The sequence below is a fragment of the Diuraphis noxia genome, unplaced genomic scaffold (assembly GCF_037042655.1).
Source record: "Diuraphis noxia isolate RWA-SAM2 unplaced genomic scaffold, SU_Dnox_SAM2 contig0003, whole genome shotgun sequence".
Taxonomy (NCBI): Eukaryota; Metazoa; Arthropoda; class Insecta; order Hemiptera; family Aphididae; genus Diuraphis; species Diuraphis noxia.
In genome coordinates this window covers 18,035,882-18,596,905 of record NW_028301713.1, presented here as the reverse complement: position 1 = coordinate 18,596,905, position 561,024 = coordinate 18,035,882, and the positions used below count along the sequence as shown (strand labels likewise).

The following is a 561,024-nucleotide window of genomic DNA, read 5'->3' as shown; positions in this document are numbered from 1 at the left end:
AAATTGGTATACTTATATACATAGATTTAAAATATTCGACATTTGTACAGAAGTTACCATTGTTTACAAGATTACTAGGTAATAGTTTAACAAAGAGCAATAATAAGTGACAGGTGTTTCACTATTTCAGACTAAGGCATTGTCAGACCATTAGAGATACCTAGAGAGCCTTGATATTAATATAAAGTCTCTCTAGGTATAGCTGTACACCAAGAGGGTGCCCTAAGGTTAGGTTCACCGTATGGAACTGTAATTTTTCCATTTGCGACATTTGCGTGCAAAATTTGTCCTATCAGTATTCAGTACAGCCGATGACTCCGTCAAAACGTAATTCTGAAGAATTTTTACGAATATACAATATACCTATTATAGAATTTAAAAATTGAAAGCAAAAAGTGGTGGGTTGAAATATTTATTTACCTACTTTAAAAATAACCCTGACAAATTTAAACGACAGTCATTTTTGAGAAACGATGGACCGTTTCAATTTAATTTAAATCCGTTCATAGAAGACTAACAACGAAGAAAAATACATTTTAATTGAAATCAAATGGGTTCAACAAAGTGTCATCAAAACCATATAGGACATAGGCGTTCGCAGATTTCTATCCAGGATGTACATACCGGTGTTTTTAAAAATGTATTCAACTCAGAACAAGCAATAACGCCCCAATACCTATTATTGATGTAAAATAACTTGTTTCATTATGCAAATAAGAATCTAAATTAAGATAAAACAATGAAATCTATAATTAATACATTTTGATTTATTTTTTACGCCCAAAAATTTCAAATGGGAAAAATAAAATAAAAATATTCAAATTATGTATAGTCATGAACTAAGTACTATTATTATAGCTATACCTATTAGAAGAGCCTATATATATATATATATATGGATTATCTTAGTAATTTATGATTCTAATAGCGGCGTATATCTATGTACGACTAAAAACTAAATGATCATGCTGCAGACTCTGCAGGAGGTGCCATGGCACAGCCGACATCCCCCTGTACACGCCTATATGATTAAAACTTAAGAAAACATGAATGTATTAGAAAGTGATGAAACAATATATTTAAATAGATTTGTAACTATATCATTCCACGACATTGACGCCATCATTTGAAAATGATATAATATCATTGGATTCAAATTTAATTCCATCCATTACAGTAACCCACTTGTAACCTACTGTACAGCAGAGCGACATACACGACTTACCCGCTTTTTTTTTAAAACTTCTCTCTTCTTTTACCTTATTTTATTTAATTAAATAGACTTAACTGACATGAAAAACCATAAGGTCATATTGATATTTAATAAAATATAAAAAATACACATAATACAAAAATTACATATTCACTAATCACAACAGTAGCGTGTCAACTGTAAGACAATAAATATATTTAGGTTAGGTGCACTCAGATATTTACAGCCATGTCTAACTGTAAATGAACAAACTACACTACAGGTTAGAACAGATTTATAAAAAGTGTTACTTATTATTGGATATAACATAATTTTGAGTTCAGTCTTTTTTAATTACATATTAATTGTCCTTGTTCGTAAATTCTTCAAAGTCTATGGAAGAACTATTTCCAGATTTTTCATTAATAGAGTCTTCAGGTGTGATTTGTAATGAAGGTAATAATTTAGCAATTCTACTCTCCATTGAATTTAGAAAAGGTGAATCATTATACTCGGGTAAACTAATAAATGTTAAGAATAAGCGTAAAATTTGAAGAGGTGTAAGATCACCAAACTGAGTAAATATGGTGTATCCTTGGGCAATAAAATGAGGCCCACAACCAGGAATCCACTGCCTTAAAGTATATATATAAAAAAAAACAATCAATAAGTTATGATAACTTGGAAATAAATAAAATATGAATCTATCAAATATACTTACTCTAACATAGGTATAACAAAATTCTTACGGCTTAGTGTATGATGCTTGACAAAGTACCAATATGGTTTTAATAAATCTTCAGTTAAGCCTTCTGAATTAAAAATCTCTCGACGACCTTCAACTTTTGCTAAGATCATATAATTATCATCTGCTTCCTTCAACTAAAATAAAAATGAAATGAAAATTAATAAAACACTCAAACAATATTTTTAGATAATGAATATCATTTTTTAGCTAACCTCTTTAAAACGCACATTTTTGCTAGCGGATTTTGAAATATGTGGTGGATAAAATGATTTCCTTGGATAAGTTTTTAATAACTCTATATCAAAAATAGTTTGAAATAGAATTGTTTGTGTTTTATAATATTTTTTATCAATAATTGGTTTACAAGAATATCTCTAAAATTAAAAAGACATAAACAATAAAAACAGAATTTTATAGAGATTAATTTTTGTTTTCAATCTTTTACCTTAAATACTGATGGTGAAAGTAAAAAGTAAAATTCTGGTCGACCATAAATCATCAATCCAGTTTGAAATATAAAACTATATATCAAATAATTTATGAACTTCTTATTTGGTAATGAAGCAATTATTTTAAGAGATGGATCTATAAATATTAATAATTTTTAATTCAATGCTTTAAAAGTTTATGGGAATTAATAAATACTTTCTTGGTTCCATGGTTGTTGTGGTGTACTAATACTTGATAGAAATTTTGAAACTCTGTCTCCTCGGTCCATCCGATCTTGAAATCCAAACTTCCACAGCAAGAGAAAATTTCCATGGTTGATTTTAATTCTGTCACCGTAATCTGAATGAACAGCCTATAATTATTAAAATAATATACTAAATATTGTAAATAAATAACAGTAGGTATCATATAATAATCTATTATTGTAAATGAAAAAAATGTTAAACTAACCATTAAAAATTCTTTAAATACATCATAATTATTTTCATATACACATATATTGTAATTTGTTTCTTTCAATAAATGCTGTGTAATCAAACATGGACCAGGATTGACTTCAATTATTTCAATTGGTTTGTTTCCATATTTTTTAGCCAAGTGTACAGATATTGTGTCTGATATATCTTCTAAAAATGTTTACAAATTAAATAATAAAAATTAAAAACATAAAAATATGAGAATTTTTATAAATAATTTCTTTATCATTAATTCGGACTACAATTAATTTATTGAAATTGAAATAAAAATATAAAACAATTTTATTTTATCCATTAAGCTAGTATCATTATAAGGTCTACTTCTCTACTTGATGGATCAATAGATGCCCCAGATCTTTTTTCCTTTATTACAGCATTTCTTAAACTTTTTTGTCCGTGGAACCCTTTTTGGTGTCCACTTTTATTGTGGAACCCCTACTTTTTTTATAGCTTTTTTTTTAGGATGATTTGCAAATTAATTATAATATTAAGTAGAAATATGGATTATTGAATATAGAGTTATCTGATAGATTATTCCATATGGCTTATACATTATTATTTAATACACAAGTATTTTTTTCCATAATGGACATTTTAAAGTAATTTTTTTTGAACATTTAAAAAAATTACTTAAGCTTCGCGGAACCCTGAAGTGATCTATGCGGAACACGGTTTAAGAAACGCTGCTCTATTAGTTTTTGTGTTCCAATCTACCCTTCAAGGCATCTAGATATCTAGATAATATCACACATTCATATCACAATTCACTCCACCTCCAATGGCCATAACCATCCTTTACACCACATGCTTTGTTGTGTCAATAATGCCATATATTTCATTCTAATCTATTTTTTTATTTTGCTTTATCTGTCTGTATATTTTTAATACTGCATTTTGTTTGTAATCATTCTAGTTTTAAGCTGTTACAATATTGTTACCTAATTGTACCTATTCACCTAATTCTCGATTGTGCGCGAAAAAGGGGTAAGTCAACATTTTGTGTAAAATGAGTTAATTACATAAAAAAATGCAGAAAAAAACGATGTATATTATGTCAGAATATATGTAATTTTGCATCATTGAATGTGTTATTTCAATGTGCGTTTAGTGTTAACTCAATTAATATGTGCTAGTGTGCTACAATAGTTCAGTGGCGTTAAAAGAACGGTTAATTGCACCGGGGCCTCATGGTTTAATTTCTAATATGGGGCCCATACTTAAGTTAAATAATATAAGAATTAAGAATCTATACTAATAACAATTTTTTTTTTAATTAGATCATAATATAATATCAGAAATATAATGATCATTCTGTTAGTACTGCTATTTTAGCACGATAGCACCCCCAGTTACCAGTTCCTATATAATAACATATAATTATATAATTATTTTTAAATATTTTGAATACATAATACATTATGTACAGTATAGTTGCTTAATAGCTTAAATAAATAAAGAGTAGCGATTATATTATTAACATTTATACAATTTCAACTTTATTATTATGATTATTATTATTTATTTGTCTATACGTGTAATGAAGTATAATTCATTATATTTATATTATAATTAAAAACTAAGAATATTAATAAGTAAAAATTTAAAATGATTGCAGTACAGTTTATTATATTATTAGATGGTGTGGACTGTAGAGGGTGGGGGGGGGGCTAAGCCCCCTACAGATCAGTGTAACATCGATCATTTCAGCAACCACTACATTCAAACCAAATATGCGCCTATATTAAATTTGCAATGGGGCCCATTAATTAGTTCTAGCTACCGCACTGCAAAAGTAATGTCACCAATAGGTAAATATATCTTTTGACACCGAATTTTAATTTAATTAATTTAATGATACTTTGTTTTTGCTCTCCTGAAAAATTTGGTTTAAATGACTTCACATCTTATTCACGCGCAACAGCGAATTTTTGTACTTAACATAATATAGGTACCAATTTAGTGAATTTCCGTTAGGCGTAATGAGTAAATAAAATAGAATAAAAATAAAAATGTTTTTATTTACTTGCTACATAATTACAGTACACAAACATGCTCTCTGGATACTTGAGTTTTTTGAATGAACTTAAATTGTGATTTATACTTGGAACTTTTAATGTGGCTGCTGTTGAAGAATAATACCGTTTGTGCCAGGTCCATTTAAAATAGGACTTAGACAAAATACAAGCATTATTTTTTAAATTCATACTTTTATTTACAGTAAATGTGCATAACTGTAGTAAAAAAAATAACTTTATAATTAATTAATGATCAAATAATTATTTCTGTGCTACTGTTAACTTTAAATTTCGAAATTAATAAGTTTGAATTGGAAATACGAATAGCCAATAGGTAGCTTTAATAATTTAATAATCAAATGATGTGCTTACTTTTATCAATTTATCATTGAAGAAATAATTATCTCGTTCACCGCGTGATAGTATTATCTTTAATCATGGCTATAAAATAATATCACAGATTAAGTAAAAAGTTTACGCAACATGTTATATTATTCTGTCTGTGATGTTACCAAAAAAAAAAAATGTGGATGATCTTTTCCCGAGAATCCGAGATTATTGATTCAACTAGGTATATAGGTACTTAAGAGTGGCTTTCAATATATTATTTGACCCACAGGGCACAGGGCCACAGACGCCTATTATATAAATTGTTATGTGTTATTATTTATAGAATATATTATGATAAATTTGTGTTATGGCCACATTCACCATAGTACGGTGCTACGGGCATCAGTCATAACAAAATATATAAATTATTTTGTTGTCATGGCGCCATGCAACCATCTTGTACTTTTTAGGTAATTTAAAACTGTGTTCAACTTCCAGATTTAGAATTGAAATAATACTGTATTTTTAATTTTTTTTTTTTTCATTAAATTCTACGCAAGATAATGTAGTTAGAATATACTAGCCAAAATGTAATCCGATATTCCGATAACCACCATAATAAAATTAAAGTACAATCATAATTATTAGACCTAGAGGTTACAAAAATAATTAATTGGACATTTTGACTTATTATACAAAAATAAATGTTCGCAAGTTTTTGACTTGTGGATCTTCGACTGCTAAACCGATCTTGATGATATGAGATACTTGATAATCGTTATATAAAAACGAGTGACATGGGCTAAATTCAGTGGCATAATTAGGAATTTGTCTTAGGGGGGATAAACATTTTTTTCCACACAAAATACTTGAATTTTCAAGTACAATATCTGGGAAAACTTTTTCATCAAAAATTCTTAAACTAATATAAATGTATTAATAAATGTGCTTTAAAATTCTACACAATTTAGTACCTATACAATATTATAATAATTTCTTCAAAATGTAAATTTTTAATATATTAGAATTAAAATTTACTTTTAAATTAAATAATAATTTATAGATTTCTTGATATTAATTATATTTAATAGGTATATTTCGTCGTGATGTCAGCACGATAAAACATATAATTCCATAAGCTTCAAATTAATATATTATAAATATACACATTATATAGGCTCTGGGGGGGGATATATCTCCCTCATCCCCCCCCCTTAATTACGCCCCTGGGGCTAATTTTTGAACCGAAATTCAACCCCTAAATATTGATTCATAATCTGTGAGCATTTAGTTAGGGCTAATAAAAATCGAATTTTTTATTTATTTATATATACCTACCCATCATGCGAGTAGGAATTTTCCATTTAGAAATCATCAAAAAAGATAAAAAATTATTTTTTCTTATTAACATTTTTTTTCTTATCTTGTAATTCTCCGAATGCATAAAGTATGCGAAAGTATTGCGTAAATATTAAATACTATCATTACCTTTGTGATTAAATTAATTATGTTTAAAAACGAAATTCTAAAACTTATTGTGTGTACAGTATTCTACTTAATATTATGAAGTATACTTCAAAATGCAATGAATATTTTGTCAACATTTTAACTTCAGACGTTCATAAAAAATATTTATGGTATTATACGCATTGCTTTTTTTTTTCTAGTAGGAACCCGCGGCAACATAGGCTATTGGTTATAAGGTGGTATAGTAGGGGTTATTTTTGTGCACTTGTTCGTAGGTTGTAACATGTATTTGTGTATGTGTGGCAAGGATATGTTGCTAAAAATCCCGGGTGGTCACCCATCCGGGAGCTAGCAACTGCAGCCGGTATGTATGCGTGTATTTCTGCAGATTGAGCGACGACTGCTCCTCATTAAGTCACATCATAACTTTTGTTTTAATTCAGTTTCAAGTTTCTAACACGATTTATGATTTACAAGGAAGTGAGACACATGCATGCATTCAGTTTTTAAATTTGAGGTACCGACCTATGAATACAAACAAATTAAGGAATTTTTAACCACAAAAGACTTTGTACATTTTCTCCTGATTTTGTTTGATTGAATCAGGCGATTGTGGCTTTACTAACTAGCAGTACACTGCTCAGTTACACAAATGTATAACCTTTGGTTGGTGCGAGGGCTAGTTTCTATGTATTTAGGAAGTTCAGTCTTTAGATCGCAGGCAAACAAGAACTCGAGTCAGATGATTGGGCATCACTTCTATGATTTTGTGTTTTGTGGTAACATTTTATTATAATTTTTATACGAAAATTCTGAAATTATCCTTTCACATTTTAATATCATGTTCAATATATCACATTATTATATTTACTTCATAAGTTTTGAATTACTAAAAAATTTCAATCTAAAAGAAGATGGTGTATAATATACCATATACATTGATCTATAACCATCTAGAATTACAGTATGGTACTATACATTATAGTATTGTGAATAAAACATTAATTTAAATATTATAATTGTTTTTATTTTTAATAAATATAATATTTTTTTGTTATAACTGTAATTGTTTAAGTTCAGCTAATAAACCATTTTCAAGTTTTAATCTTGCCAATTGATTGACATCCAATACTTTACCAGAAGATTGTAAAGTTTTGAAACGATTGATGCTTTTTAAATCCTGAAAGAACAGATTTGTGTTACTTAACGACAAATAATAAAATAACAGTTATGAGACATACAGATTGAATTTTTTTAATCCTTAATTGTTTTTCGTTATCTTTGGGTTCATCGATTGTTTTTATAGTATTTTGCTTATCATCATTTGATTCTTCTACATCTTGCAGTTGTTTTGCTTGTCGTTTAGCTTCACGTTTCTTTTTCATCTTTAAATAAGCTTTTGATTGATTTTCTAAAATTGTTTAAGATATTTTATAATTTATTTGGAATACACAATTTTTCAATTTCTATATTTGGTAAAAAAAAAATTTATAGTATTTCATAAATTATGTGTGTTATTACATGAAAAACAAAAAAATAATCATATCTTTTAACAAGATAGTACCGTAAATAAAATCATACTTGATTCTAATGATGAATCTTCGTGTAAACTAGTGGGTTTAAAATCAGAGTTTCGGGCATGTGGTGGTCGATAAACTTGTTTAGAAGCTGCAAGTTAGAATAGCAATTAATAGAGGATTTAATAACAAAATTAATGAATAAATAAGTATTTAGAAATGTAACAAAAATAATTAAAATTAATTACCAATTGGTTGACTAGAAGCAATTCCTTCAACAGCTTTGTAAACTATGTTGGGTGTTTTAAAAGTACCTTGAGGATAATTTTGCCAAACGACTTGATATAGTTCATCTTTTCCCCAAGGCTTTTCATGTAGTAATGCACCACTATAGTGCCAAATTTTATAACCATTACTTACTTTTAGTCGTGGCGAAGTTGTAGCTGTTACAAAATGTTGACCATCCGGAGACCACTGAAGAAAGGTAGTATCTGGTATTTCTATTTTTTTAATCTTTTTCTTGCCATTTATATCCCATAACTCAGCATTGCCTTGCACATTACCAAACCCAGCTAAGAGAAGAAGTATTTATAGTGTTAAAGAAATTTATATGTATTTAAAAAAATGTTATTTTAAATTTAAATTTAATAATCATATTTAAATATATAAAGGATATTATTCCCAAATGGATTGTAGTAGACTGCATTAAATGTTCCAGTTCCAAATTCTATAACTGGGTCACATTTTAAATTATATAAAGTTACTTTTGAAGGCATAAAACCATAAATAACACAAAATTCGTTTGAAGATGGACTCCAGGCAGCATTATATAAAGGTCCTTCTTTATCTAAATATTAGAAATTAATCAAAATTAATAAATTTTTAAAAATATTGATAATTAATATATATATATATATTAAATCACAATACAAATTAAATTACTTACTCACTATAACCTGAGAAGTGTCTCCTTTTGAAGTAATCAGATGTAGACCTTGTTTACCATAATAGGACGCTCCTGTTTTGTCTACATCGGTACTTGTTAACATTAAGGATGCTGTTCCTTTCTGGTTCCAAAATATTTCTATTCTATCAGCCTAAATGTTTACAAATTAAGAATTACGGATAGAACTATCATTAAGTACAATTTTAATCATTTTCATCTTGAAGAATAATTAAAAAAAAATTGTTATTGTACCTGAAAAAAACTTTTATTGGCAACAATAGTACTGAAATCTGGATATTGAAATAGACGACCATTTGAAGGGCCAGTCTTAGCTGAAATAACAAATCCAAATAACCAACCATTCAGTAATACTAAATAATTAACTGCTCACTCAGTAGGCACATCTGATTTCACTTTATATAAGACAATGAATATAATTGTAATAGGTTAATTTTATGTTAAGAAGACGTGATACTCGTATGTGTTTTCTTTGTCTTACAAGTGCGTAACATAGCAATTTTTATGCTCAGCAGAACATGTGTTATGTCTTATGTGTAACTCTATTAGTTTAAAATTTAGAGTAAATTGACCTCTAATAAAGCTACACATGTTCTGCTGAGCATAAAATTTGCTATATTACACACTTGTAAGATGGAGACAATACATGTGGGTATCACATCCTCTTAAATTTAAGGTTGAACATATAATTTTAATTAATTACATTAACAAAATGCCAAGAATATAATAAGTAATAAGTTAATAAAACGTACCTGGAATAAAACAAAGAATATTAAGTGGTTGATTTCCTGGAGATATTGAATAATTATTGAGTTTAAGTCCTTTAATTCTATGTACAATATTATCAAAATTAGAATTCTCATAAAATAATACATCGCCATTCAAAAACCGAGCACAAATTTTCTCATCTGAAGACCACTGCGGAGTCCTATAAAAGAAAGCAATATTATACCAATAAAATAATGAGCTTATTTATTTAGCATAAAAACACAAATAATTAATTTTGTTTCAAAATGTTTTTAAATTATTGTGATTTAATATTTTACCAAAGTTTATAATCTCTGTATTCTAAACTTTTCACTAGTTGTCCATCAGCCGTTTTTATAATATGCACATTAGGACTGCCTTTTGGATTACTTGGTGTAGCTATAAATATTAAACAAATCCAATTATATTTTATTCATATGTACAAATAAATTAAGACATAATACCAATGTTTAAATATCTGACTGGTATGTAGAACAGAGAAAAAATACTAGGCAACCTATCTTTTTCTTGACTGAAATTGTATTTTAGAAGTAACTTAAAATATTTAATTATTTTTTTATATCTGATGTTTAAGATATCTCAAAAATGTATAATACATTTTGGTACTTGTGTGTTATTGCGACTACCTCATATTATGGGTTATTGCGAGGCCGTTTTATATGCGATTCTATTTTTTCCAGTGTCGTTACAATCGCACTTATCGCAATTTTTATAGACTAGCTGGGTAAGGTAACTTTTTAGAGTTTTTAAGATTCACCATTTAGAATCTTACTTGGCAGAGTTTATGTGGAGGAATACTTATCATAATGAAGATAAGTTCAAAGTTTTACTTAATAGTGTTGCAAATCATTGGCTTCCACAAATTGATTTTTAAATTTTATATTTTATATTTTATAAATTTTACTCGTAATTGTTGACGTATAAATTTGACATATTTTACTATCACATATTTTATTTTATTATATATGACATATTATTATTATATTTTATAATTATTATCATATTATCAATAAATACATTGACATTAGCTTTGGGTAGTTTTGTATTATTATAAACATATTAAAAATATGTTGCGTTCGAAATCAAGGTAGTTGCGATAACGCACAAGTGAAATCAAGGTAGTCACGACAAGTCGGTGGTAATCGCGATAACGCACAAGCACCTACATTTACATTTACAATTATTTGATTTGTTAAATGTGTGTGGTGGACAGAGATAATAACTTAGGGTTTGACATCTTATATAAGCATTATTTTGTGGCAGATGGTGGAGACGCAGAGTAATAGAAACTCACATCTCATCATCACAAAATAGTGAGTATTCTGTTAATAATTTAATATAAATATAAAACTTTCTATTTACTCATAAATGGCTCATAAACAATCAAATAGGTTCCTTTACTGCTATATGCTAATTGTGCGGCTTTTGGATAGTCAATTTCGGCAATAGTTTTCCAATCAGAAGTTTTAACAGTTACGACCCTTGCAAAAAATATATGGTTAATAAATTTAAAAAAAATGTAAGTCTAAAACTTACTTAGAATTGTTAATCCAAGAAAAATGTTTTCCATTTGGACTAAACAACATAAACTTGTATGTCGTTGAGACATCTGATGGGAATGTAGAGACTGAATCATATGGAGATTGGCCCTGATACAGCGTGAAACCTGTAGAGCCTCGGACTAAGATAGATGAAAATAAAATAATTTTACAATTATACATACATAATAAATGTATAGTTAATAATTACCTGCTATATTAGGAATAGCCATATTTATTTTAATTTTTTTAAAATTAAAATATGAATTTGATAAATATCAATAAATTGCAGAAATAGTTCAAAACTTTTAACAACAGAATAGATGAATGCTCTCAGATAATCATTATCAAAAACCGCATCAAAATATCATAAAAATGAATAAAATAATATTAAACTTTACATTAATAAATTAATTAACAAAAAGTCAAAAAACAACAATAATAACTAATATAAAGTTATTATCAAAATTCAAAATTTAATTTTCAAAAATATTTATTATTTCAAAATATTGTATACATTGTTTGTTATTGAGGGTTATTTTCAAGGAGTAAAGAAAAATTAGAACCAGTGTGACCTATTGAGATTTCATATATTATATTTATTATTGGGTCTATAAGTTAAGTTTTTATAAATGTAAGTACTTACTATTCCATTATATAATATAATCATAAATATTAATATACCCAAGGGCCAAGAGTGAAGCTTGAGTACTGAGTAGTGAGTTGTAGTGTAGCCATAGGCGCCGACTCCGCGGGGGCAAAGGGGGCGATCGCCCCCGTACATTGATTTAACGGGGGCAAAAGTATTATTTCACCCCCGTGCCCCGTTGTGTACAATAATAATTATTTGGTTAAAATACCAGATTATAACATGAAAATATTCATTAGAACATCGACGATTGTATATTTGTATATTACCTAAATATGATCTATAAATACTATAGATCGCTCGACGCTCATTACTATTTGGTTTTATATTTTGTCTAAAAATACATGTCATTTCAATTTTTCCCGAAATATAGAGACGGAACTGATTTTATTACCATTATAGTATATAAACTAAAAATTTTCAATTCAAATAATATTATTTATAAATTATAAACAAATATATTTATAGCACCCTAGAGGAGTATTAAAATAGAGTTAAGGGGCAATTTGGTAATTACTCCTCCCGGTAAGTAAACTACAGCATACTATAGAATTTTTTTTCACTTAATAGAAGAGTTTGCCCCCGCGCTAATATCTAAAAGTCGGCACCTCTGAGTGTAGCTACAAGCTACTTAAAAGAAGCTACATCTTACTATTACATAGTTCATAGTGTCGAATTCAACAATTTCATAACAAAATTATGATAACAATAAATTATCAACAATTTAAAATTAAATAATTAATCGATTACCTATGTATAACCATTGGTTATAACTTATAAAAATCATTAATATAGTTAATGTCATTGGAGGTGTTTTAGCTTGTGAGAGCCCTAAGCCCTTATATAGTTGTAAGTTCTATGGTATTATAAGAGTAAGCCCGTTTGGCCATCATATCCCCATTACAATAGGATCGTCTTGGAAAATATTTATATGATTCAAATATATAACTTACTCTTAAAACCATACACTTATAAATATTCGTACGACTGTACGGGCGGTTCTAATTTTATGCACTATTTTAAATGATTTAAGATGTTTGATGAATAATTGTATAAAAACTATAAAATAGATGTAATATAATATAGTCTTGGACTTACAACTTGAAAAGTTAGACAGTTGGACTGGATGGTTTGGATGTTGACAATGTTTACAATTCATTCAATTTTATAATACATGTATATTAATAATTAATAATATTACTATAATTTTCAAATTTTCATATACATATATGCTTCATATAATTATTATCTTTTAAACTTATTATAATAATTATTCATAGACTGTCGCGTATATTTGTAAATATAGACATTATTCTTTCACTAAGCTTAATTTTTCAAAAATTTAAATTTAAAAAAAAGACAAAAAATTGAGGTGAGCAATAATGCATTGGCATTAATCATTGATCTATAGGTATGAGCATTGATTGCAGGACCGCTAGGATGTTTGGTAAATACTAAATCACCCTAACGGCTAACTGGCTAACATATAATATATGTCTGTAATCTGTACATTTATATTATTATAATATTTTATTAATGTAATACTCTGTAATAACATCGGTAACATTTTTTATTTTATGATTTTTATAACTTACATATATAGGTACTGTAAGTCTGTAACTATATAGTTTCAGATTTCTAAACGACAAAATGTCAACATTTTGAATAAAAATAATTCTAGGTAAATTGCAAAAGAATATCTATGAATTCGCATAAAAATCCCCTCCTTAGTTATAACCTTAAAATTTAAATACTTTTAATACTAGGTATATATATATATACACATTACAGTAAACTACTTGTCCGAAATTTAATTTCTATAGATCATATTTTTCGATCTGAATGATTTTCTGCTTCGGAATATGAAATTAAAAATTGTATGCTGTCTTTCAAAATAGTAAAAACTTAAATTATGATGATAAAAATGAAAAATTTTTTATATACATATAAATTATAACTATTATATTTATTTATGTATTTAGCCTATATTTAGGGTAATAGGGACAATAGGGTGTCATCATATTCACTCTTATTTTTAATGTAACTGCATAAAAGGTGAACTGGTGAAAATAAATTTGCTATGTTCCGCGATTGTAAGAATGAGACAACAAATACGGGTACTTAATTGTGTACCTATCTATAGTCTATAGAGTATCGTCACAATCTACAATTTACTGTAATTAACGTTTAGAATTTAAATGCATTTCCGATGATAAAATATATTTATATTACATTTTTTGTCAATAAACGCGTCTTATATTATACCGAAATATTCTGCAGTCTCCAGGCTCAGACGACTTCCGCAAGACTCGTCTTTCACAATATTCTGTTCACGGTCGCAATATAATAATTATAAGTTGTAGATGAATTTAGTCGATTTAGCGAAAAATAAAATTTCGAAATAAATTTATTTATAGCGATCTCTTACATACATTATAGCGGTAGTGGTGTACGTGTACCGGTGTACCTATATACATCTCAATTCACGAGGAGGGTGTTAGGTGCTTAAATTACCCTCCCTTTTATTTATTATATCTTATATTTTTTACGACAAGTATATTATAGATTTAAAAAAATATTCTAATGTACTTCTGAATATATATTATTGTATGTAAACATTTTTAACACAACATTTTTCATTAAAATATTTGTATACGCCGTAACTGCATCGCAGTCATTTGATTTTAGAGGGACCCACTTTTTGGACTTACTTTATAAATAATATATTACAATTTATATTGTGCACAAACGGTTACTCCGTTACTCGGTAATCACTCAAAAATATTATTTGTTGGCGTATATGGAAATTTAAGAAATTAATTTCGGGGGGAGGGGGAATTGAATCCCCCCTAAATACACCATTGCTGAGCCACATTGCATTGCAACAATCAGAAATAAATATTAACATATTTATTCAAAAAAAAGTGTGTCGCGATTTGGAAAATAAATAAACTAATATTATTATAATGTCATGTACACACAATGAAATAACAAATTTATTGAGCCTGAGTGTTACTGCCGACCGCTACGTTCCTCAAGATTTCAACTTTCAAGTAATGTATATTATTTTTATTTTTGACCTGCATTTATATTGTGCATTTGTGCTTAATGTAATTTGTTATTACAGATTAAATATTTTATCCCAATAAATGATAAATAAAAGGTAAAAAAAATATTATAACAAACAACAATATTATACTTTAGCGCTAGACCGTACGGCGCGGCATGCCATGCGTGTTTTGAGTTTTCCCTCCAAAAGGTGGGCAACGTTACAATAATTATTAATTTTATTGTACGTACTTCCAACTCTGTTGTCTGTAGTTTTCTGATCACTTATTCACTTATTAGTTATTATTCACTTATTAGTTATAAGTTATTGTCTTATTGCACAAAAGTATAGACAATAGAATTTTGCTTAAAGTCTAAGTCCAAAGAATCTAAAACAACAAGTTTGAAGTTACTGTTATGACATAAAGAACTGATTAAGATCCGATCAATAGTATTTATAATAGTTCACTTAAATCTATGGGCACTAAATATTGTTGAAGGGACCATTACAGCTCAATAATTGATTCATTAAATGATTGTGGCAATCCGGCATTAGTCGAGTTAATTATTTCTAACCCAAACGCAATAAATGTATGTGACAACGTTACCAACGGCGGAATCGTTACAATATTTGTAATTTTTACAAAATTTGTCATCGTCACACTATAGTAATATCCTTAGTAATATTATGTTTCGTGAACAGTGGAAAATGCCCAAGTCCAGAGGCCAGACAGACATTGGTCCTCGTCTCATGTATCGACTATAATATATTGGTAGGATGATCAATTTTATCGTCCGAATATTTGGATAAAATACATTTTTAAGTTAAACATATTTTCGATTTTAAACGGAACCAGTGGTGTGTGGACCTTGGCGGCTTGACCATCAGTCAATCACTCTTCAATCCTCGGCAGAGGGGGGTCGAAGATCAACGTTTCGCAAGTGGCCGCGTCGCCGCTGCCACCACGGGCAATTCCAGAATTCTGAAAGGGGGGGACGCGCGCGCGATACGCTGCCGTCGTCGGGTTGGCAAGCCTGTCGGTTGGCCCGCGGTGGTACCAGGCTGTTGTCGATTTGTTTTGATTATCCGATAATGTGAAAAAATGTTTTTCTCGTTCCCGTAGGGCTACAGACCTACAACTTACTGTATAGTTTTCATAGGTTTTCGCTTTCGCGTCGTTGTTCGCGCTCACCCGCGCGTTATCCGACGACAGCCGCCACTGCCGCCGCCGCCGCCGCCGCCGAATACAACGACGACGATCATCGCCGCGACGACGACGGCGACGCCTCGCTGACGAGTGTGCCGACAGTTTCCGTATCCCGTGCTCCATTCGTTTCGTTTTCGCGCCCATTTGCCATGTAAGGACCTCCGGCCAAAAGCTCCCCGGCGTAACGGATAGCGTCTCGCCTGCGAAGGACTTCCACCCAATTCTCCGGAGCAGCCCAAGGTTAGGTCCGCTGGTTCACTGCCGAATATTATGCGTTTTGGCTCGACCGCACTCGCCGTCGATCAAACACAGAGTAAGTGTATACTGTCACCGCCGTTGGATTTATCCTATCTATGCCGACATGCGGTTCAGTCGTAACGGCCGTAAGTCAGGACCGCAGAACAGTTTGTGACCGGTATCGCTGGTTACCCCAACCAAGTGATAGGGGAGACCCGAGTACCCGACGAACTCGACACCCGCGCAGTTCACCTCACGGTAACTCGATTGCGTTTTTGGGAAATATTTTGCCCCTCCCCACCACCTCAAGTCTTGTGACAGCCCGTCTACAACCCAACTCTTGTCTTCTGTCTTTAGACGATAGATTCTATGCTTGTATTGTTTGTAACCGTCTATATTAATCATTTAATATTCTGTATGTACCCTAAAATATTAGACTATATATTTTTTGTAAACTTACAGCTTCATTTTAATTACCATGAACTTTTATGATCAAATCATACGTTAGTCTCTTATTACTTATGTTTGTTTTTCTAAATTTGTATTCAAATCAAGTATTTTTTTATTATAAAAATAAACAATTTTAAATATCAATGCATTTTGATAGTCTCCTATAAAGTATAGACATAAAATAATAATTTATAATTTTGATGGGCCAAAACTATTGGTATTTGAGGTATGACAATAGAATGTATTATCCTCATTCAATGTATTTTTAAATTAATTCTTGTGAAGTAGGAAGTAGAATTTTAGTAGTTTAGTATGCTAGGATTAAAGTATAGCTAATACTCATTAGTCATATCTTATGAAATATGTCAATAGTGATACTTATTAGCTTTTACTATTGTTTTGAGTGACTGAAATGTAGTAAACAAGTAAAATTAAAATTGGTATAAATGCAGTTTAGTCCCCCCTCTGCCAATTTGATATATTTTTTTTTTATCAAAACTTCTGTAACTCGTTGAGTTAAGAATCATGGTTCAATTAGAATTTGTCGATTTTACTTACTTTTGAAGAAGTTATAGCCTTTCAAATTTTACGATTTTATGTTTATATGAATGTGCTGAACACTGCTTTATAATTCCGTCCAGATGACCTCGAGTTTGGTGACCAATGATCAATAGTTGACTCAGAATTCAGTTTCTAAGTTGTCGTGGTATAACGCCATAACAACTTATTTATTTACTTTACTTATTTTTATGCCTAGGTTGTTGTTACTTACACGCGTTGGTCACGCACAGGGACAGCATAATCTAGTTAATTTGGGCACTTGGCGTAATTACAATTTTAGTGGTGTGTATTACAATCTAATTTCCATAATAATATAATATTACCTAAAATCATATCTAAAATTAAATGATTATTAGGTATTTTGCCTCCGGTATTGCCCCTCTTCAAAGGTTGGCTATTTTAGGGGGTTTGGGTGACCGTAGCCACTTTATACTTAAGTTACTTTAACTGGCCATCAAGTCTAGAGATCAAAGCCAGAAGAGGAGCAACTAGTGAACAAGTAGGGTGCAACTACTTATCATACTTTGACTTGCTCTCTTTGCAAATTTCAAAAACCATTATTCGAAAAAAGTTAGAACACCAAAATAGAAAAAAACAGTGTATTAAAAGCATGGTATATTATAAGCGTATTTGCTATGCGTTAAAAACGAGATATTGCTAAATTTCAAAGACCATAACTTTAAAACTAAGTTTGAACAACAAATTCTGATCGCACCATTATTATAAGCTCAACGAGTTACATAAGACTTGATCAAAAAAGTTCAAAATGGTAAGGTGAAACTAAACTGCATTTGTTTCTTAAAATTTCTGAAGTTCATATATTTTAAATTAAACGTGTCATTTTTTTCATTAAATTGTTTACCGTTGTTAAGTTTATAAAATTAAATATTTACTAGATGAGCTATAAATAATTACCTAATTAGGTATTTAATTAGATACTTTAATTTTTTTATAATCCATTTATATATTATTTTTGTCAAATTAAATCAAAATGTATTATTATACCTACCTATTATAATTTTTAATTGTTATGATAAATTCTCATAATGTTAAAAGTAGCTTTTATTTAATTGTAGATACATGTATAGGTACAAATTGAATTTTAAATTTGATCTGAGAATTCTGTACATTTGCTCTTTATGGAAAAAAATTATACTTCACTTATAAATTCAGTTGAATAACTATACACATTTATTTATAAATTAATTAGTAACTACACTAGTTCTTTGGTTAGTATTTTTGAGTTTCTTGCTACTTTGTTGATGATCTCATCTGTATCAATATTGAAAAACAATTTTTTTCTTTTGACATTACAATATATGAATGCCTCAAGTTACAAGGTAATTACTAAAGCTTGGATAGTGTTATCAACTTAGAAAGCCCATGTATTTTAACGAGTCAAAAATGATGGTGCAATTCGAGTTTAGAATTTGCCTCTCAGATTTGTCAAACTGCTGGTTGTGTTACTATTTAGATTCATTAGACTCATCCAACTTTCCATCCCAAACCCAAATTTGTTTCTCTTCCATAAAGTTGACTATTTCCACCCATTAAGGTTAAAATCTGCTCCTCAAACAGAGTTGAGAGGTTTGTAAGACGGTACTAAGACCTCAGGTTGTACAACTGGAGTCATTAAGCGTAAAAAGTTATTGTCCTAAATCAATTGGCAAGATTACCTACCTATTAATCCTTAACACTTTGCATGCAGAAAATAAACAGAAAATCGTGGGAACTTTAGAATATATAACTTTAATAACCAAATATTTTCTCAAGTTATTTTTCACACCATTATTTTTAATTTGTTAGTTGTTAATATACTTAGTCGTAAGGTAAAAAAAAAGGTTCTCTGATAAAGTAGTTTTATACTAAAAAATGTAATAAATAAAAACCCTCCTAGCTGTTGCGATTGTCTTGTTTAAATTTTGGATTTTGTTAGGTTGCTTCTTAATATCTGTTCTTTATGTATTTCAAAGTTGAAAAAAAAAGGTTGACTACAAGAGGCTGGCTCACAAGGAAAATTCCCGGAGTCCGGCTGCCGAAACCCTTGGGTGCATGTTTTAAAAATAAAAACTTATCACTGTGTTAAATATAGGTATTAATGTATTATGTTATTTAATAATATTACCATCTTAAAACAAAATAATTTGCTTGCAGAAGTATTAATTAAATCATTCCTTTAAAATAATGAGAATTTCTGATAAGAATTGTATTTAATGTTTTTGGTAGTTAACAAGTGAGGAAAAATTAGTTAATTACTCTATTATCATTTGAATAGTCTAATTACAGTTATGGACATTTTAATTTTATAATAAATAGTACTATTTCTTATTATAGTAAGTAGTATAATACATTAACACAATTAGTATTAACCTTTTTAAACAGTTTTAAATCTTTAATATGTTATCTTTTGTTTAGAAAATGGACAATGACAAATCAAAGATGTCTAAGACATTATTAGATAAATCTGATGAAATGGACATAGATGAAGATCCATGTTCTGATGATGATGTTGACAATGGTGCTCCTATGTTAGATGATGATGATGATGATGAGGATGATGATGATGACGAAGATGATGATAATGAAGATATGGATGATGATCCAGATTATCAAGAAGATTGTTCACGTATTTCTACAGAAGCAGCTTCTATATCAGTTGATGAAACTTCTTCTAATCAAACTCCAAATGATATTGCTGTTAAGACAGATGGTACATTACTTTCATACATATTACATACATTTCTAAGAAATATATTACTAAATTGTACTAAAAATGTATTTTCAGAAGGTAATTTCGAAGAAACAACATCTTGTTCACCTATTCGGAGTGCTGTTACACCTATAACATCTTATGATAGCCCTTTACAAATGAAAAAATTAAATTTAAAAATTAAAAGATGGAGAAGGTATTAATAAATTTCTATATTTTAGAGGAATAGTGATAAATAAGTATAACTTAATTTTTGGAAATTTTATTATTAATAGGGAAGATGCAGAAGGTAAATCTCCAAATGTTTCTCGAACTGATGAAAATACTCCTCCTACTTCATCATCGGTCGATCCTACTATTGATGATAGAAATGTATTATATCAAGAGACTTGGTAAATAGTTTTTGATGTTTATGTTTTGATTGTGTAACTAATATTTTTATTTTCAGGCCCGGAAAAGTATGTGCATTTTGTAATTTGGGAGAACGAAGTCAACTTGGACAAGGATCTCTTCTAAGGTTAGACTGGGAAAAAGATTTTAAATCAACATTAGATGATTTTACCAAGCAATTAGTTACTAAACAATTAACTCCAATGCCATTACAATCACCAACTGCCGAAACGGCACCAATTATACAGTATAGAAGGCAAAAATCTGCTGCTAAATTTAAGTAAGTTTTAATTTCCATATTACTTATTGCTTAATATATCTTAGTTATTATCAATCACCTACCTGTGCTAAAATATCTTCAAACAAATCATTAAAAAAATGTTTTGTATAATATTTTTTATTTATTGTTTTTAGACAACAACAATTTTCAACCTGTAGTTTTGAACCTGTGGATGAGCTTAGCGTTATTGGTTATTTGGATGTTCCTGATTTAAATATGGTTTATGAACAATATGAATCAAATGGATATGTTTATGTACATCAGTTTTGTGCTACATGGACTCAAGGTGTAAAATGTGATACATCTGATTCATTGGAAAATGTACCTGAACTTATCTTAGAGAGCTTAATGCGACGGTGTTCTTACTGTGGTCACTTAGGTGCCAGTGCTCCATGTACATACACTAATTGTTTGAAATTTTTTCATTATCCTTGTATTTTTGCTTCTGCATCGTTTCAAGAGATGAGTGTACCAGCTTTAATTTGCAATTCTCATCTTGATCATGTTCCATTAATGGGTAATTATAATATTTAAATTATGGATGAAATTTGTGCTAATTAATTATTTTATTAAAGAACTTTCTGCTAATGTTGCTTGTGGTATTTGTTCGACTCTTGGAGATGTTTCTAATTTAATGATGTGTACAGCATGTGGTAATCACTACCATGGTGTTTGTGTTGGATTAGCTCTACTCCCAGGTTTGAAGAAATAAGTTATTATTTATTTTAATTGTTTTTTTATTGTTAATATTTTATATTCTAAGGAGTGAGAGCTGGTTGGCAATGTGGTAACTGTAGAATTTGTCAAGTTTGTCGGCAACCAGCCGAACAGGCTAAAGTCATGTTATGTGAAGGTTGTGATAAAGCCTATCATCCTGGTTGTTTAAGACCTCAAGTGACAACTATTCCTAAAATTGGATGGAAATGCAAAGTAATTGCAATATCAATTCATTTTAATAAATTATTAACTTGATAATATTATAGTTTTGTTAAATGCATATGAAGTTAATTGATTATTTTTAGAATATCATACAATACTGACTATTTTACTATAATTTTGTTTCAGTGCTGTCGTGTATGCACTGATTGTGGTTCTCGTACCCCTGGTGCTGGGTTATCTTCTCGGTGGCATGCCCATTACACAGTATGTGATTCTTGTTATCAGCAACGTAATAAAGGTTCTTCATGTCCACTTTGTCATCGAGCTTATCGAGCTGCTGCTCATCGAGAAATGGTTCAATGTATATCATGTCGAAAATACATACATGGTGCTTGTGATCCAGAAGCTGAATATATAACTAGTCATAGCAAAAGTTCAGCATCTGAGTATATGTGTCCTTTATGTAAAAATGCTGTACAACAACGTCGTGATGGATATGAAGAATTTGGAGACTCGAATAGTTCAATAGATGTTTATCAACCTGAACATGATTCAGAGTTTAAGGTATTTATCTTAGAAAATTGTAATTGATTAAAAAATGCAAAATATTATATTATTTTTAGAGCAATAAAGATTTTGATGATGGTCGAATGTGTGGGTATGGTTTGGGTAAAGGAAAACCATATGCTGCATGTAAAGTAGCTAAGAAGCGATTGCTTTCTGGATATGCTGGGCGTGCTAAGGGCTTAGGTAAACTTACTGCTGCATTAAAACCCATGTACCAGAAGAAAGGTCAACGGCTTGTTGAGTTTCCTAGAAAGAGACCACGAGGAAGAATGCGAGGCATTTTTGGTGTACCTGGTCTTGGATTACAAGTTAGTAGTTAATAATCTTATTTAAGTTTTAGTATTTTAAGCTCAAAATTATTTTGCAGAGGCCTTTGTCTGATGTAAGCTCCAAAAATTCTTCAAATGACATTGATCCTAACAATGAAAATCGAATTGTTTTATGCTCAGCTAAAGATAAATTTGTACTTGGTCAAGATATATGTGTTATGTGTGGATCATTAGGCACAGACCAAGAAGCATGTCTTATTTCATGTTCTCAGTGTGGTCAGTGCTATCATCCTTTTTGTGTTAATGTTAAAGTGAGTTGTTGCATATAATTATAATTGTGAAGACCACAATTTTTTTAATAATATTATTTTATAGGTAACCAAAGTTATTCTTCAAAAAGGATGGAGATGTTTAGACTGTACAGTTTGCGAAGGGTGTGGACAACGTAATGATGAGTCTAGACTTATACTTTGTGATGAATGTGATATTTCTTATCATATTTATTGCACTGATCCAAAACTTGATTATGTCCCCAGAGGAACTTGGAAATGCAAGTGGTAAGTATTATTTATTAAATTCATTTTTTAAATTAAATTAAATTAAAATCATTTCTTTTGAAGGTGTGCTCAATGTTTGACATGTGGTTCAAATGATCCTGGTTTCAATTGTTCTTGGTTGAATAATTATACTGAATGTGGACCTTGTGCTTCTCGTAATATTTGTCCATCATGTCAAGAATCATATACTGATAGTCAATTGATTATTAAATGTTCTCAGTGTGATAGGTAAATATTGTATTTTTAACGTAATTATATTTATCATTTTATGTTATAATTTTTATATTTCATTTTCTAGATGGCTTCATGGAAAATGTGATAAAATTGAAAACGAAGATGATGCAGAAAAATGTGCAGAAGAGGGATATAGTTGTTTACTGTGCCGTCCTCGTGGGACAGCTCCAGCACATTTAGCACATGTCTCAAGTCCTAAAATCAAACAGAAAACTTCATCTCGTGATAATAGTCCAGATGCTAATAAAGGAATAGTTAATGAATTCTGTATGGATGGTATTTATTTATCTGAATCAGGTGTTCAACATATGAAGGTTCTAACCAGTGGTATAGAAATATCTCATCAACGTAAAAAACGAAAAGATTTGAAAAAAGCACAAATGGAAAAAGAAGCAGCTATTATGGCAGCGATTGAATCTGTTGTGTGCAATAGTAGAGGTAAGATTTTATTTATATGTATATTGATTTTTTTTTTTTGTGTTTTTTAAAATATTTATTACTTTATTGTTGTTTTAGATACTATTAATGATTCTTTAGATCATGATGATGCGTATAAGATGGATTTTGATGATATTAAGGAAGAACCAAGTGAACCCGAACCTATTTATAAAGAAGGAATGATAGTTCAGCCACGTGATGATGGTCGTCCTCCTGAACCACCAGAAGGTTTTAGTATTTTGACATTAGAAACAGGTGTAATGGTTCTACGCCGAAAACGAGTTAGAAATCTTCAAAAATTAGGTATTGGAGGATTTGTTGTTAGAGGACGTATGCCCCGAGCTAAAGATAAAGATGAAGAAAATACTCAGGATGGTGATGGCGAAGACAATAAACCAAGGCGTAAACAAAATCGATGGAAAAAACCAAAGAGTAAAATTGCTGAAAATTACCCTAATTACATCCAAGATGCATTTTTTGGTCGTGATTTGTTGGATGCCTGCAATGTGGCAGCACAGATTTTGGACAGTAGTGAGTCTGAAGAAGTGGAAGAAAAATATGAAGATATTAAAACAATTGAACTTTCTCAGGTTAGATTTTATTAAATTAAAAATGCTGTTCTTTTATGACCTAAAGTTTATTTATTTTCATTACATTTATTAGGCTGAATTAAAAATTATGGAAGACATTAAAGCCAGACAACAAACAAAAGAAGAAGTGATTCAAAAATGCATGAATATTAAGGAAGAGATAATTGAACTCAATGAACAACCAAAAGTTGTTGAAAAGGTAAGATGAATATTTTCTAAACAGCTAAGATGAGAAGGACACTGAGATGAAAAAGTGATATATTTAAGGAGATAATTAATTTAATTTAACTTTTCCAAGTTCTAAAAAATAAAGGTAAATACATTTCCCTGAAATTTTAAACTATATAAATATAATTTATTTTTTATAAAAATTTAAAGTTAAAAATAATAAATAACAACTTGCATACCATGTGCTAAAATGAAAGATTTATTCGAGTTTTTTATCTGTTATGAATGGGTGAAAAAATATAGTTTATGGTTGCTGCCTGTACTTTTTAAATTCAGTAAATAGGTAATTAGTTAAAAATCACTACTTACAGGGAAAAAACTTAATTTTTGTGCTGTTATAAAATACTCTTTCTTAATAGATAATCAATGTTAAAAATATTTTTTTTAAAGTATCACTTATTCTTATTCTCCTTTACACACATACTGTCAAATTATAAAAAATAAACTACTTGACTTTGATTAAACTTTTTACGATCAAAATTGTTCTTATAATTAGATTCACAAAAAGGCTATTTTGAATTTATTCAAAAATGTTTATATTAAATTTAAATTTTCTTATTTTCAATACTAAAAAAAAATTATTATGCATGTAGCACTAGGTTCACTTAATGAACAAAAAAAAAAAAATAAATAAATAAATAATAAATATCAATTTGAACAAAAGTTTTGGCTATCTAGTTGTTTTATACGTCTATGGTTTTATCTCTTAAACCTTGTGTATTGAAATCAATGGCATAACATCGTGCCACAATAATTTAAAAATAAATATATTATTTTATGATAAACAAGTTTGATCTAACAAGGTTGCCTCATTTTAACAAAACATTACTTAGAATGGGTATTAATAAAAATTTTTTTTTTTTACTATTTTTATAGAAAAAAGAAATACTTTCTACAAATGAGAATGATACGTTGAAAGATATTTTGCTGTCAGATAATTTATTAGATTCTATTATGAATGAACAAAGTAGGAATATTAAGACAGAAATGGAAGGTATTTGATTTTGAAATAATCATAAAAACACAAATTGGTATTTAATTTATATTTTTTATATTGATTTAGTTGTAGAAGAACCCGATATAAATGAAACTGGTACTTCAGTTCAAAAAGATGAATTTAGTGAAATTCTTGGTTCACATTTTAATCTTGATTCTATGGTCAGAGAGACAGGTAAATACATTTTTTATTTCCTTAAATTTCCCTATTTTCTAATTCAATTTTTATCTTTCATTTTCATAATTAATAATTGTATATTTTGTTAAATAAATAATTTTTATAATTTATCTCGAGTAAAATGCTGAGTATGCATTTATAAAACTTGTTTAGTTTTGAAATTCATTGTTAGTTAATGATAATCATTAAATTAAAATTTTATTCCAATTCAGGGTTACCAAATATGGATAGTAAAGATGTAGAAGAGATTTTTAAAGTAGTCTTAACTGACGATGCTTCACAAGAATCTCAAGATCCGAATAGCTCTAATATGTTATTAATAAGTAATAATAATATGGGTACCGTACCTCAAGCTCAAAATGGAGTTGTTTTGGTTCAAAATCAAAACCATGTTCCAATAATGTCTCCATCTCGTACAGGTAAATCATGTTAAATACGTTTAAACATTAAAATATACTAATTTTAAAATTTATAGGTGTTCCAACTAATATGTCTCGTGGAAAAGTACCAGCTCCAGCATTACCACCTGTTGTAACCAATATGCCTTCTCCTATCTATCCAGCAATGTCTCCATATCATTCTGAATATAGCAAGTAAGTAATAGTAATTAATTATTAAAAAATATGTTACAAACTACAATATTTAAGGTCAAACCAAACTTTTCTTTGAATTAATGAACTCAAAGAGATATGAACCTACAAGCTCTTAATCATATTTAAATCGAACCGAATTCATTAAATATTTTTATTAAAACCAACGCTTTTATTAAAAAATTATATTTCTAAATATTTTTTATCCTTTTCATTTTTTAAGTTTTTTACTTTTTTGAATGGCAACATAGTTTTTTAATTTCATATTCCAGAGCAGAATATTTTTCTAAACATTTTGATACATAAAAATCGAATTTAGGACGAGTAGTTTATGAGTTATAAGTATTTAAAGTTAAGACAAGCGGAGTAGTGGACAAATTAATAAAAAAAATAGCTTTATGAATTTATGAAATTTGAAGTATAGGTTACCATTTGAAAATCAAAAGTTGATAGTGGTTTATCTAATAAATATAAGGGTGAAAAAATATAAAAATAATAAACAGTTCAAGAAGAGTGTAAATCTACAATTTTGAAAAAAAAAAAAATTGAAAAAAGTCAATACTTTTTTAAATAATGAGTGTTGTTTGATAAAATAATCACCCTGTATATATATATATATATATTTAGACAAATATTTAATGTAAACATTTCTTTTTTTTAATTTTTAGTAGTCCATCTCAGTTTAGTCCAGCATTTTCTGAACCTCACAGTCCTTGGGTTCAAAATAGTGGTGGTGAAGATAGCTTAGAAGGCGTAGGTTCTCAGTCATCAGCAATAAATACCAGTCAAAGAAATTCTCAAAAAATGGAAGCAGATGAAGCTTTAGGACCTAAAGCTTCAATATCTGCTGTACTTTACGCTAATGTTACTCATCCTGAATGGAAAACCGAATTTCCTTGTATGATAAACATTTATTTTAAATATTTATACTATGTTAAAATTGTTTTTTTTTTTTTAATGTTTAGCTTGGCCTGAAAGATCAAGACAAATATTAAAAAAGTGGAGAACACTGTCTCCAGAACAAAAAAGTCCATTTTTATTAAAAGCAAGAGAAAACAGAACTAATTTGAGACAGAAAAAAGCGCAACAGGTAAGCATTACAGTTTATGCAAAATGTTTATTGAGGAAAATTAATTATGTCAAGCACCATATCATAATGGTATATGAAATCATGGACTAATTTTAGCGTTCATCCTGAGAGCTTAACTATCATTATATCGGTAAAAAATATATTATGTGTTAAGATTATACATGGTATTTTTAAAAGTTCCTCTACATAAAACAAAGCTTTTTATTGGGGCTTAAGTTAAAAATTTATTTGTGTGTGCTTATGTGACTTGGCCAAAGCGCTTTTGGTAATTAAAATGTATGATAAAAATCATCATATTACTTATGTGTTTTAGGCCAATCACAATTTACAGCGTTTGCACATTTTTGGGATTCATTAAAAACAGATAAATTAAAACAATATTGGTTTTATTTTATTGGTTATGTCTAGTTGTTGATAATGTTAAAGCACTAGTAATTTTTACACTGCAATTTTTAGATTTATACAGTTTACACAAATCAAAATATATTTAATACATAGAATTATAGTATTAGGATCCTTGAGTGAAATTATTTAAATGACAAAATATCCTATTTAAGTTACCACATTTTTCTAGGTTTTAGCACTTAGATTATTTCTTACTTAACACTTGTTGAAAATATTTTATAAATACCATTTTGAATAATGAAATAAATACATTTAAATAGAACTCCTTGGTAAAAAATCATATGTTTATTTATTTTAGTAAAAATTAGAATAATTCTATAATTTAGTCATTTATTATGGCTATTAAATTATTTTTACCGTGAATAAATTGTTTCAGTTTAATGTAAATGTTTTTATCTGATAACTGTAATTGAATGATTTGAAATTTGTAGACCTAATCATCTGATAGCATTGTTTTCCTCAGCTATAGCTGATAAACACAATTATATTAACAATGATGAATATTGTTATCTGATTTCCTCTATCTTAAGTTTTTTCTTATCTAATTGCTAATAATAAGTACACGGTTTTCTTCAAATATTTTAAACAATATTATTTATTTATTTTATTAAACATTTGATTGAAAATTCAACATGTTATTTTTTAATACCGATACAAAAACAAAATTTAATATCCAGCATCTTTAGTTGATATGTTCTCATTTTATTGCTTTTGGGATTTGTTTCTTTAATGGCACCCGTTCTATAACAACACAAACAGGCAGTGAAGGAAGACAGTACCAGTGGCGACAACCGGACCAGTTCAACGTCTAGTGCTACCCAGAGTCCGACGATTAACAATGGAGAGGTGTGTCCCACCAAAGAACTGATGCAACCCGCAATACTAATTGCCGCTGGTGATGGTCATAATAACTCACAATCTCCCCAGCCTTCTGATCTTGAGCCTGAATCTAACCCACCTCAGCAAACATTTCCTACTACTATTCCTACTCACCCATCTACTATACAATATATACCAGTTTTACCCAACCCTCCATCTCCCAATCCTGTTAATTTGCGAACTATTCACATCATTCCTGCAGAGAAGAATTCATCTGAACCAATTCAATATCAATATGTAGCATCGGGTTCTTCTGAAAGGGGAACTCTGCATTATCCACCAAATAGTATTCACATAATACAAACAGTTCCATCATTAATAATGTCTAATTCAATATTAGCCACATTAGACACTAAAAATCAAACTGATTCACGTAATAACCTATTACATATAATCACATCACAGCCAACTGGCACAATACGTAATGTACAGTTGGTGAGAAATGAATCATCATCAGCTGGCATTGAGGGCGCTAAAACTAACATAACCGCTAGCAGTACTAACAATTCAGTCAGCACTTCACCACCGCTGTCTGACCAACAAATACGTGTACTAACACCGTCTGAGATAATGCGCACACTCCCGTCCCTTGGTCAAGAGACTTATGACCCTGTGGTGAGCGTTCACTTGCACGTTCTGGGAAATGATTTTCTTTGGATATTTGACTGTTCAGCCTCTTCTTTTTTTTTGTGTTTTTAGTATATTCCCAGCTACTCTTATATTGCTTCTAAATCCATTGATGATCTTTGTATTTACTGTTTAATTATATGAGTTAATTTCTATTTTTATGTGTTAAGACTATAAAATGCTGTTTTTTGTTCAGTTACATTATGGTATATTAACAAAAGTGTTGAATGCTGATTGTTATATTTGTAAATTATTGTTGGTGATTGATTTAAATTTTAGTAATATTAGGTTGACCTTATGCTCAGAAAGTATTAGCCAAAATTCAATTAGCATTGAGTTATGTGTGGTAATTTTTTAAAACCCAGAATTTTTTCAGTTTTAATTTTATTTCACTTCTTTTGAAATATATATTTTATATTAGCAAAGGGGTTTATCAATATATTATTGATAACAATTTAAATTTAACAGTGTATGTAAAGTTATTTTAAATAATAACTTATTTCATGTTTGCATGAGGGTTAAGCCATTCAATTCTATTGGTTTTTTTAATAGTGAATTACATTTTTTTTTAACATAACAATTTTTTAAAAAACATTATTATTGTCAAAATGCTACATTTTTAAAATTTTGTTTATGTCTGAACAATTATTAGTTTATTAGTTTTTAAAAATGTTATGTTATTTCTTTATGTTTATTGATTTGGATTTTTTAAAACATTATGTATAATTTCAAAGTTATTTCATATATTTGGCATATGGTTTCTGATACATTTATTTGTTACTTGATGTAATAACTGCTGCTGATTAGTTATAAATATTAGCATGGTGTTTAGTAGATTAAATTATGTAGAATACAGCTTATTTTTAATTTTATAAGTAGTTATTTGAATTGATTGGTGTATGGATAATATTTAATATACCATATAATTATAAATATTATACATTAATATATTACTTAACAAAAAAACATAGTTAGTGCATTTAATTATATAGGGGTACACAGAAATACATACATTTAAATAATAAATGTGTATGTGTGTAGTATGTACAAAACAAATGGGATTCTGGTGAATTTTCTTCTAAATTTATAAATAATATATATTTCTCACTATCTTATTTGATTGTTTTGTCAGATGCATTAATATATAAAAAAAAAAATAATAATAAATAATGAGCTTTAATTTAATTTATACTTATATTTGTATACTTCATATTTTCAAACTTATTGAGTATTCATTTATTTTTTTAACAACATTTAGAAGTATAATTAACATATGCTAACTTTGTTTTGCTAATAGGATCAAGACAAAATGATATCTCAACAAAGATCCCGTGAAGCTGAAAATGAACGTCAATGGAAACAGTTACAAGCAATGCGACAACAACAGGCTCAAGCTGCACAACAGCAGCAAGTAATGCAAGACCAACGTACTCAAGGAGGTATATTATTTATTGAATTTTCCCTATTGTTATATAAATATTAATTTTTTTATTAAATAGTTTATCAAAGAGTACCAGTTCATCAAAGAAATCTTTCTATTGATACCAATCAATTTACTAATTCTGATCAACAAGTGTTGGTTCATACACCAAATTTGACTACTCAGTTACAAGTTTCTACTAATCAGGTATTTTTAATTCATTATTTTTATATGAAGTATTAGTTAAAATAAATAAGGTAATAAATTCAATTTTGTAGGATGGTTCTTTGACTCCCTTACAAAGTCCCAGTAGTGTAAGTTCTCAACAACAATCTAGATCACCATATCCTTCACCCGTCTTAAAAGTGACGAGGGTTGTAAGTCCTGCTTCAGCATCACCATCACCTCAATACACACGTTCACAGTCAACACCAGGACCAACAGATTTGTTTAGTCCACCAATATCTTCAACTTCTGCAGCTCAACAACAAAGAAATGTTCATTTTAATCCGACATCTCCGCGAGGCCGAGATGATGTATTTTCATCACCTCAAGCTAATCAAGAAATGACAAGACATTTGAGGGAGTTACTTCAAAGGCAGCAGTTTAAAAAAGAAACACCAGCTGATCAACGTATGTGGAATACAGAAGATACACCTAATCAAGAAATAAGCTCTCAAAATGTGTCAAATCAAGATTTTGAAACCCCATCTTCTGGACCAACATTTCGCCAGCCTTTACCTCCAAGTGCTGTTAAGACTCAGCGTATGCCTTTCCAACCAATGGTTACTCCAAATACTCAAATGGTCATTCGGCAACGAGTTCAAGATCATAAATTCCAAGTAAAATATTTTATATCTTAATTAGTTGTTTTATAAATTATTATTATAAATTAAATTTTTAGTTATCAGATCCTCGGTTTCGATTGTTAATACAACAACAACGATCTACTACTACTGGTGCTGTTATCAATAGTAACATGAATGCTCAACAATTTGTATCTGGTATTAAAAATCCCATTACACAACAAGTGTTGACACAACAAAATTCTAGACCTTACGAAATAATGCAACAACAACAGCAGCAGCAGCAGCAACAACAGCAGCAGCAGCAACAACAACAACAGCTGCAACAACAACAACAACAACTGCAACAACAACAGCTGCAACAACAACAACATCAACAGTTGCAACAACAGCAACAGCAACCACCATTTTCAGGTATTTATTATATTACATGTATGTTTTATTTAAAACCCAAAATCTGTCAACACCACTAGCTTTTACAGCCTCCTTTCGTCAAAACTAATTTTAACTTGTTAAAACTAGAATTAGCTTTGAGTCAAATATTTGATTAAAAAAACTAGTTTTCTCTGAAATGTATAGTTATTACTTAGGTAAAACCTAAAATGTGGTGACCATAAGCATTCGCAATGAGTAATGACCGACTGACTATCAAATTTACCAAGAAAATATAAAGGAAGTTAAAGGAATATCTGTAGTGCTGTGTGTAGATATATCAAGCTATTTATGAATTAATCTTTGAGTGTCTATTATTTAGTTCATGGCTGTGTACATTATGTTATTACCAGGGCTCGGGACTTAGAGAATTTGATTATTTTTATGGATTGACTTAAAATGTAGCATAATACTATGGAAGTGTATGTCATGTTATAATACGTTTAATTATGAAGTTAGAAAGTGCTTTTTTTCGCTTGTTTCAGCAATTTTTCAAAAAAATGCTTATTTCCAGTTTTTCTGATTATTTTTGCTTATTTGACCAGTATTTCTACGTTTTTTTAATGTTTTCAACTATTATAAATATCGTTCACATTTCATTTTTGAGAAACTTCCTCGGAAAATCCATAAAATCCTTAAGTCTCAAAAATGAAGTTTAATTTATTTTATAATATAAAGATAAAGATTTATTTTTATTTTGTTTAATTTTTTAATTAGAATTTTTTAGTTTTCTGTTTTTTGATAAATATTTTTGCAAAAATTTAAGTTTTTAAATTCTTATTTGAGTGCTTATAATGATGTTTTAAAGAGCTTTTTTAAGCACTTATTTTAATGATTTTAAGTGCTTTAAATCCCAAGCTCTGGTTATTATTTATAAACAATTTATTTTTTGTTTTTTTCTTGATCTGAAACTTTTTAACACAATTGAGACAATCCATCTTAATTTAAAAGTTACGTTTGCAGGGCTGCAAGTAGATCACTTTTTTTACTTTTAGTCACTTAATATTTTATTTGTCACTTTTTGTCACTAATTATAGAAATTTCTCACTTTTTTAAATTCAAACGGTTTGAAACAAGTCACGCGTTATGTTTACTTTCAAATTTTAAAAATTGATATAAAATCATATACTCACACTATTGTTTTCATTTAACGATCTATCGATAGGAAATATATTATGAATTATTTAAATAAAATTAATAAATTATTTGCTCCATGTGGAGAGTCATTAAAATTTGATTTGTTGTGCCTATAATTGATGGATTTAAAAACTGTTCCTTCTTGATTGTACATAGTTGAATAACGTGCCACACCTTAAGTTCTATCCAAAAAAAATAAGTAAAAACTAATTCCAACATCAAAAGTTGTGGTTAATTCTAGATTTAATCTCTTAAAATCACTTTTGAATAAAAGAGGTTGTTAAAAGTGAAAACCAATGTTGTCTAGTTAAAACTAGTTTTGACGGATTTCGAGTTTTAAGTAACTAATATATACATACATATTTTATATATATATATATCATTTCAATTTACTTTCCAGCAGTAGAAAGATCTGAAAGCTTGGACCAAAAATATCAATCCCCAATTAATGAAGTTTCTTCAATAATAAATGATCCTAGTTCAATGTCTCAATCTATTGTTGGTCAAAATGTATCTGTTGGTAGACATAGTGATATATTACAGCATCAGACTCAGCAAAATTCTATCAATGGTAATATAATCTATATATTATATAAAAATGGAGACAAAAATGTATAACAATTCATCAATTGAGAACGGCTGAACCGATTTCGCTAACTCTTTTTTTGTTTGGGTTATAATTGCCAGGAGAAGGTTCTTACGGATGAAAAAATTGAGAAAGTTATCGGGTTAGAGAAATATGAGGGTGTGATGAAATTAAAGTGGCGCCATCTGCCCAGTAAAATAAAATAATATTAATATTTTTTGGTAGTCAAAGGCAACAATTTAAACAAACAAGTGCTCTCGAGAGCAGCTGGACTTATTTTTAGGATGGACATTTTTGTTTATTTATAAATGGTTGCTTTAGTGACAGTTATTATTAGCGGTTATTATTGTTCTGTTTTATTAGTGATGGTCACGATTATAAAGAACAGGTTATGCATCGTAAGGAATATTTTCGGTCAGATTTTGTTACAGTGGTGTAGTTCTTAAAACCGCCGAGCGCTGCAAGTCATCTGTTACATATTAACATTTTCCTATAAAAACCATGTTAAAACTAATTTTTTAATTAATAAATTAATAAACCTTTTGTTTTAATATTAGCGTTTTATTCATAGGCAATTCATAGACCTGGATTTTAGGTGTAGCCTACTGTATTTTTAGACCTCTCTTTTTTTATTTGGGCCCTACTACCAATGTATACAAACTTTGATAATATTAAATTATTTTCCATCCATCTAATTAAATTATTATTATTAACTATAATAAAATTTTTAATGGTGTTTTAAAAAAATTTTGATAAATTTTAAATTATTTAACTTATTTGTTTATTTTTTTTTTTTAGTGGTTTTACAATGTTTGAAAAATGCCGATTGCCTAGTAATTTAATAAAATGTTCTTCATAATTTTGAAATGGAAAAATATACCTAAATTCACAACAATAGAGGCCAGTTCTAAAGACTTAACTGTGGGGAGGGGGGGGGGCTAGATCCTAATTTTCTCAAATGAATAATGATTATTCGTTGACGACAAAAACTATATCTCAATAATCAGTCATGTGGTCACTTACATTAGGAACCAGGAGTTAGAAAGTGTATGTATATCATTGTTTTTTAGTATTTAAAAATATAACGTTATTCTGTGTAGTACAAAGTAAATAGGTACAGTTTTAAAAAGTACATTTATATATATTATATTTGCATATACCAATTCAAGCCCTAATGTAGTGCCAAAACTAGAGTTTATTGGATTAAATTACGAACAATTCGTTTAGAGCCCGGTTAACTAGCAGCGCCTACCTAGTGGTAAATAGCCAAACTATATCACCGTAACAATTTCTGACCGCGGTCGTACCATACAAACCTATTACCGACGCATAACCTGTTCTTTATAATCGTGGTGATGGTTATATATATTTATCTGTTAGTCCTATATACATTCTTAAACAGCTGGACCGATTGCGATAAAATTTGGTACAGAATTTTATTAGACATATGGGCAGAAGATATGCTAAGTTAGAAAGTGTTATGCCTAAATATCATTGAATTGAATATTTAAATTGTCAACATTATATTGAAAAAACGAAGAAAATTACATAATGATATACGAAATCGAATATCGTTTTAAGATTATAATATATTTTAACCACTATCTTTCATTATATATAAAAATATACTGCTAGCTATCATCACATGAAATGAATTTAACACACAATATGAACTATGGACCATAAAAGAGATAGGATTTTTAACGGGCTACAAAGTGCACGGGTTCAGCTAGTTTTATATAAAATGTGTATAAGCAAATTTTATAATCAAATATATGTTTTAGGTGCTGATAATGTAGACAGTAGAAGTGAAGAAATTACAGATAGTGTTAGAGATGAATTGGAAAAACTGCAACAAGAAGGAGATCCAAATAATATTGGTGAAGTTGATGGAGTCAATGCCCTTTTGGGTGATTTAGATGATGATGATGAACTCTTAGGTAAATTATCTATGCATATAGCTCATCTTTACTGTATGACTGATAATTATTAAAAATATGTTTGTTTGTAGCTGAAATGGGAGCTGACTTTAATATATTGGAATATGCTGATCCAGAACTTGACAACCTAGATTGCGGTAACAAAACTAATATTTTATATGATCTTGTTGATGATGAAGAATCCAACAAGAGTGCTCACAACAAAACAGTACCAAACGATAAGTCTTCAGTAGAAATTGAAACAAAACAACCAAAAGAAGAAGTGGATGATCTACAGAGATTAAATAGTCTGAACCATAGAAAAGAGCAAAATAGCGTAGCAGTTTTAGGAATTGAAAAGTTCGAACAAGATATTATTCATCCTCCAAAACTTGAACCTTCACAAAATGTTAACACACAAGTAATTAATATTTATGAAAAATATTTTATATAATATATTAACTTGATTTTGGATAAATAGATTGTTCAAGATAACCAAATGGGCAATGTGATGCAGAACAGAGAAAATAGTTTGAGTTTCATGTCAAATTTTTCTGGAGAAAACCAAACACCCAAAATGTCACCAATTGGACAAGGTAAAGTATTAATTTTTCTAATTTTCAATTAATTTAGAATTATTTATTGTTATTATTTCTATTTTTATTTGCAGTCACTATTCAGCAACAACAGCGACTAATTCAAATGCAGCGCACAGTTGTTCCTAATCGCATGATAGGTTCTCAGCAGATCATACAACAAGGGACAGTTCAACAAACTCGACAGTTGGCTCCACCTCCACCTTACCCAGGACCACCACCACCATACCCAGGACAACATCAGGTAAAATGTTATTTATATTATATTTTAAATTATCATTGTTATAGTGTATTGGTAGTTCAACTATCCGTTGTTATCCCTTCAGTGGTTTATCCTACTTTGCATCTAGAAATATTTTTTCGTAGACTTCCAGAAAGATAGCATGCCTTTTTTCAATCCAATATGTTTTGGCTTATTTTTGCCAATATGTGTTTACTTATTTAATTTAATAACATCATCTGTGTATGATTTGTTAACATGTATAAGTGATGTGTAATTCTATAAAGGCGGGTAAGTTGTGGATGTCGCTCTTCTGAACAGTAGGTTACAAGTGGGTTACTGTAATGGATGGAATTAAATTTGAATCCAATGATATTATATCATTGTTTACGAAAAACGATTCTGAGCGAAGACGGTTTTTCTGTCTTATATTATAGATTATTAAAAACTTTCAAATCTTAGATTTAAAAAGAAAATTTTTTATGAATTTCTAGTTTAAAATAATTTGCAAATTTTCGTGATTTTCGTGATTTTTACATAATATGTTGCCAAAATTTAAACTTTGAATGCATGTAAAAAAAAATTGTGACAATATTTTTCTTTTATTTTTCAACTGCTATTGTAAAAATATGTTAAGATCCTTGTATTAAATTTTCAAGCTTTTCTGCCTAACAAATAAATTTTTATCGATATTAATTTAAAAAAAACTAATAATGATCAAAAATTGCAAATACCTATGAATAGTTCAACTTAATTCAAAAAATTTTGAAAATCGCATGGTGGATAGAATATACTTAAATTAACATTTGGTGAAAATTTCATGTATCTATGGTAATTTGTTTTAAAGTTACATCAAAAACCAAAATCGATTTTGTCGAAAAATGAGTGTGCGTAAAATTTCCCGTAATTTTTAGTTTGTTTTTCTCAATTATTTAGAAAAGTGTTCACTTTTGACCTTCAAAGTACCAACTAGATTCACTTTCTGATCGAACGAGCTACTGAAGTTAAAAATCGAAGCACTTTTACTGCCCCAAAACGTGATGACAGACACAAAAAAAAAAAAAAAACACAAATCATGATAAAATCAATTCATTCATCGCTCCGCTCAGAATCTAAAATTAAGGGAAGAAAAAATATATTATTTGATTTTGGGTGAAATATTTCTTATTTTTGTGTTTGATAATATATATAATACATGACAATTTGGGAATTCACTAACAAATGTGGCCCCCCTTCAGGTCCGTATGAGGGCTTCTTTGCCACACAGTGACATGGTACTACCACACAGTCTTATGGGCGTCCAAATGCAGAGAAGACCATTGTTGCTTCAGGTAAATAGAAGAATTGAGATGGATGATATGTCGTGAAATTAAATATTGTGAAATAAAAATGAACTTACTTACATTGAATAAATAAAGCTAATAATAATCACGTGCACTACACAGTGTTTTAGATGTGTTGTAATTTATAATACACAATTTCTACCAAATGTAAATTTAACTTTGTGTTGACTCAAAATACAAAAAAAATTAATTTTTTTTTTTTTGTTACAAAGTTCAAATGTTTTTAATAATAATTATTCCAACTAAAAATTATGTTTAATTTTAATTAGAAGTTAAGAAGTTAAAAAATTGTTTAAAGATTAATTAATCAAATAACACATATATTATATTGGACTAACCAATTACTATTTACTCCTATATTTTTTTTTAGCTTAGATAAAAAGAGTTTAGTAGTAATCTTAAGCGAATCCCATATTGTAGGGACTAATTATCAACATTTACTTTTAATGTTGATAATGTCATGAATAATTTAATATACCGTATAAATCAAAATTATAAATTTATGTTAACAAAATAAGAACTTATAACAAAATCTAATAATAAAAAAAAATTTTAACTGATATTTTGTGTTGAGAAGACGAGGTTAGTTGATTTATGTTTATAAAAAGTATGACAGTATAATCCAGACATTTTTATCTGCTATCTAACTTTTTAGAAAAAGTTATATTGAAACCAACTAAAATTTATAGTAATATACTGTTCTATTGGAATTATACAAAATATTAAATAATCAAAACAAAATGGTAATTTTAACTAATTGATATGATTGATTATTATTATTATTATTATTATTTTTTTTTTTTGAGTCAAAACATTGTTAGTACATTTTATTTATTTAGTTATATATTTTGATTTATTTAACTCACTAAATTTGGCACTAATTAGTATTATAATATTATTATTTCTTAGTTATTATAAAAATAATTTTAGCTGTACAAGATAGAATTGAAAAGATTTTAAATTCACATTGAAGAATTAAATCTATGAATTAAATAAAAAGTTTATTATGATCTAATTGATTTCATAATATAATAACATAATTTCCATAATCTGTTCAACAGTTGGTTTTCTGTGTATTTAATTTAAAGGAAAACTTTAGAGTATAAGTTTAATAATAATCAGCCCCATATAGGAAGTAATTTAATTGGTTTACCCAAGTATGAATAAAAAAACCTTTTGCTGTTGAGAGGATGTCAGCGCACTATTGATTTGTGGTTTTTCTCTGACCCACTATCAACATAGCAACATTTATGTTGATCAGAACTAGAACTGTGTTTTTACTTTTAATATTAGGGTGAAATAATCTATTTTCAAGTTTTAAGCTAAGATTAACCTTTATCCCTATGTTTGCTTTTTTACAATATTTTAATTTGTATAAAATGTATAAGCAGTTTAAATTATAATAATTAACATGCTCATAACTTAAATAGTAATAAAATATATCATAAAATAATCAATATAAGAAATATGCCTAAGTAATTTTCTTAATTTAAAATTTGAACTTAGTTGAATTCACTTGAATATTAAAAGTAATAACACTGTATTGGTTCTGATAGACGCCTAGGTAGACATAAATTTGATATGTCGCAAATATTGAAACACATAGGTCAAAGAAAAAACAAATAGTGCGCTTGCATTCCAATATAGATATTTGAATTCTTTAACTTTGCAATATATTTGTTGATATTTTTTAAGGTAATATTGTACAGTTATTAATAATTATCAAGCAATATTATAAATATAATTTAGATTAGGTTTTAAAATGTTAGTTAGTGTTTCTAGATTTTAAACGATTAATCACTTTTTAATTAGTTCTTATAATTATTTAAATATTCATTGCTGTCTGAAAACTAGTTTAAATATTTTTAAGTAAAGAATGAGGTGAAAAATAAGACGGCTTATATCATTATATTTGTTGAAATTTCCAATTTTTATAACTTGGTTTATCTTAAAGTAGTTGTCTATTTATTTAAAGGTACTTGATTACATTGCTTCACATTTTCTTTGGTTATTTTTTATCACAATTTGCACACAACATGTGTTAAAAATCTAATCTAATAATTGTATAATTATTCCATATCCGTAACTATAATATTTTTGATTACTTTAAAAAGTGTTATTACTTATTAGAAATAAAATACTGTATAACTATTAACTTTCTGCTTTTCTTAAAATTTAATAACTAAATAAAAATGTTTTTAGACAATTATATTATTTTTTGTTAAATTATGGTATATTATTCAATAAAATATCAAAAATTTTATTTTTAACCAAACTTAAGTTCTTGCTATTAATTTTCATGTTAAATTCTTAATCATATTTTAAATATACATCTTTCTATTTTGTTTTGGTATGTTAATTACTAACTAGTAATTACATTTTATTTATTGAGGTAGTATTTACCTTTGCAGTAAGATGTAAATATATATATGTACTATAAAGTGTTTATACATACAATTTGTTTTACTCTTTACATATTTTCATGCAAAATCAAAATTTTTTTTATTACTAGTTAATAATTAAGTGTTTTTTTGTTTTGTTAATTTTGATAAATTACCATTTCTTTTTTTAAATATCTTCATAATTTTAGCATGCTTTGCAACTAGATATTATTTCTTGTTAATATATAGCATGTATAGTTCAACAGTGTGTTTCAGTTAGCACTGCTTATAAACGTTAGAAATAATTAGTCTCCATTGTAGAATAATGTAAATTGCAAGCTTACGATGTCATTGATGAATATTAATAAAAATAATATTTTTCAGGAACAGCCCTTATTATTAGAAGATCTTTTAGAACAAGAAAAACGAGAACAAGAAAAACGACAAAATGTTGATACATCAAGTGTTAATAGTAATGTTTCATCTACGGGTTCTTCACTCCCTGCTCTATTGAGCGATGCTGATTTTGAACTTCTGCGAGCAGATGTTATGAATTCCTCTGCTAGTGGTACTGCTATTGCTTCACCGCCTATAATTCAACAAAGTAATTTTATTTTTCATATATTTATATATGTTTGAATTATTGCTATTTTATTAATCTTTAAAAATTTGTTTAGGTGGTACAGGAGTTGTACAACAACAAGTCAGTGATCAAATACATATGCAAAGACCTACGTTTTTGCAAAGATCCACATCTCAGCCAGTACAAAATTGGTCACAACCTCAGCAACTACCTAGTCAATCTCCAGCAAGACAACAATTTACTGATTCATGTTAGTTAATTTTTGTTTTTTAAAGTTTGTTTAATATTAAAGTATATTTATATTTTATAGCTATAAAAGTTCCAATTTTTAATGCTCCGGTATTAACACCACCAGCACAACCACCTGAAGTTATAGCTACTGAACAAGATCGTCAAACTCAACATGCGTATGAAGTATGGCTTAATGAACAAAGTAACAATATAACTAAGCAGTTGAAATATTATGAAAGCGAAGTTCAGAAATTAAGAAAAATGAGAAAGAGCATGAATAGTAAACAACGTGTTGCTAGAAAACAAGGTAATGAACTATCAGAACACGACTCAATAGAATTTCAACGCGTTACTACAGAACAGCAAGCTGTTCAAAAATTATTGGATTCAAGTCGTAAGCAAAATAAACAGCATATGGCTATTATACAGGTATTATTATAAATACAATGGTAAACTTTAATTTGAATTAATAATAATGATAGTAATAATAATATGTATGACTATTGACTAGGAGTACAAAAATAAACATCGTCCAGCAACTGCAGAAAGTCCTCAGTCTCCAAGTGTAATGATGTCTCCAAATTCGACTGTTGGATCTATTCAACATCAACAAAACTCAATGTCTCCACACAATAGTATTTCCACTCCTTTATCTCAAGTATGTTATGAAATAATATTTATTTTTTTATGTCTTAAATTATTTTTTTTTTGTTCTTATAGACTGAAGAAAACCCGTTTAGTCCAAACCAACAGTCCCCATTACCATCACCTAGATCTAATCTGACCTCACCTCAGCTGCGTAATCCTGGTCAATCGAGTCCACGGCAAGTGATTATAAATCCAAACACTCAAGACCAACTAACAAGGTTTGTAGTATGATATAATGATATTTGCCTTAAATTAATAAAAAAAAATTGATTACTATACATACTTTTCATATTTAATTTATACAGACATGTGATAAAAATTCTTATCTAGTCATTGGGGAAATAGGTTTATTTCATTATTTATTTTGATTTTGAGTTTAATTTAAATTTTTTTAATTTTGATTTTGCACAAATACTATTAGAATTTCATTACTTTCTTGATTTTATGAATAATACAAAAAAAAAAAAAAATTATATCAACACTATACTATGAGCTCGACTATGAGTAATTTTATTCATGGAACTATATGTTTTAAAAAAAAATATTTATCTCATATTTTTTGAAAATTTTGGTGATAATACTATATTCTACAAATAGATCTTATATTTAGATAAATTATATTTATGTTTTGCCTCCATCATATAATGATTTTAATGAAAATTTTCATGTTTTTTTTGGAATCTCTTAAAGTCTAGAACAATGCTTTTCAAGTTCTAAATACCGTTAATAAATCATAGAATTAAAAAAATGCAACTTGTTCAAAAATGGCTGTAATACCTTAATAAAGTCGTGTCTTGATAACTTGAATGTCAAAGGGAATAAAAATTAATTAGAGTTATTTATCTCAGACACAACTTAAAAACAATTCAAGGGTCAGAAAAAAATTTAAGTCATCGAGACTTAACTGTATAAAGAATTTCTCTTTTTTATTATTTAAATATGACAAAAAACTAATTTTTAAAAATCATTATACCTTTTTAAAGGCATACAGGAATGACTCCTATAAGATTTGTACGTTCACCAGATGGCTTAACATTAAGAGCACGTCCAACACTTGTGTCTCTTCAGAGTCATATGCCATCTGTTAACACTTCCAACACATATCAAGGTGCAAAGATAACAAATGTCACAATTAGCCAAGGATCCCAAATTCAACAACCTCAGCAGATTCAACGATTAACATTCCAACAATTAACTCCTCAACAGCAACAGTTGCTTTTACAGAGGAAGCTCACCCAAAAAGCCATACTTATATCTCAGCAACAACAAGAATTAAATAATTCTGCCAATCAAGACCCTCTAGCAGTCCAACAACGACAAATGCAATTAGCTCAACATAGACAAATGTTATTACAGCAAATTGATCAAATTCAAAAACAAATGAATGATGGGCAGAATCAGCAACAAAGACAAATACTTGTTCAGCAAGCTGTTCCTGGAAATCAAGATAGTAAAGCAGAACTGTCTTCTCAACAAAGACAGCAAATAGTTATTCAAAGACAAAACATAATATTACAACAGCAACAACAGTTTCAACAGTTACAACAACAAAATGTTCCTCAACAACAACAACAAATTTTGCAACCACAGAATAATCAGAATCAACTTCAATTACAATCTCAAAACAATCAAAATACAATACAAGTACAACAGCAACAACAGCAACAGCAGCAGCAGCAGCAGCAACAACAGCAACAACAGCAGCAGCAACAACAACAGCAGCAACAGCAACAACAACAACAGCAGCAGCAACAACAACAGCAGCAGCAGCAACAACAACAACAGCAGCAGCAGCAACAGCAACAAAATACTGGACAAACTAATATGACCCAACAGCAAAAATTATTTCAACATCAACAATTACAGTTACAGATAGCTAAGCAGCAGCATATCATGGCACAGCATAATGCTCAAATTCAACAAAAACTAGTTCAACGTTCACCCCAGCAACAAAATGTAATCCAGTCTCAACTTTCTCCTCAGCAACAACAATCAGTATTGTTACAGCAAACTATTAAACAAGAACCCGGAGAAATTGTTAATCCAAATATTATTCGCCAACAACAGCAACAGCAACAGCAAATTTTATTACAGCGCCAGCAACAAACAAGATTTCTACAACAACAACTTATATCACAAGGCAAAGTCACTAGACAAATGGTTCAATCCCAACAACAGTCTCCAATTCCTCCTCAAAGTCCAAATCAACCACCCTTATCTCCAATGCCTCCACAAAGTCCTATCTCCAACAATCAACAATACTGTCAACCAAGTAGTCCAATGATATCAACTCAGTCTCCAATACTATCACAGAGTCCTCAGCAATTTTCACAACCAGGGCAATCACCTAACCCAGTTCAATTTACTCCTAATTCACCAATGCCTTCTCAAAGCCCTAGGCAAACTCAATTTGTACAACCAACATCACCATTAATGCCTCAAAGTCCTATGGTACAAGGATATACTCATCCCCCAGCAACCTCACCGTTTGGACAACCTCCCAGCTCACCAAGTCCCAGACCGTCTCAGAGTCCGAGAAATAGCTTAGGCCCTCCAAGTTCTCCAATGAGTCCTATGCAGCAAAACCCATATATCAGACCAACAACGAGTCCTATGCCTGCTAGACGACCAAATGTCGGCAGTAGTCCATTAATGCCAGATCAACAAGAAAACAGGGAAGAAAATAATGTACCACCAGAAGGATATCAGTATGCAAAATTAGGACTTCGCGGAGGCAGGCATTATTGCTTACCTCCTAAAGGATTTAAGTACACAAAATTAGGTCTTAAGGGTGGAGCACCTATGTGGAGTACTGGGAGGCAATTTGTTAGTAAAGATGCTCAAGATGAGGTAAAAAGAAGTGTATTCAAAAGTAATGACATGCCACTAAGTGCAATACCAGTATCTAAAGTTTCATCATTAGTATCATTGGAGTATGGAGATTCAGATGATGAGGGTTCAAGAACACCTCCTGTACCTTCGCCACAACCACCTCCGATCCAAATATCCAAACAAAAAGAAGCTCCAGAAGGAATTAATACAGATCCAATGATTATTTCCACTTCTCCTAAAAATGAAGATAGTCGAAATTTACCGGTTTACAAAGACGTAAATTTATCAGAAAATTGTAAAAAAGATGGCATTGAAGAATTAGATGATTTACAAATGATTTCAACTATACACAATATAAACATAGATCCTGGCCAGATATCATTAAATTCTAGTAGAGTTGGGGAAGAATTATTAGATATGGATAGAGAAATTAATTCACCTAGTCTGATGTTGAATGAAAATGATGATAGTATTCTTGGTGGTCTTCCAAAAGACGAAGCCTCCGAAATGGATAGACTAATGTTTTTTGATGAACTTGGTGATAGCATAAAATGTGATCAGGAGGAAAAAAGTGGATCACCGGAGAAATCTGTTTTCAATCTGGACAAACTATTAAATGATCCAGAACCACATATAGAACAAAAAGAAGAGTTTAAACCTGAGGTTATTCAACAAGAAAACAATTTAGTAGAATTAAGCCAAGATAACGAAGAAGAAAATATTGATAATGTTATTCAAAGCTATTCATTTCATTCTTATGCAAAAGTTCCGAAACCAGCGCCATCACCCAAAAAAGAAAATCGTTTGGTATCTATTTTGAAAACCGATCAATCAGATGACCTAAAAAAAGTGACTAGTCTACTTCGATCTCATCCATCTACCCAAAGTAAAAATATCATTATTTTAAACCCTTCATCAGATACATTAAAAGATCAACAAGTTAAACAAAATTTACTATTAGCAAAGGCAGACAACCTTATGCATTCAGATTTAGCTCAAATCTTAAGTAATATAATGTCTCCCAAACAAAAAGATAGTTTCATTAAAATTGAAACATCAAAATCAGATGAGCACACAAAACTTTCAACTATAGTCTTACCAGCCCGTACAACATCAGTTGTGCAGAATCCTCCAAAATATACTTGGGATCCATCAGCAGCATTTACTACTGCATCTTCGACTTCATATGCTAAATCAATTCAAATAATATCAAGAGCTGAAGATAAAGAACTAAAAAACACCTCTCAATTATCATGTATGATAAATATACCCAAGCAAGAACCACGCACACCTAAGGTTATTGAGGAATCTCAGAATGTATTACTTAAACAACTTCTTCAAAACACTGCATGTGCTAATCAAACTCCAACTACTACAACTGCTCTAAGTTTGCCAATTATACCTTCTCTCGAAGCTCAACTTGCAAGGCCTGTTTCACCTACACCACCTTTATTATTTCCTTCGTTACTTTCACCAAAAAAAGATGATAAATTTGAATCTCAACATCAATTACTAAAACCTTTAAAATTAGATATTGAACCTATGGTACAAAGACCAGAGTCTCAACTTCAGGTGCTTCAAAAGCCCGAACCTCTAGTTCAGGTACAAAAATCTGAACCAAAATCTCAAGTTCTAAAACTTGAGCCACAGTCTTCTCCTAAACCTGTAGTTATTCTACAGCGGTCTGATATCCAAACACCAGTTACCCAAAATTCACCTACACCAACACCAACACCAACACCACCACCACCACCACCACCACCACCACCACCACCACAACCTTCACAACCTCAACCATCTTTGCTGCAAGTACAACCAGAATCACAGCTACAACCACAACTTCAACAACAGCTACAACCACAGTCTCAAACACAATCAACTCGACAAATAGCTTCAACTGATTCAATAATGGAGTCTATTAACTCAGCAATTAAACAAGAGCGTTTGAAAGAAGAAAGTAAAAATGAAGTTCAGTTGCCTGTAACTACATCGGCTGGATTTAGCCCTGAAAGAGAAGTAAAAAGAGAAATCATGTCATCTGATGAATTAATATCACCTCAAAATTCTACTAGAATAGTAGATCCAGCAGATATGAATAATTCAATACACATGTCAATAGACATGAATGCTGATACTCAAGGTATAGTTTTTCATAGTGTACACAATTAAATTTGGTCCTGATTCTAAATTTATTTTATTTTAGACCAAAAGAAAAATAAACGCAGGCAGTATTATGCTAAACGGAGGCAAAGTCAAGGTAAAGATGTAAGTTCTACAGTCATACCAAAAAAACGGCATCGAAAGGTAAAATACATATTTCAAACTTAGTTTTCATGTTTTTATATCTTTATTATATTATTGAATTATTATTATTATTATAGGGTTCTAAACCGGAAGAAGATTATGATTCTTTCATTGATGCACTTATGTCACAGTTACGACAGCTTCAGCCAATGAGTGTTATTGAACCATCTTTAAACCAAAATTTAACAGCTTGTCCATTGTTTGGCCTAGGAGATGTATTATCTCAACAAAAGTATGTAAAAAATATAAAAAACAAAATTGATGTGTTGTATGTATTCTATTTTAATCAGTTCAGTCTTAAAAGAATATTGTAATTTTTTTAGTTTTAAAAGCGGTGACTTAAAAGGTAAAGTCGGTTCATGTAATCTACCAGGTGAGAGTGATTATTACAACACAAAACCTTTTGGTGATTTGGAACCTGTCTCGCCATTACCTCAACCATCCACTCAAAGAGGTTTTTACAATGAAGAGTTTGACCCTCTAAAATTTGAATCTGATAGTATGTGTGATAATAAACATAATATTTGTTATGTATATTATTATTATATTTCTTATTCATGTTATAAATAAATATTTTAGATGATGAAAAGAAGTTTGATATCGGACGTGACCGTGATGATACTCCAGACACTGTAATGAGCTCTTCTTCACCAGAATTGGCAGTATGTCGAACTCCAACCCATTTCCCTGGTATTTTTTCATTTTTTTTTTTTTTTATATTTCAATTTCTTGAATTCAAGTAACTAATTCTAATGTTCACAGGGCTTAAAAATTATGATGATGACAGCGATTCTACAGATACATTGTTAAATTTCACCCGATACATGTCTCCAGTTCATCAACTTGTTGCCCCACTAGCTTTGAAACCTCGCCCCAGCTATAAAATCAATACAGAAGAAGACAAAGAAAATCAAGGCACGAGACAAGGAATGTTATCTCAAGTTGGTAAAACACCTCCACGAAGTTCGCCTGCATTACCATTACGGGATTCCAATACAATGACTGTTACATTAACTATAACTTCAGATGCAGCTGAAGATATTATGGGGGTCCTTCAAGGCTTAGCTAATTTACTCGATTTACCTGATATTCCTAATTATAAAGTTACTGAAAAAACTGTTACACCAATGTCGCATAAATTAGGACTGTACAGATCTAAAACCAAAGATGGAAAAGAAGGAGCTCCAATAGATATTCAAACTATATTAAATGGCTTTGCTAAATTTTGTCGTCATTGTGATTTAGTTATTTTAAATAACTTAGTAAAAAAGAAAGCAAGTGAAATTCCCTTCTTAACTGTTGAAGATTGTGCAGATGAAATATTTTTCTGTAGTACGATGTGCTTTCAAACTTTTGCTTCACTTTTACGTCCACCAGCTGAATCTAAAGATAAAGCAACAACCAATGTTAATCATTTATCTGAAAGTTCACCGCCAAAGCGTTTGAAAGTAGACCCAGAAACTAGTCCAGTATCTAAAGAAACTGATGTTATTGAAAAAATGGTAAGTGTATTTATATTTTTTTTTAATCTCTTGTTAACAATGAATTATACCCTTGCTATTTTATTTTATTATTAGGACATTGATGACACTTCACAAAACATAGAGGAAACAAAACCTGAACCGACTGTTGAAGAAGCAAAAACTTTGAATAAGAGTAATATTTACCGATATTGGAATACAAACAGTGTTCCAGCTCCGCTCACTAAGCATAAAAAATCTACTGATAAAGATCTAATGGAGGTATTTTTAATTTTTTTTATTGTGTATTGATAATCTTTTGATAATTTTTTCGTTTTTAAAGATGTTGTTTCGTATGGGAATCACTGTTACATCACCAAAATTACCAGAAGACAAACGTTTGTGTTTGTTTTGTCATCAGTTTGGTGATGGTGTTTCAGATGGTCCCTCTAGGTATGTATAATTAATATTTTATTTTGTAGTTCAACTTGTAGATTAATTTTTGAATTAATATCAATTAGCAAATATTTCTTTTATGTATTTATTAGATTATTAAACTTTGATGTTGATAAATGGGTACATTTAAACTGTGCGTTATGGTCAGAAGATGTTTATGAAACTGTTAATGGAGCTCTGATGAAAGTTGACATTGCATTACGGCAATCTCTCAGTGTGGAATGTATAGTATGCCAGAGGCCTGGTGCAACACTCAAATGTTACAAGCTAAGATGTTCCACTAATTATCATTTACCATGTGCTGTCAAAGACGACGCTGTGTTCTATAAAAATAAGACTTTGTACTGCAGCGGCCATGCTCCAAAGAGTGACAAGGAAAATGAGCTAACCACATTGTCTGTACATCGACGTGTTTACATTAATAGAGATGAGAATCGACAAGTTGCTGCTGTTATGCATCATTCAAGTTCTCATCAGTTTCTGTTGCGTGTTGGTAGCCTTACACTTCTCAATATAGGTCAATTATTGCCTCATCAATTGGCTGCATTTCATACTCCAACTTCTATTTATCCAATTGGATTTAAAGTGGTAAATTTTATTTATGAATTTTTAGTCATTACAGAAGTTACTAAACTAAATATATTTTTTAAGGTCCGTTTGTTTTGGAGTATGCGAGTACCTAACAAGCGTTGTAAATATATTTGTTCTATTCATGAAGTAAATGCACGGCCTGAGTTTAGAATTATTGTACAAGAAGTGGATAATGAAGATCTAGAGCTTAAAGATTCTAGTCCAAGAGCAGTTTGGTCAAAAGTTTTATCGGCTATTGCTAGTTTGAGAACTACAAACAACTTGTTAAAATTACATCCACAGCATGTGAGTGGTGACAGTTTATTTGGACTAACTGAACCAGCCATTGTCCGTGTCTTGGAGAGTTTACCTGGTAAGTATTGTTTGTGATAAATATGTGAGGAGAAAAAAATGACAAAATCAAAATAGTCAAATTATTATTAATGCTGATGAAGTATTCTTTCAATTTGGGGATATTTATTTTAAACCGTTTTGAAATTTATACAGGTATCGAGACTCAATCTGATTACCGTTTCCGTTATGGTCGTAATCCTCTTCTAGAACTTCCTTTAGCTATCAACCCTAGTGGATGTGCTCGTTGTGAGGGACGTAGACGATTAGTTCTTCCTGGGAAGTTACGATCACACATACCTAGATCATTTACATCATCTCATGGTTCATCATTATTGAGTCAGCTAGATTTATCAGCTCCCCCTACTTGTCCTTATTCTAAACATTTTGTTCATTCTAAATCCTCGCAATATAAAAAAATGAAACAGGAATGGAGGAACAATGTGTACTTAGCCAGGTAAATTAAAATAATGCTAATGAATTATTATAATATTTCTTAATATTTCTTATTAGTGCACTAATTATAATTAACTTCCTATTAGGTCTAAAATTCAAGGTTTGGGACTGTATGCTGCTAGAGATTTAGAAAAGCATACTATGGTTATTGAATACATTGGAGAAATTATCAGATCACAGTTGTGTGATTACAGAGAGAAACTTTATGAGGCTAAGGTAATGCTCTCTAAATTATTTCTATTTAAATTATACAGACTAATTTGTATGTTCCTATTATAGAATCGCGGTATATACATGTTCCGTCTGGATGATGATCGGGTGGTCGATGCTACTATAAGTGGAGGTCTAGCTCGTTATATTAATCACTCGTGTAATCCTAACTGTGTTACCGAAAAAGTGGAAGTAGACAGAGAGCTTCGAATTATAATATTTGCTAAGCGAAGGATTGCCAGAGGGGAAGAGGTAAATTTAAAAGAACAATTTTTTAATATTTTAGATTTTGGATTTTTACTGTTTATTAAAAATTATGAAATTAACCAACGATTATTTAAATGTATGGCATGCTAGCTTGCGTATGACTACCAGTTTGATATTGAAGATGATCAACACAAGATTCCATGCAACTGTGGTGCTCCCAACTGTCGCAAATGGATGAACTGATACAGTTGTAGCCATATAAGTATTTTTACCATTTTTATAAATTTTTAATTTACTTTTAACAATTGTCGTGTCAGACAAGATAATTTATAATAATAATATTAATAATTGTTATGTTGCCCATATTAAACTGTACACAATTTCTGTGATAGGATCAAATTTTACACATAATATATATTATTTATATATTAAATATATTTATAAATATATATTAGCACGTAACTAAATAAAAACTAATGTAAATAATTGTGCACAGTAGATAACAGCACACTATTTTTGTAATTATTTTTAAAGTAATATTTGAGTATGATGTGTAAATTTATTTACCATATAAAATTATTGTATGATAATATATATTAATTGTAAATTATCGTTAGGACAAAAACAACAACAAACAATATGATCTCTTTGCATGAGATAAGACTTGATATCGTAAGTTTCTGTTGGTGTTTGTAAAAAAAAAAAAATGTAACAAAAAAAAAATAATAATAATTATAAAGAAACGAAACAATAATTTGGGTGATGGTGTAGCTGAAATAATATAAAAAAAATTAAAAGAAATTGAGTGGGCATTTTGTTTACTTTTTGTTTTTGGTTGACTTACATGGTTTTTGTCAATTCTTATACATTTATTTTTATTATTATTATTTTTTTTTTTTTTTTTGTTATAAATTGATGATAGCCTACTACTGTTGTTATATTTTTTTTTATTTATTCTTCAAATATTTATTTTCTTTAATATTTTAATTTTATTTGTTTGTTTTTTGTGTCCAAAAAATTTGATTTAATTTAATGCAATATTGATCTACAATATATATATATATATATACATATAATAATAATATTTATACCATTATTTTTCTACTTAATGACAAAATTGGACCAATATTTTCGAAAACTTGTTAAAACTTTTGTGCATTGATTGTATAAAAATATATATATTGATTGTGTGTGACAGATATATATTTAGATACAAAATTGATACTTATAAAATATTTTCTGTTTTTAAACCCTATGATTTAATTGTATACATTTTGGCGTATTTTAGATAATTTTCATTTTGTTACGAGTTGAACCAAAATATTATTTCAATAAGTTTATCTCGACTAATTACCCATTAGATATTATATAATTATATTCAATTTATTAGATACGGTTATTAACTTTAAGTATGAATTATTAATTGAATTGTCACCAACAACTCAATGTTTTGAATTTGAGTTGTATAAAATAAATGATAAAAATTGGCGAATTAATTATATAAATTGTATGCATTATGTTGTTCCTACACAGTACATCCCATGAGAAAAATTGTTTTACTGGACAATAGGTACACATTATATACTGCGAAGCAAATTCTGTTAGCATGATAAATCTAAAAATATAAAAAGCGGACAAGTGGATGTCGCTCTGCTGTACATTAAGTGGTGGGGTGGAACTCTGACTAGGGTAGGTTAGATTTGAATGCAATGGTAGGTATCATTGTATACGAAAAACGATTCTGAACGGAGATGATTTGTCAGTCTAGGATATATTATAGATAATTAAAAATTTTCAAATCTTTGATTTAAAAAGAAAATTTTGTATAAATTTCTAGCTTAAAATAATTTGCGAATTTTCGTAATTTTTACGTATTTAGTCAATATTTGAACTTCAAATGTTAATAAAAAAAATTGTGCGTACGTATATTTTTATAATTTTTTAATTACTATAAGAATAACTTATAAGGAACATTGTATTCAATTTTCAAGTATTTTGATAGGGCCGAAAAAATTTTATCAACCCTTCAAAACAATTTTTCAGAAAAATTGAAAATTTCAGTTGTCTAATAATATCTCAAAAAAAGTCAAAATATTTTTAAAATTAAATCATGTAAAGAAAATGCCAATCTAAATAACTGATAAAATTTTCACGAATCTACGACTTATACTTTTTGAATAATAACAAATATTTAAAATCGTTTCAAGATAAATTGTTATCGTAACGCTATTTTGTAAAAATTTAAAATTCAAACGCACCTCAAATTTTTCCTATAATGACGCTTCGATATTTCTCTATAGCTACTTGAAGGAAAACTTAGTGTTGTATTCTTAATCCTTAGTTATAAACACAAAAAAAGCGGGTAAGTCGTGTATGTCGCTCTGCTGTACAGTACGTTACAAGTGGGTTACTGTAATGGATGGAATTAAATTTGAATCCAATGATATTATATCATTGTATACAAAAAACGATTCTGAGCGAAGACGGTTTATCTGTCTAGGATATATTATAGATTATTAAAAATTTTCAAATCTTAGATTTAAAAAGAAAATTTTTTATGAATTTCTAGTTTGAAATAATTTCTGTATTTTCGTTATTTTTACATAATATGTTGTAAAAATTCAAACTTTGAATGCTTATAAAAAAAAATTGTGACTATGTATTTCTTTTTTTTTCAACTGCTATTGTAAAAATATGATAGGATCCTTGTATTAAATTTTCAAATCTTAGAATTAAAAAGAAAAACTTTTATGAATTTCCAGCTAAGATAATTTGAACATTGCCGTAATTTTTACGTATTTAGTCAAAATTTGAACTTTAAATGCTTATAAAAAAGAATTGTGACTATGAATTTCTTTTATTTTTCAACTGCTATTGTAACAATATGTTAAGAGCATTGTATTAAATTTTCAAGCTTTTCTGCATAACAAATAAATTTTTATCAATATTAATTTTAAAAAAGCGGGTAAGTCGTGGATGTCGCTCTGCTGTACTGTAGGTTACTGTTATGGATGGGATTAAATTTGAATGCAATGATTGGTATCATTGTATACGAAAAACGATTCTGAACGGAGATGATTTGTCAGTCTAGGATATATTATATTTAAATATTGTCATATATTCTATTTTGAAACAAATATTTTATTTTTCAATTAAGACGCATTTTGCATATGGCATGGTTAATCAATTAGTGTAGTTATCATATAGTTATCATAATATTCATAATACCTTATATTATCATAGATATAGGAATACCTGGTTTGAGGATAAATCGTTATCATTACGCGATTTCATAAAAATTTAAAACTCAAACGCTCAAAACATTTTTCCTATAATGACGCTTCAAATTTTCTCTATAGCTATTTGAAGCAAAACTTATGGAAAACTTGGTGTTCAATTTTATAACCTTAGATATAAATACAAACAATATTATGAATTTTGAACTACAAAATAATTTGCAAATATTCATGGTTTTGACAAATTTTTGTCAATATTTGAAATTCAAATGCTTATAAAAATTTAATTTGAATTTCCGGTGGACATTTTTTTTGTGATAAAGATTGACAAATTTGTAAGGAATCTTGTATTATATTTTCAAATCTTAGGTATAAAACGAAAATTTTATATGAATTTCTAGAATAAAATAATTTACGAATTTTCGTGATTTTTACGTATATTGTCAAAATTAAAATTTGAATGCATGTAAAAAAAAAATGTGGCTATATATTTCTTTTATTTTTCAACTGCTATTGCAAAACTATATTATGAGCCTTGTATTAAATTCTCAAATCTTAGAATTAAAAAGAAAAAGTTTTATGAATTTCTATCTAAGATAATTTGAACATTGCCGTATTTTTTATGTATTTAATCAAATTTTGAAGTGTAAATTCTTATAAAAAAAAATTGTGACTATATATTTATTTTATTTTTCAACTGCTATTGTAAAAATATAATGGGAGCCTTGTATTAAATTTTCAAATCTTAGATCTAAAAAGAAAAATTTTTATGAATTTCTATCTAAGATAATTTGAACATTGCCGTAATTTTTATGTATTAAGTCAATATTTTAACTTCAAATGCTAATAAAATAAAATTGTGCCTATGTATTTTTATAAATTTTTAATTACTATAAGAATAACTAATGAGGAACTTTGTATTCAATTTTCATGTATTTTGATAGGGCCAAAAAAATTTAATCAACCCTTCAAAAAAATTGAAAATTTCAGTTGTCTATAAATATCTCAAAAAAAGTCAAAATATTTTTAAAATTAAATCATGTAAAGAAAATGCCAATCTAAATAACTGATAAAATTTTCACGTATCTACGACTTATACTTTTTGAATACTAACAAATATTTAAAATCGTTATCGTTACGCTATTTCGTGAAAATTTAAAATTCAAACGCACCTCAAATTTTTCCTATAATGACGCTTCGATATTTCTCTATAGCCACTTGAAGGAAAACTTATGGAAAACTTAGTGTTGTATTCTTAATCCTTAGTTATAAACAAAAAAAATTTTATGATTTTTCAGCTTCTTAATTACTTGCAAATTGACAGATTTCGTAAAATTTTGAACTATAAACGCTTATTAAAAAAAATTGTGACTTACGATTTTTAATTTTTTTTGTCTACAATAAGAACAACTCATAAGGAACCTTCTATTAAATTTTCAAGTTTTTTTGGTCATCCAACATTTTTTTACCGACACTTCAAAAAAAAATTCTCAAAAAAATTGAAAATTTCAGTGGTCTATAAATAACTCAAAAAAACTCAAAAATTTTTGAAAATTAAACTGTATATAGATAACACTAACGTAAACATTTGGTGAAAATTTCAAGTATTTACAGTGATTAGTTTTTGAATTACAACCATATAAAAAAATCGATTTGTTCGAAAACTGATTTTGCGTAAAAATTCCCGTTTTTCTGTCATTTTTTTTTTTGTTTTTCTCGATTTTTTCGAAAACTGTATAATGCACCTGCAAGGATCTTCACTTTTACATCGGAAACCACCCCCAAAGTTTGAAATCGAAGCATTATTTCGACTAGTTATGCTGTACACAGACACAAAAAAACACATCATTGTAAAATCAATACATTCATCACTTCGTTCAGAATCTAAAAACTAATAATGATCGAAAATTTCAAATGCCTATGAATAGTTCAACTTAAGTCAAACATTTTTGAAAATTCCATGGTGGATAGAATATAGGTACTTTTATAAACAGTCGGTGAAAATTTCATGTATATGGTCATTTGTTTTAAAATTACATCAAAAACCAAAATCGATTTTGTCGAAAAATGAGTGTGCCTAAAATTCCCCGTTTTCCCCTTAATTTTTAGTTACCAACTAGATTCACTTTCTGATCGAACGAGGTACTGAAGTCAAAAATCGAAGCACTTTTACTGCCTCAAAACGTGATGACAGACACAAAAAAAAAACACACACACATCATGGTAAAATCAATACATTCATCGCTCCGCTCAGAATCTAAAATGATACGTCCGGACACGGTTAAGTATAATAACATACTTACGTATTTAGTTTTACTGTCGTTGTAATATCAGTTTAATATGATGAGCACTTCCTATACATATAATAATCATTGTTTTATTTTAGATACCTCTCGAAGAAAATCACAATATAGACATTTTAAGGCGTACATACATTATATACATATACTCAAAATCAACCAATAAGAAACGTATAGGTAATAATAAATAATCACCTTCACGTTACTCAGGAATTGCATTTTTGTGCGTAGGTACGTCTTTTGTTTATTATGGATTAATTAATGTACATAGGTACAGTATTTTTAATGGTATCTCTAGGCATAGTAAAAAATAGTTAGATTTTTTTTCTTTAATGGGGAGGGGGGGGTCAAGTGTCCTATAATATTGATTTGAGAAAACGTGTGCCCCCCCCCAACTTCCCAAAATATGGTTAACGATTGTCGATTTATAAAATATAAGATATTATTATTGTTTTCATCATTGAGGTAGGTACTTTAAAATACTATCTAGACAGGCCAGGGTGCAACAGCTAGGAAGACCTGACAAATGAAATAATTTTTGTTCTAATCTGTATTTATGATTTTGACTCGTTCTGACGGGGCTAGGTAAATTGAGTCCCGGGGAAAAATAGGCAGTAGGTAATTTGAGTCCCAGGAAAAACAATTTACATGCATTTAAAATTCAAAAATGTGCACTATAAAATTTTTATTTGTGATTTGTGGACAATTCATTGACTGCGTTGTATATGATTTTGAAAATAGCAACATGCATTTTTATTGCATAAAAAATAATTATATAATTAATAAAAATGTATGTTGCTATTTTCAAAATCATATACATGCAGTCAATGAATGTCCATAAATCACAAATAAAAATTTTATAGTGTATATTTTTAAATTTCAAAATATGCATATAATTCGCTTTTCCCTGGGACTCAAATTACCTACTACCTTATCTTTACTGGGACTCAACTTATCTATTACCTATTTTTCCCCGGGACTCAATTTACCGAGTTAGGGTCATTTGGGACTCAATTTACCAACCCCGGTTCTGACCACTATAGTATGATATAACATTTTTATTTTTATTTGTTCATACTAAAACACATGTTAACACTTTTATCTATTAAAAAAACGGAGTAAAATACAAAGCTGACAAACACGCAATTATTATTGTTATTATTGTCAAATTGTATATTTTAAATTATGCTGTATCACAGAAATAAAATTAGTTTTTTTTTTGTTTAATTATATTTTATTAACATTCAATAAGGATTTCATTTGAGAGGGACTTAACACGTAACGGTTTTTTTTTGCTTTTTGTCTTTTTGAGTGTAGCTGTATAATCTCCCTATTTGAGCCAGTATAGGTATAACCTATATAATTGGGGTGGGAAAATATGTTATAAACTCATAAATAATATCCAGTAATCAAAAATCACAATAAATTATATTATATTAATATAATAATGTCCAAACCACATTATATTATTGTTATTGAATCAGGAAAACTATTTTAGCATAATATATGATTTAAGGTCGTATACTATTTTGTATTTATATGTATAATATATATAATATATAGATAGGTGTACATACTTTGTTTTTGGAGTGTTTGATAAATTAAATATAATATTATAATAATAGTATAGGTGGTAACACACGATTTATTATTTGATCTTATCAAAATATATCATCGTATAATAATAATAATTATAAATAATATTATGTTATATTGTTATTATTTTATTATACGTATATAATATTATAACATAGTACAGCGAAATTACAAAATATAACGAGATGAGGGAAAATTTGTTTTTGTTTGTCTGTGGAGGGATTTTTAAGTCTAATCGATATGTCTGCCGACAATGAGAATATTATGTAGTGTGTCCGAATCAAGAGAACAAAAACCGCCTTTCAATCTGTCGGTCGGTTCCGTCTTCACAAGTTGCTGTCGTTGTTAGGATTGTTATTTTTGCGCTCGTTGTACATCTGCACCTGAAACAGATCGATACCCGTAGTTCGTTTGTCATTTTTTTTTCGGCCAAAATATTATGTCAAAGAGGATGCAATCATGCCGCCTGCTGTTGACCAGTGTCGGTCTCATAACCGTAGTGGTGAACAATTTTAATTAAAGGAACCAAATATATTTGATCTACCCACCCACCCGCCTACCAACTCACAACAGAGGATGTATACCAAAATTATATTATTTTGAGTAGACTTGCTGACATCTCAACTGTCAATTTCATAATAATTCGAAACAATATAATATTTAATAAATCTATCCGTAGTTACTTTTATTGATGAAAATTACAATACCCATTATCGGTACGAAAACTCACCATTTTTTGCCAAAACGGATTAAAGTGCGGTGACGATGGCTTTATTTTAAAATACTTTTCGATGGCGTCGTCCATCTGTGCAGTCTCTTCTTCACTTGTGGCTGGCCAATCTCTAGCCGGTTGTCGCATGTGCATTTGGAACGACCGTTTGCCATGGGCTCCATAACAGGAATGGCCAAACATGGCACAACCACCTGTCGAAAAACAACAACAACAATACTTACGTTGTAGATTTGAAACATATAGTAGCTATTACGCAGATATTATTCACGATAGTTTTTAGATCAAGTCAACTTATATAGACAGGGGGGGCATATCACATTTTTGGCCTCGGTAGTAACCTAACCTAACCGAGTAGGTACAGAACTACATAAATCCGGGCACCTCTTAAATAACAATTTTGAAACGTTTTTCTAATATAATATATTGAAGAAACGCCGGGCCCCAGTACACCACGGGTCCTTCTGACACCCCCCCCCCCCAACCATCGCGAGGGCCCTGAATGTTAGAAGTAACAGAGAATAGATGAATTTATTTTGTGTGCTATAGTAATATATAATATATATATACCTACATAAAGTGCTCGGTCTGGGGGAAACTAACAAGGAAAATGAAAAAGTTTTTTAAAAAAAAGCGAGTAAATGGATATAAAATATCTTATTGATATTAGGACATAATTAGAATAAGGCGTGTAGATACATATTCGTGCAAATTTTTTTTTTAAACAATAAGAGAGACTTTGTCTCCTCAAGTATTCCTTCTTAATTCAAGCTCTGTTAAATGTAGGTACTATACCTATATAAGCGGGTGTTCGGTTATTGTGTTCTATTATCATTTATGTATTTCAACGATGCGACGTATTTGGCCTTTAGGGTACGGATACCTACGTATGAAATATGAAGTTAAATGTTGCGGGAGATGTTCTTATTTTTTGAAAATTAATGTTTATTACTTTGGTTTTCAATAAGTATTATGTATAATACAGATGATATACCTTAACAAAATTCTTGCAATATCTAATACTTTTTTTTATATTCATTCAAATGTATACAATAAAGACATAGCCCATATAATAGGTATGATCAAAAATAAAAATCACAGAATTTAATCTGCAGACTATTACAACTCTACAGAAATTTCTATACTGACTATTTACCTACCTATCAGCTATATAGTGTTTGTATGCAATATCATTGATTGTAGAGTTTATATACATTTTTTAATCCTCTGTACTGCTTGAAAGTTATGATATCTAGGCCGTAGATATTTATACAACAAATTTTTTGAACGCAGATTTCTTAGTAAATATGTTTAAAAACCACCACTTTCATAATACCCGCCGCATAAAACAAATTGCATTCATTATTACGTCACATTTTTGCATAATTTAAAGTAAACGAACTTTCTCGAATATTTTACGAATAAGTACATCATTTCGTTAAATATTTCTTGTATTTTATGCTTATGCTCTTATTCACAGACATATCGGAAATTAGGTATGCTCATTGTTCTATGGGAAAAAATATAGTCTGTCTTAAATCGTAATAATATAGAGAAGGTCTATCGTAATAAATACAGTAAAATTATTTTTAATACCGCCATAATATCACATGTTCTGTAGTCTTACAATCTATTACTTAAGTGACCAGTTAAGCTCTAGTTCGAGAATTTGGTTTTTTATTAAAAAATTTTCTCTTTTGTGGGATTCGAATTTAAAAAAAAATTATCGCTGAAAAATTTTTTTTTTTAAATAATTTTCGTTATTTAATAATTATTCAGGCAAAAATAGCAGCATATATATTTATATGTTTTGACTTCTTTATTGCATACACATTTACACTTTAATAACAACGTTCGCTAACTGCAGATGTTTACTCCAAAAATTGATTTTGGCTAACATCGTATAAATAGTATAAATAGCATAATGCTCGACGACATTGCACAGATTGTATATGATTATTCAGTACAATTATTATTAAATTACCAGATCATATACGATAAATCAACGTCAATAATTTATTAACATTTATGACGGTTTTGCATAAGTCTGTATCGCGTATTATACGTCTTTATAATCCGACGGAAATCCTATAATTACTATTATGTTATTACAATTTAACCTACATAATTGCACTATATGTATTATATAGTAAACGTTGTACATTTATAATAATATTATGCCGATACGCGAACGTAAATAAGTTTCATGAATTAATATTAAGACGTTTGAACTTTAGAACCGCGAGAAGATGATACGTCATTGCAGAGACGTATTCAGCAATTTTGTGCCCCAGGTAAGAAAGAAAACGACCCCTTTCAAACCTAAATTTCTTTAGCAATAGGTGTATTATTTGTAAAAAAAAAAAAACATGATAGTTTATTAGTGTCTGATAGTGTCAACACTTTTTTTTTGTCACCCAAATTAACTAGGCACCGTATTATATCAAAATGCTCTCCAAAAATTAACCACTCAGGGCTCAAGCACCCCTCCACCCCTTAACACGTCACTGCATCATTGACATTTTAAACGATATTATTATACGTAGTTTAAACCTATAATTAATTACAAATTTAAATTGTGTACGTTTAGACAGCAGGAATTTGGTAGGGGGGGATGTCATAAATAAAAATGTATTATTTTCAATATTTGTTATTTAATATTATATATATAAAAAAAAATCAATCAAGGCGAAAATTCATCCTTCTGGCTTTTATACTAAATTCGTCAATAGTTTGTTCTGTAGTTAATGGAATGTCTCGATGTATGTTCATTAAAGCCAATCCATTTAACCGTGACTGTCCCGTCGTATTTCTCAAATACGGTTTTAAACGTTTAAGGGTAGAAAAAGAGCGATCACTAGTGGCTGAGGTTACTGGAAGTGTGATGAGAATTTTTAAAAGCTTGTAGATACATGGAAAAATTGTATTCTCACATTCACAGAACAATTGCAGAATATTTGTCAAAACTACACGTCTGACGTCAATCGTCATTATGTTTATGTTGATGAACTAGAGATCCAAAATCCACTCGTTAGAAGACTAAAAAAAAGCCCATGGGGGGATATATCCCCCATCATCCCCCCCCTGCGCACGCCACTGCGTTTAGATATAAGACAATCTTATACGTCGTGTATATCTATTGTAATCATTTTGTATTAAGAGGACGCCAAACCCGCATGTGTTGTGTACGTCGTACAAGTGCGTATAGCATAGCAAATTTTACGCTCAGAAGATCACGTTTATCTCCATTATTTTAAAATTTAGAGTGAATTGACCTATTATAAAAATTAAAGGCAAGATTATTACCGAGTGCATCTCATAGGCTTTTTATTATATTTTAATTTTAAGCCGAGTTATGAGTATTTTTAGATATAAAAATTATTTACAATTTTAAAATACTCATTACTCGCTTTAAAATTAAAATATAATAAAAAGCCTATGAGATGCACTCAGTAATAATCTTGCCTTTAATTTTTATAATAGGTCAATTCACTCTAAATTTTAAAATAACGGAGATAAACGTGATCTGCTGAGCGTAAAATTTGCTATGCTACGCACTTGTACGACGAAGACAACACATGCGGGTGCCGATAACGATAATATATATGTTGCACGCATACCTGTATAATATACTGCACTGACGCAACTAGGATTCATTTTCGGGATGGAGGGGTGTACATAAAAAAAATTAATTAACAAAAAACAAAACGGTCTCCCTTTTAAATTTGACTTTAAAAAAACCTTTCCGGGGGGGGGGGGCACAGGCCCACTGGTTGCGCCACTGATATACTGTCTATTATATATATAATCCTCGGTGGTGGTGGCAGACATTTTTCATAGTAGGTAGGACCATAATTATTTTCCTATATGTACCACTTAAAAAATTAGTCCTCTTATATCTATTTTGGCACTAACACTTTTCAATAACGGCAAGACACGAGAGAATCTATACAAGCAGTGTAGGCATCTATATTGATTAATTTTAATAATCTAATAACCTAATACAATATTACAACACTTAAATGATTGGCTGTCGAATATTTTTCGTATTTATCAATATACCTATCACGGCAGGGGCGGATCTATGATATTTTGATAGGGGGGGGGGGGGGCACATATAAATTGTATAATTTTAATTTTAATTAATAGCTAATGATTATAATTCTAAATAGGTATCGATGAGACACTAAAGCCATCATAAATCATGTTTTATCAGTTGTGATATAACGTAGGTATATCCGTTAGTGATTTAAATTTAGACCTTTATATTATAAGGAAACATTGTTTCAGAATGAATATATTTTTTTTAAATAAATTATCTGTGAACTTTTCCAATTGCTCGTAATTTTATTGAATTTACCTATATACTGTCTTAGTAGGTGCAGTTTGTTAAGTTAGTAAAACAATTCAAAACTTCGTTTTGTGCAGGTACAACATTGGAATAACTACAAAAAACAAAACATTTTACTTAATTGCTCGACTAGGAATTTTTTTATTATTTCGTCACTTATATACTCGCAGGCAATCCTAAATGCAAATATAGTCGAGGAACCCATTCGTAAATCATCATATCAAATTATACGAAAATATGACGTATGTTCTTATACGGATCCAGTTCATAGTTTTCCATGTACCGAAAAAATATTTTATTCGCCCACACACAATTCAGAACAATAATATTATTTTTTATAAACTGCAGCTCGGGGGCTCCACGTGGTGATCGTCGCACACCCGCGAACGAATCAGGCCGACACTGCTGCTGCTGCTGCTGCATCCTAACGTTTATTATTATTATTTGGAAAAAAAATTATATTTGAGATAAAATATATTTTATACCATGTAAAAAGATTTGGCTCCAAATGTCGCGGAGCAGAGAGTTGTTCATATTATTAGGTAGGTATATTTCACATGCCATATGGATCTTTATAGATTATTGACGGTAATGTTCTAAAAGTAGCTAGAGAAATAATAATAGTTAATGGCATTTACAAAAAATACAGACAAAAACATTGGATTTAAAGATATTATTAGTTTGTGTTTCGAGTACACTTCGGTTGTTTTGTTAATCGGGATAATTATGTTACCTATTTTAACTACTTAAAAAACAATATAATATATTTGAAATGTTGCGTAAACTGTTTATATCAATAAAAAATGAATTAATCGTATGCGTAGATTTACACGACCGATAATGTTTAAAAAGGGATTTCTTTCATCGAATTTACCGTTACGTTTAAAAACCAAAATATAGAAATTATATTGATATAGATGCGACGAATAATATATACGAATCATAGCAGTGCCAATTGGTTTATCTATAAGTCAAGTAGTTTATTCTAAAATTCAATATTTTTTTCGGTCGAATTGATTTGGAACGTATGATTTTTTTTTAAATAATGATTTTTGAGAATTTGCTGACATGAGTACCAACATCTCTTAAATTGTTTACTCATCATATTATAACATCAACAGTTTTTGTCATATTACGTTTAATCAGGATAATTTTTTTTCTGTCACGTCTTTCCGCTGTTACACCCTGTATACGTAATTACGCGTATTCGCTGCATTCGCGGTGTAATGTGCTCTCGCGTCGTTTTTTCAAAAGGATCGTGCGGGCAACGTCAGCGGGTTGTTTTGCGCGCGGAGTTCAATCCCTTATTCCATTGTTAGTGACTGGGTGCTGTACGCACATGTATTTATTATAAGCGTTTGTCACATATGAAATACAAAAACACGCTTGGCCCTCCGAGCATTTTAATCGGATCAACTGGTCTAGATATTGTTATACATATGTAAACATATATATAATATGTATATGTGTCGTAAACATAACGAGCCAAAAGCTATGTAGTGCGCAACGACAGAGGGTGTGTGAGTGTGTATATATTCATAATATCTCATTATACAAGCTTATGTGTCGGGTAAGGGCACGTGTTTTCTCAGAGCACCGAGTAACATATATATATATACCAACATCTATCGTTGTTGCTCCGACGATGGTCGTGTACATTATTATTATTATTATCACAATTCACAAAAAAATACACACACACTCATATCTGATACCTGTGAAGTCGAACCCGTTGGGTCATATTTTTCTGAGAATTTTAATTAAAATTCGAATTATTAATTATAATTACTTATAATTCAGTTAATAAGTTATTCTCAATTAATTTTTGATGCAGAAAAAATTTTAACAAGTCGAAGTTAAAAAAAAAAAAATACGAAAAAAAAAAGTTAAGCATTTGAACTTTCCAAATAACAAATGCGATATTAAGTCGTTTTAACAGTGTACACACGAATTTAATTCTTAAATCTTAAATGTACTTATTTATATTATAACCTAAGTAAAAGTTTTTCGGTTTGTTTTATTAAACAATTGAATACCAGATACCATTGTTATAATTTACCTACTTATTCCTATTATACCTTGGTGTGTATAATTGGTTTAATAGATAGTTTATTATTCTGCAGATTTCAAAACTCATGAACGGAACTAAAATTACTATTAAATAAGTGAGGAACATCGTACCTACCTATTTTTTCAAGCTTAAATTAATAATATTATACTGATGATGATGATGATTGTTATAAATGTCTAAACACACTCTTGGTTAGGTACGCAATATAAGACAGGATATAACTCAGGTCGACACAATTTGCGGATTATTGATGATGATAATAATAATAATATATATCGTATAATATTTTTTTTTTATAATACTGCTATAATATTACATGGCATTGCCCGGGGATAAGCCCGAGCTGGACAACTCACCTTTTTTTTTTATTATCATTAAATACAATTTACCTGACGTATTATACCATCTAAACGTATTGTTCTGGGGTTCTGGCAGAAGTAAAATGTACTGTTTTAATTTTATACGTTATTCTGGGGTTCTAAATTTGCCTACGGTCAACAGTAGGTAGGTACATTTATATTTAGATCTCAACTGTGAATATATAATATTCCCCACATATTTTCTAAGTAAAATATTCATGTTTATTGCCTACACCAACACTTGATATGATTAACAATAATTGCAGTAGGTCAGTAGGTATAGATGCATAGGTGCTATATATATATATATATATATATATATATATATATATATATGGATACATTATTAAATTTTTTAATAAGGAGCGCCAGAAATGTGCAGGGTACTGGCCGCCTTTCCAGGTATTGCATATAATAATATTATAATTACTAGAGCTCGGATTTAGATGTAAATACAAATATTTTTACTGTGACTTGATAAATTAGTTTAGGTAAGTGTAAAAGTCATAAATTCGTTTCAAGGGATTTCCAATGAACTATATTTTGTTTTACATATTTTCACATATTTCTCAATAATTACATTTTTTTCTACATATATTTGGACAATTTGTTCATTTACGATATTTTATTATTTAATAATAATCATTAATTGTATACGATTGTTTTTTTCAAATTTCCCATGTTTTTTAAAAAGTACAAAATAATACCAATTATTAAACCTAATCTACGATCGATATTTATGACTTCAATAAATGATAGATAACGATTTATTAATATGTGTTTGCGTTTGAACTACTGACAGTGAGTCAGTAGACCTACATTAACGAACGGGCCGTTTCGTGGGCTTAATCTGTGTTCGTTATTCAAAATAATTCGATAGTTGGATAAATATTTTTTACATTATATTTTATTATATTGTTATTGATTGCTATTATCATTTTTATTTTTTGGATAATACATATGGATTTTTTAACACATGCTGTATAAATAATATATACTTTGGTTATGTAAATACATCTCGTAAATCTGAGCCCCGAGTTGTGTATATGATGGCTATTGGCTTGGTTTGAGTTTCGTTCAATTTACGATAAAATTGTGATAGTTGGTACATATAATATAGGTACTAAATATTGAACGTAGGTAGGTACCTATATCGAGGTTAAACAATAACGGAAAACGATTATTATTCATAATCAAGTTCAGTCATTGGAAATATTATAAGCTTGTTGAAATTAAAATCGATTTTGTCACGCAGCAATTAATAACGTTTCGGATAACATATTATTATAAAACTGTAAAATGGCCCTCACGCATATTATTGCACGTATCCGGATCATTTGTTATTCGATTTAAATCGCAACCTTCCCCTAACAAACAACGCGAATTTTACTGCGTTCCTTGTTTTCCCCCATTTACTTCTGATATTAATTACTGTATCACGCAGCTTCTGTGTTGTCTGATTATTCTGGATCCTTAAAATATTATTTAGTCACCGGAAAACACTGCAGCAAATCGAAAAGAAAACAAATCGAATAAAGGCGCCGACGACATTTCTTAATTTTTTTGTTCTTATCATTTATCCGTACAATAATCGTGATGGTGAACGACAATTATAGTATTTTGATTTAATTATTTTTAAAGAAACAAAATATACAAGTAGGTAGATTTGAAAATCAGATTCGTCTCGTGTCGCACATCAATTTCACGGTATTATTATATTATTGTTGCACCATAACGCCATTATATAGGTCACACCGGAAACTATATACTATATATTATTTACTGCAGCCGTCAGCTCTTGGACATACATAAGAATAATATTGAAATAACAATTAACTCATAATATCTTTAACGATTAAACGTCAAGCGATTCATACTGTTAAGGATAAATCCACTGTTAACAATCGTGGTTATATCTGCAGTATATACTCTTTGTCCTTTGAATTTTTCATGAATATCTCGACGATTAAACAGTCCATTAGAAAGACGACCATAACGTCATAGTATTATACAATAGCAAGCACGCCCGCACAGGATATAATCCCACCCGGGGCATGATCAAAATGTTATTCCAAAACCAAATCAAAAAGATTATTTTAAATTTTAATACATTTCTAGTGTCTTCATTCTAAAATAGCATCATACTCTAAATAGAAAAAAAAACAACATTATGTCATCACATAATAAGTCCCTTATATTATGTGGTAGATTTACAATACAATATTAATATTTTTTGAATACATGTTAATTATTTAGATGTTACAAATTAATTATATTATAATTATTAAATAAAAGTTTTATGCGTCTTGGTTGAACAACAAAATGATTGTATAACGTCTTCAATAATTTTTTGTTTTTGATTTTTAAAAATGTCTTTAATATGCGTGGCATTAAATTAACAAAAGTTTTAAAATATTCTCAGTAAGGGCAATGATCCTTTTGCCACCTCCCCCTGCGGGCGCCCTTGTACAATAGGTATAATACACGTAAAGACAATAATATGCAGTAACGCCCTTACGACGATTTGATGAAAATAGATTTTTTCGATGTTTTTTTTTTTTGTGAACCAATTTCAATATTTATTCGTTTTATTTTCAGAGGCCTATATAGAGATATACGTATTATTATTATCGTTGTTATTATACCCTTTCGTAGTGTATTGTCGACGATCAGTTTTAATTTTTAAAGTTTTACGTGTTCTTTATTACTGACGATTGATATGTTTTATGTGCGATGCAATATTGACTCAACGGTTTATAACTTGGACGCACTTATTGATTTATTTTATAGATATAATTTAAACCATTTAATAGATGAATAACTTCGCCTCGTACTTTATTATAAAGCAACCGATTACATTCGTTATCTGTTTATTTTATAATACGCAGAGAATATTAAAAACCAAAGCCTGCAGATTTTATTTAATAAGCAATTTATTGTCTTTGAATAAATGTAGCATGTATAAAATAAAATATAGTTTAAACATATAGCCATCATATAATAGATTTGATACCAAACCTTTAGTCCCGTTAAACTTTACGTTATTATATTTATATATTTATAACACAATACTTAATACATTTTAGATTTTTCGTTATTATTTAATAGAGAATGGCTTGGCTGTTGCTTAACTATATAGTTAAAAGTCCATATGCCTAATAACAGATGAAAATAAATTAAAGACTATTTTATTGAAACGTCTTACTACGTGCATTAATAAAAATATAAAACAAAAAACTATATTAGTAATAGATGGTAATATATATATATATATATAATCTATTAATCTCAAATATTATTAAAAAATACATTATATATATATATTAATTTTATTTCTATAAACATTCAATTCAGTTTAAAAATATTTTGTAAAAAACATAGGTACTCTGAAATAAATCTAAGATCAAAGAATTTATTCAGAAACTTTTGATTTATTGGCTACTATATAGTTAGTATATATAGGTAAAAAGTATGATTATTATGTAGGTATTTATAGAAAAATTACTTAATACCAATATTATTGAAGTTTAGACAATATTTAATGTTATTGTATTATTGTTATTGCTTTTTTTTTCTATCCTTTTTAGTCTAAAAGTTAAAATTAGACGTTTCTAGCTTATTTGCTACCGGCAACATTTATTATATAGAAACATTATAATATACAATGCCTATGATTTTTTTTCATAAATGTTCTCATACAGAATTTGGATTATATAAATGAATAAATTTTTTTCTGAATGGACGTAGGCACTATGTATAAAATAACATTTTTTTTTATAATAATTGCTAATCTCTATTCTGTCTACAATTTACAAACGTCGAGTCATTTTTATGCGTATTTGATTTTATATTAAAATTTTTATATACAAATGATATTTTCTCGTTTATATTTATTACATAAGAAGATATTTGATAATTTATTTGAATTCAAAATATAAATATATTATAATTCATATTTTAGTAACAAACCATCGATGTTATTGATTCTTGAAATAAATACCCTAAAACAAATAAATATATATAGGTAGTATATACCTATTCCTTACCCTTAAATAACTTGTTGCAATGTTTATGACATTAATTTAACGAAAATCAAATTTTTAGAAATAAAAAGAAAACTAAAGACTATTGTGGCCTATATAATGAAGTGGCATGGTGTTTGGCCTCAGTCACTAATGTGTTTTATGATGAAGCATCGGTGTTACTAGCTAGTTCCGGATGCGTGACTATTACTCGGATTTTTTCTGACAAATCTTATCCGTATGGATACACTCGTGTTCTAACTCTAACCGTGCCCTTTCTCGCAGTAACAAACCACCAAAATAACACAAGATAAAAACATCAGATGTCTTAACTTAAAAAAATAATAATAATAATAATATAGATTATAACATATTATTACCAGCAGTATTATATAATATAGTGAATCGCCGTTTATAACGAAAAAATTTAAGTTTTGAAATTTTATTGGACATTTTAATTTAACTTAACCTCGTGACAGTGTAATACAACTTAATATATTTAAAACATAATTTAATTAGAAAAAAACTTTATTATGAAAAATAGAATTGTCTTAAAATTGTTTTTTTATATGATTAGTGGATATTAGTAAACCGGCGTTTATTAATTTAAACCGGGATGATTAAAAAACTTAAGCTAGGATGTCACGCGCGGCTTCAATAATATGTATAATAAAAAATGACAACGATGTTATTATTAGACGTCCAAAGTCAAAACGCGACGCAGCAGGAGGAACAAACGATTTGTTTATTTAAAAAAAAACAAAATGTAATAATTAAACTTGGTTTTAAAATAACGAGGTAGGTACAAAAAGAATGAGACAACACATTTTTTATTTATACAAATCAAGGACAAAATTTAGATTATAATGATTTTAATTTCTTATCCATTAAATTTATTATATACTATTTTCATCGATCGTCATATAAAATTAAAAAAAGAGTTCTCAAATTTATTTATTATTGTGTTTTAATTTAATGTAGGTCCGAGATATAACGGCAATTGTAAATATAAACTTATATTATTCTTTGATTTCTAAAACTACCTAAATGCATTTTTCTATTTTTACGGATGTTATGCATTATAAATTAAACAATAGTCGTTAGGTATCATGTGCACTATGAAAGACATTATTTTCTATTAAGTTGCATCGGATACAAGTCCAGAGAATATTATCCACAATAAGACAATCGTGAACGCAACTTCCGGGAAACAGTTTAGAGTATAAAACTGATACAAAAGTGTAAAAGATTAAAAAAAAGAAAAACAATAACGAATTAATTTTTTACACGCCGATTTGAATGAAACGCAGAAGAACTCCGTTAGGCACACGCAGGGGGACAGTATATAGGTATTATAAATTTATAACGAGTGGTCAAGAAGGATCAAAGCTCAAAACTGGCAGTGAGCGCACTATAATATTATAAAAGTGGTAATTGTATTTCAGAAGGATTCGAAAGACGAATAAAAACTATTTTGAACTTTACGACTTTAAATATATATATAATTAAATTTAGTAGGCGGGTGAAGCTTGTTAATAAAAGAAAAAAAAATACATATGAGACCAAATACTCAAATAGACGTCCAAAACATCCCCAACACCTTAGACGCAGCTCTCGGACCAAACGCAGACACCACCTACCAAATATTGACATTTTTAAGAAAATCTGAATTGTATAATTTGATTTAAAATATTATATTTAAGATATACATTAAAAAAATAAAAATAAATTGTAATCAACGTAAAGCCTACGACTAATGGCCGTTGTCGCCGATGTCTTGTTTAGATCAATAATAAAAATTTTAAAAAAAATAACGTCAAAAACAAGGTACATTTGTCGCAACTCTGCGAGTGACTTAAATAAACACAATCAGTAATATTACTGACGGTTATATAAAATAATTATACAATATTTTCAAATACCTGCCTAATGAGATTAAAATTGAAAAAATAGGTATTTGACTAGCGTGCGTTATGTTTTATTTTGCCACGACGTGATTGAAAAGGTTTCACTAATTTATAGAAAATGTAATCAAATGTAAGTAAATATTATTCCAGGAATCTTTCGTGAAAATGTATGGGTATAATAATACGCATAATATAGTTGCGGACCTTTTGTTTCTAGGTATAAATTGGTGTACCTAACAAGAAATATTTAACGATTTGTTTTGCGTATGTGATACGTTTTATATGGAGAGAGAGAGAAAAAAAACTGAATTTGTTGTTGTGTTTTTTCCACTAAACCACGGCGAACGGAAATCAGACCACCGAGAGGCGGCCAATACGTCAGAGAGTTCAACTAAAATCCTTAAAAATCCGAATAGATTTTTTCAGTCAGTCGACGTACTACTATATTGGTAGGTATAGGTATAGGTATACGCTATTCGTATATAATATGCAAGCCCGGAAATGTTTACGCTGATGGGTAGCTTTATACTATATATAGGTGCGTCTATATCATTCGAGTCTACTCTGTTCGCATTTTATACATTAAAAATAAACCAATAAAATTGCGGCAGTTTTTCGCAAAAAAAAAAAAAAAAGCCTCCGAACGAATTATTAGCCACACGGCCGCGGTGGCGATAAAAAATCATCATCACGTGCAATATTTTCATCTCGCCAAACGAATTCCAATATTCAGCACAGGTGGCATAATTCATTTAAACGTTTATTTATGACGTTCGCCGAACTATATTCACAACGCGCGCGGTTCGAACTGAATCAAATAGCCTTTTCATTATGCATCACAATAAAACGTAAATCAAACGGCCGGTCTTGCGATGTTCGATTAAACACAGGGTGATTCACCACCACCAGCGAGCGCACATCCGTTTTTCCTTTGATTAGTTCAAATTTTCTTTGTTTGCGTTATTTTCGAATTCCTGAGATTTTTGTTATTGTACCTACAAACGAGAACTCCCCTTCTGTAGGTACTGTAAATCATTTAGTGAATAATTGTTTTTTAAAAATGTTGATATACCTAATAATGAAATAATTCAAAATTCAAACGAGTATAATAGCTGGTGTAATATATAGTAACTCGGGTTTTAAAATATTTATACTAACGACAATCGTCCTTGAAAATGGTTTTACAAGAGTATATAAAGTAGATTTTATTTTTAATCTAATATATTTTTTAGATATAACTTGAATCATATTTACTAGTAATGAATATGCCGTTCATAAACTTTTTTTAATTAGTAATAATTACTACGATTTTCAAATCACCATAGCTCCCATATCTTCTGAGCCCATTATCATGTTCCTATATTATTCTTTATACGCATAAAGTTAAATAACTAAAAAAAGTACTGGAATTTCAATTTTGATAGTCTACATCTCCGGAAAAATTATCCTCTAAAATCTAAATAACTATAGCAATAGAAAAGTGTGGTGTTTATTTGAAAAATAGAAGTTTGTATCTCCACAATATACTCATTAAGTAGTGCAAAGAATCTCAAGAATCTTAATATACGGTGGCCATTATGTAAATTTCAAAATCTCAAAAATCTGATTTTCAATAATTGCATTTTTTTTTTTTAGAAAAAAGAGGGTAAGCACGACTGGGGAATCATCCTGTATATATGTAGGCCATATTATAGGGTATATATACATGTGATACAATTATGTATATTATATAAACTGAAGCTATAGTCTTTTGCATTTTTCAATTTATGGATAAATTATACTGTTTAATATTTTACATTATACGTTTACAGACAACGATTTATGATGCGGTGTTTTTCGAGTGAAATCCATTTCTTTTTATCTTATTGTGATGTTTACTTTTTAATAATTTTTGACAATGGATTTAAACCGAATAACTATCACACTGTCATACAAGGTAGATAAATTATTTGACATTGACTAGGATTATTTTAGACAAAGATAGGTACTGCTATTCTTGAGCAACCTAATTCAAAACAAATATTATACTTCCTGAAATGACGATGAATTTTTGATACAAAGTAAACGAATATTAAAAATATAGAGACTGTAGAACGACTAAAAGTAATGTTCTGTTTATGGTTAGATGCAATTCGACCAAGGAAATAATATTACATTTAATGTGAAAACGATTATTTAAAATTTAAAATTCAAAATGCCAGAATCTCATAAACAAATAAACAAATAATAGTAATTAGACTCATTAAAATATATAGACGAGGCAATTGATATGGTAAAAATACACTTTCTTAAACAATATTTATTGTAGTAATTGTTTTTAACGTTACATAAAATATTTGTCAATTGTTTGTTTCTTGTTTTATTTTAGAATCGAAAGAGAGCGATTTTTTCCTTTTATTTACATAACGAACCCATAATAAATATTAATAAATAATAACTGTTCGAATACTTTATTTTGTACACATAATCAAGTTATTATAGTTAGCAATTCAATACAAGGCGAACATTTTAATCATTTAAAGAGGTTGATGTATAATTTTAATTGAAACAAAAAATTTTTAAAAATTATCTTTTTCTTTTTATCGTGACCATTAAGATATTGTTAATATAGTTACAAAAAAAGTGTAGGTATACTTTTGTCTGTTAGTTTTTTTATTTTATTAGAAAAGCGAACATTCACAATCTGTATACAAAAAAAAAATACAATAATTAATAAGTATAAAACGATTAAAAGGCTTGACGGCGTGGTTGAAGGGAGCGTCCAGTAACATTACTTCAGAATGAATAATTTTGTTGTTCTTTAATTAATTATTATTTATTTTTTTCTCTTGTCAATGGTTTAAGAGGTCGCGTGGCCAATTATGTTTCAAGTGACGGGGAGGATTATCCGGGATAGTAAGAGAGGATAAATTAGATATTGGAGGGTTTGGGTGGGCTAAGGTGTTGAAGTGGAATTTTTTATAGTGCGTGGATGCAAGTACAGCTAGAAAGGGTAGGGATTTTTAGGTCGTTGTGTTGCTGTAGAGTTTTGTTGCTAACATATCATGGCGCTTTAGTTAATAACTGTATTAATAAGTTTATGGACTGAAAAGATTGAAGTAAATTAAGATTTGATACTTTGGTGGATCCCAAGATTTGAATGCCGTAGGTCATTGTCCATTGAAGGACGAATTAATTGTTTATATAAAAGAATTTTGTTATTGGGTGAGAAAAAGGTGTCTTAAAGTATGAAGTTTAACTTTAGTGATATTTTTTAAATTTTTATGTCATGTGGGTAGCCCAAGTTAGGCGTTTTCCAGATGAATTCCTAAGTATTTAACTGAATTGGCCATAGGAATTATTTTATTATTCAGTGAGAGCGGAGGACAGACTTTAGGGCGCAAAGGTGAATGTGATATATTTTCATTTATTTTTATTCTCCATAGATTGAACCAAATTTGTGGTTCATTTAAATTTCTTTCTGTTAAATGTATGCATAATATCCGATTAATCATATTAATCTAATTTTAATTAAACAAGATTAAATGTCTTTAGTTTATTACTTATAGTACAGAAGTACAATTTGACGTATGAGTAAAGTATAATACCTTACACTTTACCGATATAAAGATCTATAAGTATTATATATAAAGCTTTTGTAGCAAATTTATCAGATCCTCTGATTAAGTAAATACATTCTAGGCAAAAACTTAATTAATCTGTCAAAGGAATAAAAACAAATTTTTCACAACAGTAATCCTTAACTTTCAGATTGTTTAATGTTCATACATTATACTTAACTAAAACAACATTTGAAGGGTTAAATACTTAAATGTTTTGTAACCTCGTTAAACATTTTTTTGCTCTACCACAGCTGATAAAAAAAATAATCTGAAATCAGATAATTATTTGAATGATTGATAAAACATTTTTAAATGCGATCTTTCATCAGATTTTGTTAATGGTGAGGTTTTTATCAATTAAATATTTATTATTGAGAAAATTGGATTTCATATTTTTTCAAACGCGTAAATAAAAAACTGTTATTGAAATAATTTTTTTTAGTGATCGGTAAACGCATATAAGATTTATCTCATTAGAGCATTTAGGCAATTATTAGATACATTTGTGAGATATTTACTAAAATTATTCAAAATATTTATTTATTTTTTCGTACATATAGTATTCAAAGTTAGTGCGGTAGTGTAAGTTAGTATGTATAAGATGCGTAATGTGAATGCAGTGAAAATTTTATTTAAATGAATAAAAAAAAAAAATATAATAATTTAAGTATATTTGATGATGCAATCCATTATGACCGTTATAATATTATTTTAATTTGGCTGAAAAATTCTAACAATTGCAACTCTAAGTGTAGGTAATAGGTATCATAAATTATAATTTATTAAATATAAAACAAAATATAATTTAATAAAATTATTATTTTTAAATAAGATTTAAATATGGTTAGTTGATTTTTTTGTGTTATTTTTCTAAATAATTGTTCCTTATTGTTGGTGCGCAAAAATGCAACAATTTCCAAATTATTCAAATATTATTATAGATTTGCTAGTTAATGTTAATTATGTTGTAAATTACTTTTGGTTTTTTGTTTTATTTCATATAAATACACAATTGACATTTTTATATACCTTTTAAATTTGGTGATAACAATTCTATGTTTATAACAGTACTCACTTATAACACACTATATGTATAATAGTTATATATAAATAGCAAAAAAAAAAAAAAATAAAAATATTTAATGTATTTTAATAAAAAGTTATAACTAAGTATGAATCGTTGTTGATACTATTAAAATTATATAAATACTAAAATACGCTCAAATATTATGTGATAGGTACCTAATTAAATTTATTCGCACTGTGCATATAAAAAATGTTAAAATAGAAAAGTAACAAGTCAGTTTAAAGCTCTCAAATAAAAAGAAACGACAGTGATATATTTTGACGTCAAAGATAATAATAAATCTAGTTATTATTGATACTAATTTTATTTTATTTTTTTTTATTTTTTTCAACGTTATCAATTTTCAAACATAGATATTTTTAGATTCTGAACAAAGTGATGAATGTATTGATTTTACAATGATGTGTGTTTTTTTTTTTGTGTCTGTGTACAGCATAACTAGTCGAAATAATGCTTCGATTTCAAACTTTGGGGGTGGTTTCCGATGTAAAAGTGAATATCCTTGGTGCATTATACAGGTCAAAAGTAAACATTTTCCAACAAATTTCATAAAAATCGAGAAAAACAAAAAAAAAAAATGACAGAAAATCGGGAATTTTTACGCAAAACAAGTTTTCGACCAAATCAATTTTTTTATGTAGTTTTAATTCAAAAACTAATCACTGTAAATACTTAAAATTTTCACCAAATGTTTACAAAATTTTTTTTTAGTTATTTATAGACCACTGAAATTTTAGATTTTTTGAGAATTTTTTTTGAAGTGTCGGTAAAAAAATGTTGGATGACCAAAAAACTTGAAAATTTAATACAAGGTTCCTTATGAGTTGTTATTATTGTAGCTAAAAAAAATTAAAAATTGTTTGCCACAATTTTTTTTTTATAAGCGTTTATAGTTCAAATTTTTACGAAATCTGTCGAAAACGCGAAAATTTACAAGTAATTTTGAAGTTGAAAAATCATAAAAATTTTTGTGTTCATAACTAAAGTTTAAAAATGCAACACTAAGTTTTCCATAAGTTTTCCTTCAAGTAGCTATAGAGAAAACTCGAAGCATCATTAAAGGAAATATTTTAAGTGCGTTTGAATTTTAAATTTTTACGAAATAGCGTACCGATAACGATTTATCCTGAAACGATTTTAAATATTTGTTATTATTCAAAATGTATAAGTCGTAGATACTTGAAAATTTATCCAGTTATTGAGATTGACATTTTCCTTACATGATTTAATTTTCAAAATATTTTGACTTTTTTTGAGATATTTATAGACAATTGAAATTTTCAATTTTTCTGAAATTTTTTTTTGAAGTGACGATAATATGTTGACCCTATCAAAATACTTGAGAATTTAATACAAAGTTTCTCATAAGTTACTCTTATAGTGATTAAAAAATTATAAGAATACATAGGCACAATTTTTTTTTATTAGCATTTGAAGTTCAAATATTGACAAAAATTCGTCAAAACCATGAATATTTTTTTTTGTGTTTTCATCACGTTTTGGGGCAGTAAATTCCTTCGATTTTTGACTTCAGTACCTCGTTCGATCAGAAAATGAATCTAGTTGGTACTTTGGGGGTTATATTTTTCTAAATAATCTGGATAAACAAACTAAAAATTAAGGGAAAAACAGGAAATTTTACGATTTACGTAGAGTCAGTTTTCGACAAAATCGATTTTGATTTTTGATGTAACTTTAAAACAAATAACGATTGATACATGAAATTTTCAAAAATTTTTGACTTAAGTTAAACTATTCATAGGTATGTATATGCAATTTTCGATCATTATTAGTTTTTTTAAAATTAATATCGCTAAAAATTTATTTTTTGGGTAGAAAATCTTGAAAACTTAATACAAGACTTTTAATATGTTATTACAATAGCAGATGAAAAATAAAATAAATTTATAGTTACAATTTTTTTTTTATAAGCATTCAAAGTTTGAATTTTGACAAAATACGTAAAAATCACAAATTATTTTAATCTAGAAATTCATAAAAAATTTTCTTTTCTAAACTAAGATTTTAAAATTTAATATAAGATTTCTTACAAGTTTTTCAATCTTTATCACAAAAAAAATGTCCACCGGAAATGCAAATTAAATTTTTATTAGCATTTGAATTTCAAATATTGACAAAAATTCGTCTATGAATATTTACCTAACCTAACCTAACCATGAATATTTGCGAATTATTTTGTAATTCAAAATTCATAATATTGTTTATATTTATATCTAATGTTATAAAATTCAACACTAAGTTTTCCATAAGTTTTGCTTCAAATAGTTATAGAGAAAATTTGAAGCGTCATTATAGGAAAAATGTTTTGATCGTTTGAGTTTTAAATTTTTATGAAATCGCGTCACGATAACGATTTATTCTCAAACCAGGTATATGTATATCTATGATAATATAAGGTATTATGAATTATTATAACTTCATGCAATATTTTTGGAAAAATTGATTAACCATGCCTTATGCAAAATGCGTCTTAATTGAAAAATAAAATATTTGTTTCAAAATAGAATATATGACAATATTTAAATATAATATATCTTAGACTGACAAATCATCTCCGTTCAGAATCTTTTTTCGTATACAATGATACCTATCATTGCATTCAAATCTAACCTACCCTAGTCAGAGGTCCACCCCACCACCCAATGTACAGCAGAGCGTCATCCATTTACCCGCTTTTTTTTTTATTAGAACTTGATAGTATGTATTCATATTTTTTTATAAGGTTAACAAGGCTTCGAAATCTAAAGTTGGGGTCATTATTCTGTAACAGTCACAAATTTGTCTTAACACTTAGAGGATACATTATGTTGAAGATAGTTTTTGAAATACATTATTAATATTTGTTTTACATTAATTTTGCTAAGCCTATGTTTGTGAAAATTATTGCAGACATTTTTGGTTTCCCTCGCTTGTTTTGCAATAATATTGTTTTTTATAATACCATTCAAATTATTTATAATTTAATACTTTGGAGTTTTATTTTCAATTAATGATAATAAGTAGTAGGTATTGTTTTAAATTTTCTAAAATTATCTGACAAATTAACTGTAGAATGTCATGAACATTTATTGTTTTTATAATATGCATAGTTAGTATAAAATATTAAAGAAAAATATAAAAGCGAATCAACATTATAATGATATGCCAAAAAAAAAAAAAAAAATACTATATTGTTAAACAACCAATTAAATTAATATTGTTGTCATTATTACTGTGGCACCTGTCGTATTATTTTTGAATTATAAAAATAAATGAATACACATTTGAAAATATCCAAATATAACACTGTTATCACTTAAATATTAATTTTATCGAGCTCAATGATAAATATCACCAGAACTTTCTATTCTGTGATATCTGCACACAGTTATTTTCTTATTTTTAAACATTAACATTTGAAATGTGTTAATTATAATTATATTGCACGGCGACATATACAGGCAATATTAGTACATTAGTGTTATATAATAACTATTATAAGGTATGCTATTCAAAACTCACAAGTTATATGATTAGTTATATTTTATGAGTTTTTTAAATTACATATTTTTACTTAAAAATTGAAATTATATATTTTATAGTTCTGAAATAGATGAACGCATAATTATTAATCTATATATACTTTGATTACATTTTACTAATTTTATAATTATCAACCCATTTGTAAAATTGAAAATAATTGATAGACTATAATTTTTTTTTTAAATTGTTTTAGTCATGTATTAGGTATACCGTACACGTGATTTATTATTTTGCTTTAAATTACTTTTATTATATTTTATCTTAAACAATTCTTAATAGATTTTTATTTTAATTCCCATAAATTACGAACGTATTTAATTAATTCTATGGAACATTTTTGAAAAATTGTAATAAATGATTTCTGTCTGTTATACGAGTATTATATGAATTCGAAAAACATTTTTATTAATATAGGTATATATATTTTTTGTCAGAAAAAAAGATGGATGTTGTAAGGGATTGACAATATACTATTTTATTTTCAAATGAATTGATTGATGGTAAAAATAAATAATTTATCCATAAAAAATACTATATAATTTTGTTGTACTTATATTTTACAGTATAAAAATTATAAAATATTTAAAATTTTAAGATTTAAAATTGTGTAAATTAACTATCATTAAAATTTTATATCATCGATTATTTTCAACTGTAATCCTATTAAATTTAATGATTTATTTTTTATTTTTCATTCAATGTTTTGCATTAGTTTAGTGTATTCTTAATTAGCGTTTTTATATTTTAATAAAAAACAAAAAAACAAGGTTTAGTCAGTATTTAAATGACCTATTTAAAAACAATAATAATACTTTTGGGAACTTTAATAGGTAATAGAAATTAAAAAAAAAGTTATATTATTAACGATAAATAATCACTCACGTTTAGCTGCTCCATTATCCACTGTGAATATGACTACGATTGCTAGTAAAACCATACAAAAATAACACGTTGTTGCGATTTGTGGTCTCAACGGCATGGTTATATTATACATAAGCACAAACACTGATAGTCAATCGTCAAAACGAGCTTTTGCCCCGAAAGTGACCCGCAACATCGTAAACGCAGGTCTTTTATACCTTCCACCCTTGTTGCGCACACCTTGTTTGTGTCTGCGTGTAGGCGATACCCGTTCGCGTAGTTTGAAACATTTTCTCCATGAACAGCGGTAAGTCTTTTTTAACAGAATTTAATTAAAAGTTATAATTTTTAAGGTGTATGAACATAAGTAATAACTAATTGAGTTATAGATGAACACATATTTATTAGTTAAATTTAAAAAAAAGTAATATAGTTACCGTTACCTATATGTCAATATCGATGTACAATTTTGTCTAAACAATCAACGATATATAATCGATTCAATCATTTTCATATCAAAAAAATGAATGATATTGATTTAGAAATTAAAAATTATTTAATAATAATCTTCGAGTTGGATAATTGGTTTTCAAAATGGTTACTATATTGTGATGAAATAAGTATTAATTTAATATTATTAAAAACGTGTTATTTTTTAAACAGGTTAGATTTTTTAACATACATTTATTGAAAATTTTTGATTATTTTAATATTATGTGACTAATAGATTATATATTTATATTTAGTAGATATTACCATATTAGTTTACAAGAAATTATATTATTATTTGTAGATATATGTACAATGTGCTTAATATTGTACTTATATGTATCAAAATATAATTAGAAACCCTGTAATAATATTGCCCCTCAATATATTTATGATGTATTAAATTGAAACTAAGATATTATTATAATATATAATTATTATCAAACTATTTATCTACACATAGTATATTTTAGTATTTTACCTTAAATAAAATTAATTGTGTACTGTCATAAATCTTAAAATACTCTGTAGTAGTGCAATTATTAATTTAATGGACATATTTATACATAGAAATTGCATTTTGTTGTTCTTTATTATACAGTATACAGTATACCCAGTGTATAAATGCGAATTCATCAGGGATAACAGAACCACAATAACAAGAGTATAATATTGTTTGTATTTTTGTGACTCGAAACACATTAAATTATAATTATTCGTCACTTGGAAGTTGTGATGTATATTAATTATAATTATTACTTGTTTTAAAGTTTCGAGTTATTTACACGCACTTAAGTGTTGTGACTAGACTCATGTTTATAAGTTTAGAATTTCGAATATTTCCAGTGCCAAAATAAATACACTTAGGTACCAGTTACCCGATAGTACAAGTAGTATTGATATTAATAAAATATTTAAAAAATGTTATGATCATTTTCATAGAACCTAATATTTCTTTTCAACTTTTATGTTTCTAAATATTATGTTAATAATTTATACGAATACGAATTGTTTAATTTTGTTATTTTTAATTGTTGATATAAATGTGTATGTTTTATCCTGATAAATGTATAATTGATACTAACAAACTAATGCTACCTACTTAAATAAGAATATTTACATCAAAAGCTGATTTATTTTATATTTTTGAAAAGTGAATAACAGGTATGTCAGGTGTATGACAATTACAGAAATTTAAAAAAAGATTAAAACATGAATTGATTATTCGAATCAATAGAATATAATATGACTATAGGTTCACTCCTTATTCGGAGAAACTTACGAGTATTATACCAAATTATTCAAAAGATTACGATTTTAATTTTATTCAGAATCAAAACATATTGTACTAAATATTAATCTTTATTCTTTATCATAGTAATGAATTAAAACATAATGAATGAGAAATATAAAAAGTGGACATAAGTATACTAAAATAAATTGAATTCAATAACTCAAATAACTGTTACAATTATACTGCAGAACACAGACAGATTATTGGGTTTCACGATACAATTTAACATTAATTAATTACATATTATTCATTATTTATTTCATCAATAAAAATATTTCTCCAGAAATTTTAAAATAGTGTATTACAACTGTATATCTCAATCATCCCTGTTCTCCCATAAATCATTGTACAGTTTAGTTTACTATTATTCAATTAGAATTTAATACTTAGGTAGTTTAAATTTCAAATCTTCATTGTTACAGTTACAGGTAATTGTCATTTTTCACTTTGTCTAGCAAAATAAAGATTATACTAACTACTACAAATACAGTATAAACTAAGTTGAAACTAGAATAACTATTACACATTACTATTTATTTATATATTTTATATATAAGTTATCAGACAAGTCATACAACTTATGTGAGAAAAATTAATTTATTCAATCTTTATAATTATTTTTGATGGTATAAAACTATAATTACTAAAGTTTTTCATTTACCACCAGACGTATTATTGATACGTCATTTGCACCCTGTCATTGTATAGATATGGAAGGTTACAAAAACAGAACAATAACCTTTTCACATATAGGCAGTTATGTTATTTTATATTTTAATGAATTAATACAATATGTTTGAATATTATGAAAGTAATTATACACCTATAATCTTTAAATAAGGGATATTACTGGGATATAATTACGTATTCACAAACACACGCATTATAAATATAAATATACAACAATGTTTGATCGTTACGACTAGGAGTCTTAAAAATAAATATTTAAGTATAAACATACGGGTGATCAGGTTGTTTCATATTAAAATTTACTAGGAGAGAATGGAGAACCTAAATTGAATTTTTCGAATGCAGGATATTTTTTGGAATCACTATTTATTTGATATTTATCTCATTCAATTTCAAATTTATCGCAATAATTAAATAAACCATGATAATTTTCAGCTCCATTTTCGGTCTGTTTGACAGGTTGCTTGAATTTCGAGAATTTTTCATCCTGGTTGTGATCCCAGTGTCAATAATTTTTAATAATACACGCAACAACTCATCAAACGAAATGATTCTATAACGATATATTACGATCAACGGATTAATAATGCAGATACTTCATATTCATTTATTGTTTGAAAAATACATAACAGATTGTGTTAATAAAATAATAATACTTTAATTACTGCAACAGACTCCAGGTAATAATATATTATATATTATGTATATTTAAACATTTAAATATTTGTTTCAAATTATAGTTTAGAAAGTTTAATTGAATACCGAAGTCATTATTCAAATAAATTAGGTAAATGGAAAAATGTAGTATTAATTATTGATTTAACAACTTGTAATTATAATTTCTATATGAATATCCATTAACTCTAATTGTTGACAAAATAATTAGGTAAGTGTTTTTTTTTATATTGCAGTTTATATTTTCATTGAGGACAATCGATGTTTCAATATTTATGATTTAGTAGAATTAAATACATTGGACAATATATTTATTTATTTTTTTGGATAATGCAATAGATTGTTGAAAATAATATTAATTGTTAACTAATAGGTACAACTGCATTATTTGAAGATCTTTTGTTTTTTATTGTATTTTAATTTCATTATGAAATCATATATATAATATATATATATATAACCAATATATTAAATTTATATGAATATTTCGTTATTTTTTAATATAAATATTTTAATGAAAAATATACTATATTGGCTATAAAGGAAAAAAGGGTGTATTATATACGGTTACGGTTTAAATAGAAAGGACTTGCATTTTTATGTTTGTTAACTATACTCTATATAGTAGGTACTAATAGGTACTATAGTAGTAAAGATAGTACCTATTACCAGTGGCGTAGGTATATAGGAATTAATTTCGGGGGGGGGGGGGGGGGCGTTATAAAAAGAGTGTATTTAATTATTATTATAAATTAACTTTGTTGGGTACTTGGATAATAAATTGGTATGAGTGCCGTACCATAACAAACCATTTGGGGAGGGGGGTTAACCCCCTCCCATATATATGCCACTGCCTTCTACCTACCTCAACAATTAAGATAAATACATAACAATATTACATTGTGAGTGGCTTGGTGAGGCACGGACGTACGCTCAATCTGCGAAAACGCACTGAGCGTACGTACCGACTGCAGTTGCTAGTTCCCGGATGGGTGACCACCCGGGATTAGTAGCAACATATACACAAATACGTGTTACAACCCTACCCACTTAAAAACTTACAAACATATACACAAAAATAACTCCTACCATACCACCCCACACCCAATGGCCTATGCTGCCACGGGTTTTCTTTACAAAACAAAAAAATTAGGTTGTGAACAATAATAATTATAATATATAATAGCTATTAATATGAAAATATTAAAATTGAAAATATTGTTAATGAAAGAATATCATGAGAGCTGTTGATGTAAATAATAATTGTGTGGAAATATTAAATAATAATAAACTAAGGAGAGATAACGTCATTATGTCCTTAGGAGATGATTGAATTTAGAGCGGAAGAAAGAAAGGAAATTAGTGCGAACAGATTACCTATTGTGTTTAAATTTATAATGAATAAAATATTAGATAGGTATATTAGAAAAAGAGTTGAATTTTTATTTTTTATTGATTCTGCAGAGGATTTAATTTAGATGGCGGAAAATAAGTATCTGAAATCTTATATATTCAATAGATTATATTGAAACATTTAGTGACTTTTTTTTGTTAAGTTAACTTTGTTGGAAACAAGTGTTTTAGAATAACCAGTAAGTACTTATAGAACGCTAGTAAGTAATTTCCATGAACATTTTCTAGCTTATTATAATGTGACGGATAGCCTTTAGAATATGTTTATATATTATTATTACAATATTATATATTATATTTTAAATAATAGTATAGAGATTTCATTTTTGTTGATACATATTTTATACGAACGTATAATATAATAATATGGATAGCCGGAACGTAACATACTGATACGCATACGTATTTAATATATTAATATGTGTCTTATAGTCAGTCCTTCGGAGTTCTGTGTCTAGACACATTAAAAACGTACACAACTATGCACAAGTCTTCGTGGTTTATAATGTTAGCATATACGTATTAGTAGGCAGGTATATACAATATTATTTATATGAAATCGATTGGGTCGCGTGACAACATTCTACTCATGCATTTTGTCTTTTTTATTTCAATTTGGTCCGGATTACACCTCCTGGGTCCGTAGATAATCTAATTAAAACACACAAGCACCTATAACGTACCTACCATAGTGCTCGGACGAAAAAAAATAACCAAACATATATTGCACAAAAAATAAATAAATAAATCTGTACATATATATTATATTCATAGGCATTACTACAACGGGGACGTTCCGGATCAAAGCGCGTAACAATAAGTGCTGTCCATTTTTTTTCTTTAAATTATCATAATCACACCCGAACCCGAGACGGGTAAGAGACACGAAAGTACGGTCGTTGTTGATTTCTTCGATACCGTTCAGATGTAATTAGACTCAAAGAAATCGTAATGCCGACTGATTGTGAACACGCAACAGCTATACGAGGGCGAATTATCTAAATATCTCGTTACAGTCACAACTCACAACGACAACGGTACAATAATTATATTATTATAATATTTTATTGTCGACGCATATTTAGCACAATAATTTATTAGGAGAGAGGACAATGGAAATAACCTTAATGATTCAATGATTAAAAACACATAATGTTTTATAATCTGTGTGTGATAGATATAATATCTGAGACACTTATTAATTAAATTAATAATCGATATTGTATCGTTATTTCCTATATAATGATACGTATAATGCAATAATATACATACTGGTATAAATTTATAAATTATTTAACTCACATGCAAGTAGTTTTTGACATTTTTATACAGTGCAAACGAGTAAGAATTAAAATCATAGTCAAAATTAAATGAATAAACAATTATAATTAACATGTAAGTTTTAAGTAATAGTATAATGTAAATTATGTATTAAGCTAATGGCCCATGTCGCCGAAGCTACAAAGATCAATAAAAAATAAAAATAAAAAGCGGGTAAGTCGTGTATGTCGCTCTGCTGTACAGTAGGTTACAAGTGGGTTACTGTAATGGATGGAATTAAATTTGAATCCAATGATATTATATCATTGTATACAAAAAACGATTCTGAGCGAAGACGGTTTATCTGTCTAGGATATATTATAGATTATTAAAAATTTTCAAATCTTAGATTTAAAAAGAAAATTTTTTATGAATTTCTAGTTTGAAATAATTTGCGAATTTTCGTGATTTTTACATATGTTGTCAAAATTCAAACTTTGAATGCTTGTAAAAAAAAAATTGTGACTACGCATTTCTTTTATTTTTCAATTTTTATTGTAAAAATATATTATGAGCCTTGTATTAAATTTTCAAATCTTAGATATAAAAAGAAAATTTTTTATGAATTTCTAGCTTAAAATAATTTCTGTATTTTCGTGATTTTTACATAATATGTTGCCAATACTCAAACTTTGAATGCTTAAAAAAAAAATTGTGACTATGTATTCCTTTTATTTTGCAACTGCTATTGTAAAAATATGTTAGGCGCCTTGTATTAAATTTTCAAATCTTAGAATTAAAAAGAAAAACTTTTATGAATTTCTATCTAAGATAATTTGAACATTGCCGTAATTTTTACGTATTTAGTCAAAATTTGAACTTTAAATGCTTATAAAAAAAAATCGTGCCTACGAATTTTTGATATTTTTTAAATTCTATTGTTACAATGTGTTAGAAGCTTTGTATTAAATTTTCAAGCTTTTCTACCGAACAAATAAATTTTTATCGATATTTATAGAAAAAAAAACTAAAAAAGTTGAAAAATTAAAATGGCAGTAAACAGCTCAAAACAAATCTAAATATTTTGAAAATTTTATCAAATATATAAAACGCCTATATATACATTCAGTCAAAATTTCAAGTATCTGCGGTAATTTGTTTTAGAGTTACACCAAAATAAGGAAATCGCTAAAAGTAAAAATCCAATGTTGTAAAAATTTAAATTTCAAATGCTCATAAAAATGTAATTTGAATTTCCAGTTGAATTTTTATTTGTGATAAAGATTGAAAAACTTGTAAGGAATCTTGTATTAAATTTTTAAATCTTAGATTTAAAAAGAAAATTTTTTATGAATTTCTAGCTTAAAATAATTTGTGAATTTTCGTGATTTTTACATATGTTGTCAAAATTCAAACTTTGAATGCTTGTAAAAAAAAAATTGTGACTACGCATTTCTTTTATTTTTCAATTTTTATTGTAAAAATATATTATGAGCCTGAAATGCCTATGAATAGTTCAACTTAAGTCAAAATTTTTTGAAAATTGCATGGTGGATAGAATATACTTATATAAACATTAGGTAAAAATTTCATGTATCTATGGTCATTTGTTTTAAAGTTACATCAAAAACCAAAATCGATTTTGTCGAAAAATGAGTGTGCGTAAAATTTCCCGTTTTTCCCTTAATTTTTAGTTTGTTTTTCTCAATTATTTAGAAAAGTATTAAGAATTTTTTACTTTTGACCCCCCAAAGTACCAACTAGATTCACTTTCTGATCGAACGAGGTACTGAAGTCAAAAATCGAAGCATTTTTACTGCCCCAAAACGTGATGACAGACACAAAAAAAAAAAAAACACGCATCATGGTAAAATCAATACATTCATCGCTCCGCTCAGAATCTAAAAAATTATAATTATCTTATTTTTTTAGATTCTGAGCAGAGCGAGGAATGTATTGGTTTTACAATTATGTTTATTTATTTTTATTTTTTATTCTGTAAACATTTTTTCTCCCTCTAAACTTGCTCAAAAGTATCAAGTGTAGCGTTTTTTCTGAAAGGTAATGTTCTTGAGCTGGTACTTTAAAATGGTCATTTTTCGATTTTCGAAACGGTACTCGAAATAAAACCTATTAAAAGAGAAAAACGTACGATTTCACGATTTCACGATTTTATAATATTAAATAATTACGGACGACGTTTTATACCAGAAATATTGCATCAAATGAAAAATAACAAGAGATCTTTTATGTTTTACTTTGGATTTTGTTCCTTACGGTTTAAAATTCGGAAAATTTTAGCAATTTTTCAGCTATTTATAGACATTTTAATTTTGGTAGTTTTTTGGTGTAATTCGGCTAAAAACATTCGTAAAAACTTTAAATTTGGGTTATCTACATCTTATATTAGCCTTACCTCTAGACATGGTAAAATTTTCAAAACATTTGAACGACTTTTTTGTTTTTAGATCTAAGATTTGAAAATTTTTAATACCTAATCTATAATATATCTTAGACAGATAAACCGTCTCCGCTCAGAATCGTTTTTCGCATACAATGATATAATATAATCATTGGATTCAAATTTAATCCCATCCATTACAGTAGCCCACTTGTAACCTACTGTACAGCAGAGTGACATTCACGACTTACCCGCTTTTTTTTTTAAGTGTGTCATTTTTACAAAACTTGACATAGCGAATATAGTTAGGTTTGAAATAAAGTTAGTTTGGTTTTTATATTCTTCCTATTGTTAAAATATATAACAAGCACGATTTATGGCTAAATATGTAAATAGTTCTAACAAATATTTGTTAAATCTTAGAAATAATCAATAATTAAATTGCAGCATCTATTCATAAAGTAATGTTTCAAAATAATACTTAGGTAAAATGTTATAAAAAATGTATAGTAATCGTGAGCTTAATTTTTTTTCACAAGAAAGTTTCGTTATATTAAAATATAATATACCTGCAGATAATCACACTTAACAAAGAGTTTTTTTGTAATTAAACAAAAATGGATATTTATAAACAAAGACGATTTTTACTTTAGTCTTGAAAACTTTTATGAATATTTAATTATTCCGAGTATTTCAAAGCATTATGTCGGAAACGCAGCCAACGCATTTTTATAGTACAACAACCTTGATTTTATATTTTATTTCGATTTTCAAATCAAGCATATTTGTTGGTATTTTAAATTCCAAAGCTACAATTTGTTTAATAACCCGTTAAAGATAAACAATGATAAGTATCGAGATTCAGATATATTTCTATAGGTAGTATTGAGGTTTTTGAAATTGCTAAGTGTTAAAATATCAATGAACTTATAACTATATAAATACCTACCTAACAATGTCTCTAATTAATATAATTCATACAATACAATTATGCATACTAAATAGTAAATACTAATATGTCATTTGAATATGTTAATTGTAAATTTGCTTTAATATTATAAGTATGTTCTATTGATTGAATTTCTTATTATTTAAGGTTTAAGCTCAACCTGATAATAACACTAATATTTTACGAAATTGTGAAAACAAGTAGCGCTAATGAGTAATAGCCTAGTTTTCAAAGCTATAGTAATTTTAGAAATATCTCAAATAAATATGCACGTTAGCTATATTTTATTATAGTTGAGACTCAGTTATTTGGTGCTTTCATATAATTAAATTGTTAACGACTACCTATGCTTTACGATGTTTTTATTCCTTTATTGAGATTTTAATTCAAAATTATTATATCTAAACAATTACAGTCAATATTGAATTTTATTATATTACACGTGATGTGGTCGATGTGGATATACGGAAAAGATAAGATAATATATATGTGTCATGGCCTTATGAGGTGGGATCATATGTCTATAGGTGAGATTGATTCCCGTGGAAATGGAATTTTGTTTGATAGGGATATTAGAGAAATTATAAGGGGCTGATATTAATTCGTCAAGGAATTTAGTGACGATGTGTTGTAGTTGTCAAGAGGTGGTGTGTAAGATGTAATTTCGACATATGACAGTATTTATTTTTGATTTGAACAGGACGCTTTTTTCGCTTCTTCAAGAGGCGGGTCTTAGATGTTCAAATATAAAATATAATAAGTTATTAGACGGTAAAAGTATAGCGCTCCGATTACTCCGACACTGGGAATTTTTTTAGACTCTACGTATATGATATCATTAAAATATCATGTTGATTATTGGTTAGTGACGTTAGTGTACAATAAGTATTATGAATCTTACCAGATTTTCAATTCCAATGAAAGCGAGAAAATATTGCTTTTACAATTATATGTGTTATTTTTAAAATGTCACGTCTGTCATTAAGTTTGGAACAAAAAATATGTTTCAATTTTACACTTTCTCGGTTCCTGGTATAAAGTTTGTGCTATAGGTTGGTAGGTATTTAATATTTTGGAGGATCAAACATATAGGCAAATACTCTAAAATATTCAATTGATAAAATCTAACCTAAAACAATGGTATAAAGTAAGAATATGTATTGAGAAAAAATCATCTTATAACTTCTCATACATAGTTATATATAAATGTACTAGTGACTGAATATCTAAATAATAAATACTAAAGTATGCACAGACAATTTCAAATTATCCCACATGGCCACATATTTTATTCGTATTAATGTACTATTCTCACTATACAGTCAATATTTATAACACGATAATATATTATGTTTAATCCGATTAGGTTTACGCAACTATGGAATAAAACGTTTTCTCGCACTCATTAGATTCAGCAGATATATATTATAAATGTATAATACAAGACCGTGAAAGCGTCCTTAGGAAAAAATCCCATAGTGTTCATATAAACATGTTTGTATTCAATCTAGCACTAGTGAAAAATAAGTAGGTATCATATTAATTATTATTTAATTTTTATATCGCAAAGAAAATGTATAGGTAGGTATAATACAGATATTTTTATGAGGAGGATTCTCGTACACAATTATCACCGCAAGTGTAGGTACCTATTACAACTATAGCTGTTATGTCGATTGTCTAACATAAATAATACTTAAACTTATATGGGTTCTGAGTTCTGACTATCTATAAAAAATTCCTAGATGATATTATAAACCTACTATTAATGTATACAAAAAAAAATTGTGTATGGTTGAATGAAAGTCATCTTTAGCATCGTTACCATATATCATTAAATGAGAAATATTTATACACTTAAATATGTTGACATGGTATATAATATGTACGTCGTCATTCTCATTGATATGTACAACATTATAAATGTTATAACTAAATATACATATAAATATATTATATATCATAGTATATAATAGTAAAATAATATAGCAATATAATATAATAAGCAGTACCTTACATAAAATGTAATATATTATATAACTCTCATAATTCATCTACTTATGTGTATAATATAGTCAACAGTATGGATTTTTTTTTGCAAAGAACATTATAATGTGTTATAGGACTCTTTATTATTAGTATATTATATAGGTAAGTCAGTAGTGTATAATTATCGCTAGTCGTATTATAGTAGCTATTATCGTGTTTTTTGTCATAACATCTATGAGCCATCCATCAGTCCATATAATTTTGGCTTTAGACTTGTACATTAAACAAATACGTTTATAAATTGATAGTGATAAAATAACGACTGCAGGTTATATATTTTCTGAATAATCAACCATATGGATTAATCATGAAAGAAACGACTATTAACAGTTTTATGGTCTATTTAAATGTCTTTAGGTTTCAATTTTAATTAATAAAATAGATCAGCTCATGCGTGAAGATATTTCCTGATAACATTTTAAGAAATTCATCCTATAAAGCATAATAAATTCTAAGTTAATCTAGTCGTAGGTATATGTATGTAATATTATGTTACCCTACTTTAATGTAAAAAATGAATTTTTTTTTCGTTACAGTCATACAGGAATGAGAAAAAACAAATATTATGTCAAGGTACACTCTATAAAACTATACTATATTATATAAAGCGTAAAATCCGTAAAAATGTAGGTATATTATTATTTAAATTTATCAAATAATTTCAAATGAATCTGTAAAATGATTATTAATATATTTATATATAATATAGTTGGACATAGATTTATATTGAAAACAATTAATAAGGTAAATAACCATTAATAAAATACCTAAAGTATTCTAAAATATTTCTTTATATTATGGTCTTGATAAAATTCCATAAAAGTATTAGCAGAATATACTTTTACTAAGCCCGACAAATAATAAATATATTTTAATACATCTTAAACTATTATAGCTTCCAAGTTCCAATGTTATTGTTTTACGATAAAAATATTTAAGGTCTGACATGAATAAATATATACTATATAAGGAAATAGTTTATTGATTTATAAAATTGAATTTTATGCATGTTAAAGGATGTACCTAAAAATTTTCAATTCATAGTTAGTAATAAATTATGCATGGCAAAACCATTAATTTCCGTTATCACATCATCAACAAAATTTAGAAAATTGGATTGCAGTAAAAATTTAGAATCATTTTATATCCAGAGAAATAGAGAATATGCTCAATATATGTATAATAATGTTTACATTTTGTAATAAAATATTAAAAATTAAAATAATAATAATGTAAGTAGTTTTGTAAAAGTATATAATCAAAATAACAGTTATTTGTATTTTTTAATCTAATAGAACACATTATTTCGTAATTTCTATTATGTGGGTGTAATATTATTATGTAATCACTCATTGTTACGTAATTTTATTTTGAAAATAAAAATATTAAATTTAAATACAATACTCAAGATATCAAATTTTTTTGGGAAACTAATAATCAGTAGTTTGATCAAAATCGATTTTTTAGTAATATTGTAATATTATGCGTTAACGCTCACTTAAACTGCAGGGTATGAATTATCAGAAAATATATTTTTGATTCCTAAAAATAAACATCTTTTTATAAACTTCCAAAAATAAAAATAATGTAATATATATATTATATGTAATTAAATTTGATTTAATCTTGTTATAATATCATAATAATATTAATTTTATGCTTAAACAAATGGTTTGAATAGTTAAATAATTTATATTATAATTTATAATCAGTAAACATTTTATAATCTGTAACAAGTTTTGTCCAAGTATATTAGATATTAAAGTACATGTATTTTTTATAATATTTTAAAATCATTTTTAAGGGCTATCATTTATGCTAAATTTTAATAACTCAGAAATTACACATAGGTGCGAATTTTTATTTAAAAAAAAGAATCATCTGCTAATAATTTATTGTAGTAAAAAAGATTGGTTTAATTTATTGTGCCACCCCAAAAGTACACTCTTAAGAATATAGATATAATAAATCTAAATAAATAGTATAAAAATATTTGACAATATCGTCCTGGAATAAGTATAGATATACTTAAAAATTTAAAAAACTAAAATTTTATTAAAAATTGTTAACGAAAAAAATGGGTTTTATCATGTTTGCTGAATGCAGATTCGTCCAACACATGTAAGTACCTTTATCGATTTCAGCTTGTAACTGTTTTTTATTAAAGAATCTACATTAAAAAATTAATTTTAAAGGTCAGCAATCCAGAAAAATAATTATTAATTTGATAAAATTGTTGTATACATGTGGTGCAGGATATTAGTGATACGCAGAGTAGGGCGTTATTCGAATAAAATATTATTTAGATGATTATTTAAATAACATTTTATTCGAATAAATTATTATTCGGATGATTTTTTCACAATTATTCGAATAACTTTCAAACATAATTATTCGAATAAAAATGTATTCGAATAATTTGAAAACAATATTATTCGAATGAAAATTTATTTGAGTCTTAATTATCCGAATAATTTTCTAACATAAATATTTGAGTAAAAATTATTCGAATAATTTTCGTTCATTTTGTTTGGGTAAACATAGATTGTTTGAGCTAATTTAAAATAGGCACATATTATTATAAACAATAGTTGGCATTCTATTTTAAGTTACATAATTGTAAATTTTATTTTATTCGGAAAAACAAATTAAGTTATTCTACCTAACACCAAAAAATCTGAGACTATAGTACTGAAACTGGACTATACTGTCTATAATAGATAAAATAATAACGTTTTCAATATTGATAAATAATTACTATTAGGGTACTTATTAAATACATGTGTAGTACTAGTATAAGAGTATAATTCTATGTTTGAAAATTATTCGAATAAATTTTAATTCGAATAATTGTAAAAAAATCATTCGAATAATTTTTTATTCGAATACATATTTATTCGAATAATTATCTAGATAAAATTTAGCCCAACTCTGGACTGATACGTAACGAATGAAATCAATATACAGATTACAGATAATTGTATTGTTTCAAATTTTCTTGAATCCTTTTTGAATAATTATGATACCAAATTATATGTAACTGTTATTATTATTTTTTAATTATATTTTGACACGCATGTAAGTATATTAATTTTGTAAATGGTTAAATTATAGGTACCTACATATAATACGGATTACCGCTTACTGACATTCCCGCAATGAAATAGGTTGGTATTATTTGTATCCTAGCGTCCGCTGAGGTATAGAACATATTTTAAGCTACATTTTAAATAAAGGTGCACTTTTTAGATAACCGAACTAGCTAACTAGCAGCTCTTTAATTGTATTGCGTCAATTTATTGTGTACCTATATAGTGTACTAATTTTATCTATACAATATGTATGTGTATTGTGTAGATAAAGTAGATGCATTCAACATTATATCTAATATATAATTTATAATATAACTTTTGCTTTTACCAAATTAAACGATTAACTATATTTTGTAATAATTATTTTAAGTTTTAATCCTATTTTCTAAACGTTTTCTGAGAATGATATATACTTTTAAGAAAAACGAACTATTATGTTGCGCAACTGTATAACAATGACCGTGGCGGTTTTAATTTGAGAGAATTAATATAATCACCTATAATCATGCTAACGATAAATTATCCACTATAACACGAGTCACAAACGATTGACGGATTAATATAAAACATCAATACTAGCTGTGTAAATCAATTTTTAATACGTGAACAATTTTTTTTTTAAATTTTTCTATAAGTATTTGAATGGTTACATTTCTGCTGACTTCTCAAATAAGACTTCGAAATGCCTTTACTTTTTACAAATAATGGATGCCCAACTATATATTTTTATGATTCTGAACAATTTAATACAAGATATTTGCAAATAAATATTTCTAATATTCTATTTCAGTATTACACGGAGTTAATAATCATTTTAATATATAACGACCTTACCTACTTTACAAATTAGATGATGACCATTGATTATCCTATAGGTATAGTTTTTTAGTCTTAACTACAAGGCGCGGTTATGAACCGTATTGAAGACTTTTTAGAAATCTATAAAATGTTGGGTCTTATCTGCATCCCAACTTTATGACTATTAAATATGAGTGATTAAATTTAGGTAAAAATAGCTAGCTGTATATTGACTTAATACCCGCAAAATATATAAACCACCTATTGACTTATTAATTATTATTTATTGCATGTACCTATGTATCATCACCATGTACATAACTCTTGATGTTTTATATGCATACTCAGCACACATTTAAATTTAACTAGGATGCGAATGCATACCACTGAAAAATGTCCACCACAATGGAGTAGTATATAGTGACATACTCATTACGAAGCGTTACTAAAACCGTAAACACGGTCACTGTTAATTTATGTTGTAGTTTCTCAGTCCAACCGGTGTTCATCCTCTGGTAGTCCCGTTCAGAGCACTCGTCTTCGCGAGCCGATCCTATTCCGCCGCTCTTGTTTACACGTCCTGAGCCCGCTTCCTCACTGCGAGTCACCTTGTGGTGTTTGGATCACGGCGATTGCTAGTCATCAAACGTCAAGAGTGGGAGGGGGGTCCCTCGCCTGCCTAAGTCTCTCCTCCTCCTCCTTTCGAGATAGGATGTCCTCCACCATCCTGTAGAACACCCGAAAAGTCTCCTCGGTGTCTCGGAGCACAGAAGCTTTCTCCTCGGGGTCGGCGGGCAGACTTTCAAAGACAGGGCCGCAGATGGTCTCGAAGACGTGTGGCCAAGACGGATACCGAAATTAACTCTTAAACCACTCCAGTGTGGACACTCAAACAGGGTGTGCCGTACGTCGTCTAGGATGCAATCGCAATGATAGCACCGAGCGGAAGTGGCCCGGCCCATTCGGTACAAGTAGCTTTGGAAGCAACCGCGTGCCGTTAGTGCCTGCGTCATGTGGAACGAGAGAGGCACCAAGAGCACGGTTCTTTCAAGCCACCTCCGTATATCGGGGATAACCTCCCTGGGTCCATGCCGCTTTGGATGTTGAGGCCCATTTCGACTGCCAGAGTTCGATGGTCCTGCTTCTCTCCTCCCTTTTCGTCCCATCTTTGGAGAGAGCGGGAGCTCCTGCGATGACTGGACCGTTGAGTCGGTCCCGGATTCTTTGAAGGATTTCAGATGTTGGAGGAACAGTCTCTCCAGAATTTTACCTGGAGTGTCCAGCATACATATCGGTCTGTAGCTTGAGGGAGCATCTGGAGGTTTATCCGGTCCTTTGCGGATGAGCACTAGGCGTGACCTCTTCCAGCGGGGTGGGAAGGTGAGGGCCGTTAGGCAGTCATTATATATCCTAAGTGCAGCCTGCGGTCGAGATGTCATGAAAATTCTCAAGACTTCGTTCGGAATTCCCGAAGGTCCCGGTGATTTCCTAGCTGACAGCCTCTTGGCAGCCTTGAGCAGCTCTTCGGTCGTGAAGCGAGGGATCACCATTATGAAATCGAATGTGTTCAGGTCAGGGCCAAATACCTCAAAAATGTTGTTGACCGCGGGAGAGGGTGCCTCGGCACAGTTCGTCGCTGGAGCAGCAACAAAAAGGAAGTCCGCTATCTCGGCCTCTCTGCCTTTCGATTCCGCGCCCCGGTTGCGAGGGCCAAGCTTCCTCATGACCAACTTATACGGCTTGTCCCAGGGATCGTTGTCTACTTGGAAGCACAGCTCCGACCAGCACTTCTTCCTCGATTCGCCGATCGCGACCCTGAGCTTCTTCCTGGCGGTGGTAAAGTTGAATATAGCATTCTGCGCTCCCGGTTGACCCGCGCGTCTGAGTTGGTTTTGGTAGGTTCTTCGGAGAGACAGACATTGACGGCGTAGCTCAGCGATCTCCTCGGTCCACCAGTTGACCGGTTGTCTGCCCGGGGGTCCAGCTCTCCGCCTCAGCATAGACGCTTCGCACGCACCGGCGAGGTAGTCGTCGAGCGCTTCCGCTGAGGTCAAGGCCTTGTTCGTCCCCGCTTAGCCCTCGGTGGTTTCGGGTTGCCTGGACTGGAGGTACTGTACGAGAACTTAAACATCCCTCTTTTCTACAGACCATCCGCGGGCCACTGCGGGTGGCTCAGGGCGTGGTAGTGTGTGATGCTCTGCGGGGATTGTGAAGCTCACGTAAGCGTGGTCACTCGAGGATTCGGCGTCGAGAACCCGCCAATCTGTTAATGCTACCCAACGATAGAAGGTGACATCAATCACGGACGTGGCCGTACCCTTCACGAACGTGGGAACTGATCCGGTGTTCGCCAGTTTCAGACCGAGGCTGATTGTAAGGTAGGATAGGAGGCAACCCCTGGGGTTGTAAACCCTGGAGCCCCATTCGGTGTTCCACGTGTTAAAATCGCCCGCTAGAACCACCTTTGTCGCCTAACCTTTGTCGCGTGTGGCATCCTCTAGATCACCTAGGAAGGAGGCGAATTCCTGGATCGTCGTACCGGGTCTCCAGTAACAGTTGAAAACTGTCAAGTCACCAAACGTCATCCGTACTGAAGCACCACTTGTCATGTGTGTACGTACCTGAGTACCTATAATCAATTATCAAAGAAAGTTATTATGCCTACGATTGTATTTCAATTTATGAATGAAAATATTGCATTTATATCCAAAAAACTAATAATATATTGTAAATATCAACAACTGCAATGTCTACAAGGCAATTTTATTGAAATGTAAATCATTCATTATAACTATTAGGTACCTATACATTGTTTGCAGTGATCACCAAACAATTTTATACCTATACGTCCTACATACTTAAAACATAGTAAAATTTATTTTTGAAATAAATATATGTATATAATTTTCGATAGGACTTTTAAAATTTATATTTATTAAAGTATACCTATACATCATTCTATTTAAAGTTTTAACGTCCGAGGTTGAACTTGTACTAAATATTTTGATTTATAAATATTTGATGGACAATTTTTATTTAATTATAACATTATAAGGATTTAAAGTATACAGAACAAGTAGTGTGATAGTTACCAATGGAATGTGTAGTACAGTTCTATACTAATCGTCAAAACATAAACATATCTACTATTGGTTTATTATTTAATATTCATTGTGCAGATAAATAGTTTGTTTTTATAGTTATATACTTATAGATAATTAATATTATTAATTGAAAAAATATAATATTTATTTAAAAATATTGAAGACTGATGAAAAATTAATTAACTTGCGAAAAAGATGGTCGTGTCTTAAAACACGTGAAACGGCGTAAACATGTCTTTTAAAAAAATTCACAAACGTTTAATCGAGAATATGAATTAAAGTTTAAACGAATCACCTTGTGTACCTATATATTATAATATGTATAATTGTCTAAAAACATACATATTATATATCATATATGATATACCTATTATATTATGTCAGTACCAAGACAGCTTCAAACAAGTATATAGTGTCCGAAATCAATTTGTTTTTGTCACTCTATCCGTAGGTCCACGCCTAAAATATCTATTCTTTACGGATTAATTCGTTCCGAGTGCAGTGCTACCTTGACATAAACATTTTAGCTGTCTGGTTAAAGCAACCATAATACAGTCTTCAAATGTAAATAAGCACCATATATTGTAGCACGTTGTTCTAATTTGACAATCATAGTTGTATTAAGTATAAATATAGTTCTAGTATATATATACAAATTTCGAAGGTACCTATATATATATATTATATTACCATATAGCTACTTAAAACAATATATCAAAAACAACAATAAGTTCATTAAACATATATGTATTGGTCACTAACTAAGAGCTAAGGTTTGGTTAAAAATGTCGACAAGGAAAATTACCGTGTGACACGCTCATACAAAATATTATGATATAATAAATAATAATTTTCAATAAAAATGTTATATCTGTTTTTAAGAATTTTTTTATTTATAATTTACCATACCCATATAAAATACTCTAACAAGTAAATTAACACGTAACTTAATTTTATGACCATCTAAATTAGCAACAAAATTTACTTACTTTACTAAAAAAGATATTAAAAAAAACAATAAGCATTTTTAATGTATCAAAAAATTATAATAGTCAAAACAATTCAATGATACATGTAGTTATAAAAGTTTAAAAAATTGCACCCGCAGACAAAAGCTTTTTAAGGATCAAAAAAATGAAGACTGCAGTATATAATCTCAAGAGAAATAAATGAATTAATTAACTATACAGGATGATTCTTTTATCAAACAACACCCATTATTTAAAAAAGTATTTAGTTTTTTCAAAATATTTTTTTACATGGTTTCAAGTTGTTAAAAAACCAATGTTTTTATTAAAAAATTATATTTTTAAATATTTTTTATCCTTATCATTTTTTAAGTTTTTTACTTTTTTGAATGACAACATAGTTTTAATTTCATATTCCAAAGCAGAATATTTTTTAAAAATATTTTGATTCATAAAAATCGAATTTAGGGCTAGTAGTTTATGAGTTGTAAGTATTTAAAGATTAGATTGACAGAGTGGAGTGGTACGGGGTTAAACCGCAAAATGTTTGTCCATTACTCCGCTTGTCTAAACTTACTTTTCATGGATAAAAAAAAATTGTAGTGTTAGATTACTCACTGATGAATTACTTATGTAATCTTAAAAAAAATAAATGAAATTAACTATTTAGAATAATAAAATCATGATAGAATTATGTAATTTAGTTGAATTTAACTATCAATATTTTAATATCATATACTCAAAAATCAACTATAGCTGAATTATGAAGAAAAAATGGGAAGGGGGGATTAGTGCCCGCAGGCAAATGCTTTTCAAGAATAAAAAAAAGAAAATTTATAGTGTTAGATTACACACACTGAAGACTGCAGTATGTCATCTCACGTAAAATAAATAAATCAAACTATTTATGATACTCAAGTCATGATTCTATTACTATTTATAGGGCTTATATAGTTCTTAATGTTTATAAATCGTGTACACTGTACACAAAAAATAACAAGAGTTAAATCATGAAAATAATTTTCAAAAAATTTTGTATCCCAACCAATGACTGCAATCCACAATCTCTAAACCTATAATTCGAATAAACTATGTTCAATTATTTGTTCATTATGAAATAAAGATTGTCTAAATCTATAACGTATATTATGGATAGAGTAGGGTGTAGTGGCCGGGCGAAGGCGTCAGTTTTGAAGCGCACCGTCGCCGGTTCGAATCCCGGTCACGGGCGGCATCGCTTTCCGGGCAGTTCACGCTGTCTGGAAAGAGAGACTACCGCCCTCCGCACGGGCATGACAGAAACCTACAGGTGCCTACTAGAAATTCTGCCAAATAGGCGTCCGAACTAGGCCTTCGTGCCTACTCCCGGACATAGCGCCATACGAAAAAAAATGGATAGTGTCATGACCAGCTTTTTTGTGTATATAATATTAAGCACATATTAATAAGACGAGTGTTTAGTCGTGATGAGTGTATAAGTATGGGAATACGTGAGGGGAACTGTAATGAATATAGACATCGCGTCTACATCGTGTATATCGCATACATACTATCAAGTTCTAATAAAAAAAAAGCGGGTAAGTATATGTCGCTCTGCTGTACATTAGGTGGTGGGGTGGACCTCTGACTAGAGTAGGTTAGATTTAAATGCAATGATAGGTATCATTGTATACGAAAAACAATTCTGAACGGAGATGATTTGTCAGTCTAGTATATATTATATTTAAATATTGTCATATATTCTATTTTGAAACAAATATTTTATTTTCAATTAGGACGCATTTTGCATAAGGCATAGTTAATCAATTTTTCCAAAAACATTGCACGAATTTTTGTCAATATTTGAACTTCAAATGTCTTATAATTTTTTAATCACTATAATTATATAATTTTCAAGTATTTGGACAAAAAAAATTTTATCGACAATTCAAAAAAAAATTTCAGAAAAATTGAAAATTTCAGTTGTCTATAAATATCTCAAAAAACCTAACCTAACCTAACTTAACTTTACCTTACACTATCTATCTCATCACTATCCCTCCCTATCTCCTCACCCTTTCTGTCTCGCTTTTTCTTCTGCTTCTCTCCTACTTTTCTACGCTACTTCTCACTATTTCTCTATCTACCTGTATCTCTCTCCCCTCACCCTATCATTCTCTACCACCTCTCACTCACTAATCTCACACTCCCAGTCACTATAGTACCTACAGGTCATCGTACCTGATAATTGGTGAAAATATTTAAATATCATTGTGGAAAATATTTTTAAAAAAATTTTAAAATATTATACCTGACAAACTTCCTAATTTTTATCCTGGTTTTATTGTTAACCAAAATAGTGTTATACCAGTGGTTACAAAACATAAATTCAAAAATTGCAGTCAATTTATCCTCTGATCAATTAACAAAATAACTATACAAAATGAAACCTACTGAAAAATAGAAAACTACTTACCCCATATATGAATCAATATCTACTATAAAACTTCATATTCGAATCATTTTTAACATATTTCACACAAGCCACACAGCTGAATATGATATTCAATTGGCAAATTTTCACTGACGAATATCATCGCTGAAATTTCAATAAAATGTTCAACAATATTTTATGACCAATTCATTTTTAACCATTACAGATAATATATAGCTAAACAACTCGTTTAATATTTAATTTTTATCATATCTACCTAGTAATTATGTGTTAATTTATATTTTAAATATTTTATTCAAGAACATATTAATTTTATATGAATATTAATATATAACATTTCTTCACTAGCGACGGCAAGTTACCTATTGGCTACTATAACTCTGATACCAGTTCATTTTTATTTTAATAATTTTTTATACAAGGCTTAATTATTATTGCTCATTATAGTTTGTTAAATTATTTTACTTCAATAATTTAAAAATATTATTCCAATTTATTATTTATTTATTTTTGATACCTATATTATGTTTTAGAAAATAAATGATAAATGCAATTCAAATAAATTATAGAATTTGGTACATAATGTATGTAAATGTAATATATAAAATAATTATAAAATTGTTTACCCATAAAGTTGTAAAAATGTAATTTAATTTAAAATTGTTTTTAAACTTTTAAGCAATGTGAATTATAAATATAAAGTATAAGTAGATAATAAATTAACCTATGTGAGTTTTTGTATAATATATTTTGTATGCAAAATGTATAATATTATATACTATAATACCATCAACCATGAGTTATAATTAATTGTGTTATTGTGCTATGACAATATTAATAGCTATTAAATATGTAGAAGTTGATATTACAAATAAAGTAATTGGATAGTTAAATGTTACACCTTCAGTGATACCCGAATATAAGAACAGTAGTACCAGGGCTTGAAACCGAAAAAAAATTTTCCGATTTCGATTTCGGTTTCGGATAACGGTATATATTTTTTCCGATTTCGATTTCGGTTTAGGATAACGGTATATATTTTTTCCGATTTTGATTTCGGTTTTGGATAACGGTATTTATTTTTTCCGATTTCGTTTTTGTTTTCGAATACCGGTATTTATTTTTTCCGATTTCGTTTTCGGTTTTGGATAACGGTATTTATTTTTTCCGATTTCGTTTTTGTTTTCGAATACCGGTATTTATTTTTTTCCGATTTCGTTTTTGTTTTCGAATACCGGTATTTTTTTTTTCGATTTTGGGTTCATTTTCGTTTCCCGTGGTCCCCACTGGTTGAAAATATTAAACTATTTCACCTTGCGGTAATGCGGTTAGCGGGGGAGCAACACACACCCAAAGAGACTTCTTCATTTAATGAGGTGGCCACTAAAACTTCAACACTAAATTATATTAATAGTTAATACTATAATTCTATAGTGGACAGTCAGAAAAATCTTACTCTAATGGGCGTCCATTGGACTTTACTATGTGTCCATTTGGACACAAATAACATCCTTAAATAATGGCGACACAAAGCGTGCAGTCCTAAATTTGAAGTGTGCACATGAATCTGAGATGTGTACTAACTACTAGTAAAATATAAGTTACATCTTACATAACAACACAGCAATTTGAAAAGTAAAATAAAATATTTTACTAGTAACTACTGAAAAATTGGGCGAGACCGTTTTCGACCAAAAACGTACCCTTCCCTTTTCGGCCGATTCACTTTTCGACCAAATTTAAAAAACATCGATTCCCTTTTCGACCAAAACAAAAAGTTTTGTAATATGATATGTAAAATAAAGAAAATAATATACAATATAATAATATACTTTAGAGTTTAGTTTATACACTACAATACGTACAACGATCAGTCTATCAGGTACATACTACATAATATACTGATATAACTATATATTATGGTAGTAACCATCATCACAGTCGACGATCACCGATCAAATGATTAATGACAACAATTATATATATATAGGTTTTAATAATTTTCAATATGTACCTATAACATAAAATATAATACCTATATTAAACTTTTTGTATTGTATAATTTTGTTGTTGTATTTTTTTTAAAATATTATACGCATTATGACATATTAACATAACATAGAAATAATGCTAATATACAGGTATTCTATTTTACAAAAATTATATTATTATTATATTTTACATATCATATTACAAAACTTTTTGTTTTGGTCGAAAAGGGAATCGATTTTTTTTAAATTTGGTCGAAAAGTGAATCGGCCGAAAAGGGAAGGGTACGATTTTAGTCGAAAAGGGAATTGGCGTTTTTTTTAAATTTGGTCGAAAAGTGAATCGGCCGAAAAGGGAAGGGTACAATTTTGGTCGAAAGGGGAATAGACTTTTTTTAAATTTGGTCGAAAAGTGAATCGGCCGAAAAGGGAAGGGTACGTTTTTGGTCGAAAACGGCTATGCCCGAAAAATTATACAGGGAATATAATGTATATATTCTCATTACAATGGTCGAATAACAATAATACGTTTTTGTAAAATTATTATTATGTCATGGCGTATTGGCGTCATTATATTCCACCGGGCACCGGCGGTAAAGAAAACAATAAACCCGCCACCGCTGCAGTGTGTGGTGTCATGGGGACCTTAACAACTTGGAGTTTGGACCAGACCAAATATAGTAATATACTAATAATATTACCATTGATTTTATAATAGATTTATTATTGTAAGAAGTACAAGTTGTAAGAATAACAACTGTGCTCAGTAATATTGGGCAGTATGTTATACAAATGTGTACAAGTTATATTGATATAGAATTTATGATAAAACTTACAGACTAAAATATTCGTGAAAAATTACAAATCAATTTATTTTTAATTCCGAGATAATATTATTAAAAATTTATAAATTATACACCTGTCACCATAAAATATGATCTAACCTATTTTACATCCTGTTTATTTATAAAATAAATTACCAAAGTACTTACATCAAAGTTATACCTAAACAGTTATAGTTATATATACAATTTAATTAGGCATACGTTACAACATTTTACATTTACATACTATTATGTCATATAAGTTATTAGTTATTACCACGAATTAAGATATATATCTTAATTCGTGGTTATTACTTATTCCTTATAATGAATAGAATATAATACTGTTTATAGAGTATTATATATAAATATTATTATAGTCTAGACTTTAGAGTGAATTTGCAATCTAATTACCCGCATTTCACGACTCCTATATTTATACTTTATTTCCTTCGGACGACCCAACACTCCTCAGTTGACCGTAATTATAACAGCATAGCTATTTAAGTTTAAATGTGATATGTTCATTTTAAATTGTTTTCCGTTTTGGATAACGGTATTTATTTTTTCCGTTTTCGTTTTTGGATTCAAATATCGGTATTTATTTTTTCCGATTTCGTTTTTTGCTTTCAAATATCGGTATTTATTTTTTCCGATTTCGTTTTTGCTCTCGAATATCGGTATTTTTTTTTTTCAATTTCGTTTTCGGTTTTGAATATCGGTATTTAGTTATTAGGATTTCGATTTCGGTTTTGAATACCGTTATTGATTTTTTTTGTTTTTGATTTCGGTTTTGATATCGATTTCGTTTTTTAACGGTTTTAAACGGTATTCAAAAACGGTATCAAATACCGGTTTCAAGCCCTGAGTAGTACTTAGTAGCTAAGTAGTTGCCATTTTTTACAAACTATTATTATTTTATTTTTTTAGGAGATTTATCATTGGAAACCACACATTCAAACAAATCAAATGAAAGTTCACAACATTTCATAGAGATAGTAGGTACCAATGGAAACTTATTGTGATAATAATTGAAAATAATTGACTCTAGTAGTAAATAATAATTTTATCTCGATCTGATGTTTATATGAACTTTATGTTCAACAACAGTTTGTATTATGTCTACAGATTCAGAAAATGAAGATTTTGATGATAGTATTAAACTATTAAAGACAAGGACTAGAAAGAAGACGAAAGCTCAGAAACATCATCAGTAAGGTCTAAATCAGAATGTGATGACATTTTAACTAGTGATTATATTAATGAACAAGATTTCTTAGTAAAGATTTTGATAACAAATTTAATAAAAACACTATGGGTCAAATGGTTTTATGGAGGGATATTCGAATTTTTAAAGTTACAAAAGAATTCCCTGACAGATTGTATTATACAACAACATAAACAAATTATGGGCAAGCAGATTTTAAAGAAATTATATTTTTAAAGAATACTAGAAATTCAAAAATAAAATAATCAAACATAAATTTGAAATTTGCATTTACTGAAGAGTCTGGAATCACGTAGATTAATAAAAAAGATTTAATTTCATTGTGCAAAGCAAAACTTATTTCAGATCATTACCATCATTTCTATAAAAACTTTAAAAAAAAAATATGGAGATAGTGATTAGTATTACCTATAATATTATTAAAATAATAATTAATTATTCAAATCTGTACATAATGTTAGTCTTGTTGTTCAAAAACATTTGTTAATTTTATAGTTGTTATCAGTTAAGATTTTTTTTTAATTTTTCACAATATTATTAACAAAATTACAAAAATTAATTTTTTTTTAATTAGTGTTTTATATTAAATTTATTTAAAATATATTGATTACATTCAACTATTAAATAATTAATTGTCCTATCTATTACCTGTCTGATTATAATACAACAATTTTAATCAAATTTTATATAGCTAACAGTTAATAATATTTTATTAATTATTAGTAATTTAAAGTTCAATAATGCCATATTTTGGTAGTTATGTCTGAAAATCAATTTCTGTATGCAATACAGCCACATATCAAAATATGGCAGTCTATAACATTTATTTAAAAAATTATAAAAGGACATAAGTCTGACTTTTTGGGTTCAAGAGAGTATTTTATTATAATTGAAAAAGTGATAGTATATTTGCAAGTATTAATGTGATTAGTTTCAAATGCATAAGTAAAGAACTATTTGCGAAAATCCCCATTGTAAAAGTGTACGAACATGTACCTCAATTTTTTTTATAATTTTAAGCCGCAAAAGAATTGGTATCAAAACAAACTTACCTTAAATATGGATTCTTTCTGGTTTTGTCAGAGTCCGTGACGTGTATGCACTCCGACACTGACGTGGAAATGCATCGGATACTGCTGAACTAAAGTCAAAAAATAATGTGATTTATGAAAAAAAAAAAATATGCGGAAAGCAGTATGTTTTTCGTTCATGTCTGCTTTGCTATCTAGGTAATTGAAATGTTAGAATCTTTAATCGATTGCGTCTTCCGCAACGACTTTGGTCTTTGGCAATCGCCATAGATTATATTATATTAAATCAATTAGATAAATCCACAGAATATATGTATTATTATACAACTTTTATATCAACGATGTCCGTGTATACAAATAAATACAATTAGTTCATTAAAATAATGAAATGTGATAACTATACCGAAATAATGTATAACTTTAAATTAAAATTACGTATAACAATATAATTATATAAAGTACATAGCTATTATTTTAATTATTTTTTTTAAATTTATATACTTGACTATCGATCAATAAGATGGTGTAATTTTAGAAGCACAAACATATTTTTTCTAAAATATATTTTTTCTAAACTATTGAATAAAAATGTTGACTAAAATATACGTGATTACTGATTTTTATACTTTTAGATGTACCTATATATGCATTAAATTTCCGTACCAACCATGCCAGACGCCAGCTAGTTTGTAAAATTCCAAGTCAAACATTTTCTCTGAATTCGAAATTAATAACTAATATTTATTATAATAAATTAACTATGGTGGAAGGTGACCCACCAATATGCCAAGCAAGATCAAACAAGTCCAAATCCAGACAACGAAGTAAGCACCATACATTTTTACAAAGCAACACAAATTGCTAATAGCCACAGATCTCGAATAAGAAATTATTAATAAATTTAAGATTAATATTGAAACTTCTATTAAACGCTAAATCCATCATCTTCGACGCTCTGAAATGGATGTTGGTAAATTAAATTATTCATTTATCCGAACAGAATATATTAAATTGGATGCTGTCAAAGATTTATACTTTTATAGACATATTATTATATAAGTAATTATAAATATTTATAAAGTCTTAGAGTTTTTATAAGTCTACCGCGTTCACCGATGACATAGCTATACGCCTATATACCTATACCATATGGTATCTACTATTTTGTCGTACTAATCTCAGAAATGAAAAATTTTTAACCATAATATGTTCTATTTGACATACTCGTAGGGTCTCACAACTGCAGTTATATGTTTGTCAGTGTACAGACATGTACTGCGACAGAGTAAAAAAAAAAAGATTATCTACATTTTGTTGTAATACAAATTACAAAAAAAAAACACACATCATTGTAAAATCAATACATTCATCACTTCGTTCAGAATCTAATAATATTAACCGTAAAGACTTGAAACCTTTTCCCTCTACATCTGCGTATTATTATATTTTACTAAATATATATGTTTATATATATATATTATATACATATGGTTTTTGTATAAGTAAAATAATTAATTTTTATTTTCAAATAATTTAATATCATAATATATTTATGTATTATGAACCGGAATTTTCTGAACTTGTTTTTACTGCGATTCCATGATGAAATACTATTATGATATAATGATATTATTGTGATTAGGTAATAAGTAAAACAAATAATTAAATTACGATCGGAGTTGGTTAACTCAAAGTTGAAGCACATTATACAACTCAGAACTCTGTAACTATTATGATATCATAAACCTATTTAGGAAGGTATGCAAAATCAAAGAACTGCTAGAACAAATCTAAAATGCACACAATTGTCATGTTTATAGATATTATTAAAAAAGGATTAAAATACCCTACAAAACGAAAATACATACGTTTTTAAATGAATTAAACCATTCATATAGACATAATACTATAGTCTCCTATGTTATGGATATGATATACTTTGATTTATAAATGGTGTATATTTTATATTTTAATTAAATGTCAATGGCTAATAATTTAGAACATATTATAATTACCTACCTAAGTATAATGCCCAAATGTTTTATTATTACCTACACATAATATATTAATGACTATTATATCGGTGCCCATAAAATTGTCTGTACTTCATTGGCGGAAATCGAGGGGGGATTAAGAGGGTTTAACTCCCCAAACATTCTTGCAAACAACAATTTTGTAGTTTCATTTTCATATACATATTATATTCTTAAAAAACAAGAAATATAAAACATAATAATTTTTATATTATAACTTTGACACTATAATATTTTACATATTTTATACGAAAATTAAAATTATTAATTGGAACACTGTCCTGTAGTGATTTGTTTCATCGTCCGTCAATAAGACAAAACATATTAATTCGGAAATACCAATACTGCCGTCTGCCGATTGTCGATAAAATGATTATGTTGATTGCCTCACGCGGCAATAGTCTGCAATGCCGCAGCCGCAGTGAAAAATAATACACGATATTATGATAATGTTTTATTTACTGTTCTCCCTGAATATTTATAATAGAATTTTCAAAATTTCACAACGCATAGGTAAGAACTTTATCTGTGTCATAGCGTCGTTATTTTTTTGATAGCACAAACCAATAATTTTAAGTAATTTAATGAAAAAATAAATGTATTTTCTTAAGCTTATAACTTTAATTATATTTATGTTATCAAAAAAATAACGACGCTATGATACAGATAAAGTTCTTACCTATGCGTTGTGAAATTTTGAAAATTCTACTTATATTATAAATATTGAGGGAGAATAGTTGTCCCGCGCTAAACAGATTTTTGAATTTTTCTATGTTATACGTTTGTAAGACGGAGATAACACATGCGGGTGTTGTAACCAGTTATCACTCATCAATCATCATTCATCATTATTTTGTTTAGTTCATATATTTTGCGGTACGTCGTTCTTGTATGTAATATTACATAATATTATTTTTAAATTTACTATTGAGTTCAAAATATTGATACTGAATGTATTTTGAATGAATTTTTTAAATCCTAATAAGATATATTTAACTATTTAACAAGACTCTTATTTTATACTATTCTTTTTCTAATACAGTACTTATACTATATATTATTATAAAACATTATATTATTAAATTTCCAATGACAAAATAAATATGAAAAAATATAATTGGACGGTACGTATTTTATATTTCCGTTCAGTTGTTCAGTAAAATGTTTTCCCAATGTTAAATTCCAAATTTATTAGAACTGTTTATGAGGAGGTGTCGGTTGCCTCCTCAACTTTTTCAATGGATTTCCGCCTATGCTGTACTTACTTAAGCGAATGTTTACACATTCCCATCAATATACAAATATACTATTTTTATTCATAATTAAAAATACAAAAACACCTTGCTAACGTGAAACGTAATTTTTTTCAATGACATTTTAAACACGTTAATTTTTACTTACAAGTTAGGTACGACATTAACACCTACTTGTCTGCAAAAATTCAACCGTAGGAGATCATTTTGTTCAAGTTAGGAAACGTAGTCGGCGGCTGAATTGTGTGCAGGTGCGTGGCAATACCTATACACGACAGTTTATACCTACATACGAATAGTTTGCATTTTTAAAAAGTTATCGTTATTTCTTTTAAATCACTCATGTTACTAGTTTTACAATATATTTTTTTTTTTAATGAACAACATACATGCTATTAAATATTCAAAACTAATGCAAAAAAATAAATAACATTTTTGTCACGCCTGCACCGAAAGTTTGGTTTTCGACAACGGTTGAAGCGTTCGAAAGCGTCCTTTTTCCGTCCAGCGGGCGGTAAAGTGGAAATCCCCAAAGTGCCGGGCGGAAAAGAGGAAATCCCCAAAAGTGCCGGGCGGAAAAGAGGAAATCCCCAAAAGTGCCGGGCGGAAAAGAGGAAATCCCCAAAAGTGCCGGGCGGAAAAGAAGAAATCCCCAAAAGTGCCGACCGCCGGGCGCGTATCCCCTGCACAACCAGAAATTAAAATGTATACCTACCACGGTTCTTACAAAACATAAACTTTTGGTTACATCTTAAATGTATAGTATAACCTCCTTGCATGACGCATAAACATTTAAACATATTTAATTTGCACTGTTCCTAGATAAGTGCGTCGAACGATGCGTTAGTAAATGTCTTCCATGAAATTGTTTTTGTAGAATAGTCTATAATTGTTGCATAGATCCCTGCATAACCTTTTCCATGAACGCTGCAGGGGCGTGACAAAAAATAGTATGTGTGGCTCGCGCGGGAAGGCCATTTCAGTCTTGGGCGAAATGCGGCACACGACGCCCGCGACTGAAATGGCTCACTTCCCGCCCTTGCCACACAATATACTATTGTGTACAAGGGCCCGGATTAGGGAAAAAATGTAAAATGGTGTACAAAGTTCCATTCTTTTGGTAGCGCCTTTTTAAGTCCGTGAGCGTGTCTTAAATTACAACAGCTGGTTTGAATTTTAAATCACGGACTTGGTTTCATGGACACGATTTAAGATAGTACTATCTTAAATCGTGTTCATGGACGAAATTAAAGAACATTATTCCGGTAATCAGTGTTGTTAGATATTGATTACTAAAAATCTCTTGCACCTCATCAAAATTTCCCGGTTTTGTTGATGATTTTTCTGCACCAAACATTTATTCGAAATTCCGAACGCCTTGACGACCAAAAAAAAAAAAAATGTCTCAGTCACAGATATAGATAATAAACTAGATTGCTAGGTTCCTTATACTAACCATATAAACGTTTGAAGCCACACATCCGCCATTACTAGTACCTAGGTCATTTGTATCTTATCATGTTATAATTTTGATAACACAATTTATCATTGATTTGACTGATTTCTTTTAAACAATAGTCAATAAATGTTTTAAAATTTAAAGTTTGAAAATGTGTTTTATTATTTGACATTTGTTAAATAATTTTTAAATTATTATTGTCTAATTAATTTAAAATGTTGTTAATGAGCTATTGAATAATTTCATGTTATTTTTATAATTTATAATAATAATATATGTAAACATATAAATTGGGTAAGTGTATTATAATGCTATTCTGTAGATACTATTTTATTACCAATAAATTATATTATTATATTATAATTTGTTAATAATACTTAGGTATATTTAAAGGAACAGTTTCTTAACTAGGTAGTAGGTGTATAGGTATTTTGACAAATTAAAACAATATTGCATACCTAATATAAAAACATAAATACATTTACATGTTGTAAAATAAAATAGTTTTGTTGTATATCGTACATCGATACAGCACAGTCATTATAATAATTATCTTATTTAGTGACATAGGTAATACTCATTACTTATAATAATACACGCGGTGGGGACTGTCCACCGCGTACGACGCCGATCGGTACCGTACACGCCAGTCGACGTTACGGTTTCTCAATAAATCATAATACGTTTAGTTATCACACAAATTAGTGTTATTTATTTCTTGGTGTTGTATAAGTAGAATACAACAAGTGGCGACGAAGATTTGGCGACATCGTTTATATTCACTTTTCGTCACTCGCACATATATAGCAAATTCTATATATTCCTTTTTGGTATTTGTCGTTAATCATGCCACAATCGGCTCAGACTAACGAGCCGCCGGCCGTAAGAACTATCTATTCGCAAGTAATCGGCAGCCCTGGAATTTTCGACCAGGACACGAATGTAAAAATATATTTCGCCCGGATAAAAAATTTTTATGCCGCCAACGGAATCACGCAAGAAAGTAAGAAGAGGGCCATTTTGCTATCCTCGATTTCGGAGGAAGCGCATAAACCTCTGTTCAGTTTGTGTTTACCAGAGAATCCCGACAATAAGACTTTCGAGTCGTTATCGGACATACTACAAAAACACTATGAGCCGAAAAAGTCATATTTCGCCGCCCGTCACCAGTTCTACCTAGCTCGTAAGAATCACGAAGAAAGTGTGTCCCAGTGGGGTGCACGCGTACGCGAACTCGCTTCGAAATGTGGTTTCGGGCCAGAGCTGGAGATAGTAGTAAGGGACATATTTGTCGTCGGGATGGGTTCCGGAAAAATCCAAGATCGGTTACTGGAAAAGAAGACGCGTCAGCAACATCAACCACTTTAGGAAAATTGATGGATGTGGCAACCACCAGAGAGGCCAACATCAACGCAAGCAAGGAGTGGTCGAAGGAAACGTCCGGGGCGTTCCATTTTACCAAACAGGAAGGATTTCCAACACAGACGACACCAAAGCGGACAAATGGACGGGGCCAAACCAACGGGAACGAGAAGTGCCAGGTATGCGGTCGTTCCAACCACGACACCGGACTATGCAGGTTCAAAAATTATTCATGTAATACATGCGGGGCAGTGGGTCATTTGGCACCCATGTGCAAAAATATAGGTACTAAGCACAAGTCGCAAAATAAGTTTTTGACAGAAAATGAGCGGTCAGGCGATCACGAATCTTGCGTAGAATTAATTGATTCTTTTTTTGCAATTAACGATATTTCTCGAGATAAGCTCAAAGTACCTCCGTACCGCGTAAAGTTAATCATTAGAGGTAAACCTATAGCATTCGAAATCGATACCGGTTCGGTACATAGTATTATTTCCAAGTCGACATTTAAAACGCTAATAGGTCCAAAGGTAATCGTAACTAACGACGTGGAGTTATCAGATTGCGTTGGTAATAGAATTACACCGATAGGCAAGGTAGCACTCACCGCCACGTACAACGATAAAACAATCGGAATATGGGTATATATAGTGCCAAACGGAGGACCACCAATACTAGGTAGGAACGATATAGCAACGCTCGGTATTAAAAAGTGTTTGAATGTAAATTTACCGGCGCAGAGGATAGCGTTAATACAATTTTAAAAAAGTATTCCAACGTATTCAGCGAGGAGCTAGGGACATTTAAGTGGTACAAAATATCCCTTACAACAAGGCCGGGGACCACGCAAAATTTTTTTAAACACCGACCAGTTCCCCTAGTGCTAAGAATAAAAGTCGAGGCTGAAATAGATCGGTCGTTGGCCATCAACGCACTAATACCGGTCGACCACAGCGAATGGGCAACTCCCGTAGTTCCAATTTTGAAAGAGGACGGTAGCGTCAGGCTAAGCGGAGATTTTAAAATAACCGTAAACCCCGTATTGGTCAGTACAGAATACCCCCTACCAAAAATCGAACACCTCTACGCCAGAATAGCGGGAGCGAAGTATTTCTCAAAAATAGACTTGAAAGATGCCTATCAGCAGTTGGTACTCGACGATAGTTCACGCGCATTAACGACAATAAACACGATAAAAGGTTTATTCAGGTACACGCGCGTTCCATTTGGACTGAAATCATCGGCGAGCGAATTTCAGAAAGCGATCGAAAGTATCACCAAAAAGGTTGAGGGGGTCGAGGTATTCATTGACGATATAATAGTATCAGGTAGTACGATGCCCGAACATAACATACGTTTGGAACAACTTCTAAAAGCACTCGGATCAGCAGGGCTGAGAATAAGAGAGCGTAAGTGTACTTTTATGCAGACAGAAGTAGAATATTTAGGGCATAAAATAGATGGACAGGGTTTGCATACACTAGACAAACACACAATCGCGATTAAAGAGGCAGCGGCGCCCCAAGACAGGTCGGAATTAAAAAGTTTTCTAGGGTTGGTAACATATTACACTAAGTTTTTGAAAAATGCGGCACGTATACTAAAACCGTTGTACGACCTTTTAAAAACGGGGGCGAAATGGTCATGGTCCAAAGAAGCGGATGAGGCGTTCGATAGCATTAAATCAATATTATCGTACAAACCCGTACTCGACCACTATGATCCGTCGGTGCCGATTAAATTAATGGTAGACGCGTCGTCATTTGCTATCGGCGCTGTTATATCACAGGTATACGGCAACGCCGAAAAACCAGTAGCCTATGCATCGCGTGTCTTATCAGAAACGGAACGCAAATACCCGCAAATTGAAAAGGAGGGGTTAGCGATAATATACGGTGTTCAAAAATTCTACGACTACTTGTACGCACGAAAATTTACTTTAATCACCGACCATAAACCACTCTACCACATTTTCGGAGAAAAGAAAGGTATACCAGTTTATGCAGCTAATAGACTACAGAGGTGGGCGTACGTACTCACAGCATTCGACTTTGACATTTCGTTCGTTAAATCAGGTAAAAACGCAGCAGATTTCTTATTGCGCGAAAGAATAGGCACAGCAGACAGAGTGTCTACGGCGCCGCAGTGTCTAAACTTTATATACGACAATTGTCCGTTTAACGTTAATTGGGTCAAAATAAAAACACGAACCGATAAAATCTTATCGCAGGTAATTAAAGCTATCAACACAGGTGAATGGCCAACAGGCGCGGATAAAAATGAATCGCTTAAATCATATTACACACGACGCGACGCCACGAAATTTCAAGCGATCAGGACTGTTTGATGTGGGGGTACAGGGTGATTATGCCTAGTAAATTCAGGAAGGCCCTGTTGACAGAATTGCACTCTACGCACGCGGGAATGAGCTGTATGAAAGCGATCGCGCGTTCGTATTTTTGGTGGCCGGGAATCGACAATGACATTGAAAACACGGCGCGCAATTGCGAAAACTGTATACAGGTTAGACCCGCACCACCAAAAGCAGTGCTAACGCCATGGAAGTGGCCGGAACAAGTGTGGACGCGCATACACGTAGACTTTTTAGGGCCTTACAAAAATAAATTTTTTTTAATAATAGTCGATGCGACTTCAAAATGGCTCGAAGTGTTCGAGGTAAGCACGGCGTCAGTGGTAATCGTAAAAAATGCAGGAACTTTTTGCTCGTTTTGGGGTCCCCAAGTCCATAACCACTGATGGAGCCAAATGTTTCACAGGTACGGAATTTAGTACGTTCTGCGTTAACGGAAACATAAAACACTTGGTGGGAGCTCCGTTTCACCCGGAAACAAACGGGGGATAGGACTCTTTTGAGTTGAGACGTTTAGGACATGGAGTGGTGTTTCAGTTTAGGAGGTCGCGACCTCTTATAACTAAAATCGAAAGTGACATAAAATTATTCCGGAAATCCCAGTACCCGTCAGTACCAATACCAATATTATTATCCAAGGATAGGTCATAATCAACAACGCGGAACCAACGGTACATCATCCAAAAGAGCTGATTAGATTATTATACCGAAAAAGGTCTCAAATCACTTGAATTTCTGAATTTATTTACGATAAGCTTATATTGTGCTATTAATCGATATTAATCTATTTTAGGTATATAATTTACGTCCTTAAGTGTTTTCCAACTGATATTATATTCTCGTTATTCTCAACGTAGTGTATTATAATATTATATTATGTAACAATAGCATTAAAATTTTTGCTGTCAGTATTCGATTTTCAAGTGGATATAATATATAATATTATTTTACAGTGATAAATCATAAAAATATACGTCGATATAATGCATAAAAACAAAGACAATCAATAAGCAACTACTGCAGAATAAATTATATCAATCATAATATTTCGTTGAAATCGAATCGCAGTTTGACGACTTCCTATTTGGTAGGTACACAATACAATATACATATATATTATTAAAAAATATTTTATTCTTCTACTTTTATTATTATTCAGTTAAGGTAGGTAACCTACCACCTACGCGCCGCGTTTTATGGTTGATGTATATTATTCCTTTAACCGGTATGGCAGTATTCCGTGCTCAATGTAAAAGTATTGTTTTTCCATAGCAATTTTCAATATTTTAACGCGTTTTTTTTCGCAATTCATTTTATAATAATTTATATTTGCCATCATACGTCTCATGGCTGTGAGTTACGTTTATTATTATTTTAACACGCGTACTCTGTCTATACATAAACGTTTTTCGTGTGTACATAATCTCAACAAAAACACTACGTCAACTCCGTGTAAAAAAACGCTAAGTAAAAAAAAAAAATATATAAATGCAATAAAATGTGTGATATAAGGTGGAATCTAAGTAAATAGTTTAATGAATAAAATGTATGTATAAATAATTAATTCAAATTTAATAAAAATTGATTATTTATATTAATTTATAATATGAATTATTTTAACTCAAATTGATCCAATTTTGGTTTACTTAGCCGGAAACAATTTATTTATTGTAATGGTGCTTTCATTATTTATTACATAAACTATTAGTACTTGGCTATACATTTTTTAGACTGAATCTTCCGGCCAAGTAAACCAAAATTGGATCAATTTGAGTTAAAATAATTCATATTATAAATTAATATAAATAACCAATTTTTATTAAATTTGAATTAATTATTTATACATACATTTTATTCATTAAACTATTTACTTAGATTCCACCTTATATCACACATTTTATTGCATTTATATATTTTTTTTTTTTACTTAGTGTTTTTTTACACGGAGTTGACGTAGTGTTTTTGTTGAGATATCATTAGTTTTTATTAGGGTCAAGATATTTTTTATTTTTTTTCCATTATTATGATGTAATGTCTTATTTATAATTTTTTTAAGATGTTTAAACATATCGTTCTGTACAAAAGTACATTTTGTTTCCTATACTTCAGTACCCATTTTAATACTCTATCTGCAGTACACCTACCTTGAACCAGAGGCATTTTTAATTTACCAATTGATCTATTGGTACATTTTTCAATATTTAATAAAATGGAAATAACTGTTTGGATTTTGGATTCTTTCTTTTTAGTGGTACTTCATGTACCGTGTTAATACTGCACTGTTTAATAGTAGTACTATTATAACTTTCAACTACGATTTTAGATTGAGTAGACTCCTGATATTTTTTTTCCTCATATCTCGCGCCTTTTGGAGTTAAGTTACCATTTTTAATGTAGACACAATTCGACACAAATATGAAGACAGTCACAATAAAGTATTATAAATTATAATAAAGACTGTTATAATAATAATTATTATTATAACGACTATATATTATTTAACAATAAAATGCTCAATGGAAAATGATAGATAGTCGATACGGTTAGGTTTGGTGATACCACGTGCATTGAATAATAATATTATGGACACGAGACAATAACGCCGACAACAAGCTCGTACGCAGGACGCGAGACGAAAGAACGAAATTTCAAATTACGAAAACAGAATGCACCGATACCGATAACTGATAAGCGATTGTGGACCATGTTCGCGTGTTAGTATGTTGTATGTGTCTAGCGGTGGGGGGAAGCAATAGTAGTGGGAGACACACGCCGCCGTCGCAAAAATCCTCTCACTCGTCCCGTCAACATGACGCGTTTAATACGGCAGCCGGCGGCGAAAGTAATATAAAATGATCACTTAAATATCCACAGTTTTTTGATCATAACTAAAATACTATTCAACCGATTCTATTTAAAATTATAAAAGCACGTAGCCTATGATTTTCTCGATCGATTGATATCTCATTCTAACTATTTGGTTCATTTATTAGACCTACAGCCTTTAATAAAGAATACCAAAATATTAACACGTATTAAATGGGAATGTTTAGGTTTCTGTATATATACACGGTCGAGTGCTTCGCCTTCCTTTTTTTTTTACTTAGCTCGCGACACTACCGTGTCGCTGGATATTAATTTATATATTTTACGGGTTGGTACCTATATCGTTCATAAATCACTGCTGTTGTAGCTACGAACACACACTTCGGTTGACGTTAATATTATGTCAATATATATATATATATATATATAAGTATAGGTACTGTGGCATTCTTGATTTTAAAATTGTACGCATACACTTTCGCTGCCAAGATTTGAAATTTAAATAAACAACAGAGTTATATTTTTAAAATTGGCCGTGACCAACCAGCTGCACATATATACTCTTATATATATATAATATAATATTATATAAGTATAGGTACCCGCACGGCGCCTATGACAATGGCTAAATTACGTGTGCCAAAGTTGTTGTGCAAGTAAATAAATACAAATTCGCCCACTACCTACCCATTTATATATCATAGGTATACACACATATTGTATCCGTGTGCGAGATAAATACTTTGTGTACCGTAATGGTACTCTCTTATACACAAATAGTATACTATAATATCCACTAATTTCTATGAATAAAAATAATAATTGTGATAGTAATGAATGTGGGGTTATTAGGTATCATTAACTTCGAAACACAAATGTATATCTACATTTTATAACAAACACAACAATTATTATGTGTAGTTGGTTATAAAATTGGATTTCGTCAGAAATTTGTTTTTTTTTTATAATCCGTATAGGTAGGTGAGTATACGTATATATATGATGTATTAATTAATTTCACCAAATAAATGTTGAACATTTTTGAACGAATAAATACACGCTTATTGTATGCGAGTAATAATGTATAATAACTGTAATGACAAAAAAGGTTATAAAATACACTGAACAATCGTTGTTATTTATTTTAATTTGTAATTAATTTTTACGGACAATATATAATAATGTGCTTGTGCGAATCGTAACACTACTATGTACATATTACGTAACATAATATGACATTGAGACAAAAATAAAATTCAAAAACTAGTAATCATAATAACACACAAACGTTGGTAACAAAAAAAAAAAAAAAATAATAATAATAATAACATTAAAAGGATATAGGTACCATGTATAATATCGTTTGCTCTTTGATGGTTGATAGAAAAAATAAATAAATGCGTTTTTCGAAAAACCTCCTTGTAAAAAGTAAAAAAAAAAAAAAAGGAGGGTATACAAAAATAAATAACGCAGACATGCAGCGGGAACAGGAAAACGAGCAGTGAATGTCGAAAAACAAAAAATCGTCATGCGGTCGCAGGCAGCAGGTTACCTATATCGCGAACAGCATAGTTCCTTATCTTAAATGTTAATCCACGGGGCAGATGCCGTTGAAAATCGCGTCAAACGACACGTCGTCCGGTGGTTGGTAGTCGATCGAATCCAGATTGGACAACGATCGAGGCGTAGAAATGATGGACAGGAGCTCGTCGAGCACGGACAATTCCAGTGATCTGTTGTTGTCGTCGGCGTTTGGCGCGATCCACGACTCGGCCGATATCTTCGGTGATGATCTATCGTCGGTGACGCCCTCACTGTTGCCGAATATCTCCGAACAGTCGACGATCAGCGGACGGGCGTCGAACTCCCGGGAGGCGGGAAGGCCGACAAACTTCACGTCGGGTGGAGCGGCGGATGAGTCGACGAACTGCACGTTAGGGGGCGCGGTGGGCGGGCCGTCAAACTTCATCTTGGGCGCGATACCGGTATCGACCAGCATCGTCAAAGACGAACATTCCGTGGCCACGTGCGCGGCATGCGCGGCCAACGACAGGAACGGTGAGTAGCAGGCATGGCAAAGGAGAGCTTGGTTCGCTTTCACGTGATCGTCCAGATGGTACTTTAGTTGGACAGTGTCTATGAAACTCGTGTCGCACAGTTTACAAATGGTGCCCGCCGGCAACACAGGCCTGCAGTACCGGATATGACCTTTTACGTGCTCGATGAATGCCGCCCCGTCGTCGATCGTCTGTGAACAGTACGGACACAATTTCTTGACCCGCGTTGTCAAACGGACAGCGGCCGTAGAGGTGGATGTCGGTTTCCGGTTTGTGCGGCGCTGGTGCTTCAACCGCGCTTGCACGGTCTGCTGCGACGGTGCCGTCACGGCCGGTTCGGAGCAGTCACCTAGGTTGTCGACGTCGACACTGCAGCCACCTGGTATCGGCATCTGTACTGGTGCGAGTACACCGCCAGCGCCAAAGTCGTGCGTCTTAACGTGCGCTTTGAGCGAAAACTCGGAGCTGAAAAACTTGCCACACAAATGGCACAGGTACTTGCACACGTTGCCGATAACGTCGATGTGCGTGCGGGTCTTGTGCAAGTTGAGCGCGCCGATCTTGACGAACTGTCGGGAGCACACGGTGCAGTTGTACTTCTCGGCCGGTTTCTCGCCCGCCGGTTGCCCGTGTACGGTTTTTCTGTGGTACGACAGTCTCCAGGACGTCTTAAAGTCCACCGAGCACCTATCGCAAGTGTGCGTCTGCACGCCAGGTGGGTGTTTGAGCCGCCGGTGGAGGCAAAAGTACGTGTAGTGCAAGCACTTCTTGGAGCAGTACTCGCAGGAGAAAAACTGCGGTATTTCAAACCGATCCGACTTCGAATCGTCCTGCGAGTCGGGCTGCACCCAATCGTCCTGGTGGTCGGGTTGCTGCTGCTGCTGGACGGGCGCGCCGCAGGTGGACTCCATGTTGATTCCGTGCGTCAGCTTGTGCGTGGTCAGCCTGGAGTACGTGCTGAACGCGGAAGAACACACCACGCAGATGAATGGCTCGGCGTTGCCGCCGGCCCCTCCGCCCGCGTGCGCCGCTTCACGGTGGTTGTTCAGGTGCACCGACGTCAGATACGTCGAGTCGCAGTACTCGCACTTGACCACTGACGACAGTTGCAGTGCGTAGCATTCGTTCGCCATCGAGTCTGCAGTTTCTTCACAGTGCTGTTTGCCGGAGTGTTCGGCGATCGCTGTCGGGTTTGGCGCCACGTAACCGCACTGACCGCAGCTGTAGCACAACTGATCGGTTGACTCGGCGGCCCGGTGAGTCTTGACGTGCGACCGGAGCCTGGACGCGCGACTCAGGTACTGGCCGCATATGTGACACTGAAACGGCTTAACGTCCATGTGCGAGATCTCGTGTTCCCGGAGCGTTGACTTGTTTAAAAACGACTTGTCGCACGACTCGCACGCAAAGTCCCGTGACCCGTTGTGATACCGACGGTGGATGTTCAGGCCCATGGACGACTTGAACGTCCGGCCGCACACCTCGCACACCGCCTTGTCGTGCAGCTCGTGTCGGAACCGGATGTGATCGTACAGCTGGTACTCGTCGTCGAACTCGGCCAGGCATATGTCGCAGTGCAAGTGCATGGTCGCCCACTTCGGGTGCTCGTGGAACTGCAGGTGGAACGCGTACCGCATCTTGGACGGGAACGTCTTGCCGCACTGCGCGCAATGCGGCGACTTGATCTTGTTGCACGCGTGCCGCAACACGTTGATCTGGCTCTTGAACCCTGCCAGACACACCCGGCACCGGTACACGGTAGGGTGGCTGAACTTCTTACGCGGGCAGTGCGTGTTCACCAGGTGGTCGGCGGCTGCTTCGACGGTCTCGAACGCTGCGGCGGAGTCGGTGCACAGCGAACACGCAGAGGCGGCGGCGACATAATCTTGGTGTTCGGTCCGCAAGTGTTCGGCCATGGTCGGCGCGTTGCCGAACTTCTCCTTGCACACGCAACACTCGTAACACGAAACGGTCAGCAACACGTGCCGGGTCCCGTGCGACTTGATGTGAGTGGTCAACGGTGGCCGGTACGTGCGGCCGCATATGGGACACACGGACCTGTGGTACTCCTGACAGTGGACCACAGGGTCGCCGTCGAACGTCCGATCGCACGACTTGCACTTTACTGGGCCAGCGAACTTGTACGTCAGCGACCTCTTCTCGCAGCGGTAGTTGAACGAGCCGGAAAGCGATGACGACGAAGAAATCGACGGACACTTGTTCTTCGACCCCTTTGGCCTGCCCTTGCGGTTAGCGTCCACGGCGCGTTCGACGCGTCCCGTTGCAGACTCTTCGTCGCCATCAGTTGTGCCACTGCCACCAATCACTTCGCATCTTCCGCTTCCGCCCGGTTCGAAGAAAACGATCACTTGATTGGTCAGGTCGAACGAAGTTCGGTGACGACGCAACGCCGTGAGGTGGCGACGTCTCCGGGGTTTCCGGAAGTCCTGCGCCTGTCCGGAACAGGATTTCGAAGGTCCCACGTTTTCCGGCATCAAAATCACCGGATGGCCGTTCGTGGTCTGTGTATACGTCGCACCGTCTCTCTGAAAAAATAATTTCAATTCCAATTTTACACGCAGGGACAAAATCAAATAATGCCAGAAGTGAACCTCCTTAACCTCCGTCGAAAATAATAAGCATCATGGAACAACAAACAATAAAAGATAATTTTTTCTTTTATTCTTTAATAATGTATTTATTGATTATTCAAATTTTGAAATATGCCGAAGGACCATATATTTTTGATTATTTAAATTTATAAACACAAAATAAGCTTAATGATTTTTAATAAAAAAATATCGGTACACTCATAATATGCAGAAAAAATAAGTTGGTGCGAAACACTCCTCAAACGGTAAAACAAATCGCTAAACATTTAACATTCACTAAATTTAGGAACCAATCAGAGAAAACATTTTTCGTGAATTATTACCCTTCGATACATTTGGAGAGCTAAGCTCCCCAACCTCCACCTAGTGGCACCTATTATGGTCTATGGACACGGCATACCATATTACAAATTATTGAAAAAAAAATACATTTAGTATAAGTGGCGTACGCAGGAGTGGAGCTATAACGGGTTGAAGCCCCCCCCCCCCCATTGACCATATTATTTATTATTATATATTTGTTTTTATATTTATCCCTATGATTTAGAAAAGTATAATCTTAAATCGTGTGCTTACCTAATTATTGCAACAATAGTCTATAATATGTATAAATATTAACTACTATTGAACTGATAATGTTATCAACAATCCGAGGACCGTTGGACGATTTTTTATTTTCAAGCACCTCCATCCACGCCGTTGGAAAATACTACGTACGCCACTGCGGCTTAGTATACTTGTGCACAAACCCGATTACACCGTAATTTCTATATTATGCACTCTTCTATTATTTTCCCCCGCGATTACGCATTTTCGTTATGGTCGGCGACAACAATACGTGCCATTAAGGACGGGTGACGGACGACGGTATATATATAATGTATACTGTTACTATAATATTATAATATATAATTATTAAATGACTGCAGCAGCACTCCATCGACCTGATTATTACTATTATCATTATTGGTCGCCACACAATTTGCTGCCCGACCTTGTGGCTATTATACGGCGTCCGCCCAATAGTCGCACAATGCACTCTGTATACATAGGTATAGCGTATTATATAGTATTATTATGTACCCATACACACAAACGAACTATTCTGATACGTACATCAAACGAAGAAAAGAACCGAAATTGTGCTCGTTATATATATCTGCAATGGATACGCACATTAATATAATCTATATACATAATATATCCCATCGGGTCAAATAATTATATAATATATATATCACGTGTAATTATATGATATTGACACGTCTAATAATAATAATAATATATCAATCGATATTATTATAATGATTCGAAATCTACAATAACCGACGGTTTGGTATAACTATACTGTACCTATACCTATATATATATATATATATAAGCGTCACAGGCGCACGATAATATTACATAGTTCCTAAATAATAATAATACTGCAGCAATTACATTATAATGGTAATTTGCCGGGCCTGGTTATTATTGTGACTGATATTTGGGAATAAAGTTTTGAAATTCATTCTATAAAATATTATAGGTACCTATCCATATGACGTATTATGAAACGACTCGTTTACTACGTCACTGAGAATATATCATAATTATATCATTTTCGAATTTTTGATTTTTATCAATCAAATCAAAAATTAAAATGTAAAACTTATAAAATATTTACTTTTCTGATACAAGCACATATACCTAATGGTTTAAGATTTTGAGCGGAGCGATGAATGTATTGATTTTACCATGATGTGTATGTGTTTTTTTTTGTATCTGTCATCACGTTTTGGGGCTATAAAAGTGCTTCGATTTTTGACTTCAGTACCTCGTTTGATCAGAAACTGAATCTAGTTGGTACTTGGTACTTTGGGAGGTCAAAAGTGAAAAATTCTTAATACTTTTCTAAATAATCGAGAAAAACAAACTAAAAATTAAGAGAAAAACGGGAAATTTTACGCACACTAATTTTTTGACAAAATCGATTTTGGTTTTTGATGTAACATTAAAACAAATGACCATTGATACATGAAATTTTCACCGAATGTTTTTATAAGTATATTCTATCCGCTATGAAATTTTCAAAAATTTTTGACTTATGTTGAACTATTCATAGGTATATGCAATTTTCAATCATTATTAGTTTTTTTTTTTAATTATTAAAATCAATAAAAATTTATTTTTTAGGTAGAAAATCTTGAGAATTTGAATACAAAGCTTCTAACACATTTCAACAATAGCAGTTAAAAAATATTAAAAATACTTAGGCACGATTTTTTTTTATAAACATTTAAAGTAAAAATTACGGCAATGTTCAAATTATCTTAGATAGAAATTCATAAAAGTTTTTCTTTTTAGATCTAAGGTTTGAAAATTGAATACAAGGCTCCTAACATATTTTTACAATAGCAGGTGAAAAATAAAAGAAATATATTGGCACAATTTTTTTTTACATGCATTCAAAGTTTGAATTTTGACAAAATATGTAAAAATCACGAAAATCACAATAATTCGCAAATTATTTTAAACTAGAAATTTATAAAAATTTGTCTTTTTAAATCTAAGATTTAAAAATTTTTAATAATCTATAATATTATATCCTAGACAGATAAACCGTCTTCGCTCAGAATCGTTTTTCGTATACAATGATATCATATCATTGGATTCGAATTTAATTCCATCCATTACAGTAACCCACTTGTAACCTACTGTACAGCAGAGCGACATCTACGACTTACCCGCTTTTTTTTATTTAACTTGATTCTTTATCCTCATTTACGCATTTAATTATCTGTAGATAGCATTTCAAAACAGTTTTTTTTTATGAAGATACCTTTTTATTTTATAAGCATTCCAACGTTATAATTTGAATTTTCTATTTGAATTGCTAAGTATGGGTTTCGATACACAAAGAGAATTATATGTATTAAATATCACATAAATGTTCTTAAACATTTATCTATGTTTGATGTTTGTAGATAAATAACCAAACTAGCTGTTTTAAAGTTGAAATATAAACATCTTGTTTGGTATTAAGGCTAATGATATAATTTACATTAGAGCTCGTTGTACTATGTATTTTTAAAAAATAATATATTTTAGAATTTAGATACAAACTTATATTTTATTTATACCAAGTGCTTAGAAATAATATGAAACAGTTTTTAAGATTGTAAAAAAAATATTATTTTTAAATGTGACGGGTTATTGGATTTAAAAAATATATTATTGAGTAACGTGATAATAATTATCTTTACTCGACTAAATTGAACTAAATGTATTTTTTTTTTCAATAATATGTAAGTATAATTTATTTATTTTAACCAATAAGTATTCTTAAAGTTCTAGGACCCTTGAGTGTCATCAACCAAAGACCTAAAGTGTAGGTATACTATACAGTTTAATGAGTTTTTTTTCAATGTATCTTTATATTTTAATTGTAGGTACAGTTTTACAAAATTATCAATCAATTCTAAAAGATGAAAAAGTGTATGTGGTGGACAGCTGGATTTTGGTACCTGATGCATTAAATATATCTTGCATATGTATAACAGGTATATAGAATAGATACGTAAAAAATAAAATAGTGATTAGTTCGTGTTATGTATACGTTAAGTGGTTTGAGCCTATTATACCTACAATCTACATACCAGCCACCATCCTATACAATGTAGCTGCATGACATACAAATTATGTCGTGAACTAATTTAATTTGTGAATGCACTAATGACTAATGACTGTTGTTGAGTTTAACACGTTCTTAAATAGTAACGTACAGTTGTTCTTAACAAAGCTAACCTAATACTCATCTCACCGATTTTAATAACTGTATCCGAGCCCATATAAATATAAATCAAGATAATTGCATTTCATGTGACCAGTTAAAATATATATTATGTATTTTTAAATCTATAGAAGCATATTGTATAGGTGTAATGTATACAGTGCCTGATTTAGGGGGGTACCAGGGTGACTAGTTACCCGGCCACAATTTGGAGTGGCCCCAAAAGTTTTGCTAGTTTTATATATTATTATAATATTAATAAATGTATATGAGGCCTCTTTTTATTTAAATCCCCGGCCCCAAAATTTGTAAATCAGGCTCTGAATGTATACTATTTAAATATATGTAGGTACCTAGTTTATATTATAATAATACGGGCTATACTATTAATGCTAAATAAATTACACGATATAATATATATTATATTATGTAGAGTGAATTCGCAAATATTGCAAATATAGAGAAAAAAATCGATTTCAAATGTTTTAGTTATTTTGGATTCATCTACTATCACGGTTTTTAACTACCGATTGGCAATAATATCATTATGATAATGCGTTTTGTCGGTCAAGAGCGAAACGTGTACCTATTTGTTTGATTCAAGGTTAATATTTTTCGCGTGTTATCGACTTATCGTGTTAGTTTCAGCCATCAAGTCACGTAACAGTGTTATGATTTTTCATTATTATTATTATTATTATATACAGTATAATATATCGACGAGCATTGGGACGAGTTGACAGATAATGATCGTACGTTGATTTATATGATTCACCCGGTACGCGACAATTTTGTAAAACCAAAAAATCCTTCAGAGGTTGATCACAGTTATCAATATTAAAGACTAGAATTGGAATTTCGATCTATATAGACCTACGTCTACGCGTGTGACGAAAATAAATGTATTTAAGAGCAAAAATAAAATTACTTTTCAAGGGTGATCCACCAAGCATGATAGTTGATCATACATTTTTTCTTCAAAAATGCATTTATTCGAAATCTGATTTTTTAAATAAACTTATAAGGGCCATATTGCCCATATTTTAAAATTCTTGAAATTGTTTGTACTATTGAAGGAGTGTTCTGTGGAAATAACAACTTCTGTTTTTCAAATGAGAACCCCTATTTTTTTAATTGTAAATTACTAAATGCATAATTTTTCTGAAAATGATCAAAATCGAAATTTGAACATATATAGTTTTTGAGTTATTTTTAATTTTTTAAGAATAAAAAGGTTCGCGGAATATGATCATGGATTTATATTTTATAATTTAATAAATATACGGACGCAATAACAATTAAAAATCTTAGCAATTAATATTTATTTATTAACATTTATAATTATAATTAGTAAAATAATCTAAGTACAATAAATCCTTGGATTTATTTTATATTTTTTGTAAACTCCATTTTTTAGGACTGTTTTTTTTTTTAGTACAAATATTTAAATAACTAATAAATTATATCCATTCGAATTTCGAGTTTTATTTTAGATTTGTCAACGTTTACAAAAAAAAAAATCTTCTTAATAATTTACGATAAAAAATGGTTTTTCATTTGAAAAACAGAAGTTATAAGTATCTATCACTACTTAGTCTTCTGCCATGAAAACTCTTGAAATAGTAAAATATTTTCAAGTATATGAAAATAAGGTATTTAAATGTACATAGTAGGTATATATTCCAAAACTCCAAAATTCATTGTTAAAGAGTAAAAATGGAGCGAATGAGGTGAATCACTCTGCATACGGAGGGGTTAATGTCGTAATTCAAGCATTAAAAATTGTGAACAATAAAACCACGATTATAACCATTATGCATATATTTTATACGCAACACAATGTGAATTCGAACGAATGATTATGTTTTGTTTTATTAGCCCGTGGGAAAACGTATGTGCATTTTTAATGAATTTTGATCATTTAATTAAATGCACTACATAGCAAGTTCGGTAGACATAATAACATAATAAATAGTTTGAATTTAAAATTATTTAGACGGTAAAATTATTTTACCAACAATAATTTTATACCTATGAAGTAAATAGTTCGTAGATTGTTTTATAACAATTTTCTATTGCACGGTTCGAGTGTTGGCATCAATAAAATTGCAGTGGGTAATGATTTAAAATATATACTGAATTCTGCGTCATTTATCAAAACGAATTATTACCTATTTACTGTTTATACCACGGTACACGCCAATAGGAAGAAATTACAGATTGTTTTAACGTTAAATTTTGAATAGAATAATTGATTTCATTATAGACCAATAACTTAAAATTAACACTAGTATACAGACGACTAAAGATTAAGAGAAAGTTAAAAATAAGAAAATTACTATTATGCCGAACTCGACAATTATTTATATTACTTATCTGTGTATATAATATAACTTAACTATTATTGCGTGGATCTTTGTGTAAAACGAGTGTAAAAAGTGTCACTACTGGGTGTTTCTTTTAACTACAAGTTGTTTCACTGTCTTATTCCATTTGCATTTCGATAAAGAAACCAGGGCAATAAAAATAGGAACAATTTTCCTTTTCGTAGTCCAATAGATAAACTACAGTGTGTCCCGTCTTAATATTGTACTACTCAGCGCCGTCGCGTGAACCCGGCAAATGTCCGATTTGCCGGGGCCTCGCTCTTTTAACCATATTTTTCGTAAGCTGTAATAGTTTAATATTTTTAAATTTTAATATAATAATTTATTAAACAATATTTGTTATAATAATAATATTAATAATATTATGATATTTAATTGTAATAAAATCAATAATATTAGTAATATTAGTTACTAAACAGTGCAAGCTAAAAATATTTAATAGTTTTTAGAAAATAATTCTTAAATATTTAATTCGCATGTAAAAATAAAAGTATAAAATTTAATTTGAATTGATTAGTACACAACAATTTATTAAACGTGATTGTGGTCAGTTTTAAAGATTTTGCCAGGGTCTCGCAAAACCTAACGACGGCACTGGTACTACTAGATATATCAGCCCGATAATCTCAGATTGAAATACAACTGTTTGCTGCTACAGCTAGGAGATACTGAAGACTGAAGTAATACATATTATAATAAAATTTCAAATTTTTAACTCTTGTAGTATGCGCATACGCAACATAAATATTTTTTTTTAATAATAAAACTTATTTTTGTCACCGGATATGGATAGGTCATTTTGTTACCCCTGAAATAAATTTATCGGAAACTTGTCGAACAGTTTACAATTTATAATTATGATTATTATTTTAGACATTTTACGAAATGTTATAAAATTTACTACAGGTGGACAGTCTGCATAGTGTTCATGATATTCAACAACTCTTACGACATGATATACAATATGCAACTTAATAAATGTTTTAGTGTGCTATCGATTGTGTGTGTGAAGGTAGCAGGTTATAAACTTAAAGTATTATTTATTATAATTAGGATTTATAAAACGTGGTACAAAATTCGAATAAATACTTTGCAGATTTATGCACATTGCATATATTATTTCGAACATTACTACGAATTTTACTGTTTATATAACAATAAATATGTATGTATATTTTTTTGTATTTGAATAGATCGATGGAATTATTGTGATATTATAGCGTAATACTGTCTCAAAAACTGCAATTAATCGCTGCAATTAGATCTGCAGACAGAACGCATACCTATATAACGTAACGCATAATTTAGGTACTTATACCATCCGGATAGCGATTTACGGATTAATATATCTATCAAAATGACTACTTCCAAAATGTAAAACTATACGGTTAAGCCCGTGTTAATTTATGGGGGAGATTGGGGGGGAGGGGGCAATCATTATGACAACGACATTGAACCTTACGTCTTGGTTTTTCGCTTTCTGCCGCACGTCGCGAGCGTGAAGGTGAAAGTGGTGGTGGTGGCGGCTGTCGCCGATCTGCCACCGAGGAACTTAACGGTTTTTTAGCGGTTTAGTCGTAAACAAATAGTGGTGGCCGTTTGCCAAAAAAAACAAATAAATATAAGTTAACAACAATTATACAAATCAATCGTACCGATTACCGAGCGGACCGACGGCGTTGTTTGCGTTTGATTCGCTCGTATTAATTATCTGTCGGTTTAATTACAGTTCTGTATCTATATGTGCGTTTTTAAAATGCGGTTACCACATACCGCCAGGTAAACACATCGTTTCGACCGATCGGGGAGAAATTCGGGCGTACCGAATCTTTCGTCTACGTCTTAATACCTCGCGAGTTTTTCCCCGAATCATGCTAAGACCGGTCGACATAATATACACTCTGCAGCTTGCCATCTTACAGCAAATGGTGCATTCACAAGGTGAGTTTTGTTTTGGAACAAATAAAAATCAAATGCTGAATTCGCTTGTATAATAAGTCCCTCCGAAACGTCGCCTTCGTCGTTGAAGCAACAAAATACACTATTTTATAAGTTTTCCGCCGGTGATCCTCTAAAACTGGCTTGTATATACACATTCCATACCTATACATAATATGTACGTGTTTTTCGCGGACGACATATACATAATATATACATACATTTCTCGCAGGACGCGTTGTTATCCGTTTACATAAGTCTTGAGAAACTTTCGCTAATTATTTCATATAATTCACACGCTCAAAAGAAATTACTGTTTTCCGTTTAACGTACGTGTAATTATTTGCAAACGTCTGTTGACCGCGTATAAGTTATTAGGGTTCAACGACAGAAGTTACAAAAATAAAACATCGCGCAAAACCTTTGTGGACGAAAATAAATATCGGCTAGTATATATGACTATGACCCTTTTTGAATCTTTTTTTGCGGAACGCAACTCACCTACTGATACCTAATAATTTCGGACGCAAGTAGTATGCTTCTTATTATATAGAGCAGGCAAGTACAATATGGTTTATAAGACCTATACATCCGCCATGACTTGGCGCTGTGTCGAAATTGGTTTAAAAAAAACATTTCAGTTGAAACATCTTGGTATCGCCTTAATTTGTTGTTTGATATTGTGAGCATTAGGCATACGATAAACGTCATTATATTATATATATGTATAATGACACGCGAGGTGTATGACTAATTATTTGACTGTCTAAGTGAGAATTGAGCAAACGATAGTAACGGATGAAAATTGCAGTGTTATTGATAATTATTCTCGAGTTTAGATTTTTTACTATCTATGCGATTACAATATATATATTATTATCAAGGTTTATTTAATTTACGATTGTGAAAACGTTAGTTTACAAATTTGAAATGTATAAATAAAGTGCAAAAGGATATTGCAGAATTTGTGCAAATGCAAACTGAGATAATCGTGATATCGACGTTTTCGATACAACACAAGTATAATAGATATTATTAATATTGGTGTACAATTTAACTCTGAGAGAAAATTATAATATCTGAAGTCGTTATATTATCGGCGATTCTTCATCTGTAATTGTGTTCACAGGTCGTTGAGTCGGATTAGGATTTCTTTTCAGTTTTATGTCTATCATTTAAAAATCGTCGACCAAAACGACAAAATGTACACACTTTCGTTCAAATAATAATTATTGTGTACGAGTAGATTCTGAGTAAAATATTGTTACGGAAAGGCGTTAAATTTTTCCATCCAAACTGCGTCCACGCACCTCACTATTACAATTCGTTTTTTGTTCATAATATCATGCTGAATTTATTTTGTACAAGTTAAATTGTTTGGCGATGTTTGTCAATTTTGTGTTATGTTCGACATTTACGATATTTTCGTGTCGTGAAGTTTATTCGAAAAAAATTAACAATGCTATGCATACCACCACTACCAGTATTGTACATAAACAAATATCAATTATTCTAAAACTATTTGAATAAATCTAGAAAATTGAACGTATGGATGGAAAGGAATTGCTAAAAAAACAATTTTTGATTTATATTCTGTATAAAGAAAATCACGTTGAACCGGTAGCGGTTGTTCCGGTAAAGAAAAATTACTTTGATTTTATAGCGTTCACCTTAAGTCAGACGACTTATATCTATATACATTATTATTACTGTGTGCAGGTCCTTTTTATTTATTTAATTTAGTATTACAGTCGATGAAAGCAATGGGGCACTATGTGGGTTTTATTTTATTGTATTATATATCTTTCAATTTATTGTTATTCTTAAAATATTTTATTTATATTTTCTCACACGTAACCGACTTAATATAAAACATTTTATGTGCATTGTGAGTTCGACAACACAACAAAACTAATTCAAAAGTTGTAGGTGAATAATATATCTTTACAACTCATAACAATATATTGAGTTAACTAGGTAACGGCTTGGATTTTCAATTTTCAAATCGAAAATCACGTTTTGTTCTATCTGCAGTAGAAAAATTAAGTTAAAAATACGTTGCACTTCGAATATTATTAAAATAATTAGACAGATATTATGTAGGGATCAGTTCCATAAAATAGCTAAGTTTATTTTGATTTTAGATAAGTACTTAAAATCTTATGAATTCAATCAAGAGTTATATAATGTGCGTTATTTCATTTAAATCAACTTAAACCAAATTTAAAACTTATTATTTTTAAATAACATTTTGCAGAAAAAACGTTTTAATTTTAAAAATTCCTTTAAAAGTCACCTTTATATCAAAACTCTTTCACCATAGTATTTAATTATTTAATCTGTGGTTATTAATATACTATTTTCTATAGCACTGCCAAAACATATATTATCCTATATTAATAATACATTTCAATTTATGACATTTTAAGAAATTATAGTTCAGACTTTATGGCTTATGTAATATCTCTAAAACGGAAACTAATTTACAGTCCTTTACATTATTTTTAATCGATATCTAGTTATGTAATTTTTTTTTTAAACGTTTCATCGGTATTTCAGTCACTCAAAGTGTATTTCCTGCTCAAAATTGATGGTCTTAATTCTACATAGATTAGTTTCCGTTTTGGAACATACACAATACCTACATATTATTATTCATCATTTGGTTCAGTGCAATTTAATTTACACTAAATAGTTTTAAATAATTTAAAGCTAATAATGATTGCCTATAAATGTAGTATACATAGAATTTGTGTTTATAATGTTTATTTATACTGCGACATTAAGGAAGTAATGTAAATTAACATATAGGTACCTCAGAGCTGTTAACTATTTGAAAACTTTATAATTGTGTCACAAAACAAACATGAATGTAGGTAATTTGTGTAACCAAAACCGCAATATATTGTAAAAATCTCCGATGTACCTAATACACTTTTATACTTAAAATTATTGTGTAAAAAATACCAAACAGTTATTTGTTTAGTCAAATTGAAAAATAATTTATAACCATTAACATGACTACAATTTTACGCAATCACTTATAATGTATAACATCTTATAACATTTAATGGGTATTTACGGCAGATAAAATCTTTTTAGACTTACAATATCAATGCATTTTTATTTTGCACATCAAAAACAGATTAATTAATTTTTCTTTTTGCTTTCGTAGTTTAAAACTATTCAAATGATTAATTAAATGTTGATTAATTTTCAAATGAATGAGGATAATAATATTAGAAATGTTGTTAATATGTTATGAACAATTAATTGTTAAAATGAAATTTATAAATATTTGAGATAAATACTCTGAAAAAAATGGCTAGAACTGTATATTTTATTGAATTTAATATAAGTTCTACTTATTAAGTAGGTATGCTAAAAGTTCATAAAGCACTGATCTATACAAATTATGTCCACTGTTAGTTTTATCCTAAAGAACGTTTCTCAAAATATTTACCTGTATAATAATTATATTAAGAAATAAGCTTGATAGTATTGTCAGCTGTCGTCAGTTACTGATAATTGACATTTGACTATACCTATATGGGTAGCTTAAAACGATTACTAACAAAAATTTTCAATTTTTCTGAAATACGCATCGCAGAGACCAAAAACAAAAATGTTAAGTTACTAAATAAAAATAAGAGATGATATTGATAAGTGAAATATTAGTATCGGAGTCCATCATTTACAAAAAGGAAAATATTTTTGTTCTTTAATGTGTTCAGTGACACATTTACTCTGGTTTATGCTACAATCTGGTAAAATGAATATATTATATATTGCATAAAGCTACTCGAAATGAAAAAAAAAATTGAAATTATTTATAATAATAATTTTATATTAATGGCCATGCAATGTGAGTTGTTTTAAAAAGCTTTGTGCCCAAGTCAGGCGACAACAAAATATATGTAACGGTTTGAAGTGATTAAGCAAATTGATAAGTACCATATTATAGAGGATTCAGAGACATTATATAATACATTAATACGTATTGTATTTTGATTCATTAGATTCTCTTTAACATTTGGATTGTTTCCATAAGTGGAGTATATAGACATAAGTATGTTATTAAATTGTGCACAAGCATTGCGGTATAAAAATCAAATAATATTTAAATGATATATGCGCATGGGAATTGCTCACGAAAGTTATAATTTCATAAAATAATCATTATTGTTTAAGCTATTACGTACCTACTGTATAATAAACGCAATTATAAAATCTGAAATTTAGTTCAAATTATATTTGACGTGCCTGTTATTATTATATCTACACATAAAAATGTGCACTCATCAAATAAGTCAAAACGCAATGAGCACATTTGAATCTTTTATAAATAAATATTTATCATAATGAATAATAATTATGATATATGACGAGTGACGACGCTAAACGCCAACATAATAACAAATAATAATATAATATATTGTCAATCAAATGAAGACATTTTTCAAAATTAAATTATTATTGTGTGTGTGAAAATTTTGTAATAAAGGAAAAAGGTATACGCGCCATTCCAGAGAATAATCGTCGTAAGCCTGGCTGGACCAAACGCGATTAATTCAAATAATACCGTGTTCACAGGTTCAGTCATCGGAACGATAATAATAATATGATGTACCTGCGATGTTATATATACGTTGTTAAAAGATGATTTTGCTAATTATTGTTAGTAAAATTGTGACAATATAGTGGTCCGTTAGAAATGAGAAAGTAAAATAATATTATGCGATGGTTTGCGATGAGATCGTTGAAATTAAAAATATGCCTACCGCAATGGATTTGATTTTCGTCTCAAACGCACAGGGTAATGTTGTGCACTTTTATTGGGAAACGATACATTTCCGATTTTTTAATCACTAGACATTATGCGGACGTCACGCAAAACAATATTATCAGAGTGTATCCGATAAATAATTATTCACTTTTCCTATCGCCGCATTATGATTTGATTATAAAAATTGTAGCCAATATGGATTTTGATATTTTAATGAAAATCATTCCAATTGTTTCCGTCTTGTTGGAATTAATCCTTTATGGACATAGTGTAAAGAATTTAAACTAATTTTATATACATATTCTATAATCTACGTATAGTAATAAACACATAATATCATATTATCATTACATTATATTTAATAATTAAATTATACATTTACACAGTTTGATTATTTGTGTCTGTGTGTACATGATATTATGTAGTCGAAGTAATGCTCCGATTTTCGATTTTGGTATATCATTTACGAGGAGAATGTGAATCTAGCTGACCCATTTAGGAGGTCAACATTTAAAATTTCCAGTAGGAAGCTTGAAATTTTAATACAAGGCTCCTGGCTCCTAGTAAGTTATTGTTAGTGGAAATTTAAAATGAAGTTGAGCTTAAGTCAATGCGTAATTTTTTTTATTAATTTTTTTTTTTATTAAGATAACATAAAATGTTCCTAGCTTTGGCTATCTACATCTGTTGATATTTACAATGGTACATTTTTAACAATTTGAACATGATTATTAATTTATAAGGACATTTAAATAGTAAGATGAATTTGCTAACTAGTATGTACATTAGTCCATTAGTGATCATTAATATTATAGTGATAAATACGCCAAAATGTAACTGATAATAATTTAAGTAACAGTGAACTGATATAATAATAATTTTTTTTTTTTAATGAAAGTATCAACTGAATTTCAAATTTTGACAAAATACATAAAAACCACGAAAATAAAAGATTTTCGTTTAAAATTTACGATTTGAAAATTAGATACAATTTGGTACACAATTTACAAGTTATTTATTAGTTAAGCGTTTATAAAACGGCCAATTTTATAGCTAAGAATTGAAAATTTAAAATGAGGTTCAACGCAAATAGTTCACTTTGTAACCGAAAAATCTAAAAATATATAAACACAGTTTTTTGTATAGGTAGTTTTTTCAAGTTCAATTTTGAACGAAAACACATATTAAAATAACCTATATAGTACGATTTTAGTTATATTTTTGTCATTTAAAAATATTATTCGTGTGCACTTTTAAAGTATACCTAATGTATTAATATACACAAATATGGTAATTTTCGAATAATATTAATTCAACCCACCAACTCCATTGACCATTAGTAATAATAACAATAATATAAAATGTCCTAGTCCGACGAACCGTCAGGATCGTTTTTCGTAAACGCCAGCGACTCACTTGTAAATATACTATACATCATATAATATACTGTACATTATACTGTAGGTACTCACCCGCTTTTTTTGGTTGACTGTTCTTTCCCACTCAAATCATAAAACCAATTTACACCCACTGGTTTTTAATTTTCAAAGTTGATAAATCTACAATAAAACTAATGGTCGTATAGTAATAACGATTTGTTTTAAGAATAGTCTTGTCTGAACTTAGTGAAGAAGGTTTTTTAAATCTACTTTTATTTTAATTTAATTTTTCATTGTATAATATTTAAGTTTACTTTAGTATGAAATAATATACGTATACAATTTAAATCGTTAAATATAAAAGAAAACCAACATTATTGGCGCATGATAAAACGCGTTTACCGACACAAAGGTAGAAAAGAAGAATAGGTTGGTGGTTTTTTTTTTTTTTGTAGTTGTAAAGAGGAATTACGAATAACCTACGTAAACGCATTTATCGTATAATTATTATTATTATTACAACAACAGTATTATTTCTTGTTATTTACAGCATATATATATATATATATATATATATATATATATACTTTCAAGTTGAGAGTTCGTCTTGTTAGTATCTACCTCACAAAACACAAATGCGTTTAATTTTACAGCATCATGTCAATTCGATTTACTGAAGAATTATCATTTATTGTAAAATTTGTTGTATTATTCGTGACTACGTTTCCATTGTAGGTTTGTGTATAGTGAAATGTTAACTTAAAACCTAAATATATACATATAGTTGACTGTTGACATATTTTCACAGACGTATATCAACGATCGTTGTTACGGGGCGTATATGGTATATATATACATATATGAAAAAAAAGAATCGATGTTTATAATTATTATTGCAATAAAATTCATAGTGTTTGTATCAGAAATAAATTCGCCCGGACGAAATGCTTATCATCGCGTGAAGATGAGTATTACTAGTGTTTTTCAATTGATTTAGAAATAAAAATAATAATTCGTCATATTATTATTGTTATTATGTCGTCTTCAAAGGTATCTGTCGCTAACATTTATTATATTATAACATATCACATAACACCTCGTATACACTTTATTTGTTACAATCTCAACTTCAACCCCAACTTTATGTACCTACGTCATAAGGAGCATTACGTCGGACACGAATGCCATTTTCGTAAAAATATATTATGATTTATTTCGGTACACCTACGCATGTAGGTATATGATATTTTATGGTTAGCTGAATGTACGCTGCAGGTGAACAAAGTGCAATAAAAAAATAAAAAAAACACATTATAATCTCAGTACAATATAAATACGTGAGTAGGTATTGTATAATATTATTCGTTTGGGAGGAGGTCTCTGGCAAGTATAGCGATTGCCAATATCCATGCTCTTGAATCGTGACACGAAAAAATTAATTGTCCTTACTTAGCTGTGTGTAGGTATACGCGTTATACGAAAAACATCATCAGTGGTGTATTTGTGTGGTGGTGGGTGTGGCGGTAGGGGGGAGGGGTAACAGGGGCATTTGCTCTTAATTGTTCACTGTTTAACGGAAACTGTAATTATATTCAAGTTAAATTCCATTATTATTACTATATTATTAATTGCAAAATTACAAGTTTGAACCAGTTTTAAACACCATCATAACCAAAATAAACTCAAATAGACCACTGAAAATCATAGCCAATAAGACGTATCCTAATGAGAATAAGCATATTTTTTAATATTATTTATCATATTATATGCCTATACCTATCATGGACAATTATATTGCAACAATTCAATATATCAATTATATATCGATGTGTAGACAATTTTTTATTGAAATAATTTGAATGACAATATGATAATAAACTATATAATAATATATATTACACGCGTTTTCGAGATCTTCTACCAGACTTATTGTAATATCCGTTGAACCGTGAAAAACCACGATGAGCAGACAAATTTTATAGTCGAACATTTTTAACTTTGCGGTTGTGGAAAATATTATCCTTGTCTGGAGAAAAGGCACGATGAAAAGGAAATGTTCGGATGTCCGAATACCAAAATGGTGGCGCTTTCGATATCGCTAATGTCATAATGGTTAACGGTTACGTTTGGTTTTTACACCAATAAATGTACGATTAAAATAAGGGATGAATTCAAGGTCAATTAAATTAGATATAATATGGGCACATTTTACTAGGTAAATATTTACACCTGAAAAATGATACTTGCTACGAATATTATGCAGGTAATCACATTTTACGCCTTTGACAAACTTTTTAAAATCAATGTACGTATACTTCATATTTTCTTAATGTAAACACATTTGTAATATTGACATTTAAGTACTATAATGGTACTATATGGTTATTACAGACAGATAATAATAACCACAAATACCTAAACAGTATATCGATATTGGTCACCATAATAGTATTTGCTCATTTTACTTAAGTGCGTTAGGCTACACAATGACAACATAATGTTATAAACTAAAGAGTACATTTTTTACTCAACAACTTATAGATTTTCAATCGAACGCGTGAGATTATTAATTAATTGAAAATAAAATAAATGTTCAATAGTTGTAAAATTATTAACTAACTTAAAGTGGACTTACCGCGGGTTCAATCTTTTCCTTCTTTTTCTTCTGTTTTGAAATTCCCATTGTGGATAAAATTAGCTGAAAATGATTACGAATAAATCAATACTTATACAATTCAAAATAATTGCATTTGATGTTTACAATATATTGTAAGTAGTTATTAAATTGTGTGTCAATTGAATATTAGCATGACGTGTAATTTCGATTTTGTATCAATAAAAGCAGTTATTAATTGGTGACTCAAAAAAAAATATAAATAACAAATCCAAAAACATGATTTCGGGGAATTCTAATTAAAATAATTGAATACATAATATCTGTACAGAGGTTACCCGAAAATATGGATTTCGACATAGAAGAACGCTCCAAAAGCAATAATCATATTATATTATATAATATAATCTATGGCTACCGCATTAAATCGTTTTATTCATCAGCTGATTGGTGATTGCAAAAAATGATTGATGATTAATAAATATTATAATATAAGAAACTAGTATTATAACTAACTAAAATTAAAAATTATATTAAACCGTAGAAATAGGATAATCATAGACGAAAAAATGGTAACCAAAAAATCTTACAAATATATAAAAACAGTTTTTTTTTAGATTCTGAGCGGAGCGATTTTACCATGATGTGTGTTTTTTTTTTGTCTTTGTCATCACGTTTTGGGGCAGTAAAAATGCTTCGATTTTTGACTTCAGTACCTCGTTCGATCAGAAAATGAATCTTGTTGGTACTTTGGGAGGTCAAAATTAATAATTTTCAAAATAATTGAGAAAAACAAACTAAAAATTAAGGAATAAACGGGAAATTTTACGCACACTCATTTTTCGACAAAATCGATTTTGGTTTTTGATGCAACTTTAAAACAAATGACCATAGATACATGAAATTTTCACCAAATGTTAATTTAAGTATATTCTATCCACCATGCATTTTCAAAAATTTTCGACTTAAGTTGAATTATTCATAGGCATTTGAAATTGTCGATCATTATTAGTTTTTTTAAAATTAATATAATATTGATAAAAATTTATTTGGGTTAGTTGGGCAGAAAAGCTTGAAAATTTAATACAAGGCTCTTAACATATTGTTACAATAGCAGTTGAAAAAATAAAAAGTCCACCGGAAATTCAAATAAAATTTTTATGAGCATTTGAAATTTAAATTTTTACAACATTGGATTTTCACTTTTAGCGATTTTCTTATTTTGGTGAAACTCTAAAACAAATGACCGCAGATAATTGAAATTTTGACTGAATGTTTATATAGGCATTTTCTATATTTGATAAAATTTTCAAAATATTTAAATTTGTTTTGAGCTGTTTACGGACATTTTAATTTTTCAACTTTTTTGGTTTCTTTTTCTATAAATATCGATAAAAATGTATTTGTTTGGCAGAAAAGCTTGAATATTTAATAAAAGGTTCTTAACATAATGTTACAATAGCAGTTGAAAAATATTAAAAACACATAAGCACGATTTTTTTTTATAAGCATTTAAAGTTCAAATTTTGACTAAATACGTAAAAATTACGGCAATGTTCAAATTATTTTACGCTAGAAATTCATAAAATCTTTTCCTTTTATATCCAAGATTTGAAAATTTAATACAGGGCTCCTACATATATTTACTATAGCAGTTGAAAAATAAAATAAATATAATATAGTCACAATTTTTTTTACAATCATTCAAATTTTAATTTTGACAACATACGTAAAAATCACGAAAATTCGCAAATTATTTTAAGCTAGAAATTCATAAAAAAATTTTATTGACAAAATCAGATATTTAAACAAAGAATAGCAATTTTAATTATATCGTTGTATATTTAAAAAATATTATTAGTGGGTACTTGTTGACAATTTTAATGTAATATTATTACATGTTATAGCAGGTAATATACACATGCTGTGTCATTTTCAATTTCAATGTATTCGGCAAAAATTAATTCAATCTACTGTATCACTAATGACATAGGAAAAATAAATTAGTTTAATAGCAATAAATCATATTATTATGAAATATATTTAGTAGTGCAAGTTGACCATCTCCGCTCAGATATCATTCGTGTACAATGATTATATATCATTAAATTAAAATTAAAATATTCATCACACCACTATAGTGACCCATTCGACACCTACCCACAGCATACCTACTGGCCCAAATATATTTTTATTTGAATTTTACTTTGAGTTTTTTTTTTTAATTTTCAATTCACGCGCACTTGGTTTGGATTCGAAAAAATAATACAAATTATTTTCAAATATTAATAACGAGCAATAATTATGTTTTAATTACACACGAAGACTGGTGAGTGGTGGTGTGTTTTAATTAAGTAATATATATATTTTTTTTAAATTTGTGTTCCTATAGAACAATATTTTTAATGTTTGTCTTCTAATACAAAGTCACGAAGAGCGCAGTTATTTAATTGGTGAAATAATTAAAATTATAATCAACGATATTTTTGTTTTATTGAATTTTGTGCTGTTGCTATATAACTGATATTCAGTTTTTTTATATAGTTAAAGTCTTGTGGCTTTTGATTTGTTAATATAAAAATTAATTTACAAATTAAAAGTGCATTTACATCACTATTCAATTTTCAGAGCATAAAAGGTGATTTATTTTTTGAAGAACATTCAATATTTCAAAAACTACAAATTGTTTTGAAAATATTTTATGGATTCAAAACGGCATTATTTAAAAAAAAAAAATCTATCTAACTATTATAATTATTTAAGCTTTCAATTATTTTTAATAACGACATTTTACAATTTTAATTTCTATTATTTCGAAGTAGAATAATTTTCGGGTTCATTTCGATGCATGCAATTTTAATTTTAATATATTTTACCTGTGTTTATAGAAAAATAATAATAAATGTTGATAAGTGCTCAAGTAATGAGCGAATATTTTGCGGGGTTGGTACGTATAAAAATCTCTACCTGCACGGTGTGCATGCCACTCCAATCCTGCAGTCATCATAACTTAAAATATAATTATAATTACTCGTTCAAAATTCAATTATTATTATCTATCGAAATATCAACGCAATATTATATGCTCGTTCCTATACATATACATATGTATATAAACAGTATGAATAGTTTATAAGTAGCCTGAACTAGCCAATATACTTGCGAATACTATAGTTATATGTTGTGTAATCGATTTATGCGTGTATATGTAAGGTCACCGATTATCGCCTTTTTTTGTCATTTATTTATTTGTAGTTTTTTTTTTAAACTGATTACCCGACACTCGCGGACTATTGTGTGAATTGGTTAATTATCGTCTTGGCCACGCGGATTTTCGGCGTACACTTTGCATACAATTATTCATTATTGTAATGGAGAACTACTGCAGCAGCATATTATGCTAATAATAATAATATTATATTTATCGATTGAAGAGACCTTGTTCTATAAAAAAAAAAAAAAAAACGAAAACTACATATAATATATATTATATTATAGTAATTTATAATATATATGCATAAAAGAAAATCTTGTTACACCGAACACGCTGCACTACCGTCCGAGTGACGCAATATGAAAATGTGCTGCAGCAGGTGTAGGTCAGAAAATTCCGTTAGTTGCACCGAAACGGACTCGACACTATCATAATAATAATATAGGTGAGTGTGACGCGTATCTGCGTATCTATTTGCATACGGTTTTTCTGTGGACCTATAGCCGGTATATAAGCAGTGCAACATCATTGTGGAGGGGGGTGGGGTAGACGGTCAATCGTTTTGTGGGCCAAATCGTAGGTATGGATACTTCCCAATATTTAACAATCAAGCGAGGTTAATTAAGCGAGGCCTCCGACGTTTGATTAAGTTTTCTGTTCGATAAAGTCATTTTGCAGTGTTCAATTTCTTGGGGAGGAGAAGAAATTTAGAAAAATGAAAATATTAAATCATAAATCTGATACAATATTATTATGTCTGTTATTTACTGTATTACACTTACACTACAATATAGGCTGTATACAGAGACAATATAAACGCCGTGCAGAAAAGAAATTGAAATGCCATTGTCATCGTTTACGGGTCGAGAGAACAGACTATTATTATTATACCAAAGACTGAATTATATGATATAGGTACTCGTAAACAGTATCCAATCGGCCAATAAGTTGATTTATTTCAATCTCTTTATTTCGATTATTCCGAAAGTGGAAATAGAAATCTGAAGTGGGTGGTGATAATTGTAGGATAAGCATAATTTTCAATTATAACTCTATACAAATGCTAGAGTATAGGTGCCATTATTAAGATAATTAGTATCGTTGTTCAAAAAAAATACGTAATTATTAACTACCAACGCGTTTATATCAATATTAATGAAAAATAAAAAATAGCTATTGGGTAAAAAAAAAAATATACCGTGAAACTTATGAAAAATATAAAGCTATACAGGGTGATTTTTTATCACGAACCACTCATTATTTCAAAAAGTATCAATGTTTTTGAAAATATTTTTTTACAAATTTTCATGTTGTTAAAAAAACGTTTTTCTTAAAAAATTATGTTTTTTAATATTTTTTATCCTTATAATTTTTTAAGTTTTTTACTTTTTTGAATGACAACCTAGAGTTTTAATTTCATATTCCAAAGCAGAATATTTTTCTAAGTATTTTGATACGTAAACATCGAATTTTGGACGAATAGTTTATGAGTTATAAGTATTTAAAGTTTAGATTGGCGGAGTGGAGTGGTACGGGGTTACCCCGCAAAATGTTTATCCACTACTCCGCTTGTCTAAATTTAAAATACTTATAACTCATAAGCTACTCGTCCAAAATTCGATTTTTACGTATCAAAATACTTAGAAAAATATTCTGCTTTGGAATATGAAATTAAAACTCTAGGTTGTTATTCAAAAAAGTAAAAAACTTAAAAAATTATAAGGATAAAAAATATTAAAAACGTTGTTTTTTAACAACATGAAACTTTGTAAAAAAATATTTTCAAAAACATTGATACTTTTTGAAATAATGAGTGGTTCATGACAAAAAAAATCACCCTGTATAAATGATTACTCTGTTTATATACGCGCGAGACCAATAAGTATATAGATAAGTCTACTTCAGTAGATTTTTCAATACACTTACAATTATGACAATTATAATTATTACATACCTAATGTACTACGCAAAGATGGGAATTAACTAGTTAAAAAATTTAAGTTCAGTTATAAAAGTTGATTTTTTTAAAACTTTTTAACTCAACTATAGTCAGTTTATTTCTCGTCGACTTACGAACTTAACTGGTTTAATTAAAAGTTGAAATAATTTAGCTTTTATCAATTGATTTAAAAATAATCCATTGAGTTGGAAACATTTTGATATTTTTCGTTTATAAGTAAATAATAGTAAATAAAAATAAAAATAATCTAATACCATAATAACATAAACATTTCTGTTCTTTTTATGGATAAAATAATTTTGTATGTTTTTTTAATTTTTTTAGACACAGTCACTTTTTATGTGATTTACGTGTTAATCAAAAAAATAGATTTATTAAAATAGGCTTTTTTTAAGCCAAGTTAAGTTGATACTATTTTCTGTACTAAACTTTTAACATATCGAGTTAAATTTATTATTTGTTAACTATTAACCTTTAACCTATCGATCGTGTGTCCTCTTAACTTGACTTGACTTAATTATTTTCATTAACTTGCCCACCTAATATACTACGCATGTGCTATTGTGACTTTCCCTTGTACGTAGAAATTAGTAGGTCCGCACAAAATATGATTTAACCGCCCTACGCACTAAACACATCGTCTTCCCAATTAACTTTGTAAATGCAGTTTGTCAATGCGATGTTATTAATATAGCATAATCACGACAATATTGCAAAATTAAACGAGGTTGTTTTAAAATCGAATTATAGACATGATTCACTGACCATCATCAATAAAAGCCGATATCACTTTGTCTGCCAAGTATAACAATAATGTAATAATAATTAATAAATAACAAAGGATAATGCCCATATATTATTAAAGATTAAGTATTATGTAGGGTCAGGGGCGTCATTTGGGGGGGGGGGGGTGGCAGGGTGTGCGGTTGCACCCCTTACTTTTAGAATGTTACTATTGGCTTGCGCCTTGCTGAAGCCTAAAATAATGCACGAGCCACGAATGCACAATTATTTATATGATTAAAATCAAATTGTAATAACCGGTCTATAATGTATGGAAATAATTGAATGCAGGATAATATACATATACTTATGTATATCTATTTTTATATAGCCTGGTGAAATTTCAAAATGACCTGCTTGAAACTCCGCACACCCGAAAAAAACCTGAAATTACGCCCCTGTGTAGGGTGGATACTTATAAATGTCAAAGGATCGTCGGTCGCCTACATATGCACCGTCTGCCATAATTTAATGTGAGACACACATCATTTCAAAAAGCATAAAAGTTCTTCTTGAAAATATTTATCTTAAATAATTTTAAGTAATTAGTACTCATTACAAAACAATATTTATGAGAAAAATATAATTTTTTTTTATCGATTTTTTAAGTGTTATACTTTTTTAAGTAAGAACATTTTTAATTTCATATTCCAAATATTTCGATCTATAAAAATCAAGTTTCAGACAATAGTACCTAGTGTATTAGCTATAAAATTATGTGTATAGGTATTTAAAGTTTAGCCGAGCATCGAGTATATTAAAATATTTTGCGGGTACCTTCCCCTACAGACAACTCAGCTCGCAACTCATCATCATCAACTACACTTTGTGAATAGTTATAAATAATAATATCTAACCACTTGTTTTGTATATTGAAACATTTTAAAAATATAAATTTCTTCGGAATAGAGAACTACAAATGCACTAGTGTCATACAAAATATTTAAAAAGATTATGGTTTTGCTGGAAAAAGTTTGTTTTCTAACGATTCACAATAATGTCAATGGTTTTTGAAATATACTAAGCGCGTCTCACGTTAAATGAATCACTCGGTATACGACGCACCTTATTATATATTATCTATTATTATACACAAATAATGTAATATGTAATACTACCCACGTCCTAAACGAACCCCTTTCAATTTTGTAAAACATACTTAAATAAAACTATTCAAAAGTTATTCCCTTATAGAGTATTGATAGCCATTAGATGCTTCTTTTTATCAAGCCATTACGTTTTTACGTTTTTTTTTTTTAGAAAACATCTAAATATATTGTATGCAAATCACACTAGTACAGATTGTATAATATGTTTTCTATTTTCTATAAAAAATAAAGATATTTGAAAATTCAAAACACTTCTAAAAACCAATTATTTCACAATAGCGAGAATCGTATTGGTTGTTTTATATGAACGTCATTCGTAAATATTATATTATGTTATAACTTGTAGTGAGTAGCATGACTATAGATATTTTTTTTCTGCAAGAAAAATTGAAGAATTAAAAGTATGTTTTTGGGTATAGTGCATAATGATAAAATCACATGGTTAATTTTATTTAAATTAAATTAATTTTTTTTAAATTATCTTAACTGCTGATTTGCGATTTTATGGCAATAAACAAAGCGTTATGAGATCGCCGCTTCGCAAAAATTTTTAGTTTTATTTATCCTGAAAAAATATTTATGTTAAAACATTATTTTGAAATTATTAGTATATCTATGCATAATGTAAATTAAAATCTGCATTACATTGTCTAACTATGTGCAGCTACAGTTAAAAACATTGATTAGACAATATGATTAATGATTAAAAGTATTTTTATTATATAGGATTATTATATTTTTTTATAAAAAGTGCACACCTATAATAGAGCTTTTTTAACAGTTAAACGTTGTCGTATTATAATATACAACAACATAATATGATTTATAAATAATTATATGGAAAAGCTCAAATCGGGTTTCCTCTTTGATCCGGACTTACATAAAAATCTCGTCGTTTGCTCTTAAGCGGATTTCCGATTTTTCGAATTTATCGCGTGTAACTTGACCGTTGCCCGCATATGAGGGGATTCAGTGGAAAATGATAATCACACGCATCATCATCAATCAATCAGATTTGCCGACGTGCCCTCCTCCTATTGTTTTCATCATATCAGAAACGTTAAATAAATCGTAAAATGCTGCTCACAGAATTTTACGGTGTGCCCGCACATACAAGAACACGAGTCATATGTTATCTATATATCAAAGATTTTTTTTTTTTACAGACATTAGCACTTTGGCCCGAAAAATATACCACAAAAACGGTACATCCGTGCCCATAGAAATCTACGTCAGCTACACGAACAATCCGTGGGGACCGTCGGCCTTGTTGGAGACCGGCCAATCCGGCGGTAAAAACCAATACAGGTAATAGGTATTGAGTATGAGTAAGAGAAGGATTAAATGGTGTTTGTAATAATATTTATATAAGACGATTCACAATCTACGCTCACTGCCTCATTCCTTTTTTTTTTCTTGAAGTGCAGTTTTTCAAAATCTCAGTTTTAGAATTTTTAAATAAACGTAAAAATCATATTTTCATCCTTTAATAATTCTTGAGATTTTTTCGTACAATTTAAAGAGTCTCCTGCGCTGCTACAAATTTCTGTTTTCAAAATGAAAATTCCTTTCTTCTTACTGTAATTAATTTGTAATTAATTTGGTGGATACATTTTCTTAAAACATTGAAGTATCAAAATGTATCAGAATTTTTGAGTTATTTAACTTTGTGTACTAATAGGACAATGGATCATTGATAATGAGTTTTGAAGATACGCGAGCTTTAATGATTTGAAAATAATTATTTATTATAATAATTTAATTAATATTAATTAATCAACATATTTTATAACATGTAAAATTAGTCATTATATATTATATAAATATTAAAAAAAAAAAGTTTTTAAAGTCTATTATAAAATTTTAGCAACTAAGTAAGTAGATACTCATTTAAAAATTAGAGATTTATACTGCTCATCCCTGTTAACATAAAAAAAATCTGCTAAATAATTTTCAGTAGTAAAGAGTGGTAGTTCTGAGTTCATTTGAAAATAGAAGTTCGTATCGCCACAGAACACTCCTTTAGTACAATAATATCTCAAGGATTTAAAAATATAAAGTTATTTGAAAATTTCAAAAATCAGATTTTGAATAGCTGCATCTATGAAGAATAGAGAGGGTGTGCATGCTCTGTGAATCATTATATATATATTTCTCACCTCCATTATAAGCTAGCTTAGAGGAGATGAGCAAATTTATTTTGTTAATTATATATATTTTTCTTTTCAGTGATAAATTTGCAAATAAATAATAATAATAATAATAATAATAATAATAATAATAACACATTTAGAATGATAATTTTGATTTATGGCAACCCAGTCAATGTCTTCCAGATATCTACACTCATATTCAGGTTGATATGATTCTGCTTTTAATCATAATTAACATAATAATAAATATCTCAAACTCGTCTTACTTTTCCATAACTCAAATAATTTTATCGTCGTTTTATCATAAAATATAGCAGGCTGTTTCACCAATCTGCACCATTATAAATATATAATTATATATAAGCGTGGTGAAACACAATATTTTGTGTGTATACACCCATCATAATATATATATATATATATAGTATATACCTATCTAATATATTATACTCTTGTACAAGACAATATCGACCAGAGCAAACATAATAATATGCAAATGTTGTAGGAGAGTCCTTGCTCTAATTACCTATGCGGCTATACAGTTACAAACATAGGTTACACAAATATATTATGTTATTATTTAGAAGGTCAGCTCGGTATTCTCTAATATTTTTGTTCATAATGTGTCATAACGTCCGTGTTTGTTGTTTTGTAATTTTTTTGTTTTTTTTTTTTAGACCCAAGAGGAGTGTTTATCAGCTGTACAATATGGTCGTGTGCGCCACCGGTTGCAATCCGATTTCTTACCTAGGATACGGCTGTTACTGCGGATTCCTGGGTTCTGGGTCACCGGTCGATCCCATAGACAAGTTAATATAACCACAATAATACCTGTCTGTCGCTCGTCAAACGACGAATGATGAACTCATATACTGTTTTGCTTTGTTCTTTCCGGACGATTTGTTTTTAGCTGCTGCAAAATGCACGATTGGTGCTACGACAGTGCCGATTGCCCAATGTTCCTCGAATACTTTACGCCGTACGTCTGGACGTGCTACAACAAAAAACCATTGTGTTGTAAGTACATCGCATTAACGAATTAAAATAAAAAATACCATCGTGCACGGGTGCTGTGCCGTAACGGTAATAAATATTACACGTGTTCGGGGTGGGTGGTGGGGGGGGAGGACCAAAATGTGCAGTATAAATACGTTCGTACGACCAGTGTGAATTTAAAACAATACTATATTGTACGAATAAAGCTGCAGAGAATTTTATTATAAGTGTATCTGTACATAATACAAGTGGTGTTTGCAGCGCCGTGAAAATGGCATATTTTTCAAGCCACGTACCAACCATATTATTAGATGAGGGTTCGTATACAACGGAAAAGAATTATTAATAATAACGACAAGTCATTTTTTTTTTTTAATAAACTGTTTATAATATTGTAGTACACAGTTGGCCATATCGATAATAATAAAGAATATAAAATCAGTGTTGCGCGGTAGGCTGATAACAAATCATGATAAAACGAAACAAAATCTCATTTAAACAGCACGAAACTGCCTATACATAGGTACTAGGTACTATAAATATATAGGTCTATGCGTATAATCTGCACACAACCCGAGTCTATTAAACGCGTTTGCAGAAAAAAAAACAATTTCCTTGGCTATAGAATTAATTCACAGTATTTACTCCTCGAGTAAATAATTGTGATTTGTATTAAATGCTTTATCATATTTTATTAGTACACCTATAATAAAGGTTATAGCAGGGCACAGTGGGATAAAAATAAAAAATAAATCTCTGTAGGTATTCTATGTTGAGGAAAATCGACGCAATGAGAATTTTTCGCAGTGTGTATCCAAAAATAATTTCGAAATATCATAAAACACCTATTATGTGTTATTTATGATAAATTGATAACCATTAATATGTTGTCGTCGCGAAATCAGACAATCGCAAGTCTGCAAAAAAATGTAAATTGCATAAAATCATAAAACATTTTATGTTGTAAATATACAATAATATAGCTCAGACCTAATAATAATAAACCTAATCAATTGACGAATTGATTGATTTAATTGAACAATTATTAAATCGTACGTAAGGTTTAGTATTAGAAAAAATGAAAGTGCGTTATTTTCTATCATATTATATAATAATTAAGCCAATAATAACCTTACAGTAATATAATGAAAATAAATAACATATATTATTGAATAATATTAAAAATATTTATTGTACAACATAACCGTAGGAAAAACAGCGGAAGTGTAATCCGAGTAGATGCCTGCAGCCGGCCGGTAATAAAAATTTATCTTGTAAAATTGTTTATTGAAATGGAAGAAACGGTGAAAAATAAAATACGTTCCCGAAACAATACAATAATTTATTATAATATATAGTTTACCAGCTATAATAATAATAATAAATTAAATATTACCACTTTTCGGAAATTGTATATGCACATATTATTGTAGTCATAGTCCCGTGTCTACGGGGAAGGCAGGGTAGGAACCGGCCTCCCCAGTGACTTGATTCTTGGCCTCTTGGCGCATAATCTACCGTGATCGAAACACAGACTTCTACATATATAGTTAGTAGTGCTATATAATTGGCGAATTACCATACAAAAAAAAAAAGTCACAAATATAAATTATAAAATACTGATCGTTGAGTAAGTAAAAAATTAAAATCTTATAAATGGACTCCTCACCCATAATTGTTGCAGAAAGTACTTACGTTTTTGAAAATATTTCTTTTTACATAATTAGTATCTTACGTAAGTATCTATAATCACAAAACGATATTTTTAGAAATAAATTATATTATTGTTATCGTTTTTTTTTCTTTTGAGCGACAACGCACATTTTTAATTCCATAATTTTCATAATACTATCCGACTATTATTTCGATATGTAAAAAACAAGTTTCGAACAAACAAGTTCATTGTCTATGAATATTCAGTTGGTCGAGTTGAGTGGACGACCAATTATTATTATTGTCAGGGTATACTTATACTCCACTCATCGATACTTTAAAATAAAAATAATTATAATCGTATCGCATAAACTACTGTTTTATTCGTATGTCGAAGTACTGAAAAAAAAAAAATAAATATTTTTCTCCGGAATAAGCACAATAAGCACACACTTTCGGAACCAACAACCGTCCCGACCTATATGTATCGTATTATAATATCAAACTCGTCTCGTTTGTTCCGAAATAAAAACCGAATGCGTGGAACATATAATAATAATAATACCGTCTATATTATCGTTGTACACATAGTATACCTACGTATAGGTTCTCGAGTAAAATAATGGCAATAATGAGCTTAATATTTTTACCTATTCGAACCGGAAAAAAATCGATTCATGATACGGTTTTACAGTTTAAACGCAAAAACAACGCTAAAAATCATTTCCGCGATGTACTATTACTATTATATACTACTGCCGAAGTCGACGTCAAGCTCGGAAATCAGCTTACGTATCTTATATTACGCAGATATCCGTTCCGCTCTTCGTTCGATCCTTTTAGTTCTGTGATTTTCTTTCGACTGCAGGTAGACTATTATAATATTCTTCAGCCATCACATCGCGCATAGGTTATGATATTTTCGTCAAAGACATAATTATTTATAGGTTGTTCCGCCGTACTGCGGTGTTAGGTACAGCGTCGGCCTGCAGGCCCACTGGCCACTACCAGAGCCACATGGATCATCAGTTCTTGTTCGAGGGCCCTCCGAAGAAAAACTGCGGTTAAATGCATTCGATAAGAGCGATTGTAAACTCTCCCAGGTCTATTAAAAATCATAAAATAAATTTAATATAAATTTAAGTTGCGTTTAAAAATAGTCAATCATAATATCATATATAATAACAATATAAATTAATGTCTTTAGCTGCTATGAGCTATAATATTATAGTCAAAATACACTAAAAAATAAAATTTCAAAAAATCTAATATACTACATTTAAGTTTCTTTAAAAAAAAAAATCAATAATAATAATTAGAACATGCAGGTTTTAAAAAAGTTATTGAATCTATTTTTTTTTCTAAAAAAACGTTTTAACATTTAAAACAACTCGGGTACATATACTTCCTACAGGTAACCAAAAAGTTAACCCGGGAGAGTTTACACATTTACTTTAGGCAAACATAATTTTGACCCTGGAGAGTTTACACATTTATTTCAGGTAAACATAATATTAACCCGCGGGAGAATTTACTGTTTTCAAAAATCGGGAGAGTTTATACCACCGCCCTCCGATAAATGCGCTTTTCATCGGAGTTCCTGCTCGCTGCAGTATATATGTAGACCGCGCGGGGTAGTCGAGTTGCACATTTTACCTATATAAATGGTCGAACGATTTACAATTAAGTTTACCCGTTAATGTATCGACCCTGACATAATACCTAACTTAATATCCGTATTGTAATTGTTGCCGTTGGCGTACAGCATTAGGAGGTGGATGCAGTCAGCGGTTGTGCGAGTGCGATCAAAAACTGGCAATGTGCTTGAGACGTTTCGGGTGTCCGACGCAGAAGGCGCTTTGCAAGACAAGCCCGTGGAGATGGTTCCAGAACATGTTGTTCTGAAATTCCACGGTATGTATTGACTTGTGTGCATACAGAGTGATTTTTTAAGCATGCTCGCCCTTAATTTTATGGTTAAATTATGCTTTTTTTTGAGTTTTTTTTAAATACACTTGAAGACCATTTTTCAATTCATTGAAATTTTTTTTTGATGTATTTAAACAAATATTCAAGCCAGCAGTTTTTGAGTTATGTATAACTTTGTGTTTTGAAGATAAATATATGTCTTTGTTAATGGGTCGAGTAGATTGGGAGCTTAGACGATTTGAAAAAGTTAGCGATTACTATTCATTTATCAATATAAATAATTTGTAAAAATGATCCAACGATCCTAGTATAATAAATACTATATTTAACATTACCAATGGATTTTATTTTTATAAAACCATTTTAAGGATTATTTTATTATCCTTATATTATAGTGTAAACATTCGATCAACTCAGAAACTACTCATTAGAATTTTGATTTAGATACATCAAAATTTACAGAATAAATCATCCGCTCAATAATTTTCATTGAAAAAGGGTGTTCGATTATGGGTTTCCTAGGTTCCCTTGTATAATGACTGCATTGTTGTACGGATCATGCGCACAAGTCAAATATCGAACACCTATTTTACTGTGTTTAAATCTTAAATGCATCACTTTTTTCTTTTTCTTTTGTGTTTAATCGATTCAATACAGAAACGACAGTATAGCCAAGTTTAAAAATTCACATCATATTTATTTAATATTACTGTTAAAATCATACCGTAATAGCAATATAATACGAATACCTCCTAAACCGCACAAACCAATAACCATATAGTTATAGATATATGTTATTTAATATTGATTTCAGACTGTTGCGGCGAATATATATTATACAGTTTTATATTTTTAACATAAAAAATATATATATATATATAGACGACGGTAGCTTTCGAATTTCGTTTCTAGTCACTAACTATAATATATATATATATATATATATATATATATGATACATCGTATCAGCCGCAGTATGGAGGCGAGCGCCTCCGCCATGGACGCCGACGTGGATGTCATACCTATCACATATTTACCTATATATGTATAACACAATGCATGTGCACCGCCGAGGACTCGACATATACGTACACAATATTATATATTATGTGCATAGATCGTTTATTATAACCTACACGCACTCACACTCACACACAGACTATACGTGTCCAACGGATCGCTCGCGTAGAAATATAATTTTGTCATTAAAACATTATACACATCATGACTTATAATACACAAACGACCGCGCGATCGACCTGCGGAGACTTAAGTCGTTTCGAGGTGATCGTCGCACAACGAGGTGATGGTGTCGTGCCTACCCGCGTATTTACACGCACATGTGTGGGTGTGTGAGAATGTGCACTGACCGTCGCGGCGGATCACCGTCCGAGATCGCGAGAAGGACTGCTGCAAAACACTATGGTTTGATGTTGTCCACATAACATTGTCATCATCGCGGAAGAAGGCAAATGTGGAAAACCACAAAATCCTGCCGAGGGCGAAGATGTTGCTCTTCCAAAGTGTACACGAAATAATTTATAAATCATCATTTGTCATAACATCGTAACACGGCACGGTCGTGAATAATTAATCGTAATGTACCTATCGACTATACATTTGCATTAGATTTCGCCACTTTAACAATAGTATTTTCTCTCTCCTCTTTCTCCTCTTTCTCACTCCCACTCACTTCCTCTGATTTGAAGATACGCGCGTTCCGTATTACCCGTATAAAAATTTCATCGTGTTTATTGTATATTATTATTATTATTATTATTATTATCATAAGATGTGCAGCTGTAAAACGTTTGTATTACGATATGTTTTGTACAAAAACATACTTCCTAAATTATTATATATTACGTTGTGTGTATATATATAGAGAAATTATAATTAAATAAATAAAAATTTTCGATTACATACACTAAACGCATCGTATATATATATTATATTAAACTTTCCATCATTTGTCACTATATAATATTATAATGTAATATATATATATATGTCTTAAAATCGCAAATCGTAAGTATACTGTGTCATAATATTTTTGGAGGGGAAGGGAGGGTTGGTGACTTGACATGGCGCGGTTGCTGCAATCAGCCACGCGACGTGATCGACAGTGATGTGCGCACAGTCCACCGTCACTCTAAGTTCTGGGATGGGTGACCATCACCCGGGTTGTAGGTGACAAAAACCTCGCCACACATATGACGTACCTACACGATGATGATGGCAACCTACCGTATATATCCAACCATTATATAATGACCATAGCTGCCGCGGTTTCCGGACCAATAACAAAATAAAAATACATATAGGGACGATCAAGTTATTATATATAAGACGTCTGGATATATGCGCAGCAAGCTGCACTGCACCACGTTCTTCTTGTTTTAGATTTTTCTTCTTCAGCTTTGTGACAGCCTGCGGCTTAATGATAACGATAAGATATCAATGAGTTCTCTCCGCAGAAGTCGCTCCTCTCACACATCCTCATGTCCGTCATGATGCGATGTCATCAGTCAGACGCATCATTCGTTTCGCATAATGTCACCGCAATTCCGCTCTTCTGTTTCTATCTCATTTTCCGCCGCCCAAAGTTTTTCCCTGTCATCTGAAAAAAAATTCATGACGATTTCTAAAGTCTTGTTCCTGCAAAGTAGTCCTGCAAATGTTAAATTATTTACATAGGGCTGGTTCTCATCTTATTGTCCACGGCCGCGAGGGTATAGTGTTTACAAATTTGGGTATTGGATTCCCAATTGTTTGCAATAATTTTGAAATTTTTTATCGCCCAACGAATATCAAGGCCATCGCATCATATAATATCAGGACTATGGAATTATGGCATTTGCTTATTTTTATGGTTTGAGATAAAATGTAACGAAGTGTTATATATATATTATGGAATAACGTATGTATCATGTTACAACACGCGTTCAATTATGAAATTTGAAAGTGCATTTTTTTTTTTTTTGCTTTTTTCAACGATTTAAAATTCATGATAATGGATACATATTGTACATTTTAATAGACTATACTAATTTTTATTCGTATAATTATTTTCAAATTGACATGTCACGTCAAACTTTAGTTTTCTTATAATAAAATAATTCATTCTAAAAATTACGCCCCCACCCCTCCCGTTGGTACCTATACTCCACTGTATTATAGAATGTATAGTATAATGTACTTACGTCCGCTGCAAATTTATCGTTTATTTTTGACAATAATACGTATTTTGTATTAGGCACATCACTATTATAATATAATTGTGTACAACCGCTCTCACTTGCAGATTTCGTTCAAGCGATTTATCATAATATGCACCACCCATCACTCGATTATATTATATATGATATCATTCATGGGTCAATAATATTGTCCGCCGCAACAAGTGTCTCGTAAGACAAAGGCGCGCTGAACCGTTAAAATTCGATTGATTTTTGTTGCAGTATCAAAGATGCACGATGCAACTTTTATCTGCACCAGTTTATTATTATATAGTCTGGCAACCGCGGCGAGAGTCACATAATGTACATGCGCAACTCGAGACTTCTTGTCTGCGAAGAAGATTTCGGTATAAAATGTTTATTGATTTTTAATTTTCCAGACAACATATACATTTTACTGCCGCCACTGGTCCGGAGCAATGAATCGCATGCACTTATTAAATACTTAATATATATATATATATATATATATATATATATTATGTAGATTGTAGACACGGTAGGTACGCGTATACTCGGCGACCTACACTCTTTTATCCGGCTCACACTTTCGGCACAATATACGACGCATATACTTCGAACCGTGACCGTATAGAGTGAGATGTGGCTCACGATGAGTTCCCAATACTGGACTTCATGCTCTGTATATTATTATAATTTATATGATGTATACCTGTATGGTATAATATATTCAATCGATATCCTGCAGTTCCATGAATTCGTCAGCTAAGCGAGTGGGCAACGGTTTTATCCGTTTATACATATATATAATGTATATTATAAGATATATACAAATCCAGTAGTCGCTATATATACAATACCGTATACAATAACCTAACCAAACCTAACCTAACCGCAGATCAATCACGTACGTTACCCCAGCTCCCCCCCCCCCCATTTTATTTTTGCAATTTTTTTGCCCCAGCCCCACCCGGGGAAAACCGTTCGAGCAGGAATTCCGGGGTTTGCAGCAGGAATTGGCAGGAATTGAGCACTAATTACTGGTGCAAAAATTGCAAAAATCAAATTTGGGGGGGGGGGGCTGGGGTAACGTACGTGGTTCAATCAATCAATCATTATATGACATAATATATCCGGCATGTGAAGTTTATTTTTATTGATGATCATAATATATAAGACTGGCGACTATGATGGAGCCATCATATTATAGTTGCAATTTACAAGGGGGGGGGGGGTGCGGTTAGTTTGGAACACGTTGTATGTATATATTATGTGGCAAGGATTTTTGTTGCTAAACATTTTTTTTCACCAGGCCGGCAACGGGTTTCATTCAGCTCATCGTCTGCTGGTGAACTGCCCGTCGATGCAAAATCCAACGGTCCTCCGGTGTTATATTCCGAACTTTTTTACAGCAAACAGTGGTCGACGGTATTTATATGGTTATACGAAACGGATACCCGATACGGAAATGCACCAATGCAACTCGTTGCTCATCGTCGACGGTGACTTATCTCAACCACGTGTTCCCGCGTTCTTTGGACGGCAGTTTGACGATGCAAGGCCCCAAGAGCATCTTCTTTGAAGGCCAACATATTACTATTATACAGCGTGTTCCTGTTCTATATATAAATGATTTAGTTCGTGAGATTGACACGCATAGCGCCACAACTATATTATATGCAGGGTGTAACAGAAAGACCTGACCAAAAAAAAATTATGCCAATTCATCGTATGACAATTTTTTTAAATATTATATGATGAATAAATAATTTAAGAAATATACTCATGTCAGCAAATTTTCAAAAATCATATTTTTTTTAAAGTTATTGCGTTCCAAATTCATTTAACCAAAAAAAATATTGAATTTTAAAAAAATTCTAAAAAATAAACTACTCGATTTAGATAAATATTTTTACCATCAAAATTCTTCTTATAATCAGATCCATAAATAGGCTATTTTGAATTTATCCAAAAATTTTTTTTATTAAATTAATTTTTTTTTTTTTCAGTACCAAAAAATAAAGCATAAAAAATATATTATACATGTAGTGCTAGGTTCACTTAATGAAAAATAAAAAAATATTAATGTGAAAAAGTTAGTCCAAATGTCAGTTCTATCAGTTACACCTTGTATAGTCGCATACTCGCATAGACCGTCTTTAAACTGCAGTATAGCTATAAAGGATAGGATTGTAAGAATATATAAAATGGCGATCATCTACAATTGAAATTGTATCTGTAAGAAATTTCAACAATTTTGATACCTGCAGTAGTTTATAATATTTATAACAAAATTTAATGTACGGATTATTTTTGTGTTTCTATTTCATAAATACCGCACTAATATTTTTATCTAAAAAATGCTGTTTTTCACATCCACTGCACTTTTTTACATATATAATAGGTACATTTTTTTTTTAAACCGCATAGCTAAATAAATATTATGTATTTTTTTTTTAAACAACATTTATTAATATTTTTTCCGTCTTAAAAATTGATTGATTGAAAAAGCTTGTTAAAAATTCAAAAAAATCACAATATATAATCGAATCACTCGTTCAGGAATAAATAAAATAAAATTTTACTGCGGTTATAAAAAGAGATCTAATTACGTATAGCTGCAGTATAATACTTATGTGCAAATCACTATCAAGTTTCAATATCACTGTTTAATAAAATCTATTTTTAAGATAGAAACACTTTACAAGTTGGTGATTTGAAAAAAAAATGTATTTAAAGTTTAAAATAAATATTGTGGGAAAAGGAGATGCAATTCGAAAATATAATTCGTCTTGCTATATCCTATTAATACTACATTGAACAAGCATTGTACACCTAAATGGCTAAATATAAACGCAATATTATTAATATGTAGTTTTTTATTTTGTATTTACTAATATAGTCTATGTTTAAGCGCACGTTATTAGACGGAGTATTTTAAAATTGTAAATTTTTTGCACATCTTAAAACACTTATAATTCGCTTCAAAATTAAAATATAGTAAAAAGCCGTCGAAATAATATTCTTACCTTTAAATTTTATAAGAGGTCAATCCACTCTAATTTTTAAACTAACGGAGCTAAACGTGATCTGCTAAGCGTAAAGTTTGATATAATTATGTTACGCACTTGCAAGACGGAGATATAACACAAACGGGTATCACGTCCTCTTAACACATATATTATACTATAAAATGCACACATCATAATAATTGTTTTTTTAAGTGTACCTAAAAATTATTTATAGTCGATTTCATAAACTTAATTTTGTATTACATTATACACTTAAAATATTTACTGTATTTTGTTAATTATTAGATAAACAATATATTATAATTTATAAACTTTGAAAAATTTATGGATATTCTTATTATTTTTTTTTTTTTTAAATTATATTTTTCACATTGCTGCAGCATATTATACGCAAAGGAGACGTACAGGATTGGTTTCGTACCTATCTTGTGAGCTATATAACTACTGCACTGCAACATGGTTAATCGAATCCCGTTCAGCGACGATTCGGGATTACTGACAAATATTTGACTATAACTATAGTGGATAAGTTACCATAACTATATATCAGTATATTATACTATACTTAGTGGCTCGACTTTAATATAATACTTTATATTATGGTGATTACAAAATGAGTACCTTAATACGAGTGATCATAATAATGTCACATACTCACATGTGTGCAAATTATATTATACACATACAGTCGTATATATCTATCGATCGGGTGGCTCTTATTCTTGGACAGCAGGCTGTAATTTATTGTTGATGTCACTAATTTTGTTCCCGGTAGATTCTCCGAGTTCTTTCTCGGATGAGTAACGAATAAGTACTAATCGAATTGGAGATCCACACCTTAATGTATTTAGGCACACGATGGTCTTGTCCATCGTGGCGACTCCTGTGCCAATCGCGACACTCAAATAAGCAGAGCCACGCCCAATGCCGTCTGTGATTGGTCCCCACGCATGACACCACTTCTCATTTGTCTGGTAATCACCACACGGTTCGTACCAATAACTCCATATATCCGTGTCGTTTTATAGATCGACAAAACAATATTGGTTTTATTACGCGTGGATACAACAATAAGCATTATTCCATCATCATTTACAGCCAGAGGCGTATTTAGGCACAGGCCCTATAGGGCCGGGCCTAGAGCGGCAAATTTCAACAATTATTTTTTACAAAATTATAAAAAGTATTTTTCATTTGATGAAATCAAACTCAACTAATTTTTGTTCGCTCAAAATGAATCAACTATATATCTACATGTATCTCAATGTATCTTTTTTAGTATAATATTATAATAATATAATAAATTGTATATTTAAATATGTTTTATAAATAATTATAGGAAGGATGAAGGGGGGAGGAAGGCGGCGAATTGGAAAGTGCCTAGAGGCAGAAAAACCTTAAATACGCCACTGTTTACAGCCATTACTGATATGAGCTTAATATCCGATCGAACAAGTCTGTACACTATTTGCACCCGGAAACTAGGTGGGTGGGATGAGATTTGTAGTGGGCTGTCCGCAGCTCTTATAACTACGTAAAACGTTTAAATGTGTCAAATTTTTACAGCGCTTTAACGTACGATCGGCTTCCATAGTCCGACCGAATATTGTCGTTAACTCGTGTACCTACCTGTCTATCGATGATGACCAATTAACTACCCCGCAACAAGTTATGGGTTATAAGGAATAAGAGGTTATTGATGTTAGTTTAAATAGAGAACATAAAAAGAAGCACGTCGACTGTTGACGTCATAAAACTAAAAACATTAAAGCGACGGTATGGCTCTTGATTGTGCCCTAACGACGCGCCTGGTTGCATACACAATATAATTGACGGAGTAGGCGATACAGGAGACGGGTAAGAACAAGATTATATTTTTCAACGTTACATTTACTTTATTTTTCACGTCAAAATCAAAATAAATCACTTGCGCAACAGTAACAATTATAATATAATGTTTTTTTTTAATTTTAATTTTAAATTATATAATATATATAAATAATACCATCTAAAATACTTAAAATTATAATAATAAAAGAAGTTAAAAGAAAAGAACAAACACAAAGCGCATTCTAAGGCTTTTTTTCAAAACTGGTACGCGCAACAATAATTAGGTACAAACGTCTGGTTTGCCCGCAATCGTTTATAAAATAATAAATACACAATAATAATGCTATCAGTAAAGGAAAAGAAATAAAACAATTAACATATATTTTATCTACAATGAAAAACAACGACAAATAAATTAGTTACGAGTTACCGGTATTTATCAAATATAAATTACGATGCATTTCACTAATATAATAATATACTTTTCTTAGGTATTTTGTTTTAATTCACTTCCTCACTCAAAATTCATTATAATTGCTTTCCACTTAATCACTACGGAATTGACTTTGCTAGAGGTACAGTAATTTTCTTATAATATTATTATTTATATATATATAAATATATATTATATATAGTATAGTAAAATATCTAAATTTTCTTAAACTAAAATAGTTTTTTATACGACGCTCTAGCATAATTTTTTTCTCGATAATACTACATTAGGCCAATGCAAGACTTATCACAATTATTAATATTGTATGGATATATTTATTTAGTGTATATCTTTTACAAGTTTTTTTTTATTATTTTTACTTTACTTCAGTAGTACACGTATAGTAATATAATAATATGGTTTACATAATTTAATAATCTAAGGACTACAGCGCCCAACTACCGAATCAGTGTTGCCACAACACAATAATAATACAACGAATAAAAATAAAAAAATTAATCGAGAGATTCAGAGACATTATAAAGGCGGGGCGGGAAAAATTGAGTTTTTGTGATTGTCTAACGGTTGCAGAAATGGGGTGGATTGATTTTCAAAAATATTGTTACAGGCGCATGAAGTGCTCACACGTGCAATGACTAGTGGTCCCTGGAAACAAGAGATACAATTTTCTTTTTGCTTTGATATTAAAACAAGTGGTTTAGAAAAAAAAATATATAATCAGCTAGTGCTGCCGCATATGATTGTTTCAAGGGTTTCAGGTTTGGACAGGCAACACAAAGTCGACTCTTATAACTCTCGGCTGAGACTAGACACGATCACTAAATGTTATTACAATGTTATACATTTTTCTTTACACATAGGTATATCAACAAGAAAAAAAACCATAGTAATAACACTACTTTCTCGTATGTATAATATTGAGCTAAATAATATTGTATTATGTTATTTTTCACCTATTGATCTTTTAGTATTTAAGTTTTATATATACAAACAGGTACAACAGAGGTGGGGAACAGAGATGATAGAGTTTCGGTGTGGTTGAAAATTATAAGTAATTTTTTCGCCATCTCAAATGATTGACGAGAAGTTATTATAATTTAGTACAGAAAAAAAATTAATTGTGAATTGTGTGTTTTTGTGTATATCTGTATGTGTGTGTATGTGTGTTCGTGTAAAATTGGTTTTTTATTAGTTTATAGGAACGCCCAGCACTCGAGGATCTTGACAACAAAATCTTGTTCGTTGACTAAGGGTTCGTTGCCGTATGTGTTGCACGCTTCGGTCCGGCCTTGGTTCAGATCACCGTCGAGCCATAACCCAAATTTGCCACTGTGAAAAAAAATCGACCGATTATTAATAAATAATATCATAAAGTAGATAACTATAGAAACAGTGGCGGCCAAACTATACATTTTCGTGGGACAGAAAAAGTTGCAGAAATTTGCATCTACCACCCGAACATATCCCTCACGGAGTATGTACATTATTTTTTAATATACAGGCACTATGCATGACGTCACTGGGTCTACAGGGATACCATTAGTTTCAAATAAATATATACTCACTCTCCAGCCCCGATCGACAGACTCTCGTTGTTGCCTTTGATGAAGTACATGTTGTCACCTGTCCAGTTGTACACCTGAAAGTCCGGACAGAATGTGAATAGCAACGATTCGCCCGTACCGTAAAAATGGTCACTCATCTTCAATGCACACGACGTCAGCGCTCCGAACACCTGCAACAATGATTAAATGGTAAACAAAAAAATGATATGGGCTATGAACGAAAGCGTGTGATATCGCGTGGACGGATTCGTATCAGCCACTCACGTTGTTTTGCGTGTCTTGGATGACTAGGAGTATTGGACTTTCAATTTTGCTCATTTTCCGGTACATGGAGTTTAAAGAGAAACCGTGTTGTAGTGTACTGAAGACCAGCGTCCACATATATCCTGAAACGAAAAAAAACAAAACACTTATTACACTACACAACATAGTAAAATATTTATATACATTAAGACACAGAGAGAGTATAATATAGAAAGGCGAACAAGGCCAAAGTACGATTTTCGATTAGTGTTAAAATATTTTTAATCAGCTGGCGAATCTATACCATAAAAACGACATCGATTTGATTGAACTATTTTATAATATTTAATCGCAACAAAGGGAAATCGATATCACGCATCATATATATGTGCTATAATAATGACAACTAATACCAAACAGGAAAAACAGCCACTGCAGCGTATACCTACTATAGGTACTTGCAATTTAATAAGATATATGCACGATGAAGGAAATAAAATTAAGTAGCAAACCCCTTTTAATATAATATTCGTTGTTGCTTTGACGAAGAAAGTTTTTTTTCCAAAATGAGACACGGGACGTTAGGCCAATGATAAAAAACAACACTGAATCAAATAATAGTTACGATATCACAAGGATAACACAAACTGTATAACATAATTTTACTCATAAAACGTGAATTTTTTGGTGTTCTTGAGAGGATTATTTGAGGAAGAAAATCTCTCGTAAAGCCTAATATCAACGTCGTATTCGCCAATGGCGAGATATATAATAATACAGCGACGATGATAGTAATAATTAAAGCCTTGGAAGTCACACATAAACACAAATACAATAGGAACCATCAAATAACACTTAGCTGACGCAAAGTTATGTATCTACTATAGCTCCGGCAAACTTTTCATGTCGATAAAAAAAAAATCAGCAATTGGACCGATGACGTCGGGGACACACGGGACAAAAGACAGGAAACTGTCTATTATTGGTGACACAAGTCTGCCACGATCGCAGCCGATGAAGTACAACAATAATAACTATAATTATTATAATACACACAAATGGAAAAGTTAACCTAACTATTTTCAAATTTTTAATTTGTATCCCCTAACTTATAATATAATATTATACCCTTTGTGTATTTGTAAACGATAAAACTATTAAAACTCTATTATGGCAAACGTCTATTTTGTATAAACTGGTCAAAAGAAAAATGTTTAACATTAAAAAAAAAAAACCGGGTATCTAAACTCACGTTTGTAAAACCAGTATGCACATTGACTTGATTTTTAAAAATTACTAATAAATCTAAGCGTTTATGTAGGTTTTTAATTTTAACTTGAAAGAAACAACAGAAATTAACTAATATTTTATCTTAAATAGTTTACCTAACCACTTTTAAGCTAGTTATAATTTTCAACTGTTTTACATCTTATATAAAATAATCTAAATTAAAATATTTACTATACCTATAGTAGTAAATACTTACACTGATAGTACAGTGTGTTGATTAAGCTGGGAAGTTTTTTTTTATTCCAATAATTTCATTCGCAATTTTACATTAAATAGTTTTGGACATGTTTTTTATGGTATTCTATTTGATTTCAACTCGGCGGTGACTCCAATCATTTAGAAACAGTAATATTCTTCAGAGAATTTATAAAAATAATATATAATAATACAATTATAAACGAAAAAAAAACTGTAGGTAGGTATAAACTTATAAAGAGGATTAAATGCAAAAAATATTACATTTATCAATCTTTTAAATTAAAATAGAAGTTAATTTATTTAACGCCAAATTTAATAAAGTTTACTTTAAGCCTATAAATGTGTATAAAAAAATTAAATTAAAAGTTCTTATTTTTAAAGTGATAATGAAAACAAAAACTAATCTGTTATAATATGGACGATATCCAAAAATAACCACATATATGCGCTAATATTAAATAGATCTCAGCAGGATTTAAATAGAATGATCGTTCAAAATAAACAAATCATCATGGTTGACTTGTATTTTGTTTGCGACTTTAGAGATGCGACAAATTAAAAAGTTTGATACACACACCGACATCGAAACGAAGTAAATTTACCAGCACGTTTTATTTAAATTGCATGTACAAACGGAGGACAAAAATAAGATTAACTACTATATGCTTTAATAGGATTATTAATAATACGATTAATATTGTGTTTAAATTAAATTTCAAAGTTGTATATCATTTTTAAACTGCAGCATTATATTATTTATCATCCATGAAAAAGTGTGCGTTCCCACGAACTATTGCAATATACAGCGTTTAATTTTAAAAAAAAGAAAAAATTAAATACTACACAGTTCATAATTAAAATGTCATATACAGCAACTAACACAATATGGTTAAAATATAAAAATATTATGTTCATTCTCGACAATACAATATGGTTAAAAGGAGTTACCTACATGTTATGTGGTAGATAAGTAGTCTTGATTGATGAAAATGTAGAAATAATAACTTGCCGACGTTAAGAAGACTAGGAACGGTTATAAGATAACTAGACCAAGGATGAAATGTTTAAAAATAATATGACACCATATATAAGTATTATAATTTATAATACGTTTTACATGTAATTTTATTATACAGAGCTGGTTTCTTCTTCGAGAGTATATACATTGTGCGAAACTATATTTTGAGACAAATTTAATGGTGCAAGGAGGGAAGATGTAGTTTCCAGATGAACTGTTTCAAATTTAAGCACATAACACTTATTCATAATATTCGCTTTGTTAATTAAAAAACCAAAAAAACCCATAGGTATACCTACCAACAATATCACTCTACTGTTAAACGTAAAAATATTTATTATGTTTAACGTCAGCACATATTTTGTCAAATTTAATAATAATTATATTTACCTTCCGCTCTGGCCGGCAAATGCCTGCTCAGTTGTTTTCTGTGGTCTTCGGTCAAGATTTCGGTGATGCCATGTAGGTCGGGGATATAGGATTCAAAGTCTAATGAATTGACGCTGGTCGCGTAGAAGGCCCGACGGAGTTCATCACTCATAGACAGCACCTATATACGTGTAAGTGAAAAAATCGGTGATTAGAATCGTCTGCGCTGTACTCGTATTGCGGCTAAAGCGGGACATGCCCGACTACTGACTATGTATATTATAAACATAGGCGGACTTAGGGGCGAGCACAGGAAACAACTATGACGTTCAAAGAAATTATTTAGGACTATATTATATAAGTCCATCCAAAAATCAAACTCTAAATTCGCCTATACCTATAAATTTGTACATAACATTATACGCGGTCGAACAATGCATTACGTCGGACGTGTAAAAAAAATATATATATATAAATGATAATATTATTTTAATAATCTGTGGTGCAATAATAATTACTACATATTAATAAATTATTGAAAAAGTACATAATTATAACCATATAATATTATGTGTTATCGGTGCACTCATACACAAATATAATATATATACATTCTAATATTCTATTATGTATAAACGCATGCTCTATAAACACAACATAAAACATAATATGTATATAATATATATAGGTAAAGAAAACATACGTGACAGTACATCGCACTGCCCATAAGTGCAACAGCGATAAAACATCACGATATATATAATATTGGGTAATAGTCTATACATGTACAGCTTATGTATCGCGAGGACCCGACGTGAGATGTAATTTTAATTCGAAATGTATGCTGCAGATATTTGTGATACACTTCGTATACACCTAATATTTTTTAGAGTTAGGTCGGTGGAAATAGACAACGAACAGAAAATAAAAAGTAAAAGTATACATTCACATGCTTTTTATACATTATATAATATATTATTTTGAAAATCATTATCAACACTACGCTATAGGTTAACTACAGCAAGTGATGCGCTTATAATAATATAGTCACGCGAGTCACACAGATCCATGGTAAACAATATTTTGGTATAATATAATAATATGTCTAGTGATGTATACCGTAAAATTAAATTATTCTTTTTAAGTTTTTTATTCACGAAGTTCTTCTTTTTGTTTATATTGCGAAGATTTTATGTTGAAGTTACTATAATTGCAAAATTTATACAAACGGAAAAAAATCTAAACTAAGAAATAATAAATGCGCGTATAAGAGAGAAACAATTATTATGATAGGTAATGGTTATTGGTTATACGTGTTATAAATATAAATAAAAATTGCGCTTTTTGGTTTTTATTTTATTTTATTTTTTCAAATAAGTAAATGCTGGTAAGTATACTGGTAGGTATATAGGTATTTGTTTTACAAGCCGTGGTAAAATGATAACAAACAATAAAAAAAAAAAATTCATGCAAATATATAAACATAATACCTATAATATATAGACGAAGGTTTTAAGTCGCGTGAAGTAACAATAAATATTACGGAAATTTTCATGATTGAAATAGGTAGTTAATTGTCTAATTCGGGAACTACCTATAGATATAATATATACACCTATATATATATATATATTGAAAGTTAAACATTTTCATATGACATGTGTATATCAAGTGTAAATAAGCAATTAAAAATTGCATAATTATATATTTATATATTTGAATAAAATCCATAAAACATTCACTTGCATAGTTATACCTAAGCAAATACTAGCTGTATGTTCTTTTCCTATAACCATTAACCATATAATATAGCCAAATGCATTCTGATTATCTGAACTCCGCGATGTAAAACACAGATAATTTCAACATAATAACGAAAATTCACTTGATTAATGCACAGCTTTATTTTATGAATTTATGGGTTTTTATTGTAATATAAATTATTATATCATTATTAACAAGAACTCAATTTAATAGTTTTAAATTGATTATCTTTTATTTTTTAACCATAAAATAAATTATTATTTTGTAATTTCACGTCTAAATAATTTTATCACCATAAATAATTGTTTTTAATTTTATAATAATGCACGTCAAGCATTATTCAAACAAACAACTTTTATTGTTTAAAACAAAATTATGCACAAAGTTGATTACCTAATTAAATTTTTTTTTTTATCGAGTACATAGGTAAAGGTACCTAAGTAAACCTATAATATACTTTTATATAGACATTTTTTTAAAATTCGACTCTTCTTTATTCAATATTAAATACGTGAACTATATACAAAGTGATTCGTTTAAATTTCTGTACACTCATTATTTTAAAATTTTAACTTTTTTGAAAATATTATTTTTACATAATTTTACGCTATTCAAAAAAGTCGAATAATTAATCTTTATTCAAGATATGCCATTAGAGTATTATATACGAAAAAGAGTTAATCCATGTTAAAAATACGAATGTAAACACAAAAATGAATCTGCACTTTACAATGTACATATATATTCGTTATAGCGCAGGTACATACCAACAAGAGTTTTAATTGTAAAACTTAAATTGAATTTTTGAAATGTTCGGACTTAAAGCAATAGTTATAATATAAGATTTATATTTTTCGTCTAAACCAGTAGTTCCCGAACTTTTATTGTTAACTAACCACTAAAAAAAATAAAATTATTCGCTCTCTTAATTAAAAAATTACATAAAAATATGCAGTGATACAAATTATACTTGTTGTACACGTGTCATATATATACTTATAAATATTTTTATAAATTTAAAAAGATATTATCCTAATCAGTTGGATATTTCAGGTGTTTTGCTATAATAGTTTGTTAATATTTGGTTCGATTTTTGTTGTTAGATACATTTTAACCGAATTGTCTTATTATGCTATTAGATTGGTTACTGCACTAATTTCCTGTTCAAGCAAGAAGAGAATAGAATAAGGTCAAAATATTTTCGATTTTTCGAATTATTTAGTTTGATGGATAATTAGCTCTTTATTGATTCAATACAATAGTTTATATAGTGATTGTTCGTGCAATTTGATATTAATATCCTTCCTTGATTTTTAATTTTAGTTCTTTATTTGTGGTTACTTCAGTACTTATAATTCGTAGTGTGACTGTTGAAGAAAATGAACGTTTATATGTTTTACACAATGTCATAATTAGGGTTGCCACCTTTGAAAGATGGTAGACCCGGAGACAAAATAGGCTGATAAGCAAAAAAAGGTAAATAAAATTATACTATATAATATATCTATGAGTATAACAGATAAAAATAAAAATATAATTAATACAAATTAAAAGGTATAAAAATTTGAAAAAAAAAGTTAATTTAAGTTTAAAATCGTACTTTACATATTTTTAAATTTTTAATATTAGAACATATTAGATAAAATTAGAACTAATTTTACGATATTATCCCGGAAAATAATTCACTGAACCCGTAGCTCGTAGATTTATTTGTAAAACCGGAGAGGTGGCAACCCTAGTTATAATATACATTAAAAAAACCACCGTCCACTTTATAACCCAATTACCCCAATTGAGCTTGTAATTTCCATTACCCCGGTCGATATCGCTTAAATAGGGAAACAATAATCTAAACATTATCGACACATCAAAGACTGGTGCAAATAATAACACAATATTATGAGTTATCAATGATAACTTATCATCAACGTAATATCGTAAAGAACAAGAAAAAGCAACAAATCAATGCATATTTAACCACTAGATGGCTCGGCGCACAACTTTAACATGTAAAAAAAAGCCAAAAGTATGTATGGAAGGATATTCAAAGGATGTTCAATAAATTAGTTCATCCTGTTGTGTGAAACGCACGGTTGACCACCCAAACAAAATCATAAACACTATAGAAACACGACTTGCTGTGTACCTACCGATGAAAAACGTCAAAAATCTAGACGAACGAGTGGACAACTATATAACCCCGAACGGTCATACATCTCATAATAATAATAATTAATAAACTAAAACACCACACAGGTTACACAAAACAAAAGAGTTAAAAGATCACTTTACTTCATTCACACACACAATGAAAACGGTAGCGTACAAATTGTAGTTAAAATTTTTTAATATATAAATTAATATTTTAAGATAACATCGGTTACCAATATCAAACGTCATTGAGTAATGTATTCAACAAATTTCAATAATCATATATATATATTTTTAACACAAACTTTTTTTTTTTTTAGAGAGAAGCTATTTCCGTTTATAATATTTGTTAACAATATACAAAACCTTTGAATTTTCGTGTGTCATTATAACACACTAGGCTTCTAAATCAAACATTAGAAATGTCATAAATAATTCTCAATAACAATCTCATACTGAAGAATTTTATAACTACATGTCTACATCAATATTATAGTAGTGAAAAGGCACATGGAAAATCGATATTCAATAAACATCATCAATACTAACTATAATTCAGCGATTGATGGTTTATAATATCGTAAGACAGGATATGGCATATTAACATAATTGATGTGTTATCATTTAAATAAAAACAACTTTAATATTCAAATATCTATACATACCATTAAATGTACGCATATATGGTATTGTTGGGAAAATAATTCAATAACAAAAGTTTGAAGGTCAAATGGGCTGGAACAGACAGCGTGTAGATAAAATAATTGTCATCAAACAAACGGTAGAACATAAAAATAATGTGAAACAGACTAAACTTAAGCGTTCTAAATTAATTAAAAAACGAACATACTTATCTAACACGTTATATAAATACACATTAAAAATAAGTCGTCGAGATGACGATTTAACAAGAAAAACAATATAGGTAACTATCATATTATATTAAAAATCAAACATGAATATCGATATATTTTGTAAAAATAGTATTCTGCATAAAATGAATAAATAATTTTAATAAAACCCATTCAAAACTACGGAACACGGTAGGTAAATGCTAACTATTGAGGTTATGGAAAATAACATCACAATATTGTGGTATTCCAAATAAATTTAATTATTGACTAGGTATAGCCTATATAATATCTACGGGCTAACCAATAATGATAGAATCGTCCAAGGTTATAACAAATATACGAAGCAAACAATCGTTTAGAGTTATAGGCGTTAATAGAAACGTAGTAAGACAAAATCAAAAACTAGGAAATTATTATACAAAGCTCTGCAAATTTCGATAATATAGGTACTACTGACTTAAAAAATCTCTTTATTTTCCCTATGTACACCGGAAGGAACATAATATTTTCGTAACATATTTAGTATAAATACAAGCGTATTTGAACCCTAAAAAGAATATTTGAACATAAATATAGTAAAAACTTAAACACATACTACAATATGAAGCACTATTCATCAATGCCTTTTAAAACTCGTCTGCAGCGCGTATTATAAAGACACGCATTATTGGCGTCATTTCTGAAATTAGGAGGATACAACAAGTAAGGTCAACATGTAGCACCAGTAGTATTTCACCCGTATTTGTAATATTTGTCTTCTTTACGAATAAAATACGCGGCAGGCACTAAAGTTGTACGCGCTGCAGAGGCATATTATACACGTCATAACAACACACAGGTAAAAAAAAATATATACAAAAATAACAAATGTTAGAGTTGAAATAAATATGCTTAACCAACATGTGAGTAGGTATACAAAAGGAAAATATTATTTTATAAGTTTACAAAGTATTTGCAGTAAATACAGGATATTCTGTACATATAATATTATACAAGTAGCCGTGGTAAAAAAATATCGAATAATTACAATGCTTATAATTTAATTATCTACAAACTTTTATAACTCTCTAATAACCGAATAACCGTAAAATAATAACACCATTCGAAATCTTTAATACAAGGTTTGAGACATAAAATAAATATAATAAAATTATTATATACAATACACATAGTGTTATTGAAACGTATATAAAAACGAAAACCTACTAGTATTGAAAGTTCAAACTCAGAAGAAGGAAAAACTAAACATAAACTATAATGTTAGACACGTGTTTAAATACGTCTAATAATTACATATACCAAAATTAAAAATATTAAAATAATACCTACGACTTGGGATGTATCCGAGCAGTAGAAATAACCATTTATTTTTTATGTTTAGTGAAAAATAAAATACTCGTTCAGTTAAATTACATAGCTGAAATATTTGATAAATATAAGTTATTTATTGAAATACAAAGCACAGAGATTGGTCATAATAGTGAATGTGTGTTCTGTTGTTTTCATAAAGTAATTTATAAGTCATAACTCTTAAAAACGTAATAACTGCGATTGGTATTAGATTATGTACTTAGAATTATCAATTAAAAGAAAAAAACATGATGGTATCATGTAATACCGTTTAAGTCTTGGCGAGATTTAAAACTATAAAAATCAAATTAAATAATTACTAATAACATTTTATTATAGACAGTGTCACAACAAAAACAAATAAATACGATTATATGTCAATATTGGAATATCTGTAAATATTAACAATATGATCATTCACTGGACGAAATCACGTAAAAATAAATTTAAACGTCATACTAAAATAATCAATGATCAATACACGGTTACCTATTTATTTTTTATTTTTTGTCATTAAACAACGCAATTTAATTTAAAAATTTAAATAAAAAAACTGACACATCACATTATGTTTTTGGTATTGTCTACTTAAACAGTTATAAGTTAATAACTAATTATCAAAGGTATTATTGATTTACTTTGCGTTTGTTTAATAGTTGTTGTGCTTTTTTCACAAATGCTTTAGTGGACGCCAATTTTGTTTTTGACGACTTCCCAAAACTATTCATGTTGTAGTAAAAATCTGAACGTCTTAGAAATCATACTGTATCACATCGGAGACACGTTCATACTCAAATTACAATCATTAATGTCGGACGTAAGTTATTTAATATAATACAATAAACAAATGTGGTAAACTTATACGTTGAGGATTAAATAAGAATAATAAAAAAAATTATTATTTTATAGTTATTTAATTAGTGTAGAACACGTTGAATATTTAAAAAGAACGATCACGAAATGCTTTATGAAGCTATTGCGTTCAACTACTGATTGGTCACCGTGACAGCTGATAGTGAGCGAGTCAATTTTAGAAAGTTCCCTTCTACCGACCTCTATTGTTAATGTCTCTTACTCATCATATACATTTAAATATTATTAAAAAGATTAATCTATAAATAGTTGTTTATAGTTTTATTTATTCCTGTAATTATGTTTTCTATAAGTAATAGGTGCAGCACGTACAATACATGTTATATATGCACAATTTAAGTTGTGATTTAATATTTTTCGTCATGATTTAATAATTTTATTTTTAAATAACAATACATTGTAAAAACAACACATATATTTTGTGTATTTTGTAAATTAATTTTGATTAAAAAAAATGTCGTTCTCTTTAATAAAATACTTTTTCTTATATTACTGTAATTTAGTTTAAAAATAATTATAAAAATTAGTATTTTGATGGTTAGGTAGTAACTGCTTACGAACAATAATAATTTATTAATAATATATTAAATAATAATATTAATAGTAATAATTTTATCGTTGTCCAGTTTGTTAAAATTAGGAATTCAATAAAGTGCTGTTGCATAATTTTATACCTACTTTTAGGTTACGGTTTAACATCATTCGCAATATGACTTAAGTATAGATTTTATTTACAGTATCCTAACTCTGAGGAACTTAATTTAAAGGATATGAATGTGCATTATATGTTAATATGTTATTATATATATTATAACAAATAATAAACATTATTTGCAACAATTAAAATAAAAAACGACGCAATGCTTAAATGCATTATGAAAAATTGTATGTTTTCAGAGTAAAGGACAATAATCGACACTATAACACATAATAAACTAACATAACCTTTCTCCTAACCTAACTTATTTATAAAACATTATAATGAATATTTAAAAAATACAAGACTTAAGCCAATTATTATTCAGTATAAAGTCTAACAATAATAGGATATCCCTATAATAACTCAAAGCAGCTAAATTGGGTAGGATAATAATATTACAGTCACTAATCACTATAAAATGGGTATTTATATTTTATATAGTTAAAAAAAATATGTAATAATCATAATCACATTATACGTTCGGGAAACGATCTCCGTTTACTTTAGTATTTATAAGACTATTTAGAACAATTTGGAACACTCTTTCTAATTGAAAAAATGACAATAATTATAGTATATAAACAATCGAGCAAATCACACAGTTAGAAAATCAGTAGTTTCACTTAAAAGCAATGATAAATCATTAAATTAAAATAATAAAGACTGAATGGTTCTCGAATTTCCCCGTAAGAATGCAGTTTTTTTTTTTTTGAAAAAATAACGAGTACTCACGTGTTTCGTCGTAATTTTTGTTACTTATGGAAATTTTGAAAATAATGTATTATCTGTGTACAAATTTCAATTCGTGAAACCTTTGGAACACGTTACAATAAACGTGTTTGGAATTAGTAACGGCAATATGACGTTTACTATATTGTAGTTTTGGGGATCAAGTAATTCGATTAGGATTAAACAAATAACAAAGGACAGATTGTTTGGGCAAATAAACGTAGCGGGTATGTGAGATGACCAACACCACGAAGGATTATTGCGGATAATGCTACAACGATAGGTATACAATTGAAACAGATTCGGACGGCTTAACACCGAACGGGAGACCTGCACGATAACTGTCTCAGTGACAATTGTTATTAAGATTATCGCGTGAGTGGGAGACTGTAAGACGTTATGTGATCGCCAGTATTCGTTAAAAATTATATCTTATTGTAATCTGGTGTCTCGCACACGTCCTACTATGAACGATGTCGTGGGCCGGTCACGTACTTGCGTAGGCTAAAAGTGCTCCCCTTCCGAGGTCTAGCTAAAGCGATATTATAATATTATCAAATAGCAGTGAATGTGGGACGAGGATTTGTGACGTTAAAGTCTGTAAACACGGTTTGTGTAAAAATCATATCTGAGCTGTTGAAGTTTCATTCCGGAAATTATTCTAAACTCGGAATATTTTGAGGAACAATAAAAACCACAATAAAATAGATAATTAATCTAACCTTTAAATATACTTAATTTACTCTAGTAATCATTCTTATCATTTCCGTACCTACATTAAAATTCATAAATTATTTCTATAATAGATAAATACCGATCCAATAAATTTTAACAATTAAAGCAACTAAATGACCTAAATTAAGCACTAAACTATGTTAAAAGCCTCTATCAAATAACCTTAGTGTTATAAAAACTAAGGGATAATAAATTACAGCTAAAATATAAAAGCACTAAACGTATTTAAGATAATGATATATAATCTAAAAATATAATAATTTCGAAATGATATAATTATGTAATATGTGCTAAATATTAATTGTGCAAAATTGCCATAAATGGCTTGACAAACAGTTTAGTATTGTGAAATAATATGCTTACTAATAATCATAGCTATAATGCAATGATGTAAAATGGTCAGTTTTCTAAGATTACATTTAGAGAAAAAAAAATTGGCCATTTACATTATCACTACCACTATGTCCGACTAAATAGTAAATTAGGTCTCTGTTAATAACTAACAGTGTACCTCGTTATTTGCCTGCGAATCTGACGATCCGAATTGATCGGCCTGAGTCTTCAGCATCGAGTACAATTTTGAATATGGCGCTTTTAACACCTTTTATAGAAAAATATTTATTTAAAAACAGGGGACACCTTGTAAATACTTAGTTACACATACAATTGGCATATGAAGCTAAATATCATGAATCATGGATTATATATACCATTAATGTAGATTACATTATATATTTTTAAGATTTAAAAAACTATATAAGTACAGAACTTACCTCCCAAGACTCTCGTGTAAGGTCACCAGCTTCGCTTTCATTTCTGTCTAGCTTTTTATCACTAGCATCACCAGGTGGTGTTTCTGCTTCTTCCCACAGTTCTGTGTCAGATTCGACCAACTCAAAACCACGGCATGCAACTATTTCTTCGTCTAAGTCACCGTACAAGAGAGGGACCCATAACATTAGAAAACGATACAAGTCATCCACCCTAAAATTATAAATACTTCAAAATTATTTTTTATTAAATTGACTAAAATGTATATTAATTTTATGTCATAAATATTTAAGATTTTTCATAAGCATAGATTAAAAGTTAATATCATATTAATGTTAGCATGTAACACAAAATAATTTCAACAAATATCCAACAACTTAGAGAAACATAAATTGTGAATGATACAAAAAGCTGTGGTTCATGTGAAATATTATCCTTTATTTATACACACTAACAATATTATTATCAATTGGATCATTTTACATTATTGTCTATGTATAGTGAATGAAGCATAAAAATGAAACTAATTTTAAATTATATATTATAGATCTTTAGTAAGTGATTAAATATTATTAATAGATTAATTAATTTAAATTTAAATGTTTTTATATAAAAGATTTATCACCTTAAATACAATTTTATTAAAAGTAACTATAAGACTAGTTCAGAGTAAATAATAAATCGGTATAATTGATAAAATAACATTACCTGTTTCTAGGAACACTAAACCAATATTCTGGCTTCATCTTTTTCTTGCCATATGACATGATTGGCGTTGACTTTGGTATCTTCTTGTCTTTTGGTTTACCCATTCGAAGCCTTAAATAAAGAGGTGGTGGTTCTTCAAATGTATGGACGGGTCTTGGAATTAATTCTGTTGAGCAAAATGTATTAGTTAGTATTGTAAAAGATGGAAATGTGATGACTTTGTATGAACATTTATAAATACTCTATACTCACTTTCAAAAGATACAAACAATTCAGGCATATCATCTACAGATACCATACTTCGATAATCTAATTTAGGTTGTATAGCTTTTGAAGTGCTCTGACTATCTGAACGGCTGTTTGAGCTATTGTGTTGCTGGCGTATGAAGGTAGTGACTGATGAACGCCTTTAATAATCATAAAAACTTGTATTAACAAACGAAATAAAAATAAAGTAAACAATTTGATTATGTACAAATGTATATTAATGTTGTAAACATACTAATTAATAAATTGGCAAAGCTTAACAATTATAATAAATATAAAAATAATATTTAAACATAATATAAAATTATATTATTGGAAAAAGAACAAAGCAGTTTAATAATAATCCAAAGTAAAATATATAATTTATAATTAATTGCATCATAATTATAATATATTATGATAGGTAAATATAATTAATAATTTAAATAATTTAAAAGTGTATATAAAGTATAATTTTAAGAATAAAAATAAAATAGTAATAATTGTAAAGCATTCTATTGATTTAAATTGATGCACTAAGACTAAAACTTGCATTGAAAATAATACTATATTAAGTGGTTTTGGTGGCAGGATAAGGGACACACATAACATCACCATGAACAATGACAGATAGACATTTAGGGGTACAGTGTGTGACCACTTACCCTACGCTGTTAATAATTGATGACGGCGAGAAGCTAGCGAGGCCTTCACGTTTAGATGGGGTGGCCGAAGGTGGGGCGGGCGAACAGTCCTGAGGTGGCGGGAACTGGAATCGCCCACTCTCCTCGCTCGGTGTTTTCATTAGGAACAGACCCGAACCAAAGTCAGTCACCATGTTTATTGGTGAGCTTGGCAATAATACAAAATTATCATCATATCCTCATACTACACTTTTTAATTAACTCTGGTTCTATTTGCTCTCCTCAAAGATTTTTTTTTGTAAATACAAATATTAACTAATATAAAGTTCATTATTTAATAAATTCAATCCCCAAGGTCTTGATATTTAGCTAATTAATGAGCTTTAATCGTTTTCTTGGATTCAATCAATCAACTTATCATTAAGAAGTGAACTCTCTCTTGGTTTTCTTTATCATTAATTATCAGAAGTAATAATTTAAAGGAATTAATTGGAAAGAGAAAGAAAATTTTGCACAAAGTTATGTAAGGAAAAATAAATAGATATTTAATTATTAACAATAACAAAAAATAAATAAAATATTGTTAATAATACAAACTACTAATGTAAGCCCAACTAATATTATATTTGTTGGGTAATCTACATTTCACTTTAGTGTAATTATGGCGACAAAAATTAAAGTTCAATAGCTTCAAGTCAATAATGCTTTCAAATTAGCATTAAATAAATGCTTAAATACAATTATTGAGACAAAAAAATTGCTTTCCCAAAAACTTCAAATAATAAAATATAAATATAATTATAAAGCTTATGTTGATTATTATCATTAACAGTGATTTATTAAATAATATTAATTTGATATCTATTCTCATATTGAATTCAAAATAAAAAATTTATAATTCTTAATAAAACCATCAATATGTATAAAAAATATATCCAATACATTTATATATTGAATATATTTTTGGAAATCTAAATTTTATTTTAACTTAATAATATTTTCCCTATAAAGTTCAATAATAAAAACAATAAAATATGAAAATTCTAGAAGCTTCTCCTACGGAGATGCTAGTTAATAGTGTGTAATAAAAAGTGTGTGTATACCCTAGCACGCATTTTATTTACATAAGTGCCATGTTAAAATAAGTTATTATATTCTACATTTTATATTAAATGTATAAAAGATGCTTAAAAATATTAATGGAATAAGTGATGTGTGTTAAAATTTTTTTTAAATTAAATATAGAAATTTACCTTGAAAAAACTTTGGAAAACACACTGGATGAATGAGATAGATGAGATGATTCAGCTGAAGATGGTACTGAAGGTTCTTTTTCACTATCCTTATCTCCTGTAAATCCTTCCATCCAAGATAATGGATAAGAAAGCCTTTTTAACATCTAAAAATATGTTATATTATAATTGTTTATCTTATAGAAAATTTAACAAAACGGTACAACGGTATATTCAACCTTATTCTTTTTAGTTTCCTGAGCCTGTTTTTCAGATTGTTCATCTACTTTTTGAACCTCTATTGCGCCTGTAGAATCTTGTTCCTTAGAATCTTCCAAACTAAATGACACTGACGTGGTTTTCTTTTTACGTAGTTGAACTGTATCATTAAGATGGTCAGAAGACAATGGCATGACAGGCACTGGTGGAAGAAACTCAGATTCTGATAAAAGTATATCAGCATCTGAATATACAGTTTTACGAGGTATTGGCAATACAGGTGGATCTCGAATATCGATGCCAGAATCATGACATGATTGCTTTACTAGATAACCACTTGATGGTTCAGAGTCTTCAACAGTTTCTAGGACACAAAATTAATACAATTATTACTATAGTTACTAATTTATGACTCTATACAGGGTGTCTCGCAAGGATTTACCCATTGGGCATTGCGATATCTTACGAAATAATGAAGATATCAAAATTCTGGTTTTATTATAAGATTCGCGGGGATAAGAACTACAATTATTTCATTTTAAAATTTATTTTAATGTTTTTGTAAAATATTAAAAAATATATTTTTTTTATTTAATTATTTCCAAAAAAATTAAAGATAGCCATTTTGTAATGTTTATTTTTTGAAAATATTAACGTTTCAAAATTTTATTTCCATTAATTTCCTGATTTTTGATATTTTTTCTAGTTTTGATAAAATAAAATATGATTATAAATTTACAACTATTAGGAACACGGAGAATATTCGGCCGGCCGAATGGGAATGTGCGCGGCACGGCGGGTCACATGTTTGATAACATTATGGTTTTAAGTAATTCACAATTTTTCTCAAAACTAAAAAAATATTAAAAATCAGGAAATTAATGAAAATAAAATTTTGAAACGTAAATGTTTTCAGAAAAATAAACTCTACAAAATGGCTATCTTTGATTTTTTTGAAAATAATTAAATATTAAAATATTAAAATAAATTAAAATATGAAACAATTGTAGTTCTTATCCCTGTGAGTTTTATTACTAAACCAGAATTTCGATATCACTATTATTTCGAGAGATATAGCAATGGGTAAATCTTCACGGGACACCATCATTATTAAATGTAAAACAATTTTTTTTCAAGTTATAATTAATAACTTATACCATAGACAAAAGTAATAGGTGCATTTGCAAGCTTTAATACCTTGTACTGCGTGATGAGCTGGAGGCTCGTCATCAAGAGATCTGACTTTGTTTGGCATTGCCCAGTGTTGGTCAATCGAAGATTGCCTGCGCTGTTCCATATTACGTATACTACAAACGGCATCTTGTTCTGCTGACATTGAAGAGAGTGGCCTATCATCTTCATTACTAATGTGTTCAATGGGTAATTCTTTGTCTGATCTCTTCTAAAATAAAAATATTATATTTAGTGATACATTAATAAGTAGACAAAAGTTATTTAAATAACTAACCAATGCATCATTAGATCTATTCATTGGACTTGGTGTGACTAGATCACGATCAAATGCTTTTGGAAATGCAGCCCCATCATTCCTCTGCGCATTGCATGAACAAATGCTACCATCTTCTTCTTCATCTTCAGTAGAAGATCTAAAAATATTTTTGAATTAAAATGTAAAACAAAACAAAATAAATAGGTATTATTTAAATTACCTGAGTTCTGGAAAAGTTTCATCCTTAGCCAAGAGGGAATCAGTTCGACCTCCAGGAGATATCTGTAAATCTAATGTTGCGCTGTCCAATGAATCGGTTTGCATTGTAGTTAACATAGTTGGAGATTTATGTTCACTGTCTTCCAATGTTTCAGATTTAATAACGGGAGATAGATGATAAATTGCTGGCTTTGTAACATTCTCATTTTCACTTCTAAAATAATTAAACAGTAAATAAAAATCATAACTATCATCCAGAATTTATGTTAAATAACAAACCCAGTTGATTGGTAAGGGCCAGCAACTCTCATGTGCGCTATATCATAATATATTGCAGCATTCACCACAAATTCCATAGGAGCTATGACACCATAAGACTCGGGACCATGCTCAATAACCAACGGGTCAGAGACATTTGGATCAAACATGACAGCATTTGGAGTAACCAACAATACACCACCCACCACACCCTAACAAATTTACATTATTATTTTTACTAATTTTATGTATGTAAATATAATTTGTCGTACTTGTCCATCTGTGATGTGTCTGACATTTATTTTGAGGAACCTTTCTACACCGCGCGAATGTGATCTACCTGATGAAGGAGATACTGAAGAACCAATGCGTTCTGGATGACCTGGTTTTGGAGATGAAGGCCGTAATGTATCCAACATGTCTGCAACAACAAATTTGTAAAGTAATTATTATCTAAAAATATAAAATGTAAGACAAGAGAAAAATTAATGAATAATTGAAGGATTTTTAATACCAAAATATACATAACCCTTATGTTGTAAGAGATACTTTGGAGACATAACTATGCCTCTCATTTTATTTAACGTGTATTACATGAATATTTACGTAACAATATTTAAAAAAAAAACAATTTAATGATTTTTAAATTACTATTTTGATATGTTTTGCATTAATAAGAAATATTAAAATAATACTGCGGATGACTTAATTCATTATTACGAGAGAAATGATACTCGAATTATTTACTGATATTAGTATCAAATTAAAACATGTATGGCTGTTAAAGCAGATAAGAATTTTAAAATCAGTCACATTATGGCAACTGCGTATAAACTCATTGCACTTGAGAACAATACCATCAGCAACAAGATAACACAAAGTAAATGCTTCTTATTTTAAATTGAATAATTACAGTTTGTTTTAACAATAGTATGACACTGTACACATTTAAAACAGTTTTTATGTTAATTGTAATTACACGCTGGGAGATTAGTATGCTAAAATAAAATGAGAAGTATATAGAGTTACAGCCTAAGAATAATATTAATTTAATTTTTCAATCATAAATAATAAATATGTTTATTTACTCATTAATTTTTATGTATCGAATTCATGATTTCAATAATAAAAATTGCACAAATTATATTTGCAATATATATTATTTATAGAAATGTAAGGGGGAGTGTATATTAGTATTATCTCGTATTGAACAAGATTTTATTAATAACAGGCAATTAAATACCATTAATACAATGCTAAAATTTATACTTTTATAAATCAATTTATAATATGTAAGGTGACATCCTACTTAAAATATTCCTAGAAAAGGTGGTGATTTAATATCACGATATAACTCTTCAAATATTGTATTAATGAAAAGGTCATTTGATAACCAATAAATTTTTCTTATGAAAATTTGCATATGAATATTATAATAATAGTTACCTAATAAAAATGAGAAAATATATAGTATGTTATAACTTCTGTAAAATGTATTGATATCTAATACATAAGTTTGATTTCACTAACAAAAATTAATTTCAGAAATAGTTTTTCAATAATCAGTATATTATGATCAAAACTCTGAACTCAATGAAATTGCATATTTGTAAGAAACTAATATAATATTAAAAATATAGTTTGGTAATACAATGTAAGAATAAAAAATTGTTATTGCATAGTTTTTTTTTATTATTATTAGATATTGCATATTTTTGATATAAGCAAATTTATTTTTTCATAAATTTAATATATTCACTTTAATCATATTGAAACAATTACATTTTTAAAACTATTTTATCGTTCTGATTTGCAACAGACAATATGAATATACACATACCAACAAAAAAGGTAAGTAGGTAATAATAAATGTGTCATTATTAGATAACCAATTGAAAATTACAAGATACATCTAATTATTAAGGTTTTTTATTATTTCTAATAAGCAAAATTATATGTATATATATATATCTTATCTTTTAAATTATCAATTAGTAGATGACTATAACAATTTGATTTAAGTGTAAAACACAATATCCTACTGACAGCATTTTCATATTTATATTCAACAATTTAAAATGCTGCAAATTTTTAAGTTGAAATAAAATGCGTATAAAAAATAAAAATAAAATAATTTCCTAGATATTAAATATTATTTTATAAAATATATTATATTATTGGTGGACCATAGGAATGCAACACTATTGTGATCTGACCGAAGAATAAGTGTTGAATATTACAGGTATAGTAACATCAAGCATAATAATGCTTCATTATTTATTAGCTATAACAGGAGGACAAATTTTTAATTGATTTAAAAGTAAAACTATTTGAATATTTATAAATCATTCATAACTGACAAACTGACCAACATTTAGCTAAAATAAATATAAAAATCCTATAAAAACCTCACTAACATATTTAAATTTTGAATTTTAAATTTTATTTTTAAGTTATTACTACCTACCATTTTTATAATAAAAACTGTTAAGAATCAACAAATTTTTTTTTTTTTAATTTTTATCATGTTGAAAGAAATTGGATAGGTACAATATATATTTTAAAATTAACTATAATTGACTGAATTACTCCTATTATTACAAAAAGACAATAAAAAAGAAAGATTAATGTACATCAATGCAGAAAAAATGATTGGGAATATCAAAAAAATAATTTAAAATATTAATTTATTCTAAAATGTTTTAGCATATTTAAAATGAAATTATGTAATTTTATTCAACATTTCATGAAATTTACTCAACTCTATTCAAACTTTAGATATTTCAACTGACAACTACTTTAAAAAATGTATTTCAATAAAAATCTGTCCTTTAGATATTACTTTTGAGTTTTGACTGACATGGCAGTTTGGTACCTTACATGACAAAAAGTAAAACATCACTCACTGAGTAGTAGTTAAATATTTGAGTGCTTATGTTTCACTTTTATATTGTATAAAGTTCTGAATCTCAATTTTTATTAAAAAGTTGCCACAAATAGGAAATTAGACCCTTACATTATACTATAATAATATAATGGTAGTACAATAAACTCATTTTTAAAACTTAGAAGGATTTTAAAAAGATAATATGATTTTTAGTTTAATTATTTATATGCCATACCATCTTCCCTTTTATCAATGATATCTTTATTATCATTGCCGGTAGAAGGCCCAGATCCAGGTCTACTTTCTCCATCGGCTGATGTGTAACTGTTGGTTTCGGATAAATCTAAATTGCTAAGACCTCCCTAAAATTAAAATTAAATATTTTAAACCTATAATCAATCATTCGTAATTTATGAGCTGAAAATTACTTGAGACGCATCTGACTCTGACACAGATATTCGCTTTTTGTCTGGGACACGAAGGATCTGACCGGGAAATAGTGTGCGTGACGATAGCCGGTTCAGTATGGCTAACTCAGATGGTGTTGTGTCGAACCTAGCGGCAACTGAAGTCAATGTATCTGATGCTTCAACCTAATAAATTGTAACAAACCATGTATTAAATAAAAACAAAATCAAATATTTAAATTTAAAACATTACCTTATACGTGATGGTAGAAATAGGAGGAGGCTTAGGCATTTTTCTTTCGCTAAGCTGCTCTTTGCTGCCGCTCTGGCTTTCCCCATCCGTACCTGAATCTATAAAATAAATATATATTATGAATAAAGGCATACAATTTATTTAGAGAAGTACACAAAGAAATAAAACCAATATCATTTGAGTACTGTATGGTTTAAATAATTGAATAGTTTTATGAGTTTGATGATGTATTAATAATATAGTAAGCATTGTAATAGATTCTTAATTATTCACAAATCAATATAGAATAAATTGTAAATGTTATTATACAGGGTAATCTATCATTTAATATTTCAAAAATATTTTTTTATTTGATATTATTTTCAAAAACAACATTTTTAATTAATTTAATCAATTTTTTATATTTTTTATTTCATATTCTGAAACTGACTATTGGGGAAAAAATACTTCAAAAATTGAATTCCAAATAAGTAGATAATTTATTAAGATTAGTCATAAATGGAATAGTGTAGCACAAGAGTATCTTACTAAAATAATAGTCCATTTCTCTGTTCACCTACTTGTAACTTGAAAATGTTTATTGTCATTCAAAAATGTTGTTTTGTAACAACATCATATAACAATAATATTTTCAAAAAAGTTAATTTTGAAATAATGAGTGTAGATATTTAAATGGATCACATTATACAAACAATTTAAGTAAATTTGTGAACAATATTAAATTATTGCAACATATTATTTGTTTGATAAAAAATATTTAACAACAGTTATTTAACTACCTCCAGCTAAATAACATGGTTTTTTATTAGGTTTATAATCAAATACTGTGAATATGTTCTGCCTGCACAGTTAATAGACAGAATTGATGTCAGAGTTCATTAAGATCTAACAATTAATATAAATTGTTGTTTTCATCTATTTATAACAATAATTATAATTCTATGAAATCATTCCTGGTTATTACTATATTTTGATAAATATTTTAGTAAATAGAATTGTAGTTGAAAAAAATATTTTAAATTGTATTAATAATATTGTAACATGCACACAAAATCAAAACCCAAACACCTATCGATACTAGAGTGCAGTGCCGTATCTAAGCATTGGCGAGGTGGGCGGTGGCCAAGGGCGCAGTTAAAAATGATCGCACTAGGGGCGCAATTTTTATACCATTTAAATACTAAAAATTCATTATACATTTATAACATTGGTTGCCAAGGGCGCACATAAAGCTAGTTACGGCACTGCTAGAGTGAACTGACTATTTTTTTTTTAGTTATTGAATATTTGATCACTCAATCACCTTTCAGTAAATTGAACGTCATGAACAAATGCTATAAAATTAAGAAAACTAGGTAGGCAGTAGGAACCTACCTAAATCAAATAAATAAATTTTGTTTCCAATAATAAATTTAATGGTCATAATGTATTACCACAGTTTGATAATTATTAACAATAAGTAATTACAAACACATGACAACAATTCAAAATCAAGATAACCTATCAAATTTTCATTTTTCATGTGCTTGGACCAAATTTATCAAAGTGCCATAAATTACTTTTTGTGGGAACTGAGCAGCTTAAAAAATATTAATTATATATCGCAATTATTTGTTTTCTTGAGATAAAAACTAATTTATGTATGATTTTCTTACAAATTTTAAAAACACTTATCACAACTACATATTTAGTTGTTCAATTTCTAGTAATTAAAATTTAACAAAATCCAGTAACTGAACACTAATTGCCCAATTAATGGTATTGCTTAATTTAATCCAGTGATTGTACAGGTTTATTGTATTGTGATAATTACCGATATACCTAGGTACCTAACAATAATATATATATATATTCATATATTCTATAAATACTGACACTATTTAAGTATGGACTTACAAAAAATATACAGAACTAAATACTGATTACTATCTTTAACACAAACTATTTATATTATTTTTTTTTCATAAAGTCTGCTTTTAATAGTACCAGTTGGATTCATAATTTGTTTGATGTGATATACCTACTAGTATCAGTGTTATTGTAATTATAACTATTATCATTGTTGTTGGTATTTGACGTTACGAGTTTTATAACTTATAGTTGATTTGCCAAGCTTACGAAAATGAATTTAACTGAACTGAAGTCAAAGGACAATTAATGCAAGTAGACAGTTGTATGTATTATACTAGTAATATATAATAGTTACTTCATGACTCCTTGGATGGCATCACAAAGCAAAATATGTAAGTTTAGAATAATTATTGCTCTCATTATTGCTTAAATCAATTTCTAAGTATTTCATGATACCAACCAAATTTATATCACATATTAAATATTTTAAGTTTATTTATTTACATTTCAAACCTCGAAGCCATTTGAACAATAAACAATAAATCTTATCAGGAGAATAATAGACTAAGAAATAGTGACCTACTGACCTACCCCTAGTACTAGTGAAAAAATTAATATATTTTAAATCCATAATATTATATCATAGCATAATTTGATAATGTATTCAATATGACATAATATTAATTTATCAATTAAAAAAAACTTTTTACCCAGAAAATTGTTTACGTAAAAATAAAATAACATTCATGGCATTAGTTAAAATAACAAAATAACATACCTTACACCCCAATAAGAATGTAGTTTTTTTTTTTTAATGTATACCATTAAATTTCAATGGTCAAATATTAAATAGATTTTAAGATAAAGGAAAAAAGCGTAAATTAATATATATTATTTTTATGAACTTAATAACAATCTTAATACATTATAACATTATGTAAAAATAAAGGTACTTAAATTTGAATACATTGAAAAAATTGTAAATTTCCAAATTATAATTATATTTCCTAATATTTCCAATAGTAAGTTGTAATATAAGTTTATATCCAATTTATTGATAACAAATTACTAACAATTGGAATAGTTGAAAAATATAGCCACAAATATATTAAAATCTGAGCAACGAACTATATACCATCCATGCGCAATTTGCATTTTGCATGCAATAAGCATTTTTTTAAATTGAAACTCACCTTTCTCAGTTTGTAGCTCAAATGCTTTTATAACCTGAAGGCTGTAGCAGACCTAATTTCACTAAAATAAATACAAGCTGTTTTCAATTCATTGCATTTATTCAATTCATTAAATATTATTTTATTTCAAATTTAATTAAAATCATATTTATTATAAAAGATATATAATCCAAAGTAAAAAGCCATGCAGTGATACTATAATTAAAAAAATTAATGTAAACACCAATATTACATACAAATAATCAACTCAGATGACTAATACTAATGAGATATTATTAAAACCAATATACACATACATATAAGCTAATTTAATTGAAAAAAGGATAATAACTTTGTTTTTATATGAATGTATGTATATATAATATATGAAATTATTAATGTTCAGTCGAGTGTTACTGCTGGGTAACTACTCCCCTCAAGCAATTCACTGCCAATATATATTTTTCTAATAAATGTTAAAAAAATATTAATTTGTTTAAATTTGACACATCTAATACACATTTATAATTAAACATGATTTTATAAAAAAAATTGTTTAGTTAAATTTAAAAATGAAAACTTTTGGTGATAGACTAATTCTATAAGGCATTAATTATTAACCTAAGGTATGAGGAAAGCTAAAAAAACCTCTTTTTTATAAAAAATATTATGGAAAGAATCATTATTCTCATTAAATTATATTTGTTATATTTGTTCATTAATACATAACTTTTGATGCATGTTTAGACATTTTACATAGTAGAAACCAATCAATATTTTCACAAAATTCAATTATTTTAACACTCAAATTTCCAATTTATTAAATATTTGTAAGCAGCAGGAAATATTCCTAAGTTGTTAATTTTATTTGTAAAATGTAGGTATTAAGAAGAAAATACAATAATAATACTTGAGCAAGAAGATGCTAATGCCATACAATTTTTTTTCTCTATGTTCGTTTAATTTCAACAGATGAACATTTTATAATATATTTAATAATATTCTTAATTGATTTTTGTGTTATTAAATATAATAAATATGATGGGTGGTAAAATTATATTATTCAGATTACGGGAGAACACACACGAGAACGGACTAACCATCTTTTTTTTTTTAATTCTTTCAATAGTTTTTATTTAAAATATTTTTATCCCCTCCCATTAAAATTCCTGAGCTGGGCACCGGTTTAGAGTATGGAGGTACAATTTTTCATTATAAAATGTAGAAGCAATTTGCCAGTATCAGAATTTAACTTGCATTGTACATTATATGTATAGGGTTTTGCTAAAAAAATACTATTGATGTACCTACACTTAACTTTATCATTGAAAAACAAACAATAAGAATAGAAATCAGTTAGATTAATTTTATCAATATCGGTAGAAACCAAATATCTTTGGTAAGCAATTTTAAAATGTAATATAGGCCTCCAGCAAAATCCATTTAAAATGGAAAATAAACAAATTTACATATTTAAGCAAAGTTATATAGGTACTTAGAATTATTATAAAATTCAACATTATATTATTTCTTATATAGGCTCTCAATATATACCCCTATATAAACTCTGCTTAGGTCTATACAGTTTTGAGATTAAATCTTTAAAAACATATGCTATATCAGGTATGTATATCTATGCTAGAATTGATTAGAACCGTTATTCAGAAGTGTTAAAAATCTAACATTATAATTCAATCTGCAATGTTTTGAAAATGTAGGACAACACAGCTAAATATAATGAAAATCAAACCTGGCAGTACTCGGTAACGGACATAATATTCGCCACCACTGCAGCTCTTAAAGATTGTCACCGTCATCGGAGTGTAAAACTGTTCAATCGTAGAACTAACCATGCTAGTGGATTCCATTACCATAATAATTTCTGCAGGTTTTCACTGTGCATATGTGTCAACTGTCTAATAGACATGCACATACTTCTGAACAGTGTTGGCCAAATAAAGCTGCATTGTTAAAGTAATTATGAGCACACGCTAAGAAAGACGGATAGAAAACAAACAAAAAATAATAATAAAAGTTGAAAAGATAATAAATGAGTGCTCAAGAACGTTTCTATACAAACAAAGCGGTAGATACAATTAATTGTCATGAAAACTAGAAAGCACAAGGGTTTTCAAGGAAACAGGCTCCACTTACTTCTTTAAACGTCACATTATTTCATGCGGTCCCTACGACGTCCGTTTTACATTTTACATTTTCTACACGATATGTGTGCAAATGTGTACTACACAGTCACACAGACGTGCACGAGCAAACACCGACACGCTCAGATCTAAACGACGACCGTTCGTCAAGAGGAGTGCGTGAATAAATATTTGTCAGATCGTCGATACGGTATGTAATACGATAATCGTATTCACTGCAAGAGAGATCAGCTCTTCTACCTCAAGCCCTCGGAAATCGACACCGACAGCCGAACGCAGCAACTGTGCGGTGTGTGTGCTTGCGTAGTACAGTAGTACACTGTATTACTGTAACTAAAAGTGACAATTGACAAGTGTGTACAATATAATATTTTACTATGTTATTAATGATGGTGACGATGATTAACAACCAGTTGCGGAGACCGCGGGACACTCGAAAATAAGTGATAATAGTGACGTTCGTAGATGATAACGGCATATCATATCGCATAATATTATTGTTTATTTTTTTTATAGTTATGTTTGCCGCGGTAACAACAAAAAGTTCGCTGGCATGTATACCTGGGTATCTCCGGCGTGGCGCGGACCGGCCGACGCGGCGCCTCTTCGAGCTGCTTCCAAAGAGCTGCAGCCTGCAGACGCTCATCGGCAACCTGCTCGCCTACCGTGAATGTTCTCGATACGAATTTTTTCGGTTGTAGGCGATCATTAAAAGGTACGAATAAATATTATTAACGGTTGTACGACAATAATCTAGGTTGAGACCAACTGTAATACTCGGTACGCCATCTGCCGCCGGTTTTCCACAACTATATAAACACAGAATATTATGGTTTTCTACAAGTCGGCCGAAGACCGAACGGGACGGCGCGTGTCGTAAATCGTAATTACTGATTCTGTGCAGACTGTAGGAAGTTATTTTTTCCGCCGCGATCGAATTATTTAGAAAATCCGTTCTGCGGCTCATTATACATTAAATATATATTATTAAAATGCTATAGCCGATGTTAACCGTTGAAATGTCGAATTATAAAAGCAATAAACAAAAAAACCACGAAAAAACTTTTTTTTTCTTCTTTCATTGATTCAATTGTTCGTATTATCGTTTATTCGCATTTTCGCAATAATCGATGAATTCTTTTACCGAGTACTGAGACATCTAAAAATGTACTTTCTAGAGGTATGTAGATAATTTTTTACTATTTGTCAGACTTCACCAATACGACGATATACCTTTTATGGGCATACAGCCCGCTATCCATCGTTCGACTATTTTTCACAATTTATTGCAGTGACTACTGACTGTTACATCGTATTTTATTCCTAAACTAATTTAGTGGGGCGGGGTTTTGGAGAGAATTTTTAATTTAAAACCTAGTAAAAACAATACGTAGGTAGCCATAAGTACATGTTTTTAAATAGACACTGGGTATAATAATTCATTTATTGTGTCATATTGTGTAGGTTATAAACGCGCGCAGGAACAGCGAATTAGAACAAGTAATCAAATGCGATATAGGTAGGTCATAGGTACCTAATATGTTTATGCATGTGTACTGAACCACATGATTTTGATTTATATTCAGCGCAAATATATAAATATTCACTACGATTACCTGCACCTTTAAAAATCCTACCGTTTAATATTCATAACACCTACAAATTAAAATCAAAATTGAAGGAACGTTAATATATATTGTGCTTGAATTGGAAAAAAAATTAGAAAAGGTATACAAAAGTGTAAAAGAAATGTAAGTACCTGAAATTCATGACTTATTAATTAGGATATAATTAGAATGATGGGTACCTAATATTATTGTTTTTTTTTTTTTTTTTTTTTTTTAATTAAGAGGAAATTCAACCCTCTCAAGTCTCAGTTAGACACTACCAAGTAACCTAACCAAGTACCAACATATACAAATTAACAATTGTTTTTTGGAAAGAAATATATTTTGCACATTCTGAGTTTCTGACCTTCAAATCATGTTTTCTAATTACAATAATATAAGTTATAACGGCTCCAATTTATTTGCCTTTGATGGGCAAAATACATATTCAATTTTCCTTGTAGAGGACAAATATCTAGTAGCATGCTGCTTATATTAGGTATATAAGAAAGAATTGTTTTGTTATGCATCTCATATACCAATATATATATGTACAACTATTGTATTTTGCTCGGTATTTTGTATTTTATATTTTATATATATTTAATCAGGCGCCTAACCATTTTTGTTTTTATATGTCAAAAATATTTCCAAAATAAATCCTTATTTAACATTGGTATATTATTTAAATTATTTTGTAACCGTTTGCCTGATTTTAGTAACAATCGGCCTTTGTACACAATTTTCCAATTGTTTAGTATTATGTGGGGAAGAAAGATTTTTCTTTTGAAATGTTCGTATATTTACTTTTTAAACAATAATATATTTCAATACTCATTACAAAAATAAATGCTACAATAAAATCTGTGCAATAGTTATAAATAGATTGAATTGATATAATTATACCTACCAATTATAGTCTTATTAGAGGGAATAAAAATATAAAAAGTTCAAACACTGAATAGTTGTTTTCTAAATATTAGATAGGTATTACTGCTATAATAATATCGAGGACGAGTCCAGGTAGAAAAGTGAGCTCTGGAATCCCCCTCCCCCATTCACCAAAAAATATAATATAATTTTTCATTGTATATTAAAAATCAGCATCGTAAAAATGTTTTTAATTCAATTGTCCACTCCGTATAGATACCTACACAAATTTTTAATTCGCCCTTGAATCAGTATTTATTTAATATTATCATCGTCGACGTTGAACACAATTTTTACGACATATTGTTATCAATTATTTTATTTTACTACCACTATTGGATTTAAAATATTGTTCAAAAAATAGTTACATGACAAATAACTTATGATATAGAAATGATTCCAGTGTAAATATTATACAACCACCTTGCATAAAAACAACAGTCAATAGATCATCTGCAATATTTATGTTTTTTTTTTGTTTTATCTAATTGTGATGAATACCATTATAATAGTCATACATAAGTTGAATTATCGCTATGATAGTTATATTTCAATCAAATATATTTGATTTAATTTTAAATATAAAATTATTATAATAGTGTCTAGTTATAATAATATATTCATACATATATGTTTTGTGAATAAAGTAGGAAATCGTGCTTTATTATGAAATGCCCGAGTGCTTTATACAATAAAGTTTTAACGATGTAAGACTGATAATTTTAATATCGAAATTGTAGGAAAGTAGGAAAAGTGAATTAAATAATGCAGCGCACTAGACACATTTATATCGAATGGTACCTATTTTGTATAACAAATTATTGTTACGTAACACAACTTACGAGTTATGAGATAGGTACCTATCTACCTTATACATCTAACTGTACACAATGTAGGTTTGCGACAACGGCTGCTGATACACTAACCGATCCGTAATTTCAACAATAAATTCAAAATAATTTAATTATTCAATTCAAAATATACTCGCAACATGGTTAGCCACGATAATCATTTCTGCAGAAAGTGGAGCGACGATATAAAGTTCGTTAAATTTATGAAAACTTGGAGTTTTCACCATGATATAAAACCATCGTATAAACGAGACCAAGCTACGATAGGTATACTTGCACTGTGTAAGACTAATCGGTGTAAATGCAAAACATCTGCAGGTAGATTTTACTAACAATGCTATAATAGTTCTGTATGATGTGATAAATAAAGTAATATAAAACTATATCCTATGTGGCTATGTGCTTACTGCCCAACATTAGTTTTTAGTAATAAATAATTAAGTACCTATATATAAGTACTCAGTAAGAAGTTTTATTTTATTTTTAATATATAGGTATTGAATATTTAACCTAAAATGCCCAAATATAATTAAGCACTGTAATAATGCCCGGACAATTGTAACTTATTTCAACTTTGTCCGTTACACATATTCATTAATTGTTGGTAATTTATATTCATTGAACGTCTTTTAAAATAATTAATTACATCGAAAAATAGTTGTAGTATGATGATCCGGGGAGATATAAATTAAAACGCACATATTTAAAAAACAAACGCAATAAAAATAAATAAATGCACAAGTATATCTACTTAGTATTCATAAACCTAATAATTATTAAGGTCATTAATTCATTATTTTGTATTATGCTAATGATTAAGCGTGAATCTTATTGTTTTACTTATTTTATTATATTGGTAATTAGTAAAGAGCGTTGGTATCTGTTGATATTATATTCCTTAATTGGCTTAATCCTTATTAATTATTATATTACACTGAATATTAAATACAAATGTTTTTGATTTGGCGCAAATCCAACAAACCCGCGATAGATTAAATAAGCAAATTATACATTTTAATACATTTTAAAGAAAGATTGAAGTTAATTTTCTATTTTAATTTTTTCATTCTGAACAAATTTTACTTTTGGTTACTACGTAAAAATGAAAAATGTATGTTGGGTAAGAGTAACCTAAATAAAAACCTTGTATTAAATATAAGTAGGTACTTATCAAGCTTTAGCATTGTTTTTTTCTTTGGGAAAAATCTTAATACAATGCATAAATCATATTTGATTCACTAATAAATAATGATACAATATTTTATTTAAATTTATTCCAGAATTCTTTTCATTAATTGTATTATTAGATACGCTGTATATTCAATCGCACGTTGGGTAATATAAATTTAAAATATTTAAAATATAATTATTAATACAACATAATATACCTAATATTATATCAGGGCAGTTTGGTTGAATTTGTTTTTGAATCATATTACAGCCTGCAAGTATTATAGGTGCACATATTTAATTTGAACGCCTAACTAAACATCAAATTAAAAAAAAAAAAAATCACAACAATGTCTATCAATAATTTACAAAATATGTTTGTCAGTATGAGTATTTTCAGTATGATTTATACGAGTAGATAGAAATATACTATTTATTTTTTATAAAGACCCTCGGCAACATGGACTATTGGGTTAACAAATGGTTTAATTGCATAATGTATTGCCTCTTATTCTGGTTATTAAATATAATATTGTATTATATCGTAAATATGAATTGCCACCACCATGGCACCGTGACTCTATTCGTATAATGAATTTAATAAAGAAAGTATACAACATACATATAGATTTGCTTAAATTTTATTAGTTTGGTATTAAATCAGATCAGTGACTATTGTCTATAATTCACAATAGGTAAAAATGGAATGAAATAACTAATGAGGTAGAAGTTTTAACATTTTTGTTTATAGATATAACTTTATAAGATTGTAACAATAAATTGAATATAAATTATATATAATAATGCACTGATTAGTTTATTTTGTTACACACACATACAATATTATATATGTTCAGTGGCGGCGCTAGGCGTGGGCGGTGTGGGCCATTGCCCACGGCCTCACACCTCAAAGGGCCTCGCGTTCCATAGGGCTTTATAATTAACCATAGAGAAATATGACAGAAGTTAAAAAATTTTTTAAAAAGGCCTCTTTAAGTCTACTTCGCCCACATGTAACTTTTACCTCGCCACGCCACTGTATATGTTTCTGAACTAAAAAATTCAGCTATACCTAAATCAAATAGGAACCAATAGGTAATTTTTATAAAGTGCAATTTAAAAAACAGAAAGCCTATTTAAAAGTGAGCAATGTAGTTTTTAAAGTAACACTTAAAATTATACTTATAAAAATACGTATATATTTTTATTAATGATTCCTAAAACCCTTGTGCTAGCAATCTAATTAATAAAATAGAAACGTTCTAAGGAGATATGTAAATTTATTAATAATCAGTAGGTACCTACCACGAAAATGGAATATCCTCGATGTATATTTACTGACGACTGTAACGAATAGTTCGAACGACGAAAAAAATGTAGTGACTGTTTTTAAACTACTGAAGCCTAAAACTGGTTACGTACTAGGCATTTCGTTTGATCTGAGAAAATAATTGTCGTATAATCAGCATCGTCATCGACTTGAGCACAATGGTCATGCCTACAACCCGATAAACCGGAAGTGTCGTAAAAATCTTTTAAAGATTATATTATCGTGTATTTGTGTATATTATATTATAATAAATACTTAATTTACATTATTGTAAACACAAAATTCAATATATAATTAATAAAAATGAATTTTATTTAACATTATCATCGTTGATAAACTACTAACTGAATATTAAAATTATCTATATAAAATATATTAATGTCAAAAAAAACCAATTTTATCGAACATCATTATTGATAACCTATAATCTATATGAACTACAATTGAACACTATTAATTCCGGTATAAATGTCAAATATATTATAATAATATGATCTATCCCAAGTTAAAGTTATCGATAATTAGAAAATCATGTGAATGATTGAATCGATTAATAAGGGAGTTCAGGTTTTATAATATAATGATTACAGTTAATAATATAGTCATCGCTCTTCATAGAAACTAAAAGATAATTTCTGTAAACTGAAACACATGTTGATTTCTCATATGGAAAACCATTTTATGTATTGCTAAGCATTAAATTCATTTGGAACATTATGATTTTGTAGGAACAATAACAAGTATCAACACAACTGAATATTTATTTTTGTGGAAATATTTATCGAGAAGAAAACTACTTCCAAATAAAATGTACGGACAAAAATAAGAACAAATAATATTATTTATTGTATCCAAATAATAAATTCAAATTAATTTAATTTAATTTTAATTAACCAATAAAATTATAGGTATATGTAATAATTTTAATCTTTAGTTTGATTACCTTCAACTCTGGCTGTCTTAATATTAATGGGAATAATTAATGCCCTATATATATATTTGTACACATTGATTAATTTAATACATTTTATCGTCTGTAGTTTAATGAATTTCTTAAGAATTAAGAAGGATTATATTAAATTCGATTAAGCCAAGGATACATATTTTTGAATAAGCACCGATTGTGATAAAAATGTTTTCCACTCTACAGTGCATGTACTAACACAGATATATGTATTGAATTGTATGTGTTGAATGACTCTCCAAATACATTCATTATTCTTACCTACATGGCTACATTATTTTAATTTTGTTCGTTTATTAAACCATTCAACTTTGATAATTATGGCTAAAAAATATTATAAAAAATAAAAGAGTTCTAAAAGTATTTAACCGATGTACGATGTTATATGATATATAAGGTGATTCTTTTAAGTGGGTACACTAATTATCTCGAAAAGTATTTACATTTTTCAAAATATTTTTTTACATGGTTTCAAGTTGTTAAAAAACCAACGTTTTAATTTAAAAAATTATATTTTTAAATATTTTTATCCTTATCATTTTTTAAGTTTTTACTTTTTTGAATGACAACATAGAGTTTTAATTTCATATTCCAAAGCAGAATATTTTTCTAAGTATTTTGATTCATAAAAATCAAATTTAGGGCTAGTAGTTTTTGAGTTTTAAGTATTTAATGTTTAGATTGGCAGAGTAGAGTGGTACGGGGTTACCCCGCAAAGTGTTTGTCCACTACTCCGCTTTTCTAAACTTTAAATACATATAACTCATATACTAATCGTCCTAAATTCGATTTTTATGAATCAAAATACTTAGAAAAAATATTTTGCTTTGGAATATGAAATTAAAACTCTATGTTGTCATTCAAAAAAGTAAAAAACTTAAAAAATGATAAGGATAAAAAAATAATTTTTTAATAAAAAGGTTGGTTTTTTAACAACTTGAAACCATGTAAAAAAATATTTCGAAAAAGTCAATACTTTTCGAGATAATTAGTGTACCCACTTAAAAGAAACACCCTGTAGATAAGGGAAATAAATAATTAAATTACTAAATATTAAATTATATAATATATACCTACTTATATGTATATCTATGATTATATAATATTTTTAATGGAACAATGTTATGGTAATTAATTTATACAGACTTAACTGCAATTTTATTTTAGTGAATATTATGATTGAGTATATTTTAATGTAACTATAAGGCTCCGAATAACAATAATTTAATATTTAATTAGGTATACACATCCTACATCATTACATTAATTTGAATTAAATTTATAAACTGTTACTTAATGCTGAAAAACTGTTGTAAAAAATTAGTATTAGAAAGATTTTATTGTAGGCCGTTACACAATGATGGTTTTTTATTACTACTAATTATGATTGGTTTATCCTATTTCGACACAATATACCTAATATTATATAGTAATATTTTTCCATTTACTACTATTTATTGGTTTTTAGTGTTTTTTCTTACAATTTCTATTAGTCGCGCATTGCACAATATCATTATACATTATATAAATTGATTTAAGAAAGATCACAAAAATTGAAATAAAGCCACAAATTAAACACCATAATAATCTAGTTATTAATTGTATAAATAGTTGAATAATGGGTACAATTATTTATGCTCTTGTGGTGGTGGGAAGGAAATGTACATGCATATTTTATGTAATATTTTGTCATTAATTATATCTAGTACACTAAAAGTCGCTATTATACTTATTACTTATAGAATTTAAAGGAAATAAGTCCATGCGTTAATTAAAAAATATCACAAATGAAAGAAAAATATTTTAAACGAATAACAATGATTTTAAAAAAAAATTAACGTTTAAAACAAAGTTCAAAGTCATAGCGATATATTAATTTTTATTAAGCAGTCTAATTATTTCACATATTATGGTTACCTATAGCTGATGTGCCTAAGCAGGTCTTTTTTTTAAATCAGTTTCGGATACTCCTCGAATAATTCCAATAAGTTCCAAGTATTGCTCGTCGTAGTAGGTATACTTTATAGACCAATGGTACCGCGAGAAGTCCATGCGTAATTTAATACATTCATACATATTAATGGTGCCAAGGTGGGAATTTACTATAGTTTAAAAGTTAAAGCTCGGTTATGATATTCTGTGATACTTAGACTTAGTCATATTTTATATTTTATAGTATATAACACGGGCTGAAGCTCAATATACAAACAATGCGCTAAACACAATACAATATTATAAGAAAAACAACTAAAAAATGCAGATCACAAGAAAGAAGGATCTTGATTTGCCAAATACATGCAGCGATGTAGTGGTTCGTTTTGACCATATAGTTAGTAGAGAAAGTATGGAGAGAAATAAGAAGCCATTGGTGACGCCAGTTACGATCAGGGACATTGATATAGGCTTGCAATAGTATAGTGATGCGATTTATGTCAAAATATCTATTGAAATTATAATATAAAAGTTTGTTACATATTTCTTATATATTTTGATACATATGAATGATTTTGCAAGGCGAACTTATTCTATAAAATTCGAAAAAAAACATAAATATCCTTTAATTTATTAATCCTATAGAAGACTAAGACGTGAAACCAAGGATGTGACCATATTATTATTATACGTATCGTTGATGTTATACGTTTATACCGGGTGATTCTTTTATCATTAAGCACTCATTATTTCAAAAATTATTAATGTTTTTGAAAATATTATTTTACATAGTATCAAGTTGTTAAAAACCAACGTTTTTATTAAAAAGTTATATTTTTAAATATTTTTTATCCTTATATATTTTTTAAGTTTTTTACTTTTTTGAATGACAACATAGAGTTTTAATTTTAATATTCCAAAGCACAATATTTTTCTAAGTATTTTGATTCATAAAAATCGAATTTAGAACGAATAGTTTATGAATTATAAGTAGGTATTTAAAGTTTTGTCAAGCGGAGTAGTGGATAAACATTTTGCGGGGTAACTCCGTACCACTCCACTCTGCCAATCTAAACTTTAAATACTTATAACTCATAAACTACTCGTCCTAAATTCGATTTTTATGAATCAAAATACTTAGAAAAATATTCTGCGTTGGAATATGAAATTAAAACTCTATGTTGTCATCCAAAAAAGTAAAAAACTTAAAAAATGATAAGGATAAAAAATATTTAAAAATATAATTTTTTAATAAAACCGTTGGTTTTGAACAACTTGAAACTAGGTATGTAAAAACATATATTCAGAAACATCAGTAATTTTTGAAATAATGAGTGTTCAATGATAAAAGAATCACCCAGTACGTGTATCTATATTTCCATGTATAAGTATATATCATTATCGATGCGAAAGGTTTCAAACAGAAACGGTTATTCGTACAATGATGCCACGTATTATTATTTTTACTATTATTTATATATATCAACGATAAACAATACTATAATCATGGTAATTGTCCATATACCGTGGTAACTAGTAACTACTATTATATACGTACCTACCCAAACATTTAAAAAATTAAAAGTTGTGATGTACAATAAAAATGTAAGATGTTCATACATTCGGTATAGATCGTCGATAAGCTCAATGCAGATTGACCAAAACTCAAAATATATATATACATAATAGACTTAATAGAGGATTAATGTAACGACTTCTTTGTTAAGAAAATGTTATGTTAAATTTAACGACACCCAAACAGATGTACATATTTTTTGAATACGTTATAGTACACATATAATGAACATTTTATTTTATTTTTTAATATAATCTAATCTAGACTTAGCGTAATATTTTGTTTAATTTGTGATAATAATTTGCTGTTAGTGCGTATTGCGAGTTGAATTACGCGTCACTGACGCACAACTGTATAGATACCGCACGTGACGTATACCTAAAGTAAATATTTTAAAATGTTTATTATAAATTAAAGTATCACCGCCGCGGTTAAGATATGTTATTAATCAGCGTATTATAAATATCATAATTATTATTTATATATATATATATATCATTATTTTTTTTTTTTTTAGTGAAGGATTTTCAATATTGGTCCTGAGGGGTCGAACAATCGTCTGCATACACATAAGAAACAAATATACACTACCTAATATATCTGATACAATCATAAGAATATTAAAAATTATAGTTTATTAAGTATTATTTGGACGTATGTGGACGGATGGGTGGGCACCTAACCAGTGTCCTGGACACCACTCCTTGTAAATCCACCAACGGTGTCCTATATCATTTTCTGTCTCATAAATATATATTGATATATTAAAATCGAATTGCTCTATTTGTTACATATGTAAGTGCTATGTACATATAGGTATGTAGTAAATATATTATATTAGTATATATATATATAGTAGCGACTGCGTGACATTATTAAATTCGTCATTATGATAATAATATAATATAAATTATATAGGTCAACGGATATAATTTATACGCATTTGATTTAAACATATTGATTTTAGAAAGGTTTTTTTCAGCGCTATTTTATTATTGATGGCAACGCATTCGGGCCCGTAAGTAAAAAGTGCCTATGTATAGGTACCGAAAACGAGATACAAAAAATGTAAACCAGTTGAGCGTGTGTGCAGTAGGAAGAGGGCATAGTATTATAATTCCGCCATGTATCGATGCACCGATGGCTACGTGCACACAAAGCTAGCTGGGTCCTATAATAAATATTTGGAAAATAATTATTAAATCGTCTACGATAAAAATAACGGTTTTGTTTTTTAATTAATTTTTCAGCGTACCTGTCACGTGGTATCATCGAACGAGTTATGCGATAACCCGCCACTGCGGATCGTTATCGAGCTGATCAATAATATGTGATCTCACCGATCTTGTCATGTTGACGAACGCACTGGTGTTGACACCGAATACCAAAAATTACTCATATAAAACGATTTATCGCATATTATCAGCACGCCGCGCCATACAATTTCGACATAAATTCGGAGAGGAATCGAACTGGAATTTTTATAGTGAACGATCTACGTGTAAATAGATAAAACATCAAAAAGCTCCGATTAATTATTTTTTATTTTCATCGCGATTTGACTTGATTGATTCTCCGTAGTATTAGTTTTAAATAATTGTACACACTGCGATTACAAACACAATTTTGCAGAAAACATTTTTAATCATGATATTATTATATAATATTATGTTACACAATTATTCTGTCAATAATTCTGTAATTCTTTAAGATTCTGCAATAGTACATTCGGCGATGAGTTTTTCTTGCCATTTTTTTTTTTTTTAAGGCAATCGCTTTTACGGTCTAAAGTTTAGTCTGTTTGCACGTTATAGGTAATAGTATAGATAATAGAGAATAAAGATTGAAAATTTGACTTTCGCGAGCACATTTTTTGCTGCTACTCACAATCGGTAAGTTCGGTAGAAAAAAATATGCAAAAAAACCCGTCTTTATTCCTTGTTTCCTTGTAATCTTACCTATTCAAATTAATAAAGATAAGTTTGAAGTTTTAAATCAAAAAGCAAAATTAAGAAATATATCGAAACACGTGTCTAGTGTAGCATATACGTATTACGTATCTTAAAAACGTCTACATTTGGCAGGGTTTAAATTCAAGAGCTTACAAATTTTATACAAAAAAAACTGTTTACCTATTGCCGGGTTTTGTCAAATCGAACGGAATTGTCTTTTTTACGAACTATTTACGATTTTTGTCGAAAGCGACTCAACGATGAAGAACATTTTTCAAAATTCCCAGAAATCCGTGTGTGTATGTGTTTTATATAGAACTCTAAAACCAAAGAGGATGATCGAAAAACAAACAAAAACATAAAATCCGGAAATAAATAATATAATCTCGAATTACAAATGTTAAATAGAAATATTGTGATTGAATATTTTGCGCGGGGATTGGTATTTTATAATTTTCATATGTAGGTCATAGGTTTGTTGGAATCCGAAATAAAAACCGTTTTTTATTCGTGCAATTAATATGTATAGGTACCATATATTAGTACAGCTGCTACTTACTCAGTTGATAAAACAAAACTGTTAACGCGAAGGGAGGGGCCTTGCGACTTTTGTATTTTTACTCAAAAACTATCCATTGTAATTTCAACTGCGCTTTGTTAATATACGCCAAAACACTTATTCCGATAACTGTTCATAACATTTACGAGGGAATGACCGAACCACGTTTTTTTTTTTTTTTTTTGTTTCCGTCTTCTGAATATTGAAATAAATGGGTTTTAAGAATGTCGAGCTAAAATATTTAATCAGCTTAAAATGAGCTTCGGCGGCCATTTCCTTGTAAATATTACGGAGGATTCGAATATTTTTTTCATGATGAAAATCGGTGTAAGCACTGTAGCATTGTATTCCGTCTGAGTTATTGGAATTGTTTGTCCAAATGAAAAACATTTTCTCATTGTCACTGATGCAAAGTAGATGTGCACACGCGAGTGCATAAAATTGTCACAGATACGTTTATTATTGTTGATACCCGTTGCCTCCGTATATCCTTCACCTCGCACTAATCAATAATGATTATTTACGATTTAATATACGACAAACCATCATAGAAAAGATACTAACGCAACAAAACTATATGACTTAATAGCTATACCTAGTGAATATACATAAAAAGTTGACTAGGTATATAAAATGTGTTCCTTATAGAATCAAGAAGTCTAAATTACTTTAAAACTAGATGTACAACTGTCTCAAGTTTTGAGTCTCGATAAAGTAAAAAAAAAATAAAACGCTGTTCTTCGTTAGCGAAAATCTTAGAAAACAATTTTCAGAAATTTATTTCAAACAAGAAATATATTTTTAATTAGAAAGAAGTTTTAAACTTAAAGTCTTCCTTCCTTATACTAATAAGATTAAAGTACTTATTTACAAAGGATTCAACGAGGTCGTTTTTGAATATTATAATTACTAAAAAAAAAAATGTATAAGAAAAATCAACAAAATATTACAACGATTTTATTATATCGGAAAACCTGATTGTTTTTTTTTTATATATATCAAAACAAACTGCACGAATATTATAATGCATTGGACGTTTTTACTACAGAAAACAATTGATTTGCCGTGAAATTAATTAATGACGCCTTATGGTATATATCATGTCTTTATTGTTCGCACAGAAAACGCTAATTATTCGTCTAATATGTACGTTTACAGAAATTCAACTCGACAAGGACAAATTATTTATATGAATATTTTAAATAACTAATAATATAATATGTACGTGGAAAATTAAAGGACGCAACATAATAATTGTTCAAATAGAACATTTTCGCACTCAAACTGTTGTCGTGCACAAGTAGAGGACATGATTAATCGATATTCAATTTTTCGTTTGAAAATATTATTACGTATCATGTCTTTTTGAAATGTTTTTTGGTCAAATTTTCAAAAAACCAACATCGCTATATTTTTTACCAGCGATTTTGGAATTACGATGCGGTTGGGTCCGAACTTTTTGGAGTGTAAAAAAAGCTTGTAAATAATGAATTCATTTGACTATATTGATTTTGTATACTTTTATATAATTATATAGTGAACTATTGAGCGCCGTGTCGGTCATCAATTTGGGCACACGTGGCGCGCATACCTATATACATCCAAACCACCAATAATATCAACACTGAGGGCTTCAAAACATTTTTTGTTGTGTTATAGGAGGAAAAAAACTAATCGAAGGAATTCAAAAACCCAAAAACGTTGATTACCGATAAACTGAAAATTTAGATTAATAATAATAAAAAAATAATTTTGAGTACATACAGGTATAGTTGCGGTGTGTAAAGTAAAAAAATGATTAGAAACAACGTCGTTAAAAACTTATGTTCTTTTTTTACGCTGCATTCCTGTATCTAATATCTACGTATGACATTTTAATGGAAATTTAATTTTCATTCATTTTGTTTTAACATCATATAAGTATGAACAACAAATAATTCATAACTATTTGATTTGTGCTTATAATAGGTATAGTATCTATATTATATATATTATATTTTCGAGATGTTTGTTTGTTGTATTTTTTTATAAATACAAAATGTATTTATTAATTTTTATTTTATTTCTATAGTTCAACTAATTTTTATGTTTATGTTGCTTTATGATTTAATTGGTTTTTAAAATGTTGTTTTTGTTCGCAACGTTTAACTTAAAACAAAAAATTAAAAACGCGTTTAAATAACCAAAAATATAAAACTAATATACATATTTTCCTCAATCCTCATCGAGTTTGCGGGAAATTCAAATCATATAGGTAGACACTGTATAGATTTTACACTATTTACATTGTGTGATTTGTCAAAAATATTTATCAATTAATGATTATATAGTATAATTTTGCAACTATATACTGTCAAATTATCTCATATTATTGTAATTTATTTTCGTCGATAAAGACGATTATTAGGTATACATTAATTAAGCGCATAGATCACGTAGCGGGAGTTTAATGTATTTTTAGTATTTTATCTCCATACACTATAATAATTATTATAATATTGAGCGAGAAATCCGGGGTCACGTTGTGCGTCGCCGTTGTCGTCGTCGCGGTTATAGCTCGTCCCGGGTCCCAGAGTAAAATTATTGCCGGCTCGATCACCCCACGACCCATTTTTTGGGGTGCAGAAATGAACGAAACAACACGTTATACTACACTACGTATAATACGTGCCACATGAAATTTGAAAATTTCGGCACCCGTAAAATTATAATAAACGTTGCAGTTCGCCTAAGTGCGACTAGACGATCTATAGATATACATACGCACGTACCTATTATATTGATTATATTGATTATATACACCTGCAACTGCATTCCATGATGATGTACACGCGAGAAGCACGAGGTGTATGCATCACATCTATCGATCATCCCTGCAGGGCTCTCTTGTGACAGTTATAATAATAATAATTTTATGCGACCACGACGACATAATATTTTTATCTATATATATGATGCTATATGATATCATACCTACTCGAGAAACGGCAAATAATAATATTTTATATAAAATATAATATATATATTAGTAAATATTACCAATTTTAATAAAATGTGATGCACATTACATATATCTGTATAGTATAACATTTTGTTTATAACCTTGAGCCATATAATATAATATTGTATACACACTGCACGGGCGTTCGGTTATCGTTGAAAATCAATATTGGCGTACCTATATACAACTCGTCACGTTTATATATATATATGAAAATTGCTCACAACGAAAGCGCTCTAGCAGAGGACGCTGGCCGATAACTATACATATATTATTAGCAGTGTAATTTATTATATACCTATGTGATAAGCACCGTTTGATATCCATATGTACACATACTACGTTGCTGGCAGGATGATGAGATGATATAACGAACAAAAAGAAAGAGAGATGAAAAATTGCAAGACCAAACAGCTGCTGCTTTTAATATATAAGATAAACGATATTATAATGAGGTTCTGCGTATAGTCGTATCATATAAGCATATATGAAGGAAATCATGTCGAGATGATATTCGAATTGAGACGCATCACATATAGATCGAAAAACTGCTTGATCACAATACTACGCGTTTGTATGTACATATATATAATATATATACCTGCACACGAAACCATGTGATATTGCGCAGAAAGAGCAGCTGCAGACGAGTATGATGGAATAACGTCTCGAAACGGTGATTTTTACTTATAGTTTTTTAATAATTATTATAATGATAATAAAACTGCAGAAATGACGATATTATGATAATGATAATAATACGAAATAACTGTCACAGGCATCATCATATATAAGTGATACAATCACACGACTGAATCACGCACGTACCTTTGATATACCATCTCGAGCTCAGCTGCGTTTCAGTCAGTGTCACGCGATCAATACGCTGTCCTGGCGGCGTTATTACGTTTACTATGATCAGACTGCCTGCACTTTAAGACGAAGATAATATTTTTATTTTTTTTTTTAAACAGGAAAATTAACGCGTACGGACGTCGAACCGGAAAGTGTGGAAAACGATTATCGTTCAGGGGAGCGGACCAGTATTTTATAAACATTGAGCATACACGCAGGGGATATAGCTGATCGATCGGTCCACCCTGTCCGAAATTAGCCCACAGCTGATAGACCCGCCGCCGCCAGGTCGACGGCGCACGAACTTGCACGGCCCCGTCCGGGCGACGAAAGCAAAAACAGTGTGCGTGTGTGTGTGTGTGTGTGTGACAGAGAGAGAGAGTGAGAGAGAGAAACAAAATCGCACTACGCAGTATATACAACAACCGATGGAAGATAAAAAAACATTTTAAAAAAAAAAAAAAAAAAAGATAAAGGCCAGAGAATTTTTCAAACCGTATTTGAAACACGAATCGTACCTATTTGGTTCATTATTCCTATATACAGGGTGTCCCACAGAGATCTGACAAATGAAATAACTTTTGTTCTAATCAATATTTTTAAAAAATTTCATTTAAATATAATTCATAGACACTTGCGCTATATTGTTAGAATACATTTTTTATTTTTTTAATACTGAAAATAAAAAACTTAAAAATTGATAAAATTTTTTTTCGAAATATTCAATATAGCCAATTTGTAAATCTGAATTTTTAGAAAAATGTATATGGTAAAAACACTTATTCAGTCTTATTAAGTCAAATGGCTGATTTTTTACAATTTTTTTAAATATCAATATTTTCGTTAAGTAAATTATAGTAAATTATAGTAATTTATAGTTTATACATCACATATTATTAAAATAAATGCAAGAAAAAAAATTATTATATTTTAACATGCACCTATTAAAAAATTTTCTAATAAAATATTTTTAAAAAACTTTATATTATTTGAAATTAAAATGTTCTAACATAAACTAGATCGTAATTTACTTAACGAAAATATTGATGTTTAAAAAAATTGTAAAAAATCAGCCATTTGACTTAAATAAGTGTTTTTACCATATACATTTTTCTAAAAATCAGATTTACAAATTGGCAATATTGAATATTTCGAAAAAAAATTTTATCAATTTTTAAGTTTTTTATTTTCAGTATTAAAAAATAAAAAATGTATTCTAAAAATGTAGCGCAAGTGTCTATGGATTATATTTAAAAGAAATTTTTAAAAAATATTGATTAGAACAAAAGTTATTTCATTTGTCAGAATATGTCAGATCTCTTTAGGACACCCTAGCTGTGTATATATATATATATCCCTAACCTGCTGTATCTATAGGCGCGTTTTTTGAACAAACCTCACCTGACCCATAAAATAAGAATTTAAATTATAATAATACACATAAACTGGAATAAGATTGGCCAAAAAATTAGTTAAATTATTATCTATATGAACCGGCAAATAATATTTAAATTAAAAATAATTCGCATAGACAATATTATGTATTATACCGATATAAGTTACATCAGAAATCTAAAATTGCCAACACATAATATTATATAGGTAGGTCGTACTTCATACCTGCTGTAATGTGTAGAATATTATGTAGGTGCGTAAACATGACGATTAATTCAATATGTCAAGTCTAATATATAACACAGTGTATGAAATATGAATAGTATACATAGGTTAATAGTAACTCATTACGCCCGACCGTTGCATTAACATTAAACAAAAACAATATATATATACAACGCATATTTAATCAACCCAGAGTTCGTTTATTATTAATTATTATACTAGAACTATATAAAATATCTTCAAAGTACGATCGTAATTATATTATGAAGTTGTGACGGGTATAAAACTAATTGAAAAAAAAAAAAAACATCGATGGCAAAAAAAATAATACGAGGGTAAAATATATTAATTATATATTTATATATTCGATAAGTTATATTTTTAGAACAAACTTTATTTCGCACGTCCTTAACATTAAATATACAGTAAGTTATGTTCAGTCGAGTATTTTAGTTATGAATGTTATTATACTATATACGCAGTGAGATTGACTAAACGGAAAATACTGAGAGAATTAAATCTGTTCATATAACCAAGTATTACGTTCGTGTAAATAATTTTACTAAAAGCTCTTGTACATCTACATAAATATGATTATGTAAAAACAAATAAAAATTTGAATACTTCAGTTAATTTATGTCGTTATTCATTTTAGAACTACTGTATCAAATTGTAATATAAACAAACTGTATAAAAATCGATGTTGTTTCATCACTTCACTTCCCCTGCAGGCGCAACACAGTGTTAGTGTTTAATCATTATAAAATCGAAACAAATATTTCTTAAACATGAATCCCGTTCAAAGCAAAAAATCTATATAGGCTTTAGTTGAATTCACTAAATATTATATTAATTCCTGGATTATTAAAAAAAAAATTCCGTATACCTAGGTAGGTACTTCATCATAAAAATATAAATTTACAAATTATAAGTAAATGTTTTAAAATGTATTGAATGATGATAAATGTTATTCGAAGTGATACGGAATAATTTTGCAAGGTTACAAACAAACCGAAAACTGTGATCGTGTGTAAAAAAAATAAAATACAGAAAAAAATGCATTCTTCTGATTTCTAAATTCAAATTGAGAGACTTGCATATTCGTTAAGCCGATAGTTTTTTGATGAATTATATTAAAAATAGATCTAATGTTAAATTCTCCTAAAATGGTCTGACTACAGAATACCAACTGGTTCGAATTTTTCTATTTATAGAATAGAGAACGACTGTATACAATTTTGGGGCACACTTTAGACTCGATAAACAGTGTTCAATTGTGTATCCAGGATGATTAAAAAACAATGGTCATTTAAAAATCTATCAATTAGAATTATTTTGAGGAAAACTCGAGACTTTCAATAGTTATACTTCCACTGTTAGATTTTAATTCACAAACGGTTAGTGCGGTTACACCGCAATTAACCAATAATTTTTTAATCCGATTGTGTGACTTATTTTTCTAAAAATGGCATTGCACGAGAAAAGAAACTGCAGGATAGGTTTATATAGACATTCATTCATTCAGTGAATAACAGGATGTCGAGCAAAATGTGTAATAAGTGGGGGTTTTTTTTTTTAAAGTATGTTTGTGCGATCGTGTTTTCATTAAACAATTAAAGACATACAACATGTATGTACCGGTAATCACATGAATGTTGTCATGATTTGTTAGATATTTATAAGGAAACTAAGTAAAATTATTTTCTATTAAAATACGTACAATCTATTGCTAGAAATTATAGTTAAAAGATTGAAAAAATGACATTTAAATATATATATTATATATAATTTGCTTCGGTCAAATTATATACCGACTTATTTAATCGAGACAATAATAATTATTGTTATATTTATAACCGTTTAGTGGTGAGTTATAACTAATAAGTAATAACCAATAATCAACTGTCGATGTATTAAACAAAACATCATGAATCACACATAGATATTAAAATCAAATATAGTCAATATAGAACAAAGGTATATATATATAGGTGTATATATATATATACGAGAACCATTTATAGATGTATCACACGCGAGCAATAATTATCAATGAATTTTTATTAATTAATTTTTTTTTGTTTAAGAACTTTTAAATTTTCTCGTCATTTATTTCATGTCTTATATTTTAAACACCATTTTAAAAAAAATATACGGACGTCATATCTCAAGATAATATTATAAGCTCAGACGTGTGAAATATTTATTATTCACACCACACATTTAAAACGATGAAGACATAGTACGCGTTTTGCCTACACGTGCAAAAAGTGAAAACTGAGAGTGGGTACCTAGCTGCATGATTTAGGTTTATTTTATTTCCTCGGATAATATTGTCACAAACAACATGACGCTGCCGTACGCATGTCGAGATGATATTAGCATATCGTTCGATTTAAACAAAACAAAATTGTCTCCTCCGATTCGTCTATTTGATCATTACATTATGTTAATATAACGAAAACAAGAGTCTTGTTTCGGAGCGTAATAATTAAAATAAAATTGTCACTATTAAAACAACTTTTCTGTAATGGAACAACATCATAAATGTGCTTTGGGTATGTTTTGATCATTAAGTTAAGCTACGAACTATTAAAACGTTGTGTATACCTTTAGTAAAACGTTTGTTCCGCGCAAAAGAACATTTTTCATTACATTTTCTCCATATTATACTGTACGCCGTTGTTATTATTTTTAATGTTTTCTAAAACTTTATACGACGATGGCCGTAACAGTGATACCTATGTAAATATCATATTACTATATGATAGCGATTGAAAATTTCATGAAATATTTCAAAAACATGAAATACTTCAGTGTTATACAAATATATATATATATATATATATTTAAGTTTTATTTTTATGTATGATTGTCATAACTTATGTTCACAATAATTTTTATAATATTAAGGAAAACAATCATTAACTATTCATTAGTGACGATTTTCTTTGGTTAGGTTATTGATATAAATATACTCATCATTAATATTATTTGTATGAAAAAAAATTTCAATGTTTCACGTTTTTGTGAAATATTTCATACTTCAAACACTATATGTATGCATATTGGCTTCCGCGAACGGGGCAAATGAGCAATTTCGATTTAGTTCTTATTTTTATGTATTTTAAACATTAATATAATGTAGAAGTGTAGAACTAACGATTATTTACTGTGAAATTGCTCATTTGCCCCATTCGCACAGATCTCGATATTTTCAATTTAAGTTTACTATATACTCGTATATATAATATATTTATACATCGTTATATCCGGGTGTCGCAGTGTACCTATACTTAAACCCGGAAAACCGATAACGTTTTACACTATATGTACTAGAGTATATATAATATACGTATATGGAAGCTAAAAACTGGCAGACCATCATAAATCACTAAGGATATTTAATTAAGTAAAGGGTTTTTGGGTTCGACAGGTCTAGGACACGGGAGGGTCAATTAGCGTTTAGCTGACCCCGGCCAACGCGCAATTAGGTAAACGAGGCGAAAATTCAAAATCCATAAACCGCCGTCGTCGGTGTATAGCACATTGTAGATTGTGAGCAGTGTAAATATTTTGTATTATTTTTCACGATGCACTGCAGAAATGCATTGTGCCAGTTCCGCGGGCCAAATATATGTTATCATTTATATACGATAATGTAGCAAATTACGAATGTTTTGCACGTTGAGTTAACCATTTAACTGTTCCTATTATTATTTAATACAGTACTCAAAATGGGAGTTCCTTAGAAAAAAAGAAAAAAAAAAGTTTTTAAAAACTCACCTCTGTTGAGTTTGTCGACACTCTCGAATCTGCCCTCAACCTTACTCCGCAAGGAGTCCAAGTCGAATGGCGACGAAAGACCATGGTCAACGCTGCGACTCTTCCCCCTGAAAATACAATATTTGATGGTGAATATTATATGCGACACTATAAATAATTTTCATTACTGCCGTTAATACGTGGTCGTGTTGGCGTATCGGAACAATGTGAGAGAAGAATTATTAGACAATATAATAATATTTATGGTGAAAAAAAAAATAGTTTTGGTAAGTACCTTTTGTACGGAATGCGTTCATCGCTCGAAGCACCAAAATCTGAATTTCTTCGAGAACTGTAATCGAAAAAAAAATGCAAAATGCAAAATGACTAACTACAAAAAATAAAAAATAAAAATAAAAACTACAAGTACGTGCACTTAAAATATACAATAAATTATAAATATTATACTAAATAATAAAATAACTAAACGCATATAGCAATCGAAACAATAATCCAAGCGACTGTCGAGTAAGTATACTAAAAGTGTAGTACACTTGGACACGTACACAAAATACACAAATTAAGTACACACTTAGAACATCATCATGCTTTTTAACCAAACAACGTTGGATACCTAATGCGTGCAATGTTGCCTCTTATACTGCAGGAGCATATAACATTATAATGTATTTAGTAGGTATATATCGTTATCGTATACAATGTATACTATACATACATACATATATATATATATATATATATATATATATATTGAGTTAGGTTTTATAATATATTTTATAATCAAGGAAATTGGTTTGCTGTGGTTGAAACGTATACCGTGTGTTCAATTTTAAAGGTAACAGGAAATATTTCGAGCGCATGATCTTTGATTTTATTTGGGTTTTTTTTACAGGATACAGGACATATAAATACATATTTTTTTGATAAATTTAAATTTTTAACTTTTTTTTATCTGCGCATGCGCAGACCATTATTTTTGACACTGGATTTGGATTGCTCTATTTTTTTTTAAGCAACTTTGATCTTTACAGTTTGTTGATATCTTCAAAATTGCCTGTCGAAAGTTTTAAATCAGTTAATTCGTAAATATCGCATTTTTCAACGAATAAATTATAATGATATTTTTTTATAAATTCGATGTAATAATAAATACACATTGTAATTTTAATAAAAATAAATTGTTATAATATACCTATAAAGTGTAATTAAGATAGAGCGTTGAAAAATGCGATATTTACGAATTAACTGATTTAAAACTTTCGACCGTCATAGTCATAAAAATGGCAATTTTGAAGATATCAACAAACTGTAAAGATCAAAGTTGCTCAAAAAAAAAATAGAGCAATCCAAATCTAGTTTCAAAAATAATGGTTCCTATTTAAGAAATTTTTATTTTACTGCGCATGCGCAGATAAAAAAAAGTTAAAAATTTCAATTTATCAAAAAAAATGGGGTTTCATCGATTCCGCCAGCATCGATTCTGCCAGTGCAGGTAGTCTAAAAACAACTTATCGATTTTATTTATTTAACTATGTAGGTACCTATATTGTATTATTTTATATATATATTAATTCACATTGCATTAGTTTTGCATCATCATATTATAACAATACCATTGTATAACTTAAAACTACATTTGACTGAATTAATTTATATTTAAATTAATTATTGAATTATTTTGTAAATAGCTATATTATTATTATTGTAACGTTTTATTTATTTAACTATATTGTATTATTATATATATATATATATTAATTCACATTGCATTAGTTTTTCATCATCATATATAAAAAATATATATTTGACTAAATTAATTTATATTAAAATTAATTATTTAATAATTTTTTTAAGCATTTGCCAGGCTGAGGTAAAAATTGGAAGGTGGCGGAATCGATAGGTTGTTTTTAGACTACCTGAACTGGCGGAATCGATAAGTCCCCAAAAAAATAAGTACTTATATGTCCTGTATCCTTTAAAAAAAACCCGAATAAAATCCAAGGTCATGCGTTTGAAATATTTCCTGTTACCTTTAAAATTGAACACACGGTATATGGGATTTCTAAGTTACAACTCGGAGATTGAATATTGCACAGAGGGATATTGTATGTAGCTATAGGTTGGTGTTCATATATGTATGTGGACCATAATATTGGGCGGCGAAGTATTTTCACAGAATTACTTTTTTTTACTCGTTTGGACATCGAAAAGCGTCGGTAGAAAACTAGAAAACTAGAAAACGCTAAAGTTATATTAGGTATATGGTTATTAACAGACCCATGAACACCACACCAGACACGTCTACGAAATCATCGCGACGCAATTCGAAATGGTCCCGTATAGATATATATAAAGAGGTAGGTATATAGCACGATGTAGAGAAGATACTTCTACTATCTTCTCTACATCGTGGTATATAGTATATCGGCCATTATACATTTCTCGTTTATTTGTTGAGCTCACCAAAATATGAACGTCAGTCTCTGTTGTTTTTATAGCGTAATTATAATAATATAATATACATAATGCATATCCAATAATATGATTATTATTGCGCAGCGTTTTTCGAAACATTTATATAATAACATATCGAAAACGATGATGGGGCTGCATACGAAATACCTGTAATTAATGCAATCGTTAAACACAAAAATGCACTTTATTCACGATAAAGGCGCAGTAGCAGTATAATAGGTATAAAAGTTTGGTAATTATTGGTTACGACAATATATATACACCGCATACAGTCGGCCACTATGTACCTATATTATATATACCATGTTAAAAACTTAAAAATGTATTACCGTGTGTTCGATTTTAAAAGTAACAGAAAATATTTCGAACGCATCACTTGGAGTTTTTTTTTACTGCCTATTACAGGACGTTTATGAAATGCGTCGACTGTTCTTGATAAATTTTAATTTTTAACTATTTTTTCGGCACATGCGCAGTAAGATTAAAGATTTATTAAATACGAACCGCTAATTTTTTTGATACTGGATTTGGATTGATTAAATTTTTCTTAGCAACTTTGATATATTTTACAGTTTTTTTTAATATCTTCAACAATAATTGACTTTATTTTAGACAATCGAAAGTTTTTAATCTGCTTTTAGACGTCCTCATAAAAAAATAGTCCAACGGAGTTCTACTATCAGATGATCTAGGGGGCCACTGTACTGGGCCATATGTCCGCATCTATTTGTAGCCAAAAGTATCCTCGAACAACTATTGCATAATGGTAACTTTTCGGAAAAATAAATAAATAAAATTAAAACAGATGTATATTGTATAATATGTCCTGTAGGCAGTAAAAAAACTCCAATTGATGACATATTTAAATATTTCCTGTTACCTTCAAAATTGAAATCACGGTATTGTAAAAAAAAATAAAAATAAAAAATACGTAAATTAAATCGGCCTAAATCTAAAGGTCTTAATAATTATATTTCCCCTGCATCCTACTCGATATAATATTATTGGTCTCGATAAATCGGTAAAAACGGAACATTAAAAACACATTAAACTGCAAATCGAGGCGTGTGCAACACACACACAGACAATTTTATAGTATTATTATACATACATAAACATAAAAATATATATACAGTACCTATATAATAGCTATGGTACTGTGCTGGATTACAATAAAAAAAATTTAATAAATAAATAAGTAGGTAGCTATAATATAGAGTTTATGACCGCGCCGAGACTCATTAAGCAAAAACTGTACAACACGCATAATATAAAGGTTATATTCCACATTATACATCTATACATGTTATACCAATAAATAAAATATAATACAGAGCCGTGCAGTGATATTATATGTACATTATTATACGACGATATAATATATATATATATATAGGTGTATACATATATAACCTATATATAATATAGACGTGATAAACGTGGTGCAATATTTTTTCTCGTTTCGTTCATCAACTCTATATGTAATATAAATAATTACAACAATATATATAGCCTCTTTTTCGTCCTTATAAAATATACACCGCTCTCTTACTGCAGCAGTCTATATAGATCGCGACGAGCACAGCAAAAACACATTCAAGTATGATTATATGATGTGGTTCGCAACAGATTTTCAAGAAGAAAATGTTACGATACGTACCGATTCGCTACCTGTAATTAACGGTATATAACACGTCTATGTTGCACGTCATGTAATCCAACTTCTCGAACGCTCGAGATCGAATCGATACGTATCGATACGCTCCGATTTCTTCCTCAAAAATCTCAGTAAAATATACTGCATGCACTATGTCGGAGATTTGATCATATTATATTGTACTATAAGAGAGTGGTTCTTAATAACCTTTTTAAACCACGAAACACTAATAATTGTACAAGAATTTGGCGGAGCACTAAAAGTCGTAGACATAAAATAAAAAATATTTTACGTTTTTTTTTTAAATTAAAATTACATACACAATGATCCTACTCGTATTGTGTTGTAATGAGTACAATTATTAAAAACGACGAATCGAAAATCAAATTATCCCAATAATTTTAGTTAGTAATAATATTATAATTTTTTTTCGCAAATTTTGAAATGTTGGCGGTACACTTCATCCAAGTTCACGGTGCACCGGATAAGAATACCACTGCTATGAGAATATAGTAATAATTGCGATATACCTAAACATATAGATGCAAAAAATGTAACATAAAATATACGCATTATATATGCTTGCAATCGATATAGTTGAGCAATCGGGTGTGAAATCGTTCCGAGCAGGAAATCACGAAAAATAAATTGTAATTTAACATAAACAGTTTTAATTATGATAATACAATATTAAATAGTTCGTAAAACGTATTTATGTACCACCCATCAACCTAACACGTTACGAAATATAATAATAGTGAAAAGTTGCTTATGTTTGCAGCTGTTGTTAGCGCGCTGTTCTAAATAATATAATGTGTATCGAGATAATATGTACATACCTACGGAATAATGATCCATTTAGCACGATGAGACACGAAAAAGTTAACGTTTTAGGTGACATTTCTCATTTTCTTACATCACGCTATTTTAAGTTCTATAATAAAACCGCGTGTTTGGAAGAAAAAAATGTATACATTTTGCTATTATTTTATCGTTTTAATTTCTTCAGGTTTTTCTCTTTTAAACAACAACATAATATGAATTATAGTTATAGTTTAGGTTTTTAATTTTTAATATCGTATTCCTACTTTCATACTCTGCAAACCTTCACACATCGCTCGTATCAACTTTAAATGTTTAGACATTTTTTCGAATTTGTTATTATTAGTATATTATCACAAGACTAATACTATCAACGTAAACCTTATTAATGCGCAGTTGACGTTATTTTAAAAGGCCTTCGTTTATGTCATAAGCAAACGTACAATAAAAATAATATAATCCACATAATATATAATTATTGACGACGTACATTGTTTTTATCATATGCTTATCACACGGTCAACGATGACTATTATTTTAATAACAATATTATTACTAAGTGATGATATATATAGGCACCCGCAGTGATGTCGACAACTCCGCTTTCTCCGCGAAATAATAATAATATTCACGATATTATTCTATATTTTTTTCCGCCAAATTCGCGGGATCTGTCATATATTGTTGTTTTGGAAAACAAAACTTCGACTAAAATATATTATAGCAGGTACTATACAGAAATCGACACGACAACGTCGGTGATATTGTCATCATGTTTCGGGTGAGGCTTATATAAATATTTGGAAACATCAAAATTCTCTATAAAAAATAGAGAGTTCTCGTTTGAAAAATTGAATCCTTAACTAGTACAAAAAATATCAGAAATTTGAAAATATGGTCTTTAAGTATAGGTACATAAAAATTCTAAAAATCAGAATTCGAATAAAATATGTATTATTGAAATAGGAAAAATGGGGGTGAGCATGCTTAAAAAATCACTCTGTATATAATATATTATATATTGCATAAATGCACAATGCACATATATATAAATAATAAACAGTATTTTAGGGGGAGGGTGATAGAGGTTATACCATAATATGATGTTGTGAAAAAACGAATTTTTTTTTATTAAGTCTTTTTATAATAATTTTACTGCCACACCCCCCTCCACCATACAACTGAGTCAAATCTGTCACTGATAATATAAGGGTATATATGCATTTATAGGTGGTCTATCGTTGAACACAATATTCGATAATGGAAGGATTTTCCCATTGCATAATCAGATGACAACAATGGGTGGTACGCGTGAGTCGAGGGGATGGTTCCGCATAGAGGGGAAGGCGAGTGTGTGTCGACGGTGGTCGAGTGTTAAAACATTTGTCAGGTTAAAAAAAATTGTGTTACGGAACACTTATAAAACTGCTGCGCAGGCGATGGTGTAATAATTTGAAACGCTTTAGGAATTTATCGTCAATTTAATGGAAACGGTTTTTCGGATTTTGTTTCACTGCAATAATTATTATATACTCGTATACATCAGCCCTACGGCTGCCGTTTTTGATGGGTTACAATTTGTCCACCACCAGTCCACGTGTAGGTATATACCTACATAATGATGTAATATATTTACATTTGCAGCGCATATTAAAATATATATTACGTATATACCAAATATTTCATATGTGCATCGCGCAATGATTTTCCTGGTGAAAATATGGTAATATAAATAAAATGGACTTTAAACTGCAGCTTGCCCAGAGCCAATGCATTATTGTTACATATGCACCTGTGCTACAGTGTGATGATGGAACCTAAAGTGCATCTCTGTAGGTATGTATACATATGTATAGTCTGTTGTTGTACTCCTTTCTCTTCTCTCTCGTCGCTATTTATGGGCATAATTTCTGCAGGTCTGATGTATCCGCCGAGCAATCTTTTTCTAATAATTTTGGACACCAGACCACGTTGATCGACATTTTGTCAGTAGGTACTGCAGACGTGCAGTTACCGTACCGCCTTTAATAGGTATAATTAATATTCTCCATACAATATATTATTATTTATTTTTAATCAATTATTGAAAATTATACAAAATAAAATAACAATGATAAAAAATTGATAAAAATATTTTATATTTTTCTCGGGACGATCGAAAACCCCAAAATATTCCACAAAATTTGTTCTGAATTTGTCGCCACATGAACTCTGTCAAATAGGCCTCGAGGAAATAATTACGAGCAGTATATATAATTACTCCGACGTCGTTTGTTCTGTCAAATTGCAAAGATGTCCCATCACGATCTTTTTACACTTTTCCAGTAGAGATATAGGATTCAAAGAGTCGTGCAGAACTTATCATCAAAACTATAGTACAACTCGAGCTCGGTGCCATAATTGCAGTATATTATGTTATATTTCTTTCGGGCGGCGGTGGAGCAATAAAAGACCAGTACTGTACTCATTTTGTTTACCTTGGCATAATTATTATGGAATGTCCTATCATATAATATTATAAGTCGATTAAAAACAAAAAAATAAAAATCGGTTAAACTTGAACAAAAAAAAAAAGGGTACCGGCGAGTCGAACAATAAATAAATAAACCACGAGTGAAGACACCATCATATATTACGTATATAATATATACATCTCAGCAGTTTTCGCGGCACTGTCCCCTATTCAGCCGCACACCGATATAATACACTCTGTATATAGCATGTATAGATGTTATATACGTCCCGCGACAGGAAACAGACCGTGTCCAAAATGTCATAAAACTCCCGTAGTGAAACTATAAACCAGCGGGTTTCGCGTTATTATATTCTATATTGAACACTTTCGAATCGTTATGAACGATATACGAGCGTATATAAGTATGTGTATAGAAACAACGAAAAGTCGAGTCTGTATATAATGTGCGAAAATCGTCTAATATAATAATATTGTAGGTAGGTTACTAACTATTTATGTAATCGTACAAAATATACGCCGACCAGTGCAGGCATAATTTGGGATTGGTTCTGGGGCAATCAGATATTAGTTTATACTATCGACCTAGGGGAGGGGTGTGCCCCCTCCATACACACAAACATACACCCCTTGACAATTAGATTTCATAGATCACAGTATTATACGTATATATTAATTTGTTATTATTATTAAATGAGGTAAATGGTATAGTAATAATATGGTTTTCAAAGTAATGTTTTAACGAATTTAATATTAAGGTTATATTTAATAACAAAAAAAAAAAGGCTCTGCGGGGATATATATCCTCATATCAACCCCCCTTATAATAACACCACTGGTGCCGTGTAATGGTCGTATAAGATATATGTGTGTAAAATAATATAATGCGTATATACCTATACTATTCTGCAGTGGCGGATTCGGGAAGGGGCACAGAGACACGTGCCCCCCTGTTAATTTTCTATCGACAATTTAATTAAATAACTTCGAGTAACATATAAATGAAAAATACAGTTATTAAGAACAACACAATTAACTATTAATTATTATAATCATTATTCACATTCAAACTGATAAAACAGGATTTACAGCTTAAGTGTTTTATCGATACCTATTTATAATTTATATCTAAGTAAAACATTACCTAGATATTAATTAAAATTAAAATTATACAATTTATATGTGCCCCCTTCCTATCAACATATCGAATATCCACCCCTGCTCACAATATTGGGTTATTATATATTGGCGTGGGTATACAAACGATAGTAACAATATAACATTATAATAATTATTATATTCTGAACACTCGTCGTGTCGCTAGTGACACGCAGAAAGTGAATTTTTTACGCCGAGAATAGACATAAAAAGTTATGAGAATATTGCAATTAACTGGTATTATATACCACTGTTGTAGTCTGCAGTACTTTGTAACCGTGTAATCTGATATAATTGTGCTATTATATACGTACGAGGTCGAGTAGCGTATTTTTTATTATTTTTTTCATTCTTTTTTCCGTGTGTTGTTGTACAGCGCCTACACAACAATTAACTTTGCGTTAAAGTCGTCAAAACTCATTTGAACCGATCTCGTTCATTAAAGGAATCAATTTTCCAGTTCTAAGTAACGACGAACCTAATAATTATTAATGGTGGGGGGGGGTGTAGTGAAAAAAAACTAAAAACCTAAGTAGGAATTAGGGGCTTATACTAGTATGAGTAATAGGTATAATATGATAATTGAAGAATTTCTGCAACAATATATATTATATTAAATGTCCGACAACAACATCTCTCCTGGTACAATCCTTCAATATGAAACCTGTCTTACTCCTCCGTGGAGTACACGAAACTTCGAAATTGATACCAGTCTCAGTACCCAAGCAAAAAAAGAAACACCCGAAATAGTCTACCGAAATAGATTTAATGAACTAATTCATACTGATAACCTCAATAATTCACAAATATATACAGACGCATCCAAAACTTCTACAGGCATAGGTCTGGCTGTTATACATCAAAGTTCTACTCAAGTATTCCAATTAAATAGTCATAGCAGCATTTATACAGCTGAATACATAGCTCTTTTAAAAGGAGTCCAAACAGCAGTTAATGCAATACCAGGACAGAATCGACATATGTTCCGACTCAGTGCCCTGCAGTCAAACATAAAATATAATTCTCTGACCAATTCCTTAGCGATAAAGATAAAAAACCTAAAACATCTATCGAATAAATACATACGTTTCATATGGACACCGGGTCACTGTAATATCAGAGAAAACGAAGAAGCAGACAAAGCAGCCCGAAATGCTATAAATAACCCCAACGCCCCAACACTTTATTTTATGTCACCAGTAGATATTATCAGGAACGTTGACAAATACTGTATGCGATTATGGAACTCTGATTGGCTTCAAGTTACCGAAAACAAATTAAGGGTATTCAAACATTCAGTCGAACCTTGGCCAAAGCTCAACTACTCAAATCGAAAGGAAGATGTTATTATGAACCATCTTAGAATTGGCCACACAAGAGTTACTCATTATGGGTACCTATAACCTAATGGAAAAGACCGAACCACCGATATGCCTCTCTTGCAATATTCCGCTTACGATCAAACACATCATCATCTACTGCCAGATGTTCACGGAAGCCAGGGAAGAATTCGGAATACCTGACAATCTATATGAAGCCATAGTACCCTATGCTGACTCGCAAAAAATCATCACTTAAAAAAAAAAAATTGAAATGTACAACCTAATTTAACTTTATTATTTTTTGTAATTTATTTTGCTTCTTTTTTTTGTTCTTTTCTCTTTCTTGTTTCTCTTAACAATCATGTAAAAAATCCATATAATATGTAACCTAATCAATTGTAAGCTAATAACCACGATGTTGATGCTGTACCGATAAAAAAAAAATAATATATATATATATATTATACATACATAGGAACGGACTATACAAACATATTATTTTATCTATATTTGCATATAATACAGTACTAAACACATTGGAAATGCATTAAATTTACATATAATTTTATTTTCCCATTATATGAAATTTTAAAAGTTAAAGACTGTAGCTTTTAAATCCGAGTCATTTGCTTACTATACTTTTGCGTTTATGGATTTAACAAATGTTTACCTCTATAGAATTATTAAAATCTCCCAACAATGCTAATATATTTTTATTGCTGCATACAACTGTGTAAAAAAATCTTAATTTTTAAATATATAAGAGTAAGCATTAACGACAATACATAACTAATAGGTAGGTTAACCTACACAGATTTTAACTCATGTGATATTATATATAATATACCTAAAAAAATATTAAACCGTAAAATGTGAGCGGGAGCCTTTCCACTATATTTTTTGTTCATGTCGTTGTTCATTCTCTTGATATTATTATTTGTTATTTTTCTTACAATGCCATTGATTTATACATTTTTATTGTTTTGCGCGCCAAAGCGTGTCTTTCATTGTATTTATAGTATACGTCCTAACAAATGACGCATGTTCACAATTTTCGGGTAAATTTTTGATAAGACGCCCAAATACGTTTACGCCTCCAGCTAATTACGTGTGATGACAAACAGCGATTTGCATGTGCGAGGTTAGTATGCATTATATGGATATACTAACGTCATCACCGCAATTGCAGTTTTCACTTGCAATTTGGAAGACTCTGCAATACGACGACATTATTATATTATTAGTAAATCGTTTCACAAAAGTTATTGCTCGTACCTATATAATATATATACTGCTGCACTACACCGTCGTAGTTTATTAGGGCTGCAGTGCGTTGGCGCTGAACAGAGTATATAGTACCTACTTATATTTTATATATATAGAAATATAGTAATAACCGTATATACAAGAACGCCTGCCTGCACGTCTTCGTCGTAATTGTATTATAAGAACCGTAAAATGTGCACGAGAAAATATATATCGACAGCGGTTTTGTTGCGAGTCTCGTGTAATTATATATATAATTTAATACAATAATAAAGTGTTCGATTTTACTCAAGTTTATGAACACACTGAAACGGCGTATTGCATTAGCAGCGAGCGAATGACGCACGGCGTGCTGTAATATATATACATATATATATACCCATCATAATATAATAATATAATATATATTATTATTATAAGAGCATCACAAGCAGACTCGGTTTTCACTCATCGGTGCCGTCGTCGTGGATAAAACTCATCGTATATAGGCTAGGTTAATACAATAAAATATAATATATTGTATAATAATATTAATAATTTCTGAACATAATAATAATTAATAATCGTACCTATATACATCATCAACGGGAAAGGGGAGACGGACACGTACTACGGGTATTGTATCGCATAATTAATTTGAAGCGATGGTGCAGGGTCGATTTGGATTGTACCTATATACAGAACACGCTACTTTCTTCACTTTTAAATAAGCAAAAATAAGGGCAGAGGGGTGTTTGTCTTAACGCAAAACTCAGAAAATTGTTGGTGTTTTTAGTCATTTCTAGAGTATCATTTTGGGTTTGTTTTAATTGCAGAAACTTCATTTTTTCCAGATATATTTGATTCGTTATGTCTATATAGGTACTACGATATTAAAGAAATATTATATTTTCCACAATAGTTTGAACTTTTAAACGCATTTATACGATATAATAGGAATATAGTACATATAATGACGACTTGTTATGCCAATTACTCAATAATTTATTTTTCTTCATCTCTGAAAATTCACACATGATTTATTTTTTTATATTCCGAATAGAACAATTGATTTTTGATCAATGGCTAATATATTTCATCGGGTTTTCTAATGCTTGATAGACGTTAAGTTTTGACTAACTTATAAATAATAATTCAATATTCAGTAGATATTCCAACAATATATTTGTGAAACGAAAAACTAGAACCGAACAGTATTAAAAATAAGAATATCCTACAAAATCACAATAAAACTTTCCAAGTATAATTATTCCAAGTTATATTGTATTCCTAAAAAAATATTTAAAAACATTGAGTCATTGTGTCGCGTAGAAAATCACTCGTCGTATAGGTATACACAATTATAAAATATTGTCAACGAGATTAAACACTGTGTATAAACAACTTACAAATAAAAATTACAATTAAGTTACAAATGATTTGATTAATCAGTATACATCAGGCAGGGGCGTTATTATTTGAATGGAATATGGTGTAAGGTTGGTTGGAGGTAGGTACTACGTGACTTTTAAAAATGAACTCATCTAGCCTAACAAAAATAACTCTGTGAACAAACATAATTTATAACTTTTTTTTATAAAAATTGCGATACTACGAGACCACCTGCACATATATCATCGTAAATTATACTATAAAAGAGTTGATACTTTTTATTTTCATATTTATCACATGTTTTATTTCCGGTTTCCTTATCAAATGCGTAAAAGTTTACGACATTAAAACCTATTATATTACGAATGATAATAATTAAAGTTATACTTTTTAGGTTCAGGTAGTACTCCATCTAGGTATAGATGACATTATTACATTGGATATTCATTTATCGTTATAATGTTCGTGCTTAGCACATATCTGTTCTCTGCAACCTTCACGGTCATCTGTAATATTATACCTATCACGATTTTTAAGCTTTGTTTTTAATGAGAAATTTTTGGAAACAATAATAACAATAATACTCTCAAATATGCGAATACCAAAATACCTACATAATATGTATATTATACAACATATGTTTACGAATGATTAAAAATCATATAATAATAATGTACTGTATAAATCCGATTTAATGGAATTAACGATTTAATGGTGCATAACGAGAGAAAAAGTAGACAAAATAAAATCTAATAAGACTACTAACGTAATAAAATAGGTTCAGTTAGGAATGTTAGGATTGTAAAACAACAAATAACAAGTATAATAATAATAATAAAATAAATTATTGTTTTTCATTTTATAGTTTTATATATTGCACGCATCATAACGACGTAACTAAGTAAAGCCTAATTGAACAACGCACATGCATTATAAACTTGTTCATAACCTTGGTTGAAATATCGTAAAATCTCATTGAAAAAAAAGGAAAGGTGTTAGTAGACAATATAATATAATCAAATATTAAAGCATAAATTGGACTGCTAAAATGGAGTCGTATACTTACGAGGGGAAGGTGGTGCGGGATAGAGTAATGCTACGAAATATTGCAATATGTGTACAATGGAGAGCACCAATATATATAGTTATCGCTAGTGCAGGATCACTAGGACCTACCCCTATCACCATAATACTATTATGGAACCGATGTTTATACTCGAAAGTTCGAAAACCTTATATAGATTTGCGTATGGCATTACCTACTATAATTTGTGTTACGCATGCGATATATATATATATAATATATATGTAACTATGTAAGTACGTGATGATTTAATTGATAACAATAACGATCGATTACTTATATTATTAAATGTGTTATACGAGAGCGGGTACAGATTTAATTAATTTCACGATAATTCGGTTGCATGTCAACACACATCATGACGCAAACGTGCAGTATTAGCATAATATAATATTTATGTTTTATCAATTTTAAGCGTTCTAGATCTATATAGACCCACTGTATAGTAATAATAATAATAATAATATGTGACATAGATGTATTATATAGGTATAGATATAAAATGTATAATATTTATATACGGAATGATTCGATTAATACATATTCAAGCACCTTTTTTTTCTTCTTTTTTTTTTTCGTTCAAAAAACCAAGAACGGGTGGAAAATGTTTAGCACAATACTACATATTCAAGCACCTATGTTTATTTTTATGATTAACGAATAATGTTTTGTTGAAAATAATATTATATTTTTGCATCATTTTAAACGATCGTTACAAAAAACATTTTCGGGGGGGGGGGGGGGGGAGGAATTATATTATTTACAAATAATATACGAATAAAAAAATAGTTTTCTACTCTTTTGAGTGATAATTTATATTTTTAATTTCATATCCCAGTGCAGATTATCAATCAGAGTATTATATATGATCTTTAAAAATCCATTTTTGGACAAATTATTTATTAGTTATACATATACAAATATTTAAACTTTAGATAAGCGGAGTAGTAAATAACATTTAGTAAAGTATCTCTGTATTAACAAACTATGCTCATAAACTATACTCACCAAAAATTTGAATACATAGAAGTAAGTAGGTACTCTGAAAAATATTCTGTTTTGAATATGCAAATAAAAATACGCATTACAATGTTGTCAATAAAAATATTGGGTTCTAACGATTTCATATAAAGTGTTAAAAAAATATTTTCAAAAAATGAAAACGTTGAAATAGTTTATGAATTAAAGTGTATCTTACACCGGATGGGATCACTCGGTGGTATTTATAAAAATTATTAAATTCACATTTTCATCCATCAGTTTTGCTGTTAATTCAATAAACTTCTCATCCATCATTGAAAAGTCCAAAATATACACCAACGATTTCCGCAGCATACATTATTATTTATTATACAATATAATAATATTAAATGTATTACCTACACAAAGGTACCTACCTACATATATTTCTGTACAAGTTGTGAAATACCTTTTATACTTCGTATATCCCTATGGTGCAACGTAATATGTGACATTAAAATGTAAAACTTGCTTTATAATATTATTATATAGCTATATATTATGTTTATATTTAAAAAATGTGCGCTGGAGTAGCGTACTTGTAGCCCCACCGCCATTCTAAAATTAAAAAAAATCGTATCAAATTTGACTTCTTATTATAGTATGGACGTATAGTCTATTGAAAAATGATGATCGATAACTTTATAACATCTTGTAATTTGTATACAAGTAATACCGACCGAACAGGTTGGAATAAATCGTATTAAATTTATATTAACCACTACTACAGTCAACTTTTGTCGTTTTAAAATACAATATATGATACAATAACGTATATTTGTATGTTTTTTTATATCAAGCAATATTGTTCAAATTCTATACAAAGAAAGTTTCGAAAGCTGCAATACGTACGATTGTAACATTTTCCAAATTTCCAAAGAAATTTGACCAATAATGAAATATTATTAGGGTATTGAAAATATTTTAGATGCAGCAGATATATATAATATATATAATATATATATATACATATTAGTTATTTAATGGGTAATTTTTTTGAAAATATCGAATTTAAATAATTTACAGTAAAAATGGGAGAGGGGGTCAGGAGGTTCTCATTTGAAAAACAGAAGCAGTTGGTATCTGCGTGGGACACTCGTTAACTATAATGTCGAAAAAAAGACCTCTAGAAATTGAAACGCTGCACATTATTGAAAAAAAGAAATGGGGTGAACATGCTTGACTAGTCATCCTGCAACAGTATATTAGTATAATGTACTCGAAATGTAACTACCTATATCTTCTTCTTCATCAGCTTAGCGGTCCATTCGGGACCATCGCTGCCATCAAAATCTCTCTCCACCTTTCTCTCTGATATGCTGTTTCTAACGTTTCGTCTTGGTCTATCATTTCTATATCTTTGGCAACTACGTCAATCCATCGGGTTATGGGCCGTCCTAGGGGCCTCGTTTTATTTATTTTATTGATAAGTACATTTTTAATGAGTTGTCCATCTGCCCTCCATGCATGTCCGAACCATTCTAGTCGTTTTTTCCTGATAAAATAGAGTATGCCTGGCTTATTATAAAGAGACTTTATATTTTCGTTGCTTCTTCTTTCGTATGTCTGTGTGTCTGGGTTGAAGATTGGTCCATAAATGGTTCGTAACACTTTCCTTTCGAACGTGATAAGTCTTCTGCTATCAACTTTAGTCAACGACCAGGTTTCACGTATGTTATCACAGGTCGAAGGTAGCTATGATATAGTAGTATCTTTGATCCTCTCGATAACAGCTTAGACCTCAGGAGTTTGATAATACTAAAATAACATCTATTTCCATTAGTGATCCGTTCATTTATTTCTATATGCATATCATTTTTGTTATTGATGTTTACGCCTAAATACTTAAAATTATCAACTTTTTCAAATTTATAATTATCCATTACTATGGAATCTATATTTGGTGGTCTTCTCGATACGACCATGTACTTAGTTTTCTCCTCGTTTACATGTGATCCTATTCCTTTACTTGCATTTATGAGTTTAGATGCTGAGTTAATGATTTCCTCTTTGGTTTCACCCATCAGCACAATGTCATCTGCGTAGACTAACATAACTTGTTCATTGCTTATCTCCATCCTTCTGTCATCGTTTGTGTCTCTAATTATTTTTTCTAGGGCTAAGTTAAATAGTGCAGGTGACAACGCGTCCCTTTGTTTAAGGCCAGATTTAACTACAAAAGGATCTGAGATGCCTTGTATATATAACACACTCTGCATAGTGTTTTTTCGTAACATGCTTTTATTACATTCACATACTTTTTGGGTATTCCTAAAATTACTAATGCTTTCCAAAGCTCTTCTCTGTCTACACTATCATACGCCTGCCTATATACATAATAGTATATACACCCACGTAATTGATTACAATTTTCTAGATCGACATAATGTTTTTACGACGACATATTATAATATTATATCGTTTTACAGACACGGCGGCGCCGCTGTAGTGCGTGTCTCGCGTATAGTTCGCAGATGTGTAATTTGTAACGCGAAGAAAAAAAACGCGAGACGACGTCATCGCTGCAAACTGTATATTGTGTCGTGTCGCTGGAGGGGCTTAGATTAATATATATGTATATTTCATATACACCTATGTAAGTATATACATAATATATATGTGTGTGTGTGTGTGTGTGATATTATGTGGCGCGGGCGACGATGTATAAACGGAAAACGAGAGAAGTGTAACAGCAGTTTTAGACGCCTGTGCAGCAGCAATAACAACAATTTTGCAAAAGTGTTCCGGAACATTTATCATACTTAAACGTGACAGCAGGTATATATATATATTGAGAGAGTGATGGTGTGACGAACGCGGCGAGGACTAAATGCGATTACATAATAATGATAATAATAATATAATATTTTGAATTCACTACGAAAACGCGTATTCTTGTGATATATATATATAAAATAAAATATAATATATTTATATATGTACAAACGATGACCGAGGTCTGTTTGGCGACACGACGAAGACGACATAATAATATAATACAATACGCACAATGCACATAATAATAATACGATACGATGCATACTATATTATATCACGGTATAATGATGAACTGATACGATGCGATGGTTGCAATAGTATTAAAACGACAAAAAAACCATACAAATATATTATGTACGTATATGATGGTGTCTTAAGACAGGGTCATCACGTCCACGATTCACATATAATATATGATATTATGTAGTTGATGTGCGTCTAAAATATATTAATAAAAGTAATATAAAACAAATATTTTTTGTAGGTATCTGATTATTAGGACTCGGAACTTAATGCAATTAAAAAGTACTAAATATGCATGTACTTATGAGCTTGAAAAAGTACAAATATATGCACTTAAATTTTATTTTTTTACACAAAAATTTCATTTTCACAAATATATTATATAATTATAAATATAGAAAAATCAAAATAATAAAAATAATTCTGATTAGTTGATTATGTAAATTAATTAATAATTAGTAATTATGTTTAATGTTGTATGCCGTTCGGAAAACGAGCGCGTAGTAGGTACAATGTGTATAAGAAAAAAAAATGACGAAGCGCAAAGACAAAAATAAAGATTATTTTTATTTTTATACGAAAAGAAAGAAAGAATAAGACTCATAAGACTAAAATAAGACTTCATTCTTGTACGCTGTATTATGTAATTCTTAGGCATTTTCCGTAACATGGTAATATTTAATTAGCTATATACAATATGAAATTTTTTCGCCCCATCACTGATCAAATTTACATAAATACCTAATAAGCTCATATAACACAATATAATATGACTATATTAAGTCTGTTATATTATCGGAAATATAAAAAAAAAAATAATTTAATATTCAACTATATACGATTTGGTCGTATACCTTTGAATTTGTTAAAATTTGTACATCGACAACACAAAATAAATTTTGTGCCGTTTGAAAGGAGCTGAAACGGTTACGTTGGTGGCACTTATTGATATAGCCACCGAGTAAATATTATGAAAAGCCAAAATTTACCATTCCCTAAAATGTTGCCACTAGACTGCAGGTGTCAATGTTTATAGGTGTCTCGAGCCTAAACGACGCAGGCCATGAGTTGGCTTCATGAACAGAAAAACTGTTTGCACAAATACGGTCGATTGTGGGCAAAAAGCGAATGAAATTCGTACGAACTATATTGGTTGTGTGTACGCAAGAATAATTATTGTTATAGGTGTGATACACTGCATAGGTGTTCGCCACAATTTATGCTCATTATAATGACAACGACGACGCATAAATCGTATACGAACACACTGCGCGATTTTAACAGCGGCCAATTCAATATATATTGAAATTAAAGTTGTATAAAGCTGACCTACCTGTAATGATAAATAATTCTATCCGTTAATATTAATAAACTCCGCGACGACAGTGTTCCCAAAACGATATATTCTGCATCGATATATATATATATATATAGGTACATAACCCAATTTATATCTGCATGGCGTTTTGTTCGATCGAAATAGATAATATATATATATATATACTTTTTTAAACTAATAAAAACATAAAAAAAACTTTAAAACTAGAATACAATCTTAAACGTGTTAGAAAAAAAAAACGATCACGTTCCAACCATCACAGACATATTTTAAACATATGGACTGCGCTTAGATAGAGAGGTTTTGAGCATACATGTATAAAAGAGAAAAATTTAAACTACAGGGTAACACGGAATAAGCGACATAATGTGTAACTTTATTCTTCCATATAAAAATAATCTTAATTTAGATGAATTATAATAGATAATCTCTTGGAAGAATTGATATAATAATGTTTTTGAATCCATGATACCCTTTAGTAGGTAATATTGGCCCGTCTCTCTCGCTGAATAATGGATTTGCCTTTAAGAGGACGCCACACCCGCGTGTTGTCTCCGTCTTACAAACGTATAACATGGCAAAATCTATTTAGCGCGGGACAACTGTTCTCCCTCAATATTTATAATAGAATTTTCAAAATTTCACAACGCATAGGTAAGAACTTTATCTGTGTCATAACGTCGTTATTTTAACATAAATATAATTAAAGTTATAAGCTTAAGAAAATACATGTATTTTTTCATTAAATTACTTAAAATTATTGGTTTGTGTTATCAAAAAAATAACGACGCTATGACACAGATAAAGTTCTTACCTATGCGTTGTGAAATTTTGATAATTCTATTATAAATATTGAGGGAGAACAGTTGTCCCGCGCTAAACAGATTTTGCTATTTTACGCACTTGTAAGACGGATACAACACATGCGGGTGTAGCATCCTCTTAATTGACGGAAGACGAGGAAAGAGCAATCCATCTCTTATATTATGTTTAAGGTTTCAGCGATGACTGCGGCCGCCTGCGTAGTACAGTGTAGAATGTAGATATCATATCCACATATCCATGATTTTTTCCATAATATTGAACAAAATATGACGAAAGACCGATAAATCCGGTTTACAGCTACATTATATATATTATACTATTATATTATTGATTATAAATAACTCCGAATGAAAATATTCGTATAACTATTATTGCGGTAACTCAAATTACTAAATATGACTGCATTAAAATAAGTGAGTGCAAATAAAAACAATTCGCAATGATGCATTATTTAAAATAATTAAAAAAAAAAATACTAATAATAATAACAGAATAGATTATGTTAATAATAATTTTGCTTTGAACAGGTAGCGGAATTTCCTAATATATAATTGCTAAAAATTAAAAACTGTACGTCATATTTTAATATTAAATAATTAAAATAATCAAAACGCACAATATGCCTCGGAGCAATAACCGCAACACCCCATAAAACCGTTTGAATTTTATCATATTTTTGTGTAAAAATTTAACGGCTAACAGTAATTATTATACCGTACAATTTTAACTAAGCGTGAGGGGAAGGGGTGCTTGATATATTATTATTGTAATGAATTTGTATAGTTGACGGAAATAGCAGTATTTTTTTTATTTTTTGTACAAATGACAAAAATTAAAAAACTTTCAAATGCACAATTTAATATGTACAAACAAATAAACATCTTTCCTTTTCATAATATATAATACACATTATATACCACGTATGGATTTTTGACAACTCACATACATACGCTCTGTAGAGGATATATGCAACAAACCGTTACAAATCTATGACAGGAAGAATATACAGAGTGATTTACCAAGTATCATTTTCACAATAATTTTTTTCACTAACAATGAGCGTTAAATAAATTTCCTATTTATACTCGTAGGAGAACATATATTTTTAAATTCATTAATAATTTTTCGTACTACTTCAGAAATTTCCTATAATGGTGGCACAATAAAATTTTGTTTCTTTTTTTAAATGAGAAAATAAATCTCATTAAATTTTACTGTAATAATAATAATTAATCTATCATACTGTTTTACAATAATATACTACTGAGTGATCAACAATGATGATCTTCCAAAAACATATACAATTGTACAATTGAATATTTAATATACACTTAAACCATTTTTACAAATTATTAATTTAAATATATATTAATATATTAATCATTTAAACTTAACCCATTATTACGAATCTATCATATCATGTCCTGGGCACACACAAAGTTAAATAATTCAAAAGCTGCGCGTTCGAAATTTCGATTCTGACGTACGCGTAAATATTATTTTATAAATTATTTGCAGCTTATGAAGGGTGTATATGATGCAGTCGCGTCATTGAAGAACAATGGGGATGAGCGTCATAATGTAGCTTGGAGAATCGCTCTGTATCGTCATACGTGATGTGTGTTGTAGGATTTAAAATTATTCGCAAAGTGCACTACGGGGATTCCGGGTGGTTTTCGGTTGGGATTTAAGGGCGAAAAAACCAGGCAAGAGTGCATGACAGATACATCACGCACATATACATATTATACACCGCCCGCATATATATATATATATATATATATATATGTATACAGAGTTTAGAGAGATTCAAAAGCTTCGCGCGGATTGAAAATGTCAACAAAATACGCGTACACGTAGAATACACGAATAACACGTCTTCTGCTCCATCACAACATGTATTTATGTGTGTGTGTGTGTGTGTGTGCTCGCGTGTGTGCTGAATTTGGAGACTCTGGAGGATTATTTGTGTGTGTTTGCTTTTCGTAATTTAAATAATTTAATAGCCATTGCAGCAGGAATCGTCGCAGTGAACATATTATGCGTTTATTAATTATTGTGCACATATTGTTATTACTGAAATAAGTAATAACTATAAAACATATATATACTAATACAATGTGTGTCATAGGCGCAATTTCAATTAAAAAAAAAAAATCTAAGGGTGCTTAAGCTATGCATTTTTTCATTTTTGTTATTTTTGTTGTTGTTTTGCAAGAAGAAGTTTTTAATACATAAACACGAACATTATTTTAGGGTGCTAATTTTAAAATTGGGGTTCTAATACTCCTCAAGGCAGCTCCCCCCTATTTGCGCCTAAGATATGTGTTGAATATAGGTGCCCGGAGTCGGCAATTTTGTGCGATTTTATAATTTGTTAATGTGTAAAAATTCAGGAAATAGCATCTTGGCTGCCAAACTGAAGAACAACATCAAACCATTTATTTAAACCATCGCAATTTATACAACAACAAAAAAAAAAACAATCACGCCTTGCAGCAATCGGAGTTTAGTAATAATATATTTTTTATTTATTTTAAAGAGAAAAACTTTATCCCAGTCTCGTATTGTTCAAAACCATCCTACAAATTTCTTAATACTTATTAATTGGGTATCGACATTCGACACACAATATTGTTGAAAAAAAAGTAAAAAATATTTTAGGACGTTCGATATTATATATTGTAAGCATTTATCTAGAAACGCCACTTAAGTTCACGACCACAAATTACAATTACGAAAATTTCGCACAAAAGTTTTAACGATGTTAATTTTAGGGTTATATATTATTTAACTGCATTGTCGTAAAGTTCTCATCGCTTTCTGAAACTTGTATGTTATCTGATAAGCAAAGTCCCTCTCCAAAAAAAAATAGTATATATATATGCATTATTCTTAAATTAATGTATATGCATATATACACGCGTATTTAATGTATTCAGTGATTTAATCGTCGCACGACGTCCACTATGTATACGAATTTAGGGTTTCCCATCTATCTCGTCTGTACACACACACACACACACACACACGCACACACATATAAACAACAATATATTTTATAGGATATATAGTTTATACCTACAGCCGACGGGCTATAGGTATAAACTATAAAGGGACCGAACGAGAATTGGGTAAACATTTTTGTTGGGCAACAATATACACTGCGTTTCCCGCCGTCGACACAAATAGTTTGTACTATCTTACCACACGAACCGTTTAATTACTATAAACATTCGTTGGCTCGCGCGGTGTTATACGTTTTTATGTGTAAACAAACACCGTCATCTCCGGAGCAATAATAATAACGATGATGATGATAATGATAATAACACTGATAATAATAATAATAATAATAATAATAAATGTGCACTCGATTGTATAGCACATGACGTAGTTCCTGTATCCGTTAGGTAGTCATATAAAATAATGAATATGTATAGCAAAAAAAAAGAAAGAAAGAAAAACTCCGTCCGACGACGCTGTGAAACACGGTATAATCGAACTAACAACTCACAACGAATATATAGGTAGGTAATTCGAATATAAATTAGACATTTTTTTTTGTTTGTTCTTGTTTTACGAGTTATTAACTGCAGAAATTAACGTATATCTTAACTATGTCGTTTGCGGAGACTATAAAGCAATATAATATATTGGTGATGGTAATTTATTTAAGTATTAATATGTAGCCAACAGAAATTAATATAGTTAACAGGCCTCGTGTAAAGCTCATATACAGTATCTACAAATTTATAAGTCAAACCGAAGGATACAACATTAAGAAGGGCTTTTGTTACGACGATGACATGGGAAAAACCATTGTTATTAATGTAGGAAAATATAGAGAGACTCGATACAGTCACTCAAGAGTGGAAAAAAGAAATTTAGATATATTTATATATATAGCGTGAGAGAGTATAAAACAATATTAGCGAGTAGACGTTGAAAGTTAATGTGGCACCAACCACAATTATAGGGAAGATTTAAAATAAGGACCGTCATTGAGGCTCAATTTGTAAGAGTTGTGCGGTATGGCAGGTAATTTAGAATATTATAGTTTACAATACGAGTAATATGTGTGTCATTAATTAACCTGTAGGTTATCAATGTTATCATATATGTATATGGGGCATAACTAACGATTATTGGTCCTATGCCATGCGATTATAGTTTTAAGACTTGTGTGAGCAATTAATTTATGGTTTCAATTTTGGCAAATAGATGATTTCATCCCACACCCACTAGTTTACCACACCTAGTTACTGGATACATCATACATGTATCCAAATAATGGACTGTGCAGGTGTTTGTGTGTACACAACGAACCTTATACAATTATGTATGATGTTATATCTAATGTGTGTGTGTGTGTATGTGTGTATTTGACTCAAGTTCAAATACGTCAAACACTCAATATATATGTACGAGGTGTGATCAAAAAATACCGGGACTAAAATTATATCTGCGCTAAATCGAATTGAAGTTTGTCAAAATTTGAAAAAACGAACACAAAATGACCCAGGGTTCATTAAAAATGTAATAACTGGTGATGAAACTTGGGTCTATGGTTATGACATAGAAACTAGGTATAGGTAGTAAATCTCGTACACGTCATGTATAACATTATAATCTACATAATATTATGCTTGTGTACTGTTTTCTGAAGGATCCAAACACTCAAGAACGAACGTCTTGTAGTACATAATATATGAATTTATTATTGTTTGTTCCATTTTTCTTTTAGTTATTATATAATATATACATTATACACATTCGTATACCGCGAGTATCTACCAACATACAAATAATATATATTTACTATTTTTAGATTCTGGGCGGAGCGATGAATGTATTGATTTTACCATGATGTGTGTTTTTATTTTTTTTTTTTCTTCAGTACCTCGTTCGATCAGAAACTGAATCTTGTTGGTACTTTGGGGGGTCAAAAGTGAAACATTCTTGATACTTTTCTAAATAATCGAGAAAAACAAACTAAAAATTAAGGGAAAAACGGGAAATTTTATGCACAGGCATTTTTCGACAAAATCGATTTTAGTTTTTGATGTAACTTTAAAACAAATGACCATAGATACATGACATTTTCACCGAATGTTTATATAAGTATATTATATCCACCATGCAATTTTAAATAATTTTCGACTTAAGTTGAACTATTCATGGGCATTTGAAATTTTCGATCATTATTAGTTTTTTTTTAAATGAATATCGATAAAAATGTATTTGTTTGGCAGAAAAGCTTGAATATTTAATACAAGGTTCTTAACATAATGTTACAATAGCAGTTGAAAAATAAAAGAAATGCATAGTCACAATTTTTTTTATAAGCATTCAAAGTTTGAATTTTGACAAAATACGTAAAAATCTCGAAAATTCACAAATATAAAAAATTTTCTTTTTAAATCTAAGATTTGAAAATTTAATACAAGATTCCTTAAAAGTTTTTCAATTTTTATCACAAATAAAAAGTCCACCGGAAATTCAAATTAAATTTTTACGAGCATTTGAAATTTAAATTTTTACAACATTGGATTTTCACTTTTAGCGACTTCCTTATTTTGGAGTACATCACTCTAAAACAAATGACTCTAGATAGGTACTTGAAATTTTGACTGAATGTTTATATAGGCATTTTCTATATTTGATAAAATTTTCAAAAAATTTTATTTTATTTTATTAATATTTGTTTTGAGCTGTTTACTGACATTTTAATTTTTCAACTTTTTTGGTTTTTTTTTCTATAAATATCGATAAAAATTTATTTTTTCGGTAGAAAAGCTTGAAAATGTAATACAAGGCTTCTAACACATTGTAACAATAGCAGTTGAAAAATATTAAAAATACATAGGCACGATTTTTTTTTTATAAGCATTTAAAATTCAAATTTTGACTAAATACGTAAAAACTACGGCAATGTTCAAATTATCTTAGATAGAAATTCATAAAAGTTTTTCTTTTTAATTCTAAGATTTGAAAATTTAATACAAGGCTCCTAACATATTTTTACAATAGCAGGTAAAAAATAAAAATAAAAATATAGTCACCATTTTTATTTAGAAAGCATTCAAATTTTGAATTTTGACAACATACGTAAAAATCATGAAAATTCTTAAATTATTTTATGCTAGAAATTCATTAAACATTTTCCTTTTATATCTAAGAATTTAAAATTTTATATAAGGCTCCTAACATATTTTTACAATAGCGGGTGAAAAATAAAAGAAATATATTGGCACAATTTTTTTTACAAGCATTCAAAGTTTGAATTTTGACAACATATGTAAAAATCACGAAAATCACGAAAATTCGCAAATTATTTTAAACTAGAAATTCATAAAAAAATTTCTTTTTAAATCTAAGATTTAAAATTTTTTAATAATCTATAATATATCCTAGACAGAAAAACCGTCTTCGCTCAGAATCATTTTTCGTATACAATGATATATAATCCAATGTCATTGGATTCAAATTTAATTCCATCAATTACAGTAACGTCAGTAACCCACTTGTAACCTACTGTACAGCAAAGCAACATCCACGACTTAGCTGCCTTTTTTTTCACCATACTTAAAACGCTCTTACGCACTACGAACTATATATAATGTAATATATATATGTGTGTGCAATGCACATTATTGAATATCATTTGTATTTTATTCCTTAGATTTTGACGTATTCAACATTTTAATGATTGAGTACAACAACGAGATTATATTTCACTGCGTTGTGTAGGTAGGTATACTATGCATTATATAATTCAATAATACCATAATTCCGAATTTTCCAACGTTTTCAATTTATTAAATTCTGTGATTTCGTTCGTATTACCGCAGCGATTCCCAAACTTTTTTCTCCGCGATGCCCTTTTTCGGACCAAATATAGCCACGGTGTCCTACTGCAGTGAATACCACGTGAGATGGGACGAAAAAATACTCATTATATAATGACAGTTTTTGGAAAAATAGTTCTATATACATTTAAGATTATCTATTATGAGCTGTAGACCGCAGTGCCCCCAATATAGTGCTAAGTTTGGGAGCCCCTGCATTACCGTTTTAATACCACCGATATCGTTTTTTTATTTTTTCGCGCAAATTAAGTGCGTTTAAGTTGAAAAATATTTAAGAACCACGGCGACGCATAATAACACTATTCATTATGACGAATAACAGTATATCTACGGGTGTACATTGTACAATTTTTAATAATTTTACAATAGTCGTTTCGAATATCGCGACGGTAAAAAAAAAAAAATAGTTATTGCATTCGTCGCAACGGGAAATACAATCTGTGACTGCAGCCGGTAAGTATATTATATTCAGTTTTAATATTTCAGAGCGACGTTATTCAATATCATACGCGCATATTAAATCACAATATGAATATTAGATATGTCAGGTATTTTCAAACATAATATAATATGACATTACGATTGTTCTATATCGTGAGAGACGTTTACACGAGTTTCGCAGCGGATTACAATATTATTGTATGATATGATATACTTGCAGATAGAGGTATACAAGCAACATAATTACACGACGGCAATATTGTACCTGAAAATCGCATTAAATATAATAAGTCATACCCGAGGGAGGTGAACAATATATATGTATATAAAAAAAAAAAAATCCGACCGCAATTTGTTGAAATTTTCGGCTATCTGCAGGCGGTTTTCCGAACGATTATTTTTGACGATGAAAAAAAAAAAACCTGCTGGAAAGCTACGATCTGTATATTTCGGGAGCGTTGAAATACACGCGGGCGACATATTATATTTTATGTATATATTTTGATACTGACCGTTCGGTAGTTTGTTTTTTTTCCAAATTCATCGCTACAGCATCGTCGACTTATATACATATATATATATATTATATAAGCAGGGTAATTCGGATAATGGAAATCCGTGCAAAACTAATCAGCCGTTAGCGCAGCGATGCGATTGAATAATATAGTCTTATATTATTAATATTATTATGCATGGCCCGTTCGATTCGGCTAAGGTTAACGTACCCATTATTATGACATTATTGTGACTGTATATATATATATACGTATAGCAGTACTGTACACATATGGAGGAATACGCCATCGCCATTAACGTCTGCACCGATGCGCCTCGTCGTGTATACAGGGCGTGTATCAACTGCAATGTCTGGCGTGTACCTACGCCGCCGTTTGGTTCCGATTTCGAATTTGTCAGATATTCGTCGTGCTCAAAATATGATGACGATGCCCCATCACGCGTACGCACAAGCGTGCGGGTAGGCAAGCTACGACGGTATTATGATACGCACGCGAATCAGCGTGTGTCAATAACTGCGTAAGACGTATTTTTGTTCGTTATGATCTGACGGTATAAGAGTAGTTATCATTATTGTCGGATATTGCAGTGTGCTGTCACCTGAAAAACGATTTTACGAACCTCATAAAAGAGATAGGTATGACGTAATAATCTTATATAGTAAAACTCTAGAACCTATATGGCTTTATGTACCATACTTATCAATAATATTTATAATTTATGAAATATAAAAGTTTGATAGTATAATGCACGAAACATTTATTAATACCTAAAACTCTGATTTTCAAATCTTTATACAGCCATATTCATATATACCTTACAGACAATCCAAACGTACCATGTTTTTTCATGTTTTTTTTATATACACACGCAAAGTCAATAACGACTCATAAATAAATCGTTAGTATTTTAAGTATTTCGATAATATAAACGTTTTCAAAATCATCGTCTGCATAAAAATATATCTACATGCGGGAAAACAGATTGATTTTTGTTTGAAAAAAGAAAGTCGTAGCAGGTATTGGCGAGGACACGCTGAAAAATGGAACAAAAAATTTGATCAAATTGAAAATGTAAAGGGGTGGGCATACTTGGCGAATCACTCGTGTACCACACAACCCGCACACAGCGAGATTGTGGTGCAAAATTATATATTTTACATAATTTTTTTTAATAAATAAAAGGGCATGCAGGTATATACATGCTCACTGCAGCTGAGTGCGTGTTCGCGGTAGTTCGGGCCAAATAGAAAAGATTTCCCGACAAATGTGCAGTGCGTAATACTTATAAAATATATAACACGCTAGCCGTAAAAATGGTGTCGGTCGGCCCGGTGTTGGAAGTGGGGGGGGGAATAGTAGTGTGTGGGTGGGTTGAAGTAGTGTGGCCGCGCCAATGCTCGGGGGAAATTCGAAATCCCGAGTTCTGCGAGTTCGATAAAACGTATACGGTTCCTGCGGTGGGTGCGGTGGGTGGGGGTGTGGTATTGGTCGGGGAGGAACAGGGGTGGGGGTTGAAGCAGTTAACACGGTACACATATCGGCGCGGTCGGTCGACGACTCGAGACCGAATTCATTTTTAATAGACTTTCGGAAAATCGTCGACGCGGCCTGTGCAATCCTTTGGCTTGGACTGAACGAAATATATAAATATCATATATATATATATATATATATATATATATATATATATATATATATAAGAGTGCGGCCATCTGCAGCAGGGGCGTCACTTGGGATATAGCCAGCTAATAGGTCGTGTGGTGGAGACATATTATATATATAATATTATTGTACACGACGTTTATATGCCCACATATTATACGTATAGGTATGTATAGCTAAGTGTCTATATATATATAGATATATATATACGCCGTATAGATGGCCTAAAGAAAATAAGATAATTTCATATCGAGCAACACCATATAGTATTCATCCGATAAACATTTTTTCTGAACTATAGAATCATGATGGCCTGTTATTTTATTAATTGTTTTATAATAACGAACATGTGTGGAATATAACACAATATTTAGTCGATATAAATTCATAATAATAGAATATCAGGATTTGAAACACTCCTGATGTCAGTGGCGTATCTAGATTTTTTTTTGTGGGGGGGGGGGGGAGGGAGAGGTGGTTAGAAAAAATATAACATTAAATTGTTTTTATAATTTTGTGTAATATCACAGCATTTATCACAGCCTGATATCAATAATTGGTTTGCATATTTAATTAAAAAATTGACAATTTAATGTTATTATGCACAGTTGATCTAAATTACTAATAATTAATATTTTACTATTTTTAATTTCAATAGTTATTTTATATTCACCTATATGTATATCAATATTATAATAAACAATATCCTCGAGCAAAAACTGGTTATTTGATAGGCAAGTATATAATATATATAGGTACTCATATAGGTGCGCTACAGCTACGTGTACCTATTTGAAATTAACAAGAGTGTGACTCATTTCTTGTTTTTAGTGAGTTTCAAATTTCGATATAGTGGATAAGTAAATGGCCAGTATTTGTTTTTGAACCGAGGAAAAGATGATATAAGGTTTCTATATTTTGGAGGAGATTGCGGGCTAAAGGAAGGATCTGCGCCGCGGGATGAGTACATAATAATACATAGGTATAATCCGACAATATAATAATATTACGTATTGTGTGTTGATGAAAAGTTCTCGCGAATTATATACATTTATAACGATTGCGAAGAGTGTCCTGCAAATAGATAACTGCTATACAAATTCGATTTCGAGTCCAACATGTTTATGGGCGATCGAGTTTTACGAAGTATTTCCAATGTGCTTCGTCGTTAAAATATATACGCACTATATGTATATACCTAATATATTATTTTATGTACCAATATTATTGCTTAATCGTATAATAATATTATCGTCCGGAATATATATATTTCGGTCTCGAATGTCGCACGAGTTTTAGTAAATCAATAACATATACATATAATAGGTAATGCATTGAACCCTTTACGATGAGAATATATTATAATACCCAGAGCCCAACTTAGGAGGGGGGCTAGGGGGGCTGCAGCCCCGGGCCCCAATATTTAATTATTAAAGTGACATTTTGAAATAATTGTATGATATTACTGGTTACGTAGTTTCGTTAGTCACGTATCGTATTTTTATCGTATATTTTTAATTTCATCGTTTTAAATAATTACTTATAGCCTTATTATTATGGTATAATTGATTTATAATCTTATAAAATAAATTGAATATAACAAATCTATATAGCATATAGATTACATTTATAATTTAAGTTGATTGTTTAAAATTTAGATAATAATTAATTTTGGGGCCCCATTAGAAAATTTGACCCGGGCCCCAAAATTCCTAAGTTGGGCTCTGATAATACCTATGGTATATATTGTGGAAAAATAAAAACGATGGTGGTACATATGTTATAGTTAAATCGATGCAGATGCGTAATATTAACTACCTACCTATGTATATATATACAAGAGTGGGCAAGTTGATGGAAATATTTGAGTCAATTTAAGTGAACACAGATCGTCAGAAGTCAAAGTAAATAGTTAAACTCATTCTACTATACAATCGTCCATTTGCGCTGCGGTTTGTTTTGACGCCATTTCGCATCATAATAATATATGTGGCTGGCTATTGTATAACACAATATAATATATATTATTATATGTACAGATATCGTCACGGAGAATCAAAAAAATAATGCATATACATATAGGTCCGCAAGTAAAAAATATTATTATTGTCTCGACAGACGACGCCACTCTCGTCGCTGTGAACGCTCTGTATATATATAATAAGTATACAGGGTGTCCAGCGAGGATTTACCCATTGCGATATCTCATGAAATAATCGAGATATCAAAATTTTGGTGTTATAAAAAACATTCACAGGGATAAGAACTACAATTATTTCATATTTTAATGTTTTGGTATAAAACTTAAAAACATTTTTTTTTTATTTAATTATTTCCAAAAAAAATAAAGATAGCCATTTTGTAGAGTTTAGTTTATTTGTCTGATTCATACCTATATTGACGTATCAAAATTTTATTTTCGTTGATTTCCCGATTTTTAATATTTTTTCTAGTTTTGAAGAAATAAAATATGATTATAAATGTATAACTATTAGGAACACGAAAAGTATTCGGCCGGCCGTATGGGAATGCGCGTGGCGGGGCGGGTCATATGTTTGATAACATTACGGTGTAAAATAAATCACAATTTTTCCGAGACTAAAAAAATATTAAAAATCGGGAAATTAATGAAGATAACATTTTGAAATGTCAATATTTTCAGAAAAATAAACTCTGCAAAATGGCTATTTTTAACTTTTTTGAAAATATAATTAAATGAAAAAAAATATATTTTTTAACTTTTTAAACATTAAAATAAATTAAAATATGAAACAATCGTAGTTCTTATCCCTGTGAGTCTTATTACAAAACTAGAATTTCGATATCACTACAAGGGCGTCCATAGTAAAATTCTCAAGGGGGGGGACAACATTTTAATTTTTCAATCTGTTTATAAAAAGGAATGATCACGAGGTAGGGAGGGGTTCATAATTTTACATTATATACATTATATTATTATATATCAAACCGGAAGATAAGAAAATAATTTTTATTTATCCAATTAACCATAGTCCATAAAATTAATTTAATGCAATTTTTATTTAATTAATAATATAAATTGGACACTTAAAACATTAGTTATATTTGTTAAAATATTAGTTTACAAATAAAAATTGTAAATTTCTTTTTTTAACACCAAATATATTTATCACTTGTTCTACATATTCATTCTTTTTATCATCAAATTTTTCCCACACACACACACAAAACAATACATACTGTATTTGTGGCAATATACAATTTTGAAAATTGATAATTATCCATAGAATAGAAAGGAAAAAGCGTGTTGTTATTTATAGCTGATAACCTGATTTTCCAAACTAGATAAACCGATTTTTCATAAACACATTACAGATTTTCATATTATATTAAATTAAATTTTTAAATTCTATTTAAATAAATAGATTCTGATCACAGTTGACAATTGTTCAAGATTTTCGACATTTCCCCCCCGGGGGGGGGGGCATAACCTAACCTCCCGGGCGTCCTCGTGTCACCATTATTTCGGGAGATATCGCAATGGGTAAATCATCGCGGGACTGCACCCTGTATAATTAATATAAAGAATATACAGCCACCGTCAATGCGTATTATTAGGTACCTATATATATATATAGTACGTATATAATAAACTGTACAATTCGTACTGTACATATTTTATTATATGGGTGCCATTATGTATCGTATGTGTCATCGGCCGGGGGACAGCAGCGATTCACAGCTGCAGTGTCACGGTCGGTGTACCTATAATAATTAATAACACGATCGTAATCGTTCGTTGATACTCGTTTTTTTCATTTTTTTTTTTTTCTGATCACAGAATAAAATATTATATTATATTATAATATATTATATGTGATTCGAATCCAATCGCAACTCACACTGCATTCATAAGCGATGCGCACGCCGTATATATGTATATAGTCTATCCATGCACTTTTATCATAAGACACACTAATAAAATATAATGACCGTATACTATAGGTACGTAGACATCTATGGTATATTTTCTTTTTATTTTTGCGGGGCGGGCACACGTTAAATAATAATAATAATATCATAATCACGACGTATATGGGTACACGTTATATAGCATAAAATATATGTGTGTGTGTGTGTGTGTGTGTAACTCGCGTGTAGGTTAGGTACCCGTCACAATAACACGACACGAAGAGGACAAAAGAATTCGGTCTGGTGTATATTATGAATGGTGCAGTGACATACACCTGTGGTACGACGTGACGATATATCTTTGTATAACGCATAACGGTTTGTATATTTTATGTTAGACACAAGTGTGGTAGGAAATTAGTATAAATTATGTTACGAATAACGCAGGTAATAATATAGCCGAACGCACACGCGTGTACCTATATATGATATTATAAATGTATAATATACAGGGCAGTACCGGATCTAGAGGGGGGGCAATCCGGGGCCCATGCCCCGGGCGCTTATCATAGTGGGGTGCAAATTTCAAATTTTAAGCTCATAATTTTTATGATTTGGTGACTTTTAGGGGCGCTAATATTATGTTGTGCCCCGGGTCGCATAATTTGTAGATCCGGTACTGATCCGCCATGCATGAATTTGAACAAACGATATAATATGGTTCGTTATTCGGATGCCGATCTTTGGCGGTTTTAAAAGAATGCGCACTCGGAAACCGTATACTCGAAACACAGCTCATCCGAATTTTCGATTTTTGGTAATAATACGATCAGAACAAAGTAAACGTGCTGGGTTGTCATTTTTTTGAAAAACAGAAGTCTACGTCTTCGCGGGACACTACTATTATTAAGTACCTAAAAAAAATCAAACTTTTAATCTTTTTTTATTTTTATTTTTTAATCTCAAACTTTTGTAAATACGAGTACATGCAGGTCTTCGAGTAGGTATAGCAATATATTGAGAATTTAAAAAATCAGATTTCGCAACACTATTCTGCGTTATTGAAGAAAAAATACGGTTGGGCACGGTATAGTGAATCCTGCTGCACCTACCTATATATATATATATATACACATATATATTATGTAAACAATATGATATTATATATACATTAATTACGAGCAGATGGGGAGCATTGACATTATATATTATTATTGATTATATAACTACCATCATCACTCGTAATCGATACACTTTGACCCTTTTTATTTTTTTATTGTCAATATATTCGTCGAGAAATATATTATGATCCATAAGTAACCTTCAACTTGAAACCTTCAACGCGTCGCCGACCCCGTGTCAGGAAAATGTGTTCCGGTATTCCGGAAACTGAAGATATAGTTGAGATAGGTGATAGCACTATATATCACCACCGTCGCCTCACCCTCACAATGATTATTATACTATATGTACGACGATCGGTTAGAAATTTGGAGTGTTAATCCTTTGTTAGTCATTGCTACGTCGTTCTAAAAACTTGAATTTTAATAAAAAAAAAAAAACATCTTCAAATCGATCGACTCTAGGTATTTATTTTACAATAAATACTTGAAAATTTTCGTAAAAGCTTAGCGCACTCGATTTCCCGCAATCCTATTTCACATCAAAAATATAACGTACAAGTATTACATTATACGCGGCTGATGATGGTACCTATATACTATTATATAAAGGAAAAATATTCGATAAATTTTAATTACAATATGGCGGCGATTGGCTGACCCCGAGTGGAGCCGCTGCACCTAAAGTGAAGTGCCATTATTGCTTTATCACTCTGGCGAGAGACTTGGGCTGTCGTCACGATTTTCAAAAATTATAATATTTTCAAGTAGGTGTATTCACGTTTCCAATACCTATACCCTCAAAGAGTTTTACTACCCCGAAAAAAAAAGAACGAACAAAAAAAAAAAAAAAAAAAAAAACGTTAACTGTGACAAAAACGATGAACACGTCTCTTATATACACATAACTACTTGTAATTTTACTCGTAGCAAAGAGTCATTATATATATATAGTTCTCTAGATCGTGCAGTCGATAGCGATTTGATGTTCTTAAAATTTAGTTAAATTCAGTTATCATCGTGAACGATAACGAAAAAAATATACATATTTACAATTATCCCCGAAAAATATGAACTATTATATAGTTTAATATAAATATCAGTATAATATTGAAAACAAAAGTTTTAACTTTTATGATATGAAATACTTGTGTACGACGAGTGATGTTCATCGTGAAAAAGCGAACTCGAACAAAAGCAGTTGCATTCAAGATGTCATTAATATTTTTGGAATGAACCAACGCAGTGTTTTTATTCATCGATACCACGAATTATAAATTTTTTTCTATTTTTTTAAATAGCACCTGCACCTATATACTTATTAAAACGCATTGTAATTAATGGATTATTATTCAATATATAAATCATAAAAAATATTAATTTTATTAATAATAGCAAATTTATATTTATATAATATGTTGAAATTACATTAAGCCTCTGTTTGGCTTAAATTTGAGAATTTTGTCATCTTGGTCCCATCCCGAAAAGTTACCCGTGCTGTTCTATATTGTATATGGTTATTATATAATATAATATGTCATCATAATGTAATTGTACATAAATGTAAATATTATTGTATAGGTAGGATAAGTACCTATATCATTATAATATTATACAACGACGTAGCCAGTATTATGGATGGGGATTTTGAGTATAAATTTGACCAAGTTTTTACGGTTTTCGCGTATGTAATACAAATAATACATTTATCAGGGGAAAAAAATCAATGGTAGCGTTGGAGGGGGGGGGGGGGTCGGTGTTAAACGCCTAAAATCCTCTTCTGGCTACGCCAATGCTGATATATAATATCATGTATACGATTAGCATTAGTATTTTTTATCATACACAGTTTAGGTATACGTATCAGTATATTATTAAAATATAACGTGAAGCCCATAATATCGTCTGCGGGTGATGGACATTCTTGAAATATCTCCAATAATAACCACGACACGACGCGTCGTTGAAGAATAGTTTGTCCGTGTTTTTCTTTTAAACGACAATACACGATAAAAAATTTTAAAATTTATCACGTGTTTTTTGTTGTTGTTGTTTTTAATGCTGTGTCAAGAATAACTAGGTAGGTACCTATCTACTCGATACCGCCTAAAAAACGATTGTTAAGTCTATATAAACTACATTATTGATTCTTGTTCGGTACTGACACGATCAAATGCGTAGGAATGTACTATACATAAATCTAATACCTATCTAGGTACTACCTATGTATTATAAGTCAAGTATAACTGCATAATCTTTTCTTTTTGCCCCCCCCCCACCCCACTACATTATTATTATCATCATTGTTGATGTAAGTGCAGTTCAATAACAATTCATCTTATAATAATTATTACGAAACGAGATAAAAATAACTATGATAATAAATTAATAAAACATAATTATGAATATTGTGAGTGTTAATGCGATATTATGTAGTAGGTATAATATTATAATGGTTTAAATAAACATTAAATGTGTTGTTGTTTTTTTTTTTTTTATTATTAATTTTTTGATTTATATTATCGTGAAATAACACAAGCGTTGTTATTCAAAACACAAAACTTTAAAACGGGTTTTGCACTGATAAAAACGTATACTCTGCTCCATTATGATACAGTAATGAGTAAAGGCGTTTCTTGTCGTTGAACTGAACAACAAATTACATATCTTTAGGGCCCGGATATTGTCACGATTTACATCGTACCTATATTATATACTTTTATATTACATTAAAATATACTATGTTGCTGCTAATATTAATAGTTGTATAGGTCAAAATTATTACTAGTCAACCATGATTGTGCATACTAATGTGATACGGAAACGATTGTGAAAAAAAAAATATTTAGAAGGATTATTTTTCTGTTTTTTTTTTTTTTTTTAATCAATCAAGGCGAATTGTTTTCCATACGTATACAATACTGATCCAAAACTAATTCGATGTTGTGTGTCCGACAGTAATTATGATGTATAGTTTAACGCAGATATTTGCATCACCATTTATCATAATTGTCTAGCTATTGCCACAAAACATTTTTTTTTCTTAAGGTTACGATTGATTTTATACATTATTTTGATTTATGTATCTAGTCAAAAATTACAATTTTAGGTAAACGATAGTTAAAAAAAAATGTTATTACCATTGATAAATTATTCATAAACCCGTATGTAGTAATAATAATGTCTTAATTAAATACATTTTAAGTAGGTCAAAATTTTGAAACACATTACACGGTAGGATTAAGATGGTAGTATATATAACTGTCATTAATATTATCGCTGAGGAATAATTAATATTATGTTATTCAATAAATGTAATTCAATCGTAGCATTGCCATTGAATGTATAGTGTGATATCATTAATTCGTGTTTATCTGTGCTTTTTTTTCATTCTGAAGGAGTACCAAACACCGAATTTATTCCATGAATAAATTATACACTATTTCGTCGGCTGTTTTATTCAAAATTACATTAAAAATTGATAGTAGTATATACATATGTATATACTACACCACAATTCCCAATAGGTAATATCAGCACAAGATTTTCTGAACGTAAAGTATAATATTGCATATAAAATATACAAATCAACAACAACATCGCTGCAGCTCTTATATTATAATTACCTACCTACCTTTTCTTATATATAGCCTATATAGGTATATCATCACATGGTATGCGTTGTGTGAGATTAATAGGTACCTATGGAAACATTATTTGACTAATTTTTGAAATCCACAGCACACACAATAATATACTGTATATAGGTGCATCATATTATATAGGACGTCATATAATTAAATAATCATATTTCGTATATATTATGATTCGAAACGAAGGCCGATTTATAAATTTCACGTTACAGCTTCAAAAATATATAATGGATTCTTCAAAATGTAATTGGGTTAAGGTCCATATATAGGCGCAATCATTATTGTGTTTGACAAAGATTTACAAATTTATTAAAAGTTTTTATATTCACTGAAAGAAAAAACCAAAAAGAGAAAGTATATAATATATATGTAGGCATAATAATATTGGACAGTGTTTTACCGTTTTCATTGCCCACGCTGCTTTGTAAAGAGATAATACGATAAGGTTAGATCGATTATGCTATATAATATGCACATAGGATGATATAGACTGATATGTAAAAGATTTCAGCTAAACGAAAAATATATCAACCAGAATGGTTATAATAATTATACCTACGCCATACATAGGTATATATTAGGTACTAATATTATTTGCTGTTAATTTAACTATTGATAAACGGTATATTTTATTACAAAAGAAAAACGTCAAAACGAGACATCTACTTTGAACTATATATATATAGACGTAGACAGACTAATTACTTTTGTACATTATGAAATGCACAAATATGAGTGTATTGTACATTTTTAATTAGTTCACATTACATATATGTGTTATTATTGATATGGTATATGTATTGGACAATAAAAGTATGGGTACGTATTTTGAATCAAAAAAATAATAATAAATTGGCTGTAAAAAATAAGCAGGTAGTATAATAATTATTGTCAGGAGTTTTAGAGATTAATTTATTACAATAATTTAGGTAAAACTTCATAGTAGAGTTATAAAACAATTTCGTTTAACTTTTTTTTTTACGTATTTTAGCTCTTAAATAAACATTAAACATTTTACTAAAACACAAATAAATACGTTTCAACTTTATTAAAGTATAGCATAGCAAGTAATAACAACAACAATATAAAATGTTGTTTAAATATTAATTAAGTTCGCAAAGTATGACAAAAATATGCAGATTAAATTGATTTAGATGAATCATATACTGCGCATGAAATTAAATTTCAAATAACATAACATTTTAATTTTTAATAAACTATTTCATCATCGCCCATATAAATGTGTTGGTTCACACAAGACAATAACCTCGTAATTATCCGTATTTTAAAAATTATTTCGAAACGAAAATAACCATTGTTTAATTTACATTTTTAAGCGAACGTGATAAACATTGCAACTATTTTGGTATGAGATAATATATAACAAAAATAATTATATTGTTGAAATTTTGATGGTATTGGTCGGTTATTAAATAAACAATCAAATTTAATACAATAGAATATTCAGTAGAAAAATTAGAAGAAGATTTATCAACATTTTATGGAATTATTTTTTCCATTTAATCCAAAACAATTAATTAATATACTTACAAAATATTGATTTTAGTTTTAAATACGATCCACTTGAATTAGCAAATTTATTAACAATTGACCAGTTTTTAATTATTTAATTTTACTAGATAGGTATATATAGTGTTAAATGTTTCTAATTCGTTTCCAAACATCACAAAGTATTTCGTTTAAATATTATAGACGAATAAATATAGTGTTTTTGTAAAATGTCATGAAAACGTCAGACATTTGTGTCAACTATAGTGTCATTATGTTGAAAAACTGCATATATTTGCATACATTTTTTTTGCTAATAATCGTAAAGAATTTTTAATTTATATTTTTTTCAAACGTACCTATTATATATAATTAAATATTATTCATATGTTATAATATTTACAGTATGTTTCTATTTATTTAGCTTGAAGCTTATTTGATATGTGGTGTACTTCAAAGGAATTTAAAACAAAATATATGTACCTAACAACATCTGAGTCATATATAGCAATGATTAATAACTATATGTATCTGTTCATTGCCCATAATAAAATGTATTAATTATTTAATTATTTATAGGAATAACCATAGAATATATTATTTTATGACCTATTCTTAATAGTACCTACAATGAAATGTATATGTAAGAAATACGTAAAAAAAAATTAAAATATCAATACAATAGTCAACACGCATATAGAATTCGGATTCAAACAAAATTATGTGTATGGTAGTGAACGTTGTTGACACAATTCCAATTCGCTAGCTATCTTTTGAACAGAAGTAGGTATACCTTAAATCACCAAGTTTAATGGGTTAGTTTGTAAATAACTGATCGAATTCCTGTACGATTCGATACACAGATGTTGTACCAAACATTTAAATGTTTTTCGCGAAAAACCTATCATATTTGTTTAATTTTTTTGTTAAAAAATTAAAGGGCTGACAACTCAATATCTCGGTGACATAAGGTATAATAATAATAAGATACCTGCAAAATATTATATTATATGGTTAGTCTAATATATTGATAATATAAATAATTTATAAAATTCAAAAGATAAAATTTTTAATTTAAAACAAAAAGAAATATTTGTCATGTGCCGTCACGCGCGAGCGTCGTGTCGAGAACTCTGCGAATTATTCAAACACGGATCGACGTTTTTCTGCTAATATAATATTATTATGTTGGCTCAGACAAAGTAAATATTTTTTTACAGTTATGTTTTATTTATTTTTACAATGTTGTGAGTGCGTGAGTGTTTCAAAGAAAAATGTTTGTAATAAATCTGTATACAGACGTATTATATATATTATACTATACCTATACGCCATGTCTGATACGACTTAGGTATACCAATGTACTATTGTACATCTGCACTGTATGAATTATATGCATACAAACTGCACTTTGATGTAAGTACAGTTGCATAATATACCATTGTACCGATCTGTGATAAGCTTACTATAAGTTTCGCTATGGTCGCAATAAATTGTCTCTTTTTATATATTTTATTTAATTAACTGTGCCAGCATAATTCTCAATAATCTTTTTCACGATGGCAACTGTCTTTGAACATCATCAATCTACATAGGATATGGCGACATTAGCCAATAACTATATATAGCACAGGCGGGCATTAAACTAATAGCAAATATAGATACTAAACGAAAATTAAAAATACAAAATAGCCAATTTACAGAAGTGCACAATGCCAATAATTAAGTATAGTGTACATGGGCGTGTTATATATACTGTGACAGTAAGCGATTATACATTAAATTATACTAATTAAGGGATGGACGGTGGGGGAGGGCTAGGGGGACTATAGCCCGGGGCTGCAAGTTAAAAGCGGCCAAAGGTCACCCCACAAATAATGTGTCAACTTGTTTTTTTTTTCAAAACATTATGATCACTTTGTGATATACATTTGAATGGTCTAGCTAAAAGTAATTCCCCCCCTTATATTATGACCGCAATCCGAGCATGATTATTATACTGCTCGTATATTATTAGTGTCTATATGTATATACTTACATTTTATAAACGCATTGAAAATAATATCCGCGATTCATCCCCAAACCTTATCAATATTATAGCTACAAACGAAGTAGGTAATTGTAAATGCCATCACATAATTATTATTATAATATATAATGTGTAAGCGACTGTCGATCAAATATCTGTGCTTATTATAATATATTTATTAATACACACGCTACCTGCACGTTTACGATTTAATATACATATGGTGATCGATTCGACGTAAGACGCATTCATTGTTTCAGAAAAAAAAAAAAATCATTTTTGAAAATATTCCCTTTGCATGCGGTTTCAAGTCGTTATACACTTATACCTAATACAACATTTTATCCGTTTCACTTTTTTTTTAATGTTTCACTTGTTTTTAATGAAAACTTTCATTTTTATAATATCATATTATGCGAAGCAGCATATTAGTGTCCATAGTGTTATTTCAAGGTATGACAATAACATCTTGGTCAAGTATAGTTAATAAATTAAATGCATTTTAAGTTCATATATGAGCGCGCGACGAATCACTTGGATCGACATTTTGCGGGGTAACCACTCCAAATCCGCCGACCAAAGCATTATACCTACTTTCGTATATAACTACTCATCATGATTCATTAACTAGCTACTCACCCCAAAAATTCGATTTGTATACATCGATATGGGTACATCGAAGTAAGTATACTCGAAAAACTGTTCCATCACTCTGGAATGATAAATTACAAATCCGTGTTGCCGTTAAAAAAGTGAAAATTAAAAACCGAAAAAAAATCATTTTCAACAACCTTGACACTTTTCGAAAAAATCTGAGTCTTAATAGTTTTATGGATCTCGACTAGTATAGTAATATTATCATTTACGAATGGATGTGTGCGTGTACGGATATAATATATAATTTGCACGTATCATGATGCGGACAGTGGCGCGTAGGTATAGATAGGACACGCGCGTACGATATAAACATTAATAATACATCTATACAGCACACAATAAATGAAATCAAGTCATGTAATGGGTTTTTTTTTTAAATTTTAATTCTACACACTGACGTCGGAAAGATGAAAAATTGATTTGCACAAAAAAAAACCAATCATCTGTAGCATATTTTTTTATATACGATACACGCGCGCGGGCGCCAGTGCGTCACACCGGTGTTGTACCTATATATATAATTATTATACGTATCCTTAACTGCAGTTACACCAATAATTATTTCGGTTGTTTATACTAATATTATGCACATGCGTATTATACATTGTATTATAAAACATATTATTACGTATGTATAAGAACATTAAGAACCGGACGCTATTGACTTCCAGTCCTTGAATGCTCGCAAAGACATTAAACATATATTATTATAATGTAGGTTCCTATATATAACACATCGAGTGATCCATTTAATACAAGGCACTCGTAACAACTCATAACTATTAATAATGTTTTAAACAAAATTTTCCTAGAAAATAATATATAAATTAATTTTAAAATATTTACTTTTTTAATGGCAACGTGCATTTTTAATTCCTTATTTCAAAGCAGAATGTTTATTTTTAAAGTAGGTACTTTGATGTACACAAATCAAAGTTCTAAACGAGTATAGTAAGTTCATGAGCTGCGAGGTATATTATAATTTATAAGTATCCAATTTAAGTTTAGACAAGATGATGAGTTGGTTAGTGCTCTATTCCGTTCGTCAAAACTTAATAAAATTACTAAGTTATAAATTTTAAATAATCAACTACTTGTCCAAAATTTGATTTTTATAGATCAAAATACTCCGAGTAATATTTTTCCATGGAAATATTAAATTAAAAATGAAGGTACCTATATATATATATATATATATATATATATATATATGTCATCATCCAAAAACGTTGTTCTGTAACGACTCTAAATAATGCAAAGAAACATTTTCTGAGACAATATGAGTGTTTTGCATTATTAACTATGATGATCACCCAATGTAACATACCTTATTATTTTTTCTACCAGAAAAAAAAAACAAAGATCGGGTGGGTACTGTTAAACATACTTAAACTACCGTCTATACCCATAATACGCACATTATGTGTGTTTCATAAAACAGAAATCGTCGAGTCATACAATTCAATGAACGGACAACTTTCGGCTGTCGACACTGCTCCCGTAGTTTTACAGTTTATAATTTGTAGTAATGCTGCAAAGGTGGACAATTTAATGAAAATAATTAACTCAAGTTGAGTTAAGTTAAGAGGACACATGATCGATAATTTAAAAGTTAACACTTATTATCGAATCATAAATTCAACTCGATAAGTTATAACACGTTATATATATAGACAATAACATTATAACTCAGTTTAAAAAAAGTTACCTAATCTATTTGTTTTTTTGTTTTTTTTTAGTTAATATATAAATTACATAAAAAGTGACTGTGTCCATCCGACCTAATAAAATACATCAATATACAAAATTATTTTATATCAAGAAAAATAACAGAAATGTTTGTGTTATAAATGGTATTGGATCATTTTTTTCATATTAACTATATTTACGTAAGAACGAAAAATGTCAAAATGTTTTTAAATTGATGGATTATTTTTAAACCAACCGCTAAGTTATTTCAACCGTCGATTATTAACTAGTTAAGTTCAGAAGTTGACTATAAAATAAACCAATATTAATCAAGTTAAAAAATTAAAAAAATGTATATTGACTTTTTAACTAGTTAATGTCCAGTGTCCACCTTTGTATAATTATGTTTAAAATACTAAGGTAGGTACATTTTGTTTTCGTCGCTCGTTAACTCAATCTATTACCTGATAGGTACACTTATGTCCCTCGTAAAGATACCTGCACAATAAGTTGTACTTCGATGAGGATAAAAAAAAAAAATTAACTAGATAAACATAATAGTCATCATAACAACTATATGTATATATATATACAACACCCGCCGATACAAGACAACAAAATTCCGTTCCTGCAACATACCTAATTAATATATTATATAGGTTATAATATGTAATAATACATATAATTATGTTAAAGACGTCGAGGAAAGCACGCCAAGGCAATTTATTATGATGTATATATGTAAAGCGGAATTCAATATATATAGGTAGCGACGTTTCCTGATCGACATTGTGCGGTTTTAAGAATATTTTTTACCCATACGTTGTTGTATGTTGACAACGATTTGACGAATGTGTGTAGAGATATCAATTAATAATTGTTGGTGTACAAACTGCGCCGGCGGGTATTGAAAAAAAATTATATATCATATTGTGATATTCGTCTATTCGCGACCTTGCCAATCTCGTTATACGATAATATGGTAATGATGTGTGCGCGTGTGTGAGTGTTAAATATAATATATTTCGTACTACATGATATACCTACACCGTATGTCCGTATGTATGTGTATACTAATAAGTATAGGTACACTATAATATAGAAATCAAAAACGATTCGCATACATATATTATACGTATTATAGCCCATATATGTAAAGTATTTTTGTATATTATGCGGCACAATTAATGCGCATATTATTATTGTTTATTATATAAACACTGGTTATCATAATTATTATTATAAATACATCATTGAAAACGTCATGCCGTTTTCCTTGGAAAAATCATCATTGTATGTCAATCGTCAATGTACATCATTATCGATAAAGACGAAAAAGGATAAAAGTATATTATACTATTGTTATACGCGTATTATAGTAAAATAGTAATTTAATCGCATTTAAAATAATAAGCCAATTATATTATAGGTATACTTAAACTATGTGAAAAATTGTAGAAAATTGTTTTTTATAGAAAAAAAAAACGGTAATCGTTCGAGTTCGTAAAACCCGGTAAAGAGAAAAAAAAACAATAAATAATAATATCAAACGTAGAATTGCCGCCGACCTGGGGATTAATGTGACTGACCTAGAGAAAGCTCATCACCGCCGCGTCCGTTCCGAGTGGCCGTGGCAGCTACCACGTGCTTCACGCGCGGATTTCAAAACATTTTCGGAATATTATTATAAAACGGTGTAGGTACATCATATTATAATGAGGCGAATTATTCTAACACGCGGACGACGACGACATGATATTATATTTTAATGGTCACGACAATTAGTATTGTTATTATTGTAATTGCAAGTGGTAATCAGACGACATCAACAACAGTCGACAGTACCTACTACGACAATCGTATTCAACGGACCATCGGTAAAAAAACGAAAATCACCGCCAAGTGCGCTTCGAATTCAACATAAAATTATGATTGTAATATTACCAGCTATTATCATTATTGGACAGAAGGGAGGGGGGTGGGGGTTATAGCGGGCTGTGAGTTGAAAGGGACCACAATGTGCTGACAGTTTTATTTTTCATATTATACAATGGCATCAAGCAAATACAATTTCAGTATGTTTCCCAAAATACATACAAAGTTTTTATAGGTAATAAGATTACAAATGCATCATTTATATATATAATATGTTTATATAATATTAAAATAATTTCACAATAATAATAATTACGGTTCGAAAATATTACAATCGTCTTGGTATTTCTAGTACGGGCACTTCAGCTATTAATTATTAGAATACGATCGCCGTCTTTTTTATCCGAAAACCGTAATTTAAAACTATCTCTTATACCTCGTCATCGCTTACAATTTACAGCTATAAATACACACGTACATATATATATATATATGAATATATATATAATATGTTATGTCGTATCTATTTAAACTGCACGAACACTGGACAAAAAAAAAACAAATATTTAATTAAAATACGAGTATATAATGTTATATAATCAACAAATGACTCTTACAAGTATTTCCGCCTAAGATTTAACTCGTTTTCAACAGACCATCGCAATCGATAAACTAGCCCAATAAAATAAAATTTATGACCTGCAATGTCAATTGCCATTAAAATAAATACAACACATATACTAACGACTTACACTGACATTTCATGTAAACCGTTCAATTATCATAGATGTTGCATGTATTTTATCCTTTTTAATCGATCACGATTTATCAACAAATTTGCCTGCACTTCATTATATATTTAAATTTTAAAGTATATAATATATATGTATGAATTACAGCAGGTCAAGATGCAACCGTCTCAATTGATTATCACTGATATCCCTCAACCGACAATGTCTTAAAAACAAAAAAGTCTTGCAAATCAAAAATTCAATGTTTTCACGACTCTTAAAAATATTTTGACTACATATACATCATGGACCACGAACCACGATTTTGGTTAAAGGTACACGCACCTAACCCTATACCACACCACTGCTTATATACCTAGCCATTGTTAAGTGAAATTAAAATATGTTTGGTTTCAGTGTTAATTCAAATACATTTTTATTTAGTGAAAACAAATTTAAAATACTTCTAACAATATACTTTTCATTATATTATTCTAAATATTAAAATGTATAGTATATAAATGACTATAAAAAAATAGTGAGGTCTTAAAAGTTATAATTTTTATTTGTTTTTATATGAATATTATGATTTATGTTGTTATTTGCATGTTTGGTAAAACTTTTAATAAATCTATTAACTTAATTTTAATATGTGGTATTGATAATGAATATTAATTATCACTTCCATTTCAATAAACTGATTAGAAACAGTTGTTACAACTTACAAGTGTATAAGTTATACCATTAAATACATTACCTAATTTTTTCCTTTTGGAAATTTATCATTTTATCGACCAAATTTCGTTCACAATAATAAGCATAAATAACTTTAATTAGGGCCCCTTCGTTAAAAGTGACACTGGGGCCCCAGTTAGTCTAGTTGCGCCACTGATCATGGGCATACTACTATATAAATTATATGCATCATATAGGTATTGCTAATTTTTTGTGTCAGTGACCCTTAATAAATCAGCTGGCGACTGCCGAAGGGGCCACAAGTCGATAATCGCTATAGAACCCATGAATGACAAAATAATATAAAATCGTAATCTTAAAAGGCCATCATTGAATTCAATGCTCGTTTGTATATGATGGTTTATTGTGAACTTAATGTCTTGATGTTAACTTAATGTCTTCGAGAGAAAAATATGTTAAAGTCAGTAGCTAATCCTAACCACAAAAATTAGATAAAATTAAGTGTGTATTATAATTTATAAGATATTACTTCGCAGTTCACACATCTCCTGTTAAGCGCTAGCACTCTCTTAGGACGCGAGTTGCAAAGTTTAGGGACCACTTGTTTAAATAATTGTCTGTTGTCGGATTAATAATGAGCGCAATATGCTATTATAATAATAACATGACGAAATGTGTGTAGGCATATTATATTTTGAATTACATTTTCACGAACTAATCTTATATGAACTTAAAAAATTAAAAAAGTTGATAGATCATTAATAGAGTTAATAATATACAAATTACGGCTATAGTTGATTAACATAATATTGTAAAACAATTGTTTCATTATTTTTTTTTTTTTGGATTGTGTAAAAAATTGGTAACAAAAAAACACATACTGGTTGCACGTCATACTATAATTATTTTTTAAATATTATTTCAATTCGCATCAAAAGCTATAATTAAACCATTTAATAATAATTATAGTTATTATTTTGCGAATCCATTAGATTAAATAAAGAACAGTTTGTAATAATAAGTCAATTAAAATTCAATGAATTAATGTTAGTATATATAGGTAGGTGCAAAATTGTTTTTATAGTTATAGCTGTCGATTATTGCTTACACATAACGCAATATATTGTCTGATACAAAGCATATAGATAGTGTGCAGGTTAAAGATATACATAAATAATGTTTGTATTTTTCAGTATAGTAAATCATCATTCCAACCTGAACTCTTGCAACAGCTATATATAATATATTATTGATTGGAATGCATTATTTTCATTCGATAACAAAACTGAAGATTTTAAAATTTAAAATTTAAAAATAAAAAGCATAATGCATGTGTGAACTATAGAATCAAGCCTAATAATGTAATCGATGTGCTTATATATTGGGTCAGAATAAATAACGAAATCTTAAGAAAATGAGCAAAAGATATGTTAAAAATATGAACATTAAGGTTGTAATCAGTTGGTATTGAAAAATTGTGAGTGATGAACACCCTCAAAAGTCGATGTAGTTCAAATATTGCACAAACGGGGTTAAATGAAGAGACCTCGAAAAATTTGATTTTAACGATAACATATACATACTGCAGGCATTGGTATATAATAATAATAATTACAACCTTATACGGTTTGGAAATATATATATAATTTAAGATTAATGTTACGCTTCCGTAGACTCCGCCGAACGGTTGAATAGATAATGACGAAATAGTTCGAAAGGAGAAAAAGAGAGGTTAACATTCGAATTTTAGATTTCGGTACATTCGCACAATACTTACACACACATATATATTCTATGTACACATATAATATTATATACGCGTAAGGGCGGCGGTATGTATTCCGTTCATTTATTTCTCGTGTTCTTTTTTTGCACTCGACGTTTCTGTTTTATATTTTTCATCAGATACGAATATATTATTATTATTATTATTGTTATTATTACACGATACATCTGTATAAATGAAAATAATACGTAGTTTTTGCACAGAGGAGATAGAAAGATAAGAAAAGCGCCTCTTGATCAAAGACATTATACAATGTGCGATCTTTAGAAATATACGACTGCGACGACGATGAGAATATTATTATAATGTAAATAAATATATAATATAAGCAGTGTAATAATACTCGCACATTGGCGAATAATACAAATATAATATTATACAGGGTGATCCATCAACATGTTCGACATCCAACTCCGTCCTTTTTTTTTATATCTTGATGACGCGTCGCGATTTGAATTCTAATTTTTGAACATAATATATAATATATTCACACAAAAATATCATATTTTCAACTATTTACGTACAGTTTATTAAGCACTTAATGAGTGTGTCTTGCGGCGTACAAACTTCTGTTTTTTTCAAATGAAATACACCCTTTTTTCGGTAAATTATTTAGCAGCTGATGATTTTGTTTTTGGAAAATTCGATAAACGCAAATTTAAATTTGAACGATTTATAGTTTCCGAGTTATATATAGTCGTGCGTATACGTATGTACTATAGCTAGTACCTACTAAATGCGATGGTCCCCAAAGATGATAAGTAAAATATGGGTCAATGCGCGTTTACGATATGAACAATTTTTAGTGGGTATAATTAATACAGATACGAATTATATTAACATCATATAAATTTTGTGAAAATTCTCTTATAGTATAAGTACTAGATTAATTGCCAAATCTATTTATTTATTTTTTTTTTTAGTGCGGAATGATTTATAATCCTCAGTGTAAACATTGATTAATACCCAACTAAGAAACCACTCGTCAATAATATTGTGATTTAGATTCAATGATATTTTTCTAAAAAATCGAAAAGTTCAAGTGTTTGTATATCTCCACGACAAACAATCTAATGATTATAATAGAAAAAAATAAAAATAAAATAAAAAAATATGGCCTTTGAGTATAATAGTGATTTGAGAATTCCAAAAATCAGGATTCGAGTAAATGCATTATAATCGGCAAAAACGGTACGAGCACCATGCTCGCGGTAAATCGCCCTGTGGCCTGTATAATATTATACATATTATATTAGCAATCTACAAGTTTGCTAAGTGTGTCGCACGCGGTATAAGTAGCGGCGGTATTATGAATTATAATAATATTGTTTTCATCATTCGCGGTCACGGTTGTTATATTATCCGTAGCGGTAACCTCGCAGCCATACCAATGCAATGTACCTGTAACCACACACACACAGACACTCAACAAGTCAACAACGACAGAAATATAATATTACATATTATGAGACCGATGACTGATGCAATGTAACACATTACTACCAAGACGACAGTTGTACGTGTATAGTACCTATCTATATATATAATATTACAATGTATATATACCTATACACGGTTAAAGGGCGCCCCAAAAATGAGTGGGTCAAAAAATCAAGTGATAACATTCGAAGTTTGACGTTTGTTCACACATACTACACAACCGTACACACCGTTCAGAAGAAGTAGGTACCTAAAACGAGTAAAATTGTTAACAATGTATATCTTATAATTCAAGGCTGGGCATTAACGAGTTCAAAATGTATACATAAAATATTTATGTGTGTAATTTATTTAATTACACCCAATTTCAAATTTAATAATTACAATTTAAAAATTTAGTGGGTATCAAAAAAAAAAACTTTTAAGTTTATTGCCATCATTCTGGAAAACTTGTAGGTATAAAAAATACATTGAAATAATTAATTTGTTTTGTTTGATTTCATAATTGATTGAAGTATGTAAGTATTACTTATTAATAGTACCTACTGTAACTATTAATCAATATAATTACGACACGTACATATTATTATACCTATTTATTAAAAATAGTAAGACTTCCGCTATATTAATTGTTAAGCTTTAGTAAATATGTATGATAATTTATTTTACATGAAAAAAGAAAATCAACTTATTTTTAACTAAGTTAAGTTACTTTTTTTCAAATTAACTTTTAACTTAACGTACAGTTTTCTGTATTAACTTCACTTTTAACGAGTTAAAATAATTAGTTAACTTGCCCAGCCTTGTGTTATATTATATATAGGTACGAGGTACCTATATAATATAAGTGCTGACTATTATTCGTTTTTTTTTTATTCTCTGTATAACCCTCTAAGATTAATATTTGCAATTGAAAAATCGTAAGATGCGTTGTATATGCATTAATTTCAATTGGATTATGTTAAAATATGTACAGTTAAAATGATTACCGATAATTTCCACTAAAGCATCTATTATACCGTCAAGTGAAAGTGAAGAATCTTCTATATGTTGTGAGTCTTGCTCTCGAACAGACTTCTCGCTGCTTCTAGCAATTTAATATTCGTTTTACGCTTTTTTCTCTCTAGCACATCATATACGTAAGCGAGCATATATGATTTCATGGAATTGATCGTTTTGTAATTACATCGATTTCGTTTAAATGTAGAACGGTCTTTTTTTTTTTTTTGTAGCTAAAACATGCAATATGACAGGCATTTACTTTTTACTTGAAACATTTACAGAAATAAAAAACAAAAAAACAGGGAATTTTTGTAAACTTGAGACAATCTGTGGAGGCATTACTGACCCCCAATTGGGAAAATTATACCACGATAAAAATAAACAACAACAATCTACTACAAATCCCAATAATTCATAGCCCTGGTCATAATGCGCCCGGTGACGATCCATCATTCACCAGTCACCACACTCTCGCGACTGAGTGATTAATACCATTTGAAGTATATATATATGTGTATACACGAGATTAACACAAAACCAGATGCAACAATATACACGTAATATATATATATATATACAGCTCATCGCGGTATACTGCACAGCATAGCACGTAATAGTATTGTAATATATATTCGCAGTATTCGCACATCGCCTAATACCTACTCAATTGTAACTGTGTAGGTATAATATTAGATGCATGAAAGTAAATTGTGACGTGTTTCGTATAGTTATAATCATAATATCACATTATAAAATGATGTCGGCACTCGGCGCACAGTTCGTTTTCTCGAACCTGGCTGTGACATTGATATTATAGATAAAATGCATTCACGCAAAATCATTTATTTTTCTATAAAAAATTCACCTCTTGCGTGTCTGATAATTATTAGGCTGATTATTTATACTGACAAAATTCTAGAATTATGCGTAATGGTGGAAATACTGTACGAAAAAATAAGAATCAATCCCTTTCAACGCCTTGTAGAATAGATTGGATTTGGATGACTTTTTTCGTTATTTGAAATCATAAAACTATTTAGTACGATGAATTGTCTTCAACTTTCGTATAAACTTTAAATAACGCTAAAGAAAAAAATGTATTTTAAAATTCCCAAAAATTCGTTCGCGGTAAAATGATGTTCGTCGGTGAGGTAAATTCTCGACCGAGGAGAAAATCCGTGAAATTATTAACAGACTTCGTAATCCTTTCGGGGTCATAAACTTTGCACTGCAGGCTCTCCACGTATATACCCCTATATATATATATATATAAACATGTGTGTGTGTGTGAGTAACAGTATTATATTGCAGTTACATATATATAGTCTGCCTCGTTCTTCAACTTCCCTTCGATATTATATATTTTATATTATACTATATACTATATATAATCCGTCACGTGGTTTATTAGTTTATTACATTTTGGAGCACCTTATTGGCTTAGTAACTATAAATATATAAGATTCTACGGCGATTCACCGCGAGCATGTTCACTTCCATTTTGAAATAATTTATCTATTTGCAAATTTTAACTTGGAACATGAAAAAAATATACTCAGAAACCATATTTTCAAATTCTTGAATTTTGTTTGTTTGAAAAGACTTATTATCTCATGTACACCCAAAGATAATAATATTAACTCGAAAATTATTTGATAAAATTTTGATTTCGTCGAAATGTTCATAAACATTATCAGTTTCAGCACTCGACTGAATGTATACGAATTGCCCTCAACGTTAAATACCCTAAAGAGGGAAATTTTACTAAAATTATGGGTTAGTTAAGACGCGAACATTTTTTTCCTTGTTAAATTTCGATATCCAATGGCTGAAACTATAGCCAAATCAACGCGTGTCGTCACGTATTTAAGTCGCCAACATTCCATGCCAGGTGAAGTGATATTGTGGTAGTAACCTACCGTATGTATACCTATAGTACCGTCGAGAACTGCAACTGGAGCATTTTGCTCTATGTATTTTTGGAGATTCAATAAACGAAAAAAAAAGGGTAACTTTAATGTTCATAGTAATAATATGTATGTTGGGTAGGCAAGTTCACTGCTAGGGGTTCGCTGCTTAACTCTATACTTGGAAAATTATATATACTGAAGAAAAAAAATAGGTTTATGTTTTAATAAAAGGAACACGACGAAGTCATATTTTCTCAATGATTTTACATGAAAGCAAAACCAAAATCGTTTTGTTGGTTCGCCTACATATTACCAGCTGTCCTATATTGAATATCGCCGTCACCGTTGACTTCTTATTAATAATATTATTAGCGATTTAAAAAAAAAAATGTTACTTATATAGTTCCTTTTCGTGTACTTATACCATATGTTATAATCGAACGGCCTTGATATCCATGTGCCTACTGAAAAGTTCTTTTGCCAAAAAAACGTACACTTACAGAGTATAATACGATGGTACTCGTGTGTACTTGTTATACCTATGCACTTACATAATAATACATATAACGAACGCACCGCAGAATGATTCGCTGATTGTTGAACGCAGTTTTATGTTATATATATATATACGAATAAATGCATAATAGGTGTATTACGGGTGCATATTATATAATGCATAAAAGCTGATAAATCGTTTCGAGGGCTGACGCGAACAAAAGGACTGCTGCACATTGTATGCAATCGAGAATGAGCTGCAGCTGATGATAAAATTCTTATATTACTCGCTATTATGCAGTGTAAACGCTGAAACGAGTGTTTTAAATATTTAATCATTTTTTTTTTTTTTTTAATCAACACAGATCTACTATACACATGATGCAATTCGCGCGCTGGAATGCAATTTTATGCGATTACCTACACCCGCGTTCCCATAATATTATAGGTACCTATATATAAGTAGTAAAACATGCGCAGCCACATTTTTTTTTCTAACACAATTAACAAATAATAATAATAATAATATACACCAATCGATATAATAGTAGGCTACGCGTGTAGGCAATATTATACAGCTGTGTGTCTCGTTTTTTATTTCTTTCGACTTTATTTGTGTTCGGTTTGTCGCCGGTTCGACAATTAGTGGCTATATAAAAAAAAAAAAAAGTAACAATACTAATAAACTGCAGCGATCAGTTTGACTCGTCTAGGTACCAACTTGTACGTTAAAAATGCTCTAACGCGCGCGCGCGCGCGAGTCGAACAACAATTGTTTGACACAATATTATACAGAACTGGCGCACAATACACTTTAATTTGTATGGATTTTGTTTTGTCTTAAAATAAGACGCGATGACTGTCGAAATATAACGAAAAGAATAATAACCAAATACCTTTAATCATTACCTATGCGTTTAAAATGTGTTTTATACATCTTATGTATTATATATACGTAGGACATCGCGTGAACAATATACATAATCACAATAGGCGCGATATTACCTACTCATATAAATATTGATTTACACTTATTTAAAAATAATTTATTAATGCGATTGTTTCGAAGATGAAAGTCTTAGGTAACTGTATCTAAATGTTATGTAATAACGCGCAGGAAAAACTTTCAAACTCCACGGAGGTCTGTCGTCCATGATGTATTATATACGTTATCTTAAAAATATTATTAGTAATATATTATAGATAATCATGGTATACACGTCTTGTATATACAAATATTATTCATTTAATTTTGGCTATTACCTACATATATATATATAGACACATAGTATAATATGTTTTGTATTTTTAAGACAACTATATATTTCACTCTATACCGATCACAATATCATGTATATAGGCACAACCAGTAAAATAAAATTATCGACTTAATAACTATTGAATGTAAAGAAAATATTGTTCAAAAAAAAAAATGAACGCTATTAAAGTTCACTTTCGTTTAAATCGTGTAAGGCTCAACTCGTATTGTATGCAGGGTAAAGGGTAATGCGATTGCAGTTTATATGATATTGTTATACGTACAAAGCAAAAATAAATACCTCGTCGTAGCGTGACAGACATGTTTTTTAAGATTGAAGTAAGTATTATATTTAAGTGAGCAACGGATGATACTGTCAGCTATGTATAATATATTACGTTATAGGCTTTGTGCAGTGTCGGGATTTCCGACAGAAGCTTTACCACCTTTAAACCGGTTACCGTATGTTCAAAAAAGGCATCGTGTAATGAGCATAAGTGGTGTAGAAGTAGGCATAATGCGTCGTGTAAAAAAAATACCGAGTGAACACATTGCGTGCGTATAAGCTGCTGGCGTCTTATTACTATATTATCATAATACCTCTATGCATTGGTAGCATCGTAGGCGGGGTAAAAACTAAAAAGTCGATATATTTTATTGTTTTTTCTAAAAAATCGTATTTTAATACCAGACAACTAACAGACGAATTAATACATTATTTATAATGGCAAAAATACAAAAAAAACATTCCCCGAGATTGATGTTAACCGTAGTTTATATTATAATAATGATAATAATAATAATTCTATACCTGCAACTGTTATTGGTTACCTCGGTAATTTATTACTGAATAAGAATATATATTTTCTGTGGTTTTCATAAATCATGATATCGTGAAATGTAGGTACCTATAATTATCTAATTAAATTAATTATTATGTTTATAATATTATACAATATTATGGTTTTTGACTATCAATTTATTTTATCTAAATTAGGTATAATATTAATAATTATCAATAATAAACATATAATTTATTGTTTTGATGATTATTTATTCATTATATGGTTGTTTTTTTTTTTTTTTTGAAATCTAAAGTAGGAATTACCTAAGCTTATTTTACTATAGTGACAAGGAAGAAACAAAAACGTTGTTGGGGTAAAATGTATGTTTAAATCATAAAAGCAATACAAATGTGACTATTAAACCTCTTCAACCAACCATAATATCCGTGCACGCCTCTTATACCGATTAACATAAAATAATATAACATTAAAATTATAATAATTTATCATATTATTGCGCTATTGTCGTTTAATGTCAACCATACCAATTTTGTTTTCCATTCAACACGTGCGTTTATAATAATGTTTATTTTCGTACCACGTGTTGTTTTCGTAAGTGTTTCGTTAAAATACGCGTTTATATATTTTTTTTAAATAATAAAAATTGAAAACGACGATAGTAATTGTATAATATAACAAATAACCCCTGGCTGTTTTAAAAATACAGTCTACAGTCGATTTTGATAACACGTGTTAGCATGGTGGAAAAGCGTTCACTTAGACTCTCATCATGTAAGCATAATAATATTTTTTTTTTTTTTCGTATGGCGCTATGTCCGGGAGTAGGCCCGAAGGCCTAGTTCGGACGCCTGTTTGGCAAAATTTCTATTGGGGCACCCGTAGGTTTCTGCCATGCCCCGGAGTGGGGATGGCGGCACTTGTTCTCCGGACACCATGACTAGCCCGGAGAAAAATGCCGTACGATGGTCGAGGATCGAACCCGATCCGGCTGAGCAACAGCCGGCGCGTTAGACCACTCGGCCACCTCGTCCCCCCCCCAAAAAAAAAAAAAATAATAATAATATTATATAGAAAATTATTGGGAGAAGAAGGAAAAAAATACGAATTGTGTGATATAACGATTAAATAATTTTGTTTTACCCACGACTCACGAGTCACAGCACGTGTGTGTTTATGAAGGAAGAATAATATTGTAATTATATAGCATAATTATTATGTATAGTATTACTTTCATGTGTCCACACATCTGTACATCGTACATAATAATAATAATAATAATAATAATATGAAATATCCTTTCACCGCAAGCTTACCCCTATGATATAGGTTTTAAATTTTAATAGAAAAACGCGATTGGTAACGATGAAACGATATTAATATCATCTACGAGAATACAATCGTGTAAAACATTCACAACTAAATCTTGGCCGAATTTCATGATGTACAGCGCCCGTTGAATTTTATATTATCAAGCATAATATATTATTGTCGGTAAATAAAAATATTCTTATCTTTATTGAAAAATAATCATCGTCCAATATTACGTTGTAGCAACGTGTTTACAACAAGTCATCAAAGTGATTTATATTTCGCATATAAACAGAAACGTTTACGCAATGGGTAGGTACATACCTGCGCGTAGGTTACTGTTGTACGTAGTCGAACTGCAACCGATCATGTTTAATGATATTGCAGTTATCCATCACACTATGATTGACCCCATACGTAGGTATATCGTATATGTTATACAGGTAATGTATGTGACGATAAGACCAATTAAAAACATGATTATCATTCATCACTGTACATGCTAAGACGTCTTCGGCTCTGATAATAATATAGTGCACTGCTGCAAACATGCCGAGTGTAGTGCTAAAGGCAAAGGTGAGCGAGTTAATGAAAACAATTAACTCGAGTTAGTGTGTTACGTCGACGTTGAGAACAACAATTCAACAGGTAGGTAGCCCCATATGACAAACAATATATATTTTAACTCTAAAACTTCAAAGTTATGATAATACGGAGAAAGTTATTAACTTAACCCAGTTAAGTATTTTTTATTTTTTTTTTTGAATTTCCGCCCAAACTCCAGGGTCATAAAATAATATACGGTGGGACTTTGCACATTTTTTTTTTACAAATATGCTGTCAAAAGTGCATTTATGCATCCAATAAGGCTATATATTATATATATATATTTCATTATCCTTTCTTATTAGTTATTACAGCACACTAGCTGTAAATTGTAATGGTTTAGAAAATGACACGTCTGTGGTTTGCGTCGACTAATTAATCACTTCCTCTTAAACAATATTTATTTTGTATGGTCATTTGTGTAACAATTTAAAACCACGTTTGTCGTGATTAAACAAAAAACAATGCCACTGATGAATTTTTACAATAGGCGCATAGATATTCGATTATATTATAAACATTATGACATTAACTAATAAACGTTTCATTTACAAAATTAACTGGTAAAAGCTAAGTTATTATACAACGGATTATTTTATTAGTCAATATAGTCATAGAGTTGATCAGAAAATTTTAATGAACTATTATGGTTAAATTAAACTCTTTAATCATTCAATGCCTTAACCTAATCTTAGGTATAGAGTCGATATTATTATGTTATAGAGATGTTTGATATTGGGAACAGTCGGTCACAATATAGCGTAAAGTACAGTAATAATAATAATAATATTGTATCACGACTGTCTCGCGCCGGACAACATCAGCTGTGTTGCAGAGGTTCTCGATCTCAACCGGTCATACATAAAATGTATAAATAAAATAATATGTTCAAGTATAATCGTCAAGCACGGAGCTATAAGTGAATACAGTCGTTGATATAATGGTGAGTTATTGCAGGTATGATGATGTCACAAACAATGTCGTATGATATCTTGACCTACGATACTGCTGCACCCGGTTTCGATGCGTAATTATTATTGTGATCAGTCGTGTTTCTATATTTTATGTTTTTTTTTTTTTTTTTAATAATAAAAATAATAAAATAATTACGACGTATTCTATCGGCGTCGATTAGATTATGGAAGGACAAACAATATTTTGTTGTTTTTGTACCGTGTCGTCGTCGTCGGAGTGTTCGTTTTACGTCCGAAATTATTGTTTGTGATAAAAAACTTGTGCATTATAATATTATTATAATATATTGTATGAACCTATAGTAAAACATACATATTCACGTTACGAGCCTACACGACCGAAACGAGATAAAAACATATTTTTCATAGTTATCCGCGTAAATGATAAGAATATTTAGAACTTTGCCCCGCAGACCGTACAATGTGTATATTTATATTTTATACTGAACACAGGATGATTCAACACGCATGCTCACTTTTATGATGAATTTAATCAAGTTCTGGTGTTTTTGGAATTTCTAAGCATACTCACATACATAATTATTTAAGGAGTATCATTTGGAATTTAGATTTGGACTCATCAGCATCGTTTAAAAATCTACTCATCTACTTCGTAATAATATACGGTATAGAAAAAATGGTTCTAATTTGAAGAAGAAAAGAGTTTCGGCGGTAAAGAACACACCATTAATGATGTAAATTCTTTTTTTTTCAAATAAAAACCATTCATGTGTACTGTATATTATTATGAAGCAGATGATTTTTTTTTCATAAATCATGTTGACGTATCCAAATCTAAATGCTTGCAAACGGTGTTTGAGTTATTTAACTCTGTGTTCTAATGAGGTTACACCTATATCACAGAATAGATTAAATAAATTTAATTAATAAATATTATCAAATTCTGTGGTTGTATAATATTATAAAGTATATCTGTTGCAGTAGGTTTAGATATTGAGAAAAATTTGGGTCTAAGATGGTTTTACAACTACATTAATTACTAACTACTGATAAGAATCTGTCAATAATTTATGTTTTGTAAAAATTATTCGATTATAATATAAGTATGAGATTGCTATAGAAGTTAGTGGTGAGCCTGCTCATTGAATCACCCTGTAGGCATATAATATAATAATATTTAAAATTATTGGAGTATACCAAAACGAATAATAATTGAAAACGGTATCTGCATTAATATATTATGTATATTTCTGATTTCGCTATGCGTGTTATGGTTATCAAAGTTTTTCGTACAGATTAATTTACACTATATTATATGAAATACTTTCATTAAACCGTAACACGTATTTCGATAAAATTTGATTTTATTCAGAAATAATTGGACAAAACCTATCCGCGTTTAAGATAATAATATATAGTCATTGTTAGAACACATTTCCAAAGTAAATATTCAACCATGTGTGTTGGTTACAATAATGACAAACGTTACCACTATTATTATTATATCGGATAACGTGATTTACGATGTAGTAAATATATAATATTAATTAATTATAAAAACCGTTCAAATAATTGGACACGTTATTGAATCGATGTGCGTGTAATCGTTTCACATTGTATATTATTATTATTAATTCACGATCGACAAAAATATGTGCACATGAGTTACTCTAGACAAAAAGATTATCAAAATAATATTGTGATTAATTCACGTGTACAAGTTTTCGATAGAAAGCTAAAACTTGAGTAATAATTCAATAGACACGTTTAATAGTTCAAAACACTTAATACCGTTAAAATATGATAACGAAGGGAAATGAGAGAGTGCTATCACACTATGAGCCGCGAGAACACGTTATTGTGTAACACATTAATATACATATTATATATAGGTACACGTAGAGGTAGGCATGCGTATTTACACGAATAATAATAAATAAAATCTCCCGTTGAAATTACAACCCAAACGATTATCGTTTTTGGAAACGCGCCGACGAGTCGCGAAAATACGATTCATGTGCGACTTACCTACGTGAGACGATTATTATGTATCTCTATAGTCTTAGCAGGGCCGACCGGAAGTTCACGAGCCAAGCCGACATGTGTCCCAAAACATTCAAGACCTCAATACAATATAATATTATATATTGTGGCTTGGCGTGGCGCGTTGGCTACTACCAATCGCGGAATGCGACTGGGAGTAAGTAATGGCCACAGCTACTATCTCCCGGATGGGTGACCACCCGGGTTCATAGTACCTAGTTAAAAACATTGCCACACATACACGTGTTTGCTATCTATCGTAACAACCGTAAAAACAACTAACCATACCAAAATCTTACCCCTACCACAGTTCATAACCCTAACAATAGCTAATGGCCTTGGTCGCCGGGCTTATTAAGATCAATAATATATATATATATATATATATATATATATATATATATATTACCTATATATTTTATTTATAACATGTAAGCTCGGAAAGTCGGAAATAAAAATGAGGACAAAAAGTGTTATTTTACATCTTAAAATAATAATTGTCGTATTATTATTCCGCATTATTCAAAACTGTACACGTTATGTGCGAAAAACAAAAAATTCTGTTGTATTTAAATAAGTAGGTACGCGATATAGTAATAAAGTTGCTTAAAGGTAAAGTTTTTATTTTTTTTTAAATCGTAAAAAGACGATTTATCGAGGCCAAACAGGTAAAAAAAAAATAAAACACAAAAATACGTTATTTCCACTGAAAAAATATAAATTTATGCGCCCAAATGGTACCTATCACTAATGTGCATTTAAAAATCGACTGTATAATATATTATGTATAGTTTAGATACTAAGTACGTCGCAAAAACACGTTAAGATTGTGTGCCCTAAGTATGTTGTGTAGATTAACGTTATTTTTTATACAATATTCGGTTCCGTTGGGTGTTTTTTCATGTAACCATCATATACTATATAATGCGTCTAATTGAAATATCTCTTTTTCGTTCTCTGAATATAAACGTTTAAGAACCCATGTAGAATCCATGTAGGTATATAGGGTGGGTTTGGGCGTTTAACTTAAGGGTATTCATTCGCCCCCACCACGAAATATGTTGAAAAGGTTCACGGTTAGCATGATATACTTAAATATATTTTAAAAGTATTGCCATGCATTTAACACGTTAAAATCATTAAAAAACTTGTGCGTGTAAACGTGTAAAATGAAGACAAACATTCAAAAAATTGTGTAATAAAGTGCGATAGACGCAAATGATTGAAAACACGGAAAAAAATTAATAATAACCATAGAAAAAATCGCAAAATAAAAGTTAAAAATCGAATTTATTAGCAAAGTCTTCAGAGGTAGGTATCTATATATAATCCAAACTTAATGTTAAGTGAAGCCATATGACGTATTCTCAGCCTTAATTATTACAATATTTTAGGAGTTGCAATGATGAGTCAACGAGTTCAGTTAGTCAGAAAATGACGCGAGGAAAAGAAAAAAATCTCGGGCAGTGTTTTAATGATGTTTCATAGCATAGGTGCCTACATATGCATTATTTATCATAATATCGTTGTTGACCACCACCGCCATCGCCACTGACTGCGAACGGTTACGCTACGCCGCGGCAAAGTGCGCATGCGCCGTTAAAATTGTACGAGAGAGCGAGACTGAGTGATAGAGATACTCTCAGGATCGAAAACACTATTGTTGCCGACGCGACCGTCCTTGACCTAGATTACGATAAAGCGAACCACTTGACGCGATTGTATATTATTCCATATAAACCCAAAATATATTTATACCTCGCTCACCGCGAATTCGGGATAGTCACCGTCGATCAAAATATTATATTATAATATATATTATCGCAGCATAGATTATATACCGTAGGTACAGATTGTTACACGGCAATACAATATAATATTATTATATTGTAAAATAGACACTGTGCCGGAAGTGTGAAGCTATTATAGGACGTAATGGTTACAGGAGCTAGATTTCTCATAAACTTAAGTTAAAAATAAACCATGCAGTAAAAGTACATCAACCCCCCCCCCCCGTCATTCAAAAAAAATGTAAACAATGAATAAATATATTACACATTATATAATATCATTACTTATTAACTGCATACGCCTATATATTTAGATAGATGCAAGTATTTATATAAAATATTCTCATCATCGATATAATCTTATTAGATAATTCTATTATTTTTGCATAATATTATTTATTATAGCCAGTTCACTGAATCTGTTTTAGGTCATAGGTGTTCGACCTAATGTATAATATGTTTTGATTCTCCTCGTGAATAAACTCGTTAATAGTACGTCATGTATAATAATATTGAAGTGTTATATGACATATTTTATATAATCATTAATTATTTAACACATAAAAACCAAAACAGCCTTTTTTCAATGGATTTTAACAAGGATGGGCTAAGAATTAAAAACTAATAGGTGAGCTGAAACGACTGCGGCTCAGCTTTCTTTAGCCTTCTCCCCCTAAAGCTACGCCGATGTTAATCTAGTGTGACCACCAGACTCGGTCCACATTAAGAGTGGGGGAATTGACCTGCTTTTTAGATTTACGTTCCCCTTTTTAAACGGTTCTGTAATCGAGAAAATTTGATTTATTAGTTTTTTTTTTCATTTCATTTGTATCGTAAAGAATATAAATATTTTATTCTATCTGTGTTTATTGTGGTACATGGTCTTAGTTACAAAACTAACACCATTGAAATATTGACCACTATCAATAATAATTCACTATACGAATACATAATATATGTATTATATGTTAAGAAGTATTCAAATATTATATCACTTTTCAATAATTAATTAACGGAATAATTAAGTAAGTAGCAGTACCAATTTTATAATTTTATCCAATAGATGTATTATTGATATAATTTTTAAAAACATTCAGATAGGTTTCCTATTATGGACAGGAGAATATAATGCGTGTGTCAGTGGTGCACCATACCACCGGATGCGAGAGAAACTTAATAAGAATGTATTGTGAAGAGTGCTGTGCGCTTATGTAATATTAATCGTCATACACAAAAATATGTAGTAAAAAGCAAAAGTTTAAAATATTTAAAATTTTTAAAACTCAAAATAATTGTGCTGCTCATTACACCTTATTTTGGAAAATTTCGCGTAACTTTGACTATATAAATCATGTAAAAAGACTACACAGTGAAAATAAAGATAATGTATAATATATAAAGTTTATACCAACATCGTAATTTTGCGAGCAAAATCAGTCGAGTTTGGTATCAACCGTCATTGTTGCAGGTTTATTTTCATCGCGCCAAACAACTTTGCAATCGAGGTCCGTACCTAAGTATATGATTAAAGTGATGAAGCAACGCCATCATTGATGTTTCCGGACCGAATTTTGTCGATCACGGATCACCAAAAACGTGTCATAACATTCATAACAATAAATTTGGAACGAGAAGATGTTGCGGCATCTTGTTTTCGCGTTCTAGTCGACTCATTATTGTGATTAGTTTGAGAGAGTTTTATTACAAATTACTAATTGTATACGGTCATCGCGCGATCGCGATTCTGCAGGTCACTCGACCACATCGTCATCACCATCATTCAATCGACGTATTATTATTGTCGTGACGTACCATTAGAAAACGACCGACCGAGTTTTCGCCATCATTTAGGGGTCTACATAATAATCACGATTACCTATATTAATGATGATGATTTTGATGATAACAATAATAATAATAATAAACGAGTGAGCGACGCGCGCCTAAGCAACGAAAAATGTTTAATAATAATAACAGATAGGTACGAGCAGTGGACGGAATGGACATCGTGCAGGTCATCACGTATACAACGGCAACGGAGAGAAGTAAAATACTGCCTATATAGGCGCATAGTGTGGCCTGGGCGAGGCGTCGGCGATCTCTTGGTCAATGAAAACGGCATTCCCCATCGCTATGATATACGATAAAACATAATAATAATAATACTACAATATCACGTCATATAATATTTTGTATTATTGTATTATTATTTCATATATATTATGCGATAGTGCAGGCTGCACAAACACGCGCATGAAAAATGTTTTTACCTACAACCCGTTTTTTGATTATGATTCGACACAACCTATTTTTTTTTCTTTGGTACAATATATTATTCATATTATTAATTATATTCTACCTTATACTACGCTGCTGCAGCTACTATAGTTACTGCTCCTACTATAATACTCTTATTACTATACACTGTCCACAGACTAAATTACTGTGTTATCCAGAACGACACATTTCACCGAGACAACTATATGCGACTGCTATACAACACGTATTTCTTCATCAACCCCTGCAGCCATCATTCTAAACCCTGTTTGGCGGATTAATAATAAATTATTGTCAACGAACGGGTATTTTCCGAGTCACACCCGCCGGGCAGTACCATTTTACTCCAGCAAGAATGAGATATTACACTTTTCTTTCGACGTTAATTTTCTGACAAAAAAAAAAAAAAAATGTATTTCCCATCTAAGCTTTCCATTTAGGTAAAGCTATAGTTTCGTTTTACAAATTAAATTTTTTTCTAATATGTTTTAATGGCGAGTAATTTTCGAGTTTTAAAAATTAAATAGTACACATACATGTTGTATGCTATATTTTGGACTTTTGGAGGTGTACACTTATTAACCATACACAAATTAATACGTCCTATAAATGATGTAATTGAAACGTGAAATAAAATATTAACTTTTTTTAAATTGTTGTAATTTTTAATTTTTAATTTTTTTTGTAATAATAAAGTTATAATAATACATAATATATTGTTAATTCAAACATTTATTGTGGCGGGAACATTCAAAGCGAGCATAAAGGGCTCCCTCCTCTTTAGAATCCAGGACGTCTCTCCCCCACCCGCGGTACATCGACCACTTACATTTGATTTAGTTCAACACCAGAAAATATATATTTATTTTCCCATTAAATTGCACAATAATAACGACGGTTCAGGTGGTTTGCACAATAATAACAATAATAGAAAAATAAATAATATAATGATAGAGATTTTTATTTGAACGCTTTTCCACGAGGTTCTCATAGCGGAAATAAAGTTAGCTGATATCTAACAACTACTCTAAATCATATTATTCGATGAGAGGACGACAAATGAAATAATGCCATCATTTTATTTAAACCCCATCCCGATTGTACGTGGTCGCCGGACATGTTCAAATTGGTAGTTCACGCAATATCGAAAAAGGCGCAGTCAATCCACTTATTGCAGTAATTTATTATGGTACATTTTTCCATATATTTTATATTAATATATATATATTATAAAAATTGGTTGGTGTCAAAAATATTTTAGTTTTTTTTATTATTTCAATCGATCGTTAAGCATTTCGACTTGATATTTTCTAACGCTAACTGCACAGACTGCATCAGTACGGCTTTTAATGTCATGTATATTTATGCGATGTATTTATGCTTTCATTGTATCCCGCAACAGACAATATTATTATTCTCTGTAACGGGCCAGACGTATATAATGGTTCGAAAAAATATTATTACAGCGTATTACAAACGAGAACAATAAATTGGATTCTACGATCAATTAAAACGTGAAAAATTTTAATCGCCAAATAAACAAACAAATTGTGCAGGCCAATAGTTTCGTTTCGTCATAAGAGTTAGGACGCATTCTATTGATTGCGTAAATACAGCCAAGTCACACAGATAAACATCGCCATACTTAAATAACATTAGATAATACATATAATAATAATATGTACCTACTCGAATTAGAATAACCGTTTGAAGTATTACTTGTGAAATATTGTTTTGTGTATTTTTCTTAAAAAAGATTTAATTTTTATCTTGTTAAAAAAATATATTTGGTTAACAACTAATGACAATTCAGAGCAATTATACAATAGATAATATTTTTAAGTTCTAATGCTTGTTCAACAAGTATAATATAAACAATGTATCAACGCAAAAAGGTATAGACAGTATGTGTGTGTGAATAGATTATGTCATTTGTTGGTTTAAAACTTGTACAATAATAATATGATTTGAAAAATAGTTTAGGTTTAGCTTGCAGATTATGAAATGCATACTAGAGAATAGACGATCGTCTTCGCCGCGGTAACGGTACTTAAAAATCTGTCTTGAAAACATGCGACCTTCAATTGCAGAGAATTCGTAAAAACTACAGCTATAGGTATTAGGTACTTACAGATAATATTTCTATAATAGAATATTCGAAACTCGATCCTTACCCAAATTTAAGAAAACGGTGTCCAAAATACGAGCCATTAGAATTTGATTTCCTCTCGCACATCCCAAAAAAACATAAAAATAAAATAAGAATAAAATTAATCGTTTCACTCTGATGGTACTTTACACGCGTCCTGCACTACCGCACTCGCAGCGTAGGTATATAATAGGTATTCGGGTAAAATATAATATATTATTGTACCTATAATTAACAATAAACATTAAATACAAATGAAACACGAATGCGCTGATGCACACGGTCCGCGACCGACTGTCAAGAGAATTTAGCCAGCGTGTGTAATTCGTTGCTTGACAATGTTGTTGTCATGTTTTATTGCAGCACGAGCGTGTTATTGTTCTATGCGTCGGGACATAAAACTTTACCATGTAACGAGTGCACAAATTAACAAGGGGACAGCTACACAGCAAACCATATAATAATTATAATAATAATAACAATATACGACTCGCCGACTATCAGCCATAATAATGCGGCGGGGTACACCGTGTCGAATCATTGAGGCCTGCCCGTGTGTGAGTCCTATATGGCGCGAACAAATGACATGATAATATTCTGTATGCGACCGTCCGAATAAGTATCAACGCGATTCAAGCCGAATATAAATTATTATTGGAAAAAAAACGGCTCAATATACGTTTCCGAAACGTTCTCCAAAAATGGTCACCCATCGACAATATATGCTTACGATATCGTTTAAGACGTAATAATATTATACATATATATCAGCGGACCTTTTAGTTGTGTGGATCCGGGATCGCCAATAAAAAAAAAAAAAAATTGAGGTTAGGTTGCTTAACGTATATAAATATAGAATGTAAACACTAAAACACACACACACAAATAAGACGGGAGAAGAAATATACACCAATCGTATAAAGAAATATCCATGTTTATTCAATAACAATTTTCAGACCCTTGGCTTCGACCACTTGACCTGTGTCCACTGCAGTGGCAATATACCACATTGCTCGCGGCCCACAAGTGGAGGTTCCCGGCCCATAGGTTGGGAACCACTGTAATATATAATATTAGGGACTGAAAACGTCTACGATTGTAATGTATAGACGTCCCACATTGAGCAATATACGAAATTGAGTCGAGTGGCTGTCAACCTAACGACTTAGGTACGTCATCTATATAATGCTATAGAAATATAGATAACAATATTTATCTATTTCGAATCTAGATGTTTGAAATCCATATAACATGATACACAAATCTCAAATATACAATAAATACGTGCAGAATAAACAATTAATTTAATACTACCGTGTTATACTGTTATTGTGATTATACCTACTATAGCAGCTGGGATTTTATGTGTCACATAAAACCACATAAATAAACACTGTAAATAGTCCCTTAAAAATCGTTAAATATGTATTAGAAACATTTCATTCATTTTACAACTCACCAAAATAAAAATGCTAAATTATTTCCACACACAACTTGGTGACTTTCATTTGAATCTCGAAGGGCCATAAAGAAATTCACTTGATTAATCCATCAACGCGGCGGTGAAATGATTTAGATTATGTATACAGTTGAAAAAAATGTATTATCACCTATATATAGTTAGTTAAGTTTTAAACAGGTGAAAATGCGAAATCATATCATAAAGTCAAGTATAAAAAACTGTAAAATATGCTAAAATATGCAAAATAAGATTTTTAAGTCTGTTCTACATACTCTTATATCTATCATGAAACTAATTTTAAGTTTACTCGGCTAAATTTAAGCATCTTTTACGGTATAAAACAAATTATGAATATTCTAGTATATCCGTTTCCTGAATATTATGATAGTCCATGGCTTTTGGCGCTGATAATAAAAATATAAAATAATCAAAAGACCGAAATCGCGCGTGTTGAAGAATGTTGGTATTATTAAAGTCTACATTTTTGTGGGGGGGAGGGGGGGCGTGGAGGGGAGGAAAAATTTATTTTAAATATGATCATCCCACTTTTTATAATTTGCCTATATGATAAAATTGTTTGTTCGCTGTTATCAATATTATATACGCGTACCACTCGATATCATCGGTTTGAACGCTACAGTTTCATTCTAGTTAAATTACTGAGCATACCAATTAAAATGTTATTGGATCTAATTATCACTGGACACTGAACAATGTACGTAAATAAAAGTCCACAATAAACACATTTATTATACGTTTATTTTATTCGTATCATATTATATTGTGTTGTATAGGAGCGTAACCCATTTATAATTTGTTTCCAAGACCTACTGCAGAGTATCCTTAACAAGTAAGGTATATAGTATTATTATAATCATGTTATAATATATCAGCCACCACAGACATCGAAATCCGACACCCTTGTTGATCAACGACCAATCTATACCAAACTACAAAAATTGGACGACATTGCCATTATTAATATTCATCGCCGTGACACGTCAGAACGGGATTAAGATGAATACGCACACAAACGAAATTTATACAAAAGGGATATTATTCATTATGAGAATGCGACGTACATTTTTATACACCACTGCAACTGCAGGGTGCCGAGTTTGCGGTTTCGGATCAATGTCGTCGGCTTTAATGTTATGTATTCTCAGCGGGCGCGCGCATGAATACAAACCGGACGTCGCAATGTCCATCATATTATGCACGATTTTGCATAAATACATTTTTTTTCTATTATTTATACACAGGATACATCCACAAGCACACACACATTCGGATATTACATTTCCCCCGGAAGTTTTTCCCGCCTCTTTTGACTCAAAACAATATAACAATAATAATAATAATAAACAATATATCAAACTGATGAGGTTCCTGGGCTGTTACAATATCATTATATCGATTTACATCCATTAAAAGCTGAGTCAACGGTTTGTTAAAAATATAATATACATTTACGCTGATTTTGGAGATATTAAATTAATCAAAAATTGAAGAAAAAAAACGTTAAATTATTATATAGCATTTTTTTCATAAACTGCGAAAGTTTTTGATACTCGAGTAGAGTTCTTCGAAAATTAAATTCTTAAGCCACGCCCATTGCGAATCCTTCTAGCTTTTCGACAATTCAAAATGTTTTGTGTTATTCTATGTTGTAAAATAATGCGCAAAATAATTCGAATAAATGTATATTTACATATGTATTCTCATAGCAATTCGTATAACTCAGTCCTGTTTCGTAGTTGTTTTTAAGCTCAGTACTAGTTTACAAACACTACAGAAACATATAAGAAATACATTACATCAGAACTATGAGTCGGTTTGAGTAAACATAAACCTTAAAACCATTTATTTAATCAATATTGTTGGTGATAAAATGTGTTGTCTACATGGTAATGTTCTGAATCGAAATCATTTTTAAATTGATATAAAATAAGCTTCTGATATTTAAAATAATATTTTATGTATACATATGGAGGCTATTTCAATGGAAGTATGCTTCGACGTCACAAGTTAAAATTATTTTAATTACGTTGTTAAAAATGTTATAACCAGCCACTTTTACAATTTTCCAAAATTAAAATGAATCAAGAATATTTTTACATACAAAATGTATTCAAGTACTATTCAATATTCTAATTTTTTAGTGTTTTTCAATAAAAACAAGCAACCCAAATATTTCCTGTTGTATAGAAAAAAGTCGATTACTCAAAATCTTTAAACGGATGAACATTTTTAGAAAGAATATCTTTTGGACTGAAATTGAACAGTTCAACAAAATTTTGAGTACAAAAAATTAATAAATAGTAGCTAAAATTAGTCTAACTACCATCTAAATTTAAAAAATGTATGCATGCCTAACTAATGTTCTTTTCAGTCAATATTCATAGTGTAATCAATAATAAAGAAAATTGAAATAGTTTTCTTTTAGTAAACCTTATATAAATGTTAAATTTAAAATCGATTTCATAATAGAACAAAATATTATACTAAAAAAAACTAAAATAGAACTTTTAGAACATGGAATAATGTATAAATTTAAAATTTAAAACATAATTAATTTATCGAAAAATTTTAAACAACGTTTTATAATATAATATATTATCTTTTTGTAATGGTTGAGTGTAAAAATACTATATTTTTTTTTAACATTAACAAAAAATCGTAATTCGTAAAAACATTTTAAAACCATCACATTAATTTTCTTGCGCATTTATCTTTGTAATAATTCAATTTAATTTATACGACAACGTAATGACATACAATTATAAGTTCAAAGACAATTATTTTGTGAAAGAAAATCAATGCATATTTTAAAGCAATTCTTTATTCAAAACAACAACGACTTAAAATCATGAATAAAGGTAAACACTAAACATAATATATAATATATTAACTATTCATTTTTGAGAAATAATTTAACCTTATTCACGATATGAGCCTAAGCCTTTAATGAATTCCACTACATGAACTCAAATTCTTGGTGCAATTACTATTCTATAATTACTAGGTTGTGTACTCCACAGACCACAGCTGTTTGACTATAGTTTAATTTATACATAATCATTTTTAATTGAATTATGTGATATGTAAATTTCATAATTAATCTAAGTCTTTGTATAATAATTACTATCATTCGTCAAACGCAAACGCAAATTGTCTTCTCGCTTAAGCGTAGGTATTATAGTATATTTCATCTACATATACTTAATATTATATTATACATTATATAAATAAAATTGTGACTGCAAATAATCGACTGTATATAGTATAACGTCAAGTACCAACAACTGCAGACGCGTGCATACAGTTTTGCACGCGAGATAAACATCACAACACTATATAATTATATACATGTAACAATAATGTTAAAAGCACCCACCGCGACCAGCTCACACGCACTCGCCACTCGGAGATAGAAAATGTTTCGAAAAACTAGTCAGAGTAATAGGTACCAGACGGAAAAGTAATTTACAGATTCCCCCGTTATAATAATAATAATAATAATAATAGTGTGGCGGTCATTATTTCGCACCGCCAACTTGTGCGATGAATTTAAATTAAGCTCGTTCAAAATATTTAATATGGGAATAGGTTTTCCGGCAAAAGTCGTGACGTTCAAAAGAACCGTTTGAGGTCACAATTATAACACTCAGACAACTGCAGACGAGATGAATAATAATACCTACTCGTAAAGTCGTAATGTGCGTGCGCGCTCGGAAATTTGAAACGACACATGTCTATTAATAATTAGCCTTACATGCACCACAGTCCACAGCTGACAAATAACAATTATAATTACATATTGTTGTAATATTATTATTATTTTTTTTTAAATTTGTTTCACGGTTTTTATGTATGTTTTGTCACCCTAAACCATATACCACTACAAGTATGCCACCCGCCGCTGTTCCTATATATATTATGATAACAGCGAAAACTAGTCCAACGACGAGGGAGAGCTACAGCCGAATATTAAATGCCGCGAGAAAAATTACTCGGCCGTGCCTGCAGCAGCCAGCAGCAGCCGCAGTTATACGTAGTCTTATTATAATATAACATATTAGCTATGACACTACAAAAAGTATACCTATTACTACATATACATTTATATGTGCAGTGCATAAAAGCGATCGATTTTTAAAATTTTTTTTCCTTATCGCGGACGAATTTACTTTACCTTTTCAACAACTTGTCCAATCTTATCATATTGACCGAATGGCGAGCGGAAATACTACGGAAATTCGTCGGAATTGCCGAACATGCTTCGCGTCAGTCGCACTAGTATACACTGTGGCCGATCGGCGACCGGTTGTTTTTCCGTTGACGGGCGCGATTTATGGCCCACTCGATTTATACTGCAATAACGATAGTACTTGATAAACACACGAGTTTACGATGTAGATATCATAAATGTACAAGTAGGTACGGTGCATGCAGCAGAACTGAATTCGAACTGTTTTCCACATCTCCTTGGTTTTCCTTATCGCGAGCGCATAGTCCCATCGTCATAAAAGTCGTGACACATTATATTATGTTATGACGTTACGCATGTCAATTATGTAAATTTCGTATCCAGAGTGGCGCATCTGAAGCTCGGCCGGTGAGGGAGGATGAGGGAGGGGAGAGAGTGATTAAAATGTTTAAAGACTGTAACTCCTCGACGTGTCCCCTCTCCATTGGACAGGCGGTTATATAATTTACTTCTTGAATTTTTTGCTGCTTGACAGTAGTGTTTATTTTTTAATTGATTTCATGCCAACTTGATATTAATTGTATTATTATTATGGATACGATTAAAAATACATTAAACACAGCGATGGAAAACTCTCGTGGGGGGGGAGATCATCGCTTCTCCAAATTTAGTGAAGGTATTCCCGATCATCTACCTACCTACCACCGACCACCGATGGAATGAGAAAATATGCGAGTAAATCCATCACATGAAGACAAATAACTGACATCAGACTTAGACGAATAGATGATCCTGCAGCTGTTCTTATATTATACATATCACATAGATAAATGATTAACCAATATAATTTATTTATATTGAAAACCCGAGTGATAATAATAATTTATTATAAAGTGATTTGCACTTTCAAACATTTTTCGAAATTGCTTCACCTTTTTAAACTCAGTTTATTGTGTCAATTATTCTAGGAAGGTGTTTATGCACTGAATATACGCTTAAATGTTATATTGTACTCCATAAAACAGTATGTACGTTTATAATAGTCATCAAGTAATTATTAAACTCATACATTTCATAGTTCATAAGTTATGAATCATAACTAACATATATAGTGTATAGGTACAGGTGCATAACAATAAATTGAATTCTATAATAATCATATTAAAATTCTGATACGTAATTAGTGGTAGAATTAATAAATTAAACGATGATTTATTGTAATAAACTATTATGACAAATGTTACAGAAAGCAAATAAATGTTTAATTCGATAAAATTAAGTAACCAACTTTTTTATGAATTTACTTTAAACTTGTATTATTTAACTCTATATAATAGAGTACCTACATCTATTTATGCTTATTGTTTGAAAATATTGACAGGAGTAGAGCTTGTGGTAAGTTTTGAATTAATTAACCTTTTTCTGTTTTTTGAAACGATAAGTCTCTTATAGAAGTCTTTTATATACATCTAACTCGTGACAACCCTGATATAATGATTGATTGACTAAATATTTTAATTAATTTACATTACTTTTGAGCTTAAAACGATTAATTTAAACAAACATTTTATGCAAATGTTTAAGAAAATTGCCGGGTATTAGAAATTGCGTATTAAATTTTTAACAACATAGCAATAATATTTTAAGTAGGTATATATATGCACTTATAAAAATAATATCATCTAACACTTAGGAGCAATGCGTTTTGTAAATAAAAGGTTTTACTTAGTGTCAAGAGTGAGTCATATTTTCTTTAAGAAACTATTTTCAATGTTAATTATACGTACGTAGTAGAAATATTAAATGTCATTATTATTATTATTATTATTATAATTGTCTCATAATCACAAAAATATAACCAAAAATATTTTAAATCACCATTTCACCAGTCTTAGATAAGTTTTAATTATCTACTTCATCTAATCATCCTTCTTCGTGTATTACATTCAAATCTAAATGTTTTATAAATTTGAGATAAATCAATCACTATTATATTTATAAATTTTAATCTTAGGAAATAGGAATGCTATTTATTAGTAAATATAAATTTAAAAATATTAGTGTCAAAAGTTAATGATCTATATAATATAATACAACTAAGTTTTAAATAATTCATTAAATAAAATTATTTTGTACTAATTAAATCGTCTAGTTATATTAGTGTTGTAATGCAGTTAGTAATAACACTATCAAATTTCAGAATAAAATAAATATACTTTATTATATTTTAATGTAAGTCCTATGTTATATAAATTAGTTTAGACTAGTATGATATTAAACGTATAATGCTAATGGCCACAGATGTCGAGCTGAAATAATTAATAAGTTCAAGATCAATAATTTAAAAAAAACAAAAAACATTAGTTTAGCAGTTATTGAGTATCTTTGTAACATAATAATTCTTAAAAAAAAAAATGTGTATGCTAAATTCATAATATAAATCAAGTATAATGTTTAATATGATATAAGTAGTACATGTATCTACATGAATACATTATTATGTTTGTTATCAGATTTGTAAATTTTATAAAAAATATCGACGGATAAATTTATTATTACGAACTTAATAAATACGTCTTAAATACGTGTAGGGTTTATTAATCAGTATAGGTACCTACAATCTACATTCATTAATGCACCGCCATTACCAATTTAAACCACCATCTAGTCTTTTAAAGTGATGTTATAAATGAAAAAGTGTAAAGAGCCATCTTTAAAAATACTGAAGTAAACACTTAATATACATAAACATACTTTTACTTAATTTAGTGAGAATGTAATATGATGACAATTCAACGTAAAATTATAATTGCACTACCTCAGTAGTAAAATGGTTATTCAACTCATTGAAAATAATATGATTTGGTACTTTTATATCAACTATCTCATGACAAACTGATAAGTCTCTTAACATGATGGTCTCTTCATTCTTTCTATTCACGGAACTCATTATTTTACAAACTATGCTTATTATTATTCAAGATATTAATGAGTGTAATTATTAGGTAACAGGTTTCTTAAATAACAATTATAATTTTAGAAAACATCAGTTTTATTAAATTAAAATAAATAAGTTTAGTTTGTTTAATATTATTTAAGTATATAGATGAAGCAATGCGGCCAAAAGTAAAAATTTCAAGTACTTTTCAAAATAATCGGGAAAAACTGGACATTTTACGGCAAACAAGTTTTTTTAAAGTATGGTTTTTATTGATCATGACAGACAAGTGAAGTATTTACCAAGTATCTAAATTAGTATTTTTTTTAGACATGCCATAACTTTTGAAATATTTTAGGTTATCCTGTACTATAATTATAAAATATCTAATTGAGGAAATTCCTAATGCATAGAAGAAATTTAACTTAATTAAATAGCCTTAAAACCCCATAAAAACCCTACCTACTACATAAAATGATCAAAAGTCGGTGGGAGGATATACTGTCGGACATGATTACTGCGAGGGATTCGCAAGTAGCCGACCGGTGTCTTGGATTTGTTCCAAAACGTATACGCCCAAGCTATCCACATTTTCAGTGTTCAGATTAACCACGAAGAAAAACAATTTGTCTCATTTAATGTTCGCCCCAAAACCACACAGCCTTCACATATTGTACTACGCATATTTTGTTATGCATAAATGCATTTAACGATAATAAATTTCATCTTTTATCTAAACTAAATCATAATATTCCTACGAACATTTAGAACAAAATAATGATGTGACAACCAAATGAAATAATGTTTTTTTTAGTCTAATAGTTACCTATTTAGACGTAATCAATAAATATTAAATACATTTAATCAACCGTTCGACTTTGACAAATTCCAACAAATGTTTATTGCCCTTGCACCTTTTTTTACCATTAAAGTGTGTAAATTATTTCTAAATTAATGAAACAAAATTGAAAATATATTATAACTATAGTACATAATATAATAATGAATTTCTACGTTTTAATTTACTCGAATGTTAGGTTAGTAAAGTTTGCATTTAAACTCCTTCATTTCTGGTGGAAACAATGGAAATAATATTATTTTATTACAACTATATAGGATTTAGATTACAACAATTAATTTCTCAAAAATTGTATATATTAAAATATCGTAAAAAAACATTTGAATAATTACTTCCGCGTCACTATTAAAAGACCAAGTATAATATTAGGTACCTAATTTTTGTCAATTTTTAAGTATACCTATGTTTTTTACCAACTAAACTAAAATGGTACTTACTATAATATTTTAGATTCTGAGCGGAGCGATGAATGTATTGATTTTACCATGATGTGTGTTTTTTTTTTTGTGTCTGTCATCACGTTTTGGGGCAGTAAAAATGCTTCGATTTTTGACTTCAGTACCTCGTTCGATCAGAAAGTGAATCTAGTTGGTATTTTGGGGAGTCAAAAGTAAAAAATTCTTAATACTTTTCTAAATAATTGATAAAAACAAACTAAAAATTAAGGAAAAAACGGGAAATTTTACGCACACTCATTTTTCGACAAAATCGATTTTGGTTTTTGATGTAACTTTAAAACAAATGACCATAGATACATGAAATTTTCACCTAATGTTTATATAAGTATATTCTATCCACCATGCAATTTTCAAAAAATTTCGACTTGAGTTGAACTATTCATAGACATTTCAAATTTTCGATCATTATTAGTTTTTTTTAAATTAATATCGATAAAAATTTATTTGTTAGGCAGAAAAGCTTGAAAATTTAATACAAGGCTTTTAACATATTGTTACAATAGCAGTTGAAAAATAAAAGAAATTCATAGTCACATTTTTTTTATAAGCATTCAAAGTTTGAATTTTGACAAAATACGTAAAAATCACGAAAATTCACAAATTATTTTAAGCTAGAAATTCATAAAAAATTTTCTTTTTAAATCTAAGATTTAAAAATTGAATACAAGATTCCTTACAAGTTTTTCAATCTTTATCACAAATAAGAATTCCACCGGAAATTCAAATTAAATTTTTATGAGCATTTGAAATTTAAATTTTTACAACATTGTATTTTCACTTTTAGCGATTTCCTTATTTTGGTGTTACTCTAAAACAAATTACCGCAGATACTTGAAATTTTGACTGAATGTTTATATAGGCGTTTTATATATTTGATAAAATTTTCAAAATATTTAGATTTGTTTTGAGCTGTTAATGGACATTTTAATTTTTCAACTTTATTAGTTTTTTTTTTCTATAAATATCGATAAAAATTTATTTGTTCGGTAGAAAAGCCTGAAAATTTAATACAAGGCTTCTAACACATTGTGACAATAGAAGTTAAAAAATATTAAAAATTCGTAGGCACGATTTTTTTTTATAAGCATTTAAAGTTCAAATTTTGACTAAATACGTAAAAATTACGGCAATGTTCAAATTATCTTAGATAGAAATTCATAAAAGTTTTCCTTTTTAATTCTAAGACTTAAAAATTTAATATATGGCTCCTATCATATTGTTACAATAGCAGTTGCAAAATAAAAGGAATACATAGTCACAATTTTTTTTTTAAGCATTCAAAGTTTGAGTTTTGACAACATATTATGTAAAAATCACGAAAATACAGAAATTATTTTAAGCTAGAAATTCATAAAAAATTTTGTTTTTATATCTAAGATTTGAAAATTTAATACAAGGCTCATAATATATTTTTACAATAAAAATTGAATTTTGACAACATATTATGTAAAAATCACGAAAATTCGCAAATTATTTCAAACTAGAAATTCATAAAAATTTTTCTTTATAAATCTAAGATTTGAAAATTTTTAATAATCTATAATAAATCCTAGACAGATAAACCGTCTTCGCTCAGAATCGTTTTTTATACAATGATATAATATCATTGGATTCAAATTTAATTCCATCCATTACAGTAACCCACTTGTAACCTACTGTACAGCAGAGCGACATACACGACTTACCCGCTTTTTAGTATTTAATATCGTGCACATATTTATTTTGTTAAGTCAATTATCTCTTATTAATATTATTGTGATTTAAGAGTACTCGGTACATGTATACAAAATTAGGCTCAAGAACCATCACTTAAACAAATATACCTAGCTAATATGCGGCCAGGGTTATATTTTACGATTACTTCTTTAACAATTGCATGACTATATACTATCAATACACGTATTATGCCGCATCTACCTATTATATTCTATTTCCTGTTACGACAAATATGATAAGATTTCAAGGAAAAATACATAAAGCTTCCGTCTGCAGGTAAATATAGTTAACCGCGTAAAATGCAGAGTTTATAATGTTTATATTATACTATATTATGTTCTTTAAATAATTTAATTTGATTTTAAGAACTTGAAATTAAACTACATTTATAATAATAAATAAGTTTAATGTTTCCGGATGTATATAAAATTGTCTACCTACACTGCTTGTGACCTCCAATATATCACATAAACTAAAACGATATAACAATAATAATCGTAAACTAAATCTATTCATATACAATATACATCGTAACATTGTCTATATTACACGTCATGTCCCTATGTTATATGCTATTTGTTAAACATGAATTTTACTTATAATATTTTAAATGAGGTAGGTGCTTATCTTAGAAACGTATTGTTGTGCTTAAATGTTTTACATAAATCATTCAACCGATTAAAAAATAAAACTTTTCTTTTGACTTTCAACTTAGTACCTACTTATAGTAGTATTAAAACTAACAGTAAAGTAGTTAGGCGCAAATCACAGGGGGGCTAAGGGGGGCTTAGCCCCCAATTTATCAGTGTCTCACAAACTATTAAAAACTCAATGTATCAATAGTCAGGGCTTAAGCCCCTCCCCCACCAAATTGAACTAATTTGCACCCATGTTTATTATACAACAAAGCAAATAAATCAAATTAATGGTCGATGGTCGATAGGTACAAAGAGGTAATAAATGTGCATGTAGGTAATTGCTGGTACTTAAAAATGAAAATCTATGAAATATACAGACGTATAGTTTGATTAAATATTATATAGGTAACTACTTTTGGTTTTATTGTAACTTATAAATTATAATACTACTCGCTACTCATATTAATCAGTATAATCTTCATCACCCAAACTATCATAAACAATATTTACGATAATAACCAATGGGAGTCAAAACAATATTATGATATCTTATCTAAGCGTATTTTTTCTCTTGTCAGAATGAACAGTTGTTGTGTTTTTTCTCCTTAATACACATAAGATATCAGCTAGTTCCAGACACATGAACGCAAACAATGGTATAAGAAATTTAATAAATGGTCTTTTGAATAAGTTTTTATGAAATAGAAATGTAACTTTTACAACGTCACTATTATAGTGAATATTCTAGTAAAGAGTATTTCAAAGTCAGAGCTCTTAGCGCAATAAAAGAACAGAACAATAATGTTACTGCGAAAGTCTACAAAACCTATATACTGCAACTTGACATAATGGTTCACGAATAAAACTGAGTATAACCAACTCGTTTGGCAAGAAGAACCAGTCAAAACGATTACTTTAACTTTACTCTTAACCACAATAATGGTTTGGAATAATCGTAGTCAAACTGTCAAACAGAAAGCTCGTGATTTCGTTTTTCTAAAACCAATTCATAATATACCAAGTACAATTTATACAACAAACGTCAATAACTACTTATAAAATCAAAAAATTATATATTCAAGTATGCTTGTAGTCTATAGCCACTAGTAATAATTACACAAGTAGCCTATAGTATACATGTGTGAGTTTTGTTATTTGCCGATTCATCATTTATCGCATATAGACAAATCATAACTAAGTATACACGATGGTCTACAATAAATAATGGTACACATTACACATCACACGGCACTATGAAAGTGTATAATGTACCTATAAAATTTTATCACAGTTATTTTACAGACAATTGTACATTAATTGGACTCCAAATAATTCAAATTAATTACATATTATATAAATTACCTTAACGATACAATAACTAACTCAAAGTTTTATTGAAATTATGTTGTATAAACGGATATAATATATCATGTTATTTATTTTAAATAATATTGTAGATATTTCAAACAAATTTATATTTATAATTATAACCTTACCTATTGATAAATGTAAAAATAAAAACTAACTAGTAGGTAACGATACGACATTGGGAAATAAAAATGTATTGTTGCATAACATACTAGATGAACGCTAACGTTTTTTTTTTAATCCATCTAATGCATTTTTTGAGTATTATATTTATCAGGTTGTTTGTTTTTACTTTATGCCGAAAACACATTGCGTGAATATGGGTTGGGCTCCTCATCGTTGTATACGGAAAATGAATAAAACTAAATAAAAGTTACTGTAATGATCAAATATAATAATGAACCATTCAACAGATCAAAAGCACAGATTTTTCTACGGCTCATAACACCTTAGAATTGTAAGCATCGTATACGATAGTTCTAAATCGTCATTTAAAGATAAACGTAACACTTTATCAGGTCCAAGGCTACATTTACCCTAATAGTTGAGTAAATATATAGGTCAAGGATTTAAGGGCGATCAAAATAAATGGACAAACAGAAGTTTTAGTAAAGAAAAATACATATCAACCAAAATATATGACCGATAACAATCGATAGATAGCATGGTTGTGTACTTTAATAATTTTTAAAGAATTTGATTTTCAATCATGGACGATTACCATAAAAGTAGATTTCATCTTAAACCAATTTAAAACTACCTACCCAAAGATAATTTATTAAATAACAATATTTTCATGAATTCATGCCTCAAGGAGAATTGCATAACTACATAATAACCTACAAAATTTAAATCACGGCAATGTCGGGCAAAGGGGCAATTCCCATATAATATCTTTAAAAAAATATTTATTGCAAAAAATAAACCCCATTTTATTTTATTAATAATTTCCATTAAAATTATAATCATATATTATATTATGATGTAATGAAAAAATAATAAAAGCAAGAACATTGTACTTGTTTCATTGTCAAATACATAAAAATTAACCATGAACATAATATATTGGAAATATTATTACTCCTTTACAACATCCAGTTTTAATTTTCAAAATAAATAGTAGGTACCTATACGTGTATTTTTAATTACCAATCAAATGACATAACCTAATTCTAGTAGTTACATTTGTAAAATATACAAGTTACTTTAATACCTATATTTTTACTATTATTAGAAACATATATTTGAGTATATTTTCTTAACTTAAAAGGTTAATTTTATGTGTGATAGGGATATAAAAAAATAAATAATTTTGATACCGAAATTTTTGAAGAAAAAATTCTTAATTCAAAAATTATTAGTAACATTTTGATTAATAAATAAATTATAAACTGAAAAAACCAAAAGCAGTTTTTGTTGATATCAACAATCAAACATATTATGCAATGTATTATAGTTGAATATTTGTCGTCACGCCTATTCGCGCGAACAAGTTAACACACTATATAATAGGATATTAGAATTGTATACATTATTTATGCAACTATGTTTAAGTTGTGCTCTTGATGAAAATTACATCAGTAATATCATTATAGTTATCCTCAGAAATATGGTAAACTACAATAGAATGATTTACTTTCACCCACTCTATTATTATATATATCTGACACTACATAATTTATTTTATCAAGATCATTTTTCACTGCTGACCTGGGAATGGTCACAGCAAATAGCAATATACGTGTTTATCAAGCATTTAAGAGTTATTATTTAATAATATTATCTTTTATAGTAAAATATGGAGAAAGGCAAATTATAACAAATAAAATTATTTAAATGATTTAAATCTAATTGATCTCAATAAAAACCTACATTTTAGCAATCAACTGAACTGTCAATGTACCTATCTTGTAATGATTATAAAAAGTAATAAAATAACTAATAAGGGACCTAATAATTATAATTTATATCTAATAACAAATAAATTATGAATAATGATAATGTACTAAAACTAATATCAAAATCTATAATGTAATTTTGAATTGTATTTTATAATTCTATTATAATGCCATAAACCCGCAGATAAACATAAAGATAAACATACACACTATACAAGTTATTATTTTAAACCAGAAAAGGTATATTTGATTAACATTTTTTTTGGAAGTCTCAATATTTATTTTAGCCCAGAATTATGTTTAACAGCTCCAATAGACCGTTTAAATTATGGAAATGTAAAAAAAAAATCCTGTTGTAGCTTCGTGATTCGTAAAAATAATACAAATTAAATGTTTTAAAATATGAACACTAAAAAATAAAATATTGCATATTTTTATACCAACCAAGGTTTCACAAAAAAAAACAACCTTATTTTGAATATTATTAAACTAAGTATCTACCTGTATTGCACGTGAAATAACTAGGCGAAGAATTCTATGTATGTATTTGCACTTTTTACAGTTTACCTGATAATAATTTTTATTGATCGATATATTATAGCCGATAGGGCGGTAACTATAATACGTACTGGTATATCAAATTAAATTTCCTCCCGTGCAGTCATGTCTTCCCCTCAGCTATACACGAAAAAACTTCCCCCAACATTAGATGCGATTATATGATCAACATATATACACCCATTCAAGACGAAAATCAAACATTGATTCACAACTAATTGAACTAATAACTAAATTTCGAAAAAAAGCAATACAATCTAAACGAAAATATATTTACTATAGAATAATTCGTATCAAACACACATACATTTTATGTTTACCTTGAGTATATATGTATAATAACATAATGATTATCAGAACACAACCATTGTCAGTAAAATAACTTTTACATAAATTAATTTTTTCGTCCAATTATATTATCTATTAAAATACACTTATTATAGCTACATCTAATATTCTAATATTCGTCGATATATCTATATAAACATTTTGTAGTTGGCAATATATCTACGTCCTACAACCACGATATTATAGAATAGGCGGGATTTTTTTTAACGCCGTCGATCGTAAAGTCCATTTCTATTTTCAATATTATTTTCTCCGATAATAACAGACATCGAGCTTAGTGTAATGCCATGTTTAATAATAAAATAGGTAGATGTACAATATATACGCATCTATGTAAGCATAAAAACAAAACGCCGTTAACGCTAAGAAAGGTGTTGAAACACTAAAAAAAAAACTCGTAAAGCTATAATTTATAGCTTTTGCTTAAAGGTCTCTAGGAAGAATATAGGGAGGAAACTATTCATGTACTGCATTATACACGTTTCACGCACGGCCAAAAGTTTCCTACAGCGACATCTCGCGGGACCAGCGGCTATACTTTTTATGGAATATAGTCCTATACTATACCTAGGTCTTAAGAGAACATCGTAACCGCATATTATGTTGCACTTGTCACCGTCTTATAAATGTGCAACTATTGTGTACAGCAATTTCAATCTTGTATAGCTACCTTTAATAATAGAGTTAGCTGACCTGGGATCAAACTTTAAGGTACTTATAAAGACGTCATACGTGTTTTCTAGAGAATTTTTTCACGATAATTCAATTTTTAAGCAAATTATGGTGTATCTAAAACATTTCTATTTAGAAATGCTCAAAGGAAGTTCGCTTAGATCTAATAAGGTATCGTAACGATTCCATAGTGTTCTAAAAATCGCTTATACCTTTGAAATAGATAATAAATCAATATTCACTCTTTAATATTACCCAAGGTCACTTCACAAAATTGTAATTATTGCTGAACACAAACTTGATATACCTAGCCTGGCTGACCTGCACTTCATGTTTGTAACCTTTTAACTACCGTGGTAGTTAACGTTTCAACTCACAGAACCCCAAACCCACGTCATAACCGGAACTTAGGACTCTCGAGTCATCGATTATTCTCACAATGCCAAGTGTCATAAAAGGCACATTTTTTCTCTCACTTAATAGGTAGGTATAAGATATAACTATTTTCTTAATAAATCTATCGTAATTATATTGGTGATTATTTACCGAGACCAATTATCGTGGGCGAAGATGTTCCACCAGCTGGATCGTTTGGACTTGTAGTAAGCGGACTCGCGCGCACTGGTGTCCAACTGTTCGGCGTCGGGTATGGGCGAGAGCACGGACACGCTCTTTCGGCGCTTCTTGTCCAGCCGCCCCATTTGCCACGACTTCCGGCGGTTCCTGCGCTCGGGCGGCGACATCGGTGGCTTACCTCCTCCTCCGACGCCGCCGCCGCCGCTGTCTTCACCTCTTCCGCAATCCTCGGCGGTCTCCTGCAGGATGGCCAGGCCGCCGTTCCATTTCTTGTTCTTCGGCGAGTCTTCCTCGACGTTATTGTTGGTGCACGACTCGGCCGTCGCCGAAGATATGTATAAGTCTTCCATTTTCCGGTACGAACCCACCGCGGTCGTGTCGAACGCGCAGGCGTGCGCGCTCGGGCGTCTAACGGCTAACTCGGCGATTTTGACTACGTGGGGACCGGATAACCGGACGAGTGGATGGTCGGACGACTGAGGGACGGTGCGAATTATACGATTATAACGTAATATTATGCATGCACCCGCGGTGCACTATAATATAATAATAATATTGTTATTACAACGGATCAAGGCGCGCAGGTGCATCCGAACGGCGTTATGGCATAACTGTGACAAGACAATTGGTGTGCTCTCTGAACGACGTACATGCGACGCGAGCATAAAGTTTTCTGGTCTAGGTTTACAGAGCAGTGTATCGACTACCGGAAAAAAAAAGCTGAACTCGAATCTACAAAAACAAAAAACCCATAATGTATTATTATAATCGACAAAAGTTTTTCAAACCCACACAGAGACGTACCAACGTATACCAGATCATATAATATAACATAATATTATGACCACAATATACCCATACACGATATGACTATACAAGTGGTGCGATGAACAGGTGTTCATATAATATAGGTACATAGTATAAGACAAAAGCAATAATAAATATAACAGGTAGGTATCCATTTTTTACTAAAATGTGTGCGCATATAGACATCATGAAATTAAACATCATGTGTTATCAAAACAATATACCTATTATTTAAGTGTTGTAGGCTAGGAGAACCATCATATATACGTCCCGTTTAAAAAGTGGTGTCCCTTTTTTGAGCATCATGTCACGTTTTTTGTGGTTGAGCCAAAATTGTTTGTCCCGTTTTTTTTTTATAAATAAATAATATTATGTTTAACCAGTATAATACGAGTATACTCACCTACATTGCAATATTTATTAAACTAACGCATCCGATAGTTCTACTTGTTAAAACATATACCTTTATGACTCATAAGCGTATATATAGATTGGTTAGGTATAAATAAATAAATGCACTTGTGCAATTACTCAATCACTAAATATGTATTTAATTTTTATTAAACAATTTTCTGTACGTAACAAAACTTTGCAGGACTTATATATAGGTATAATGATACAATATATATCTGCAGGGGCAGTCAAACTTTTTTTGCCCGCGATCTAATAAAAATAAACTTCACTTACGAGGATCGATTTCTATAAATAAAATTTGTATTATTATTATTAAACATCTATATTATTATTAAAAAACGTACCTGTATAATGTGTATATTGACATAGGTAGGTACATGAAGTTATATAAATTAATTGCGATTAAGTCTCATTAGTCTTCATAAGTGATCATACAATCGCCTCTGAATTTTAGAAAATCTATAATTTCAGGAAGTTAACACTATATATGTATATTATACATCATCAAATCAAATTACGATTCTGGGCGATAGCCTTTATGGGCTTAAATTTGAATTAATAAAATAACAATAATTTAGCTTATAGAATAAGATAAGACGGTAAATGTGTGTATACTCGTATGTTATATATGTACAAAATACACTGATTTTTCATCTGTGCAACATTGAGTATACAGATGTAGGTTAATCATCGTCACATTTGATAATCACATTAATTTTATCAAACTTATAAACTGAAATGTTCTGCCAGTAAGGTTATAAATATTTATTACATACCTAAATATTTATACCTATATACTATAAGTATTCATTTCTTAATTTTGCTGACTAAATAAGTGATTGGAATATTATAATTGTTTTCGACGTGTTTCGTGTGTTAAGTAAAACCGCATGTGTTTTTACATACGAGATGATCTGTTACAGATATCAATAAGTTATAACTTTTGTGAAAATAGTGTTTATACATAATTTGATGTTAATGAAAAAGAACATTCGAAAATTACACTTGTTACAACTTTTTACTGTTAAATTTTTTATTTCGTACTTTAAAGCAGAATATTTTGAGATTTCTTAAAATGAAATTAACGAATACCCACTTAGTTAGTAATAACATAAGTATATTTTTAATTCGAGATGAGCAGAGTAGTAGACCAACGTTTTTCGAGATACCTCGGCCACTCTACTCCACTCATCCAAACTTAAAATTAACCGAAATTCTAACTAATTACTCGCAAAAAATTCAATATTTATGTACCGAAATGCTTACTCAGAAACATATTTAACTTAAGAATAAGAAATTAAATGTTTGCGTGTTGTAATTAAAAAAAAAAAGTAAAAACTTCTTAGGAATAACGAGAACACTTATTAAATAAATATTAATCATAATAATGTACATCGATGGATTTCACACTTTCGTTGTTTTAATGCAACACAATGTGAATGATATATTATACACTTGAATGGTTGAATACGGTGTGCAGATTCAAAAACGTATATACATAATAAATAAATAAATATATATTATATATTTATAATATAATATAGCGTGGAAGCTCACGCCCAAGGATTATCTATGTAACGCATGCGGTTACGGCCATCGTGTGTCAAACTGTTTAGATTAACATGTCAAATATTCACGTGGGAGTTGGTTGAAAGTACTTAAAACTTAATCGTATTTTCAGCACACCTGAGCTCGTCGGAACAAAACCATCAAGAGCCAAAATTAATTGTGTTTATGTAGTAAAAATAATCCCTCGTCCTTTTTTTTTTAAGTGTTTTAATACGTTTTACAAATTAATAGTTGTATATATTATATAAAAAAAAACACAGATAAAGGTAATAGGTTCATATTTTCTTTCGCGCGTTCGTTAAACCGTGTCGCTGAAACATAATATGCCGTTCGGTAGGAATAGGTACTACAATTATCTATACTAACAAATGTACCTACCGCCGAAGTGCTTAACAATATCGATTGTGTGTATTGAAATGAATTTGGTGTTTGCGATAATTTAGTAAACCGGTAAACACCATAATATTATAATTTATAATAAACGTATTATTATAATATAATATTATGTTACGCATTAACGCGTCCACGTGGCTTGTTTTAAATGTTTTAATAATTAATGATTTAGAAAATAATGCAAAGTATACACTATACAACCATAGTATTATTATAATTTAAATTGTTATCGTGCGTGATATTTATTTTTATAATTTTTCAATAAATACACTAGCTTCGAAGGCTTCTTGTTGTTTCAGTATGACATAATCGTCGTCCGTCGATACGTTACTAACGATTCTATAGTTTAAAACCGATTATTACTACTACACAATGGTATAGCAGCTCTGATTTCGGAAGCGGACAGTAATCCTGTGTACAGTTCTATTGGCTCGTTTTCGGTATAAACGTCATGCGCACACACTATACCTATCGTACTATATATATTTGTATATGTATAGCCGTGTACAGAAAATCCTTTAACTACCCCACTACACCCACCCCACCACCATGGTTCAAATAATTTCATCCCTTCCATTCCCCTCTTCGTATATAATATGTAATGAATATCTCAACAAATCGTCTTTCCTCTATCCGACGATAAATGTTTTCTTCTTTTTGTCCGCGCTGTTTTTGTTTTTATTTTATTTACTTTTTCTTTTCTCACTTCAACAAGATTGATCGCTTTCAAGTTGCAGGTCCTGCAGCCTACTTGGCGGCAGCCTTACCGGCGGCTCGCGTCTATGGTTTTTTTTTTTTTTGATGAATGGCCTCAGCAAATTGGAAACCATGCGCGATATTGGCACACAACCTCTGTAACATATTTTCCTCCGGTGATAAAATTTGTTTAAAAAAATAAACCCCGGCCGACGGATGATTTTCATATTTTAAGAAACAATAATAACGTTGCTAATGGCCCATGTCACCGAAGCTATAAAGATCAATAAAAAAAAAAAAAAATAATAACGTCAAGAAAAAATACGAAACCCATTATTGCAGTGGCAGCACGAGGTACATAATATTATTAATCTTATTCGGAAATGATTTTTATTTTCAACGATCACTTCAGCTTTGAAAGAAATGCAACCAAGTTTAATTTAAAAGTAACTCATCGCTTATCAAAATGTAAACAATGAAAATACTATAAAATTATTAAAATTATTAGATTTCGATGGAAAACCGATGGAAACAAAGGTTTTTTTTAAATAACATTTTTCAATTTTATAAACGAAGATTTATTTTTATTTTTATTTAAACGAATTTAACTTAAACTAATGACAGTTATATTTACGTGTCGAAGAATATGTTATATGCATTTTTTACTAATTTTAAAGCTGCTTCATATAGAAATACTTACATTGTTTTCACTCGACAATGCAAATTATTTGCATAAATTTTCACAGTAAATACAAATATGTTTAAGTAAACACTAAAGTAAAGTAAAGTAATAATATTCATATTATATGGGTTACAGGCACGATTTTCCGAATTCGGGTAATTCGTAGCTGTGCCCACTCACATACTCAGAGGTTGAAATAATATTTAGTGCTTAAATCTATTTATTAGTATATTAATTTCAAATTACAAAAAAAAAAACCAAAATTTTAACCTTGAAGTCAAACAGATTTACGTTGCGCTTGATTTCCGCATATATAATGTCATTCAATAAGTCTAACGCACGAATTAAATTCAATTGACACACTTAACTAATTGTCAAGTTTTCTTAAAATGTTGAAAAATGTTTTTTTTTTTACTTGAAAATAAATATGTATTTTTTGAACACCTAGGTATTACTTTACTCACTACCTACGTTTGAAGATAATTATTTTCATGGAGGAATTTCAAATAACAAATAGTTTGTTTTTAACACATAAATTCATGTTTTTCAAGTATACATTTCAATAATTTGTCACGGAATAAAATACTTATTGTGGCATTCTAAGATAATATACATTATTATCTAGAACATTTTAAGTAAATATAGTAATGATACAATTTAGAAAAAAATGATAAAAGCTCTTCTTTTACAAGAATTTAATTCAGGGCCATTTGAACATTAATATTCATTATTTTAATAATTTATGGTTAAAACTTTTCACAGTTGAAGTAAACCGTTTAACCAATTTATTGTTTTCACCGAAAATACCGTGAAAACTTTTACATGCTTATATAACACACAATTTTCAATAAAATCATAAGGTAAAAATACGATTGAGAAATGAGAATACAATATTATATTGTATAATAATACGGTTATATTAATATTTAAATATTAGTTTATTTCAAACCTAATTCAGTTTAATACTTATTCATTTCACCAGGTATTGCTATTAAATAATTAATAGATAATGCTCACAAAAAAAATTTACAAATACTCGTAAAAAAATTATTATTTGAAAATTCCAATAATAATTAAGTTCCAATTCTGAATGATAAAGATAAGTTATAGCAAAATAACGAATCCAACAAAAAAGTACCTCTTTAGTCACTTCTGACGTCATGTAAGAAAAGCAAATTTTTAAATCAATAAATATATAAACCTAAATTAAGATTATTCTTAAGTACCATTTCACATTTTTATTTCCACTATTAAATTATACCTACATAGCAATAAATATTAATTATTAATACATTTTATTAATAACCCACATAAAACAAATAAAATTATAAAATTATTCTATTTAAAATTAAATATAAAAGATGAAAATACTTTACTCTAATGGAATTTTGCTGTTTCATAAGTAAATAAAGTTAAAATGATTTATTACGAATAATACAAACCAGATTTATGACAGTATAATTTAAATAGCAAAACAAATATTATATACCAATTCATACAACTTAATAATATTCACGTTACTAAATGAAAACGAAATTAGATTATAGTTTCTAATTAAAAGAGCGTGTTTGTTTGTGCATACGTATTTTATTTTGAGTCCTATTTTTTTATTTTAGATTTACACACAACAAACACGACTGTTGGACGGGGTCTTTAAAATATTTGTTGTATAGAATACCACTCTACAACAGTACTCTATGTACTGCTATATAGGTACAAATAACAATTTGAAAATAAAAAAATTGGTAGTACAGATGTAAATATATTGTAGGTAGAATTTGTGTAGTTCGACATGATTTTGTACTGGATTTTACAAGACATATGATGAATTGATTTTTACATTGAGTGTGTAAAATATATAAATAATTGATTTAATTTTGAAGTATATAATGCACACATGTTTTGCATGGTAAAAGTTGTTTCATATATACGAACTAAAAAATAATAATGTGATTATTAATTGACGCAATGTAAATATTGGCATGTATGTGCACAGTACCTATATGTCACGCTTTGATATTGGGGATTTAGTTTCTCCTGAGGTGAAATTGTGTGCGTTAAACGAACCATTGAAATGAAATTCACACTCAATGATGGTTATACGCGAGGTGAAGAGGGACACGCCAGTAGCTGTTATGTATGGGCGGGGTGAAACCCTTTTGTGAAAGTTTTAATGTCTCTAATGGGTTAGTGCTTTTCTACTAAGTTTTCCACAAAGCTGAATGTGTATATGAAAATCGATACATATACGGATCTGGAGTGGTGGGTACAGAGGAGGGTTAAATTAACAGGCACAAAAAGAAATTACCAAAGTTCACTAAAAGCCTTGACACACGAGCTGTTATATTGGAAATGGCCGATTAATCCACACATCTGACAAGGTCAAAAAAATTCACGATCGTTTTCACAGCGCACAGCATAACGAAAAAAACGATCAACGACTTAAAAAAAAAAAAATAAAAAAATGCGCAATACGACAAAATATTATACATAAACAACAATAATACACCTACGAATAAGAAGCGTCTAGCAGTCGATCCATTACTAAAAATGTAGTACATTATATTATATTATATTATGGTATATACGCCAAGCAGTAGAGGTGAACTGCAGGCAATGGCGATGGCGATAGCAATAAATATTCAACCGGGCCACTGTATTACCATGTGTTTAATGATCTTACACTAGATAACAGTGACTTACAAAGCGGTCAATGTTTATAAACATCACATCAAGCTTGTATAATAATATACCTTAGAGTCCGTTCAGGTCTTGCAGAAACTAAGGCAACGCTAAGCGTGTACAATATAAAAATGCTCCCTCCTTCTCGACAACCAGCTCTTTTCACCCATTCCGTCATTCCGTGGCGTGTGTTCAGTGTCCACATAGATTACAGGGAATTGTATTCACAATAGAATAATGTAATAAATATTTAGTATAATTACACCGGTATGATATTATTATATACATCCGACTTCGGTAAATAACCGTTACCGCGTTGGCTCCAAAATTGATAGTAAATATTCAACTAGGTATTATGTACTGAGTATCAGAAAATTATAAAAACGAGTAAATTGCTTGTGATATATAAATGTATTTAATCAAATGAAAAATTGGTTTTAATTCCCAAAACAATGACAAAAACATAAAAAATTATCTAACACAAGCTTATGGTTCATTTATATTTTATCTAAAAAATACGTCGTAGTCAAAGCTAAGGTACTCATTGGCAAAAATCATCAAACGGCGTATTTGGATAAATCTTAAAGTAGTTAGGTAGTGGCAGTAGCGCCCACGTAGGGTACCAAGTGGTGCAATTGCACTGGTTTCTCGTAGGTCCTGGGGCCTACATACATTCGGGGGCCCCACTCTGGTCTCTTGATCAGACACTATAAATACATAACTATTCATCTGGTCCATCTGAATATTTAGATCGTTGAATAAAGCGTAAAGAGTTGGCAGTGCCAAATATGCAAACAAATAAATTTGGGAGCCCTATAGTTATAACTGCACTGATTCGTGGAAAACCTGTGGGCGCCACTGGGTAGTGGTATGGAGAGATATACGATGAAGAAGGTGCGGGAATCTTCTCTGTTGACTAAAAAGCAGTTGATATCCACTAACAGAACATAACCAGATAATATATAAGTATGTTTAGAAACGTTACCTATATTATACGTTGTTTTCTAGCGATTCGGACGACTGCTCACACAAGCACCCAGGGCCTGATTTAGACATTTTGTGGCCTTAGGCAAAATAAAAAATGTGGCCCCTTGTTAACAGTAGCGTATATAGCCCCCCCTCCACAAATAAGTTGTATATAGCAAAATAATAATTTATTACAATTTAGTATTTACTTATACATTTTCACAAATTATAATATACATTTTTTTTTATCTCTACAGGCTACAGATTTTTTGTAACTATTATTTATTAATTAATATATATATAATATTATATATTTATTATTGATATTGAAAATAAAATTTAACATTTCTTTTATATTATTTATTAACCAAAAAAAACAGGAAACAATACATTTGTATAGGTACTTAAAATAGAAATAATTAATTTTGCTATTTTATAATACAACTTTTCTTGTATTTTTGTGTTAGTTGCTTTGTCTAGAAGCCGCTTGAAGCACCTGAGTATACCTGACTTATAGACGTGAAGTCATACAAGGGCAATTTAAATTTAAGAGAAAAGCAGAAAATGCGAAGAAATATTTCGTATCTACCAACTCAATAGTTTTTCGATCGCAAGAAGTCCACGGACACTTTAAATATAAAATGGTCCAATACTTAAAAATTGACCTCACTAAAAAGTTATGGTATAATGATTTTAAAAGATCTGACTTACAATCACGCATGATCCTCTAAAGAAATCCAAGAATTTTAAGATTCTTACAACATACGAGTTCTTTCACGATGAGTGATAATAAAATATACCTATACGTGATATAAATGTTAACCAAGATCACAAGTTTATTCACTAGAAAATTATATTGTTGACCCTTTCATCGAGTACATTTATTTAATATAATTTTTAGTAAAGAAAGTCATTACCTGGGTTTTTGATAATTTAAGCTGTACAAGTAAGCTTATTATAGACCTTCATCTCCAGAACAATACCAACGAATCTATAGATTTGCCTACAATATATATAATATATATGATAAACTAATATCTTCAACCAAAAACCATCAATATTATCGTTTTTCCTGATGTAATATTATATGATCATGGTCGTATCACCGATAACTGATATAATATCATCATAGTAAAATAAAACAAAGTGACATTATCGATTTACGAACAAAATTTGGAAACACACCGCTGCGTATATACGCAACACGGAAAAATACGATTTAAGGCGGTAAAAGGAACTGGTTAAGCCCTAGGGATTCACAAAAATTACATCTAAGTGTAAACACATCTATTACATATTATGTAAATTGGTCATAATGTTATAGAGTAATCTATTTAAAATTTATAATATCATGTACCGCAAAAATGAAAGTCGAATTGTCGATTTATAAATCATAATTCGTAAATTTTAAACCTATCACTATTAGGCAACAGTAACTAATTAATATTAATAATATTATGATGACGAAAATAATAAAATATAATTATTGACACTAACTAAACGGTAAACATAATATATTATTGTATCTCGATCAAACGACAAAACGATGCCGAATTTCGTTATTGTTATTATACAATAATCGCAAATATTCGCAACAGAGTGTAAATATTAAAATATAATACGTAGTACACCACACCGCAGTAAAGTTATAATGACAGAATGAAACATAATATTGTTACTAATGTAGTTATGTATATGTATACTTATCAAGTCGATAAATACAACCTGCGCAACCGTAAAGTGTATATCGTATATATCTAAAAAGCACCACAGATTTATGTATTGTAAATACTAAAATATCTAACTAATACTACTTGTGCATAATAAATTTAATTATTTTGAACACTATCGTCACTCCGATCATTGTATTTAAACGTATATTCTTTATACCTAATCGATAATTTTGCCCATCGGTCCGTATCTTTCGGATTAAAATATATTATATAGTTATATAATGTTCACCAACATATAACCACGGTAACACCTTCGGATGATGGTCATAATATAACCGCAATATTATTACTTGCACCTGAAACTTATTGTAGCCTGTAGGTGACATAATAATCATAATAATATATTGTTTTATCATTATTATATTTGAGATAAGTCATATTTTAGTCATGATGAACGATTTTTAAAGTACTAGCTTACAAGCGCACAGGATGGAATAATGGTAAATTAATTAATAACGACAATCTATACGCACGGATGTGTATTATAACTGCATGAGCCGCAACAGCTAGTTATATTTCTGATGTACACGTGCGAAAAAAAATAAAACAGAAGTTTGGGGACGGGAAAAAAATTACAATCCAAAACATATCCGGTTGCACTACACTAGGCATCAATGTCAAACAGCGATCGCTGTTATAACATACGGAGCTAGTGAATAACCGAGCATACTCACCCTCATTTTTCATTTTAATAACACTTTTCAAATTCAAACTTGAATAACGTAACATGACTTTTGTTTTTCAAATTGTTAATTTACCTAATTCAAAAATGTGAACGAGCAATTTTAAGCCATTATAATATTTAGGTATATAAATAATAGCATAGGTACCTAATTTGCAAATGGTCTTACAAAAATATAAAATAGATGTAATGTTATGTTTATTGGCTATAGAAGTTATTTTTATAAATTATAATTGTTCGAAGATTAGTATTAATATAAATACAAATTTTAAATCACCTTAGGGCCTAAGGCCTAGGCCCCAAATCTTCTAAACCCATTATCGTAGACCTAACAAACGCGATATTCAAATCAAAAAGTACTCGTTCGAAATTTGATTCTGATACGTCGATATTTCCAGAAGAATTATTCGCTAAATAATTCACAGTACGTCATAGAAAAGGGAGGTTCTTATTTTAAAAACATAAGTTTATATTTTCTTAGGGGACACAGTCATACAATGTCAGGACACTTTTTAAATAACACAATATATCTCAAGAATTTGAAATTCCCAAAATTTTGAATAACTGCATTATTAAAGAAAAAGAGGGTGAGAACATTCGATGAAACACTCTGTATCTTATTACAGTATAATAATGTGTGTTTTCTCTAGGAAAGTATGAAGCCTATACGCCATACGGATATCGTGTTATAACACCAACTGATATATTATTATTATATATTATGTATGTATAAGTAAAAATGGTTTACTCGTGCGCTCGCAAACACGTGTGTTTATGTTATTACGGATATTATAAATTATAATTGTGTGCGCGAGCGCGTTAATAAAAAAAGGTGGACTAACACGCATCTAGCTCGCGTCAAGACTCATCATCTATACACACAACACGCAATAAACAGACCAAGCTAAACGTGTATATTATATAAAGTATTATACTACAGAAACCAATTATTGGGTGTTTCGGCATTATATCTGAATGCATTTAAGACCTATTTTGGCCATTTTAAATATTAAAGTTTAGCCTATATTATACGATGAATACAATGCGTCCTTCCAACTGTTAAATTTATCTACTGCAACAGCAGCTCAAATATGATACTAAAACATCATAACAACGTCATCATATAGCGCTATCTGTTTATTAAATCTATGTATGTATAAATTATAATTACAAGAACGGAAGACACAAAAATTGTTATGATATACCTACAGGGCGATCCACCAATCATGCTCACCCCTATTTTTCCCTTAATAATGAACTGTTTTTGGTTTTTTGAATTTTTGAATATACCTACTCAAAGACCATATTTTCAAATTTTCAAATTTTCAAATTTTTTTAGATTAAATATAAAAGTATGTAAAGAGTTTTCTGTAGTGATACAAACTTTATTTTTATACAATAATCCCCCTTTTTATTATCAATAAATAATTTTAATACGAAATATCGTGGTTGAACTTTATCGAATATATATTAACAAATTCAAATGTGTTTAATATATTATTTTTTGGTAAAAATAGAATAAAAATTGCATGCGCAGCAATTAAAATAATTATCAACCATCATTTGTTATTTTTATGTAAACTATAATATAAAACATTTTCTAGTTTGTGACAAAACACCACTAAAGATTAGAAACGAACAAATATAATATAATCCACAGTAATTCATATGTCATACACATACAATTGAGTCACTAAAAATAACTCGAAAATCTAACCGGTTTAAAATGTTTGAATACCCGTCCTCCTAGTTTTATTCTAATTCCAATTATTCAAAGTAACCAGCACACGCACAATTATCTCCCAAAACTTATACGGCCCACAAACAATAAATCGATATTATTCAGCTTCCGCGTTACCATTTGGTCGAAGGTTAACAACAGATTATTTAAGTACATATTTACTGATGAGCCATTTTGGAATTTCTTACCTACTCGACTTTTATAATCCAGAATTATATATATTTTACAATTCAGTGCTTATTATATGAAACTTTTGAAGTACTTTTACAGCATTATGTATTTTGAATTTTTTTTTTCAGTTTAAAGGTTACCTAGTAAAAATGAAAAAAGAATAAATATACTACGCAAAAATATTTTTTCGTAAGACAGGTCCCCGTAAATAAATAAAAAATAAAAATTTCTTGAAACAAAATTACTCTGAATAATTAATTAGTTCCATTCAGCAGTTTGATAAAACTTAGTTAGAATATTTCTAGGGACACAACAGCGGTACCTTTGTTATTTCTGTAATATATTTTATTGTAGCTATAGTACGATCAAAGTGACTTCAATCAATAACCCTGCTGGAAAATGTTTTTTGAAAAAACTCGAATTCCAACCTAGCTTGGAAAACCAATAATTTTTCTCTTCGCTCAGTATTTAAAATGATCAAAAACCCATCCTTTTGTCCTGTACACAAATTAAAATGTCTCATTGTAAATTCTAATTATTATTTTGACGTTTTAAACTATAAATATTTAATCATAAAATCACTTTTCTATAATTAAATGACAATCAGCCAACATTTCAACATTAATAGATTTAATTATCAACTACATATTAAATTACCTATGAATTTGCATGAAAGCTTATTGCTTATACGTTATAAATAGTACAAGTCTATGGATATATATAAACTTAAAGAAATATAAATTTTTTATGAACACGATGTGCCCATGCCCCATACTAGCTAACTGGCCACTGCAAAAAATATTATAGAACTTTTATAAAGTATTTATGAGTTCGAATGAATATATGCCTAAATCACAAAAGTTTGAAGTGAAACATTAAAAAGAAAAAAAAATTGTTTCTTAGTTTTTTTAGTATAAAATATAAGAAGTCCTTTAAAGTTTATTTTCATAGCGAGACAATTAAATATTCTACATTAAACCACCTAGTCGCATTTTATAAATTCTATAAGGAGTGATCAATGATCATGATTAAAAAATTTGATTTAATTAAGAGGACAAAATAATATTTATTGTTACTTTTATAGATTGGTTTATAATGGAACGCGATTATTATCTGTAACTGAAATGTATCTATTTTACTTGCATACTAAAGGCGCGTTCTCATGAGTCAAGTTTAGTTGACCGATTATAGTTGAAGAACAAAAATTGAATATAAGTCAAATCAGTTTTTGTTCACACATTTCAACAGGCATGTTTCAATTTTATTTTCAAGCAATAGTAAGACCATCAATTTCCATTTCTTTGATAATAGAACCCAAAGCACTTTCTCTTGCATCTCTATTTTCATAACTATCTAGTCGATGGTTCCATAGACAATCATGCTTATGATAAAGTTCTAAGAATTTTAACATCACGCTTTCAGACCACTTTAGGCTCATTTTTAAAATTAAAAATATTTAACACGTTAAAAAGTAAAAAAACACAACTGACAAAATAAAATGCACGTGTGACTGCCGGTTGAAAACAAACTGAAGGTTCAACTTGAACCAACTGTAGTGATAGGTTGTTCCCACGTGTCAAGACGGGTTTCAACTTGAAAGGAATTGGAAAACAACTCGCTACTTGAACGATAAAGTTTGACTGGGTCAAACTTTTTTTGATCAACTAATTAGTTGTTCAATTTTATTGAAACAAAGGTTCTCACTACAGATTTTATTCAATTTTTGTTGTTCAACTATAATCGGTCAACTAAACTTGACTCATGAGAACGCGCCTTAAACAACTGATTAGATTTATGAACTTTTTATAACACTCAAATAGAACTTCTAGGTACAATAGTGGCAAAAAGTATAGCTTAATAGATATCATACATGTGATGTGTGTTAACTTAACGCTACGTAATATCAGTACTACTCAATATAATTAGACCTAATAAACTTGATTATAATTAACTAGAATTTTTGGAAGCTGAAATGGAGTATAAGAACCAAAATACATAATTTGAGAAAAACTTCTTAGCGTGAACACGCTGTATAAAATATAATATACTTACTATTATGTATACCTAATAAATAATCAATAGATGATATAGATTATTGAATGTTGTATAATGTGTCGATTGCACGTCATAATGTGGAATTTGTAAAGCATTTTTTCGAATTTATTGAGATCATTAATTACTGGCCGGTATTCGTATATACACGACTACGCTATGTTATTATAATTACCAACAGTCAAAAAATGTATCACATAAGAAAAAAAAACAATAAAATATACTTTCGCAGTAGTTTTGTAGAATTTATAGAAGGAGCGAAATATAATTCTATCGTTTTTTAGTGTGATCTTGTGAGTAAAAGACTTGTGAATTAAAGTAAACATGTTAAATATTAATAATTAATCCAAGGCTGCTGCTGAAACTTTAATGCGAACACCAATGTCACCTTCACGAATATAATACAAACATGAAAATGTAATCATGTGAAATAGTTTTTATTTAGTACATTGGATAAGTACGAATATGATTATATTATATTATAGATACCGTTGTAATGATTTCATTTATACCTATTAAAACACACCACAACCACATGAAACATAATATACAAAACCAATAGATTTCCGGTGGCTCAAATTCAATGTATAGAGTCTGTTGGCGTCAAAGAAATTGGATTGTTCTCGTACGCTAATGCCAAGAGAACGCTTTTATAACATTATTAGGCCCGCCACTGCTACCTCTCTAACCTCCCTCCACCACTACACACATCGTTACTACTACCAATATCAACGCCGTCGTCGAAGTTGACGCCACTACGCAATTTATGTGCGCCTCGCAACCTTTTAGCGATGGTATTGCAAAACCAATAAAACAACTGAATCACTGAATCGGACAGCCAGGATGAAGACGATAAGAGAAAGGGATCGTCGTGCTGCCGCCATAAAACGGTGTGTCGGTTTAAAAAAAATATATATTTATTATGCATATAATATAAGTAATCATAGTTATACTATACTTTTTACTATACTTGCAGCGTGTATAGAGTGATTCAACACAAGCACGATCATTCCCACTTTTCCTGATTTTTGGAATTTTAAATTATATTCTTAAAGACCATCTTGAATTTTTATTTTGATATTATTTAAAAAGTATCCAGTGGTGATACAATCACTAGGTACTTTTTAAACAAAAACTCTCTTTTTACTGAAATATATTTAGAGGATACTTTTTGAAGATTTTGATATACCTAATTTAAAAATCAAACGAATAATTTCTTGGTTATTAAAATGTTTATACTAAAAATAAATAGTCCTTAAAAATGGTTTCACAGAAATATAAAGTAGATGTAATACCGGAGCTAGTATAAAGCCCGTATTTAAGGGAGGGCAAGGGTAGACACATGCCCGGGGACGGCAAAATATTTTAGCGAAAATAATTTTAAAAATGTAATGAAAAAAATAATCGCATTTTATTTAATACTTTTGTAATTTTAAGTAAATTTAAATTTTAGAAAAATATTATGAAGGACTGCAATGTCTATTTAGCTGTATTATGAATTGTCTATAATCCACAAAACAATAGTGATAATGATAAAAATGTTCGGAAAATCTATTTTTAGAAATAAATTAACTATTTAACCTAATAAATCAAAATAATGATAATTTTATAATGATATCGATATTCAATGGTTAATGGTTATTGGCTATTTCATAATGCATTGTGACTTTGTGAGTGTTGTGATTTGTGATAGTCGACCGTATTAATACATAAGTAATAAAAAAACTAGTATAAAATATTATTCTTATTCTAGACCATAATTGATATGAGTACCGTGTTGAAAAACACGAATTGGAGGATATTTTTCCATATGTGAGTATACCATTACGTATGTTTCTTTGTATTCCAGCGACTAAAATTGTACCACAGAACGCCATTTTGGATTCTTATACGTGTATAAAATCGTATCTAAGGTCAAATACATATATCCACAAACAGATTAAATACACTGGCAATTTTATTAAATATTGAGTTTCAATTTAAACATTCAGACTAATAATTACAGGAACATAATTGACGATTTCGTTAATAATCAAGCAAGAAAAAAATTACATTAAAAAAAGAAATTTGTAGGTTATAATTTGTTAATTCACAAGAAAAAATAATATTTTTTTTAACTATTAAATGGTTTTAATTTATTAATTGATAAGTTGGATTTTAATATTAAATAATCTTGATCACGGATGAAATAATTACCTAGTGTAATATTAATATTATACTAGTATTGTTATTTTTTGGAGGGGGGGTGGCATAACTTATATGCCCGGGGGCGCCAAATTGTTGAACATGGCCCGCGGCCCTGGCTAGTATTTATCAAAGACCTATATCATTATTCTTAGTACTTATACGAAGAAAAATAATTTAAAAACTACCAGTTCATAAAATTTTATTTTATTTTTTTTATTTTATTTTTTTTTTTTATTAGGAAAGAGCCCTCGGCAGCATAGGCCATTGGGCTTACAAAATATGAATAGCTTAAATTAAATATTTACAGTAAGAAACATAAACGAGAGAACTTAATTCTAGATTTTGGATTGAAGGTTTGCTGTTGTGATGAATTGGATGATGTCTGTTATGGCCTTGGGATGATTTTGAAGTATTTCGGAGAGTGATTCGGAAAGGTTGAGGCTTGATCGGATGTTGTGGTATGTGCGGCATTCGGTGAGTAAGTGATTAATGGTAATTAGGACGCCACATGTTGCGCATGTTGGAGGATCTTCTTTAGCCATTAAAAAACTGTGCGAAATTTGTGAGTGGCCGATTCTCAGTCTCGTTATGATGACTTCGAATTTTCTGGGTGTTTCGATGGGAAATGTCCAATTGTCTGTGTTGTGTTTTATTTGATTAAGTTTGGTGGAGTAAGATAACCATTGCTGGGTGCCATCTTAGATGACATTTGTTAGTTATCAGTGCTTGTATGTCCCTGTATGCGATGATATTGGTGGGAGACGATAGTGTAGAGGTGATTGCGGTTTTAGCGGCAAGGTCGGCGCGCTCGTTTTCAATGATGTTGGAGTGACCGGGGATCCAGAAAATTTTGATTTTGAAGTTATTGTTTTTCTGCAGAGTATATATTTTGTTTTGAATATGAAGACCGATGTCTGATGGGTTATTGGTATTGTTAATATTGTTGATGGCGCTGAGGAAGTCAGTGAATATGATGGTGTCTTGGAGCTGGTGAACGGTTATTAAATTGAGGGCTTTGATTATTGCGAATGATTCAGCTGTGAAGACGGAGCAGGCACTGGGGAGTTTGTACATGGATTCCATGTTATTCCAAATAACTGCAGCCCCGACCCCGGTAGGGCTTTTGGATGCATCCGTGTATATTTTTTCGCTTTTTATGTTTTGTATAATGTGGAAATATTCTTGTTTATATATTGAAGGAGGAGTGTCTTTTTTTTTTAAAAATGGAGAGATCAGTGTTTGCTACGTTGGGGTTTGTCCATTGAGGAGTTAAGGGGGGAGAAATTGTTAATAAATCGGAGATAACTAGATTGTTCTCCTGGAGTAGTGTTGTTAAAGTTTTAAATTTTGGATTGAAGTCGAGCGAAGGAAGAGTGTTAGCTAGCTTTAATTCGTGATTTAATGTTATTTTGAGTCTTCTTATATCAAGAGGAGGAGTACCTGATAGGTTGTAGATGCTCGGTATTGGACTAGAGCGATAGGCTCCAATTGACATACGAAGTCCGGAGTTGTGAATTGTATCTAGTTTTTTTGTAATCGATTTATCTAAAAATTTGTGTTGTGCCGTTGTCCAAAAATTTTATTTTGATATATCAACATTTTAAGAAAAATTATCTGCTAAATAATGTACAGTATAAAAAGGCGGTTGTCCTTTGAAAAACAGAAATTTGTATCTTCAAAGGACACTCCTTATACGAAGTATAAACAAATTTCAGAATAATAATAATAATAATAATAATAATAATTTCAAAAATCAGACTGAATAACAACTACATAATCGAAAGAAAAAGGGTGAAATGGTTGGTGAATCACTCTGTATAATACACTTATATCGGATACACCGGGTACTTACGTACGACGAAACTGTATGCATAGGGGGAAGAGCCGACATCATCGCCACCGATGTCAGTCATACGTGAATCACGTATATTGGTATATATGTTAAGCGTATGAAAACGCTCGTGATGTTCTATTAATTGTGTAACACCGGGAACCGTCGTGTATTATATTTAGCGGGGGTCAATTTGCCGGGAACGAGTATAAAAATATCAATACGGCATACACGCGACGACGACGTTTTTGTGTATATTATGAGATAACGTTATTACAGATACACGCACGCGCGTGTTAGAGGCATATTATATATTATCATTGATCCAGAAAGTTTTGCCCAGAGAGTTTAGCTTGTGGACTAATAAATATACAATTAATGAAAAAAAAGACGTAATATACACGTTTTACGAGATGCAAAAATCAAAATGCAAATCAATTTTGTTCGCATCACTATTAAATAATTGAATAGGTATGGACTGTAATATCGTGACAACAACATTACGGAATTTTTAGTCGCTTTCAGGTAAGACATTATTCCAAAAATGAAAAAACTCAATATATAGAATAAAATATACGAATATACCCACGATAAAATATTTCCGAGCACAAAAATAGAGGTAAGATATTTATACAGCAGGAATTGAGACCACTGCAGTGGTTTGCATTCAAGAAAAATACACTTCAAAAGATGAAAAGGATAGTTGTAAAGTAAAGGTATCGAGAAGTTGTTTGTACAATTTGTAGAGGAATCTTATACCGATTTTTGGGATGGAAAACCTGTGAGGTACAGACTTTGTAAACGTCTTGAACAAAGAGCAAAAACCTACATGGAGATAAAAAAAATATTTATACACGCATACAGAAAAAAACTTAAAAGAAAATATATATTTTGTATAGCTACCTATTATTTAATACGCATATTTATATTGTTAGCTTCGTTATTAATAGGTACATCGGATATTCTTCCAGCTGACTTTAAAAATAATTTTCAGAATAAATTAAACATAAACACGGGAAGAAAGGTTATTCTATTTTGTACAACTAATTAACAGTCTACCACTAATTTTAACGCTAGGTTTTCAATGGCTCAATGCATATACTATGTTTATTAAAATATATCATATACACCTAAAATACATGGACGTATACGACGCCACCACCATATTATACACTAAACAAATTAAACTGTATGTGCAAAATAATATTTTATATTTACGCAGTTTTAAATGCATTTTAAATTATTATATCACATAGGTTTATGTGTAGTATTTGGGTGTGCCTTTTAGGTAGAAATGTACAAAGCCAAAGAAACCACTTAGTATTGTTTTGCAGTTATGCAATGACGTGTATATGTACTCAAATGATAGATTTTTTTAAATTAAAACCATACTATATAACTGTCATTCAATATGTTTCTAAAAAAATTAAATTTCATGTAAAAACAACTCGTTTAATATATTAATCATAGGTAGTAGAATGCAATATTAATGTATGACACTATGTAACATATAAAAAGAATAAAACCTATGTTGTAAATTGTATGCATATCTTTTAACGGTCACAAAACTTCAATAAACGTTTACATTTAATTGGTTTCACTTACATAATTAATTCTTATTTATTAAACTATTTTATTATTTTTCAAAATTACATTGAATAGGATTATTGTGGTGGCTGAAGATGCATTAATAAAATAAGTACATATATATATATATATAGTTTCAACTTTTAATCGTGTGATTTACAAATCACAGTTTTCGTTTCAAATAAAATAAACGTCAAATAAACCTACAAGCTACCTAATTAATTACGTTAAAATTTACATGATAAATTAGGTGTATAATTGAAACGGAAATGTTTAGTTTTACATTAATACACAAATAATAATTCTAATAATAATAATTTATTGAAATTGCAAATATTGAATTAAAATACTTCTTTAACATGAGTCTTATTTAACAATATTCCAAAAAACTTCAAAAGTAATGATCAATATTTTGTACATTGAACTATTTGTACGAAAAACTGAACTACAGATTTATATTTTCCTCGACCCGCCAAGCAAGTGACATGAATCTATGCTGACAGGAAGACCCGAGTTTAGAATGTCCCACGAGAATAAAAAGTCTCTGAATTAGGTCGTTCACGCAATAACTTCACTATTTTTTCCTCGATAATTTTTCCCTTTAAAATTCTGTCGAGGCGACATATTATAATCATGTGTCATGTATTCATGTCAATATATAACTATAATTTATTTACATCCTTCAAAACAAATATAAACGATATTTTTAAATATTATGTTAATAAAATATAGTTAAAATGTTCATGAACAATATTTATTTAATATTTTTTTAAAAGAGAGTACCTAAACGAACGTAAAAATAACACTTTTAGCCATATTTTTATATTATTTATTAAAATTACCTGAACTTTAGATATTATTATTTAAATTTGTGCGTGAATATTATTTTTTTTAAATAATATGCTTATAACTATATTTAATTAAATATATTATCGTACCTATAAAAAGTAAAACATTATTAATCAGGTTATTTTCTATATAAAATGTAACTAGTTATTATTTATTAGTTGTACTTATTATCAGTATTATCTATCATAGTATGCCTACTATGCCTACCCACCTATAATATATAGTATAATATTCAGTAAAAATAAATTAACTACGTAGACAATTTTACTTACGATATGAAAGACATAAACCTAAGTATAAAAATTAAAAATACATATTTTTACAAATATTATCCTTCCCAAACATCAATTAGGTATATTATATAAACATTAACAGTTTTGTGGCAGATTACAATAAGGAGCATTTATTTTCGTTTTATTTAATTTCAAAGTTGTATTATTCCTTACAAAATATGATCAACAAATATCATGTTATTATTAATTATAGTATTGTTGTGCAAGTCTGCAGCACTAGCACACATTCTAACATTCTAACTGTACTTTACTGTGTGTATCTTGGGAGTTTGGGCTATTGGAGACATATTTCGTATTTTCGTCTTTTGAGAAAACAAAACACGATTTGACCATTAAATTGTTGTTGTTTTTTAAGGTCTTTCCAATTTATATATTTATATATATAATATATATATTATACACATATATATGTATATTTGTGTTTGTATGTGTGTGTCTTGCTTTTAAAACTCGTCACCTTGACTATTATGTGTTTGGGATTCGTGATGTCACCCGGAAGGCATGAAGATGAAAATACGTTCGAGGGGATTTTTAATATTCTAAAGAAGAAAATACAAACGCTAATAAATCTGAAAGAGAATGAGGATTGAATTCCAAAGTATTTTATTAACCAAGCAACAAATGAAATCTAAAGGCAATGATTATTAGTCATATCATATTTTGTTTAATATACCTATATATAATATAAGAAACTTAAGTTAATTTAAATTTCTAAGCAGTATGGCAATAATTTGAATACAGACATTGAAATTTAGTATATATAAAACTAAATTATACAAACAATAATTAATTTAACCTATTGTTTAAAATTTAAGTGAGCCAAATACATATTTTAATAGATATAATAAACTTACATTTTTATGAAAAAATGATTGTTTGTCGAAATACAATCTATTTCGTCTATTCAATGAACTAATTTAGTCATTGAACAAATGTGTAACAATATTGAAGATGATTGAATTTTGTAAATAATAAATAATATTTATAAATTTATTAACTAAACATATCATTAATTAATGATTTTAAATATTTAATTTCTTGTAATTAAAATTAGCAAACAAGTTATTATTATTACCCATAATAATTTACGGTACTTATATTAACATCGGAAGTATAATGGAAGTATGGAACATAAATATAATAATAATCTCATAGAAAATGTTATAGGTACCTATTTTTTAATGGGAGCTGATATTCAATAAATACATAAAAGACAAATTAATAGAAAACTTAGGTATTTATAGTTATTTCGTTAAAATGTATTTTCATAATGAAGTAAGGATTCTGAAATTATCTTCGAGTAAAATGCAAATTTATTAAATTAAAAAAACTTATGTATTTTAATTTTAACTACTCGTATTTTAGTAGGTACTGAAGAAAAATATGCCTGTTTTTATGAAGACACTTCAATTTATTTTTAAATGCATTAATAACTTTCAATAATTTTGTAAAGCTTTCTCAATTTTGAAGTCAAGAAATTAATTTAAAATATTATAAAAATTTAGAATTGAAATCTCCTTTAAAATCGTCAGAAAAATTACTTAACAAATTTGTTCTATTAATTACATGCATGCCTAGATATGTTTTGATAAAATTCATTGTGTTAGTATCGATCAACTGTACATTAATAAATAATATAATCATCAGTTTCAATTTAATAAATTGCAGATATTTGGTTTTTTTTTTAACAAACGCACATACACAATCTATACAATTTTGTCCAATAAGCAAATAGGAATATTTTGATTAAATCATAAAAATAACTTCAGAATAAATTAATCAGTTCTAGAATAAATATATTTAAAGCAATTATTATATATTCGTACAAAGCACTACTAACTATATAAAACTGGGTAATTAACTTTATAAAAAATAATAATTTTACTTAAGCTATAATAGCTGATAATACTAAAAATACTTAACTAGAACAGACAAATTGCATACACGAAAAAGCCCATTAGTTAGTTTTTCACTGATATTCAACTTAAAATTAAAATTAAAATTTTTTTACCACTTCTTTAATCATACTAGCTAGTAGCTATACTAGCATATATCTAAGAACCGTAAACAACACTGTTTTTGATACCTATGTAGACGTATAAGATGTGTAGACATTCCTTTATAAAAAAAAAAAAACATAATTTGTATTCACCAACTAACTTATAATGTTTATTTTTATATTATCATTATTACTATTATTATTATAACACGCATATGAATTACTAATGATATATTGTGTTTTCCAAGCATTATTATGATAATTATAAATTCCAAAACATTATGGCTTGTTATTATAGAAACGTATGCTTTTATAGTAGGAGGTTCTGTAACCGTTTCCGCTTTGCCACATATACCTACAATAAGAAACTATTCAACTATTTAACAGATAAATATATAGGTAGGAATCTATATATGAAACAAATAATACAGTGAGGAATTTGTGAAATGCATTAATAAACCCTCATAAAGTAGTACCAAACTTGCTTTTTTTTAATTTATGCGGATTATAATATTGTTTTAATAATCTACTATCATAAAATAAAATATTTATCAGCGTGACCGTAATTTTTGAAGCAAAATTTACCCAACGAAAATTATTGTAATATTATACATAGTATGAATATTAAATTTCAACTAATTACATAGTGTTTAAATTATTCAATATTTGAAGATATTCAAAATAAAAATATTATGGTAGATACTGGTTTACCATACAATTTAAGATACAATATTGTTATATTTGTAATAAATAATAATGTATTATCTATATTTATTGTGTGTATACCAATATCGGATATCCTATTCACTATGAGTAGGAATTTTGTGATACCTATACCATCTGTAACAGAGTTCGTATGTCAACTACTGTTAAAACTGTCAACAAGCTATAAACGTAACCAATTATTTTATAACACCAAGTAAATTTAGAATTTAAACTCTAAATACATCCAGATTTATCTGTTACATATATGTGATTTTAATAACGAGTAAAATCTAAAATGGTTCGTCCGTGTCATAAAAATAAAACCATGTCTAGTTCAGTGACGTAATTTGGATATAGGCAAACTGGGCATCTGTCCCTGTCTGATTTAAAAGTAGCCTTGTGGGCCCGATTTTTTTCATTTAATCATTATTAATTATTATGATTTATTAACGTAGAAACATGCCTATTTTTAGAAATATTTTGAGAAAATATTATATCGTTTACTAAGAAATTATTGTTATGTAATGATAAATAGGTAATAAGTAATTATTAATTAATAGTTGGAATTTATTTATATTTAGACACATCTAGAGACGTGCATGAAAGTTAGTATGTATATTTTGTGTTAAATGAAAAAAAGAAACATAATATATAAATTTATGTTTACAAGCAAAGCAATAGTTTTTTTTTAAGTTACCTATTTGGGGTGGTCAAAACTTTTGCCCACTTCTACTTAAAACTGAAATGACGCCACTGCTCTAATAAATATATTGAATAAAATAAAAAATAAACTATAACTTATATAAATTTACATTCTAAAATATATTACCTACATCTAAAATAGGTTGGTTTCATATATTAAAACATGAAGTAAATCATGAAAATTACTAATATTAGAGTATTGCAATTTTTTTTAGTTTTATGACAAAATTATATTTTTACGATTAATCTAGTGAAAGTTTAACCTTGAATTTCAATTCTTATAATATAATATTAAGCACACAATGACTATAATAAATATATAGACAAATATTATTTCTAAAAACAAATAAAAATACGTCATAAATCATAAATTAATTGAATTAAATTGTTGGCTTTAGCTTAGAATATGAATAAAAACTATACAATTATTATATTTCCCAGCGTATAAAATATATTAAACATGCTCAAATATCTATAATTCAATTTAAATATGTATATAATTTAAAACTTTATAACACTTAGCAAAATTACCAAATTTGAATACTTGTAATTACCTATATACATATAATATATATCATTCATTACCTATATATTTGTAATTAAATTTTGGATGTTAACACAAAGATAGTATTTTCCTACACGTTTATTTCATGTTTCTATATTTATATATAAATTTAAAAATTGTTTTAAATAAAAACAGTCAACTTTGTAAGTGGTTCATAATAAAAAGAATATTATATCTACAATTTTTTTTTTTGAAAACCTGGTGAAGCGTTCTAAATCATCTCGTCACGTAGACACGATCAGCAACTTTCCCTAGTGACATGTAGGTACAAACGTATAAAATGTCGAATTAAAACTATTGTGTGATATTTTAAACTCTTTATGGATACATTTACTAAAATTACTAAAATCTATATAGACTATTTCGTTTTGATAATTAGTCACACAATAGTTTGTACTAATCATCAATAAAGTAATTAATTAAAAACTTTCGTCTTTTATTACCTACTATAATAATCACTGTGTTTTAATAATTCAGATGATTTTATACGCGATAGTTTTGAACTTGATAGGCGCTTATAATGTTTCCCTTTAAGCTTACGTATACATGTCTATATATATATCCATCAGGTAGACGAATTTTTGAAATGCATTACTTATGTTACTTGACATTTAAAAAATGTTCAGTGAGATCAAAAATATCAACCAATTTGTTATTATACCTACCTCAGCACTATGCTCCTATAATTTTATCATAATATAGACACTTTCCGTTTCGGCGACCACTGAGTTCATCGACATTATGGTTTACTGTGCGCGAATATTATACAGACGATAGATAAGTAGTGGTTTTTTAATATTTATTTATTTTTTGTAATTTTTTCGAGAAAGTTGTCCGCAAACCGTTCACAAAAGAACAACTAACAGATCCACATCGGGAAATATACTATAATACCAGCCTACCTACATACTATTACGTATATTATATCATTATATTATTGCCTGCGCTAAATACCTATATTGCAGTGTAGGTAATCGCACCACCTTATATACATCACATGCACGTATATAATATTAAGTATACAAATATATTCGGTACGTCATCGTCAGCTGCGGTTAAAGGGTAAAAAAAAACTTTTTATGCTAAATTGCAGCTGATATCACTTACTTAAAACGTGGACAGTCGTTTTTCACTCGACGTGTACGCCGCGACTATATTATAATGACGTTCGCACGACGTTGATACAGTATTAGTGGTTTAATAATAATAACAATAATTATGACGGTAACAACAATAATAATAATAATAATAATAATAATGACGATTACCTACGATGGTATAATTATAATCATAGACAAAATATTTTCACTCGCGCACAATCGCGGACAACGGGCGCATATGACGACGTATAAACATATATATATAATATATATTATACTTTTATATATTTATATTATATGTATCAAAGTATAAAAAATATATATATTCAGTGCGGATACGAAAACGGAAAAACGCGCGTGGCGAACGGACCGAGAGCAACGCGACTACTGCTGCTGAACTCGGGATGACAACCGGTTCGGCGGTTCGCCTGTGCAACCTGATGTAGGTGAGCGCGCGCTGCATCGCCGCCACCGTCTGCCGGTACAACAATAAACGTATACCTATATACCATATACCATATACCGTAAACCATATATGCTAGACGTGCCGGTAAGTACCTATAAATATACTATACCAACAACATAATATAATAGGTAGGTACGGTGGCTATGTATATATAAATAATATAAATGCTTGTATATGTATGTACACTATATTTAGGTCGTGATAGACGATAGTATATTATGACGATTTTGTTAATGCGCGGGGGAATATGCGCGTACGGGCACGTGCTCGGCGTTTCAGAAACGAATAATTATTGGCGGCAGTGGTAGTTGCATTCGCGGGAAAGCACCTCTTCGGGCGAGGGGGCACTCTGTACACTATAGCAAGTTGCTGTGACGTGTTTTTGTACTGTAGATAGTGTCGGACGTGTCGGTCTGACTTATGAAAGGCCCCACACAAGTCTTTTTGCAGATATATTGCAGTAAAATATTTTATTTTTAACTAAAAAATAATATGTACATAGTACATATCAATAATTTAATTTTTGTTTATAATATATAAGTCGAATGAATCGAATTATGTCTTCTTTGACAAACAGAAAAGTTAAAGTATCCAGTTATTGCTCATCGAAGATCTAACAGTTTTATTTTTGAAAATACCCGATCGCTTAACTTGTACGTGCTCGGAAGTATAAAAACATATTGGAATACTAAACAATATAATGCGTTGAGTAATTCAGACCATTAGTTCAAAAATAATTTTACATGTTTTAGTCACGTCTCATAATATGATGACAAAAATATCCAAAGGCCCCATGCCAATCACCTGATAGCCGGATGGGCCAGATCGACACAGCAAGTTGTTGGTTAGGTTAGGTAACCAACAACCTTATCGCAAGAACAGTAAATTAGTGAATATTATTATGTCGTGTAGATCAAAACTATATCGTAGTGAGAAAAAAAATTTTCATTAAAATCTAAAATACTTTCTCGGTCTGAACGAAAAGATTTTGTATTAGTATATTATTTTACTAACATCTTATTATAAATTATAATACTAGTAATACACAGCAACTACATTTTCGTTATTATTGTTTTTAAAAATAACCTACGGGACTATAATATACCAAGTACCTACTTTCTCGTCACATGTGATATAGGTATAGCTATAATCGACACAAAATTATATATTATGAAGGATAGCAGGTTGATTGTATGAATAACCGTTATTAATGAAATGTTCGATGTAAAATAATAAACATATACAAAAATACAAACAATACAGAAATTCAAAACAAATATCTTACATGACGAGTGACGAGAGTGACGAGTGACGCGTGACGAGATGAACGCCATATGTATAAGAGATTTAAATTTTTAAACTAATCAATTAACTATTTAAATCTATTTGATTCCAATCCTGTGTGATAAAGAGAAGCGTAACCTGTAAATTTATGAAATTGGTGGAGAGGGTTAGTAAAAATCAAACTAAATTTATTACAGTTTTCTTATATAAATTATACATTATTTATTAGGGGAAACAATGTCCGCCTATAATTTATTAAATTATGATTAAAGCTTTAAATAAACTGTTTACTGCTTTGATTATAGTATAGAGGTTGTAAAATATTATTCACCACGCCACTGTGGCACTGTTCTATGACACTCAGTGATGTTTAACAACAGGGCGATGATAATATATTGTAGTACTTAACCACTTACTAATTATTATAAACATAAGTTCATTTCAAGTACTCAAGATCGCTCATAAGCTATTTGTTGATAAAAGTTAAAGAAAAAATTCATTAGTAATTGAATACAGCGATCTCAAAACATATTTATTAAAGTTGAAAATTGTAAACATATTGACTTAACTTATTAATTATTACCTACTTATTAAAATTAAAATTTAATACCTTGTTAACAAAACTAGCTTGCAAGAGGTAATAAAGATATTTCAACAATTTGAAATATTATCATTTTAGTATGTGCCATAAGTTATAAATTATAATCTAATTAACAAATAGTACCTAGTACAAAAAAAAATTAACTGACTTACATACTTCAATTAAAATTTAAAATGTATAATAAATTCCAACAAAAATTACTGAAAATAAGACGGATCTGACTATTTTATACCACATAAAATATATACCTAATACTGTTTTCGTTACCTTAAACTTTGAGTGACTTGTATTTATTTTGTTTTAAATTTAAATTTAGAACAAAGTTAAATATTAAAGGATGAGTAGGTACAAAAAATATAATTCCGTTTTTAAAGGTAAAATTAAATTTCAGTTTATGAAGATATAATTTATTATTGTTACATAAAAAGCTATATTATATAATTTAATATTCGTACAATGATTTACACAGTTATTATTTTCATAATAAAAATGTAAGATGAATATTAAATGTCACAAAAAATCAAAATGAAAGAAAAAATTAAATTATGTAACTATTTAAAGATGAAAATAAACAATGCAATTATGGTAAATTTTAAATAATGAAAATAATATAAAATCTTTTCAAATACTTGACTTTTAATTCATATTAGATAGGTATACGATAACCTTTGTAAAATCACAAATTTTATGAAATAATAGATAATTATATAATCTGTGGTACAAGTTTTTATTATTTTTGTTTCAAGATATTATTAATAAAAATAATATTAAAAAGCATAAAATAATAACATTCAAACATTATATGTATATTACTTAATAACTTATACATTATCCAGCTAACCTGAATTTAACTTTAAATTATATATAACTATTTATTTATTTTTAATAAGTTTATATTTAACTAATAAACTATTCATAACTATATTTAATAAAGTTAAATAAATAATAGTTCCTAATTACTTGAATAGCATATTTTTCTATGAAAAAAATTTATAAAATCTATATATTAAATTGTCATGAGTACAATGGCACATAACATAATTTGAGTGGTACCTATACTGCTATCACTCACCTGTCTTATTAATAACCTACTATATTTACTACATATACATATATGTATTATTATTATTATACTATGTATTAAGACAGGTACACATATAGTAATTGAAAAACATTCATTATGGTTTACCTTATTTACTTAACAAATTTTGTAGAACAATTCTATAAATTATAAAATATTGGTATTTAACATTAATCTCCAAAAAATAATGATATTGATTAGATAATTAACTTAATATATACTAGTTTAAAAAATTAACAATTGCAAAGGTAATAATTTAATTACATTAAAAGTTACTCTCAAGCTTAAAGTTTTTTGCTACTTATAAGATAATTTATTTACTTATCTAACCTTAGTAAAAATTAAAGTAAATAATGCAGTAAAAATATTGCCAAGTCATATATTATATGTGCATATTATATATCAAATATGCAAATTTCAACATCACTCAAGTACATCATCATTAAAACCATGTAAGACTTAAAGCTTAATGTATACTATTTCTAAATAGTCTTAGAGTAGAAAATTGTGAATAATATATAGGTAATAAGTATTCTATACTTATTAAATAGTTGTAAATGATCAGTTTGTTATATTAAACCAAAGGTTACGGTGGCACAGCAAGAGGGATGTGCTGTTTTGTATGTTTAAACACTCATCCCCTTTTGGAAGTGTTTATACAAAAATATTTGATATTATTATTAATATATTATGGTTGTTGGCTACAGTTGAGTGTGTAAAGCTCCCCACCCTACATTTTATATATTTTAATAGGTATTAAATTAAAATATCCCCTAAATAAAGTCCTGGCTACGCCCCTGAAAGATTATTTAGGTCACTGTTTTAGTATGTGGTAATTATGTGGTCATAGAATTTATCTCAAATTATAGGGACAAATGGTAAAATTAATGAAAATATTAGTCACAATCTGACAATAAAATATGGAGTACCTACTGCAAGATTGTCTTCGGTTGTGTATTTAATATTCAATTAAATGATTAAAAAAATCACTTTTTTGAGAAGTCAAGAAATCATGTTATGCTGATAATTTTACTCTAGTTTGTATGTATATCTACCTAATACTTGGAACCACGTTTATAAAAATATTGAGACAGAGATATATAAAATTTATTGGTAATTAGTGAGTTGCTAATAGCTTATTTTTAAACTTTCAAAAATTAGCTATTATATACTCCATTCTTTGTTTGAAACTTACTGATTATAATCAACATTTAAATTCACGATAATAATTGTCAAGATTTAGCCGATTTAGGTTATTTTTATAAATCAGTCTGAGTTGTTCGAAACTTTAAATATCTTGGTATAGAAATGTTTTATAAAATGAAATAAAATGGAAAAATCAAATGCATCAATCTGAAGTAAGCTGAGAAGTTAATTTATATAACAAAACAATTATCTACGTGATATTCCATCTTTTGAAGATATTAGACTATTTTACTTAGCACTTGTTGAATCTCAAAATACATACGGTATAATTGGTCGAGATGAAACCTATAAGATAATGTTCTTACTTACTACAAATCTGTCATAACACGCTTAGCAGAGTCACAATTAAAAAAGACTTTAGTATTAAACCAAAAAAGCGAAAAAACTGTTTAAAAAGTTTAATGTTTTGATTATCAAAATTGAAAAACTTATATTTTAAAATAAGTATCACAAACATATTACAAGGAAACATAATTTGTTATCTCCTTTGAACTATGGTATTAATACTAGGCACTCATGCAACTAACAAATACTTATATAGTTATATGTTTTACTAAAGAAATTTTGCTGTTTAAAGGTTTTTGGTATTTTTGGGACTTAGATTTACAATTTAAAGCCCAATTATTCAGCTAATAAGTAATAACCAATTATTGTCGTTATTTAAGAAGCACATCTTACGCAAGGTAATGAGTGAATATGGTGCTGCTACGTAATACGAGAATAAAGTTTTACTTATTACTATTTCTTATTACTATCATCTTATTTTTGTCTCTAACTACCTATGAAGATTATTGCATTTTACTTTTCTATAAATGTGAATAACATTGAAATAAATTTTTTTACTTGTACTTTTATCCTCTGTCATGGAAGGGTGAGTGATATTATTAATACTCAATGCGCTCACCTCATTAAATAACATATATATACTCTATATCCTTCTCAGCGTTTCATGGGCACTTCAGATGATCATTTATTAAGAGCAAATTGTATCACTTAAAAACAAAACCATCTCTCTAGGTAGATTGAAACTGAATGATTGATCATATTTTATGTGGAAAAAAAATACTACGAATCAAATAAAACACGCCACGGAACACAACCAAGAACCAAACATGAACCACCTGAAGTGTATTATATTAGTTCCGCATCATCTATTTTTGATTACAGTCAATTTTTAAATTAACAACTTTCTATTAATATTATAGTATATCGTATACTTAACTTTTAGTTTATAAAATCAGAACGGTATTATGGTAATATTTTTATTGAAATTGTAACCAAAAATATTTAAAAAAAACATAAATTTGTTTTCAAAATCAAAATCATTTAATTTAATATTAATATATTATAGAGTCTTCTCCAAAATTAATAAATTGTTAGAAATTACTCGTTATTTTAATAACTAATGTTTGTGGAATAAATAATAATAGTATTGCTTACTGCTTACTAGTTTACTACTTATACTAAAGTACATAGGCAATGATAAAAATTAATGACTAATAAATTATTTATTTATTATTACTTATAGGAACACGTACGTTCCAAAAAACTCATGTTAAAATGACAAAAATCATTTATATATTTATTTTTATAAATTAGTTAAATTCAAATATTTTTTGTAAAATTAAAGAAAAAAATAGTAATAGACCAAAATATAGAAAACTCTCAGTTATATTAGGTAAATAGATATATTTAAAAAGCTATGAACTTAGATCTATCAGTAACTCAGCTAAAAATTAATTATTTTTTCTCTCAACTAATCTAACTACCAGAACGTAACAAAATAAACTTAGGTAATTTCACATTCGTGAACACTGATTATCGCAGAAGAGACACCTAAAAAAAGAGCTATTTATCATTTTCCTAAAGATAATATGAGAATCGAGAACCAAGACTTTGGTGATATGCACAACTCAGCTTTGAATATTAATGTGTTGGAGTATAAACGTTGCCTTGCATAATTATTATAACCTAATAGAAGCTTTATAAGTATGCACAATAATAAATTACTATTAACATTTTTGGTGTTTTTACACTGTAAATGTTTTAACGCGTTTAAAATAAGACATATAATTTTAATTATTTTTTCTTAATTTCATTTATTTAAACATGAAGTGATTTTCAAATCGTAATAAACATTTTATACGTGATTTACAGCTTAAATATTTTCAAGGACTTTTTGAAGCGTGTCAATTTTTGATTATTTGCCGATTAGTAGGTAAAATATATATAGGTAAAACATTTTATTTTTAGTGAAACATCTTTCTTTTAAGAGTACATTTAAATTAAAGATTTTTTCAAGACATAAAATAAGTTGTAATTACTATTACTATACATGTTTTTAATAGGAATTATTAAATTAACTTAAATATTTTTAACCTTAGGAACCTGCAAGATATATTTGTGTTTTTACAATTATGTTTACTTTCCTTAGGCAACTTCCTTTTAATGAATAAAAAAATCCAAATAGGTAATTGGATATTTCAGAACTGCACAATCTAATAATGTGTTAAATAAATACAATTTTTATTATGCATTGCAATTAATAATAATTAGGTACTATTATAATATATACAGATGTATCAAATCTATTAACTCTGATTATGTAGTAAAATTTTTTTTAAGTTATTAGATAAGACAGCGAATTTTATCAAAAAAATACTTCGAATAACTTTATCAAGAGAACGTAATACTCGCATGTGTTGTCTTCACTCTTCATATCTTCAACACAAAACTTACTTCCAAACAATACATTTTACTTCGTTATTTTTAATATTAAAATTTCTTAAATTAAAATGCTTATAACTTATTTTATAATTAAATTACCAATCAATCTACGTGGGTACTTAGATAATATTTTAACTTTAAACTGTCAATGTATCGTTATAAACATAAAATGGGGTATGTTATGCATTAGTAAAATGAAGACAACACGTGGGGGTAGATGTCCTCCTGAATGGAATAAGTTCAAAAATTATAGAATTTTAAATGGATTTTTTTTAATATTTATTGTACCTATACTATATTTCTCGTAAAATAGTTTAATTACCGAAGATTTACAATCTTACCTTTTAAAGGCTAAATATATTAGGATGAATGAAGATCAGAGTTTAAATTTGTTTGCTTTAAAATGCTTTAGTAACAATAAATATTGTAGTATTTGTGTATTAGAATTAAAGTATAATGTAAGTAAGTGATGAAATTAATGGTGTCCATATGAATTAAATCGTTTTAGTAATTGTAACATCACAAAGAAAATATAAGTTTTAGATACATGCAAAATCTACAATTTGATGTTGCGTATTTTAGGTTTTTATTTTATAAATTTTGATACTAAATGTGTTACTAATTATGGCCATCTTCAGGATTTAAATGCGCAACACATGTTGGCCCAGCCTTCAACGACTTTTATTACTGAATACTGGCATTAATCCATGGTTATACCATAAACCACAACAAAAAAAAAGTTGTTTAATGTTAAATTCATTTATAACACCAAGAAACACTAAAAGAAAAGTTTAATAAAGGCGTATTGTCGCATAAATAGGTATGTGTGTTATTATTACCAAATGTTTTATTTATAATAAAAAATAAGCAAAAAGACAAAGAAAATTAAAACAGTTGTCTATTAGGTACCTAGTATTTTAACGTATGAACATAAATGATGTACCTAATCGTAGCTTTTTTTCAAATTTTAATCATTCATGACTTAAGCCATAATAATATCATGGAATATTAGTCATAAACATTTAATAAGTCAAGTTTTTTTGATATATTATTGAAATTTGCAGAACTCTAATGATTGTTATTTAATCGTTTATTATTATTAAATTACTGTTAATACTGTTATTTAAAATCAAATAATGTATTATATTATGTTCGATTAATACAATTAATTTATGTACCTATAGTTAAGGACTTAAGCCACTTAAAGTATATTTACGTAAATTTACCTAGACTGTACTTGAGCTTTACATGCGTTAATAAATAAATAATAACAAATAATTCAATAATATATTTATATTTAAATCATAGACACTAAATAATAAGTAATAACCAATAACTAAAATCTACTTAATAAAAGTATTATGTATAAATATTTGTACAAAATTTTTTTTTTTTCAATCTTAATTTAATATAATACAATAATAATATAGAAAATAACCAAAAATTAAAAAATTGATCTAGTACTAAGTAAGAAAATAACCTTATAACCAAGATTCGAAAACGAAATTATTCCAACTTATTTCTAATTCCACAAATCACTAAAACATATCTTAGGTTAAATCTATAGGTTAAAATTGTATAATAGTCTACGGAAAAAGAACCTATCTATAAAAGTAACAAATGTACATATTTATTTTATTCCTGTATTTTATTTTTAATTGGTGCCTCAGTATATAGGGACCCAAGGTAAACTTGCATACAGAGAACATGTTATTCCAAGTTTACCGTGTTAGGTGACAAACATTTCAATACCTTATTTTACTGAGAAAAATATAAAATGATTAAATGACTAATATTATAGTATATGTCGAATAAATCCAATAATTGTCGATGTTGTTAAATAATTCTAGTTTTTTTTCTCGTAGCTTATATTATATTATTTAGATCAAAGACCACCAAATAACATTTTTTCAAACAATATTTTACGTTTTATCATTTAGTCACATTATATTGCACAGGTGTCGTTGTTTTGTAAAGGAATATTGAACGCATAACGCGGTTATATGAATTGAATAGTTGGTGAAGAAAAAAATTACTCGTAAACTGTCAAGACGGATAAGAGGTGTGTGCAAAGCAACTAATTTCAACCTTAATTGCTATGATCCATCAACCTATATATTATATGACTTTAAAACAACAAAAAACAAACATAGAACAACCTTCAGACAAAACCTAACATCAACATTACAAATATGGATGTTTATCATTGAGCTAGAAGACCTTTGATACCGGCATTGTACTTAATTGAATTTGAACACTCAAACATGTTTAATTTATTGTTTTATTCGAATAATAGCAAGGATATTTTTCGTGGATACCGACTTATTTGAAAATACTATAGTGTTCACATCAATCAATAAGCTCACATATGTATTATATAGTACCTAGGTATATGCGTATATATTATACAATTGAGTGAATTACAGAAAAGGTTACAGGGATATTGGCTGATTACTTAATTGAATACTATATAGTTACCGTGGGAATCAGGTTGCCTATTGAAACAATATGATTATATTCTTTTTCTATTATTCTATTGTTCTTATGTAAAGTAAGAAAACATCTACTTAAAAAGTTATAAAACAAGGTTTATGACTTAACTTTTCTATTAAATGTTTAATACTTGTTAAATAATTTAAATTAATTTTTAAACAAAAAAGTTAGTGATCGATTTATATAACTCCTGATTGACCTCATTTTATACTTTAAATAAAATGCTTTATTTCATTTGAAATACGTACATATCAATTACTTGGACAATTATTTTTCAATGTAAATTATAAGTAAACTTTATTGATGTTTCAACACGTATTATGGTTTCGATTATGTATTGCATTAATTAAAATTCAATACAAAATTCAATGTATAATATGATTATTGATTAATAACATAATATAATACTTTACGATACTAAATATAGGTATATAATTGCATAAAACTAATACAATTTAAAATAGTATCTTTTTACATTACAATTTTTTATTTAAAACTTTTACCAATCAGTGGTTTCGAAGTGAATTTAATAGTATCGAACTACCTTTAAGTTTTTAACATGAACACAATCATTTTATTCTTTCACCGTTTTATAGTAGGTATAAGTTTTAGAAGCAAATATTTTAAACTTCACTGGCTAAAGGAAATTAACATGAATGTTTATGGGTTTCAATTTTCAAGTAATGATGTATTTTAAAAGCTGTATAGCAGCGCCGTAACCGTAAGTTATATAACGTATAAAACATAGTAAAAACTAAAACTAAAAATACATTTCAAAGCTTTTAATTTGAGTCTATATACAGGAAAAGGTAAAAAGTTGAAAATCTAAAGTTTATTCTTTACTTTTTCAAGTTATAATGAAACTATAAGCAATAATCTTAAATGCTATTCCTGTATACTAGCTAGTATACAATACAATGTTTTGTATCACTATTATTTTTTTCAGATCACTACACGGGCATTACATTGCCACGCGGGCAAATAAGGCACTTGCACTTAGCTCAATCACTTATGGCTAAATTAGCTAAATTATTATAATATTTACAACAATGGTTTTAATATTATATTTTAACACAAAAAACCAAAATCAATCAACTTTAAAAACAAATAGCCATTGAATATATTAAATAAATATTTATTTTTTATTATTCTGATTAGTTCTTTGTTATATATTGTATTTATTATTAAATTAAGAATATTATGAATGTTAAATTCTCTATTTTTATACTATAAAATCTAAACAAAATAATTTAAAAGTGGGTACTATTATAATAATAAAATATTTAGTATGTATATATTAAAAACCTTATATCGTCATTTAGTAAGTTATAATTTTGGTATCACCAAACGATTAACAATAAACATCGCTCCCAAACTATCACATACCTACCTACCATAAGCAACTAGACACTGATGCAATTATATAGTTTGAAAATCGGTATGTACTCTATGCACGTGTTTCTAGATACTGCCCTATCTATTTGCACAATCTAACTATTGAATTCCAACCACGATCGATTTCACAAATAATTTATTTTACGATGTCTGGAAAACAATAGACAATAACAAGTTGGATATATTCGTTTTAAATAATATTTATTAGATAAATATTTTATTTAGTTTATTAATTTATTTAGTTATTTGTTATGATTTGTTGTAAAAAAAAATAATAATAATAATAAACAACATGAAATATGCATTTATATATAATTGCACATTCTTTAAACATATTGGTGTGAAAGCCTTTTCTTCTGACCTTTTGGTGACATTTCAATTGATGATAAAATTTTATTATAGTCTTTAATGTTTTTGGTGTCGTTTGAAAGGGTGGAAAATCAGAAGCATACACCAAATATCTATCTAAACAGGGTTTGTTGTTGAAATACAATAAATAATTTGTTATGGCAGGAAGTATATACAGTGTAAAACATAAAATATTATAACAAGATGCTGATTAAATTCTTGTATATGATTAAAAATTGAAAGAGTATTAGAAATTATCCATGACTAACAAAATATCATTTGAAAAAATTGAAATATTACACCTATAGTTAATCCGATTAATCATAAATACTTATTACCCACGTTTTAAACGTAAAATGGTCGATTTTATAAACGTATATAAACAAATAAATCATAATGTTAAGCAATATAAACATTAGTTCATTATTTTGTTACGGCTACGAGAACAAAAAAGTAACACGGGTGGTTTTCGTAGACCTATCCGCAGCGTACGATACGGTGAATCATAATCTTCTACTTAAAAAGATATATGAATGTACAGATGACTGGCACTTTGTCCGAATAATATCATCTATGCTACACAATCGGCGTTTTACAGTCACACTAAATAACAAATGGAGAAGATGGAGAAACTAACGAAATGGATTACCCCAAGGTAGCGTACTAGCGCCTATGTTATTCAACATATACACCAATGATCAACCCATCATTAAGGAAACAAAACATTTCTTATATGCAGACGACTTAGCCCTAGCAGCGCAGGACACAACCTTCGAAATTGTCGAACGTAAACTTACCAGATCACTTCCAGAATTAACAAATTATTACAAAAAAAATCAACTAAGACCCAATCCAGATAAGACACAGATATGCAGCTTCCACCTCCGAAACCGCGAGGCAAAAAGAAAACTAAAAGTTGAATGGTTTGGAAAACCATTGGGAAATACTCAAATACAGAACACCCAGTTTACCTAGGGGTCACACTGGACAGAACTCTTACGTTCAAAGAACAGTGTAAGAAAACTAAAATGAAAGTTAAAGCAAGAAACAATCTAATACGGAAACTAGCAGGTAGCAAGTGGGGCGCAGCTCCAAACACGATCCGTACCACACTGGACTAGCACTTTGTTTCTCCGCTGGTGAGAATGCTAGCCCAGTATGGAACCAATCTAAACATTCAAAACATGTTGACACGGCCCTCGACGAGACTTGTAGGATAATAACCGAATACCTTAAACCAACGCCACTTAAATATATATATATATATTATATATCCATTAGCAGGGATAGCTCCACCAAGAATACCAAGATATGTGGCCACATGCATGGAGAGAACCAAACAAACAATGGATCAAAGACACCCCATTCATGGTTACTCAGGACCCCAAAGGAGACTTAAATCCCGAAGAAGCTTTATTGCCAATTCAACGACGATCCAAGATCCACCGGAACAACACAGATTACTAAAATGGAGAGAAGAGCTACAATGTGAAAAATCTGTCCCGTTTGCTGAGCACTTACCATGTGGAGGAAACCAATCATCATGGACTATATGGAAGACATTAAATAGGTTGAGAACTGGAGTAGCAAATACAAAAGCAAACATGATGAAATGGGGATACCAGAAAAAACAGGACATTCTATGCGAATGTGTCGAAGACCAATCAGATGACCACTTACTACAGTGCACACTAGTCCCGCCAGGATGCACGACCGACGACTTGGCTTTAGCCAACGAAAAAGCAATATCAATTACAATGCACTGGCTAAAACAAAATATTTAAACATCTTACTTTATATTTATTTTATATGCTCAAATTTTAACCTATCTATTTTTAGACAACTTTATGTATTTATGTATAATATTGTAATAGCATATAGCCCTACCACCGGACACGATAAGAAGAAGATTAGTGCATTATAAGGATACATTTTAAACCTATTATACAGGAAAATACTATAACATTATAAATTCAATTCAATAATTATATTATTATAGATCTCATTAACAAGTGATTGACGTTACTCTTTATTTATAAATGTTAATATAAGAGGTTTTATAAAAGAAAATCAATACGCCTTATAGGTAATAATTGCATTTCATTTATTGTAACTTTTAATTAAATACGATGAATATATTAAATAGAAAACTCGAATCATAAAATTACAACAATTTTTCTCGGCATATATTATTGCTCTGTAAATCGAAACAGTTGAATAACGCTTATTAATTATTCCTCATTCTATCTACTTCTCTACCCATGCGTTTAATGAACAAATACTCTAAATCCAAAATGCCTCTTTTATACGCATGTTTTAATCTGTACAGTATTTATACATATCTAACATTAAACTAAAATGTAATAAAGGTATACGTATGTGGAGAAGAGAAAATAATATTTTGAAGCAGACCCCGAAGTCATAAATAAAAGTCACGTGTCATTGTTTGAGTGTGTGTGTGTGTGTAAATATCGATTCCTAGCGGCAATTTTCTTCATAAGGGCTCTGGTAAAAACAAATATTCCCTGCGAGATTTATAGTTTTTACTTCCTTTCCGTTACAGAAGAAAACAATCTGTTATAAAGAATTATGTATTTTTCTAACTACCATAAAACCGATACAAGTTTAATGCATAATCTGAGATTAACATACCACACCTTTTCATTTAAACAGATTATAAACAACACACAAAATATTTTTAACCACTTACCTGGCATAAATGAAGTCTATTCGATTGCTATGAATTTGAATCTATTTATTTTTGCACTTACTGCCAATTAAAGCTGCCTGTGATTCCTTCTCGAAGTCGATCCTTGAGAGATCTTTGCCTAGAAGGTCCTGAACCACCTGTGAACGTCTCCATTCTCTGACTGTCGGATATAAATTTCAGTTGAAGTAGCAGTTGGTCTTTAAACTATAATCAAGCATAAATAATAAAATTAATAATTAATTTTCTCCAATTTAATTTATTTTCAGAATACATTAAATATTTAGATACTATTTAAGCAAAGATATTTTATCTGTCTTATTTATACAATAGAATATAAATATAAAACAATTAATAAAAAGTAAATTATTTACATGCATTCAAAACAATTTCAGAAAATTATAAACTATTACAAATTCATGAAATTCCTTTATCATAAATATGAATCTAAAGTTGAAAATATTTTTAAATATTTTGTATTTTATTGTATTGTGACTGCAACAATAATCTACAGTATAATATTATCAAATAGTATAACCTATATTAAAATTTAATTCAGATTATATTTTTTATTTACCACGCATTATTATAATTTACATTTATACACAAATCAAGTGCACATAAAGTTACATTTTATTGTTAACTATAATATTAATATCGTTTAACACTTACTGTGCCGAAAATAGTTTTAAAAAATATTTTTAAAAACTAAACTAAATATAACTTATAAAGAATAGAATCGATATTTTCAGATAATAAAAAAATATCAAGAAGGTTGATTGTTGCTCGTGGCTTATATTCCATTTTTTTGTTTTATCGAATGGCTAGATGTCAACAATCAAATTTCAACTTCCACCCTATACCTAACAATTCGAAGCATGTTTACGAGCTGTCAAAAACCGACACTCATGCGAGTGAAGACGGATTTCACACAACATGAGAGATGTCGTTTGTAATGAGAAAACTTTGACAAATAGTGGATATAATATGTTTGCCGACAGATAAGAGCGCATGCTATGGAGAATGGTAAAGGTATTTCTGAAGACAAAATAATGTCCCAGTCACAACTTATATTCACTAACAATGTTTAAATTTATTCAAATCCGCTTTCAATCCTTACATTTCAATCTACTCTTACGTGAAATAATTAAAGTTACATAAATTGACAATAATTTAAAGTACATCGTATCATTCTTATATTAATGTATAGGTAGGTAATTTGTTTTTCTATTATAATTAATATTATAATTATAATCTTGTAAACATAGTAACGTATTTACACAAACATATGTACGCGTATATTTTTAATAGTTAAAAATATTTTAGAAAAACTAAAAATAGTCATAGTTTTTAAATCGAATACAGATATAAATAAAGATCATACTATATATGTTATTTTCTTAAAAATTAGTAATTTAAAAAAAATCCTGTAAATTGTCTAAAACCTAAAAACAATTGATACAATCATTGTATATCAAGTGTATAAAGAATCTCTTAAAACTATTGTTGAGCTAAATCTCAATGCGTAACAATAAGATCCTACTTAATAACTTGTGTATAAGAAAAATAAGTACATATACTTATTCAACAATAGGTACAAATACGATCCATTGAAATTAAAATCAATACATTTTTATCACGATTGAAGATACAGTAATTTTTATCCATTATAGTTTCACAAAATCACAAATCGCAATATTTCATTTAGCTATGGGTACAATATACGTAGGTATTAAAAAGCTTCGATATTAGCCTAATATACCCTAATAATTCATCAGATAAACCTCTACACTATCGTCTCCCATCAATATCATCGCATACAGGGACATACAAGCACTGATAACTAACAAATGTCATCTAAGATGGCACCAGCAATGGTTATCTTACTCCACCAAACTTAATCAAATAAAACACAACACAGACAATTGGACATTTCCCATCGAAACACCCAGAAAATTCGAAGTCATCATAACGAGACTGAGAATCGGCCACTCTCAAATTTCGCACAGTTTTTTAATGGCTAAAGAAGATCCTCCAACATGCGCATCATGCGGCGTCCAAATTACCATTAAACACTTACTCACCGAATGCCGCACATACCACAACATCCGATCAAGCCTCAACCTTTCCGAATCACTCTCCGAAATACTTCAAAATCATCCCAAGGCCATAACAGACATCATCCAATTCATCACAACAGCAAACCTTCAATCCAAAATCTAGAATTAAGTTCTCTCTTGTACGTTTCTTACTGTAAATATTTAATTTAAGCTATTCATATTTTGTAAGCCCAATGGCCTATGCTGCCGAGGGCTCTTTCCTAATAAAAAAAAAAAAAAAAAAAAATTCATCAGATAAAACATTTTTGATAATATAGGTATAATATAATTTATATCAAGAATCTATTTTATAGCATTTAGATTGATAAAAAATATTGATTTAAAACTTATTAACAAATTTATTATATAATATTACTATATAATAATTAGGCTAACCATATGTCCCGTTTAAAACGGGATTGTATCCTCTTTAATCATAATGTCCCGTTTATAGAAGATGGTCCCGTTTTAATCTCGTTTTCCATATTATTATGTGTAAAAAAAATAAATAAATAATCAAAGAAATAAATACAAAACGATGACAATATAGTATAGAACTACAGTTTAAAATTTGAAGTTTGAAAGTTATTAAGTATACCTATAACAATTTTTGTGGAACGAGTGTTGATTGTTATGAATTGTAATTTAAAAAATGTTGAGTAATCAACATCAATCCAAAAAGAGTAAAAATACGTTGACCAATTTTTCTAAGCTCACAACAAAAAATAATCCAAACAAAACGTGTTTAATTAAAATATTAAGCTTATTCAACAATATTTAAATTGTAAAATTTAGTAATTTTTTTTTATTTAAAAATAGTCACCCTATGCTAATTATAAGTGTGTTTTACAAATTAAATATTTTTATTGCTTGACTCAATGAGCAAATAACTCAAAAAAATATTGAAAATGATAATTTATGAAAAAATCTTTAGAAGGTTGCCATTGAACTTTGAAGAATTAAATTGCGCTTGCACAGTGCATACTGCATACACAGTTCTCGATATAAATAAAAACAAACCTTTCTATAAAATGGAGATAAATGCGTTGAATAGCCTTAGGTTTGTTTTATTAGATGTGTTTACTAAATATAGTGTGATTCGCCAAACATACTCACCCCCATTTTTTTCAAAATCATCATTATTATTTTATATTATTATTATTATATTATTTATTATTATTATTGTTATTTTGAGTTATAGGCGACAGCATGATTATTATATTATACATATGCGTACAACAAGATTAGCATAATATATATAATAAAATAGAATAACATTAAGATTAAAGCAAAATTTGAATAACACAAAAGCAAAATTAAATTAAACAGAAATAAAGTAAACATTAAGTATAAATTGACTCGGACCAAGTCTTGGTTCAAATCCAAACAACGAAGTAAGCACCATACATTTTTTTAAAGCATCACAAATTCTCCAATTACTATAAGATTTTAAAACTAACAATTATAATTATTCATTTTAATGTACTTTTTTTATATATATTATAATTATTTTTTATTTTTTCTGGTATGATATTAAATGTACCTAATGCTAATGGACGCAGGTATTGAAGCAGAAATTATTAATAATTTCAAGATCAATAAAAAAATTTATATATATAAATTGGTAAACTCTTCATTTCTTTTGTAGTTTTAATATTTTCGATAGAAATCTTAAATTGTTATAAATCGTTTGACCAATACTGTGCCTAGGGTATAAAGGCCACTATTATGATAAGTTTGCTTCTGTAAGGTACCGAGGTCTTATAGTGCTTTATCATTGCAAGTGATAGGGCATATTTACTGAATTTTGGTACATATGGAAGAAACCTCTACATGATGTACCCGAGATAACAACAGAATAAAATCATCTTTAAGAGGATTAAGAAATCACTACTAATACCTACTCGTATGCTGGAAATTTCTTCCAAACGTAGAAATAAACAAAATGAAATTGTTTCATTTAACAATGCAGTTATTCAAATTCTGATTTTTAGAATTTGTAAATAAGTATACTTTAATATGATAATATGCCAAATTCTTTAGATTTTTGAACTACTTAAGGAGGTATCCTACAGGCTGCAGGTGTGTGAAGTGTGAATGGTGTGATACAAAAATTCAAAATGTAAATTCTTTTTTTCAATAGCCTAATTTAATAATATATAATTTCATAATTTTATCTTCGAGCTATTAACTATTGCTTCTGATGCATATAATTGATAAAAACTTTTTTCATATCTAATACAATACAAAAATACCAAAAACAGAAAACTCATCAACACCAACGCATCCAAAGTATAAAATAATAACGCCAGGTTAGAAATAGTAACTGATAATTCAGCCACTTTTTACAAGCTTCAAGCGAATGCTCAATTTACATAGATGAAGCACTAGCAAAGCAAGCAGTAAAAAACATAATCAAAAATTATGAAATAACACAAAAAATTACTAAATACTTAGCGACTCACTAACCTCTCAAATTCAAAAATCCAATCAATGTATCAAAATGAATTCAAGAAAAAACTTATAAACCACTCTAAAAAAGAATAGACATTTCTAACTTATGGATATTTGGGCACAATGGTACAAAACTATAAATTACAAAGAAAAAGCTGACCAAGTACCTTTAGAGCGACCACATCATCTATCGACACTCCAAACTTAGCATAAATAAAGCACATATATGCAGATAACACATAAATACATAATATATTAAAAAACATTGGAAAAGACGAAGTACTAAACTAAAATGTAATTGAAAATAATATTTCATGACAAAACCGTAGCCTAAGCATGAAAGATGAAACAATTTTAAATCACCTTAGATATGTAGTACCTATATATTTTATAACATGATAACGCCTCATAGCTAAAAACGACTCTCCCAAGTAGCAATGTGTGAATCGTGTGGAGTAAATTACTCAGTCAAATATAGTATAACCGAATGTCAAAAATTCGAAGAATCAAATAATAAACACTATTAAAAGAGCATTACAACCAAACCTCTCATCAAGCATTAATATTATCAATTTCCTAAAGGAAACGGAAATATACAACTTAATCTAGGGCAAACCTATACTATAGATAAATAATAATATGTTAATATAATGTAAACTAATAGTCTAGTAGCCGGTGGTTATTAAAATATAAACGACTACTGAGACTGACTAGTACATAATATTTTTAAAAAAATGCTCTTGGAGGGGCTATTAGGTATTATCAATTGTGGAATGTGTCAAAAGTTAAAATTTAATAAATTACAAAAACATTAAAAAAAATATATGAAATGTTAAAGTAGGTAAATGTGCATTTCATTTTTAATATACAATCATTACCCACGTGTTGGTAAATTAGTTATAGGATTATTTGTATTAGGTACCTACTTACATAGACACATAGAATAATATGAAAAAAATCACTAGGTACCTACCATATTTGTACTGCAAAAAAATATCGTAATGACTACCATATGTGAAAGTATTAAAAACAATACTGCAGGTAAACAATGGTATTTTATAAGCAAACACGCAAACAAAATATACAAATAACTTAAAGTGTTTATTTAAATATTTTTATAACTTATAACTTATAACTATATTCTCGCAGTGACGGATATAAGTTATGGTGCAAATTCCTTGGGTTAGGTTAAACCTACTGAGTCAAGATTTTTTTTTGATCTGATGATATATTTTAGTTAATAGATAATTTAAAATTTTGAAAAATCGCATAATTTTGGCATATTTAAACACATTTTCCTTCTGGTAATTTACCGTGAACACTTCGTGAAAAGACTCTTCCCTACATGAATTGCAATGGACATAGATTGCATTCCTATTAGGTAATCCAAGCTATTCCAAACTACCACAAATACATCTAACTATCTAAGGTTTTAAAACATTCAATACTTAATATAATTTCAGTAATTGTCACTGGTTAATATTTATCATGGATAGAGTGTGTAGTATTATAAATATTTTAAAACTATATAGGTACATCCGATTATTAATTATTACATTTATATATATATAATTAACTAATAAAAAGAACAGATTTTCATTGTTCTTTATGAAAATGGTTTTAATTAAAAATTAGTATCAAGATTAAAAGTTTTAATTTATATAAATAAATAAATAATTATAATTTATTTTTAATTTAATTTAATGAAAAATATTCTTAGTTTTCAACGTATACAATGTAAACAGGAAAAGATATTCTTTAGTCTCGAGGTATGGACGGAAACAGATAAAACGCCTGACACCATCATCACTAATAATACCTATGCTATACTGGACTCATTTTTGTTGGTTAATTATCTTTCCAGTACAAAAAACTTTTTGGCAAGTCGTTTCTGTTTTTTTTAATTAATATTTAAATGAGCCTGTTCAGGTTGAAAATTGTCCGTTTAATAGTTTATTGCAACAAACAGTTTATTGTAAAGACAATAATCTCTATATCAGTCATCCGGTCAGATTCTAAAATACTTATCTAATATTTATAAATATTAATGTTACCAAATTTAAATAACATAACATTTTTTAAATACATAGTATATTAAATACATGCAATGTTACTTTAAACATCACTAAATTTATTCTCCACAAATAATTTTTAATATTTTATTGTAATTCAAAAAGAGAAACTTGGAACATTCCCCTTTTCTTCTTTGAATTATAACTTTGTATGCTTAATGAAATTTTAAAATATTTAGACTAATTTATTTTAAATCATTATTAAGTTTTTTTTTTTTTTTTTTATTAAAAGAAACTTTGTAAACAATTAGCTTAATTATTAAGTTAAATACAGGAATTTGACACTAGGTATTTACTATTATTAAAGTTCAAAATGTTTAGTTTAATTTTCCAATAATTATATCACGAACCTATTCACACCTTTCTATAGGGCCCTACGTCGATATTGACTTTATATTTAATAACGCAATTATGTAATATGATATTTAGAAAAATTATTTCAACTTACGACTTAAAAAAAATTGTTAAATTCAAATTCAACCATAATTCTATTACCCCTCGTAAACTACCGATACATAATTACAAGGCCAACGTGAAGCCTAGTGCCTACTACCTATATAGCAAACAGCAGAGCGATTTCCTATTATATAAATATTAACAGCCAGTCAGTATATATAGTTATGGGTAACTGGGTATAATGGGTAATATTATATTTCGATATATTATTCAACTATAGTATAATTTTATACATGATAATATCATCAATAGTTATCTTTAACTTTTAATAATCTCTCTAAAAAGATTTTGTGGCGTAAAATATGAAAAATACCAAATAATTTCCACCAATTCAACAAAAATAATATTATTGCACATGCTCAACTTAACATTAATAGATATTGTACATACCTAATTTAACAATTACAACTTCTTCTAAAAACTATATAAGTTTGTCTTTGTCAAAATCTATTTTTAATAGTTAAGTTACCATTTATTCAAAAATGTATATTTTTTCAATCCTGCAAAATATACCTACATTTTTATTTTTTTTTTATTTTTATTAAATCAAAGTGTTTCTGACATACAAGGTCATCTAACTTATTGATATAATAAAGAATTTTTAACCTACAATTAAATTGAACTTTCATTTATAACTTTTTATGGTTAAATGGTTTGTTTTTTATGAGTTCATATCATTTATGTTATTAGTAATTTGTCGTATGTAATTTAATTTTTGAAACATAATATACTATATACATATAATAAAATTAGGTCAAATTGTCAAAATTGTATTTTGGTGTATCATCGCGGTGATCAATATTATCTATATATTTAAAAAATTTAAAAAATACTCTCATCAGAAAATATAAGACATAGGTACTAACTAAATTAGACTAGCTTAAATTATAATAATATCATACAAATTTAAAGAAAAAGAGATAATGATCAATGAATATCTATATAAAAAAAAGGTTTTTCATAGTTATTCATGTTATAAAAATGTTGTAACATGTTATTAAATACAACAATAAACATTCAGGAATTTGATCTATTTCATTGTACGCAATTTGTAAAAAAATGTTTATAATATTTTCGATGTCTAGGTACGTCCAAGAAATAAATTTAAAAATTAATATATTTTAATACCTTTAGTACCTACTTATTATACTAACAGATTTAGTATGAAAAATAACGAAAACGCTTAGAGAATTATTAAATAAACTTATTATATTTAAAAAAATAATAATAATAATTGTTAATAATAGTTATAAAATTGAACATTTAATTACTAATAATATACTATAAGAAATAGTATTATTAGTAAAAGTACTAATAAAAACGTCGAGATAATTATCTAAACCTAATTCATTCAGAATGAAACATTTTTTTAAATTTTTATGAAGAACAATATAAAATATATCATACTATAAGTGTCTCTGAAGATTGTATGGAATATTTAAAAACTCTTTGGCATTTTAAATTAAATTCAAATATTCTAAGTTATGTAGGTACATCGATTAATTTCAACACGGGGTGGAAACATAAAATGTGGTTTTTACTTTTTTAGCATACGTAGTAAAATTAAAACGTATACAAATTATGAAAAATACTTTAAACATTAGCATTTGTACTAAATATAATAGTATATTCATAATCATAATGTAATTATTTGATAGTGTGAAAAATAAGTTATTTAAATAACTGTTTAAAACTAAATATAAACTATAAATTATAAAATAATAAATATTGTTATTTGTTATTTGTTATTCATCGTTCTGTTCAAAAGAAAAAAAATGAATTCCTAACATTCTTTAAATATAATACATTTGTACATTAAAATATTCATTTAACTAAAAAATATTTATAATAAAAAAATGCACTATTACTCTCAGATATAAGTAGGCACCTTACTTATATTAAGTAATAATATTGTTAGTTTTTAATATAGTTATTTTTTAATCTAAATCATTAATCAAATAAAACTGTAATTTTGCGAGAGCAGCAATAACAACACTTAGTATTTTTTTGTAAAGTATTTGTTGATTTTCGTTAAATGATAACATATTGTTTATTTTGTATAATTTAATTATATAAATATATTAAAATAAAATATGAAATTTCTAATCGCTCAATCATACGGATATGGATAGTTCTGAACTTAATAAAACTGAAGACAATCTTTTAAAACAAATAAAATAAACGCTAACTTTAATTTCCAAAACAAGATTAAAATATTTTAATATCGTGAAACTAATATACCAAGAGCGAATACAGACTGCATTCTAGAAAATTCAAATTGCATTGATTCATAAAAAAAAAAATCAAACATCAAAAGTGAAATCAAATCTATTCTAAAAGTTCTAATTTCCTACTGATAAATCCAAAACATTTTTTTTTTTTCTAATGATTTTTCATCACATCAAAGTACTATAGTACCTGATAATATAGTCTTACGAATCATGTCTCGTCGTGCTGGCGTATAGCGGTTCGGTGTGACGTTCACGATTCGGTGTCCGGATGAAAACTGCGGCGACCCCCTTCAGGAGGGGAAGACGTGCTGGAAAAAACGGAACACGAAGGGGTAACAACTTTTGTATCCGGTGGTGACGGGGTTTTCCGCATGTAGCGCCCGCGTAGTACGCCCGATATACATGCTCACCGACATTTTGTTTCCCTTCGTTCTCTCTATTTAATGTTGTGCTTTAGTATGCGAGATGGACGATACGTTTCATATTTATAGATATATTATACAATTGGTATAAATATGTAATACATTTTATACTTTAACCCTTTGTAGACCAACATTAAATGGTGATAGAAATTTGATTTTTTTTTTGCACCTTTATAAATTATTATTTTTTTGATGAATTTAGAAATTAAGAAATTTAAAATTGGAGGTTTTTTAATATTTTTTTAAGGAGTGGGACAAATAAGTCCCATTGGTCATTTAAGGACTATACTTAAAAGTCCCTATGGTCAGTTACGACACTACTATTTTCTTATTCCCTATGATAAATAAGTAATAATAATAAGTAATTAGTTAAAATTTAATTAATTAATTAATTAAAAATATAATGACCATTTAAGTATGTATATAATTCATGTTTCAAATTAACAACAATATAAACTTAAAGAAAATAGTTATAGTATCAAAAACTAAATGGTCAATTTTTTTATATAGCAGACTAATATTAAGAACATTGAGTGGTTACTATGTTTAATATTATAAATGTTCAATTCATAATTTATCATATAATAAGACTTTTATTAAAAATATATAAACATAATAGTAATGTATAAAAAAAAAAAATAATAATTATAATTTTAAAAATGAACACATTATTTTGAATGATATTCATTAAAACATGGTTTCTTTTCATTTAAACATAAAAAAAATATTACAAGTAGAACATTTAGTATATGGTTTAGATTCTATATTATTTTTGCTGCACACTTCACATCTACCTCTTGTTTTACTAAATTATTGTAACCAGTGGGCCCCTAAGTTCCCTAACCTCACATCTGAAGTTGTTGAAAACAACTGTTTGCCCCTTCTTGGTTGTAGACATGGTCTACCTTTTGAAGTCCCTGGAGATATATCCGTTGTTCTTTTTAGGCCACATTTACCTTGTGTTATTAGTCCTTGGGCAACTGCTCTTCGAAACTGAAGAACGGTTAATTTTGATTCACTAAGCTTGTTATTAATAACAAATGAATTGACAAATATAATATCAATAACACCCCAAAACAATCTATGCCACCATTTTTTTGATTTTCTATTGATATTATATAGAGCTCGTAATTGATCTGCTTTGTCTACTCCCCCCATGTATTTATTATAATCATTAACTACAGTAGGACATTTTATAGTTTTATAGTCATTTCACCAATTAAATAAATTAAAAAAATTAACGAGTAAATAATAATTAATAAATGAACAAACAACACTCAAGAGCGAAAAAAATAGCATGCGTATAAACAATATACTTGGCGCGCGAGTGCTTGACTGAGAATATTCGTCAAAACTATAAAAATGTCGCAATAGACCATAGGGACTTCAAAGTCCGTTGTGATTATTGTCAATAAACACATATTTATACACAATAATAATGATATTCAATGGTACGTTCTGTTTCTCGGGATTATAACGAAAAGAATAATAATAAAACCCATTGCTTATCTATACTGGTTCGCGCTGTGGCTATTTATATAAATATCGATATTTATTTTATGGGCTAAACTATATTTATTTTGTTATGTGATGTATTTAACGCTATCTATTGATTTCACAGAAAATTTTCGGGAACATTATTGATTAAAAATGGAGTGACTTATAAGTCACTATGGTCAGATAGTACTTAATTTATTTTACCTATGTTTAAATGGACAAAATACACAGCGGACTCAAAAGTCCCGTTGGTCGGCAAAGGGTTAATGGATATCTTAAAGCGTTTGTCTCGTAGGTATATTATCAAATTAATATGATTTAGAAGCTATGTTTTTGTAATTTAATAATCTTACTGTATAATATATTATTATAATGTTAGTTCAACCAGACTAGAAATAAAAAATAATATAATTTTTCTTTTTGTATTTGTTTCGTAAAAACTCGAAATGGCCAATGTATTTATATACACCAATATACGTAATTTATATTGATATAAAAATATAATTACCTATATACCTATTTCAGTTAAATTTTCAAAATAGGTACTTCAAATAGCTAGGTAAGCCTCGAGAGGACATTATACCCGCATGTGTTGATTTCGTCTACATAATATAGTCCGTCTTACTTACCTCCGCGAACATATACTAATTTTTACGTTCACAAGATTTCGTTTTTCGTGTAGTGTTTTAAAATTTTAGATTCTAAGCGGAACGATGAATGTATTGATTTTACTATGATATGTGTGCTTTTTTAAACTTTTTTTTTTGTGTCCGTGTACACGATAAGTTGTTGAAATAATGTTTCGATTTTCAACTTCAATAGCTTCTCTTGAAAATTGAATCTATTTGGTGAATTGAGGAGGTCAAATTTTAAAATTGCAAGTAGTTCTTAAAAGCAACGAGAAAAACAAAAACAAAAAAAAAAATTAAAGAAAACCAAATATATTAAAATACTAATTTTAATTATATTGTTGTAATTTAAAAATATTATTCCTGGGTAGGTACTTCAAATTTCTAGAGTATACTTAATATTCTAATTTATTTTAATGAAATTTAAATTTAAAATATATTTAATTTATAATATTTGTAATATATTAACTATAGTTAATGTCATTATAATGACTTATATTTTATATAATAATAAATTGTATATACTATTAATGACCAAGTGAGTCGGGTACATAATTAATCTGATTTGATTATAATTTGAAATGTATTTTATAGGTACCTAATTTATTTGAAATAATAAATTAATAACAATGTAATTAATTTAGTATAAAATATCATAGACTGACAAATCATCTCTGCTCAGAATCGTTTTTCGTATACAATGATATTACATCATAGAATTCAAATTTAATACCTAGGTACCATCCATTACAGTAACCAACTATTAACTACCCTGTACAGCAGAGGCATTCACTTACCTGTTTTTTAACATTAGATTCAATTGATGAAAAATCAAATTTAAAGGTATAAGAATATTATACACAGGGCCCACAAACATATATTAATTTTGAACCAAATTTTGAGCGTTTTAAAATTGAAATTTTTTTGTAAATTTTTACATGAGATTAATCTTATAGGTACTTGCTTTTTACCAACATAAAACATTTCTTTAAGTTATGAAATAAACTAAAACTATTCGTATAAATAGAAACCAAATGAAAAATAATACTTACCAATTGAGTATTGTACTTGGGTTTGCCAACTGACATGGCACTATTAATGTTCTAAACTTATAAGTTCAAACCCCTCAATTTAATTTATAACTAAATCATTATACCTATTTAGTTTTTAAATTAATTTGGTAACTGTACAGTTATATAGGCTTTTATTTAAAATAATGATAGGTAGGTATTTGCAAGCTTTTTACACCTTTTAAAAATGGCAACACTGTTAATTTCAAATCTGATGAGAAAATAATGCTTATTGAGATTTGAGTTCTCAAATGAAATTCGAAAGTCAACAACTTTGGCAATCGCCATAGATTATATACCTAATTTTTAACTTTCTGTTTAAAATAAAATGTACGCGTAAAATATAAATAATCATTGTTGAATTTTACGGGACATAAGGGTGTACTGTTATATTTTATAATACGATTTACAAAAATTATTATTAATATTCTATGAGTGGGCCGCGGCGTACCAATAAATGAATAAACAATAATAACTCGACAGCCGACGAGCTGCTGTATAGTTGCTTTGTGTATTTTATGCATTGCGTGCTAAATTATTCACGGCATTTGTCCGTTTCAAAATATTTATAATATAATAGGCCATTCGCCACAAAAAAATATAAAAAACTTACAAAAATATTGAATCTTCTATAACGCATCATCTTCGCCGCTCTGAACTGAATGTAGGTAGGTAGGTTACTGATTTTTATGAAATTATTCATTTACCCGAACAGAATATATATTAATTGACTCAACTGGCTGTTGCAATATATTTATACTTTTAAATGCATATTATTATATAAGTGTAAGTAATTATAAGGTCTTAGAGATTTTAGAATTTTACCGTGTTCACTGACAACATACCTAAGTCATACCATGTTACTATTTCGCCGTATTCGGTATTCTCAGAAATTTTTTAACTGCCTTTTTCTACTTGACATACTTATATGGATCTTTATATAACGTCTCTTACAAAGTTACAACTGCCAACTTGTACTTCGTACCGACCAGCTGTATCGGGCTCAGAGACTTCGATACGAGTCGGTACGTAACTATTCCCAGTCGATACGTATCGTCGATATCGTATTCTTCTTCATGAAAATGTTACCTATCCGTTATAGTAGTAACTTGGAAAAAACCAATGGCGGTCTGTTTGACCTCAAAACCGCACTACTAATTTAGTATATTTACAAATGGCTTTTAAAAATGTAAATTTACATCAATATTTATCCAATATGATTCACCAAGCTTCCAAACGGGAAACATGCACAACGCCATTTTTCCTTTAATAATGTACGAATGTAGGTACCTACCTTGTTCATTGTGTGAACGATAGAATTTTTAAAAATGTACACGCAGTAGGTACCTACTTGTTGAACTTTTTTCATTATAAATTACTCAGATATCAGGTATTACATTGAACTAAACGTTTAATTTTGAAATTTGTTTTTACCCCGAAGTTGTTCACGATAAGTACCTTAGTATATAAAGAGTTTTATTATCAGCATACCACCCATCATAAAGGAATCCTAGATCCACCACCGCCTACACGGCTACACTTAAGGACCATGTTTTCATTTATTTAGATTAACAAATATATAAGGAAAAAATCAGCTAAATAATTTAGAACTAAACGTCTTAAACCCCACCTAGTTATCCCAATGGGCAGCTGTATTATTTGTATGTTATTGATTCGGAAATTTATAGTTTAATCCAAATATTGATATTAAACGACAAACCTTTTATTTACTTTTCTATGCGACTTATTCGGGCAATATTTTGCAGTTTAAAAGGCAAGTGATCGCTCGAGTGGACGAGCAATAAAAAGGAATTCTATTCCTATTATCCACGTTCTTTCACATTTTATAATAATATTAAGAAAATATTTAGATATTAATTATTATCAACAAATATAAGCATCTGCGTAAAATCATTGATTTTAGAGAGTAATTTTATTTAATGACTATGATTATGAAATGGGCAAAGGATTGAACGAGGGTCTGGTATTAATTTTTTTTTTTGAACCAACGACTCCGAGTATACAGCTTTTGTAATATTTCTTTGATGCCACCATTGTTTATTATGTAAATAATAATATACTCAAATATATGGTATCTCGTCTATCCTCGAGAGACCGCTAGAACAACAGCTTAATTAGGGGTTGGTACCTACTACCTACCATAAAACGGGCCAACTTGGAGCCAAAATATTATCTTTTAGTTTTACTACCATAGAGGTATTTTAACAATTGCTTAATGTGACACAAATATTGTTATCTTCAATTTTTAAAATCACTTTGGTAGTGTTGAAATATCAAATTTTAAACAACCAAAGTATTGATTTTTATTAATTCATCTTATGTTCAATATCAATCGTTTGAAAATATCCAAAAACTTACACCAACACTCATTGTACGAAACGTTTCACATAAAAATGATGGTAAAAAATATATTCTACTCAGTCACCAGGTACAAAATATATCAGTTAAATTCAGAAAAATGTGAAACAACTGAAAGAATCAACAAATAATGTACCAGTACCAAAATGTTAAGTGGTGAAAATAAAGGGGCTTGGTACATGAAACTCTCGTCTAATGAACATTTTTTCAAAAAACAAGATGATGAAAAAAAAATTGTTGTTTTCTGTAGATACTTCAAAATTAATAGTTATTACTTAATGCTCGACACTTAAAATTACATAAAGCATGCCAATACTTTGAAGAGAGTGAAAGTAGATAATATCTTATTAATTTGATGTATTAAAAATATTAAGACATATTCATTATTTATGGCTTAATACATATGTGTCGTACTTGATCAGATATATTTTGTTAGATTTAATTTATTAAAATCAATACTCAATTTAACTCATTACATTAAATTTACTTTTTTAAGCTGTATATTCAGCTAATTCTAAATAAAATAAATAATTAAATCACACCACATAAATTGTAATGAATTTTGTAGATTTTAAACGGCTAGGAATTTGAAATAGAACTTAAATAAAAATGAATAGCATATAACATTATCAAGAAAATCTAAATGTATATATTTTTAAGTACCACGCATCAAATCATAATACAATAAAAGACTACATAACTCTAAAATAAGATAATTAAGTATGTATACATTTATTTAACTTTTGTAGTATCACAACATAATCAGTAAAAATTATTAACAAATTAATGTCAGCAATTGCATAAAATACATCATTTAATTAATTTTGTATTATTTACTTCAATATTTTTAAATAAAATGCTTTATAAAATTTAAAAATATTGAGAATTGTTCAAGTGTTCAAGTGTCATCTATAACAAATTATATAAACTATATTTAAAAATTAAGGTACTATAATTAATTGTATTAATCACATAATCAAACTATAAGCAACTAAATACAAATTATGTTTACATAAAAAAATTGGTTTTAATGTTTTAAGTTGATCATGAATTGTAATTGCTTTAAACACAGTAGAATAGACAGGAATAATTTTTCATGTTTAAAACATATCACTCAGCTATTATATAAAAATTAAATAATAATAGTTTGATATTGTATAGATATAAAATTAAAACTAAAAATATTATTAGATGAGCGTAATATAACTTATTTAATACTTTAAATGAAGATGAAGTTTAAAATTCACGATCTGGTAATAAAATTGGCGCCACTAATGTCCAAACATAAAGCCCAGCACAAACCCAGCAAGATAATATCTTAATCCATGTAGAAGCATAGTCTGGATGAAGGTTGTCTAAGCTGGAGTTAGGCCTAATTAAAAATAAAATAAATAAATATAAATACATGAATATAATTAATATATGATACATTTAGAATCATAAATTAACTATAAAAATAATTGTTAATACTTACGAATACCAATTTGTGAGTGTCATCATTAAGAATAAAGTTGCCATTGCAAATGTGAAGTGATAAAATGACCATGAATAAGCAACTCCATCTTTTTCATCATCAAATAGTTTACTAGAGTTTTGATCATTGTCCGACACAGGTCCTCCTTCAAGATCACTATCATTGCCTACTACAATAGTTAAATTTAAAAATGAACTTTATACTAAAGTATTAAACACTAATTAACACTCACTTCTTTCCGTAGAATTACTCATAGAGAATTTTGAGGATGATCCTGTTTTTATAGCAGAGTATAGTACAAATAAAACAAAAATCCCTATACTAACTAAATTTTCTGAACCCAAATGAACTTTAGAACCATCTGATTTAGAGAGACTCAAGACTTCTGACAAGCTCTTATTGCATTGAGTTTCTGATTAAAAATGATAATTAATACAAATTGTTTTTTTCAGATTTTTTAAAGTTAAATATATAAGATATTACCTGGACCACTATTGAGTGCCGACCAAGTAAGATACACCACATACAAACTAACAATAGACGATTGCAATAAACCTGATTTTTCATGAACGCGTTGTACACATGAAGTAATTGAAATTGAACTAATAAATAAGCATATTACAACCGTTAATATGATGAAAAATTTATTCAAAGCACACCCATTTTCCTAAAAAAATTTAAATACAGTTTTAAAAATTAATAATAATGGGAAATGAAAATGCACAATTTAAAATATTTATGAACACATTTACAAGTGGTCACAATGCCAGTACATGTATTATTTATTGAGTAATTAGTAATTATAAAATTATATCTAAAAATTGTTGCAAATATTATTTATAAATATTTACATGTGTAATAAGACAACCAAATTGTAATGATGAATAAAAATAAACTGATTTTTATCAAAGTATTTTAGCTTATAGAATTGAATAATTTTAAACAATTAAACTAAAGTTTATAACATTTTTAGAATATTAAATGTTTTTTATTAAAAGACGACACCAAAACTCATAAGTAAATGTTTTTAAATATTTATCATGGACATTTAATTATTATTTACGCATACATGTGGAGTATGTAGTGTAATTATTACTAAAACCAAATTATACAAATTTGAAAACTGATATTATAATTTAACATTGTTTAATTTTACCTGGGTAAAACTGTGATACATAATAAAAACTCCAGTAATTGCTAGTCCATATGATACTATTGTAGTAAATAGTAATGCAAAGTACCTAAAAATTATCAATTTAAAATTTGTTTTAACAAGTTATTATATGATATTGAAGTAGAACTTGCCATCTTTTATCTTCAGTTTGTTCCCATTTGTCCAGCCATGATTCAGCCAATGAATGAGCAGAATCTAAAACTTGAACAAACTGGAGGATGAGATAAATAAAACCTCCAATCATACCACAAACCATCCAAATGTGACTAAAACTTCCAGGTGCTATGAAAAATGAACCGACAATACCAGCAAATACAATGAGATATTTCAATCCCCAAAATCTAATGAAATAAAAAAAAATATGTTATTATTTTTGGTACTTCCGTGTTATCTCGACTACCCAAATATTCCCAAGACTACCTGTTGGAATCATCCGGGTTATCTCGACTACCTCCGTAGACTGTAATTCCTGCGTTGTAATCTATATCATTGTAATATACAATATTTAATTTTGTCTTTGATGTACAATGTTCCTACCTACTATAAGCAGATTAGTTGACATTAACCACTTTCTGTTTGGTTATTCCCGAACTGTAATCTGTATCATTGTTATGTACAATTTAATTTTGTCTTCAATGTACAATGTAGGTACATATGTAGCCAATTAGTTGACTTTAACCATTTTATGTTGGTTTTTATTTCGTCAGTCATTCGACAATCGTCCTATTTTCCGTATTAGCTACGTCTAGTTAAATAAATCGTTTAGCCAATATGAATTTTTTTAATTTGCCATCGTCCGAGAAGGAGGCTGTTAATTTTCTCCAAGAATGCGGAGTGTTGCCAAGTGCGCGGATTTGTCCGAACAATCACTTGGCAAAATTGTATTTTGGAAAAGAAATCTTTTGGAAATGTAAAATTAAAAACTGCCAAAAAAAGGTAAATATACGTAATGGTAATTGGTTTGCGAAATCACGAATATCGTTTACGTCTGCTGTGCGATTTATATATGGGTGGTCAAATGAAATGACTAGTATTAAGTGGTGTGAACAAGAACTTTAATGGATATTAAAACCTGCTTTCCTCCTCAAAAAAATTATTAACTACTTTTTTTTATTTTTTATATTATATTATTACAATTTTTTCTATACACATTTTTATTTATATTATTATTCAGAATAGATTTAACCTATATATTTTATATTTTTTTTATTAATTTTTTTATATTATATTATTACAATTTTTTCTATACACATTTTTATGCCATTTTAGCGTGTTTCAAAATAGATTTATATTATTATTCAGAATAAATTTAACCTATATATGTTATATATTTTTTTATTAATTTTTTATATTATATTATTACGATTTTTTCTATACACATTTTTATGCCTAAATTTAACCTATATATTTTATATATTTTTATTATTTAAAAAATTGCGGTAGTCGAGATAACACGGTTAATCATATAATAGGTAGTCTTGGAAATATTTTGGTAGTCGAGATAACACGGTTGTGAACCTAAGGTAGTCGAGATAACACGGAAGTACCTTATTTTCTTATATATGAACTTAAGTAAAACTGAAAATAAATTTCATAAAATTATACCCGTTTTGTATGGGGGCTCTTCCATCTCTAGAATTCTTCACACCCATCATAATAAATGACATAAGTGAAAAGAATATGAACATAGCAAAACAAATTCTATATACTGCCATGTAACCAACGGCATTTTTACAATCGATTGATACACCAGATATATTATTGACAATGTTACCAGTTAAACCAGAGCTGTGATCACCTTCACAAAATGGTACCTAAACATAAAACATAGATAAAATATACTAAGTATGTACCTATATTAGTATTCAATACAAATAATTGAATCACCTTTTGTAAAAACGATTGCAGTCCGGGTGCAAGTGTGATGCAACTTAAAACAATAGCAACGAGTAACATGAGGCCATACATCACTTTTGTCGACGTAGAATTGCCACATGACGGGCAACATGCAAAGAGGGAGCATGCTGCTTGACCGCAACAGCATGCCAGCTTAAAAATGTAAAAGTTGAATGTATTACGATATTTTGGTAAGTGAGGTACTGCGCACAATAATTAATAACAACACTCACTTGACCAACTGTGCACAGTGAAAATAAAGCACCCATCTTCGACGATGGTTGTTTGAGTTTCAAGTGATAGTCGTATCCCTGATAGAAACAATTTAACTAACAATGATTAATGTGAATCGCCGTCAAAAGTTCACCAAATTGTAGACAACGAAGCGCACTTCGATTGTTTTCTTTGTTCCTCAAGTGTTCAATAATACCCAACTTTTGTTCAACATTACAATAATAATATTTACTTTACGTCTTGTACTCTTGTCAGTTATAGTTACCGATAAGGTCATAAAAAACATGGATATCTTAGTCCATGATAAAAAATAATACATCAAACATGAGATATCAATTCAATTGGAAGAAAAACATAATAAATTCGCAATTTGCAACTAGATAATTATATAGTTTTTAAATGTTTTATTAGTGACGTACTAGCCCTCCGTGCTATTAGTGACGTTTTAATATTGGGATAGGTAGTCTTATTAATCTTAAACTTTTATTACCTTGTTACTTTTTGGTGTATAATATAGATTATAGCATGGCTAAATAAGTTATTTAGCCATGGATTATAGATAGTAATATCTTATTTTTCTGTGGTACTATCTTGAGCCACAGCCGTGTTAGACGCTAGTGTCTAACGTCTAACCAACATGCGCTGTAGTAGTGTACGCTACGCTATGCAGTTACATAAAAATATAAAATGTATTGGCGATTGGCGTTCGCTTTTTACAAATTTTTTTTCCTGCTATGAGACTGTCCGTTTATGTTTGAATATTATTCATATCCCTCCCATAAATTATTTACATGCCATACCTACAAGCGTATCAATCGAAATATTTTTTTGCCAGAGTATGAAAAAAGACATTACGACATCCGAAGGTCAACCACATAAGTGGTCCTGCTCGTTGCCACTTCAATAATTCATGTTCCTGTGTATTTAGGTATTCAAACTATTATTATGTTATTTATTTCTCTATAGTAAGTGTATTAGTTAGATCGTTGCTCCGTTAGTTATCTTTTCAATTATTTTATATTGGTATATGTATTCTATTTATAGGTAGTATAAGATTTAAAGTTGTTTCTTGGTTGGTTCACCATAAAATCATAACTTTTTGTATTTAAATTTTAAATTGTATTCATATATTTTAAAATCAAATCATAATATTTTATAGATTACATATTAATATAGAAAATATGAGTCTCGTGGACATTGTTGGCAAGTGTGCTGCTATAGCAACTATTGGAACATTCTTTGCTCCTGTGTAAGTACATAATTTAATATAAATTATAAAGTAATACTTACAGTGTTTTACCATACTTAAATTAACTCAAATTAGTCTTTATTTTTTTTTAATACTCAAAATCATATATATATATAAGTAGTAGATTATTAAGTTTAGAGTACCTATTGATTGTTCATCTCAAGATTTGAACTGCTTTTTTTTAATACTATATTAAGAAACTAATATTATTTACTTGATTGCATATCAACCGTATAAGTTGTTAGTTATACTTTCGTTAATAATTTTTATGGTTTTCTTTTTTTTTTCTTTTTATACTTTAACAATATATATATATATCAGTAATAGAAAAAAATAAAAGACATCTAAATAAAGTTTAATTTAATATATTAATATTATAATAATATGGTTATATTAAGGTACTTGAATAAATTATAAGAATTAAGATTGGCTACCTATTAAATATATATAAAGATATTTTCATGTACCTAGTTAGCTAGTTCCATAGACTTTACTATTTTGCTCCTTTTAAGAGAACTGAACTAGTATATGTTGTACCAACTACTATCTCGATTTATAAATGTTAAAAACATAAATAAGTCAACATTCAATAGAATCAATTTTGTATTGTTAGCTTTAAGAGAATGTTGCACTCGCATGTAATGTCTCCATCAAACACATATACCACTGCTGATGACAGCAAACTTTTGTTCACCAGTTTCACTAGTCTGCTGTTAGTTTTGATGTTTGAATGAATTGATCTATTATAAAACTTAGGTAAGAAAATTATCTATATTCTCCAATTGGCTTTTTATGATATTTTAATTTTTAAGTGAATTATGAGCATTTTAAAATATGAATTGGCCTGTTCTGGCTATCTTCAATAAGGGGCGCGGGAAAAATATACATATTTATAGGGCGCCAACTATATTTTCATCTATCCACTTCAAAAGAAAAATGGGTGTCTATAATGTTATTATTATTTTATTTAGTAACTTGAAATTACCACCTGAAGATGTTAAACACAAATAATGATTTATTCTGTGATTACTGATTACTAACAAAATTCCAATCGAAATAATTTGTTTCATAGTAAAACAGCTAAGAAAATAAATTGTACACATACTTTTAAAACTGAATTAAACATACTCTAATCTACCAAAAGGTTAAACTACATAATATGATATACATAGCACATATGCGTGTCTGCAACAGTTAATTAATAATATTTAAATAGTATAAATAATATTTTAATATTATTTTTCATTAATAAACGGCAAAATTAACAAATTTTATTAGAGTACATTACATATTACTCACTAGGTGATTGTGTACCTATGATTTGAATGTCAAATCACCGCATTTTAAAAATGTGTTAATCTTAAAAGTTAATTTATTAATAAATGCGGCTTTTAAACGCACTGTGTGAATAATAATATTGGAAAATGGAAATACATGGTTTAATTTTAGAGCGTTCTCCCAAAACTAAACTATTGCGATTCAACGTAATAAAACACATTCATACGCCATTGCTCAAAAATAAAAATTTTAAATAAAAACAAGTATTAAAATTTTAAATATAGTTCAATGAAAAGTATTGGATTAAGCTCTAATCAAGTCAACTAAATATATTCTTTATGTAAGCTGTGAGGAGTACAATCAATTTAATATAATAAATATAAAATAAAATGTATATCTTATCGAGTCAAAATAATTATCTTGGATTCTGTGATATTCTAAAACTGGAGTTTTATTAGTATAAATGCACAAATAGGTAGGCAGTTAGTTTCTTTTATCTCTAAAAATTATGACATTATAAAATTAAAATAGCATAACAATTACAAATATGTAATTTATATAATATGATACACACACAAAAAATAGTTGTACCCTAATATGTAGTAAATAATAAACAATAAACATATATTAAAATTATATAAAAAAGCGGGTAAGTCGTGGATGTTGCTCTGCTATACAGTAGTTTACAAGTGAGTTACTGGGTAATGGATGGAATTAAATTTGAATCCAATGATATTATATCATTTTATACGAATAACGATTCTGAGCAGAGACAGTTTATTTGTCGACTGTCTTGGATATATTATAGATTATTAAAAATTTTCAAATCTTAGATTTAAAAAGAAAATTTGGTACTTTTCGGTTATCGTACCCCAACGGTTGGCCGGCCGACTGCGGCGGCGGTCGGGATATACTGATTCCGTTCTCGTATTCCATTATATTTATCTCAATATTGTCAAGTTTCATTGCCATACGAATAAATAAATAATTGCCAAAAATATAATTTATTTTAATAAAATAATATAATATGAAATTATATGAGTAAAAAGAAATTATAATAAAATATGAATACCAATAAAGTATAATAAAACATCAATACAAAAAAAAAAAATAATAAAGTATTAATACCAAAAAAATTATTATATATAAAAAATATTTTTATGATGGAAGCATTGAGATAAATATAATAGTATACGATTGCGGAATCGGTACATCCCGACCGCCGCCGCAGTCTGCCGGCCGACCGTTGGCGTATGATAACCGAAAAGTACCGACAATTTTTTATGAATTTCTAGCTTAAAATAATTTGCGAATTTTCGTGATTTTTACGTATGTTGTCGAAATTTGAACTTTGAATGCTTGTAAAAAAAAATTGTGACTGTGTATTTCTTTTATTTTTCAACTGCTATTGTAAAAATATATTAGGAGCCTTGTATTAAATTTTTAAGCTTTTCTACCTAACAAATAAATGTTTATCGATATTTATAGAAAAAAAACTAAAAAAGTTGAAAAATTAAAATGCCAGTTAATAGCTCAAAACAAATCAAAATATTTTGAAAATTTTATCAAATATAGAAAATGCCTATATAAACATTCAGGGAAAATTTCTATCTGCGGTCATTTGTTTTAGAGTTACACCAAAATAAGAAAATTTGCATATGTGTAATACAGAGACAACACATGCAAGTGTGGTGTCCTCTTAAGAGGATGTCGCAAACTATGTCTCACTAGGATTTTAGAAAGGGCAAAAAATAATTTTTGAAAATTACTTGTGGGCCGCTTACATTTATTTATTTATCATCATACTTATTTTAATTTGTACAATCTTTTTAAAATATTTTTACAATAAGTATGATAGTAGAAGGTATACATAAGAAAGCTTAGTTGGCTTGGTTGAAAAAAAAAGCTATTCAATAATAGTACTTCATTTTACATTTTTAACAATAATAACTATCAATATAAAAATGTGCAACTGCAGTTCACTGAATTTAGTGAATAATAGTAAAAAAAAAATAATAATAATAACAATAAAATGAAACAGGATATTTTGTTAGGAAAGGGTATTTTAGGATAATTTCATGAATAACACTTATGTTTTTCTTGGAATCAGGATTTTAGATTTTAGAATGTACAATTTAATTGTAAAGTGTGCCGCATAGTGAGAACCGCTTATTTAGAGCATTACAAGGGCTTTATAGTATATTTTAATTTTAAAGCGAGTTATGAGTATCTTAAGATATACAAACAATTAAAATTTTTAAAATACTCATAAATCTCTTTAAAATTAAAATATAATGAGGCCCTAGATTTTATCTAGGTTGTTATCATTAGTTTTTATAAGAGGTCAATAAACTCTAAATTTTAAACTAACAGAGCTAAACGTGAAGTGCTGAGTGTAAAATTTGTTATGTTACGCACGTATAAGATGGAGACTACACATGTAGGTAAGGGGTCCTTTTAATATAACAATACATATTATATTATATTGAATTAAAATATTTTTCTTTGAAACTTATGCTGGGATATTAAAAATGTTGAGTTTTTTTACCTGCTAATCAATAATAATTAATAAGACTGAAGTTTTCTGCTACATAAATATAATGTTTTGATAATTAATAATCATTAAGCTAAGTATTTTGAATAAATATCATTACAAAAGCTTAAGTGTTAAAATTGAAGTGCCAAAAATACTTTAATGCTATAAATTAGAATTTAGCTAATGATATGACGTCTAATATAAGTTATCTAATCATAGGTGTATTAAATGACATTAATAAAAGAACGACACATTATTATTAGTAGTACTCCGTCATGTTCATATTTAATTAAGAGTAGTTAAAGATTATTTATAATTATTAAGTAAAAAGGAGTAAAAGTTTGTTTTATTAATTATAATAATCTTATAACCCGTTTGTCACCACTCACCTCCACCTCGGTCAATTATCTATCAATTATGCCTACTGGTTGCCAACTACGTTTCTTCACTTGAACAGAGTAGGTATATTATAATAGTATGCAATTGATAATAACTTACAAACAATAAATATGCTAATTAATTTGTTTAACTGTTTATTCATAAAATATGACTCATTTTGACGAGGAAATGATTTAAAGTGTAAACATTTTCAAAAATAACACTCATAAGTTTAAATGCAAAACTACTTATGCATTATAAAAATTGAATTCTTCTATGTTCCATGAAAATAATTTTTAAATTTATGCTGTTAGTTTTTAAGCATCTATAAAAATGCTAGTAAATCTTTTGGTATGATATATTGTTTATTCGATAGGCATAGGCCAAAAGTTGTTTAGAATATATTTTACTCAGTGACAGCATATAAATTAAATGTAAACATAAAAATGATATAATATTTAATTAGTATCCACTGTGAAATTAAAAATTATAGTCGATAATTTACTAGTTCAAGTACAAATGCTTGTAATCCAATTTTTTAAAGTGTATCTTAGTTGCAAATGTTTAGTTTAAAATGTGTGTTCGATTTTAATAATATTTAGTTGTACTTGGTAAGTATAAACTAATTTTACTTATTTACAAAATTCCAAAGTATGCTCATGTGTATAATTACTAACAAATATGTTGCCATAGAATAATTATATTACACTAAGATAACTTGAACATATAGTATTTATTACCCTTAAATCTATTTTTTTTACCCCAAAAGCACTTGCGTTCTTAGCCAGTCTTTTAAACTCCATTTTAAGAATAGGATATTTTCCAAATACCTGGAAACAAGCAACTATCATTCCTATACACAAACCTGGGAAACCAAACAGTTTACCGGAAAGCTATAGACCAATTAATCTGCTACCTACCCTCTCCAAACTATTAGAAAGGATAATGCTACACAGAATGAAACCATACCTAAAAATTATTCCACATCACCAATTCAGCTTCAAACCTCACCACTCCACATGTCATCAACTTCAGCGAATCTCAGAAATAATAGTAGATGGATTTGAAAATAAAAAATACACAACCACTGCCTTTCTTGACGTCGCACAGGCTTTCGACAAGGTCTGGCACCAAGGTCTTATGTCCAAATTAACAAAACTAAAAATGCCAACCTATCTATATAATATAATAGCCTCTTTTATCACAAATCGCACGTTTAAAGTAGGGATAGATACTGATACCTCTGAAGAACATCCAATAAAAGCAGGAGTCCCAAAGGGGTCGGTCCTTGGGCCCACCTTGTTTAATATTTTTTGCTACAATATCCCAGTTCCACAAAAATGCCAATTAGCAATGTACGCAGATGATACTGTTATCTTAACACAAAATAAAAATCTTGAAAATTCAATAACAGATCTTCAAATTTCTTTAGATCAAATCTCAGACTGGTTCACAAGATGGAAACTCGCTCTTAACCCAACTAAGAGCAAAGCTAAAATATTTAGCCTAAAAAGATATACAAATCCAACCCAATTAAAAATCAAAAATCAGCCTATACTATGGAATAATAAAGATCAATTAATTAAATATCTCGGAGTATACCTTGATGAAAAATTAACATGGAAAATGCATATAAATAAAAAATTAAACCAAGCCTATACACGATTGAAAATCTTATACCCCCTAATAAATTACAGCTCAACACATCAAATAAAATGCACTCTTCTAATATACACATCAATAATAAGACCACTAATTACATATGCATGCCCAATATGGGCAGCCGCATCCCAAACAAAAATTAAAAAATTACAAACGATTCAAAATAAATTTCTCAGAATAGCTCTTAAAGCCCCATGGTTCATGCGAAACACACAACTCCATAATGACACTGGTATACCTTACATAAACACATGGATAATTGAACAATTTAAAAAAATGCACACGAAACTAAAAACAATAGAAGGCGCCCTTCACTTCAAAATTGGGAAAATAACTAAAAACCGCAGACTAAAGCTACGGCTACCTCCAGAATCATCCTCATCATCTTCATCATTGGTATCATCAGATCAATGACCTAACTAAACAACTCAAATTTAAATTCATTTTACTAAAAAATAAAATAATGTACAAATTGTATTACTCTATATATGAAATGTATAAATAATATAAATGTATATAAAAAAAAAATTGTAAAAACAAACATTTTGTTGAAACAATTATAATTAATAAATGAAAAAAAAAATCTATTTGAATATTATTGTTTTATTTAAAAACCTTAATCAATATTTTAAATGAAACTTCTAATAATAAATTAATTATTTTCGAAGTTAGAATGTATTTGCATTGCATATTATGTATATGTTTATTCAAGTAATATAATTATTGATATATGTTTATTCAAGTAATATAATTATTGATATATATTTTTTTCAAACCTTTTTCCATCTAGTTATTAATTTAACACTTATCTTATTCTTAATAGTTAACCTATTATATATCATTTTAACCTTAATAAAACAAGACAAAAAAAACTTACAAATATTTATGATTTATTGATTAGCTTCAAATTGTAAACATTAAATAGTTTATATCTCACTGTTTCAGTCTTATATGTCGAGATATAATAAAAAATAAAAACACCAAGAATATTGATCCTACACCTTTTGTTGGAGGTATGGCTATGTAAGTATTATATTATTTCAATTAACTTTTTTATCTAATCACTATAATTTAATATGTTTAGGTCCATACTTATGATCAAAAATGGATTACTCATGAATGATCCTAATATTATACCAGTCAATATTTTTGGATTTATATTAAACTTTATTTATTTTTTAGTTTTTTATTTTTATACTGCTGATTCGGTAAATAAATTACTGTTCTTTTTTAATATCTAATTTATGACCAGATATTATAATAGTTTTATGTTTTTAGAAACCATTATTTTCAATGTTAACTAAAGCTACATTATTCACTGGTGTATTATGGGGGTACTCGACAATTGAAGATGAAAAACTAATTGAATATCGTTTTGGAGTTATTCTCACAGTATTAATGTTGACACTTATCGGGGCTCCTTTATTTTCTTTGGTAAATTTATCTAAGTATTTTTATTATATAAATATATGAAATATCTTATTATCATTTATATGTATATATATTTTCTTAAAAATAAAAAACATGTATGATTGTTGTTAATTATCAGGTATTGTCGTATTATCATTAATTATTTACATGAAAATAATATTTTTTCTGTTTTTTATCATAAACCTTTCTTTGCACAGTAGATTATAAAATTAATTAATTTGAAATTAAAGCAAGATTAAATTAGGAATATTTTTATTTGTAAATGTAAATAGATTTTAGAACTTATATTTATTCTATACCATCAATATTTATGGGAAATTTTATACTCAGACCAACAGGAGAAACATCATCCCGTGCCTCAACAAATATTTTTTCATTTTTGCACATATGACAGCATATCAGCCAGTGTGTCTGAGAGTGGGATAAATAATGTATCTCATGAGTGAAACCAATTTCTTCTCTTGTAGAGCTAAAAAATGACACCTATTAAATATCAGCTATTTGTCTATTACTTATATGTGATAATTTATTTTACAGAATGATATCATTAAAAATAAAGATGCATCAATGCTACCTTTTCCAATGATTTCTTCTGGAGCTTTTGTTGGATTCTTGTGGTTAATATATGGGTTGTTAATAGACAATATATTTATCAAGGTATGACAAAAAATCCTATTTGAATACACATTTATACTTAAGTTCTTTTTTTTTTACAGGTTCAAAATATAGTTGCTGTCATATTGTGTTTGATACAATTAGGATTAATATTCAAGTATCCTAAAACAGAAAGCAAGAAACGTGATTAATTAACATAGTTACCAATTTATTGTAGAATTTATTTGTGTACTGTGATTATCTTATGCCTCCTTTAATATTATATTTATATAATATCCATACATTTCCATTATTTTGAGTGCTATTTTCTGTACTTATTTAATTATCGACAGGCTTCGGATTATTCTTAAATTCCAAAATGTGATAGTCAAAGTAATAGATATTAATTATGTGCAATTTTTTGTTTTAAATATAATTATACAAAATACAAATAATCAAAATCATTCCAATTAACTAAATTAATTTAGTTGTCTATAATATTGTTGTTTAGTTCTTTAAATTATTGTGACCAATAATAAAATTGTAGATATTAATTATCTTGTATTACAATTAATTTTTTTTTTTCAAACAAACTCGTAGGTACATTCTATATAATTTATTTTTGATTGGTACACGATGATGTTGTTTTGTATCTTTTTTAAATTAAATAAGTATACCCTACTTAATGGGATTTGATGCCGACCAATAAAGTGTATCATTTGTCATTGTTAGAAATGGTTGATTTTATTAATATATTAACTACATACACCTATAATATGTTTTGTTTAGTAGGTTAATACTTTTTCCTAACAAAACAATTTAAATATTGTCATTAGCTAATTTTGGAAACAGATAAATCAATTTAATTTAATTTAAATATTAAGGCTTGAACCAATGGCAGTTTACTAATTGCGCTTAAAATGATCTTTTTATATACCAATTGTGCTCCATACATTTTTAGGCCGATAGACCAATTGGGCTCAAAACATTTTTGAATACCTAAGAAAAACTTATTAGTTAGTTATAAATGTATAATTATTTAATAAATGAAATCACTAACTGATATTTTGGGATTGTCAATATACATGATATATAATATTATAATATAAATAAATAATGTATGATGCAAACAAATGTGCATGCTTAATAATAATAATGTTTCATAAAACTCTTAAATAAATTAAATAAATTCTACTTTCTTTTTTCTTAAGATTTTGATTAATTACTTTGTATTTATTTTACTATATGTTCTTTACCAATAACAAAAGTTATACTAATAGTTTGTACTCAAATTTTTCAACTTTTAAGATCAAAGCTACAACAACCAACGTTTACCTAAAAATGAAAAATACATAATGTGCAAATGTAAAGCAGTCCAAAGGCTATGTATAACAATATATCGTGAAACCAGTGCATATAATAATAAATACAAATAATTCATATTTGATAATGTAAACCTACTAGCTGATCCTCCTGCACTACATTGTTGGTTTAAAATATTAACTATATTATGATTGTCGACGTTGATCCGTAACAAGCAAATGTTACTATACAAATATTCAATATTTTGGTATCATAGTGCAATGTTGGTAACGTTTCAATAGTTTTTTTTTCTTTGAACCAACTACTCATAGGCGCAACTAGATCTCTAAAACGTGGGATGCTAAATCTGTGAATACATCACAGAGCCATGGGGGGGGGGCAAAGTCCCCCACACCACCTATGTAGACCAACATTAATTGATACATTAAAATTTTAAAACATATATTAAGCCTTTTTACAAAAATAAAAAAATGAACAGCATTTATAATACTCTTATCAAATTTCATAATCCTGTTAAATAAATAATAATTTATACATTTGAAATCAGCATAATTTTGCTGGGTTTCATGCAGTATTTATTCAAAATAATTTCGGTTTTTATCTGATGATTGAATAAATCTTTTTCAATATTCAACAAAGATAAATAATGAATTATGTTACACGACCAAACAATTATACATTTTTTCATGAAATTTCCCATCATTTAAAAACATAAAATTCATAGTATTAGGTATATAATAATAATTATATATAAAACACATGGGGTGCTAAAGACCTTATTGCAACCCCCTAGTTGCGCCACAGCAACTACTATGTAAATAGCCTTTGAATTGAAATGAAATTAAACAAGTAAAGAATATAATATTGTTTATTTTACTTTACATACTACCATATATTTAGTAAAATATTATAAATTATAATACCTATATTGATGCAGAGGAAAAAAGTTTCAAGTTCCTACAGTTAATATATATTTTGTATTATCTACAGCAAAATGTGTCAGCTTTTTTTTTACTCTGTCGTAGTATACTGGTGCTCTTAACTGCAGTTGGCTGTTGAAAGAGATTTAGAGATGTTGTTAGACCCCTATGAGGCTGTAAGTATATCAAGTAGAACTTAATAGTTAAATAGTTTTAAATTTTTGAGAATATAGAAAAATAGTAAGTTAGTAATGGTATAGCTAGATATTATGTCATCTGTGAACACGGTAAAATTCTAAAATCTCTTAGACCTTATTATTACTTATAAAATAAATAATATACATATTTTTATTACATAAAACATAAAAGTATTATAAAAGTATAAATCTAAGGCAACAGCCAATTGAGCCAATTGATATATTCTGTTGGGGTGAACGAATAATTTCATAAAAATCAGTATACGTATAGTTTAGGACGACAATGATGATGCGTTTGTAATCGCACAAACTATAATTTCACTAGAAAAATCAATTTTCTTGTAAGGTTTTTGTAATCTTTGATTGCAGATGGTTATTATAAGGGTTCGGATTTTAAAGCAAATGCTTCTGTTTTTTATATAAATAATAAATATATATATATAAGATAAAATGCTAATTTTTATGTATAAATTCGTTTAACGTTATTCTCATTCCAAATAAATCAATTTATTTATGTTTTTTTATTGGTTTTTTTCAATTATTCTTGCTTTGAAATGTGTACATTATGTTTATTATGTTATAGTAATAAAATAATCTAATTGAATTAATAAGAAAATCCGGAATACGTAGTACGGACTAAATGGTCATATTACTCATATTGCATGGTTTTCTATATTTAGTATAAAAACATTCTGACAGACGATAGCCTGTTCAGTTTCACAATTGAAAATCTAGCCACCAAATACATGGTAGTGAATTCTTATATTTAATTTGAGTTAATTTTTCAATTTTTTTAAGTCAGTTTTACAACTAATTAATGTGAATTTTTTTATCATGCTTTAGTTTTGCTTTTTTTTTTAAATAAATAATATTATGTCACCACTTCACCAGTTCACCACTGGTATTATTCCCTCGTTATCGGTAGTTTCCCCTGGTTTAGTGGTTTCATAAACTCATAGTTTTCATTCACATTTTCAAAAATATTCTATTCCAAATTCGAAAAATTCCTGGGACATTACAGTGTTGTTCTATAGTTTTAAATTAAAATTAGATAATTTATTTTTCATCAAAATAATAAAATGTTCGAAAAGATTGATAATAATTAAAATTTCACTTCCGATATTCGACGCCTTCTTATCATTTTACACCTGTTATCAGAATGTTCTTGCATAATTGCATTAGTTACTTTTTTTACTATATTTTGGTGTTATAAGCATTCAGCTATTAAGCAATAAGCTTTTTGTAACTTGTAAGTTATAAGTGACTGTCTGATCTAAGCAATTGTTAATTATAACTACGGCCTACAATTACGAACTAGGTAGTAGGTGCAAAGTATAAACTGTTGTACGTTGAAAAATGAACGGTTGAAATGTTCTTTCGAATAGACTGTTCCTATTCGAAGACTCATATTCTCGCGCAGGCGTTTAAATTGAAAATGTTGACCACGAAATGAATTATTATGGACGAGCAACAATCAGTGTCCGAAAGCGTTGAGACGAGTTCTATTTGTGAAGAAGAACGGGCAAGGAAACTATTCCAAGCCTGCGATGGCGATGGCGATGGTTACATTGATAGGTGAAAATAAAATACTATTAGAATTATGGTTTTGGTATGTTGTATTTGGCTTTCATCAGCTATTGGCTGATGTATAAGTTTTATGCTAATTTCCTTCTGATAATATATTCTCGTAACAATTGCAGAACATATAAAACTATTCAATTTATTTTACAGATTTTATTTGTTAAATACCCTTTCTGCATTAAAAATGTTATTTATTAGTTAATTTTATTAACTGTTATTTGTTTTCTATGTTTTTAGTCGAGATCTGTTGACCATATGTCGTCAGTTAAATTTAGAAGACAGTGTAGATGACTTGATGAAAGAATTGGGTGCTGATCAATCTGGTCGTATATCTTTTGATGAGTTTGTTAGACGTCGTTTGGAGTTACGAACAGAAATCAATGCACTTCGTGTTCATGTCTATGACCCATTACCTGAATACTTGCCAACCAGTAGTGATAATAGCTTGGGTAAGATTTATAAACATTTGTTCTGTAGAAATTATTTTTAATTAAACTACCTATATTAGGAGCATTATCTGGTGGTAAACATGAAAGTTGGGAATTTGATAGTGGGGCCAGAGACCTAAGCCCTGAACCCAATTCTGTTCGCATGCAAAATCTGCTACAAACAGGAGGATCAGCTAACTCAGGAAATTTACTACATCTTGCAAACAAAGTAACACTATATTTTTAAATAGTATTTTTGTTATACTGTCATGGATGTATTAAAATTAATTTTACATTTTAGTTGCATTTAGCTGCATTGAAGTCATTGAAAACTGAAATATCAGATTTAACTAAACAATTGCAATTGGCCAATGAAAAAAATGACATTCTTGAAACATCTATAAACCAAATCAAAGTAAAACTTATGTTTCATAAGGATTTATTGATATATTTTATAAATTACAATATTATAGCTAATATTTAATAATAACTCAATTACTGTGCAGGTTGCAACGGAAATTGATGTAAAACAGAAATATGAAGAAAGAATTACTGAATTGCATTCAGTAATTGCCGAGCTTGCTCGTAAGTTACAAGTTCAAAGATCTCAAGTTATTACTGAAGAAATAGAAGAAAGCCAATCTGGTAATATTGCTTTAAAATTTGGGTTTATGTGAAATTTAAAAAAATAAATATTTATTCTTTTAGAAATTGATGGACAAAGTATTGAAACATCTTCATTTATTCAAGAGTCCATTGTTTTATCTAAAGAAGTATGTACAAATTATATTTTACTATAAAAATGTTAGTAACATTAGAAGACAAATATATTACATTTATTATTAGAATAAGTCATAAGTCATAATAAAATGAATATATACAAAATCATCAATATTGTTAGTATTTAGCCGATGTAACTTTTATAACATAGTGCTATTAAAATAAATAATTTTAAACTATTTTATACTATTTTACATGGAATTTTATTTTATAGTTCAAATTATATACAAAATATGTTGTATAATACATAAAAAAAAATTGAGAGTGTTTTCAACTGTTTTTATGGGTTTTTTTCTCTATACATTATGAACATTTTAAAATTAATTAATCTTAAGAGGTTATAAGAACACCATACTGTTAAACCAGACTGTTTACTCGTATTACGAATTTCATATTCATTAGAACCAATTTTGAGTTGTTAGCTTTAGAATTAGTGTACTGATCTGTTATATCAAACAAGGTAATACATTTGTTTGTGTAATTTTTTTTTTTTGTGATATATACATTTTTAGGAAATTTACAGTTTAAAAATCAAAAATTGTCTTTATTTTCTATTTTACATAAATTAAATTTTTTAGGGCGACAATGCAGCTTGTTTTGATGACCAAGAAACCAAGAACCATAATTTAATATATACTGATGTACATACTAAATTGGCTTTAAAAGATGAAGAATTAAAGAAAACAAGACAAATTTTGAAAGAAGTAACTGATGAACAGGAAAAATTAGTTTTAAAGGTAAATTTTTGGTAATATATATTATTACCTAAAATAAAAATATCTATGAATATAATTTTATATAACTGAATACTGGATTCATTAAATTGTATAAAATGTATAAACACCATCAAACTAAATATTTTTAATTAGGAAATTATTTTTTGATTTAAAATATCAATTATATAAATGCCAAAAAACAACATTAACAAGGATGTCTAAAAAAAATAAAAACTTAAATTTTTTCTAATATCTTTAAAAATCTTTATTCATAAGATTTTTTATATTTTAATTATTTATAATAATGTTTCAAACATAATTTAACATTATATTTCTATAGTCTAATAATACTAAGTTAAAATGCCTATGGTAAAATTGGTTTTCTTTTTTTTATAAATATATCATTTATTTTACTTGATAAAATAAAAATAATATTATTTTACTTTAACTATTTAAATATATTATTAATCAAGAACAATAAAGACTTACTAATTACAATTATAGCTACAGGATACAGAAAGCAGTTTTTCATCAGGTCCAATGTCTCCATCTCGTTTATTAATGGAAACATCAAAATTAGCTGAAAAAGTAAAACTGCAAAAGCTCATTGAAGACAGCGCAGAAGCCAACCTCGAAGGCACTAGTGTATGACTATTAATGTTGTTTCTGTCGTTCATTTATATTATTTAACCAAAACATTTTAAAATTTTAGATTTGTCAAAAGGCTATAGCTGAACGTCTTGCTTTAGCTGCTATTTCTGATCGTGATCTATTAGAATCTGGAAACAAAGAAGTTTTAATGTGCCAAGTTGAGCAATTGCAAACACGTTTGGATCATGTACGTTCACAGATGGCAGTTCTTGAGCTTATGTTTGAACAATCGGCTGCTCAAACTGACAGGTAATATATTTTACATAAAATTATTATGTTTTAAAATACTTGTATTTTAATAAAATATTTTATTTTGTACATTTAAGGTTATATTTATTATTGGGAAAATATGAATCAAACATGATTGCACTAAAATTAGAAGTAGAAACAGGCGAAGAAATAATGAACTGTTATTCATCTTTATTGTCCATTTATGACGGTTCAGCAAACGAAGATGAGAAAATGTGATTCCTGTTTTTAATTTTTAAATGCCGTATATAAAAATATTGTTTAACATTAATAAATTTATTTTAATTGAATAGGATGAAAGACGAAATCATAGAGTTGTTGCATAATTTAGATGAAGAGAAGAAAAAAATTGGATCAACAGTAGTTGCTTTAGAATCGTATCATTGTGAGGAAGAGACAATCAAACCTAGAAGCCGTAATCAAGTTACTCGCATTGATTTAGAAATGGCAGTTCTTGTTCAAGAATTGATGGGAATACGTGAAGAAAAGAGTGAACTTCAAGAACGTTATGTAGCATTGCAAAAACATAACTGTGAGTTAGAAAAACGTTTAGCTGAGTGTGAGGAAAGGTCTAAGATAGATTTAGATACAATTCAAGCATTAGAACGGCAATTGTCATCTGAAGACTTTGACAGTACTGCCGGTGTAAATGTTAAACTACAGAAACAGTTGAAAGATGTTACAACAGCATATCAACTCGCAATAAGGAATTCCGATACTAGACATAAGCAAAATATTACATTGATCGAAAAACTCCGCAACGAAAACACGTGAGATTTTACATCTTTAAAAGTTTGTATTATGGTACGTTATAAAATGTTTATTTATTTTTAAACACCATAGAATACTGGAACGTAATTTGGAAAGGGCTAAACGTAAATCTCAATCACGTTTAAAAAAATTGGAGTCTGAAATTGAAATTATGGTCAGCACACACACTCTTCAGGTAACTTTCAAAGATATACATTTTAATGAATTTTTGTGCTGAATTGAGACTAAAAAATTATATTGGTGTTTAGGTGAACAATTTAAAAGAAAGAATTGCTGTCCTGGAATCGACAATTCTGAACAATGAGATCAGTAAGAAAAATGAAACTACTTTATGAACTGAACAAAGTTAATTAGTCATACATCATAATATTATTTGTGCGATATTTTTTTTTTACGTTATCCTCAGTTTGAAATTAATGAGCATTGCTAAGTTTTACTTCAGTTCCTTTGAATATTTATGACTTAAGTACAATATAGTAGGTATCACTAAGCCGTAAAATACCTATATTTTATGATCTAATGATATGACTATAATATTATGAATAATCCTAGATATTTATGAAGCTAAATAACAATAATATTATTAAATATTAGTGTACTTATTTTTTGCTACTTACATTACAATTAACAAATCAAATTATGTAATTTTACATACCTAGTGCAATTTATCATAATGATAGTAAGACTATCAAACGTATTTGATACTCAAGTTTTTTATGTGTTTTTTAAACATAGTTTATAAGTTTTATGTAGGCAAAATGCTTTATTTTATAATACACACTTTTTATACTTTTTTTTTACATGAAAATATAAAATTGTGAAAAAATGATACATGAGAATGTCGTTATTACTTATTCTTATACCATAAATGTTTTAAATACTTTATACATAGTCACGAAAAAAGTTACAATAACATTTTTAATCAAGGTCCATTTTTTCTGGATTGGCCAATTCATATGCTCTTATTTGTTTTTCTAGGTGAGCGCATGCCAATTCTATCTCATAATTCTTGCTCACTAATCCTACCCAATTGGCTTCTAAATCTCGTAATTTTTCGCCAACTTGCATCTGCACATTTTTTCGTTGGAAATTTACTTCTTGAATTTGTTTTCTAAAATAATTAGCTCATTAATAAGGCAATATGGACATAATTATAGTTTTATTTACTTCAATTTAGCCACTTGTGTCTGCGCAGCAGCAACACATTTAACTAGAACTTCCAAATAAGATTTCCATGCTTCTGTACCATAATCTGTCATTAGTTCTAAGTTGGTAATTCTGAAAAACAAAAGTAGTATTAAATATATAATATTTTATATCATTATTATATTATTTTCAAATGTCTTTAGGAAGGAAAAGTGGTCGATAGACCTTATATTTCTAATTAAACATTTAGTGATTAGATTTATCAACATGTATTATATACTCAATGCTATCCATAGAAATATTTCATTGAGGGAGCAAATGCAATGAAATATATTATTATAAGTAGTATAGAAATTGTACAGTTCTTAATCAGTGGTAGGGATCAGGACAAGTGGGAAACTAAATCAGAGTTATAATTGCAATAGAATGTAATTCATCTTAGTCTGTAAATAAAATGAACTGAGTAAGGTTAAAGAAAAAATATTTATTTTTGAGACCCTAGCAAAGGGATTGATGAATAAGGGAATTTTAAAAATTGTAACTTTTGGCTCTTCAGTCTAAAAAGATTGTCTAACCTCACAATATTTTCTTCATAGATTTCAGGCCTAATAAATAATTTGAACTAAATTATAATTATAGAAAGACTTGACTAAAGGGCTGATGTTCATACTTCAAAAAACTTTAATATATGCTGTAAACATTAATAAAATATGTTTTATAAAACGTCATTATATTCCTAAAAAATTTAAAATTATCTAATTTGGTATGATAATAATTATGATATTTATTAAAAATTAAAATTGTCAAAAATATAAAATAAACATAAAATGGATGAATAATTTAAATAAAAAATTGATGTGTTTGTATTTGTCTTCTTTTATTGTTGACTTAATTAGATAATTAAATTTTTATATAATTTTTTTTGTTAATGTAAAATGTATTTCGTTATACCTACTTAAATGTGCATTAGACTGCATAATTATTGTTTTTGAAATATTTCCAAAGTGCAAAGAACGTCCTCTATCTATCAAAAAATATTTATATTTGGAAAAACTTCGCTTGATATCTACCGATGTGATAGATGCGTATTTAAAACAAGTTAAAACATCAGGCGTTAATTTTTCTTCTGTCTTAATGGTGATATCTTCACCATTTAAAATGTTTGAAATCATACACAGCATACCAAAATCTTTATTGTTTTGTATAACTTTTTGAAATTTTTTAAACACAGCAATAGCGCCAATAGCTTTGTCGTTTTGATTACTTTTAAGACTGTTCTAGATTTTTTACTATATTAATAAATCGAATAAAGTCATACCCAATTTTTCAAGATTTTCAATTGCAGTGGCTAACAGCTTAAAATTAAATTTTATACAATTTTATATATAGTAATTGGCCCATTAGGTACTTCCAATCAAATTTTTATCCTACTCTGCAAATTTTATTATTAAAGGAAAAAAATATGCAAATGCATGAACATACGCCCTTTAGTCTTAACAAATCTGAGATTACAAACTGAATAAAACTATGTAATAGCAACACAAAATATGCATTCTGGATACAAAGAGAAATATCAAACTCATTTGAAGTTGGTAAGGGACTAACTAGGTGACTTTGTGATGTTTTGTTACCACTGATAGCTAATCAAACATTATAAAGTATTATGATAAGAATTATATAATGGCAAAGAATGGAATCAAATGAAAATCACAACCATGGCCTAGGCGAGCGATATAATTCATTGGTGATATGAAGCACAAAAGCAGGATTTGCAAACAGTACGTATAGCTTTACAAATATGTGCAAGCATATGGGATTATCGAAAATACCACATATATAAATAGAATCTATAGAATAATAAGATAATAATGATCAGGGATGAACCCACCAGGAAACCTCAAGATAGGCCAGGAGTTATGACAAACTGTGAATAACTGAAGTAATATACTGATTTAGTCTAAAACACAAGTTGTTCTACTAAACTGTAATATAGTGCTTAAAGTAAGGTTATAAGCTGTTAGGAGCTTCTATATATACATTATTTAGAGGCATTTAATAAACAGACAGCTACAGCAAATTATTTATGTACATGTCATAAGCTATTTGAAGCTGCAATAAGGGGCTGGTAAAAAAAAATATTTCCTATGCTACTTTTACAGACTATTTCAACAACACTGGTGATTTAGATTAAGATTTAAAAGTTGATGGGATGTCCTTTTTACGAAATCATAATTTTAATTACCTCGGGTCATCCACAAAAATAAATATAATAAAAAATGTATTTATGTTGACCAAGAACTGAATGCATAACAAAAAAAAAAAAAGATCCATCTATAAGTTAGTAATTGATGTTACTTTACTATATCGCATCTTCATAAGTCAAAATATAAAAACAAAAAAGCTATAAACTACATATTATATTAGACCAGTCTTGCCTACACAACAGCAGGATATGAGAATAAATTAAATCTTTGAGCGAAGTGAAAATAATAATAATGTATGTACCAATCTTGAATCTATAGATTTGACCAAGTATGGAAGATAAGAATAATCGAGGAGCAGAAATAAGCACATGGAAAAGGAAGTGTGCTTTGATTTATAAAATGTGCAAGAATGGAACAGGCTAAAGGCTTAAATGGTCTGTAACCTTAAAAATAAATATATATCATATACCTTGTAGCTTGATGTTCGAGTTGGGCCATTGAGTTTTCTAAACATTCATTCCAAGCAGACATATCCGTGAGTTTTCCAGCTGGTGGGGGAGGTAGCTCATATCGTTTCATACTCATTGTTTCCATAGGCAAACGCTGCTGAAGTCTATCAAATTCTGTTCGCATCATTTCTGTCTATTGAACATTAATCATCATCAATAGAATATGTCATTATTAAAGTTTTTGGTAATTAAATTATCAAGTATATCAAAATTAAAGTCTTTAACATTTTATGCTCTGACACGGGGATACTAGTTTTTTAAATTGAGATTAACGACTGTGATAGAACAGAATACTTGATCTTAAAATAAAAAATAATTACTTCAAATGCAGAAATATTGAGTGGAGGTAAATGTTCAAGATAGTTTTTTGAAGGCCTGTAACGACGTTTTTCATCTTCTACCATACTGATCGCCTTTAAGCAAATTGAACGGGATAATTAGTGTTTGTTACAGAAACAATGCTGATGCAACAAAACTACTTACAGCTTCACGGATGCCTGGCTCGTCGTATCCTTGATCAATATACGGAAGAGCGTCGACAATTACTTCGCCAGCCATTGTTGAAGTACAGGAGTTAATTTATAATTTAAAATCTAAAAGGCGATAACCTAGAAATCCAAGTATAAAATCTAAAGTAGTTAAGTTACAACTCAAAACCCGCGGGTTAATGTTAATACTATTTAGTATTTACTACGAAAATTTCGGAAATAGGTATATTATGATTTTTGATTTGAATATCCCAACATTAAATTCCAAACAATCCAAACTGATAGCGATTGTAAATAAAACACTGGTAAATGCCGAATGGTGATAAGCCTGCTGAATTGGCATACGCCGGCTTGCATGATCTCTAAACCTATTGTGAGTAGAGTGGTTCTGATTGGCCCATATTTTTATGTGTATTTTAGATTCTAAACGAAGTGATGAATGTATTGATTTTACAATGATGTGTGTTTTTTATTTTTTTTTGTTTTTGTGTCTGTGTACAGCATAAGTGGCCCAGGGCTCGTAACAGTGCCGTATCCAGGGGGTGGGCTTTTGGGCTTAAGCCCCCCCCCCCCCCCGAAATCTCAGGAAAAATATTTTTTTAGTAATGCGTTATGCGTAATGGGTTCATATCACAGAACAATATCATATTATGGTTCATGTCATAGTTAATAACATTAAAATAGTAACATATTATTATTATTGGACCTACTAGGTCCTCTTAAAAATTTTTAATTTCCGAGGATACGACAAAATAGTAGATACCATGGTATTGCTATGTCACCGGAGAACGCGTGAACGCGGTAAATTTTTAAAACCTCTATGATTTTATAAATATTTATATTAATATACCTAAAAAAGTATAAATCTGTGTCATAACTAATTTAATATATTCTGTTCGGGTAAATGAATAATTTAATAAAAATCAGTATTCAGTATACTAACTGTTGCCGCATTCAGCGCTTAATAATATAACCATAACAACATATTAAGTTGTGCCTTTACGACTGTGAGGTAGGCAACATAACATGTAGTATAATAATAATGCAGTATAGTATTTTATTATAGTAGGCAGGTATTTTATTACAAAACCATATGAAACAATGCAATAAACTGATACAGTGCCTGTTTGGAAGATAACAACAAAAATGAAACACAAATAATACGCCTAATATGGCTACCTAGGTACAATTAGTAAATCATAAACCATTAAGAATTTCAGTTAATGATATTGTTGCAATTTTTATTATTAAATTCGATGGAGCTTTAAGTCCTTATGTTTGCTCAACAAAATCAAAAGTTTTATTTTAATGACTTTCGATTGATGAAAACATTTTTTGAAATATATTCACGTTTACAGAAATAATTATACAAACAATAATAAAAATTTACAACTACAAGGTTCAATTAATATACTGTATTTATAAACATTTATTTTTATTTATAACAGGTTAATTTTTAAGATTTCTTGTAAAATGTATACAATATAATCAAACAAATTTTCATTAAAATGTCATGTAGACCTACATATAGTTATGATATAATAGTTATATTATATAATAGTAATATAATAGTTTTATTATACAATAATTAAATAGTTTTAATAGTTTTATTATTAAATATCAATAGTTTTCAAAAGTGCAAGGAAAAACAAAACAAAAATTAAGGAAAAACGTATACATGAAAATGTACAAGTTAGTTTGAGTTAGAAATTCATAATTTTTTTTCCTTGTAAATCTAAGATTAGAAAATGTAATACAAAATATCTTATAAGTTTGTCTACGTTTATCATAAAACAAAAATTTCTACTGGAAAGTAAAATTAAATTTTTAAAAGCGTTTGAAGTTCAAATTTTTACAACATTGGATACTCGATATTTTCTTATGTAGCACAATTTTTTTTTACAAGTATTTATATAAAGTTTTAAACTTGTAAAATTCATCAACATTTCGAAAATTATTAATCATTGTAGGTAGGTAATTAAAAATTTTGTTATGGTGAATAAACAATACGGGTGGCAATATTTTGCTAACCAGTTCCCACCCGTTCCCGGTTTCAAAAGGGGGGGGGGAATGTAATTAAAAAATTTTAAAATGTTCAATTTTTATAACTAAGGTTTGAAAATTAAAAAAAAAGATTCTCATAAATAGTTATTTATACTGTTACTAAAATATCTAAAGACTATAGAAACACAATTATTTTTACAGACATTTTAAATTCAAATTTGAACGAAATTACATACCAAAACCAAGAACAACGATTTTAGTTATTTTTTTGTAATTTAAAAATATTATTCGTGAATACACCTATAAAACTTTTAAAGTATATTGTTATATTTTATACACTCAATAATGACATTTTCAAATGTACTTTTTTTTGGAAAAAATTATTTTAACCTATTGCAGTAAATACTTATGCATAATACTACAATTAATTACTTTAGTCACAATAATATCATAAATTAATATGCCCAACTATAATTATATTATAGGTTGACATACCGTCTTCGTTTGTTAATTTTTCGTACAGAATGATATTACAATATCATTAAGTTCAAATTTAATACCATCCATTACAGTGACACACTTGTAACCTACTGTATAATAAACCAAAATCCATTTTGCCAAAAATCGATGTTGCGTAAAAATTCCCGTTATTATTTATTTTTTTTTGTTTTTCACGGCGCTTTTGATAACTTCAGAGTATATTTTACTTTTGACCCCCAAAATATCTACTAGATTCACTTTCCTATCTGAAAAGATGCTGTTGAAGAAAATCTAAGCATTTTTACAGTCACCTAGCTATTTTCACTTATCACGGAGAGGCCCCCCTATCAATTAAACTTAACACAAAATATTTATTCTTTGTAGGTAATAGTCTGATAAAAGTATAATACAGAAAACATCCTACAGCCATTTCATATAAGAATAAATTTATCAATAATTATTCATAAGTACATACTTGGAAACAGTTCTACCATATTTAATGTTGTACGTATTTGTAATTTTGTTGGAGTGGTATTTATTATATCATCAACATCAACATGTGCATCTAAACACAAATTTTATGTTATATTTTTTATCAAAAATTAAGAAGTAGCACTCATACGTAACAAAAAAAAGTGCATAGATACGTAATAATTTACCTTCAACTTTCGACTCTTTTTTTGATATTCTCCACGACCAAGATTTAGGAGATTTAATAACCAAACCATCGCATTCATTATTGTTGTCTATATAGTTAATAAATAATAATATAGTTGAAATTAAGATATAGTCACTTTCATTAGAATATAAATTTGTATATTGTATGTTCTAAACTACATAAGTGCATAACGTTATTTTTAAAGTATTGGATTATTTTATACTTACCTTTACTTAAATAACTTTTGGGTACAGCTATTGGATTTAAACGTGATTTTGGAGCAGCTGGGTTTGAATAATCATTCTTTTCAAAATGAGCTGAGCAGATTACTTTTCGTCTCAACTTTTTTGGACTAAGAGCTTCTAATTCTATGTTCCCTATTCAATACATATATTTGATAACTAATTAGCCTTAAGGCTGGGATTTGTATGTAAAAACATATTTTTACTAAAACGCGATAAATTAATTGTTGCAAATGATAAATTCGTTTCACGTAATTTGAAATAAAATAAGACGTATTTAATTTTACATATTTCGTCATCTATACATATTTTTACATAATTAGTAAGATTTCCGCTTTTATTTTACATATTTCGTAAATTTTGATAATAATTTCGATGGTTTAGTAGTATTATACATTTAAACTTCGATAATTGTAACCACATTTTATAATATTTATTGATTAGAAAATAGAAATTAAAAACGATGAATTGTATTTTAATTTATCTCGTTAATATATTTTTAAATTTTTCTTATTACATACCTATTCTTTATTTTATTCAACATATGTTTGTAATTTTAATTACATATTTATGTACCTACATATTTTTGATTTTTATTACATATAAATCCCAGTCCTATTGATAATATAACATGTTGTAGTCGTTTATAAGTTGTAATCAAATTGCAAATCTTTTTACAACTGTTATTTAAATACATACCAGAGTTTATAATCCATTTTCTTGATTCAACTTCATTAGTAGGAAATTGGTGAAATATTTTTAGAGAATTATTTCGCGTATTCTGACATCCTCTGTACATGCATCTGTCACCACCCATATTTTAATTTATTTAGATTGAATGGCAAATTTTAATGAAAAAAATAACACAAGACAGGAGTAGTGAATAGTGCTTTCCACGACGTCGGTAAGCAAACAATGTGGTCAGTAAATTATCAATGTGTTTACTGTTTACTATCATAGATATTTTAATTTTAACAGTGCAGTTATAAATAAACCAAATAATAAATATACACAACGCGTTTAATGCGGAATTGCGGACGAACAGTTTTATGTGGAGGGAATATTTTCGATATGCCTTTACTATTTTCGGAGATTTATACACCTTGCCAGGGTTTGTCCTAGCAGATAGGTACATTTAAATTGTATAGTTTTTGACAGCTCTTTTATTTTCCTGTCTACCTTAAGAAGACGCCACACCCGAATGTGTTGTCTCCGTCGTACAAGTGCGTAGCATACCAAATTTTACGCTCAGCAGATCACGTTTATCTCCGTTAATTTAAAATTTAGAGAGAATTGACCTATTATAAAAATACAAGACACAAAATTCAAACATCAGACGCTTATGAAATTATTATGAATTTACACAATTTTTTTTTTTTAAGTAAGTACGTTACTTATGAGGAAAAAATTGAGCAAATTTGTTACTCTCAGAATCTAAATCACGCATTCTATGCACAAAACGTTGAAAAATTACGTATTTAAAAAAACAAATAGGTAATTTATGTGAATAATTTGAGTGTATAATTTTATAAATTTGTACCAACTATTAATTAAAGTTTAGTTTTATGTTGTTTTTTTTAGCCTAGCAGTACTAAATTGTTTTATTTATTTGGATTATTAATTATCATAGGTACTTAATATTCATTACACTAATTTATTTATTATATTAATTGTTTAAAGCAGTGGATATTTTGTATGCAGATCAGTCGATTTTGATTATGCCCTATCATTGTAACAGTAAATCCGCGTTGCGGATCTCGGATATACATCGAGTAGTGAGTACCTAACTATGAACTACGCTCTGCATGCAGGATATATGCTGTAGTATTACCATAATGAGATAGTGTGAAATAAATAAATAGTATAGAGTATAGACTGACTGGTAGTCAATTGACAATATTATGGAATGATGTGCCTCTCCTGAAATCGCTGTGCCATCGCCATTCGCCAACCAGACGTGACTGCAGCGATTACAACGTTACCCGACCACACTAACCATGCGACTACAGCGCCTCATAGCGTTACCCGACTTTTATCGTGCCACCGAAAAACCGCTCAGTGAACAATCTATAGTATTTACATAGAATATTATAGAAGCGACACTCGCCCCTCCACTTTAATAATTTTTATTTCGTGGCGGACTGATTGATGTTGTAAGCTTGGCGGTAGGACATGATGTTAGGAACGCTTTTATCGCTGAAACGGACCGCTCGAGACCAGGCCGCCAAAATTTAAAAAAAAGGTCACTGCAACTACCTAAGATCTTATTTTGATATAGTTCTCTGATATTTTTTCTTCTAAGGGGGGGGGGGCACTCAAAATCGTCTACCAGGAGAGCCACAAATACTGCCCATCTTTTTATGTTTATGGGTCACACTGTTACTAAAAAATTTAATGGTTTGTTTTGTCAACATTGCGGATTTCCGATGCGGTTTCTATGACATACGTTTTGTACTCTGATCTGAACGGTTGTCTTTTACGCCTTTTGATTATATACACGTGTTTTTTTGCAATTTTTTCTAAACTCGTTTTTTTTTGTAATTTTGCAAAATGCCCAACATTTATATTATTTGCAAAAAGAAGGGAGGACTACACCAGGTGACTTTTCATCGTTTTCCTAAAGATGAAAACCTGTAAGTATTTTTAAATTAGTTTAACTATTAGTCTTCATAAATGCAAGATACTTCCAGAGCTCGTTCTAATTATTGATGTAATTTTAAAATTTATTTTTTATTTTGGCATAATTGTAGTTTAGCTCTCAAGCGTTTTTTTGAATTTTTTTTTTTGCAAAATGTGTGTTTTTGTATGCTCTTTGTAATGGCACTTTAAAAATAGTCAATCAAACTTCTTATGGAAGTTATGTTCAAAATACTCGATTTTTCAAAAAAAAATCGTGTTTTTGAATTAATGATACTAAAAAATTGTATTTTTGAATTTTTTTGTTTTGGTATTTTGTATGCTTAATGTTTTGGTAAAATCAAAATTGATCTATCGTACTAACTTTTTATGTTAAACTTAAAAATGCTCAATTTTTCCAAAAATCGTGTTTATGAATTAAAAATATCAATACCTAAACATTTTGGAAATTTTTATTTTTCATTCGGTGTGTAATGACATAAAGAAATGTTTAGTGTTAAGTAGAATATTGTTTCTTTTTATAAGATTTTCACTAGTTTTCTTATATGTAGCGATTTTGTTATTATGTTGTAATTCAAAAACGAACACTGTAGATACACGAACATTTCACTGAATGTTTATACTGGCATTTTCTAAACATGATTAAATTTCCAAAAATTTTCAAATCTTTTTAAGATACTTATAGACATTTTAAATTTTCAATCTTTTTAGTTTTTTTTTTTATAAATGACAATAAAATTTTATTCGTTGGGTAAAAAGCCTCTAAAATTTAATATAAGGTTCCCCATAAATTTATATAATAGCAGTTGGAAAATATTAAAAATACATAGACACAATATTTTTTTATAACCATTTAAATTCAAATAAATTATTTAATAATTATTTTGTAGTTAAAAAATGAATCAAACAACAAGCATGGGAGCATGCCACTTGCTCTTGTTATACTTATTATATTATGTTATTTTATTTCTAATTAAATGTTTTAAAATTTAGGTGTAATATTTGGATTCAAAATATTGGTTTAAATGATACATTTAGACTTTCTCAAAAAAGAATCTGCTCTGATCATTTTGACTCTGATTGTTATTTACTTAACACAAATCGATTAAAATTAAATGCAGCTCCAAAAATGGCAAATTCTGTTGAAATGAACAGTAAATTGATTGAGGTACCAAAATGTGCTACTCCTCAGCCTTTTGAACATATATCTGATCCTGATGTTACAAACAGTAAGTGTAAATGTCAAAGATATTACAATTTTCAATACATGTTATTAATTAAGTTTTTGATTTTAGATTCATTTTTAAGCCCAGTTGAATTATTTCCTAGAACACCAGAATCATTACCTGGCTGTTCAAAGAGCTGTTCAACATCGGATATTCCATCAAGACCTTCATCAAGTTGTTCAACTACTTGTTCAGGTATGTTATATCACTTATCGCCTAAGCTCAAAAAATGTTTACCTATAAACTAGCTATTGAAATTAAAATTGTAACCAACACAAAATATTTTATTTCAGATTCTGAAACTCAGACTGGATTACGTTTATCCCAAAACACACCTAGAAAAATCAAATTAAAGGAAAGATTATGTTACATGGAAATGCAATTGAAACCTGCTTTAAAAGAATGTTAAAACCTCAAAACTATTAATGTAAATCTAAAAGACAAATTAGATGGACCAGTGACATTAACAGACTTCTACAATATGTGTGACACATTCTTTGCTGGTAAGCCAATAATGTGTAATTTTATTAAAAATCAAGCTCGATTGTGTACAGCAAAAGCAAAAGGTAGAAGGTATACATCAGAAGAAAAACAGTTTGCTTTAATGGTTCATTTTTATGGTGCAAAGGTTTATCGATTTCTTAAAAAAGCATGGTGTTTACCAAGTATAAGAACCTTGCAGAGGACTACAGAACATTGGGAAATTGGAGTTGGACTCAGTGATTTTGTTTTTAAAGTACTTTCCTTGAAAGCACAATCAATGACTAAAAAAGGTAGAGATTGTGCGTTATGTGTTGATGAAATGTCATTAAAAGCCTTTCTCTACTACAATTATGCCAAAGATGAAGTTATTGGATTCCATGATGTAGAGACACATAAAACCACTGATGTTGCTAAATCTGTAATGGTTTTAATGATGAGGGGTATTCATGATTCGTGGAAACAGCCAATAGGATATTATTTTGTTGGTTCAACTTGCACTGGTTTTTCATTAAAAAAACATAATTTATAAGTGTATTTTGAAGTTGACAAGTATTTCATTCAATGTCAGAGTGATGATATCTGATATGGGTTCTAATTTTAAATCATTTGCTGACAGTGTGGGTGTAACACCAGAAAATCCTTATTTTAAAGTCGGAACTCAAGAAATTATTTACATGTTTGACCCTCCTCATTTACTAAAATCAACCAGAAATAACTTTTTTAGTTATAGATTAGTTTCTGAAGACAAAATTATCGAGAGTAAACATTTAAAACAATTTTATAATTCTGATGCACAACGAACTCATCGCCTAGCACCGAAATTGACAGAAAAACACATCAATCCTGGCCCATTTCAAAAAATGAAAGTGAAATTTGCGGCTCATGTTTTCAGTAAAACTGTTGTCTGTGCAATGACAACATGCATGGCAGATGGATCACTTCAAAATACAGCTGCTGATACAATAGAGTTCATAGATAAAATGGATAACTTATTTGATATATTTAATTCTCGAACAAAAATAAAGCCACAAGAGTCAAACATTGAATATGACGATGAATCAGAACCTATGGGAGCAAAACGTTTTTGTTTGCCCTTTAAAAGTGCTGAATATCAAAAAAATTTCTTATTAAAAATGTTCAGTTTTTTTAAAAATGTCAAAATACAAAAATTTAATATTTCAACAAAGCAATGGAACAACATAAAAAAAAGTTACAACATTAAATTTTTAACAGGATAGATGATTTCAATAGCAGGATTAATAAAATTATATGACAAATTATCAGAAGAATATGATGAAGAAATTGAACTTATAACAAGGCGTTTAAACCAAGATTGCTTGGAAAATTTATTTGGATCTATGCGTAATCAAAATGGTAACTGTAATAATCCCACCACTATCCAGCTACAGCGTACCTTCAAAAAATTATTTTCCTTGAATTATTTTGAACACAATGAAGGTGCTAATTGTTTGGATGATTTAGACCAAGTACTGACTACCTTGAGTAAAATACCAGCAGAAGATTTAAAAACAATATTCCCTGACAAGCAGAAAGTGATTCAAATTAATCCACTACCCATTGATGCAACCCATTACAGGTCATTAGAATTACCAGAAAGAAATGCTTTTACATATATATGCGGTTATTTGATTATGAAGTGTTTTAATATGCATTCTTGTGAAACATGCATAGGATATGGCAGAGCTACAACAAAGTTATCCGATGAACTTTTTTTCACACACTTTAAAGCACATCAACATAGTTCTATTTCTCTGTTTTCATCGTTAATGACCCCAGATTGTAATTTTTATCAGTATATTTTTGAACTAGACACTATATTTATTAATCAATTTCCTACTTTAGCACCATTACCAAAAGTAGGGCAAAAAATAAAAACTCTTATGTTAAATGTATATTTTGAACATCCCTGTGAACAATTCCCTCATGAATATTTGTTGAATTTATTTATAAGATTTAGAATTTATACAACGTTAACGAGAACCAATCGAAATTTGCAAATGCCTCACACAAAAAATAGAAAGTTGCAAATTTTATGTAATTTATAAATATTGTTATGTATATATGTTTTTATTTTATAATGTAGTTAGTAATTTTGTATAAGAACATGGTCTGTAAATAAAATAATGTAAAATGTACTTACTGTTATTAACTGGTTATACTATTATGTTAAAATTTGTTGTTATATCATTTCATTATCTAGTTTGTATAATTTGTATTTAAGTAAATTGTAATTCTCTATTTCCAACCATAGAACATTAATGTTCTAAGCTTTAACACAAGCTTGTCTCATACCTTTATAGCAGGTAGTTGATTTGTAAAAATTTGTAATAAATTGTATGTATTAAATAAGACGTACTACCTATTATAGGTACATTAATAAATAAATATCTGAAAAAAAAAAACTGCTTACAATATTATTGAATAAAAATCTTTAAAAATATACTATCCGTGATCCGTCCTATATACTTATAACTCATATCGTACAATTCGTACATCATTAAAAAAAATTTATGTAATATTATAATTTATAATACTCTTGTCGCACAATTATCAACAATAATGATTTGTCGCACAATTATCAACAGGAATAATGTTGTAAGCTTGGCGGTAGAACAAGAAGTTACGAACAATTTCAAGGTCAAGAAATATTCTAGACCCATTAACATTGGCCGCCCGAGAGTGTTGCTTCTATAATATTCTATGGTATTTATAATCAATTGAAATACTCTTGAACATACGGTTAAAGATATACTATATCTTATTTATACTACATCATAAAATCAAAATTAAAATTTATAAAAAGGCGGTAAGGTTTTTATATTTTATAGTCACTTCGTAAATCAGTCTGGAAGTGGTTTACTATAGGCACAGAACAATATAGAATAGAGAATAGATGGTTGATCAGCTGTGCGGGTTTACGTATCCCTACGGTATGAAGTATTGGACACTAAAAATTGTACCGTATCCGTAATCTGATAGGATGTTGGCAACGTGTATCCCTCTTTGTTACGAAATTTTAAAAACGGATACAACGCAATGGCCAGGCGGCATCAACCACCAGCTGTCCTGTATGGCTGTATAGTGTATATTCTGTATCCCGTAATCCGTAGTTGTAGCGTTTTCATATGTTATTAGTATTATTACTTATTAATTTATTATTCAATTTTTTTTGTAATTAATAATTTTCATTATGGTTGTAAAGTGTCTGGTATGCCCTAACAAATATGGGCCATTATCCCAAATCAGCTTATTCCAAACTAAATTTATAATGTGTTAGTTCTTTAAACCTAGTATTCTATTCTAAATTCAATATCCTGTTATTACATAAGCCATTAATTAAAGTATTTTAATATTTTTTTCATTAGAGTTATTAATTAAATACAGGGCCAGCGCTACCTTTTGCGAGGGCCTGTGCAAAACGTATTTAATTTATTTAACCAATAAGGCAATAACTATAGTTATCTATAATTTATAGACTATAGGTGTAATTAAAAACGAAAAATTATCAAAAAATACATGTCCCAAATAAAACAATTTTTTTAATAATTAAATTTAATATATTAAAGAGTTAAGCTCTTCCAAATGTTGACCCTAGTTACATCTATGATGTTTAATGGTATTAAAAAATACTTTAGGGAAATAGCGATTATCAATTTTCAACTGTTCAATAATTACTTTTAAACGTATGTGTAATACGTCAACTTACATATCATATCATACAAATAAACAGACAACTTCCAAAATATATATTAAGGTATACAAAGGTTTTGTAATTTTACCGCACCACGTTGCTTTTCAAAATATTATACATATTTAATTTAATATTACTTATATTCTTGTTTTATTTTATTGCAAGATTTTTATACAAAATATATTTAAGCACGAGGTCCTGGACAAATGCACCGTTTTTGCCTCCCCCTAACGTCGGCCCTGATTAAATAATTTATTTTACATTTTAATGCTAAAACATTCAAACTTGGTAAAATTACTAAGTACTGTACTATACAAACTACAAATATCGTTTTGTGGTAATCACTAATCAATGTTCAGCGGTGATATTGATATGATATATTAAATTGATAACGTATGCCACGCCCTCCCGGAGACCGTGTTCAAGGCCACAGTCACCCGATTTTGCCAATACACAGAGTGTCATACCCCTGCTATAGGCACAGAACTAACATATGTTTAATCTATGATATTATCTATGGTTGTCCCACTCACAGGTTATGATAACGTGACTACGTGATCTATTATCTAACTGATAGTTATCAGCGTGCGGCGTGCGTACTGCGTATCACTATCATCTACTCTACATCGTGGGTCGTGGACAGTGGACACAGCGTATATGAAAAATATAATCTGTGATTCTTGTAAACAGAAGTCAATTCCTCAACTGCTAAGGTAAGACTTAAGAACTGGCTTAGTTAAAGTTTACTGTTTAGGATCAAACTAAATTATTAAAAAAACAGATTTTACTTCTTTAAACAATCATCCTGATCATCGTATATTTTTTTTTACTTAATTGTTGTTTTTAAATTCATTATGTAAATGTAACTAATAATTTAACATTTATATAGATGGGGAAAGTTCATCAACGCCGAATAATAACTGAAACCAAAAATAAATTAGCAGCTAAAATATCAGAAGCAACAAATGTATTGTTACCTGAAAATTCTGGGTAATAAACATAATACTTATTTATTTATATTGTCTTCAGTTGTTTATTTATTTTTTTGCTTTGATTAATTTAATTTTTCATAATTATTTTAAATTAAATTATTGTTTTTCCTTTAAAGTTATATCATTGCTGAACCTGGAGAGAAAACAACTAAAATCTCACAAACACAGCTATCAAATTCAGTTGACGTGACTAGTGCTAAGAAGCATTTTGATTTATTACTTGATTTTGGTCCATACGAGTAAGTTTTTTATTTCATCTTTTTAAATACTATTGAAATATAATTCAATGTATGTATTTCTTTAGTATTGACTATTCATTAAATGGCCGTCAGTTATTAATTGGTGGACGAAAAGGCCATGTTGCTGCTATGGACTGGATTACAAAACATTTGATGTGTGAAATAAATGTTATGGAAGAAGTGTATGATGTCAAGTAAGCCTAATGTGAACTGTACCTATGTCCTATTAACAAGTTTGAAAAATGATTATTTATCATTACTGATTTAGTTCACTAAATAAAAAGGAACAATTGCAGTTTAACTAAATGCAATATTTTTTATTTATTTCAACTTATTATGTATTTTAACAGTTAAGAATGATGGTACTAAAAACAATTTGCACAAATCATTATTTCGTGGAAGTTAGCGATACCATGCGCACAAATTTTTAATTTTTTTTTATTTTTTATTCTGTAGCCTAGGTAAATCAATGTTTTAAAACTGAATACTGATAATGACAATATAAATTTAAATAAACCATTAGTTTTTAAATTGTGTCATTGAAATTCGCATCATTTTTATTACTTTCATGAATGTATTACATAATATAAAACTTATTGATTAAAAAATTACAAAATTCACAAATGTTCATAAATATTCATGTTTTTCACTAATTGTACTTAATATGTCGGAGCTACTGGATTTGCTGTCATTTTCTATTAAATCATTCATAAAAAAGTATATCATAAGCTTCTCCAGTGTATTAAAAAAATTCCGTCAACATCTCCAATTGTTGATATCGAGAACGTTTAATAAACATGAATTTTGCCATTTAACCGTCAAATTTTTTAGCAATAAAAATCTATTTTATCTTTAACTTACAAGGTGATTTTTTAAGCATGCTCAACACCATTTTTCCCTTTAATAGTACATTTATTCAAATTCTGTTTTAAGAAATTAAATAAGACCATATTTTCAAATTTCTGATATTTTTTGTACTACTTAAGAAGTATCATGTAGCGATACCAACATCTATTTTTCAAATGATAACACCCCTTTTTTACTGAAAATTATTTAATGGATAATTTTGAAAGTTAGTGTAACAATTTACAGATTACTGACTCATCATTTATGTCGCGCTCGCCGATTTAGCTTAGGTTAACAGAACACAGGAACGTAGAGTACGAGCATATATTATGTATATTATAAAATATAGCCAGACAGTCGAGTCTAAACCACGGTCGTGTCCAAAACACATTGAAGCCTACCTTGTAAAAATCATTTAAGAATTGTTCAGCTCGTGCTCCGCTATTCCTGTGATCTTCAATATACTACCCTCAAGAACAGGGTTACTCAAGTGATAGTGTACTATAGATATTATTCAGTTATTTAATAAATCTTGTTTTGCGTTACTATATCGTGTTCCATTGTGTTAGTCTATGAACGCAGGTCATAAGTCCCTAGGACCTGGAAAATATAACTTAGGAAACTTTATTTGTATCGATCCAACAACCCGGTTCTCAAGACCGGTTCGTGTAGTAGGAATAGCTAACCATCTACTCCTTAACTGGATAGGATTTGGTATAAATATTGACAACCACTTAGTTTTGATAGTCGAAGGAGGTGTGTTGCAGTAGAAAACACCATGCTCTGTGAGTAATGAGTAACAACATTACGATTATAATTATATTAAATTAGGTGATCAGGTAGATAAATATAAATGAAATCGTAATTATTATTGTGATTCTAAAGATTCTGTGATTTTGTTTATCTCCATGAAATCCTCGCACTCTCAGATGATTTTACTTAGATTTCAAAATAAAAAAAAGCGGGTAAGTCGTGTATGTCGCTCTGCTGTACAGTAGGTTACAAGTGGGTTACTGTAATGGATGGAATTAAATTTGAATCCAATGATATTATATCATTGTATACAAAAAACGATTCTGAGCGAAGACGGTTTATCTGTCTATGATATATTATAGATTATTAAAAATTTTCAAATCTTAGATTTAAAAAGAAATTTTTTTATAAAATTCTAGCTCAAAATAATTTGTGAATTTTTGTGATTTTTACGTATTTTGTCAAAATTCAAACTTTGAATGCTTATAAAAAAAATTGCGACTATGAATTTATTTTATTTTTCAACTCCTATCTTGTAATAAATTTTCAAGCTTTTCTGCCTATCAAATAAATTTTTATCGATATTAATTTAAAAAAAACTAATAATGATCGACAGAGGCGGATTTCCCATTAGGCATTGTAGGCAGCTGCCTTGGGCGGCAAATTTTGTAGTGTTTTATTAAAAAACATCAAACATATAGTACATCGTATATGATATTCAGTATACCAATCTATTTTGGTTCATTATAATTTATAGTCATTACCTATAAATATTATAGTAAACAATTATATCGAAAACAGTTTTTGATAATACTATATATTTTAACACGTTGGTATAGTCCGCCCAGAGCCCGCATGGGTCATAATAATATATAAAGCAACAATGGTTTTATTATTCTTATCGGGGATCGAAGTCGCGCGTCGTCGTAATTTCGATAAAAATAAATACTCACACTGCCAACACTATATTACTAAGGGCTAGTTCACATGAGAAGCGTTAAACGCGCGTTTATAATTACTATAATTATACTATAATTACTATTTATTATATATTATATAACTGTACACATGGTAACGCAGCGACAACGCAAAAAACCTGTCAACGCGCGATAGCGCAAGTTGACGCGCGTTTGTACTTGTACAGTTTTGCATTGACGTGTTCATTTGCAACGCGCGTTTTGAAGTGATAGGTTCTTGTTTTTCGATATTTTCATTTGTTTTTTCGAAAAAGTTTTCTAAAAAATCAAAAATGGATAGTGAGGAATTTGATACTGATTTATTCATCGACGAAATTGAAAAAAGACCATTTACGACAATCCTATGTTGTTATTATGAACTCAGAACTGTAACGAATAATGATAATAATAATCAAAAATTTGGTATTATAAAAATAAAGTTTTTTATTATAAAAAATATTGTAAATTGTAGCGTTTTACTTAATGCTCCTAATAATGGTTAAAGTTTTATTTTATTATTGATGAATGATGGTTTATAATTAATAAAAATTATCATTGTAGGTTTTTATTCAAATTCAGTGAACAACCATTGACATTTTTTTCAAAGTAGGCTAAATAACTTCAGGCGAAAAAAATAGTCTAAAAATTAAAATGGATGTCCACTACTATTGTCTATATATTAAATATTTAGAGTAGGTATTTTGGAGGGGTATTGTAACTTTTTCACCTATTATAGGAGCGGCAAATTTTTGGTGCCTATAGCCGTAAAAAAGATAAATCCGACTCTGATGATCGAACATTTCAAATACCCATGAATAGTTCAACTCAATTCGAAAACTTTTGAAAATTGCATGGTAGATAGAATATTATACTTATATAAACATTCGGTGAAAATTTCATGTATCTATGGTCATTTGTTTTAAAGTTACATCAAAAACCAAAATCGATTTTGTCCAAAACTGATTGTGCGTAAAATTTCCCGTTTTTCCCGTAATTTTTACCATTGATTATAAATACTATTTATTATCAATTTTATAATTAATTATTTATAATCAATGTTTTTACTTTGTTTTTCTCGATTATTTAGAAAAGTATTAAGAATTTTTTACTTTTGACCCCTCCCCCAAAGTACCAACTATATTCACTTTCTGATCGAACGAAGTACTGAAGTCAATAATCGAAGCACTTTTACTGCCCCAAAACGTGATGACAGACAAAAAAAAAATAATAAAAACACACATCATGGTAAAATCAATACATTCATCGCTCCGCTCAGAATCTAATATATATTTAAACTCTTCTTTTACCAAAACATTAAAATATGAAATAATTGTAGTTCTTATCCCTGTGAATCTTAATACAAAACCAAAATTTTGATATCCCCATTATTTTGGGAGATATTGCAATGGGTAAATCCTCGCGGGACACCCTGTATAAGGGCTTTGGTCACAAAACTAAAAATACCAAAAATAAAAATTATATTGTTTACAGATGGCTCCACAATGAAAATCTTTTTTCAGTTGCACAAAAAAAATGGGTTTATATGTACGACAATCAAGGTGTAGAAGTACATTGTTTGAAGAATTTAAACAATGTTTTACATCAGGAATTTCTACCTTATCATTTTCTTTTAAGTACTGCTGTAAGTTTAACATTACTTGTACTATAAGTTTTATGATTATAATTATAAGGAAACATTTGAAATTGCAATTTTCATCTATTATGTTTTACAGAGCGAAGAAGGATTTTTATCTTGGTTGGATGTATCAATGGGAAAATTAGTATCACAATTTAATGCCAAAATGGGTCGATTGAGCCTCATGACTCAAAATCAAAATAATGCATTGATCTGTTTAGGACATACAAAAGGTCATTATACATTTTTTTTTAAATTGAATTGCTTAATAAAATACCTAACTTTGTTTAATTCTAGGTGTTGTGTCTATGTGGAGTCCTAATCTTCGAGAACCTGTTGCTAAAATACTTTGTCATGGAAATATGATTACATCACTTGCTATAAATTCTAATGGAATGTAAAATAATGTGATGTCTATATTTCACAATGGTTATTTTTAGCTTAACATTAATTTTATGATTATAGGTACATGGCCACATCTGGTATGGATAGGAGTATTAAAATTTGGGATTTACGTAGATTAAAAGGACCATTACAAGATTACAAGGTTAGGACTAGCCCAAGAAGTATGGTGTTCAGTCAAACTGGATCTTTAGCTGTGGCTATCAATAACGTTGTTGATGTAAGTATGATACTCTTTACTGTTATGAAATTCATAGAAATTTTACTGATAATCTAGGTGTATGAAGAATGCTGTATAAAAACCATACAGCATGCTTATCTCAGGCATAATATCGCTAGAACAATAAACAATTTAGCTTTTTGTCCATTTGAAGATGTCCTTGGAGCCGGACATGATGGTGGTTTTTCTAGCATGCTAATACCAGGTTAGAAATATTTATAAATATTTAAAAGTTACCATACTCATCGAACACATATTTAATTAATTATTAATGTTTAGGATCTGGAGAACCAAATTTTGATGCATTGGAGAGGAATCCATTCCAAACAAAGAAACAGCGTAAAGAAGCTGAAGTGAAAATGCTTTTAGAAAAGGTAGAGTTGTAATTAAAATTCTTCATTAAGAACTTGGTTAAAAATATAATAATTTATCATAGATCCCAGCTGAAATGATAACATTAGAATCGACCGTGGATGAAGTTGACCTAAATACATTAAACACAAAGCTTACTGCTAGAAATTCACTTCAAGTAAGTTTAAATAGTTTAAAAAGCATTAATATAAATTATAATTTATCTTAAATTCATACTATATTAATGTACCTATTTATTTTATTTTTTATAGACTGTAAAACCATTGAAAATAAATATCAAAGTTAGAAATAAAATCAAGAAAAAAACCCTAGCTAACCCTTCAAAAATAAAAGAAAAAATATTAGAAGAAAAAACAAAGGTATATATTAATTTATTGTGTTCCACAGATTTAGTTTTATCGCTAACAAGTTAATTTTTTTTCCAGGAATTTGTTAAAGCACTTAATGCACGGTCAAAAGATAAGATTGATGAAAGAAAATCAACGGTGTCAAAAAGGGTTAGCGTACTGGATAGGTTTCAAAATAAAAGAAATAAAAAGAAATAATTATTGTTTTAACCATTAGTAATCACCATTAATAATATTGACTTATAAATAATAGTTTTATTTTAAAAGTATTAATTTAATAAAAACATATTATTACTGGACAAATATCAAGTGTTCATACTCACTTTAATGTATAATATACTCCAAACTATTTGGTCGTAACAATTCTAATAATATAAAAGTCTTTACCAGAATTTAAAATTCACATTTTATGGAAGTTATCATTGTTTGTTGGAAAGTTGCAAAATTTTAAATCTTTAAAATTGGCAACGGTTTATCAATGTCCATATTTTAAACATTTACTGTCACAGCTAACAACCATGATAAATAATAACAGTCGAGTTATTGAGATATTAATATTAAAATGCCTGTTTGAGTGTCTTTATTAAGGAGCAATATTCAAGCAATGTGTAATTTACTGGCATAAATCTTTTTAGACGGTCAATTGATACGCAATATGAATTTGTTTTTGTTTAAAGGATTAAGTCCATCTACAACTAACAGAACTTGACTATTTGAGAAATTGATTAGTTCGAAAAATATGGAAAATGCATTTTTTGGATTAATTTTTTAAAATCACATTTTTTTTTTTTAACTCGCCATTTAGTTGCCAATGGGATATAATACTAAAAATAAAACATTTAGTATATTTCAATGTATTAGACTTTGAATTAAGGCCCCAAGATTGATCGATGACTGTCATAGACAACACTTGTTAGAAGTGCTACAAATTTTAAATTATAGACGTGTCTTTTATTTTTTGGATTATAATTATAACGATTTAAAAAATAATAAAAACAAGTATACTAATACCACGTGGCTTTCCATTGATATAGTGTAAACCGCCTAATAGACCAATAAGAAATCCAAAAAACAAATGAGTGACGTTCAGTCTAGTAAAATACTTGAGAAAAGTATTTTAAATACTTATTCGTTTTACCTTATATATTTTCTATTTGAGTTTCAGTTTTGGTTGCATAAATAAATAAAATTAAGAAATTATATATATATATATATATATTTTTTTTTCTACAGAATTATACTCAACCGAAAATTCTGACAAAAAAATCAGATGTGTATATTTTGAATATCTTGATAGTTACACCAAATTATTTGGTATAAAATACTCTATAAAATTAACGTAAAACATGAAAATTGGTTCTGTTGATGTACAAGGTAAAAAATGTATTTTGATGACGTTATAAAGTATCTATTAATACTTTTTCTACTGAGTATTCTCATCATGATGCATCGATGACTGTAGCTGCTGCTGTTTTACTGTCACCTAGATTTTTTTATTATATAAGTCATAATTAATTTCAGATTTATTTTCGTCGTGATTTAGGTAAATGGTTATTCTAAAACGTCGCTGACATCTAGTCTGTACCTACGTAAACGCCACAAATTAAGATTTAATTCAGTTAGGTTAGGTACGCCTTAATATTTGTGAATGACACCAATATTTATTACACTCATCTAACATTGACACTTCAATACCTTGACAGTTGACACTGATGACAGTAGCATAGACGAGTATAGTTTTTTTTTTCTATTTTAGCATATTTTACATGGTAAGAAACTAGGAAAGTAAATCATCTACTCGGTGCTTTGGGGAGGGGTAGTTAAAATTAGTAAAATGAAGTTAAATGCCCAGTAGGTAGTTTCCAAAAACGTTGAGTAAGTAAAAAAACAAAAAAATAAAATATCTGTTGTAACTCAACAACTAATAATTGCACCTACCTGTTTTTAATTTTTACTAAATATTTATTTATATGACAATTTTCCACACATGTTAAAGATTTGAAAAGATTTTTTTTATCTATTAATAAACATGATAAATGTTCGACTTGTTTTAATTATTGTCAATCAATTTTTACCATGGAAAAAAACAGGACAATTTAATACGAAATTCATCAATAATTATAGTTGTTATCAGTGTAAATATAAAAAATAGTTAAGCATAAAAACCATGAAAATTTACAAATTAATTTGAGTTAAAGAAAAATTGTTTTTGAATTATAATAAAATCTGTTTTTTACATATTTTTATTTTATTTTTCTAATTATTTAAAATAGTACTTTAATTTTTGACTTTTGAACTTCTCTTATAATTACCATCTAATTTAAATTTCTAATCCTCCAAAAGGTGATGGTATACAGACACTCAAAAATAAACAATACCATTGAAAATAAATACATTACTTCATTCAATAAAATATTGCATATAAGCTAACTGCTCAGTATTATTACCTATTTTGATACAAATTTAGCACATAATATATCTACATTACAGTGACCTACTCAATGATGAAGAACATTCAACAGTTACTATATAAATAGTTGAGAACATTTTGTTATTGTATACATTTCAATTAGCATAAAATGTAATTTGTGAACAATGTAAGTATAGATTGTATAAATTATTTAAGTAAGTAGTAACTATAGTCGGTAAAGTTTGTAACAAGTCAAAATGATTATGTCAATTAAAATGCATTTCAACTAACTAATAAGAAATTTGAATACTGCTCTTCAATGGTGACAAATAATTGGGATTTCAATAGATTTAAGTATATATATTTATCGGTTCTGAATAAAACCTAAAGCGGTTGTATGGAATTGAGCATTTTATTAGTTATAAAATAATTTTTATTACAATAAAATATTTTAGATTACAACATTTTTTAGTCTATGATTTTTGACACATTGCACACTACAAAATTTATAATCCATGTATTCAAAAGGAAATTTTGCTTCTATGTTTTTACCACAATAGAAGCATCGCAATAATTTAAATTTCCCTTGAACTGTCATAAATCGTTTTTCTGCAGCTATTGCACACTAAAATAAAATAGTATATAAAATTTTATTCTTATACATTGTTTAATGGTGAGAAATTACCTTTTCTCGATCTGATAATTGAAGAAATTTTTGTTTTTCAATTTCTTCTTCTCTTTTTAACTCTTCGACCACCTTTCTTTCTTTGGCTCGTTTTTGTTTAGCTTTTTTCCTTTCTTTTAATTCTTCTTGTAACTCTTCTGTTAATGGCCCTGGTAATCGGGACTGCAAAGAAAATACTCATGTATTTTATTAAACCACAAATATAAATGTGGAAAATGTCAAAAGTTTACTTTATCATAGTCATATTTATCAGGAAAAACAGCCATGAATTTTCTAAACACTTTTCTAGTTGATTTATCTGGTGCTAATTCATATGGTGTTTTGGCGTCTTTATTTTTATGAATTGGATTTGATCCATGTTGTAAAAGTAAGCTGTAAATATAAAAATATTGTATTTTAGAGTAGTAATTAATATAATATACAACTTCTTACTAAATATGATCATGAAGACAGTTAGCAGAGGCTAAATGAAGTAAGGTGTTATTTGATTCATCAATAGCTTCATTTAAACTTTTTTCTAAATGTTCTTTAGTAGAAGAATCTTCCAATAAAAGGTATTTACTTAAAGCTTCAGAATTTTTTTCTTCAATTGTTTGCAATAAACATTTTTTTAGTTCTTCAACTTCAGCACATTTAACAATTATGTCTTTGGGTTTCTTCTTCTTCTTGCGTTTTTTAATTTTCGAACCATTTGTAATTATACTGCCATTATTCTCGCATAATATTTTACTTTGTGGAAATTCCACAGTTGCATTTTCATTATCATTTTCACTAGAATCTAAAATGCCAAATTCAAATATATTTGCAAGTCAAAAATACTTTTTTTTTAATTTAAACTAAATATGTACATACAAAATATTATTTGTATAGTATTTTTTATTTAAATATGGTTTTAATTTGAATAATTTTACTTAAATTTAAAAATAAAATAATAAATAAGCAAGTATAAATTAAATAATTGATAAATATAGTTTGAGCATTTTGTAGTTAATATATTATATTAGTTATATTAATCGAAGTTAAACTTAGCAAACAATTAGATTTTTCACAGTGTATATTTTAACATTAATATTGGGTAATACAATTTATCTTTTATTCCATATGAATACAAAAAAAAAAAATTATTTATTACCTGACATTGAAGGTAGTTGAATATTTTCTGAAACTTTTTCATTTGATTTTTTAATGTCTCTAACAGGTTTCTCTGCAACTTTTTTTGTTCTAGATTCTGTATTTTGTCTTTTTTTAAATAATTTTAAAACATAATTTTTAATTGAATTATTAATAATTTCTTTTGAATCTGTAAAAAAGTAGAAACCATTCAGAATTATTACTTCATAAATATTAGTTCATAATTGGATGATTACCATAAACTGAAACAGTTGATAGTTGGTTACAAACTTTTTGAACTTCTGCAAAAGTTGCCTTTTTGGTTCCAAATGGTATTTGACATAGTCTACTGTCATTTTTATCTATTAATGGGTTTGAACCACCAAATAGAATATTTCGATTATTTGGACCGATTGCCCGATAAAATATTAGGTTACATAATTTTATATGGTGTAGCCATGACGATAATATTTCTTGAATATGCTGAATAAAAACTTATCAGATTATAACATGTGTTACCTACCTATAAATAACTGAGTTTTAAATACTGTACTTTTAATTGAGATGCTTCATTATATCTGCGTAAACTTGCACCAGCACTTTTACATCCACCTTTTGATCGATCTTGTGTACTTTGAGAACCACCTTGTTTTGCTCGTACAGTATATGAATGAAAAGTTTTATGAACAATTGCTTCTTCACCTAAAACAAATTACAATATAATATAATAACTATATGGTAAATCCAGCGTTTCTTAAACTTTTTTATCCGTGGAACCATTTTTGATGTCCAGTTTTACAGTGGAACCCCTACTTTTTTTTAGCTTTTTACCTTTTTTAAGGATTATTTGCAAATTAATTATTATATTAAGTAGAAGTATAGATTATTAAATATAGAGTTAGCTGATAGATTATTCTGTATGACTTATACATTATTATTTAATATATAAGTAATTTTCTTGAACATTTTTAAAAAATAATTCAAGCTCCGTGGAACACAGTTTAAGAAACTCTGTGGTAAACTAATCACAATATGTAAAGCTAATGATATTCTGGTATACCTTTAAATATAGCAGCTGAAAAACGACCACCTCCTAACATAACAATAAACCACATTGGTTTGGAGTTGATTAACTTTAATGAATTAACCACTATTTCTTCATTTGGAATATCCTATTTAACAGAAAGCATAAAATGTATTAATTTCAGTTTTGTTTTATAAAGTTATAAAATGCCTATTACTTTTTTGTTAGTCAATAAACATCTGTAAACAGAAAAAGCATTGCCAGAATTATTTTCAAAAAATAATTTTGAATCCATTGAAAAATGTGAATTGTAAGCATTGATCTCATCATCACTTTCACAGCTGGATGAGCTGTCATTTGCTTTATCTAAATTTATATAAATATAAAATATAAGTAATTAAAAATACAATACCATCAGTTAAATACCCAGCAGCAATGATTTAAATTTGAATACATAACAAAAAAGTAAAATGTAATAAAATAATAGAAATATTACATTCTTATTACAATTGCAATTGTTAATTAAGAATACATACTTTCCAGAGCAAGAAACTTAGGCTCATCGATTGTTTGCCTGTTACGTATTTTTTGCTTTAAATTATACCGGTGCCAGTCCGATTTATAGTGTGCTCTGTGTTCTTCAGAAAATTCAAATGCTACTTGGCATGTTGTACAGTGCAGGCCCAACAAATTGTTTTTATCGATTTCCATATCTGAAATTCAAGTTTACCAAAAAACAGTTAGTTTAACCCTATGTAGGTATAAGGACAGACACTAATTATGTTTAAGATTTTACTTTTCAAATCGGCCGCCGCCGTGTCTTCTTTTCTCGTCAATCCTAAGCTAATTAGTTTCACTCCATCCAACAGTGATTGGTATTCGGGACGGCCGATCAAGACCGTTTTACTAGCGGAGGGCAAAATCGTTGACATTGTAACTGATAGTCGACAGTCGAGTATCAGCATCAACGAAATGGTAAAATACTAAAATATACTATAAAATATCTACGAATTATTGCACGAACGACGACCTTATATTGGCCGTCAACCGCAATTCGTGGACGAGACCCATGCTCGAACTTGCTGATAACAACAACCAAATACTGAATACTGATAAACCTTTAATTCTGGGATCTGTGTTATAAATACAGTCGATTACAGCACCCACAGATATAGATAATAATCTATTATTATCTATATCTGTGACAGCACCAAAGTGTTATCATTTTTATTTTATCATTGTTATCACATTTAAATATAATAATGTCACCTATATTAAATTTGACCAGGGCCTCGTGCTTAAATATATGTTGTATAGAAATCTTGCAATAAAATAAAACAAGAATATAAGTAATATTATATTAAATATGTATAATATTTTGAAAAGCAACGTGGTGCGGTAAAATTACAAAACCTTTGTATACCTTAATATATATTTTGGAAGTTGTCTGTTTATTTGTATGATATGATATGTAAGTTGACGTATTACACATACGTTTAAAAGTAATTATTGAACAGTTGAAAATTGATTATCGCTATTTCCCTAAAGTATTTTTTAATACCATTAAACATCATAGATGTAACTAGGGTCAACATTTTGGAAGAGCTTAACTCTTTAATATGTTAAATTTAATTATTAAAAAAATTGTTTTATTTGGGACATGTATTTTTTGATAATTTTTCGTTTTTAATTACACCTATAGTCTATAAATTATAGATAACTATAGTTATTGCCTTATTGGTTAAATAAATTAAATACGTTTTGCACAGGCCCTCGCAAAAGGTAGCGCTGGCTCTGTATTTAATTAATAACTCTAATGAAAAAAATATTAAAATACTTTAATTAATGGCTTATGTAAATATGTAATAACAGGATATTGAATTTGGAATAGAATACTAGGTGGTTTAAAGAACAAACACATTACAATTTTAGTTTGGGATAAGCTGATTTGGGATAATGGCCCATATTTTTTAGAGCATACCAGACACTTTACAACCATAATTAAAATTATTAATTACAAAAAAAATTGAATAATAAATTAGTAAGTAATAACATATGAAAACGCCACAACTGTCAACTACGGTCTACTCCTCTACTCTACGGATTACGGGATACAGATAATACGGCCGCCTGCCCATCGCGTTGTATCCGTTTTTAAAATTTCGTAACAAAGAGGGATACACATTGCCAACATCCTATCAGATTACGGATACGGTACAATTTTTAGAGTCCAATACTTCATACCGTAGGGATACGTAAACCCGCACAGCTGATCGAGCGTCTATTCCATATTGTTCTGTGATTAAATATAATACTATATAATATAATATAATATTAAAATTATTAAATAGTAATATTACGCTATGATATAATAACACTATACCTGATAACCTACCTATAGTCTTATAATCTTAGTTCTCAGTGGATCAAATTCTATATTCTATGCTGTAATCGACTGTATTTATAACGACCCTAAATTCTGATTTATGAAATTAACGACCCCGAAAATCCCGGATACTGATAAACGTTGTGAAGATAAGAGATACGATTGATAAGAGCATAATGCCGCCATAATGCCATATTAGTTATTAGTTATTGTTATTACAGCCATTCGGCGTTTTCTGTCTCAAGACGCTTTTGTGAAATGAGCGTTTAAATTTAAATAAAAAATTATTATCATGCCATATGCTAATCAACCTTCCGTGCATATATCTGAACTTACTACTGACTCAATTAAATTTCAAATTGAAGACACTGATCTTAGCGTTGCGAATAGCTTACGTAGAGTTTTCATCGCTGAAACACCGACATTAGCCATCGATTGGGTTCAGTTGGATTGTAATTCTACAGTGTTAAGTGACGAGTTTATAGCATCCCGTATTGGTCTCATACCATTAACATCCGATGAGATAGTTGATCGCCTTCAGTACTCGAGAGATTGTACTTGCTCAGACTTCTGTCACGACTGCAGTGTAGAATTCAACCTGCATGTAAAATGTTCAGAAGAAATGACAAGACACGTAACTACCGCAGATTTGGTGAGCAATAATCCACGCGTAGTTCCAGTTAATTCAAGAAACCAAGATAGTGATATTAATGAATATGGGGAAAAAGATGATATACTTATTATAAAATTGCGTAAAGGACAAGAATTAAAAATTAGAGCATTCGCCAAAAAGGGATTTGGAAAGGAGCATGCTAAATGGAATCCAACTACAGGTGTAAGCTTTGAATATGACCCAGACAACACAATGCGGCACACATTGTTCCCAAAACCAGATGAATGGCCTAAAAGTGAATATTCAGAACTTAATGAAGATCAGCACGAAGGACAATACAATTGGAAAGCAAAACCAAATAAGTTTTTCTTCAATGTAGAAAGCTGTGGATCATTGATGCCTGAAAATATTGTTCTTATGGGAGTTGCTGCCCTTAAAAATAAATTATCAAACCTCCAAACACAATTCACACAAGAAATGGATGCACTCGCTATAAATTAATTTTTATTAATATATATACATTTAACTGAATGTTGTTAATACACTCAAACACTATTGTATTGTAATTTTTATATTTTTTAAGTTTTTAATTAATAAAAATAATAAATAATGATTCATACATCTGTGCATTTATTTTACTATTTTCTAATTCTCCAATATTTTTTTTGTACATAACAAATTAATTTAAAACACTATAGTATGATCAATGAATATGCTCTTCAATATACAGCATAATGGTACCTGAATTTGCAAACATTACAGCAGAATCTAATTGAAATAAGAAAAAATGGGTTAGAGTAAATATGACGAGTGTTGGAAAAATTGCTAAATACCAATTTTAAAAATTAAACATTAAATATAAAGTTAAAAACTAGTAATGTATAATTGTTTCGTAGTGAAATCCCAAAAAAATTTAAATAAAGTGCCATCTTTGATTGAGCTTTCTATATTAGTAAATTTAATCTAGTTAATACTTTTAGAGGTGTGAAAGTATAAAAAAAACACATCTATTTTTAAAATAATCTCTGTGAAATAAAATCAGTAAGTCGCTATAATGGATGTGTTAAATTTGAATTCAATGACATGGTTAGGTTAGCCTATAATATTATTTTGTATATTTGATTGTTTTATTGTAATTAAAGTAATTAATTTAATTATTAATTTTATTTTTAGTACTACAGCAGGTTAAATTCTTTTTTTCAAGATAATTACATTTGAAAATCGCATTGGGTGTATAAAATATAGTTATAAACTCTATAAGTTTGATACCCACAAATAATATTTTTTAATTATGAAAGACTATAAATATTCACACGAGTTGGTTTAATAGTAATCACTTCGCATATATATTGTAAATAACCAAACAAAATTAACAAATTAGGGTACTGAGATGACAATGAGCGGCATCCGTCGCACACCACGGTCCACGCCTCCCATAAAACAGGACCAGAGCCGCAGAGCCCCTTGAGTCTCAAGTGTCTCGACTCTGTACTCTGTAGTCTGTAGCTCTGTAGAAATAATTGGTTCCAGTCAATTAATAGGGAAGTCAGTCACTGGGAGCGATAGCTGTTCAATAAATTGATAAAAAGAAAAATATATGTACTTTTCTATTCATGATAAAAATAATAAATATTTTAAATATTTTGGTTCCAAAAATTAAAAACCTAAATTATCAAGTCATTCATAACTCATAACAACTATAAACATTGTTTATTTAGCAATTATCATATAAATTATAAATCGAATAAATTGATAAATTCAAGTAAACTGAAATAAGTCTTCACAATTACTACAGTCTTTTTTATATTATTTTCCAATTGTTTACAATGCCATCAAGTTTGTGCTGTGTTCTTAATTGTAATAGTGGAAAGGGGACTACTTAGCATCGCTTTCCTAAGGATGAAACTCTTTTTAAAATATGGGTTGACAGGATAGGAAATAAAAATCTATTGTCATATACCACAGAACATATATTAAAAGGCTGTTGCATAATGCTCACTTCATTTTCATAATTCCTGCAATAGTCCAGGACAGTCTCGCCTAAAGAAAGGATCTTTGCCAACTCTTAATTTACCAAGTATTAATTATTATACCAAATAATTATTATTATCTACCTCAGTGGTGCGCCTGATGGTCACAACATTTTATTAGGGGGTCGCCCATAATTAGCATTATTTGCACCTCTAGAACAAGACTGCCACAACTCAAAATTCATCAATTTTGTGTTATGACTCCTTTTGAATAGTGAAAAAATAGCTCTGCAAAATCTCTACATACAATATTATTTTTATTTTAACCACTAAAAAGATGTGTCTGTCTTGAATTATTAAATTTTTAGTCGATTTTCAAAGCAAGAGAGCTATATTTACTTTATGGCAGTATAGTTCTTATTGTAATTTATTTGAAAAAGTCATATTGTAAAGAATATTTGCAAGTATTTAAGTTTTTGGCTTCGAACGCATAGGTAAACAACTCTTTTAAATATCATAGATTAAAACTTCAAATCACTTTTTCTAGAAACCAAAAATATTGAGTTGTGAGTCTTGTTCCAGAGGTGCGAATTATATTATATTATTATACACTTACATAATGTTGGCGAGAAGGGTGGGAGGGATTGTATCATCAAAATAAATAATTGTTTAGGGTTGTGAATCAAAAATTGGTTAGGTGTTTACCATGATAGGTGGTATGTTAATACCACCTATCATGGTAAAAGGTTATAAATGTTAAATGTACCCAAGTGTTGTTGCATACTTTATAAGTACTTATTTTGTAGTTTTGTAAATGCATGCATTTTATGTACATAAAACTTCTTTTGTTATCCTGTCTGTTGAGGGGATTGGAAGCGGTGATTTTCTGTCTTTGTCTAACATATGTGGGACATACAATACGCCTGACAAAAATTAAGGTACTTCTAGTTGTTCGATTTAAAATATGTAAAGATGTGTTAATTTATATACGAGTTTACTTTGCATTGGTCGAAGCACTTTTTCAGTTGTAGCAATATTTTGATAAGAATAAATATTTTAAATTTTATAAATTTGTCAATTTATTTTTATTAAATATATTAAAAATATTACAAATATATTTCGACCGATGCAAAGTAAACTTGTATACCAATTCAAAAATCTTTATATATTTTAAATCGAGCAACTAGAAGTACTTTAATTTTTATCAGGCGTATTGATAAATTTGCCAACCATGTTTTAGTTTTCATGCTCAAAGGTATATGCAAAAAATGGAAGCAGCCATATGCTTATTACTTTTGCCAAGGGACAACTAAAACACCAATGATGATATCATGTATTAACGAAGTATTAGAAAGTGTTTTGAGAACTGAGTTAAAAGTAGTGGCAACAGTTTGTGACCAAGGTTTCACAAACAGAAGTGCAATAAACCAACTGATTAAGACAAATCAGAAATCTTCAATCAACAATGAAGAAAATCGAACAATAGGTTTCAACATTAAAAATCTAGAAATAGTTCCGGTTTATGATGTAACTCATTTAACAAAGAGTATTCGGAATAATATGCTTGATAAAGATGTAGTATTTACTCTGGATGGTAAGGAGCATTATGCCTCTTGGGATCATGTTATTGAATTGTATAATATTGATAAAGACAATGACAATTATGAAGTATGAACTTAGAGCTCTACCCAAGTTGACAGAAAACAATGTATATCCTCATAAAAACAAAATGAAAGTTTGTTATGCCACACAGGTTTTTAGTCAGAGGGTAGCTGCTACTATGAAACTGTTGTCTAGACCTATGTACAAAAATTATAAGTTGATAAACTCTGAAGGTACGGTTGAATTACTTCTTTTTATGGACAAAATATTTGATTCATTGAATGCATCTAAACTTGTGAGTGATCCAGGTAAGCCATTAACAGGAGCAGTTAACGTTGAATCTGAGTCCGTCCATATTAATCACTGGAATAAGGCAATCAAAGTATTTGAATCAATGAAATTTATTGATAAAAATACTAAGATTCCAGTGAAAAGACAGCCACCATGTATAGCTAATTGGGTATTTACACTGAAATCATTTAAATATCTATGGTTCAAGTTAAAAAAACAATATTCTTTCAAGTTTTTACTTACTAGAAATATCAACCAAGATTCGTTGGAATGTTTCTTTGGCAATATTCGGAGTCATGGTCATAGAAATATAAATCCAGATTATTTTCAGTTTGTTTTATCATACAAAACTCTGTTAATAAACAATTTAACATCAATCAAGTCCGCTGGAAACTAGGAATCAGATAACTAAGAATTACTGGATAATTTAAAATAATTGCTGACATACTCACCATTATCCAGTTATGAAGAAAAAGCAGATGTGTTAAATATTCCAATCATACATAATGTCTATAATTATGTTTCAACAATGACTGATATGAACATTGAATATGTTGCTAGAAATATTTTAAAAACTGTGGATAATTGCAAAAGTTGTAAAAGTTACTTATTAACTTCAAAGACTACAAATGCCCTTATTCTTGCTAGCGACTACACTGGTAAATCATTGATTATATCTCAATTGATTAATCTTGTATTTTAGCAATTATGGCAGCAGCTCACAATAAGGAACAGCATGCATTAAACGGTAACATCTTCCCTGTAGCTGGGGAAGACTCTACAAAGACGATGCATGAATTCATCGAATGCAATCGTACATGGCCAGCCATACATCAGCCGGCAGTACCGGAGCAGGATCAAGGTCGGGAGATCCAACAATAATCCGTCGCTGTCCGACTGTTGACGGCCCGAAACCCATTCCGCTTGTTGCTGCGACCTTAACCCTTCGAGAACGTAATCCCGAGTTTCCACGAACGATAGATTTAGCGAACGACACAATCCAATTATTGAATAAAAGTAGTCTATTGACGGCTCGTAAGGGGCTTGAACACGTGCCTCAAGCTCGCGCCACAAATCTGCTTTTCGTAGCGTGGGTACAAACGTCGCGCGGAACTTTTTAACGAATAAGTTCCAGTCATCAAACTGTTCAAGCAGGAACCAACTTCGTGCGGCGTCCGTTACGTGTGAGCGAAAATGTTTTCATATCTGATTCTGTAAGATGCCCGATTTTTAAAACTTTGTTTAATATTTCATGTTAAACTATGCCCGTTTAGCTAGCTTTTCAAATTATTTTTGGACGTAAAATTTAAAAATTAAAAATCGGGCTTCTTACGGAATCTGATTTTAATCTTCTCTACCTATAATTTTTTTTATTTGTTTATCTTTTTAGTATTGAATTTGTGAAGAACATTATAATAAATGAGCTAACACTCCTGCCACAGACGAAAATTTGTTTTTATTTTTAAAATAATGTAGTTCCTCAATGTCTTTGTGATGTAACACAGTAAAATATTTTTAAATTGTGTAACTGAGTCACTATTTCTTGAAGTGTAAATAATAATATCGAAAAAGAGAAAACAAATTTAGTATTCTGGAATAATATGCACAAAAAAGTATTTTAAATATTTAAAAAAAACTTCTAAAAAAATGTTGGAGAAGTATTTGTGTGCTTAACATGATTATCTGTTAAAAGTTTAAAAAAATACAAGTAGGTTTGATAAACATAAGCCCGAAGATTATAACATGCTAATCCATTTATTGAATTAAAGCTTCACAACATTTTAGATGATTTTTTGGAATCCATTAGCATTGAGCCAATGACGCTCAAAGTACATAATACATATTATTATTATAATCATAGACATATAAAATATATGGTCTGCGCTAGAGAGAGAAAGTCAATTCCAACATCTAGTGAGAGAGAAAAAAGAAATTACACCCATCATCGAGTAAATAATATTAATAATTGTTTATTCCCTGATTTATTGATATAGATAACAACAATAAATTGATGATAGACCATGATTTAATATTATAATATATCTTAAATCGTGATGTTCATGCAGGGATACGGAAAAAAAGTATGTACGGTCGTACGGAACGCGCAGTCCATATATTTATATGTCTATGATTATAATATCATGTATTAAATATTATTTGATACAATAATTAAAAATTATGGTAAAAGTTGTTGTACATTAATTTATTTCTCTTATGTGGCCCTACTGATTTGAGGTAGGTTCGTGTTATCAGTAAATCGAAGAAGTGCACCATATTATGGTTTTATACTTAGATAAGGTTTTATATCATTCTGTGGTACTATTTATTATAAATTTATAACGTTTACTAACGTTTTTTGTTATTCAGACATTCAGTATTTGATTTTAATTATTCTCTGAGTGTCCGGGAATTATTTATTTTCTGTCTATTTTATTGGTAGACCATAGGTACGATAATATTTCAACAAAAATAATATGGCATTATCAATCAGTAGAAAAGAAGTTGAGGATATCAAGCCGTATTTGGAGAAAACTGTCTCTAAATTTCTTGGTTTTAGAGAACCTTCTCTGGTGACCACACTAATGCACTGCTTATCATCTGGTTACGACAAATTTAAGACCGCAGGTAAATACTTTAACCATAAATTAAACATACACTCACTAGTAACTACTTAAGTGCTAACTAATTATTCAATAATTTTTTTCTTCATTCGTATTTCTTAAAAACAAAACCTAATTTTGTATTACCTTCTACTAGAAAAACTTCGGTCCTCACTGTTGGATCCGGGTAAAGCATTGTCCTTAACTGATAAGGCATTTGACTTGGCTAAAGGAATGACTATGAAGATCAATAATATGCCTGTAACTACAAAGCGTAGTATTAAAACTGAGTATGACGAAAATAATATTAAACGTAAAAAAGAGGATGATACAACCGTAGTCAAAGAAGAGGCACTTTCCATGGGACAGGTACCTGCCTTTTTTTTTATTGTTTTTGGTGGTTCAATAATTTTTAATGTTTTAATAGATTAAAGACATGATGTTAAACGCTCAAAAAATGATTGAAGAACGTAAAAAAGCACTATCCATACCATCGGCTGGTATTCAAAAAAGTACTAATGGCAAAGATAAAAAACCACAAATAACAACTGATTTTGAGAAACAAGCAAAAATTGCTCAATTGCAGGTTATAGTTTGTTTATAAAATATTATGTTTGGATTTTAATATTGTTTATAAAATATAATACATATTAATATTACATTTTTGAAATATTTAGGCTCAAATACAAAAAAAGTTAGCTACTGGTATTATAAAGACAGTTCCTAGTGTTCCAAAAACTCTGAGTTCTTCTGCTGAAAAACCAACTCCTCTAATTCTTGATAGCGAAGGACGTACAATTGATATTACTGGTAAAGAAGTTCAGTTAACACAAGTTATACCTACATTAAAAGCCAATATCAGAGCAAAAAAACGAGAAGAATTTAAACAAACATTTAGTGAGAAATCTAATGACGATTCCTCTGAATTAAAGTTTTTTGATCCACGATTGACATTAAAAACAAATATCCGTACAAAACGATCCTTAAAATTTCATGAACCTGGAAAATTTCAACAAATTGCTGATCGTCTAAGAATGAAGGTATTTTAAAATGTTCATGTTGACTATCACATATTTAATCTTTGTGTTCATATCAATTAGTTATGTTTTATTGTAGTACTTAATTTCTATATTTATTTAATAATATTTATTTTGTAATGTAGGCCCAATTAGAAAAATTGCAAAATGAAATTTCACAAATTGCTCGTAAAACTGGTATTTCATCTGTAACGAAAATGGCACTATTAGTGCCAAAAGAAGAACAATTAACTGAACATTGTCCTGATTTTGAATGGTGGGATAGTGTTATTTTAGATGGATCATCGTAAGTTTGGAATTGTAAATATATTGTTACATAATTGTTTAACTATAATAAAATAAAATTTCTCAAATTGTAGTTATTTAAATGAGGCTGGTGAAGTTCAATTTAAAAGAAGTAATATATCACACTTAGTGGAACATCCATTGCAAATGAGACCACCAAGTAAGACTATTAAATAAAAATATATCACTAAATTTAAATTTATGTTTAAAACATAAGCAATTTTAATAATTATAAATAAGATTTGCATTTGAAGGCTAATGTCTTTGTTTTAGATAAAGATAGAATAATTCTTGTTTCAAAATTTTCACTTAATGGAAATAAGTTAACATTATTTTTACATTTTCTTTACCAATTAATTTCTTTTGTTTTATACCTTTTTTAAAATTTTTAAAAATATGTTGTCTTAAATAATCAATTGATTATAATTAGGACCCGTAATGATCTGCACTAAAAATTTATGAAATATGCATGCATATATACTGATTTTCATTAAAATATGCAAAAATATGTGAACGAAAATGCATTTTAATTAAATGTATTTAGTTTAAAATTTATTAAATGCCAATTTGATATAATTTAATTGTATTTAATATGATATATTTAATAGTATGTTGCATTTTGAATATTCACTCATCTAAATAAAAATTCATGAACAAAAATCAAATAAAACAAATTTAGTATATTTTTATAATATTTCAAAATTACACGGAGAGTTACAGTTAACTACTTAAGACTTGGATACATTTTCATATTAAAATGCACTTCGATTTTCAGGCAATTTTTTTCTTTTCACATCTACAGGTTTTACATGATATGACATAGCATTAAGCATTAGTATTAATAGGTATTTTACATTTTATTTTAGAAAAATGCTAAAATATGCATAAAAATTAAAAATGTCCCAAATATGCGAAAATATGCAACATTTAATTTTACCAACACATTAGGTTAAGATTCAACTTTGTATCTTACCAGCTATTTATTAATTTAATAAATAAAAATATGCAAACGCATACAATTCCAGGCCCTAATTATAATATTCTCCTTTTATATAATATGTAAGGTACATAATCAATAAGAGTTTTCAAATACAATGTGTTGATATTATTTTGTAAAATACTTTCGATGAAAGTGTTCATAACATTTATATGTCATTTTTTCCATGCATAAAAATATAAACTGTTAATACTTTACCAGACAGTTAATTTTCTGATATTTAGATATATATATATTTATTTTTTATATATTATATTATAAAATGCCTAGCTTTACATTTTAAGTGCTTTTTATTATTTGCATTGTCTTCAAATCAAAATCATATTTATAAATATTAGGAGTTAGAATCATCTTTATATAATAATTCAAAAATTTAAATAAACAGCTGATATGCTTAGTTCATTAAAAGCTTTTACTCCTTAAATTATATTAATTAATTCAAAATATACTTAAATTTAAATTAATAAATAGGTTTGGTGAGCATAATATTAATTAAAGATTAAAAAAATTAAATTTTCAATATATTTTTTCTTTAAATCACAGTAATTACAACATTGTTTAATAAATTTATAAACAATAAATCTTTTCAGCTGATCCATTGAAACCAGTTTTTATGCCTGTGTTCTTAACAAAAAAAGAAAGAAAGAAGTTACGACGTCAAAACCGTCGAGAAACTTGGAAAGAAGAACAAGAAAAAATTAGACTTGGTTTAGAACCTCCAGCTGAACCTAAGGTATTAAATCATAAACTAAAAAGCATATTCCCTGTATTATTTTTATCTTGATAGGATTCATTTATTTTATAATATTTTGATTATTAGCTTCGTATTTCAAATTTGATGAGAGTATTGGGGACAGAAGCAGTTCAAGATCCAACTAAAATGGAATCTCATGTAAGGGCACAAATGGCAAAACGTCAAAAAGCACATGAAGAAGCTAATGCATCACGTCGATTGAATCCAGAACAAAGACGTGATAAAAAAATAAGAAAGTTGCAGGAAGATACTACATTAGGTGTTAACATTGCTATATATAGGTAAATTTGATAGAATTAGAGTTATTGAAATAATTATCAGTAAATTAAATGTATTTCTTCATTTTTTTAGAATAAAAGACTTAAGTAATCCATCAAAAAAATACAAAATTGAAACAAATAGCAAACAACTATTCATGACTGGTTGTGTCATTCTATGCAAGGACTGTAATGTTGTTATTGTGGAGGGGGGTCCTAAACAACAGAAAAAATATAAGAGGTAACTAAATCATATTTATTTATTTGTAAGATTATGCCAATGATAGATTATTAAACAATATTTATATACATATTTTTAGATTGATGTTACACAGGATGAAATGGGATGATGAAGTAATTAAATGTAAAGATGAATCAGAACCTAAAGCAAACAATAAATGTTCTTTAGTATGGGAGGTAATTAAAAAAAATCATATTTTAAAATTATTATAAAGTTACCATTAAATATTGCTTGGCAGATATATTTATACATTTGTTTGTTCATGGATTTTATTTAATTATTTATACAAATTTAATTATTTTTAAAATAGTAAATACAAAATTGTACCTATTGAATAAAATGTAATAACTATTTAATTAAGAGGACGCTACACCCATGTGTTGTCTCCGTCTTACAAGTGCGTAACATTGCAAAAACTGTTTCGCGTGGAAAAGAACCGAGAAGGCTACAGTTATAAACTTATAACTAAGAAACGAAATTTTCACCATATAATAAGGAAAACATTTACTGTGCAATGTTATTTTCAATTTTTTGATATCACAAATAGAAAAAAAAGTTCTTATTGTTTCAAAATTCATTATTTTTGCGTTTTTAAAAATCGAATATCTTTTTTTTCAGTTCTAATATCAAAAAAATAAAAATAACGTTGCACAGTCGAAATTCCTTTTTATCTTTGGTGAGAGTTTTGTTTCTTAGATATGATGACTGTAGCCTTCTCGGTTCTTTCCCGCGCGAAACAGTTTTTGCAATGTTACGTACTTATAAGACGGAGACAACACATGCGGGTGTAATGTCCTCTTAAACTACTATTTTAAACTATATATTCATGATTCAACAATTATTAAGAAGATATCAGCTTACTATTTGTGTTCTCTCTCTGGCCCAACGCTCAACATAGACAAAACTCATTTACGCAGAATCATTTTTTCTATGATTTTAAGAAGTCTTAGAGCGAGTAAAATCACCTATTACAACAAAGATAGAGAATAATATTTTTGATAGGATAACATATTGATTTGTCTAAGTATTGTCTCAAAACAATTTAAATATCATTTAAATTTATAACATTTTTTTGCTTATTTTGAAAGTCAATTACAAAATCAAATAACAATAAAATGTAATATTGATATGTCATTCCCTCAAAAATATTATTCTTTATCTTTATTATAATTGGGTGATTTTACTCACTCTAATACTACTTAAAATGTTGAAAAAATGATTCTGCATAAATGATTTTTGTCAATGCTGAGCGTATGCCATAGAGTGAATACAAATAGTACATTGACATCATCTTAAGATTAAAAGAATAAACGTTTACTTTTTCATCAAGTTATTTTTTATTTAAGACATTACTATGAATTTTCTTTTTAAATTATTTTCATCAGGCAAGACTAAGTTCTATGCTGAAAGCAAATTAACAATAGCCTGATTGATAAAAACATATTAATTTATTCACAATTTGTATTATACCTAATTTAAATTAATTCATAATTTCAAAAATTGTGTAACATAATTTCTAGTTACTTATATATTTTGTGATTTCGTTTCAGGGTATGTCAAAGCAACGTAATTTTGGAGAAATAAAGTTTAAAGTATGTGCTTCAGAAAAGTTGGCTCGTGAACAATTAAAAAAACATGGAGTGGAACATTATTGGGATCTAGCTTATAGTGATTTGATAATGGATTAAAATTAATGTAAGAATAAATGCATTCAATCATTATTGAGTTTTTACACTCAGTTAAAGTATGTGTTATCTTATTTATAAAAAAATGTATTTGTAATTCATCAATGTTTTTATTTTATTTGATAATATAATTTATAATATTTAATTATTATTCATTAATTTATCCAGTGCTTTATATTTCTTCTGCCTCTCATATTGTATTTCCCTTAGATGTGATGTATATTTCAATTCGTTCATTGCAATATACTTGCACCTTGTTTTTGTATTTGCTTTTAATTTGTATGACATTGTTTTAGCATAACCTTTATTTGCCATCGATTGTACACACATTTCGAAGACTTCTTGATTTATGGCCATTAAACTTTTAATTCCTTTTTTTAGCTTTTCTATTCCATATTCGTTTATCATTTCTTTAAATTTTTGGATAAACCGGGTGTATAACATATTATCAGCTTTATTGACTTGTTTTAACCGATCAATTTCATCATTTGATAATATTTGTTTATATGTATCATTTCTGCTGTTTAGTGGTAAGTAAGCCATTTGCTCTAATGGCCATTGCATGAAATGTGCAAATAAAACAAGAGATGCATCTAAATATTCAAATATCATTACAAAGTCAAAATCTCTTTCTACCATATTTATATGTTTGTTTATCAAATCATTGTTTTCAAAATCATTTGTATCCATTCCCAAGTCCCAATTCATTTGATTTATTCCTAATTTGTTACTGTAACGTTTTATTTGGTTTGCAGACGATATGTTTGAAAGCTTATCGGAGATAAATTGAGTTAAATTGAATTTATATTTTTTATCAAAATGATAAAACGAGTACATTGACTGAAACAATGTAGAGGGTTCCCGAAGAATAGTGACGTAAATTGTACCAGACCTCATCACAGATTTTATTTGTTGGGAATATCTGGTGTGATGGATAAACATGTCATACTTGCCATCCGCAGTGGAGTAATTATCACTTATCATATTTGTGTTGAAATGTATAGGATTTCCTATGTAATTATTCAAACTTGGTAACAAAAAATCAAGGTGCTCCATATGGCCAAAACGCATCAGTATATTTTGAACAGTAGAGCTAGCACATTTATGTGTTTTCAAAAAAAATATACGTTTATTCTCTGTTACTATTGTAGGTTGTGGTGGTGACTTTGATTCAGTATTTGTCCTGTAAAAACTTGTAACAGTTTTTAAATAATTTGTTAATATACATATTTTAGAAAAATATTAAATAACATATTTTTATTGTCCAATCTACATTCTGTAGTATATTTTTGTAGTACCTATTATTTTGGAAATTACTATTATAGTAGGTATCAGATTATTTTACATTACTATATTAGACTAAAAAATAACCTCAATTAATTAGGTAAGTAACTATATTTATTTTTCATATACCAAACATTAAAATGAAAATAATAATTTAACCAGTATTTAAAAAATACTTTCACTTTGTAGTTTGTATTTAGAATACGTATTGGAATATTTTTTTCAAACAGTATTTGAATAAAAAGTTTAAATATTTGAATTCATTCATAAGAATACTTTTATATAAATAACCAGTAAAATTTATATATAATTTTATTAGACATCATACGCCTTTTAAAATTATTTTTATTAGCGTTTATACTATAAAAAAATTTAAATTAAATAAAAATAGAATTTAATTTACCTAATATCTCTATTTCTATATTCTCAAATTCTAAAAAAACCCCGTGCTAACCTATTTACAATTTCCCTGAATCTGTATTTAACATAATTTAACCCTTTTTTCAGTTTTGAATCTACTACACCGCGGTAACTGCATTCGCATCACTTCCGCAGTTCCGCGGCGCAGAACAGTGTAAACCTAAATACAATAGGTAAACATAATACCATATTGATTACCTAAAATGTAATCCACGATAGTACTTATAAGTACCTACGTGTTAATGTCTTGTTATATGGATTAATGATTAATGGACAACAATAAATATGCTATCATGATTTAAATATTAAATTGAGTATTTATAAATTTATAATCTATATAATTTATATACATACCTATGTTCAAATCCAGTTGAAATGATATCAAAACTAATTAAAAATGTGATTAGAGTCATTACAATTATTACAATATAGACGAAAACATATTTTACTTTATTAAGCCGCATTTTATTTATTGGAAAAAAAAAAATACAATATTCAATTAATTATGCAGGAAATACTGAATTGTTGGTAATTTATTATTTAATATACCTATATATATTAATACCTATATGGCCACAATAGGTTACCACTATATAGCCTATTGTTATTATAACTAGCCTATTTGAATTATAACTGGTAACTGCAGGTATATTAGTGTGACGTGGGTACCAATCATTATATGAAAGCTACGCGATTATTCATATATAAGTGATCCAATAGGTAATATATTATTATACCACTAAATCCACCCAAATCATTGTTTTACTCGCATAGTCGATTACCTATCTTAATTTCGAGAGATAATTCTTTTTACAGTTAGGAGGTACACACTTACACGCAACACACTTATATTTCATAAGTGCTCTTGATTATGTAATAATATATAGACTATGTAATCTATTATATTTATATGTGTGTATGTTTTGTAAACACATTAAAATTACAAGTCATTCGACCATTCGAGTAGTTGACTGTTTCAATACCTTCAGGTTATAAATTATTATAATATTGTCTTAATCTAATATTTAAATCTTAAATCAACATTGTTTCTTATATCAGGACTCAGGAGTACATAATACTAACATTTATAAGTTTATAACGTAGGTATAAATTATATATTATAATAGTATGGCACCTAATCAATAGGACATAGGTGTGAGTATCCAATATTATCAGTTTTCCTGTATTACGTTACGTATATTGTCATACAAACGAATATTGTTATAAAATGTTTAGACCGAACCATTGAGTTTGATTTGTAATATATATATATATATATATATACCTATGGGCGCCAAATTCGATAAATTTGTTTTTTACTAGGTACACGTTTTATTGTCTTTGGCCGATTTTACGCAGATTTTCATTGTTGTGTTTAAAAACATACGGATGATTGATAGATTTTTCCGCAGAGGAAAAATATTGAACAGCTTGTTATGGTTTATTTCTTTGTTGTATGGCTGCAAAGTGTGAAAAGTCTATATAAAGCCTAATAATCTACCATCTACGATCTACCTGTAGAATGCAGTGTTTGAAATTGAAGAGCGGACGCGGTACGTACGATAGTGAATCCCTATTTTTTTCAAAAATATTTTACCACCCACTCATCTAATTAAGATGTTCAATTCAATAAGATATTTAAATCTTTAGGTAACTATAGGAACATTTTTTAAAATGTTGTACTTTCTGATTTTTTTTTTAATTCAAACACTTTCCAATATTATAGTCATATTCGGCTAAAGATAATTTACATAACACATACATATATAGACAACCAGTCAACAATAGTATATAGCAACCGTCTACTATAAAATATTAAAATTACCTACTATAATATATCATACAGGTACCAATAAACCTACCTATACCGAAAATTGTGAAAACGACAAAAACTATTATGTAAGAAACCAAAGTTATGACTTACAGGTTACAGTGCGGTGTGTTCAATATGTCTATACAATTTTCTGTAAATCGATTTACGAATCTATTGCTTCATGGGGTAAATCAAGATCCATAGGCGCCCGCAGAAATTTTTCTAGGAGGGAGGGGGCAATGTTATGATTTGAGGAAAAATATTATGATTTTACTAGGTGTTTTAAAATAATAACCTTTTTTATTATACTCATATACAATATATTATATTTTAATTTTAAACTTTAAATTTGTTGTATAGTACTCGTATGTAGTAATTTATCTTAAAACATTCAATTAAAAATAATATTTTGAAAAAGTCAGGGAGGGAAAATGCCTCAGCTTGCCACCCCCCTGCGGGCGCCTATGTCAAGATCGATTTTATCATTTATAATTTTGTCATCAGCCAAAGATATTATTGTCCAAGACCACTAGGTGTTTTGGATTTTTAAAGAGCAAGGAATGTATAATTTACTGGTTTTACAGTGATTGAAATATTGAATGATATTTGCGTGTGTGCTTTATTTCAAATAATAGGTGAATTTTGTGACTCATCAGTCATCACGTTTCGTTGCACCAAATTAACTCTGATCATTTGAATCGAGCAGTGGCGTAGACATGTTTTCTGAATGGGGGGATAAAAAAATAAGTATTGGGTCCGTTAAATTATATGTGAAAAGTGAGATTTAAATATAAGATTTAAATTTTAAACATAAGGTTTAAATCATAAATGCCGCGCTATCACACTAGGACATATAACATTTAACCATTCAAGCGATTTCTGTCGCAGTCATACACACGCATTATTCATACACCGTTTCATTTTTTTGTGACGTTTCATTCTTTCGTGGCGTTTCATTCTTCGTGACGATTTTTTTCTCCATCCATACCTCTAGATAGTTTTACTTCAAAAATCATAGCTTTATGGGAGGGGAAAATTGAAATTTTTTATATATATATTCCCCCCCCCCCCCGCAGATCATTATTTATTCGTGTGTAAATATTTTTACAAATTGTAAATTATTAAATATATGAAGACTAGATCTATACGGTACCTTTTACCTCGGTATTGCGAATTTTGACGGTACCCGTTTATATAAAAATTCATTAAAACTTGTACATCGACACAATTGGCTTGAAATTTTCAATGTTGATAATTGCAAATGTTGTGATCTATAAATTATAAGCAGTAGAACCTATTATGCGGTATATAGTTTCATGCTTCATGCATATAAAAAACAAAGACGACCTTATATAGCCTCTGAGCGGACGGAGGATATTCATAGATCACGTGTGTTATCATTTGCAGTTATGCAAATTCACTTTTATTTTTATTTTTTTCTCGGTTATTAAAGGCCGTTAAGGCCCATTACCGCAACACAAACTTGCTTCCATCTGTCTCTATCCTGTGCTATTGTTTCTCCATCTCGTATTCCTGCAAATCTCTGATAATTTATTCTCCACTTTGTCAATCCAACTTTGTTTCGGCCTGCCAAGTGGTATTTTCCCCTGGGGTTTCCATTTTAAAACCGCTTTCATAAGACTTTTTGATCTCCATACATGACCGGTCCATGCCATTCTCCTATTTTTTAATACTGCTACTATGTCTGGCTCTTTATATAACTGTTGTATTTCTATATTACTTCGTTTTTCATATTGTTAATTCACTTTTATAAATTAATTAAAAATCGTAGAACAACGCTATCGACTTTATATACCTTCACAGTTTGAGTAGGCATGTTGTGGGCTATCAGATGACCTGCAATTTTATTTTATATTTAACACTTAAGAAGCCCGTAGTATACTGCAGTAGAAGACGGCTGGAGTTTAATCGTGTTTTATGCTCAAAACTTAATTTAAAATGTAAACATTGTGCGATCGTTTTGAAACTTGCACCATTAGATTATACACATGTTCTTGGCTACCATACTTCACAGTAAGCTATATAGCCACATAGGTAGACCTACCGTGCAGGCTACATAATATGTAAATATTATAAATACTAAATATTATTTAGTCCAAAAAAGGGGAACCGAGGAAAAAAGTTTGGGAACCGCTGATATAGACTATATTATATTATAGTTTGTTGTAAGAAACTCAGTTTTTAAATCTTATAATATTATTTTTTAAATATATTTTATTATTGGTTATCAAATAAATTGAACAGAATTTAATAATTTATGTATATAAATAATAGATATAACATTGGTATAATAAAATTATTGTCATAATATTATATTATAATATGTTTATAGGTAATCGTTATTACAACACACGCGCGATTTACTATAAAGATGAATCGGCCAAATCACCGTCTGTACGAGTAGTGGGTTCCGTGCGGTCCGGAGAAACTGGCGTGTGAGACTGAATATGGAGTTACAACCGTATTGGCGGTCGGGCCTTGACTGTACGGCACATCCGGACCATGTCTGTAGTGGTACGGGACGGCGACCGGTCCGTGGCCGTACGGGACATCAGCACCATGTCCGTAGCCGTACGGGACATCCGCACCATGTCCGTAGCCGTACGGGACGGCGGCGACCGGGCCGTGGCCGTACGGGATAGCTGCTGGGTGATGATACGGCAGTTGCACGTCGTTGGTGTATCGCACGTCCGCCTTGTGTGAGGACGAGTACGGCGTCTCGACGGTTTTGTGGAACGCAGACACCTGTCCCGGGTGGCCGGGTGTCCGGAACACGTTTGTCGACGTGCTGGCCACGGCGCCATCGTACGGGCTGCTGATGTAGTGCAGCGGGCCGCCGATTACGACCACAGGTTTCGGTGGTAAGTACGCCGCCGCCGATGTCATAATTACTAACGACGCCACCGCGATGACGAAAAACTGCAGTTTCAATACCTATCGAAGACACAAAAACAAATTCATATTTTAGATTCTAAACGAAGTAATGAATGTATTGATTTTACAATGATGTGTGTTGTTTTTTTTTTTTTTTAGATTCTGAACGAAGTGATGAATGTATTGATTTTACAATGATGTGTGTTTTTTTTTGTGTCTCTGTACAGCATAACTAGTCGAAATAATGTTTCGACTTCAAACTTTGGGGGTGGTTTCCGATGTAAAATTGAAGATCCTTGGTGCATTATAGAGGTCAAAAGTAAACATTTTTCAACAGTTTTCAAAAAAATCGAGAAAAACAAAAACAAAAAATGACAGAAAAACGGGAATTTTTACGCAAAATCAGTTTTCGACCAAGTCGATACCAAAAAAACTTGAAAATTTAATACACGGTTCCTTATGAGTTGTTCTTATTGTAGCTAAAAAAAATTAAAAATCATAAGTCACAATTTTTTTTAATAAGCGATTACAGTTCAAAATTTTACGAAATCTGTCGAAAACGCGAAAATTTGCAAGTAATTTTGAAGTTGAAAAATCATAAAATTTTTTGCGTTTATAACTAAGGATTAAAAATACAACACTAAGTTTTCCATAAGTTTTCCTTCAAATAGCTATAGAGAAAACTCGAAGCATCATTATAGGAAAAATTTTATGAAATCGCGTAATGATAACGATTTATCCTCAAACCAGGTATTCGTATATCTATGATAATATAAGGTATTATGAATTATTATAACTACATGATAACTACACTAATTGATTAACCATGCCTTATGCAAAATGCGTCTTAATTGAAAAATAAAATATTTGTTTCAAAATAGAATATATGACAATATTTAAATATAATATATCCTAGACTGACAAATCATCTCCGTTCAGGATCGTTTTTCGTATACAATGATACCTATCATTGCATTCAAATTTAATCCCATCCATTACAGTAACCTACTGTACAGCAGAGCGACATCCACGACTTACCCGCTTTTTACTTATTTCTTTTACTTATCCGTAAATTGTTTAGTGGATATTATTTTTTTAAATATTTATAATCTCATTAAAAATTCGAAAGAGTAGTTTTTTAGTTATTAATTTGTTTATATTAAGGACTGATAGTCCTTAAAAATGAATTCAAAAAATATAATATTGGATCTGATATTTATCATAGCTACTTGGACGATTTTTGCAATTTATTTTTACAAAATCTTCTTTACACATTATCTTTAGTACACAAAGTTAAATAACTCAATAACTGATCTTTCAAAATGTAAGTTTAATACGTCAACATTTGCAGAAAAAAACATCCGCTAAATAATTTACAGTAAAAAATATGGATTCTCATTTGAAAAAAAAAACAGAAGTTAGTATCTTCACAGGTAGAGAATGTACTTCTTAAGTAGTATACAAATTTCAATAATTATGAAATATGGTCTTAAAGTATACCTAAATCAAAAATTCAACAAATAGATTTTGAATACCTAACTGCATTATTATTGAAGAAAAAAAGTAATGACCATGCATATATTTATTATAATGTATCATAGGTTCAACTGTTCAACTTACCTTAAAATGATGCATGGTATATGGTGGTCCAGTGATCAGAGTAAACGGAACGAAATGGTTGTATAATTTGACACGTGCCGTAAGCGTATAATATGTACTGGTTGTTGATATGTATAGTGTTTCAAACTTCAGCCGGCAGATAATATTATATTGAATCTGTGTGTAGTCAATGGTTATGCCCTTATATATACTCGCGACTTCCATATAGAATAATCGGTGGGAAATCATATCACCCATAAGCCCCAGAAACGAGGTGCTATTATTGCCACCCCTCCTTTTACAAGTACAGGCCGATCGCTTTCGGGTTAAAAGGTTCTATTGTTAATATAAAATATTAATGTCGATTGTTATACATTATAATCTTATTATATATAGCTGTCGTGTGTAATCAAAATTATGAACAATTTCTTAAAGTGACCTTAAGACTACTGTAACGCGAGTTATAGAGTAAAAAATATATAGGTACCTATAATATGTATATATGATACAAATATTTTTTATGTAATAACAAATAACAATGTACTTATTTAGATTCAAGACAATGCGTAGTCTTGTAGAACTGCAGGGGCTGACGACAAGCAAACTACGATGGACATATTTTATTGGGTATAACTATTATTAATTATTATGTATAGCTATTGCATTATTACTTATAGTGACCATAATAATGTCTATGTTCCTCATGTTTGTTGCTCTCCATGCAATGGACCACGACGGTCCTCGGGGAATACATTTAAGGATTATTTGCTTTAAATATCTAAAATAATCTGTAGTGGATTTGTCGTGTTTATGCCATTTGTCCCATTGACCTATTATCCGTAATTTACCTACTACATTTGATCGTGTTACCATATGGCATATACCTTCCATATTATTAGCCAATAGGTGTACTTAAATAGTTTAATAAGATGTTTTATAATTGTGTCCCCCGCATTGTAATATACTATATAGGTAGTAGGTACAAGGTACATCATATAGATGACAAAAATATGATTAGTTAAGGTTTGATCGGTTTTATTATATTATACGAGTTCACTGTATAGCATAACCGCATAGTGCACATCATAATAATAATTTCATTGGCCATCAATGAACGTTTGGCATACAAAATAGGCCAACGATATTATCAAAAAATTTTAAATAATTTGTAAATTGAATGTATTATAAATAAATGTTGTTTCTTTGTTTTTTATTTTTGTAGATGTATGTCAAGACTCGTGTTTAGCTTTTATAACGAATCCAGTCAAATTACGGACTTATGCGATAGTTCCTTTTTTCCCAGTCTTCATTTGGTATTTAAAAATAAATTATATTAGCTTTAAGACAGGTCTGTCTATATATATATACCTATATATATGTTCCCGCTTCTTTTTCAATATGATAAAATAATAGATATTTCTTATACCTATAGGGTATTTTTCTTTTACAAAAACTTTCCATTGTTCTCCGAAGGTTGTTGTGTGCAATAATCCAGATCGTCCATAGAACACATATATTACATCACGGATATTTTGATATATACTTACGTGCAATATATATAGGGTTCGTATATTGTTGTGTAGTGAATTGTCGACGACTTTGTTTTATAATATTGTTTGTACCTATATTGGAAGCATGTCAAACATGGTGCCTGATGATGTATCCTTCAAGCCTGATTTATGCAGGTCGACTATTTTTTACAGCCCCACACGAGGTCGTCCAAATAATACATAATATATCATAGTTTTCAGATTTTTAAAAATATTTACTGATCTTGTTTTTCGAGGTAAATCAGTAAAATGTTATCTCTCAAAACGTCGTTTTAAATCCAATCTTAAATTTCATAAACCTTTGTAAAAATAATATGGGTATATTTTCAGTACCTAGAGACATGAAATCACAATAATATCATACATATATACGTGATATTTATATATAAAGAGTTTTATTCGTTTAACATCTGTTCGAAACTTCGAAATGCAAACGTCGGATCAAATATTCAGACATTATGTATCAGTGGGTACAGTTATGTTCAAAGAAAGAAGGACATATCTAATAAATTAACTTTTTTAGTATCTTAAATGAAAGTTTTTCCGTAGGCCCAACAGCAAAATATAAGAAAACATTTTTGTACTTAAAAGTTAAAATGTAATATATTTTGAAATGGTTTATTCGTTATTTTCTTCTGTACACATGTAGTTGTTTAACGACCGTCCTTTCAGATTTTTGAGTCGATGACCAATAAAATGGGACGTCAAAACAGGCATTATGCGTTTATCTTCCTATAATAGATCCAAAAGACAATGATTATTCAAATTTATTTTTTACTAGTTAGGTACTTAGAAAATGTAGATCGTAAATATATTCTTATATTATTTACCTCTTTGTAAATGTTGTCGCATATTTCTTTTTTACTTCTCCAACTATCTTGTTTTGATTTCGGATCAAATGACTTATTTGAGTTAAAAAACAATTCGTACTGCAGTTTTTGTACGACTGGTTTCTTATCGCCAAAGTAACTTATAAGATCTTCTTCTGATATATCCTAAATCACAGGTGTCAATTATAGTCTATGAATTTTAAGGGGACTTATAAGCACCGAGCAAAATTTAACTACACGTGCAGGATCTTGAATGTTATTATTATTATTATTATATAAATAATAATAATAATAAAAATCAATTAGTTCAAATATTTTGTATATTTATGTAGGTAGGTATCTAAATTAAAAAAAAAAATATATATATATATAAATATATTTAAATATTTCTGCAGAAAATCAGGCTAGGTAGTGCTTATAAACTAAAAATATAGCTATACATCAATTATATCATAATATATAATATAGGTGGTTGATTGAGTTAGTCAACAAACATAATATTATTATAAAAATTCCAAAAATATTAAGTCAATAGAACATATTAAAACTACACCTTTATCATGTAAGGCGTGTACCTGTGTATTTATGTTGATGTTACAAGTACAAAAAACTAGCTTCTCATTTTTTGATATTTAATTTTTTTGTGACAATTTAAAATGTATTAAAAGCACTCAATTTTAACTCTCCTTTTTATATTGTTTTAAATTTTAGTGAATTTGGTTGGTAGAGTTTTATTGACAATATTATTAACTATACGACCCATTACATTTTTTGTAAATTCATTAATATTTTTATAGTTTTATTATTAACATATATTAGTAATTATAAATTTGTTTTAAGTCAAATAATTCAGCCAAATTAATTTTATTGGATTTAAGATGCTTAGAGTATTATTTGTGTGTACACATATATGATTATATAAATAAATTTAAAAAAAAAAGTTTTTTCCTTCTGAATAAGAATTAAGAGTTCTAGCTCCGTCTATACGTTCAGTAATCTAATATATTTATAAGTATATTAATATAAATATAAAATAATCAATTTGGACTATAAATTTGTGATACCTTTAATGGTACATTAGACTTTTCAAGTTTCATCCACATAATCGCTAGTGCTCTTTCCACCTGTGTTGGTGTATGCCAATCGGCCATAGTATTCACCTATAAAGATGAGATATTTGAAATATAAATTAGATATACCTAAACTTGATGTGCAGTGGCTACTGGTGATAGTCTAGTAGGTATGTCTGGAGTATATTGAATTGAATAGTTTATGAACAGAATGTTACAATGCACACCTGCAGCGATGTAATAATAATTTGATGTATTTTGATATTTCTTTGCCATAGTTACAATACATTATAAATATTTAAAAATTTTATGAACAGCTAGGGACGCTAGGGTGTCAGATCATTCAACATGAAAAAAAAATTAAAAATTTCTTTCACACGCACGATCGTGGCCTATGCTACCACCGAATCACTCGGCGACCACGCGACTGCTAGCACCTGCATGTGTGTGCGGCGACAATATTGTAAGTGCAAAACTTGTCGCCTCGGCACATTTTGCTTCACTGTCCTGATCTATCTCAAAATTAAAATATCCCCAACTATTTTACGTAAACATAAAAATAATATTATGTTTGTAATAATTGTCTTAAGTATATACTATACAGCAGCGGTTCTCAACCTTTTTGAGTTTGCGACCCCCTATTGGCCTATTATAATGTCACCAAGATGTCTAACGACACTTTTGTAATGTAAGCATTTATTTGTGTTAACAAAAAAATATGTTAAATTACAAAGGAGGCCAGAACTCTGAAATATCTTTTAAAATAGCTTGATCGCATCTTGTTTCCCGAGACGTGTTATCCACATAAATTTAGCCAAAAAATAGGACTCCAAAAAATTCCTATTATATAGTTCCACGCGCTTTTTATTTCCCCACTTTGCAGAATCCCATAACCTCTCGATATTTTGGGAGTGTGCCCCTGTGTACGGATCAACAAAATTATAAGTGTGGTATTATGTATGAATCCCGCTTGCTGCAAATTATTATAGGCTTTCCAACAATCTGATATAATAATTTTTTATTTAACACTGGCGGGGCGATAAATTTTTTACGGGACACTGGGGGGGGGATAACAAACAAGTACCTAAACATTTTACAAAAAAAGGTTTATTATGTACATAGTACATTTTAATATTTACGATATAATCGATAAAATAATCAAAACATCGCATAATCGATTATCTTATCTGTAACAAGAAATATTAGCCTTCAATAATTATTGTATAAATAAATGGTGCATTTTTATGGTACCGCGAAAAAATAACCCCGGAAATTTAGACCCCGAAATAAAGAACCCCGAATAAATAACCCAGTGAAAAAATAACCAAAGAAAGAATAACCCCAAATGAGATTTTGTAAATTAATCTAGGTGTTAATATGTAAAAACCTAAATATTGGTGTTAATATGTCATTGCGTGAAAAAAATTAAATAATGTTTTATGTACCTATTACCTACGTACAATTTTTATGTTCCCACAAATAACGTTAATTTTGGATTCAATGATAAATTATTGATTACCTACGATAAAAACGATTCAGAGCACGATGCCAGTCTGTCTGTCATATCGATCAGATATATAATAACAGGGTACAACGTCAATGTGAAATAATATTATAATGGATAAGAAAGGTACCTTTATCTTTAATGTTCTGATAGAAGCGGTAATTTATAAAATTTATCAAGTCCTGTGAGTTCATTTCTCAGTATTTGGTAATACAGACATACAGTGTGCTCTCGTATATTATATATTTCTCTGTGCTTTGTTTTAATTTCTATTTGAATAATAATAATATGGATATACTAGATATTTTTGCAAGCCAGAAGGGCAAAGAAAAGTTGGCATTTAAAAAGTATATGTTTGTTGTACACAAAGAGTGTTTAAATTTTATAAGGTGGAAATGCTGCAAAAAAAATAGTCACAAATGTCCATGTATTTTAAAAACTTCCCTGGATAAAAAACGTTTAATTAAAATTGATCATGAACATCATTGTATTACACATTTATGGTGAATATTTTTTATTTATATATTATTGACATTTCTATTCGTTTTTACCGTAATTAAAAAATTTGACAATTTGTTTTAAATTATTATTATTGAAATTAAAATTGAATTGTGTTACAAATAGGTAGGTGCCTGCCAGGTACACCTTACAAATCAATTTTATTATAGGGTTATTTTTTCCGGGGTTATTTATTAGGCAAATCCATTTTTATTGACTATCGGACTATCCAAAATATATATATATATATTATAATACTTACTATATATTAATATATTATAATATTATAAGTTTCAAAGTGAAAAGATTTTTTTTGTCTCCGTCATACATACGTATGACACGGCAAATCTTTGTACACTAATTTCTGTAATTTCTTTCTAATAACTGTTAGTTTTGGTAAGAACATTATCAATTGATTCAGTTGTGTTTAAGCGAATTATGAGTAGGTACCTATTGTTAACTTGTGATATTTCAGTTACACATATCTTGCTTGAAAATTAAAATATACTGGAAAATTCACCGACGCTTGAACACTGTTCTGTGTCTAAATGTTTGATTTAGGTTAATTCATTATTATGTCAAAACTAACAACACAGTATTGAAAGTGATGTTGTACGTTTGTAAAACAAAGACAAAAAACGGGTGGGCGCTGGGTAGTTTCATCTTAAGATACTTATTTAGAGTGTTAAAATATCAAATTTTTATTAACAACGGTCAACGATTGATTTCATTACTTATACTTATTTGAATTTTATTTCATAACATTTTTTTTTTTAAATATGAAATATTGGCGCTGGGCGGTAACCTACTATAACTTAATGGTACTAACCAAAACCGCGGTAAACGTTGATTATAATATGCATCGTATCCACTGAACTCTATACATATAGAGTTCAGTGATCGTATCATATTATGACGTGTTATCATAATTAAACAATGTTGGGTTTTATTAAAAATTTATAATATTTATATACAACGATTTACGGAAAGTTGTCGGGATTTATACTTATCGAATGCCAAAGTTTTCACTCAAATAAGCGTTTGGATTGTATTTTATCTGTGAGGAATTTTTACCTTTCAGTCACGATGTCGTCAATAGTAGAACAGCCTTGCTACACTCTGATCAATATTTCTAGCGACTATGAAATGCCCAACGAAATGCAACTCAAGTCAGATCTTGGTAAGTGTTATTCATCCGTCGTGGTTGTTTATTAAATTATTATTAATAATATTTAATTTTGATACATTTACAGAAAAAGGTGATAGCAAAACAAAAATTGAAGCATTGAAAAAAGTCATTTATATGATAGCCAATGGAGAACGTTTGCCTGGACTTTTAATGATAATAATCCGTTTTGTCTTACCGTTACAAGATCATACAATTAAAAAACTACTTTTAATATTTTGGGAAATAGTACCGAAAACTACACCTGATGGAAAACTTTTACAGGAAATGATATTAGTCTGTGATGCATATCGAAAGGTAAATAAAGATGTTACTTTTTTATAGTCTAGTTAACCTATAACAAATTTATCATAAATCAAAATGAAGTGGTATATATGTTAGTACTTTTCTAATGTAAAATCTGTCATACTGATGAGTCAATTTATTGAGTTTGAAAGTTTCCTTTTTTTATTTATATAGTAGCCGTTAGGTATGTTACATCTTTTCTATATTTTATTTACAGATTTTAAAGTCTTTTAAATTTTAAATATTGATCCCTATTTTTAGTTTCAAATGCTATTAATGCTGATTATAAATTCATTAATACAAATTGTGTTTATTTATTTATTTAGGATTTACAACATCCAAACGAATACTTAAGAGGGTCGACACTTAGATTCTTGTGTAAATTGAAAGAACCTGAGTTATTAGAACCTTTGATGCCTACTATACGTGCTTGTCTTGAACACCGTCATTCCTATGTAAGACGTAATGCTGTATTAGCAATATTCACTATTTATAGGTAATTTAAATTTGTAAATTCAGTTAAAATAATTATTTTTATTTTAAATTATAATTGTGTCAATTTCAACTTATAAAATAGAAACTTTGAATTTTTGATACCGGATGCTCCTGAACTTATTGCTAATTTTCTTGATGGGGAGCAAGATATGTCTTGCAAACGTAATGCTTTTATGATGTTGCTACACGCTGACCAAGATAGAGCGCTTACATATCTGGCTTCTTGTCTGGATCAAGTAGCTTCTTTTGGTGACATTTTGCAACTAGTTATTGTAGAACTCATATATAAAGTAAGAGAACATTTAATAAATTAAATAATTTGTATTAATAACTGTGTTTTACTAAAATTAGGTATGTCATGCAAATCCTTCAGAACGATCCCGTTTCATACGCTGTATTTACAATTTACTTAATTCTAGTAGCCCAGCTGTTCGTTATGAGGCTGCTGGAACATTGGTCACCTTGTCAAATGCACCTACTGCCGTTAAGGTATTTTGTTATAACATTTATAGATATAAATAATAAAATGAAAAATTGATATAGGCTGCAGCTTCTTGTTATATTGAGTTGATTGTAAAAGAAAGTGATAACAACGTAAAACTAATTGTTTTGGATCGTTTAATTGCTCTCAAAGAACACCCTTCACATGAAAGAGTGCTTCAGGACTTGGTCATGGATATACTAAGAGTATTATCCAGCACTGATTTGGAAGTTAGAAAGAAAACATTGAATCTGGGTAAATCATCCTTACTATTATTTACACTAAATACTAATTACTAAGTATGTATTTAAAATGTAATAATATATTGATGTTTGTTTCTATAGCTATGGATTTGGTATCATCACGTAATATTGAGGAAATGGTGTTTGTGCTCAAAAATGAAGTGGAAAAAACCCATAATTTAGCTGAACATGAAGATACTGGAAAGTATAGGCAATTATTGGTGCGCACACTGCATACGTGTTCTATTAAGGTTTGTTATTGTTTTATAAAGTAAATTGTAGAATGTTTATTTTTATTCATATAATGTTTTATAGTTTCCAGATATAGCTGCAACTGTGATCCCTGTACTCATTGAATTCTTGTCAGATAGTATAGAATTAGCTGCCACAGACGTTATGGTATTTTTGCGTGAAGCAATTTATCTCTTTGAATCATTACGTCCTCTCATAATTCAGCGTCTATTAGAAGTTTTCCAATCTATTAAGTCTGCCAATGTGCACAGAGCTGCATTATGGATACTTGGTGAATTTGCCAACTCACAAGAAGATATTGAAGCAACAATTGAACAAATAAAAACATCACTTGGAGACGTATGTTATTGATTTGATTTAAATTTTGAAAATGGGTTTTAACTTTTAAGTTAAAACTATTACAGAAAATATGCACAAATTCATTGTTATGAATAGTAAGATTTTGGCATATTAATTTTAAACTATCAACGAGTTTTATTCAAATAATGATTACCATCATCTATTACAAACAGCAATGGAATTTAAAACTATTGACATCTAAAATAATAAATTAAAATTTTTTGGTGATGTTAAAAAAAGTTTCAATTAGTTACCAACTGATCTATATTCTATACTCTATATTATATTATATTATATATCTATATTCTATACCATACAGATTAATTCAATATTTAAAATTTTGACATTTTAAAAATTTTGAAAGATACTATATCACAGAACAATATTTTATAATGTTTGACTTATGAGTTACTAACAATATTTTTTAATTTTCTCCTTCTTTAAATAAAATTATCTTACTAAAAATATTAATCCTTATTAATTGTTCCCTTTCCAATATAAAACTATTTGGTGAAAAGTTTTTATTTAACAGTTTAATAAATAGTAATATCATTACAATTTGTTATTTATATGTATTTGATTTATTTTAGATGCCCTTGGTTGAAGATGAGTTGAAGAAAGCAGCTGGAGATTCAGAAAACATTGAAGAATTTGGGTCTAGTGGTTCACAGTTGGTTACATCTGATGGTACATATGCTACTCAATCAGCATTTATTATAAATACTCCTCGTAGTAATCAGGCAAAACGACCCCCATTACGCCAGTATCTAATTGATGGGGATTTCTACATTGGTGCAGCATTAGGCACTACATTCACTAAATTGGGCATTCGATATGCTGGAATTTGGGAAGAAAAAGATTCAATAAAGGCTAATCAATTTTGTGTTAAACTTATGTTAATTTTAACTTATATTTTGAAGCTTGGAAAATCAGGTAATTACAATTTTAATTATATTATTTGTAATTAACAAAAATAAAAATATAGTTATTGGCTTAGTTGATACCCGCCCAGAAAGCATTCCTCTGCTTCTCAGGTATAGGTAATACCATCCCATTTTTCCCTCATACTTTTTATATTCTAATAGTTAATATTTTTTACAACATACATACATATTATGTACTAAGAATAAACAAAAAAGTAGCTAACAAAATTAGGTTATAATTATTAAGTAAATTAATATATTTTAATATGAAAATATGAATCGTTATTAATTTTGAATCCTGAAAAAAAAAATAAAGTTGCATGCGGCCCTCAGCTATATTTTTTGTGGCCCACAGTTACCAATATTAATGAATAAAAACATAATATAAAAAAAAAAAAAATAAATAAATATTATTGCTGTGTCACATTAGAGAATAGTTTATTTGGTATACATTTTTATACTGTCTTATCTTCTGATAAACTGTAATCGAAATATCAAATAAGAATTTTTTTTTAATATTTCTTTTTGTTAAATTTGTATGTGCATAGCCAAGCTTTTCAATATATTTTGATATACACTTGATACCTTGAGTTTGACATGCCTGATCTTGTATGATTATGCTTGGATTTTACTGATCATTATCCTTAAAATATCTAATAAGTGAATATCCCATATTTATAGCTTAGAAACCAGATTAAACTACTTATTTTATCTGTAGTACAGAGTATAAATTATGAAATCAATGGTTCTATTTAGAACCATTAAAAATACTAAAAAAATAAGCAGCTGGTTTTACCTTAACTTAAGTAATAAGGAAATACTTTCTAAGTTAGTATCAACTAAATTAATGCCAATAACTATGTTAGTAATACATTATAACAGTGATTCATGTATTTTATTTATTTGCATATTTCTTTAATTAGGAATTTGTTCTAAACCAATTGGTATTGATGACGGAGACAAGATTATGGAAAGTATTAAAATATTAAATGATAGAGATAGCAAAATTGAAGAAATTTATACCAAAGAGTGCAGCAAATCATTAAATGAGATGTTGGCTGCTAAAGAAGACGAAGAAAGCAGCAACAAGAAAGTAAGCTAATATATAAAACTCTCACTATACATATTTATTTAAAACTTTGATATTATATAATTATTATAAATTTAAAATATGTTTAGGCTAAAGAAAAGCCGGGACATAAAGTGAATGTTGATGATGCCATTGTATTCTTACGTACAAGTAGTAACAGCACAGAAGGCACTGAAAATGTTTTTGAGCTCAGCTTAAACCAGGCTGTTGTGGGTGGTGGTTCTATTCACCAGAATAATAGTGATGGTACATCAGGACTTTCTACTAATAGCAAACTTAATAAAGTTACACAACTGACTGGATTTTCCGATCCAGTGTATGCTGAGGCTTATGTTCATGTCAATCAGTATGATATTGTTTTGGATGTATTGATTGTTAATCAAACAGGTAAAAATTAATTTTAAGTTAAATACGAACACATGAGTTATCTATAATTGTAATAAATATTAATATATAATGTTACATATAAGGTGATACATTACAAAATTGTACGCTCGAGTTGGCCACAATGGGAGATCTGAAATTGGTTGAAAAACCACAACCTGTTGTTTTGGCTCCTCACGATTTCTGTAATATCAAAGCCAGTGTTAAAGTGGCATCTACTGAAAATGGCATAATCTTTGGAAACATTGGTAAATTAAATGAGTTTTTCTTTTATATCTTATGTTAGTTATTATTTATTATTTAAATGTTCTAGTGTATGATATTGGTGGTGCAATTGGTGATCGAAATGTGGTTGTATTAGATGACATCCGTATAGACATAATGGACTACATAATGCCTGCTGTATGTAACGACTCTGAATTCCGTCAAATGTGGACTGAATTTGAGTGGGAGAACAAAGTATAATCTTTTTTGTGTTTGTGCTAAAGAATTTAGGTTTATACTAATTATTGTTTTAGGTTTCTGTTTCTACCAGTTTGACAGACCTTAATGAATATTTGGCGCATTTATTGAAAAGCACTAACATGAAATGTTTAACTCCAGAAAAAGCATTGTCTGGACAGTGTGGATTTATGGCAGCAAATTTATACGCGAGGTCAATATTCGGCGAAGATGCTCTTGCAAATTTAAGTATTGAAAAAGGATTAGATAAGCCTCAAGTCATTGGACACATTAGAATTCGAGCTAAAAGTCAGGTAATTACAAAATTTTATTTATTCTCACAATTGCTAATATTTTTAAGTTAAAATTGAAAATTAGCTTATGCATTTTATGGTTTTTAGTTTTTGTGAAAAATGTATAATCATTCTATTTTTACACTGATCATGATTCATATAATATCTAAACTTAATAATTATGTCATGTTATTATGAACTTTAGTGAATGAATTATTGAAAACAAATATTTTGTTGTAGATAATAGGTACCTGGTACATAGAATACTGTTATAATAGAATATTATTTATGTAGTACCTAAACAATATTCTATTATGGTAAAACTGAGTCATTGGTTTTAAAAGTATTTTAAACTATGGAAAAAAAATATTAATCTATTCATCACAAACATATTTTTCTGTTTTTTTTTGGTGTTAAGATTAATCTGAGACAAATTTGAGGAGTTAGGTTTTCAAATATCAAGCTGCATAATAATATATAATATATAATACACACATACATATATATATATATGTATTTCAAAAATATTTTTCATAATTATGATGTGGTCTTGTAGTTATGCCAAGTTATTCAACTCTCATATTTATGTGAATATAATTAAGTTCAAGTAATTTTAGCTGGAAAAAATTTAAAACGTATTATTGTTGATTAGGATTCTTTGAGTTTTAAAAACATGTTTGATCCGTCCAAATAAGAATGTAATCTTTAATATTAAACTTCAAGTTTATTATAATTGATTTTGCAACAAGCCAGAAATAATGTTGGAGTAGTGGAGTTTTAATGAATTTCATATTTAGATGTTGCCTTACCCGTACGTGTTGCTCCATCTCACAAACATACTACATCAAAACTATTTTTGTGTGGACAACTTAACTCCCTCTGTATTTATGGTAGAATTACCAAAATTCCACAACACATAAGGAAGAACTTTAACTGTTTCTTACAATTTGTATTTAATCGATAGCATTAAAAATTAATTTTTAATAATTAAATGAAAAGAAATAATAATAAATAATTTTGAACTGATAACTTTAATTGTATTTATGTGTATTGTATTTATTTACACAGGTAATATGTCAAACTTAATCTCAATCCTTAAACTGATGGGTGTTTAACCCTAAGCGTTTTAAAATGTAGGTAATTATGCTAGAAATACTACAGAAGAAGAAAATTTGTCCCACACAAAACATTTTATATTATGTTTTACATAAATATAAGACAAAGACAAACATAGATATGCTGTCCTCTTAATGTACATATAAAATATGTGTTTTAATTTATTTTGTCATTACTCATTACATATTATCCATTATAAAATCTCTGATATTAAATATATATTAATAAACTAATTCTAATGTACGTATTATTTTTAAAATAGCTTGGGACTGAATTTCTTGACATTTTTTGTTAGTGAATACTTTTACATAACTCTAAAATGCATGTAGAATAGTTTGGGAAATGATACTTTAATAATGGAATTCCGTAATAATTAACAATCAACATTGAAACTCGAAATATTAGGTATACACGGATTACTGATAAAATTACAATGGCTTACAGTTGAATGTAAAACTAAGACATAGTATACCAAATTTAATATCATATAGTAACTATTAAATAACTTAATAGTTTATATAGAATGACTATTTTGGCATTTCCACATATCAGCTAAATATTTTTTAAATGTTAAACAAATTCAGAATAATTACAATTTTTGCACTGTTTATGACTATTAAAATAAACAAATAAGCTAGCAGATTGTGAATATTCTTAAGCAGTGTAAATAAATTTAAGTTGTGATTATATTAAAACAAAAAACAATATATACAACTATTGAGGACTGTTAAAAAATAGTTTAAAATCTATGTTTAGTTTTATACTTATGGCTTTATAATAAAAACATAAACCAATATGAAAACAGATGTTTTTGTATATACAGTGCAAGTTAGAAATCAGAACCGAAAAAAAGCTTTTTCTATTATTTAACAATAATTATTTTTATCTAATACATAATTATCATAATTTATCATGTCATAAAATTTGATTTTAGGGGATGGCACTCAGTCTTGGTGATAAAATCAATATGATGCAGAAGCGACCATACAAAGCAGTGGCGGCCTAAGCTCTATCTTGCGGATCCAAACAGAAAATCATTAACCTCAAGAGTTTATCTTTATTATTATACATATTATATTTATACTGTGTTTTGAATTATGTATTATCAATAGACATTTATTTAAAAAAAACGTCTTTTGTTTGTATTAAAATATTTTAAAATAACAATGTCATCATTCATCTATGTGGAGGACTGTGTTATTTATTATTTTTATTTTTGCGTCATTATTTTATCTAATTTTTTAAGTTATTAAAAACACGTCTGAATAATAAGAGAATAATTTTAACAATACTGATAAAAAGACATGAAATACTATATAAGGGATTCATTTGTGAGACAGTGCGTTAGTATTGATGTCTCGCGACTCGATGAACTGCACTTGTCTCGAAACAGAACTAATATGACGAATTTTGTAAGTTTATTTTTGACCGACCTAATGAAACCTAAAAGTATTGCTGTCTTAGAAGAAATGTCTATGTCGCTTTCTATTTGTTGTGTTAACGCTATGTTTGGCACCTATTTTAGACGATCGTGGCCTTAGTGCAGATGTCCGTCCTGTTTGTAATGCAGGTATCCGTAGAATCATGCAGCGATGAATTCATCAAGGAAATGATAGTGAAAGTTTGTGGAATGGGTGAAAAAAAACGTTCATTCCCTGACAACAGTCGCACGAGCTCGTCGTTGGGACAAAATGTTAAGGTTATTTTGACTGACGTAGAACGCGAATTCAAACACTTGGTCGGAGACATCGAAGAAGCAGACTTGTTGCTGAAAACATCCAATAAGAATAAACCAAAAGGTATATATCACAATGTGCTCCATTAACAGTGGTAACGAATGAGTTCCGTAATCTTATAATTTTTCATAAAATATAATTAGGTGGCCAGGTACGTATCACTTCTTAACTACATTTCGTGGTAGTTTTCTCGAGCAATCAGTAAAACGATATGACCGTCGTCAACGAGTATTTAAAAAAAAAAAATGAAGGTAGTTAGAATATCCACACATTCCGTGGTTGTTTGAAATTGATTTGGCTAGAAGCTTAGAAATACAGTTTATCAAAATAGGTAGGTAGGTTGAGTTAGCTTCATTTATTCAGAGTTTATTTAATTTTTAATTTTATAATTCTATATGCCTTGATTGTAGGTATGACTACAGCAGTTTTTTAAAAATGTAGGTGGTATGACCTAATCCATGCCCTAACCCCTCAACTGCATCTCTTGTTTTATTTAGATGTTATGGGCATAAATGCATTATAACTGTAATGCAAAAAGCTGGTAAGTGAGTGACTCTCGGCTGTACAGTGGAGGACAAGTGGGTCACTGTATTTAATGGATAGTGTTAAATTTGAATTCAACGACTTAATAACATCATTGTATAGTTACAAAAAACAATTCTGAGCTGGGATGGTTTGTCCACCTAGGATATTTTATATAATATATTTATATCGTTGGTTGTTATTACTTGCTACTGTAGCCGGTAGATTGATTAACTATTATTTGCGACTTATCATATATTCCTATTGATATATATATATATATATATATATATAATAATATATAATATATAACTTTATAAGTTACAGTAGCCACGAATAATATTTTTAAATTACACAACAATATAACTATTAACTAGAACCTTTATTCTCTATTATGTAAATTCGTCCAAATTTTAACTTAAAAAAAACAAAAAAAAAACTATTTTTGTATATTTTTCAAATTTTCTGGTTACAGAATGAACTACTTATACGAAACCTTGTTTTAAATTTGCAATTCTTAGTTATAAAAGTTAAACGTTTTATAAATTTTTAACCATTGAATAATTTGTAAATTTTCAATTTCTTACATTTTTTTTAACAATTTGAACTTTAAATGCCTACAAAAATAACAAACTGAAGTTAAAAATCGAAGCAATATTCCGACTACTTATCGTGTACAAAGACACAAATAAAAAATACAATTTTAAAAACACTTATCAATGTAAAATCAATATAATATTTATCGCTTCGTTAAGAATCTAAAATATACTCGTCTTCGCTCAGAATTTTTTTTTGTATACCTAGGTACAATAATTTTATATCATTGAATTCAAATGTTTACTCATCCATTATCTACTCGACACCTATATAAGTCCTTTTAACGACGGCCAACTATAATGATCATTATTCGTTTCAAATAGGTATACATTTTTTGGTTGACGATTACAAAATACGTTTTTTTTAAATCATTTACCTAACATATTTTATATAATATTTTCAATTTTGTGTGTCAAAAATTCTGGGTTGAATATTGGAAGAGTTGGGGCATCTTGGTTAGTTAAAAAAGTAAATAGGTACAAACAATTATTTTAAAGCATCTATATTCATAGTGTGCTTTAGTCTACTCAATACATTGCTCTTTTTAACATAATATTAATTAAATAATAATTAAACTAATATCTGTGTGGGTACACTGGGTACCGCATGTCCGCATATAGTATCTATGCCACGCTTTCTCAAGAATATTAATTACTAAAACACCGATAACTTTGTGTTTTCTATATTATATAATAAAGTTTTATCATTTTTTATTCCAATAATAGTTGATATCATGTCTATAATTGCTCCCATCAATGGTTTCCAAAAAAAAGTAAAATTTGCGTATAAATATTTTTTTCAAATATCAAGGGAAAGGGTGGAGGGGGCGAGACCTCTGAGCCTCTGTACCCTGTATCCGATGTTGATATAAAGGTATATAGGTAATGTATGCGCATCCCTTTTATCTCCCTAATATTTTATCATTTATTATATTGAAGGTTCGTCCAATATTTTTAAAAAGGTACTTAAAAATATTACCTCTTATATATTGAATATTAAAGTTTTGTAGTTTATATACAAACGTCAAGATTTCAGCGATAAACCTTTCGTACTTATTATTTGTTTGTAAAATATATATTAACTGTTATTTATGTTTTTATGTATTTATTTTTTAGAACCGAACGTCACTCCACTGTGGCTGCGATCAATTATTTTACCGGGTTTCAGAGACGACAGGTCGAGACACGTGAAAATACGTATGGTTCTGACACTCGGAAATTAATTAATGTTGTGTAAAAAATATTTCATTTATATTTTTAGGTGGTGACACCGAAAAAGCCACGATTATAAAACGTGGAGTAATGCAGATGTTCAGAGAGTGCTGCGTCAATAATTGTTCCCTCAAAGATTTAAATCGTATATGCGAGAAGAAATAAACAATATGGTTAATAACATTTTAACATACCTTGCTTTGATTAATTATGGTTAATAAGTATTATCAGTAATCAGTAAGCATATATATATAAAAAAAAAAATTTATAAACAAATACATAAATAATTATTTATATATATTTTAAATATATTATATTTCATCTATATTATATAAATGTCTGTAAAATAACAGACTTGTTTCTATGATTATTTTTTTTTAATTGTTATTTTTATATTATATTCTCCATCTCCGACAATCGTTTATCGTGGACTAAAATCGTGTAAACTTAACACAGGAACTATATATTATATTATATTATACTTAATATAAAAATAAATCAAAATTAACATAGTAGGACTTTCAAATTATTTCATGTCCAATTATTATTTTTGCCCTCCAAATTTTCCACAAATGTACTTTCTGTATCTTTTACAAATACTGATTAAAACTTACTTTATCTTCGTCCTTACAACCGTTTACATCGGCTGCTTTTTCATATCGCTTAAAATATTTTCTTACATCCTCATCTTTACCTGAGGAATGGTCTGGTTTGGTCATTAGAATTTTGTTGTTCTTTCATCGTGTTTGTTTGTCTAACGGAATAAAATGAATTTCTGAGTTTAGGTTATCTCTTGTTTGATTATTATCTTGCTGTTTTTTTGTCATCGAATATTGTTTTTCCTCTTGTGTTATTAAAGTTAATAAATTTTGTAGGATTATTAAGTTATTAAGGATTTTTTAAGTCATTCAGTAAAAAAAATTGACAAAAAAATGCATATGAGCCTAATTATACCTTTATTGCCCCCAAAACAGGTACTAAAACATCCACCAGTTGAATTATCAATGTTTGCCTACTCAAAAATAAAAAAGAAGAATTTAGAGTAGATATTTAATGGTTAATAAAAATGAATAGTAATGAGAATAATGAATAGGTAATAAAGTTTGTATTATCACTAGCAATAAAATTAGTAATCAGTAGTTTATATCTACAAAATTAATTCTTTTTACAATTTTAGTGGTCGTTTGTATCGTCAAATATCAACCTTGAAGCTTTTAATGCAAAATATTGAAATGCATTGTTCACAAAGCGTGCACAAATAAATGGAATAAAAACGACAACGATAAAACACAATAGAAAAGAAAAGTGTCTCTAGGTCGTAGATTGCCGATTTACGTTGGGCTCCACTGTCGTATAGGTATGCACTTTTCAGTTCTTATCTTCTACCTCCGAATAAATCACCAAAAGACCAGGGATTGACCGATTTAAGTTTAGACTTCAATGGTAGATAAAAATATGATACGTAATGTCTTTGCCCTCGACGACCATAAACTAATCGGTTTCAGGATTAATTCGAACTCAAACTTACAGGATGACACCAAATGTAAATAAAGATATTATAATGATGAGTTAGAAATCCTATTCTAAAATACTTAAATACAAACACACACACACACACACACACACACACACACACACACACACACACACACACACACACACACACACACACACACACACACACACACACACACACACACACACACACACACACACACACACACACACACACACACACACACACACACACACACACACACACACACACACACACACACACACACACACACACACACACACACATCGTAGTATTTTGATACCTACCACGGCTGCCGGGTCCTCCTGCCTATTTCTTTTTCCTTATATATTTAATTTACAATTTAGCTGCCTCAGCACATTTGCTTCAGAGGCCTACATTACAAATATAATTTGTGACTTGTTTATAATATTCACGTATTACGAGAGTTTTCCCACTGATGGACCTTCATCCTCACGTAATTCATACTTAGTTAAATATTAATTTTAGTCACCAAAATTAATTTTTGCGGATAAATTACAGATTGTAAGTATAGGTACTTTCGTTTGAATTAAAAAATAATATTAGGTTGGTATATGAGTATGAAAATATTATTCTAAGGTTACAAAGTGACGACGACCACATGGCATGTGCATAAACTAATTAAATATTTTCGGAATTATAGTATACATGCCGTAGCTAGGTAATTAATAATTACTAATCATATAGACATATTATGTTATGCACATTGTTATTGTAATGTGAGTCGACGCAAAAATGAAATTTGGAATAGAAAAATAATTATTTATTATATTATGTTTAAAAAAAAAATATTTATATATATTAGGACTAAGGAAACTGCTTGGGCATAAATTAAGGTGATAATTATTTATGATAATATATATGATAACGTGATTCGAGCAACTCTATGATTTGTCTATTCGATCGGTAAAGTTTTAACATAATATCAATATGTACAGGTATGTATTATAATATAGGTACCTCATGATGATGGCTTGCATTAACGTCATGCAATAATTATATACAGGACATACACACTATAGCGCCAGTGGCGGTTATATCCTAGTTCTAAGATGGGGGGAGTGAAATTTCAAATCCATAGAGATAATGACGTTCACCCCCCCCCCCATTATTTTATTTGGAAATATATAACTATAATTGGTACAAAAATATAAATAACAACACTTTTTTTCAATATAAATATTTATTTAAAGTATAAAAAAAAGTCAATATTTGTAGGTAGGTGTTACATAATTATAAAAATATAAAATATGTATTGAATATAATACAAAAATGTATATTAATAAAATAATAAGTAAAATTGAAAAAAAATATATTTACAATATAAAATTTCTATTCTGGTTTTTCATTTTTGCAAACATGTCAATTACATTCTCAATGTTAATGTCAATGTCTCTATGCACATGCAACATAGCCGAACTACAGAGACCCTTATTTCCCATTTGGGAACGTAGGCCATGTTTTCAGTCTAAATATGCTAGTCTAGCGCAATATTTGTATAAAATAATAAAGCCTTAATTTTTCGGACGATAAGGTGGAAGGAAAAAGAAAAAGTTATCGTTTAGTGGTAAAAAGATAATATTGTACAGTATCGATGTGAACTCCAAGTCGCGGGGTCAAAGAAGAGGAACCACATGATTTAACGAAAAAACATTTAAATTACAAACTACCTACTACAAACGTGTGATAATGGTTTTGATGTAAAGTTTAATATTATATAGGGGCTACAGCCTATTTGCGCCCCAGAGTAGTACATTTGCGCACCGAGGGATATGGACAGATGCGCCCGAAAGATAAGGTACTACTTGCCGATTTATAACCCATAATATGCGCCCATTTCGTATGCAACGTTGCCGTTGTGATTCTTATTATTATAAATCATATTTATTTTGATAAATACTTAAATTAATTAGATTAGTAGATTATATTAAAATCTATTATTTAGACAAATATTAGTACATTAATAATTATAATTGTCTTTAATAATATAATTTAAATTTAATAATTTTTTCAACATTTTGGGTTTAAAAAAAATAGTCAATATAACAATAACTAAGATTAAATTTAAGAATTCTAAGTTAAACAACACATAATTAATTTACACTAAGTTTGATTTACTGTAGTCAGTGGCGGTTTATCTCGAAGATGGGCCTGTGTGCAAAACTAAAAAACGGCTCCCCTTCGTTTTTTTATTAAATAATATAGTTATAGATATATAAATTCAAATTTAAAGTAAGAATTTTTATTCTAAAATTATAAAATCTTATGGAAATCCACAAGGTACCTACTTTCCATTTTTATTAAAATTTTAATTACACAAGAAATCAAGGCTGGGCAAGTTAATGATTTTTTTTAACTCAGTTAAGTTAAGTTAATATGCACCAATTACAAAAAGTTAAAAGTTAAAAGTTAATTTAATTATAGGTTAACTCAGTTAAGTTAAAAGTTAATACACATTTTTTTTTAACTTTTTATTAAGTTAAAAAAAAGTTAATTTTTTTTTTTACACATACTTTCTTTTTTTACAAACCCTGAAACCCAAAACTAATTTTTATGACTATATAACAAATGTTTATACTTTATACAGTATATTATTGTATTTCATTGAAGTTTTCATTTCTAAAAAAAGAACAGTAATTACCTATATATAACAAGTAATAAATACCTAAAAATAATGAATTAATATTATTTAATCAAGCCTTGTAAACAGATACTATTTGTGAGTGTGTGTTTGAAATAGAGTATTACTGTGTTTAATAAATAATCACTAAATATTGTATTAAATAGATACTAGGTATTACCTATATGGCTATATACTTACTAAAATACTAAAATATAACATATTATAATTTAAATAGAAAGATAATAAATAAGTTGAAATAGTTGGATAATATTTTATTATTTTAACATACACATTTCAGTCATATAGTTAAACTATAAATTTAAACTTAAATAGGTAGCATTAATCTTTATACTAAAAAATTATTTTTCTTTATTTTGTTAAATCAAATTAAATTTTTACTTTTGCATAACAATATGTTTATAGTTGAAAAACAATTCATTCAAACGTGCATACTGTTTATGACGTTCGTGTACAACCACAAGTTCACAACTGAATACTGATAAAATTTCAGGCCCACATCAGTACATCACACAAAATCAAAATATCGATAATTGGTTTTTGTTTATTTTTAGACTTGTTGGATTTATTTTTTCCCGAAATGACGACTTCGGTCGTCGATAACACTAATATACCCGCATGATATAGGTATAGCCATAATGCCATATATAGTCATAAAGGGACAATATTATGTCTATATTATATTTATTGTAACTTGATATAATTAATTTAATAATATAAAACCTTTTATTATAAATTATTTTCTGATGTATACAGGGTGTTCCTTTAGAGTACAGAGTGATTAGAAAAATATAAAAATTTTTAAAATTAACTTAACTTATTCCATAAAATGAAAATCAACTCGTTAATTTCACGTTAATTAAAAAATAAATTTAATAAGTTAATAGTTAAGTTAATGAATATCCAAAAGTAACTAGTTAAGTTAAAAAGTTAAGATAAAATTAACTTTTTAACTTAACTTTAACTTTTTAACCCGTTAATGCCCAGCCTTGCAAGAAATTAGATGAAATTACGTCATACAAATAAAATAGTGTTGTGGAACGTTGAACAATAATTGGCCCCCTCAAGCCGAGGGCCCGTGGCATTTGCACACATCGCACACATGTATCACACGCCACTGACTGTAGTCATAATTCATCTCACATAAAATGATACAAAGCAGTAAACACAATATATGGTTAAGTATAATACATGCAATTATTATAAAAATAAATACTGTTGTTTTTTTCACACGTCATAATATAATAAAAAATGCATTATTGGGTTATAAATAAGGGGCGATTGTAAGCTCTCCCGATTTTAATGGCATGTAAACTCTCCCGATGGTAAACTCTCCCGGGTTTAGTCCAATACTACCTGACGGGAACATGTAAACTCTCCCGGGTCTAGTTCAGTACTACTTGAAGAGAACATGTAAACTCTCCCGGGTATACTTCAGTACTACTAAGCTAGCGGGGGAGCATGGGGTATTATTCGTTTTACACAGTTAGAATTGGTCGAGCCATTATAGTCGATATCGTTTTAAATATTTAAATTAAAAATACTCTAACGGTAATTAAATATTTAAATGACAAATACAGGTTAACATAAGATAAATACAGTAATACAATTCATAATAAAAATTATAATCACAATCTCTGCAGTGTAGCCAATTCATAGAGTAGCAATAACATTTAAAATAACTCGGGAGAGTTTGCACATTTCTTTCAGGTAAACATATAATATTGACCCGGGAGAGTTTACATATTTCTTTCATGTAAACATAATATTTACCCGGGAGTGTTTACTAGTTTTAAAAATCGGGAGGCTTTACCATACAATCGGGAGAGTTTACCACCGCCCTAAAAAAAGGTGTGATGGGCGCAAATAGTTTGCACCGTATATAGGTAGGTAGGTTGATACTTGATATATAGCCATGGTAGGTGCCTATTTTAAAATATTAAAATCGACATCATCTGCAACACCCGGCTAACTTTCGCGAGCATATTATTTATTTATTTATTATTATTTTTTTTTTAATAATTGTTTAAGGCATCAAAAACAAGGTTATTACCATAGTTCCTCCTCCAGTCCTCGATACCATAAGGAAAAAAAAAAAAAAAAAAAAAAGGTTATTAGCCGAGTTTACATGTTTTAAAGAATTTACTTTAAATTAATATTTTTATAATATCATACAAAACACGTCTCGACCATCCAAACGTCAAAAACAATAAAAATGTTTGATCAACAATAATTATTCTTGAATTGTGTACCTGCCCACATTAAAACGTTTTAATAATTTATTGATCATTTACAACAGTATTCCCATATAATCGACGTCGTCGTTTAGTCTGTTAATTATAATTCAGTTAATTACATATAGGTTACAATAGTTGTTAAAAACACTTCTGAATAATAAGAGACCAATTTTAACAACACTGCAAATAAAGTAGACACAATAAATACTATTTAAGGGATTCGTTTATGAGACAGTGCGTTATAACATTGATGTCTCGTCACTCGATTAACACTTGTCACCAAACAGAACTATAATATGACGAAATTTGTAATTTTATTTTTCACAACCAATCTAATAAAACGTAAAAAGTATCTCTCTGTCCTTGAAGAAAGTTCTATGTCGCTTCTGATTTATATTATTGTTGTGTTAACGCTATTTTTGGCATCTATTAACTATTTTAGACGATCGTGGCCTTAGTGCAGATGGCCGTCTTATTTGTAATGCACGTAGAATCATGCAGCGACGAATTCATCAAGGAAACGATAGTTAAAGTCTGTGGAATGGGCGAAATAAGACGTTCATTCCCCGAGAACAGCCATGATACTGACTCTTCGTGGGCACATTATAGAAATTCTAAAGGCATTCCTCGCACTCGCATCGTGGACAAACACAAACCATTAATTGTTGGAGATGAAGCAGAGCAATTGTTGCTGAAAACATCCAATAAGAATAGACCAAAAGGTATATATTATCATGTGAAGTGCAGCGTGCTAACCGTATTATTATGAGCGCGTTCGGTGATCTCATAATTTTTCATAAAATATAATTAAGTGGCCAGGTAGGTACCTCTTATTCTTAACTACATTTCGTGTGGTAGTTTTCTCAACCAACCAGTAAAACGATATAACCGTCGTTCACGATATTTTATTTAAAACAAATGAAGCTAGTTCGATTATTCCCATGTTTCGTGGTTATACTTATACAGTCATTCGAAATTGATTTGTCTAAAAGCTCAGAAACACAATTCTTCAAAATATGTAGGTAGGTTGGTTTATGATAACTTATTCAAAGCTTATATTACAAGCGTATAGGACATTTATTTTTATTTTGAATTTTTTAATTCTGTATGAGTTGATGATGTAATATGAGTGTGACTGCAGAAGATTCGGAAAAATGTAGGCGGTATAATATAAACCATGCCTTAAATAATATGATGTAACTGCGTGTTTTGTATTATTTTGATCTTATTATAGGCATAACAAGTTCATTATGACTGTAATGTAAAAAAAAATGTGTTGGTAGGTGACGCTCGGCTGTATGGTACCTATCTTACAATATTAGTGAGTCACTTTAAATGGATGGTGTTAAATTTGAATTCAACGATGTAATAATATCATTGTATAGGTGCAAAAAGGTTTCTCTGCCTAGGATATTTTATAATATGTTTGTATCGTTGATTATTATAACTATTTTACTAATTTAAATTACGTACCTACAAAAAAAAATCGTGATTTTGTGATTTTTCAACTGCTATTGTAATAATATAACCTAATGAAAATTCAAAACTGAAAACATCTGTAAACAGCTCAAAACAACTCAAAATATTTTTAAAATTGTATCAATTACCTATAGGTAAAGATAAAATAGACATTTGGTATATATTTCAAGTTTCTACAGTTATTCGTTTTTGAATTACATCAAAATAGAAAATCGTTCCAGCATGTGAATATCTAATGTATTAAAAATATTTCAAACGCATATAAAAATTTAATTTGACTTTTAGTTGACATTTTTTATCGTTAAAGATAGACAAAGTTATGAGGAATCTTGAATTAAATTTCGAACTTTTGAATTTAAAAAAAAAAATTCTAGCTTAATATAATTTGCAAATTTTCGAGATGTTTACGAATTTTGTCAAAATTCGAAATTCTGATGCTCTTTAAAAATGATTGCAGTGTATATACACTCAATTTTTTTTAAATTTCAACCAATAATAACTTATGAGAAACATTGTATTAAATTTTTAAGTTTTTCGACAGATCGAACTTTTTTTTTAAATATTAATTTAAAAAAAATTAATAGTACCTGCCTATATAGTTGTAAATTTCATGTCTGTAAATATCTGAACATGAGTCAAAATATTTTGAGAATGTTATGGAGAATAGAAAATGTTAAAACAAACATTAAGTGAAAATTTTATGTATCTACAATAATTTTTTTTTTAGAATTACACCCAAAGCCAAAATCGATCTTTCGTAAAACTTTCATTTTGTTTTTTATATTTTTCCTGCCGCTTTTGAAAACTACTGAGAATTTCAAATGTTTACTTCCCGAATATACGAACTATAGATTCACTTTCCTATCGGAAAAATACTGAAGTTTGAAAATCGAAGCAATATTCCGTCTATTTATCGATCATCAACCATCAACGTGTACTCAGACACGAATAAAATAAATTCACACATGATTGTAAAATCGATATATTCATCGCTCCACTCAGAATCTAAAATCTGTCGATTTTATGAATATCAGTAAATACAATACAACACAACAATTTTCTAATTATATTTTAATGAAAAAAAAAAAAATTACCTACTTAATATTTTCACCTAATATTTAGAATAGCATTTTATACACATGGTATAATTTTTAAAACACGTTGACTTTCTTTAAGGTTTTTTTTATAGATATTTGGAATATGAAATTTATTTTATTTTTTTCTATAGTAAATATTAATACCAGATTTTAATTATACTAACATATACAATAAGTGTTTAATTTTATTTTATACACACAATGCCATTTTCAAATACCATGTTTCCGGTAAAATGCAATTCAAGTATTCAACCACTTGGATTCCTAGCTAATAGTAAAATAAATAAATTTAATTGCTATAATATCATAATATAAGCTGACAGTCTGTCTTCGCTGAGCATTTTTCTTTGTATACGAAGATTTTGTATTATTGAATTTAAATGCTTGCACATCCCATTGGCCATTATCCACTCTACTCCATAAGATAAGCCATTTTAACCTGGCCAACTATAATGATCATTAAATTAATTTACGTTTGTAAAATATTTTCATTTATATTCTCAGGTATTGGCGCCAAAATGGCAGTGAATAAAAAACAGGGAGTAATGCAGATGTTCCGAGAGTGCTGCGTCAATAAGAATTGTTCACTCAGTGATTTAAATCGTATATGTGAGAAGAAATAAACAATATGATAAATAACATATTAACATACCTTGTTTTATTAAATTACGGTTAATAAGTATTATCAGTAGTCAGTACGTGTACAAACAAACAAAAAAAAAAAAAAATACACAAATAATTGTTTGTATTTTTTTTTTTAAATATATATTATATTTTATGTTCCATATAATGGAGCTATTATATAAATTTCCGTAAAATCACAGACTCGTTTTTATAATAATTTTTTAAAAATCGTTATTTATATATTATATTCACCGACAATCGTTTATCGTGAACTAAAATCGTGCAAACTTAACACAGGAACTAACGACTTATTATACTTATAAAAATAAATTAAAATTAACACAATAGGACTTTAGTCAATATTTTGTTTTTAATTCTTCGGTTTTGCGCGGTGCATTGTTACAAAGAAAAAAATAAAACTGTACATGAAACATTACACATGACATATTGTGTACGCATAATGAAAGTATATATATAATATATATATATGATCAAAGAACTAAACAGTGTTAGAGATTTCGATGAGTTTTGACGATGTAATTCAAAATAGAAGACGTGCAAGCGCGATGTTATTCCCGAGTTTCAGTGTTGCGTGGTTTTAGTAACGATGACCGATGGCATTTTGTCAAAATATGGTGTTACAGTTTTCACTCGTCCTGGCACCGGGTCCTGGACGATCACCGCCTGGAAAAGCATAAAAAAAAAAAAATTATATAAATATTATTATTAGAATGAAAAGACGACGGAAAAAGCGATTATTTAGGTAGGTAGGTTGTCATAATATATGATGTGGCCATGTGGGTAATGGACGAATAATAATATATATAATTGTGACATTTAGACATTTTCCGTGCACGCGTAATTGATTTCATACATATTATTGCCGTTTTGTGTACAGTTTAGCGAAATATCTGCACTGCAGTACATGATGCGTATAATATTATATATTATATTATGCAACTAATGATGGCGTGTCTTAAGGATTTTTTTAAAGTCTTTATACACGATCACCCACCGTCAAGTCCTCCCTCGCAGACGACCTCTATACAGAAGTATTTTCTTATGTACGATTTTTAGATAATATGAAGTGGAAAATTCCGGATATGCACCTCACTCGTCCTCAATGGCATCCCTTATCCTGTGTATATAGTGATGGATGCACGCGATTTTATATCGTCGCAGCGACTGCTGCACACTGATATTGTTTATCACCGGTTGATAAAAATACGACTATAAGTACACTATGTTTTGTAATATATACCTATATTATGAACACATTGAAAACGTTCGAGTCTACTGCACTCGTGCCGGAATTCGCATAAATAGCCAATTAACAATTAGTTCAACAACAAAGTGATCAAATCTATGGTCACCCATGTTGGTCCATTGAATCGATCAATTTTTTATGCCTGACCGCCGACATTAGGGCTTGAAACGGTTCGTATATTATTATAGCTATAGAGTAAACTATAAGCCCTATTGCCCTATTTACGTCGATTGCGCCGGAAACCCTACGCTCAATATTGTATGCACCTATAATAGACGTGTGCACGTGACACCAAATGTCTGATTATGTGTTTGAAAAACGCATCTGCAGTAGGTATTGCCGTGGAATAAAATCGTCGAAAATATTCTTCCCGACACAACGTGCTGCGCTGTATAATATTATATAGCGATCGGTATGTATATATACATGTGTATAACAGCACCGTATTCCAATATAATATAATTTATATTATTATATGTTTACATGCAAAACAAAAATACATCATACTTTTGCGTGTACCCATATGGCAAAATTTTGTACGTCCTAACAGCACCTGCAAACGCTGCAATTTGGCGATTCTGATTGGTCACATTTATATATATTATTATTACTGTATATGTCGTTGATATTATTACACCGCGGCTACAGTGTGGTTGAATTATGTCGTCATTGTCATGGTTGTTGTTGTTGTTGTTTATTATTATTATTATTATTGTCGTTTGGCTTACTTCTTTCTTTGGGGCGTACGCGACCGTGTTGTATTTAATCGTCTTAATGCCGTTTTGCCTACCGAGCTCTTTAGAATTGGGTATTATAATACTATTGGACTTGGTTTTGACAGTCGCGTGCTCAGCCTGCAGCAGACTGTTGTCAACTAACAGTGTGTTACTCGTGGGGTGTTTCTGGGGTTTCACGTTTTTGTCTACCAAGGGTTTCTCTACAGAAGCAGGCGGTTCCAAAACACTCCGAGTATCAGACCTGTAAATCATCGTAATAAGATAAATGTATATGCGCTTTAGAAATGACTAAATGTAGCTGCACGAAATACGAAGTAAATTTTAAAAGCTAAAAACGTATATACTTTCGGACTGTCGCGTATAATATAATATTACGACTATTGTGCTTTTTTTTTTTATTTTTGTGTCAATATTTCCACTCGTCCGCAGAAATAATATCATATAATATTATATTGTATATGATACTTAATGTGAAATAGGTCCATCGTGAGAATAAAAATATAAAACAAATAATATATGACAATTATGTGCAGATTGTTGATGAGAAATGAGAATGAGTGGAAAACCGAAGCAGTTTAATTAACAACACTATTAGGTGATAAATACCGAAACGACAAAAATAACGTTTGTCTCATATTCGACGTGGCGTAATATTAGGTATGTGAATATGTGATACGATTTAGTCAATAGGTAGTATAATATTATTATGAGTGTTAATGTGGTGTTTATATGAATGTGTGTTTTTGTGTGTACGTGAACATGATTGTATTATTATTATTACAATGTATATAGATGATCAAAATATTATGGTTATAACAATAATATATTAAACAGCCAATCAGAATCACTCTTACGTGGCGCCTAACTGATGCCTTGATCATAATTAATTATATATTATAATATGTAAATAGGTACTTAATATTATATAGTTGCAGCAATATCATGGCATGTATTCGACAAAACTCACAAAATATGTAATATTATTTTCGAGTGCTTTAGCCCATCAATTTTGAATTAATTGATTAATAATATATAGGTACCTAGGTACTGGTAGCCGGTAGTTAGTTAGGTGCTGACATAACCACTGGTTTTTCAGCATTTTTATTCTACTACTGAAAAGCGTGTTGCAACACAGCACATTTTTTTTGTTAAAACGATTTTTCGTTTGCGTTCCATTTCGTGACGTGCGTTTAGCGATATTATAATAATTATTATTAGGTAATATTTAAAATATTTTAATCGTCGGCCGCGGCGTTCCACCAATTGTCGTTTACTCAGCTATCGCATAATAGTAATAGATAATTTTATCAACGCTGTCGATTTAAATGTATCGATTACGCGCGTGTCGTTTTTTTACCGCTTATTATTAAGAAGAATTAAAAAAAAATCGTAATTCTCGACTGCCGCAGCGAATATCCGATTTCATTACTAATGTTTTATACCTAATAACGCATTTAAAAAAGCGGGGTAAGCAAGTGTATGTCGCTCTGCTGTACAGTTGGTTATATACAATTAGATTACTGTAATGGATGGTATATTACATTTTAATTCAATGATATTATATCATTGTATACGAAAAACGATTCTGAGCAGAGACGGTTATTTGTCAGTCTAAGATATTTTATATTTTTATACTATATATATTGATTATATTGCTATTATTTCAACAAAAAAAATTAGGTACCTACCTATAAAATAAATTCCAAATTAATCAAATAAGATTTATTATGTATCCGATTCACTCAATAATTTATAGTAGGCTAGTAGGCATATACAATGTAGTATTATAATAAAGTATTGATAATAAGTATTAATAATATTAGAATATAAAGTACAACTAGATATTTAAGTACCAACGAATAATATTTTTTAATTACGACAATATAACTAAAATTGTCATTTTTGACTATTTAATATGTAATTGCTTCCGAATTTGAACTTAAAATAACTATACATATAAAAAAAAATCATGCCCGTGTATTTTTAATGCTTTCCAACTGCAATTATATAAATTTATGGGGAACCTTGTATTAAATTTTCAAATTTTATGACCCAATGAATAAAATTTTATCGACATTTATAAATTAAAAAAAAAACCGGAAAACTTCAAATATCTATAAATAACTTCAAAATTGCTGAAATATATTGATAATTTTACCATGTATATAAATTGATAAAATAAAACATATGGTGTAAATTTAAAGCTTCTGCAGTCATTCGTTTTAGAATAATAACGAAATAAGAATATCGGTACAAGCTGTGATATTGAGTGAATATCCAATGTTGTACCTAATTCAAACGCTCATAAAAATTTAATTTGATTTTCCGGTACACATTTTTTATAGCAAACTCATGAAGAATCATGTATTGAATTTTCAAATTTTAGATTTAAAAAGATAAACTTTTATGAATTTTTAACTCAAAATAAATTGCAAATTTTCATGATTTTTACGTATTTTGTCAAAATTCGAACTTTCAATGCTTATTGAAAGAATTGTAACTATGTATTTTTAATATTTTTAAATTAATATTGTAACAATATATTAGGAGCCTCAAATTAAAATTTGAATCCTTTTTACCCAACGAATAAAATTTTATTGTAATTTGAAAAAAACAAAAAAAATTGTAAATTTCAAATATCTATGGATAACTTAAAAAGATTTGAAATATTTTGAAAATTTTATTAAATATAGAAAATGCCAGTATAAATATTCAGCGAAAATTGCATGTGTCTACGGTAATTTCTTTTATAGTTATAAGTGTTATAACACCAATATCTAAAATCGATTTTTTCAAAAATGTATTTTGCGTGAAAATGTCCGTTTTTTCTTAATTTTGTTTTTCCCGGTGCTTTTGAAAACTACTTGGAATTTAAAAATTTGACCTCCCCACCTAGATTCACTTTCCAACCGGAAAAGCTATACTGAAGTTGAAAATCGAAACACTTTTTCGACAACTTATCGTGTACACACACACACACACAAATCAATACATTCATTGCTCCGCACAGAATCTAAAACTGTAATTATTCTGTACACAGTCGATGATGGTTATAGCATAATGATATTATATTTTAACCTCCGATGGCTGATGTTCAATTTGTGTTAGTATGTAGCGTAACAACAATAATATACTTAATGAACATCTCATTCACGGTAACGACAATTAAGGAAATCGAACGAAAAGATAATATAATTATTATGAGTAATACCTATATAGGTATTCGATTTGTAATAAGATCTTATAACATTGCGACAGCGACGCGTGTTGACTATTATAACGTATTTTGTATATAATTTATGCGTACACATTTTTTTTCGTTATAACTATATGTATAGTATTTTGTACTTATAAAATATTTGTTTGTTAGCAGTTAGTCAACCATGATGCGCGTAGACGATATTCGTTAGTTCAGATACTTTGTTATTTTTCTATTTTTTTTTTTTTAAGCGTGGTTTTCCGCAATTTCCATAAAAAGAGGCATGCTTGACTCTTGACCTTATGTTCAGGCACATAACACATTATCATTATTTTGTTATCGGCAGTTAAAAAAAAAAAATCAGCAGCATGAGCGTAACGGTTTTGGCCTTTAATGAATATTGTATTAAATATCTGATTTGTTCTGTATAATATAATTATTATTACCCAACAAATAACTACAGAGCACGTGCATAATACAATACCGCGTGAGTGATAAGTAGTATACCTATTATAATTATATTTATTTAGCCAATTTAAACATCAAGACATCACACCTTGCGTTTAAATTACTTGGTATGATATACGGCAAAGCGGTGGTAACTGCAAGTAATAGATATTTCTATCGGTGGCGTACCCATACGTTTTATAAACGATCCCGATGTTCTGTTGACATACCTATATTAAAAGTTGCAATTTTTATAGGACGGTTGCTTCAAAAGTATTGAACACTGTGCACTTATAATATACCTCATTCTACCATGCCCAACCTTCCCCCTCCCCAGGCGTCAAGAAGTAATTCTTAATAGAATCAGAATTGGACACACATGGTTAACTCACAAACACCTAATGACCAAAACGAATCCCGAACCTTGTCTCACTTGTGGTGAAACTCTCTCAGTCAAACACATCATATGTTTCTGTCGAGAATACAACGACATTAAAACCAACCTCAAGCTAGCTGACAATCTTCAAGAAGCTCTAGGCCCTGATCCAGACAACATCCAAAAAATATTCACTTTCTTAAAATTAACTAAATTATATAACCTAATTTAATCACACCCCCACTATTGTAGAACTCTCCCACTGTCTTTTCTATACATGTATAAAATGTAACACTTTTCATCTATACATATATTTATATTACCCCATTGTGTATAATAAAAGCCAATAATCTATGTTGTTGTGGCTTATTATAATAACAAAAAAAAAAATATATATATATATATATATACCTCGCATCATTTGCAGGGCATCGAGAAATGTATGCGAGGGGAGTTCCTAGTTAAGCCTCTCTCTCGTCCCCCCTCCATATAAATTGTCAGTCCCATATGCGAAATCCTCGGCACAACACTGATCTCAATAAATATAATGATGAATGATGGTATATAATATTTCAGGTCGTGGTTGAACGTGGAGGTAATTATACTACGAATCGATTATTTGGACGACCGACGGTCACCAATGCTGCAGATGACTTTAAGTCACGAGCTGCAGCAGCAGCCCCAACAAGAGCAAACTTCACCACTTATGCATTATATTAGGTAATCATCCGGCGTTGATATATCGATCATGTTAGTCGCGTCTGGACGTAATATTTTTATTATGATTAGTGATCATGAGTAATTGGTTAGATACGTGTAGGCACATAACACACGAATAATATAATAGTAGGTATACAATATTATTGCAGTGATTCATTCGCAAGCGAGTGGAAACGAGACACGGAAAAATACGATCGACAAGCGTGATATTCATAACGATATATCGTCGCGCACCACGTGGCCCTTGTATAATATTATGTAAAATAATATCGATTTATTGATTCGTATTTCGCGACGGTGAACAAATAGTATGCGGCGTCAAATGGATACGTCAGGTGTGTATAAGTACCTTCGATTTTCCCAGCAGTAAGACTTTAGGTGATGTGGCGTGCAAGTGTTCTCGCAGCACTCTTCGACTATCACTCTTTTTCGACGGCGACTTGGGACGGTAACATCTGAAACGAGAAAACGTACACGTCACGACGCTGCTCAAAGGTCGGGAAAATGTCACACACGCACAACATGTAATAACGATTTCATCAGGCGATAAAAAATGACAATAATAATTGTTTTATACAAATAACAAATAACTGCAGCGTTCGGTGTTTTAACAGGACGTAACCTACTAACCTAACACCTAGACAAGCAAATTCGATTATAAATCATTATTTTATTAGTAATATATTTTTACCATCATTCGCCCGTTTGCGATTATAGATTAATTGGTATAGGTATTAACAAAACGATATACGGTTTACTTATTTTTTTTTAATAATATATAGCTTTCTAGTAAGAATAAAATATACTTTGGGAATTTCGGTAAAGGTCGTTAAAAGGATTTTAAAACGTCATTAATTTAAAACATGTATCATATTTGTTTATTACTACTAAATAGATAGGTAAATCTTGATTGTATTATTATTATATAATATTGTTGCAATTTAAAATGGGACTATTTCTTTTTTTCCAGAGATGGAGAATATTGTTCATATGTAAAAAATATAAGCGGAGAGATGAAAATAATTGTAAGCCAACAAAATTAGGTGGTGTAATAATTTACGTGAAATAAACAACATTGATCACTGCACATAGTTATACGGTTTACCATAAAAAAATTACATAATATTTTGGTGAAATCATTACAGATTTACAATCATATATTTTAGATAATATTATATATATATATATATATTTATTATAACATCCGAGGAATTAAAACTATTTGGACATTATTTATGCGACTGTGCTGATGTGAGTAAATCATGTTCGAAATCGTTTTCACGCGTTCTGTGGCAAAACCCGAAATACTTATGTGCATTGTGCCTATAGCAGGTATAATATTCTATTCTATGTTTTTAAGTTCGATATTCGGATCAAAAATGACTGCGGTAGGTCATAGATGGTATGGTAGAGACTAGAGACGAGTATAATATTAGCGACTATATATACGTCAATAATAATTATTGGCGTTAATGAATCGAATGACAAGTTGAAGCGATACCGGTTAACGATTAACGATTTTTTTAAAAATGTTCGAACCTAGAAATGTATTAGTGGCTCATGCAGTGTACTATAAGTGTGTAACTACAACAGAAGTATAGCGTGTATCGCTGTGTTTTTATATTAGAGCTAAGCAAGAACGACGTTAAAATTGTTCGTAATAAATGTCGAATAGGAATATGGAATATGTCGATACTTTAAACAAACAAGTTTGTCTGACAAGCGTTTACAATTTCTAAATTCCTGATCAATGATGTATATTTTCTAAAGATAGATCGTTATTGTATATATGAATATGAGGCAATTCCTTATAACCACTCATATACCTATTTCTCATAAGGCACTGAAAAACTATATAATATACCAACGCATCGTATGAATCTTGGCCTATTGATAATATTATAAATGATCTTCGACCATAAGATTTGGAAATGGGAGAAAAAAAAAATTCGAAATACAGTTTTTTGCGTAAGTTAGATCTCTGATCCAGTTAGAGGATAATAAATTACTTTTATATAAATATAATTATTAAATGGCGCGTGTGTGTAGCATTGTGCAGGCTGATATATGATAAAATATTACTTATATAATGTATAATATTATTAGTAGAGTGATGACTATAGGACTTACCATCACTTGCCGGATGGAAGTTGTATCCGTTGCTGCAGATCAACGCCAACACGTTGGCGAGTTGGGATCCGCAGAAATGCCTCGGCGTGTCCCACGAAAAGTTTATGATTGGTGAGCTGCTAACGTGGCTGGCCAGCAACATGACTATCACCAATACCACAGCTGAGTTCATCGCACCTGCAGAAACACATAACGATCCACACATTATTGACATTAAGTATTTCCGACTTGTTCTCGCGCGCATACGTCCGAAAAGTCTGAGAACTGACACTCGTTTTGATAAAAATGTATAAAACTGCAGTTTCTCTGAACTTTTCGATCGCCTCGCATGGTGCTCATGGTACATCACATATTATGTTATTGATTGGATATTGTGTTTATGTTTTATGAATTTTAAATGATTGGCGTACGTTTTTGTCGAGTCGTCGCGGAGTGAGCCGACGTATAGAACGTTGTTGTCCGGCAAATCGTATTCCGTAGATAAAATATTATTATAATAATAGGACGATAGAAAAAGCGCCGTTGTACGAATGTGCGTTGTTATGATATATTATTGTAGTACACTATTGTAGATCAGCGACGGCGGCGTATAATATCGATTGTAATAATAACAATATTATTTTAATGTTAAACTGTTGCAAATAAGTCTTCAATAACGATTGGCACTTGCGAAACGGTACAGTGATAATAATAGTGGGCGAGCGCCTTTTATATAGATACCGCTAATCCGCGTATTTCCTCCACATATATATATATATAAACTAGTTTACGGTCGCTGCGGAGTAGGAATATAATATTATTAATATTTGATAATAAAATAGCCGTTATCGTGTACGGGCAAGATTGCGGTCAGTGGCGTGTTTAGGGCTTTGTCAAGGGGGGGGGGGAATATGCGTTAGTAAACATTTTATTTTTCCTAAGGAGAGGGGGTAGTTTACTTACCATCGACATCACAATATTGCATAAATAGATAACAAATAAGACGCCAAGGAGGGGGATATATCTCCCCCCTCCCCACCATAAATACGCCACTGATTGCGGTACATTATATATATATATAACTACAATTTATTTATGGTCAGAAAGCTATTTGCTCGTGAAGTTATTATATAGTGCTTTATACAATATGCAGGGATGTGGTACAATGCGTTAACAATAATATTGGTATAGCACCTATACGGGGTATTTCATAGATGTATTATAAGACAGATAATGGTAAATTGATAACAACAATACGATGAGCAATCGTTTTTACTGTTATTATTATTATAATAATTATTACTATTATGCCACTGCAGCTAGACCCGCGCGCGACGACGGTAAAGTCCATTGCTTCAGCTTATAATATTATGTATCATACACATTACGACGAACGATGACGCATCATGTCATATTTAAATAAATACAAAATTGAAAATATTGCATGTTTTGTCGGGACATTGGCGTATTTCCAATAATTTGTTGAGGAGAGGGGGTGGGAGGGTTTGGATTTAAAAAAAAATCATATGATAAAGTTTACATTTGTTTCATTTTGGGTACTTTGAAACGCACCGAAACTTCACACCAAAATAACGCAACTACAGCCTAAGATTCTTTATCGTTCAATTAATTAATATTGATTCAACATTGAGTACCTAACTCTTAAATATTGATGATAACTTCGAAAGCAAAAAAGGGGTTATCATCCCTTAAAATTACAACACACCAGTGGTTTTTTAATTTTTTTATTACTTATGAATTGGCTGTGATATATGTATCATATACAACGATAGTAAATACATGTTGTTGTGTTCATATTATAATAACATGCCGACCCTGACGGGTGTTTGAGTTTTATTTTTCTTCAAATGTGTCCCACGTTATATGTAGGTACATATTATTATAACTAGTATAGCACCAAACGCACAAACTGGACATTTCTGTTTCTTAACGACGAAGACGCGTAGTTGTACACAGGTTAGTACGCTTTTATTGAGAGCAAGTTGATAGTGATCATCACAAAAGGTATAAATTATTAAATTTATATTAATATGATAATTTATTATGGTCATCAAGTAAATCCTATGTTGTAGATACGTTTGAATCGAATACAATTGACCCCATGACGAGTAAGCTCCACAGAAAACACACAAATCACAAATGTTAATAAAAATCGGGTACTACAATATTTCCGGAAACAGTGATCGTCTGTCTGATCGACTATCTCATGTCAAGGTAGGTTAGTAGACAGGTAGCAGCATATTATAATTATAATCAGTGGAACATTCGGATACCGTAGGTAACCGTCAGACCGCAAAAATATCATTTAAAAAAATATATATAATTAGTACATAATTTCACCCAATCCATCCGTCTGTTTTTTACACCAAATATTATAATAGTTTAAATATAATTGTTGAATTAATTTTTTTACAATGATATTATTACACCAACTGACATAATAATTATATTATATAACAATAATTAGTAATAATATTGATATTAAGGATAACGACGAGCTCCGCGATGCATCGCTATTTTTAACTTAATAATCACAGTATTTATTGCGAACAAATAATATATTGAAACACGGTGAAAAATTCGTTGTCCATTATTTTAAATTCGTGTATATAGACCAATGCATACGATATTATCGGTGATACGTCGATTATACATCGATTTAGATCCCAAATTTTAGAATTTAATAGTTAGTTAAACTTGTTCACTTAATAATTGCTACAATTTAATTTATTAATTTATTGGATCAATAAATTCAAATGCGTGATTTGAATAGAATTACGTGACCGAAACAAACATTTGTTGCATATAATTTGAGTATTATGATGATAACGATCGATATGCATTTAAAACAATTTGTTATATAAAAAATATTTTATTATTATTATTTATTTTCGTCGTTATTACAAAATGTTATAATATGTTTATATTTGGCAGTAATTTTTTTGTATTTAGGTACCGGCAAGTAATAGTGGTTGGGTGTCTCGCGTGTCTGAGGTTTAACTGCAGCAGAACTTTACAGTCCACACCTGCACTGGATATAAAATAAAATTTGCAATTGGTAAATTTGTATACAATATATTATAATATCTTTGGAACATTTTTATTCAGAGTTTGCCGTGTTCGAGACAGAATTAATAATGGTGCGAATCAAGCTCCCCTCCCCCAAAGTTGCTCCAATTAGCGCCAATGAAACAGACCGTAACATATTAATATAAATCATACCTCGTAGTTACATAATATTGATAAAAAGATGCATAACAATTATATGTTTACTGACGCCGATGATAATATCGATCTTTGCTCGTATAATAGATATACAGCCCAAAACGCGTTCAAGTTCAAGAACTGATGACAAAATATTGATGACATAGTTTCTGAATTCAGAACAACTATACGGTCATAGGCGCACATAGGGTGTGAATTTAGGGGGTGCTGAAATAATTTATAGTACACAGACCCGTGGGGAGCGAAGCCCCCCACTACACCACCCTAATACTATAATAATTACATTGCAATAATTATAAATTTTATTAAAAATAAAAATAAATATTTTGTAATTATATTAAAAGTTATAATAACATGTAATCATTAATTATTAATGTTAGACAAAATTTAATTTTCTGTTTGATATTGCAAATGTTTGCATTATAATTTCCCGCTCTATTTTATTGGTAAGATCTCTCTCAATTCTAAGCGTAGATAGCTTGGTAAATCTTTCTATCTTTCTTGGCCCATATTGGTGCGTAACCAGTTTTTCAATCTACGCATAGCTGAGAAGGAGCGTTCACACGTTGACGAAGAAATTGGAATTGTTATTCCCAATAGCTTACAGACATTTGGAAACGAACTTTTATAACATTGATTTTTCATGCCTTCATATATAAAGCTGGCTGGTAGACTATTCATTAAAACCATCATTTCTGCTGATAAACTAACTGTTGATATTTTCAAAATATCCTGATATACATAAACAGATTTATATAATAATATTTCAAAAGATATGACTATGTAATAAATATTTTAAATAGTTTATGCGGTGCTAATTTTAAACCTGGGAGTGCTAAGCACCCCCAAGCACCCCCCTATGTGCGCCTATGTATACGGTGTTTTGATTTAGCTACAACGACGGACACGAATGATATTTCATATACCAAAATATTATACCACATGTTGAGCCTTTTGAGCAATACGCGTTTCGGATGTTTGACACAAAATACGTTATCGAAATCAGTGATAACGACGATGATATAATATTATGTGCGCGAAACAATCGATTTTCCTAAAAGAAAATTTCACGATAAAACATAATATATTATGATCAACATAGCACATCATATCACCGGTCGGATTAAATCAACGATATTGTGTATTTATGTTCTTAATTTATTTTCTACCGCACAATCAAGGTGGTCCGAACATTGCCATCAAATCGGCTACGGCTTTCGAATGAGTATGGTCATAACGTAATATTTCTAGATCGAAAAAAATAAAAAATAAAATAGACCACCCGAAGGACGGATTCGTGGATTGTATGGGTACCATTTCATTGCCTCGCGCTGAAAGATGCCATCGTGATTTGTTGTCCGGTTGGTTTGTCAACCGAATGCGGCGGAGATGGGGTCGGATCGTACGAAAATCGGCGACAGTAGGTACACTTGTAAGTATGATATATAGGTCCGAATGTGCGATATATATTATTATTGTGTATATGACTATGTTTTCTTCGGATTCGAAGAGTTTACGACCCACATCCACATAATTGCACGAATTTTGACACGAATGCAAATTTGGCGCGGGGGGGGGGATCTGTCTGAAATTCGTAAGACTTTTTTTTCGTTATATGTTCAGTTATCCGTATGTTGATGATGGACCTGTAAACAATGTGCGACCAAGCGACCATCATAATAATGTCCTTGCAATATTAACGAGAAATGTGCACGATCGAACGTCATTCCCATCGAGGGAAGCATTTATATAATTGTTCGTTGCCCTCCGACGACTGAATAATGACTTGTGATCGCTGTGTCGTTTTAAAAAAAAACAGTTAGACACTGAAACGATACATTATATAATATATCAAAAGGTCCCTCGAAAACCACCGCGCTCCGACGAAATAATATACGAGTATGTGTGTGTAATTTAAACACGGTCGTCCGCACATACACTGCTGTATGACAATATAATAAAATACAATATTATAATAATATAAACGAACCAAAATTTTTTTTCACGCGTACGGAAATGGCTCGTTCAAGGCCGCATTGGTTTCAATAAAAAATCGTCTCTAGCATTTATTTTAATTTTATATTGTGCACCGTTTATATTGTATATGTGTACATAAATATGTATAACGGCATTATGCTTGGTGGTCATAACCACTTGATAAATAAGGATTAATGATTTTTAAATTGCGCTACGCGCATAAGTATGAATATACGCAAACGCACAGAAAATATTAATTATAATAACAACGTATACAGCTGCAACGCCGCTGTAAGGCCGCCAAAAAGAAGACAAATCGCGCCAGAAGGGCGTCGGTCGGTCTAGTGCACAAAATAATGTATATAGTAGTATTAAGCACTGCAGAACGAAGACGTCGGTAATCACACGTGACTTTAATAATATTTTGTTTGTTGTTTTAGCAAAGTTTTTTGAACCGAAAAGATGTTCACCGTTGGGTATTCCATCGCACACATCGCGTGTTACTAAAATATTATTGAACCGCAGAGTAATAAGCATTTATATTAATAACTTAGCTATAAAAATAATGCTATTGTAATAAGACCTTAAAACGTTAGTTCAAAATTAAAGACTTTACATAAATAATTTTTCGCGAAACCATATTCATTTCGAGATCAGAGTGGCGTACAATTAATTAACCGTTCTATATATTAATGTTATATGCGGAATCCAAAAATATTCCACGCACTGTTGGTCGTAAACCGAGTTCAACCGAAGCCTATACAGGATTTTTATAAGAAAATGAATCACATTTTAGACAGCAGATACATTCTTAATATATATAGAATAATATTGGAAACTGAGAGTACGAAATCGGAAATCCGTTCCGTCCTAGTCAAAGTATATTAAAATAACCTGAAAGTGTCGCGATTCGTTTACACTATAAAACGTCCGGCGCAATACAAGCGCCTGTTTATCGGCGTGTCGCTTTTAAATAAAATTATTATTATTATCATTATCATTATTGTTGACGCATGATATTATATTATATTATTTTATTATTATTTTGTATTTATAAGACGTAATTGGTGTTGGTTTCGCTCAGTCTTGATAAAGACGCAATGCGGGCCGATTCCGATAGCACATTATTATTATTACATTACCTATATTATATTGTATGACTTTTGTGTCAGTCGCGTACGATCGATGTAATCAGCACCGTCTCGCGGAATCGTAATAAAAAAAGTATATTTTGCGATTTAAACAAGGTGCGTTACATTTTATTTAAATCTAATTACTCCTATTCGAGAACCAAAGCACAAATAAACGTTACAGTCCACAACATGGTCCTTCGGCGACGGATAGTGAGTAATTTAAAGTGAAAAGGCTTAAATAGTGCGAAGCCACGTGTACGCGAACTCAAAACGTGAAAAAACGATTTAATAACGAAGCGAGTTATTAGAACATTGGAGTTGGATGTTGGCTGATTGGAGTAAAGAGCGTGCACCGTCGTCAAGTCAAAAAGAAAAATAATACACGAGGTAAGAGATTTCCAATTTCCTAAATACTTGCATTTTTACACTTTCTTGTGGTTAAAATTCCTTATATTTGGGCTTTACCCGGGGAAATAGTATAGGCGACAATATAATCGATTAGCACGGCACTATCTGTATTTTATTTGCGACAGAAAATAGTGAACGTATATTCTCTACATCGTAAACCAATTAGTGCGGGTTCTGAAAGGTAGATATAAGATAAGTAATAGTCGACAATGAAAATTATAATTGGCGACGGCATTGAGTTGATATTATAAAAGTTATTATTATTATCGTATGAAATAAGAAATATTATACGAATAGAATAGGTATAATAGTAATAATGAGCGGAATATCAAATTTAATTAAGTGCCGCGGAAAGCTGAAGGCGTCCGTAACGAGATTTTTAAATTTTGTAACGAAAGAAGATGTAGACGTAAATGAGATACATGTAAGAAGAGAAAAAATAGAGGAAATCTGGACCGAATATGAGCGAATCCAAGCTGAAATAGAAGAGACGGACGACGTAGAGATGAACGAACAAGATAAATATCGAGAAGAGTTCGAAGAAATATTTTTTAAGGCGGTAGGAATAGCCAAAAAATTAACGGAACCAGTGGTCGTAGAAAAAGAGGCGCAGCCATCCCGTGGTATTGATGAAGACGTTACGGGCGAAGGGAATTACCGATCAATAGAAACAACGAACGAGATTAAAAATTATAGTCAAAAAATCTCACGTCCGCCGATAAGATTATCGGCGTTAAATGTGCCGACGTTTTCTGGTGAATATAACGAGTGGGCAACATTCCACGATATATTTACGTCATTAATTCATAACAACGCGGATTTATCTCTAGTTGAAAAGTTTTTTTATTTACGTTCCGCGGTCACAGGTGACGCGCAGAATTGTATTCGATGTGTAGAGACTACATCAAATAATTATGAAATAGCATGGAATAAATTAAATAAAAGATATAGTAATAAAAAGGTGTTAGTACAAGCACATGTAAAGTCAATGTTTGAATTAGAACCGGTCACATGTGAATCGTCGGCAAAATTGCGACAGTTTACGGATGCATTAACCGGTCATATGAGCGCACTAGAAACGCTAGGTCACAAACCTAATAATTGGGGGCCTTTACTAGTGCATTTAATAGTAACAAAATTAGATAAAAATAGTAGACGTGAGTGGGAGACAAATGCACCTAAAGAAGAAGTAGCACCGGTCGAAATAATAATTGAATTTTTAGAAGCGCGATTTAAAATATTAGAAGCAATCGAGGCGTGCAAAAATATAAACATTCGGCAAGGTGCATATAAATTTAATAATCATAATAAACAAATTAATGAAAGGTCGTCGTCACTAGTTATAGGAAATAATAAAGGTTGTTATATTTGTCAAGCGCCACATACCATTTACAAATGTCCTATATTTATCGCGTTACCGGTTACAGAAAGAATAAAAAGAGTTGCCGAGATGAAATTATGTAAATTGTGTTTACGACAACACGTGCCGAAAAAATGTAACGGTAAAAATTGTTTTGCTTGTTCAAAACCTCATAACACCATGCTACATTTAAGTAATAGTTCAGAGTCAAGAAAGTCGGAAGCCGAAAAAACGTCCGAAGATCCAGAAGCGACAACAGCGGTTAGTGTACACGTAGCGGCTAACTCGGGCGACCAGGTATTATTGTCAACAGCGGAGGTGCAAGTTCAAAATGAGAGTGGTGAATCGCAAATCGGACGGGTATTGTTAGACTCAGGTTCGCAGTGCAATTTTATAACCGAAAGTATGGTACAAATATTAAAATTAAAAAAGACGCGCGTACAACATACCGTATTAGGTATTGGAGGCAAAAGTCAAAACGTGAAGGCGGCTGTTGTAGTGAAGATTCGGTCGCGCATTAATAATTATAGTTTAACGTGTTCCTGTTTAGTGGTGCCTAAAATTACAAATATATTACCATCAGAAAATATCGGAGGTGAATGCATAGTACCCTCGAATATAGAACTAGCGGATACTTCATTTAAAGTTCCAAAAAAAATTGATTTATTGTTAGGCGCGTGTCATTTTTTCGAAATATTGTGTATAAAAAAAATTAAACCGACAATAAATGGACCAATATTTCAAGAAACTCAATTGGGCTGGATTGTTTCCGGTCTAGTGACATCAAAACATACGAATAACAAACCTAATAATATAAAATGTCATACCGCGTTAGTAGACGAAAACGAAGGTACTAATTTGGAAATTATGGTATCAAAATTTTGGCGTACAGAAGAGTTTGAACCTGCAGTGCCCTATACTACGGAAGAAAAAAAATGTGTCGATCACTTCGAAAGTACGGTAAATCGAAATGAAAACGGTAGGTTTATCGTACATTTACCGTTAAAAAACGATGCGAATATAAAAATTGGACCGTCATACGAAATCGCGAAACGTCGATTTTTAGCATTAGAACGGCGATTGCAAAATGACGTAAAATTAAAAAAAGATTATATTACGTTTATGAGCGAATATGAAACATTAGGTCATATGGAGTGCGTAAAAAATCAAGAAAAGTTAGGGGAAACATGTTATTTGCCGCACCATGCGGTAAAAAATGAGAACAGTAAAACAACAAAGTTAAGAGTTGTATTTGACGCGTCCTGTAAAACAGAATCCGGACATAGTTTAAACGATACACTATTGAAAGGTCCGGTTATACAGGACGAACTGTTATATATAATATCAAGATTTAGGACGCATAAATTTGTATTAACGGCCGATATACAAAAAATGTACCGCCAAGTATTAGTGACGAAGCAAGATAGCGAGAAACAACGAATTTTATGGCGCGCGGACCCCGCACTGCCAATACAAATTTATCGTTTAACAACACTTACTTATGGAACAGTACCGGCATCATTTTTGGCAACAGCATGTTTAAAAAAAATATCTGAACAAGAAGCGTCATATGTAAAAGCTTGTGATGCAATTAGAAACGATTTTTATATGGACGATTTCCTAAGTGGCGCGGAAACAATAGAAGATACGATCAAGTTACGCGACGAAGTAATTTTAATAATGAAAAAGGCGGGTATGACCTTAAGAAAGTGGTCATCAAATGAACCAAGTATAGTTAGTTGTATGTCAGAAAAAGAAAATGCGAATGGATGTGTGTTTGAAGAAGAATCAATAACGAAGATACTCGGACTGTATTGGAATGCGAATGGTGACGTATTACAATACAAGGTAAAAGAATATGACGAAAATACTACAATAAGTAAAAGACACATTTTAGCGGAGACCGCCGCGATATTCGACCCAATGGGACTAGTTGGTCCGATTATAGTACAAGCAAAATTAATAATACAGAGCTTATGGCAAATTCGTATTAGTTGGGACGATCCGTTACCAGATAACATACGTATAGAATGGGTCAAATATAGAAAAGGTTTATCGATGTTAAACAAGCTAACTATACCACGTAACATCGGAAATAATCAAAAATTGTCAATTATACAAATACACGGATTCGCAGACGCAAGTATCAAATGTTACGGAGCGTGTATATTTTTGCGTAGTACCAATGAACAAGGAGAACACACGGCCAAATTAATATGTGCAAAATCAAAAGTCGCCCCACTTAAAGTTATATCATTGCCGAGGTTAGAACTATGCGCAGCACTTCTATTAGCGCGTTTAGTTAGCCGTATTGTTCCGAAATTAAAATTAAATATCGCGAAAAAATATTTTTGGTCAGATTCGAAAATAGTACTATCATGGATAGCGTCTCCGTCGACAAAATGGAAGACATTTGTGGCACACCGTATTGGGGAGATCCAGGACCTGTCCAACATAACAGATTGGGCATATGTTAAGTCATCGGAGAACCCGGCCGATATAATATCGCGCGGATGCGACGCGGAGCAAATATCAGGTATGAATTTATGGTGGAACGGCCCGGAATGGCTAAAAAACAACATCGAAGACTGGCCGGTAACAGAAAAAGCCAGTAAAAATGATAACATAGAAAAGCTACCAGAAGCAAAAACAATACGAAATATAGCTCTTGTGGCGACTGACGAATTTATATTATTCGAACGATATTCGTCATTAAATAAAATATTGCGTATTGCGGCATATTGGTTACGATTCAGAGATTTTTTAGTGAAAAAATCTGGTGCATCAGTCGGACCACTGAGAGCGGAAGACTTAGAACGCGCAAATATTGGTCTAATTAAAAATGTACAAAATAAATTTTTTAAATTGGAAATAGAAAATTTAAAAAATAAAAAGAAGATAACAAAAAGTAAAATAGTTCTGTTGCGGCCGTTTATAGACGATAAAGGCATATTGAGAGTTGGAGGTCGATTAAAAAATGCAGGTACGATAGAGGTATTCCAACGACAGCCTATTATTATACCAGGTGACAGTATTTACACGAAATTGTTATTTCAGCGTGAACACATAAGGTGTATGCACGGAGGCCCATTGGCGATATTAGCATTAGTGCGATTGTACTATTGGCCTACTAAAGCACGAAATATTGCCCGAGCAACAGTTCATAAATGTATTACATGTTTCAAGCAAAAGCCGGCGTTCGTTGAACCCATAATGGGCGATCTACCGCGTGAACGTATAGAACCATCACGTCCTTTTAAAATAAGTGGTATCGATTTCGCGGGACCGTTACTAATTAAAGACAGTTTAAAAAAGAGAGCATCATTGACAAAAGGTTACGTGTGTATTTTCGTGTGTTTTGCTACCAAAGCTGTTCACATAGAGTTAGTTATTGACCTGAGTACAAAAGCATTTTTAAACGCTTTAAATAGATTTTTTGATAGAAGAGGTAAAAGCTCGGTAATCTACTCAGATAACGCTACGAACTTCGTGGGCGCGAATCGATATTTAAAAGAAATTTATAATTTATTTCAATCTAAAGAACAGAATAGTGAAATACAAAAACAAACGGCTAATGATGGTGTAGAATGGCGATTCATTCCCCCGCGGTCACCGCATTTTGGGGGTCTATGGGAGGCTTCAGTGAAGTCGATGAAAAATCTTATAGGTAGAGTGCTAAGCGAGTCGCATTTAACGTATGAAGAATTAAATACTATACTAACCCGGGTAGAAGCATGCCTTAATTCCCGTCCCTTAACCGAAATGTCGTCGGATCCTTCCGACCTAACATATCTTACTCCTGCCCATTTCCTAATTGGAGAATCTCTGATGGCCGTACCGGAAAGGGATGAAAGTACGATACCGGCGAATCGGTTAGACCGGTGGCGTCGTGTTCGACAATACACGCAAATTCTGTGGAAACGATGGAGCCACGAATATTTAAATCAATTACAAATAAGAAAAAAATGGTCAGTGGAGAGGGGCCCTACCCTGGATATCGGGACAATCGTCTTGATGCGCGATGAGAATCTTAGGCCACTAAATTGGAAGATAGGACGGGTACTGTCGGTCCGCCACGGAGAGGACGGAGTGATTCGCACGGCGTTGGTGAAAACGATGACGGGCGAGTATAACCGGGCGGTACGAAATTTGTGTCCACTTCCGTTTGATGATAACATTGGGTTAAGGTAATATCGTAAAAACAAATGTATATTATATATAACATAAATATTTAAAAAAAAAAAAAAAATAATATTTTTTACACTTATATATCGAGAAGTTAAATATAATTCATAGTCATATATTTTTTTTGATATTAGATTTATTGTATAAAAAAAAAAATATATATATATATAGCTCGTTCATGTATTGTAATGACTAATGAGTCAAGTTCAGATTTATATTTATACGATTTGTTAATATTAATTTTTTTTATATCTACATTTATATTATGAATATTTTCTTGTGTGAATTATATATTGTTTAAATATTAAAATATTTCAAGGCGGGCGGTGTTGACGCATGATATTATATTATATTATTTTATTATTATTTTGTATTTATAAGACGTAATTGGTGTTGGTTTCGCTCAGTCTTGATAAAGACGCAATGCGGGCCGATTCCGATAGCACATTATTATTATTACATTACCTATATTATATTGTATGACTTTTGTGTCAGTCGCGTACGATCGATGTAATCAGCACCGTCTCGCGGAATCGTAATAAAAAAAGTATATTTTGCGATTTAAACAAGGTGCGTTACATTTTATTTAAATCTAATTACTCCTATTCGAGAACCAAAGCACAAATAAACGTTACAGTCCACAACAATTATTATCAACCGATTATAACGTCGGAGGTTATAATATTATCACGGTGTATAAATATACGTTATATTATATGTTTGGAGGTTAATAATTTTACAAACATTAACTTTTCGAGTACATAAGTCCGATAAAACGAGCCATGAAATTCGGTAATCAGACTTTCAGAAGGTCACTCGGTTGATAATGCGTTATTATATCTGTACCAAACTCGAGTGTTATTTACGATTTTGAGTTTGTCCTCAATTTAACAGTTCGGAATCGCATACAACCATTGATTGTCTTAGTCCGACGACTGAGCGCACTATCGTTTGGCGGTCGATTGTGATATACATATTAATTATTTTTAATAATTCTCGTTCGTTATGCCTTTTCCCACAAACCAACATGTATATATATATATATATATATGTATATATATCGACAGAACGTGTTGTAAAATATTTGAACATTATTTTTATAGTGCGCAGATTACCTACTGTTCAAGCGAATCGATAAAAATAAAAAGTTTCCTCGCAAAACGGAATTAGACGCTTCACCGTTGTAGATATACAGATCAACTATTTCCATTGTGTACAACGACTAATAATAATAATAGGATACGATCGATCAATTTTCAATGTCGGAAGTCAAAAATCATAGGCACGGACTAAAATTTGTCGAGAATCATTCCGGGAATTCAGGAACTTTTTAGGAACCACCAAAAAAAACGGGTATAGATAAATTATAAAAATAAAAACGAAAATCTCATATTATAATTTCACAGTTGGACGAAAAATTATTCAACAAATTTGGTGACTCCTAATTATCTTAGGTCTACAACTTGATTTCCGCGAATTTAAAATTAACACAGATTTATTTGTATTATAATAATAATTATATCATCTGTGACCGTTTTTTGTACACAAATCAGAGCAATAATTATTATGCATGTGAAAAAACAATGATGAAGTTTACCCTTGATCACGGTACAATAAGACACATCAGTAGCGGAAAAAATAGAAAGTAGGTATATATACAAATTAATCATCGCTGACGTTGTTTCCGAACAATTTAAACGGCAATAATAGTATTTTATTATTTTATTATTTTGACGATTTATAATAACTTTATTAAATATTTAACAAAACCGTACTGGTTTTAGAGTTCTGGGGGGGGGGGGGGATATTGATATTTAGTACCTATAAATAAATATGCAAAAAAATTATTCAGTTATTCACTCATTCCGTTGTCAAGCCTGTCCAGACGCGTAAGCAATAGGCGTACTTAAGTTTTATCGGTATTATAAAAGTCTTAAAACTTGTAAAACATTTACTGTTACTATAATAATTGCCATAAAGCCATAAATTATTATTTTTTAATGTTTACCAATAAATATCATAAATAATTGAAAAAGTCCTAAGGGGAGGGGTGTTACATCCCGCCGAAGAATATACACAGGGAATTTATTTCTTATCATAATAATATGAAAGGCGTCTAAGTAATCTGTTTTTTGATTGTGGCTGCTAAAAACACAGTTTGGTACCTAATAATGAATTAAAAAAGAAGCTTCGTGTAGTATCTATACATATAATATTATTATTTTCAAACTTCTCTCACCAAAGTCATAGTTTTCACACCGGCGGACCTTCCCATCCACGTAATTCATGTATAGTTTTAATGCTTTAGTTTTAATTTTACCAAATTTAATTATTGCGCATAAATTACAGATTGTAAGTATACTTTAATTTAAAGAAAAAAAACTGAGTATACAAGTAAGAAAATATTATCATAAGATTATGACGACCTTGCGATACAATAAAACACTGCACATTTTTGACAACGTCATGTCTGAAACGGTTTATTTTTAGCCACACGGCATGTGGCGTAAACTATAATAAATTAATATTTTCGAGACGATACTGATATGATAGGTATACAGTACCTAATTAATAATAACTAATACAATTTGATATATTATGATATTATAATGTGAATCGACGACAGAAATGAAAATGCAATAGAACAATAAATATTTATTATATTATATTTGAAAAGAACAAAACACACACCTATTATTAGGACTAAGGAAATTGCTTCAACATAAATTCAAATAATAATTTATAATTTAATATGTACGCGATTACGCAATAATCGTGACTCGAGCAACTCGATGATTGGTCTATTTTCGATCGGTAGAATTTTAACTTATTACAATAATACAATACTATAAATTGTATCATAATAGGTATTAATATAGGACACACACACACTAGCACTATGTTTGTAGGTAACTCCAACTGTGTATATAAAATAATAAAGCCTTTATAGGCGATAAGGCGGAAGGAAAAAGAATAATTATTATTCTACTCTTGTAATTTATTGTTATCGTTTAGCGGTTAAATAAAATATTTTACAGTATCGATGTATGAATAACGATATATATATATATATTATACATGTCGCGGGGTCAAAGACGAGGAACCGCATAATAAAATTTAAAGAAAAAACATTTTAATTACAAATTAGGTAGGTACTAAAAAACGTCTGATAATGGTTTTGATTTAAGGCTTAATATTTTATACAGGTAAGTATGGGTGGGTAACAGATAAAGCCATATAATCGACATCATCCGCAGCAAAAGGCCAATTTTCGCGAGCATATTATTTATTTATTTATTATAATTGTATTAAATATTATTGTAATGTCGTAGGCACAAGACACGTGAATGTCGACCGTCCGAACGACAAAATACGGTAAAAACGTGTAGGTAAACAACAATAATTATTATTGAATTATAACCTAATAGTGTATTTTATCGAATCGTATTAAAACGTTTTAATAATACTTGATAATGTTTACGACCGTTTAGTCTGTTAATTATAAAATTCAGTTAATTACATTTATAATATATATATTATAAGTAAATAATATCACGGTGAATAATATTATAATATTATAGCCACTGTAGACAGTGTTCCTCAGTCGTAGTGTATATAATATAATAATGTGTCATGTACGGTTTTCGTCAAACATTGTTGATGTGAAACCTATACAATTTGGCCAGGTTCTTGATAGTGTGGGTGTGGAGGAGTTGTTGTTCACCATTTCACACTGTACAGGTACCTACTCTCCGTAAAGTAAGTCACAGCAAAGTCCACGTGTGGACGTTAAACCGAATTCGCTTGAAATTTAAAAGTCATCACGAATGCACCTAATTATTACTTGGATATTTACGACGACTGAACGAAATCAGAACCTCATTAGTCGTCATTCGTAACAAGAGGAGTACCTACACATACAAAGTCTGATTTTAAATATTTATTTCTGTTTAATATAATATTAATATCCGACCAGTACGATCACTATAATATTATTAACTAAGTAATTTCAGGTAATATTATATTCATTAATTATATAATACTATTTTGTTTCGATTTATTTGTTGGCGATTTATGACAAATGTGTACTGTAGAATGTTGAATTATATGCGTGCCTCGATCGTCTTTTTATCTACATGTACATGATATAAGTACCTAAACTATACATACAAGGCATTTGAAACTCTGTACCGAGTTATCTTCGAGTTGTCGTCCGTTGATCGGCCAACTTCGCGTTTCCTATATAATCAATGGAAACGACGACGCCAATATATACCGTATAACATAACCTTATAAGACTACTGTAAGAACGTACCTCGCTTTGATGACCAATATATTATTATTATTATTATGATAAATACTACTATTATAGTAAACAGTGTGGAATAGTGTCCTTCGTGGTCTGTCATCTCATATACAAGAAACATTAAACAAGAAAATGTTTGAATATATTTCAGATAAACTTCTATAGACTATGAAATGGAGGAATTATAATTTATAATAATAAAAACAAATAAGGAGCTGTGACACATGTTTGGCTGTATTTTAATATCGGAAATAGCTTTTTAATTAGGTGCAAATTTACGTTTTTCGACTATAGTGTGGTATTTGAAGATTCTATTTAGAATTTAGAAACAATGTGAACACGTTTCATCACTTCCTGACATCATCAGAGATTTAAAAGCCGACGGAGTACAATCGTGACCGTTTCGATTTTTTATCGTACTATCGCAGCAAGAGTGATAACGACTAATTTTATGACGATCTCGGTTAACACAACAAAACACACAAAACAAATGCACAGACAACTCGGTAAACCGCTGTACTTACGAATTCACTCCTGCACGCAATAACGTTACGATTATGACGAGGAAAAATGTATTCACGAATATGTTATATTTAAAGCTATTAAAATATGTATTTGTCTAAGTACCTATTCAATTTATTATTCAACAATTTCCATAATTATGCACACGGTATAATAAAACAATTTGATTGGCCTATTTTATAACATAAGAATAAATAGAAATATAGCTAGACACCTCGAGTGATTCTCGAGCTGATATTATAAAACTTAGACTTTATAATTTTTTCAAAGTTGTTTGATATTTTTTTTTTAGCACAAATTTTATAACTGCAATATATTACAAGCCAGACATCGTAACTGTGGAATTTTATTGATGCTAATTATTTAGAATATATAATATAGTTTTATTATTCATTTTTTTTTTTTTATTGGAGAGTGGAGACAATTTAAAAATAGTTGGCCTAAATTAACTCTAACCCCGATGGATAAAAAAATATGATGTCTTTGAACATAATTTTAGAGAATTGTATACTCTGTTAGAATGGAAATCATTATGATGTTTGTTATATTAAGATGTGTGCGTAAATCAAAGAAAATAACTAATTAAGTAATTGAAATATTTTTAGAATAGTAAATATGTTTATAATTTCATGCATTTTATATGCAATGTTACACGAGTGATCATCGCTGTGCATTATAGTCATAATATAGTCACATTTTTAGTTGAGTTTAATTTTAAAAAAATCTCTGACCTTCGGGTCGTATACCTATCCTAAACAAATAATATTATGAATAAAGAAAACAATAATAATTCGAAAATGTATTGCTAAAATAATACACATTATAGTAAATTCTTTAACTTAACAGATCCTAGAAGTTAAGTAAACATCAATAAAAAATGAACATTGTTGTATACGAATACGTCGAGTCATAGACAAATGTTACCACAATAATTATACGTACAAGTTGATTCTTTGAAACTGTAAGTCAAAGGAAAATTTTCAAAACAAAAAAAATGTATTGTTCTTTCATATTCGAATTCAGTAATTTTTTGTTGGATTGATAGCATAAACAAACGTTTAAATAATAATATCGCGAATAAATTATTTACTTAATTAGAGTTACATCCTTTTTAAACGGTCTGATGGTCAAAAGAAAATTTATGTGCGTGGATTTCGCGCAGAGTGTTTATAATTTGTTTAATCTGAAGTACGAGCCAATAAATAAGCTTTTTACATGAGATGAAGGCCATAAGATCTTTTGATATTGTTACGGTTAGTATTTTCGTAAACAGTAAATGCTAATGTGTAAAACATTTCTGTTAAATTAGATCAAAGTCCAAACGTCGTTTTTATGGCAAACGGTAACATTTATAGAAAACCAGTTTTGTATTTGATTTGTTACTCGAAAAAATTAACAACTGGCTTAAATATGATAGAAGCTTTAAAATGTTCACAGAATATAATAAAATTGACAAATTTATCAAGCATTTTGAAATGTTGTAATAAGTTAAAAATTATTACTACTAACAGTACCTAGATTTTCGTATATTAATTAACAAAAAACAAAAACGAAACTCATAGGCAAATTTTCACTTATAAGTGTTTGAAGTATACATTTTAACGCAATTGGATAATATGTATTCGAAATTCGAACGGTTTTAGTTATTTTGTTGTAATTCAAAAATATTACAACAGTACAATAAAGAACTTTATATTAGCACACATTATATTATTAATTTTTATTCAAAATTAAATTATTTACAAAAAGATTCACAATTTATCTATTTTGAAATGTTCCTATTATAAACTGTTACGGTACTCGGAGAAATGGTCGCAGGTGGACCAAATGAGTAGACAATAAATAATGAAACATAGTAATTTTTGAAAAATCATCCTCGTTAGATTTACGATTTTTAAACAGTTTGACTTATAATTTGGAAAAAAATTAAATAACAACAAGCAGACTGAAACGTTTGAAAAACTTGAATAAATAAAATACGCCGTCCGAATTAAAGACAAACAAATTGTTTAGTGTCGAATAATTCAATCGAAATCCATAAAAAGGACGAAAATAATTAAATCGAACTTACGGAATCTGCCGAAATTTTTACCTACCTGCCTATACCGAACCCGCCCACCGACGATCGTAGAATATAATAATATAATTCGCGTCGATCGAATATTTAACATTAATAACAATATTATTGTTATTCTGACAACAATCGCAAATAGATTTGAAATTATAATAATTTTATTTTTTATTACCTGTAATAATTCGTGGGTAATTATTCTAGCCGAGATCTAGAATTGCCGAGGTGTCGGACAACGCGGTCGGTATGAGTAAGATGTACACCGGTCTTGAGCCATTAACTAACTGACCGACTGCTGCACATGACCGGCGCTGTCGGCTTTCGGTCTGCTCTCTCCGTATCACCCTCTATTTATCCCATTATTATATTATTATTATTATTATTACCATCATCATCACCATCGCTGCCGACGGCGCGCGCGCGCGTGTGTGTGTGTGTGTGTGTGTGTGTGCGTATTCACGTGTTGGCAGTGTAGCCGTGTGAGTGCGCGTGTGCTATTATTAGAACGACTTGCTATTTAATATTATTACGCTCTCGAGAACAACGAAGAGCGTTGTGCGATTATAATAATCATCACTATACTAGGTAGGTATAACACACATAGGTATAATATCATATTTTTAATAATAATAATATAATAATATTTTATATTTTGATAACATTATGCCGGGTCGCATATGAACGATCATAGTCATTAAACATAATCATATTTAATATGATATGAATATTCGATTCTGAACTAAAGGTCCTTCAGATACGATTTAGTAGCCCACGGGCCACGATTGTTCCATCGATTTTCAGAGCGAACCGTTCAGAATTTAACTTTTTTTTGTGTACCTGACTCGAAATATATTATTATTATTTAAAAATGTATATTATATTGTATATTTTTTATTTCCTCGATCTCTCCGAAATCGTTTGGATTCCAAACTTTCCAAACTTTATAAGATGACTGCAGCACGCGAAAACGAATCATTCCGAAAAAAAAGTTTTAAATCAATGATTATTGTTCACGCGAATGAAGACGACGAGACGAAAAACAAAGAAGAAGAACAAAAACGACAATATAGCCAATCACCTAGTGAAGTTAACATTCCTTTGTCACGTGTATACAATAATTGGCAGTTGACTATAATATGATTTTTCTCGTGTCTTCTTGGGCATAATAGTTTTAAAATTTAACGAAATAATGAACGATTATTGCAGGTGCATATCTGATGCATGTATAGTTTATGCACCGATTATTTTTGTTTTTATAAATTTGTGTGTGGCAGAATATCCAGCACCATATGATCAGGTGAGACATTTCTGTATACATCTGAGTGATGTTTGAATTCCTGTAGAATAGCATATTTTATTGGACTGCGATTCACAAAAATAGAAAGAGCTCGCTCAAAACTATGATAGTATATATGTATAAAAAAAAAACTAATAAATGGCGTCATCATTGGTTAACAAAGAAACAACTAAATTTAAATTCAAAAAATATACAAAATTATTTATACCTATTAGAAATGTATATATATTCGCATCCAAAATACGAACGTTTCAAAATATAAATAAAATAATGTTTGTTTATATTAATACGCGTATGGTTTTTGATTAGGAATTAATTGCACCAACCTGTGGCCCGAGGGTTATATTATGTAAATTATATAGCTTTTCAATAAATACAAATAAATTCCTATAAAAATAATATTAATAAATCGTTATTGGTTTTTATTTTTTTGAATGCCGAATATCAATCTCGTGACTGAATAAATATATCGTATTGTTGAATAAAACAATGATGCTACGTGTAATTAGTCAATTAGAAAATCGTATCATGAAAACCATATTGTACATAGGTATCAGACTTAAAGCCAAATATTATCTTTCGGGATTCTTATTGGTCGGCGGTTGTAGGCAATTACACTCGTCGTATATTTTATAGTGTTTTATTCGCAAGTGCAATAATAATCACGAAATATAATAATAATAATAAAACTACTTTATTCTTTAATTACTATTACCCAATATTTATACCATTATATCGTTATTAGTTTATAATTGATGCATATTAGCGAGTTTACTTATCGCGCGTGCGAAACACCGTATAATATAGAAATTAGCCTCTTGTACACACGTTACTATATATTTCCCATACACAATATTATTATTATACCGAACAACACAACAATATTAATATTATAAAATCATATTTCGACACGTGTGAGGTGCATGCGGTAATCGGTCATTTTGTTGTTTTTGATGTTAAATAATAGGTTCGATATGTACATTATGTATAATATATTCTGTACCTATGGTAAATTGTTAGATTTCCGCGGTAACCTAATATCGCCGCAGCTCAGATTAAAACGAATCACACCAAAAATTATTCTAAACATATAATTACCAGGTATATATACATCGTTATATTCTTATATTATGTTTCTCACATTAATTTCAAAGGTTAGGTTATTTTTTATATTATTACATAATTGTATTAAGTAATTATAATATAATATTTATTAATGAATTTATGAATAATAATTTATATACCTAGATTTTGATAATTATGAAATTTTAAATTGTTTATCGAATGTAAAAGGTATTTCCGGTAGCACAACCGTCTTTGTTTGTCGTTATTATATAGTGATATAATTACGCCGCTATATTGATGGATGCATATTATTATCATTGATTATTTTAATTATTTTAAATCACTATGCGTGTATAATCGTAGGATATTATATATTATTTAAATATATTTAAAATTAATGTTCGTAAAAATAAAAAGTAATGCACATAATATTATTGTGTCAATATTATACTATTGTACAAGTAAAATTAATTAGGTATGGAAGTGAAGAAGTAATAAATGTTTGATTATTAAGAAACAATTGGATAAGAAATAAATATTTGTGAAAATGGTTCATTTTTTTTTCAATTTTCGCAAATATGAGAAATACCTGCAATTGTATATAAAACCATAACGTGATGAGTGGGTATATATAGGGCATAACATCTGCAGTTCGACTGAAAAAGCGCTGTCTTTTCGACCTATAGAGTGGGCGGGGGGGGGGGGGGGGGGGGGGTGGCCAGAAGGAATTTATTTAGATCAATTTTTTTTGCGAGGATATTTGGGGAGCCAATTTTTTTAATTTCAGTCAGAAAAACTTCATTCGTCCATTATATATTATATATGGGTTATTAAGAAGAATGCATAATATTGTGTATTTGTGTCTGTATAAAAAAATTAATTAATTTGGATACCTAAACTGGAAGACGATGGATGAATGTGCAAGACGAAACTATGTACAAAATATAATTATTATAGTCTTCGAAATCGGTGTCTACAATATAAAATTATCGAAGTATGGTTTCCTGCAGTAAATGTGACATAATATATTAATATATATTATTATACCTGCACGACTTGCAATAGGAAACGTAGAAAATAAATAGTGTATTTGCTATTCAACAACCTCTGTGTAAATGTGTATTTTTTTTTTTTTTTGAGGGGAACACGCGGCAACATATAGGCCATTGGGTGTGGGGGTGGTACGTTAGGAGTTATTTTTGTATATTTGTTTATAGGTTTTTGAGTTAGTAGGGTTGCAACACGTGTTTGTGTATGTGTGGCGAGGATATGTAGCTAAAAATCCCGGGTGGTCACCCATCCGGGAGCTAGCAACTGCGGCCGGTACGTACGCTCAGTGCGTTTCCGCAGATTGAGCGTACGACCGCGCCTCACCAAGCCACGTAAATGATGTGTATTGTACGAGTGTACAGGACGTTTGCCATTTTGGGTCTCTCAAACCTTTAGATTGAAATGAATTAATGTCCAATCTTCATCGAATACGCGATGTACCTTATCGATTTCAATATGCAGTCAGTGAAAACATTATAAACAATAATTACTACCTAATGCTGTGTTTGTCGAAATAATCGTTTACGTAAAAATGTTCATACGGTTTTTCATTTAAGATGACGTTACACCCATCACATGTGTGCGATTGTCTTCGTCCAACAAATTTCAAACATATAGCAACACTTGTTTTGCGCGGTGAAGAATCGAGAAGACTAGTTATGCCTGATGATACCTGTAAAAGAGGAAGTTTCCACCACACGAAAAAAACAATATTTTGGGGATTAAACATCGTTTTTAATTTTCCGACATCAGAACTGCAAACAAAAAAAGTTAATTCAAGTTTGAAAAACACAAAAATAATGGATTTTTAAACAACAAGAACTTTTTTCGTATGATTGATATTAAAAAAATAAAAGCGATATTTCACGGATAACGTTTTCTCAATTATTATATACATTTTACATTAATTTTGAGCCTATTGATAAGATTATTGCTTAAATATTATCACGAAGATGTTATTGAATATGTATAGGGAGAAAAGTTCGCAGAGTAGTCAAGTCTTAAGTGCCCATACGCTGACTATCCCGTTGCGCACGCTTATGGAACTGAGCATAGGAAGGGAAAATATTGGTTAAAATGCATTTCTCATTCAATGTAGGTATATATACGGGCAAAACTAGAAAATTTCATCAGGACAGGCCAAACGAAAAAAATATGAAAAAAATTCCTGATTACAAGATAAGTATTTTTTATTTAAATTTTAAAATTTATAATGTCAGTATATATATTGTCTAGTTAGTGTTAGGTCAGGACATGGCCTTATAATGACCAGACCCGTAGTTTCGTCTATGATAATGCTATACAGAATACTGCAATGTGATCAAAGTAATGACTTTTGTAAACATTTTTGGAAATTTGTTCTCTTCTCAACGTCTGTAAAATATACAGGGTGATTTTTTAAGCATGCTCGCCCCATTTTTATGCTTAAATTATGCATATATTCAAATTTTGATTTTTGGAATATTTAAGTGTAGTTAAAGGCGATATTTTTGAGTACTTAGATTTTCCACAACTTTTAAGGAGTATCCTGTAGCGATACCAACTTTGGTTTTTCAAATGACAACCTATATGTTTTAAAGCAAAATGTGATTCAGATAATTTTTCTGAAAATTTTGACATATTGCAATCAAAATTCGAACGAAAACTTCCAGAGTTATTCTACTTGAAATACTAAGGAATAAGGATAAAAGTCTAATACTTAAATGCCTACGTTGTAAATGGATAGGTTAGTTAATAAGTTGTAATATAATAAAATATAATATATTGTATACGAGTATAATAAAAAAAGGTTATTATTTGAAAACACCTATAGTAAAATTATAATATTTATCCTCAAATCCTAACATTGCCCCCCCCCCCCTAGAAAATTTCAGCGGGCGCCTATGGATATTACATACACTTGAACAATAAAAATAATAAATACTGTTATGCCTTGTTGATCGATTGAATTGTAGACGAGAAACGCGACGAAAATAATTTTCAATCAAAACCGTGAATTGTTTTTTGCTGTAAGTAAAAAGTATTTTTGCGGCAAGTCGGTGTAAAATAAACAACGAACGCCATAAAATATAGCTTTTAGGAATTCAAGTTGCATAATTGTATACTTTGAATTGAAGAATAAATAAATGTGTTACATGTACCTAATCAAAAGTGTGTAACGTAAAATAATGGGCACTAGAATGTTTGTTTATATAATAATATACCTACAGATCACTTGTTTTTTGCGTGACTCAGAAATGGTTAGCTATATTTGCTTCGTACAGAAATAATGTTAATTAATAATTATTGTTGGAACGAAAAAATAATACCCTACTTGAAAACATGTTATTTTATGTATTAAAATATACGCGTCAATATTACACTGCTGAATCTGAAGAGATCGGAACATATATTTTTAATTAGAAATAACATATATAACGTTACTAACTAATTAAACGATATAATAGTAGATATACTCGTACTCCTTAGTAGTTTAACAGCTGAGTTTAACTCGTTTTGATATAACAATAAATGAGAGAAAAAAATAGCTTGACGTGGGGAATGTTCACGGTTTCTATCAAACAGTTAAAAAAAATTATCGATGATATAATACAATGCCACACCAGCTGTGGCACGTTATAAACTACACCACAACGTCGAACTACACTTTTTTTCTTCAGTAGGTGCAATTTTATTAAAACTCGTATTAGTCTAATCTTCGCTTATTTAAAGGTGACTTAAATTCCAACCACCATAACGAAAAAATTAACGGATAATTTTTTTTTTCTGTAAAATAATATACTAAACATAATAATTATTTATGTTAACACTTTTTCAATATTATTAAAAAATAAAAAAAACCAAATTTCCAGCTTTCAAACAATAATTATCTAGTTTATTATTATCAGAATATTTTAGAGAGAAAATGAGTGACATAGTTGGGTACAGAGAATCTACAAACGCCATGTAAGGCGTCAACCGATAGCCTAATATAATGTATTATTGCAATACATCGCGATAACCGACTGTCACCATTATTTTAACGTACTTATCGCACGTCCACGTTGTTGTATTATAATAATAATAATAATTATTATTATTATTATTATAGTAATGTGATCCTCACACCTCGGCTTAATCGAGTGAGTGGTGACACTGCAAGACCTCTAACAATATATGATTGCAATGATCGCACTAATCAACGACGTTAATATTATTTAATATTAATATAAAGTGTTCAGAGTGTTCTGACGTCAATGCGTAGTTGACCCAAAATCAAAATATTTACGAAGACAATTCGAAATATATATTTAAATCATCTTGCAGCTATGATTTATTATTATCACTGCGGTCGCTGCGGTATATAGATAGCACATAGGTATAACCTGTGAATTCGCGTTCGGAGAACCTAGTCGAAGTCATTATAAAAGCTCGACGGGTGTTCTTTGATTCTCATATTATAACATTATTAGTTTATATACGTTTTTAATTTTGTACATCGAACAAACCCAAAAAAATAATTCAAAAGCTATAACGAAAAATATCATAATTATACAATATTGAGTTCGTGTATGCAACAAAAAAATAACACGAAACCAACCTTCCCGTTCTTTATATTAACGGTTTTCTTTACTCGATACATTTAAATTGGGTCGACAATATTGTCATTTCATATATTTTTTTTTAATATAGTTACAATATGCTCCACAGTCATTTATGGATATTACGTGAAAATCATCTGCAGCAATATGACTCAACCACTCAAATTGAACGTTTCAGCCACCGATACGCCACTGATGCATTTTAATCAATCAGTAGCGTAATGATAGTTGGGGATATGTGAAAACATGGGAGATGTCCCCCCCCAGAGCCTTTTCTTATTTTTTTAGATTACCATGATTAACTTGTCTTAAGCAATTGTCTTTGAATGATTTTAAGATATTATCATATAGTTGAGATTTATTTTTTATTTTACTAATTTAAAACTACGATACTTCAACAATTACGATAACAATAACATCGTTAAAAAATTTGAAAATCATTATTACACCATTTACCTAATTCAGTTTATAATAACAAATTAATATAATAATAAGATATAGAAAATGTAATGTTCAAGGGGGTTGTGGGGGGCATAGCCCCTACTAGGACGATACAATAAATTTATATCCTGCCCCACAACCAATTTCAAATTACGCCACTGAAAGCAAACGTTTTTACCGTTTGGTATAAAACAATATGACACCACATTAATTGATAGATACATGGGCGTACCCAGGAATTTTTCGAAGGAGGGGGGGGGGGTTCAAATTTTTTTTTACATGTAAAAAGTATAAAAAAAAATGATATCATTGAAAAACCCACAAAAATGTTTATTCATTAGTTCAGTCATAGTACTTCTTAAAGATGAAAAACTTCTTTCAGAAGTACGTGATGTTACAGGTAAACTACAAACAATTTTTAATAACTTGTACACATTTGGAAATAAGTCTTCATCACACATTTGGTAGGTGGTGCCAACTGAACAGGCGAGACCGATAATAAATAATTTAAATATACAATATCAACCATATTATACACAATCTGCAGTGGTTTGCACCTTATGAATTTTAAATCCTATCAATCCATGGAGGGAAGGTCCAGATCCGAAAACCCTCTCCTTGGGTACACCAAGATATATTAGATAATATATAAGATTAGATATCTATCTAGATATTAGCGAAAGCGAAACCGTTGGTTTGCATATCAAAGCCTTTGATACAGACGTGTAGGCAGGTTAGGTGCAACGTGCGTGTCTATCACAGCGGAAACATTTTACTTAGGTGCCTAACTACCTATGCTAAAATTGCAATAAACATTATAAATCATAATATTCTACTTGTTTTTATTTTATAACAAGGCATATATTTATGCAATGAAAGGTTATAATTATTCGTACCGTTATTATTACATATTATAATAGTGAATACTTTGTGTATGAGTAATACGGTACGAAATAATTAGCCTTTGATCTCTCGAACGAGGAATGGTGATGTGCTATAACAAAATAGTTAATTAAAGTTTTACATAAAAATAAATTACTCATACCATTTTTACCGAAGCTTTTGCATTTTCTAGTGCAAAACTAATTTCGACCGCAATTTATAACATTATACATACTATTTTATACGATTAGGTACATCTGAATATTCTAGGCGGTAAACATCAATTGAATTTTATTATAATTGATATTGTCATATGATTTTGACCCGTCGACACCGACACCAACCTGTTAGATAAGTTCCAATCTATTAAAATATTTAGCCACGTGTGCACATAACAACATATAGGTTTATCGGTATACTGTCTTAGTTTATTGTCACTAGCTGCGTTTACCTTACTTACTCGTTACGTAATCAAAGTTGATATATATATTATATATATTTGAATTTCACGAGTCCATCAACCGTATTTAAACAACCTATTAAGATTATATGGATGTATATATGTGTCTTTCGCAGTGGTTAAATTTAATAAATTAACAATATTATTTTTATACGCTTGAAAAAACAAAGAATGTCATAAACATCCAAATATATTATGTATAACTACACTATAACAGACATAACAATAATAATAATATTATAATAATATTACGATTAAACAATGATTGTGATTATTGAATAGTGCATGGTACCTAAGATTCAAACTCTTTATTGAATGCCAAACTACAGATTTTTTGTCACAATTTTTTACACGTGGATCGTAATAATATTATTATATAGTTGAAATAAGTTTCCACAACATAAATTAGATCTTTTTTAAATATTGCATTTTTTTTTTTTTTTTTTTTTTTTACCAAACAAAATTAATAGATGAGACTTGTTTTTAACGTAAGTATTTAAAAAGAATACAACAAATAAAGTCGTCCATACATTTGTGGTATGATAATATAAATAATTTATATAGGTAATCGTTATCTCGTTTTTACGTCAAACGTGTGAAGATAAAACCGCATAGATAACTATAGACGCCGAGGTGGCATTGTACAGGCATTCATTTTGTCCTCTTAAACATAATAGTTAAGTACAAATTTACAGACTATTATCGTATGATGTGTTCATTTACACTTGTCCCATATTGTAACGTACGTTTATATTATTATTTAGTTATATAAGTACAATGGTAGTGTTGTAGACATGTTCAATGCAAATATTATGTGACCAGTGCTTAATGTTTAATCTAATTATTGGTTAAAGTGGCTAAGTGTTACGACGTTATGTGTACATTGTATTATAATGATTTATGGGAATAAAGATATTTTGACGAGAAACAACACACTTGTTGTGAAGCGCCCAACATAAACTTAGAACCGTCATTTTTGACAAATTAAACCTAAACTGACTAAAGCTATACAGATTAAAACCAAATAATTAAAGCTATATGTTCGATAAAAATCTGAAACACAAATTTTATAGAGAGACATTTATGCATTCGTGTACAAAAACAACGGATAATGGTGTCCGAATCGACGAATGTTTAGCATAAAAACTCGACTTACAGGAAAAACTCTCATGCCTCGTGAATGGTGTCAGATTTCAATAATATATTCCATTTTTTTATTTGAAATATGAAGATGTGATGTAGGTCGAATTGGATTCAGATTTCAAAAACTTGATTTCAGAAGTTTTAATAAACATATACACCACTGTACAGGGTGATTCACCTGCAAGTACGCTCACCTCTTTTTTTCTTCAATAACGTACCTAGTTATTCAAAATCTTATTTTTGGAGTTTTCACATAATTGAATTATTTTTTGTAAAGAGAGCCGTGTAGTTATACAAACTTCTGCTGCACCCCGTAACAAGAAATTGCCTTTATTTTTGCCCTTAACCTAAAATACTTCGACAATCTTGAGTCAACAGTCTTGATACTGATCTGTAGTAATATCAAAGGTAACGTAATATGGTAATATATTTTCAAATATAATTCTATTGAAATAACATTGTATCATAAATATTGAATAATACAAATACAAATACTTAAGTCTTACTAATTGTTTAATCCTCATACTATAAGTTAATGTATTTAATATGTCCATTATTCAATAACACAAAGTCTAAAAAAACAAATATTATACAACTATAAACATATTATATAAAATATAAATATCAAAAAACTGATTTAAAACCATTTACCTAAATTACATTTATTTGTGTATTATAGTTAAAATTAATTTAAAGAAATTAGAAAAATGTATTAAAATCAATTTGGATAAACAGTTGTTTTGAATTGATAATACCTATATAATATAACCTATAAAACAGAATTCATAAAAAAATTTTAAAATGTTGGTAAACGGAAATTAAAAAATTGGAATACACTTCATTATTACTATTATTATTTTACACCAAAGAAATTATAAAATATTTAAAAATCACTATGGGTTTGTTTGTACTCAGTAATCTTGGAAACCACAAAATCTAAAATACCTATTCACTTATTAAACAAAGTATATGTTGGTTCTACCACCAAAAAAAAAAAAAAAAAAATGAAAATTTTTTTTTAGTTTAAAAAATATATATATTCTGGCGATAAAACATTTGCGGGATCAACTATTAACACTGATATAAAAATATTAAATATATAAAGTGAAACTATAATGTATACCTATTTCATAGTGTAGACAATAATAACCATCAAACTAATTATTCGATTACATTTTATTGTATTATGACTTTATTTGAGAACATCACGTATAAAGCACATAAAATTATATTGTTCTATTATTGACTTTTATATACATAATAATGTTTTCTCAAGGTACCTAGTCCCTATCGTATACATTATGAGCAATTATTAATATCGATATAGACTATTAATAATATTATTGTTATTTATGTTTTATATTTAAAGAATAGGATAATATTAGATAACTGAAGTATGATTTAATTTCTAGTTTATTTTAGGAAAAATACAATTTTTAAATAATATATTAATTACTGGATCGTTATATAATGAATCAAATATAATAGGTATATACTGTACGAAGATCTATGTTGAATTATCTTTTGGAATGGTATGGAATTTAAAACAATTTGCATAATTACAACACATTTTAAAGTGCAATAGAGCACAAATTATTAGATATTTACAATTCACTTGAGTATATAGTTTGATATTTTAGCTTCTGGACAGCTTCTTATACTCCGCTTATTAGTAATATTATGTTGTTCTGTGTAGTGGTAAAAATCTTAAAAATACACGCACTGCAATATAAATTATAGCTATTTATATGTTATTTTTAGAATTTTTTTTATATCTAATGAGTAATGATAATATCACAAAAAAAAAACACCAACAACAACAACAATATAACAGCAGCGGTATTGGACGCCAATTATTGTTTTAAAATTCAAAAAAACAGCACCACATTAACATTCAGATTATAACAAAGAATAAAGTTGTTCTTGTTCACACACTAACAGTATAATTGAAGGCACAATATGATGCATTTGTCGACTCTGTCTTAAACCCGTACGACATACCAAATTTTCGTTCACATGCAAATTTCAATAATGTGCTGTTAGTTTTAATATTTGAGTGAATTAACTTATCATAAAATTTATAGGTAAGAAAATTATCTGTGCTTAAGAATCGGCTTTTGTTCAATATTTTAATTTCCAAGCAATGAGATAATATAATCATCTTTAATTTGTGTTATTTCACATACCCATTTCTTGCTTGAAAATAAAAACATCGAAAAAATCGCCGTCACTCAATAAGCATCATAGATAATGTCCTTACTTAAAATTTACTCTTCAACCTTTTTATGCAGCTGGCCAAATATTATTATTTTTTAAATCTAGTGGGCCACATTCGTAGTACAAACATGTACTTTATATAAAAATTCAGTTTTATTATTACAATTTTTAAAATTAGGTAGGTACATTTAAAATTACAAATTATTATTATTAAAACATATATAAATAAATATTTTTTTTAAATTACAAATTTTTTATTTTATTTTTAATGTGAAAACTGACAATGTTTTTCACTAACTAATTTTTTGATATTTGGTCGGATCTGATACGATACAATTCTGAGTGAATTTTCCAAATGAATGTTAGTTAATCGAGCTCTAGTTTTAGATTTGACAATTTTCATTCGTTAAAAAATGTGCTTATAAGTGTTAGAGTTAGTAGTTGCCAAAAAGAGACATCATTCTTAATGCGTTGTTTCGGAGATTAGGATATGTCTCCGTGTCAATATATTTCGAATAAAAAATTTGAAAGTTCAACATTATTGTACTTTTCTTTTAATATTGTATTGTTCTGTAAATCATCAATGATCTCCATTTGCGTATTTTCTGCAGGGACATCTTCAACTGATGATGAAAACGGAATTGTAAAAAAATTAAACAATTTTTCGTTAGCTTTGAAATCTAAGAACCTCGAATCAAATTGGATTTTTAAATCAGAAATCGCTTCTGCGTATTTTTCCGTTGAAGTAACACTGCACTCTTTCATCACTGAAATCGATTCTTGACAAATCAAACATTATAGGCATCTATTGCCTTTTCTTTAATTTGAATAAAAAAATAGGTATTGGACCGGTTTTCTTGAAAAACGCGACTTTCATCCGAGATTTTACGCTTTTTACTCACCGACATATACTGTACAAATATTACGAAGAAAAAGTATGAAATTGAAACTTTTTACACACAAACGAGAATATTGTGCTCGTCCCACAATCGATTATACGAACTAACTTATAATTATAATAATAATTATATCTTGGCAGGTGATTCAATTCATCTTATCGCATATTTCCGATAGCGATAGCTTAACTGTTATAGTTTTATTAAACTAGAAAATGTACATGCTAAATTTAAAACGTGATCGCGGGCCGCATATTATGACAGGGTGGGCCGCGGGTTGAAGACCCCTGCCGGAATACATTATTGAAATTAGTGAACGACGATATTTTGGTTACCAAATTTTGGTATGTCGTACGACCGTTTGTGTAAACCGTAGACACAATAACAAACAGATGGGTAACGTCCTCTTTTGTAAACATTAAACAGTCATATTAAATTTGGATGTCTTAACTTTTTAGCTTTTAGACATTTTGTTGCACCTATGATGATTGTTGATTAATTTTTGACACACCGCTTTATTTTTAACGTTGTGTTTTATGAATGGTGTTACGATGTAATTAAATGTTTAGTAAAGGTAATTAAATACAATGGGGTCGGGGCTGAACGTATTCGATCTATATTTTCTACGAGTGCTAAAGTACAATAATAATAATATGTATATATATATATATTATAGTTATTGTGGTTATAACTAAATCGTCTATATTATCATGAATAAACTTCACAAATATTATTGTGGTAGGTCCTAAGTTTTTGATTAATCTGTAATAACTTATAACTGTGTTATTAGTTTTGGTGATTATATTATAACAATAAATAACAAATAACAATAAAAAATAACAAGTGTTTATTGTTATATTTTTTTAATGCTCAGATTTAGTTAATGTATAATCATTTAATCTTTGTATACAAATTATAGTATTCATATTTAAGAACACCAAAACAAGTGTAGGTATACTGTATATTGTAATAATATGATACCTATAATATTATTGTTTATTATGATAATACATCCAAATTTATTATTTATAAAAATAATAATATTACATAAGAATTTATAATTTTGATTTTAATTGATTTAAAATATTTCGGATAGCAACGGATTGTTCATTTGTTAAGCCATGATTCACTTTCGTAATATAAAATAGACTATAAAAAGTTTTTAATCCATATTGACTTTACGTGATTGCGATCTAGAAATATACATACCTATAGGTATTGTTTGTATATTCTTTATTCTTAATAACTTCATCTTAATAATATTTTACTAGTTAAAATAAAATTATATTGAACATTAAAAATTTTTAAAATTGGTTTGAGAACTTTCTGTTTTTTAACGGAAATATAGAAAAAGTGAATTTTAGGAGAATTATCCTTTATAAAGGTTAAAATCAAAAATGTACCATAAACAATGATGACAATTTATTAACATCATTGCGGTAAACTTGTAATTTTCTTCCATACCTTAGTCGTTTTTCATAAAAAAAATATTATATACCTACGAGTGAATTCAAATGGATCTATCTATAAAGTACCTATTTATCTTCAACTGGGTTCAACAAATCTTTGAAAATGTTTACGCGACGATGAGCTGTAAATTGTCCATAAAATTATATGTATAAATAAATTTATTTTTTGTTATACCGTCGCAATCTCTGACGAAGTTTGTGTTTTAGTTGCGGTGCTTGCAAATTTAATTTTAGTATACAGAAATCCTGTGTACCACCTCCACCACTTGGTGACCTCCTAGTTTCCTAACCCATACGGTCGTCGGAATTTAGACTACCAAAATCAGTGACGTGTTTTGATAAATATCTGGGTAATATAGGTTAGGGTAATATCTATCGTTCATTTATTGTTTATCTATTGTTCGGTCACAAGAAATATCTTGTCCGTCGATTGTATACAATTTTATACTGCAACATATACCTACCACCTCAGCTGGTGGCTACTGGCGCGTAGCAAAAAAATTCACGTACAATAACTGTCATTATTAAATGTTACCTATGTATAATGTATATGCAGCTAAAATGTGACGATGCAACGCTTCCATATGTTATATATATATATAGATATATAGGTACTTAATGTGCGGAGATATCAGTCAGCGTGTATTGCATTCACAGGCTTTTAGAATATTATTCAAGAATTCATGCATTATAATATTGTTAATATGAATTTGTAATTATTAAATTTATCGCATTTTGATTAACGTGACTACGTGAGTGTTAACCGGTAAAAAGCATATTAAACTTTTTTACCGATAAAATAATTTACTTATCCACGAGTAATTGGATCCTATACGAATTAATGATAAATCGTTGTTGAAAAACTGCCTCGAATTATGCATAAAGGTGGTAACGTTAAATATTACTGCGACGATTAATCACAATTAAACATGTTTAAGCAAAAGTAGGTAACTTATAAATGTTAGAGTAAACTGGAAACATCATAATAAATCTATAACTAAAAATACCTACGTAATATATTTATAGAACGTGCGTGGTTTAATTATTAGAAGCTAGAATCTAAACTGAAACGAAAACAACGGGATTTAGCAAAGTTATAAACGAAATAAAAAATTGAAACTAAAACTTTTATCCAGTTAGGTAGTGTACTAGAATAGAAATGGATGATAATCCTTAGTAAAAAAATCAATTATCTTAAAATTATGATATAAAACTAGAACTTAAGTTATAGTAAGATTATAAAAATTATAACACCACAAGGTCCCTGTATTCTTGTAAAAGTTGAAATTTAATTATCGTCCAATAATTAATTTTATGAATACAATAATTTGCTAGTACTTTATTTAGTATTGTCGTGAATCGTAAGTACAGATTTGTTAAAATACAATTAAATTAAAAGTAAAAGTAATTCATGATCAAATAGCCAAATCACATCAATTATCAAACTATAACTAAACGTATTTTATGTTTCTTCAAATGTATCATACATTCCGACATTCGTTATGAAACGAACCCATATGATATTTTTAATTTTTTTATGAATAAATTGTATTACTTATTCAGTTATTATACGCTATGTAAACGATAAGTAGGTATTTTATATGACAAAGATAGAAGAAAAACACAAATTGGTTAACTGCATGGGAATTAATATAAAGTTAAAAATATATAACAAATCAAAATATCACAGCATTAGTCTCTCCCTAATTTGTGGTGAGGATTGAAGATAAATAAGCAACGAGGAGCCATTTTTCAAGTGGATAATTGTAGTAGTTGTTCTCTAATCAAGAAATAACATTTTGTAAAACAGAGCCGGTTTATTGTATTGGACTTTTTTTTAAATCCCATACAATTATTATTTATTAAAAATAATTTGTGATGATTAGATGGAGAACAAAACTATATATATGTTTCAAGTTCACGACTAGGAACGTAATTAGGTAATAATATGCATTGTATAACATAATAAACGACTTACGCTGTTCAAGGTAAAATCTAGTTCAAAACGATGCAAATTATTATCAAGTCGGTGCACCAATAAGGGAATTTTTCAAACGTCAAGTCCTGTTTCTAATCTATTTATAACACATATGCGATATAAAAAATTGCATTGTTAAGTATTTATTTTGTTTGATTAAATATTATAATATACTCTTTATCTATTATGCGAATTATAAACTTTTGATTGCGAAGGGAATTCTACAAGAAAATTGTGTTTTAATTAATGAATATACACTTTACACAATCGTATGTTTGTATTGCAAATTGAATAACTGCTAATACTAAATGACTTTATAACTACCCTCACCGAGTGGGCATTGAAAGTGTGCTATAAGTGTCAGGAGGTATTTAGCGTGACAGTATTTTGAATTCTTAAATTTTGCGTAAATAATATTTGACCATGGACTTTTTATGAAAGCGGGGAATTTATAGTTATATATATGCGTACAATATATATATATATATATATATATGTATTATCAGGTAATGTCTCGTTTCATCTTCTTTGTTTATCATTTAGTTGACACTGTAAACTTGACAGCCAATTATAATATATTTGAAGGTATTTCCGACGTCGTTTTTTCAAGTTCTAGTCGGTTTCCAAATAATAAATAATTCAGAACAGAAATGTTTTAAGCCATCTTCGATGCTGTTATTTTCATTTATTACCCAAGTACGTACCCTAATACGAAGTAAATATTTATTGATTTTTGGCCTGCACTAAAATATAAGTTGGTGCAGATAATTATAAATAATATTTATTTTTTTTTTCAAATATTTGTTAACGTTATATTATGTACATGACCTTACTCAATTATTACGACTATATATACTAAAGATTTATACATAGGTAAATATTATAACTTTTGTCTACATCACATAAAACATTTGGATTAAATGCACTCGCCTAGTGGCCTGCACTACTTGCACTGACGATGTGATATATTATGAAATGTTATATAAACTTACTAGATATGTCACACAGTTTTACTGGATCCGATTGGCAATTATAAATTATAATACACCTGCACACATTACACACCTCTGCAGTGGCGCTTAAGACGATAAATTATATACGCCATTCGCCACAGGGTCCATGCGTGAGAATCGTTTACAATTTGCATAATGGTTATAAAATAATAATAATAATAAAGCATACATCATATTATCATGTCTTACCTGTATACATTGTTAGGTATTTAGTAATTTTAATTACAATACACGTTTCAAGAGTGTTTCACACAAACACAAATCATCGAATTTTATTTTATGTATACAATTATAAGTATATTTAATAAAAACTGATTATAGTGTTTAATACATTTTAAATATATCAATTGATTAAAATTAATCGATTCTTAGTGATATTGCTTATTAGGTACCTACATACAATGCTTTATTATAACGTTATTGTTTTGGAATTTGGACTTGTACGTATGGAATACAAATAAGAATAACAAAACAGGATAGAAAGGGAATTTTACGGGTGAATGCAAATCGAGCATATTGTTATATATACCTACCTTAAATAAGATAAATTTTTATTATTATTACATATATAATGTATTTTATCAGATGTAGGTACTTTTCTTACATCACAATTATTATTGAGCATATTAATCGTATTAAATTTTGTATATTTATTATATTATTATACACTTGTCTTATATATAAGCCATAATTTTTTAGATTCACACGACAATTTTATAGGTATACCAATAATGATATTCATTATGACCATCGTTGAGGTCTTAAAAACCATAATATAATTATAATGTACCGTGATATAATAATTATAATACACATAATTGTATTCAATATAGCTGGTAGTATCAATATTATGTCGACTATGTAGTTAAATTTGTTCATGAATTATGAATTATAACGAGAGTATTGGTAACTAAAGAATTTCGTTGATATTTTTTTTTTCATATATAATTTCGGTCAGAGGTACATTTTTATTTAGCTCGAGTAAGTTTAATACAATACGGTCGTGATAAAGAGTGAACTTATAATGTAAAAACTAATTTGGAGTGACAATACACAAATTCGTCTGAGCACATCATAACAATTTTAATTATGTATGAAAACCTGTATGATTTGGCAACGTTACACTCCAGTGTCCTCATGAGGATATTTTTTTTACACTCGCTTGTGTTATTTTTTTTTTAATTGTTCAGTTTATAAAATAATGTATCCCCTTTGACTTACCGCTATTTGCTCGATCGGGTTGTAAAAATAACGAGTTCGGAGCTAATTTTCGTATACGCGTGTAGTATAAAATTTAAAAATCTGTGTCGCTATTTTATCTGTCGAGAATTATTATTATTAGTATTATTATAAACTATTTACATTTTATCTGTCCGCATAAAACTAAAACTGTGGTGGATATTATATATATATATAGCGTTGAGTAACGCGTGCGCGTGCGCTTCGTAATTTTCTGTATACAAAATCGAAAAAAAATTTCAAACACAGACAAATTTAATACGTATTTTTTGAACATGCGCCTAGTCTAATGAATATGATAAAGGTAGGTACAACGAATAAAATTGATATACCATTACGAATACACACTATTTGCATGATGTACACTGTACTGCAAGTTGTTGTAATAATAATAATAATAATCTATAATTAAATAAAACGTATTACATATAAATATTAAAATATGCAGCTACACAGAAAGTGTGTAAATTAATATAAATTATATAATATGTATATTTTATATCATAATAATCAAGACAGTCGACGGTTTTTCATCATATAAAGAATCACTGCAATATCAATACAGCATATTATAATATTATACCTACCTATATCTATATTTATATTATGATAATAGAAAAACCTTTAGACCCAAGTACAACCGCAAAACTCCGCTTATTAGATTTCTTAAATTAAGTGTTACATCGTAGAAAAATTATAACATTACAATATTTTTTTAAACATCTGTAATGCTTAAAAATTCCATTGTTTTAGTGGATTGATTTTCATTAAGCGCTTTGACTATGTTGATTAATGGTATGTTTCAGGTCGGTGCTTGTTGAAGTATATTGTGTTTGTTTGTTTTTTTCTCCACTATGTGTTTAATGGTTAGCATTCAGTGTCGCATATTGGTTGAGGCTCTTAAGAGTACGTCGCTACCGCATGTGTTATTTCCGTCTTACACACGTAGGTATACGACAGCAAATTTTCATTCACCAGTTTCAATAGTGTGCAGCTAGTTTTGATATAATTAGAGTGAACGAAAAGCTACCATTTTGTACGTGTGTAAGACGGAGACAACATATGTGCATTCGACGGTGACATCTTCTTAAGAGGACGCCACACCCGCATGTGTTGTCTCCGTCTTACAAACGTATAACATAGCAAAGTCTGTTTAGCGTGGGACAACTGTTCTCCCTCAATATTTATAATAGAATTTTCAAAATTTCACAACGCATAGGTAAGAACTTTATCTGTGTCATAGCGTCGTTATTTTTTTGATAACATAAATATAATTAAAGTTATAAGCTTAAGAAAATACATTTATTTTTTATTTTTTCATTAAATTATTTAAAATTATTAGTTTGTGCTATCAAAAAAATAACTACGCTATGACACTGATAAAGTTCTTACCTATGCGTTGTGAAATTTTGAAAACTTTATTATAAATATTGAGGGAGAACAGTTGTCCCGCGCTAAACAGATTTTGCTATGTTATACGTTTGTAAGACGGAGACAACACATGCGGGTGTGGCGTCCTCTTAAGTAATTAAAAATGGATGTGTGAGAAATGACATTGGCTGACTCTGATGTGGGCGATTGAAATGTCTTATATCGTCAATTGAAATTGGTCATTTTTTGATTGTTAAAAAAAATAATATTTTCTTGTTTCTTTAAAGTTTAAGTTGAGTTGTTGTATCACATCTATATATCAGTGTGGGATAAATTTTCTCCGCCATAATTTAATGCTGTCAAGTGTCAATTGTGTTTGTCTCGAAAGCTTCAATAGGTAGTCCAATTGCCAATCGAATTTCCTTGTTGTGAATTGAATCCAATATTTTGAGGAAGCTAGATTTTCCGTGTCGTAAATTTGTGAACCATATTTGATTTTGAATAGGATTAGACAGTTATATTATAGTTGTCACTTTGATTTCGCTCCTCAAGTGTAGTGGCGTAGAATTTGATTATCTATACATTAATATTATTCATGCTAGACCTATTTTAAATGTTTTTTAAATGAGATGTCCATTTGAGGTTGTTCTTGAAATTATTCCTGGCTTTTGGTAGGGGACAATTTAAAACCAGTTTTGAAGAGTATGTATTATGATTGTAGTGATTTTAATGTAGTTTCTATGTGTGTGTGGTTAAATAAGATAGGTACGTCCGCAATCGTCGCGATACCCATTGTTAAATTAAAATGGCGTCAAGCTTCAGCCTATTATCATAATTTAGAGATATCACTATATAAAGTAACATTTAGAATGTAAATTATGATAATAATTTCAAGTGATAATAGGCGAAAGCCGGCGGCCATGTTTGCGTGAGCTCTGCTGTAATTTATAGAATATTTCTGACATATCTATCTTATTTGTCATGCTATTAATAACACTACGCCACTTATTACTGATCCTTGTGGGATACAATTTTCAGTTGGGTAGATATTATAGAAACTTCATTAAACGCTGCTTATTTGAACTGTATTCTGCGTAAGCTTAATTTTTTTTTAAAGAAGTATCTTTCCAGTTTCCATTGATATTTGATATTTTTCCGTTGGATTATTTTATCATTCATCATTGGTTATAAATAATATATATATACCAATAAGTTTTCATTATCCATATTTATGATAAACAGAAATTTGGACTTATTATGTTTGTATATTTTTGCCAGGATTTGGTTTTGTATTTTTTAGTAATGAATCTAAATGCTGGTTGAGTTTTTTTTATTGAGTTTTAGATTCTGAGCGATGTGATGAATGTATTGATTGTACAATGATGTGTGTTTTTTTATTTGATACAATTTTTAAATTATTTGAAATATTTGAAATTTTCCGTTTTTTTTTTTTAGTTTTAGTTTTCTATTCTATGAATATCAATAATATGTTATTCATTGGATCAAAAACTTGAAAATGTAATACAAGGTTTCCCATAAGTTGATATAATAGCGGTTGAAAAATATTCAAAATACGTTGGCACGTTGTTTTTATAACCATTTAAAGTTCAAATGTTGACAACAATTATTTAATTGAAAATTTACAAATTCTTTGGTGGTCAAAAATTTATAAAACGTTTAAATTTTATAGATAAAAATTGAAAATTTAAAACAAGGTTTCACGTAAGTAGTTAATTCTGCGGTAAAAAAGAATCTAAAAACTATCTAACAATTTTTTTTATAGTTATTTTGTTTAAATTTGGATGAAATTAATTATTAAATAACCAAGAATAACAATTTTAGTTATATTGCTGAAATTCCAAAATATTAACCGTGGGTATATAAAATTTTAGAGTATACTTTATATTCTAATATATCAATAGACAATAGTTAATGTTGTTAATGACTTATATTAATACTTTATAATAAATTGTATATACTTACTATGAATGACTGAGTGAGTCAGGCACACAATGAATCTGATTTGATTAATTTGGAATCTATTTCATAGGTACCTACATTTTTTTTTTTTTTTTTTGAAATAATAGCAATATAATTAATACGTATAGTATAAAACTATTAAACATCCTAGACTGACAAACCGTCTCCGCTTAGAATCGTTTTTCGTATATCATTATAATGTATCATTGGATTAAAATGTAATATCATCCATTACAGTAACCCACTTGTAAACTATACTGTACAGCAGAGCGACATCTACTTAGTACTTACTTTTTTTTTTAAATAATTGAGAAATCTGTTAAATTATTTTATCGCATCTTTGCATAATCCACCATGGTACCGTTTTCCTTTTGTGAGATGTGCCTATCTGTTTTTCCAATAGTTGTATTTGTTTTTATATAAAAATTATTTGTATAGCCACAAATAATAATATTATCGAGAAAATTATTGTTTATTATTTATTGTTCTTAAATTATCATGCTTAAGCATAATATTAATAATGTATACATGAATATATAATATTAGTATAATAATAGACGAATAAAACAATAGTTTCATTTATGCAGATAAAATTACGTAACACTAGTAATTATCTTATTTTAACCATGAATTACGTAAAATTGACATTATTTAAATAATAAATACGAGGCCATTATATTATAATATCAAACGTTTAACGAGATCATGAGGTGTACGAGTTTAAACCGACGAGAGACAAAGAGACAAATAGTGTAACGAATAAAACGTGTACTGTATCAGTTTGAGTATATGCGTACTACTATAATAGGAGTCCTATTAATAACATTGATTTTATTTTGAAAAAGTTAATAATATTTTTATGATTTAAAATTTTTTTTTTGAATAATATTAAATAGTCAATGATATACCTATAGCATAGATAAATCTTATTCGGTGAAAATAATATTTATTATTATTATAGATTAGCTTGCAGATTTAATACTTAATATAGAGTACGTGAATATGTGAAAATGGACCTCTCGACGTTACGCCTGATTCACTGAACTGTATATTGTGACATATTTGGCAAAAAAACAAATTAGATAAAACATAAGACTTACATTCAATTACAGTTGAACGGGTTTTGTAATTTTCTATCAGCAGGACACACAGACATTTGAATACAATCAAAAGAAAACAATTTAAACTTGGACGAACTAATGATTAAAATAAAGAGATAAATTAATATAATATCCACAAACACAAAACTAATGTAAATTGAAAAATGTCGTTTGACACAGCCTACTCTAAATCACTTTGTCCGACCATGCAAAAGTGCATATAACTATATAACCTTGCGAAAGTTGAAAATAAATAAAAATATTTTATATTTCATTTTGTTCAAAGTATACTTTTTCTTATTATTGGGACCACATTACTATAATTTATTTTGGGTGGTGACGAATATTCAGATGGTAGTTTTTACGTTTAACCATGGAAAGACAAAATAACAAATAACTTCGCTTTATATGGCGTGTTCCGACCTCCTTGAACGGTTTTATCATGGAGGGAACCGAAATTCGGAGAAATCGCAGACGAATATATTATGGCGAGATTCGCCATTTACGCAGTCATGCAGCAACAGCTAAATAATATGTATAATATACGACCTATAATTTTAGTAATTATAATATTATAACTTTATAAGCCTAGGGTAAGCATGCAGAGGCCATCGCAATAAAGTGCTTGACTTTGAAGAAAAAATAGTAGAGTGGTACAATCGGATGGCATAAAAATAAATATATGCATATATTTATTTTTATGCATTGCTTATTTATTAGCACTTTACTGGGTAGTACACTTAATATTATGGCGGCGTCCCTTGCCTATACCGTTTAAAAATGTCATTTAAGACTAGTGAAACGTTCTTAGACATTATTATAAAAAACCATGGCAATTTTTCAACAGAATTAACTAGATACTTGTATTTAAATTAAATTTTATTTCAACACTTTACATTTCAAAAATATCGTATTAGGTATCTCTATTTAATATTAAATTGTGTAGTGTTGTAAACGATGTAAACCAATAAACGGCGGTAAAAGCTAACAAGCCTCCCTCCCCTTTCACAATTTAAAACCGATGCAAACCATTTGCGCCTATCACACCTTTTTTATAACCCACTTGTGCCTGAAATTATAACCCATTTGTGCCCGAAATATTTTTAATAAAAATGTGTTAAACCCGTGCGACATTGCCAAACTGTGTTCTGGAATACAAGCAATAGGTATTATACTTATTACCTTATAAAGTTAAAACTATTGTACATGTTATTTTTCCCATTTTAACTATTTTTAATTTTTACGTTAGGTACCCTCTTATCGATATTATCGAATTTTTTATTATATTATGACGTGTGAAAAAAATAACAGTATTAATTTTTGTAATAATTGCATGTACTTAACCATATATTGTATTTTATATCATTTTATGTGAGATGAATTATGACTACAGTAAATCAAACTTGGTGTAAATTAATTAAGTGTTGTTTAACTTAGAATTCTTAAATTTAATGTTAGTTATTGTTATATATTGACTAATTTTTTTAAACGCAAAATGTTGAAAAAATTATAAAATTAAAATTATATTATTAAAGACAATTATAATTAAAGCACTAATAATTGTCTAAATAATAGAATAATATAAAATCTACTAATCTACTTAATTCAAGTATTTATCAAGATAAATATAATCTATAATAATAAGAATCACAACGGAACGCTGTATACGAAATGGGCGCATATGGGTTATAAATCGACAGGTAGTACCTTATCTTTCGGGCGCATCTGTCCATATCCCTCGGTGTGCAAATGTACAACTCTGGGGCGCAAATATAGGCTATAGCCTTTAAAATCACAGAGCAAAGTCGTCGTATATGGGTCGTATCTAGTCAAGTCGAGTTTGGCTTTGATTTGAAAAAAGGGGGGGGGAATCCGGGGACGACACTGCAGCAGTTGGTATACATGTCACTCGTGTATGGGCCCGGAGAGTTGGTGCGGGTTCTGGCGACGGTCCGAGGTGGATCCAGATTGCAGGTTGGGCATGCTCATCCGGGTGACCAGTGGTCTGTCGGGGGCGGGTGGTGTGGCGTACCAGACGGACGCGGACTTCTTCATGGCTGACTGCTCCGGTCGATAGTGTGTCGGCTGAGGCGCCTTGAGCAGTTGCCCGCGGGCCGGCGCCGGGGCCGCCCACGACGAGACGTCTTCGCCGGGCCCACGGTGGAGTTGATGTTCACCGCGGCGGAACTCGTCGATGAGCGCGCGCAGAGTGCTCCGTCGCTCCGGCAACTCAAACGGGTACGAAACCGACAACGGAGACGTCGCGATCGCAGTCTGCACATTCGCCGCCGCCGCTAAACTCGGCGATGGCCGCTTTTCCCGCAGAGCCCACACCTCGTTCATGGCCCACTTAAGGTTCTGCTTGTTGACGACAGACCCGAGTCCGGCCGTGGTACCGATCGGTGAGCTGTGGAAAAGTCAGAATATAATATAAGAATTGTCATGTACCTATAGTACTTATGTATAACAAACGCAATCTAAATATATATTATTATATGGTTTGTTTCGTTTCGTTTTCAATATATCCGACCAACGATATAAAATTATCGTGTTCGAAATTAAAACGAATGCATTAATTCAGAACACTACGTAGTTATTTCCGGTTTATTAATTCCTACACTTTCAGATTAGATTCGGTGAGACCCTGCAGCAGCAGCTGCTGTGTAGTGTCTAAGAAATTGATCATATAATAGTTATTGATTCAGACAGCCCACTTTAATCAACTAATGATAATATTTTTGCTAACATCACCCATATTATTATACCTACTATAACTAACATACATTTTTTATTTTATTGTTGATGAAGATTTGGTAATTTTTTCTATAGTTTCAACTAAAAATTAGTAAAAGGAATATGCCCAACTTTCGAATACACCACTTATACTCCGACGAAATGGTTGTGATTTGTTTTCTACATTTTTCGACAGATGGATTTATCAGAAAAACCGAAAATGTGCAAGTTACTAATTGCAATCGTAAAGATAAAAATTTTCGCATGGCCTAGAACCCTGAAGACGGGATTCAACAGTTGCGGATAACACTAATAAAAACCTACGATGGTTAGTAAAAAAATTGCTTATTGTAATTATTATACATTTTACAATTATAATAGTAGTCTTGCGAAAAGCACGCATTACGGTGTTAATCTATTTTAAAATCACGAATATAAAATCAGTGGACTCCAGTTGTTATACATAATAGATCGTACAGACACCATACAATAACGACTAATAATTATACACTTAGGTATTTAAATGTACGAAAATGGTTCACCCGCTGAGATAGACACTATTGTAATATTTCGCACGAACAATAAGTCAATACAGTCTCGTTATATGATATTTTATGATGATAACATCACGATGCAAAAAAATATTAATTCGGGTTTTCGGCGAACTGCAACATTCAACGACCGCGTCTTTTGTAGTACGTCTAAAGTCTAATGATTTTCGTAATGATTAATTTATTGGCTTATATTATCGGTACCAAATAATAGTACCTACAAAGACAGTGGTATGATAATGTTAGATTTGAACAATGCAAAAGCTGAACAACGCCTTAGCTAGTTGGCGAGGAGTAGTTTTGTTTTCAACGTTTCCAGGTTCCGACGACCATAAAAAATGTAAAATAAAAAGTTATAAATTTATAATCTATTATTTATTTATTTATGCTAACTAATATTATATTCCTTACTGAAACCTATAGTCATACAAGTATACAATATGGGCTGTGCTTGTTTGAACCAATCATAGTTATAAATGTTCAACCCACTTGGACCAATTACATTAATTATATACAGGAAAATCATCGTCTGATCATTAATTATAATAAATTTATAATAATTCTTAAGTAATAACTAATCATCGGATAATTATTTTTATTTTCTAGATAATACTATCATCAAATCATATACTTGCAGTTACATAACGTTGTGCAAACATACATAAACATTGAATTATTGTATTACAATTTACTAATATTATAAAGAAAACCTCGAAAATAAAAACCTTACACACATTCGAACGAACCGAACCGAACTGAACGCCTTGAGAACAGATTATAATTCAAACTACAAACAATAAACTAAAAATGGTGAATAATTTAAAAACCTGTAGATGGTTTTAATTTATCTGATAATTGTGAACCTACATTCTTTAAAAAGTTGCTTAAGTTTCGTCGTATAAATATTCAAAATAAAGTGAAATGTGCTCTAAAATGTTTTTTTATATTAATAGTAGGCAGCTATAAAACCGCGTTTGACCCGGGCAAGAGGGGGGGGGGGATTGCTCCGGAGTGGCAAATTGTATGGTTTGATGTGGTGGTAAATTTTTGAGAATCGACATCAAATAAAAATATATATAATTATAATTATAATTTTCTTAAGTGCGTCACATTTAAATTTTCCCCTGTAACATAGCTTAACTGGGTAATGGGTATTGATAGTATAGATACGTAATGATATACTATAGTTAATTACTATTACTACTTAATTATATTCATTAAATAATCATGGACAAATTTAAAAATAAATTAAACATACATTTGATGAGATGATTTGATGATTTGATTTGAAAACAATAAAAATTGCAAATTATTTAGTCATTTGTTAAAAATCATTCGAGAAATTCTGATTTTATCTAGCACAATATTTGGATAACGTGAAAACTTGCATAGTTAGTTACATATTTGCCATATTCGGTATATACCTGAATTGGCTGTATTAAGACATGGGCTGATTAGTATTCCAGTACTGAAATATCTTTAGTTTTAAGTAGGTATTATTTATAGGAATTCTAACACGATATTTAATATACAATATTGTTATATGGAATTTGTTGCGTATAAGATAACTTATTTTTAAAAATGACTTTTTTGGTAGGTACTATTTAAAGATATTTGTCAAAATTAAATCATTCAAATTTTCATTGAATGATTAAAAAGATAATCTATCAGGCAACTATCACATCTCATATTATTATAGTTAGTTCAATACATTTATTCAGATATTAAATTGGATAATAGCTAGAAAGTAGTATAAAACAATATGATAGGCGAGTTGATTTAAATAGTTTATTTATGCATAATATAGTTAAAGTAAGTAAATAGTTTCTGAAGAAAAAAATCGTTTATAAAAAATGTGTTTGTTGTAAAAAAATACAAAAATGATAATGTTAATTTTTTCTACGTTTTTAGTGCAAACTTATATAATTGTAATATTTCAATATGACATTTTTGTGATTACATTATTATAAGTGTATATTTAAAGTTTTTTTTTTTTACATCTATGTTATTCCCGAACGACCGAACTCATATTATCTAGTTAAATAATATAATCAAGCCATAATATTATATAAACATGAACCAAGACATATTTTGTTTCACCTGCGATACCACATTGAGTGCCATTACTTCGGGTAGGTATACTTATGTGAAATTGTGAACTTGTACTTACTTCTGATACACGCCACATATGGTAGTCCGCCATCTGCCGGACGCCGAGTTGGCCGCGACCATTCGGACAGCTTTCCGGAACCGATCGATCGGCCGCAATCGATGGTCGAGTGAAACATCATCATCGATGCTGCTGTTGTTACTGCTACAAACGCTGCCACCAGGAAACACCGGTGCCACGTAAAAGTCTGACATCAACCGTCGTTCCCAGATTTTTGATTTTTTGTCCACTGCATGCGAGAGAAAACGAATCACAGTATTTATATATTACGTACATTATATCTATAACCGTAGGTCAAGTTAGGTAGGTCACTAGGTTAATATATAATATCTATAATAGCACTAAACAACATCAGTACATGATATTATAACGCCACGATCACAGTTTTCAGACGAAGGGGGAACGGTATCTGTAGTTATATTTTGGTTCATCGTTTCGTGATATCAAATCATTTAAAAAACGTGCTTCTAGTATTTTAAGAGTTACAAACACAAACTCAAACATTTTTTATTTGAGTTAAAAATTGTATTAGCGTAGTACCTAGTACCTACTATATACCCGGCTATGTAACATTATGCATATATTTTATTACTTGGATATATTGCTTAAACTTTGATTTCAGATTTTGAAAATTCTACTTCTACAGTAAGTATAATACTACCTATGTAATATTATAGCCAATTCGAATAATTTCACCATTTGTGTAGGTTACCTGTTAGAAAAAAAGCAGACAAGTAAAAACTCCAAATGTCGCACTAACAGTCGATATCAGCTATATCCTTTATATTTATAATACGCATTATATAAGATAAATCATCGATGATTATTTTCACATGTTACTAATCTTTTTTGATTTTACCTTAAATATAGTAGCTATGACGGCGGTTAATTAAAATTAATTAATCGATCTCTTGTAACCACTGGAATCGCGCGTCTCCTGTTCCCTTGTGTTTTCGATTCCTTATCTTAGTTTTATATAAAATGTTAGGTATTAAGTAATAACGTTCAAATTTATTTTTTATTTTTTATAATAATGTTGTTCAAAAATGTATATCATCGCGTTTTCATTTAGAAATCTTTTTTGTTTAGTAAAAAATTAATATCATGTCACGAATTATCTCATATAGTGGATTGTCGATATTTCAAGTGGTTTAGAAATCTCTGAATGAAGTGTATGTGGTCAGCATTTTGAATATTTTTTTGTTCGCTTTATTTTATGTTTCATTAAAAATTATATACAGTGACAACTGTCTAATGCGGAATAGCATGTATATGTTGTAAATTATAATAATATAATATAATATAATATTTAACACGTACCTACCTCCTACTACAAAATCACAATGATTTAAGGCATCGTCATATATTATCATATTAAAATTAAACTTTTTTATTGCTGAAATATATAAGATAAGCAGAAAATAATGTATTAGAATTTACCACATTTATTTATATAATATATACTTCCTGTAAATAATGTAGTAGGCTGTACGTATATTACTATTATTATTTCATACTATTTATATTCTAACGTCATCGATAAAAAGTAAATTTTCAAATTTGAATACATATTTTATAATGATTGTGGAAAATTGAATTTTGAAAATTGTAAAATTTGAATTGCAAACAATTACTTTTGACGTACATAAATCAATTGATTGAAAAACAAATATTTTTATAGGTAATAAAAACTAAATCATAGCATATTATGATTATTTTGAGCATATTTATATTTGAACATTATAAATATTATTTAAGGGTAAACAGTTATTATATAGGTACCTAGCAAAACAATTATTTAAATAAAATATATACGTATAGCAAACAAACGATAAGCTAAAATGAATCGAGATAAATACACAATTTTTTTTGTAACTGTTATACATTATAAACTGTTGAATAAAATAAAAAAAAATTAAAGAATATAATTTAAATTAATTCGATTAATTATTTTTATTTGAGATAAAATGTATAGTATTTTTTTATCTTAAAGATAATACAAAAATGATAAATTTTCTTTACAATTCCTCTCTACGTGTTTAATAATATTATAACTTTTATACATTTATACAGAGCTGTTCGAATTGATATCATGTCAAAAGTTTTCATAAAAATTAAGTGTATATTAAAAATAAAAGTAAATATTTGTGTTTGTTTCATAAAATTGTATTTTGTTTGTACTATAATAATTAAATGTCTCAATAACTGTTTTCAATTGTTTATAGTGTGCGGCTTAAACGTTGAGGGAATAAGATGGACTCTATTTATTAATCGTAATGCAAAAAAACCATTTACTTATGATTTATGATTATTTATGTGTGTAAATATCAATAATTATATCATCAGAGTTATTATAGGTATAATAAGTGATTTACCAATGTAGCATTTATTTTACAAGTTATACAAATGGTTAAAATCTCAAGTTTAGAATACTTTAGAATTTTTATATAAAATGCAATATATTATAGTTTTTAATGATTGATTAAATATCTACAAATGTTTTAAGCAGCACGAGAAAATGCTGATCTTACGATTTAAATTTAACCCCAAAAACAATTACATGTAGAAAAGGTTTTGAAGTAAATACACTCTGTAGATAATTAAAAAATACTAAAATAGATATACAAATTTCTTATCTGAATTTAAACTGAACCATACATTTTTATTTGTGTTGATTAAATATTGGTGGGTACTTAGTTCGGAATCACATTTTGAATATAATTATATAGGTACACGAAGTTTCGTTTGAATGAAGTTTATATACTTGGAAATTATTGAACCAATTTGAACCACATTTTTTTGAGACTCTCTAAAAAAAAAAGGAACACTTCCTTTCATCAAAAAGGGATAAATAAAACCCCTATAAGTTACTATAAGAGTAGATCACAAAAGTAAATTTTGTTTTGAATCACGAACATCGAATAATTGTTTTTTTGAATATTTAGATTAGCTACAGAAATAACATTAAAAAAAAATGGTGGATATTAGCCGACTATTGTCATGCGTTGTTATAAGGGATTTTTTTTTAAACATAATAATATCATAGACAGAGTACCAGTTGTTAAAATAATTTTATAAAAAATAAAAATAAAAATTTAAATAGTGAACTAGTTATAGTGATATTTCGGACAAAGTTGTACAGCTAGAATTGAATAAAACATTTTCTTATCGACAATGATGTAAGGAACACTTCGAAAAACAAAATATTGTAATAACATCTTTCTGTTAAAAATTAAAGAAGAACAACCCAACAATGATTTAACTTGTATTACATCTTTTAGCTTATATAAAGTAAGATTATCGTCTTTGCTTAAAATGTTCATTACTATAAAATGTTAAAAACAATTTTTTTTTTATTATTGTTCGTATAAGAAAAATGATTGTTATTTTATATACTATTTTTAAAAATGCATATAAATTTAGTCTAAAGGTACTTACTGGACTTTTTACGATGATCGCTGGGCACTTCCATACCATTTTTACGGAGTACTTCTAAAAAGTCGTATTTCATTGTGCTAAGTTCAGACTTTATTTCGTTAATATCTTCTTCAGTTACGCCCAAGTTTTCCATTTCTCGATGCTTCATGGAAATATATCGCCAGACAAGGGCTCGCATTACAGTGGCAAATTCACTCTCCCTTTGATTTTGATTTATGAAATTATGATCTTTGTCATTCTGCAAATTAAGCAAATAGGTTGATTTTGATTTTTCTAGTTGAAATTAATATATTAATTGATCCAAAAAAAAATGTTTGATCAGAATTTCGAATATATTTTTTAATTATAACGAACTATTTACTATTAATTATTTGATAATTTTATTAATTGTCTAGTCAACAGTAGTAGGTATCTCAAATATATATATAAAAAACTTGAAATTAGTCAAATTTTTAAAGAAAAAAAATACGCCGTGAAATTAAAATGTTCTCGCAAATCTTACAGCCTACAACTCCAAAATATGTTAAGATAACTTGAGAGGCTAAAGTACGAAAAGTTATAAAACTAATATTGGTGCGGTTTTCTTATCTAGTTAAGAACCATTTACAAAACATTGGTGCTTTATCATCAATTGTTTTGATGGCTGCGTTTTTGTTTAGGGTCAAACTACAGAGACAAAGGGTGGAAAATTTGAAATCTTGTGAAGTGTGATAATTGGGAACGCTTAAATTTTGTTAAAATTTGATTTCTTAGGTGATCCCCATTTAGGTGATCGGTATATAATAATAATGTACGTAGGCTGTTATTTGGAAGTCACACGAATTTTATTTCAATATGCATTTGATATAATAATATATTAACTCGTAACTTTAATGGTCAGAAATCATATATATATGAACGGGGTTAAAAAAAAAAAATACTTAAAAATCAATATATTTCTTAAATCATATAATAATATAATTACCATTTCTATATAGTATAATATAATATTTATTATGAATTATGATTCATACATGATCAGACACACATTAAATAGCGTGCAAGGTTAGGTTATATTTACTTTATTCGATTGTAATAGCTAGCAGAATTAAATTATTTTAAATATTTTTTGCGTACAATATGTATAATTGTTGCTTGAATGTTATGCAAAAACATAGATAATCACACCACACCGACTTTTAATCGACATAAACATAGTTCTATTATAATATTCAATAGCCAATATATGTACCTACACAATTATTTATAATCAATCGATTAAAGTTCGTTAAAAAAAACGTTTTCAACTATTATAATAATTAATCGGTATCTAAAACAGGTACCTATACACTGCAATATAGTCGCTTTAATCGGTTAGGATTTAAGTTAATATTTCAAAAAAATATTTATTTTACTTCTTTAAACATATAGGTAGTAACTATCGTCTGCTGCCTTACAGTTAGCCTTTACTGAATGAGAGAAAACGGTTTTCGCGATATCCACGTAAAAAAATAAATATAATTATTTTATTATATATTTTCATCGATACAGATTCATTGTTGTAGTATCAATAACGAAAACAAATATTATTATACCCGACGCCACGAATCAGTTTTCTTAACTTTCCATATCAAAGAATAAATCTTTTTGAAGTGTTTCAGCGTCGGATACACGTTGTAAGGTGACGGAAGTGTCGGTGTTTCTTCAAAACACCTCAGCCACAGTTTTGATCTGGAAAATTTCCATTCCACGTCCGATTGACCCTGCAGCAGTTTTTCAAGTATATAATTTATAAGTTTCATAGTTATAAAAAAAAAAATAAAATATGTTTACCTCAATGACAGAGTAAGAATTGGACATCATAGCGATGAGCAGGTTCAACATAATTGTGACGTTAATCACTGAATAAGTAGCGAACATAAAAAGTGCCCAGAACCTCGTGTAAGGTTTCATTCCTGGTAGATCAAAGGTTTCGAGATCGACCTCACCAAAACCCGTCCAAAACAGAGTATGTATTGATTCGAACACACTGTAAAAATTACAATTTTATATGAAATCTACACATTGTTAATTTATGAGTTTAGAGTCAAAACTTTTGACAAAGCATGTAGGTACTAGGTAGCTACATTATCTCATTACATTTATTATCAAACATTATAATATTAAATATTGTTAACGTATTATAATAAGTAACGTATTTTAAGTTTCTAGTCTATAAACATAAATTATTTTGTTTTATATTTACATTAGAATACATTTTTTAAATGCTTGAATAAATTTTTAAAAATATTTCAAATTTCTGCTTTTACTAACTTTTTCCTAACCGGCTATATTAAATTCAGACGCTTATAGATTTCTTAACAAGTAATAACACTGTACGTAAATCATAATCGTTCAGAAAAATTGTACAGTACCTATATGACGTTAGTAAAATAATTATTTTTCAATAATCATGATATTAGTACACACATTAAGAGTAAGGTACTAAGGTTACGTATTCACCTTAATCTGTCGCGATATATGTCAATATGTCTCATCGGGACCATGAGTGAATCCGAACCCTAATAAAATTTGGGATATATAACTTTGTAGCGCAATTTTGTAAAAGAATAAAAGATACTTTAAAAAATATTCAAGTGCAGATACAGATACTTATTTTCAAAAGTATTTTATATATATTATACGTATTTGAATGCTTGGAGAAAAAAGTAATCAAGTACAAATGCAAATAACTTTGAAAAATATTTATATATACTTTCAAAATTCTTATTTTTTCTTATACGAAAATGCGTTCTACCTTGATATAATGACCTTATTATATAATCATTAGTAAACTGAATTCATTTTTGATTTAAGCACATAAAGTAAGACGAAAAAAGTATTTAGAAATATTTTTTAATTTTAAAGATACTTTCAAAATGTATTCAAATACTGAGTCCAAGTACTTTTTTTATATGTATTTAGAACACGTATTTAATTATTTTTTCACGTATGGTGCTATGTCCGGGATTATGTCTGAAGGCATAGGTAGTTCGGACACCTATTTTCCATTTGGCAGAATCTCTAATTGAGCACCTATAAATTTTTACCATGTCCGGTTGAGAACTTTAAAAGTATTTTATTTACTCAGTTATTTTACAAAACTGGAGTTGATACTATAAATTTAACATAATAATCAACTTTAGTTATGTTCAATATTATACAGCGCAATTAATTCATGAAAAAACCAAGTGAAATTGGTATTAATTTTGTCATGACGATGGATGACTTGCTTGTTAAAAATAAGAGGAATTAAAATATAAAACTCCAGTTCAAACCGTATAACATAAGTTATCTGTTTGTAATCGTAACCTGTAAAAATCGTTTTGATTACACACTCGTGGATTTGTGATGAATAATCATAGTTATTATAGAATTGTTCACGAATTATTTTTTATTTGTTTTGGCATACCATCATAAACCCCTAAAAAGTTGTAAGTGTATACGTTATATACACAGCTCATGAGAAAATTATTAATGTTGCACATCGTAAATACTACCACACAACATATTTTTGTTATTTATCTCATGAAATTAAATCCTATGACAATTTTATTTATTTTTCTCGACTGAGTACATCAAATACCTAGAATATAATATACAGATATATATATATATATTGCTTGTATTTTTTTTAACGTATTTCAAATTATGATTTATTTATTTTTTTGACCTCATAGATAAATATTATTGTTGGTGAATTTAATTTTAAAATAGATTCTATAAATATAATAACAGCTACTGTCAAGTTCACTCAATCATAATATGTATTTATGTATATTTAAGTTATCTGAGTGGATATATACACTATAATAAATTAAAGTCCCATCACATTTACTAAAGGAAAATTCTATCGTGCTCTTCAGCAATAATATTTCTGTGGTACCTTAAGACAACATTTTGTTTGGGAGTATTACATTTTTAACAATGTTAAAAATAGACTCTCGACATGATATAATTACTATAAATTCAGAGAGAAAAGGGAATATTTTGTTTGACAATTATTAACATAATTACTACGTAGTTATTGTTTTTAATGTATAGATAATAATTAGTAATTAATAAGGTCATTTATCATAATATTCTTGCATATAAACTGCTATAACCTGCAGCCGTCTTGGTAAACGTAAACATAACGTTCGACCTTGTTCTAAAAAAAGGCGTAATTTTATATCAAACTAATTGCGTTATTAAAATGAAACGGTTCTAATCAACAATTATCAAAGCGAAATTGGGGTTGACGTTATATCTGGCATCATATTGATTATCGGCGTAGTAGCTATGTATGAATAATGCCTGAAATCGACGATTAATCATTTTTTGAAAGTTTGCTAAATAGTTCGATGTGCAATTATCAATTATCATTGATTACAATATGAGTAGATAATTGCAATATAAAGAATGGATGTGGGTAAACTCAACTGTTTTTATATAATAACCGATTTGACAAGAGTCCGTTTAATATACCATAAACGTGTATATATTACTTTATTATAGTTAAAACCTTTAACTTGAATTTTGAACTGATCACAGGCAATATCAAAATCAAAAAACGCTCAACATCTCTAAAATTATAGTTTACCGCTAAAAGCCATTTATTAGTTGAATCATATAAACAGTTTGAGAAATCATTTGGGCCGTATCAAAACTTATAAGTATTAACTATCAACTCCGTAATGTTTCAATAATCAAAAGTGATTATACGGAAAAATCTATAACAGTACCTACTATGGAAATAAATATTAGTAAGTCGCGTTGTTGAACATCATATGACCTAATGTATTTTATCTTTTATCATTATTATTATTATTATTTTTTTTTTTTGTTAAATTTTACGATTTATAAACCTACATTTTATTTTAAACACAAATATTTTTACTTTTAATGTTGACGTTATTTTGATTTTTGATTATATATATTATAAACTTATCTGAAAAAACCAATACCACATATTCTTGTTTCTATATTATTATATTATTGGTCAATAGGCTAATAATTATTGCTTTACAATTTTATTTGTTCTATTAATTGTATTGTGCACTTTATAATTGTGTTTGGTTATATTAATAGTAAAAATCACCATTAAATCATGTTTAAATTTATGTTCTAGAATATTCAATTTTATTTTGTGGAGATATACCTATTACCTATAATCCACCCTAATGAATTTTCGTCTGACACCAGTAAACTGTATTTAATATGTATTTTCTATTTAATTACTCACTTTCCAAAATTCTTCCATTTCGAGCACGACTCGCCTGATCCGGCTTCTATTAAACTGTAACATTTTTTCCGTTCCAGATCAGCAAAATACCACATTAACTGATTGAGTCCACACGCGAATGAAAATAACACCAAGCTGTAAATACTGAAGAACTTGAGTATATCGATCAGGATGCGTTTCAACGACAGTTGTAACGGTCCTAAATGTGAACTTATTGAACACATATGGATCAGCTTTAAAGCGCTGTAAACAAAACATAATACGAATGTTAGATAAGTCAATTTCGAATGAAAATATATTTGTCTTAAGATGAAAATTCGGTTTTGCTAAATAATTTTTAAGTCACTAGTAAACATACAGTAATATTAACAATTTCGAAGAAGTTCGAATGCGGAATGGTCGAGAGATTAACACCACACGCACCTAATATACCATATACATATATAGGAGAAACCCTACGATTAGACCTCTAATCAAATATCAACATATCATCAACTTCTTGTAATAGAAAACATATTTTTACAACTAAATATTATAAGCACTAATTTAAATCTAAAATAACATGTATGTAATTATTAGGTACGATGTGAATTCATTAGAACTAGGTAATGGCCATACCGACTAGATGCGAAATCGTACGTTTATTTAATTAATCCAAATGCGTTATTGTGAGAGAATGAAAAACTAATCGTATTTGTTGACGGCAATATTAATAAGATTTCGTGTTAAATATTGTCTACGGATTCACGGAGAAATCTGTGGCGCTGAAAAACAAATGAAAATTATTCTCACCTCAGTATGTTGGCGGCGGCGAACAGGGCGTCGGCCAGGAGTTGCGGGTCGAAGGTTTCCCATTTCTCCCTTGGAATAAACGCCGAAGACGGATCGTCCAATATTTGTGAGTTTTCGGTCACGTAAGCGTAAACTCGAAGAGCTATCACCGTCATGTATATCTTGTTCCTGGCAAATTCCACGTAATTCCACGCATTGTGCGCCAGATATCTCTTCAGGCCTTCCCTGCGCACGTCCAGTATCTCTTGCCAGATGTATCCTGTAGCAGCAATTATATGTGTATGAAACCCCATCGCCCAAGTCATCGACTATCCATTACAAAAACAACGACAAACAGAATCGTCGGGATGACAATATTATCGTTAATATTATTGTTTCCTATTTTACAGGTTGACTCACCACCAAACATGCTCACCACTTTTTTCTTTAATAATGCAGTCAAAATCTCATTTTTGGAATCATTAAATATACTGGAAGACCATATTTTTAAATTCTTGATATTTTTTGTACCACTTAAGGAATGTCCTGTGGCGATATACCCTTTTGTAGTTTTGTTTTTCAAATGAGACCCCCCCCCCACATATTTACTGTAAATCATTTAGCCGATAATATTTTTGAAAATTTGTATGTATTGAAATCAAAATTCTTATGAATAGCTTATAGGTTATTTAACTTTGTTTTCTAAGGATAAAAGGTCCATGGATTTAGGCTTATAAAATAAGTGGTCTATGATGATGTATTTGAAAATATTAGTCATTAATATTAATCTATCAACAAAAATAATTTATAAAAAGACATAAGTATCATAAATACTAATTATTGCAATAGTACTTGTATTTTGTTTTTTTTGTAAAACGATTTTTAAGGACTATTATCCTTAGTACAAACAATAATAATTATTAATAATTAAGAAACTACTCATTCGAATTTTTAATAAGGTGCATCAAAATTTAAAAAAAAATTAAATTATCTACTAAATAATTTACAGTAAAAAAGAAGGTTCTCATTTAAAAAACGGAAGTTTGTATCACCACAAGACACTTCTTGAGGAGTAATACAAAAATCTCAAAAATTTGAAAATATAATTGTCTTTGAGTATATTTGAAAATTCCAAAAATTAGAATTTGAATAAATTCATTATTAAAAGAAAAAACGAGTGTGAGCATGCTCGGTTAATCGCCCTGTATATGTATAATCGCGGACCAAGTAATATACAAAAACTATCATATTGTAAGTTGCTGACGTCTATACCAGGGTTGGCCAACTTGAATATGTCTCCATGAGCCACATATTATGGATAAATACAATGATATATATCAAGAACCAAAATCGGGCAAAATGTTTATAAATACATTTTATAATTTTTTCGTTAATAAGTAAATATTGGTTTTTTTCTAATAATAAGACGCGAGCAACTAGTCGCCCACCCCTGGTCTACACAACACTCATGAAGTGTCAATGTGTCATTCGAATATTATTGTGAACAAGAATATTATAATATTATCTTTTGCCACTTTTTCAGAACTCAGTATAGGACATCCAAGTAGGTACTTCAATCGTATTGAATTGATGAGGTTTGGTTACAATTATCATTTCTGTCTTGCTGAAAAGCTTCATTGGCTGCAAGCCTCAGCAGTTACATAACAATATGATATATTAGGTAATGAATGAAAAACTTTAAAATATTTAAAAATATAAAATACTTTTAACTTTTATCAAGTTTCTTGGAAAAAAATTAGATAAATGGCCCGAATAAATTGTCGTCTGTATTGTCAAACAAACGATAATATAAAGTACCTACTTCAATTGTTTTCACGAGTAGATATGTCCATCCCACCAATATAATATATTATAGCATCGACTCCACATGCAGTGCAGGTCAAAATCGGTGGAATCGATATAATAGTTTGTTTTAGATAATATGTCTGCAGTATAAAACTATCGGATCGATTTCCACACAAAAATGTCTGATGGAATTGACGCATATACGATTTCAAGTCCGCGATCATTTTGTTTAAATCAAAAGCATTGTTCGCAAATCATTTTGTTTTGTCTCAAAAATAATTTCTTAGGAGGGGAGGGAGAAAGAATGCATCCCACCATTATATAGTCAGTATTACCTATGTCCTATACAATTCACGTATGTTTACGGTTCGCCCGTCTTACCGATGACAAAATGTAAGATCAAGAGCTCAATGTACGACGGCCCGTTGCCGCGTTGACGGAGTTGTCGCAATTGCAGACTTTTGTTCATAGACTCGGACCCGAAGAGCTCTATAAATTGCGTTTCGGCCCTCTGCGACACCAGTACCAATAGACCTATGGACAAAAAATTCAATATGTAGATATATTTGTATTTTGTTTTTATTTTTTTTTTTGCTAAGAGAATACTAAATAAAATTTAATGTAAATTGAAAATTTACAAATTATTTACTTAAAATACTCTACTGACAAACCGCCTCCGCAGCACAGAATCGTTTTTCGTATGCGATGATATTATATCGTTGAATTCAAATTTTATACCACCCTTATTACCTTGACCCACTTGTAACCTATAACTGTACAGCAGAGCGACATTCACCTACCAGCTTTTTCGAAATGCGTTCACGTTTTTTCTTCCTGGTTATTAAACACCATCATTGAATAGTTATTTAGTACTAGTGGAGAAAAAATTTTAAAAACTATAATACACATTATAAATGTATATTGCAATTTCTGATCATATAATAATACTTACCTATAGGTCCATGTCCCCAGCACCCCTCTTTTCGAATTTCGGGTCCAAACCCGGGGCGATCGTTTGTGCTTCGTTAGTGCTCGTTTGTGCACTTTATCCCGTCGTTAGTGCTTTATCCCTTCCAAAGTTATCCGCATTTCTTACAGGGGGGTGCTGGGGACATGCTGCACCCCTCATTTTGAATTTCGGGTCCAAACAAATTTTATTCGTTTGTGCTTCGTTAGTGCTCGTTAGTGCATTTTACCCCGTAGTTAGTGCTTTATCCCTTCCAAAGTTATACGTATTTTTTACAGGGGGGTACTGGGGATGTACTAATCCGAGTCCAACCCCCAGACCTTTGTCTGAATCTCTTCAATACACTGAGGTAAAAATGATCCCTGGATGATTTTCAGTTAAAACTTGATTTTTGAATTAAATACTTAAATCCTAGTTTTATGTTTTTGCAATTATCACGTAAAAAAAATGTTTTATTACAATTTTAGATTTATGCTAATTTCCGTCAATCTTCTTATAGGATCATACCTATTATAATTGTTTCCACTTGTACGCGTCACCTTATTAAATACCTAAGGTTACATTATTTAATATTTCCATTGTTCCTATCCACTAAATTGAATGATCTTAAAATAAATTACCATTAATTTTTTTTTTTATATATATATTTATAAACTGTATTTATGAGTCATTGTTATAAATAATTTGTATTAATCATTCAAATACATTATAATAATTCATTATTGTTAGAAATCATATTTGTTTAGAACTTTTGAGAAAAATAACTCAAAAAAATTATTTGTAATAAAAAACTAACACTAAAAATTAACCTGTGAATAATTATCGTATCTCAAACCGTTGATCTGTGAAAATAATAATTTTAGTAAATATTAAACAACTTAAATTATAACTCGATTTCCTCAGATCAATTCGAACTATTTCATTACTATGTAATTAGTTATTTTAACTAGGTAGGTAGTTGCAAATTCAATTTATAAGTAGTATTTATTATAACTCCAATAAGACTTCTTTTCCCATCATACGCCATCACCTATGAAGGATTATTTATACAATACAAAAAAAAATATATATATATATATTCTTCTTTGTGCATTTGTGAAATTAATTTTTAATAGTTTATAAGCTATAACTTAGATCAAGTATCTAAAGGTTATGTATTTTTCTGTAAAGTATTTCAAATATTAGGTAGGCACACAAATACTTTTCAAAAACTTGTTGGGTATTAATAAAATATTTACAGACACAACTATTTAAACAACGACTTTGTATATTTATCTGTTTCTGTTGAGTTTTAATATTGATAAAATAAACATATTCTTTTTTAAGTATTTAATTCAAAAATCAAGTTTTAACTGAAAATCATCCAGGGATCATTTTTACCTCAGTGTATTGAAGAGATTCAGACAAAGGTCTGGGGGCTGGACTCGGATTAGTACATCCCCAGTACCCCCCTGTAAAAAATACGTATAACTTTGGAAGGGATAAAGCACCAACGACGGGGTAAAATGCACTAACGAGCACTAACGAAGCACAAACGAATAAAATTTGTTTGGACCCGAAATTCAAAATGAGGGGTGCAGCATGTCCCCAGCACCCCCCTGTAAGAAATGCGGATAACTTTGGAAATTCGAAATGAGGGGGTGCTGGGGACATGGACCTCTTACCTATTGGTTATTTGTTACAATTAAGTATAATAAATATTATTATTTTAATATGAATGCGCAAATAGTGATTCAGAAAAAATACGATAGACTGCGAATTAAACATATTTATATATTTTTTAGAGTAATAGTACATAGACATTTTCCTAAATATTGTACATTATCATACGTTGGTACAATATAGTACAATGTTAATAAGTGAATCATTTTCAACAAAATTTTACTGCGCATGAAATAGTGTATTCCATACTTGGCGCCGATAGGTCATTTAATTATGATGCACACAATTACTAAGATCAATATTTATTACAGTATATAAGCCACTGCACAAATTCCCCTCTCAAACAAAAAAAAAAAAATTATAATATCGTAGAACTTAATTTTGTTCAATTTTATAGGTATTTGATATCACTATTCTGTCTTCGAACGTTCTAGAATTTTCGTGCGTCACCCACGTGCGCAACAATTGTATCTATATAATCTATATAGGTACGTAAATCATCTTCTCGCGTGGATATTATTAGTCATGACTTATGTACATAATTTTTTTTTTTCTTAAATAGCAAAGTAGTCTTAGAAAGGTAGGAAATGTAAAAAAAAATGTGCATATAATCTTTCCTCGTTATATAAGTATATTACTTCCTTTATAGATATACCATATACATAAAAAAATATGTCAGTTATCTTCAACCGTTGGGTCACAACCAAAACTTTTAATTTTAATAGTTAAAAAAATATACATGTTCTTCAATAAATCGTAAAAAGCAAATCAAATAAACAATATTATCGCAATAAATTAATTTAAAATAATGTAAATATATTTATAAACGTACAAAGAAAGAATATGAAACATAATGGCGGGTCACGAAATATTATGCATAGAAAATAAAATGGGTTATGGCTTGCAAGTCCAATAAGGTTGTAAACTATCAAACTAGGTATAATTAATTACACAGAGGTAAACGAATTCACAATGTTTATTGTTCTGTCGTTATGTAGAAACGGTTTGTCAATAAATATTGTACGATATAATAGTAGCTATTTGTGTTCTGAAAAATTGAAGTTTACATAATATTTTACTGTTATGATACGACCTACATATTTGTTGAACACGATATTAGATGCACAGTTTTCGTTACATGAGCAACAACGGGGTGAGGTAATATAAATCCATTAAAAAAGTATTAATGTAATCATTTTTATTTCGCCCAATATTGATTTTTGTTATAAAATATATAAAAGTGTTGTCTATTTTTGATAGTTGCTCTCAATTTATTAGTTAAAAATATAAACATAACATATAATAATATAATATTTAAATAGAAGATATTTATAGGATGGGTAATAATAATAATTACAAAAATCATTTTAAAAAATGAGAATTTATTATTAAAAATATTTATAAACCAGTCACAAAAAAATAACATATACGTCATAGGACAATAATATAATACGATATGATAAACAGGTCGTTCACCCGGTTTGTTCCAATAATATTATAATGAATTACCTGTAAAAAGGTGCCTATGCAGATGCAAAGAGGAACAACGTGTACATTATTTAACCAAGAAAATTAGCACTTAAGAACTAAGAAGACGATACATAGAAATTTTGTTGCCTTTGTAGTAAGTATATGCAAAATAACAAAGTTTATGTTTATTTTTTGTTATTTTGTGCACTTGCAGTAAGACAGACAATAAATGGTCGTGCACCACATCCTCTTAAATGTCTACATTATAGGTACTCGTATTTTAGTCATTTATAATAACTGTAAAACCGTTTTTCTTAAGTAACTATATAATATACATATGAAATTGTATGTACTAATACTTTCAGTTCATAGTATTATACATAGACATGTGATAGGATTTTTAAATATAAACGAAATGTTTTATATTCCTAAATCATTGAATACTGAACTAATAGTCAATTTTTGATTTAAAGGTTATTCATGAGTTTAGATAAGACTATTAGAGTGGAGTGACATGATGGTAGCTGAGATAGTACAAAAGACTTTTTCACAGCATTTCTTCGATCGTCAAAACGTCAAATACTTAAAAGAAAAAACTATGACTTTAGGAATCAATAACTGATATAATATATAAATAATGGTAAAAGAAAAACCATAATGTAGTGTTCAAGAGTTAAAATATAGATTTTAATAGTAAAACCTAAAATATTATTACCTACGATGAAAAATAGTTATGAATTTGATAAGTACAGTGTGTTAAAATCTATAGTATTTTAAAAAGTATTTCAAAATGCATTCTATACGACTGCAAATATTGCGATTGAAAACATAGAGGACTTATCGCTTACGAAAAAATTTATCAGAATTGTTAGAAAAAAAAAAGAAAAATGTCAAACAATTCTAATGTGTAATATAAGTAATAAACTAATAACTAATAACTATAAGAACGAGCGTAGTAGCTACGTCGTATATTGATGTGTTATCTAAAAATTCTAAACGTTCGATATTTAAACCAGCTGGTGATAGCTTTTAATATCGTTGTACGCATATATGTCACGATGCTTTTAAAACATTTACTTACCTAAGTATGAAAGATAGGAAGATGAATGGATTAAAAATTTCATAAATGGTCTTTCCATTACTTTTCCAATTTGAGCACCGGGCGCGTATAGGTACACAAGACAGTAGAATGGGAAAAAGTAGACGATTTTGATGATTTCAATTATTTGCTTGAAAAGTCGTAGACGACGAAATCCTGGAAGACCTTCGTACCAGACGGTCGCCAAAAGTTGTTGTATGTACGGATGTGCTACAAACTGTAAGACACATCAAACAATTTGCTATAAATACCTATACCTACCTAGCTTATTTTCAAAGCTAGTAATAATATGTTATCTTCAAAATAGTATCAATAAAAATATTATAGGTTAGGTAAACATAATACGTATAAAAGAACTCATTAAATATCAAATGGTTTTTGATGTTTATTCTAATATTACTGATCAATTTGGTATACAAACTTACGTTTTTTTGTTTATATTTTATGGCGAGTTCGACAAGTCTTAGTTTCATGGATCCTATGCTTGGTGCATTTTCTGAGTCATGCTTTAAAATCACATCTAATTCGTAGGAGCTTCGAGTTTGCCGAAGCAGGTCAACAGCGAATTGTTCACATTGTTGTCGGAGTTCCTATATGTATTTGGCACACATGAAAAGAAAATTCGTCATTATTGAAAATATTTTTAAATTATTGCAGTTATTATAATTAATGTAAGAGTTGATAAAATCAAAGTTTGATTAAATGTCAAGTTACTGTTTATGTACCTAAAATTAGGCATAATCATTTTCAGAAAGTTTTACAAGTGAGAATTTAAGATACTTGCAAGGAAAGAAAAAAATGTGGTACAGGTTAGGATGTGGTTAAAATAAATAATCTAAAACCATATAATTATAACTCCATGTATAAATTTTATATTTTTTTGTTTGACCTGTAAATAAATCGTGAAGTACATAATATGATAACTATAACTACTGATTAGGTTTGGTTTATCATCGTTTTAATCGTCACTATACTGTCAACAGATATTAATTGTAACTGCGTTATTTTTGTTAAAATTACGAAATATTTTCAATCAGATTCTCGGAAACATTTTCCGTTCAACAATGTTTGATCAATCACAATTCATAGTTAACTATACCAATAGATATTTTTATTTTATCTTGTTATATTATAAGAAAATCCATAAAATCTTAATTCATATTTTCTCTCTATATAGACGTGAATATTTATGATGATGATTTGAACTTTAGGGTTCCTAAGAGGTTTACAATTTTAGTAAGTTTTTATTCACATGAAATTTGAAATTCATTTTTTATCTTAAACTCGACGATAACCTCTGTCCTCTACAGTCTTAATTGAGAGCCATTTATGAGCATTTCAATTCTTTAGAAGTTTAGACACAATAGATAATTTAAAAAAAAAGGTGTATTAGAGCATTCTTATAAATTATAATTTGTTTAATAATCTCATAATTATTTATAACAGAAAAATAATGTGATGAGAACATGAAAATAATACGAAACTTTAAATCTAAGAACAAAAAAAATATCAGGAGATAGCCCACTGATGTGTCACAGTGTACTGTCATTAAATTTAAGTCATTATACTATGTAAAATTTAAATTCAATGGCAATAAATCATTGCATCCCTAAAATTATTTTTAAGCAATGAGCAAGCTATATTGCTAGGTATATACTTTATGATTTATTTATATTGCTGTTACTGTAATTATTTGTTTTACTATTAGTAGGAAGAATTAATTTTTGCCGGAAACATTGAATTTATTACTCATATTGTCATATTATATTATTATAATTTATAACATAATGCATGTATATCACGTATCAAATAATGATTTTTGTTAGAAACTTTTGAGTACTACCAACTTATCATAGAACTGTGTCATTAGATTTGTATTATAAAAAAAAACAATTGCATGTATTATTATTAATCTAAACGTTTTGAAAATGTCATTGGCTGATTGTGTATAATAAACACGCAATCAGCCAATGACTATATTTTATATTATCAAATAGAAAAAAATACACGTAAAAGTTTCATTTGATTATATTTTTGAATTGCGACAAAATAAATCTTCTTAGTTCAAAATGTTAAAATGTCTAGTTTTGTCAAAATTAGAACTTTAAAGATTTAAAACATTCAATTGCGCGGAAATCATAGATTTTTTGGGTTCAGTCTTTGGGTTCAAACCTATAAAATACGAACATTTTATGAATTTTTGCCTACAATATTATTTGAAAACTAATTAATTTTGACAAATGTTGTTAAGATGATGTCAGCGCAGTATTTGCTGTCTGGCCCACGCTCAACATAGACAAAACGCATCTACGCAGAATCATGTTTTTAAGCAGTCTTAGAGTAAAATCAACCATTACAAAAAAGACAAAGAATAATATTTTTGGGGGAATGACATTTCTACTACTCATCTATATATCGTACAATACACTTACAGACAAAACACACAGATTTGATTTTAAAATCAATACATCATTGATCGCTCTGCTCAGAATTAAAAAAAAAAAGAAGAAAAATAAAACGTAAGCGTCTGGCAGCGCGATAATGAAAAGTCGTCCGGTGCGCTGTTTTATTTTTCCCGTGAAATTTAACATTAATATTTTGCTACACTTGTGATTAATCGGACGAAAATGCGTTTACCAAGTATTCGTTTTTGAATTCTTTTTCGATTCTGGCCAATCTTCTCAGCTCCCAAGACAGCTGAAACGCTGTGAGTATTGGATCAGCTGACGAAAGTGCGATCAGTGACGGACTGGCCAGTGCTCTATATTCGTTCACTCGACACATCGAATATCGTAACGAATCCGTTTTCGAAGATGTAATACACTTTTCACACCCACACCTAAATGAAAAGTTTTAATAATTATCATTATCATAGTTTGTTTTCTTAGATCCGTTGCAATTATATATTTTGATACAATGTAATATAAAAAATACAAATTATAATTAATTTTATAACCTTCAATACATAAAAACATGGTTTAAATTTCAAAGCTGTTTATTTCTAACGCGTGATAGTAGGTATACTGTGGTATAATATTTATGATTATGAGTAACGACTGGTTGTTAATGTCCGGATGTATACGAGCTAAAAAATTGTAAACGATGGCCTACATATTTAAAAAAAAATTAAAATCCATCAAAACCGCTTTTGTATAATAATCTATTTTAATGTATTTACATTTATAAATATGAATATGCTTACATTAAATAATTAAACACGACGTAATTATTAGTAGAATTCTTTATAATAAATAAAAAATATTTTGTTTGTTAAGTTAATTTTTTTTTTATAAATAATTTTAAATTATCATTAAAACTATCAAATTTTAATTTTTTTTCAATATTTTTAAATTTGTATAGTAAATCATAAACGAAAAAAATTCTTGATTTTTCTCTTAATTAGAGGACATAAGTAAAAAATGATAAAAATTACGAGATTGCTTAAAATATCGACAAATACAAACTAAAAACTATTTGTGTCAATTCGAATAACGTTGAACACATTTTTTAGCTAGAAAATCTTCGTCTAGGACATAAAAAAAAATTAAGCAGTCGTCTTCTTCCGTGTCCTAATAGGTATAATGAGTAATGACGTATGTGAAAACGATAACATACATGTATACATTAATAGGTACATTAGGTACATTAATTATAAGTAGTGAATAGACATTTAAACTGTGATGTAGAGTGAATAAATGTATAATATAATAACAATTTAAACGTAATAAATATTAGAAACGAGCTGCTAGATAAAGCAGAAAAAAAATTGATAATTATTATATAACACTTATTTTGACGAACGGGTTGTACAAGTACTCATAATTAATATACATTTCAAGGAAGGAGCCTATGGCATTGGGTGTGATACTGTGATCATGTTGTTTGGTTTTTAATTAATATAATTATTAATTAAATTGCTTTTAAAATTAACGTTCGTTAATACAAGTCTATAAATATTATTTTGCTCGTATTTAAATACCGGTCGAATTCGATATGACTGAAAAAGTAAAAATAAACGTTATTTACGTAAATTAGAAGTATCTAATACTTTAATATTAGAAAACCAAAAAATGTATAGGTACACTTATACATACGCCAAGATATAAAATAATTAATTAATACCTCTATATATTATAATTTATAACAAAATAAAATACTGCATATGATTTTATGTATCAATTTAAACAAGCTTCCTTTAAGTTACTGAAAAATATATACAGGGTGATTCACCAACCATGTTAACACCCTTTTTGTTCTTTAGTAAGGTTAGGTTAATTTTCTAAATTTGATTGTTTGAACTTTTAAGTATACTTAAAAGCAATATTTTCAGATTATTAAAATTTTTTGTAACACTCCAGGAGTTTTTAGTGAGAACACATGAGCTTTTGTTTTTCAAAATAATAGTCCGTCTTTTCTACTGTGAATTATTTAGCGGGTCATTTTTATATGAAAACTTTGACGTGACAAAATCAAAATTTGAATGAAGAATTGTTTAGTTATACCTATCTATATCTAATTATTTGGGTGTTAAAGACAATATGTCCATGATAGCGAGTTTGAATGATGTTTGACTAGGATAACTTTAAAAATAGTAATTAATCTATCAACATTAATAATTCCTAAAAATTATAGTCCAAGTATGATAAATATCTGTACTTTATAATTTTCAAAACATTTTTAAGGGCTATTGTCCTTATTATATAAACATTTAAACGACTGATAAAATACTTGTTCAAATTTTGTACGAGGTACATCTAGATTTCTAAAAAAATTATCCACTACCTATATAATTTATGGTAAAAAAAAGGGGCTAGTCATTTAAAAATCAGAATAAGTATGTAAATCTAAAGGACACTTATTGATTGGGACAAAAAATCTCAATAATTTGAAAGTGTGGGCTTAAAAATATTCCAATAATCGGATTTTAAATAGTCGGTTATAGGTTTTATTAAAGTAAAAGGGGCATTATGCTTATTGAATCACTCTGTATAAAAACCATGCAAATTAAAAGTTAATTGTTTTCCAATTTTCCAGAAATTATATAATATTCTGTCGGTAGATTATTGTTATACACCAATTTAATTTTTAACTCACTCATGTGCAATATAATTACCTATGTACTTTTTTTTTTTTTAAACCGAATGATAGTATATAACTTTCATTCGCTCTTAGTAGTTTGACCTTTGAATCATATATATCACTATGATACTCGTACTCTATACATACACAACAAAACATGTGTAACAATGTATTATTTTAATGTAATGGCTATAAAATTAAACTTGAAACTATTGAAAATTATCATTTTAAAAATTGTGTAGAAGACACACAATAGGTGCATATTTGCATTATGCATCTATGTTTTAGTAAAAATGTAACTGATATGGTTTAATGGACCGGCCGATGACATGAATAATATGCCATATAGCATCTGCGAGTCTTTAGTAATCTGATCGAAATATGTAAATACATAATATGAATTTTTTTGTTACACAATTTTTTCTCTTCGCATAACCACACCGAGCACATAATATATTATAACTTATATGTACGAATGAAGATTGGATAAAGTTTATCTATAGTTCAAGTCATTCCAACCACCAGAGTCGGGTTTCTTGTAGTATCTTTTCCATGAAAAAAATGTAATGTTGACGTGTAATGTATACCCTCTTAATTTTCACAGTAATGTGATCTACTCAGTCTCCAGTTATTGACGAGCCACACTCTTTATGCGTATAATTATACTACACGCATATTATGTACGTTTAAACAATGTTGTAACGGTTACCGACGACGCCGACATTATATTATACTATTCATTACGTAATAGTACAATATGTGTAGTAATAATCGTGTTGTGGGCATGAGATGTAGTTGAAACAATTTAAAGACGCGGATAATTGAAGATAAGAGAACTTATCTAGGAAAAAAATAGTTTGAATACAATTTAATACATATTATGTATTAGTAATAAGATAATAGAAGACAAAAAGGGGGAATGAACGAAAAAATATAATATATTGTTGTCGGAATTTTCAGAATAGGTACACGATTTAATATATAGGTAAAAAGTAAAAACAAAAAAGCGTTTAAAAGAACCAAAATGCATCACCCACACGAGTACGTCTTAACAAATGTGGACAAAGCAGACAATTTGTTTCCATCGGTTTCACTTTTGTGTTACTATAGATTTAATATTATACTATTAGAGTCATCAATTACATATTATTATCATCAAACACAATGGTAAGAACATTATTTGAGTTCTATACAGTTGGCTTTTTACGATATTTTAATTTTAAAACGAATTTTTAAGTGGTGCTCACTTATAACTTACGTATAAATCAAATTATTTCAAAAACCCAACGGGGGATAATAGATAATAAGTAGACAGTAGTTTGATGACAGACATAATATTATTGAAGCTCGTGCAACACAAAACCGTAAATGCTAAACGAAGCAGCGAATTCAGGGCAGGGTCCCAGAGTCTTTTACTTTAGGTATGTCCAAGTTGGAGAGAGGGTGCAATAATTGTATTATGATGTTAATAAAATAAAACTGAGAAATTATTTATTCAGGCCACTGGCTAAACGCATATTCGCCATGTCGTGCGTACGTTTTACACACTCAAAAGGGAGACAATGATATTACAATATGAGTGGAAGCGTCCATTTAAAACGATCACTGTATAGCAGCTAAATATATAATATAGATATTAGATTTACTTGATTGTATGCGGCATCGGGAGTGTTGCTCCTCGGTCCAGCAACATTTTGATGATCTCATAGTTGTTCTTGTGTGCGGCCAAAATGAGTGGTGTGATGTCAGGAGTGAAATAAGCGGTGTTCCAATCGACTTTTTCCCAACTCTAATAAAATATTATTATGATTAGTTACGTTCAGCACACGATTTAAAACAACATATATTATATTTTGATATCGACAAATATCTTCTTCAATTGTTATTGACAGGCATCATAATATATTCGGCATAATTGTAAAAGCAAAATTGGTTAGGTACACTTTATTATTGTGGGACGTCGGTATAAGTTCAACTATTATTATAATATAGTAAATTGGTCTAACTGGCCAGTGGATCAAACTCGTGGTGGCAAAAAGGAAGTACATAGGGTTAGGCGGGTGACTTTGAGTTTTTAGAAGGATGTGGGTGTTATAATGTGATAATCTGATTTTTGGGTAACCCAATGAGCCATGTGGTGTGATTTTTCATTATAATCTGTAAAAGTTATTTGATACAGATAAAAAGTGATAGTAGGTGGTAAAATACTATCTATCGATGAGTATTGTATGAAAAATAAACTATTAGTCGTTTTTGTAATTGGAAATCTAGGATCATTGATATATCGAATTTATAGGAAAATAAAAAAAAAATTCGTCATCTATTTAAAATTGTATTACTTATTTGATAATAGTGTCAAAATAATATTATTCTAAAGAAAAACTGCAGCTTAGTATGCATTTAGTTTATTTTTGCAAATTTGAAAGTAGGTATTTTATGATTTTTCTACCTCAGTACTTGCGATGTACCGATAATGGCAATATAATACGGAATTTGAGAAGAACCGTAATAATAAGGAGCGTAAAATAGGTACGTCGTTTATAATTAGTAAATACTAAATATATACATATAATTATAATTATTAATGCTTATATAAATATAAATTGTTTAGCTAACACTGTTTGTAAATAATAATAACAACAATGTTATTGTTTTATTAATATAATTGAACGCAATAATGACAAGGACACAAGGTTAAATTATAAATTGTCTTGAATAAATAAATAGTTGCAGTTTGATTATTATAATATTATACAAACAAATAACATGAAATATTAACCACTGCATATTATACATATATGTATTATATCATGAATACCTTTACAATGGATGCACTGTGTGTATAGTGCAGTACTGCAATGCATATCGGAATATTATTTAATGCAGTTCGACATTATGTAATATGATTTATACAGTTTTCGTTAAATGCTTTGAGAATATTATAACAACATAAATAACAGTATAATATTTTTACCTGGATCGATTTTAAATTGTTGACATTACAAAAAAATCCACTTAAACTTCATTCAAACCAAAACCCTTGGACGTTTTTCCCCACTGCTCAATCGATTCAATTTATTATTATTATTGTGATCATCCAATTTACTTATCGTGTTATATAAATATAGCTTTTATTAAATTTAAAAAAAAATGTTGACAGATTGAAAATGATGACAACTTAAGTTAAATTGAATAAAATTATGCGTTTCATTATGATCACTCACGTACGGTTCGCCTTCCGTGTGCACCAACTCTTCGTATTGGAGAAGGAGTTCCACAGCCTCAACGAATTCGGCATTGATAGCATGTAACAGATTGTCCTTTGGTCCCACGCCCATTACCACCAGCATTTCGAGCATTTCCAGATTTTCGGCTTCGATCGCTAGGTTGATGGCACCACGACCAAAAGAGTCGACGCAGTTGATGTCTATGTGTCCTGATCGAAAGGCTCGTTGGATCATCCTGTTACGAAAAAAAAACAATTTGCTATGAAATTATTAATCAATACTGAGGTATAATTAGCCCCAGCCATTGCAGCTGTTAACAATTAATGTTTTTGCAGGATAAAGTAAGTAATCTGGATTTTCAAATTACAAATTATTCCAATCGAATAGACGTATTAATGATCAAAAACGGCTTTATTATTATTGTTTTTTTTTTTTTTTAATACAAAATTGAAGACCTAAAGGTTACAACGTAATATACCAATACTATACACAGGAATAGATTTAAATATTTCAATCGATAGCCGCTTTCCTAACTAATTTTCAGCAACAACTAATATACGAACTACGAACAAATATGAAAAACATTTTGTTCTTTCACGTCTTGTGTATATACAGAGTGGTTCAGAAAAATATCCTCTCCGGTTTTTCCCTTAATATAATTAGTTTATTCAAATTTTGATTTTTATATAAAATTTAAGACCATATTTTAAAATTCTTGAGATTTTTTTTTTTATGTATAATTTAGAATAGGTATACTGTTGTGATAAAAACTTCTTATTTTTAAAAAGGTCCTTCATATTTCTCACTGTAAATCATATTTTGGTGTATCAATTTTTTTTTTGTAAATGTTGATGTTGATTCAAAATTCAAACGAGTAGATATTGATTTCTCGTATATTAATATGCTTATACTAAATATAATATATATATATAATAAATAAATATACTTTAGTATACTTTTATTATACTTAGGCTATTTTTACAAATTATAAAATGTTGGTGTATTATAATATTACCAAACAGTTCAAATCACCCTAGCGGCCTAGCCTATATCTTTCAAACCTAATGTCAAAATACATTTATTTATATTAACCTATTTATAAATTCTATAGAGTGATCGGATCGAGAGAAATTCGAACATTTTCGTTGGCAAAAAGTATAATTCGACAATCCCCAATCCCCATGCAGTTGGGTCGGATAATAATATTATAGACAAACGTCATTCGTTATTACATATTTTAGTCGTTTTATTACGATGTTAATGTCGCAATTTCAACAAACCTGCAAAGCAGTGGATTTATACAAATTAAATGTCTATACATGAATATCAAAACAAAACATTTACACAAACACTCATGGATAATGCTTATATTTAATGATAATTATTTTTTGCATATTTATTATTAAATTTATTTATTTACCCAAAATTCTGATAATTGGAGTAGGTACGCCTACTGTTAATTATTGGAAACGTTAAACAAGGGACGAATTGTTTTAATAATTTATGAGTAAGTGTCAAAGTTCATCGTAGATACCTATATAATAATGTGTGAACCTAATTAGTTGAAAAATGAAAAAGATTATGAAAAAAAAAAAATAGCTTGAATAATTGAAAATTCCGCGTAATTATATTATATGCGTTAAATTCAACAAGTATTACAAAATATATTATTGAAATATCTCTTTATAATAGTTAGTGGTATAATAATACTTATTATCATTTTCTACCGTTCGAATAATAAATCGTAATTATTGTTCATTCGATTTATTATTTGTGTGATTAAAAATTATCAAATAAAATTGTCGAAGTATGTACGTATAATATTACCTGAAACACATTGTATTAGATATAAATTTAAGAAATATATAATTGAAATACGTAAAAGAAGTATACCTACAAGTTTTTATGATTATCCATTGAAGCATCAACAAGAGACCTATGAGCACTAATCTACTTTAAAATATAAGTACAAGTTTTAACTGAAAATTGAATCTAAAAAACAGTATTTATAATTATTTATATTAATTGGCATAAGTTAATTACAATGTATTAAGGAAAAATGTATAAATTGTTCATAATATGATTTCTTCATCAAAATTAATTATGTAGGTAAACAGTATAGTAAGATTATGTTATATCAAAAACCGGAAACTATTTTTGGGTACAAACCTAATTTATTGCTATATTATCATGCTCAAAATAATGACTAATATTGACTAAATAATGACTTCAAATAAATTTTTTTTCCAACTACTTAAAGAAAAACGATGACTACGACTACGTTTACAGCAATTTCAGCATATAACTTACACCACAATTTATTCATCATGAAAATAAAACGATATTAATATTTAGCAGTCTCAATATGTATATTATAATTATACTAATATGTCAATTTAAAGTATTATGACTGTATTTTTAAACTGAAAAAAATATTGTGTTTAAACCTATATTTTGACGATTACGTCATACTCGATTCATTTTTCATTTCCATATAAAACATAGTTTTCAACGTATTAGAAACGTAATACCATAAATAATACCCAAGTGAAGTACATAAACGTACAAAATTTCCACTCGGTAGTCGGCTCATAAATAAAACATAGACCATAGTTATGTCTAATGCGTTTGATATTTTATAATATTATTGATTTTATAATAAATTGCAAGCTGAACGTTTGCGAATTACTGCATGATGGTGATCATAATCTTGAGATCAAAGTTATCAGATATATGCAAGATATTAACAAAAGCAGTGGACACATAAATAGTAAATACGCGAACAATACACCTACTTCACTCTCGTTTTGATTTGAAGTCAAAACATAATAGAAATAGAAATGTCAACAAATGAGTTTTTATGGAGTTTTTTTTCCGTTAAAAAGAAATCACGTCCTCCTAATATCGAATAAAATGTTTCACGATTAGTCACTAGATTATTATATTCCGATGACTATAATAGGTGAGAATTCGGTGCGAACGCGGAAATAAAATTGTTTCAGTATAGGAACGGCCGATTTATATGTAAATAATAATTACAAAATAATACAATAATTATCGTTGTTTATACAATAGAGCGCGAAACGTGTTTACTACAATCAACTAATCCCGCCGATAGCCAATTTAACAGAAAATGCATAATGTGCATAGTAAGCATCACATTTTAGTGCACGCCATACGTTACTGCAGTTGTATTGTTATATATATAAGGTATCTATACTATTATGATATTGTCGATTGCATCGATGGCCGAGTGATAGTCGCTCATGAAAATTGTTTCATTTATATGAATCGCCTACTCATGAAAATCGCTTTTAATAGTAATATTATCACCGCCATTGGTGGTCTCATACAATTCACACGACTGCAAAAAATTCGCAGACGATTCTGTGCACATTAATAAATCAAATATTTTCGTTGTTGAAAATAATTATTCGTTGCAATCACGATTATACTTCTTATTGTTTTATACAAAATCAGACGTTATTTTTTTCTATAGGTTTATGGTATAATCGTATAACGTCCAATGCATCATACCTAAGTATATAATATTTCTCACGATATAGTATTATAATATACCAATATGTTAAATATTATTATTAATTATTTACTAAAATTTATATTTTTTAAGTTAAGACCATATTATACACCCTACTATAATAACATCTACAAAGAGCATAAGTAGATAACCTGCTAGTTTAAATTCATTGTAGTGTAGACATGTAAGTGCCTATATTTATATTTAGTCAAAAATATGTTATTGAAAATGCCACACATCACTATATATACGTATTACAAGATTTAATAATTTAATTGGTATTATTGCTCCAAAACTTCGAATACATTTTAATGGTTTTAATGATTCTATATTTTATTTGCGTTCTGTGAAATTTGTGTTTCTTTAAAAATTAATTTATACTAATTTGGGAACAGTTTTATATTATTTAGACGTTAGATAATTATTTATATACATAAATACTTAAGGTTTCGATAATATCTCACTTAATATTAATCATAACATAAGTTTAAATTTAAGTTCATGCTATATATAAATCGTTATAGTTATGTTTTATTTTATATGTTATTCTATATGCGTCTGTTAAATATTACTACGATTTTATAACTCCTACTCATTACATCACAGCCATATAGGGGCTATATGGTGAGGAGACCTACAATTTAAAAATTATTTTCAAAAAATGTATGTAATCATTGCCGTAATTGATTAAACAAATAAATAATACATATTATATATATATATATATCTGCGTGTTGTGTTTGCGATTCGAACGTTCGTCGTACCTATACAATAAAATACTATACATCCTATCCCAATTCTTTTTGAAATTATTTGTCCTCTAATACAACGTAGGAAGGTAACTCTTAATGATTATACCATATAATCGTTGGTGCCTATATCGGTATATTTTAATATCATTTATAAGATATATATCACTATGACTCAAATACGTAGTCACCATACATTATACTACACCGAACGAAAACGTGCGCACCGGACTAAAATCCAAATTGCGTAATCAAACCGTTACGGTAACTATAGGTACACGTTTTTGTCGGCGGTTATTGCGAACGCACTTGTTGTGTGTTATATATATATATGTGTGTAATATAACACACAATAATAATTATACGTGTATGAGGTATGAATGCAGATAATTGTTCAACAGATAGTCGACGACGCATAATGGCGTGTGCTCAGGGTTGATAATATTATTAAAATAATATATTTATGAACGGTGTCGTCAATGGAATATAATAATTATAATAGTATGTGTCGTACTAAACAATCAGAACCGTAGTCGTATGTTATACTTATATCAGCTATAACAGTACGACAGTTGGCGCCCAAAGGACGGGGATGATAAAAAATAAATATAATACTGCGTGCACTATCGCAAACTGTTTTTTTTTTGTTTATTGTATATTTTTTTATAACGTATTACAATGTGATAATAATGATATGTGTTAGTGACACATTAAATCTGTGTTTTCATGATTAAATCTCCATGTTTTGTTAAGTTCTATAAAAATATGTATTTAAACAGAATTTAAAAGCTCTCACTTTCGAGTTTTTAAATATTTAAGAATATACAATAATAATATGTGCATTACATATTATTTTAAAAAATCATTTTTTTTGTCCTTCTATATTATATGAATCATAATTATAAATTGATTAGTTAAAAAAAAATCTTAAAGTAATATTTAAAAAAAAGCGACGTACGTGAAGTTGGCACCCCGACATCTTCCGATCAGAACCAAATCGGTATCATCTTTTTGCAACCAATTTGCAACAATTTGCAACGTCGATTAAAAAATTTGCAACGCATTTTTTACGGCGCTACAGACAAACATAGCATTGCGGTGCTAAATTCACGCTGCACCCCGAAATCGTCCGATCGGTTCCAAATCGGCGTCATCTTTTTGCAACCAATTTGCAACAATTTGCAACTTCGATTAAAAAATTTGCAACGCATTTTATACGGCAGTAAAATCAAAATTCCGTTTAGGAGTGCCAACTTCACGTGGCACCCCGATATCGTCTGATCGGTTCCAAATCGGAGTCATTTTTTTGATTCGTCAACATTTGGTGGTGTCTAAGTTTTTTTTCGGAATACTGCCATGGAATATTAAAAAAGAGTGCTGGATTTCACTTAGAATCTTGAGAATATCGCCAAGTTCCGTGTGTCCAATACATTCATTACGTTTCTCACATAAAAAGAGAAAAAAAGTGGGAAACGCACAATGACTTATTAAAAAAAGTGATTACATTTGTTGAAGGTAAAAACAAGTTAGTAAATCCACACATGCTCATGTACATAAGAGAAAAAGATTTAACAAACCAAAATATATCTCTTACACTTTGATAATACACAGAGTTATGAAACTCAAAAACTTTTCATTCGAATTTTGATATAGGCATGTCAACATTTTCAGAAAAATTAACTAATTTACTCTTCATCGTTTATTGTTTTCATTTGAGAATAGATATTTGTATCACTTGTCACCACGGGAAACTCTTTAAGTATATTTAAAAATTCCAAAGTCTGAATTTTGATAAATCCATTATTAATGGAAAAATTGGAAGTTAGCATGAGTATACATAATGAATCACCCTGTATATTGACATATTGTAAAAAAAAAACCGTTAATTCATTTTATTTAGAATACTAATTATAAAATTTAACATTATTTGTTTATTGTTTGATTATCATTGTAATTATTTTTCGTTTTTTTGAATGATGTTTAGTTCGTTTGCACAAAATTACTATACAGTTTAATAAGAGGGATCGCAACGCGCATATTACATAGATGTTTACACGTAAAAAAATCATTTTTGTGGTCGAATAAAGTACTCAAGTGTAGGTACCTACTATTAATATACGATGGACGAATCATTATACCAAATCAAAACAATACATAGGTTCATAGGTATTAAACCTAAACATAAATTATCATAATATAAAACATCTATGTATATGTTATTCTGATTTGAACGCTTTTCTTCTACATAATTATAATATTATTCCATAATATGCGTTCTAATTGTCTTAGGATTACTATTTTTTTAACTTAATTTTCATAATGTTCAAACTAAAAGTAGGCACGAGAAAAATAATTAGGCAAATTAGACGGTATTTATTAAATACATTTTGAGAATTGCATTTAAAATATTTCTGTACATACTAACATGTTTGATATACGTATAATGTATATATAATATATTATATTAAACAAGCCATTAAAATATTGTGTGATATTGATAACTATTATTTATTATTTATTGTTAAATCTTCAACTTGATAATTTACGATCCACGTACCTAATGATTTATTTTATAATTTACAATTAATATAGTTAGTACCTAGTTACATATAATACTGCAGTAATCATTATAATCGAAATTTAGTCTAGGAATTTTACAAAGAACAACATAAAAAGGCAAGTCACCGCCTAATGTTTACCAATTTACCAAATAAACTTGGTGCAAAAGTACGTTAACATAATTATCAAATTTTATTATAATAATAATAACTTTATCATATAAAATTATGAGCATTATATTTTAAATACGGTTCGTAAACTATTTGTTATTCGTTTAGTCGAAATTTGTTGAAGTTGTTAGATATAAAACCCGTTACCTACCTATAGGTTATCATTTTTATTAAATTATAAACTATATTTTAAATCTTGATTGTCAATAATAATTATAATAATAGATATTTTATATGTTGTGTAACTTGTTTTTTATAGATTATTCAACGTAATACATTTAATTCTTTGTTTTAGTTTCCACTTCAGCATTGCTAAACATACCTACTTATGTTGCACGTGGGTCAGAGAGAGAGAGAAAACAAATAGTGCGCTGACAACCTATTAAATATAGTTCTAAATGTAAGTACTTACTTATAGGATTTCTAGTATTAAACAAATAATTTTTTTTTTGCTCAGATACAATAATTTGTTTTTGGTCAAAAAATATTCGGGTTTTATGCAATGGATTCTTACTTTTAGTGATGCCTATAAATGTTTACTGTTTAACACATATTAATTTATTAAGAAAGTGATTATATTAAGATCAAACAAAAATGTATATATATTAAGAGATAAAATGTATATATGAACGTATTTGATTATTATGTATATCTCTTTTGACTTCAGTTTTATGCAAATATTTGTTCACAAGCAACTTGATAGATACCTAGATTTACATTACACTACTCCTCACAACTACATCACTTATAGGTACCAATTACCATTAGCTAAAATCATTACTCAACTATAAATAAATAAAGTTGTTAAAATATACATATCTCTTAATTGTATCGCTAACCTATGGTATCATACCTTAATTGGAGAATTGATTATTCTCCAATACCTTTGAGCTTAATTTAAAAAATATACATTTTTAAACACAATTCCACGTTTATATAATATATATATATATATAGCTTCACTATAACTAAACAGACGCACTAAAAAATGTTTTAGCTTTGATAATAATGAACAAGTGTTAATTATTACAGTTCCTTCTACAAACACAACTTTATTAATGCCGCCACCGTACGTGCTCTGTTTATGTTATTATATATAATAGGTACACCTTTTGCATAATCGATGTCCATCCAATAATCCTTTACGGTCGAATCAATAACTCAATTAATTATTACATCAATTCTACAAGTAATTATACATGTTTTTTTACGGATTTCAGTGCTCTGTTGATTTCCTATCACACGTGATTTCGTTTTCGTTAATAAAATAACGGCTGCAGTTTTCGTCTATATATAATTTATTATAATAAGGTACATCATTTACTGAAGGTTTTTGACTTGTTGATCGCGATACAATACCACCTAATCACGCCTTTTTATAAATAATTAATATAATTGTATAGATAAAAAAAAATATTCTAAAAAAACACTTTATTCTTACATGCATATTGTGCACATTACGTTTTATTTAGTTAATTCTAAATAGTTACCTATAGTTTTTATTAATTTATAAAATAAATTGCGATTCAATTATATCAATTATAATAATATATACATTTGGTATTAGAATGTTTTTATTTTAATTATTACTGTTTACAATTTTGATCATTATACATTAGTGTGATTGTTGGTTGATAATGTTAGGCATTTTTTAATTGATTCTAATAATAATATAATGGCACACGCTTTTTATATTTATTACTATTCCAACTTTATAATGATTTAATGTATTAAATTAATATGTGCCAAATATATTTCTAAAATAACCGATTGTACGTATTATTGTAAATTTACAGTTATATTAGGAGGCATACAGTTGATAATGAGATGACAACTTAAACATTTTACAATGATGTTTAGGTGAATTTAACTTGAAATATAAAAGTATTTCGTCCTGCCAAATTAATCTCTGCATGAGACACGGTTATACCTGCAGCTGCAGATCTTTACGATGCAATTATATGTTCACTTATAGCATCTTTAGCATGAGTGCAATTATTAAATTATTAACCATTCGTTGATCGAACTGTATCACAGCGAACAGAAATTTCGAAACGAAAATAAATAATGCATTATAAGACACATAACGCCATAAAAGCTATTATCCATATACGAACAAAACTATTTAAGTATTTAATAATTAAATAATTACCTAATTTTTTTGTGCCTAGGCTCGCAACCCATTAAACTGCAGACAATTCTATCGTTATTAATAATAATAGTTGTGGTCCGTCCACTTAAATGATCACTTAATATCATTGGTACGAAATTCTCAGCGACACGAGGATTTCACACGGGTACTTGATGGCGTCAAAGAACGAACCCATTCATTACGACCACTAGGTATATAATCAATTTCTAAAATATGATACATATATTTTCGTATACTGACAGAGACCAGAAATTAATTTCCTGTATAGTCACCAAGAAATCCATTAAAACACAATCGGAACATTTTTATTAAGAAATTAATATCTTCTTAAAAAAAAAAAAAAATGTAAAACGTTTAATTAATCTGCCACCAGCTGACATTATTATTTAAATTTTAACACATGCAGCTATACCGCGGTGTCATAACACAAATCATGCATGTATTGACGTGCTACCATCAATCAGACAATTTTTTTTCCAGGCAGTTGGACCTGCAATTTTATTTTTGAAACACTAAATTTCAATGTTTACCTACAGAGTTCGATCATTTCGTCGGCTAAACCACAAATCAGGAACATTTTCGTAGGAAAGAGTCATTTTTTTTTTTAAAATTACTTAACCATTATGTCCGGAGAGCCGCACAGGTTGCTCGGTAGAGAAATTAAACAATCTTTTTTTATTTTATGTAGTCATAACTCATGGTTGTAGTATTTCGTCATTTTTTTTAAATAAAATTTATATTTTACGAGTTTAGATATTATATATATATTGGTGCATTTTTCAAAGAGCCACATGTGGTTCCAGATCCTCAGGTTCGCGACCCCTACTATATACTGTTTCTGGCGTTTCTGCACAATGCGTATTCGTTACACATTTTAATAATAATTGTTATTAATTTATTATTATTACTATATATTATCATAATAATTATTATATGTAATTTATAGCGCGTGCACGTATCCTTGACTCATTGGACGCTGGCGAGTAGTGAACCATTTATCCCATAAAATAAATCGGGATCGGATGGTCGCGGTCATTATTTATATCAAGTCAGGGGCGTATTTAAATTTTTTTATGGGGGGGGGGGGAGCTGTGGTATTTTCTCCAACTGAAATTCCCAATTCAGCCTATATGAGTTAGAAAATTTACATCTGATAGGACATAGCAAACTTCATAAACAATTCCTGGATTTTGGAGGGGGGGGCTGAAGCCCCCTCAGCCACCCCCATAAATACGCCCCTGTATCAAGTATATACGACCAAAGGCGAAATCCAATTAATTGTGCATTAAACTGCAACAAACGGACGCACACGTCACTGAATAGGTAGGTACTTGCAAATTACAATACCTAAACATGCGTAGTGATGCCTACCTAGTATCATGCCTATATGAGGTGTGAGTGGGCGTGTTGTTAAATAATAACACAATGTAATTTATTATGCGCTAATGTGTGATATGTGTATATATAGGAACGGATCGCGGAAGTCTATTAAAGTGTAGCAATTCCAAACTTTTTTTCCCCGTGGTTCCCCTTTTTGGACCAAATACTATAACGATGCCGTGCTGTGAACACTACGAGAGACAGCATAAAAAATTCCCATTGATAACGAATTTTTGAAAAAAGTGTATGTATTTTAAATCATTTATTATGAGCCGTAGACCGCAGAACCCTTAAAAAGTGCTCGCGGTGCACAGTTTGGGAGCAATTGTTCTCAACATGCATTTTATAGGTGAACGGCATTTTTACGAGCGATCGTATTTGCAGTGGCCAAGTGATGGTGTTGCGCATAATAATTGTCACATATTTAATAATAATATCATAATTTATAGTTGTGAACAATCTAGATCTTGCCAACTGCATAATAAATCTACTCGATTTAATATTAATTATTCACGACCTCGGACTAGCACGAAGCCGATCGTACGATAATATTAATATAGAAGGTAGGTACCTAATATTTAAATGTAAACAATATATTATTGTTTTATTCTCAAACTATACGGTTTCAAATAACGCTATTGGCGATATTATAATATTAAATAACAATAAATGTGCACCTATTTACATTTGGATAAATTTTAAATTATGCCTAATTCACGCTCAAATTATATGCCCTGCAATTACCTACGATTTATGATAGACAATTTCTATTGTTTTCAAAACGTCTATGCGATACCGGTGTTTATATTTGAATTTTATATAGGTACTATAATTACATATTATTAACTTTTACAATAAACTAGGAAACTAGGATCAAAATTCTGAAGGGAGGGGGCTACAGCTCTTCTGATAAAACTATTAACAAAAAATGACCCTTATAAGGCCTATATCTAAAAAACAATAATATTTATATAATATAAATTATTTTGATCGAAAATATAAATTCATACAAAAATGTTCTGTGCAAAGTAAACCGACTTGGATCAACGTTGATATCGTGAATAAATCAATAGGGTCCAATCATGAGCTTTTAACTATTTGCATAACTCTATCATAATACCTCCGAAGGTTTCATTTTATGTTAATATCTAATTCGTATGTAATTATAATTATGATATGAATTCATAAACGAATATTAAGCACAGGTGCTGACAAAATGGACTCCCAAAATTCGGCTCCCGTTTTACAAAAAGGTCAATTCCCAAACGGCTCCCGTCCAAAAAGATATATATATATATATATATATATATATATATTATATATATATATACTATACAACAACAACATTATGAGGAGTGTAATAACATCGCGCAGTTATTATATGTAGGCTGTTTTGGAAGATAGGCATATGTATATGTCCAATAAAGCAAGAACTATTGTAGACTTTTGGTAGAAACGTGTTACGCCCGAGTTTGCAATTATACAATTATACCTGTTTGTACATTTTTTTTCGACGGGAGCCGTTTGGGAATTTAAAACTTTAAATTATTTTAAAATTTCATAAAACCTTTTTGACGAGAGCCGTTTGGGTTCCGACGAACAAAACATCGTCTATGGACAATGTTGTACATTACAATATAATGTACAATATTTTTCGTTGTTTGTGTATAACTTTTATACAATATACTCTGTATACAGTAGATTTAAAATGAATATATAGGTCACATTAATATGTATCAGCAAAAATATTATAAGATCACACTCACACCGTCGTCGAGAGATTGTGTGAAGGTAGACGAAAACATAAAAAAATCACTGTAAAACTCATAGATCACTGATCGACTCCTATTTTTCTGGATTTATATGAATGCAAAAAAACACAAGACAAGACAATATACTGTGTGTTTGATAAAAATATTGAAAGAAATCGCAAATTTTATTCCACTATAATAGATACATAACACATCACATACCACTATACCACTGAAGAGCAGTGGCGGTCAAATGATTTTGTCAAAGTGGGGGGATATGGCTGATTTTTTAACATGCATTATTTAATTATTGAAAATACCATTTATATGGTTATCAGGTGTTAAACATAGAAATAAAAGGTCATGGGAGGAGATTTATATCCACTTCCCTCCGTTTGACAACCACTGCTGAAGAGTAATATGTGTGTGTATATTTTTACGACCTTTCTTTATTTTAATCAATGAAGCATTGAGGTATGTTATTCAAATTTTGGGTCTTTTTTTGGGTGGAATACACAAATATCGTTACTATATTATGACGGGTGCATGAGCTAGTAGTGACCCTAGCAATAATTTAACGATCTCCATCATGTTGCTTTTAGTATTTGGGCACAGTTTGATGTTATATGCAACAGTACCACTTACAGCTGTGAAAATGTTTACAAAAATCTAAACATGTCATTCTACACTAGCTAGGTCACTATAGCCATCCCGACATCAACGACTTCATTGATGTGTTGCTTATTGATGGAGTTTAATCTGATATTTTCGTATAATGCAGAAGTATAATAATATAGGATTCAAAACGAAGAAAATGTATGAAAAAGAAGCATTTATTAGACAACAGCTGATGATAAAGCTTATGCAAAAAATAGGGCTGCTGTATGATTTCGTTAAATCATTGAGTTTAAGTTTTTTCCAAAGCAATAATCTCAAAATTAAAAAAAAAACATCGTCAAACCCACTCATTGGAAAAAAACGTGCATGTTAAAAAAAAAAAACAAATAAAAATATTTATTTTTAAGAGACGGATTAGTCAACCTCCCCGTGGTGCCACCTGAGTGACATTAATAAGCTTTTCTTTTGCTGACTCCGAAACTTTCGATAAGGAGCAATCCCGTTTGCGATGTGGTCATAGATATTTGTGTAGATCTCGTCACATCTAAATTGTATTATGTCTAGCGTAGCGTAGTGTATTATACGCGAATAATAAATTAAAATATAATAATTAGGACCCTATGATCAGCGTGAGATATAGCTATAAGCATGTCCTTCATCGTAACATTAACCACGATTTCCTCAAAATCTGGACAAGTTGAAGCAAATTAGTGATTCATATAAATATAGCAGTTGTTGAAAGTGGAATAATTGTGATTATAAATATTTATGCGTTGATATGTTATGTTGATTTATTAATTTTAACATATTTATGCATACATCTAGCTCAAGGTGATTGGAAAGTTATTGGAACAGAAGTCACTGCAGGTACGAATATCCGTGTATATATAATTTATATTTATTCCAAATTTCTTGAACACCCTGTATATATATAATACTATGAACACCTGTGGTACTTTGAGTACCAACCCGGTCGAAACGCCATATACGCGAAGTTGACGTCTTTTTAAATCTTAGAAAAAAATGTCAACTAGATATTATAATTTTTATATTATTACAATACTATAAAAAAGGGCGTTTTCAAATTTTAAATTATTATCGTCTGAAACTAATGGCAACCCTGTAGCTATATTAATGAACAAAAATGTGTGAACCACCTTACGGTAACATACAGGGGTCAGAAAAATAATAAGCACCCTCCAAGTGTCAAGGAATCATGGTTCAGTGGCGTGTGCAAGGAGGGGGACGTGGGGGGTCAGATCTCCTCACATTGGCTATTTTTGTTTTTTCTTACATTAAGTAGGATGCACTATTTAATGTAATAATTTTTCATACATTATTATGATCTATCGAGTTATTGAATTTTGACAATTTTTTTATACTGAATACCATTTTTATTTTATTTTCGTTTATTCGGTCGAAATTAATACGATGACGACTGTGATGGTTATAATACTTTATTATAGCGTATCATATATTATTTATATACAGATACAATACTGCATGAGTGGGGAATTTAAAAATCTTCCACTCTCATTTAGACATGCCGTTATTTTGTTTTTTTTTGAAAAAATGACGCTCTCATAATTTTGTTTTGATTCCGTTTTTTTTTTTTCTGAAGGGGGACACAGTCACCTCGGCAATTTGGTCCATATGAGAATAATATATATTCTGTACTTTAATCATTATTGCAATATTTTTTACATAACTCACTCTAGAAACAGAACTTAAAAATTGGCAATGTAATACGTGTAGTTGTATACGTTATTTGAAAACATTGTAATGATATGCTCACACATCATCATGATTGTATGTTGTTTAAATATTCAATAAAATAAATAACAGTCAAGTTGTCGCACGCAGATAACAGTTAAAATCCAACAAAAAAAACACCATTGTCCACTGATGAAAGGAACGATTTGTATTATTTAATTACATGGGAACTTATACGTAGTTGTGACTATCTGGCACAACACATGTGAGCTATTTCGTGTACCACCAGAGCAGGGGATGGTCCAATGAGGATCTCAGTTGCCAAAGACAATGCTAAGTCTTTGGAAACGCAGAGGCCTTTGGTGGAGCCACCTACAACCCTGGCTGGCTGGACCACGTCGTCTCCTTCCATCAGTGCATGAGCACCATCCAAAACTAAAACACTTCAAGAGTGCAGGAGCACCTAAACACTTTTCAACACCAGACATTGCGAGCGACAGCTAGACCGTTTCTTTTTTTACAATCGAAATTTAAATTTGTTTTTCTTTAATCTGAGTGTTTAATAAAAAACCTTTATTTATTTTATTACGTCAACTGCATATCAAAGACAGCTGCGAATAAGGTAAGGTGCATGCGCATCAATATCCTTATATTTATATAATTTTATATATTATATGGTATTTATTAGATTTTTATAATTTAATAATTAATATTTTATTACTACGGTGTATTTGATCGTTCTCGAATCACGACCTCGAGAACCCTCCGACGATCAGGAGGAAGGTAATAGCGCAATTTTAATATTTATATCTGGTAGCTTATTCTCCAGCTCTTAAAAGAGTAGAGAACAATACAGATCCTTTAGTGTAACTCAATAAATCAACCAAACACCATTTTTATTTCTAATATCCTCATATCTTCTACTAGTAATATATAACTATTGGCAGGAGCCTTAGTTATATAATAGTTGTATTAACTTAAATATTTTAGTTATATTATTATTTATTATAGAATTTTATTTATATTATATTAATTTCTTTTCTTTTATTTTTGCGTTATTACAACATGCAGTTGCTTTGATGTATTACGTCGTCGTTTTAACAAAATAATTTTGTTTCGCGCAGTTTGACTTGTGCGCACGGGATTTTTCCTAGAGAAAACCACCCATAACTGGTTCGGAAATTTGATAATAGAAATAGTAATTTAATAATTCTAAGTATAATATTACTCATGTTGTTTATATTTGATTTAAAAATGTGTATAAATAACATTGTGACCAGAAAAACTAGGAAAAGTATATAAAAATTCTTCTGAATACTTAAAAAGTATTTTGAATACTGTATTCGAAATATAACCCAAGATTTCACCCTTTCCAGTGACACCATCATTCTCTTAGGCTTTTTTGCTGGAAACGGATAACTCCCTTAAGTTTAACGGTGTTACGAGAGAAAACTCACCTCTGCACGTTAGCCACGTCTCCCCGCTGTACCGCCAACAAGTACTTTTTCTCCTCCAGTGAAAGGGATTTCGCCGACTTCCGGTCTTTGCCCATTCGGTTCATGTTATTGGCGCCTGGTATACTGCAACTGTTGCGTTATATAACGATGATCAGTTCGCCGCGATCATTATTGTACGAAAATATTACGAACAACTGTCGCGTCGGCCGCGCTTCCGAAAAGCTCCGAAATCCTTGGCCTATATATACGGATATAACGACGCGCGGAAAACGCAAATAACTTTAGCCTACAACCGAGAAAAACGACGATGGCTCTCGCAATTAGCGGACAGCGGCGGTGCGACGACTGTGAATCGAATACTACAATGAAGACATATAATAATTACGCTATCGATGCGGTCGGTCCACTGCAAAGAACCAGTTGCACCGCCGTCGTTGCATTCGCGATCGTTCGATGGCCGGCGCCGCCGGATAGCTGTGGTCCTTGGACGCCGCCGCCGTTTGTCTTTTGCCACCGAAATTCAACAACGACAAAACGTTTTTATGTTACGCCTAGGTACCTAACCAATGTCACGAGCGAATAAAAATAAAATCCACAGCGCCTATCCGGTTAGACCGGGTTTTCGAAGGTGATCTCGGACCGACGTCGTCCGCCGCACGGATAATGATATTGCGGACGCAGTGCGGCGACAGCATTGGACTTGATGACGGCGACCGTCGTGCCATTCGACGTCAAATATAATAATGTTTCAATACTGGTCACGTGTGACACATCCGTCGTAGTGCGCCGTCACCGTTTGTCATCCGTCAATTCAGGGCTTAAAACCGTTCTCAATAAAGTCGTTAATCGCTCCGTTCGAGGCCGAAAATTTTTGAAAACTGGTAACCGGTTATCATTTAATTGTGATATTTTGGTAACCGGTAACCGTTTCATTAAAAATATTTCAAACACTATGATAACTGTTAATCGTTTAAAAACCGTTGATAAGATTTTTTGGTAATCGGTTCCCGGTTAAAACTGGTTTTTAAAAATAATTGTTTTCAATTTTTTAATCATATTTTTAAAACAGTTTATTTAGGCCATTCGTGGGTTGATAACATAACTATTATTATTACAAAATCAAAAACTTAATATGCTTTAATTTGGTCTATTTCCTTCAAAAGTTTAAATATTTATTCATCCAAACTGCTTTAAAGTTAAGATTTAAAACATAAGATCGAAATAATGACGATATAATAAATCAAAAAAATGTCATTGTTATAATTTTCTTATTTATAACTGTAAAAACCCGAAAATAAAAATAATAATTTTTTAAGATGACACTAAAAGTGATACATTGACACAGATGTTTTTGGTTATATTATATAATATATATTACAATTTACAGGGTTACCTAACCCTTGGAGCAAACACTGCAAATAACAAACGCAGAACCAGGCGGGTTTGAGTTTTGTACTTATACCTATATATATATGTGATATTCACAACAGATAAGCTATACTCGACGGCAATTAATTGGGGAAACAGATTTAAAAATAGCTGGAAAATTAAATTCAACTATAATGTAATCATGACATAATTCAATTACTAAATTCCACGAAAAAAACCGTTAATTTTTTGGTCGGGAATAGATTTTGATTATAAAACCGGGATTGAAAATACGAGGTAACCGCTTTGATGTTAATATTTAGATATTTACCTTGATTACCGATAAACAAAAACCGCTTCCAGCATTCCAAAACTAGAAGCGATTATCGGTTTTTGCCGTTTTTGGTTCTCAAATTTACGGTTTTCTACCAGTTTTAAACCCTGCCCGTCATACTCGTCAGTCGATGCCAATCATAATATTGTACGATATTGAGATGGGCACGTGAGGTTAAGCGTGTTTGGATACGCAGTCGTCTCACCCCGACGAGGTGATGGATGTCGGGAGACGACTACGTTGCATCGATTGACGATCGACCCACATTCGCGTTTTTGTACATCGACTACGATTTTTGTCCGGACGATATCGTAGGTAAGTGATGTCCAACATTTTTTTTTTCTGAGAACCATTAAATTGTAAGTAACATTTGTAAGCATAACTACTAAACTATACCTACCGACAGTAGAAATTCATGATATTATGTACAATATTATATACTTAAAAGTATAATATCGTTTGAATATTTTATTCCAATAACCATCATTGTCATGGGTACTCAATTCATTTTTGCTTTAACTTTAAAATTACAAAAACGTGTGAATTAGACGCTATTGTAAAATAAAACTAACATAGTTAATTGATGACAGTAAAAATTACTTTCAGGCTCGTTTTTTTCTGAAACTGGTTATTAACTAAAAAAAAAAAAATATAATATTTAAGTACAAGGTGAAACACGACTGTTACCACGGGGTTAGAAGTTAAAAGTCAATTCTGAAGATTCAGTAAACACATCTTTAATGGATTCAATTTTTATATTTACTATATACACACAAATTTACAAACTAAAATAGTGTAATTGTGGAGATGTATTATAACTCTGTATAACAAGACGATGTTTATAGTAAAATTATATAATATAAGTTTTAAAAAAATTAAAGCTCTATTATATTAGTTTGTAAAAATCAAAAAAAAAAAAAAAAAATAAGTATATAAACAAATGTAATATAGATAAATAATATGGATGATAACAATTTAGCCATTATAAAAATAATATATTATGTGAAAATTATCGCTATAAAATATCACAGTTTATTTTTTCGTGTATTGGATTTTTTCAATCTTTACTTCATCGTCAACCAACCTATAGACATATGATACCACTGTTGAACTTTGGATATCCATTACCACAAAAGAAGGAATAATGTCACTAAAAAATTAAAAATTAAATAATTAAAAAATGTTTTACCTTGAAATAATTTGTATTATTAAATGTGACAAATCTCAATTACCTGTCATGAATATTATCTAATATTGAGAAAGAGTTTTTAATAAAGTAACATAATAATATAGCATATTATATATTATCACAAACTGCCAGTAAACAACATAAAGCCATACAGAAATCAAGAAATTTATTAATTCGTACATGAAAATTGGAATTTTTAATTACAAAACTGCCTAAAATTGTATAAATTGAACTTAGTTTGAATAGCTAGATTAGACCTTTCGAAATATAAAATTTTATGTATATGATATTTAACATCCTATGTCATAATAAAATTTATAAGACTTTTATAACTTAACTTTTTGCACTTTAGACAAAAGAACACTATTATAATTTATTAGTAAGTCATATTGCAAAATATATTGTTAAAGTACTATACTATATTAAGAGTAAAAATTAAAATATAATAAATTTATTGAATAAAAAAAATAAATATTATCCTGGTGCTTTATGTAACATGTCAGGTATGATTAAATATTAATTTATAATTATTACAGAAAGCTTATGAATTTAACTTTAAAGATCTTACGGGTTTAATGGATTAAAAGCTCCAGTAGCTGATCCTGGATTTAAGAAAAATTTATTCCCAAGTTCGAACGCATCAAACTTGTGAGTGTGACCAAACACTAGTACGTCTACATCTAGTTGCCTCTGGAGTAGTGCCAGAGATTCTGGATCGCCCCACGGTATCACTTGATGGCCGTGGCATAAGCCCACTTTAAACTGTCCGACATTCACTACTTTTTGGTCTGGATAATTGAGATTCTGAGAACATTAAATTGAATCAGAAATTTCAAACTGTTGATGCAAACAGATGTTATCAAATATGTTACCTCGTCGAAATCACCACGCACAATGTGCACGTCATTGGCAATCGATTTTAAGAACTCGTACATCTCTTTTGTGCACAGGTTGCCCGTGCACAAGACATGTTGTATTTTACCCGGAGTCAAGAGCTTCTTGAATTGGGCCGGCAGTCCACTGCTGCGGAACGGCACGTGCATATCTCCGATCACCAACACCGAACACTGAAAGTAATGAAAAATTAATGTTGTTATGATAAGATTTTCAGTTTATGGGTGTTTGCAACACATTATAGGGAAAACGAAACGAATTCCTAATACTATCCGGTAGGTCTTACCATTTCTAACTGTTTGTGAATCTAATATTCCGGAATGGGCAGCACCAATCTACGATGAGACGAAAAACGGTTTGATTATTTCTTTAGATAAATAGAAATTATATTGACATCAACGAAAATCCGAATTCCAGAGTAAACGAAAACAATCAGCGAACGGATTCGTGTTCAGTTTCAGTCGTTTAGTGTTCACTGTTGTTCACCGTTATCACGAATGCCTTATCTCACGCTCGAGAGAAAAATGAGAAGGGGTACTTGTCCCGAAATTTCATGGAGGAAAAAACTGTAGTCTGCAAAGGCAAAATGTGAACATTTAAGACGGCGTTGTTGGTAGGCAATTTAGGGCCATTAATGTGTAGAATTCAAAAACCGTGTATTGTACGCTTATAGTGATAATAAGACATTGCGGTTGAGTTTTGAGTAATCTGTACTTAGAATGGATTAAAACAAAAACAAATTAGGCACTTAATCTAAGACCAAATGTCATAGAAGATTGTGTTCATTAGAAGGAGGGTTAGGGGAGCACATATGGTTTTAGTCTGGTTTTAGAGTCCGATTGTGTAATAATGTGTATTCAGAATTTAACATGTTCAAAATCGTCCAAAAAACGAAAAATTATATGATATTATACTGTTTAAAGTTTTGAATTCAAATATTAATGTGATAGTTTTGGCTACACCAAACTCATTATTTGTCTGTGTCTGTAAATACTTTTTAACAAAATCATCTTTTTTAAATTTACAATTTATTTATTTATTTATTTTGGTATAATTTTACTCAAGATTTCCATAATTTTAGCATTCTCGAAATTATTTAGTCGAACAAACGCTGACTATCGTAGAGTGAACAAAAATGTATTGATTATAATCATAATATTATAGTCAAGAATATTTCAGCGCAATATTTGTTTCCTCACTCAGACTCACGTGCAACATAGACATAAGAAGATTTCACCTAAAATCGTGTTTCATGAATTTTGATTCATCTTATAAAGTAAAATCACCTATTTAAAAAATTATAGAGTATAATATTTATTTTTTATTGAACTTAAAAATATTAACAGCAAAGGTTATAAGTTTTTTTTAAATACATAATGATGAGTGATTACAGAACTAAAATTATACAATTAATATGGTGTTAATTTTGTGTGATTTCCACTAACATTAGTATTATGATTATCGTTAGCAGAAGGTTAGGTTAAGTTAGGTTGTAATCGGTTTTTCTTAGGAAAGCTAACATATTTGTGATGTTTTCGATAGGGGGCTTCTCTTTGGCCATAAGGAACTTGTGAGTCAGCCTTGTGTGGCCTATTCGGAGACGATTGATTGTAATTTTTTCTCTTCTGCAGCTGATATTCGGGTCTTGTCAGTTTAAAATTGTGTTTTTTATTTCCTTGAGTTTGGTTAGTTGTATCGACCAGTCCAATTGCCATTTTATTTGAAATTTGTTTTTAATATAAGAGGATAAATATTATCAATAATATATTGAGGTTATGAAGTGTCGGATTTATTATAAATCATTTATATTTTATTATTATTTGACTTTCAAATGAAAAAAAATATATATAAATTTAAATTGTTTAGAGACAATATTTGAACAAATCGGTCATTCCCTCAAAAATATTATTCTCAATCGATTTTGTAATACAGGGTGGTCCAACCTGCGGCCCGCGAAGCTTTTTTTTTGGCCCCTCCAACAATTTTAAATTTAAATTTTAAATCACAATAGTATTATAACAAAATCGCAATAAGAAGATATACAATTTATACCATCTTATTACGAATTTATACTTTAAATTTTACGTTTTATTGTTATACGGAGGGAGTTCCAGGGTGTCGATTATATCGCGATAAGACGCGATGAACGGCGTGAATGTTATTCACAATCGCACAATTGCGAACATTAAATATTTCTCTAAACTAAATCTAAATCTAATTAGTAATCATTAACCAGTCGACCCCGTGTGTTAGTGTGCTCGTGTGACAGTGCCAGGGTTATTACCGTAAAAAGTTTAATTTTTACCAAGTCTGAAAGAAAAAAACGTAAATTTGACGATGAAAAAAGTGTATTTAATTCAAAATGGGAACTAATGTATTTATGTATTGAACATAACAATAAGCCTATGTGCCTAATTTGTTTACAAGTTATTGGCGTTCTAAAAGAATATACAGTGAGTTCCGCTTATTGTGATCACTGCAGGTTTATAGAATCAACCGTTTATTAGAATTCAAAATGAGAATCCCAAACCAAATCATGTATTACTAATGTTAAATTGATCTTTTATTAGAATCACTAAGTACCGAATAATTGAATCACTTTTATGAACAACCTTATCGTTTTTATGATATTTCAACCTGATTATATTCTACTTTTGATTTTAAAGGGAATACGGTTAATGGATGTAAAAAACAAATGCAAAGACTTACGATTCTGTTGTTTGCAACATGACAGGTACGGATAAAAGGCGTCCTTTAATTATTGGTAAAAGTAAAAATCAACTCTGTTTTCGAGGCGTTAAAACATTGCCCGTCGATTATTACGCTAATTCAAACGCTTGGATGACTATAGTCTAATTTTTACCGAATTTTTACGAAAATGGAACAGAGAAATAAAAACCAAGACGTATTTTACTACTTCTTTCTCACTGTACATCACATCAGAATTTACAAAATTTAGAAAACATAGATTTGAAATTTTTACCACCAAACACTACGTCACTTATTCAGCCTCTTGATCAGGGAATCATAAAAACAATGAAACCTTACTATCGAAAAGCAATACGGAATTTATTGTTAAAACTATAGATGTATGTGAAATTCCTGCATCACAAATAGCTCGTAAAATAACTGTGCTAGAAGCTATACATATGGTGGTTAATGCTTGGGATAAGGTGACTTCCAAATGCATTATTAATTGTTTTTCGAAAAGCTGGGTTTTCACAAATTGAGTCAGACGAAGAAGAACCACAGGAGGTCGAATTCATAGATACAAACTTTGAAAATTGGATTTTAATTGACCTACTTATGGAGCATTGTCTGATAAAGCCATAACTGATTTGTATACAAAAAAAGAAGAAATCAATATTGACGGTGATGAAGATGATGATAACGAAGAGACCAACGAGGATATCACTCAAAATGATACCAGAATTATTTTGGAAAAGCTAAAAGGAGCTGTTCAAAAATACAGCGATAACGATACTTTTCAATTTTTTCAAAAACTACAGGTATGTACAATGTATATTGTAAATAAATAAATAAAAAAACATGAATATGATTTTTAATTTAGTTTAATTGCAGGCTAATATGAAAACTAAATTGGTAGATTGTCAAGTTCAATCAAAAATAGATAGCTTTTTTAATTTATTTTAAATGCATTTATTTAATTTTAATTTTATTTCAAGCATAAATGTAGAATCATTAAATAAAAAAAAATGTAAAAATCAATAATTTTATTAAAAAATTATAATTATGTATTATAAATTATTATATATCTAATTATAAATAAATAATTGTATTAAAAGATTGAATTTTAAAAAAAATTGTTGTAAATGCTTTTTAGAATCAACCGGTTAATAGAATCAAAATGACCTGCACCAAAGTGATCACATTAAGCGGAACTCACTGTAATATAAGTAGACATTACACGAGCATGCACAAATCATATGATAAATATACTGAGACTGACGATCCTCGGCTTGCATTATTAAAAGACCTTACTTCGAAATTAACAAAACAAAAAAAATGTATTTAAAAAAAAAAACAAATTAACGATCGTGATAATTTGATAGCTTCTTATGAAGTGAGTTTAGAATTGGTCAAACAAAAAAAGTGTTTAGAGACGGCAAATTAATTAAACGTTGTGCAATAAAAATGGCAAATGCTTTTGGAAACAAAGAAATGGCAAGTAAATTTGAAACCGTATCACTGTCTTTAGAATCGTGCATCAGATTAGCCACCACAGGGTGTTCGATTGAAATTGATAAATTGGCTAGTGAAAAACATTGCCAATCATCACATTAATAGTTTATTTTTTTATTGTTATAATTTATTTTTTTAGTAATTTTTTGATAGTTTTAAACATGAAAACATTAAATAATAATAATAATTAATAATTTGTGCATTACATAAAATAAAATATAAATAGGTAATAATATAATTTTTTTCTTCTGGCGTCTCCCGGTGTTTTTATGAAAGTTTAAATTGGTCCGCTAACTACATTAGGTTGGACCACCCTGTTGTAATGGATGATTTTACTCTAAGATTATTCAAAAACAAAAACATAATAATGCTGCGTGAATTCTGTTTTGTCTGTGTAGCGTGTAGGCCAGAGAGAGAAAACTATAGGTGTGCTGACTTATACCATACCACGGCTATAGATACCATACGGACCACGGTTGTAATAATTTAACACTATAATATATCACGTGGCGCACTCTAGCCGCGAGATTGCGCGTCTCGTACGGATATTATTATTAGATACTTTCTAAAGCGTCTAGAAAATATAAGTAAATAAATTTAATTGCGCCGCATAATATATTGTCTTTTCGGCTGTCCCGTCGTTTTAAATAGTCATCCAACCAAATCGCTTAAATGATAATAATAATAACGAAAAAGACCTGAAGCCTTTTATACACAATACAACCAGTTGACACGTCTTATAGTTAAACCTTAAACAAATAGTAAGGTCGTCGTGGTCGAATAAACAAAAACTCGGACAGCTTCGTCGTGCATAGATCGGTTGTTGAGCACTTTAGTCTCGGCTCACTAATCATTAGTGGTGTTTTTCATAATCACTTTTATAAAGTGTTTTATATTTTATTATTATTATTAATTTAAGACCCTCGGCCACATAAGACATCGGGCTTCACAAAAAATTAAACCATTGTAAAGTAGGTATATAATTAGCTAATTCTAGATTTTTTAGCTAGTTAGACTTCTGACGAGGGCATGTTTTGATAAATGAGGTTGGCTAATTTAGTGAATTTAGCTTTTAAACGGCGATCAATCAGTAAGGGCCTCATTTATTCAATTAGTTTGAGAAGATTGATTGCATTCGATTCAACTTGTTTACTCAAACCATGTATGTTAATGTTAACAAAAATTAGTATGTATCTGAGAGTGTAGCTATTGAAAGACAGGTCTCTATTTTGAATAAAAATTTCAGATGCTAACGATGCTATTTCGAGTTTTTCAGTGGAGCTTTAAGATTGTTTTTCAAGGGGGATAATTTACTGATAAATATTTTAAGATAGGTATTCATGATGATTTTAAAGTTAGCAAAATAACACTATTAAAATGCTCATAACTCGCCTCGTACCAACTTAATTTATAATTTAAATATCAATAAAAGTGTCCAAGAGCCAAGACGCCATTTATAAACAAGCAAATTCTTTCTAATCTTAAAAATAACAGAATAAAATGGATTATTGTGGACTTAAAATGTGCTATTTTGTACGTTTGTTAAATGAAGACAGCACATATGGGTGGCATTCTCTTTAAAGTATATAATATTAGGATGTGCATATACATAGAATAACATAACATAATGCTCTTTTTTTTCTGTGTAACATTTCTGACTAGATCGAATTGCTGTATTTTGTTTACTTTGAACGTTCCAAATAACGGTGGTATGTATATGTGCTGAAATAACGAGAAAAACTCTAAATAGTTAAGTGCCTAAATAAATATTTGTGTTTGTTAAAACCTTAAAACGTATAATATATTAATATCTTATACCATTTATACTAATTAAGATAAAAAAAACGCATATACCGAGGAATTATACGTTTTATGAAAAACTTAAAAAATAATTGCGTTCGAACATTTTTTAGTCAATATTTCAATAATTTTTGTGCACGTGGTACGTGTACGATAACAATAATATTATAAAATGATAAGTGAAATAAACTGACAACTGTAGTACGTTTGTATAATATGCAAATATTATATTTATTTAAGTAAAAAAAAAAAACCTTTCGAAACAATAATTATTCGCGGACATAGATCTACAGGGTACTTCACGAGTATCGTCATTCCCAGACTTATTCGACTGTTAAGTTTATTTTATTTTAATTACGTAAGGTAAGTACTGTAGTATAAATAAATATGACTCATAAAGTACCACTTGCAACATAGTTTGATTGCAATGCAGAATATCACAAATCACGAAAATGTTTTAAAAGTAATAATGTGATGTCTTCACTTTCATAGTTCTATTGAACGATATCGATTTACATAACCACTTAATCAAATGCGATCGTGATCGAAATAAATAATAATAAGTTATATTTTGTTAATTAGACAATATATTATAGGTATTATTATAAATATATTTATGATTGTTCATCGAGTGCAAAATAAAAATAATACTCATAAATCATAATATATATAATAGTCGAAATAAAACTATAAAAGTGCTAATAACAACTATAAATAAATACAAAACAAAATAATATATACCAAACTGCATAATATCAATCGTAAAATCACTATAATAATATATGCATAACAAACTTCGACTTAAACAATATAGTAATCATTATAATTTTTAGTTCTGAAGTTCACAATTGCCCAAAACAATCTGAAAGTCCTTGGCTCCTTCTCCATGCCGCCAGACGATTAGTATACCACATCTAAAAAACATAAACTCATTACAATTTACAGTTTTACAATAGAACCCAGCAAATATAGGTAAATAATTATAGCTACTACCTAGTACTAAAAACAACAAAAAATTCAGTCAAAAAATAGTTAGTTTTTATTTTAATTACAGCTTGTTTTTTACAATATCGTTACTGGCTGTTATTGTTAGAGTTAACACAAACTTATATTTATAATATAATAGATAATAATATGACATAATATGATCAAATGTAAAACCCCAAAGTTAATAAAATGTTTTTTCAAATGATTTGGTTTGATCACTGTTTTGAAATTTTAGTATGTATGTATATCCATAACATTATTATTTAGGTATCTGTTTTTAGTTATTCAAGATTTTTAATTTGGATTTTCGTCGAAATAGAACTATTTTGAACTGGATTTCAAACCTTTCACAATTTTTATAGCATATGAATGAACATCGTCGTTAACTTTATTCTCGTGTATTTAATGTTAATACATAAACCTAGTATAGGTAATACCAGTCATAAACGCGCTCTTAATTCTGCAGGTTTATAATACCTAAAGGCAATTCGTTTATTAAAGCTCCATATAAAATTACAGTAAAAATGTAAAATAATGTCTTCGATGATATAAAGATAAACTGCACTCGAATGATTTGAATCTTAACAAGCCACTCGGGAATGTAAAAATTATACAAATTTCCAAGATTCATTAATAGCATTG

At 29.2% G+C, this 561,024-nt stretch overlaps 26 protein-coding genes, 3 long non-coding RNA genes and 2 pseudogenes across 60 annotated transcripts in view; 15 read left to right on the top strand and 16 right to left on the bottom strand.

Annotated features, from left to right (window-relative positions):
* Positions 1-1,288: 1,288 nt before the first annotated feature.
* On the bottom strand, positions 1,289-5,227 carry mtTFB2 (mitochondrial transcription factor B2). The gene is made up of 7 exons (XM_015508795.2): positions 4,890-5,227; positions 2,841-3,016; positions 2,586-2,742; positions 2,386-2,525; positions 2,153-2,314; positions 1,914-2,074; positions 1,289-1,827 (listed from the first exon to the last, which is right to left on the bottom strand). Exons 1-7 carry the CDS (start codon positions 5,068-5,070, stop codon positions 1,554-1,556), a joined length of 1,251 nt encoding a protein of 416 aa, XP_015364281.2. The 5' UTR covers positions 5,071-5,227; the 3' UTR covers positions 1,289-1,553.
* A 2,456-nt stretch (positions 5,228-7,683) lies between these two features.
* On the bottom strand, positions 7,684-11,910 carry eIF2A (eukaryotic translation initiation factor 2A). Its single transcript, XM_015508787.2, has 12 exons — positions 11,677-11,910; positions 11,464-11,608; positions 11,290-11,408; positions 10,206-10,305; positions 9,912-10,087; positions 9,394-9,473; positions 9,142-9,292; positions 8,872-9,042; positions 8,444-8,779; positions 8,260-8,346; positions 7,920-8,089; positions 7,684-7,858 (listed from the first exon to the last, which is right to left on the bottom strand). Exons 1-12 carry the CDS (start codon positions 11,696-11,698, stop codon positions 7,733-7,735), a joined length of 1,683 nt encoding a protein of 560 aa, XP_015364273.1. The 5' UTR covers positions 11,699-11,910; the 3' UTR covers positions 7,684-7,732.
* A 4,342-nt stretch (positions 11,911-16,252) lies between these two features.
* Positions 16,253-51,474, top strand: LOC107162062 (Lost PHDs of trr). 8 transcript variants are annotated; one of them, XM_089224875.1, is made up of 52 exons: positions 16,253-16,683; positions 20,034-20,328; positions 20,404-20,524; positions 20,604-20,720; positions 20,777-20,998; positions 21,133-21,515; positions 21,574-21,696; positions 21,762-21,928; positions 22,064-22,441; positions 22,501-22,752; positions 22,812-23,024; positions 23,089-23,270; positions 23,334-23,498; positions 23,569-23,942; positions 24,021-24,532; positions 24,606-24,731; positions 25,637-25,754; positions 25,824-25,931; positions 26,147-26,353; positions 26,410-26,527; positions 27,193-27,422; positions 27,490-27,614; positions 28,779-29,513; positions 30,823-30,964; positions 31,025-31,152; positions 31,224-31,787; positions 31,850-32,165; positions 33,724-33,891; positions 35,691-35,846; positions 35,918-36,246; positions 36,307-36,421; positions 36,496-36,665; positions 37,880-37,972; positions 40,750-40,969; positions 41,043-41,198; positions 41,259-41,608; positions 41,691-41,837; positions 41,900-42,045; positions 42,811-46,799; positions 46,863-46,963; positions 47,041-47,195; positions 47,287-47,462; positions 47,543-47,653; positions 47,726-48,465; positions 48,541-48,705; positions 48,767-48,876; positions 48,972-49,467; positions 49,531-49,822; positions 49,957-50,257; positions 50,343-50,472; positions 50,536-50,718; positions 50,824-51,474. In XM_089224875.1, exons 2-52 carry the CDS (start codon positions 20,037-20,039, stop codon positions 50,914-50,916), a joined length of 15,510 nt encoding a protein of 5,169 aa, XP_089081001.1. In that variant the 5' UTR covers positions 16,253-16,683; positions 20,034-20,036; the 3' UTR covers positions 50,917-51,474. The 8 variants fall into 8 exon arrangements, with proteins under 8 accessions (XP_089081001.1, XP_089080999.1, XP_089081004.1 ...); XM_089224873.1 differs by having other exon boundaries at positions 33,721-33,891; XM_089224879.1 differs by having other exon boundaries at positions 16,254-16,683; positions 28,779-28,865; positions 33,721-33,891.
* Positions 51,475-57,912: 6,438 nt separating this feature from the next.
* LOC149056912 (uncharacterized) lies at positions 57,913-80,514 on the bottom strand. The gene is made up of 3 exons (XM_089223645.1): positions 80,360-80,514; positions 58,536-58,729; positions 57,913-58,188 (listed from the first exon to the last, which is right to left on the bottom strand). The coding sequence occupies exons 1-3, from the start codon at positions 80,469-80,471 to the stop codon at positions 58,132-58,134; spliced, it is 363 nt and encodes a 120-aa protein (XP_089079771.1). The 5' UTR covers positions 80,472-80,514; the 3' UTR covers positions 57,913-58,131.
* A 38,994-nt stretch (positions 80,515-119,508) lies between these two features.
* Positions 119,509-140,081, bottom strand: LOC149056911 (uncharacterized). Of its 2 annotated transcripts, none has more exons than XM_089223993.1 (2): positions 139,899-140,081; positions 119,509-122,932 (listed from the first exon to the last, which is right to left on the bottom strand). In XM_089223993.1, exons 1-2 carry the CDS (start codon positions 139,944-139,946, stop codon positions 119,918-119,920), a joined length of 3,063 nt encoding a protein of 1,020 aa, XP_089080119.1. In that variant the 5' UTR covers positions 139,947-140,081; the 3' UTR covers positions 119,509-119,917. The 2 variants fall into 2 exon arrangements, with proteins under 2 accessions (XP_089080119.1, XP_089080120.1); XM_089223994.1 differs by lacking the exon at positions 139,899-140,081 and adding an exon at positions 123,575-123,711.
* LOC107171890 (basic phospholipase A2 pseudexin A chain) lies at positions 130,728-158,430 on the top strand. Of its 3 annotated transcripts, none has more exons than XM_089223996.1 (6): positions 130,728-131,101; positions 148,110-148,251; positions 149,774-149,905; positions 150,007-150,113; positions 153,511-153,659; positions 158,187-158,430. In XM_089223996.1, exons 1-5 carry the CDS (start codon positions 131,032-131,034, stop codon positions 153,648-153,650), a joined length of 591 nt encoding a protein of 196 aa, XP_089080122.1. In that variant the 5' UTR covers positions 130,728-131,031; the 3' UTR covers positions 153,651-153,659; positions 158,187-158,430. The 3 variants fall into 3 exon arrangements, with proteins under 3 accessions (XP_089080122.1, XP_089080123.1, XP_089080121.1); XM_089223997.1 differs by having other exon boundaries at positions 158,287-158,373; XM_089223995.1 differs by lacking the exon at positions 158,187-158,430 and adding an exon at positions 154,489-155,606.
* A 3,345-nt stretch (positions 158,431-161,775) lies between these two features.
* mtd (TLD domain-containing protein mustard) lies at positions 161,776-347,647 on the bottom strand. 14 transcript variants are annotated; one of them, XM_015508802.2, is made up of 23 exons: positions 323,738-324,086; positions 297,295-298,056; positions 212,916-212,972; positions 212,642-212,748; positions 185,324-185,421; positions 185,092-185,256; positions 184,899-185,025; positions 182,049-182,197; positions 181,798-181,988; positions 181,520-181,732; positions 181,318-181,456; positions 181,047-181,251; positions 179,870-180,213; positions 179,652-179,797; positions 178,420-178,605; positions 177,761-177,915; positions 177,509-177,674; positions 176,803-177,013; positions 176,541-176,630; positions 166,895-167,054; positions 164,020-164,141; positions 163,756-163,925; positions 161,776-163,519 (listed from the first exon to the last, which is right to left on the bottom strand). In XM_015508802.2, the coding sequence occupies exons 2-23, from the start codon at positions 297,672-297,674 to the stop codon at positions 163,384-163,386; spliced, it is 3,717 nt and encodes a 1,238-aa protein (XP_015364288.2). In that variant the 5' UTR covers positions 297,675-298,056; positions 323,738-324,086; the 3' UTR covers positions 161,776-163,383. The 14 variants fall into 14 exon arrangements, with proteins under 14 accessions (XP_015364288.2, XP_015364294.2, XP_015364290.2 ...); XM_015508808.2 differs by lacking the exons at positions 212,916-212,972; positions 297,295-298,056; positions 323,738-324,086 and adding exons at positions 338,103-338,245; positions 347,538-347,647; XM_015508804.2 differs by lacking the exon at positions 176,541-176,630 and having other exon boundaries at positions 323,738-324,084.
* On the top strand, positions 190,842-201,581 carry LOC149056910 (uncharacterized). Its single transcript, XR_016191068.1, has 3 exons — positions 190,842-190,965; positions 191,025-191,223; positions 201,386-201,581. It is a non-coding gene; the product is annotated as an uncharacterized LOC149056910 (long non-coding RNA).
* Positions 347,648-354,280: 6,633 nt separating the features above from the next.
* On the bottom strand, positions 354,281-358,376 carry Serinc (serine incorporator TMS1). 2 transcript variants are annotated; one of them, XM_015508782.2, is made up of 9 exons: positions 358,125-358,376; positions 357,883-358,044; positions 357,601-357,809; positions 356,127-356,336; positions 355,978-356,062; positions 355,305-355,488; positions 355,054-355,233; positions 354,822-354,987; positions 354,281-354,719 (listed from the first exon to the last, which is right to left on the bottom strand). In XM_015508782.2, the coding sequence occupies exons 1-9, from the start codon at positions 358,158-358,160 to the stop codon at positions 354,584-354,586; spliced, it is 1,368 nt and encodes a 455-aa protein (XP_015364268.1). In that variant the 5' UTR covers positions 358,161-358,376; the 3' UTR covers positions 354,281-354,583. The 2 variants fall into 2 exon arrangements, with proteins under 2 accessions (XP_015364268.1, XP_015364267.1); XM_015508781.2 differs by having other exon boundaries at positions 354,822-354,990; positions 358,125-358,374.
* A 379-nt stretch (positions 358,377-358,755) lies between these two features.
* On the top strand, positions 358,756-368,463 carry LOC107162077 (sugar transporter SWEET1-like). 4 transcript variants are annotated; one of them, XM_015508789.2, is made up of 7 exons: positions 358,756-359,053; positions 359,285-359,374; positions 366,174-366,251; positions 366,313-366,436; positions 366,507-366,662; positions 367,197-367,316; positions 367,376-368,463. In XM_015508789.2, exons 2-7 carry the CDS (start codon positions 359,307-359,309, stop codon positions 367,463-367,465), a joined length of 636 nt encoding a protein of 211 aa, XP_015364275.1. In that variant the 5' UTR covers positions 358,756-359,053; positions 359,285-359,306; the 3' UTR covers positions 367,466-368,463. The 4 variants fall into 4 exon arrangements, with proteins under 4 accessions (XP_015364275.1, XP_015364278.1, XP_015364274.1 ...); XM_015508792.2 differs by having other exon boundaries at positions 358,756-359,090; XM_015508788.2 differs by having other exon boundaries at positions 358,756-359,169.
* A 2,396-nt stretch (positions 368,464-370,859) lies between these two features.
* LOC107162092 (colorectal mutant cancer protein) lies at positions 370,860-375,708 on the top strand. The gene is made up of 13 exons (XM_015508820.2): positions 370,860-371,268; positions 371,512-371,723; positions 371,783-371,931; positions 372,004-372,117; positions 372,209-372,347; positions 372,411-372,475; positions 373,061-373,219; positions 373,703-373,843; positions 373,911-374,098; positions 374,176-374,313; positions 374,392-374,868; positions 374,942-375,044; positions 375,118-375,708. The coding sequence occupies exons 1-13, from the start codon at positions 371,153-371,155 to the stop codon at positions 375,202-375,204; spliced, it is 2,088 nt and encodes a 695-aa protein (XP_015364306.2). The 5' UTR covers positions 370,860-371,152; the 3' UTR covers positions 375,205-375,708.
* On the bottom strand, positions 375,613-382,240 carry BCAS2 (BCAS2 pre-mRNA processing factor). The gene is made up of 6 exons (XM_089223032.1): positions 382,176-382,240; positions 379,212-379,336; positions 379,049-379,141; positions 378,689-378,861; positions 376,037-376,147; positions 375,613-375,980 (listed from the first exon to the last, which is right to left on the bottom strand). Exons 2-6 carry the CDS (start codon positions 379,284-379,286, stop codon positions 375,788-375,790), a joined length of 645 nt encoding a protein of 214 aa, XP_089079158.1. The 5' UTR covers positions 379,287-379,336; positions 382,176-382,240; the 3' UTR covers positions 375,613-375,787.
* Positions 382,241-382,585: 345 nt separating this feature from the next.
* LOC149056909 (uncharacterized) lies at positions 382,586-389,497 on the bottom strand. Its single transcript, XR_016190865.1, has 2 exons — positions 389,108-389,497; positions 382,586-382,735 (listed from the first exon to the last, which is right to left on the bottom strand). It is a non-coding gene; the product is annotated as an uncharacterized LOC149056909 (long non-coding RNA).
* On the top strand, positions 385,049-386,894 carry LOC107162082 (THAP domain-containing protein 1-like). Its single transcript, XM_089223033.1, has 4 exons — positions 385,049-385,233; positions 386,231-386,466; positions 386,533-386,658; positions 386,757-386,894. Exons 1-4 carry the CDS (start codon positions 385,151-385,153, stop codon positions 386,870-386,872), a joined length of 561 nt encoding a protein of 186 aa, XP_089079159.1. The 5' UTR covers positions 385,049-385,150; the 3' UTR covers positions 386,873-386,894.
* A 1,717-nt stretch (positions 389,498-391,214) lies between the features above and the next one.
* Positions 391,215-397,726, top strand: LOC107162079 (WD repeat-containing protein 46). The gene is made up of 13 exons (XM_015508794.2): positions 391,215-391,371; positions 391,548-391,648; positions 391,767-391,889; positions 391,955-392,083; positions 395,936-396,086; positions 396,178-396,313; positions 396,378-396,477; positions 396,546-396,702; positions 396,760-396,907; positions 396,982-397,076; positions 397,139-397,231; positions 397,326-397,433; positions 397,500-397,726. The coding sequence occupies exons 2-13, from the start codon at positions 391,548-391,550 to the stop codon at positions 397,617-397,619; spliced, it is 1,461 nt and encodes a 486-aa protein (XP_015364280.1). The 5' UTR covers positions 391,215-391,371; the 3' UTR covers positions 397,620-397,726.
* Positions 397,727-400,224: 2,498 nt separating this feature from the next.
* On the bottom strand, positions 400,225-403,836 carry LOC107162078 (tRNA endonuclease ANKZF1-like). Its single transcript, XM_015508793.2, has 11 exons — positions 403,447-403,836; positions 403,187-403,363; positions 402,868-403,016; positions 402,687-402,798; positions 402,180-402,328; positions 401,884-402,109; positions 401,649-401,816; positions 400,949-401,294; positions 400,747-400,888; positions 400,517-400,678; positions 400,225-400,456 (listed from the first exon to the last, which is right to left on the bottom strand). Exons 1-11 carry the CDS (start codon positions 403,613-403,615, stop codon positions 400,283-400,285), a joined length of 1,974 nt encoding a protein of 657 aa, XP_015364279.2. The 5' UTR covers positions 403,616-403,836; the 3' UTR covers positions 400,225-400,282.
* Positions 403,837-405,123: 1,287 nt separating this feature from the next.
* Positions 405,124-406,268, top strand: LOC107162081 (DNA-directed RNA polymerase II subunit RPB3 pseudogene; annotated as a pseudogene).
* A 2,596-nt stretch (positions 406,269-408,864) lies between these two features.
* On the top strand, positions 408,865-409,619 carry LOC149056908 (uncharacterized; annotated as a pseudogene).
* A 2,211-nt stretch (positions 409,620-411,830) lies between these two features.
* On the top strand, positions 411,831-417,513 carry Prp3 (pre-mRNA processing factor 3). Its single transcript, XM_015508828.2, has 11 exons — positions 411,831-412,137; positions 412,270-412,481; positions 412,540-412,698; positions 412,790-413,152; positions 413,275-413,435; positions 413,509-413,594; positions 415,022-415,164; positions 415,252-415,466; positions 415,537-415,683; positions 415,763-415,859; positions 417,234-417,513. The coding sequence occupies exons 1-11, from the start codon at positions 411,987-411,989 to the stop codon at positions 417,369-417,371; spliced, it is 1,872 nt and encodes a 623-aa protein (XP_015364314.1). The 5' UTR covers positions 411,831-411,986; the 3' UTR covers positions 417,372-417,513.
* LOC107162098 (galactosylceramide sulfotransferase-like) lies at positions 417,459-419,754 on the bottom strand. 2 transcript variants are annotated; one of them, XM_015508830.2, is made up of 2 exons: positions 419,427-419,754; positions 417,459-418,551 (listed from the first exon to the last, which is right to left on the bottom strand). In XM_015508830.2, the coding sequence occupies exons 1-2, from the start codon at positions 419,534-419,536 to the stop codon at positions 417,510-417,512; spliced, it is 1,152 nt and encodes a 383-aa protein (XP_015364316.2). In that variant the 5' UTR covers positions 419,537-419,754; the 3' UTR covers positions 417,459-417,509. The 2 variants fall into 2 exon arrangements, with proteins under 2 accessions (XP_015364316.2, XP_015364315.2); XM_015508829.2 differs by having other exon boundaries at positions 417,459-418,560; positions 419,427-419,753.
* Positions 419,755-423,102: 3,348 nt separating this feature from the next.
* On the bottom strand, positions 423,103-425,569 carry LOC107171660 (uncharacterized). The gene is made up of 2 exons (XM_089224593.1): positions 425,401-425,569; positions 423,103-423,840 (listed from the first exon to the last, which is right to left on the bottom strand). The coding sequence occupies exons 1-2, from the start codon at positions 425,413-425,415 to the stop codon at positions 423,292-423,294; spliced, it is 564 nt and encodes a 187-aa protein (XP_089080719.1). The 5' UTR covers positions 425,416-425,569; the 3' UTR covers positions 423,103-423,291.
* A 1,764-nt stretch (positions 425,570-427,333) lies between these two features.
* LOC149056907 (uncharacterized) lies at positions 427,334-428,938 on the bottom strand. Its single transcript, XM_089224847.1, has 3 exons — positions 428,824-428,938; positions 427,760-427,924; positions 427,334-427,661 (listed from the first exon to the last, which is right to left on the bottom strand). Exons 1-3 carry the CDS (start codon positions 428,908-428,910, stop codon positions 427,548-427,550), a joined length of 366 nt encoding a protein of 121 aa, XP_089080973.1. The 5' UTR covers positions 428,911-428,938; the 3' UTR covers positions 427,334-427,547.
* Positions 428,939-431,773: 2,835 nt separating this feature from the next.
* betaCOP (coatomer subunit beta) lies at positions 431,774-439,541 on the top strand. The gene is made up of 15 exons (XM_089223637.1): positions 431,774-432,011; positions 432,085-432,314; positions 432,629-432,798; positions 432,880-433,087; positions 433,149-433,286; positions 433,341-433,533; positions 433,623-433,771; positions 433,836-434,111; positions 434,702-435,044; positions 435,958-436,127; positions 436,214-436,511; positions 436,595-436,756; positions 436,822-436,967; positions 437,027-437,263; positions 439,293-439,541. Exons 1-15 carry the CDS (start codon positions 431,918-431,920, stop codon positions 439,362-439,364), a joined length of 2,886 nt encoding a protein of 961 aa, XP_089079763.1. The 5' UTR covers positions 431,774-431,917; the 3' UTR covers positions 439,365-439,541.
* A 69-nt stretch (positions 439,542-439,610) lies between these two features.
* On the top strand, positions 439,611-442,936 carry LOC107162087 (uncharacterized). Its single transcript, XM_015508801.2, has 4 exons — positions 439,611-439,770; positions 439,884-440,157; positions 442,329-442,409; positions 442,474-442,936. Exons 1-4 carry the CDS (start codon positions 439,663-439,665, stop codon positions 442,587-442,589), a joined length of 579 nt encoding a protein of 192 aa, XP_015364287.2. The 5' UTR covers positions 439,611-439,662; the 3' UTR covers positions 442,590-442,936.
* Positions 442,937-443,397: 461 nt separating this feature from the next.
* On the top strand, positions 443,398-452,075 carry LOC149056906 (uncharacterized). The gene is made up of 4 exons (XM_089223636.1): positions 443,398-443,517; positions 443,602-443,781; positions 449,303-449,582; positions 451,941-452,075. The coding sequence occupies exons 3-4, from the start codon at positions 449,324-449,326 to the stop codon at positions 452,057-452,059; spliced, it is 378 nt and encodes a 125-aa protein (XP_089079762.1). The 5' UTR covers positions 443,398-443,517; positions 443,602-443,781; positions 449,303-449,323; the 3' UTR covers positions 452,060-452,075.
* Positions 452,076-452,411: 336 nt separating this feature from the next.
* On the bottom strand, positions 452,412-480,457 carry LOC107162072 (uncharacterized). 2 transcript variants are annotated; one of them, XM_089223635.1, is made up of 5 exons: positions 480,299-480,457; positions 460,937-461,113; positions 459,156-459,261; positions 454,056-454,305; positions 452,412-452,744 (listed from the first exon to the last, which is right to left on the bottom strand). In XM_089223635.1, the coding sequence occupies exons 2-5, from the start codon at positions 461,106-461,108 to the stop codon at positions 452,643-452,645; spliced, it is 630 nt and encodes a 209-aa protein (XP_089079761.1). In that variant the 5' UTR covers positions 461,109-461,113; positions 480,299-480,457; the 3' UTR covers positions 452,412-452,642. The 2 variants fall into 2 exon arrangements, with proteins under 2 accessions (XP_089079761.1, XP_015364272.1); XM_015508786.2 differs by lacking the exon at positions 480,299-480,457 and adding an exon at positions 461,347-461,578.
* On the top strand, positions 467,152-517,755 carry LOC149056904 (uncharacterized). The gene is made up of 2 exons (XR_016190964.1): positions 467,152-467,658; positions 517,517-517,755. It is a non-coding gene; the product is annotated as an uncharacterized LOC149056904 (long non-coding RNA).
* On the top strand, positions 467,657-473,812 carry LOC149056905 (uncharacterized). The gene has a single exon (XM_089223633.1). It carries the CDS (start codon positions 467,996-467,998, stop codon positions 473,228-473,230), a length of 5,235 nt encoding a protein of 1,744 aa, XP_089079759.1. The 5' UTR covers positions 467,657-467,995; the 3' UTR covers positions 473,231-473,812.
* LOC107162065 (transient receptor potential-like) lies at positions 504,167-550,330 on the bottom strand. Its single transcript, XM_089223634.1, has 14 exons — positions 549,608-550,330; positions 533,518-533,755; positions 531,940-532,082; positions 527,852-528,053; positions 525,640-525,804; positions 525,197-525,431; positions 520,398-520,550; positions 518,232-518,490; positions 517,440-517,682; positions 514,010-514,205; positions 513,772-513,939; positions 512,198-512,435; positions 508,760-508,988; positions 504,167-505,712 (listed from the first exon to the last, which is right to left on the bottom strand). Exons 1-14 carry the CDS (start codon positions 549,709-549,711, stop codon positions 505,211-505,213), a joined length of 3,075 nt encoding a protein of 1,024 aa, XP_089079760.1. The 5' UTR covers positions 549,712-550,330; the 3' UTR covers positions 504,167-505,210.
* A 1,715-nt stretch (positions 550,331-552,045) lies between these two features.
* On the bottom strand, positions 552,046-553,881 carry Vps29 (vacuolar protein sorting 29). Its single transcript, XM_015508797.2, has 4 exons — positions 553,679-553,881; positions 553,371-553,565; positions 553,067-553,302; positions 552,046-552,459 (listed from the first exon to the last, which is right to left on the bottom strand). The coding sequence occupies exons 1-4, from the start codon at positions 553,679-553,681 to the stop codon at positions 552,342-552,344; spliced, it is 552 nt and encodes a 183-aa protein (XP_015364283.1). The 5' UTR covers positions 553,682-553,881; the 3' UTR covers positions 552,046-552,341.
* A 6,168-nt stretch (positions 553,882-560,049) lies between these two features.
* LOC107162085 (homeodomain-only protein-like) overlaps positions 560,050-561,024 on the bottom strand; it is a 5,367-nt gene continuing 4,392 nt past the window's right edge. For all 3 annotated transcript variants that reach the window (XM_089224403.1, XM_015508798.2, XM_089224402.1), the window contains exon 3: positions 560,050-560,309. In XM_089224403.1, coding sequence (XP_089080529.1) covers positions 560,238-560,309 — 72 coding nt within the window. In that variant the 3' untranslated portion in view covers positions 560,050-560,237. The remainder of the gene's footprint in view (positions 560,310-561,024) is intronic.

Bases quoted from the DNA above. Each gene is read 5' to 3' on its own strand.
- mtTFB2 (XM_015508795.2), bottom strand. From the start codon at position 5,070: ATGAATTTAAAAAATAATGCTTGTATTTTGTCTAAGTCCTATTTTAAA. The intron at 3,017-4,889 runs GTAAATAAAAAC...AAACATTTTTAG, and splicing joins GTACTGTAATTATGTAGCAA to AAGATATATCAGACACAATA. The intron at 2,075-2,152 runs GTTAGCTAAAAA...TTTTTATTTTAG, and splicing joins AAAATGTGCGTTTTAAAGAG to TTGAAGGAAGCAGATGATAA.
- eIF2A (XM_015508787.2), bottom strand. From the start codon at position 11,698: ATGGCTATTCCTAATATAGCAG. The intron at 11,409-11,463 runs GTAAGTTTTAGA...ATTTTTTGCAAG, and splicing joins TCTTGGATTAACAATTCTAA to GGTCGTAACTGTTAAAACTT. The intron at 8,347-8,443 runs GTAATTAATTTT...TCTAACTTGCAG, and splicing joins TGCTTCTAGTCAACCAATTG to CTTCTAAACAAGTTTATCGA.
- LOC107162062 (XM_089224873.1), top strand. From the start codon at position 20,037: ATGGACAATGACAAATCAAAGATGTCTAAGACATTATTAGATAAATCT. The intron at 26,528-27,192 runs GTAAGTAATAGT...TTTAATTTTTAG, and splicing joins TATCATTCTGAATATAGCAA to TAGTCCATCTCAGTTTAGTC. The intron at 50,719-50,823 runs GTAAATTTAAAA...ATGGCATGCTAG, and splicing joins GGATTGCCAGAGGGGAAGAG to CTTGCGTATGACTACCAGTT.
- LOC149056912 (XM_089223645.1), bottom strand. From the start codon at position 80,471: ATGTATAATATAACCATGCCGTTGAGACCACAAATCGCAACAACGTGT. The intron at 58,730-80,359 runs GTGAGTGATTAT...GTTTTTCGACAG, and splicing joins GGATAATGGAGCAGCTAAAC to GTGGTTGTGCCATGTTTGGC. The intron at 58,189-58,535 runs GTGAGTTTTCGT...GATCTGTTTCAG, and splicing joins ATCCGTTTTGGCAAAAAATG to GTGCAGATGTACAACGAGCG.
- LOC107171890 (XM_089223996.1), top strand. From the start codon at position 131,032: ATGCTAAGACCGGTCGACATAATATACACTCTGCAGCTTGCCATCTTA. The intron at 131,102-148,109 runs GTGAGTTTTGTT...TTTTTTTTACAG, and splicing joins GCAAATGGTGCATTCACAAG to ACATTAGCACTTTGGCCCGA. The intron at 149,906-150,006 runs GTTAATATAACC...ATTTGTTTTTAG, and splicing joins CCGGTCGATCCCATAGACAA to CTGCTGCAAAATGCACGATT.
- LOC149056911 (XM_089223993.1), bottom strand. From the start codon at position 139,946: ATGGGAATTTCAAAACAGAAGAAAAAGAAGGAAAAGATTGAACCCGCG. The intron at 122,933-139,898 runs GTAAGTCCACTT...TTATTTTTTCAG, and splicing joins AGGAAAAGATTGAACCCGCG to AGAGACGGTGCGACGTATAC.
- mtd (XM_015508802.2), bottom strand. From the start codon at position 297,674: ATGGAAGACTTATACATATCTTCGGCGACGGCCGAGTCGTGCACCAAC. The intron at 178,606-179,651 runs GTAAATTTCTAT...ATTATTGCCAAG, and splicing joins TTTTCCAAAGTTTTTTCAAG to CTCACCAATAAACATGGTGA. The intron at 163,520-163,755 runs GTGAGTATATAT...TTTTTTTCACAG, and splicing joins CTGTCGATCGGGGCTGGAGA to TGGCAAATTTGGGTTATGGC.
- Serinc (XM_015508781.2), bottom strand. From the start codon at position 358,160: ATGGGTGCTTTATTTTCACTGTGCACAGTTGGTCAA. The intron at 358,045-358,124 runs GTGAGTGTTGTT...TACATTTTTAAG, and splicing joins CACTGTGCACAGTTGGTCAA to CTGGCATGCTGTTGCGGTCA. The intron at 356,337-357,600 runs GTATAATTTTAT...TTATTTCATTAG, and splicing joins AGAGCCCCCATACAAAACGG to ATTTTGGGGATTGAAATATC.
- LOC107162077 (XM_015508788.2), top strand. The intron at 366,663-367,196 runs GTAAATTTATCT...TTTATTTTACAG, and splicing joins GGGCTCCTTTATTTTCTTTG to AATGATATCATTAAAAATAA. The intron at 367,317-367,375 runs GTATGACAAAAA...TTTTTTTTACAG, and splicing joins TAGACAATATATTTATCAAG to GTTCAAAATATAGTTGCTGT.
- LOC107162092 (XM_015508820.2), top strand. From the start codon at position 371,153: ATGGACGAGCAACAATCAGTGTCCGAAAGCGTTGAGACGAGTTCTATT. The intron at 371,932-372,003 runs GTAACACTATAT...TTTACATTTTAG, and splicing joins TACTACATCTTGCAAACAAA to TTGCATTTAGCTGCATTGAA. The intron at 374,099-374,175 runs GTAATATATTTT...TGTACATTTAAG, and splicing joins TCGGCTGCTCAAACTGACAG to GTTATATTTATTATTGGGAA.
- BCAS2 (XM_089223032.1), bottom strand. From the start codon at position 379,286: ATGGCTGGCGAAGTAATTGTCGACGCTCTTCCGTATATTGATCAAGGA. The intron at 376,148-378,688 runs GTATATGATATA...TTTGTTTTTCAG, and splicing joins CTCGAACATCAAGCTACAAG to AATTACCAACTTAGAACTAA. The intron at 375,981-376,036 runs GTAAATAAAACT...TAATTATTTTAG, and splicing joins ACACAAGTGGCTAAATTGAA to AAAACAAATTCAAGAAGTAA.
- LOC107162082 (XM_089223033.1), top strand. From the start codon at position 385,151: ATGCCCAACATTTATATTATTTGCAAAAAGAAGGGAGGACTACACCAG. The intron at 385,234-386,230 runs GTAAGTATTTTT...TTTAAAATTTAG, and splicing joins TTTCCTAAAGATGAAAACCT to GTGTAATATTTGGATTCAAA. The intron at 386,467-386,532 runs GTAAGTGTAAAT...TTTTGATTTTAG, and splicing joins TGATCCTGATGTTACAAACA to ATTCATTTTTAAGCCCAGTT.
- LOC107162079 (XM_015508794.2), top strand. From the start codon at position 391,548: ATGGGGAAAGTTCATCAACGCCGAATAATAACTGAAACCAAAAATAAA. The intron at 396,478-396,545 runs GTAAAATAATGT...TTATGATTATAG, and splicing joins GCTATAAATTCTAATGGAAT to GTACATGGCCACATCTGGTA. The intron at 397,077-397,138 runs GTAGAGTTGTAA...AATTTATCATAG, and splicing joins TGAAAATGCTTTTAGAAAAG to ATCCCAGCTGAAATGATAAC.
- LOC107162078 (XM_015508793.2), bottom strand. From the start codon at position 403,615: ATGCTGATACTCGACTGTCGACTATCAGTTACAATGTCAACGATTTTG. The intron at 403,364-403,446 runs GTAAAATCTTAA...CTTGAATTTCAG, and splicing joins GGCGGCGGCCGATTTGAAAA to ATATGGAAATCGATAAAAAC. The intron at 402,329-402,686 runs GTATACCAGAAT...AATTTGTTTTAG, and splicing joins TTCAGCTGCTATATTTAAAG to GTGAAGAAGCAATTGTTCAT.
- Prp3 (XM_015508828.2), top strand. From the start codon at position 411,987: ATGGCATTATCAATCAGTAGAAAAGAAGTTGAGGATATCAAGCCGTAT. The intron at 412,482-412,539 runs GTACCTGCCTTT...ATGTTTTAATAG, and splicing joins AGGCACTTTCCATGGGACAG to ATTAAAGACATGATGTTAAA. The intron at 415,165-415,251 runs GTATTAAATCAT...TTTGATTATTAG, and splicing joins AACCTCCAGCTGAACCTAAG to CTTCGTATTTCAAATTTGAT.
- LOC107162098 (XM_015508829.2), bottom strand. From the start codon at position 419,536: ATGCGGCTTAATAAAGTAAAATATGTTTTCGTCTATATTGTAATAATT. The intron at 418,561-419,426 runs GTATGTATATAA...AACTGTTACAAG, and splicing joins TCAACTGGATTTGAACATAG to TTTTTACAGGACAAATACTG.
- LOC149056907 (XM_089224847.1), bottom strand. From the start codon at position 428,910: ATGGCCGATTGGCATACACCAACACAGGTGGAAAGAGCACTAGCGATT. The intron at 427,925-428,823 runs GTATCACAAATT...CCTGTGATTTAG, and splicing joins AGTCTAATGTACCATTAAAG to GATATATCAGAAGAAGATCT. The intron at 427,662-427,759 runs GTAAATAATATA...GATCTATTATAG, and splicing joins GCGACAACATTTACAAAGAG to GAAGATAAACGCATAATGCC.
- betaCOP (XM_089223637.1), top strand. From the start codon at position 431,918: ATGTCGTCAATAGTAGAACAGCCTTGCTACACTCTGATCAATATTTCT. The intron at 433,088-433,148 runs GTAAGAGAACAT...TACTAAAATTAG, and splicing joins TTGTAGAACTCATATATAAA to GTATGTCATGCAAATCCTTC. The intron at 436,512-436,594 runs GTAAAAATTAAT...GTTACATATAAG, and splicing joins ATTGATTGTTAATCAAACAG to GTGATACATTACAAAATTGT.
- LOC107162087 (XM_015508801.2), top strand. From the start codon at position 439,663: ATGAAATACTATATAAGGGATTCATTTGTGAGACAGTGCGTTAGTATT. The intron at 440,158-442,328 runs GTATATATCACA...TTTATTTTTTAG, and splicing joins CAATAAGAATAAACCAAAAG to AACCGAACGTCACTCCACTG. The intron at 442,410-442,473 runs GTATGGTTCTGA...TTATATTTTTAG, and splicing joins GTCGAGACACGTGAAAATAC to GTGGTGACACCGAAAAAGCC.
- LOC149056906 (XM_089223636.1), top strand. From the start codon at position 449,324: ATGGCCGTCTTATTTGTAATGCACGTAGAATCATGCAGCGACGAATTC. The intron at 449,583-451,940 runs GTATATATTATC...TTATATTCTCAG, and splicing joins CAATAAGAATAGACCAAAAG to GTATTGGCGCCAAAATGGCA.
- LOC107162072 (XM_089223635.1), bottom strand. From the start codon at position 461,108: ATGAACTCAGCTGTGGTATTGGTGATAGTCATGTTGCTGGCCAGCCAC. The intron at 459,262-460,936 runs GTAAGTCCTATA...TTCTCGTTTCAG, and splicing joins CTTCCATCCGGCAAGTGATG to ATGTTACCGTCCCAAGTCGC. The intron at 454,306-459,155 runs GTACTTATACAC...GATGATTTACAG, and splicing joins TACTGCTGGGAAAATCGAAG to GTCTGATACTCGGAGTGTTT.
- LOC149056905 (XM_089223633.1), top strand. From the start codon at position 467,996: ATGAGCGGAATATCAAATTTAATTAAGTGCCGCGGAAAGCTGAAGGCG.
- LOC107162065 (XM_089223634.1), bottom strand. From the start codon at position 549,711: ATGAACCGAATGGGCAAAGACCGGAAGTCGGCGAAATCCCTTTCACTG. The intron at 533,756-549,607 runs GTGAGTTTTCTC...TTTTCGTAACAG, and splicing joins GACGTGGCTAACGTGCAGAG to GATGATCCAACGAGCCTTTC. The intron at 513,940-514,009 runs GTAAACATATTT...AAACTGCTGCAG, and splicing joins ATTCTTACTCTGTCATTGAG to GGTCAATCGGACGTGGAATG.
- Vps29 (XM_015508797.2), bottom strand. The intron at 553,303-553,370 runs GTAACATATTTG...TAATGTTCTCAG, and splicing joins TGCGTGGTGATTTCGACGAG to AATCTCAATTATCCAGACCA. The intron at 552,460-553,066 runs GTAAGATCTTTA...TTAATTTTTTAG, and splicing joins GCTTTTAATCCATTAAACCC to TGACATTATTCCTTCTTTTG.